This window comes from Cervus elaphus, chromosome 5 (genome assembly GCF_910594005.1).
Source record: "Cervus elaphus chromosome 5, mCerEla1.1, whole genome shotgun sequence".
Classification (NCBI taxonomy): domain Eukaryota; kingdom Metazoa; phylum Chordata; class Mammalia; order Artiodactyla; family Cervidae; genus Cervus; species Cervus elaphus.
In genome coordinates, this window is record NC_057819.1 from 15,625,432 (window position 1) to 16,202,147 (window position 576,716).

The 576,716-nt window shown below is 41.2% G+C and overlaps 3 protein-coding genes, 1 long non-coding RNA gene and 1 other non-coding gene across 11 annotated transcripts; 3 read left to right on the forward strand and 2 right to left on the reverse strand.

The window, feature by feature from the left end:
- Window positions 1-12,631: 12,631 nt before the first annotated feature.
- On the forward strand, window positions 12,632-17,209 carry PEBP1 (phosphatidylethanolamine binding protein 1). The gene is made up of 4 exons (XM_043901793.1): window positions 12,632-12,919; window positions 14,093-14,202; window positions 14,593-14,693; window positions 16,298-17,209. Exons 1-4 carry the CDS (start codon window positions 12,785-12,787, stop codon window positions 16,513-16,515), a joined length of 564 nt encoding a protein of 187 aa, XP_043757728.1. The 5' UTR covers window positions 12,632-12,784; the 3' UTR covers window positions 16,516-17,209.
- Window positions 17,210-22,708: 5,499 nt separating this feature from the next.
- LOC122695720 lies at window positions 22,709-22,815 on the forward strand. The gene has a single exon (XR_006341478.1). It is a non-coding gene; the product is annotated as a U6 spliceosomal RNA (small nuclear RNA).
- Window positions 22,816-26,206: 3,391 nt separating this feature from the next.
- Window positions 26,207-214,776, reverse strand: TAOK3 (TAO kinase 3). Of its 6 annotated transcripts, none has more exons than XM_043901794.1 (21): window positions 214,606-214,776; window positions 118,885-118,989; window positions 112,017-112,236; window positions 103,358-103,429; window positions 102,644-102,745; window positions 99,335-99,380; window positions 97,014-97,110; window positions 94,448-94,561; window positions 93,171-93,262; window positions 85,024-85,117; window positions 83,917-83,998; window positions 74,527-74,694; window positions 71,533-71,739; window positions 61,282-61,416; window positions 53,176-53,412; window positions 50,811-50,939; window positions 46,200-46,403; window positions 38,375-38,614; window positions 36,794-37,006; window positions 28,580-28,762; window positions 26,207-27,571 (listed from the first exon to the last, which is right to left on the reverse strand). In XM_043901794.1, exons 3-21 carry the CDS (start codon window positions 112,134-112,136, stop codon window positions 27,410-27,412), a joined length of 2,697 nt encoding a protein of 898 aa, XP_043757729.1. In that variant the 5' UTR covers window positions 112,137-112,236; window positions 118,885-118,989; window positions 214,606-214,776; the 3' UTR covers window positions 26,207-27,409. The 6 variants fall into 6 exon arrangements, with proteins under 6 accessions (XP_043757729.1, XP_043757730.1, XP_043757731.1 ...); XM_043901795.1 differs by having other exon boundaries at window positions 214,502-214,776; XM_043901796.1 differs by lacking the exon at window positions 214,606-214,776 and adding an exon at window positions 204,105-204,280.
- A 3,225-nt stretch (window positions 214,777-218,001) lies between these two features.
- LOC122693874 lies at window positions 218,002-219,361 on the reverse strand. The gene is made up of 3 exons (XR_006341047.1): window positions 219,226-219,361; window positions 218,299-218,365; window positions 218,002-218,059 (listed from the first exon to the last, which is right to left on the reverse strand). It is a non-coding gene; the product is annotated as an uncharacterized LOC122693874 (long non-coding RNA).
- On the forward strand, window positions 219,071-255,291 carry SUDS3 (SDS3 homolog, SIN3A corepressor complex component). 2 transcript variants are annotated; one of them, XM_043901800.1, is made up of 12 exons: window positions 219,081-219,453; window positions 221,734-221,803; window positions 224,565-224,620; window positions 226,021-226,092; window positions 229,143-229,162; window positions 230,688-230,844; window positions 237,944-238,039; window positions 238,987-239,048; window positions 239,199-239,220; window positions 240,370-240,475; window positions 248,723-248,807; window positions 251,841-255,291. In XM_043901800.1, the coding sequence occupies exons 1-12, from the start codon at window positions 219,312-219,314 to the stop codon at window positions 251,937-251,939; spliced, it is 987 nt and encodes a 328-aa protein (XP_043757735.1). In that variant the 5' UTR covers window positions 219,081-219,311; the 3' UTR covers window positions 251,940-255,291. The 2 variants fall into 2 exon arrangements, with proteins under 2 accessions (XP_043757737.1, XP_043757735.1); XM_043901802.1 differs by lacking the exon at window positions 226,021-226,092 and having other exon boundaries at window positions 219,071-219,453.
- The last annotated feature ends 321,425 nt before the right edge of the window (window positions 255,292-576,716 follow it).

Below are 576,716 nucleotides of genomic sequence, written 5' to 3' on the forward strand. Positions count from 1 at the left end.
CCAGCAATCCACTCCTGGGCATATATCTGGACAAAACTGTAATTTAAAAAGATGCCTGCGCCTCTGTGTTCATAGTAGCACTATTCACAGTAGCCGATACATAGAAACAATCTAAATGTCCTTGGACTGATGAATGGGTAAAGATGTGGCACATACATACAATGGAATACCGCTCAGCCATAAAGAAGAATGAAATAATGCCATTTGCAGCAACATGGATGGATTTAGAGAATATTAAGTAAGAAAAAGACAAATACCATATCTATCACCTACATGTGGACTCTAAAATATGACACAAACTTATCTACGAAACAGAAACAGACTCACACATAGAACAGAATTGTGGTTGCCAAGGCGATGAGGTGGGAGGGATGGATGGGGAGTTTGGGATTAGTAGATGCAAACTATTATACAGAGAATGGATAAACAACAAGGTCCTACTGTATAGCACAGGGAATTATATTCAATATTCTGTGATAAACCATCATGGAAAAGAATATGAAACAAATGTATATATATATATATATATATATATATATATACATATATATACATATAAAATATATACATAGCTGAATCACTTTGCTATATAGAAGATATTAACACAACATTGTAAATCAACTGTACTTAGCTAGATAAAATAAATTTTAAAAAACAAAATGTTTGCTGAAAGGGTGCTGGTGGTCTGGAACCCACCTGGAGCCTTTCCATGGAGTGGGTCAGCTCTGGAGAAGGGAAGCTATCTCTTCAATGCTCATTTTTCTCTGTGAATCTGCTGTTTTCCCACTATCGAAGGGCCATTTCTCCTCCATACTATTTACCCTTTTACCCATGCTCCCTGCTGCCTCCGATTTCCAGCCTGCACAAGACTGGAAGGGCTCCTTTGCACCATCTATACATCTTCCCCTTTCTGCACTAGCTCCTACCAGTTACTTATACCTGCCTGTTCCTCCTTATATACTAGTGCAGATTCAAGAGGTCGAATCCAGTTGGTGTAGGTCATCTTTTTTGAGCCAGGCTAGTTCACAGGTGGTTTGACAAGCCTGTGCATTGCCTATTAGATGGGGCAGGAATGGACTCATGAGGACTTCCCAGGGGCTGTGGGCAGGCTGGGCATTCTATGGCTTCTCTTGTTTAAGGCATAAGGCAAGGGACTTCCTTGGGGCGGTCTAGTGGAATCTACCTGCCAAAGCAGAGGACATGTGTTCAATCCCCGGGCAGGGAAGATCCCAAATACTGCAGAGCAACTAAGCCCATGTGCCACAACTACTTAGTCCATGCACTGCAACTACTGAAGCCCCCATTCCTAGAGCTTGTGTTCTGCAGCAAAAGAAGCCACTGCAAGGAGAAGCCCACATAAGGCAACAAAGAGTAGCCCCCTCTGGCTGCAACTGGAGAAAGCCCAGTTCACAGCAATAAAGATCCAGCACAGCCAAAAATAAATAAATAAATCTTATAATAATAAAATAGCAGGTTCCTGGATACAGAGATTTGGATTTTTAAAAAAGACATAAGGCAAGCCATTTTTCATGAAGATAGTAAAGATTCCAGTTTTAATAATCACTGTCTTGAAAGCTTAAGGTCTGAAGGAATGAGGCTTCACTGAGTTTTAGCATGACTTGGGAGACCTTGTTTCTATTTCTAGCTACTTTTTGATGACCAGATCATCTGCAGTGATCAAGGACTCATTCTGTTGCAAATGAAAAACATTCAACTTAAATAGGCACATGTCCAAAATGGAATTTGTATCTGAAAAGTCCAAGAGTAGATCTTGTTTCATGCTTGGCTCCATCTAGGGGTCAAACAGTGTCAATGTCATCATGTCATGATGACTGTCTCAGAGCTACTTTCCTCTGTATTGGCTCCTTTCCCAGGCAGCTTCTTTAGTCCTGGTGGTAAGATAACCACCAACATCTCTAGGCTGACATATTCTCTCCTCAGCAGCACTGCTGGAAGAGAGTTTCACTCTTCCCAGTGGTTCCACCTGAGGTCCTGGAACTGAGTCGCACTGGTTTGGCTTGACTCACCTGTGTGTCCCTGAACCAATGGCTAGACAAGAGGGAGCAATGCTTTGACTGGCCATACTTGGGTTACATGATTATCCCTGCAGCCCCACCTAAACCACAGGAACTGAGAGTGACAGAGGAATGATTCCAAAGGAAGAGTGGGGAGATATTAATTCAAAGAAAATGGGTGTTGGCAATAGCAACACCACTGTCTGTATTCCTTAATCTATTTTTGTTTCCCAGTCTCTGAAAGCACAAGCCAATCGCAGAGTAACCATGCAAGCAATCTCTGAGTCTAAAAACGTTTGCAGGTGACTTCTAGAATTTGCTTATTTTTTTAAATCGAAGTGAGATTCATGTAAGACAGCAAAATGGCTGTCTGAGGAGACCTTACAAATAGCTGTGAAAAGAAGAGAAGTGAAGAGCAAAGGAGAAAAGGAAAGATATACTCAATTGAATGCAGAGTTCCAAAGAATAGCAAGGAGAGATTAAGAAAGCCTTCCTCAGTGATCAGTGCAAAGAAATAGAGGAAAACAAGAGCATGGGAAAGACTAGAGATCTCTTCAACAAAATCAGAGATACCAAGGGAACATTTCTTGCAAAGATGGGCTCAATAAAGGACAGAAATGGTATGGACCTAGATATTAAGAAGAGGTGGCAAGAATACAAAGAACTGTACAAAAAAGATCTTCATGACCCAGATAATCACAATGGTGTGATCACTCACCTAGAGCCAGATATCCTGGAATGCGAAGTCAAGTGGGCCTTAGGAAGCATCACTACAAAGCTAGTAGAGGTGATGGAATTCCAGTTGAGCTATTTTAAATCCTAAAAGATGATGCTGTGAAAGTCCTGCACTCAATATGGCAGCAAATTTGGAAAACTCAACAGTGGCCACAGGACTGGAAAAGGTCAGTTTTCATTCCAATCCCAAAGAAAGGCAATGCCAAAGATTGCTCAAACTACTGCACGATCGCACTCATCTCACACGCTAATAAAGTAATGCTCAAAATTCTCCAAGTCAGGCTTCAACAATACATGAACCATGAACTTCCAGATGTTCAAGCTGGTTTTAGAAAAGGCAGAGGAACCAGAGATCAAACTGCCAACATCTGCTGGATCATCAAAAAAGCAATCAAAAATCTGCTGGATCATTGAAAAAGCAAGAGAGTTCCAGAAAATCATTTATTTCTGCTTTATTGACTATGCCAAAACCTTTGACTGTGTGGATCACAACAAACTGTAGAAAATTCTTCAAGAGATGGGAATACCAGACCACCTGACCTGCCTCTTGAGAAATCTGTATGCAGGTAAGGAAGCAACAGTTAGGACTGGACATGGAACAGACTGGTTCCAAATATGGAAAGGAGTACGTCAAGGCTGTATATTGTCACCCTGCTTATTTAACTCATATGCAGAGTACATCATGAGAAACACTGGGCTGGATGAAGCACAAGCTGGAATCAAGATTGCCAGGAGAAATATCAATAACCTCAGATATGCAGATGACACCACCCTTATGGCAGAAAGCGAAGAAGAACTAAAGAGCCTCTTGATGAAAGTGAAAGAGGAGAGTGAAAAAGTTGGTTTAAAGCTCAACATTCAGAAAACTAAGATCATGGCATCCAGTCTCATCAGTTCCTGGCAAATAGATGGGGAAACAGTGGAAGCAGTAACAGACTTTATTTTTTTGGGCTCCGAAATCACTGTAGAGGTGATTGCAGCCGTGAAATTAAGACACTTACTCCTTGGAAGAAAAGTTATGACCAACCTAGATAGCATATTAAAAAACAGAGACATTACTTTGCCAACAAAGGTCCATCTAGTCAAAGCTGTGGTTTTTCCAGTAGTCGTATAGATGTGAGAGTTGGACCACAAAGAAAGCTGAGCGCCAAAGAATTGATGCTTTTGAACTGTGGCGTTGGAGAAGACTCTTGAGAGTCCCTTGGACTGCAAGGAGATCCAACCTAAAGTTGGATCCTAAAGGAAGTCAGTCCTGAATATTCATTGGAAGGACTGATGTTGAAGCTGAAACTCCAATACTTTGGCCACCTGACTTGAAGAACTGACTCATTTGAAAAGACCTGATGCCGGGAAAGATTGAAGGCAGGAGGAGAAAGGGACAACAGAGGATGAGATGGTTGGATGGCATCACAAACTCAATGGACATGCATTTGAGTAAACTCCAGGAGTTGGTGATGGACAGAGAGGACTGGTATGCTGCAGTCCATTGGGTTGCAAAGAGTCGGACGTGACTGAGTGACTGAACTGAACTGAACTGAAGATTCATGTAACAAAAATTAACCATTTTTAAAGTGAAGGAGGGACTTTCCTGGTGGTCCAGTGGTTAAGACCCTGAGCTTGTGTTGCATGGGGCTCATATTTGATTCCTGGTAGGGGAACTAAGATTCCACATGCCACGTGGTGTGGCCAAAAAATAAATAAAAATTAAAAAGTGAATAGTGCAGTGGCATTTAATACATTCCCAGTGCTGTACAACCACCACCACTATCAGGTTTCAGAACATTTTTTTTTTTTAAATATATATTTATTTATTTATTTGACTGCATGAGGTCTTAGTTACAGCACATGGGTTTGAACCCGGGCCCCCTGCATTGGAAGCACAGAGTCTTAGCCACTGAACCACCAGGGAAGTCCCAGGTTTCAGAACATTTTTATCACCTCAAAATAAAACTGCAGTAGTTCCCATTTCCTATTCCTTCTAGGCATAGTGACCATCAATCTGCCTTCTGTGTCTGTGGATTTACCTATTCCGGATATTTCGTATAAATAGAGCCATAAAATATTTGATTTTTGTGTCTGGCTTCTTTTGCGGATATCGGGGTTTTCAAGGTTCATCTACATGGTAGCATATATCAGCACTTCATTCCTTTTGGGAATTTTTTTTTTGGAATTTTGCATTATTATACTAGACCTTTGTGCAACCAACCTCTGGGACTTTTTCATCTTGCAAAACTGCAACACTATTCTCATTAAACAACTCCCTATTCCCTCCTCCCCACCTAGTTCTTGGCAACACTATTCTATTTTCTGTGTCTATGAATTGACAACTTTAGATACCTCATGTAAGTGGAATCATACAGTATTTGTCCTTTTGTTTCTGGCTTATTTCACTTAGCATAATATCCTCAAGTTTCATTCATGTTGTAGCTTATGTCAGCATTTCCTTTATAAAGCTGAAGAGTATTCCACTGTATGTATACTCCACATTTTGTCTATTCATTCATCTGTTGATGGACACTGGCTGCTTCTGCTTCTTGGCTATTGTGAATAAGGCTGTTGTAGACACAACTTACAAAGAGCTCTCTGAGACTCTGCTTCCAGTCCCTTTGGATCTACACTCAGAAGTGGGGTTGTTGAATCATATGGTAATTCCATTTTTAATTTTTTTAAGAACTAGAATTTGCTTGTTTTTAAAATTAATTTTCTGCCTCTTTCCTAAAATATTTTATGCAATGGGAATGAAAGTGTGTTTTAAAATGTTTTGAAATTCTCATAAAGGAAAAGCAAAAATCTCAAAAAAAACCCCCACAAAACAAACAAAAAAAACTAACAAGTGGAATGCTGGAAACCAGCTGAAGGTCAATTTCTAGAACAATGTCTCAGTCCATCTTCTCGGCCAAGAGCCAGAGCCTGGACCCCTGGAGTCACAGTTCCAAGGTCACTGACATGGCCTTGATGACAGTTTATGAACTCAAGCTTTGGCCACAGGTGGGAGATTTATCTTTGTCCAGACCTCCCATATGAAACACTTTCTCTAGCAGAAGCACAAGAGTAAAACTGGAATGAAGCCATTCCGCTGAATAACCACATCAGTGAATTTCCTGCCCTTACTCAACAAACAAAAACAGCCTGTGGTTTTTCAGGCTCATTCATTCTAGTCTATCCACAGCAGCCCTACAAAAGTTCCTTGCTGAGACTCACAGACAATTTATAACCCAGAAAGGCAAGTGTACAGAGTAGATGTGTGTCCATAAATACTAATATTGCTTTTCTTTTTAAAAATTGCTTTCTTCACCTCCTTTAAGACCTCTACCATGACCTGAGTAAGCAGTAAATGCCAGGAGCCCCAAAAGGCCCCAGGGCTGAGCTTTTACCAGGATTTTTAAGGCACTTCCTGGTTTCTAGACAAAAACAAGGCTTTCCGGAGGCATCTGCAGGTGTGCCTGGCTCCACCACTCTGGCTGGCAGAAGTCTTCTCCCCACAGATCAGACAAGTTCTCCTTTCAGTTGGATTTAAGCCTTTGGCAAGTCCCTGAGGCTTTCTGAACATCAGTTTCCTAAACTATGGGAGGGTAAATGAGAACCAGACTCAACATCTAACAACGAATGCATGATCAAATTATTCATGATATCATAATTGAAAGTTGTTTTAAAAAACAATTTTTTGAAATGTATTTAGTAATAGACTTCCCTGGTGTATTTAGGAAGTATTTAGGACTTCCCTGGTTGCTCAGATGGTAAAGCGTCTGCCTACAATGTGGGAGACCTGGGTTCAATCCCTGGGTCAGGAAGATCCTCTGGAGAAGGAAATGGCAACCCACTCCAGTACTCTTGCCTGGAAAATCCCATGGATGGAGGAGCCATCCACGGACTGTAGGTAAGCTACAGTATTGTGGGGTCACAAAGAGTCTGACACGACTGAGCGACTTCACTTTACTTCACTTTAATAACAGAAAATGTTCAATATAGAATACTAAATAAGAGATAATACAGAAGTTTGTATTCTTATGTGGATCAGATACATTCTATATATATTGTTAAAATCATGAGTATAAAACTTCATGGAGATAGAAAGGAACATCAAAAAACAAATGAGAAGGTAAAACAAAAACAAGCAAACAAAAACCATGAGGGAAGGACGTCCCTGGTGGTCCAGTGGTTAAGAATCTGCTTGTCTGAGTCCCTTCACTGGTCACCTGAAACTATCACAGCATTGTTAATTGGCTATGCTGTGCTGGGCTGTATTTAGTCACTCAGTCCTGTCCGACTCTGCGACCCCATGGGCTGTCACCCGCCAGGCTCCTCTGTCCATGGGGATTCTCCAGGCAAGAATACTGGAGTGGGTTGCCATGCCCTCATCCAGGGGATCTTCCCAACCCAGAAATTGAACTGGGGTCTCCTGCATTGCAGGTGGATTCTTTACCAGTTGAGCTACCACAGAAGCCCGTTAATCAGCTATACCCCAATATAAAATAAAAAGTTCAAAAAAAAATCTGCCTTGTAAGCAGGAGACATGGGCTCAACCCCTGGTCGGGGACCTGGGATCCCCCATGCCACAGGGCAACTAAGCCTGAGCACCACAACTACTGAGCAGGCCCATCCTGTGTGCCGCAACTCGGACTCAACACGGCCAAATTTAAAAAAAAATGGACACACACACACAACAGAGTAAATCTGTTGACCACGAGGTTTCCTTTTGGTTTAAAAATCAATCAGTCACAGAGACTCCGCACAGTATGGAATATGGTATCCCAAACTTAAAATGCAAATGTTTAGCTCACGTCCATGATTTTTGTCCCTAGGAGAAAACAAACAACAACCAAATAAGTGTACATGTAAAAGAACACATATTGTGAGATGTTTCTAGAGCTTAGTAGTGAGATCACCTTAAGTATTCCCAAATGGGAAATATTGTGTTTTAAACAAGCAATCGATAGATACAATAGAATCTTGAGCAGCCATTAAGAATGTTGCTGTAGTGGTTTATTTATAGACATGACAGGAGGAAGTGACGAAAAGCAAATTACACAGTAGCATGTATGTATAATTTGACCCAGTTAATATTGAATCCAAACCATCATATATGCATATTCACATTTATATACAGCGAAGTCTGGAAGGAAAATCGCAAGATGCTCATTGCTTTTGGTTGGTTGGATTATTAAATAATTAATTTTATGTTTGTTTGTATTTATGAGTTTTATATAATGTAAAAATAGTAATAGCCTTCCATTAGGAGGTACTAGGTTGTGTATGAAGCACACCACCTGTGTTTCGTTTAATTCTCACTATGATCATTTCAGGGGTGTTGATAAACCCATTTTAGAGAGAGGAAAACTGAGGCTTAGTGAGGAAAGGTCATATTCTGTATAACTTTCTTATTGTTGCTACAACAAATTACCAGAAACTTAATGGCTTACGACAACGTGAATTTATTGTCTTATGGTTCTGGACGTCAAAAGTCTGAAATGGGTCTCATTGGGCTAAAATCAACGTGTCAGCAGGGTTACATTCATTGTGGAGCCTCTAGAGAAGAATCTAGTTCCTTGCCTTTTCCACCTTTGATAGACTCCCTGAAATCCTTGGCTTCTGGCCCCTTCCTCCACCTGCAAAACCAGCAATGGCTGGTCAAGTCTTTCTCACATGGAATCCCTGCCCTTCTAAAAAGCCTGCCTTCTTCCCCATTTAAGGACCTTTGTGATCACATTGGGCCCACCCAGATAATTGAGGGTAATCTCCTGATTTTAAGGTCAGCTGACTGACAACCTTATTTCCATCTGGAACCATAATCCCCCCTAGTCACATAATGAATATATTCACAGGCTCTGGGAATTAGGATGTGGCCATCTTTGAGAAGCCATTCTGCCTGTTCCCCTTGCCAAGGTTTCATGGGTACTAGGTGATGAATTAGAACTGTGAGTGCATTCTGATTTCCATTCCTGTGCCCTTAGATTATGTTATTTGACTGATTAATTGTATATCAGTGGTGGTGGTTTAGCCACTAAGTCGTGTCTGACTCCAGCAATCCCATGGACTGTAGCCCACCAGGCTCCTCTTTCCAAGGGATTTTCCAGGCAAGAATACTGGTGTGGGTTGCGATTTCCTTCTCCAGGTCATCTTCCCAACCTAGGGATCGAACCCGAGTCTTCTGCATTGTAGGCAGATTCTTTACCGCTGAGCCATCAGAGAAGCCCAGTTGTATATTAAAGATGATTAAAATTTTTTTATATGTTAAAAAAATGAATAAAAGGACTTTCCCTTCCCTGTCCTTTCAGCCTTATTCAGCCTCTTTTGCTATGTCATCCATCTGCCCCTACCTAAATCTCCCATTCTAGCAAAACCAGTCTGCTCACTGGTCCAAGTCCAGCATCCTCAAACACACTCCAAGCTTGCTTCCACTGCAGGTGGTCCTCATACTGTCTCTTAAACTTGAGAGTGTCACTCTCAGTCATCTGAGAAGCTGATGACAAGATGGGATTCAATGTGCAAGGGATTTTTTAGGAGATATGACTGTGAGAAAAAATGGGGAGAGAACCTGAGCCAGGGAAGGTAGCAACCTAGCCTGAGGTGCAGTTCCAAGGAAACAGGCAAGCTGGTCCTGACCACAGAGAAGCCCTGAGCCTCCCAGCTGTGGCAGCTTGACCCTGCCAAGCTTGGTCATGGGCTGGGGGGCAGTCTGCCAAAGCATAGTCTTGGCCTCAAAGCAGAGACCAGCAGTTGGGGCCCTGGCCAACTTCTCTGCCTGCAGTCAGAGGTGTGAGAGCTGCATTCTAATGGTGGCCGGGCAGGGTTGTAATGGTGATTTACTGTGTAAACCTTCACCAGAGGAAAGTTTTCTGGAGTCAAAGACCATGCTTGCCTCATCTACTGCCAGCACTTCCAGCTAAAGCACGCTTAAGGACTTTGCGTCCATCAGACATTGGGGGCCAGGTGGGCTTTCAACCTGCTTTGTCACTTCTACCTCTCCAAGTCTCAGTTTATTTACCTATGAAATGGGTGAAGAGCAGTGCACCCCACATTGGATTGGTGTGAGGCTGAAATGAAACTCTGAGCGTGAAGGTCTTCGGACAAGGCCTGGCATGGGGAAGTGATAACCATCAGGTAATGGAAGTTGTTCTCACTGCAGCACACTGACTTGCACACAGTGCTTAGTAATGATAATTATTGTTTTGGGGTATACATACAGTGAATGCTTGGTAAATGTTAGTCATTCTTGGAATGAACTGACCTACAGGGAGCATGCACTTGGTAATGGCAGCAGTCCTTATGGAACCAGGCTGACCTGAACACAGTGGATGGTCAGTAAATATAGTTTGGCTGGTTCTAACTTCCCTGATAGCTCAGTTGGTAAAGAATCTGCCTGCAATGCAGGAGACCCTGGTTTGATTCCTGGGTTGGGAATATCCTCTGGAGAAGGGATAGGCTATCCACTGCAGAATTGTTGGGCTTCCCTTTTGGCTCAGCTGGTAAAAAATCTGCCCACAATGCGGGAGACCTGGGTTCAGTTCCTGGGTTGGGAAGATCCCCTGGACAAGGGAAAGGCTACCCACTCCAGTATTCTGGCCTGGAGAATTGATGGAATGTATGGGATATCCATGGGATAACAAAGAGTTGGACACAACTGAGTGACTTTCACTTTCAACCATTGTTTTAATGGAAGTGGTTCTATTCTCTCCCTTACACACACATTCATTTCAGTGATATTTGTAAAATGAAAAAAACAACAAAAAAGCACAAATGTCCAACATAAAGAAGTGAATAAATTGTGGTGCATCTAGAGTGGACAAAGCCATTAAAATAATGAAGTTTTTAAAAAATTTTTTTCGGGATGTGGATCATTTTTAAAGTCTTTACTGAATTCATCACAATATTACTTCTGTTTTATGTTTTGGTTGTTTGGCTGCTAGGCATGTGGGATCTTATTTCCCCAACCATCAGGGACTGAACCCACAGGCCTTGCATTTGGGGAGAAGCCTTAACCACTGGACTGCCAGGGAAGTCTCATGAAGATCTATTTTTAATACAAATATTCTACAATGGTAAAGTAAATGTAATTGTTTTGGTGAACAAACAGAACAAAATTATTTGTATTCATAATTTTAAAATTGGAAAGATATGTCCCAAATTGTTACCGATGTTTATGTTTAAATAGTGGAATAGAAGCGATTCTTAATTATTTCTTTGGATTTTTTTAATCTTAATTTTCTACAAAGCACTTGTATTATTTCCTAGTAGTAACTAAAAACAACAAACAACTTGGGGGGTGGGTAGTAATCAGTGTCAAAAACTGTCCTAAGGTCATACTGCTAAGTCCCTTCAGTCGTGTCCTACTCTTAGCAACCAATGGACAGTAGCTCCCCAGGTTCTTTTGTCCATGGGATTCTCCAGGCAAGAATACTGGAGTGAGTTGCCATGCCCTCCTCAAGTGATTGAATCCAGGTTTCCTGAATTACATATATTCTTTACCATCTGAGTCACCAGGGAAGCCTTAAGGTCATATTAGGTTAAGGACTAGTAAATAGTGCCCATCATATTTAGCAAAAATAAAGCATCTGATGGTCACAACCAAAGCAGTTTTGAAGAAAAAAAAAAAGAAAGCAGTTTTGAGGCAGTCACTTGTCAACAAAGGAAGAATAGTAACTATGGTTTATTGACTAAAACAAAACAGAAAAAAACAAAAATGCACAGCATAGCTCTGGGGAACTGCTTGGAAGAGGAAGGAGCAGAAGCCAGTACATATGTAATTTTGGCCAAGGGGTATGTGCGATCAAGCATAAGTCTTAGCAGAAGGTTGCTTCTAGGAGCAAATAGTTCATGATTTTTGCGCTTAAAAAAAAAAAAGTATGGAAAGATGCAAAAATCTGGATATATTAAAAATCTGGATAAATTAAAAAAAACTCTCCTAGAATATATCTAATGGTTTTGCATTTTTTCCCCCAAAGCACAAAGTGCCTCGTTCTGTCCTGAATACCTTTCAGGGTATTTTATATTGTAGGCCGGGGACTGCAGTGGCTGACTTCATTCTTTTAAAACTGGATGGTAGCAACTATACTCCAATAAAAATTAATTAAAGAAAAAAAAAACACTAGATGGTGAGCAACATTCTTTGTTTCACAAGTTAAAAAATCACTTCTCAAAAAAAAAACAACAATAATTCCCCCCCAATCTTGGCAAGACCAAGTCCGGATAGAAGAATCAAACGCTATGTGCAAATATTTTTGCCGGTTGAGAAAAGCGCCGACAGAAAGTGAAGTCGCTTAGTCGTGTTTGACTCTGCGACCCCATGGACTTGCAGCCTACCAGGCTCCTCCGTCCATGGAATTTTCCAGGCAAGAGTCCTGGAACGGATTGCCATTTCCTTCTCCAGGGTATCTTCCCGACCCAGGGATCAAACCCGGGTCTCCCGCATTGCAGGCAGACACAAGTGGGGATGGGACAATCAAACGCTACGTGCAAACATTCTTTCCGATTGAGAACAGCGCTGACAAGCTCCCCCCAGGACCCTCTCCAGGCCGTTACCGAAGCTAGTGAGCATGCGCGAAAGTACAAAGAGGAGGGGCAATGTGGGTTGCTTTAAGTGCGACAGGAAAGCAAGGCCTTACCATTTCTGCAATTTTAAGGTTGAACAAAGAAAAAGGCAAAAAGCTTTAAAAAAAAAAAAAATCGAAAGTAGCTCAATTGCAATTCTTGAAACAACAGTCTTGCAAGCTCAGTCATAACTCTTGGGAACTCCTCCAGCAACGAGTAGCAAGAGCTCCCTCTGCAAAAAGAAAGGCCAAGCCTGGTGCATTGACCCGGGAGTGCCCGACGACCCGCGCTACCGGGCTCGGCCAATCAGAGAGAAGAGTGGGGCCACTCCCCGCCGGTGACTGGAGGAGCGGGATGGGGCGGGGCGGTGGCTCAGGCGCACGTACTCCTCGGCAGTGTGGCTTGAACCACCTCCGTGCAGTGTGCCGACTGCTTTGAGTCCGTGCTCCTACCCTGCGCGAGTCCACAAGCCGCTTTCTCTGCTGTCTGACCCGCTCGGCTCCACGATGCCGGTGGACCTCGGCAAGTGGTCCGGGCCTTTGAGCCTGCAGGAAGTGGATGAGCGGCCGCAGCACCCGCTGCAGGTCAAATACGGCGGGGCGGAGGTCGACGAACTGGGGAAAGTGCTGACACCCACTCAGGTACCGAGGGTGGAAGGGGTGCAGCTGCTGGAGGCTGGGAGGCTCTCAGGTCGACGGGTTGGCGGCCCAGTGGAAGTGAGGAGGACGTTCCGGCCTCTAGTGCGCCGGATCCACCAAAGGAAGGGAGTCGCGGTGCCCAAGCCGCAGGCCTGCCGACCGCTCCCTCCCCCTAACCAGCGCCGGGAACCTGGCACGTGGCGGGCGGGGCTCGCGCTGGGGAAGAAATTGATACATTCTCTTGGGATTTCGAGGAGCAGGCAGGGGAGGAGGCCTCGAAATGGCCCAGATCGCTAGACAGGGGCGGGGAGGAGGCCTTCCCCCGGAGGTAGTGGGCAGTGGCCCCTCACGCCCCCAGAGCGTCCCCTCTCGGCCCGGAATTTTAGGCCTCAGTATGGGGAGTAAAAGCCCCACCCGAGGGCATATGACGCATTATGTAACCAGTGAGCAGCAGGGCCCTGTGATTCCTCCTTTGTTTTTAACGGTCTGGAGCTGGAAGCCACCCGAATGTAGGTGCGTTCTGCAGGTGGAAGACTCGAGGGTAACGGCCTTGTTTTTACCGTTTGGCCTTTGACCCCCGCCCGACTTGGCTAAGGCCTAACCAGATTCTGGCTGCTGCAGGTGAGGAACTAGGTGCCTGGACACCGTGGCCAGTAGTTGGTCCTGACGCTTCGGGGCAGCAGTGCGAATAGACAGTGCTCAGACGGTTTATTAATTTAGACGTTTACAGAGTTTATTGTTTTGGGTGTGTAAAGTGCCCGTCTGGCAGCCTCTCTTTGCCAAACTCACTGTCCACGTCTGTCCATCTTGGTTTCCTCTGCCCTTTTAAATATCCACTTAATTCAGATTTCACTTTAGCAGGCCCCAGATAATGTGGTCTCCAGTCTAGAGATTGTGTTATTCCAAATAATGTAAGGTTGTAGTCAGCAGCCGTTGAAATCTTGACCCACCTCTTTCTGTTAATAACATGCTAGGATACTAGCCCCATAGTGTTGTTGGGACTGAAATAAATAACGTATATTAAACATCAGTTCCGGGTTCTTAGTAGAGTCAGTACAGTTGAGCTTTTATTAATAATTTCTGTGCTTGACCTTTGAGGAATCCAAGGTCAAAGAAAGAGTGCTGGTTTCTTCAGCATTTCTGACTTTTAAGCTCCAAATCTGTTCGTTCCTACAGGTTAAGAACCGGCCCACCAGCATTACATGGGATGGCCTTGATCCAGGTAAATTGTACACCTTGGTCTTGACAGATCCGGATGCTCCCAGCAGGAAGGACCCCAAATACAGGCAAGTTGGAGAAAGATGGGGAGTAGCGGGTCATCCATTGTGACCCAGTGCTTCTTGTATTGTGTAAGTCCCTTGCTGGACATGCTATGTGGGAAGAAATAGACTTCATTTGGGGTGTTCACTTCCATGCTTAAACCTGAGCGTGCTTTTTGCTCCCTAGAGCAAGATTCTAGAATAGCCGAGAGCTGGATCTGCCCAGGCCTGTTTTTGTACAGCCCCATGAGCTGAGAATGACTTTAACATTTTTAAAAGAGCAATAATACTTTGTGACATGAGGACATTACATGAAATTCAGACTTTGGTGTCCCTAATTAAAGTTCTGTTGGCTGACTGCCTGTGAGTGTGTACTGACTTCCTGTGATGCTGATGGTCCTCTCTTCCTCCACGTAGGGAATGGCACCATTTCCTGGTGGTCAACATGAAGGGCAACGACATCGGCAGTGGCACGGTTCTCTCTGATTATGTGGGCTCTGGGCCTCCCAAGGGCACAGGTCAGTAAAGGTTGCATTTGGAAGGAGATGTGGGAGGGGAGCCTGGGTGCATATTAGCATCGATATAAAGTGCTACAAAATCTTAGTCTAGCTTTTAGAGTCTTATATTTATGAGAGCCCTTACCCTAGTGAAGATTTTAGGCAACTCAGTTCCCCTCTGAAGCAGCTATCTGTCAGGGACACTCAGACCCATTGTAGTGTCAGGTGGCCAGAACCATGGGTACTGGTTAGATGCACGTTTGTTTAGAGAATCATGTATTGGACCTTGCCGAGTTGGACCAGTGCTGCCTAGGCTAATGGTGGGAGATGCGCTGTTACCATGTCGTGCTTGACAGGCGTTTCCATTTCCTGGAACAAGGAACTGGAATGGGGCAGAACACTTGATCTTGTACACACTGTTCAGGCATAAGTTACTCTGAAGAGGTACAAGAAGGTCCCTGACGAGGGACCTGGTGTTTTATCTGTAGGCCCAGAAGCTCAAAGCCCTCTCATGCATTCATAAGAGGGACCTCTCTCCCAAGCATCTCTTTAAGTTCTCTAGAGCCAGTTATAAAATCAGGCAGTTTAATTATGGAAAGTATACCTATGAGAATAAAGCAGTTCTCTCAAGTAGCAGCTGTGTTCTCATTAACAAAAAGAGCTTCAGTGACTCACTTCTTTTTCCTTTTCACATTTGTTTAGTAAGGTATAATTTACATATAATAAAACACACAGATTGGAAGGGTTTAATCAGTGAATATTGACCAGTGCATACATCCATGTTAGCACCATGGGAAATAAGATGTAGGATGCTTCTGTCACCCCCAGGTTCTTAAGGGACCTTTTAAGTTAAATTTCCCCAGAGCTAATCATTTTCTGGCTCTTCTCTCTATGGATTACTCTTGCTGTTCTTATATTCTTATAAGTGGTGTCATGCAGTGTGCATTTGTGACTGGTTTTCTGGACTTAAGGTGGTGTCTGTGAGACTCATCCATGTTATTGTGAGATCGGTAGCTCCTTCCTTTTCATTGCCAAGTAGTATTCCCTTGTGCAAATATACCACAGTTTGTGTAGCCATTCCCTGGACATTTGGCTTGTACTTCTAATGTTTGGATATTATGAATAAATTTGCTGTTTCCATTCTTGTCCTTTTATGGGCATGTTTCCATTTTCCTTGGGTAAATACTTAGGAGTAGAATTGTTGAGTCATAGAATCCAAAATGCTTGAAAACTTCTATACTTTAATCAGCAGTATTTCAGCAGTATACTGAAGGAAAGTTTCAGTAGCTCCATATAAGAGCCATGCCATATGTATTGATAGAACCATTCCAAGATTCATCCATGTGGTAGCATGGGACAGGATTTCCTGCCTTTTTTTTTTAAAGGCTGAATAATATTCCACTGTACATATATACTGTATTTTGTTTATCTTTTCATTTGTCAGTGGACATTTGGAGTGCTTTCACCTCCAGGCTGTTGTGAATAAAGTTACAGTGAACTTAGCCCCCTCTCATAAATGGGGTGGTCTGGGTCCTGCCAAGTTGGTGCATTCTCAGAAAATGGGTGACATCTCCATGTCAGACCCTTAGCTATATGTATGTCTTCCCTCCTGCCTTTCCCTCCAGGCCTGCACCGCTACGTCTGGCTGGTTTACGAGCAGAAAGGACCACTGAAGTGTGATGAGCCCATTCTCAGCAACCGATCTGGAGACCACCGTGGCAAATTCAAGGTGGCCTCTTTCCGCAAAAAGTATGAGCTTGGGACACCAGTGGCCGGCACATGTTACCAGGCTGAATGGGATGATTATGTGCCCAAGCTCTATGAGCAGCTGTCTGGGAAGTAGAGGAGATGGACACTGTCCCAGAGTTCCCAAACAGTGTTTCAGTTTAGTGATGCATGTAGATTTCCCCCCATCTCTCTGCCCAAGCCCTGAGTGGTCAGATTTACATTTAGGGTGACTTTTCTTTCCTTTTGCCTGTATTGTATAATTTTAGGGGGTTTATGTTTTGATCAAATTTGAACTCCGTTTTGGTGGGGGATTCTTTAAGAAGAAAACAAATTCTGGTAAAAAGACCAGGTCTGCAGTATTAGAACAGAGCTTCAAAGAATCTTTAAGGGAGGTTGAAAACAAAAAAGAGATTGATTGCCTCCGCCTTTGTGAACCTGAGCACAGAATTGTGTGTGAAGGCACCTACTGGCATGTGTTTTCACGGCTCTGTCTCACCAAAACAACCAGGGGCCGGCATGTCCACTAACCCCCAGCATCTCAGACTGGTTACTGCTTGTCTGTCCCGCTGTGGCTCCTTTAAAGAGCAGTACTGAAAAAAACTCCACAGAAGAAGTTGCTTTTCTGTTAAAGCCTGGCCATCTAGATGAGCAGCAGGGCTGGGTAAGAGGTTATCAGAAATCCTAAAGTCTGTGCTTATTAAATTGATCACTCTTTGGTTTAAAAAAGAAAGCCAGTCTGGAGTTGAATGTTGTGTTAATTTTGCTGTTTGCTTATATTTGAATAAAAATAAAAACACTGTGTAATTGAACCCAGCCTCCAGATACTTTGCCTTTTTCGGTGTGGGGTTTCATAAATAATGAGACAGCAAGAGACAATCTCTAGGGAATTCCCTGGCAGTCCAGTGGTTAAGACTCCATACTTCCACTGCAGGGAGCCTGGGTTTGATGATCCCTGATAGGGGGAAGATCCTGCAAATCATGTGGTGCAGGCCAAAAAGAAAAAAACCCCGACCATCTATTAAGTGAGTCGCCCCTTTCCCTGATCAGCAGTGACGATTGGGACTTGATTTAGGAACTATACAGGGGATTTGTACTTATATATGTGCCATTACACTATAGCAGGAGCAACTATTAAAACTGGAGGTCTTAAAAACCACAGAACCTTAGGCCAGGTCTTACTACCTGTGAAGCACCTTTGTATTTTGTAAATGGTCCTTTCCAACCCGAGAGTGAAGCTGGTTGAGAACTTTCCCTCTTAGTGTAGCTCAGTATAGAAACCACAACAATGACTAAGAAGTTAGTCCACGCTGCTCATTGTTCCGACCGTGATCCATATAGATCAGTACCAGAAGGGGGGGGGGGGAGGGGAGACGGAGGGAGGCCTGCTTCACTGACCTGCTCTGTGGTGGAGAGGCATCCTGGCCAGACCTGGCAGGTGTTAGCAGGGCTGAGCCTTTCCTCACCTTTGGCTGCAGTACTTCCTCTGAAAAAACTGTTGGGAAATGTTGCCTCGTGTAATCTCTGGGGGCGAGTAAGGGAAAAAGTAATTTTTTTTAACTTCAGGGTTTTAAAATTCAATTTTTAAACAATATTTTGTAAAAAGCTATAAAGGGAATGACTACCCCATTGCCCTTAAAAATAAATGTAAGGGACTTCCCTGGTTGTCCAGTGCCCGAGACTGGGCTTCCAGTGCAGGGGGCCTGGGTTCAATCCATGGCGGAGAAACTAGGTCCCTCACGCCACAATTGAAAGATCCCACATGCTACAACTAAGACCCGACCAAATACATACATACATATTTTTTCTTAGATGTGAGAAGTAAGACATGCACTTGGTAAGACATGGCAAATGGTAAAGAAAATGCCTAGCCTCCTCCATGGCAGGTAGCAGTTACTTGTTTTCTTTCAGAAGCAAATGTAAATATTCATATCAGCATATATCCGCATATATATCATTTAAAAATGAGTCTTCTATACACTGGTATACATTGTTCTGTACTGTTCCCCCTAGCTAATGTACCTTCATGTCATATGTCTTAAGGTAAGAGGTCACCACAATTCATATCATTATTTTGAACAAATTATCTACTTTATAGATGTTCCATAATTAACCAGTCTAGTGCCTTCTGAGGTTAGATTATTTCTGGTTATTTGCTGTTTTTAAAGAGTGCTTCAGCAAACTTTTCTATATGTATAAAATGCTTTTGTGAGTAATTTAGTGGGGTAAATCCTTAGCATTTTCAGTTCTGATACTGATAAACCACCCTCCAAAAAGATCACTCTGATTATATTCATGTCAGTGGTATATGAAAGCACCTGTTTTTCCATCTGCTTACCAGTTTTCTCAAACTTTACCTGTTTGAACAGTTTGATATTTATGTATATTTAAAATCATTTATTCTTTTTCTCTAAACTCCTGTTTTGAGAGTTTTTTTAAATCTGCTAACCCACAGTACTCTTTTGATTCTAGATACAGAATCTAAAGAGTAATGAGGAAAAAAAAAAGAGTAATGAGGAATTATAGTAATCTGTTTCCTTGTTAAAACAGGTACAGACTCATAAGTGATTCAGAAAAAGGTAAGCAGCCCAACCAAAATTATGAAGTTATTATAATTATGCAAAAGAAGTTCACATAAAAAAGAAAACACATGAAAGCATGTATTAATAACCTTAGAAGCAAGGGGATACCCTATTTCACCTATTGAATTGGAAGAAGTGAATTTGCCCTCAGGCACCCAGCTAGGAAGTGGGGGATTCTGGTTCTGAATACAGCTCTGGCCTCAGAACCAGCTTATCACCACTTCACCCACTTGCACACAAATTCCTTTTGAGGTTTAGCATCCTCATGTGAAAAAATGGGTGGGAGGCAATCATTAATCTGCCTTATTTACCTCAAAGGGTTTTGGAGAACCAAAAAATGATCTTCTGTTGAGATTAAATGGATTAATACAGATTAATAAACTTGACCTGACTGACATACAGGGATCATGTCCACAAATGGCTCCCTCTCCTAAAGGCTACACAAAAGTGTGTCTATAGGTTTTAGAACAGAGAGACACAGGAGTCTGTTCTGTAACATGGTGCAGCTTTAGCAGCCCTGCAGAGCCCAGTATTTCTAATAAGTCTGAACCCTTGGGAGCTGCTCATCATGCTGACTTAATTATAGAAAACATGGCAATTACTGACTCTAAGACCATATCTAGTCCAAGCTCACAAAAATTTTGTTTTCTTCTAGAAATTTTATAGTTTGATTCTTTACTTGAATCTATCATCCATTTTGAATTAATTTTTGTGGATAGTGAAATAAGGATTGGTGTTCAATGTTTCCCATGTGGATGTCCAGTTGATCCAATACTGCTGAAAAGATTTTCCTCTTATTAAGTTGTACCTTTATAAAAATATATATAAATTGACCATATGTATTAATCTATTCTGAATTGTCTGCATGGTCCCATTGTTCTGTGTCTATCTTTTTGCCCATATTAAAGTGTCTTGATTACTTTAGCTTTATAGCAATTCTTGATACCAATAGAGTAAGTCATCCAATTTTCATCTTTTAAAAATTTGCTGTGATTATTCTGTTGTTTGTATTAACACATACATTTTAGGATCTGTTTGTCAGTCCCTATAAAAAACTTTGCTGGAATTTTTATTGGGATTGCATTGAAACTACAGATGGATTTAGGGAGAATATATATCTTAATACTATTGAGTCTTCCTACCCATGTGCAGAGGATGAGATGGTTGGATAGCATCACTGACTCAATGCGCTTGAGTTTGAGCAAACTCTGGGAGATTGTGAAGGATAGGGAAGCCTGGCATGCTGCAGTCCAGGGGATTACAGAGTCAGACATGAATTAGAGACTGAACAACAACAATTATTGATATGGTGGGATTTAAGTCTATCATTTTATGTTTTCTGTTTGTCCTTCTTTTTCTTTATATCTCTGTTCTCCCCTTATTGCCTTCTTTTGGATTATTTGAATTTTTAAATTTTTAATATTAGTTGAATATCTTAATTCATCCCTTGGATTTTTATACTTTTTTGGGATTTTGTTTTTGGTTAAGTTACTCTAGGAGTTAAAATATACATAACTTTTTTTTTTTTTTTAACTTTTTGGTCGTGCCATTCAGGATGTGGGATCTTAGTTCCCCAACCAGGGATCAAACCCATGTTCCCTGCAGTGGAAGCTCAGAGTCTTAACCATTCATTGGACTGCCAGGGAAGTCTTACACATAACTAATTTTTCATAGTCTGCTTAAAATAAGAATTGTACCACTTCATGTAAAATCTAGAAGCATGGCAACCATATGGGTCCAATAACCCCCAACCTAATTTACGGTTCTCATATGGATTGCATTTATATACAGTGAAACCCTCCCCAGGCAATGTTATATTTATTGTTTATAAATATATATATATATATATATATATATATATGTTTTAAAGACTTACAGGGAAAAACCTTTTCTATATTTATCTAGATATTTACCATTTCTTGCTCTTCTTTTCTTCCTAGAGATCCAATTCTCCTTCATGTTATCATTTCCCTTCAGTATGAGGAGCTTCCTTTAGTGTTTATTGTAGACTGAGTCTGGTATTGGTTTTAGTTTGCCTTCATTCCTCTGTCTAGGTTGCTTCTCCACAATCTGCCTGCCTTTATTTCTCAGTATCCTCAGATAGTTGTTTTTGCACTTCTGTTTTTTAGCTGTAGGAAAAGCACACAACTATGCCAAACTAGAACGACAGAAAAATGTTTTATGTTTCATCATTTCTATGGCAAATATATTACTAAATTAAAACCAGAGGTATATGTAATTCTTACATGTGCATGTTTTCAGCTACCCAGGAATACTTTTTTTAGTAGATATTTAATCAACTAATTACAGTTGGTGGTAAGTTCAATAAATAAATTTTTACTCAGTTAATTAGACATCAGTGGTAAGTATTCTCTGATATTCCCTATGACTGTAATTTTTCCTTTAAACTCCTGGTTGCACCTGTCCTTGTCCACTATTGATTTAAATTACTCCATGCTTATTTACTTTTCAGTGGAGATTTAAACCATGAGCAGACCCCATCCATCATACTTATTGCCACATCCCCAGGCACACAGTAGATGCTCAATAAATATTTCTCGAATGAATGAGCTGAATGTATGCTGATCCTGGCACTTCTGACCCCCCTTACGCTTTCCTTTATCTATAGCACTTATTTCTATTTAAGATCATTTAAAATTGTAATTCTTATGTGTCATCATTTTCCTCCTACCTCTAATGTAAGCCTCATGTGGGTGAGGATCTTTAAGGTTAAGATACACTGACAGAGCTTAAGCATCTGGCATTGCACCTGACATACAAGGTACTCAGTAAATATTCAATGAGTAGTTGCAAACCAAAGGGAAGCAGCTCTTATAATATTTATGACAAACCTATAATAATTAACTCAGGGGAGTTTAGTATATGCTGGAATAATACCAGACACTGGCTCTCTGCTCCCATCCCCAGTACTTTTATACCTCTTCTAACTACTAGTCTGGTCCCTGTCTATTCTTACTGCCTAAGGTGCTAGAAGGAGTTGGAAGACAGTCTGTACCAGGTGTTAGGATCATAAGCCCACATTCCTTCTGATAACTCCACCTTGGGGCATATCATTGATAATGTGGAGAGGGAATTTTTATAAAAGCTCAACACCTATAATCTCACAGACAAGGCCTTTACATAAGCTAGCTAGCTGGTTTTCACTACAGACAGAAATGGATGAAATAAACTACAGGAAGTTTAAGGTCCTTTTGCATGGCAGTGTGACTATACTCAGGAGTGTGGGTTCAGAAATCAGTCAGGTCTCAATTCAGACTCTATTGCCTCCATTTGCCCTGGTCTGAGCTTACTTTCTCATCTACAAAATGTTTATAGAGTTCTATCACATGGTAAGCATAATGCAGTACAGCCTTTTCCAGTATTACTTTCTGATGTGCTTAATATGGGAATTTTAAAGACCTAAGCTGCTTAGGAAACTAGATGTTAATTATTAAAGGATGGACTTCCCTGGTGGCCCATTGGTTAAGAATCTGCCTGACAATGCAACGGATAAGGGTTTGATCCCTGGTGAGCAACTAAGCCCCTGAGTCACAACTACTGAGCCAGCACACCTTAGAGCCCATGTTCCACAATAAGAAAAGCCACCCCAGCAAGAAGCCCGTGTACCGAAATCAAGAGTAGCCCTTGCTTGCTGAAACTAGAGAAAGCCCACGTGCGGCAACAAAGACCCAGCACAGCCAAAAATAAATTGATTAAGTCTTCATGCTAGTGCTCGCTTCGGCAGCACATATACTAAAATTGGAACGATACAGAGAAGATTAGCATGGCCCCTGCGCAAGGATGACACGCAAATTCGTGAAGCGTTCCATATTTTTCAAACACATGAAAATATGCTCAACATCACTCATTATTAGAGAAATGCAAATCAAAACCACAATGAGGTACCATTACACACCAGTCAGGATGGCTGCTATCCAAAAGTCTACAAGCAATAAATGCTGGAGAGGGTGTGGAGAAAAGGGAACCCTCTTACACTGTTGGTGGGAATGCAAACTAGTACAGCCACTATGGAAAACAATGTGGAGATTCCTTAAAAAACTGGAAATAGAACTGCCATATGACCCAGCAATCCCACTTCTGGGCATACACACTGAGGAAACCAGATCTGAAAGAGACACGTGCACCCCAATGTTCATCGCAGCACTGTTTATAATAGCCAGGACATGGAAGCAACCTAGATGCCTATCAGCAGATGAATGGATAAGGAAGCTGTGGTACATATACACCATGGAATATTACTCAGCCGTCAAAAAGAATTCATTTGAACCAGTCCTAATGAGATGGATGAAACTGGAGCCCCTTATACAGAGTGAAGTAAGCCAGAAAGATAAAGAACATTACAGCATACTAACACATATATATGGAATTTAGAAAGATGGTAACGATAACCCTATATGCAAAACAGAAAAAGAGACACAGAAATACAGAACAGACTTTTGAACTCTGTGGGAGAAGGTGAGGGTGGGATGTTTCAAAAGAACAGCATGTATACTATCTATGGTGAAACAGATCACCAGCCCAGGTGGGATGCATGAGACAAGTGCTCGGGCCTGGTACACTGGGAAGACCCAGAGGAATCGAGTGGAGAGGGAGGTGGGAGGGGGGATCGGGATGGGGAATAAGTGTAAATCTATGGCTGATTCATATCAATGTATGACAAAACCCACTGAAATGTTGTGAAGTAATTAGCCTCCAACTAATAAAAAAATTAAAAAAAAAAAAAAAAAAGTCTTCATGCTAGAGATCAGTTCTCAATGACCAGGACTCAGAACCCTAAGAATATGAAATCTTACTGAGACTGTCTTGACCCCAAAAAACCATACCCTAGAAGTTATATATTAATATTTTACTCCTTCATTGTCACGTGCATAAAATTATTCTAATAAAAGCTATGAGGGGAGGAGGTATCTACTATTACAGTGGGATCATTTCAAATATTTGGTTATAAAGTCTTCTTCATAGCCTGCTTCTAAGGTGCCTCACTTCTCTCAGAGACAGGGATCAAGACCAACCCCAAGAAAAAGAAATGCAAAAAAGAAAAATGGCTGTCTAAGGAGGCCTTACAAACATCTGTAGAAAGAAGAGAAGTGAAAAGCAAAGGAGAAAAGGAAAGATATATCCATTTGAGCGTAGAGTTCCAAAGAATACCAAGGAGAGATAAGAAAACCTTCCTCAGTGATCCGTGCAAAGAAATAGAGAAAAACAATAGAATGGGAAAGACTAGAGATCTCTTCAACAAAATCAGAGATACCAAGGGGACATTTCTTGCAAAGATGGGCACAATAAAGGACAAAATGGTATGTACTTAACAGAAGCAGAAGATGTTAAGAAGAGGTGGCAAGAATACACAGAAGAACTGTACAAAAAAGATCTTCATGACCCAGATAATCACGATGGTGTGATCACTCACCTAGAGCCAGACATCCTGGAATGTGAAGTCAAGTGTGCCTTAGGAAGCATCACTACAAAGCTAGTAGAGGTGATGGAATTCCAGTTGAGCTATTTTAAATCCTAAAAGATGATGCTGTGAAAGTGCTGCACTCAATGTGGCAGCAAATTTGGAAAACTCAATAGTGGCCACAGGACTGGAAAAGGTGTTTTCATTCTAATACCAAAGAAAGGCAATGCCAAAGATTGCTCAAACTCCCGCACAATTGCACTCATCTCACACGCTAATAAAGTAATGCTCAAAATTCTACAAGCCAGGCTTCAACAATATGTGAACTGTGAACTTCCAGATGTTCAAGCTGGTTTTTGAAAAGGCAGAGGAACCAGAGATCAAATTGCCAACATCTGTTGGATCATCAAAAAAGCAATCAAAAATCTGCTGGATCATTGAAAAAGCAAGAGAGTTCCAGAAAAACATCTATTTCTGCTTTATTGACTATGCCAAAGCCTTTGACTGTGTGGATCACAACAAACTGTGGAAAATTCTTCAAGAGATGGGAATACCAGACCACCTGACCTGCCTCTTGAGAAATCTATATGCAGGTCAGGAAGCAACAGTTACAACTGGACATGGAACAGACTGGTTCCAAATATGGAAAGGAGTACGTCAAGGCTGTATATTGTCACCCTGCTTATTTAACTTATATGCAGAGTACATCATGAGAAATGCTGGGCTGGAAGAAGCACAAGCTGGAATCAAGATTGCCGGTAGAAATGTCAATAACCTCAGATATGCAGATAACACCACCCTTATGGCAGAAAGCGAAGAAGAACTAAAGAGCCTCTTGATGAAAGTGAAAGAGGAGAGTGAAAAAGTTGGCCTAAAGCTCAACATTCAGAAATCTAAGATTATGGCATCTGGTCCCATCACTTCATAACAAATAGATGGGGAAACAGTAGAAACAGTGGCAGACTTTATTTTTTTGGACTCCAAAATCACTGCAGATGGTAATTGCATCTGTGAAATTAAGACACTCCTTGGAAGAAAAGCTATGACCTAGACAGCGTATTAAAAAGCAGAGACATTACTTTGTCAACAAAGGTCTGTCTAGTCAAGGCTATGGTTTTTTCAGTGGTCATGTATGGATGTGAGTTGGACTGTGAAGAAAGCTGAGCGCCGAAGAATTGATGCTTTTGAACTGTGGTGTTGGAGAATACTCTTGAGAGTCCCTTGGACTGCAAGGAGATCCAACCAGTCCATCCTAAAGAAATGAGTCCTGAATATTCACTGGAAGGACTGATGCTGAAGCTGAAACTCCAATACTTTGGCCACCTGATGTGAAGAACTGACTCATTTGAAAAGACCCTGATGCTGGGAAAGACTGAAGGTGAGAGGAGAAGGGGATGACAAGAGAATGAGATGCTTGGAGGGCATCACTGACTCAATGGATATGAGTTTGAACAAGCTCCAGGAGTTGGTGATGGACAGGGAAGCCTGGTGTGCTGCAGTCCATGGGGTCACATGACTGAGCGACTGAACTGAACTGAAATTTTCTCAGCAATACATGCTCCTACGATTGGCACAGTGTGTGTGTGTGTGTGTGTGTGTGTGCACGCGCGCGCGCGCAAGTGTGCAGACAGTGCGACACCATCTTCAGCTCTGTAGAGGAACTTGAAGACACAGCTTTACCTGAAAATCTTGAATGGCTCTTCCTGAGGGGACATGGAGAACAGTTTCTGGAGGGCAGCTCTCCTTCTGCGTTAGGAACTGAGGAACCTAGAAAGGAAACTTCCTGCTACAAGAACACAGCAAGGCAATGTGATGAACACTTTTATTTACAAATATAATTAAAAGCTCTGACAGTATCATGCTCTTCCTTGGAACCTGAAAAATGTTTGTTTTTTTTTTTAAAGTGCATGCAAAAGAAGTAAAGCCTTTTTTTTTTCCATCATTTTTTATTGTAAGAAAATACACAGTTTGAAAGTGTGAATAATGCAATATTTATGACCAAGATATGGGATTTAGGGAGGGGCAGGGAAATAAAGAAAAAAGATCAAGATGATCTGATTGAGAGACAGTGCTGAACTCCAAATACTGAATTGGAAAAGGAGGGAGGTGGGGAGGACTAGGAGGAGGAAGTAAAAAAATTTGATCAGAGAAACAGTTAAAATACAATATGAAAATAAGTAATACCTCTCCTTAAATTCCTTCTATACACAAAATACACGATTTGCCAAAGCCCAATTTGTGCTACTGGGATTCTGTGAGCTCCTTAAGTGTATTCACATCCTCTGCAACAGCAGAAAATGATTATGATACAATCAGAATATGCTGAAGACAAGTTAAACTCTTGCCAGCAGGTTCTTAAAAATCACAAGATCTCTTCACCCCACCCACCCACCCCATTCCCCAAAAAAGTAATAATATGTCACCACTGATATGTACATCACAATTAGTTTCTGTAAAATGTATCAAATTTTCAATCTTTAATAAAACTTTGTTTTTTTTTTTTAATTCCTGATGAATAAATACCAAAAAATAAAATAAAATAAAATAATGCAGCAGCTAGTTAAGGTGTAAGGCTGCGGATATTGTGTCTCTCTCCCCCTTGGCATTTATTATTATTATTATTTTTTGCTTTACTTTCACAGATTGGTGGTAATGAGTGATTGCTTAAAGCAATATACATCCACTTTTTTTGTTGTTGGTGGTGTATTGGTTTTGTTAAAACTGTCTCCAAAGTTTTCACTGAAACATTTTGAATCACATCAATACTGTGACGTGTACTATGAATAGAAGAGACGGCCACGTTCTGGCCAGCACTGAAAGTTGACACGGGGGGAGGAAGGGGGCCCCTGATGGAGTAAGAATAAACAGGCACTAGTCCGACACGATGTCAGTAAGAGTAAGAGAGAGAGAGAGAGTGAGAGCAACGCCCGTTAAAATGGGGAATGTGGTTTTGTAGGGTCTGAATTTTTTTCTGTTTTCTTTTTTTTTGTAAATGGCAAAAAAATTTAATCTCATCTATAGTCCTCCTTAGGAAAATCTAATGTAACCAAATTCCCAAATCCCATTCTGAGGCTCTCCATGTCAAAAGTTTCAATCTCTCGCTCTTGCCTTTCCAATAGGTACTTTATTCTCTCGCTGCGTTCCTTCTGAAGGGCAGCCAGCTCTTCTTCAATCTGAAATAAGCACAATGAGCAGTTCTTAATGGAAAGGAGCTCCCAATAGGCATACATTTACACACAGATGCACACAGATGACACACAAACACATGGGAACCAAGAGTTAAACTAGTCTGGGGCAGGCTGGGAGGGTCCTGTGATAGATGCTGTGTGTCTCATCCGTCATATTTAAAAGTTGCTCACAAGAATAAAAATGTTTGGGGCCACCTGGGGCTGGCACTGCCCTGCTAGCAAGTCAAGCAGCTGGGCTGATCTAGGTCAGTGTCCTGTCTCAGCAGGAGATGGTTCAGGAGAAGCTAAAAGACAATTAGATTATGTAGCTTTCCCAGAGAGAGTCAAAAGCCCCCTGGGTTAGTAGCAATTTAGTTCTAGATCAGGAACTGGGAAAATAGTCTTTCTCGTTGACCTCTGGGAACTACCAGAAGAAAGCCCAAATAACTGGTTAAGCAAATACACACTTAATGGCTTTGAGATGCTTTATGGCATCTTTTCTACTTCATATTCCTTGTAACATCTAAAAACAATAAATATTTTAAAATCTGATAACATTAAGTATAGCAATATCAGTCTCTCTTCATTTTGATTTTTTTAACAAAAAAATGCTGGTGATGTCTTTTGGTTTAGAAATAGCTGAGAACAAAAACCAGATCTGCATTTGGCTTCCTCAGGCCATTCAGCGGCCATGCTATCAACTTATAGTACCTTTCATATGTCAAATCAGCTACCTAGTTACCTGTGTCAGCCCTCAGACTATGAAGGTGGAGGGTTTCTGAGCAGAGTAATAGAAAGAACTCAGGCTGTGGGATCAGATCTACACAAGTAACCTAAGCCTTTCGAGCCTCAGCATTCTGCATATGGAATGGGGACTGTGCCTACCTCTCAGGCACTAGGAGGGTCAACGCAGGTGCGAAGGGAACAGCACCTCCTTAACCCCCGGTTACACAAACAAGGGTCACGCCCAACCTCCACCCAGTGGTACAAGACCCCTTGGCAACACGCTCATACCTTCTGTTCAAGATGTGCTCTGCGCAGAGACACCCTCTGCTCTAGCTTCTGGAGCTCACGTTCATGTTGTGCCTCTGTTTGCATCTTGATTTTGCTCTGGTAGGCATTGAGCAGCTCCATTTCCTGCTGGAGCTGTAGCCTCAAGGCCTGGCATTCTGCTTCTTGAGCCTCATCTAGCCGTAACTGCAGGCACAGAAGACACATACTGTGATTGGCTCCTAGCTTACAGTGCATGGTGACTACGGGAGGATGCTTCCTTGTCTGGACTGAATTGGGCCCCTCAGGAAATCAGATGCCCTGGCTACATTCAGAGTTACAAATCAAAGATAGCACATTCTGCCTGATGGGCTACAAGCTCTAAAAACACTTCCCTTTTAAAAAAACATTCTTAAGGAAGCAAAAACACTCTTTTCTTAAGGAAATCTGGCTTTCTTAAAACTACACTAGCAGGAGCCAGGAAAGCTCCGCACTCCAGAGATTAAGCCTGTGGGCTTTCAGAGGCAGACTCCTGAGCTAGAATTCCAGCCTCATTATTCACTGAGGTGTGTCACCTTAGTCAGTTACTTAACCTCTCCAAGTCTCTCTCTCTCTCTCTTTTTTTCATCTCAAGCAAGTAACAGTAATAGTTCTTGCTTTCTAAGATTTGTATGAAGATTAAATGAAAAAATTCATATAAAATTCTAGGCATAGTTCTTGATGTCTACCAAAGGGTCAGTGAACAGCAGCTGTGATCATTATTTTGACTGACCATTTCCATATTTAGATATCTTTAAGCCCCAAACCATCATACATTTAGATATCCTTAGCTCTAAGAAGAAGAAGAAAAAAAAAAAAGTCCAATCTCCATAACATTTGAGGAATATACCACAGTACCATTATGTTCCTAGCAAGTAAATTTGGTCCCTATAATGCTGGCTATACTTTATCCTGCTGGCCAGCCATCGAAAACTCAAGTGGTTCAAAATCTCTTTCCCATAGAAGGTAGCCTGGATAATCTTAAGGGGCATATTCCAGTTTGAAGTAGTGAAATCTAGATAAAATTTCCCTTGCTCCCTGCAGCACCCGTGCTTTGTATTATTTATTCACCAGGATACTGATCCTGTGTGGGGAATGGGCCAAGGCAACCAGCAGAAACGCCAACCTTTCAATAAGTACAGTCGAAAATTTAGGGCCATTAGCAGGACTGTGTTTAGGGATGATGGCCCTCCTGCCCCACCAGGTTTAGTTTGGTCTAGATTTAGCAGGCCCTCAGTTCAGCTGCAAACTATAATATTAGAACTCTTGAATTAAGACAGTTCTGTCTACCCTGAGTATATTGGCATGTTTCCATACAGACCGCTTTGCCAAGATATTTACTTTCTACCTTAAACTGCTTTCCCTATTCTGTACAATTTATGACAAGTAACAGCATTTCTTAATCTCTTGACTGAGTTATGGCTTTTTGAAATGTTATTAGAATAGTTTTATAAAGCTATTTTTATAGTGTCTTCTTTTGTACTTTTGAAGAAATGTACTCTATCAAAGGAACACAAAATAAATAATGGAGTTATATTTCCAAAGTACTTTCTAATAATTAATCCTAACCAGTTTTCACTCAAATCCACCCACTAGAGAGGATGCTACTCTTCTCATTCTCCCAGTGACAAATGAAGGGAGAAGAGATACTAGACACAAAGAATGGTCACTCTGTAGCAGCAACAGCTCAGGTAAAGCCCAAAGGGTTTACTGGCTCCAGTGAGGTTGTTCTTGATTCCCTCTTGATATGAGAGGTTTCTTACCAATAAAGGGAATGAAGTCTATTATTTTCTACCTGGTTTGGTTAATTGTCATGAGTACTGGCCAGAGGCTCATTCTCTGGACAATTCAGACCACTGAATTACCTTTGTCTTCTTTTATTTCTGGCATTCCATTATTAATGTCAGTAACTATGTTACTCTTAACCAGCTCTGACTCTAAAAAACTGTCAGTCTAGAAAGCAGAGGATATTACAGTATTTGATATTCATCAACTCAAAGTTGCACATACCAAATCCATTAGGAAGTGTTATAAAAGTTTAGGTAAATATCCGGTCTGTTCCCTCTACTGGGTTAAATTCAAGAAAGGGATGTGATAGAAGCAGCATAATACAGTAGTGGCCAGGCTTACAGGGTCCCCCAAAATGGGTTCAAAATGCAGTTCCACCACTAATTAGCTACTTACCATTAAATGACCCACTAAGTCAAGAGTGGGTACACTATGGCCCAAAGGGCAAATTTGGCTTGCTGCCTATTTCTGTAAATGAAGTTTTCCTGGAACAGACACACTCATTCATGGATGGACTATCTATGACTGCTTTTGTATGACAATGGCAGAGTTGAGTAGTTGTGACACAGACTCTGTGGTCCACAAAAGCCTAAAACATTTGCCATCTGCCCCTTTACAGAAAAAGTTTGTTAATCCTTACCCTAAGCAAGTAACTTAACTTCAATAAACCTCAGTTTCCTCACAAGTAAATCAGGGTTTAAAAAAAGTAACTACTTCAAAGGTTAGAGGGGATTCACAAAAATGATATAACACAAAATACTTACAACAGTGCCTGGCACATGGTAAGTGAGTAGTAAAGGAAGCTGTAATTATCATCTGTACTTTTATCTCCTCCCTGCCACAGAAGGAAGGGTTATTTCTCTTCTTTTATTCAAGGGCAATCATGAACCTATATTCCTGACCCTGTTCTCTCTCATTTTATGTAACAAACATCCATTGAGCACTTGTTGGATGCTAGGCATTGTAGCAGATGCTGAGAATTACAAATAGGAACCAAACCCAATCTTTATTGGAATGCCACCAATCTTTATGTCCCAACTGCTAATTCTCTCCTTCTTACCTTTAACTCCTGTATGCACTCCTCATCCTGATCTTACATCTCATCTCTGACCATCCTGAAGGGGCCCTTATCTTACCTGTCCTCCCAGGAACATGTGATACTATGGGCTGCCCCTTCCTTCCTGGACTCTCTCCTGGCTTCTGAGACACCACACCCTCTTGGTTCTTCCTTCCTTCCTTTCCTTTTCCAGTTATTCTCTAACTCACTGGGTCATTAAATGTGGGTGCTCCTTAGGAGTTTGTCAGTCTTCTTCCTCTAACCTCCCTTCCTGAGGAGTCTCATCTATTTCAAAGGTTTCAATTACCATCTTTCTGCAAATGATTCCCACAACCACACCTCTATTTCAGACTTCGTTTCTGAGATTCAGGCTAGCTTATCCACTCTATACGAGATATCTTCATCTGGATGGTTCCCAGGCCTTCAAGCTCAACATGACTAATATATGTATATATACTTACATACATACATACATATATGTGTGTTTGTGTATTTTTCTGGTTGCACTGTGCAGCATGCAGGATCTTAGTTCCCTGACCAGGGATGGAACCCTCGCCCTCTGCAGTAGAAGTGCAGAGTCTTAACCACTGGACTGCCAGGGAAGTCCCTCAACACGACTATTACGTTGGTGCAAAAGTAACTGTGGTTTTGCATTGCATTTGATATTGAAATATGTTCTTAAATAAATGTGGTTATGTTATACATTTTAATTCACATTTCTTGATTTATGATTTTTGCTAGTGAATTATTACTTACTATTTATTTTATATGTACTTTGGAATATGGAAATGATGTTAGACAAAAAGCAAATTCAAGTGATTTTCTTATTTGAGTGTAAAATGGGTCATAAAACAGTGGAGACAACTCACAACATCAACAACATATTTGGCCCAGGAATTGCTAATGAACGTACAGTGCAGTGGTCACTCAAGTTTTGCAAAGGAAACAAGAGCCTTAAAGATGAGAAGCACAGAGGCCAGCCATCAGAAGTTGACAATGACCAACTGACAGGATCATCAAAGCTGATCTTACAACCACACGAGAAGTTGCCCAAGAACTCAATGTTGACTGTTCTATGGTCGTTCAGCATTTAAAGCAAATTGGAAAGGTGAAAAAACTTGGTAAGTGAGTGCCTCGTGAGCTGACCAAAAATAAAAATCATTGTTTTGAAGTGACATCTTCTCTTATTCTGTGCAAGTGATGACAATTTCTTGGTTGAATTGAGATGTGCAATGAAAAGTGGATTTTATATGACAACCAGTGATGACCAGGTCAGTGGATGGACTGAGAAGCCAAAGCACCTCTCAAAGCCAAACTTGTACCAAAAAAGGTCAAAGTCAGTGTTTGGTGGTCTGCTGTCACTTGATCCACTACAGCTTTCTGAATCCTGGTGAAATCATTACATCTGAAAAGTATGCTCAGCAAATTGATGATAGACACCAAAAACTGCAACTCCTGCAGCCAGCATCGGTCAACAGAAAGGGTCCAATTCTTCTCCACAACAACGCTCAAGTGCATGTCACACAGCCAATGCTTCAGAAGTTCAATGAACTGGACTATGAAGTTTTGCTTCATCTGCCATATTCACCTGACCTCTCGTCAGCCAACTTCCACTTCTTCAAGCATCTAGACAACTTTTTGTAGGAAAAATGCTTCCACAACCAGCAGGAGCCAGAAAATGCTTTCCAAAAGTTTGTTGAATTCTGAAGCACAGATTTTTAAGCTATAGGAATAAACAAACTTATTTCTTATTGGTAAAAATGTGTTGATTATAATGGTTCCTATTTTGATTAATAAAGATGTGTTTGAGCCTAGTCATAATGATTTAAAATTTAGGGTCTGAAATTGTAATTACTTTTGCACCAACCTAATACTACTAACTAATCATTGTTTCCTTCCCACTTTCCCAATTTCCAATTCCTTTTTTGATGATATAGATAAATGGTATCATCATCTACCATTTTATGCAAACCAGAGACTGGGTGTCATTCTTAATATCTCACTCTCCACATTCAATCTGTTACTAAATGCTTCTAGTTCCACCTCCTGCCTAGCTCTCAAACTGAGTCACTTTCTGCTTCATCCTGTTTCCTCTCTAGTCTGGCCACCATTCCTTCACACCCAGTTAAAGGCAGCAACTTTATACACGCTTTCCTTATACCTGCACTTGCTATCTCCCAAGCCATTCTCCACATTTCACCAGTTATCATTTAAAAATTTAAATCTGACATCAGTCTCCTCCTTATTGCTCTTTAATGGCTTCCCAATGCTTTTATGATAAGATCAAAATTCTTAAGAAAGCTTACTAGCCTATACATGATCTAGTCTTATTCTCGTGTTAGTTGCCTCCTAGTTCTCCATATTCCAAATACAATGGACTTTGAGTCTTTTAAAAGTGATACTGTCTTTCCCATCTTTACAAATGTATAATAGTTTTGCCTAGAATGTGCTCTCTATCCGCTGGCTTAAATAATCACTTTGTCTGAGAGGCCTTTCCTGACTCTCCAGACTAGCTTTGCTCTGTGGGCACACTGCACTTGTTCTGCTGTTACATGTAGATTTTCCCAACATCCGTTTCCTTCACTCTTTCATAAATTCCATGAGGACATTATCAACCTCTGTTTTCTTCATCCCATTATTACTGGATGTCAGGGGCACAGCAGAGGCATTCAATAAATACTTATTAGATGGATGGATGAATGAATCACACTGGTTTCTATTCTCAACTTGGAGAAGGCAAAGGCACCCCACTCCAGTACTCTTGCCTGGAAAATCCCATGGACAGACGAGCTTGGTAGGCTGCAGTCCATGGGATTGCGAAGAGTCGGACACAACTGAGCGACTTCACTTTCACTTTTCACTTTCATGCACTGGAGAAGGAAATGGCGACCCACTCCAGTGTTCTTGCCTGGAGAATCCCAGGGACGGCGGAGCGTGGTGGGCTGCTGTTTATGGGGTCGCACAGAGTCGGACACGACTGAAGCAACTTAGCAGCAGCAGCAGCTATCCTCAACTAAGAACATGTTTAAGCCTTTCCAATTAGTAGAAGTCCCCCTCTAACTGTTTCTTCCTTTAGCTAGAGCTCTATTTCGCCTTTCCTTCACTGACAAGAATCTGGGAAAAGCAGTCTCACAGTTTTTATCTCATTCTATAATCCCTTTTTTCCATTTCCAGCACTCCACTGTCTGTGACAAGCAATGGACAAAGCCACTGCTGGGTCCACCTGGTCTCTCTGAAACATCTGAATTCATCAACTAGAAACCTTTGCTCTGGCTTCTGTGACACTCTTTTTGGTTCCCCTTCCACAATGCTGGTTATTCATCTTCTTTGGTCTAACTTCTACTTTACCCTCAAATGTTGGTGCCCACTACTCTGTTCTGAGTCCTCTTCCTCTTTAAACACGATCTCCTATCCCATGGAGGTCTCAGGTATTCCCAACAGCTACAACTGCCCCCATATAATAATGACTAACTTTTTTTAGCTGTGTCTCATGGCATCAGCGATCTTAGTTCCCCAATCAGGAACTGAACCTGTGCCCCCTGCATTAGAAGCACAGTCTAATCCACTGGATGGCCAAGGAAGTCTTTTAAATTTAAAAATTTTTAAATTAAGAATTATTTTTGGCCATGCTACATGGCATGTGGCATCTTAGTTCCTCGCCTAGGGATCAAACTATACCAGGGATCAAACCCGAACCCCCTGCATTTGAAATGCAGAATCTTAACCTCTGGACCACCAGGGAAGTCAACAATGACTAACTTTTTGATGTTAATTCTGACACCCTTTTGAACTGAAGATTACCATCTCTGTACCTTTCCACCTAGATACCCACAGAGCTCAGTTAACAGGCCAAGTATCTTCAAGGCACCCAAACTCATTCCTCCTTCTGATTTTCTATCTTGGTAAAATGATGACCCGTTCCACTGTTATCAAACCTACCTCTCAAATTGGTCCCTAAGTTCTCTCTATTCTACCTCCTAAATATTCCTCAAATCCTCCTCTCCCTCCTCATTACCTCCATTACCATGTTCTTAGTTCAGGGCTTCATTTTTTCCCCCTGGACTATTACAATAGCTTTCTAATAGGTCTCGTTACCTGCATTTGCCGCATTTACGGCCAGTATCTTTCTACAGCCCACATCGGATCCTGTCACTTTCCTTCTTTAGATAGGTTTCAGCAGCTCTCTCTCTCTTTCTCTTTTGACCACACCGCACGCATGTAGGATCTTGGTCCCCTAACCATGCCCCCTACAGTGGAAGTGCAGTCTTAACCACTGGACCACTGTGCAAGTCCTTTTAGCAGCTCTTCATTGTTGATAGAACAACGTCCACATTCCCAGCTTTTGAGGCTCTGACCCCTGATTATCCACCAGCTGGCCGTCATCCTCCTACCACCAACTACTCATAGTTTCTCAAATGCACCATCCTCTTTCAGGCCCTGGAATCTTTACATATACTGTATTGTCTGCCAGGAGTAATTTTTCCATTTCTGCTCTTTTGACCAACTATTACTCTTTTAAGAGTCATCTGCTTGTGAAACCTTCATTGAATTACTGGGCAAATTCCCATCCCTGGCTCACCAAGACCTAAGTTATGACTTCACCATTTTGGGCTCCCACAATCCTCCTCCTTGAACTTTTGGGCTCATGCCATAGTTCTTTCACTCCCCAAATGCATACTTTCTATCTTTGAGCCTCTGTCTATGTAGGCCCTTTTCCACATAACCTGTTTGCATCAATAAATTCCTTCATGCTTCTTGGCTCCTGCTGAGAAGCTTTTCCTAGACCAGATTCATTGTTCCTACTTACCCTCCCATAGATCCTGGCACCTCCCAGTTCAAAGCACTTTTATGTTTTATTTTCATTGCTTAATTATCTGACCTTCTTACTTGACTGATAAATGTGTGAGGACAGGGACCACTGTCATCTCTCTAGTTCATCACTCTTATCTCTGAGCCCAGCAGAGTGCTGAGCATAGGTGCTTAGTAAGATTTTACCAAATGAATGTGTCTGTGTGTCTCATTCATTTGTGCCTGAAATTAGCTGTGAAATCTTTGGCAAATGAAATTATGATATTACATGCGGTATCTATCACACTGTACCCTCAAAGAACCTATGTGCCACAGGTCTCATTTAGTGCATTATTCCTTGAATTCCATCTCTTAAAACACACTCCAGCAAGTATCCGCACTGGCTTGGCTTTATTCAGCGTCGTCATTTCCTTCAGTTCTTTGGGTGGAAAAACACCAATATCCTAAATGTGCACAAGAATCATCCTGGGACCAAAAGGCTGGATCTTGAATTTTCTTGATTCCCAAAGCTCTTGAAGCCGTGGCACTGAACCTAAACCACTTACCGCTTGAGAGGCCATCATTTCATTTATACTCTGTTCATACTGCTCTGCCAAAATGGCAAGTTTTCTTGTCTGCTCATCTTTCAGTGTCTTTAAGATTGTTTTGTGCTCATTCTTTGGAGTAACTTCCAACTGGTGATTCTTGAGTGCTTTATACTGTTTGGTCTGTACTTTGCAAGTGTCCTGAAACTGTTTTTTAATTTGCATTTCCATGGCCTGTATAGAAAAAGTGACAAAAGGAAAATAAAGGCACATCAGTAAACACAGAAAGTCTTCCATTCTCATGATACAGTATAGGTTCTGGGACCAACTGTCTTTTGGTGCAGTGACCGATACTACTAGTCAATGATAATGAAAATAATACATAAGTCACAGACAGGAGTTACCTCTACCAATACTTTTGGTTTTATTGTCTGAATACAAGTTGTTTTGAATTTACAAATAGATTTAAAAAATGAATTTTTACAAAATCACAACTCAAAGAAGATCGTGGAATACTGTGAAGCTTAGTTTGTTAAAAGCTTGTTCATTATTTCAGTGGTTTCCTTATCAAAATTTTCAGTGTCTTCTACTGCTTGTTGCCCCACCTCTTTTTAACTGTTTCCCCCATTTCCAAGTAAGAAAGGGGACGGCAACATAGAGGCCATCGCTCACTGCTCTGTGTCTCCTGGACAAATCAATAAAGGACAGCACTGGGTTACACTTCACATTACAACCCAGTCCCACTGCTTGCATGTAGCAACATCAAATATGCATTTTGGCAAAGATAAGGTGGGGTTTTTTATTGTAAGTCCAAAAGACATTCCATCATGTTGCTTGATAGTCACATGTACACTTCATGAACATGTGGAGGAATTTGGAAGACAAGGATCACTAATTAGACAGGTTGGCATCTGGCTAGAGAGGATCATGGCCAGTGTGGTTGAGGTTGACCTTGTATCTTTGAAAATACTGATAATGTCTTCCTTGACATATACCAATGGCTTAGTCCACATAGCTTGTTAATTAGCAGTCGGCTAAAATTCTCTGGAGGTAGTGAGGGCTAAAGGAGCTCCATATTTCTAGTGTAGGTAAAACAAATGCTTGGTATGTCACTGCTGATTCCCATGCCTGGGACAGATGTCACTAATACATTATACTCTTTGTTACTAAGTGTGCATATGGCTTTAGAGTCTTTCTCAATAGAGTAGCACTCAAGGTAGCTAACGCCAATAATCTGACTGGCATGACTGATAAAATTTATCTGCTATATTTCTGTCAGGTAACTTTCTCATTTCCTGGGATAAGAACCATGCACTGCTGTTATTTTATGTTATAATTTTAAAGAGGGAATGTCATGACAGGGGTCAAAGAGGTTGTATATAATGGATACAAAGAAAAAATGGAGATATCACATGGCTCAGAAACATCTCTTTAGGAGTCTGTTATACCCAGACTCCTGTGCTTCTGATTCAGTAGCTGAGGGGCCCTGAAAAGTGCAATTTTATGGAGTTGCCCAGGTGACTCTGTCAGTCATCCACGTGTAGGAACCACTGATACAGCCTAGCTGTGTTTTGGAACACAAACCAGGGAATTTCCTCTCACCTTTAAGTTTTTTGGCTGTTGCCGAAGTTCCATGACATGCTTTCTGTGCAGTTCCCTTTCTCGCCTCTTATTGTACTCCAGCTGGTTTTCCAGTTCAGTCTGGTGCTGTAGCCGGATCAGATCCATGCGGAGTTTCTGTAACGTGTGCAGCTGCCTGTACTCAAGCTCTCGGGTGGACTCGTCGTGCCGGATCAGCATGGCATGCTCCATCTCCTTCTGTGTCCTCTTTTTATTTAGTTCCTGCATTTAGCAACAAAAAGTACACGGAGAGAGATGAATGGAGATGAACTGGAGGAAAGGCACCACTCAGCAAGGGATGGCAAGCAACAGCACTATTAACTGTCTCTTAATTGCCCGTTAGTGTTTGGCACATGACTTAACAAGACTAGATGAACAATCCCTGGAGACTGAGATTCTGTCTGTGGTTCGACCATTTACAACTTGGGCATCTTCAGAGCCACCACAACTACTCTGTCTGTACAATGGGATCAATTCTGCCTGACTCCTCCTTACCTTACAGAGCTGCGGAGAGCCTTAATTAGGTGATGTGTTATGCATGGGTCTAAATAAATGTTTCTTTAGTTAGGCTGGCTGGCTGGCTGCCCATTAAAAGCATGTGAGGAAGCTTTTAAACCAAAAGATGCCTGAGTCTCATAATCTGAAATTCTGAAAACCGAGTGGAGTGTGACCCTGACATCAATAGTTTTAAGAGTTCTCTGCTACTACTGTTTAGTTGCTAAGTTGTGTCCAACACTTTGTGACCCCACGGACTGTAGCCTGCCAGGGTCCTCTGTCCATAGAATTTCATAGGCAAGAATACTGAAGTGAGTTGCTATTTCCTTCTCCAGGGGATCTTTCTGACTCAAGGTCTGAACCCACGTCTGCTTGGCAGGTGGATTCTTTACCACTGAGTCTACATCTAGGTAGATCTAATATGCAGTTAGAGTTGAGAATCGCTCTATTAAACTCATCGTATCTGCAATGTTCCTAGATTTTGGGGAAATACCCTGCTTTTGCACGTATCAAAAGTAGGCCAATTACCTATTTTTCAAAATCTCAGAGGTCAGCGCTCACTGGGAAAAAGCAGATGAGATCTCTCCCCATTCATCTTTTCCATTACAGTCTGTTTGGTCATTTCTAGAGCTAATCATTCTGCTCCTCCCAGTTTTACTCACGTCTTTCTCTTTTGTTGAAGGGGGAAAGAAAGGAAACTAGAATTAAAAAAAAAAAAGGAGGAGGAAGTTGGGTGAAACTTTTTTATTCACCAATTCAAGAATATTTCCTGAATGGCAGTGTATCAAAGCTGTGAACCATGTTCTCTGGGTACATAAAAATATTTACTAAGCCTTGACTTGGTGGCCAACTTGCTAACACCCTGACAGGGAAATGTAACAGACACTTATGAAAGTATATGCTCAGCTCACAGCACACTGAATCAGTCTATCTTCTCTCCTGGGAATTTGGATTCAGGGACAGTTAATCTCTGTGTGTGTGGTTAGAATAGAGGGGAATATTAAAAACTACATATGTGGTAGCCACCTGCTGCTATAAGGGCTAAGGATTAGATAAAGCTGAGCTTCAGAGCAAGAAGAATGATAAAGAGAGAAGAAAGAAAGGCAGAAAATATACTGATACCCAAGTTTCTGACTGGTTCTAAGCTCTCCTTGTAGGTCCAGCTATATTATTGCTACTGGGCTTTATGAAACATCTCTATGTTTCTGTAGAAAATACCCTGGTTTTGGTTTTAGCCAGCTCAAATAAATTTCAGTAACATGCAAACAAAAGAAGCTTAATTAATACAGGGACATAAATTTTATGTGTGTTCTTTTTTTCAAAAGTGCAAGTGATAAGAGATACAAAAGAGATGAAGATTATTTGCTAGAAGATTTCCAAAAAGAATGTTATCACTACTAGTTAAGAAGAGCAAGGAAAGGAGAAAGCCCTTAAGCTGAACTTTAAATCAGAACAATAGGGTGCCTCTCCTTTCCAATGGCATCCACTATGGAGAAAATGCAAGATCATTTTCATAAGCGATATCAGTAATATTTGTGCACTGGCATGGTTGAGAAATATCTCGTGTACTTGGGCCTTCCATCCACTTGAAGAGAAGTCCTTTAAACAGTACAGTATCTGTTACTGGAGCAAAGTTGCTAGTCATTCATTTACTTATTCAACAGATATTTGTTTAGCATTTCCTATGTGTTGGGCACTGTTTTAGGTACTAAGAAGGGTCCAGTGAACAAGTACATCCCCTCATGGGCTTATTTTCTGGTGGGGAAATACCTGGAGTATAAATGCCATTTACATTTGTTACAAACAATAAAAGATAATCTCCAGAGCATCTTCCTACATCCTCTCCCACGTTTTTCTTTTCCTTTATTTTCCTTCCTTACCTGGACCATCAAATGGCTTTTAAAAATCACTAACTGGCCCCTAGGTGGCACCAAAGGATGGTGAGGGCCTCTCTGGAGACTAAAGCCAAAGAAAGCTTTTTGGATGGCTAAAGATTCTGTTCCTAGATCACTATCATCTTCAGTCTTTGAGTACCAGGAGCCCCAGTATTGGGCATTTACACATTCCACACATTTTCCTAAATGGAGAAGTTCAAACTGAGTCTCAGCTGCCCAGAGTTCAGAAATTCACAGGGGGAAAAAAGATACAAAGCAAACAGCACTTTCAGAAGAAAACAAATGCTTCTCTGTGTAATGGAATGCTTCAGGATGTTGTCCTTGGAATACTTGCATCAGAATCACTTGGAAGCAACTGGACTTGATAACATGCCACCCAGGTAATTCTGATATATACTAAAGTTTGAGAATCAGTGGAAAAATAATTCAGGGTGTGAGTCAGTTTTAGCTTTTCCACTGACTCATTATGTATGGCATTTGGTAAGACTTCAAATCTACATTTTGGTTTCCTCAGGTTTAAAGTGAGGATAATAGTACCCATCGTGAACTACCAGTCTTGTGAAGTTGAAAGGAAAGACCATAAGAAGATGCTTCAGAATACATATAAACATGCCATTACTATTTTTCTACATTCAGAAGTGAATATCTGGCACACAATAACAAATCTAGATATTATAAACTATTTAAAAGCTGAGAGAAAAATAATACTGAAATGTTTTTTTCTATTACAATTGTAATAGAAATTACCTTTAATTAACTACCTTTAATTCATATGTCTGAGTTGCAGAGATGTTAAGCTGCCTATAATATTTTACACTATGGGAAAAAAACATTATTCAGCTTATTATGAGCCCATTGCTATACCTACATAATAATGTGTAGTGTGCTCTCAATTATTAAAAGTGATTTTATATATCTTGCTCAATCCTAGCTGCAATCCTATGCAGTGGTAAGACTATTAGGATTTAACCATTTTTATATATGATAGTAAGGCATTTGGGAATGGAAAGGCTAACATAAGGTTACATAATTTCTATAAAGTAGAACTGAAGCTAAAACTCAGGTTTTTAGCTTTTCAACATTTTCCACTAAAAATGTCCCAATGAATGGCTTATGTTTTTCTGTTTTATGCTGTTTCAGTCTGGAATACAATATTCTGAAGAATCCTTCTGCTCTAGCTAGACATGATGCAATGGTTGCCTTTAGTCTGTACAAATGATACAATATATATAATAAGGCCACATTCTAGCTTATATAAATTCAATAAAATGAGTTGAGCAAAAATACAAAAACAAATTTCATGGTAGAGGTGATTCTGTGTACTCCATGGATATATGCCTTGGAGGGAGTAGAAGATGAGAGGCAGGCAGCTCCCTTTACCCCAGCGCACATCACATGCACTGAACATCACACCAGGCTGAATATGAACTTAGAGGTGAAACACACATACAATATATGGCCATGACAGTACACCATGGCCACAAAACACATTTCTGTACACATTATTTGAACCTACCTCCTCTGAGATGTGGATCTAGGGTGTATCCCCCAAACACACGTTCCCCAATCACGAAACTATTTAAGTTTCAATGGACGTACTATTGACTTCCTTAAAAGCATCTGATCTGACTCAAAAATTTTTGTGTTCATGCCCACTGACACTGAGTAAGAATGAGAATTCAAAATATAAGTGGGGATGTTGTTAGCCTATGACATTTAATATTTTCTTAGCTTCAGTTCTTAGCTGCGTAACTGGTTAGGAAATCAGTTATGGGCACTGACATGTAGTGATCATAAAAGAGGCTCAACTCAGCCTATGGTGATCTTTTTAAATGTTTTCATTAATAAAAAGGAATGGTGGGGACTTCCCTGGAGGTCCAGTGGTTAAGACTCCACACTTTCACTGCAGGGCACATGGGTTTGATCTCTAATTGGGGAACTAAGATCTTGCATGCTGTGTGGCAAGACTAAAAAAAATTTAAAGTCTACCGAAAAAAAAAAAAAAAGTGTGTGTGGCGGGGATTGCTAATGCTCAGTTTTGGCAAAGGTAGAGGAAAACAAGTACTTTTTCTTGGTGGGAGTTATAACTCCTTAGAGGGTAATTTGACAATATCTATTTAAAATGTAGGTGTATACACTCTGACCTAAAAATTATCCTCCTGAGAATATTATATCCTACAAAATACTTGCTTACATGTAAAAAGTGATGTTGCACAACTCCAACAGAATACCCAGAGAAGTGCCTCATTAAATAAACTATTCTATAGCCATACCAAAAAGTACTATTGATAATTAAAAAGAATGAGGCAGAGTTATATGTTTTAGATAGTAAATGAAAAATAATACAAAAGGAAGAGTTATGAAACAGTAAACTGGATATTTTTGTAGGTTCAGTATCCATTTCCCCTTCTTTTTGTTAACAGGCTCCTGTTTTTGCTTCAGAAACTACTCCACCCTATGTGGAAATCAGAGCAACTACTGAGTAAGTGAATAAGCACATTACCCAATCAAATGCTATCTCTCCTAGGAATTTGAGTCTTAAGCAGAAATGATACAAAGATGAAACATGGTTGGCGGAGGTACATCCAAATGGCAGTGTCTTGAGGAATGACCATTAGCTCTTGCCCTCTAGGTCACGAAGTTGCTTTCCCAGCTTGATTCTTCATCTTTTCCAGCTTGGGTCTTCAGCTCTGTCATCTACCCCATATCCTTCCAATAAATTCCTTTCCATGCTAAATCAGTCAGTTTGTTTCTATTGCTTGCAAATCAAATAACCCACTGGTACTAACAGAATCTCATTTTTGTAAGATTAAAGTTATATATAATATATAAGTTGTATATGTATATATATATACATACATATATATATACACACACACACACATACGTATCTGAAAAAACTCTGGTAATATATCTGCCAAATTAATGGTGACTGCCTCAGGGTAGAAAATGGGTGGGATGGGATTATCGAGCACTTTCACAACTCAGTGTTTTTCTGCATTTGTCTTTTTCCAATGTTCTTTTATAAATAGAAGACAAAAAACTGAACATTTTTACTAACGTGACTCCAGAATAATACTAAACAAAGGAAAAGTTAGACTTTTCAGAAATAAACCCTTGTAGAGTTATTCTTCACCCAGTTGGTTAGAACCTGATACTAATGAATATAGTTTCTATCATTTGGAGGAATAATTGTCTTCTATAGCTTTTATTGGCACTAACTGCCCCTTAATCTCAGACTTCTTCCAAATATGTGACACTAGGACAAAAATAATAACTGCCAGTTGGAAAGAATCCCAAATACCTTGTTTCTTTTTGATTTGAATTTTTTAGCCTTCTAACAAACTCAACAGATGTAATATTGAATTAACCAGTTTCTTACCAATACCTCTAAGCTTCTCTGTTTCTGCCCAAATCTACATTTCCCCAGCTCTTAAATCCTAGAAATAACTTTGACTCTACCCTCATCTCTTTCTCATATCCTTTTGTATGCCAAGTCCAGCTTATTTTATACTTCAAAATGTTTCAAACCCATCTCTCTTTTTTGCCAGCTAACACCCTATCTGTGTCTATAGCCTATTCCTACCACTGGATCTCTTTGCTTCTAGTTTCTTCCCTCTAAATTCAATGTTTCTCAACCTTCCACCCCCACCCCCCCATTATTTCCAGCAGGGGCCTTTTTAGCCTCCACCCCTCCCTCATCATCCTCACCATTGAAATGCTAATAGCAAACATGTATTGTATATCTTTTTATGTACTCTAGCCCTTCAGAGGGCCACAAGTCACTATAAAATCTAAGATCCCTCCTCCACAAGAACTCCCTTTTTACTCCCCAGGGGGTAATATTGCTCCCACTGACCATGCATGCTCTAATCAATCTGTGCATCACCACCAAACTGGGCTAATCTCTGTAAAGTAGAATGTTAGCCATATCACTCACTGACTGGCTCAAAAATGTTCAGTTTCTCCCTCTTCCAATAAGATGAGATAACACAGACAAACAGCCTGAGCCTGGCCCATGATTATGTGTTCAATAAATTTTAGTTTGCTCCACCCGTTTTTCTTCCCATTTGAATACTGCTCTCCAAAAAGCTTACACCAATTCACATTTTCATTAAATGTGCCTGAAGGACTTGTTTCGCTCCTGCAGCCTAACACTGGGTTTTTAATCTGACTTTGATAATTTTATCAATGTGCTAGCTCACTTGAGGGCTTCTCATGTTACTTCAGGTCACAGTGATTTTCTACTGAACTTTGTCTCTGCAACCAATTCACATTCTGTATTTCTCATCTCAGTGAATAACATCATATTTGTCCAATTTCCCAAATTAGAAACTCTGCATTCATTTTTTGACTCCTCTTACTTCTGAAATTCTCACAGCATTTGGTTTGAATTACTGTCAGTTCTGCTTTAGAAATGTCACTCAGATCTAATCTATATCCCCACTGCTTCTTCCAGGTGGAACTAGAGAAAAGGCATTCTTACTGACCTCACTGTATTTTGCCTTGTACCACTCTAGGCTATCTTCAATGCTGAGGCATTCATTCTTCAAAACAAAGAAAAACTCTCATTGTCATTTCTCTGCTTAAAATTCTCTCATTTTTACTTAGTTCCCTCAATACTGTAAAGCAATTATCCTTCAATTAAAAATAAATAAATAAATAAAAAAGGCAAAAAAACCCCCACCTCTCATGCCCATGCAACTGACTTCAGGCTGAAATCTAAAAGCCTTGCCTTAAGAATCAAGGCCCTCCATCCTGCTTTCAACTGTTCCTGCTCTAACACTCCACTCCACACACCCAGAAGACTCAACTCCTCTTCAATCACAAAATCTTCCAAGCCCTTTCATGACTATATGCCTATGAGAATTTATTTATGTCTACTATGGTAGACAACATATTACACTGTGATTAGTGTGTTACACGTCTGTTTCTCGTGTCTTCAGAGCAAGCTGAAGGTAGGGAGGATAGCTTCTCAATAGCCATAGCATCTCCAGCACAGTAAGTAAGAAGGCACTCTGTAAGTGCTGGATGACTGAATGAATTACCTTAACCATTCTGTTCTTTCAAGTGTTACACAGAGAGTCACAAAAACTCAAGTCTTTGACAAACAAGTTAAAAGCAAAAATTCTCTATTCTACTTCTTTTGATTCTCTACTGCATGAATTTGGCTTATAATAGGTGTTCAAGAAAATTCTATTTGGAAAAAGTTGATTCCTTGTTCTGTAAATGGGCTTTCTCTGATCAATGGTAAACTCATTCCCTTTCACTTTTGTCTATCTGCTTTGTGTCAGGCATCACACTGAAGTCTGTATAGGTTAAGGACATAGGTATGGACAAAACAGACACAGTCATGATCCTCACAAAGCTTACTGTCTTCATAAGTTAATGACGACAGTTATGGACAAAATACATACCTCCCGAATATTCTGCTGCTCCACTTCATGCCGCTTGATCATTATTTTCCGCTTGAAGAAACGACAGTTTTTGTCATAGTACAGTCTCTGCTGAGTGAGAAGGTGGGCTTCCTCTTCAGCCTGTGTGTGCTGCAAGTTCTCTTTATGCTTGGATATCCGCTCCTGCTTTTCCTTCTTGGGTGTGCTATGGTCTTCATTCATCTCCTTCACAAAACCAAAAACCAAAAAAAAAAAAAAAGCCAAGTTCATCAGGCAAAAGGAACTATAATAGCTTATTGTGATGTAGATTAAATTATTTTTGAAAGCAATTGAGAATGTAAGGTCAGAAAGGCTTGGTGTTGCACTAAACACTCCCCACCCCCCATACCTCCCTCTCCCTTTTTTTTTTAATCAGTTGAGAGGGAGACATGTTAGCTTTCATGTCTGTCTTCTCATGCTCAGAAATCATGGGTTCACTCATTTAACCAACACATGCTTGCTGAGTTCTTATCATGCAACAGGTGCTGTGCAAGGCAAAGGATACAATGGTGAGCAAACGAACATAGTATCTGCCATGATGGGACTTTACAGTCTAGAATCAAAAATAAATCAAAGAACCACAGAAATTAAGTGAAGATTACTGTGATAACTACTGTGTAGTTGAAGTACTTGGTTTGAAGAGTGTTTAATAAAAAATATTTGATCTTGGTAACAACTAAGCTGAAATTTCAAAAATCTATAGGAGTTAACCAGCAAGAAAGGACAGGGAAGAATATTCTGGGCAGAGAAAACAGCATGTGCAAAACTCTTAAGGCAGGTTAACTGAAACATGGTGCAGTTAAGGAACTGAGAGACGGTCAGGGCAGGTGGTACAGTGTGACATGAAATGAAGCTGGACAGGTAGGCAGGACCACTGGAAGTCTTACAGGCCAAGTTAAGGATACTGAGCCTTAGCACAGGAGAAATGGATTTTATATATATGTGGGGGTGTCATAATGAGATGCATTTCAAAAAGATGACTCTGACTGCCATGTGGAAAACAGAATGAAGGAGGCAACAGTGTGTCCATGGAGACAGCTAGGAAGCTATCACAAAGTCCAGGTGAGAGATAATCATAGCTTGGACAAAGGAGGTGGTGACAAGATGGAGAGAAGTAGGCAGATGTCACAGACGGGAGGTAATGCTGCAAATGTCACTAGTTTGAATTTTAGGAAAAAGCATTCTTCATTTGGTATTAGAGGGTAAATAATAAACCGACCTATATTTCCAAAAGAACAAAATACATAATTGTTTTAGATCACATGGGTGAAGGGAAGAAAGCAGTAAATCAGAACAGGTAAGAAGATGTTAGTCTATGGGGAAAGTAAGAAGATCTCTTTTAGAGAAAGTATTGGGCATCCTTTGTTCACACTATTCACACCTACAAGCTGGACCTTTAATATCTGGTTAACTATTCAGTTGAAATCTTTTATTGCTATACCTATTTTACTTAAGTTTTGTGACGTGGACATCACACACTGTTTAGATTGTTTTTGCACTCAGCTAAGAAGTCTTTGTCAGACTTAAGACGCTTACTCCTTGGAAGGAAAGTTATGACCAACCTAGACAGCATATTAAAAAGCAGAGACATTACTTTGCCAACAAAGGTCCGTCTGGTCAAGGCTATGGTTTTTCCAGTGGTCATGTATGGATGTGAGAGTTGGACTGTGAAGAAAGCTGAGCACTGAAGAATTGATGCTTTTGAACTGTGGTGTTGGAGAAGACTCTTGAGAGTCCCTTGGACTGCAAGGAGATCCAACCAATCCATCCTAAAGGAGATCAGTCCTGGGTGTTCACTGGAAGGACTGATGCTGAAGCTGAAACTCCAATACTTTGGCACCTCATACGAAGAGTTGACTTATTTGAAAAGACCCTGATGCTGGGAGGGATTGGGGGCAGGAGGAGAAGGGGACGACAGAGGATGAGATGGCTGGATGGCATCACTGACTCAATGGACATGAGTTTGAGTGGACTCTGGGAGTTGGTGATGGACAGGGAGGCCTGGTGTGCTGTGATTCATGGGGTCGCAAAGAGTCGGACACGACTGAGAGACTGAAGTGAACTGAACTGAAGAAGTCTGTGTAAATCAACTTTCAACTTTCCTGTTCCAGTGAAATCTCAAGTGAAATATTATAATCAACAAGAGCAAGAGCTATTTCCATCATGGAGTAAGCTGGGATCACAACAGGAAGGCTGGTGGACTCATTTCTAGATGCTGTGACTTCAGTACTAGGTTTGGCATTAACCACTATATTGCACATCCAAACTGAAATATGATCATAAAAATTCACTTCAAAATCAAGAATAAATTATTTCTGGATCATCCATCATTCTGGATTACCCAGACCCCAGTTATCTATCAACAGTAGGGATAATGGAGATTGTTCTGTCATCTCAAGGATGATACCTTTTATTTTTTTTAGGATTATACCTTTTATATCGATATTTAAGCATACATGACATTTTCTTTTTCCAAAGATTTTTTTTTTTTGATGTGGACCATTTTTAGAGTCTTTATTGAATCTGTTACAATATTGCTTCTGTTTTTTCTTTTTTTAATGTTTTGGTTTTTTGACCAAGAGGTATGTGGGATCTTAGCTTCCCTACCAGGGATAGAACCCCCTACACTAAAAGGCAAAGTCTTAACCAGTGGACCACCAGGGAAGTCCCTGCCATTTTCAACAGTCTGAACTAAGCTTTACTTCATAAGGAGTAATACTAGATTTGCATAGAGAAAGTCTTATTATAGAGGCTGTCTTAAATTGGGTGTAGGTTTGTTTTTTTTTCATGAGAATGTGAAGGACTTGTACGCTTAGACCTGTGGTCTTTAGCACTCATAAATCTGAGTATGGTGAACCCAAAATAGCTCTATGCCTGAGGACTGAGTGGGGACTCTCGAACGCTGTTCTGTGGGAGAATCTTCTAAAGATGGAGTTCATATAAAGCTTCAAATACCTTAGTGGTACAAATGCTCAAAATGGAGGCTGCAGCCATAAAGTATGGCTTCTAGAGCATGAGAAAACACATTGAGCTATAAGTAAAAATCTATCTGCAGTTGAGAAAATTCCAAAATTTCTTATTGAAAAATCAAGGTTATCTCTGTGATCTAGTAACATCTATTAGGATATAATAATCCAGATCAAGAAATAACTAAGAGGAAATGGAGAGCATGTAAACCTTCTTGGTTGGGCTATTTCTCTCCATAGCCTGGTTTTCCAGACCTTACAGTGTCAGAGATGATTCTCATTCTGGTAGTGCAGGTCAGATAGAAATTTCTGTCAGTTCCAACAATTACCAGTGACCCATCTGGGCAGAGCAAACCCCAAGGCACTTGCTTTTAGTTCTTGATTAAAAAAGAACTGTTTAAAAAAAAAAAAACAAACTGAAGAGGAACCTAGCTAACTCTCATATTGTTAATTTGTAATATGTGTCCAAGTGACTGATTTCATATACTAAATCAAATCCCATCTGACTTCTGTTAAGCCTTAATACACTAGTAGTCCACAAGTGAGAAACTAAGTCTTATGAGAAGGAATGTCTATGGAACTGCAGGCAATTCACCTGTAAGTCCTGGTAAAAGGAGAAGTGAAGGCACTCGAGCTTCCAGTTCAAACTGCAGTTCCTCAGAGGAACTCTAAGTCCATTAGAGGTCTTCAACCAAATACTAAAGAATCAGTCACTCACTGATCAAATATTTCACATGTGCCAGGCACAGGGAAGTAATGACACAAAGGAAAAAGACATATGGTCTTTGCTCTTACTACTTACTGGCTAGTAGGGTAAAACAGCTCAAATAATCATATATCTATATATAGATACATATAAAATAGAAAATTAGTGTTATAACACCAGAGGTACCTATCTTGGTCAAGGCAGTCAAGGGAAGGTTTTCCTGGGGAAGTGAAATTTAAGTTATGGTACTAATAAACAATCCTTAGTCTTACAAGGAGGTTGGAAAGGGATTGGGAGTGGGGATGGGGAGAGTCCTTGGTGAAAGAAAGAGTGTGAGCAAAGACTGTGGAGATGGGCAGAGCTGGATACATTTGAGGACCCAAAGATGACCACTGTGGCAGGAGTAGTGCTGAGTTGGAATGGGTAAGAGGTGAAGGGAAAGTTGGTGTGAGGTGAGAAGGGAGGCTGGTAGCTGGCCACACAGGGACTTCTAGTATTTTGATCAATGAGCAAATACAAATGAAAGAGCAATGAGAAGTCAATAAATATTATAATCATGAAGTGATATGATGAAACTTATGTTTTGAAAAGATCACTGGCTGACATGTGGAGAATAAACCAGAAGTAGGCAAGAATGGTTTAGAGTGAAACCAATGGTTCCTGAAGTGGTCCTGGACAAGCACCATGAGCATCACACGGGAATTTGTTAGGAATGAACATTTCAAACTTCACCCCAGATCCACTGAATCAGAACATCTAGTAGTGGGTTAGCAATCTGTGTTAATAATCACTTCAGGTAATTATACTGGAAAGTTTGAGCATTAATGGGTTATGATATTGTTCATAATGTAAGATGAATTGATTTTAAGTTCTAGCCATTCTAATGGCAACTTGATGACTACAAAATAATGGTATGCTTACCTCTTTTATTTTTTCCTTACAAATCTTATACTGCTTCTTCTGACTTTCTAAGAAAGTTGTCAAGTCTTTCTTTTGCTGGGCCAAGATCTGTTGCTGGAACTTCTTCTCATCCGCTGCAGCTACCTTTGCCTGATAAAATAACAAATATAATATAGGATGAATTGTTCTTGACACAGAATTCAGCTGTCTATTCTCCAATGCATTCAAAGAGTGCATAAGTACTGAATAGTATAATTTTTTTGAACACATAATTTATTAAACACAGAAAAGGAAATACCTGTTTTGATTCTCTAGTATCTTAAAACAAACAAAAAAATTTTAAAACTTTTGCCATCAAAAAATACATTCCCAATTATGGGAAAAACATGAAGGTAAACCGTAAATGTGTTTTATTGGACACAGACATAAAATAAATGGGATGAAATAAGGACCAAGGATTATAATAAGAACTCTTCATTATATTGTTGGTGGCCCAAGGGCTAAATTATAAAATAGAGAAATAACCATGACTGGCCAGTTTTGTTCCTGCCCCACCCCCCCCCCCCTCAAGAATTTAACTCTCTGGTTATTTCAACTATCAGATTTCTGAATGAGGTCATCTTTAGTATAACAGGCAAAAATGAATGACTTTTTGTTTTCTGAAGGATCTGCTATAATCCACAATAGTTGGATATTAGGACATTTTGAGGACTCCTAGATGGATAGAAAACAGACTAGTCTTTGGCCATATAAGCCTGAATGCGCCCAATCTCATCTGATCTTGGAAGCTAAGCAGAGTTGGGCCTGGTTAGTACTTGGAAGGGAAAAAACAGAGCAAATAAAAGATAACCCAACCAATACTGGCTCCTGAAAGTGACCAAATCTAAGCTTAAGGGAACCATAGGTGAAGCACACGTGTAAGATGATATACTTAGAGAACAGAGGGGGAAGTATGCTTCTTGGTTCTTTCTATGAATCTTTTCACTTTTATCTTCTATTATGAATAGTTTTTCCATTATGAGCAATTTTTTCCACATATTTACCCAATCTAATTCCCAATAAAGACTGACTAGTTTATTTAATCAATATTACCCATTTGGGCAGAGGTTTTCATGACACACTGCCTCTAGATTGATGGCTGTTTGGGGGAATGCTCCTACAATTCTGATCATTTCTCCCATGTAGAGAGAGAGAGAGAGCTAGTGAGCCTGATTACTGAAGCACCCCTGACACCCTGTCCCCAGTCACTCCATCCCCAGAGAGCACAAATTCACCCCTGCTTTCCCACACTATGTAACTAAATAAGTCTTATCAGGGTGGGAAAGGCAACTGGTTTAGTACTGCCAGTGCCAGGGTGGGTGAGTCTGTTTAATTTTGTTTGAGGTTGTTAGGCCCATTTCCCTTCAGATATAAATCACTTCTCTAACATTTACTGGTAATAAAGTGATATTTTGACTATCTGTATTACCCTCCTGTCTTTAAAATATATATATATATATATATATTTATTATAAATATTATTTATTTATTTATTATAAATATTTATTTATTTGGCTGTGCCAGGTCTTAAGTTGTGGCATGTGGGACCTTTAGTTGCAGCACGTGGGATCTAGTTCCCTGACCAGGGATTGAACCTGGGTCCGTTGCATTGGGAGCATGGAGTCTTAGTCAATGGACCACCAGGGTAGTCCCCCATCTTGTCTGTTTTGAAAATTAGTTTAGAACCTGGATGGGGAAGAAAGATGTTCATAGAAGACCCAACAGTAGCCAGATCAACTATTTGCTGCCATTGGTCAGGTGCCCATTCGTAGGCCAATCACCACTAAAAGGGACTATTTGTAGAGCACTTTTCTTTTGAAGAGGACTGTGGGTGAGGCAAGCACAGTAACAGACCTGAAAGGTGCAAGTTTCCATAGGATAGAAGCAGCTTGTTTCTTTTTATTTGTATCACACCTCCATCAGGGAACTGATGCTCAGAATACATTTGAATAGACAAGGATGCAATATATACTTTCAATTACTATTTGAACTTTTAATGGCAAATTTAAGTAGCCTCATAAAACCTGGACCCCCTGGAGAAGGAAATGGCAACCCACTCCAGTATTCTTGCCTGGAAAAGTCCATGGACAGAGGAGCCTGGCGGGCTACAGTCCATGGTGTTACATGACTGAGCATGTGTGCACGAGGGTGGAGGGAGATGGGTTGGTAGCAATAAAGTGGTAGAACTAAAAAAAAAAAAGAAAAAAAACCTGGACCCCCTTCCCCAAAGCAACCCGTTCCTCCATCACCAAAAAGCACATCACGCCTGCCTCCTGCTCACGGGATGTGGCTGACTGGGACAGGTTTGGCTTGGCTGTGGCAAGAGGGCATGAGTATGTATACTGACCTCCTTTTCTATGATAGCCACTTGCTTCTTGGCCAGCTTCTCCAGCTCGATGGACGAGTTGTTGGCATGCGTCTCCACCTCCTTCTGTAGCTTGAGGCGGTGCTCGTCCATCTCAGCCTTCAACTTGTTCTCCAGGGCGATCAGCTGCTTCTGGTGCTGGCGCCGCATCCGCTTATAACCTGACATCTGTTCCCGCAACTCGTTCTCCTGCTCATGCTCATGGATCTGTCGTGTAACCTGATTTGGGTTGGGAACAGAACTCAGGTTACCAGATTCGTGGAAGAGGAACGTTCAGGCAAAGCAGAAGAACCCTCTGGTAGAATATTATTTATCATCGTCAGCATCAGTTGAATTATTATTTCCTGAACACTCACATGTTCCAGGCACTGTGTTGGGTCATCTCTAATCCTACAAACCATCTCATTCACTTGTTCATTCTATTCACTCATGAAGTACTGTTACCACCACCATTTTATAGATGAAGAAATTGAGACTTAAGGAAATTAATGTATCCATTCAGCCAAATATATTCACATAGTTTTGATATATAACAATATATATCCTCATGGTCATATAGCTAATAAAGATTAGAGCTGGGATGCAGACCCATTTCTATCTGATTTCAGAAATAGCACGTGCTATTTCCACTACACCAGCATCTTTCAACCTCAGCACTACTGACAATGAGCCAGATAATTCTTGGTTATGAGAGGCTGTCTTGTGCATTGTAGGATGTTTAGCAGCATCCGACCCAACAGATGCCAGTAGCACGTCCCAAGTCAAGACAGTATTAAAAATGTCTGTAGACATTGCCAAATGTCCCCTGGTGGGCATCTCTCTCTGGTTGGGAGGCACTGCACTATAGCATGCTGATTATTTGTTTCTTTTTAAAGATCATGTCTCTAACAGTCATTTTAAATATTCTTTTAAAATAGTTTGAATGAGATTTATTTCTGATTCTTAATATGAACTGAGTGAGAGTGAGAGCAAGCTCTTTCCTTTTAAATCATCTATCTCCTTCCTCCCCTTCCCCACAAAAGAGATATTAACAAATATAAACACTCACTTGCTCTCTGAGGAGAAAAGATTCCTGTAATTTTGGGATGGCTATTTTTCTTAGTAATTTTTCCTTAACCCATTCTCAAGTGACTATCCAACAAACTAAAGATTGTAAGTGTAAATTTCAGCATCTCTTGTTTCTATTAAACCTTTTCTGATTTTCCAGTCCTTTCTTCAATTTACAACCCCTCATTATTGTCTTGTTAAAAGTCTCTGGTCACTTCCCTCTAATCTTCCCTAGTTTAGTAGAAAGTCTTAATTACATAACTATAACTTTAATTTTGTTTTACACTATATAATTCAGTCATTCCAATCTACTACTATAAGACACTTCTCCCCAGCCTAACCCGCAGACAAGTTTTACTGGACATTTTCATGCTGTTCTTAATTCTCTCTACTGTTTTCATTTAATGGGTCAAAGTACATTTTGTACAAAGGACAGTTTGTTTCTTTGCTCTTTTTAGAAGGTGTCCCTGCATTCTTGACTGAGTCCTTATTATCAAGAGAGTGCTGTTCTGTAACTGGATAGCATTATCAAAGTACACCATTAAACAGAAGGCAAACTCTGAAATCTTTCCAGTTGAATCTAACACTAGGTTTCTCATATTCATTTTTCTTTTCTAAAGGACAACACTCTTTAAGAATAAAGAATAAGAGCAGAAGATGTTTTAAGACCAAAAAACAAACAAAAAAACAGGATAACATCACCAAAGAGGCACCTGACACTTTAAAGAAAATAATCTGTTGTGCCATCATTATTTTTTTTAACATGTACCGATTTCATGATAAAAGGAAGAATTAGTTTGAAATATGTGTATATGTTTCACTTTTTTGTGTCTTTCTGAAGTTCAATCATAGAGGAAAAAAATTCCAATCAACTGAAAGGATACCATTTAGTTCTTTTCATGTTCACTTCTTTTTCAGACAAATATGGCAGTAAAGTGTCTGTGTCAGGGTAACAGGTTTGAGACATGTTTCACACATAAATTTTTTTTTTTCTTATTTGATCATCCCTTCCTTAATCAAATTCTCAAAGTTGAGATGTGGCACACTCTACATACAGCCATCATGACACATTTAAAACTTGCCAGCACATTGTTTGACTGGCTTGTGGTCAATAAAATATTCTCAGGATGGCCACTTCCCTAAACCAGGCAGCCTCAAGATAAAATGGAAATGAGTTGTGTCAAGAACATTTTCTATCCTAATTGGTGGGTGAGTCCCTGTGAAGAGGGTGGTCTTACCACATACCAGATCATATAAGCAAGTGGCAGAGACAAATTACAAGCTCACCATGTTATCATTGTACATCACTGAATGTCAGGGGAGACATTTTGCTTGTAAATGCGAATGCATCCCGTAATTTGCATAATCACTTTCTTAAACTCCTAATGTCACCTTTCATTTGTTACAACCATAATTTCTAAATTTCAAAGTAATTGTACATTTAGAGATACAGAGTTTTAGAGTTCCATGCTCAAGCTAGATAGATGAATTTAAATAAAAGTATAATGATATTTCATTTATCAAGTCTAACATGAAATACATTAAACTATATTATTATAGTTATGTATTCAGTATGTTTTAAGTTTATACCTTGTGTTTTACGAATAACACTCTCTAGTCAACAATTAAAAATAGCTCATAATTTTAATCATGCGTTATGGTTTACACAATGTGCTTTCACATGTAATTTATTTCTTTAATTTTCATAAAGCCTGGGATTTGAACTAAGGTCCTAGGCTCTTGAATTGACTGAGGAAATTCATATCACCAAGGCAGAGAAGAAATGATACTTTCTGTTATGAAGTAATGGAGGGAACCAAACACCCAAAAGAGTGACAGCTGGAAAGAAAGGGAAGTCTAAACTACAAACTGAATAACTCTGAAGATTTGAAAAAGTTATCAAAATGTAATCGACTGGTTTTTACAATGATAGCCTCAAAAATGTGATCAACGAAAAATGAGTAGTATCATCTTACTATACTAAATAGGTTTCTGGGAGATAAATCTCATTCCATCCCTCCCTAAATAACTGATCTTGGGCAAATTACATAAATTCTTGAAGTCTAACAATATCTTCATTTGTAATGGGGAATAACACTTGTGCCTAGCAAGGTGTCTGACACATAGGAGATGTTGAATATATGTTGGTTTCCTTCTTCTGCCAAACTAAGAATAATTTTTTTTCTCCTCAGGATTTCTGGTGATGGAGACATAGTATAGAGGTGAATCCAAATTTGCTGTGTGACATGGAGTCAACCCGGTCCCTCTGACAGCCCGGAGGGGTGGGGTGGGGTGGGAGGCGGCAGGAAGGTCCAGGAGGGAGGGGAAGCACGTATACCCATGGATGATTCATGCTGATGCATGGCAGAAGCCAGCACAATAATGTAAAGCAGTTATCTTCCAAAAAAAAATTAAAAAAAAGAAGTGGATCCAAGAGAAAGGGCAAATTTAACAATAAAACTGTACCTGTATCCAGGTTGTAGATTATAAGTATATATAATTTCTGACTCTGAATTAGCTATTTCATGTATCTGGAATAATATATAAAAATAAAAAACCATAAATGAAGACTGAACTTTTTTCAGAAAGTTTCTGTAGCCATTGCTTTCTACCCTACTTATTACAGCAAAATTTGGCCCTAAAACAAACCACTTCATCCTAAGTGTACTTTATGCCTATCCCAAGTACAGAACATTGCACTAGGAGGCTAATAAACAACTTACTAAAGATAAAAGAGGAGTATGGTGGCTGATAATGTTACCCTCTTAAGAGATCAAAGCCAACTTACAAGATTAATTATGTGGAAGAATCAAAATAACATATATAATAAAACTGGCCACCTCAGCACTTAAAACAAATGAACTTTATAGCAAGTTCTTAAAAAGAATAGAATGAGTCACATACTGGCATCAGAAATTTGTCATTCCACTCTTTATAACACCTAGGGAAAAAAATGTTTCAAATTCATACTAAAGTAATGACTGATCACAGGCAATTCTGCCTTATACAGAAAAACTGACATGAGGAGCTTTGAAATGCACACTTATAAATCCAAATTCTCCTGTGATAAGAGGACTGGAAGAGACTTCATTCATTCATTCATTCAACACTTTTATTGAGAGACTATGATCATGTGAGTTGGGCGGTAGCACAAGTGAAAAATAGTATCAGCAATGATCTTAGTGAGATTAAAAAATGAAGAAAAAGGAAAAGAGGAGATATGCAATATTTTGATAAGCAGCCTCTGGTACATTTATGCTGAGGTTCTAGTATTTTTATGCTTGTCTATCAAACTCATTCAGGTATACAATTTCACAGTCAGCTCAATGATTAGGTTGCATTTTTAAAAATCAAGTGAAGATTTCATTTTTATATGAGCTTTTCTATTGAATCTGGTAAAACCAAAGTAAAAGAATCTATATTTAAATGGATAGAACAATAATCATTTTTCTCTTACATGCTTTCCTGGAGATAAGAAATTAAGAGTTTCATGCCCCTCTCCCTAATTTGCATTCTAACATAAATCCACACATATAGCAAGACCACCGCATTCTAGTGAGAATTCCTTTACAAGGCCAGACAGAGGCTGAACTAACTTATAGAATGGCCTTGGTGCTCTCTACAGTAACATCTACTTGGGAACTGCCAGGGACCCAGGACCTTATGAAATTTTAAGAAATGACATCAGATGTAACAACAGCTGAAAACACACGCATGGGTCACTAATCTAATTAAAATATTAGGGCCTCCATTCACCAATAATAAAAACTCAAGGAAAGCACATCTCAAGAGTCCAAGAAGTCAGATGAGTAATTCTGAAGAATTATATAAATAACTCCTTTCTTCAGATAACAAATCAGCCCAGTATGAACTTTCTTACAGAAAAAGAAAAAGAAAGGATAAAAGAGATTCTATTAAATGTCCGTCCTTCTAATTTTTCAATATAAGGTGAATAACCTCTGCTCTTAAATTACATACATACATATACATGTATATATATCTGTATAGTTTCTTTAGAGCTTACTCTGGCATCAAGGTCCTTTATTACAAATATAATTGTGCAACAGTCCATGATAATGTAAAAAAAAAAATCTCAGTTTTAAGGTGCCAAAATAATAAAAATATCTAGTAGTAAAAGCCTGTAGATCCCTGGCTTAATATATTTGTCAACAGCCCCATTCAAAAGCACAATGTAGAAAGAAATGCTAAGGGGAAAAACCACAGAGCTAGGCCTCTTACAAGTTTATGCAGAAGAGGCAGGCTGACAAAACAAATTTGAGGAATTGCAATTACTGTTTTTTTTTATCAGTTTGCAAGTCTCTTTAAAACAGACATCACTCATTTATCTAGTAACTGAAAAACTAATTTCTAAATTCTTTTTCTTTTTTGCTGTTCACTTTTAGATCACTCTATGGCTTGCTAACACTTCTGCTAGAATGTTATAAAGAAAGAGTAAGACCAAAATAAATAAACCAGTATAGTATTTTTACTAACTATGAGAAGTGAAGTTTCAACAGTGACTTGATTATTTAAACCCCAGTCTTTCATTTTTCCATGATCTTGTTCTTACTTTTATGTCATTTTAAGGAATTTCAGACTTTCTCATTTGCGTAGGGATCCACAAAAATAATAAGGTGTGAGATAAGTTTTTAAAAATTAGATACTTCCTTTTGATGTTCTAGTATCCTGATTTATATATTCCTATTGGGATTAGCCTTTAAAATAATATAATGGATAGCGGAACTGTAGTAATCGATAATATACATTAAAATATCCATACTAATAGTTAGATTGTCCAAAATGGGACAAGGGACAACTCAACACCATACTACTTTTCCCTTCATTAATTTTTTTCTCCCTAAAATCCATTAAATACAAATACCACTGAACTCTAATAAACTTGCATCAATCCCACTTTGACTTCCAAGTGACCACATTTGCAGAAGATTTTACACATAAACCAACTTATTCTGTGACTACAGAAACAGCCTATCAGCCACTCTGTCTTTAACTTAATGCAGGTGCAAGGGCCTTCTAGCAAATCAAAAGTCCATCAGATAGACTGATCCCAGCTGTTCTCTGAATGGGCACTAGGAAGTCTGCAGGATTCAGAAGGGTCCCTAAGGACTCTGCCTGTGGCCCTGAGATGGCCTAGTAGGGAAGCAGCTTTCATCATCCACAGAGAGGGAGACTGATGGCTGATGTACACACAGAGTAGCCCTGGGTGAGTCCACAAATGCAAGTGTGAGATCATTCTGGCATGGCAGTAGTGATCTTCCTTGGCGGCAGGAGAGGTCATGAATATATGATGTGGGAATGAGGGTGTGGCAAGTTGACAGAAGAGAGCCTGTCCCAGAGAGGGAAAACCCACAATGTCTGCCTCAAATATTCAAAACCTGCTTATGGGGCTCTGAATCTCAAAGGCTGTTCATTTCTCCTCTCATTTCAACATGCACGAGTATGGATAAAGGTACAAGTCTCACAAGAGTCAGTGGTAAGTAGTCATATTCCAACCATACCATATTTCTTCTTTTATCATGTATTATGGTATGAAGGTATTTATTCTTTAATAATTTCATGATACTTTATTTAGACTCAAAGCATGTTTTAGAGTTGGCTTAAACAATCATTAGCAAATATAGAGTGGACATTTTAAGATCTCCATTACACAGTACAGCATGCATTTAAAATGAAAAATTGCTCACTGAAGAGAATGCAAGAAACTTCTATACAAAGGAACTTAAAGGCAGGCTTATTTATAAGCAGCCTAAATTAAATTGCTTGCTTTTAGACAGCAGCAGGCATATCAATATGTAGGTGCTTTAACTTCCATTTTCCTTATATTTTGGGTTTTTCAAAATTACAATCCATTATCAATCTCAAAGATAAATGAAGCCTTTTAAAACACTTGAGAAATAAAAGTGGAAATCAAATTTTAAAAATAGGACAAGAAAAAAATCATCATTTCTGGGTCGGCCTCGGATGATGTCATCATAGGTTCTAAATGTAATAGCTGGGCAGCGTACACTAACTCTTCCTGCCCATGTGACCTCTAACATCAATTCAGGCAAAACAACTAATATTTCAATAATTTTTTTGGCTGAGAAGTGAGATTTGGAAGCAAAAGATTAAAGAGAGTTTAGAGTGCCAAGGATGAAACGATGTGAGTGTGTGTGTGTGTGTGTGTATGTGTGTGTGTGTGTGTGAGACTGTGAGTGCGCACGCGCACGCGTGGGGGGGCTGAGGGGAGGAGGCATGAAAACTAACTCTTCCAGCACACACCCCTTTTGCTACTACAAGGGCATCCAGCAATCACATTTGCAATAGTAAAAATGCTGAAGGATCCTACAGTATCTTTGCTCCCACAACCATCCCGACCCTCTCTTACAAAGCCCTTCTTGCTCTACGGGTGCCAGGAAATTCTTCAGGGGTTAAATGGGGAAGTGCAGCCACTACCATTGTTGCAATAAATAAATGAATGAACCAGAACGAACCAGCAATCCATCCCTGGGAACCAAGTATCTTATTTCCTACAATTATATACGCTAGCCAGCAACCATATATATATATATATATATATATTTAAATTGTTTTATCTTTTGCTGTGTGTGTACACATTATAAACACACATGCATCTATACAAAAAGGAGCATAGTGCCCTGCATACACACATGCCCAATACCTTTAAAATATTTTTTTAGCATTATTATTTCAATGAAAAGATAAACAGCTGTTACAAAACTGGATACATTAGCAACTTCATCTCAAAGGCCTTTTATTTTGCACACACAGCATATATAAATACACACACACACACAAAGGGTTTTTTTTTCCATGCCATAGACAATGCTAAAATATCTGAGATCAGGTTGCTATGCCAACAGATTTTTTCTAAAATGAATAAAATTATTAGGAGGGAGAAAACATTCTTGACTCCTTTCCTCCCATCCATGAAGCCGAGAGAGGCTCAGGGAGGGCGAGAGGCTGCCAGATGGGGAGGAGGGGAAGGAAGGGAAGGTGGGTAGAGGGGTGTTTGCTTACCAAAGATGCTGATTTGATCGTGGCAAAGCGCTCTCTGTTCCGGTAGTGGAGGGCCTGGCTCTGAACTGACTGGGTAGGCCGCGGCTCAGGCCTGGGATCGCCGTGGCCCGCCTCATCCCTTATGAATACATGATCCTGCAGAAATGGATAAAAACAAGGAGAAAGTCCAGCTGTGCTCTTTCCTCGCCGGCTGCCTCTCTCTCACCCCTCTTTCTGCACAAGCACTGCTGTTTGAAATGCATAGTTTAGCTCTCTGCTAGTCCCCGCAGCTCCCACGGTACAAAATGAATAAGCAACACATTGCAGCCTTCAGTTAGGAATGTCAGCTGATCGCTAGTGGGATGCCTTCTGAATCCCTGGCAGGCTTTTTCTTTACCTCCAGAATTACATATATGCAAAAGAAAAAAAGAATAGAAAAAACAAGGTAATGTACAGACTCCTTAGAACAGTTTGCTTAAAACGCTGTAACCAAATAATTCCTTTAAAAATGTCATGTCCATGTCTAGCAAGGAGGATGCTGGTGGCTTTTAACATAAAAGCGAGCCTCCGCCTCATTCCCTTGAAAGATCTGCTTTTTCAATTTAATTTTATTTGAAATCTGTTCGGTAGGATCATCGTTCTGCCTAGAACCAGTGTAGGCTTGTGCTGAACTGCCTCTCTATCTTGTGCTGGGAAGATTCGGCAGTCACTGAGGGATCCTGCTTTCCAGTCATGATCGTACACAGTTCTAGCACCTTCTCTCTACAGCTTCTGAAAGGATTTTTTTTTTCAGATTTAAAGAGACAGGCATACAATTTTAACCAAATGATACTTTCACAAATTCTTTCTCAACTCTGTGTCGGTATGGTCACAAGAGTGAGTATAGCTGGAATTTAATGCCCTTGACTGATTTAATCAAGTCTGTGCTTCTTGGCGGGCAGAGATGATTAATCTTATTGTAATGCCCAGTGAAAAATAACATTCCCTGGAAGGATAATAATGGATGTTTCTTAAATGCCATTGAAATGACTTTTAAAGGGGAAAATGCTTTCAAAGGGCGATGCTTTGCTCTATAAAAGATGAAGTGGTCAGTCAGTAAGTAGCACTAACCTTTCAGAAAAAAAATACTATAACAAGTAATAACTCAGAAACATGTACAACCATGGGGGATTTTCAAATAGTACATGTTCAGGACGGGGAAGGAGAAATTAATTCTCTTGTTGCCCTGGGGTTTTAGGAGAAACCATTGTGAGAAGTCAGCTTTGCATTCTGTCTCTGACTATTTGGAATCTTTTATAATTGCTCTTTCTTTCTTCAGGAAATAAAATTATAAAGAGGTTTAAAAAACACAAAATTTTATTATATAGTGTAAAATGTTGACAAGTCAAAACATATAAATTCCTTGAGGAAAATTAAATTTTACACCTAGGTTTCTAAGTAAAAGAGAAGTGTCATGATTAAATTTATCATTGGGCTAATTTTCTTTTTCCCTTTTATAAAGTTAGAATGCTTCAGAATGTTGCGAGGGTATCTACCATTACATCTATATTTAGATTTTTTTTTCAGAATTACTCTATTGTGGCCTATTTTGCTTTCAAATAATGAAAGTACCTTTAATGCCACTGAAGGCATATATATCAAATTTGAGGGGTGTTCTACCTCTGTGCTGTCCAATAAGATAGGCTTTAGTCACATGAATATCTGAATTAAATAAAATGTAAAATTCAGTTTCTAAGTCACACCAGCTATGTTTCAAGCTAGCCACTAACTATGGCTACCATATTGAACACTGCAGACATTAATAATTTCTATCATTGCAGAAAATTCTATTAGATGGTACTATAGATTAAGAATGCATCTCAACCCATATTTTTGAAATTTGTAAAAAACGTACTTGATAGGTCAACTTAAAATTTTCTTATTATTTCCTTGGAAATCTAAAAACTCTTATTTCACTGGGCAAAGAGATATTAGGTGCAGGATATATGCACCTAGGTTTACGGTTCTAAAGATGAAGGCCCTGAGATCTACTGCCATTCAGATTATTTATTAATAAATATTTATTCCGAATATTAACTCCAAAATCAACCTTACTTAATGTTATAATCCCAGAAAAGCAATAAACTTCTAAATGCCAACAATCAGAAGAGATAGGCTCAGCAGAGACCTGTGGCTTTACAGGTCAGAGTTTTGGTATCAGTTAACTAAGTACAATTACTGAGAGGGAGCTCTTCAACGCTGTGGCAGCAGCTAAATTTCAAATTTTAATAACTTGATTTACAAAGTTAACCAGTGACACTAGAATCCACACTATTCACATAACAGAATAAAACAGAACACATTCATGTGCAAATAAGTATAACTCTAATATTAGTTTTCTATAATTTTCTAATAATTTTCTCTCACATAAAAATTAACACTTGTAGGTTAGGACTCTGCTTATCAAATTAAAAGTCACATCATATTAGCTAAGTTTTTAAACTCAAGGATACTGAAATACACTGGAAAAATTAAAATGTGAAATCAGTGATTTTAGTTGACATGTAGCAAATTACATAACCCACAATGGCATATTTAAAAAATAATGCTATTTTAGAACTTAGTCTGAGAGAATAGGTCCAAAATTTTAATCTACCTTAATAAATAATATTAAAAGTTTAATCCCTTGTGTTCTTCCCCATTTTAAATTTTATAAAAGAATTCTTAGTTCCTGTAGTAGCTTCGTAACAGAGATCACAAACATTAAAAGTCTCCAAATATGTGAGAGACCACAGGATGAGGCAGTATTTTTGTCTAACAGTGGATATGCACTTCAAGAGCACAGGGATAAATTTTAAAATATTCAACACCATTCTTTAAAGTTCAAAATTCTACAGACAACTTAAATAATAATGCAATTTTAAAACTAGGGCAATGTGACTTGAAAAGCAAGTAAGAACAGATTAAACTATCAGCTTTATTAGGTTTGTATTCTGTTGGTTATATCACCCCTTCAAGCAACAGCCCCTTTGAGAACGACTGTACCTGCCTCCCAGAGTTTCCGATCTGAACACGTTTTAAGATCAATACTGGTGAGGGTCAATTTTCTATTTTATGCAGTTAAGCACCACTGAATATGATTTACAAATGAAGATGAGAGGGTCAACATCTCTGATGCTGAAGAATGATTTTTAGAAGTTTAAGAATAAATATGTTTTACTTTACCAAGACAATATATATGACTTGCTTATAATTTATCCTTAAAATCTTATTATCCAGAAACAAGCAAAATAGCTCTCTGAAATACATGGTTTTGGGACCAGTTTTAAGTAAATTTATACTGTCCTTTCATTATAAAAAGAAATAAAATTTCTTCAGATTAAAAACTTTACTATTATTCCCTGGACAAAGGGCTTTACTTTTATGTAGAAGTTTTCTCCTAAATGTCTTGACTATTTATGCTTCTGAAGTGATATGGTGTGGTCACTCACTCAGAGTTTCTAGATTAATTTGAAATTAACCTTGGAAACCACTCCACTTTTGGTATACCTTTATCACACTCTCATCATACTTACATTCATTTGTGCATGAGACTGTGAGCTTTGTGAAGGCAGAGTAAATGTGTTTCAAAAAACCTCAGTCTTTGCAGCACCTATCATGGTGCTTGATACTCTGTGGGCATTCAAAAAATGTTTGCTGAATAAATAAGCTCAAGAATATAGGTCTGAGAAGATTCTGAGAAAGTGACTTTGTTTTTTTATTATTTAACATAATTCTAATTCATATTTCATAAAAACCTGTCACTTTGTACTTTAAGGCAGTTGCAAAACAGTGACACACACACAAGCACACCTTTACATGGTGGGGTTGGAGGGGATCTAAAAATGGCTCTTTTTTCTGGCGATGAGAAGTTTTTTTACAGATTCCCATACCTTTCATGCTGTGGAGAGGGATCAGCAAACCCACCATCTCTTTTGTTTTGTTCATTTCAAAATGATTAAATGATTGCCTAAGCAGGTGCAGCTATCAAAAGCTGGGGCTAGAGGAAGGGGAGAAGATGGAAAAGGGTGTCTTCACCTGGAAAGATAGCTGTTAGGGAGAAAAAATGACTGGCAGAACACTGAAAGAAGGTACCACGGAGGGGTGGTTTGTACGACTGCTCTGTTCAAGAAACATTACCTTCATATATTAATTTACTTTTACTTGGCCAAATGCAAGTTGAAGAGTCAAAGAAACTGCCCTGCTCTTCAGCAAAAATAATAGGAAAGGCCACTGAAGCAAGTGGAAATTAAACTAGAACATCCTATCCCCTCAAGGACATTTCTTTTTTTCCTCTTACGAAAATGGGGAAAACTGTTCTTTTTTTAAAGAAGGGGAAAAAAAACCCTCACTAATATTGACTAATAGGAAGGGTCAAGGAAAGCTTTAGGAGCTAGAAGAGAACAATTTTTTAAAAAACTGATCTCTAAACGGGGGCCATGATGACTAGAGTTCATTAGGCATACTAGAAACAACAAATTGATTAGTGAACAAAGAATTTTAATACATAAAAGTCTCATGATCTATAGTAACAGAAGGCAGCCGCAAGCAAAAATAAGTGATTGTAGACTTTAACAAAATAAAAATATACCTTTCAATTGTCAAATTAAAAACAACAGACTTTTGTTGCTTAGAACAATATTAAAATCTGCTTGCTACCGCTGTACACCCAATTGTTTTAAGGTGTAGGGTGGAGGCTCAGAGGCAGCCTAGGCTACAGCAAAAAAAACCAATCTGGATTAAGAGTTTGCCCTGGACTCACTTGTGAATAATCAAGAACTGAGGTGTAGAGTTGTGCCCCATAAAAGTTCATCTTCATGTCAGTTCACAAAACATTTATTGGGTGCTTACTATGTGATAGGGGCTTCCCAGGTGGCACTAGTGGTAAAGAAACTGCTTGCCAATGCAGGTAGACTAAGAGACACAGGTTTGATCCCTGTGTCAGGAAGATCCCCTGGAGGAGGGCCCAGCAACCCACTGCAGTATTCTTGCCTAGAGAATCTCATGGACAGAGGAGCCTGGCAGGCTGCAGTCCAAAGGGTTGCACAAAATCATGCACGACTGAGCAACTTAGCATGCATGCATGCACAATGTGTTAGACACCCAGCTAGGTTGTATGTGAAGAGAGATGTCCTGGAGAAGCAAACAGTCTAGATATGTAGTGATACTCATGTTATTGGAAAAAGCAGTGTGGCAACGCTAGAACGGAGAAAAGAAGTAAGTGCCTAAAGTTTATTTTATCAGAATATACCTTTAGACTTATCAAATCATTCTTGTTCAAAAGGAAGACTGGATTAGGATTCCTTCAGGGCCAGGGAAAGACCAGAGTAGAGGCAAAGATTGTAGAGAGGGAAGTAACTTGAAATTCTGGTGTTAAAGGAAAATTTTCAGTGTCCCACTTTGTATTTTTTGGGCTTGATCTATGATAGGTCTGTCCTCCTAAAATCAGGACATCTTTATTCTGGATGCAGAACAGTTAGTTGCAAATCACGCTCTTAACAGTTATACATGGCCCTTAAAAGTAAGTTTACTTCCTATATAAAATGGGCATTCTGCTCATATATGATTTGACTAATTTTGCATATGTCTGCAATCTTAATTATAACAGTTAAGAGCGGGGAACAAAACAATTCCCCATCCTTATTCTTACATTTTAATATTTATTAAGCAAGTTCTTATTGTCAAGAGTACTATTATTGGAGACAATCTATTTAAGTCTTTCAAACCATAAAAATAATATTTAATATTATTCAAGCCTTTTAAACCATTATGTTCAAAATAGCATGGTGTTTAGTATCTGGTAAGCAATTTATTCACTGTGTATTTTTTGTTTGTTAATTCACTCATTCCTTAGATATTTACTGAGTGCCTATGCTGTGCCAGGCACTGTTCTAAGGTGTTGAGATACAGCACAGAACAAGGTAAGCATAATTTTAGCTATGATGAAATTTACACCCAAATTATGAAATAATGAATTAGTACATAGTATAATTTTAGATAGTGACAAGTATAAAAAAAGACAATAAAATAGGATAATGAGATAATGGGTAGAACATTGTTTATAAAATGATAATTCAGTGATACATAGGCTTTTCTATATCAAGGCATCTCTTTACCAAACAACTTGAAAGCCATATTAGACACTTACTCTTTTAAAATTTACAGGAATAGAAGCACAAAATTTTAGAGTTGGAAACAATGTTGGAAATCATACAGAACAACTCCTTATTTTACAGATGGAAAAACTGAGGTTTGGAGAGGTTTGTGACTTGTCCAAAGTAAAATAAAACTAACAGTGGCAGACAGAACTTAAAACTAGTTTCCTCATTCCTAGAGTCCACTACCTTTCTGTTGAGAGTTTAAGATCCTACTTTATTTATGTTCCCAAGTGAAAAACTTCGAAGTCAAGTAAAAAAACAAATATGAAACTTATGAAAAATTTATTTCTATTAAGTTTAAAGACATTAAGCCCAAGTATAAGGCTAAATGGGTTTCATGAAGAGATACCATTATTTAATATTAAGTTTTTATATACAATGGGCTTCCTTGATGGCTCAGATGGCAAAAAATCTGCCTTCAATGCAGGAGACCTGAGTTCTATCCCTGGGTTGGTAAGATGCCCTGGAGAAGGGAATGGCAACCCACTCCAGTATTCTTGCCTGGAGAATTCCATGAACAGAGGAGTCTAGGGGGCTACAGTTCATGGGGGTTGCAAAGAGTCGGACATGACTGACTGACTAAGCACATATATATAACATGCTCTATTCTTCTAACCTGCTTCTATGTTTTCCTTTTCTTAATTGTGGTAAAATAAAGATACCATCTTGATTATTTTCAAGTGTATGGTTCAGTGCTGATACACTTATAATGCTATGTAACTATCAGCATCACATCACCCCTATAACTCTTTTCTCTTTGTAAAACTGAAGCTCTGTGCCCCATTAAATAGCAATTCCCTATTAATCCTCTCCCCAAATCCTTAGTAACTATCATTGTACTTTCCATGATTTTGATTATGCTAAGAGCCTCATATAAGTGGAATCATACAGCATTTGTCTTTTTGTGACAGGTACATTTGTTCCACTTAGCATAATGTCTTCACGGTTCAACCACATTGTATTAATGGCATAAGGCAGAATTTCCTTCCTTTTAAAGGTTGAATAATACTCCGTTGTATGTATATAACACATTTTGTTTATTCATTCATCATTTACATTGCTTCCACCTCTCTGCTGTTTTTGTGAATAAGGCTGCCGTGAACAGGGGTGTACAAAAATCTCTTTGAGACCCTGCTTTCAGTGCTTTTGGATATATACTGAGAAGTGGAATTGCTAGGTTATATGGTAATTCTAGTTTTAATTTTTCAAGGAAACACCATTTTCCACAGTGGTTGTACCCTTTTCAAACCCTACCAATAATGAACAGGGTTCTAATTTTTCCATATCCTCAGCAACACTTGTTACATTCTGTTTTTTTAAATAGTGGTCACTCTAATGTGTTGATAGCTACACATATGGGTGGTATCTTACTGTAATTTTGATTAGAATTTCCCTAATGATTGATAATGTTGGGGATCTTTTCATATGCTCATTGATCATTTTTATATCTTCTTTGGAGAAATGGTGATTCAAGTCCTTACTCACTTTTGATTCCAGTTGTTTTTTTTCCTCTTTCACTGTTGCTGTTGAGTTTTAGGAGTTCTCCATATATTCTGGATATTGATTCTTTATAAGATAGATGATTTGCAGGTATTTTCTCCCATTCTGTGGGTTTCCCTTTCACTCAGTTGATTGTTTCTACCATCGTACTTCCTTGCTTATATTTTAAAGTTAACTAATTCATAGTTTTATTTGTAGATGTTTTTCAATTTTTTTTATCACATTACCTCTTTATTTAATAATTAAATAGAAATACATTTTAGAAAAATTTTCCTGACAAATATTTTCTGTATATCGAACACAACTATCTTCTATTTCAAATTATAAATTAAAATCTTATCTTCTTAAGATTAGACCAAGGAGAAAAAGGCACTGAAAGGCCCAAACTATTACAAGAAAGCTCTATACCAGCCTGCAAATATTAAAATTAAAACCTCCAATGAGTTCAAGACCAGGGTCTTCTTTCTTGTTGATTATGCCAGTAATCTAATTTTATTGATTATTCCAGTAATCTAATCTAATTATCTCTCTTCTAATTTTGGGTGTTCATTTGAGATGTCCTAGAGTAAAAAGATCCAACAGAATTCCTCTTCTTTTTTTTGCTCTCTATCCCCACAAAGCCCTAGAGCTAAAAGAAAAAAGTCAATATCTCTCAGCATCCATGATAATTCCTTTGAAAAAGAGAGCCCAGCAAAACCTTTTCCACCCTTCAAATACTTGACCATTTGCCCATGTTTAAACACAGCTGACTGACAATGCTGAACTCTTAGCAGATTTCTTCATCTGCATGGTATCACTCGTTTCCTCAAAATGCTTTTATGGCTTTCTAATAATCTGGGTCCTTGCTGTCACTCTGGTCCTAATTCACTCTCCACATAGTCCTCCAAGCTCTAATTTCTCAGATTTTTCTCCTTTTCCTTGAACATACAAAATTCCTTGTCTCAGGGCCTTTGTACCTATTGCTTCCTCACCCCCATCTTTCACCCCAAATTAGCTAACCTCTATTTGTCTCTGAAGTTTGAGCTTGAATGTCATTTCACTGGGGAGATTTTCCTCTACTCCCTGATAGAATAAGTCCTCCTTTTACCCAGAACAAGTTTTAAAATTACACGATAAATTTACTTGTGTGATTATCTGCTTAATCTCCCCCACAGATAATAAGCTCCATGAAGGCATCATGTCTGTTTTGTCTGTATCCAAAGGGCCTACTATAGTTCCTTGCAGATAATAGGGGTCCCCACCAATGTTTGTTGAATAAATGAGTAAGTTAATCAGTTCAGAAAATAAACGTGATCCCTCCACTACTCATGACTAGGCACCAATATATTTTCACATGCTCTTCATCCTTACCTGTTTAATTTTTTTTTCTCCCAATAAAAATACACAACCAGCAGACATCTAAGTGGAAAAAATTCTCAAACCTGCTCTCCTACTGGAGTTAGAATGTAATCACTCATATTTATTAAAATGAGTACATACACCAGAGAAGGCAATGGCAACCCACTCCAGTACTCTTGCCTGGAAAATCCCATGGACGGAGGAGCCTGGTAGGCTGCAGTCCATGGGGTTGCAAAGAGTCTGACACGACTGAGGGACTTCACTCTCCCTTTTCACTTTCATGCATTGGAGAAGGAAAAGGTTACCCACTCCAGTGTTCTTGCCTGGAGAATCCCAGGAATGGCGGAGTCTGGTGGGCTGCTGTTTATGGGGTCGCACAGAGTTGGACATAACTGAAGCAACTTAGCAGCAGCAGCAGTACATACACAACTCACATATACCTAATATGGAAAAAGTTATAAAGGATTCTTTTCTATAGTTCCATATTATGAACTGCTTATCTAAGGTACTTAAAACACTTTTGGGAATTCCTCCAGAAAAAATCATTGATAATTCTGTGAAATACTCATCTTATAGAAATTGCTTTGAAAGAAGCTTAAAAATCATTTTTCATTTTATTTTTTTTTTCATTTTTCATTTTAAAATAAAGCATGTCAAATTATAAATCATGATAGGCTTTGTGTGAAATGAATGATCCTCCATTGGAAAAGTAAAGTCAAAACAAAAAACAGAATCATTAACTCAAAAGTCAGAATATTTAAACTGACATAGAGCTGGTCTTAGAAGAATTAGAAATGACAAATCCAAGAAACAACAAAAAAGAGTGGAAACTTTTTCTAAAACAAAGAGTATTTTGGGACTACTCAGTAAGAAACATACATCTGAAATACTTCTAAAAGGTCACAAGCAACAGGTTTTACTCAGAAAGCTTTTAAGGTCAACAGTATTAAGGTTATTGGTTTAGAAAGAAACTTAACTGGTTTCTTTGACGTGGAGATTTATGGATTTATTTGTTTTTGTTTATTTGATGGTGGTGGACATCAGAGTAACAAGAGAGGAAGATGAAAAAACAGGCACAAATACAGCTTGCCTAGTCCTTCATTATCTTTTTTTACCAAAAAGAACTATCATGTGCTCAGCTGAGTTCCATAATTTCAGTTGTAAAGAGGGAACTAAAATATCTGAATGCTACATGACCTGAGTTGGCTTCATAACAATGGGCAAAACCTAGCACTGTGAAGGGGATCATGAAACTTACCTTCTTATGCACAACAGAGGAAGTGGAATTTACTGGGCTTTCATCATCATGCATCATGACAAGTTCAGAGTTGCTATCATCCATGACCTCTTGCATGCTGTTCACGCTGCTGCCCTGGCTGCCTATGCTCACAGACATGCTTGGGATGGAGTGGTTGCTGCCCAGGCTGTCCAATTCCCTGCTCAGACTGGTTCCATGTTCGCTGTCCTATAAACATGGGGCACTTGGGTTAAAAAAAAAATTCCTGGAGATAAAGCACCAATCCATTGACTAAGCTATTAAGTACATTCAATTTTGCAGTGCCAAGTTGCTTTTCTGCCAAATCTGCAAGATGAAACTTTTAATGTAGTGGCTCCACTATTCCACCACCATTTTCAGACATCTCTGATTCACTTTGATGCTTTCCCCAAGGGCTATTCTGGACATGGGCCATAAGGTTCCAAATGCTGCTACCCCAGGGCTTTCCCCCATCATATGCAACTATCACATTGTATCGTTACTTGGTAAGCAGAACTAGCCAGGTCAATTTTCTAAGAGACTTTCAGGAACTCAAGGTGCTAGGGAAAGACTGCAGGCTACTGAAAAGGGGATCTCTAGGATAGCTACAAACACGGCAGTGGGCACTTGAAGCTCAAAGAGGATAAAAAGAGTTTTCAGAGGTTGACAAGCAATATGCTCTTTTTGCAAGTCATTATTGAAAACTTCATATCTGAACAGGTATATTAATTCTACTGTCCTGCACAGGTAATTAAATTCTGCCTCCCTCAAGCAATTCTATCAAGCTTACCTCTGTAATCTTATTAAATATATCTGTTAAATAATACTGGTATTCATCACTACTAGTCCAAAGACTACTATTTGAGAAATGCTAAAATAATCAGAACATATAATTTATCCATCACAGTGGGTATCTTTTGATACAAGATTAAATAATATAATTAAAGCAACTTAGCTCCAAATAAACCCTATTTTCAAAGAACCATACTCTGTACCTACATAACTTTAATGAATTGCTACTTAGCCATGGAAATATAAGGAGTCACTGACAAAGGTAGTTTGAGTAGTTTAAAATGATAGATAATACATTATATTTTTAATAATTTATTTTCCCAATTAAAGGGGCCCCTTTGTATATACACAATCAAGAGATTTTTATATTCCAGTTCAGCTTTCTGAATTTTATTTTTATAATTATTGATAAAATAATTTTATTTTCTTTTATATTAAAAAGTTAAACTAAAATTCATTCTTCATTCTTTCCCTGTTTTTAATCTATTTTTAGAAGAAGAGTCCTTTCTTTTGTTCAAGGCTAATCCCTGCACTAACGTTCTTACTGCTATGCACTTTCTGAGATCCTAATTCCTTAACTGTGTCTCTTTCCTCTATCTTCAACGCCTCTATCCTGGCTCCTTTCCTTCTGCATATAAGTATGAAGAGACTTGCTTTATATGTATGTACCTTTCTACATACTGCCCTTTGTCATTTTTCCTTCTTGACCCAATTTATGCATCTTAAAATGACCAACTTTCACTATCTTTACTTTCTCACTTCCCACTTATTCTATAACCCACAGTAAATGACTATTCATCCTAACTATTCCTATAAAACTGCTTTTACTAAGGTGATCAAGAAGGTCCTACTTATAAAACCCAGTTAACACTGTTTTCAGTCCTTGTTTAACTTGACTGCTCTGTGGCATCTGATGGTATTTGTAGCTCCCTCCTTGAAGCTGTGTTAACTTATAACATCTGTGATGCCTTTATCTCCCAGGTTTCCCTTTTCCTTTTTTAAAATTTTTCTTTTTTTCCATTTATTTTTATTAGTTTGAGGCTAATTACTTAACAATATTGTAGTGGTTTTTGCCATACATTGACATGAATCAGCCATGGATTTACATGTGTTCCCCATCCCGATCCCCGCTCCCGCCTCCCTCCCTATCCCATCCCTCTGGGTCTTCCCAGTGCACCAGCCCTGAGCACTTGTCTCATGCATCCAACCTGGACTGGTGATCTGTTTCACCCTTGATAGTATACTTGTTTCAATGCTATTCTCTCAGAACATCCCACCCTCGCCTTCTCCCAGAGTCCAAAAGTCTGTTCTGAACATCTGTGTTTCCCTTTTCTTATGTGGCATGGACTCTCTTCTCATTTTACATTCAACTCCTGATTCATCATCATTTTAATGTCCTTGACCCCCAACCAACTACCCTTTACCCAGACCTCTTTCCTACGTTCTAGATTTGTATATCCCAATCAAACACTAGACATCTCTATTCAGGCCTCTTCGACTAATTCTTCTTAAACTATTTGACTTAAACTAAAGTCATTTTCTGTAAAAACTCCACCTGTACACTGTGTCAATAGCGTATGATGCCAAGACCTTAGACTCAGCAGGCATCAAACTGAAATCATCCTAAACCAACTCTTCCTCCTTGGTTCTTCTCTGTTCTTGGTACTGACACACTCTAGTCATTGAAGCACAAATGCTCAGAGTCACCATAAGCTCCCCCTCATCTGTCACGGTCAGTGAGAAGCGCTGTACTAAGTTCACCCCTCTAGTGTTTCTCAATGTTCCTTCTCCCCAATTCCCATGAATACTGCCCTTACTGCCTCCTGCATGGACTATTACCCAGAAAGTTATCCATTCATATCCATCTTACATTCTGATGCCAGGATAATCTTCCTAAAGCACAGCACAAAAGTGCCCTGTAACTGCCTGTCAAAAGTGACCCACCTCTTCACTAATCCCACCAGCAGATGACTTATTCTCTCCCCACTATGGACCCCTACCGTGTGCTCCACCTCTGTAACACTGTTCATATTTTATCTTATTATTTTTTTCAATGTCTCTTTTGCAACTGTGCATGTCTCCTAAGGCAGAAATATCAATTATAAAAATTGTTATTCCCCAAAGTGTTTTTCATAGCATCCCAGTCCAGAACTTTTTCATATAGTAGGTACCCTATAAGTGTTCCCTAAAAGAAACTCAACCTACTTCTTCATCTTCCTGTGACTCATTCAAGGGTCCATTTCGTGTCTCTTGGAAAAGGATCTTTTTCATTTTCCGGTACTGTAGGTTATCTAGCTCACGAACGGCATCTTTTGTCCTCTGTATGAGGTCAATAAGGACACGAAGTGGACGGTCTCGTCGAACGAAGTCATGCTGATCAAGGGAAGAGAAAAAAACAGAAACTGATAATGAGGAGACATAGTTTTAGGTGCAAGATTTAGATGTAAAGACAAATCAACGTAAAACAGTTCTGTGGATTTTGCAGAAATAACAAGATACAATTTTCATCTCATGTAACCTCTTATCTTGTATAAATCTCATAAAGCGATAATCATGTTTTTTCTCTTCTTCCTCAAGCCACGTTTTGTGGACTTGTCCCAGAATTTACTTGAGAATTCTTGAGGTTTACTTTACCATGCAAGTAATAACAATGACTAGCACTTTAAATAGTAGCTGAGAGCTTGTGACTTTCAAACCTGAAACTATGTAATAAGCAAAAGCAATGCAAAGTATAGAATATTCTTGTTGTAATCTGCCTCAATCCTCTTTCTCACTCTCTACCCTTTTAAAGACAGACTTCTGAATATTTTGTTTTCTACTTCTGTGGTCATATACAGTATATGCTTGAAAATGTGGCAGTTATCCCATTTATCTCAGAGATCAGAATTCTGGCAACTTCATCTTCCCTTTACAGAGCTGTACAATGAGAAATAAGGCAAAAGGGTCTCCAAGGGGTTAAAATATTCACCCCAGAGTCTGTAAGCTTTTCTTGCTGTAAACAGTCTTCACTTTCAATATTATCAATGATCTTTAACACATATTCTGGTTTCCTGGTTTCTCAGCCAACAGCAGTTTAGAAAGAGGGAACAAAAGAAGGAGAATAGAGGACTGAGAATTGTTAGTTACTTTTGCTGAAAAGAGAGTCTGTTGAAAAGGTATCTGACCACCTGACAGTAAAGAGAAGGAAATTCCATGATTAACACACCAAGCAAGCAACCAACCAACCAAATAAAAATGAACCAGGGTTTGTGGGCTATTTTGTAAAGGGGCAACTGTCCTTCATACACTTTTTTTATATACCAAGATTTCATGAAATGCTATTATTTCTGAATAATCAAGAAGTGGCATTATATTCATTAAGCTTTCTTGAGGAAGGCAGAGAAGCATATCACGTATTTTAACAAGATCACCACAAAAAATGATCAAAAGGAGGAGGAGGAAATTTTGTTCTTTAAAGGAAAAGTTTCAGTTATGTGGAAAATTTGCTTATGTGAAATTATAATTTGAACATATTGGGAAAATGAGGTATAATGTGGTAGGCCTCAGATGATGGAATGGATTTAATTTCTTTATAAGTTAAACAGATATAAAAGAGGAGCAGGACCACTGTGAGAAAAAAAATCTGTATGTCTTGGGGTTCTTCACTCTTGACTTTGCTGTCCAGGGAATTGTGGCTTTTGCTCCTATTTTAATAAAATATCTATTTCTCTGCAAAGAATCCTTTCTGAAAATGAAACACCATTCCTGGAAGGAAGAGTAGCTTGCATATTTGAAGAGGAGAACGCAAGGGAGAAAGCAAAATTATTTGGCTACTTCAGTGCTAGCAATTAGACAAGAATAAATCAGTTTTTAGTAAACTTCAAGCTATAACCTAGGATACTGAATTTTAGAGGAGAAGTAACTCTTAGTAATTCTTTTATTTCCAAGATGAGGAATTTTAGGCCCAGAGAGGTTAAGTGATTTACCCAGCTAAACAATGGAAGAGCTAGAATGGCCACCCAGGTTTCTTTATTTGGGAGTTTGTTTTCTGGGGGTCTACCACAGAGTTGATCATGGCATTAACTGTGACAGACACTGTGACCTAGTTATCCTTCATTCCAATCTCTTTTTCTTGCCTTTCTTTTTTTTTTTTTTTAAATTTTTTTTATTAGTTGGAGGCTAATTACTTCACAACATTTCAGTGGGTTTTGTCATACATTGATATGAATCAGCCATAGATTTACACTTATTCCCCATCCCGATCCCCCCTCCCACCTCCCTCTCCACCCGATTCCTCTGGGTCTTCCCAGTGCACCAGGCCCGAGCACTTGTCTCATGCATCCCACCTGGGCTGGTGATCTGTGCCTTTCTTTCTTGAAAGTAATAAAAAGTATAAGACCTGGACTCCATCTTTCTTTGCACGTGTAATTAGCAACGTGACCGAGTTCTGGCCAAATTCTGAGATATAGGCAGAAACCCCAGAGGAAGGCTTTGTTTTCCAGGATAAAAAGCAAGGCACAGGAAGAGAAGGCGTTTTACTCTTTGTCCTGCCTCTTTTCTCCTGCCTGGAATAAAGTCTGAATCCCAGAAACACAGGAGCCATTTTGTGACCAAGAAGACAAAAGTCAAGTGCAAAGAATGGTAAAGTATTAGGACAGGAAGACAGGAGGAGCTATTGAGCTGCTTACAGGTATGGACTGCTTCTAACACCTCCTTTCCTAAATCCTGGACTTCTTATTTTAGGAGGTAATTAAACCTTAAAATATTTCAAAACTGATATACCTAATGTCTTAAAAACATCTCACGGTCTCCTTTGTAAAGTCTGGCCTTAACAGTCAGTTCCTGCTTGAATTTCTAGGCTCCAATCTAGTCACTCCTATTCCCTGTTCCACCCAATGCGGCATACTTGTAGATCATTCTTGTCTCTGCCATGGGTTTCACACCTGCATGTCTTTTTCCCTGTTCTTTTCCCCATGTTCTTTCTTTCCCATGTCTTTTTCCCATGTTCTTTCTGCCTGCAATACCATCTCTTCATTGTTCTCCAAACCCATACAGTCAAAAGGTTCTCAGATCATTTTCAAAGAATGCTTTCATTGTTCTTGGAAATATGTTTACTTTAAACATTTAAATAATACACAGAAATCAATAAAAGACAGTAAAAGAAAATCAAAATTCTGCCATCCAGAAATAAATGAAATATCATTTTAGACACTTTCCCTCCCTCTCTCTCTCTCACTCTCTCAGAATGATGGATATCCAGAAATAATTTTACATGAGAAACTTATTACACATGGTAATTTAAAAAATAATCTATTAAATTAAGGTATATTTGAATTTCATAGAATTAGAGGAGTCTAAAGAAAGGCAATCCCAAAGAATGCTCAAACTACTGCACAATTGCACTCATCTTACACGCTAGTAAAGTAATGCTCAAAATTCTCCAAGCCAGGCTTCGGCAATACGTGAACTGAGAACTTCCAGATGTTCAAGCTGGTTTTAGAAAAGGCAGAGGAACCAGAGATCAAATTGCCAATATCTGCTGGATCATCGAAAAAGCAAGAGAGTTCCAGAAAAACATCTATGTCTGCTTTACAGACTATGCCAAAGCCTCCGACTGTGTGGATCACAATAAACTGTGGAAAATTCTTCAAGAGATGGGAATACCAGACCACCTGACCTGCCTCTTGAGAAACCTGTATGCAGGTCAGGAAGCAACAGTTACAACTGGACATGGAACAACAGACTGGTTCCAAATAGGAAAAGGAGTACGTCAAGGCTGTATATTGTCACCCTGCTTATTTAATTTATATGCAGAGTACATCATGAGAAACGCTGGGCTGGAAGAAGCACAAGCTGGAATCAAGATTGCCGGGAGAAATATCAATAACCTCAGATATGCAGATGACACCACCCTTATGGCAGAAAGTGAAGAGGAACTAAAGAGCCTCTTGATGAAAGTCAAAGAGGAGAGTGAAAAAGTTGGCTTAAAGCTCAACATTGAGAAAACTAAGATCATGGCATCTGGTCCCACCTCATGGGAAATAGATGGGGAGACAGTGGAAACAGTGTCAGACTTTATTTTTTGGGGCTCTAAAATCACTGCAGATGGTGACTGCAGCCATGAAATTAAAAGACGCTTACTCCTTGGAAGGAAAGTTATGACCAACCTAGATAGCATATTAAAAAGCAGAGACATTACTTTGCCAACAAAGGTCCGTCTGGTCAAGGCTATGGTTTTTCCAGTGGTCATGTATGGATGTGAGAGTTGGACTGTGAAGAAAGCTGAGTCCCGAAAAATTGATGCTTCTAAACTATGGTATTGGAGAAGACTCTTTAGAGTCCCTTGGACTGCAAGGAGATCCAACCAGTCCATCCTAAAGGAGATCAGTCCTGGGTATTCATTGGAAGGACTGATGGCTGAAGCTGAAACTCCAATACTTTGGCCACCTCATGCGAAGAGTTGACTCATTGGAAAAGATCCTGATGCTGGGAGGGATTGGGGGCAGGAGGAGAAGGGGGCGACACAGGATGAGATGGCTGGATGGCATCACCGACTCGATGGGCATGAGTCTGAGTAAACTCTGGGAGTTGGTGAGGGACAGGGAGGCCTGGCATGCTGTGATTCATGGGGTCGCAAAGAGTCGGACACGACTGTGCGACTGAACTGAACTGAACTGAAAGTAAGATGACTGCTTAATGTTAGTTAAAATTTCTTCACCAAGAGTTACCAGTTCCTAAGAGACCGTCTAGAGTTAAGGGGGAAAAAAAAGATCATGCAAAGCTTTAAGAGATTAGAGTTACTTAAAAAAGACTTTCAGTTTAAGAACTGTTATTGACTACCCTGAAAAACAGGAAAATTAGTACATTTACATTTCTTTCCTACCCCTACTTCTTTCTAGGTACATTATTATTTTCACATTATTAATACATATACTGAAAATGTGTATAACATTTACATTCTGCTTTTTAATCAAGCAATGATTTTACAGTAGTTCTCTATTTAATTCTTTGTGAAAGTGACATTTTAACATCAGGAAGAAAATGTTAGGAAAAGATGGATTATTTAAAAAATATTTGGGAATAATTAGAAAGCCAATTGGAGGGGAAAAAGGTTGAATTCCTTATAACAAATTTCTGCACCTCCTCCCCAAATTCCAGAATAAAGAATGTCAAAAGAGAAATAAGAAAATAATATTTGTAAGATTTACTACAAATTAACAAGGGGAAAGCCCTCAGACAAATGAGAAAGATCAACAGAGAGTTCACAGAAGAGGAAATGGAAATGGCTTGTCAACGTAAGAAAGACAATCTAATTCATAATGAGAAATACAACCTAAAATGACAGTGAGAAAAGATTTCCACTGAACTGATTAGAAGGTCAAAAAATTTTGGTATTCATACTTTGCTAACAGGACCATAAATTGGGGCATCCTCTTTGAGGAAAATTGGCAACACCTTTTTAAATTTAAAATTCACATTCCATTTGATTAGCAATTTTACTTCTAGGAATCTATTCTTTGGATATCTGTATATACAGGTACAAACTGACAAATGTGTGACGATATTTATTGTAGAATAGTTTGTAACAGCAAAACACTGTCAATACCATAAATGAGTTGGTTATAAAGACAACCATATAGTCCATCTGACTATATAATGGAGTCCTTAGAGACAATGAGATAGTTCTGCATGTAGTAATACGGAACAATACACAAAACACACTAAAAGTTAAAATATTCAGGGTAGAACAGTTTGCTACCATTGGTCCAAAAATTTAAAAGGATATTTACTTCCACATGCATAGAATATTTCTAAAAGGACAAGTACAAAATTGGTGACAGCAGTTGCTAACTCTAGAGAAGGGCCTTGAATGGGAAGGTTTTCCCACTTCTCATTCTCTCTCTTCCACTGTATTTTTATCTTTTGAAATTTGTATTGCCTATTCAAAATGAAGAATGTATTCTTTTTACCATGCTAAACAAACACACAAACTAGTAGTGAATGAATAAATAAATGAATATTGGAGAGCAAACTTAAATTCAATGATCACCACCAGTTCTTTCACCAGTTTCTCCAGTCCCTAATTCACTCTTTCTTCTTTCTTCCCTCCCTCCCTCTCTCTTTCTCTCTTGCTTTTTGTTTCATTGATAGACTGGCTGGATTTCCTTATCAAGCAATTGAGAGAAAGTTTTTAAGAAAGGAAAACTGCTTAAAATTTGTGAGGCTTGAAAATGTCCAGCTGCATTTATAATTGACTAACACCTTAGCTGGGTCACAAATCCTTGGTTTACATTTTCTTTTCCTTAGAACTCTGTAAATACTGTTATACAGTTTTCTGGCTTTGAGTGTTCCTGAAGAGGTAGATCTGAAGCCAACTGGTTTTTCCAGCCCCAAATAAATTTTTTTCAGCCTATTGTGAATCTTTCTTTATCCTCTGAGTTTAGAAACTAGATATGGGTAGGATTTGTTGATCACTGAAGATCAGTTTCACCTCCCTAGAAGTGCCTTGTTTAAAAGAGCAGCTCCTGTCTCTCTTTATCCCAGTCCTTGCTTTATTTTTCTGACATTACATCAAATTATTTGCTTTTTCACTCCTTCATTAGGCTTACTTGATTTGGTCCACCAAATCAAATAAAGAGTAAATCAGGGGACTTCCCTGGTGGTCCAGCAGCTAAGACTCTGTGCTCCCAAGGCAGGGGGCACGGGTTTGATTCCTTGTCAGGGAACTAGATCCTGTGTATCACAACTAAGATTTGGCATGGACAAGTATATATGTGTGCCTGTGTGTGTGTGCATGCGTGTGCATGTGTATATACACTTAAGTAAATCAAATAAAATAAAGATCCTAACATTTATTTTCAAAAAGTATATCTTTAGGTATATCTTTAAATATCTTCTACTCCATGTGTTCTGCTTTCTTCTTTAGGAATAATAGGTTGAAATATATATCTCCTCTGCCTTCTACACGTCATCTTTTCTATAATCATCTTTAGAAATTTTTCTTCTTCATGTAATTTTATTTCCCTCGGGCTATCCATCATTGAAAATACCCTGCATGGGTGTGTTTATTATATTAGTTTGTTGTTTATGATATGATTTGATATGATATGATCTATCTTTAAATTTTCCTCTTTCATTTTCTTTTTTTACCTCTGCCCATTTGTTTTTTATATCCTTTTGTTGTCTGTTGCCCTATCATCTTTGAAGGCTTGTAGTATCTTCTTCTTTAAGGCATTTTTTTTTGCTTCTTAATTTACAGCCCAAATTTATAACGTTTTTTCCTCTTTTTTTCTTTCTCTAAACTGCTGTTTGTGTCCTGTATTTATAAATCTTTGCCTACTTCAAAGTAATAAAGACACTGTCTTGTGTTTCTGGTATTCTATTGTCTATAGTTCATGTTTAGAACATGTGATGGTTCTACACCAAAAGAGAATAAGGTAGAGTCCATTGCCTTGTTGCTTCTGTCACCATATTCCTGTGACCTGTTACTCACAAGAATAAAAAACTTAATTTTGGGTAGAAAAGCTGGTCAGCTTCAGACCTACCTCTTGAGGATACTCAAAGCCAGAAAATAACAGAGTAAGATTTCTGAGAAAAAGAAAATATTAACCAAGAATCTGTGACACTTAGCCAAGGTGCAATTGTAAAGGCAGCTGACATGTTTAAGCTTCACAAATTTAGGCAATACAATTCTGAGGTTTTCTTAAAACAAAGAAAGAAACAAAAAAAAAGACTGGAAAACACACATGCAGAAAAAGATGAAAGAAACCTGGACTATTCTGTGGCCAATAAAAGACATTTATATCGTAAAAAGGAAACTCTCACATACTTCACTGATATTAATGGAACACTGCCTATGTACACAGAGCCTATAATACAAAGTTACACAAAAACAGATGCTCAAAAACGCTGTATTTAAATCAAATGAATGCAGTTAACACAATAATTTTGTCACCAACATGTATGATGCAATGCTATGTATATATCTGTCTTATATATTTATCACATATCTTCACTGCCTGATGATTTGGCAACAACCTAACTGAAATCCTAGAGTTGGTATTTGAATTATTGGCAGACTCTGTCCTGAAAACTTTGCCTTAAAGTTCAGGCAGATATTAGTCACTGGAACATCACAGTGATCACCAGAGCAAGCAGAAATGTTCTTTTTCATTAGGCAAAAAAGGTGGGTGGGGTGGGGGGGCAGAAAAAGGGAAAAGGTGGGGGGAAGTATCCACGAGGAATATATAGCATATCAGTTCAGTTCAGTCGCTCATTGTGTCCAACTCTTTGCGACCCCATAGACTGCAGCACACCAGGCCTCTCTGTCCATCACCAAGTCCTGGAGTTTACTCAAACTCATGTCCATTGAGTTGGTGATGCCATCCAAGCATCTCATCCTCTGTTGTCCCCTTCTCCTCCTACCTTCAATCTTTCCCAGCATCAGGGTCTTTTCAAATAAGTCAGCTCTTTGCATCAGGTGGCCAAAGTATTGGAGTTTCAGCTTCAGCATCAGTCTTTCCAATGAATATTCAGGACTGATTTCCTTTAGGATGGACTGGTCGGATCTCCTTGCAGTCCAAGGGACTCTCAAGAGTCTTCTCCAACACCACAGTTCAAAAGCATCAATTCTTCGGCGCTCAGCTTTCTTTACAGTTCAACTCTCACATCCATACATGACTAGTGGAAAAACCATAGCTTTGACTAGATGGACCACTGTTGGCAAAGTAATGTCTCTGCTTTTTAATATGCTGTCTAGGTTGGTCACAGCTTTTCTTCCAAGGAGCAAGTGTCTTTTAATTCCATGGGTGCAATCACCATCTGCAGTGATTTTGGAGCCCCCCCAAAATAAAGTCTGTCACTGTTTCCACTGTTTTCCCATCTATTTCCCATGAAGTGATGGAACCAGATGCCATCATCTTAGTTTTCTGAATGTTGAGCTTTAGGCCAACTTTTTCACTCTCCTCTTTCATTTTCATCAAGAGGCTCTTTAGTTCTTCACTTTCTGCTGTAAGTGTGATGTCATCTGCATAGCTGAGGTTATTGATATTTCTCCCAGCATTCTTGATTCCAGCTTGAACTTCATCCAGTCCAGCATTTCTCATGATGTACTCTGCATATAAGTTAAATAAGCAGGGTGACAATATATAGCCTTGATGTACTCCTTTCCCTATTTGGAACCAGTCTGTCGTTCCATGTCCAGTTCTAACTGTTGCTTCTTGACCTGCATACAGATTTCTCAGGAGGCAGGTCAGGGAGTCTGGTATTCCCATCTCTTTCAGAATTTTCCACAGTTTGTTGTGAACCACACAATCAAAGGCTTTGGCATAGTCAATAAAGCAGATGTTTTTCTGGAACTCTCTTGCTTTTGCTTTTTTGATGACCCAATGGATGTTGACAATTTGATCTCTGGTTCCTCTGCCTTTTCTAAATCCATTTGAACGTATTGTGATAATCTTGCTACTTCTATGCCTAGCTACTGTCTCTGGACTTTAAATGACAAGGCATGTGTTCTAATCCAGTTTGTCATGATGAGCTGCCACAGGAATGATTTACTATATTTCACTACAGCATGACTTTAAATCCCCCTCCTCAAATATAAATTTGAAAAATTACCCGTAACAGTTCCGCTGATGTTGGCCTTTCCTGAGGCATTTTCTGCAAGCAGTAATCAACAAATCTCCTGAAGGAATCTGTCCTGTGTGTGCAAATACATTGAAAGAAAATAAAATTAGAGTCTGTAGAACACACTGATCACTTTAAATAATTTTTATCCAAGGGAAAACTTTTTGTTTTGGGAGATTTTTATTAAAATACTTCGGAATATCAGGAGAACTGACCCATTTTCAAGTTTGAGGTATCTAAAATTAATTCTTTAGGATAATGAATGTGGACAGTTTCAAGTCAGTCAACACATAAATGTATCTTATGATATAAGCAAAGTCAAATTGTAATATATCTCAGCAAATGAAAAATACTATATTTATGTAAAACAATTTTGTGTACATTTTTCTCTCCAAACATAACAGTTCTCATAAGCCTAAAGCCTATATTCTTCACGACAAATTGGTAACTCTTTCATCACCCACAACCTATAACCAGGCAGTAAAACTTGAAGCATAAGGGACTGAGAACCTAGGAGTATGCTCTCTGGATGAAAATGCCTTCTCTCTAGAAAATTTCATTCTGTCTACTCTTCCTGGATATTGCCCTTTTACTGTAGCTCTGTGATTCTAACAGGTATCAAAATGTTATAATTTTCATCAAGGAACAATTCACCTTCTGAATAGATAGTATGTATTCTGTCTCAATACATTTAAATACATATATAATAAAGAAAAAAATGACAACTAGAATAATAAAGACATCAGAGAGGGTACTTTATCCTTGCTGAGAAATGATAAAACTGAGATGATCATTATAAGACCATCATGACTTAGAGACTAGACTTGTGAGGAAGGTAGCAGGGCATATATGTACCTGGTAGAATTTCAGTTACTATACATATTAATAACACAGTACAAGCCATAGTGAGGGCAGAAATACTGCGTGTGTGGTGTGTGTACAAAAAGTTCAGGCTTATAAAGCATCAGTGTCCATTATCATAGCATACAACGAAGGAATGAAATGCTTTCTAGGTCAGATATTTAAAACGTAATTTAGTGAAAGTGCCAAAACATATGGTGATTTTCTTACACATTTAAAACGACAGCTCAGTCTTACCATTCATTAGATTGTAACGTGGGGGAGTCATTCTGGGCAATGTGATATAAGGCACTCATGGCATTCATGTTGAAAAGAGGGGGCTTCCGTTCCGCTGAAAGAAGAGAAACACGATAAAGCAGTTCTTGAAAGACATTAGGCAGATGGAGAAATAAGGAACCGTGAGCAAAGCTTAGCCACTATCTTGCTATTATCATCATACTGAATAATCCACTTATTGTAATCTCTAAGGTTGCTCAGGATAGCCATTCAAAAGAAGCTGCTGGTCATCTTAAAGTACACTGGAAAAGCTCCAAACAGAATCCATTTCAAGAAAGTAAAAAAATTTTTCCTATGTATCTTCAAAAAGCTGAACTTTGTTTTCCCACAGTAGGTACAAACATCTTTGTATGTTGTTTTATTTCAAATAAAAATGTGCATTCATTGAAAAAAAAATCAGAAAGCAGAGAAGTTGAAAAAAAGATTATGGAACATCTTAATTATCACCAACAGAGTATGGAAGATAAAGTAATTCAATCCAATAAACACCATTTGAGGGCTCATCCAGGCCAACGAACTGGTACAAGTAGGGGTGGAGGGGAAAAAGGAGGATAAATGTAAGCATGGTTTGGTCCATCCACTTTCTAAGGAGAAACTTACTGAGTCAGTTACTTCTCTGTAAAATATATACTCCACCTCAGTCCATCGTTAATTCCTCTTTGGAATTTCTGTTACTCTTTTAGTAGAGTGTTCACTAGGCACGCACTCTCCTATTGCATTTACATAAACATACAAATCTTTCCTCTCAACACAAATCATAAACTCTTAAGAGCAAGATCTTATAACCTTAATATTCTTGTTCTTTTATTTATTCTCTAGCTTATGTAATAAGATGCTATTCACATATTAGGTATTCCACTTGACCAAAGGAAAGAAACAAGGTTCTAGTTCTTAGTACAGTTAATTTTACACTATTTACTAGTTATGTCACAGAAGGTAAATCACTATCTTGTTCCACCGTGCTTATCCTAATGGATTCTTGATATAGTTCCACTTTGTAATTCATAATCTGATCTTAGGTTTCATCAGAGCATCTTGGTTTTTAAGTAAAGATTTAACCACTTTAAAAAAAGTGAATCCAGCTTATACTATGCAATTCTAAGAAACAGAACAAGAAGTAAGGGCAGGGAACAAGAAGTTACAGGTAAGACATTTTTACTCATAGAAGGAAGAACTTCTGAAAAGCCAGAGTGGTAAAAGAAAACCAAAAAACCCCACAAAACCCAGAATGAATAATGTTGAGAAAGTGAACTTTAAGCTATTGGCAGAGTTTCAGTAGAAGCCAACTATACTTATCAGTGATCCTCTGGAGGGGCCTCTTATATTCTTAACTGAATGATCTCTGGTATCTTTGAAATGAGACAGTCTATGATTCGATAAATATTTTTTATTAACCTCTCAATAGGATACTTTACACTTACCAGATATCAGTATTATAGGGACATGGACTGTTAACAAGTGGAAATTTGAAAGCTGCAGTGTGGACAAAGGGATTTTATACCTGTTTCAAGCATGGAAGGCAAAAAAAAAAAAAAGTCTCAGGTTTATTTTATTTATCAGGAGGTAGATCTGAGAAAGTTTCTAGGGCTTGGCCTTCTGACAACTTCAAGTATTTGAAGCCATGTGGAAGCAGGAACTCATCATGTAACCATCAATGGATTCCTACCGTTCTTAGGACAAAGTCTAGATTCTTAAACAGTCTCCTGGCCTTTACTAACACGACCCTGGCTACTTCTAGCACATCATTCTGAGATGCAATTTTCCCCTGTTCTCATGCATCTATTGCTTCACTGAAAGAACCAAGGTCAGAGTCTTTCACGCATATTGCTTTCTCTGTCTGGTCTCCCTTTTCACTTTCGTTCCTTAGACTTTACCTGGTTAATTCTTCCCAATCCTTCAGGTTCCACCTTAAATAAAGTTGCATTTCTGCATTAGTTTAATACATATTTATTCAAGGATTTTTATATACTTACAATCTCTTCCTTAGGGAACCTCTGAAGACTAGGTGTCCCACTAGATTTTGTCACTGCAAATTACATTTTAACTTTTTACCACCTATCACAACCATAACTAATTATTTATGTAATTCTTTACTTAATGTGTACCTTCTTTGCTAAATTTCATTAGGGACAATGTCTATTATGTTCATCTCTGCATTCTCACTGCTGAGTATAACATCTGGTATATATTTTTGGTGGCCCCAAAATACCTCTAAAATAAATAAGTAAAGGTTAAGCCAATTAAGACAAAGAAGAAACTTTGTCAACAAAGAATCTTTGTGCAGCAAGAAGTCAAAAAGATGACTGAGAAGTGACTAACTCTTGGGCTTACATCAGATACCATGTGGTGGCTTCATTCACTATTAAAACAGTAGGAATCCTCTCACTGGCAAAAGAAACACAATTTAAACTGCTCAGAACATGAAACTGCACAGGAGAAACAGTAAGGAAGGGGAAATAAAGAAAGAACAAAGTAGAAAGTTAGAAAGAGGAAGATGAAGGGACAACAAAATCCAATTCAATTATGATAAGGCTCCAAGATCTGTCTTTTCAATAGACCTCAGTGCCTCTTCAATAATCCTGTGCATTTTATAAAGATAGTACTGGTATTTCAATTTTTAAAAAGATTTAAAAAAGGAAGAAGCTCTGAAAGACTAAATATATCCCTATCCCCTCAACAAACATTACAACATTCATATATTAACACAAACAGTGAGTGGCAATAAGAAAGTGAATGGAAGAAGAAAATTCCAGGCAGAGAAACCATGTAACAACATTTATGTCCTCCTGCCCCCATTCCTTGGAGAATTCATTTCTGAAAAGTCAATCCCCTGTCAATGTTGATGAACCATTTGCCAGCTTCTACCATGATCTGTGCTGGTGAACTAAGTGTCTATAGATTAAAGAGAAAAGCATCAGATTAGCCTATTCTTGAAATAATCTCAAAAAATAAAGTATCTGGTGACTGGACAATTTTAATGTCTAAGAATTTTCCAAGGATGCATGAATTTAACTAGTTTTTTTCAGTGGAAGATCAAGTTAGCAAAGATAATTTGTAAAACAGGTTTAACCACTCAGGAATCTTGGAGCTTGATCCAGGAAAGAGGGATGGTGCCAGTAAACGTATCGTCTTTTTGCTTTCTGATAATAACTCAGTGATTCAATGTACAGATTAGGGGGCTTCTTAAGAAAATGCACTTCTATAGAAGAGATATCATAAGAAAAGGGGACAACACATTATTCAGTCACTACAACTTGTACTGTAATTTCAACATTAAGAGCACAATTTAGAGTATACTGTTTGTATTTGAAATTTCATTATACCTCAAACACAGAAAGCTTAGAAAAATTATTGCTTAGGATTACATACACAGAAGTTTAATCATCTTTCATGTAAAAAAAAATACCCTTCTTTTACGTGTCCATTAACAAGACTAATGGAGAAGGAAATGGCAACCCACTTCAGTATTTGTGCCTGGAGAATCCCACGGACACAAGGGCCTGGTGGTTTACAGTCCATGGGGTCGCAAAGAGTCAGGCATGACTGAGTGACTGAACAACAACAATAACACTAATGCCAAGGCAATAGAGATGTTATGGTAAAGCTGTCAAAAAGGTACTTGTATGGTTTATTACATTACCAATATAATATGTTTTGAATAATTGCTGAGAACTTTAATATCCTTGGTAACAATTTTATTTTATGAATATTAACTGAGCATGTACTATCATCCTTCTCTGAGTCTGTCATTGACAATAAGTTGCATTGCAATTTAAGATGCACCACTATTTTATGTATAACTTAGAACAAAATGCTGCCAATTATAATCATGAAATACTGTTGCCTGTAAAATACCTTCCTGTTTAAAGAGATGTTAAAATGCAAATAAAGAATTTGATGAAATGTGACATATATTACTAGGATTGTGCTGATGATGCCTAACATTTACTGAACACATACTATACACAAGATTTAATAATAAGCACATTAAGTCCATATTTTCATTTAATCCAGACAATCTGCATAAGGTAGGGGATCTTATTAGGCAAATTTCATAGAGAGTTAAAACATCTTGACCAAAGTCATACAACTAAGAAATGGCAGAGCTGGCATTAGAACTCAGGTTTATCTGACAACAGAGCCTGGGTGCTCTTAGGCATAATGTGATACTGTCATCTATCAATTTGAAGGAATAGCTGTTGTGGAGGATAAAACAATTTGAGGGAAATTTACTTTGTTCTTTGATTCAGTAAGTTCAGTTCAGATCAGCCACTCAGTCATGTCCAACTGTGCGACCCCATGAACTGCAGCATGCCAGGCCTCCCTGTCCATCACCAACTCCCAGAGTTTAGCCAAACTCACGTCCATTGAGTCGGTGATGCCATCCAACCATCTCATCCTCTGTCGTCCCCTTCTCCTGCCCCCAATCCTTCCTAGCATCAGAGTCTTTTCCAATGAGTCAGCTCTTTGCATCAGATGGCCAAAGTATTGGAGTTTCAGCTTCACCATCAGTCCTTCCAACGAACACCCAGGACTGATCTCCTTTAGGATAGACTGGTTGGATCTTCTTGCAGTCCAAGGGACTCTCAAGAGTCTTCTCCAACACCACAGTTCAAAAGCATCAATTCTTCAGTGCTTAGCTTTCTTTATAGTCCAACTCTCACATCCATACATGACCACTGGAAAAGCCATAGCCTTGACTAGACGGACCTTTGTTGGCAGTAAATCACTGTATAAAAGGCAGTCGAAGTTAGGTTGATATAGAGAGCATGTCACTATAAGGCCCGAATAGTCAAAGCTATGGTTTTTCCAGTTGTCACATACAGATGTGAAAGCTGGACAATAAAAAAGGCTGAGCACTGAAAAACTGATGTCTTTGAACTGTGATGGTGGAGAAGACTCTTGAGAGTCCCTTGGACTGCAAGGAGATCCAACCAGTCAGTTCTAAAGGAAATCAACCCTGAATATTCACTGGAAGGACTGATGCTGAAGCTCCAATACTTTGGCCACCTGGTGCGAAGAGCCAACTAATTGGAAAAGACCCTGATGCTGGGAAAGACTGAAGGTAGGAGAAGGGGATGACAGAGGATGAGATGGTTGGATGGCATCACTGACTCAATGGACAAGAACTTGAGCAAACTCCAGGAGATGGTGACGAACAGGGAAGTCTGGCGTGCTGCAGTCCATGGGGTTGCAAAGAGTCGGACACGACTGACTGACTGAACAACAACATATCTACATAGTACAAAAACTGATGTGATGATGATCTTGAATCATCATAAAAGGGTATGTGCCAAATTCATGTTATAGTTTAAAAAGATTTAGGTAAGAAAAAACTTGTTAAAACAATGGGTGGGCGGGCACTAATTAGCTGTAATGTTCAACTTGGGGGACATCCTTGTAAAGTGCTGTAAGTGAGGAGGTGTTGCTATAGTTTTAGTGTTACAAGTAAAATTTTGATTCATTTTAGAATATAAATGACAAAATAGGAATAATCTTTTCTTCTAAAAAATAAGTAGATATAACTTTTCCTCTTCTATTCTCCTAAATTTACTATTATTATATAGTATGTATTAGTATATTACTCACATCTATTAGTATATATGTATGCTCATAAACAACATATAAAGTTGCTTATAAAACTTTCATAATTGGTATCATACTGTATCTATACTCTTGTGATGTTTTTTGCTCATTAACTATTCAATGTTGTGATCTGAGATTTATCCATGATGACACATGTCGATCTAGTTCATCCTTAACTGTGATATAGTAATCCAAAATTAATTTGTCATTCTTAGGATAAGAATTTAGGTTGTTTCCACCTGTTCTTGCTTCTACAAACAATGTTGAAACCTTCCACATTTTCTAGTGTACATGTATAAAATTTCTAAAGTGTATACTTAGAAGTGTTGAGTCACTGACACTCATCATCCTTACCAAATGTTGCCAACTTGCTCTCCAACATGGTTATACCAATTTACACTCCTATCAATAGTGTTTGAGAGTTCCTGTTTCTTTAGCAACTTCTTCTCTGACTTAAAAAAATTATACCAATCTGATAAATATGAAATGGTTTTAATTTGTATTTCCCTGAATACTAATAAGGTGGAGTATCTTCTGATGTTTGTTGTCCATTTATGCTTTCTTTTCAGTGCTAACTCCTTGATCATACTCATAGCCCATTTTTCTGCTGGCAGTTTGTTGTTTTCTTTTTAATAAAGAAATTTGGTAAAGAAATTGTGAGAGTTCTTCATAAATTCGGGGCCAATACTCTGTTAGTTATGTTTCAACTACTTTCCATTAGTCTATATGTAAAGTAATGCTCAAAATTCTCCAAGCCAGGCTTCAGCAATACATGAACTGTGAACTTCCAGATGTTCAAGCTGGTTTTAGAAAAGGCAGAGGAACCAGAGATCAAATTGCCAACATTTGCTGGATCATCGAAAAAGCAAGCAAGTTCCACAAAAACGTCTATTTCTACTTTAGTGACTATGCCAAAGCCTTTGACTGTGTGGATCACAATAAACTGTGGAAAATTCTGAAGGAGACGGGAACACCAGACTCCCTGACCTCCCTCTTGAGAAACCTGTATGCAGGTCAGGAAGCAACAGTTAGAACTGGACATGGAACAACAGACTGGATCCAAATAGGAAAAGGAGTATGCTTATTTAATTTATATGCAGAGTACGTCATGAGAAATGCTGGACTGGATGAAGCACAAGCTGGAATCAAGACTGCCGGGAGAAATGTCAATAACCTCAGGTATGCAGATGACACCACCCTTAATGGCAGAAAGTGAAGAAGAGCTAAAGAGCCTCTTGATGAAAGTGAAAGAGGAGAGTGAAAAAGTTGGCTTAAAGCTCAACATTCAGAAAACTAAGATCATGGCATTCGGTCCCATCACTTCATGGCAAATAGATGGGGAGACAGTGGAAACAGTGGCTGACTTTATTTTTGGGGGCTCCAAAATCACTGTAGATGGTGATTGTAGCCTTGAAATTAAAAGACGCTTACTCCTTGGAAGGAAAGTTATGACCAACCTAGACAGCATATTAAAAAGCAGAGACATTACTTTGCCAACAAAGGTCCGTCTGGTCAAGGCTATGGTTTTTCCAGTGGTCATGTATGGATGTGAGAGTTGGACTATAAAGAAAGCTGAACACTGAACAATTGATGCTTTTGAACTGTGGTGTTGGAGAGGACTCTTGAGAGTCCCTTGGACTGCAAGGAGATCCAACCAGTCCATCCTAAAGGAGATAAGTCCTGGGTGTTCATTGGAAGGACTGATATTGAAGCTGAAACTCCAATACTTTGGCCACCTGATGCGAAGAGCTGACTTATTTGAATAGACCCTGATGCTGGGAGAGATTGAGGGCAGGAGGAGAAGGGGACGATAGAGGATGAGATGTTTAGATGGCATCACCGACCCAGTGGACATGGGTTTGGGTGGACTCTGGGAGTTGGTGATGGACAGGGAGGCCTGGCGTGCTGCGGTTCATGGGGTCGCAAAGAGTTGGACACGACTGAGCAACTGAACTGAGTCTTTTAATTTTTTTAGTTTTATATAACTTCGTATTTTGGAGCTTTGGGTTGGCCAAAAAGTTAGTTTGGGTTTTTCCATAAGATCTTATTGCTGGAGGTATTCCCTAATATGAAATTTTATCTGGGACTGCTTTCTATGTAGGTCAGTTTTTAGAGTCTGATCTTTGATAAGCCTGCTATTACTTTCCCAGAGTTCCCTTATGTAAGCTGGTATGTAAATTAAGTAATGGAGATTATTATGAAGGAAGGACATATGTCATCATTCATGGTATGGAGAATGGATATTTTTCAAATATTAATACCAACTACTGTATATTCTTATACTGGTTAGCTGCCATATCTGCTCTAACTCTTACTTAAAACAATAACATGAAAATATAGCAGAGATAGAAAGCAATCTTATGATGTTATAACAAAGCATATGAAAAATATAATAAATTCACATTACCTAGCACATATGTACCAGGAACACATTAAATATTTAATAGTAGCTGAATAAGTGAATTTGTAATTGTAATAAGGAGTGATTCTGAAAAGTACAATGAAAACAGCTCTTTGCTCACCCATTTCAATGCAGGTGATTCCAAGTGACCAAATATCAACTTTCCCATCATACTGTCCTTCATCCATAGCTAAGATCACCTCTGGAGCCATCCTGCCAAATATAATTCACAAAACTCAAGTTGCAAATTAAAAACAAAATTCACTTAATAGATTCAATGAAATAGCTGTTTTTGAGCATATTATAAAGTTTTATCTGATAAAGTTATCATTTCTTTACACAAATATATTGGAAAAACACTATTGAAAATACAAAAATATACCCAGTGATTTACATGAAACAATACATCATTTTCAACAGGCTTTTTACTATCCTTTGATCTTGGCTAAGTTACTTAACCTTTCTCTATATCAGTTTCCCCATCTGTAATATGCAGAGAGTTTTATTAGCTACCTCAGAGATATTTGTAAAGGATTAATACGTATGAAACACTTAAACTACTTTAAACAATATGAAAAATACTTCATGCAATTACATAAAGCAATATATAATATTTCCAGATGTTATAAGTTAAAAAACAAATAAACTAGCTGCAGTAATGGATATTATTTTGTTTGTCCATAATGGATTTTCATTAGGAGGGTAAGGGTTATATAGTTTAAGATGATTTGTTCTCTATTAGTGTGTGTAAGAAGTTGCATGGTAGATGTTATTTGATGATGGTGGGAAAAAATTCAAATAGTAGCTGATTTATTTTTAGTAGGCAAGTAAGTTTCCAGGGGTAAAAGTCATTCCCTAAGGTACAATGACATTCCAATGTGTCTATGAAATAAAGGAAAGGAGTCTTGAGTAGAGTGAAATGAAACTTTAAGTCAGAATGACAAGTGAGATAAAGTATCACAGAACTCAACAGAAATAAGAACATGGATTTCTTTCATTGAAAGGTAAAATTTATGCTCATTGGCTAGAAAAGGCTAAAGAAATTAACTTGTTCTTGCCTAGGAACTCTGCCTGAAGAGAAAAGTTCAAAAGAAACTTCAAATGAAATATAAAACCTGGGCTTGGTCAGTGAGTTGATAATCCTACTCAGTTTACACACAGTGACATCAATCTTATTTGAACAATTTAAAGTCACTGGAAATTTTATACTCAGTCTAAGTGTTTCTTTTTTGCTAGTGATGTTTCTATCCTTCCTAGTGAAATCTCATTTGAGGCACATGGACAGACAGTGTCAAAAATTAAAAAAAAAAGAAGAAGCAAAGAAAACTAGTGCTATGAGTCCATCTTGGTTACACACACATATTGTAAAACTATGTTGTGTTTTCTAATTCCACATACCAGTAAGGTGTGCCCACGAAGGAGTTGGCAGGAGAAGCCATTGAGGCAGATCCAAAATCAGCTAGTTTCACCTGACCTGGCTCTGTTAGAAGAATGTTTCCTGCTTTAATATCCCTATAGGAAAAAATAAGAGGGTTAGAAAATTACTTTTCAATTTTGATTATGGAATAGGTCAGAGCATGCAATTAATAAGATAAAAAATTTATTAAAAAAAAAAAAAACAAAACTTGCTCAGATAGCCAGAAAGGGATTTAGTAATTACTGCAAGTTATAAAGGGGACCAAATTCCTTGGTGTACTTACTGGTAGGTCATAGTAATTATTAAAAGATACAGCTTCCTTCAGAGGCGAGGAATGAAACGAGCAAAGAGGCAGACATGGCAGACAAGGAAACCTACTCAGTTCCTGCACTTACAAAAGCATATGAGTTGCTAAATTCAGTCATAAACAGTATTCCTCATGCTGGGAAAACTGGTGCCATTTGTAACACTTTTTTTCTTTTCTAAATTTCATGACATTTTTGGATTCTAAACAAACCTTTAGACTCTGAATTGACTACCTACCAATAAACCTCAACTACACACATACCTTTTCTTTCTTGCCTGTGACCCTTTCTCTCTGCCTTTAATTGTAACTGCAACTCTAAGGCATTTGAGGGTACATGTTATAGAGAAGGTGTTATTTTAAAAATAACACTGTACAGTAAAAAGAAGACCCTGAAAGATCAAAACAAACAAGGATTAGGGGTTAGGAAATTGCATTTCTAATGTATTATTACAAAGAATCTCAACTAGTTACTATTAAAGCTATTAGAAGTTTTATGCAGCAAAAAGTTAAAAAAACATGATTTTAAAAAATTCAATCTCAAGTGGTTACTACTAAAAGTATTAGAAATTCTATGCGGCAAAATTTTTAAAAAATATGATTAAAAAAATTCAATCTTCAGTATGAAAATTTGGAATGAGAAGATGTGGATGCACTCTTTATTATTTTTTAAAAAGGCATGAGGTGTAATGAGTACTAGGAACTAAGAATTGTACATTGATGGGCAATGGAAAGATAAAGCAGAGGGAATGAGGAAAACTTATGTCAAGTTGAAAATAAAAGGTTCAAATGCTCCCAAAATAACTTTTCCAAAAATCTTCCCTTGAAAATTCAGTTTCTTTCCTCATGATGACATTAGGCATTGGCAGAGAGAACTAAAAAAAAAAGAAGCATTATTTAATTCTCATACAACAGAAAAATATCTTTTCTCTAACACTGACTTGCCTTTTAAATCAAAACAATAAGAATCTGGATTTATTTTTAACTAAAGAACATTCTTTAAAAGTTTTTTTGTCTTTTCAATTCCCTTTACATATTAAAAGATAAAGTGTAATACAGAACAAAACATTAATGTGCAAATTAAGGTAACAAAGGCACAAAAAACTTAACTGTGACTTTTATAAACGGAAACAAGCAAAACTGTCAGAAACAAGTTGACATTCAGTAATGGCACCTTATGTACATTCATTTTAAAGTTGTCAAATCTACAGAAATTATAGTTAAATTAATTTTATCAATATTTGTTAGCCATGGTTAGGGTCATTCTTCATCCTTACAAATAAGCCAAACTCATGGCAGGAATTTTGGTCTGTCTGTCTTGAGGGAGTTCCGTTTTGCAGTATGTACCAGTAACCGACAATGGCTACTCTAGGGCGATGAGAAAAGAAGCAAAAGGAGAACCTATGACTTAATAGTTTCATTTCTTCTTGGTAAATGTAAATTTTTTTCTTATAACTTTAAGCCACCTCAGATCCTTTATGCCTACCTCATATACCACTACTTGGCCACTATTCATTAAAGTTACAGTACTAGAAGTTCTTTACTGAGATAAGGAAAAACTGGTAATGACATCTTTGTTTAGAAATTAGTACTGGGAAGTAGGTTGGAAAGAAGAGAGTGGGGCTGTGACACAGAAAATGTAACTTAGAGGGAAGCCTTGTGTTAGGCATTAGAAAATCTGAGTTTCAATCTTTATTACGTAAATGATAGGAAACTATGGGCTAGTTATTTAAATAGTTCTAAGTTTCAGTTTCATCATCTGCTAAAATGAAGATGATAATACCTTCCTATATATCTATATGGACTAAAGAAATGCAAGAAATTTTAAATTGATAGAATAGCATATATTCACATGAGACTGACTTGTTATTTGCAACAGGAAAAGAAGAACTCAGCTAGGAAATAAACATATGCAAGCAAAGCTAATTTTCTTTTCTTTTTTTTACTGACACAGTATCAAAAGGTTGCTGGCATCTTCTTCAAATTTCGCTGCAACATTAAGCCTGGAGAATAGTTACCTAGAGAACAGGGATGATATAAGTCTTTATGGATATATGGGAGAGACGAAGAGATAGGAACTAAGTTTTGGCAACTTTACTCTTTACATTCAGAAGCAGCAGCAATTTGTTTGCTTCCCATAAATCCTCAGGCACCCTAAAAATTGGAGCACGCACTAATTTTCAAGGTTCCTTGAACAGACAGTCCTGTAACTGAAATTAAATGTAACTGGTCTCTAATCTTACCTATGAATCAATGCATGAGAATGCAGGTAGGCTAGCCCCTGCAAGGCACCGTGAGTAATGGCAGCGATCTCCACTTCCTGAAGTGGTTTCTTATGAACTGAGGAAGGAAAAAAAAAAAAAAAAAAAAGCCAAGGGTGGATGATCAGTTTCATTCCTACTTTTATTATCTTATATAGCAATACCAGATTGAATTATGTACTTTCTCAAATGACAATTTGTAAACACATTCACGTAAATACATAGGATATATATTTCCTATAGAATAGCAATAAATAATCAGATAACAGAAAACTCAAGCATAAAAAGAAACTCCTTCAAAATAAAATAAAACAAAGCCTGATATTCACTGTGCTGCAGTGCTCTGCTGTGCTCAGTTGTGTCTGATTCTTTGCGACCTTATGCACTGTAGCCCTCCAGGCTCCTCTATCCATGGGATTCTCCAGGCAAGAATACTGGAGTGGGCTGCCATTTCTGTCTCCAGATATTCACTGTAAGGAACTGTTAATTTACTTGTCAGTTGCAAGTCAAAACCACACTGATTCCAATTGGCCAGGTCCAAATTTACCAGTCCCGCTGACACTTTAAATGCCTAGAGTGTTTTCAGTTCAGTTCAGTTGCTCAGTCGTGTCCGACTCTCTGCGACCCCATGGACTGCAGCATGCCAGGCTTCCTTGTCCATCATCAACTCCCAGAGCTTGCTCAAACTCATGTCCATTGAGTCGGTGATGCCATCCAACCATCTCATCCTCTGTCGTCCCCTTCTCCTCCCGCCTTCAGTCTTTCCTAGCATCACGGTCTTTTCTTCACATCAGGTGGCCAAAGGATTGGAGTTTCAGCTTCAGCATCAGTCTTTCCAATGAATATTCAGGACTGATTTCCTTTAGGATGGACTGCTTGGATCTCCTCGCAGTCCAAGGGACTCTCAAGAGTCTTCTCCAACACCACAGTTCAAAAGCATCAATTCTTTGGCATTCAGCCTTCTTTTATTGATTGATTTATTTATTTTTTTATTAGTTGGAGGCTAATTACTTCACAACATTTCAGTGGGTTTTGTCATACACTGATATGAATCAGCCATAGAGTTACACGTATTCCCCATCCCGATCCCCCCTCCCACCTCCCTCTCCACCTGATTCCTCTGGGTCTTCCCAGTGCACCAGGCCCGAGCACTTGTCTCATGCATCCCACCTGGGCTGGTGATCTGTTTCACCATAGATAATATACATGCTGTTCTTTCGAAACATCCCACCCTCACCTTCTCCCACAGAGTTCAAAAGTCTGTTCTGTACATCTGTGTCTCTTTTTCTGTTTTGCATATAGGGTTATCGTTACCATCTTTCTAAATTCCATATATATGTGTTAGTATGCTGTAATGTTCTTTATCTTTCTGGCTTACTTCACTCTGTATAATGGGCTCCAGTTTCATCCATCTCATTAGAACTGATTCAAATGAATTCTTTTTAATGGCTGAGTAATATTCCATGGTGTATATGTACCACAGCTTCTTTATCCATTCATCTGCTGATGGGCATCTAGGTTGTTTCCATGTCCTGGCTATTATAAACAGTGCTGCGATGAACATTGGGGTGCACGTGTCTCTTTCAGATCTGGTTTCCTCAGTGTGTATGCCCAGAAGTGGGATTGCTGGGTCATATGGCAGTTCTATTTCCAGTTTTTTAAGAAATCTCCACACTGTTTTCCATAGTGCATTCAGCCTTTTTTATGGTCCAACTCTCACATCCATACATGACTACTAGAGTGTTTTAGATTGCATTATTCTCCTGTCACAAGCCACCTATAAGTATTCCTTCTAACTACAGGTTTTCATTATTGGTGAAAGCAGCTAATTAGCAATTTCTATTCAGAGATCAAGGATAATATAAGAAAGTCTTTTTTAAAAATGTAAAACTTTAACATAGTCTCTGGTTATAACAGTGTCCTGCATAGGAGAACTAGGTCAGTCAAAAGATGTGATAGGGTTAAATATCAATATAATTTGATACCATCTGCCTATATTTCATATATACGCAAGAATTTGATGTTTCTGGCTACACATACTACATGATATTACCCAAATATTTCAGTAGTACCTGTCGTGGATAGCCATGAACTAAAATAGTGAGAGGGCTGCTAATCATCAATCATTACTCAGATATTATCAGTGACATTGCAGAGATGGAGTCTGCATGGCTTATCCACATAACCCTTAAGTCTAAGTGTCATTAACCATTTAGTTTGCCCAAAGTGTGCTTTAGTATAGGTGCAGATAACAGTCTGGTCAAGGTAAAAAGGAAAGAAGGGGAAAGTGCTTTTATCCTTACCTTCTAACAAATCAGAGGCTGAGCCTAAGCAATATTCCATCACCAACTGTAACAGATTGAAATAATAACCAGAATAATTATTCTTATTAACCTAAGAATAAGAAATTACTCAAACCAATCAACTAACCAAGAACTAAGAATACTAAGAAAATAAATACTCTGATATCTCTGAACCTGGATTAAATCTTGGTCATCTGGCACTAGTAATTGATTTTTATAACTTTTATCATCTGCTTTTGCTATTTCCTATTTGAAACTGGAATTGGTCTAAGACAATATGGGGCTTGTACTCAGGGATTTAAGGTGGTTAAGTTACAGTATAACTTAAATTTTGTAACTTGCAAAGTAGTAACCAAATATCTGACCCAGTAAAATCTACACTAGGAATTACTAAGTAGAATAAGTCAAAAACAGTAAATTGTCTACTTTCACATTTAAAAAAATTCTAAACAAGAAAATACTAGTTAGAACCTCAATCTAAAAATGTAGCCTTCACAATATTGTAAAGTAATTAGCCTCCAACTAATAAAAATAAATGAAAAAAATAATAATTAAAAATAAATAAATAAATAAATAAAAATGTAGCCTTCTATGCGTCATTACATTAGCTTGAATCCCCAAGAGAGATGGGATAGTTCAATGTATGTCTTAAAATATTTCTAGAATATTATTAAAATTAAAATAATATTGATTTTTTGGCGGTTTGCAACTTTGGGAGGCTTTTGAAAAGTAAAAATGAGAAAACTCTTTACTCTCATCTTATATTTTTTTATGCATCCCAGACTACTGCTGATTTGTAGCCAAGGTCAGAAGTGGAGTGTTCAGTGACCAACCTACACACACAAGCATGCACATGCTTACAAATTATTTCTTAAAAACATAATATGTTTATTATGAAATACAAATTTCCTATAATCACACAGACACAACTATTAATAACATATTAATTCCTTCCATTTAAAAAATACATGTGAAAATACTTGTGTATTATTTACCCTGCATTATTGGAATATTTTAGAAGAATATGAGATACAATATTATATGTTATATTATTATATGTCATAATATAATAAATAATTGTACATAATATAATATAATATATATCTCATATTCTTAATTATTCTAGTAGCAGGGTACACAATACATAATATATTATATATCATACCTATACTATACATAATAGTATAGATATAAATTTACATTATTAAATTTATTATATATGTATAGGTGTAATTAAATATATAATATATAAAAAAGATTCTATTTCTAGAATACTCTAAAAAGTATGAGAAATTTAGAAGCTTAAAGTTTAGAAACTTTATTATAGCTTTCTGCTTTATATTAAAAGTAAGGAGATTCAGAAATATTAATTTTATTTCTTATTGTGAAATGAAACAGTCCACATAAGTGAACATTATAATGAACAGTAGCCTTTTATGGGCTTCCCTGGTGGCTCAGCTAGGAAAGAATCTGCCTGCAATGCAGGAGACCTGGGTCCAATCTCTGGGTTGGGAAGATTTCCTGGTGAAGGGAATGGCTACCCAATCCAGTATTCTGGTCTGGAGAATTCCATGGACTGTATAGTCCATGGGGTCACAAAGAGTTGGACATGACTGAGTGATTTTCACTTTCAGTCTTTTATGTGTACTATTTTTCTTTTTTATTCTGCTTTATTAAGGCATACTTGACAAACACTGTTGTCTTCTTAGTTTTGATGGAAACATTTCTCATCTGTATTACTTACTTTTCTAAGTTATTTTTAATTAAAAATTAAAAAAGATTTTTAAAATTTTTTCAGTGGACTCGCACAACTTGCGAGATCTTCATTCCCAAACCAGGGATGGAACCCAGGCCCTCCACAGTGAAAGCACGGAGTTCTAACCACTGAGTCACCAGGGAATTCCCTCTACTTTCTTAAATTATGTAAAGTGATATGCACAGATAACTTCCTTAAACTGAGTATAAGGAAAATGAACATAGAATTTTAAAAATGAATGGAGTAAATATTTATAGTTATGCTTCTATTTTTTAAATTACACGTTAACTCTGTATTTCTGTCCCAAATATTCTTTTTCCAATTACTACACAGCACAAGGGCACCTGAGCAGTGGCTAGATGTTTGACCCTGACATTTAACAGCTCTGGTTGTTCTGCTTTTAAATTATTAGGTCTGCTCTCTAAATTCCCTAACTTCTTCCTTAAGGTCAAATTAGTTTTGCCTATTTGTATGCATGTCTCTGGCAGCTTAGTTCTATGAGTTCCTTCTAATTAGCCTAACAAATACTTATAGACAGAGACTAAGTAACCAAACTTGTTAGCACTCTATGTAATCAAAGAGTAAACAGGCTTCAAATAAGAGCTCAGAGAATTTTCTGAAGTTCTGAAACATATGAGATTTAGCACTTGATTTTGTAACATTTACTCTGCCTGCTCAAAATCCCTTTCTTGACTCCTTCAAGATAGCTGAGATTGCCAGTGAACTGATTTCCACATAATGAGATACTCCTCTTAATTTCTTCTACTCAGGACAGATGCTGTGGCTCTACATATCTTAATAACTGCTTGAGCAGAAAGGTTTTGTGTTTAGCCTTTGATAGTCTATCTGAGAACAAAAATTCCATTCCCTAGCTGGAGATCATGTACAGGAAAGGACTTGTACAGTGGTGAGTATTCAGTAAATGATATTGATATCGAATACTTTAAACTTAAATTTAAACTTTAAATTTTATGTGCAATCCCATAAAATACAAAGTATAGCATTTTCTGGTTCTATACAATGTCTAATGTGTCAGATTAAAATCAGAAGCAAAATCATGTAAAAATAAAAACATACCAAGAAGACAGAGTGGAACAAAAGATTGTTTCAATTAATCATAACCTAGCAAAAAGAATCCAGCAAAAAACCAGAGACAGTGATAGTATTATCAAGCACAATTCCGAATTTGTGGGGAACTAGAGTAGGGGATGAGAAATGACAAAGATAAAAACTCTAGGATGAGAATAAAAGGCCTTGCTTCTTACTTTTGCAAATAAATCATTGTAAAATGATGTTATTAACTTTCCACTATCTTTTCATTGAATGTTTAAGAATAAATTTCCTATAGACTCTTAGATGTCATATTTAAACTTTAGAATGTATACCATATGACACACACTAGAGTAACAAATGTTAAATATTGAAAAAAAAAATCAAATGGGACAGAAATGGGCTGGTAATTTTATAAACCAAAGACATAATAGAAAAAAAAGGAAAACATAAAAAAAATTTAGAGGAAAAAATTAAAAGATAATAGAGGTCCTTTGACTTACCCAAGCAGTATGCTCTTTCAAGTAACAACCTTTGTATTCAATGGTATTAGGATGTCTCAATTGTTGTAAAAATTTGACTTCCTTAAGAATATCTTGCCATTTCTATTGAAATAAAAAAGAAATATCATGATTTTTTGTAACAGAAAACAGTATTTTACTTTCAAGTATACATATATTACATTCTCTTCATTATTTTAAGTAGACAAAGAAAATGCTTAATACATGAAGAAGCTATTTAAACTTGTGTTACTTCTTGTTTTAGTACATATAAATTAAATCAATCAACAAATATACTATAACAAATCCATTATACTAATCCTGCAGCTTCACAAGTGGTGGTAGTGGTAAAGAACCTGCCTGCCAATGCAGGAGATGAGAGACGTGGTTTGATCCCTGGGTTGGGAAGATCCCCTGGAGAAGGAAATGGCAACCACTCTAGTATTCTTGCCTGGAGAATCTCATGGACTGAAGAGTCAGGAGGACTACAGTCCATGGGGTCGCAAAGAGACACAACTGAAGTGACTGAGCATACTAAATTCATATTTTATTCCACAAAAGAGTTGACTGAGGTAGAATATTAGTAATGTTTATTAAATTATCCATAAGGGGAAAAAAAGAACTGTGATAAAGAAATGCTCAGGAAACTTTATTTCTACTGTCACTTTCATACTAACTTGCATACATCAGTTTAGTGACACAATGTCTTTAACATACCTCATGTGCCTGCTTCCCACTATAGGACATTTTCTTAATTGCCACCACCTCATTGGTGTGAGCATTTGTGGCCTGTGTTAAGAGAATAGAGAATAAAAGTTAAAAAGAATGAACAGTGTTTCAGTCAGTTTAATTTAAATATTTGACTTGATTTTTGTAACATTTCACATTCATTTGCACAGCCTAAAGATGTTGCAACTTTTGACAGCCTAGACAGACCTTTCCAGCTCACTTTAAGGCACAACTTCTCTTTATCCCTTTCCGAATACATGCAAAGGCTATAATGTAAAAACGGATTGTTGTTGTTCAGTTGCTAAGTCATGTTTCACTCTTTGTGACCCCATAAACTGTAGCATGCCAGGTTTCGCTGTCCTTCACTGTCTCCTGGAGTTTGCTCAAACTCATGTGGTGAGCTTGACTCAGTGATTGAATCAGTGATGCCATCCAACCATCTCACCCTCTGTTGTCCCCTTTTCCTTGTACCCTCAATCTTTCCTAGCATCAGGGTCTTTTCCAATGAGTCGGCTCTTTGTATCAGGTGGCCAAAGTACTGGAGTGTCAGCAACAGTCCTTCCAATGAATATTCAGGGTTGATTTTGGTTTAACAAAACATATTCAGTCAAAAAAAGTCACATTTCCAAAATATCCATACAGGCTTCACCAAGTAGAATGTCTACCACTGGAAAAACAGTTGATTAAATATGGTACAGTCATATTATGAAATAAACATTAAAAGAATGAGGTGATCAGGACTACCCTGGCAGTGGTTAAGACTCCATGCTCTCACTGCAGGGATCATGGGTTCGACCCTGGTCGGGGACCTAAGATGCTGCAGGCGGGGCTGTACAGCCAAAAAAAGAAGTGTAAAAAAAAAAAAATGAGGTAATCAATATGTATACGTGATAACAGTAAAAACTAAGATGATCACTGGGCTCTGCATCACTGTCATACACCTGATGTTCAATATGACCTTATTTTTGCAAAACTGTAATAGTGAGTATATGTGTAGAAAAAATTATGAAAGAATTTATACTGAAATACTTATCAGTGATAATCTCTGGATTATTTGATATATTATTATGTTTAATAGAACTTTCTGTGATGATGGAAATGTTCTATATCTACATCTAAATAGTAGATGTATGTAGTATATAGTAGGATGTCAAATGTGACTCTTGTGACTAAGGAAGTGGATTTTAAATTTAATTTTAATTAACTTAAAATTTAAATAGTGGTTAAAATATTAAACAGTGAAGCAAAGGGTAACATTAAACTTAAGAGGGGATTTGACTTTCAAAGATACTTATACTTTATAATAAGAATGTATTATACAAATATATATACATATTTAAGTGTACATGTGTATATTCATTTATAAAGTTTGCCTTGTCTCATAATTATCTGTTTGTATATTCTCCATGGGGCTTTCCTGGTGGTTTAGTCACAAAGAATCTGTCTGTCAATGCAGGAGACTCAGGTTCGATCCCTGGGTCGGGAAGATCCCCTAAAGAAGGAAATGGAAATCCACTCCAGTACTCTTGCCTGGGAAATCTCATGGACAGTGGAGCTTGGCAGGCTACAGTCCACGGGGTTGCAAAAAGAGTCAGACATGACTGAGTGACTAAAAACAACAATCTTCTCCAAACTCAAAACATAACAGTTCATTGAAAGCACGCATGACAACCATAAATACCTCAGGTAATAATCTTTCCCTCCAAATTCACTTAAGAAATTAAAAACTAAGTAATTTCTAAAAATTTTCAGAAAAATATAAACACAAGACATTAAAGATTATATAATCTTAGCCTTCTTTATCAACAGGGCTCCACATCAATGTCATATCCTTGATGTTAAGTAACCTATTTTGTTTCTGTGATATTATTATTGTGGACTAATAAAGCTATAGCAGTGTTTCTGAAGTAAAAGATTGTAATTCACTCTCTGGTAAAACAAGGTCACTGATTTTAGAGAAAAATCCCTAATCAGTTTCTTAAATACAATTAGAAAAGCTCCTCAGATACAGCAATGGTTTCTAATTTAAAAAAAATTAATTTCAACAATAAATAATAATGGTGTAAAAAGAATTCAACCCCAGAGTCTTAATTAATTCCAAAATGCAGAGGAAATGGAAACTTACTAAATTTTTTTTGTGCAAGCACTCAGGTAAAAGTATCCTATTAAAAAAAAAGGTATCCAGTAGTTACAGTTTTCAAATTGGCAGGACTCCGTAAAGTCATTTTTTAGTATTTTATTCATTTAGAAGGTACAGACTGACTTTTGCTAAAAGTAAAAACCTCTCACATTTTTCTGGTTTTTAAAATGCAATATTAAGACTATGCTTATGTAACAACAAAGAAAAGTTGATGTAAATCCAGTTATACAATAACAGAGGGACTGTATCTGTGAAGCAGGTATTTTGGGTATGAATCTATGTGCTGTGCAGCTTAAGGAGCCTGGGAAAGGCTTAGAAAATGCTCAAACAATGATGAATTTTAACTTATAATAGGGGTTTATAACAAACAAATCCTTACACTTTACAGAAAGAAAAAAAAGGCCCACACAAATGGAATCCAATAGTACTATCTAATGCAATATTATTAACGTTATTTATTATCAATGCTTATTTGGAACAATATATTTCTTCACATTTACAGAGTTATCATCACTTAGAACTGGATATGTATACTTGTTTATAGAACCTATTGGTTAGGCAAAGACGAAATTTAAAAACATTTCCATTTATCTATAGACGGGAAGTTTTTAATGCATTCTACACTAGTTAAAATTCAGAACTGAAACTGAAACTTAAAAAAAAAGAGAAATCAATGTATTAGTACAGAGAAAGGAAATTATCAATAGGATTTCAGCTTTCCAATGCATCATACTGCTTTATGAATGATTCAGTTCAATCCCTCAGTTGTGTCCGACTTTCCGCGACCCCATGAACTGCAGCATGCCAGGCCTCCCTGTCCATCACCAACTCCCGGAGTCCACCCAAACCCATGTCCACTGGGTCGGTGATGCCATCTAAACATCTCATCCTCTATCGTCCCCTTCTCCTCCTGCCCTCAATCTCTCCCAGCATCAGGGTCTATTCAAATAAGTCAGCTCTTCGCATCAGGTGGCCAAAGTATTGGAGTTTCAGCTTCAATATCAGTCCTTCCAATGAACACCCAGGACTTATCTCCTTTAGGATGGACTGGTTGGATCTCCTTGCAGTCCAAGGGACTCTCAAGAGTCCTCTCCAACACCGTAGTTCAAAAGCATCAATTGTTCAGTGTTCAGCTTTCTTTATAGTCCAACTCTCACATCCATACATGACCACTGGAAAAACCATAGCCTTGACTAGATAGACCTTTTTGACAAAGTAATGTCTCTGCTTTTTAATATTGTGTCTAGGTTGGTCATAAATTTCCTTTTAAGGAGTAAGCGTCTTTTAATTTCAAGGCTACAATCACCATCCACAGTGATTTTGGAGCCCCCAAAAATAAAGTCAGCCACTGTTTCCACTGTCTCCCCATCTATTTGCCATGAAGTGATGGGACCAGATGCCATGATCTTAGTTTTTTGAATGTTGAGCTTTAAGCCAACTTTTTCACTCTCCTCTTTCACTTTCATCAAGAGGCTCTTTAGTTCTTCTTCACTTTCTGCCATAAGGGTGGTGTCATCTGCATACCTGAGGTTATTGACATTTCTCCCCGCAATTGATTCCAGCTTGTGCTTCATCCAACCCAGCGTTTCTCATGATGTACTCTGCATATAAGTTAAGTAAGCAGGGTGACTATACACAGCCTTGATGTACTCCTTTTCCTATTTGGACCCAATCTGTTATTCCATGTCCAGTTGTAACTGTTGCTTCCTGACCTGCATACAGGTTTCTCAAGAGGTAGGTCAGGGGGTCTGGTATTCCCATCTCTTTCAGAATTTTCCAGTTTATTGTGACCCATACAGTCAAAGGCTTTGGCATAGTCAATAAAGCAGAAATAGATGTTTTTGTGGAACTCGCTTGCTTTTTTGATGATCCAGCGGATGTTGGCAATTTGATCTCTGGTTCCTCTGCCTTTTCTAAAACCAGCTTGAACATCTGGAAGTTCACGGTTCATGTATTGCTGAAGCCTGGCTTGGAGAATTTTGAGCATTCTTTTCTAGAGTGTGAGATGAGTGCAATTGTGCAGTAGTTTGAGTGTTCTTTGGCATTGCCTTTTTTGGGAATTGGAATGAAAACTGACCTTTTCCAGTCCTGTGGGCACTGCTTAGTTTTCCAAATTTGCTGACATATTGAGTGCAGCACTTTCACAGCATCATCTTTCAGAATTTGAAACAGCTCAACTGGAACTCCATCACCTCCACTAGCTTTGTTCGTAGTGATGCTTCCTAAGGCCCACCTGACTTCACATTCTAGGATGTCTGGCTATAGGTAAGTGTGAGTGATCACACCTTTGTGATTATCTGGGTCGTGAAGATCTTTTTGATACAGTTCTTCTGTGTATTCTTGCCAACTCTTCTTAATATCTTGTGCTTCTGTTAGGTCCATAGCATTTCTGTCCTTTGTTGAGCCCATCTTTGCATGAAATGTGAATGATTACAACTTCTAAACATTTTAAGTTTTATTCTTGAAACTTATAATAATACTTATTACTTCCAATTGTCTCAATGGTCTCAGTAATGTTAAACAAGATCACTGATTCAAAATATATTTATTGGGAACTTACTACATCTGTGCTTCTAATATTTTCATAACCATTTTCAGCTACATTTAGACAATTGTCAATTCTTTGCTAGTTTATGGAGAAATATAAGAATTAAAATATAAGCTTTTCCTTTTGCCCTAGTTATTAAGCCTCATCTAAAACTAAAAGGTATTTATACCCAGAAAAACTAAATTATCTGCTTTAGGTAGATTATGGATGATATGCTGAGTTCAACAATGCAACACTAGAACCCTAGAAACTTTATAACTGTCTTTAAGTGAATACAAAAATGAACACGTTCTGCCCTTTTTAATTTCCTTTAATACAGAGTTTTTCATTATTTCATTTTTACTGCTGCTAAATTCTAAACTACTTATGTAAATCCAAATACACAGAGATATTTCATCAATAGTTTCAATTTTCTCTGAAAATAACATATATTCTTAACTGATTGATTCTCCAAGAGCAGTGCCAGCATACAATTCACTGTTAACATTTTCCCTGGCATCATTCTGTGTAAAAGCTATAAACTACAAGAAGCCTAACAGAATTATAGTGCTGAGGTATAAACATTTTGAAAATGTTGGTTGCTAGACTCTGGTCTTTACAGCTTGCTAATATGACTCTGCCACAAGAAAAGTACTAATAAGCAATGCCAAATTCTCTGAGTTCTTCATAATTCAAGTATTTATTAGGTGTTTAAAATTTGGCAGGTATTGGGCTAAATGTTAGGGATATAATTGTGAGTAAGTATGCCAAGTACCTATCTCTCTTCTAGTAGCATAGACAGCAACAAAAATAAAATCATAATTAGTATAGATCCTATGATGGATGATTAACTTTTATGTATTATCTAGAGCAATGTGAATAAGAGGGAATATAGAGCAAACCAGTGAATCCTAAAGGAAATTAACTCTGAATATTCATTGGAAGGACTGATGCTGAAGCTGAAGCTCCAAAACTTTGGCCACCTGATGGGAAGACCCAACTAACTGGAAAAGACCTTGATGCTGGGAAAGACTGAAGGCAAGAAGAGAAGGGGGTGAAAGAGGATGAGACAGTTAGATAGCACCACTGACTCAATGAACATGAATTTGAGCAAACTCCCAGAGATAGTGGAGGAGAGAGGAGGCTGTCATGCCGCAGCCCATGGGGTCACAAAAGAGTTGGACACGACTTAGTGACTGAACAACAACAATTCAGGTATACAGGGATCACCTCATAAAGGACCTTAGAGGCTGAATGCAGTAAGGCATTTGAACTTATTAACCTAAGGACAGAGGAGGAGACCCCTTGAAGACTTTATAGACAAAAGGTGATGTCTATATATTAATATGTTTCTGCTCCCCAACAATCCTCAAGCTCTCTGTAGTGTGGCCAAAAGACTGGAGACAGACCAGAATGCATGCACAGAGATCAGTTTGGAGGTTACAGCAGTTGTAAGAGATGATAGTCTTCTCGGTTATAATGGTATACTTGAGTGACAAGAGGAAGAATCTATTAACAGGGAGGAGCGACATGGAGTGGCAAAGGAGAAAATCCATTTTCTGCCTATGAGACCAATGTAGATAAAAGGTTAAAGCTTTTTAAAATTTTATAGTAAAGTATCAGTTAATTTCCCTTTAATCTGTTTTTTTTTTTTTTTTAATGTGCCTTATGGGTTTATATGGGGCTGCACTATACACTTTTGTATACAGGCAATATATAGTTAATGATTACATTTCAGTATCAAAGCCATCCAGGTATCTTTGTGATTTTTCTAGTCTATCATTATCAACAAATAACACATTTTTCAATACATCATGTTACTCAGAACAGCTCGCAATTTAAAACTCAAGAATTGCTTATTTCTGGATTTTTCTATTTAGAATTTTTGGACTGAGGTTGACCACTGATAACTGAAACTGTGGATAAGAGGGAACTAGTGTACTCTAGCTAATCAGACAGGACTTAGTCCAAAAAACACTGGGTTTTCTACAGCAAAGTAGGTCTCATTTAACCCCTAACACAAACAGCCTGTTAGTAAGTTTCAAAGCATTCTTGGTTTATTGTATTTATTCTAAAAGAGAACTTTGAGAAGGGTCTGACTGCTTTTTAAAACTGAAGAGTCAAACAGAGATTGGAACCACTCTCTTTAACCAAGAGAGATTCTGAGATAATGAATTAGTCATAAAGTAATAGATGGACAGTAAGAAAGATGACTGGCTGAAGAAAGTATCTCTAAGCAAAGCAAAGAGATCACAACCAAATGTATACAGAATGCTTCCATTGTTAAAAAGTTCAAAATGAGGCAAAACCAAATTACATTATTAGGGGTGGAGAAGTAAGTGGGATATATATGAAGACAAGGAAGTCTTCATAACAAAATTCAGCATAGTGGATTCTTCTAACCAAAAAGGGGCTTTTGGGTGCTGGCAATATTTTATTTCTCAGCATGGCTGGTGGTTATAAAGGGATTTACCTTTTAATTATTCTTTAAATTATATATTAAAATATATGTGTGTATGTATCATGTACACTCTGTGTATATAATTGTAATTTTAAGAATCCTTTTTAAAAACTGTGTCTCAGTGAATGAGAAAGATAGGACTTTGATTGGCCTGTAAATACTACTATAACCTCAAAGGTTAACATGAGTGTATTAACTAGAAAATTAGCACTCTCTTCAGCCCTGGAAGGTAGCACTTAATGATAAAATGTACTTGAATGGGAGCCAAGTATTGGATGGGGGTGAGGGAAGAGGAGTGATGGTAGTGCTGAGTATAGACATGAAGGAATGAGAGAGCATTCAGAGAAAACTCGGGCTTAAGATTTGGTTAGAAACAAAAGAATGAGCTCAAGATGCAATTAATATAATTGCATTTGGAAGGACAACTAAAGATAAGCCCTATCTAGATGTAAGGACATAAAGGACCACTTAAAAAAAAGTCAAATACTGTTTAAGAAAGAAAAAAGTATGTGATAACAGGTTTGGAAGAGAAATAGGTAATAAGTCATACTTAAATATTACCTGCTTTAATGAACTAGTACTCTTAAGGAAGTATGTGTTAATTTGATGATGCAAACTTCTACACTTATTGAAATAAAGAAGTACATTTTTTATGAAATGAACTTTAGGTGAATGAGGTATGTTAACACTTAGCTGATCATCTCTCAGTCTTCTCATAAGAAGATAAAGTCTTGGAATTCAAATTGACTCTATGGAGCTAGGCCATGTACCCCTTAACCTAAGATACTGGGTTAACATGATTGCTACTAAAAATCTGTCAGTCCATCTAAGTGGTTGCCCATTTGGCCATCCACCCATCTATCCATCATTTACTGATATCATTTACATCGTACTACTCAGACATTATACTAGTTACTGGGGATATAGCAATGAACAAGTAGATATAACTCTTGTCCTTATGGAGCTTATTATTTAGTGAGACATAGATGAATCAAAAAAATTCACACATAATTATACAATTATAACTGTGACAAGTGCAACAAAGTATAAGCACAGGGGGCTATGAGATCATAAATGAAGTCTTAATTCAGTGATGGAGGGTTGAACAGAAATGGCTCTCTTGTGGATTGAACACTTAAGCTGATATTTGTAGGAAAAACAAGAGTTAGACAGGAATGGGGAAACAACATGTAGAATTCTTGGTAGGAGGAATACCATATATAAATGCCCTGAGGCAGAAAAGAACATGGCATGTAAGGGAAATGCACAGGGTTCAAATTCAAGCTTATAATGTTTTTGCCTCACTTTGATAGCAGAGTCATTTGATATAAATACCACTGACTTGAATAATGCCTAGAATTCTAGGACTGGCTTTTCAGCAAAGACTATTTGCCTGTACTGTAGACATCATTTAATTTGTAGAATAAACATTAAAAACATGTGCATTTTACAAGTAATAGTTGGAATGTATAGAAATCAAATTTTCATAATTTGATCCAAACAATTTTTAATCACTTACAAAATAAACTGCTCCAAAACTTCCATGTCCAATTTCATGTAAACCAATAAAAAGTTCTTCAGGATCATCTTTATAGAACAGATCAGCAATTTCTGGGTCTCGTGGCACGCCTTTCCGCATGATGGCCAATATGTGCAAGCACTTTGCTTTTGAAATCCCAATCAGCTTTCTCTCTCATTGACAAATATTTGGGGGGGGGGAGGGTGTAAAATTTCAGTACCTGTAGGAAAATAAGGTTTGACATTAACTTATACAGTTTGTTTGGTGGCAATTACAAATTCATATTAAAAAGCATCTTGGTCTTATAAATTATAATAAAAAGACAGGTAACCCAAAAGAAAAATGGGCAATGGATCTGAGTAGATATTTCTCCAAAGACATACAAATGGCCATTAAAACATGAGAAGATGCTCTACACAATTAGTCATAAGACAAATAAAAATTAAAAACACATGAGATACCATTTTCATACCCATTAGGATGGCTATTATCAAAAAGTCAAATAATAAGTATTGGTAAGGATGTGGGGAAATTCGGACCTTCCAAAACGGCTGGTGGAAATGTAAAATGGTACAGTAATCTTGGGAAAGAGATTGGGAGTTCATCAAAAACTTAAACATAAGAGTTATCACTTGATCCAGAAATTCTCACTCCTTGGTATATATACCCAAGGGAAATAAAAACACATGTCCATACAAAAACTTGGATGGATATTAATAGCAGCATTATTCAGCAACAAACCAAACGTCCACTTGGTGAAACAAAATAAGGTGTATCAATACCATGGAATATTATTCAGGGATAAAAAGGAATACAGTACTGATGCACATCCCAACACAGATGAAACATTACACTAAGTGAAGGAAGCTAGTCACAAAAGACTATGTATTGTATGATTCCATTTATATAATACATCCATCATAAGTAAATTTATAGAAACAGGAAGTAGATTTTGGGTTGCTTGGGCTAGGAGGTGAAAGAGTTGGGTTGACAGCTAAAGGGTACAGGCTTTCTTTTTAGTATAATGAAATGTTCTGAAATTCATTGTGGTGATGGTTGTAAAACTGTCCATATACTAAAAACTACTGAAATATACTATTTAAATGGGTGAACTGTATGGTATGAAAGTTATATCTGATATAACTGTTATGAAAGTTATATCTGATATATGCAAATCAAAACTACAATGAGATATCACCTCACACCAGTCCAAAGGGCTATCATCAAAAAATTCACAAACAACGCTGGAGAGGGTGGAAATGTCATTTGGTACAGCCACTATGGAGAACAGTATGCAGGCTCCTTAAAAAACTAAAAATAGAACTACCAGATGACCCTGCAATCCCACAGGGCATATAACCAGAGAAAAACATGGTCCAAAAGGATACATGCCCCTCAGTGTTCACTGGAGCACTGTTTACAACAGCCAAGATAGGGAAGTAACTTAAATGTGCATAGAGAGAGGAATGGTAGAAGAAGATGTGGTACATATATACAGTGGAATATTACTCAGCCATTAGAAAGAAACTGATAAGCCATTTGAGACAACATGGACAGGCCTAAAGATTGTCATACTGAGTGAAGTAAGTCAGACAGATAAAGGGAAATATCATATGATACCGCTTATAAGCGGAATCTAAAAAGAAACGATATAAATGAACTTACTTACAAAACAGAAACAGACTCACAGACATAGAAAAGGAACTTGTGGTTACCAGAGGGGAAGGGTGCAGGGAAGGGATAGTTTGGGAGTTTGGAACTGATATGTACACACTGCCATACCTAAAAATGGATAATCAACAAGGACATACTATATACCACAGGGAACTCAATTCAGTGTCATGTAACAACCTAAATTGGAAAAGAATTTGAAAAAGGATAGATACATGTATATGTATGACTGATTCACTTTGCTGTACACCTGAAACTATCATAACACTGTTAATCAACTATATTCCAATAAAAATATAAAGCTAAAAAAAATAAATAAAATAAAAGAGAGACTTCTGTCCTAGATAACTGAAACAAATGGGAAGTAAAGATAAGAAAATCAAAATATCAATGACAGATTTTGAGGAGAAGAAAAAGATAAATTATCAATTATAATAAGGGGAAAAAAAAACTCCAAAGAAAAAATTTCCAAAGGGGGACTAAAGAAATATAAACATGATTATTCTGAATTGATCCTCCCATTAATGGGTTAATCAAACAGTCTATAAGACTGTAAGGTGAAGTATATACCCTTCCTGACCATTAGATACATAGATATTTTTGCTAGTTAATGACAACTGCAACAGGCAACTGGAAAATGTCACTTAGCATGCCAGTTGGATCTTCCTTGACTTCCATGATGAAAGCTTCTCCTATGGAGAGACAACATATTTTATCCCAGATACATGACTGACAATAGAGGTAAGACATGCAATGTGCCTTGGAGTTTGTAGACTGCTATCTAGTTTGAGGTGGGGGGTGGTTGGCATTATGTAGATTCAGAGGGAAAAGTTTGGTGAGAAAAACATAAGTGTTAAAATATATTACAATTCAGCTGCTACCTTGTTATGCAACAATAATTCTGCTTTGGAAGTATATTCATTAAGGTGTGATCTGTTGTACTTAAGAGCATCAGCAGTGGTATTTAAGTTTCTATACCGGGAAGGTTACTTGGACGAATGCAAAAAACAATGAGCACTGATTTCAAAGGGGGTAATAAGTAGTCATTTAAAAAACAAATTAGCTTAATTTTAGTTTACAATATAATCTAAATATTGGATAAAACTGTTTCTGTCGATGTTGTTCAGTCACTAAGTAGTGTCTGACTCGTTGCAACTTCCATGGACTGCAGCCTGCCAGGCTTCTGTCCTTCCCTATCTCCTGGAGTTTGCTCAAATTCATATTCATTGAGTTGGAGATGCTATCTAACCATTTCATCCTCTGCCACCTCCTTCTCCTTTTGCCTTCATAGAGTCCATGGGGTCACAAAGAGTCAGACAGGACTGAGTGACTAACACTTTCAACTTTTTCCCAGTATCAGTGTCTTTTCCAGTATCAAAGCCATCATGCAGTAATGAAGACTCACCACAGACAAAAAAATAATAACAATAACTAACTAAATAAATCAATCTTAAAAAAAGCCTAAAAAGTAAAAGCATAATCCATAAAGGAAGAAAAGGTTAAATTAGATTAAAAACATATTCTTTTTGAAAGACCTGGTTAATAGAATGAAGCCACAGTCTACAAGAAGGTCTTTGAGAAACATGTCTCATGATGGATATGCTTTCAGAAAATATAAACAATCCTCAAAATATGAACAACCCAATTTTAGAAATGTGAAAAAGAGAGTGAGAGACTTCCGGTTCAAGATGGCAGAGTAGAAGGACGTGCATTCATCTCCTCCTGTGAGAATACCAAAATTGCAACTAACTGTTGAACAACCAATGACAGGAGGATGCTGAAACCCACCGAAAAATGATACCCCACATCCAAAAACAAAGAAGAAGCTGCAGCGAGATTGTAAGAGGGGTGCAATCACAATAAAATAAAATCCCATACCTGCTGGGTAGGTGACCCACAAACTGGAGAACAATAATACCAAAGAATTTATCCCACTGTTGTGAAGGTTCTGAACCCCACTTTAGGCTTCCCAGCATAAGGATTCAACAAAGGGACCGTGAATCCCCAGGGAATCTTGCCAGCAGGATTTGATTATAGGATTTCCACAGGACTGGGGAAAACAGAGACTCCAGCCTTGGAGGGCAGAAACAAAATTTTGCACACATTAAGACCCAGAGGAAAGGAGTAGTGACACCACAGGTGACTGAACCATAACTACATGCTAGTGTTGGAGGGTTTCCTGTGGAGGCGTGGATCAACAGGGGCTTACCACAGGGACAGGGGCATTAGGCTGGGAAGGTCCCCCTTGGTGTAAACCCTCTTGGAGTTAGTCATTAATCCTACCATAGAGTCCGTAGACCCCAGAGCTGGGTCGTCTCAGACCAAACAATTAACAGGAGGGAGTGCAACCTCACCATCAGCAGATAATGGGATTAAAGTGTTAACGGAGCAAAGCCCTGCCTACTAGAGCAAGACCCAGTTTCCCCCATCACCAGTTCTTGCCATTAGGAAGCTTATACAAGTCTCTTAGCCTCATTCATCAGAGGGCAGACAGAAGAAGCAAAAAGAAGCACAGTTCCACAGCAGCTAAAACAAAAACCATATTACAGAAAGTTAATCACAATGAAAAAAGCAGAAAGTTACATCCCAGATGAAGGGACAAGATAAAAACCCCAGAAAAACAACTAAATGAAGTGGAGATGGCAAGTTTCCAGAAAAAGAATTCAGAATAATGATAATATAGATGACCCAGGATCTTGGGAAAACAGTGGAGAAGATGCAAGAAATGTCTGCCAAAGACCTATAAGAACTATAGAACAAACAAACAGATGAATAATACACTAGAAGGAATCAACAGCAGAACAACTAAGGCAGAAGAACGGATAAGTGACCTGGAGGACAGAATGGTGGAAATCACTGCCGCAGAACAGAATACAGAAAAAAGTATGAAAAGAAATGAAGACAGCCTAAGAGACCTCTGGGACAACATTAAACACACCAACATTTGCATTACAGGGGTCCCAGAAGAAGAGAAAGAGAAAGGACCTAAGAAAATATTTGAAGAGACAAAAATGAGAAAAAGACTAGAACACACACTTCACCAAGAAAGATAAATGGATGGCAGCTAAGGGGAAAAAAAAGATGCTTAATATCATTATTGATTAGGGAGGTACAAATTAAGACCACAATAAGATACTACTACAAATCTATTAGAAAGATTGACATTAAAAAGACAGACCATACCAGGTGATGGTAAGAATTTGAGGTAACTATATCTCTCAGATGCTGCTGGTGGGATGTAAAAGTGGTAGAAACACTTTGGAAAACTATTTGGCAGTTTCTTAAAAACTGAACATACATCTACCATATGACATAACTATTCCACTCCTAGGTATTTACCCAAGAAAAATGAAAGCAAATGTCCTTAAGAAGCACAGCACACAAAAATTAATAACAGTTTTATTTTTAATAGTTAAAACTGGAAACAACCCAAATATCCATCAACAGATAAATGGATAAAAAATTTGTGGGACTTTCAGACAGTGGAATGCACCTCAGAAATAAAATGAACTATCGATACATGCTACAACATGGATAATTCTCAAAATAATTATGCTGAGTGAAAGAAGTCAGAACAAAAATAGAGAATATAATATATTTTATGATTTCATTTACATAAAATTCTGGAAAATGCAAACTAACCTAGAGTGACAGCACATCAGTAGTCACCTGGGGACAGGGCTAGGGTGAGAAGAGGTGTGAGGAAGGTATTGAAAAAGGATATGAGAAGCTTTTGGGAGTGATGAATATGTTTACTATCTTCATTATGATGATGGATACACATATACACACACATGTTAAAACATTGTGACTTAATATGTTCAGATTATGGTATGTCAATAATTATTGCTTTAAAAAGTTGAAATAAATAAAACTGAACAGCAAGTAGAGATTGTCCCAGTTAATTTGTAAGTTCCAGTTAATTTATTCTTAATATCAGAGAAGTAAACATATAAATACATATACATACCAACCCACACACTCAAAGGACATAAATAGGAAATTAAAGAAGAAAAAAAGCAGAATGCCTATTAATGATATGAAACCTATATAATTTCAATTGTAATCAAAGAAGTATAAAGTAAAATAACAAAAAAACCTCATTTTACCCACCAAATTGATAAAGTAATAAAGAAAAGATACATTTTATGGTGAGAGCATAAGGAAACAGTCATCTTTATACATTCCTGGAAGAATAAAATGGGAATTCTCTGACCAAGTGTGATCCTTCTACAAGGCAGTTTCTACTTGTTTTGCTTTTATTTATTTCAGTAAATGAGGCAGGGTATAGGTAGAGTGGGCTTCCTATGTGGCTTAGTGGTAAAGAATCCGCCTGCCAATGCAGGTGACATGGATTCGATCCCTGGGTCAGGAAGATACCCTGCAGAAGGAAATGGTAACCCACTCCAGTATTCTTGCCTGGGAAATCCCAAGGACAGAGGAGCCAGGGGTCCCAAAGACAGAGATTGCAAAAGACTCAGACACAACTTACTGACTAAACAAGAACAACAATAAATAAGGTACAGTACAAGAGATATGCAACAGTGAAGATGGGCAACAAGGCTTCTTTCACCTACAAATTTGAATTTCTTTGCAGGCTTGTGTTGTAGTGTAGCTGAGGTAGAAGTTGGGATTTCAGGTTATTTTTTATTTTCTTCTTTTTGCTTATTTGTACTTTCTAAATGGTTTGCAAAGCCTGTTACTTTTTTTTTTTAGCCTGATACTTTAATATGAAAAAAATTTATTCAAAGTTGAATTATGAAGCAAAAGCAATATATATACAACAAAAAAGCAATATATATTTCTGCAAATAACAATAATAGGAATAAAATAACTTTAGCCAGGTAATTATCCATATTTTATGCCATCATCAAAAGTAATGAAAATGGGTTGGGAAGATCCCCTGGAGAAGGAAATGGCTTCTGGCTGTTCTGGACAGTATTCTGGCCTGGAGAATTCCATGGACAGTATAGTACATGGGATCGCAAAGAGTCGGACACGACTAAGCAACTTTCACTTTCATAAGGAAATAATTTGAAACTAAAAAATTTTTATAAAAGAATATTTTATCCCAATTTTATTAATTCCTTTTAATTTTTCATATAAATATAATAAAAGTTCACTGTAGAAAAACTGGAAAATACCATTTGCTCCCATTTTGTAGGAGAAAGCTAAGTCATAAATCTATAGACAATACCTTTTCATATATGGCACAAAATATACTGTATTTTTCAGAGTCATTATAGCAGCAATCTTTTTTTTTTCTCTTTTATAACTTCAGTCTTTCGTATTTATGGTGCACCTATAGAAAAAGAAGAATAAAATATGTAATTACACAGGTAAAATTTAAGAAGCAGTAATTGATAACATGACAGTTTTAAGTATTTACAAATGTAATATTACAAAGTTAAAATTTTATCTTAATCAGTTTGTCGATGACAAATGTAAAAGGTAAAATTTTCGCAACAAAGACACAGGCTACTCTGGCATAAACAACACCAGGGAGACAAATGAGTCATTAGATTTCAGAATCTACAGTAAGACTTCCACTGGTCTGTCTGAATCTAAGGAAACTCCATAGAGGGTACCAGTAGACAAGACTAATCTGACAGCATATGGTGATGCTACTGATTCTCTGTCACTAAGGTTTATATTTTGAATTGCTCTTCTGATAGGTATAATGATTTATATTGACTCATCTATCTTCCTTTCCTAGTCTCTCTATAACTCATCTCTCAGATTTGGGGGGTAGTGATAATTCTTTATTATCTATTAAAGAAGTACATGCCCAATGTAGAGTGGGAAATATGCACCATTACGGAAAAAAAAAATTCATAATCCTACCTAGGCCAAAACTTCATTAACAATTTGGGATTGTTTTCTTTGTGAACATATTTATTTCTTCATGCACATATTTATTTTGTTATACCTCTGAGATCACATTATACACATGATTCCACCAGTCAACCTCTTTTATCTAACTCTAGATTATTAGCATTTTGCCATGTTATCAAACATGGCAAACTATTCACAAACATCATTTAAAGGCTGTTCAATGTTTATCTTATGGAAGAGCCAAAATTCATTCACAACTGTTTCTCCACAATTTGAAATCAAGGCTGTACTCAATCCTTTGTTCAAATACTAAAAGTTACTGTGTTTTGAAGACCTTTGTCTTATTGTCCATTTACATTTTGGGTTTTTTTGGAATGTATTTCTAGAAGTAGAACTACTGGGTTAAAGAATATAACAATTTAAAATTCACGTATATTGAAATAATTTGGGGATGCCTGACTAGCTTTGGAGATGAAATCCCTACAGGGGGAAAAATAATATTAAAAAAAAGGCACTGACCCCCATTTGTACACTTTTCCTGTAGAGGATATCCCAATCTCCTCTCACGTCTATACTTATAAACTAATTTTTCATTATTTTGTTATTCCCTCTGATGCTATGGCTGTGGAATGCTTTAGATCAATTGGTAGCTGAAACTTGCCTGAATTCAGCATCACATTTTACCTAACCATCACCCAGTCAAAAACTACAATGTCTGCATGTATCTCCTGCTAATCTAGTCTGACTATAGCTTCAAGGAACTAAAACATTCCTTGTTATATGAACACTAGTTGCGAAATTTCTGAGAAAGTAGTTTTAAAATAAGGCATTTACTAATATCTTCATGTCCTGACTAGTTTCAAATGCAGGAGGTGTTCACTCCTAGAAAATATTTTTCTAATGCTATGGACACACATGCTGAGTATTTTTCTTCTCTCTGAATACTTATTCATTTTTACATAATTTTCCTTAAAATGGGTATTCTCTCCATCTGCAGTTACACAGCTCTATAAATGTTTTATTTTATTTTTTTATTTTTATTTATTTTTTATATTGTAGTGGTTTTTGCCATACATTGACATATAAATGTTTTAAAATAAACTCTTTAAGACTTCTAGGAATTAAACTTCCTTGGTTTTATCATTCCCCCTGCCCCACTAGAATATGGCACATGGCATTAAGGCTGAAAACCATACTCCTGAAGATAATCCATTACACCTAAGATGTTCTCATTTTTTCCCCCGGTTAACCACCTTCGTTCTTTATTTATAAATGTTCCTTGGGTTCCCTGAAACTATCCTCTCCTGTTTTTCCACATTATTCCTCCAGTAGCTCCTCCTCTCTCTGATCTCTAAATCAATGTTATTCCTCCAGGTATTTGCCCAAAGGCCTCTGTGTGATGTAAGCTGCTATCCTAATTTCTGATCACTTAATGGTTTCAAGTAACACTTTGTCAACAGAAACTTTTGGCCACCATTTTAAATCCCAGTCCCATTCTATCAACTATCTATTTGGCTTCTTCCCTAAATGTGCATGCATGCTCAGTCACTTCAGTCATGTCCTATTCTTTGTAACCCTATTGACTGTAGTCTGCCAGGATCCTCTGTCCATTGGATTTCCCAGGCAAGAGTATTGGAGTGGCTTGCCATTTCCTTCTCCAGGGGATCTTTCCGACTGAGGGACTGAACCTGTGTCTCCTGCCTTGCAGGCAGATTCTTTACCGCTGAGCCACCAGGGAAACCCCTTTACTAAATGGCCCGCTTCAACTTTTTGACTCTTCCCTTCTCATTTTCCTTAACATTCAATTAAATCACAAGTGTGCTTCAATATTTCTTTTTATCTGTTCTTCACTTTCCCTTTCTATCAGCATTCATTATCTCTTTTCTTTGTTTCTGCTCTTTCAGCCTCTAGTCTATCTTTTCTGGAATTCATCTTTAAAACACTTGTATTACTATCATCTTCCTGAAGCACAGTTAAGATAATATCACAGCTCTGTTCAAAATACTTCCATGTCTCCATACTGCCTACAGTAGAAAGATTAACTTTACCTAACTAACATTCAGAGCTGGCCTCAAACCTCATGAAAAAATGAATTACTATAGTTGCCTCATCATATCTTTGTCTCTGCTTATGCTTATGTCCCTCTACCTAGAATATCCACATCCCAACTATTCTCACAGTCTAGCTAAATGTCACCTATCCTCTAAGGCCCTGTTTTCTCTTTTTGCTTTCAGTTTTAAATACTTAAATATTGGTGTAAGTAGTACAACTGGATGACAAGTGCTTTCCTCAGAGGAGGATACATGTCTAAATCTATGTTTTGATTAATCACTATATTCCCCCATTTTTTTTGAGATAGAATTCACATGCCATATGATTCATCTATTTAAAGTGAACAATGGCTCTTAGTATATTCACCAATGTGTCAGAGTATCACCACGGACAATTTTAGAACATTTTCATCACCACAAAAAAAAAAGTTTTATTTCCTTCAACCATTAACCTCTCCCACCCAATCCCTCCATTCCTTAGGCACCACTAATCTGTCTCTATAGATTTCCTTGTTTTGAACATTTCATCTGAATAGAATCATACAATATGTGGTTTATTTGTGAATGGATTCTTTCCCTAGCATAATGTTTTTAAGATTCACCCATGTTGTAGCATGAATCAATATTTCTTTTTATTGATGAGAATTCCATTGTATAGATATACCACATTGTTTACCCATTTATAAGTTGATAGATATTTGGGTTGTTTCCACTCTGGGGCTATTATGAATACTGCTGTTATAACCACTTATGTACACATATTTGGTTTCTCTTAATTATATTCCTAGGAGTGGAACTGCTGGGCCCTGTGGCATCTATATACAACAGATAGTCTATAAAAATCTGCTGACTCTCCTTCCCTTTTCCACTCCAATCTTAAGACTGGAAATGATCTTTAAATTCATCCTTCCCTCAAAAGCTTAATTAGAACATTTTTCCTTCCAAGAGGGTAACACTGTTAGGAATTAACTGAAGATGAAGTGATATGCATGAAATCATTTTTTTCCCCCTCTTCCTTGACCTCCTGCAACCTCAGGTATTACATTTATAGTGAGAACTCAGAACTGTGCCAAGAATGTAGAATTTCAGGTCTCAAGCTCTTGGGCCAACTGAACAATCCAGCTAGCTTAGAGGAAAAGATTGCATCAGAGATGTGGAACTGAAATACTTTTCCTAACACTTTATTCTGAGGAATGGAAATCCTCCAACAGTGATAATCAAGTAAATTATTTTTCACAGACATTCTAACTTAATATACACTTGATAGAGAGCAGAAATATAAATATTTTTCATGCTTTCCCTTTTCCCAGAAACTTTCAAGAAAGATGATTCAGAGAAGATCTTAGTTGCTTTTCAATGTTGTAGTCACACTTCTGCAACAATAAACCTGGAGCCAACTACACTGAAAATCCACAATATTTCAGCATTAGGAAATGAAGTAAGAAAGCTTCATATTGGATGCTACTTATATGAGGAAATCTAAAATATGACACAAATGAACTTATCTACGAAACAGAAACAGAGTTGCAGACACAGAGAACAGATTTGTGGCTGCCAAGCAGGATGGTGAGTAGGGGAGGGACTGATTGGGAGTTTGGGATTAGCAGATACAAACTACTGTATCAATATATAGAATGGAAAAACAACAAAGTCCTACTGTATAGCACTGGGAACTATATTCAATATCCTGTGATAAACCATAATGGAAAAGGATAGGAAAAGAATTTATATATATATATATATATATATATATATATATATATATGTATGTATGTATAAATGAATTACTTTGCTGTACAGCAGAAATTAACACAACACTGTAAATTAACAACACTTCAATTAAAAATAAACAAAAAGAATGTTTCATATTGGAAGAATTTTAAAGATCAAACATTTCACAATTTTTTTAACTCAATCTCAGAAAAGTTCATTGTCAAGTCATACTTATGCATAATGAGGTGGACGAACCTAGAGCCTATTATACAGAGAGAAGTCAGAAAAAGAAATATAAATACTGTATACTGACACATACATATGGAATCTAAAGAGATGGCACTGATGAGTATATTTTCAGGGTAGCAATGGAGAAACAGATGTAGAGAACAGGTCTACGGACATGGGGAAGGAGAGGAGCGAAAAGGGGAGATGTAAGGAGAGAGTAACATAGAAATTTACAATACCATATGTAAAACAGATAGCCAATGGGAATTTGCTGCATGACTCAGGGAACTCAAACAGGGGCTCTGTAACAGGCTGAAGGGAGGGGTACGGAGAGAGATGGGAGGGAGGGGACATGGGTGTACCTACGGCTTATTCTTGCTGATGTATGATTGAAAACCACAAAATTCTGTCAATCAACTAGCTATCCTTCAATAAAAAAATGTTAAAAAGCATACTTATGCAGTACTGTTATCCCAAATTAAAATTCCTTCTAACTTCTCACTCCAGAAAACTTTTTTCTGAATCAAGCTGCCTAAATCAGACTTCAAAACACCAAAAAGTTTTCTATTTTGGAGGGTAATAAGAAAAGCTTAATTTAATATAAGACTGAACTTCTCTGTCACTATTTCTCCAAATATACTTTAATAAATAGTGGTAGATTCAGTTATTATGGATACAAATTTGGAGATCTCTTTAAGAAAAAAAATTTTTACAAACTTTCCATACAAGAATAAGGTATAGGACCTTAGGAGTTGGTATAAATAAGGAACTCTGAAATGTAAGTTTCACAGTAAATCTGCCTGTGTAAATTTCTATTACTGCATTCACTGTTTTGCTCCCAGAAAGTACACAGAGGCAGGTAAAATCTTCATTTTACAGCAATGAAGAAAAAAGTAGAAATAGGTGATTGGACTTATTCAAAGTCAGGACTACTCTGATATTTTTCATCCTCTGATCTTATAATACAACCTCCCACATAGACCTAAAACTATCTTTAAAAAAAAATAACAGAAAACTGGTTTTGAATAGTTTTTACCACTGTCTGCCACTAATACTTAACTGTTATGTTGAGGGAACGAACCATTTTTATGGTACTTTCACTATGAAAATGAAGTGTTTTTTTTATGCCAAATGATCACACAGCCAATTGTGACAGAATTTGAGAACTGGAAGGGGATTTTAGTGATCATCTATCATCTAACTTCTACTTAAGCAAATAATGCAGAAGTATCTGGAACTTATCATCATTCCTTGTAGACTACTTTTGAGTTAACTGACATTAAATTATATGAAAAAAATCATAGTCATCATTTAAGACTATGTGTGCTTAAAAAGTAAAAATATCAATTATTTTGGTTTCTTAAAGAATATTAATTTCTCCCCCTCTTAAAAAAAACAAAAAAAAAACGGGTTTAGGTTGAGAGACAAAGGGGAAAGGAATTGTTCCTTTAGACTTCTTAAATTTAATACCAAAAGGTTTGTTCTGCCTGATAGTTTGTGGCTAGCAACTTTAAATTATGCATTCATTTTGGGGAAAACAGTACACTCTTAAAATTAAGACCACTATAAAAATGGTATCTACATTTACATAAATTCTGAACTATTCGAATGGATTTAACCAATCTTTTAAAGTCTTCATTCTGCACAACTTAAACATGTGTGGTATAAAAACTGTAATGATTATAATATACATAATTTACTCTCTAATACAGGGTTTTTCAAATCTGATTAATATTCAGCTTCCTTACAGAAAAATACTCAGATCTCTAATGTTTTCTCAAATTATTTTTAGTCATTTCTTTATTCATATGTTCATTCATCCCAAAAATGTTTATGAAGTGCTTAATATCTGCCCAGAACTGACAAAGCTTTAGGCTCTTTCCTACTCTTATAAAACTTACATTCTAGTGGAGAGAGACACATAAATATTGTTATCTCAGGTACTAAGAAATATCATGAAGGAAAATAAGATTAAGTAGAATCAGTTAATATTTTAATATTTTGGTAACTTAGGAAAGTGAACGGAGTATCTTTTGTCATCCATGACAAGTCCCTTCCAACCATGCCTCTGTGTGTGTGTGTGTGTGTGTGTGTGTGCGTGTGTGTGTGTGTATTAGCCGCTCAGTTCTGTCTCTTTGTGATCCCATGGACTGTAGCCCTCACCAGGCTACTCTGTCCATGGAATTCTCCAGACAAGAATACCAGAGTGGGTTGTCATTCCCTTCTCCAGGGGAATCTTCCTGACCCAGGGATCTGAGTTTATATTAATATGGTGACTTAGAAAACTCCTTAGTATAGGGGCTGGTAGTCAGGAGAACCAAAGCTGATAAGAGTTGGAATTTTCAGCCCCAATCCCTGACTTCAAGGGAAAAGGGAAGGACTGGAGATGGAGTCCAGTTACCAGTGACCAAAGATTGATTGCACTTCCCTGGGAGTTTGGCTGGTAAAGAGTCTGTCTGCAATGCAGGAGGTCCTGGTTCGACCTGTGGGTCAGGAAGATCCCCTGGAGAAGGGATAGGCTACCCACTCCAATATTCTTGGGCTTCCCTGGTGGCTCAGTCAGTAAAGAATCCACCTGACATATGGGAGACCTGGGTTCGAAGCCTGGGTTGGGAAAATCCCCTGGAAGAGGGCATGGCAACCCACTCCAGTATTCTTGCCTGGAGAATCTGAATGGACAGAGGAGCCTGGTGGGAGACAGTCCATGGGGGTCACAAAGAATTGGACTAAGTACATAATAAACTGGTAAATGGAAGTAAATGTTTCTCTGAGTTCTATGAGCCACTCTAGCAAAACCCGCTCCACAAACTCAAGGAGGGCTTTTAGGAACCTCCAATCTACAACTAGTTGGTCAAAAGCACAAGTAACTAGTGGGAGACTTTAATACCCCACTCACAACTATGGATAGATCAACTAAACAGAAAATTAACAAGGAAACACAAACCTTGAATGACACAATGGACCAGCTAGACCTGATTGATATCTATAGGACATTTCACCCCAAAACAATCAACTTCACCTTTTTCTCAAGTGCACACGGAACCTTCTCCAGAATAGATCACATCCTGGGCCATAAATCTGGTCTTGGAAAATTCAAAAAAATTGAAATCATTCCAGTCATCTTTTCTGACCACAGTGCAGTAAGATTAGATCTCAATTACAGGAAAAAAATTGTTAAAAATGCAAACATATGGAGGCTAAATAACACGCTTCTGAATAACCAACAAATCATAGAAGAAATCAAAAAAGAAATCAAAATATGCATAGAAATGAATGAAAATGAAAACACAACAACCCAAAACCTATGGGATACTGTAAAAGCAGTGCTAAGGGGAAGGTTCATAGCATTACAGGCTTACCTCAAGAAACAAGAAAAAAGCCAAATAAATAACCTAACTCTACACCTAAAGCAATTAGAGAAGGAAGAAATGAAGAACCCCAGGGTTAGCAGAAGGAAAGGAATCCTAAAAATTAGGGCAGAAATAAATGCAAAATAAACTAAAGAGACCATAGCAAAAATCAACAAAGCTAAAAGCTGGTTTTTTGAAAAAATAAACAAAATTGACAAACCATTAGCAAGACTCATTAAGAAGCAAAGAGAGAAGAACCAAATTAACAAAATTAGAAATGAAAATGGAGAGATCACAACAGACAACACTGAAATACAAAGGATCATAAGAGACTACTACCAGCAGCTCTATGCCAATAAAATGGACAACTTGGATGAAATGGACAAATTCTTAGAAAAGTATAACCTTCCAAAACTGAACCAGGAAGAAATAGAAGATCTTAACAGACCCATCACAAGCAAGGAAATCGAAACTGTAATCAAAAATCTTCCAGCAAACAAAAGCCCAGGACCAGATGGCTTCACAGCTGAATTCTACCAAAAATTTAGAGAAGAGCTAACACCTCTCTTACTCAAACTCTTCCAGAAAATTGCAGAGGAAGGTAAACTTCCAAACTCATTCTATGAGGCCACCATCACCCTAATTCCAAAACCAGACAAAGATGCCACAAAAAAAGAAAACTACAGGCCAATATCACTGATGAACATAGATGCAAAAATCCTTAACAAAATTCTAGGAAACAGAATCCAACAACATATTAAAAAAATCATACACCACGACCAAGTGGGCTTTATCCCAGGAATGCAAGGATTCTTTAATATCCGCAAATCAATCAATGTAATACACCACATTAACAAATTGAAAGATAAAAACCATATGATTATCTCAATAGATGCAGAGAAAGCCTTTGACAAAATTCAACACCCATTCATGATTAAAACTCTCCAGAAAGCAGGAATAGAAGGAACATACCTCAACATAATAAAAGCTATATATGACAAACCCACAGCAAGTATCACCCTCAATGGTGAAAAATTGAAAGCATTTCCCCTGAAATCAGGAACAAGACAAGGGTGCCCACTCTCACCACTACTATTCAACATAGTGTTGGAAGTTCTGGCCACAGCAATCAGAGCAGAAAAAGAAGTAAAAGGAATCCAGATAGGAAAAGAAGAAGTGAAACTCTCACTGTTTGCAGACGACATGATCCTCTACATAGAAAACCCTAAAGACTCTTCCAGAAAATTACTAGAGCTAATCAATGAATATAGTAAAGTTGCAGGATATAAAATTAACACACAGAAATCCCTTGCATTCCTATATAATAACAATGAAAAAACAGAAAGAGAAATTAAGGAAACAATTCCATTCACCATTGCAACAAAAAGAATAAAATACTTAGGAATATATCTACCTAAAGAAACAAAAGACCTATACATAGAAAACTATAAAACACTGATGAAAGAAATCAAAGAGGACACAAACAGATGGAGAAACATACCATGCTCATGGATTGGAAGAATCAATATTGTCAAAATGGCTATTCTACCCAAAGCAATCTATAGATTCAATGCAATCCCTATCAAGCTACCAACGGTATTTTTCACAGAACTAGACCAAAGAATTTCACAATTTGTATGGAAATACAAAAAACCTCGAATAGCCAAAGTAATCTTGAGAAAGAAGAATGGAACTGGAGGAATCAACCTGCCTGACTTCAGACTATACTACAAAGCCACAGTCATCAAGACAGTATGGTACTGGCACAAAGACAGAAATATAGACCAACGGAACAGAATAGAAAGCCCAGAGATAAATCCACGAACCTATGGACACCTTATCTTTGACAAAGGAGGCAAGGATATACAATGGAAAAAAGACAACCTCTTTAACAAGTGGTGCTGGGAAAACTGGTCAACCACTTGCAAAAGAATGAAACTAGAACACTTTCTAACACCATACACAAAAATAAACTCAAAATGGATTAAAGATCTAAATGTAAGACCAGAAACTATAAAACTCCTAGAGGAGAACATAGGCAAAACACTCTCCGACATAAATCACAGCAAGATCCTCTATGACCCACCTCCCAGAATATTGGAAATAAAAGCAAAACTAAACAAATGGGACCTAATGAAACTTAAAAGCTTTTGCACAACAAAGGAAACTATAAGTAAGGTGAAAAGACAGCCCTCAGATTGGGAGAAAATAATAGCAAATGAAGAAACAGACAAAGGATTAATCTCAAAAATATACAAGCAACTCTTGAAGCTCAATTCCAGAAAAATAAATGACCCAATCAAAAAATGGGCCAAAGAACTAAACAGACATTTCTCCAAAGAAGACATACAGATGGCTAACAAACACATGAAAAGATGCTCAACATCACTCATTATCAGAGAAATGCAAATCAAAACCACAATGAGGTACCATTGCACGCCAGTCAGGATGGCTGCTATCCAAAAGTCTACAAGCAATAAATGCTGGAGAGGGTGTGGAGAAAAGGGAACCCTCTTACACTGTTGGTGGGAATGCAAACTAGTACAGCCGCCATGGAGAACAGTGTGGAGATTTCTTAAAAAACTGGAAATAGAACTGCCATATGACCCAGCAATCCCACTTCTGGGCATACACACTGAGGAAACCAGATCTGAAAGAGACACGTGCACCCCAATGTTCATCGCAGCACTGTTTATAATAGCCAGGACATGGAAACAACCTAGATGCCCATCAGCAGATGAATGGATAAAGAAGCTGTGGTACATATACACCATGGAATATTACTCAGCCGTTAAAAAGAATTTATTTGAACCAGTTCTAATGAGATGGATGAAACTGGAGCCCATTATACAGAGTGAAGTAAGCCAGAAGATAAAGAACATTACAGCATACTAACGCATATATATGGAATTTAGAAAGATGGTAACGACAACCCTATATGCAAAACAGAAAAAGAGACACAGAAGTACAGAACAGACTTTTGAACTCTGTGGGAGAAGGTGAGGGTGGGATGTTGCGAAAGAACAGCATGTATATTATCTATGGTGAAACAGGTCACCAGCCCAGGTGGGATGCATGAGACAAGTGCTCGAACCTGGTGCACTGGGAAGACCCAGAGGAATCGGGTGGAGAGGGAGGTGGGAGGGGGGATCGGGATGGGGAATACGTGTAGATCTATTGCTGATTCATGTCAATGTATGACAAAACCCACTGAAAAAATAAATAAATAAATTTAAAAAAAAAAAGCACAAGTAACAACTTAGATTTGCAACAAGCACTGAAGTTGGTAGTAGGGGCAGGCTTGTGAGACTGCTTCCTTATCCTGGGAGATCTGATGCTACTGTCAGGTAGATAGTGTCAGAATTAAGTTAATACCTTGGTAGTGTTAGAAAGCACACATGAGAATAGCGTATCTCACAGAACAAACCAGGATGCTCAAAAAACAGAGAAGGCCCTAGAAGAAAAAAGGCATAATCAAGATCATGACACAGTAACCATCTGCTGATGCCATTGCCACTTGTTTCTGTTCTCTTAGATTTTTCTTTTTTAAAATTTTTATTGGAATACAGTTGATTTACAATGTTGTATTAGTTTCAGGTGTACTATTCTCCTAGACTCTTAATACCACAACTGCTAGAAATTGTCTCTGTAATGCCCTAAGCTCTCAAGATTCAAAGTCCTGGGTGGGAGCATCTGACTGATCAAAGACACAAGTCCATGTCCAGCTGCCAGGCAATCAATAAATGAATATCTACTTGTGCTTCTTCCATATCCATAGGAGAAGGAGGACCACTGCCTCCCTCCTGAATCCAAGATGGGATAATGTTCAAGTGATGGGCAACCCATAGGAAATGATGGAATAACAGCTGACCTGTTTCAAATCCTAAAAGATGATGCTGTGAAAGTGCTGCACTCAATATGCCAGCAAATTTGGAAAACTCAGCAGTGGCCACAGGACTTGAAAAGGTCAGTTTTCATTCCAATCTCAAAGAAAGGCAATGCCAAAGAATGTTCTAACTACTGCACAATTGCACTCATCTCACACGCTAGCAAAGTAATGCTCAAAATTCTCCAAGCCAGGGTTCAACAGTACATGAACCGTGGACTTCCAGATGTTCAAGCGGGATTTAGAAAAGGCAGAGGAACCAGAGATCAAATTGCCAACATCCGTTGGATCACAGAAAAAGCAAGAGAATTACAGAAAAACATCAACTTCTGCTTTAGTGACTACAACAAAGCTTTTGACTGTGTAGGTCACAATAACCTGGAAAATTCTTCAAGACATGAGAGTAGCAGATCACCTTACCTGCCTCCTGAAAAATCTGAATGCAGGTCAAGAAGCAATAGTTAGAACCAGACATGGAACAATGGACTGGTTCCAAATTGGGAAAAGAGTACGTCAAGGCTGTATATTGTCACCCTGCTTATTTAACTTATATGCAGAATACATCATGTAAAGTGCCAGGCTGGATGAAACACAAGCTGGGATCAAGACTTCCAGGAGAAATATCAATAACCTCAGATACACAGATAACATCACCCTTATGGCAGAAAGCGAAGAGGAACTAAAGAGCCTCTTGATGAAAGTGAAAAAGCTGGCTTAAAACTCAACATTCAAAAAATGAAGATCATGGCATCCAGTCCCATCACTTCATGGCACATAGATGGGGAAACCATGGCAACAGTGACAGACTTTATTTTCTTGGGCTCCAAAATCACTGCAGATGGTGACTGCAGCTATGAAATTAAAAGATGCTTGCTCCTTGGAAGAAAAGCTATGACCAAGCTAGACAGCACATTAAAAAACAGAGAGTTGTGGTTTTTTGTTTTTTTTTTTTTTGCCAACAATGGTCCATCTTGTCAAAGCTACAGTTTTCCCAGTAGTCATGTATGGATGTGAGAGTTGGACTATAAAGAAAGCTGAGCGCCGAAGAATTGATGCTTTTGAACTGTGGTGTTGAAGATGACTCTTGAGAGTCTCTTGGACAGCAAGGAGATCAAACCAATTAATCCTAAAGGAAATCAGGCCTGAATATTCATTGGAAGGACTGATGCTGAAGCTGAAACTCCAATACTTGGGCCGCCTGATGCGAAGAACTGATTCATTTGAGAAGACCCTGATGCTGGGAAGGATTGAAGGCAGGAGGAGAAAGGGATGACAGAGGATGAGATGGTTGGATGGCATCACTGACTCAATGCACATAAGATTGAGCAAGCTCCGGGAGTTGGTGACGCATGTGGAAGCCTGGTGTGCTGTAGTCCATGGGGTCGCAAAGAGTCAGACATGACTGATTGAATGAACTGAACTCATTCATAGCCCAGAGGATAAGAAACAAACTTGGATTTAGAGCATTTCAGTTTTTAATTTTGTCTCGTTACTCAATTCCTTCTAATCTAAGTCCTATGTGCTTAAGCTTTTTCTATATATACAAAATCTTAGCCTTCTTATGAGTTTAATAAATGGTATAATGACCCCAAAGCAGTGTTCAACTATTCATTCATTCAACACTTACTGGATACCTGCTATGCTTAAAGACATCATGCTATGTGTTAAAAAATACATAACCCTGAAATGTGTTCACCAGAAAATAATTATTTAGAACAAGTGCATGTTGCAACTACTATAGAAGTTCAAAAGAGGGAGAGAGAACTTCTAACTCTAAGGAGCAGAGGTTGGGGATGGGCAGGTGATTGATGGCTTCATGGTAGAAATAGCATTTGGAATGCTATGTAATGAACAGGAAATAATTGGAGCTTGCAGCATGTACTGGCAAGTAATTAAAGGGGTTGTTTTGCAGGTTCAGGACAGGATCCTTTGGAAACAAAGCTGGAAGAGTCTAAAGGATCTAGACTGTCCAGGTCAAGACTGAATACCATGCAAAGAATTTTAAGCTTTTTAACTGTAAATAATAAGATCATTTAATATTAAAATCAGTCTTCAAGAAAAACACTCTAGTTGTTTGGGAGTAATATACAGGTTAGAATTGAAATAGTATATTTAAAAACATTATGCACACATCATAGAAAAAAATTGGAAGAATATAGATGAAAATGTTAACAGTGATTATCTTTGGGTATTGGGAACATAGGCATTTTGTTTTCTTTTTTACCTTTCTGTACATGCTATATTTTCTCCATTGTAATTGAAAAAGTAAGCTAAAAATATCTTTTTAAAAAAATGGACTGGAATAGGACACTAGAGCAGGAAGGTCAAGTTAGGGCTACCAAGCAAGAAAGAATGATAATATTCTTCTATAACGTTGGGAATAAAATTGAAAGCAGAAGGCAGGTACCATGTCTCTGGATTCAAAAATAACATAGTAATAACATGGTCATAGAACCAGTAATTGATGGGCTACATAGCATGAAAAAGATACAGAAGTCAAAGTTAGCTCTGAGGCTCTAAAATCAAGGGAAAAAGAAGGTAACTGTTCTATAAACAAAAATAGGGAATTCAGCAGAAGGCAGAAGTTTAATAGTAGAAAGATGGTAAGTGTATCCCAGCCAAAATGATGTTTAAGTGCCAGATGGGTATCCAGGTAGAAATATACAGCAAGGAGGAAGAAATACAGGCTGAAGTTCAGGGGAAACAATGGAGTCAGAGATTCAGATGTGGAATTATTTGTGTAAGGTAGATAAGAAACTCAAGAGGGAACAATGGTAACTTTGGCAAAAGTTGCAGAGAGAAAGGCTGAGAATAAAATTTGGGAGAAATATTTAAAGTTGAATCCTTAGTGTTGTTATGTAAGTACTAAGTACAGTATATCTTTAATTACACATTCATTCCATTTTATATATAATCAAAAGGTAAAAATTACTTCTCTGAGTCTAACAAATTAAGATGAATAGTCAAAAGAATAGTATCAGAAATAAAATTTAGGGAATCAACTGGCAGTTCAGTGGTTAGGACTCTGCATCTTCATTGCTGATGGCCCTGGTTCAATCCCTGGTCAATGAACTAAGATCCCATGAGTCATGTGGCATGACCAAAAAAAAAAAAAAAAAAGAGAGAGAGAGAAATTAAATTCAAATTTTAAAATAAATTGGCTTTTGCTTCATGCCAATTTATATATATATATATATATATATATATATATATATATATATAAAATAGTTCCCTGTTTTTCTGTCCTTGGAAATGTATTTTGAAAAAAGAAAATATGTGTAGTACAGCAATAAAATGAACCAAATGACCTGCAATTGCTAAGTTAACCTGTATATTTTTTACATTCTCTTTATAATCAGAATTTTAGATTTGGAATGGATCTAGCATGGCTTAAGTAATTTCTAAATAGTTTAGCAGCAATGCATTGGTGTCATTATGGTCTCAATTAAATTAATGATCAGAAACTTGCCACGTGGATTGCAAGCATCCTGATTCAGTGGAAAGAATTCTAAGTGAAAGACAGAACTCTTAGGTCCTAATTCCATACTGGTCCCCAAATGGCTTTTCAGCATTAAGTTATTTAATTTCTCAAAGCCTCAGTTTCCTGGTTTTGGGGCTAACTCAGATAATCTCTAAGTTTCATTCAACTCTACAAGTCTATGATTATGTATGATACCACTTACATGTGGATTCTAAAATATGAAACGAATGAACCTATCTAAGAAACAGAAACAGATTCATAGACATAGATAACAGATCTGTGGTTGTCAAGGGGGAGAGGGTTAGGGGAGGGATGTAGTGAGACGTTGGGACTAGCAGATGTAAGGTATTATATGTGTAATAGATAAACAAGGTCTTAAGGAGTACGTCAAGGCTGTATATTGTTACCCTGCTTATTTAACTTATATGCAGAGTACATCATGCAAAATACTGGGCTGAATGAAGCAAAAGCTGGAATCAAGACTGCTGGGAGAAATATCAATAATCTCAGATATGCAGACACCATACTTAATGGCAGAAATCGAAAAGGAACTAAACAGCCTCTTGATGAAAGTGAAAGAGGAGAGTGAAAAAGCTGGCTTAAAACTCAACATTCAAAAAATGAAGATCATGGCATCCAGTCCCATCACTTCATGGCACATAGATGGGTAAACCATGGAAACAGCGACAGACTTTATTTTCTTGGGCTCTAAAAGTACTGCAGATGGTGACTGCAGCCATGAAATGAAAAGACCCTTGCTCCTTGGAAGAAAAGCTATGACCAACCTAGACAGCATATTAAAAAGCAGAGACATTACTTTGCTGACGAAGGTCTGTCTAGTTAAAGCTGTGGTTTTACCACTAGTCATGTATGGATGTGAGAGTTGGACTACAAAGAAAGCTGAGCACTGAAGAACTGATGCTTTTGAACTGTGGTGTTGGAGAAGACTCTGGAGAGTCCCTTGGACTGCAAGGAGATCAAACCAGTCAATCCTAAAGGAAATCAGGTCTGAATATTCACTGGAAGGACTGATGCTAAGGCTGAAGCTCCAATACTTTGGCCACCGATGTGAAGAACTGACTCATTGGAAAACACCCTGATGCTGGGAAAGACTGAAGGCAGGAGAAGGGATGAGGATGAGATGGTTGGATGGCATCACTGACTCGATGGACATGAGTTTGAGTAAGCTGCAGGAGTTGGTGATGGACAGGGAAGCCTGGTGTGCTGCAGTCCATGGGGTCTCAAAGAGTCAGACACAACTGAGTGACTGAACTGACTGACTGACTATATAGCATAGACAGCTAGACTTAGTATCTATGATAAACCATAATGGAAAAGAATATTTTAAAAAATGTATAACTGGATCACTTTTCTGTACAGTAGAAATTAGCAAAACATTGTAAATCAACAAAACTTAAAAATATGTGTATGATTATGGCATGTTGAGTGGTTTTAAAATCTTATTCAAATACACACACACACACACAGAAAATGTCCTGAGTTCAATATAACTGAAATTGCCAGTAATCTTCACTTTAATTGTTCCAAATTCAAATAAAAGAAAAGCTAAAGATAAAAACACTTTTAGCCTCTGTGAATTTTACCTGCCATTGATGAAGGCACTGCGAGAGTCCTGTATTTATAACTTATGACTCCCTGCTACAGGATTAACAATGCCAGGCACTGGAGATAAAAGAACATGCAGCAATAAGTGCTTTGAAAATAAACCTTCTTAGAGTTAATGAAGGATTATCTGGCATGCAATTTTTCTAAAATGCCACAGCTATTAGCACGTTCTTTTCTCATTTGTTTGTTGGGACAGTTTCTCTCCTGTCTCTACTTTGTGGCCCGGAAAGCTTTAGGGACCTTAAAAACCCAGACTTAGGGATCCTAAAACATAAAAATTAAATTGTGTATACTTAAATTTGGGGTTTTCCCAGTGGCTCAGTGGTAAAGAATCTGCCTGCAATGCAGGAGCCTCAGAAGACAGAGGTTCAATCCCTGGGTTGGGAAGATCCTCTGCATGAGGGTATGGCAACCCACTCCACTAATCTTGCGTGGAGAATTCCCATGGACAGAGGAGCCTGGTGAGCTACAGTCCATAGGGTCACAAAGAGTTGGACATGACTTAAGCAACCTATAATGTATACTTATATTTACGTCTATGGAAAAAGGCCCATTTGGCCTCTGCTATGCACTGAATTATATACCCCTCAAAATTCATATTTTGAAACTCAGCAGTGGCCACAGGATCGGAAAAGGTGTTTTCTTTTCTTTTTTTTGGAAAAGGTGTTTTCATTTCAATCCCAAAGAAGGGCAATGTGAAAGAATGTTCAAACTACCATACAATTGCACTCATCTCACACGCTAGCAAAGTAATGCTCAAAATTCTCCAAGCCAGGCTTCAACAGTACTTGAACCATGAACTTCCAGATGTTTTAAGCTGGATTTAGAAAAGGCAGAGGAACCAGAGATCAAATTGCCATCATGCGTTGGATCATAGAAAAAGCAAGAGAATTCCAGGAAAAATCTACTTCTGCTTTATTGACTACGTCAAAGCCTTTGACTGTGTGGATCACAACAAACTGTGGGAAATTCTTCAAGACATGGGAATACCAGACCACCTTATCTTCCTTCTGAGAAATCTGTATGCAGCTCAAGAAGCAACAGTTAGAACTGGATATGGAACAAGAGACTGGTTCCAAATTGGGAAAAGAATACGTCAAGGCTGTATATTGTCACCCTGCTTATTTAACTTATATGAGGAGTACATCATGTGAAATGCCAGGCTGGATGAAGCACAAGCTGGGATCAAGATTGCCAGGAGAAATATCAATAACCTCAGATATGCAGATGACACCATACTTATGGCAGAAAGTGAAGAGGAACTAAAGAGCCTCTTGATGGAAGTCAAAGAGGAGAGTGAAAAAACTGGCTTAAAACTCAACATTCAAAAGACTAAGATCATGGCATCCAGTCCCATCACTTCATGGCAAATAGATAGGGAAACAGTGGAAACAGTGACAGACGTTATTTTTGGGGGGCTCCAAAATCACTGTGGATGTTGACTGCAGCCATGAAATTAAAAGATGCTTGCTCCTTGGAAGAAGAGTTATTACTAACCTAGACAGCATATTAAAAAGCAGAGACATTACTTTGCCAACAAAGGTCCGTCTAGTCAAAGCTATGGTTTTTCCAGTAGTCATGTAGGGATGTGAGGGTTGGACCATAAAGAAAGCTGAGCATTGAAGAATTGATGCTTTTGAACTGTGGTGTTGAAGAAGACTCTTGAGAGTCCCTTGGGCTGCAAGAAGATCAAACCAATCTTAGAGGAAATCAGTCCTGAATATTCACTGGAATAACTGATGCTGAAACTGAAACTCCAATACTTAGGCCACCTGATGTGAAGAACTGATTCACTAGAAAAGACCCTGATGCTGGGAAAGACTGAAGGCAGGAGAAGGGATGAGGATGAGATGACTGGATGGCATCACTGACTCGATGGTCATGAATTTGAGCCAGCTCCGGGAGTTGGTGATGGACAGGGAAGCCTGGCATCCTGCAGTCCATGGGGTCATAAAGACTCGGACATGATGAAGTAACTGAACTGAACTGAATGCTCTCTGTGACTATATTTGAAGATAGAGCCTTTGAGGAGTAATTTAGATTAAATGAAATCATAAGGATAGGGAATATCTGTTAGGATTGGTGACCTTATGAGAAGAGGAAGAGAAGAAAGATCTGTCTCCGCAACACATACCTCACACACGTAAGGAGGAAAGGCTGTACGAGCGCAACTCCAGAAGGTGAACAGGAAGAGAGACCTCACCAGAAACTGAGTGCTGGCACCGTGCTCCTGGACTTCCCACACTCTGTAACTGTGAGAAAATAAATTTCTATTGTTTAAAGCACCCAGTCTGTGGTCCTTTGTTATAGCGGCCTGGGCAGACTAAGACCACCTCCTTAATCAATTTTTGGACTAAGATTTCAAACAATTTACTAAACTAATAGACAAAATGTATTTTTTTTCAGGTAGCTAGAGAAACTAATCCTTTGATAATCCTTTTCCATTCAAAAATATATCTTGGTAATTCAAAGAATCTGGTAGGGAAATATTATTTTTTGAACTACAAGAAAAAGTTTACAATTACTCCATTAGTTTCTACCAAATAACTTAAAAAACATAAATAAATATGGTAATTAGAGCACACATACTTGATTTCAAGTATAAAATCTTGACCTAAAATATGTTTCCTAAAACTCTGCATTTATTTGATCTTTGAACAATACTACTCTGAATGAGAACCTCAAATGTATAAATTCCACAAGATATAAGTGATTACAAGTACTTTCCTGTTCAAGTATTTAAAGCAATTTCTTCATACTTGAGTGATTTACTTGAAATTCAGAAAGTGAATGAACCCTGTCAGTTCTCTATATACCACTTGATTAAAAAAAAAACAAGGAAAAAAACCTCTGTAAAGCTGTTTATGAATGGAATCCATTCCCGACACTACTGCCAGCATTATCAACCTGAAAGTAAAATCTCACCACACCACTCTCCAGTTTAAAACCCTTTAATCCCATCATGTATAGGATATAAAATCCAAGCTCCTTGTAAATAGATGGCAAATAAAATCCTCTGTGATCTGCTCCTTGTCTGCTCTTGAACTCTGTCCTTAGTAACTTCAGGGCCTCACCCTGGACCCCCAGCTATTTCAGACTACTTCCCTGGGATATCAAGAAGCATCTCTTGGCAAACTCTTTTCTTCTGAGATATCTAGAATTTCTTCAAGAATCTGCTTATACAGTACCTCATCAGAGAAACTTTTCTGACTCTCCTCCAGGCTGAGGTGGGTTTTTTCCTTTATGTTTCCACAGAAGGGCACTGTGAACATTTATATACATGGTATAAACACAGATTTAGGTTGTCTTAGGTAAATGTTTCTCCATTAGGACCCTACACTAGGGTCCTAGGAACAAGGGATCATATTTCTATCTCCAGTGCCTAGCAAACTGGTTGGCATTTGACCAAAATATGTTGTTGAATTATACTAATTATACTAATTCAGATACCAAATACACTAAGTTGTTTATGAGTTTCAGGAATATTATGGCAAATTTTTTTTTGTTAAATGATAAGCATCACTCCTCCAAGTGTTTTAAAATTATTATTTCTCCAGGTTGCTTTACTTCAAAATGATCTTGACCTTTATTTTGAAAATTTGTAATTTTATTGAACTACCTGGTACCCAAATGTCAATAATTTCAGAGTTGTCAGCATTCCCAACTTACTCGTTCAAGAGCCCATTTTTAATGAAACCGGCACCTGGTAATACATCATTTAAACATTGAGAAACATCCCTGCGAGTTGAAATTAGCATGTATTATTTTTTTCAGTGAAATAAAATCTATATTACATATTAAATAAAATTTAATCCTGTTATACTGTATTTTTTCCACATGGGCAGTCATAATACCTGGCCATCTTTACATTAAGTAATTTAGAATCCATTCCTTAGGCCTGCCTTCCATCAACAAGGCAAAAATTTCACTTATATTGGTTTACAGGACTTCAGTCTTTTTCTTTTAGAGTATTCATTCATTATTGCTTTTGACAAATGAACTGAGCTTAGAACAAATGTAAAAGAGAAAATCAACAAGCAAGTATTTTAGTTGTTATAGGCACTAAGGAAAGAAGGAAGTAAAAGCTGCTTTCAGTAGTAGGCCCTGGCTTAATGTAACCAACACTGTCATGACCATACTGACATTTATTCAAAGTTCACTATGTACCATGCATTATATATTACCTCATTTAAACTTTAACACAATACTATGAAAGACTTACCATTATAGATCTCAGTTTACAGATAAAAATCTGAGACCGAGCTTCACAGAGCTAGTGTAATGTAGAGCTGGGATTTAAATCTAGACTGTTCAATCTCAAGCTCATTCTCTCAACCACTATGGTACAGTTTTCAGTTAAATCGCTATATAAAAGATTTCAGAAATTAATGACTTGATAAATTATAAAGGATTCCGTCTAGCCGACAATATTCCTGAATACTAGCCGCTTAATCTTTTGACTTTCTTTACCAAACCAGAAGATCAAGCCCTTCTGTCTAAAACTTTCTTTTCACTTAGTGCTTTAAAAAAAAAAGTCACCATTGAGAATTTCTGTTCAGCAAATTGTAGCGTGCCAATTCAAGACAAGGGAAGCCTAAGTGTTCCAAAATCTTCTGTACAGGAGGTAATCCTGTGTTGGGACTTTCAGAGATGCCTTAATAAACAAGAAAGTATTTAAAACTTTAACTCTTGCCTAATTTCTAATATTGCAAGAATAACTCAGCATTCTTAGTCACTTTTAATTTTGCTTTGCCACTGGCAGAAGGGCAAGCATCCATATACGCTGACAGGATACATGTCAGAGCAGTTTAATCCCGTTGAAAGTTGCCTTACACTGTTTCAGCAATTCTCTCTCACAGGAACTGCTGTTTTCAAAAATATATGAACCCACATCTATTATAGATAATATATAAGCAAACAAATAGCAGTACTAAAATGCCTTTAAAAAGTAAACAGTCTTTTAACAACTGACCTTGGATAGTTTCAAATTTTTAAATTAATTTTGAGTGATAGAAAAAGTATAAAAGCAACTGAATTTAATATCCAGAGGAAAAGTTTTATCCTTTATGTATTTAAAATGTAGGAGAGACAAACCACACAAGCAAATGATACTTATAGTAAATTCAATCTCCTCCTAAATAAATATTGCTTCCAATCTCATGGACCAGAGAAGAGGGGAACTAGTGAACCACTAAAGAAATTTAGCTCTACTTAGGTGTAAAGAAAGACAGGAAGAATGAAAGACAGGATGAAAGAAAGAAAGAAGGAAGAAAGAAAGTGAAGACACTCAGTCGTCTCTGACTTTTTGCGACCCCATGGACTGTAGCCTACCAGGCTCCTCCATCCATGGGATTTTCCAGGCAAGAGTACTGGAGTGGATTGCCATTTCCTTCTCCAGGGGATCTTCCTGACCCAGGGTTTCAACCAGGTCTCTGGAATTGCAGACAGATGCTTTTCCATCTGATGATCCACCTGACTGAAACAAGGCTTCTCAATAAATTATTCTTTAAATTTATTTCAACGATGTGGAAAGAAAAAGCTTTCTAGGATATAAAAGAATTGCCAATAATGTGAATAAATCTGTTCAGTCCTTTAATTTATAGTCCAGTTTGTCAATTTTTAAGAAAATCTTAGCCCAATTTTGACAAATACAAAAATTCCATGCCATTTTAGGACATCCCTGGTGATCCTGTTGCTAAGACTCGCAGTTCAGTTCAGTTCAGTTCAGTCGTGTCTGACTATTTGCAGCCCCATGGATTGCAGCACACCAGGCTTCCCTGTCCATCACGAACTCCTGGAGCTTGCTCAAACTCATATCCATCGAGTCGATGATGCCATCCAACCATCTCATCCTCTGTCATCCCCTTCTCCTCCCGCCTTCAATCTTTCCCAGCATCAGGGTCTTTTCCAATGAGTCAGTTCTTCACATCGGTGGCCAAAGTATTGGAGCTTCAGCCTCAGCATCAGTCCTTCCAATGAATATCCAGGATTGAATTCCTTTAGGATTGACTGGTTTGATCTCCTTGCAGTCCAAGGGACTCTCCAGAGTCTTCTCCAACACCACAGTCCAAAAGCATCAGTTCTTCAGTGCTCAGCTTTCTTTATAGTCCAACTCTCACATCCATACATGACTACAGGAAAAACAATAGCTTTGACTAGTCGGACCTTTGTCAGCAAAGTAATGCCTCTGCTTTTTAATATGCTGTCTAGGTTGGTCATAGCTTTTCTTCCAAGGAGCAAGCATCTTTTAATTTCATAGCTGCAGTCACCATCTGCAGTGATTTTGGAGCCCAAGAAAATAAAGTCTGTCGCTGTTTCCATGGTTTACCCATCTATGTGCCATGAAGTGATGGGACTGGATGCCATGATCTTTGTTTTTTTGAATGTTGAGTTTTAAGCCAGGTTTTTCACTTTCATCAAGAGGCTCTTTAGTTCCTCTTCACTTTCTGCCATAAGGGTGATATCATCTGCGTATCTGAGATTATTGATATTTCTCCTCGAAATCTTGATTCCAGCTTGTGCTTCATCCAGCCCAGGATTTTGCATGACATACTCTGCATATAAGTTAAATAAACAGGGTGGCAATATACAGCTTTGATGTACTCCTTTACCAATTTGGAATCAGTCTGTTGTTCCATGTCTGGTTCTAACTGTGGCTTCTTGACCTGCATACAGGTTTCTCACGAGGCAGGTAAGGTGGTCTGGTATTCCCATCTCTTGAAGAATTTTCCAGTTTGTTGTGATCCACACAATCAAAGGCTTTGGCATAGTTTATAAAGCAGTAGATGTTTTTCTGGAACTCTCCTGCTTTTTTCTATGATCCAACAGATGTTGGCAATTTGATCTCTGGTTCCTCTGCCTTTTCTAAATCCAGCTTAAACATCTGGAAGTTCATGGTTCACGTACTACTGAAGCCTGAGTTGGGAGAATTTTGAGCATTACTTTGCTAGCGTGTGAGATGAGTGTAAATGTGCGATAGTCTGAACATTCTTTGGCACTGTCTTTCTTTGGGAGTGGAATGAAAACTGACCTTTTCCAGTTCTGTGGCCACTGCTGAGTTTTCCAAATTTGCTGGCATACTGAGTGCAGCACTTTACCAGCATCATCTTTTAGGACTTGAAATAGCTGTTGGAATTCCATCACCTCCACTAGCTTTGTTTGTAGTGATGCTTCCTAAGGCCCACTTGACTTCAGACTCCAGGATATCTGGCTCTAGATGAGTGATCACACCATCATGATTATCTGGGTCATTAAGATCTTTTTTGTATAGCCCTTCTGTGTATTCTTTCCACCTCTTCTTAATATGTTCTGCTTCTGTTAGGTCTATACTGTTTCTGTCCTATGTTGTACCCATCTTTGGCTTCCCTGATAGCTCAGTTGGTAAAGAATCTGCCTGCAATGCAGGAGACCTCGGTTCGATTCCTGGGTGAGGAAGATCCACTGGAGAAGGGATAGGCTACCCACTCCAGTATTCTTGGGCTTCTCTGGTGGCTCATTTGGTAAAGAATCCGCCTGCAATGTAGGAGACCTGGGTTTGATCCCTGTATTGGGAAGATCCCCTGGAGAAGCTCAAGGCTACCCGCTCCAGTATTCTGGCCTGGAGAATTCCATGGACAGTCCATGGAGTCTCAAAGAGTCAGATACGACTGAGTGACTTTCACTTTGCACAATATAGGAGGAATAAGATTCTATGCCACAACTACCAGTTCACATCCCTCAACTAAAGAGCTCACCTGCCTCAACTAATATTTAGGATCCTAAGTGGTGCAATCAAATAAATAAATATTTTTAAAACCATGTCCTCTTTTCAAACAATTTAAAATTTCAAAAGACCTCACCTGCACCCATTCTGAATAATACACTGCACTTTCAGCATTAGGAATCACTGTTCTAGTATTAAAAATGGGAGGAATGGATATAATATGATTAGAGTAGACAGCAGCTAATACATAATCTTCAGGTTCTGTTGACTCAGATCTCCTAGAATGCCCTGGTATGATATACTGGCAAATGACCAGATTTTATATGTGTGTGTATGTGAGAATGTTTGTTTCTTAGATGCTTCAAGGGAACAAGGAAGAGAAAATGATAAAAACAAAACATGGCAAAAGCTTAAAACCTGGTGAAACTAGGTAAAAGATACATGGGCCTTTTCTGAATTACAACTTCCTTGCATTTGAAAAAGAAAAAAAAGGAATAGAATGAGGAGACTGGTAATCATCTATCTTTAATTAAACAGCAGTTTAATTTTTACTTTGACAATATAACATTTTAGGCCAGCCATTTAACCTCTGTACCTCAGTTTATTTTTCTGTAGAATGGGTGACATTTTTACTGTCTTCATGGTTAAAATATGCGACATTTCATTACTGTATACACATTCTAAAACTTTGGAAAATGCCCAAGTATTTACACCTAAAAGTTTAAAAAGAATGAATATTTCAAACCACATTTTGCTTACTGCATCTAGCTATTGAGTACCTACAGTAAATTTAATATAGATAGGGAAAACTGAGTTATTATGTATGAATATGGATTTTTAAACAACTATGATATGGGAAGCAAAACTGACTAATGAAATAAAGCCACTGAACTATTTGGCTAGCATCTCACTGTTTCAGAAAATAGACAACTACGTATTTAAGAGGCTGTCTTTGGGTAGGAAAGGCATTATTTCCTAGGCCAGTTTCTATTACTTCCAATGTCTTCCACTACAAATTTTCACATGTTTCCTTAAGTCTCCAGTCCTGAGTTTGCTACCTACTCCTGGAAAGATTTCTTCTTTCTCGTGATTAGCAAGAATTTTTTAAATGATGTATACTGGCCACAGTCACAGCAGAAGTGAACAAGGTAAAAAGTTGCCCTAAGAACTAGAATGGAAGGTAAAGGGCTTAAAGAGTAAGTTTTAAAAACTTCAGATACCAGTCATTGGTTAAAGAGAGATCATATTATGACAACTATTAGTCAAATGTCCTAAGGTTAAACTTTACGTGATCTGCCTTTCCTTAATTGCCAGTGATCTGCCTTTCCTTAATTGCCTGACTGTATTCCACGTCATTCTCTGCTCCTTTTCACCACACCTCAGCCACACTGGCTTCTTTTCATACCTCACAGCTTGACTGGGCTGGTTCCTTCTGGATTTGAAGATCTCTGCTCAAATATCACCACTTCAGAGAGCCCCTCCCGGAAGACCCTTATCTAAAGTACTTTTCCCCCTTCTCATTGACTATCATTATGTTTTCCTTTACATCACAGCACTTGAACTTATCTGAAATTATTTTTTTGAAATTATTTATATGTATGCTTGTTTATATTTTTATTGTTTCTCCTCTGTTATCCCCTGTTATATAACAGGCATTTGACAAGTATTTGTTGAAAGAATAAAGGAAATACCCAAATTATGTTCTTTTACTGTGATCAATCACATGGTAAAAAGTTATCTGCAAAATTCTACTAAGAATTAAAAAATAACTACTGTCTATTCAGATAAAGCACACTGTTTAAAGTGTAACAAAAATATAATAATATTCAGGAATATGAGTAGAACAGTTGGTAATTCCAGGTTATATATAAGGTGCTTTTCATTTTAATCCAAACTACTGTATTTCTTGGACTTCCCTGGTGGCTCAGATGATAAAGAATCTGCCTGCAATGCGGGAGACCAGGGTTCGATCCCTGGGTCAGGAAGATCCCCTGGAGAAGGGCATGGCTACCCACTCCAGGATTCTTGTGTGCTTAATCACTCAGTTGTGCCTGACTGTTTAAGACCCCATGGACTATAGCCTGCCAGGCTCCTCTGGGGGGATTCTCCATGGGGATTCTGCAGGCAAGAATACTGGAGTGGGTTGCCATGCCCTCCTCCAGAGGATCTTCCCAATGCAGGGTTCTAACCCAGGTCTCCCGCTTTGCAGGTGGATTGTTTACAGCCTGAGGCACCAAGGAAGCCCAGTACTCTTGCCTGGAGAATTCCATAGACAGAGGATCCTGTCAGGCTATAGCCCTTGGGGTTTCAAAGAATCAAACATGACTGAGCGATTAACACACACACAAACACACCATTTCTCACAAATAGGGAGTCAATCCATATTTCAACACTTCTTTACAAAGTCTCTCAAATTCCAAGGCGCTCTCACAAATTCTTTTGAACCATAAATTATTTATTGGGGAAGACATATGCTTTGAAATGACCCAATTAATGCTACATTAGTTGGATGCTTACAGAGGTCACTGAAAATAAAGGGAAGTTTAGCAAATAACTATTCTTAATGCTGTACCGCCCAGTAATTCTGGACCAGTAATTCTCAAACTCTGCTGTGCATCTATTACCTGGTATCTTGTTAAAATGCAGGTTCTGAATGACAATAGGTCTGGGGCCAGGGATTCTGTATTTCTAACAAACTCCCAGGCAGTACTGCTGGTTTATGGACTACACTTTGAATTTCAAGGCACAAAATGAAATTGTAAACAAGGCTCTTCTGTGACTATATTTTTATAATTAAAAACTGTGTTTCGACGTTAATTAGAAAGGAAAAGAATGTGCTAGGCAGCTGAAAGCTGCAAAAGGAATGGGAGCTTTTCATAAAGCTTTTACTAATAATTCATCCTTGCCCCTCATAAATTCAAGTTCACATTTATAAACCAAATTTTTTTTCAAGGCAATGCCTTTACCCAGAATTAACTACTTAAACATAATTAAATACAAAAAGGAAAACTCCATTTATATTTAAAACTATTGTTCTCTACCTCCCAATAAGACAAATAATTTCATTTTAATCAGCATACATGGAAGTATTACAGTTAGAAAGGGAACACTAATTTTGGTAGTAATATCTGGGCAATTTTACTAGGCAAAAATATTTTTCCTCCTTTTAAATTCTTGGCATCTCTCAGGAAATCATTAGCCAATACGTAAGTTTTAAATACATAAGTTATATCTTAGATTTTTTTAAAACATCAAGTAGCTAAAGACTATATAAGATTAAACTGAAATGATAGCTATATCAAAAAAGTTAAACCAAAAATTAGAATCCCTCAAATATATAAACATGAAAATGAAACTGAGTAGGACCCTCTGGGACCTTTCCCAGTACAAAAGCCCTTCCAGGTCCCCTGTTTCTTGTTCACAGAAAAAAAAAATCTTTAGTCTTGGAGACTTTCCCACAGTTCCAGATAACAGACACAAGCAGTTAATGATAAGAACAAGAGTCACAGGACTTCTAGTTCCTCCTGAAGGGACATAGATAACAGTCTCCTGTATACCTTTGAGTTGCTATAGTAGAGGACAGTGACTACAGGCTGAGCACAGGCACATAGGCCCCAGACTAGTTTGAACCAGAAGGTTGATGACTGAGATTCCTGAAACATGACCCTGTTATTTCACCACCAACAAAACAGAAGAATGTCCAGGAGTTGCTCAGACACCCTGCAACCCTCACCTCTAAGGCTGCCTTAAAAAACCCTTCCCAGAAATCCAGCAGGGAGTTTGGGTCTTTTTGAGTGTGAGCTGCTCATCCTTCTTGCTTGACATCCTGCAATAAACACTGTACTTATCTTCACCAAAACCAGCTGTGAGAAGATTGACTTTGCTGCATGATGGGCAAGTGGACCCAAGTTCAGTAGCAATGATCTTCCCAAATCTTTGAAGAATATTCACTTGTTTCAGCACTATTTTTCCTCCTTTCATAGGTAAATTTCTTTTAATTTAACACACTTCACACTTAACGGACTCATATAACCCTTTATAGCTATCTTGAGATCAGCACACAGCACCCATTTTTTAGAAAAACATGATAGTTCATAATGACAAATCAAAAAAGGCACAAATGTGTTCTGAGATGCTTTTAATGGGTCTATGGTACTTAAGGTTTCCCACAATTTTGTGAACCATTATTAACAGAGTTCTATTTGTGTTCAGTTTAAATTACTAAAGGTTGTTTCTTGGTTTTTTTTAATTAAGTATTTTATTCTTTGTGGCTGACAACTAGGGGTAAAGAACAGTTACAGTATAAATGCATTCCTGCAAGTCTCTGTTGAGGCAGTCAGGCTGATTTGATAGAGCTCAATTTCGGGGGCAGTGGGTATTTTTTGCTTTCCTCTCCATCCATCCCCTTAACCGTGTTCTGTAATTAAAGCCTAATATGTACAAATCGAGCAGGATTACTGGGCAAGAGCCATTTCAGGAGGGTATGAATTGCTTCTGTGCTAGTTCTAGAATATCAGCTGGGAAACATCATCAAAAGGAAATCAAGGCAATTCCTTTGCTGATAAGGAAATTGTAAAGAATCTCTTCAGGACTAGAAACAGCCAGTTCAGTAATACAAATGCCCTTGTGTTTATCTCAACAATAACAATCTCCCCATTTACTATTTAGCAAAGATTGAAAGAGCAAAACCAAAAACTCAAAACATGGAAGGTGTAAAAGAAGTTTCTTTACTGCTCAGTACTTTGGCAAGCATAATAACACATTTGCATCTGTCTGAGTGGTAACTTCCAAAAGTCTGAGAAAGTAAATGTGAGCTGAATATCAAGCAACAAGAGAGATAATTCTGAGCAACTACATGTGTGTGGAGGGAAGGGGTTGAGTACCAAAGAGGTGAACATTAAGCAGAGTGAAGAAAGCTAACAAAACTAAAACTCAGTAGCTTTAGCTCCTGAATAAAGATGAACTCAGAGCAAGTTTTCTAAATCATCTCGCCATGTTAAATACACACATACGGAAAAAGCTTCAGTACATTTAAGGGCATTTTGTAAAGTGCTCTTTTCTTCCTGAATTCTGCTATTCTTTCTGTTCCTCAACAATTATGTGTGTCCGTGGTCTAATTATTTCCTTATTCTCTGCTCATCTCTCTCCTTTCTTAAGATCCTCCCTTCCTCTTTTTCTTTTTTTAAATCTCCCTCATACAGACAGAAATGAGCAAATTCAGTTCTCCTTCAGTATTCATGTTTTAGTTAGATCCATATTTTTTGTGCCTTCTCCATTAGTACTTATTCACAACTGCCCTTGTTTCCTTGGTGCTTGATAAATGTTAGTATGATGCCACAAGTAGCTGCAAATGTCACTCAAGAAGGCTTGATTACAGTAGCAACGAAGTGAAAACATCAAAGCAAAATAGCTAATGGAAACTTAAAATAAAAAAATCCTCACACTTAGCTGAATGCCTCAGAGGTACATGGAGGGAACTCAAAAATAAGTTTGCTTAAGTGTTTGTGTGGAAATTTTAAAGACCTTTCTTACCACAAGCAACCTTGCACTCTGAAGCTAGACTTCTCCCCAAAGCTAGAATTCATGAATGGTGACTGAGCAAGGAGTTATTTCTTTTTCTTTCATTTATTTATTTATTTATTTTCCATTTATTTTTATTAGTTGGAGGCTAATTATAATATTGTAGTGGTTTTTGCCATACATTGATATTTTTTCTTTCATTTAAATTTGCAGGTATTAAAACCTGAAGTTGTGGTCAAGATAAGTGAGAGTTCAAAGCATGACAAGAATGAGTGCATTAAAAATAAAAAAGGCTGGAGATGATCCTATTATGATATATATTTTTTTCTTCTCAGATCATCCCTCTTCAACTTCCACAAATTACATGACTTATGAACAAAATTTAAATTAAAAATGTCTCTTTTAGAATTTTGGTATGCTTTCAGATATTTTGTTCATAAATGTCTTTTGTCATCCTCTGTCTCCATTCACTCATCTTTAAGTGGGGAAAATGAAACATAGCATGACTTTCTGTACACACAGATCAAGGAAGGAAATTAAAGTAACCTGTGCCATCCTCAATAAATGGATCATATCTACATTCTGCTGGAGGGGTCAGGAGGAAGAACAAAAAGGTTAGTAAGATGAAAAAATAGGTCAAGCCCTAGGTTTCAGAATAAATGACGGTGCAGGGTTTGGCTATCTCATCTCTACTGCCAATTACTGAAGGCAGTTTAGATGCTAGTTAAGGATATTAGCTCAGATACAAGATTACCTGTATCCAAAGCGAGCTTCTGCCTGACTTAAAGTATGGTGAAGTAACTCAACTTCTCTAAGCCTCAATTTCTCATGAGTTAATACGGACACTAAAAATACCCATAACTTATAGGTTGTTATAAGGACTACATGAGATTTTTCAAGCAGAAGGCTAACTGTCACACATCAAGACCCACTTAATAAATTCATCAGCTATATTGCTAGTGGAACTTCCCTGATAGCTCAGTTGGTAAAGAATCTGCCTGCAATGCAGGATACTCTGGTTCACTTCCTGGGTCAGGAAGATCTGCTTAAGAAGGGATAGGCTACCCACTATAGTATTCTTGGGCTTCCCTGGTGGCTCAGCTGGTAAAGAATCTGCCTGCAATGTGGGAGACCTGGGTTTGATTCTGGGTTGGGAAGATCCCCTGGTGAAGGGAAAGGCTACCCACTCCAGCATTCTGGCCTGGAGAATTCCATGGACTGAACAGTCCATAAATGGCAGTCCTTATTTTGTATGTAAACTGATACTCCTATACAAGCATGTTCTGCTGCTGCTGCTGCTGCTAAGTCGCTTCAGTTGTGTCTGACCCTGTGCGACCCCACAGACAGCAGCCCACCAGGCTCCCCCATCCCTGGGATTCTCCAGGCAAGAACCCAGGAGTGGGTTGCCATTTCCTTCTCCAATGACATGCGTGCTCAGTCATGTCCTATTCTTTGTGACCCCACAGACTGTAGCCTGCCAGGCTCCTCTGTCCATGGAATTTCCCTGGCAAGAATACTGGAGTGGGTTGCCATTTCCTCCTCCAGGGGACCTTCCCGACCTAGGGATAGAACCTGCATCTCCTGGTCTCCTGCATTGTGGGCAGATTCTTTACTGTTGAGCCCCTCGGGAAACCTCTCCTACAAATAGTATGTTCTTAAAGGAATGGGGTGTCTTTCTAAATCCCCAAAGTATCTCTTATACTAAATATTCTGTATGTTGTAGTCCATTCTTAAAGACAATAATCACAATATTTACTTTCAGAGAGATGGCTTGCTAAGATGCCAGTGCTTTGCACTGGATAAATCCAAAATGAAGAAATAATGCTAAGGCAGACTCTGCCTGTTGGTTACCTAACAACCACTTTTCATTATTCTGTTGACAGAACAATTTTCTGCCCTATGGTGATATAGGATAAGCCATAATAGGTATAAGCTAGTTGCGGTAATATTTTAATTGTCATCACCAGTGACTGATCTAGGGGTAAGCATGTGCTCCAGTTTTGCCCAACAGAACCTGAGAGGCTGTCTGCTAGAGGCTTCTGAATAAGTAACCTGTATGTGTGTGAGTACCTAGTGAAATAAGCACCTAGTGAATAAGTAAAATGAGGACCTAGTCAATAAGTATCTAATAAGAACAAAATCTTCCACATCTGCAGGAAGAATTAGTAAGTTAGCAGTATTTGTTATTTATCCAGTGTGTACAATTCTAGATAGACAGTTTCAAATAAGTATAAAATTTCCAACAGCTCTCAATTTTTTCACAGCATGTTTCTAAAATGATGGAGGACAATAAGTAAGTAATTATAGGGAAGTAACAAAAACGCGTATCAGATAGACTTTTCTACCTGTGTTAGACTTGTGTAAGGATTAGGCATGGATGCGTATATCCCTTGGGAAAAATACTATATCAGCTGATATAAGGTAAGACAAGGAAGTGGAAAAGAAATTAAAGATGGTTTCAAGTCGGAGTGATTAGGATGATTAAAGTGTCACAACTAAATCACTAAAAAGCAGTACATTCTGAGGTAATTCTGATGAGGTCTGCTTTAAACGGGTTGAGTTCAACACATGAAAGCAAGATAACTCAGAGCAAGCAGCTGGAGGAACAGGATACAATGTCAATTTCTTTTAAACTGAAGTACAGTTAATTTACAATGTTTCAGGTATACAGCAAAGTGATTGTTTTAAACACAAAGATACACATATATAATTTTTCAGATTCTTTTCCATTATATTACAGGTTATTTTTAAAATTAATTAATTAATTAATTTTACAATATTGTATTGGTTTTGCCATACATTGACTTGAATCTGCCATGGGTATACATGTGTTCTCCATCCTGAACCCCCCTCCCATCTCCCTCCCCATCCCATCCCTCTGGGTCATCCCAGTGCATCAGCACCGAGCACCCTGTATCATGCATTGAACCTGGACTGGTGATTCATTTCACATATGATAATTTACATGTTTCAATGCCATTCTCCCACATCATCCCGCCCTCGCCCTCTTCCACAGAGTCCAAAAGACCGTTCGATACATCTGTGTCTCTTTTGCTGTCTCACATACAGGGTTATCGTTACTATCTTTCTAAATTCCATATATATGCATTAGTATACTGTATTGGTATTTTTCTTTCTGGCTTACTTCACTCTGTATAATAGGTTCCAGTTTCATCCACCTCATTAGAACTGATTCAAATGTATTCTTTTTAATGGCTGAGTAATGTTCCATTGTGTATATGTACCACAGCTTTCTTATCCATTCATCTGCTGATGGGCATCTAGGTTGCTTCCATGTCCTGGCTATTATAAACAGCGCTGCGATGAACATAGGGATATACGTGTCTCTTTCAATTCTGGATTCCTCGGTGTGTATGCCCAGCAGTGGGATTTCTGGGTCATATGGCAGTTCTATTTCCAGTTTTTTAAGAAATCTCCACACTGTTCTCCATAGTGGCTGTACTAGTTTGCATTCCCACCAACAGTGTAAGAGGGTTCCCTTTTCTCCACACCATCTCCAGCATTTATTGCTTGTAGACTTTTGGATAGCAGCCATTCTGACTGGCATGAGATGGTACCTCATTGTGGTTTTGATTTGCATTTCTCTGATAGTGAGTGATGTTGAGCATCTTTTCATGTGTTTGTTAGTCATCTGTATGTCTTCTTTGCAGAAATGTCTCTTTAGTTCTTTGGCTCACCTTTTGATTGGGTCTTTTATTTTTCTGGAATTGACCTGCAGGAGTTGCTTGTATATTTTTAAGATTAATTCTTTGTCTGTTGCTTTGTTTGCTATTATTTTCTCCCATTCTGAAGGCTGTCTTTTCACCTTGCTTATAGTTTCCTTTGTTGTTTTTAATTTTAATTAGGTCCCATTTGTTTATTTTTGCTTTTATTTCCAATATTCTGGGAGGTGAGTCATAGAGGATCCTGCTGTGGTTTATGTCAGAGAGTGTTTTGCCTATGTTTTCCTCTAGGAGTTTAATAGTTTCTGGTCTTACATTTAGATCTTTAATCCATTTTGAGTTTATTTTTGTGCATGGTGTTAGAAAGTGTTCTAGTTTCATTCTTTAACAAGTGGTTGACCAGTTTTCCCAGCACCACTTGTTAAAGAGATTGTCTTTTCTCCAATGTATATTCTTGCCTCCTTTGTCAAAGATAAGGTGTCCATAGGTGCGTGGATTTATCTCTGGGCTTTCTATTTTGTTCCATTGATGTATATTTCTGTCTTTGTGCCAGTACCATACTGTCTTGATGACTGTGGCTTTGTAGTATAGTCTGAAGTCAGGCAGGTTGATTCCTCCAGTTCCATTCTTCTTTCTCAACATTGCTTTGGCTATTTGAGGTTTTTTGTATTTCCATACAAATTGTGAAATTATTTGTTATAGCTCTCTGAAAAATACCTTTGGTAGCTTGATAGGGATTGCACTGAATCTATAGATTGCTTTGGGTAGTATACTCATTTTCACTATATTGATTCTTCCGATCCATGAACACAGTACATTTCTCCATCTATTTGTGTCCTCTTTGATTTCTTTCACCAGTGTTTTATAGCTTTCTATATATAGGTCTTTTGTTTTTTTAGGTAGATATATTCCTAAGTATTTTATTCTTTTTGTTGCAATGGTGAATGGAATTGTTTCCTTAACTTCTCTGTTTTCTCATTGCTAGTGTATAGGAATGCAAGGGGTTTCTGTGTGTTAATTTTATATCCTGCAACTTTACTATATTCACTGATTAGCTCTAGTAATTTTCTGGTGGAGTCTTTAGGGTTTTCTATGTAGAGGATCATGTCGTCTGCAAACAGTGAGAGTTTTACTACTTCTTTTCCAATCTGGATTCCTTTCATTTCTTTTTCTGCTCTGATTGCTGTGGCCAAAACTTCCAAAACTATGTTGAATAGTATTGGTGAGAGTGGGCACCCTTGTCTTGTTCCTGACTTTAGGGGAAATGCTTTCAATTTTTCACCATTGAGGATAATGTCTGCTGAGGGTTTGTCATATATAGCTTTTATTATGTTGAGGTATGTTCCTTCCATTCCTGCTTTCTGGAGGGTTTTTATCATAAATGGTATATTACAGATTATTAAAGACACTGACTATAATTCCCTGTGCTATACAGTAGGTCCTTACTGTTCATCTATTTTATACACAGTAACGTGTATGTTAATCCTAAACTCCTAATTTATCTCTCTTCATAATGTCTACTCTTAAAGTGTTGATTTTGATGTCACTAGCATAGAACTGCCAATTGAAATCAAGAATGAACTCTACATGGGAGAGAAGAGTGTGAAGAATGGGCAGAGAACTAATATCTAAGTCCCAGAAAAGCTCAGTTAGTTTAATTGGTGGCTCCACCATGTATTGGGCTTCCCTTGTGGCTCAGCTGGTAAAGAATCTGCCTGCAATGCAGGAGACCTGGGTTCGATCCCTGGGTTGGGAAGATCCCCCAGAGAAGGAAAAAGCTACCCACTCCAGTATTCTGACCGAGAAAATTCCACGGACTGTGTAGTCCATGGGGTCACAAAGAGTCAGACACAACTGAGCAACTTTTACTTTCACCACCATGTATTAGCTAAATATATGAGCCTGCTAATTCACTGAAGAGTTCTAAGTATCATTTTCCTCATCTGTAAAAGAAAAGTAACTACCATATCAAGTGGTTGTGAGAAATAAATGACATAATGAATACAAAGCCTTCAGCACAATGACTAATATATATGTTCTTAAGCAATATGTTTGGGGTCAGAAAGAGGAAGACCATGAAAGGAGACAGAGAAGAAGTGATAGGTTCATGCATTCATTCATACAAACCAGAGTATACCAAGTATCTACAATATTTAAGGCACTGAGCTGGAATAAGAACCCAGAGATGATAAAGTCATTTGCAGTTCAAATTCAATCAACATTTGTTGAGTACTTTCTTGTGTCAGACATTATGATATGATTTCACGGATCTCACTTAAGGGATATAACACAAGGTGGGAGACTTTTCCAAAGAGATCAGGTGGATAAGTTAGATAAGAACTTAGAAAAGATGATTAATGCAGGTAAAATGGAAATTACTGGTGATCTTTGAGAAAATCTTTTCGGTCTGCAAGAATGGGGTTGGGATGAGTGGACAAAAAGGGAAGGAAATGTGGGCTGGGGCAGGGTGTGTGTGGGGGCAGGGGTGGGGTTAGGTGGTTTACAGGCATACTAGAGCAGAACAAGAAAGTAGTACTGGTTTTTGTAGGTGATTTAGAGATTGTGCTTGCCTCAAAGAAAGTGAAAAGGGGTCAGTGGAAAGGAAGAGACAAGAATAATTAATACTTCAGTTGGTAAAGCATCCGACTGCAATGCAGGAGACCCCGGTTCAATTCCTGGATTGGGAAGATCTGCTGAAGAAGGGATAGGCTACCCACTCCAGTATTCTTGGGCTTCTCTGGTGGCTCAGCTGGTAAAGAATCTGCCTACAATGTGGGAGACCTGGGTTTGATCCCTGGGTTGGGAAGATCCCCTGGTGAAGGGAAAGGCTACCCACTCTAGTATTCTCTAGCCTGGAGAATTCCATGGACAATATAGTCTATGGGATTGCAAAGAGTCGGAGCAACTGAGCAACTTTCACTCACTCACTCACTGATTTTTTAAACTGTGAAAAAGAAATACTCAGATGTATTTGGAAAAGAAAATATTTTTTGTACAAATTAGTCACTCAATGAATGAACGACTAAACTAATCAACACTTCGGTAGGCTTGGTTTGATAAAGAGACATGGAAGAGGCAGATTTTTCTTAACTATGATAATTTCACAAGATTTTAAGAGGATAGACAAAACATTTTTTCTACAAGTGAAAATCTCATTTTCCTGAACACTATTCAGTAGGGGTGTTCTTTATACTTGCATACAGTGTGCGCCAAGATCTCAGGGCAAGGTGCTCTACTATCAGTGAGAATATCTTCAAGAGAGCATATCAGCACTATCAAAACACCAAATTTACTTCTTTTTTTTTGCAGACTTTTTTTGGGGGGCTGCACTTGGTCTTTGTTGCTGTGCATGGGCTTTCTCTAGTTGCAACAAGTGGGGGCTACCTCTAGTTGCAGTGCTGTACAGCATGGACGTGAGGACATGTGGGCTGCAGTAGTGATGGCGCATGGGCTTAGCTGCATTAAACCCATGTCCCCTGCATTGGTCAGTGGATTCTTAACCATTCCTAACCAGGGAATTCCCCAAATGTACTTCTAAACATCTACCCAAAAGGATACAACTAGGACCAGGAAAGGGATAAACAAAGTGCCTACACCAATCTCATCCCTTCATTGACTTCTTCTCACTAATTTCTTCACTAGAGAGAAGAGCTTGGTCCTGTTCTAACTTTGGCTCAATAAAAGATATATTGTAAACCCTATCTGGTGTTGGAGAAGACTCTTGAGAGTCCCTTGGACTGCAAGGAGATCCAACCAGTCCACACTAAAGGAGATCAGTCCTGGGTGTTCATTGGAAGGACTGATGCTGAAGCTGAAACTCCAATACTTTGGCCTCCTCATGAGAAGAGTTGACTCATTGGAAAAGACCCTGATGCTGGGAGGGATCGGGGGCAGGAGGAGAAGCGGTCGACAGAGGATGAGATGGCTGGATGGAATCACCGACTCGATGGACATGAGTTTGGGTAAACTCTGGGAGTTGGTGATGGACAGGGAGGCCTGGCGTGCTGTGATTCATGGGGTCGCAAAGAGTCAGACACGACTGAGCAACGGAACTGAATTGAACCCTTCTTAAAATTATAACCTCCCCCAGTGTCCATCTTGCTGCTTTTATTAGCTTCAAATACACTATGTGCTTAATTTGTATGTGTTCTCTCTCCCCTTTCTAGAATGTAAACCTCTTAGGGCAGGTTTTTTAGTCTGTTTTGTTCATGACTGCATCTCCAGATGTAATGTTGGACAGATATGACTCATGAAAAATAGAGATGATGAAAAACTGAGTAAAATCAATCCCATCATAACAAAAACAATGTTGTGAAAAGTTTCTTTTGCATGGACTTTTGCACCATTTTTCCTGTGTTAATGTTATTTTGCAAATCTCACAATATTTCATATGAATTGGTTTCTCTCGATTAGATTGTGACATTCTGGAAGATAGCTCCACATATTATTTTTAATTATTTCCTTATTGCTCTCATGTACTAAATGTCAGCTAATAAATGAAGTCTAGCTACCTCTTCTTTACATTCCTGGTCCTGCCTTTTCCTTTTGCTGCCTCATGCCAACGCCACTTTGCTGAAGAGGGTTTGGCACTGTTTCAGCAAAGTCATTCTCCACACTACTTTGTTATGCAGTGATTGAATAGACCATGGTTTTAAGTTGTTGAAATGGCAAGCAGTGTTTTCCAAACGGAATTGTTTTATGAATTACAATGCAATAAAACTGTTCAGTGATTCAACTTGCTGTATTACATTTCATTCACTTAGAGGGAAATTCCACTACAGACAACTGAAGAGAATTCACTTTTATTTTTATTCTCCAGATACTTCACATTTGGTGAGATTTGGCAGACTGAGTACCCGAACCCTCAAAGATCTCAGAATAGACACAGACTGTTTGGACTAGGTTAACTACAAAATACATTAACCACAAAGAGGCCTTCACAACTTGATCTTCAGTTATTGATTGCCTCTTCCTAGACTTCTTTGTATGATATTTGAGTATTTCTTCATAATCCAGTTTAGAAAAATTATAATTTATGTTTACAAATAAGGAACTCCCTAAGTATTTCTTAACAAGTTTGTAAGACTGCAACATTCTCTAAAAAATGAATGTAAATGGAAATTAAGACAATGTTAAAACAAGCCTCTGATAAATATAACCTCTATTGATTGAAGTCTTTTGATTTTTCAAAGTCACATGAGTACAACCTATGTTTCAGGTGTATTTAGTGGTCACTAGTGTTCATTTTAGAAAAAGTATTTATGCTTAGAATAATCAAGCCACAATGGTTAAGTTCCATCTTTAAAAACAGTACATGTAATAAATATACTTTAGAACACTTATGAATTTTTGCCTGGCTAAAACATTTATGACATTTTGATTCCACTTATTTGACTTAGTATGAACAGAATGCTAGATTTCTAATTTAAAAAGTAGGTATGCAACAACAAAGGTTTATGTATAGCACAGGGAACTGTAGTCAATATCTTGTAATAATCTATAATGGAAAATAATCTGAAAAATAATATATGTGTATATGTATAACTGAATCACCTTGCTGTGCATCTGAAACACTGTAAGCCAACTCTACTTCAATAAAATAGCTATATCAAGAAATAAAAAAGAAATTTTTTACATACTATACTTTGGACTTCAGTCACTTGTTTGTAAAGTACATATATTTAACATTACACTTTTGCTCTCAGAGTTTGTTCTAGATCAGCACTTTCAGTTAGAATGTTTCATGATGATGGAAACACTCTATACTTGCCGTGTGCAATACAGCAGCCTGTACCACATGTGGCTACTGAGCACTTGAAATGTGGCTAATGTGACTGGGGAACTGAATTTGTAATTCTGTTAAATTTCAATTAAACTAATTTAAATAGCTACGTGGTGAGCAGCAACCAGTTGGACAGTAAAGTTCCAGACAGTTCAAAAAACACTGGCAATTATTATTGAAAATAAATAATAATGATTCTCATAACTATACTATAAAGCTTGTATCACTGCCTCAGGAAATGCTGACGCATCTTGACTAATTGTGCAAGAAGTACTGAGGTTTCAGTACTGTTTGACCACTTTATAAATCAACCTTCCACTATCTTCTCCCTCCCTGCCATCACTTGTGGCCTCTACTCTTTCTTTGAAATCAATTGTGAAACAAAAAGCTAAGATCTAAAAATCTAACCAGTAGCCTAACTCTGACCCTAGGCTGGAGGTATAGCCACTGATGCCACCTCTATAAGGTAACTTCTCCTCAGACTGCTGCTGCTGCTAAGTCACTTCAGTCGTGTCCAACTCTGTGCAACTCCACAGACGTCAGCCCACCAGGCTCCCCCATCCCTGGGATTCTCCAGGCAAGAGTACTGGAGTGGGGTGCCATTGCTTTCTCCACTCCTCAGACTAGTCACATTCAATTAACTCTTGTCCAGGTTGTCTTTAAGCAGGAATGAAAGAGAACCACAATAAGAAACAGGAACTGTTGCATTTAGTTATCACACAGCAGTGAGAGTGTACGTGTGTATGTGTGTTTTCACAGGGTCTAGGAGAGCAATTATACCTACCCCTTCCTTCTTCTTCCTGTTAGATAAGTTTTCAAGCTCTTGACAGAAGAGTCCCACAGCTAGCTAAAAGTAATTCCTCTCTGAATTGTTAGTGAAGTTCAGGGAGTCTTTCCTTAAAAGACTACTTGTTCTCAATAGCTGCTTGAAAGAGACTGCTAGAACTAAGCTTGGTTTCTTTTCTCATTTTAAGAAATAACAACATTAATGTTTATACTGGGATAAAACTCTTTCTTTCACATACCTGTGTGTCAGTCGCTTAGTCATGTCCCTTTCTTTGTGACTCCGTGAACTATAGCCCTCCTGGCTCCTCTGCCCACGGAATTCTCCAGGCAAGAATACTGGAGTAGGTTGCCATTCCCTTCTCCAGGAGATCTTCCCTACCCAGGGATCAAATCCAGGTCTCCTACATTTCAGGCAGACACTTAACCATCTGAACCACCATGGAAGCACCTTCACATACCTAATAGCATTCAACTATTTTAACATCCTGGTAAGATAGGAAGATGTTATGATTATTCTGACTTTTTTATGAGTGGCATCTGATTCCCACTCTCATGTTTTTCTGGTATACCAACCCTTCTACATGGCAAGAGTGCTACCCAACAATGGCTCTGGGAAAAAGTGGACACTGTAGAAAAAACTATGACCCACTTCTTTATGATATTTGGGTGTAATTAACTGAGCTCTCAAATTTAGTCCTTGAAACTTTTTCATTCCTTTCTTGGTACTACATAGTTTTAAAGTGTTTTAAAAGGGAAATATGAAAAGTATCCATACTTTTGCTTGGGAAGATTTCTATTATTTGTCTACTTAATATATGATCTCTGATATAGTTGGTTAAATGCTTATAATCATCCTTCTCTTATACTGTTACTAGTCATATAAATAGGTTTACCACATTTGCTTGATGATGTTGGTAGTTCTTTTCTGCTTATGTGAGAGTATGGAGAAAGGATTTAAAGAATGGGACAGACAGAAGTCAAGAATATATAAGTCATATAGTGAAGATGATGTTAATATGTTCTGAGTTTTAGAGCTTCAGGACTGTTGGAAAACTAATCACATTCATAAGACATTTCGCAACTATATTATTTCCTCAAGAAATCTATAAATAATAGCTACTGGCTGTACATACAGAATTAGTGTAGATATTCATAGATTGTCTATAGTTGCTACTTGTTCTTATAAATGTTTTGTGAATATTCATGCAATTTTGTTTTTTGAGCATACCATGAAGCTTGTAGGATCTTAGTTCCCTAACCAGGGCTCAAACCTGGGCCCTTGGCAGTGAAACTCAGAGTCCTAACCACTGGACAGCTAGGGAATTCCCCATTTTTTTTTTCTTTTTTAAATACAATTAACAAATTGTGTCAAGAAAAGGTCTGTATTGGTCTTTTCTTCAAAATTAACACAATAAAACTGCAAATGTGTTCTTTCAGTAAAAGTAGGGACTAAGAGGACTCAGAAATAGGTTTGTTCTAATGACATTTGTCTCAGTGAAAATAAAGGATAAAATAATTTATAAATAAGCTTGTCAAAAGGATCTCCACCAGTAAGCAGGAAAAACTCTTACTAGCACTATAATAAAACATGGTCCTGGGCCATCCCTCATAGGAATCTCATAAGACTAAGGAGAGCTCATCTCATTTAGAAATGAATACTAATAAAAAATGCTGTCATAGATCAGATGGAAACTGAATTAAAAAAAAAAAGGAGGTATTCAATGAAATAATTGCTATATAAAACCGGGGCTCATGGCAGGGATATTAAGAGTCGACTCAAAAACGGGAATGAAAAGTGAGGTGGCAGAAGTCAAGAGAGATGTGAGAATAAAATAAAATCACTACTGAAATGTAGCCTGCACTGGGAAGCAGGGTGAAAATATGCAATGCTGAAGAAGCGTGGTAAAGGACATGTAGCATAGAATTGAGAAAATGAACCAGACAGCCCTGAACAAAGTTTTAAAAATTAGAGAAAATTAAAGCTTTTAGTGATGAACATACTCATAATCAGTAACTAGGAAGAGGATGAAAATGTACTAAAATTTAAAATTAAGGTAATTTTTAAAAAAAGCTTTCTAAGAATAAGACTTAAAGCTACATACAGATTGAAAGGGTCCACAGTATGCCAGGGAAAAGGAACACGGAATAATTAAACACTGAAACATGTCCTAATTAAGTTATTAAATTCCAAAGATTAAAGAAAAAAAATTCTTCAGGCATTCAGACAAAAAAGGCTCAAGAATAAGACTGGGAAAATATTTGAATCTAAAGACTACAATAAATCCAATATTTATCCACTTGAATTACTAGTTTAAAAATTAACATTCATCATCACAATGGTTTTTCACATATGCATTACTTATTTTATAAAAGAAACCTTAGATAAAAATTATAGAAAATTAAAACAGATTAACTGAATAAAACTGTTAAACCTAAGTGATTCCTTAGTATTAAGGATTAAATTTTTTTAAGAAAATTTAGTACCTTATGGTTTGACATTTATTTAGACTAGTTAAACTTCACAGAAGAAATACAGTTAGATCATATAAGCAATTGTGATTTTTAAAATAAGCAACAATGCCATAATTTTGGAATATATTAGTTACCCATGTTTCTATAACCTATAACCAGTTAAGTAATTTTTTTCTTTTTCTAAAAATTTTTGTTGGAGTATAGTTGATTTACAGTATTGCGTTAGTTTCTGCTGTTAACCAGTCATGTCTTAAACAACTGTAATAAAGTAAGGTAATTTTCTTGGGGTAGGGACATAGATAGTTGTGAAAGTATAGCTTCTTACAATTATTTATTTATAATATTATAGGTTTATGACTAACATCTAATTCAATGGACATAACAAGCTACAAATGTTTTATAATTGAATTATTTACAAAATTCACAAGATAGCTTATTAGCTTCATTTTACAAATGAAGAAATGAAAGTAAAGCTAAAGGAAACTAATTGCCCTAGGTTGCATATTGAATCAACGGAAACAGAAGAGTATCACTTCTACTATGAATTTTTTGTCTCTAACAGCTTTAGTCACAACTTTGCACTCATATTATTTTGGCTACTGAATAACACCGATCTAAAACAGAGCCTGTAGTATCATGATCTAGCACAACAAAATCACGATGAGAATGCTGAAAGACTGGGGGGAAAATACATTTTGGGAAACACAACAGATGAGAATTCCATCAGTCAAAAAAGCACTTATCTGATAAGACTATTCTGCTGAGTCTTATATAAAAAACTGTAGTGAAAATGAAACTGACCAAAAAAAACCTCTGTTATTAAAGAGGAGGAAAATGTAGAAAAGATGCCTAGCAGCTAATTAATAAAGAGTTAAAAGAAAACAAAATGAAATCGTCTAAAAATGACAGTTTAAAACCCATACAGAATAGGGAGCCAACCACCTAGGGGAAATGGTGGATCTTAGTAGAAAGGTCAGGCCTGACATTACAGAGAAAGGTGTTTTCAGCTGTATTACAATGAAAGAAAGACCATCTCATAACTTCACCTAACAGGGACACCTAAGGATTATTCTCAATAGTAACACCTTTACAAGGTTGTATTAGAAACTTTAATGGTAATTTTTTATGCAAGAGAAATGATTAAATTGTCCAGTAATCTAGAGATTACTAGATGTCCAGTAAACTAGAGATCTCTTCAAGAAAATTAGAGATACCAAGGGACAATTTCATGCAAAGATGGGCACAATAAAGGACAGAAACGATATGGACCTAACAGAAGCAGAAGATATTAAGAAGAGGTGGCAAGAATACACAGAAGAACAATACAAGAAAGATCTTCATGACCCAGATAACCACGATGGCGTGATCACTCACCTAGCGCAGGACATCCTGGAGTGTCAAGTCAAGTGGGCCTTAGGAAGCATCACTACGAACAAAGCTAGTGGAGGTGATGGAATTCCAGCTGAGCTATTTCAAATCTTAAAAGATGATGCGGTTAAAGTGCTGCACTCAATATGCCAGCAAATTTGGAAAATTCAGCAATGGCCACAGGACTGGAAAAGGTCAGTTTTCATTCCAATCCCAAAGAATGTTCAAACTACTTCATAATTGCACTTATCTCACACGCTAGCAAAGTAATGCTCAAAATTCTCCCCCTGGAGAAGGAAACGGCAATCCACTCCAGTATTCTTGCCTGGAGAATTCCATGGACAGAGGAGTCTGGTGGGCTATAGTCCATGGGGTCACAAAGAGTTGGACATGACTGAGTGACTAACTCTCACACACTAGCAAAGTAATGCTGAAAATTCTCCAAGCGACAGTCCAAGAGTACATGAACCAAGAACTTCCAGATGTTCAAGCTGGATTTAGAAAAGGCAGAGGAACCAGAGATCAAATTGCTAACATACAATTTGATTCCTGAGAAATAGCTATGTAGGTCAGGGAGCAAAAGTTAGAACCGGACACGGAACAATGGACTGGTTCCAAACTGGGAAAGGAGTACATCAAGGCTGTATATCGTCACCCTGCTTTTTTAACTTACATGCAGAGTACATCATGCAAAATGCTGGGCTGGATGAAGCACAAACTGGAATCAAGACTGCCGGGAGAAATATCAACAACCTCAGCTATGGAGATGACACCACCCTTAATGGCAGAAAGTGAAGAGGAACTAAAGAGGCTCTTGATGAACATCAAAGAGGAGAGTGGAAAAGCTGGCTTAAAACTCAACATTCAAAAAATGATCATGGCATCTGGTCCCATCACTTCATGGCAAATAGAAGAGGAAACAGTGGAAACAGTGACAGACTTTACTTTCTTGGGCTTCAAAATCACTGCAGATGGTGACTGCAGCTATGAAATTAAAAGATGCTTGCTCCTTGGAAGAAAAGCTATGACCAACCTATACAACACATTAAAAAGCAGAGACATTACTTTGCCGACAAAGGTCTGTCTAGTCAAAGCTTTGGTTTTTCCTGTAGTCATGTATGGATGTGAGAGTTGGACCATAAAGAAAGCTGAGTGCCAAAGAATTGATGCTTTTGAACTGTGGTGTTGGAGAAGACTCTTGAGAGTCCCTTGAACTGCAAGAAGATCCAACCAGTCAATCCTAAAGGAAATCAACTCTGAATATTCATTGGAAGGACTGATGCTAAAGCTGAAGCTCCAATACTTTGGCTACCTGATGCGAAGAACTGACTCAATGGAAAAATCCTGATGCTGGGAAAGTATGAAGGTGGGAGAAGGGGACGACAGAGGATGAGATGGTTGGATGGCATCACCGACTCAATGGACGTGAGTTTGGTAAGCTGCAGGAGTTGGTGATGGACAGGGAAGCCTGGTGTGCTGCAGTACATGGAGTTGCAGAGTTGGACATGTTGGTGATGGACCAGGAAGCCTGGTGTGCTGCAGTGCATGGGGTTGCAGAGTTCGACATGTCTGAGCGACTGAACTGAACTGTCCAGTAATCTGAGGCCAAAAATTTAAAGAAATGAAAACTCAACATTTTATTTAAAGGAAAACAGAGACAACCTCTTCTGAAGAACTGGAGTAAATAATTATGGCTTGTCTAATTTGGTGACTCAGAGTAGTTATTTACCATTATTGCTCTTGAAGTTCTGTTGGCTTTTCTGCTTAGTATTTGCTAAAATTTTCTCCACACCATGACTTTAATCTTGCCCGCCTTTCTCTAGAAGTAGTAAAATGAATGGTGCTGCTGGTGGAGAAAACAAAGCCCAAGAAGGAAGTCCTAGGCCCTTCCAAGACCACAAAATGCAAATCTTTTAGCAGTGACATTTTAGTTTTCCATCACAGAACACACCATCCATATATCTTCTAGAGTTACAACTGTATATTCGTCTAGGATTTCCTGAAATTAACGTTAAAGGAAGTCTTCAGTTTGCAAAAGTGTTGGGTTCCAAATGTTTGCTTCCAAGTTACGTATCTGTTTTTACCCACAAATCAATGTTTCATAAGAAATTTAAGTTGGCTCACAGAGTTTATTAACTATAATGCAAATCTAATACTTTATTTTGCATTTTAAAATATCTTTTAAAAATACAGTTGAGATACAAATAATTATGCAAATCAGAAAATATTGAATTGAGTAATACTTTCAAAACTCTATCTTGAATTAAGACAGAGTACATAAAAATGACATAGCAAGTGGAAACTTGAGACTATTGTGAACTGAACTTTTTGATTACTTAAAGACTTTAGGGACTGCTGACATTAGCCCTGTATTAAATCTAATTTCAATAAAAAGTATATGACTCTTCTGTCGCTCAACACACAATACATCATTAGCACTAAAACCACAGAACATCAAGGTTAGAAAAGACTTCAGAGATTACATTAAATTTGACCTTACTTTACACGTGGAGAAAACAGATTCAGATGGAATAACTTAATATAAGTTATGCAACCAATTAGTTCTGGAACTGAAATCCCATCCTAATTTTCATCTAGTATCTTTTCCATTATTGGGGCTTCCCACGTGGTGCAGTGGTAAAGAATATGCCTGTCAATGCAGGAGATCCAGGTTCAATCCTGTGGTCAGGAAGATTCCCTGGAGTAGAAAATGGCAACAGGCTCCAGTATTCTTGCCTGGGAAATCTCATGGACAGAGGAGCCTGGTGAGCTAAGGTCCATGGAGGCACAAAGAGTTGGACATGACTGAGGGCACACATATATACACACACATCTGTTCCATTATCGTAATGCTTACTAGTCATAATCAATGCCATATTTTTGCTCAGAAATAAAGTAAAAAGAAAAAATTACTATAACCATTTTATCAGCATAATTTAGCATTATCTAGTGAAGCTGGGGATGTGTATCCCAACTGACTGTGATATGGGCATATATGAATTCATCAAGACATTGTTTGAAATGGTAAAAAATGAGAACAACTTAGACATCTATCAACAGGGGAAAAATAATCATGTTATAATCATCTGATGTGTCAATAAATGCCATACTACAGTTTCTTTATTTTATTTTATTATTTTATTTTTTGGCAGTGCCACATGTCATGCAGGATCTTAGTTCCCTCACCAGGGTGCACTGGAAGCACAGTCTTAGTTACTGGACCACCAGGGAAGTCTCTGCCATACCGCATTTTTAATCAGTGAACTTGATTTAACTATTTCCTATATAAGTCTCAAAAACATAATGAGAGAAAAACCAACTTGAAGAAATACACACAGGATATATTGAAATTGATGAAAATTTCAACACAAAGCCTACATATTACTTGTATAAAAGCACATATAACAAGAGTACAAATAGGAAGGGGAAGGAAACACACCAACTTCAGAAGATTAGACAGATCTTGGAAAGGAATGCAACTGGGAAGGGGTACAAGGAAGACTTCAATTCCACAACACTCTATTTTTTTACAAAAATTAATTCTGAGAGAGAAGTTCATAGATGTTAACTACAGTCCACAAGTTTGAAACACTCTAACATAAAAAAAAAAAAAAAATCCTTCTCTCCCGCAAAGAGGAACTAAAAATCGACTAGATTGAACAGTTATTTGAGGTAATTATGAGAGTCCTAGGAAAGAATGAATTATGTATATGTACACGAGAGAGAAAAGTTTTGGGGAGTAAAATTAAATAAGTATAAATGACAAAAATTGATGGAAAAATACTAAATAAAAGAGACTGTGAATTTTGGATTGGATAACTCTACAAGTTCACCATAAGCTGGTAGGCACTGCTAATAGGGCAGTTTGCTGCTAGAATATTTTTTAGGATGGTGAGAAAAGGAGGTTATTATGAGGTACAAAGGTGAATAAGGGCACTGACAAAGATCACAAGGGGATGGGATAGGACACTGCAAAAATGTGACCTAAGGCGGTTTCTAGTTATTTGATTTCTTAGATCTCCCCTCAATTTATGCCTAACGCTAGTGTCTAAATTAAATTTAAAATGAGCAAAGGATTTGGACATATATTTGTCCAAAGACAGACAAGTGGCGAAAAATCACTTGAAAAAACGCTCAATGCTATTAGTTATAAGGGGTTGGGGACAGGAGGAGAAGGGGACGACAGAGGATGAGATGGCTGGATGGCATCACTGTTTCGAAGGGCATGAGTTTGAGTAAACTCCGGGAGTTGGTGATGGACAGGGAGGCCTGGCGTGCTGCAATTCATGGGGTCGCAGAGAGTCGGACACAACTGAGCAAGTGAACTGACTGACTGACTGAAAAGTAAATCAAAACCAGAATGAGATACCACTTCACACCTAAGGGTAGCTATAATTTATTTTGGCCACACCACGTGGCATATGGGATTTTAGTCCCCTGACGAGGGATGGAACCTGTGCTGCCTGCATTGGGAATGTGGAGTCTCAATCACTGAGAAGTTCTTATAATTTTTTATAATGGCAAATAAGTGTTGGCAAAGATGTGAAGACATTTGAACCCTCTTACATTGATGGCAGAAATACAAAATAGTGCAGCTGCTGTGGAAAACACTTTGTTCATTCCTCAAAAAAATTAAACATAGTATTATGAGCAATGTATTGCTAGCAATGATCCAGCAATTCTACTCCTAGGTAAAACTGAAAACCGGGACTCAGATACTTGTGCACCAATGTTCACAGCAATATTATTCATAGTAGAAAGGTAGAAATAGCCTGTGTCCATCAAGAGATGAAAGGATGAACAAAATATGATTTATACTTACAAAGGACCATTATACAGTCATAAAAAAGCAATGAAGTTTTGGAACATGATATACCATGGATGGGCCTTGAAAATACGCTGATTGAAATAAGACAGACACAAAAGGACAGATATTGTATGATTCCACTTGCATAAAATATCTTAGAAAAATTCATAGAGGCAGAAGTAGATGAGAGGTTGACCAGGGGCTGGGCAGAGTGGGGAATGAAGAGTTAATGCTTAATGGATACAGAGTTTCTGTTTGTGATGACAAAAAAGTTCAAGAAAGGTGGTGACGTACTCATAATTATTTGCTTGGGATAAATTTCTACAAGTGGAATTGATATGTCAAAAGATATTTGTTTGAAAAAGACACACATATCCATTGTTCACTGCAGCACTATTTACAATAGCTAGAACATGGAAGCAACCTAGATGTCCATCGACAGATGAATGGATAAAGAAGAAGTGGTACATATACACAGTGGAATATTACTCAGCCATAAAAAGGAATGCATTTGAGTCAGTTCTAATGAGGTAGATGAACCTAGAGTGTATTATACAGAGGGAAGTAAGTCAGAAAAAGAAAGATATATAGCGTATACTAACGCACATATACAGAATCTAGAAAGATGGTACTGAAGAACTTATTTGCAGGGCAGCAATGGAGAAACATTAAAAGACTCTTAGTCCTTGGAAGGAAAGTTATGACCAACCTAGACAGCATATTAAAAAGCAGAGACATTACTTTGTCAACAAAGGTTCGTCTAGTCAAGGCTATGGTTTTTCCAGTAGTCATGTATGGATGTGAGAGTTGGACTATAAAGAAAGCTGAGTGCAGAAGAATTGATGCTTTCGAACTGTGGTGTTGGAGAAGGCTCTTGAGAGTCCCTTGGACTGCAAGGAGATCCAACCAGTCCATCCTAAAGGAGATAAGTCCTGGGTGTTCATTGGAAGGACTGATATTGAAGCTGAAACTCCAATACTTTGGCCACCTGATGCGAAGAGCTGACTTATTTGAAAAGACCCTGATGCTGGGAAAGACTGAGGGCAGGAGGAGAAGCGGAGGACAGAGGACGGGATGGTTGGATGGCATCACCGACTCAATGGACATGAGTTTGGGTAAACTCTGGGAGTTGGTGATGGACAGGGATGCCTGTCATGCTGCGGTTCATGGGGTCACTAAGAGTCGGACATGACTAAGCGACTGAACTGAACTGAATGGAGAAATAAACAAAGAACAGACTTATGGACATGGGGAGAGGGGAGGAAAGGGTGTGATGTATACAGAGAGTAACATGGAAACTTACATTACCATATGTAAAATAGATAGCCAACTGGAATTTGATCTATGTCTCAGGAAACTCAAACAGGGTTTCTGTTATCAACCTAGAGGGGTGAGATGGGAAGGGAGATGGGAGAGAGGTTCAAGAGGGAGCGGATATATGTATACCTATGGCTGATTCATGTTGAGGATTGACAGAAAACAACAAAATTCTGTAAAGCAATTATTCAATTAAAAAAGAAAAAAGAAATCTGTAATAATTAAAATATTTAGACTTACTCTAACTTATATTTTCAGATTATTAATAAAGTTTAACATTTTCCCACTTAATGGGAAACTATTTGTAATCCCTTTTAATCCCATGCCTAGTAAAATATGTCTAGCATGACAGGGCTAGTGAAATTTAGTGATCTTGTAAAGGTTTATGACTTTTTTATATTTTGAAAGTTAAGTTTTATAGAAGTTTAAACCATCACTTCTTGAAACTGATGCTCGCAGCACATGAATAATGAAACATGACAGTATATTGATTATGCCAGGATACCCAATAGGATATTGGGTTCAGTTCAGTTCAGTTCAGTTGCTCAGTCGTGTCCGACTCTTTGCGACCCCATGAACTGCAGCACACCAGGCCTCCCTATCCATCACCAACTCCCGGAGTTTACCCAAACTCATGTCCATTGAGTCGGTGATGCCATCCAACCATCTCATCCTCTGTTGTCCCCTTCCCCTCCTGCCTTCAAACTTTCCCAACATCAGGGTCTTTTTAAATGAGTCAGCTCTTCGCATCAGGTGATATTATGTCCTCTTTTTTTCCTGTTTCCCCCATTAAAATACGTATATTTGCCTAGCAGATGACATTTGTTTTGGCACAAGCTCACCAGTAAACAGCATCTTGCTACCATTTCCTATACAGTTTGTTTCACATACTTGATTATCAACCTGTCTCCCTGCAACCTGTTGGAGGCCCAGGGCAAGTAAGTGATCAGCTCATAGTCATGACCAGCATTTTACAAATAATATAATTTGTAATAATTATCAATTTGATACATGATGGTCAACCACACTGAACTGTAAGCTCATTGATATAACTGTTTTATTGTTGTTGTTGTTTAGTCACTAAGTCCTGTCTGACTCTTTGCAACCCCATGGACATGTATGTGTCCATCTGCAGCCTGCCTGGCTCCTCGGTCCATGGGATTTCCCAGGCAAGAATACTGGAGTGGGTTGCCATTTCCTTTTCCAGGGGATCTTCTCGATCCAGGGATCAAACCTGGGTCTCCCACACTGGCAGGCAGAGCCCTTTTTTATTATCCAGGAAATAAAAAAGGACTTTCTGTTAGCAACTGCTTTAAAGTAAAGAGGCCTTCATGCTGATGGAAGTTCAAGGAAAAATAGGGTCCTCAAGCTGTAATACTTCAGAGTCAGAGTAGATGAACTGAAAATGAATCACACTGCTATTTATAATGATAATTACAGCATGGTTTGTAATAGAAAATTTTTGGAAACAACCCAAATGTCCGTCAGAAAGAAACTGGGACAATGACACTTGACTGTGTACCCAACAGAACCAGAGACAGATCTATAGCAAAGATGTCTACTAATGTACTGTGAGTAAACAGTAATAGGCATGATATGATTACAATTAAAAATAACATCAATAATATGAACAATGTTAGAGATAAAAGAAAAATTTAGAAGAATATGCTTCAAACTGTTTAGTGACTATATCTGGTGGAGAAAAGTTTTGTGTAATATGTAATAGGTAAATTTTATTTGATTGGGGACATCTACTTTCTATACTGTGTATTGCTGTATCATTTAAAATATAAGTATCTTTAATTAAAAATAATTTTAAGCAACAAAATTAATACTTTTGCCTTTGACTCAATTAAAATGTGTGCAAACTCAATAAGTTAGATTTTAAGATATTTCAAGAAAAAATCATATGTAAAATTCCAAGAAAATAATTTCCTACCATCAGTTATATTTTAAGTAAACAATTTCTACATCTGTTGTTTCACTTATTTGATTGAGGCAGAAATCTTATTTTTAATCAGTGAGGTTCTTATGATATATTTTCATTATTTCTGTAAGTACATATTTTTAAACATTTTTTAAAAAAACAAAGCATATAGACAGAGACACAGATAAAGAAGAAAAAAAAATGTAAGAAAAGATCCCTTTAACAACTGTATTTATAACAACAACCCCCAAAAGTTCAGGAATAAATTCAGTAGAAGTAATATACAGGAACTAGATGGGAAAATATTATAAAATGCTAAGAGATATAATAGAAAATCTATATAAATGAAATATCTTTGTCCTTTTAATACTAAAAAGATACTATTTCTCTTGAATCTATATATTACATGAAATTCCAATAGATTTTCCTTTTTAACTATTAAAAATTTAACCTAGTACAAGTCTCAGAGAACATTTTCTGTAAAGTATCTGTAACTTTTTAGGTTTTGTGGGTCATATGGTCTCTAAAACTACTCAATTCTATCTTGTAGGGTGAATTCTATCTTGTAGTGTGAAAGCAGCCATAGATAATACTTAACAAATTAGTGTGCATTCTAATAAAAACTTACAGACACTGAGATTTGAATCATATAATTTATAAATTTCAAGAAATATTATTCTTCTTTTGATTTTTTTCTCCCAATCATTAAAACACTTAAAAACTATTCTTGGTTTGCAGGTTACACAAAAACTGGTCACAAGACAGATTTGGTTTGTGGGCTATAGTTTGCCAAATTCTAATCTAGATGAATAAATATCTAATAAATAGTCAGGGAAACTCCATGTGGGGCCAGGGCAGAGGAGGAAGTAACAAAGAAGGAGTTCTTCCATCAGATACTGAAACAAACTGTAAAACTACAGCATATCAAATATTGAGATCTAGCACTGGAAAAGGACAAAAAGATTAATGAAGCAGAGTGGTGGTCTCAAAAAGAACCAAATACATATGATATAGGCGGCACTTTCAATCAGTGTGGGAAGATGAATTATTTATTCAATAAAATGATATAAAGATAAGTACCTATTCATGCAAAGTAAAAAAAATAAGCTTCTACTTCATTCTTTACACCAAAATAATTTAGATGTTTATGTAGAAAAAACACTGAACCATTACCAATGTAAACAAATACTTTTAAAATCTCAGAGTTTAAGTATGATACAGAATATAGAAAATTAAAGACATTAATTTTGCTAAATAAAAACATAAACCTCCAGAATGATGTTGAAGGGAAATTTCTGAACAGTAACTGAGTAAGTGTGCAGTAGTTTTATGGAGACAACCAGTCCAGATCAGAGCAGAAGGACACAGGATTCTACAGGGAAGTCTTCAAGAAGATGAAACTGATAAATTAACATATCTGAGTATACTAAATGGATATACAAAGAGGATATTTATAATTCTGGCATAGAATATGGTGATTAGTTAACACATATTAATAAAAGAAAAATGAAGCAATCGTTTAGGGAAAATGAACTGTTATACAGAGAAAGAAAGTTAATCATTGTACACTAAAAATCACAGCTGTAAATAATATACAGAATCAGAATAATGGAAGTATTGTCTATTGAGCCAACCAAAAATTATAACAATATCTGGAAGATGGAGGTCAAATGTGTATATATGTAGGTATGTGTAAAAGCTAAATTCTCATCTTTTAGCTAAGACTCGAGTACTGAGATGGCAGTCTAAATATGTTCTTTAGAAAGAGAGGGAAAAAAAAATAGAGAAAACCTCTACTAAACTTCAAAGTGGTTACTTCTGGCAAACAGGATTTGGGAGTGGGAGTAGAAATGTGAGGCAGAAGACAACTGTTTATCATTATAAACTTTGAAGAAAATTCTTACTTTTTAAACTGCAAAAATGTACAATTTTGATAAAAATATGGTTACATAAAAAATTAATGCTTCTTTGGCATAAAACACTATTAAAAGATAGAAAGACAACAAATGGGGAAAATATCTGTCTCATATACTACAAAGATTGTCATTATCCTAAATATATAAAGAGCACTTACAATTCAAAAAGAGAAAGTAAAAAAAGGTAAGGTATCAGAATGGGCAAAAGAAGGTGAATAGCCAATTTATAGAACTATAAATGACCAATGAACATGTGAAGAGATTTTTGACCCCAGTAGCAAAGAAATGTAAATTAAACCATATTGATTTATTATTGTTCTTACTTAGTCATTAAGTTATGTCTGACTTTTTGCTACCTCACAGACTGCAGTATACCAAGCTTCCCTGTCCTTCATTATCTCCCAGAATTTGCTCAAACTCAAGTCCATTGAGTTGGTGATGCCATCCAACCACCTCATCCTCTGACACCCTCTTCTCCTTTTGCCTTCAATCTTTCCTAGCATCAGGGTCTTTCCCCAGAGCAGCAAGAAATAACTTATTCTTAGATTTTTACCAGCACATTCAGCAGTTTATTCTACTTATAATCTTTGCTCTACCAATTGCTGCCAAAACATTCAAGTGCTGGAACAAGTAATATTGGGCCCTGTGGGTGGATGGGTGGGTGTGCAAGTTGTATAAAAATAGAATTTTCACTGGTGGGCAATCTGGCACTGTCTATCAAATTTGAAAATAGAGATACCTTGTCATCTGGCAATTCTACTTCGGGCCATTTGTTCTACTGAAATGCACGATGGGATAGGAATGTTTGACACAGCAAGGCAATGCAAAAGCTTTAAATTTCATCAATAACATTGATTAGATAAATTATGGTACAAAAGGTTAGAGGTTAAAAAGAAAGTTAAGTATATATGTATTGATCTTATATAAATACACAGTGAAAAAAAGCATGTTGCAGAACAACACATATAATGAAATCTCATTTTAAGAAATGTATGTATATAATTTTTTGTGGGTTTATGTATGCCCAAAGGAAATATTCCAGAAATATATACATCAAGTAATTAATAGTAAATAAACTTCAGTGATGGTGTTGCTGCTGCTGCTGCTGCTAAGTCACTTCAGTAATGTCCAACTCTGTGCGACCCCATAGACAGCAGCCCACCAGGCTCCCCCGTCCCTGGGGTTCTCCAGGCAAGAACACTGGAGTGGGTTGCCATTTCCTTCTCCAATGCAGGAAAGTGAAAAGTGAAAGTGAAGTTGCTCAGTTGTGTCTGACTCTTAGCGACCCCATGGACCGAAGCCTACCAGGCTCCTCTGTCTATGGGATTTTCCAGGCAAGAGTACTGGAGTGGGGTGCCATTGCCTTCTCCATGGTGTCACTAGAGAGGAACTCCACTTTCAACTCTTATGTGTTGTTTGCATTTTTTACAGAAAAGAAAGTACTCTGAATTAAAAACTATGACAGGGAATTCCTTGGCAGTCCAGTGGTTAGGACTCTGCTTTCACTGATGAGGGTCTGGGGTCAATCCTTGGTTGGGGAAATAGCAACCCATAAGCCTCATGGCATGGCATCTTTAAGGTACCTAGCATTTTGTCAGGTATTTGGGATTAATTCATTGTAAATATAACATCAACATTTCTATATCATTCATTTCTATATCTTCATTTTTATGATCATGGGTTTAATTCTTCTGATGCTGTTATGAAAAAAGATAACTTACTCTTAGATTTCACCAGCACATTTATTCAGCAATTTATTCTCATTTACAACCTTCGCTCTACCAATTGCTGCTAAAACATTCATTTTTTTAAAAAATAAAATATGTTGAACAACATCAGCTGAAAAAAGGGTGCAGAGAAAAGAAAAGGTTTCTCTCTCCCCTTGGCATCTCTATTCTCACTCCTCAAAGGTAATTCCTAAGAAACTATTGTGTATTCTTCAAAAATTTTCTATCAATATGTATAACGATTGACCCCTTTTTCTTACACTAATGAAGTCATACTATAATACTAATCTGCAACCTTCTGACTTACATCTTCACATATCAGCCTAAAGAGATCCCTACAAGATTACTGCAAAGTATTCCTTAATAGTATTTCTTACTTAAAAGATATATTTAGACTAATTTGGGACTACATGATCAAAAACAAATAAGCAAAGCAAAATATCTAATTCAATTCCTATATATGGTTTCAATAACAAAAATGACTACTGACTCCACCTCATCACTTACCTATCTGTGAAATGCTCATTTTGTGGTGCTGGAGGATTTATATACGTCAATTAATTCCCCCCAAATCCTAAGAGATAGATACTTTCATTCCCATTGTCCAGAGGAAAAAGCTGAAGTTCTGAAAAGGTTAAGAATCAGGACTAGTGAAAGTTCATTTTGCTAACTTTCTAATTATAACATGAAAGCCAAAGTCTAAACAAGTTTGAACCACTTGTTTATATAATGTAAAATATATCACTTTGAAAGAAACATACTTATATATATTAAGAAATAATAATAGTGAAGGAAAATTCTCAAAACATTCATATAAATGCTATGTCTAAGCTATTTTGATCTTGGGCCAAAAATAATGAAGCCAACCAGGGCTAGAGAAAGAGTTAAGTTCGTTCAATATCAAGTCCTTAGAGACTGGTTCTCAAACTCAAGTTTCCTTTTTGGCAAAAGATGAACTTTTATAAAAATCTTAAAATATAATGTTCACAATAAGCCTCAGGATTATTGGCATTTAGAGTCTCCATTTTATGTTTTCCTGAATAAAGATCTACTTAGAGGCCACAAATACTATCCTTTTCAATTTTTATTGGTAGATAAAATTTGAAAGGTTGATTTGAGCTTTATGGATTAATTTTAGACTCACTAGGCCTGAAAGAGTAACGATATTGTATAAAACCAATCCCAAAATTGTGGTTTTCCTAATCCCAATAGGACCTTTTGCTTATTTCCAGAAATCATCCTATAATATTTAGACAGTAAGTTCTACGTTTGAAATTGGCCATATATGCATTCTACCACACAGAGTTCACATAAAGAACCAAGATTGCCACTGTAAGGTTCCCCTTCTTTCATGAATTTATACAACAAATTTTAACTGAGTTCCTAAAATGAACAGTTTGTGCTAGGTACTAGACAGAAATGTGACAGTCCCACACCCTACTTCCAGGAAGCTTGTAGTCTACAGAAGAAACAATTAATTTAATGATCTACGCATCACTTTCATGGGGATGGAGAACCAGACTCTACTTCCCATTCAAGCTCAAAGCTCTACACTAGGGAACAGCAAACTCTGTAACTTACTATTAAAAAAACAAACAACTCAGCTATTTCATAAATTCACATTAATGGGTAACATGTTATACTAATTATTTCCTCTGGGTAGATGAGCTATGATTTTTTTTTTCTTCAAAGGAAACTGGAGATCTCTTACGAAAGAATCCATTTTGCCACTCCCAAATTTAAAATGTAACCAAACTATTGAAATTTTCCACTTGTATGAAGAAGTATAGTGTTAACAAGGTAACAAATATCTTGGTATAGGGGATCCATAATGGCTTTTAATTCTAAAGAAATATGAAATTAAGCAACATTATTTTTCCTATAAATTGTATTCATATATTCAGCAAATACTTAATACCTATTGTGTGCCAGGCTTCATGCCAGATAAGGACATAACTGTGAATATATTAAGATTTCTGTCCTCAAGGAGTTTATATTTAGTGAGAAAGCAGGCCCAAACAGGACAGTGTAGCACACATAAAGGTTATCTAATCTATTCTCTTGAGGAAAGAGAGTAAGGCAGTTCCAGAGAAACCAAAAAGTATTCAAGGCAGGGGGCACTTAACACAGTGGCCTGGAAGCAAGACAGCAGGACAGAATTCAGAACTAATAAACACAATCAACAGACTGGATAACAGAGTTTGTGATGCTTCCTGAAGGAAATAGTGTGCAACTCCTTTCTACTAGGAATAGTAATTTAGTTCTTGAAAGTAGGATAATTTTCTCCAGAATTAATATAGGAACACACTAGGATTCTGTGTCCTGAAAGACTTGGAATTCCAAAGCAATTCAAATTGATTCTCAACCTTTAAAAACTCAGCAAAACATCAAAAATATCATTTATTTCAGAATATATTTAGGGAAAATTAAATAGGGAAAAAGGAGATAATGTACTAAGATCAATATTAAATATTTGCCAGAATCATAAACAGCAAGGCTTACTTAGTTATATGCAAAGTACATCATGTGACGTGCCGGGCTAGATGAAGCACAAGCTAGAATCAAGATTGCCAGGAGAAATATCAATACCTCAGGTATGCAGATGACACTACCCTAATGGCAGAAAGCGAAGAGGAATTGAAGAGCCTCTTGATGAAGGTGAAGAGAGTGAAAGCTGGCTTAAAACTCAACATTGAAAAAACAAAGATCATAGCATCCGGTCTCATCACTTAATGGCAAATAGATGGGGAAACCATGGAAACAGCGAGAAACTTTATTTTCTTGGGCTCCAAAATCACGGCTGATGGTGACTGCAGCCTTGAAATTAAAAGACACTTGCTCTTTGGAAGAAAAGATATGACCAACCTAGATAGCATATTAAAAAGCAGAGACATTACCAAAGGTCTATATAGTCAAAGCTATGATTATTCCAGTAGTCATGTATGGGAGTTGGACCATAAAGAAAGCTGAACGCCAAAGAATTGATGCTTTTGAACTGTGGTGTTCGAGAAGACTCTTGAGAGTCCATTGGACTGCAAGGAGATCCAACCAGTCCATCCTAAAGGAGATCAGTCCTGAATATTCATTGGATGGACTGATGCTGAAGCTGAAACTCCAATACGCTGGCCACTTGATGCAAAGAACTGACTCATTTGAAAAGACCCTGATGCTGGGAAAGATTGAAGGCAGGAAGAAAAGGGGACAACAGAGGATGAGATAGTTGGATGGCTTCACCAACTCAATGGACATGAGTTTGCGTAAGCTCCGGGAGTTGGTAATGGGCAGGGAAACCTGGTGTGCTGCAGTTCAGGGGGTCGCAAAGAGTCGGACACGACTGAGTGACTGAACTGAATATAAATCTATCTGCTGGTGGTAATATAAAAAAAAAAAAATCCCACTTCTGAATGAATTTTTAAATTATGCCAAAGCAGCTTTGTGTATTTTTAGGTAGTATTCAAATTCTTGACTGAAACTCTATTATTATAACTCAGGCCCTAGGCACTCTCCAGATAGTTAAGATATAATGTCTGTGTATATCTGGTTCCAGCTGATAGTAGGGCAAAGAGGAAACTCTTGCAAAGAGGAAGTATACTGCACAGCAACCTCTTTGGATTACAAAAGAAGACAGTTGGCCATTAAATTTTAAATGTGTTGGCAGATAAGAAAAAGATAAGAAAAAGAAACCATGAAAGAAAAGAGGCAAACAGAGAAAAGGAGAGGACAAAAAGAAGGAAAAGAAGAAAAGGAGGGGGAAAGAGAGGAAGAAAGCCAGAAATGTGTAAAAAGGTACAGAAGGCAATCTTGGTGAACAATGATCCTTTGGTTTGACAATTCTCATTTATGTTTAGGAGGTTCCTAAGTCTGAAACTACCATAGACCTTGTGAAAATGTTGGACAAGTGCTTCCTTTGGTGTGAAGAATAAGACTGTTGGGTTTCTCGGATCTCTGCCTAATTAACTGCCACCTACTAAAAACAATCAACAGACCAAGAAGCAATACCAAACTCTAGATACAGCATGCACAGGTCTGTGGTCTCATTTTATGTTGTGGGGAATTTCTTCCAACATATATATATATATATATATATATACACACACACACACACACACACATATATATACATATGTACATAGGATTGGTATTTTTTAAGAGGAATAATTACTAGAGAAGAGAAATGTAACAGGGAATTCAGTTGCATTTCTTTTAGAAGGAAGTCTATACTGTTTTACCTTTGATTATTGAATTGATGTAGACAGGGAGTTGATGCAAGAGGCAGACAGCATGGGGTCCCAGAAAATGATTCTACCATGCTAAAGTCAGAATCCAAAAGCTAGGCTCTGTCCCATCTGCCCTGTGACTTTGGGTCAGATGTTTACCTAATATGAGGATAATAATATGTGACCTTATGATAGTCTCAAGGATAAAATAAAATAACGTACATAAAGATGACTTAGAAACTGCTATAAAATATAATCTATGATTATTAGTAAGTAAAAGCATTTTGAAACCTATAAAGTATCATTATCACTTTATAAATTAATAAATTTATTTTTAACACCTATGATACCTATGAATAGGAGAGAAAATGAAGAAGAATCTCTACTGTTTATACTAATTGTTTATTTTTTTAAAACTAAAGATAATCATTATATACGGATTTTCTTGTTATCACCAGCCTGCCTCCACCCCCATACTATTCAGCCTTCATTTTCTATTATATGACTTTATTTTCTCATAATTTGGTTATAAACAAAGCTATTTTTCTAAGATATTCATGTCCATTTTTAAAAAATCATTAATATCTTTTAGAATTCTATCTTTTTAAAATTAACCATCTTTTCCAAGTACCATTACAGAAAAATTCTCCTCTATCTGTAGGCCGACTGACATCTCAATAGCACCTTATACTTTATACTTCTCTTTTAGTATAAGGCTACAATTAGATAAGAATAAATAAAGTGTCTTCATTAAACAACTCTTTTCCTGTATCCCTCCTTTACAATACACAGAGAAAAAAACTATGCTGCTGTCCTGTCATTAAGTCAATTAGTCATTCCCTACTGCCCGATGATATAATTTTCCATAAAGAGAACTGCATGCATAGTCTATTACACAATGGTGTGGGTAGGCGGTAGAATTAGATCATGCAATCAGTTTCTTTATTTAAATTAAATTTGTGAAATCATTTAAATGTGATCTAAAGTCTCTTTTGTCCTATTTGATGTGACTAGAAAACCCAAAATTAAAAAAAGAAAAAAAGGAATTCTGTTTTTATAAAACAGAAACACATACTAAGTAACCATATTATAACTTACAGATTGATGTCACTTAACCATTACAAATTCAACCAAAGCTCCTTCTCTATCCTACATATTAAAAATGATATTCAGGGGGTCCATGTCTGTGATGGGACTGGGGAACACCTCAAATTTCCTTGACACCAACAATGCTGGTCAGGCTGCTCCAGTTCAGCTTAAAGAGAAAGAACTGAGAGGCTAAGCAGAATCTCAAGTTTGTTACAACAAAAACTGGGAAGTCGTAGTTATCTCAGGATAAAAAAAAATAAGTTTGGTAAATTTACCATTTTCTACACTGATTGTAAAAAAAAAACAAACATGCTTTAAATTTTCCTTTGTATGAGTTTATTTTAATAAAGTTCTTCTGGTTAAAAGATTTTCATAATGATGACTCAGAATCATGTAAAATCCTGAAGCAACAAATACATTATCAGATACATTATCAGAAATTCAGTTATGTTCACTATTGCTTTAGTGTTAGCTGTATAACATTTCTCTTTAAAAATTCATGTAAGTTTCTTGTTGAGGATGAAATGGCTCAATTCTCCCTGTTCCTCTCCTCCAAGTACAACTATACGAACTGTCAATAATTCAACAGATAACCATAATGGACTCAGAAAGGTAGAAAGGAGGAGGGAGTGACGTCAGAATTTGAAGAACACCTTGACAGAGTCTCACTCCCTTTTATCTCAGACTGTGCATGGGAGAGGTCTGCATCCCTTCAGCCAAGAAAAACCCAAGCAGGCCAACCCATTCTTGTCCCACAACAGGTGGTAGCAGGTGTGCCGCTCCACTCTCCCCAGGGACCCAAGGAGGCCTGCTGTCTCCCCCCTTTCATCCAGAAGAGAACCACCCAAAACTGGTGGCCCCTGGCCATCTCCGAGCCCTTCACTTAAAAGCAGAAGGGGAACAAAGCCCGGAGTCTCCTGCCTTCTACCCAGTAGCAGAGGCCACCCAGAACCCTTAGCTCCTGGCCCTCCATCAGCAGCAGAAAGTGGCTGCAGAAGGGTGTTCTCCAGGAGCACCATCAGAGACAGAGTGGAAATATTAACTAGGGGAAATGCTCTCCATCCTGGAATTCAGCATCTCACAGTTTAGTTCAGTTGCTCAGTCATGTCTGACTCTTTGTGACCCCATGAATCGCAGCACACCAGGCCTCCCTGTCCATCACAAACACCCGGAGTTTACTCAAACTCATGCCCATTGAGTTGGTGATGCCATCCAGCCATCTCATCCTCTGTTGTCCCCTTCTCCTCCTGCCCTCAATCCCTCCCAGCCTCATGGTCTTTTCCAATGAGTCAACTCTTCGTATGAGGTGGCCAAAGTATTGGAGTTTCAGCTTCAGCATCAGTCCTTCCAATGAACACCCAGGACTTATCTCCTTTAGGATGGACTGGTTGGATCTCCTTGCAGTCCAAGGGACTCAGGAGTCTTCTGCAACACCACAGTTCAAAAGCATCAATTTTTTTGGCACTCAGCTTTCCTCACAGTCCAACTCTCACATCCATACATGACCACTGGAAAAACCATAGCCTTGACCAGACGGACCTTTGTTGGCAAAGTAATGTCTCTGCTTTTTAATATGCTATCTAGGTTGGTCATAACTTTCCTTCCAAGGAGTAAGTGTCTTTTAATTTCATGGCTGCAGTCACCATCTGCAGTGATTTTGGAGCCCCAAAAAATAAAGTCTGACACTGTTTCCACTGTCTCCCCATCTATTTCCCATGAGGTAATGGGACCAGATGCCATGATCTTAGTTTTCTCAATGTTAAGCTTTAAGCCAACTTTTTCACTCTCCTCTTTGACTTTCATCAAGAGGCTCTTTAGTTCCTCTTCACTTTCTGCCATAAGGGTGGTGTCATCTGCATATCTGAGGTTATTGATATTTCTCCCGGCAATCTTGATTCCAGCTTGTGCTTCTTCCAGCCCAGCGTTTCTCATGATGTACTCTGCATATAAATTAAATAAGTAGGGTGACAATATACAGCCTTGACGTACTCCTTTTCCTATTTGGAACCAGTCTGTTGTCCCATGTCCAGTTCTAACTGTTGCTTCCTGACCTGCATACAGGTTTCTCAAGAGGCAGGTCAGGTGGTCTGGTATTCCCATCTCTTGAAGAATTTTCCACAGTTTATTGTGATCCACACAGTCGAAGGCTTTAGTGTAGTCAATAAAGCAGAAATAGATGTTTTTCTGGAACTCTCTTGCTTTTTCGATGATCCAGCGGATATGATGATCCAGCATCTCACACCCCCTGCCTAATAACAATGGTAAGTTAGGAGGTCCAAGGGAGTGCCATCCATGCCCACAGGTGGCATGAGCAGGGATCCAGCAGGGAGCTCAAGTGGGGCCAGAGGAATAAAGTAGATCAAAGTTGCATTGAAAAAAAGACTCAAAACTAAATTGTCATTGAAACTACCACCCATAAAATAGTGTATAACCTACATGCTAAACCTAAACAGGGCAAATGCCTGGAAAAATAGAAGATTTAAAGAGGATCAGTGGTTGTAAACATAATATCCATTATTTCAGCACACAATAAAAAAGTAAAAAACATTTTGTTGTTTTGTCATACCAAAAATCACAACTTGAATGAAAAAAAACAACCAACTGATGTCAATACTAAGATGAATCAGAAACTGGAACTAAGAAAGATTTTAATGTGGCCAACATAAAAGACTAACAGTGAATGAAAATACATAAACAAACAATACGATGGTTGTAAGAAACTCAATTCAAATATAATATCATAAGTTGGATGAAAATATAAAAGCATGGAAAAAGATATATTTTGCTAATTTGCATAAAAAAGAGGGAGTAGCTATGTTACTATCAGATAAAGTAGAATTCTGAGAATATAAAATTACTAAGGACAAAGAGGGATATTTCAGAATGACAAATGGATCAATCTACCAAGAAGACACAGCAATCCTAAATGTGCATGTACCAAACAACAGCTTTAAAATATACCAACTACCAAAAAAACCAAAAAAAATCTTAGAGAGCTAAAAGGAGAAACAGGCCTACACTTACAGTTGGGGGCTTTAACAGACAACTCTTAGTAATTGGTAGAATTATTAAATAATAGAAAATAAGCAAAGATATAAAAGAGTTGAAGAACACCATCGACCAATATGATCTAATTGACATTTATAAAATACCTGACCCAATAACAGCAAAATACACATTCTTTTCAAGTGCCTATGGAACATCACCATATCCTAGGTCAAAAAACAAACTTCAACAAATCTAAATAAACTAAAAATCATGCACACTATGTTTTCTGACCACAATGAAATCAAACTAGAAATCAATAACAGAACAAAGAAATCTTTAGATTAAAAATTAAACATTTTTGGACACTGCATGAGTTAAAAAATTAGTTTCAAGGAAATAAAAAATACACAGATCTGAATGAAAATGAAAATATGGGACATCAAAATATGGGATGCAATTAAAGCAGTGCTGAGAGGGAAATTTGTAGTACTAAATGCTTACATTAGGAAAAAGGAAAGGTCTCAAATCAATAATCCAAGTTTCTAAAGAACTTCTTAAGAATCTAGAAAAAGATTAGCAACATAAACCCAAAGTAAGCAGAAGGGAGGATATAGTAAAATAAGAGCGGAAGTCTATGAAATTGAAAAAGGGGGGGGATAAGCAAAATCAATGAAATTTAAAGCTATTTAAAGCTGATTCTTTGAAAAAGGATCAGTAAAATTTTTAAAAAAAGTAATACATAAAAATCCTCAACAAAATATTAGCAAATTGAGTCTAACAATGTATAAAAGGAATTATACACCATAACCAAGAAAGGTTTATTGAAGTATGCAAGGGTGGTTCCATATTTGAATGTAATCTGCCTTATCAACAAGCTAAAGAAGAAAAGTCATATAATCATATCAATTGATGCAGGAAAAAACTGACATAATCCAGCACTCATTTATGATAAAAATTCTTAGCAAGTTAGGAACAGTGAACTACTTCAAGTTGATAAAGAGCATTGACCAAAAAACAAACAAATGAAAGCAAATATCATACTTAATGGTCAAAGATGATGGTTTTTCCATAAGATCAGGAACAAGACAAGGATGTCCTCTCTTGTCGCTTCTATTCAGCACTGTACTGAAGATTTCTAGCCAGGACAATCAGGCAAGAAAAACATATAAAGATTGAGAAATAAAATGGTCCCTACTTGCAGAAATATAATTGTCTAGATAGAAAATCGCAAGGAATCTATTAAAAACTAGAACTAATAAGTGAGTTGAGCAAGGTCACAAAGATATGAGAGAAGCCTGTAAAAATCAGTATCATTTCTACATACTAACAATAACCTGCACACAGATACTAACATTAAAAACAGTGTCATTTATAATTACTCCACAGAATATTAAATACTTAGGTATAAATGAAAAGAACATATACATAATCTGCATGCTGATAATTACAAGCTGCTGATGAAAGAAATCACAGATTTAAGTAAATGAAGAGATATACCATGTTCAAGAATCAGAAAACTCAATTTCGAAAAGTTGCCAATTTTCTCCATGCTGATTAATAGTTTAAATACAAAATTTCAGCAAGGTTTTTTGTGGACATAGTAAAACTCATTAATTTATATGGAAATGCAAAAGCTAGAATAGCTAAACAATCTTGAAAAACAATAAATATCAGGAATCACCCAATACTGTAATATTGCTTAGAATATAGCAGTAACCAAGATAGGTTGGTACTGGCAGAGAGAGAGACGCAAAGGTCAATTGAGCGGAATGGAACACCTAGAAACAGATTCACAAATAGATCCAACTGATTTTTGACAAAGTGCCACAGTAGTTCAATGGAGGAAGGACACTCTTTCAACAAATGGTGCCAGAGTAACTGAAGATCCATAGGCTAAAAATAAACCTTGACCTAAACCTCATACCTTATACAAAAATTAACTGAAATAGATTATGAATTTAAATGTAAACATAAAATCATAAAATGTTTATGAAAAAAGCACCAGGGAAAATCTATAGGATCTAGTCAAAGGCAAAGAGCTCTTAGACTTGACACCAAAAACATGATCCATAAAAGGAAGAATAGATAAACTGTAGTAAATCAAAACTTAAAACCTCTGCTCTGCAAAAAAGTATGAAAAGACAAGATATAGACTGAGAAGAAATATCTGAAAACCACATACCTGACTAGTAGGTAAAAAATATTAGAACTCTCAAAACTCAACAGTAAAAAAAACAAAAACAAGCCCCCCCAAAAAGATCTCATTAGAAAATAGGCAAAGACAAATACTAATTTCACTGAAGAAGATATACAAATAACAAATAAGTACATGAAAAGATGTTCAACCTCATTAGCCATTAGGGAAATGCAAATGAAAACCACAATGAGCTACTACTACAAACCAATCGACATGGCTAAAATAAAAAATAGTGACATAACCAAAGGATGTTATGGATATGGAGAAACTGGATCTCTGCTATACTGCTCTGCTATATATAAAATGGTACAGCTCTCTGGGAAATAGTGTGGCACTTTCTTATAACACTAAACATGCAATTACCACATGACCCAGCAATTACATTTCTGGGCATTTATCCCAGAGTAATGGAAATTTATGTTCACATAAAAACCTATACACAAATGTTCATAGCAACCATTATTTGTAAGAGCTGAAAACTGGAAAACAACTCAGATGTCCTTCAATGGATGAATGATTAAAGAAGTTGTAGTATATCCATACCATGGAATACTACTTAGCAATAAAAAGGAATAAACTATTGATACATGAAATATCCTGGAAAAATCCCCAGATTCTGCGTTTAAAGGAAAAAAAGGCCAATCCCCAAAGTTATACACTGTATGATCCTATTTTACAACTTTCTTGAAATGACAAAATTACAGAAATGTAGAGCAGATTAGTGGTTGCCACAGGTTAAGGATAGAGACTGCGTAGAAGGGGATGTGAGCAGGTGTGGTGATGAAATTATTTTTCATCTCAACTGTGGTGATAGATATGCAGCCCACACATGTGAGTGATTGCATAGGTCTAAATACACACACACAAACACTCTCTCACAGAGAGGAAGGGCAGGAAAACTGGGAGACATCTGAATAATATCAATATCCTAGTTGTGCTACTGTACTATAGTCTTTTTAAGATGCTATCATTAGGGAAAACTAAGTAAAAGGGCATATGAAGTATCTCTGTATTATTTCTTACAATCGAGTGTGAATCTATAAAATCTCAAAGTAAAGCTTAATTTAAAAGTTCCATATAGCTCATGTATAGTTATATATTCATTGCTGACTTTCTAAAACATTTATTGAGTTGCTCATCTATGTGAGGCATTAGCTTAAGTGCCAATGGCCTGGAGGTAGGGAGAAAGAAGGGTGGGCAATCTATAGAGGTATTGAGACCCCACCTTCACTGATGTCACAATTGTTATTATATAAATATTTTCATTGTAATTTTTTTTTAATGTGTCTCCACTAGCAGAGGGCAGAGATTGTTTTAATTACCACTCTATCTCCAGTGTCAAAACAGTCAAAACAGAATATAATAACTATTCACTTGATGAATGAATGATTAAATGAATGAAAACAATAGAAAAGGTAGTAAACACCATCAAATGGTTAGAATACAGTATAAACAATAGTGATATGCTGAAAAGTGCTTATGAAAGCAGAGGAAGGAATAACTAGCATTGTCTGGGTGGTCTGGGGGAAAACTTCAAAGATGTGATCTTTTAGCACACTTTTATAAGATGAGATGGGCAAGAGGAGAAAAACCATTCCAAGCAGAGGGAATGGGGCATTCAAAAGCTCAGTGGTATAAGAAAAGTACAGGATTTCCTGGGGCCAGCAGTTTGTTGTACTTGAGTTTACAGTTCTCTAAAGAGGAAGGCAGTGGGTGAAGCTAGAATTATGGATTTGACACTAAGGCAAATAGTGCTTTCATATGAGCAATGTGGTGATACTAGTTTTTGAAGCCAGTAAATGATGATCAGATTTTTCTTTTAGAAAGTTAACTCTGATGGCAGTGAGGGAGATGCATAGGAGGGAGGAGAGAGAGAGAGAAGGTGAGAAACCAAGAAAAGTACTTGAAATGAATGAAAATTCTCAATTCTTCATTACCAATTTCCCAGAAAACTCAATTCCCCAAAGTCCTGCATTCATGGAAGTGTTTGTAATTGCTGACCTTAATGGGTTATAACGTTGTTATCTTTAAATCTATGTAATGAATCATATCACAAGACTGTGAAGTAAAGACATTTATTGAATTGGTCTTTTCTGCAGATTCTTCCAATAGAAGCATGCTATTTTAGTTTCTATTTTGAAATTTCCCATTTACCAATTTTTAAAAATTTGAAATAATAAATTATTTTTATATTTAACAAAATTTTGCATGTTATTATTTTGATCTCAAAATGACTATCTTAACAGCAAGTTATAGCTTCAGTAAATAAAATATTGATCTTTGGAGAGACTTAATTATAAATCTGAATTAAAGAGAGTAACTATAAGTACTTTCCACACGTTTCTGTGTGTGTATACATATAGTACTTGTTTATGATAAAACGTCAGTACAATTGAATGGCATCTTTCTAATGTGATGATAACATGGCTGAACCATCCCACCCTCCTTCTCGCCCCGCAAAACTCTCTGCCAGGTTGGAAAGGGAAGAGCAAAGGGGTTAAATATAATTCCTTCAGGTATAATGAGATGACTTTATACCCCCTGCTTTCTTTCTTTCTTTCTTTTTTTTTTTAATTTTTATTAGTTGGAGGCTAATTACTTCACAACATTTCAGTGGGTTTTGTCATACATTGACATGAATCAGCAATAGATTTACACGTATTCCCCATCCCGATCCCCCCTCCCACCTCCCTCTCCACCCGATTCCTCTGGGTCTTCCCAGTGCACCAGGCCCGAGCACTTGTCTCATGCATCCCACCTGGGCTGGTGATCTGTTTCACCATAGATAATATACATGCTGTTCTTTTGAAACATCCCACCCTCACCTTCTCCCACAGAGTTCAAAAGTCTGTTCTGTATTTCTGTGTCTCCTTTTCTGTTTTGCATATAGGGTTATCATTACCATCTTTCTAAATTCCATATATATGTGTTAGTATGCTGTAATGTTCTTTATCTTTCTGGCTTACTTCACTCGTATAATGGGCTCCAGTTTCATCCATCTCATTAGAACTGATTCAAATGAATTCTTTTTAATGGCTGAGTAATATTCCATGGTGTATATGTACCACAGCTTCCTTATCCATTCATCTGCTGATGGGCATCTAGGTTGCTTCCATGTCCTGGCTATTATAAATAGTGCTGCGATGAACATTATATACCCCCTGCTTTCTTTTTCCACTGTGTGACAATTTTAACAGTTCTTTTCTAACAGCAAAGAGAGGAACGTAGATTATGGGAAGAGAATGGTGAGGTGTGCGATTTATTGTAGGTAATCCTTTTCTTTCATTTTACAAGGAATAAAAACTTTTAAAATAGTTTTATATATAAAGCCTCACAGATGAGTATTAAAAGTTATTTTTTTTTTATTATAGAAAAAGTCACATATAATGAAAAGTTGACAGAACAGTATAATGAACCACCTGAGGCCCAGCTTTAAATTATCAACTCACTGTCCACTCCCCATTATTTTGAAACATAACCTAGATATACCACTTCATCCTTAAACAGTTAAAACTGATTCTCTAAAAGAACTACTTTTAAAAACATAGTAACTATACCATCAGTATAACTAAAATTTAACAATCAACTTCAATGTCATCAAAAATAAGGCCAAATTTTCAAAGTTCCCAGATTGCCTCATAATTTTTTTTTCTGCTCTACTGTCTTCTATACGAGACAAAGTTTAGGTCCCCATATTGTGGTTAATTGATCTGTCAAAATTTTATTTTAATGTCAATAATTCAATATGCTGTAGAAATGGAATTTAGAAATTTTAATGAATTTAAATAATTAAATCTTATGAGTAAATAACCAGATAAAGTCACCGTAGAAGGACAATGTTGATATGCGTGCTACAAATATATGGCTACTAGGTCAAGCTAAAAAAAACTTAAAAAAGAGTGGTGGTGGGGGAGGTTTGATTTCATTTTTCCCTGTTTTAAAAACACTTCCTTTTTCGGTCAGTTTAAAGTACAAAACTGCCTATAATAATGATCTTAATAAGATTCTTAATAAGGGAATCCACTAAATCATGCTAAGAAAACTCTTTTGTAATCTTTCACTTGCGTGTTTTAACATTTTCCCTGTTTTACTTTGGCCAAATAGTTTCTCCTTCATTTGAAATTAACTTGAAATCATAGGATTTCAGTGTTTGGAGGGATTGTGGCTTCCTCATCTCAGACAGTAGGCAGCTTCAATATTATAATATTGTGTTTCCAGTGAGAAAGCTAGCATGAGAAATCAATCTGCTGACAACTACAGACTACGTTTTAATTTGTTGACAGACAGTGCTATGTAAACATAATCAGTAAAAGTTTTATTAGCACAACATGAAATGACTTTGGATTTTATTCTTTTATAAAGCTAGGTAAAGTTAATATTTTCCCCATGTTGAAAAGATCTTGTTATACAAGTAAGAAACACATTTAGCTCAAGATTTGAAATAATAAAGGTTAGCATCTTACACTCTACAGAAGCCTACAGAAATCAACATAGTAAATGCCATAGACTCTTTAATCAGATGATATTACAAAAAAAGTTATAAACTTGTATACTATCGATAAATTTAAAATGTAACATAAAATACTTGATGTTTGTGTGATACTGTAGCTAGAAACTACTAGGTCATCTGAAGTTTGCATATCAAATTTTAATGGTAATTCCTAGGTTTAAAAAAAGTATACTACGGTCTCTTCCATATCCATTAGTAAATTGTAGAGAGCAGTTTACTATGGTATAAATTAAAAGCAAAAGTTTGTTATGGAAATTCAGGAGTCTCTGTGCACTCCATATATGTGACACTTTACATTAAGCCTGGGGCTTAGAATGCCCAGTAAAATAATTAACAACACTTAGTGAGTGTTTGATATGCGTAGGGAACTGCATTAGGTACATTAGCAAACTATAAAATACCAAGTGCCAAATGATACCAAATTAAACCATTAATACATTTGGTTTTAAAAGAAGTGCTTAAAGAAAGTAATTTGAAGATGGAAAAATTTGAGATTTAATGTTTTCTTTTAAACTCAGAGCATCTTTTAAAATTCCCAGGATTTAAACTGTTTCAAGTTCTACAACATAAAAAGAAAAGCCCTGCATGGACTTTGAAAATTTAGAATGTTGACAATGAACTGACTTCTAATCCTGTTTATTTTTATTGTTTATATTGATGTCACTCATTTTCTCCCAGAGTTCCTCATTTACTAGTGGCACTTTATCCTGTGTACATTCCAACATTTTCTGATTTATCAAAATAAAAAAATTCAAGTCCTTGATTCTTTTAAAACAAAGTAAATGAAGGTATCAAAGCAAATATAATTCACTAGATTGCGGTACGGCAATTATAGAGTTGAACTGTTCAGTTATTATATAAAAGTACAGGTGTAAATCTCTGTTAATGTACAGAACAGATGGAATATCACATTCTAACCTAACCATCCATCTTACCTGCCTCACAAGGGAGAAGCAGTGTTAACATCAACAATACCTATTCATATTTGACAATGATGGAAATATCTAAGAAATGTGCTATGAGCACTATCACTTTTCAATATGTTCAATAACATGAAAGATATGTGGCAATTAGAACTTTCCGATCTCACAGTCCTGTTTGTTTTGTTTTTGTTTTTATCACTTGCGTACGTCTCTCCCTCTCTTTCCCTCTTTCTTCTCTTTTCCTACTCTCCGAATGCATATTGGAAATGACGGAGAAAACTTAGTCAAAAATAAATTTATTAATAAGGCTCCTTCTTAACTGTAAAATAAGTCATGATCAGTTAATAACATCTTAATAATACTATAAATAGTTCTGTGGCCTTTAAAATGATAACAATAATTTACTGTCCCATACTTAACACTAGTTCTCTTTCTGTCATGCTTTTTTAGTCTGGAGCCCCATGCTGTATTTATACTTCAGTTTTTAATTCAGTGAATCATATGTCCTCTACTTAACTTTCTCCTGTTGTTAATACCCATGCACCCGTTCACCTTGTCAGGGATAGTTAGAATTCAATTTGTTCTTCTAAGAAGAACAAATCCAGTTTAGGATCACTTAAATTTTGTAAGCTAAGTTTACTCAAACTCCTAGTCATTAAATACAATGTTAAAAACCAAGGACTTCCTAGTGGTCCAGTGGCTAAGACTCCACACTCCCAATGCAAGGGGCCTAGGTTCGATCCCTGGTCAGCAAGCTAGATCCTACATGCTGCAACTAAGACCAAGAGCAGCCAAATAAGTCAATTATTAAATAAAAAAAAAAAGCAACCAGGCCTACTGAATCATATCTACTCTTTGGAAGGAGCTTCTAAATTGTATTCAGATTTACTATTGTGATATAAATTTGAAGTACAATTTTAAGATGAGAATGAAGACATGTGTTTTTTAGGGTCAGATGATGAAAAAAATTTAAAATAATACAAAGAGAATAGATTAAATTGAGGAGGCTGAAATATAGCCTTTACATAATGGACAAGATATCAAAGGACTATAGTAATTGGTTCTTTTGAATAAATCCAGATTCTCTCCCCTGTTAATGATGATCCTAAAGGACCCATAACCAAGAGGTTTAAATGTAAAACTTGAACGAAACATCCAGAATAGGTGGGAATATGAGAGGAAGGAAGACTGGTGACAGTCTAAGGGAAGAAGCGGAGCTAGAGTTCCTCTGGAACAGATGAAGGCCAAGGAAACAGCCATGTGTTTCAGGAGATATGTATGTATCCCTTGAAGCCCTTGTTGGCTGGTAGAACTGTCAGAACACTACTAGCTCATGTTTCTGGATGGAGAAGATGGGAAACATTCTTAAACAACAGTAGGCTTGGTTGAGACATATAGTATGATAATGCTATTCACTCTTCCTATCTGAAAAAAATAAGTAAATCATATTTTGAAAAGTAATTTCTTATCTATCTGCTGTAGAATTTCCTATGATTGGAAAAAAACCTAGAGTTGTAGTGGAGATAGAATAACTGAGGAACTATCCAGAACAAATTGAAGAATAAAAACTAAAAAGAAATAACCCATCGTGAGTAGCCATCTAATAAGGATGGCTTGAAAATGAGGTAGAAGAACTATATTTAGATGCAGAAAGATGAGTATTTGTTAATATGGTATAGAGATATACTATGAAAGCCTTTTTTTTTTTAAAGCAGCCTTAAAATAATACATACAGTATAATATTCCAAATTACTATTTTTAAATAACTGAAAAAAGTCTGAGAGGTTATATGTAAAAAATATTTGGGTATAGAAGATAACTTATTTTCTTCTAATTACTCTGTTTTCTATTTATTAAAATAAAAAGCATATGTAACTTATTTGTTAAAATATATATAAGAAAAGTTATATTGGGTCAAAGATTTCCCATTATTTTGTGTGGAAAAGGAGAAAAAGTTGAGAATAAAGGAGATTTTAGTTTACATATCCACACATTTACCAACAAGTCTTCTTGCTGGGAATTCTGAAATTCAGGAGTAATAAGGAACTGATTTTATAACATTACAGGGAATTTATAATTTCAGAGTGATATAAATTCATCATTATTATTTAACTAAATTCACTAAATTTAGTTAAGTAATAATCAGTACTTTACTAAATCATTATTTATTAAATATTTGAGTAAATATTTATATTTAACTAAATGTTAACTTAGTCATTAAGTAAATAAATATTTATTATTTAACTAAATATTAATAAATAATTATGCAGATTAAAATGTTTCCACAGTACCTGCTACACTACAGAATGGAAGTAACAAATATCTAGTCTGTGGAACATACAATAATATTGGTTTTAGGTATCTTTCAGAGAATAAAACATTTATATAAAAGAATTCAAACCAAGGATTATGATCTAATCTTTAAACAAAATACCTTATTTGGGTTCCAACTATTACTAGTGCTTAAAATATGCAGTTTGAATAATTATCAGAAAAATGGACTCCACAGGCCTAACTGGTAGTCTATATATTATATTACATCATGGAACTATGCTTCAGGAACAAAAATCTATTTAAAATCACAGGCAAAGGCATGCTCAATACACAGGCAAAGGTATGCTCAAAAAACATTTATATAGGATAGACATTCAGAATCTAATCTTTCTATATAATAATTCAAGGTATTTTCTAATTTTAACTAGTCGACCTAGCACTACTAATAAGCAATAATACTAAAAATTCTACATTGAGGCCATTCAATGTACACCTGCTTCCTCAGTTTTTCTCCATTTCAATTTAAAATTCTTCATCCTTCAGGCTTCCTATTTCAGGTTAAAATATCTCTTCCCATCACCACCCAAGAAACGGCCTCATAATTTTGTAGCCTACTACCTTCTCATTTCATTAATTCACTTTTCTCCATTTTCTTAAATCTTTCATTGCTTTTTATATACTCTTTTTGGCCTACAATATGCTCAAGGTATCATTTATTGAGGGGAGAGGAGGGAACTTGCCCTGACAGGAAGACGCCCTGGGGCTAACAAACTCACCAGCTCTTAATCTCCTCATCTCCAAACCCAAAAGGATCCTTCTCAGGTGGATCCTTTCGTGACATTCATGCAGTGTCTCCCTACAAGGCTCTCATTTCCTGGTACATATGGCGCTTTGCTCTAATGTTTTCTTTCCAACCATCTCTGCCGATTTGTCCTCCTCTTACCTCTTAACATGGGCTTCCCTGGTAGCTCAGACGGTAAAGCGTCTGCCTACAATATGCGAGACCCGGGTTTGATCCCTGGGTCAGGAAGAGCCCCTGGAGAAGGAAATGGCAACCCACTCTAGTATTCTTGCCTGGAAAATCCCATGGACTGAGGATCCTGGTAGGCCACAGTCCACGGGGTCACAGAGTCCGACATGACTGAGCGACTTCACTTTCACTTTACCTCTTAACACAGCATCTGTACTGGGCCTCTTCTCTCCTCTCTATACTTTCTCTTATTTATCTGATATGCTTTCAGCTCTCTCCCCCAAGCTGTGATGCCCTCAATGAATCTCTTTACAGACTGATTTTCATCTTTCCCTGGAGGCTGTCCTAATTCCAGAACCTCATTCCCAGTCCAAGTTCGCATCCCCAATCTCTTTCTTCTGTTAAGGCATTCTAGGAACTCTTGGTGGGGTAGTCTTTCAAAGGCTCTGATTGCATCAGTCTCTAATCAAACACTGTAAATGGCTCTCCAACGTCTAGTATTTAAAATTCGAACCTCTTGGTATGTGATTCGAGGGCCTTTGATCTGAGGGACAGAATACTATCCCTAAGTATTCTATACTTTATTCACAATGTCTGAACTGGGCTAAAAAAAATACATTGATTATATCCTACCACACCTGCTGAATAAGTTACTAAGTATTTAAACTCAGCTCAGATTATCTCCAAATTACCCCCATCTACCTGGTACAGAAGTAATTTCTTCATTCTTCATGTGTAGAAAGTACTTAACAACTTTTTGTAGCACTGATGTCATTCTGTCTTGCTTTGAAAGGACATGGACATTTCTTAATTTCATTAATTGAATACGACCAGCAGTAGGAATCTTATTTACTTGTCCTCCATAGTGTCTTGAATGTAGTAGGCAGTGCAGATTATATTCATTTAGAATGAGAGACTACTTACCAGGATCTGAGCTAAAGTTTGCCTCTGCCTTATTTCTGAAGAAAAGATCTGGGAAACAAATAAGCTAAATAAACAATGGGGTGTGTGTGTGTGTCTTGGGCTGGTGTGTGTGTGTGTGTGTGTGTCTTGGGCTGGTATTTAATAAAGGAGTTAAAATGCTTTAATTTGAATTATTTTACAAAAATAAGCAATTCTACTCCTAGGCCTATACCCAAGAGAATTGAAAACATAAGTTCACACAAAAATTTGTACATGAATGTTCATAGCAACATTATTCATAAAGCCAAAAAGTGGAAACAACTCAAATGTTCATCAGCTGAAGAATGAACAAACAAAATGTGGAATGCCCACATAATGGAATAGAATTAAGCCATAAAAAGGAATAAGTACTGATATATGCAACATGGATGATGCCTGAAAACATTATGCTGGAGAAGCCAGACCCAAAAGGCCATATACTATATGATTCCATTTATATGAAATATCTAGAACTGGTAAACCCACAGAGACAGAAGGTAAGTTAGTGGTTGCCAGGGGATGGAAGTAATTGAGAGTAACAGGGTTTCTTTTTGGGGTGATGAAAATGTTCTGGAATTTAGACAGTGGTGATGGTTGCACAATATCATGAATATACTAAAACCCTGAATTGTACACTTTAAAATGATGAATTTTATGTAAATTTTAGCTTAACTTTAAAAAAAAAAGAAAAGATAGTTTTGAGTTTGGTCTCCTGAATAACTTGATTTGGATTTGTGGTATAATTGAAAAGAAGTCTGACCTTTGAGTCAGCAAATCTAGGTTTAAGTTACTTCTGCCACTAACCAGCTGTGTGATCTTAAGAACATTACTTAACATCTCTAAGCCTCAACAGCATCATATATAAAGTGAGAATTATTAATGCCTCACAAACCTGTGAGACTCATGAAATAATATCAACTATAAAGCCTTTCATATAAACTGAAAAAACTTTCATATAAAGCCTTTCATATAAACTGAAAAACCTTATTGTCATTTTGTATACTTAAAAATGATTTTTTAAAATAGTAAGCTGTATTGAATAGTCCATAACTTCAACTTTTATCACTGGCACATTATCTAACCAGCATTTATTGTCAAATATGAATGGCATCCTGGACTTGTAGCAGTTATCCTGTGGGCACTAGTAGTACAGCATGTTACAAACTTATTTAATTCTAATCTTCATAGTGAAAGGTATAGAATGATGGTTATGACCAGAGACACAGAACTGAGTTTTAGTCCAGGTTCTTCCACTGACCTTGAGCAAAGACCTAACTTCTTTGACCATCAGTGTACTATTAAGTATGTGTCTGTGTGAGTGTGCATGTGTGTGTGTGTGAGAGAGAGACCTACTTAGTAAAGGAGTTATAGGATTCATTGAGATATTTGATATGTAAGGCACATATTACAGTATCTGGTACCTAGCAAGCAATCAATAATCAGTAGTTGTTATTATTATTTCCATTTTGTGGAGTAATAGGTTTAAATAACTGGTTTAAGTTAACAAGTCTGAAGCATAACCAGGAATAAAAAATAGATATTTTGCTCACACTACTTCAGGTAATCAGGATAGGGGATGATTCAGTATGTTTCCTATGTGTTAAACAGCATCATATGGAGCACTCTAGTACTGCATTAGCCAAATAGCTTAACTTTTTGCCCATCGGTTAAAGAAAAGACATAATCCTATTCAGCACTAGCACAAGGTCTGACACAAATAGATACTCAGTAAATATTTACTGAATAAGCAAATGAATAAAGAGTGTTATTATTGGCTGTATTTACAACCAAACATCAACACAAAATCCAAAGCAATGACATTTCCAAATACTCGTACTTTTACATATATAAAACATTTTCTATTTTGAAAGTTTTCATTTGTATTTTGAAAGTTCTCATTTCAGTATCCTACTTGTTCTTTGACATTAATACAAAAGAAGGCACATATTTTTCTTTAAAAAGTAGGAATGTAAACTGATGCAGCCACTGTGGAAATCAGTGTAGAGGTTCCTCAAAAATTTAAAGACAGGGACTTCCTGTCCCAATTGCTGGGACTCCAGGCTCCCAGTGCAGGGGGCCAGGGTTCAATCCCTGGTCAGGGAACTAGATGCCACATGCCACAACTAAGAATCCTGTATGCCACAACTAAAGATTCTACATGCCACAACTAAGAGATTGAATGCTGAAACGAAGATCCCACCATGCTGCAACTCAGACCTGGAGGAGCCAAATAAATAAATAAAAAAAGTTAAAGACAGAACTACCAAATAATCCAGCCATTCTACTTCTGGGTCTATATCCAAAGGAAAGTATAAAATACAATTTTATTCATCCATAAAAAGAAATAAATCTTGCCACTTGTAACAACATGGATGGACCTTGAGGACACTATGGTAAGTGAAATAAGTCAGACAGAGAAAAATAAATACTAGATGATCTCACTTACGCATGGAATCTAAAAAAAAAAATAATTCACGCATATAAGGAACAGATTGGTGGTTTCCAGAGGTGGGGGAAATGGGTGAAGGTGATCAAAAGGTAAAAACTTACAATTAAAAGATACGTAAGTTCTGGAGATGTCATGTGCAGCATGGTGATTACAGTTAACAATACTGTACTGTATACTTGAAAGTTGCTAAAAGAGTAAATCTTAAAATCTCTCTCCCAGTGGAAAAAAAATTATAACTGAAAAGTGATAGTGTGTGTGTATGTGTGTGTGTGTGTGTGTGTGTGCATGCATGTAATGAGAACTCTTTAGGATTTACTCTCTTAGAAACTATCATATACAACATATAGCAATGTTGATTATATTTATCATGTTACATTATATACCTTGATTGATGTTAACTAAATTTACAATGGTAGTCACTTCACAATATATACATATATCAAATCATTACATGTATACTTTAGACTAATACACTTATATGTCAATTATATCTCAAAAAAAATTGGAAAAATAATAAAGGGGAAAACAAAAAGTTTTCATTTGGGGGGTCCTAAATGCTCTCTCGCATCAATACAAAGGAAGGAATTTACTATTTCAAACAATAGGAGACTGAGAATGAAAGCAAGATATTCAACTGAAGTAACAAGTATTCTTATGTTTCAAATTCTGAATATATAGTTTGTCTTCCCTAATAGAATTCTGATAGTTTCCTAAGAGCAGGAATCATATGCAATTAATTTCAGTATACCTTTACAGAGCCTAACCTTACACATAGCAGGCACTTAATTACAATACATTTAAACAGCTGGGTAAGAATATTTCTTGGCTATATAAAATGTATTGATCATATTTAACCTATTCTGCAAAACACTGAAGGTTAATATCAGGACTAAAACTCTCCATGTGAGGCTGGCTATATCATTTTAAGAAAGAAAACCATACAGATACACACACACATAGTTTCTCATAAAGAAATGTAAACATGTCAAACTATAACCAGTTTATAAAACTGTCTTCATCTGCCTTGCATATTTCTATAAATGAAGTGACAGATCTGCACCAAGCTGGAAAACTATTCAGGTCCCCTCGATATTACTAGGATTGCTGACTTGACTTAAGACCGGTATGATGAAATAGATTTACTACTTTGTTTTCTTTTCCTTCAAGTCATAGTTAGGTACCTCAGCATTATGCTAGGAATGGTGAAAGATTTAATTGTAAGATATTGTCCTTGTACTCAAAATACTGACATCATTAGTGAAGATGAGACAACGGACAATGTAAAATGCTATGCATATTTTCGTTCACTGGATTGCTAATTTAAAAATCACCTGGGAAAGACAAACATCATATGATTTCACTTATATGTGGAAAGTAAAAAAGAAAAGAATGATACTAATGAATTTATACACAAAACAGAAATAGACCCACAGACACAGAAAACAAATGTACTGTTACCAAAGGGGAAAGGGGACAAGGAGGGATAGATTAGGAGTTTGGGATTAAAATATACACACTACTACATATAATATAAATAACCAACAAGGACCTACTATATGGCACAGGGAACTAAATATTTTATAATAATCTATGAGGGGGAAAAAATCTAAAGAAACAGATATATATGTTTGTATGATGGAATCAATTTGCTATACACCTGAAACTAATACAACACTGTAAATCACCTATGCTTCAATTTTAAAAAATCACCTGGGAGTTTGCAGCAAAACAGTAAGAATTGAATAGGAAAAGTTTCAAACAGGAAGTAAATTTTACACAGGGTCTTGAAGAAAAGGTAAAATCTGACGAGGCAGAGAAGGGAGGAGGGCTTTTTGAGCGAAATAACTAGTAACAGAGGCTCAACACTTGAATCAGCACAACATTCCAGAGAGACTGACTTCAGTGGCAGAAAGAACGGACCAAGGAACATAGGAAATGAAGTTGGATGAGTAGTATGGGACAGATTAGACAGGGCGTCAAAGGTCAGGCAGAAGAGGTTAGACTTAACATGGTGGATAACAGGGAACCAATGAAGCTTTCCAGTAAGGGGAGAGGTGTGCTGAAAGCAGTAGCATTTAAAGAAGGTTAATCAGGATGAGCTGGAAAAAAGAGGGAAGTGAAGGAAGGCAATTGTGGTAATCCAGGAATGAGGTGATAAGGGTATGAGTGGGGTAGGTGCACACAGAGTGTTTCTTCGTGGCAGTGTGATGGGCCTTCAAACTGTAAAATTGGGAGGGGTACCAGAAAAACAAGGATGAGGCACAGACTAACCGAGGGACTGGCTACCAGGTAGTCGGACCACAGATTAAAACCTGGACATCTCAAACACTAGAAATACTTCCACAAGGCCTAAAGGTTTTTCAAGTACTCTATAAGTAGTTCCAGAGAAGGCAATGGCACCCCACTCCAGTACTCTCGCCTGGAAAATGCCATGGACGGAGGAGCCTGGTAGGCTGCAGTCCATGGGGTCACAGAGAGTCGGACATGACTGAAGCGACTTAGCAGCAGCATAAGTAGTTCCATTGTTTTGTTTAGTAAATTTACTGAAGGTGCTCCCTAATTTCATAACTGTTTTGTTAACACAGCCCCATGAAAATCTGTTTAGGTAAAAATTCATTTGTTTTCAATACATTTTTCAATACAAAGTTAGTTAACCTGTCACAGGATATTACCTCCCAGAGAATAACATGGTGAAAAGAGAAAAACATTCTTCTTTACATTCAAGTGTATGTTCTTCACAGTCTGGTTCTAGTCCCCCTCTGCCTGAAACAAAAACCAAAAAAACACATCCCTTGAAAACCCAACCTGGTTCCCCCCCCAGCCCCCAGCTGATCTAAAATCTCAAAACATAGTCCTGACTTTAACCTGGTAGTGAGCCAGTCCGAAAAAACCCAACAAACTCTCGTGAGAAAATGAATTAAGAAATCAACACTTTGCCATGTTGCTTTCCTGAGTTGTGCTATCAAATTTGGAAGAAATTCTCAGAAGTGAAAAACAAGGAGAAAAACGTTACTAAAGCCAAATTTAGCAGGCTCATTTTTTTTTTTTTTTACTAAATATTTAAGTCTACAGTCAACTCTTCCCTGCTTCCACTCTCCTTAGAAAGAGTAGTAAATACAGAAATGGCATAAAGAAAATTTACAGATATCATTCACACACTCCACAGTTTTTTCGGGTTCTTCTATTACTGCAACACTGACCCTGCTATCTGTACACTGTTGCACGCACTGTTTCATACCTCCTTTCAAGATCATTTTCTGGTAGAGCTGTGAATAAGACTTGAAACATTCCCAAACAGCAAAAATAACCCTATCTGCTATCATTCACTGAACTCTTCCTTTACGATGTGTAACCAAACTTGTGCTTTAATACACAACCTTGTTTAATCCTCATAGCAATATTGCAAGGTAGGTACTATGATTATGCCTATTTCATCAGTGAAGAAACCAAGGCTTTGGGAGTTCAGGGAATTATACAAGGTCACAAACCTAGTGACCTAGTAAGTGGCAGACGTGTTCATCTGACATGTTCTTGTGAATTGTTAGAATACACTGCCAATCCTACATATATGTGAGTGAAACCAAAAGTGAGAGATAAGGAAGGGTGGCTTGCTATTCACAGAGTCAAAGGGTTTGGGAGGAGCAAAGATACAAATGGAGAGATTTCCAGACTCTAACCTTTCCTTACACTATTCCTGGAGGAGAGTGAGACACTGCTATGAAAACGGAGTGAACTGTCTCCTGTTGTAGGAGGACACATAATACATGACTGTTTCATGGTATTGACAGAATCTCAACATCTTAATTTGATTCACATTAAAAAAAAAATGCTACTTAGATAGGCCAGGTCAAGACAAATTAGGCTGATTGGTGACATCAAAATGCTTTAAAAAATATTTTTTTAATAGAATTAAATAGACCTATTAAATTAAATTTAATAGACCTGAGCAACCTATGTAACTCCTACCAATGACCCTGAAATAGAAACTAGCTTTTTAAAGCTACTTCTCAGTATAATATATATATTCATAAGAAAACATTTTTAAAAATAACTCTCCTCCTTATGCATCTGGGCAGAGATGTCATATTTCCTCCATAAAGCTTCCTTTTATGTTGCAACACTAAGAATCTCAATTTCAGGCTGAACTAGAACAACTGAGAACTGCAAACTCCTTCACAGGATATGATTATTTTTAATAGTTTTTATATAAATTATCTAAATACTATTTTATATAAATTGTCTAAAACTTTACGTTTTAACTCTGCAGTACTCTTCAGTAGAGGGTAAAGCAGTTAAAGTTTCAAGTTCTGTTTCCCCTCACCCCTCTCTTTTTTTTCTGCTAACACATGGTCTTTCACAAAAGAGTCAGTGTGATCTCTGCCAACTGAAGATAACAGATATAACTGTGGTAAACTCAAGAAGATGAAGCATATGTCAAGTAATTCAGAAGTTTAAAACTTGTCACCTGTGTGTGAAACCAGCAAACAGTTATAAATGGTTAATAAACATGTACAAATTAGTAGGATGCAATTAGTAACTACCACTTTTCCCTCCAATGAGTGGTGTCTGGGCAGGCAGCCATTACAATCTGCAATAATCAATCACTACTGTGAAGCCCCAGCAACTTCCTCTGCCCCACCTCCATCCAACCTCTGACTGGGATACTTCTGGACTGCTAAAAGAATGCTCAGACAATCACAAAAGTCCTCCTTATCAGTGAACACTGAAATTTACCTAATTTGCTCTTTCAGGTTTTTAACATTCATAAATATTAAGAAAAAAATGCTGTATGATATTACAAAAATCATTTGAAGGTTTTGATTTCCTTTTTATACATTAGAAAGAATAGTGTCCCCAAATCAGTAATATCCACTGCAATGCTTCTTGAATGAAAATGTATCCTATGCATCTGACTCATTGGAAAAGACCCTGATGCTTGGAAAGACTATAGGCAAAAAGAGAAGAGGGCAGCAGAGGATGAGATGGTTGGATGGCATCACTGACTCAGTGGACATGGATTTAAGCAAACTCTGGGAGACAGTGAAGGACAGGGAAGCCTGGCATGCCTTCAGTCGACAGGGTCACAAAGAGTTGGAAACGACTTAGCGACAGAACAACAACAATCCTATGCACCATCGTAAGACTTTACAGATAAAGACTTTACATAAAATACCAGGGGTTTAGAAGTCAGGGTTATACACATTTCATTTAAACTATGTTCCAAGAGTCTAGTAAATTTGGGAAAAACTGTTAAGGTAGCTTTCCTGGTTTATAAAATATTATGCACGACATACAAAGTATGAGATATTAAAAAATTATCCACTTGTCTACTTCATCTAATTTCACCTCATGGACTGGAGCAGTCCCATAAATTATTACCTCATGCCTAAGATATTTTATTTTTATACTTTAATAAGGAAACTATCCTTACTATTAAAGAAAAAAAATTACAAAACAAAGTAATTGTGATCAAATATTCTGACTTTTCTGTCTCTAAATGTGATATTACATAAAAAAAAAAAAACACCAAAAAACAACTGCTCTGCTTTCTCTCCTTTTATCCCTTTCTGTGAAAGAAGAAAAATGGGAAGTGGCTTGTTAGTTTTTAAGATCTCCAGGATAAACAGTGTGCCATTTTAAGTAGCCTAATTTTGAACTGTTGTCTTATAGTAATAATATCATTCATTACCAAAAACTGCATCCATTTAATAAAAATGGCCTTCTATATATTTAAAATTTGTGTTTAAAAAACTCTTCTGACAAGATTTTGATGTTTTATTTGCAGCTTAGTATTTACCTTACTTATCCAGGAGAAAGGAAAAAATAAAACACTCTGAAAATAATCCCCACTAATAGTTATTTGTAGAATATCAAAATACAAATTAAAATAAATAAAGCATATGAATCCAGTGACTTTTTAGGTTGATTACTCTCAGCTGGACTTTTGAGTTAAGGCCATAAATATTCACATGAAACTCAACAGAGTTTATTAGCTATGTTTAGACACAAACTATATTTATAATAAAACATTACATTTAAAACAAAACACCAAGCTCACTCTAAGTAGATCTTCTCAAATGCATGTCCTACATTCCCCATTCGACATACTAAAGACTTTAAAAATTCTTTACTTAGCTACAGCAATCAGTAAGATTGCCCCAGAGGTGGCTTTCTTTAAAAGGCTGTCTCTTATTCACTTAGGAAAGATAAAACTGAATTCCACATTAGTTGTAAGAACAAGACCATGCTATCAGCACCTTCATCCTGAGAAAGGAAGTTATTATAGACAGTTTTATAAATGAGGCTTTAAGACAGTACTTCCTGGTCAGACAGTTAACGTCAACAGCATTTTATATAGCTTTACATTTCGACATTTTGGAAAGAACTTTCTGAAAACTTTTCCTGATTCTTTTCCTCCGGTCCCCACAACAGAGGAAAACCAGCTCAAGCTAAATGAACCTTAAGGTAAAATCCACGAAATCCTACCAATGCCTACCGTTATGGTAGCATGTAAATATCAGAACTGGTTGCTATTGTTGATAATATCAGCTTAAGTTTTAGTCATTGTACATTTACGCACCCCTGTCTAACCCCCTCTGTGTGCTGGAGTGAGGTTTCAGGGTACACAAGATTAGAAGGAAAAGAAACGTCAGAAAGAAAAGAAAGGAAAAGACAACTCACCAATTCCTTGATAATGAAGATGATGCCAGTAACCATTCACAGTTCAATTTTCAAATTTAAAGTTAGCTCTCTTTTAAATTTATATATACATATACATATACAAACAAGCAAAAAAACCCAACTCCACGAAACCTTGTACAATCCGAATAAGGAACTGCAGATAAAAGCGGCGTGACCTGGGCGCTGCTCATGACTATCGGTATTGCAAGCTCAAGTATTTCCTGTTACGACGCCCATTGGTTCCCACAGGTGCAAGTGCCTATGGGTGTTGCCGATTTACCCTTCCTTTGGCAAGTGAACCGCTAAAGGAGATTTCAGGTTGGCACAATCAATGCTGGGAACTATTGGGGCAGAACTACCCTGGGCTAATACCAAGAGCCTCCCAAACTAGATTGATTGTGAATTGATGATTACCTAATTCAAAATGGCTGGAGAAAATTTATTTTAGTAGACGTTTATGATTTTTCAAGATGCAATGTTATTAAAGAATATTTGTGACTTTACTCAACAAATATATATTAATTCCTTTCTCTGGGCAAAGCTCTATTCCAGGCACTAGGAACATAGTAGTGAACAAAACAAAAGTTGCTGTGGTCATTCATACACTGTCTGGTAGACTTTTGACTATTTTCATGTATAATGAGAAAACTTCCCTAAAGGCAGAGACAAAAGAAATTTGTATGGAAATTTGGAGAGTCAATTGTAGTGCTTATTATACAAAGCTAAAAAGCATTGTAATTAAGGCCATACCACCTTAAACCTTAAAGAACTTTTCCAGAACCCAGTACAGAAAAACAAGATTCTTTATGTTTTCAGTGTTTCAAAAAGGCCAGGTTGGAGGCAATGGTGTATGTTCCAGCACGGAAAAGGAAAAACTTCTCACCATGAGTCACCAGTGACTAAGTTCTTTTAATTCAGGCTTAAAACACATTTCAAACCCAATTACTTGTACATGCAGAAAACTGATAACCCCAAATTAACATCAGGAGCTTGATTTGACCAATTTTCAGGGTTAATATCAGCAGCTAAGAAAAATAAATGAAGTGTTTTTAATGGGATAACGTCCCTGTAGTGAATTCTGTTATCATTTTGGTCTTATAAGTCTTTACTGCCTAAGGGCCATGTTAGAAGCTTCCATTAGATTTTATTACAAGGAATGTTGTTTTCTTAGATTGTAGCCAGACTAGGACACAATCATCTTGGATGTATGATGTCATGGTAGGAATGGCTTTCATTTGTATTCAGTAAAACAAAAATACACTAAATTCAGGGCTGCTCAAAAAAATGTAAAGCCCAGAGAATAAAATATATGGATAAACTCTACTCTTCCCAGCTATGCTTCACTTCCTTAGGATTTTATTTTTTATGTTTCAAATAACAAATCCTTCTTTTTAGACAACAAATGGGAGAAATTCCCAGAGCCAAATTCATCCATTTAGTGAGTCAATAAATCTTTATTGAGGAACTACTACATGTTTCCCTGGTGCCTCAGTCACTAAAGAATCCTCCTGCAATGCAGGAGACAGGGGTTTGATCCCTGGGTCGGGAAGATGCCCTGGAGAAGAAAACAGCAATTCACTCCAGTATTCGTGTCCGGGAAATCCCATGGACAAAGGAATCTGGCAGGCAGTTCTTGGGGTTATAAGGGTCAGATACAACTTAGTGGCTAAACCACCACCATTACATGCTAGGTAGGCACTGTTTCATGAGTTGGGAGAAAGCAATGAGTAAGAAAATCTCTGCTTTCATGGAGTCTAAATTCTAGTGAAGGGATATAAGACAAACAAAGACATAAATAAAATATCTGGTATATCAGAATAGTGTCCTCTCTCCAGTACAGAGAAGAATGCAATATGAAAGATAAGTATAAAAATAAGAAACTGTACAAAGCAAGCACTTAAGGAATTTAGAGGAGAGAGTAGCAAGAAGAAGATCAGAGAAGGCCTCAGGAAAGATGGTATTAAAATTAGATCTGTGGGAATTCCCTGGTAGTCCCAGTGGTTAGGACTCAGCGCTTTGACTGCTGGGGGCCTGGGCTTGATCAATGGTTGGGGAAACTAAGATCCCACAAGTTGAGCTCTGAAATATGAGGAATAGAAAAGGCATTCCAGGGAAAAGAAACAGCAGGAACAAACACATGAAGTAAGCGCTTGGCTGTAAGCAGGCTGTTCTGGCTGGGGCACAGGAGATAGATATAGATATATGTAGATATAGATATAGATGGATTATGAAGCTATAGGAATGCTAAAACAGGTTGATAAATCTGTACTGAATTTAGTAGGCCACAGGGTATTAAAAGTTTTGAACACAGAAGTGACAAAATCAGAGTTGTACTTTTGGGGGAATAAGAGAGCAACAGTGTATACAGGAAGAACAAAAAAGAGGAGACTGGAAACTTGTCACATGACCTTCCTGAACACATATTTTGGGCTTTCATTAGCTGTTTCTTGGACCTTTAAGAAATATAAAGTAAAACGTGTATTGAGTTGAAAAACCAGATCTAGGTTATAGTGGTCAAGTTTGCCACTGTCGGTATGGCCTTAGGAAGTCACTCACGTTGCTGTTGTTGAGTCGCCCAGTCATGTCTGACTCTTTGTAACTCCATAGACTGCAGCACACCAGGTGTCCCTGTCCCTCACCATTTCCAGGAGTTTGCCCAAGTTCATGTTCATTGCATCGGTGATGCTGTCCAGCCATCTCATCCTCTGATGTCCTCTTCTTCTTCTGCCCTCAATCTTTCCCAGCATCAGGGACTTTTCCAATGAGTCATCTGTTCGCATCAGATGACCAAAATACTAGAGCTTCAGCTTCAGTCCTTCTAGAGAGTATTTAGGGTTGATCTCCCTTAAGATTGACTGATCTGTTCTCCTTGCAGTCCAAGGGACTTTCAGGAGTTTTTTCTAGCACCATAGTTTGAAGGCATCCATTTTTTGGTGTTCTGCCTTCTTTATGGTCCAGCTCTCACAATAATACATGACCGCTGGGAAGACGATAGCCTTGATTATACAGACCTTTGTTGGCAGAGTAATGTTTCTCCTTTTCAGCACACTGTCTAGGTTTGTCATCGCTTTCCTGCCATGAGGCAATGGTCTTCTGATTTCATGGCTGCAGTCACCATCCACAGTGATTTCAGAGCCCAAGAAGAGGAAATCTGTTTCACTACTTCCACCTTTTCCCCTTATATTTGCCATGCAGTAATGGGGCTGGATGCCAAGATCTTAGTATTTTTAATATTTAGTCTTAAGTAGGCTCTTTCACTCTCCTTCTTCACCTTCATCAAGAGGCTCTTTAGTTCCTTTTCACTGATGGCCATCAGGGTGGAAGCATCTGCGTATCTGAGGTTGTTGACTTGATTCCAGCTTGTAACTCATCTAGCCTGGCAATTCTCGTGATGTGCTCAGCATATAGGTTAAACAAACAGGGTGAGAGCAGACAGCCCTGTCGTACTCCTTTCTTGATTTTGAACCAATCAGTTGTCCCATACAAGGTTCTAACTGTTGCTTCTTGACCTGCATACAGGTTTCTCAGGAAACAGGTAAGATGGTCTGTTATTCCCATCTCTCTAAGAACTTTCCACAGATTGTCATGATCCACATAGTCAAAGGCTTTAGTACAGTCTATGAAACAGAAATAGATGTTTTTCTGAAATTTCCTTGCTTTCTCTGTAATCCAGAAAACGTTGGCAACTTGATCTCTAGTTCCTCTTTCTTTTCTAAACCCAGCTTGGACATCTGGAAGTTCTTGGTTCACATAATGCTGAAACCTAGCATGCAAGATTTTAAGCAAGATCTTACTAGCATGGAAGATGAATGCAACTGTCCAATGGTTAGCACATTCTTTGCTACTACCCTTCTTGGGGAGTGGGGTGAGAATTGATCTTTTCCAGGCCTGTGGCCACTGCTGGGTCTTCCAGATCTGCTGACATAATGAATGCAAAACCTTGCTGGCATCATCCTTTAAGGATTTGAATCAAATTGATTACATTCTTTGAGGCTGAAGATGGAGAAGCTGTATACAGTCAGCAAAAACAAGACCTGGAGCTGACTGTGGCTCAGATCATTAGTTTCTCAAAGCAAAATTCAGGCTTAAACTAAAGAAAACTAGGAAAAATAATAGGCCAGCCAGGTATGACTTAAATCAAATCCCATATGAATTCCCAGTAGAGGTAATGAATAGATTCAAAGGACTAGATCTAATTAACAATGTGCCTGAAGAACTAGGGACAGAGGTCCGTAATATTGTACAGAAAGCAGCGAACAAAATCATCCCAAAGAAAAAGAAAAGCAAGAGGGTAAAGTGGTTATCTGAGGAGGCTTTACAAATAGTGGAAGAATGAAGAGAAGCAAAAAGCAAGGGAGAGAGGGAAGGGTACACATCCATTTAAATGTAGAGTTCCAAAAAATCGCTAGAAGAGAAAAGAAAGCCTTCTTCAAAGAACAGTGCTTAACAATAGAACAACTAAAGGGGAAAAACTGGAGATCTCTTCAGGAAAATTGGAAACATCAAGGGAGAATTCTGCCCAAATAAATAAAGGATAAAAATGGCAAAGACCTAGTAGACTCTGAAGAGATCAAGAAGAGATGTAAAGAAAACACAGAAGAACTGTATAAAAAAGATCTTAGTGAAGTGGATAACTACAATGGTGTGGTTAGTCACCCAGAGCCAGACATTCTAGAGTGCAAAGTCAAGTGGGCCTTAAGAAGTCCTGCTGTTAATAAAGCTAGTGGATTCGATGAAATTTCAGGAAGTTACTCATACTAAGTCTCAATTTCCCTACAAGTGACCTATTAATTATTCTTTTTGGAGCCAGGAGCCACGGGATTCAGCAAGTGATTAGATACTGAGGATAGAGCAAAAACAGCACTAAAAAATGGTTTCAAGTGATTAAAATAATAAGCAGCTACCACTTGTTAAACACTTCCTATGCATTTTTATCACTGTACTTGGTGCTTTACATAAATTGCATCATTTATTCCTTATAAGCCATAAGGGCTTGGCTCAGCTGGTAAAGAATCTGCCTGCAATGTGTGAGACCCGGGTTCGATCCCTGGGTTGGGAAGATCCCCTGAAGAAGGGAAAGGCAACCTACTCCAGTATTCTGGTCTGGAGAATTCCATGGACTGAATAGTCCATGGGGTCGCAAAGAGTCGAACACGACTGAGCGACTAACACTTCAGTATTCCTTATAAGAATCTTGTGAGGCCCATATTTTTGTTTTACAGATGAGAGAACTGAGAGCTTTAAACACTTAAGTGACTTAACCAAGATAAGCCAGCTGGCATAGTGATAAAGCCAAAATAGGTGCCTGGGTCTGAGTCTCAGGCCCTTTCTCCTTTTAAAGTATCATGCTGTTTCCTACACGGCAGATAAATAATGCTAACATTTGTTCTTGGGTTCCAACAGAATCATTCTTTTAACACTCTTTTTACTAAAAGCCCTCAGTAAAAATATGAAACTAAATGTGAACATAAATATAATCTAATAATTAGCCTATCATTAATTCATTCACACTCATTCAACTGACATCTAGTAAGCATCCTTCATACTCTGTGTCTGCTATTAAATCTTGATCTAGAAGAGTTAAACACTCTATTTATGTGGTTTCGGGAAATACTTGTGTATTTACACAGAAAGCCTTTAAGAAGTAAAGGCTAATGTTTGCAATAGAATGAAAAATTGGCCATGAACTTCGATTCTCTTTTTGTATGCCTACTGCCAAGACCAATTAGATTATTAGTTTATTTAAGAAAGCATTCTGTCTTGATTAGTGCCATCTATTGTAATGGGTAAATAAAATGTATTTGAATTGTCATAAGCCTTGACTGCTATGGACAGAAGCCAGTGTCATTAGATAGAAAATGAAACATATAAAAATAAACACTGCATAGAGTCCTAGTTTGATTTGGAAATAAAAGGTTATCCCCCTGTCCATAAAAAATAGTGTGAGGAAGTAAAACTGAAATCTTCTAATGAATACTTTGATAATTAACTAAAATAGTAAGCATAATAAATATGGGGTTGATTTTGCTATCCCTCATTTTTACTGAGGCCAGGGGTTAGGTGAAAGATTCCCAAACACTAGGCTACAATGTATCAGTTCCAATGTCAGGAGCTAAACTGACATGAGCCATCTGTGAGTAGGTTTTGCCAGGTGTAAAATGTTTATTACAAGGCATGTTCCTCTTCTCACTCTAGGGATGATAAATATGTATCTGTGAGAAAGGGAATAATGGTTAGGAGTTGCTCTGCGTTAAATCATGAAACTGACCCCTATGTCATTCTAATGTAAAATAGAAATAATTTACAAAAGCTTTAAATATACTCGTTTCTAACAAATCTCAGGTCAGACAGAAAACAATGCATTAGGTTGATTTATATTTAGGTAACTTTAAAAACATGTAGCTGGAATGATAAAATTTATCAATTTAATCCCTACTATCATAAAATTTCTGAATACTTGTTATTTTTAATTTGTTGCCCATAACCTGTAAGTGAGTTACATCACATTTTGGTCCATTAATTCAATACATCTAATCCATTATTAGTTAGACATAAGTAAATTATTTTTTTTACTACAATGAGTTCGAGTTTGAAAATAGTAACAATTTTTTATGTATCCTCACAAATGACAAAGTAACCAATTAAATGAATGTTAAAGCTAAATAATCACAAACTACACTTTCCATGAAGAAAAGCAATTGTACAATATCCCATAACTCAAAACTACTAATTCAAAACTATAGTGGGACTCTCTCATTGAAGACTGAAAAGAAGTCTTCTCTTAGAACAGTCACAAAACACTGATGGAAGCGTTCCCTCTGTCCATCTGCTTTCTTTTTAGGGGTAGGGAAAAAACAGACTGAAGGAAAAGATTATAAAGGAAAGATGCTATTAATGTCTATATAATAAACTCTAAATAGACCCTAAAGTCAAAGTACCAATAGTTACTTTTCATTCATTCTCCCATATCACTGAAACCAACAAGTATGAACAGTGGCAAACAAGAGAACTTTTCTCAGTTTGGCTTAAACATTAAGCCAAATTAGATATCAAGGTAGACTCTGAGATTACAATGATTTGACTGTATATGACTCAAGTGCTAAAGAAAGTATAAAATGGGTTATTGTATTTACTGGGCAGTACTTGCATCCTGCTAAACTAAGACTAAGAATTATTTAACAACTCTAAACCAAAAAGAGCATGTATTCTCTGGTGGCTATAACCATTCATATGGAAGGATGAGGCTCCTTCTTAATCTCTGCTTTTGATTATATTTTTTTCAATCAAAAATGAACAGGTAAAATGAGCATAGGTTTCACTAATTTACATATTAATAGCTTCTCAAAGTGTAGTTTTATTTTGTGAAACAAATGAAAATAAACTCCCACAGAATTGCTACCCTCCTAACCAACTTCCCCTACCTCCACCCCATGTCCCCAGGAATAAAAAGTTATTATAGGCCCTTCCTATCATTAAAAATTCTATTACAAGGGCTCTCTTGTCATCATCTCTGGGTCAATACCATAGCAAAACATGGTTGAAATGACTGCCTTAGTAATCACTCAGGGGAATATCAGAATATTTTTTTTCTTAGAAGGAACTAAAGTTTCATCTTGAGAGACCACTATTTGTACCAGACAGAAATGAGCTAACAAGGATGATGGAAGAGCTTATCTGCTGAAACATTTCTATTACTTTGCAGGATTATTGTTACTTAGATTCTCAATCCTTCTACAGACTATTTCATACATTACATGCACTACATAATGAATACATGCCCCTTATAAATCTAGGCTTTCCAGGTGGCTCTGTAGTAACGAATCTGCCTGCCAATGCAGAAGATATGGGTTTGATCCCTGGGTCAGGAAGATGCCTTGGAAAAGGAAATGGCAACCCACACCAGCATTCCTGTCTGGAGAATACCATGGACAGAGGAGCTTGGTGGGCTACAGTCCAGGTAGTCGCAAAGAGTCAGGGTCGACTAAGCACGCATGCCCCTTGTAGATAACCCTCTGGAGTTAACTAACCTTCCTTTTACTTATACCTAGGGTTCTGGAAAAATAAATTTAATGTAAAAAAGTTACACTTAATACATCTTAAACATAGTCTCTCATATTTTAAATTTGTTTTTGTGTATTTACTATTTGTATTTGTGTATTTGTTCCTCTCATCACCATAACTTCTGTTTCTGAGGACTTGTGGTTGGTGGAATTTTCATAACCACACCAAACTCCACACTTTCTGAAACCACTGTACCTGATACAAAATAGTTCTGTATCAGGTAATATCAAATAAAAATCCTCAAATGATACAGTCCCTCTACTTATTATTACCCTAATGTAAGATGTCTTCAGTAATTTTTGTCTTGGATTTAAACATACAGTTCTCTATAAGCCTTCTACATTATGTCTTTGAGAAATATAATGCAGCATTTCTTTTTTCTTCTTAGCTGCCCATTACTGAACACAGGCAAAGGCTTCCAATAAGACATTATTTTCAACCTGAAATAAATACAATATCTAAATAACTGCAAAATGATAGGGTAATTATGTGAAAATAAGTGTGAGATAAGTCACTTCAGTCCTGTTGAACTCTTTGCGACTCTATGGACTATAGCTCTTCTGTCCATGGGATTCTCCAAGCAAGAATATTGGAGGGGATCATTCCCCAGTTATTTCCCCCAAGCCATCATTTTCTAAGTCTACTTCTATGAAAAAGAAACCTGTCACAAGATAAGGGGTGAAGAGAAGCAACACGCAGAAAAAAAGAGGTTAAAAAATTCAAATGTAAAACTGCTGGGAACAATCATAACAAAGCGTGTGTATCCAAGACAACACTGGAAAGGTAGTCAGGACAGTATTAACATATCCTAAGTATTCTGAACAACTAGCCTGGTCATCAATTTTCACATCTGTCAAAGTAGGAGGCTGTCCCCCCCCTCCCATTTCCCACCCCCTATAGCTTTCCACTATTTGTTTTAGCATTTTACTAGACATACACTTGCTTTCCACCAGTGCATAGTGTCTGGTTTAAACAGGCTTCTCTCTCTCCTTAGCTTGTCCTGGAATTATGCCTAAATTTCAGTCCTGGTAGTTTTTAGGACAAGAATTCTAACTGGAAAGTGCTGTTAGTTCAGTGACTCCGATACCTCTTTTCAAAATTTAGTTTGACTTTCCAACTATCTTTCCAACACATCAAAGATAAACAGTCAAACTTAGTATATTCGTTCCTTTAAGTCTGCCTTATAAACACTGATACTGGTGTGCTGCGGAACCTGAAAGAATTTCTGAGCTCCTCGCTGAGCCCAAGTGAAAAAAGAAGCAGGGTCTATCAAAATTTAAACAACCTAATGAATCAAAAACCTGCATCTCCAAGAGGGGCCCTTCCCTTTCCACTTGTTTGTGAGAAGTTTAAGAAGCCCTCTTCAACTTTTCACGCTCTGAGGAAGCTACTGAAGTCAGGAAGCCCCTAACTTTCAAGGCATTCACGCCCAGCTCGGAGAAACAGACGGGAAGCCAGGCGGCCAGTGAGCAGAGGTCCCTAGCCCCTCGCTCCTGCCCTTTCCCGGATCCCCGCACTTCAGCCCCGGACCCTCCAGTCCGTGCGTTCTCCCTGAAGCTGTTCATTACATAATCCCCGCTCCTCAGAGTCACCCACGGAGTCCTGGGGGCTCCCGCGGCCCCCCTTCTCCCACTCCGTCCTAAAAAAGCTCAGCTGACTGCACCCGGGGAGCGGTGGCCGGCTGTTGCGATTTGCCCAGTGCCGCGACCCGGACCCAGACCCCCTCTTCTCGCCCAAGCGGGGCGGGGCCGCGCCTCCGCAACAGCCCCTGGGGACCCCCTCAGACTCAGGTCCTCAGTCCCCACCCAAGGGGTCCCCCGTCACAGCCGCTGTCCCAGCTCCTCTCGGTGTCCCTCAACACACCTGCTGTCCCAAGCCTCTCGGAGTCCCCTTTGCCGCTCAGACCCTCTGTCCTGGCTCATTTCTGGGTCTCCTCCTTTGAGAGTCCCTTCCTCAGCCGCTCTCGGGGTCCTCCCTCAGACCCACTGTCCCAGTTCCTTTCAGGGTCTTCCCCCCCTCAGATCCACCGTCCCAACTCCTCTCAGGGTCCCCCTCCTCAGATCCCCATCCTAGCTCCTCAGGGTTCCCTCCTTACACCCGCTGTCCCAGCTCCTCTGGGGCACCCCCTCCCGTCACACCCGTTGTCCCAAGCCCTCTCGAGGTTTCCCTCTCAGGCCCGCGGGGCCGGCCCCTCTGAGGGGGTCTCCTCTCCACAGAGCGGACTGTCAAAACCACTCCCGGAACTCCTCTCCCTCGAGTCCTCGCCGACCCCACTCCGCCCTGGGTCCCGTCGCCTCGACTCACTCTGTCAACTCCTCCCGCCCCGGTGCTCTCACCTCAGACCTGCTGTCACCACCCCGGGCCCCGCGTCGCCGCCGCCGCTTCCTCTCTCACACTTGCTCCCGAGTCGCTCTTCTGCCGCTTGTTCCCTAGTGAATACCTGGGTCCAGTCACTGAATGTCCGGTCCAGCAGTGCAGAGCCTCCGCCCGCGGTCTCCACGTCGGGTCCCACTCTCGCACGCAGGACCCCAACGCCGCCGTCGCCACCGGGCGCCTCAGGGACCCTCCCGCGGCAGCCGCTGCTGCTGTCCGAGGTGCGGCTCCTGCCAGGGGTGGCCAATCGCACCCGACTGCGCCGAGCGTGCTCCGCCCCATCGTCCCAGTCTGCCCGCCCCCTGCACCCGGCCACGCCCCTAGTCAGGCTCCGATAGGCTCTCTACTGACCTTCCCTGATAGTGGGGCACAGACTCGTGGTCGGATATAGGTACTTGATTGGAGGTGCCTGGGAAGCCGAGCGGTCGATGACTCCCGAGGATTGGTGGAGTTGAATGTGGGCGGGATAGGGAGGGGCGGGGTTTCCTCAGACGCGGAAGACCTTGCCACTTCAGTTACCCGCTGGCCCGCCTGGGGTGGGGTCTGGCTTGTTTGTGCCGCTTCGGGGGTCAGAGTTCATGGCACTCCTTTCTGAGTTTTCTTGGGAGACTCCCAAAGGCTGTGGCCCCTGAGGCTCCCTGGGACCACCTTGTTAGAGTCTTTCGGGTCCCCATTCCCCCGTTATACCTGGCACGGCTTTCTAAGTAATTCTGCCATAAATTGATAATGGCATTTATTCACTAAGGACTTCTGTTTCCTGAATTTAAACGCTCTAATATCTTTGTCTAGGGTGTTGCCCTTCCTTGCATTGCGTTCTACAGACGTCAGTTTGATGCTGCTGGGGGTAAAAGAGTGTATATACTACATGCATACTCTGCACAACTAGGCACTCAACACTGACGGGGCACATTTTGATAGGTATAAGGACAAAGCTTAAGAAATACTTAGTTTGTGGGTTATGATAATCATTTTGACAAGTAGGAACAGGAACTGTGTGCTAGGGGAACTCTTGCTAGCTTTAGCAAGACTTCAACATACTCTTTTTCAGGGCAACATGAAATGGTTTTAATGATTTTGTGGGAATTAACGGCCAAAATATAATGAACTTTGACCCAAAAGCAACCCGTGATAACCAGAGAAACCCATCTTGACCCAAGCGCCAAGAGGATACTTGCCAGGGATGAAAGTGCATCCTATTAACTCAGAGTCATTCTTTATATTTTTGTGAAACTGGCTATGTTGATTAAATCAATTAAATTAAAACTAAAACCGCTACCTTCACCCCTAAACCCTAAAGTTTATGGACTTTGACAATTCAGCCTTTTGTGAAGACATTGTTTCATTTTAGGAACACAGTTTGTTCCTAAGCCTTATCAGATGTATACAGGACTTTGCTCTTACAAAAGTCTCCATCATTAACTCTTTTTTAACTCCTGCTAACAAAATTTTTCTAAACAATATTCAGGTTTTTCCTAGCATTTTAAAATCACTGCTGTGTGTTGTGTTAGTCGCTTGGTCGTGTCCGACTCTTTGCAACCCCATGGAGGTCCTCTGTAGCCCACCATGGTCCTTAGTCCATGGAATTCTCTAGGCAAGAATACTGGAATGGGTTGCCATTTCCTTCTCCAGGGTATCTTCCCGACCCAGGGATCAAACCTGTGTCTCCTGGATTGGCAGGGATTCTTTACCACTGTGCCAGTGGGGAAGGATGGCACAGTATGATTTAAAATCGTTATTTAAAGTAGTGCTCATTCCAATTAAGATCATACTGATTTAAGACCATACTTGCCATCCTTTCCCGCTGGCACAGTGGTAAAGAATCCACCTGCCAATGCAGGAGACTCAAGAGATGCAGGTTTGATCCCTGGGTCGGGAAGATACCCTGGAGAAGGAAATGTCAACCCATTCCAGTATTCTTGTCTAGAGAATTCCATGGAGAGAGGACCCTGGTGGGCTACAGAGGACCTCCATGAGGTTGCAAAGAGTCGGACATGACTGAGCGACTAACACAACAACCACCAACTACGATGCTCCCTTTAAGATGTAATTTTGAGTGTTAGGGTATGTAACAAGGGTTTGGCAGGCCTTCCTCCAAGATGAATTCTTATGTAGATATCGCCTGAGCCATGTGACTGAGTGCCATTTTGGGAAGGGATGCAGAGATTTCAAGGTGGTAAAACTTGATTTTAAGGGAACTTGATTTTTAGAGGCCTAGGGAAAGACTGTCCAAAATCATATTAGACAACTATACATGTTGGATAAGACTAAAGTCATGAGAGAATTTTTTTGACTAGGTCCTGTTTCTTTATAAAGTATTTATTAGTTAAGAGCTCATCCTGAAAATGTGAAAGTGTTAGTTGCTCAGTTGTGTCCAACTCTTTGCAACCCCGGGGACTGAACCCCCCCACCCCAACCCCTACACCCCAGGCTCCTCTGTCCGAGGGATTCTCCAGGCAAGAATACTTGAGTGGATAGCCATTCCCTTCTCCAGGGGATCTTTCTGACCCAGGGATTGAACTCAGATCTCCTGCATTGTAGGCAGATTTCTTTACCATCTGAGCCATCAGGGAAGCCCAAGAGCTCAATATGGATAGAAAAAAATGGGATAAGTTCACTATGCAAGTGTTCAGTTCTGTCTAGTTACATAAAAAAGAAAGGCATGATCATTAACAGATGCTATTTGCAATTAAGTAGACAAAAGTAAGCAACATAGACATGCCAGTATCTTGAAAGGAAACCAATTAGCAATGATATCAACTCTTTTTTTAAAAATCATTATATCATTGTATCAATGAACTCTGATTTCTAAAATGTTGGTGCTTTGTTTGGTGTTATTATTGCTACTGATGGAAACTCTAGTTGCTCAATATAGTTGATTACAAATAATTTAGATGTGACCCAACAGCATAAAAAAAGAAGATGACTTCATCCTTTGGACAAGAGACAGTTTTGAAGTTTTAGTTTTAAAATAGATGGTGGACCTACAGGGAGCCACGCGAATGCCTCTTATTTAGGAGCTTCAGAAGATCTCTGAACTTCTGGGAAGACATTACAGCATTCCATTCTGAAAATTTTTGAGTTTTGTTGGGAGGAAGAATCCGTCAGAAGTAGAGCCAAGATTTTATTTACAACAAAGCATAAAATAAGAAATGTTAAATGGGATGAGAAATAAATTTTTCTTTTTGAAAAGTCTCTATGGGGACCAATTCAGAGATAAATTTGGTCACAGAGGATCTGATATTGGGTTCCATCCTGGCTTTTACATCTGTGTTCAACTTTACTGCTTGTACATTATTTTTTTTTTCCTTTGGAGACTTGTTTAGTTGCTCAGTTGTATCCGACTGATTTGAGACCCCCTGGACTGTAGCCCGCCAGGCTCCTCTGACCATGCGATTTCCTAGGCAAGAATACTGGAGTGGGCTGCCATTTCCTTCGCCAGGAAATCTTCCTGACCCAGGGGTCTAACTCGAGTCTCCTGCACTGGCAGATGGTTTCTTTACTACTGAGCCACCGAGGAAGCCCTATGGAGATTTGGATGCAACATAAAGAATAGTGTTACTCTGGACAAACCGTTAAACATCTCTGGGCCCTTTTATCCCTTTTCTTGCTACACACACCTGGATGAGGGACATCCTCAATTTGTTCATTAAGCAAAGCTTATAATACCATGTCTCCTTCTACTCAGAGTAATCACACAAATGAATTCATACAGATATTCAACTCTCTTGTTTTCCAAGTTACCAGCTAGTACCTTCCTTACCTGTGTCTAATTAATTTTCTGCAGGCACATGTTCCACTTGCTCAGTTGAGAATTGGTTAGCAAGTTCCTGGATTGGGAAAAACAATCTTTTAAAAAATTTATATTCTGAGAAATATGAGGCAGCTGTACTGCAGAGGACCTGGCAGTACAAACAGGACCTGACAGTCTAAACAAAGCAGGCTGGCCGTTACCTTTTTTTCTTTTTTTTTAAGGAAAACTGACAGCTCTTTTCTTATCTGTAAAATCGAGATAATACCATACTGAGCAAACCTACACAAGCGGAAAGTCCTACCCACCGACTGGGAAAATACAGTTTTCTTTGGCCCCAGCATGGAATATTAGCATCTTCGTTTTCATTTTAGTTCTTCAAAAGCTCTAAGCAGTCAGACGAGGAGCTGGGCTCCTTTTCTTCGGGATGATCACGCAAACTCTAAATGTCTAGGTTTCCCGACCTATAAACGGGATGGTTCATGCCATTCAGCTGTTTAAGATAGAGACCACCTCCACCTACGTAGCAGAGCCCTGGGCACCCTTTGCCTCCCAAGTCCCTAAAAAAGCATCTCTGGTTTTGGCTCCAGGCGCCGCCTGGTGGCTATTTCCGTAAGTGCCTCTGAGCTTTAGGGCCCTAGCCGCGGTCGGGCCTGCCCAAGAATTTGCCTAACTCGAGAGCCTATCTGTGCCCCTCCCCTCTACCCGTCGAGGATTTTAAAGACGGCGATGAAGGAGATGGCGTTACGGCGAAGAGGGCGACCGGCGGCCTCGCCACTCCCTCTAGGATGGCGGAGTCAGGCGGTCGTCAGGCAGCTCGCGACCCGGAAGTTGCTGCAGGCGCGAGGCCCCCGTTGCCGAGAGCGGGCGCGCGGGGCGGAGCTTGGCGAAGACGGGGAAGGGGTCGCCGGCGCTCGGGCTCTTGGAGTCGGGGGCTACCTCAGGCGCTGCGACGCGGACGTAGAGCCTGGAGGGCGGGTGGCTGTGGTTCCCGGGGGGCACGCCTAGCTTCGGGCGGAGGCGACATGAGTGCTGCGGGGCTGTTGGCGCCAGCTCCGGCCCCGGCTGGAGCGCCGCCGGCCCCGGAGTACTACCCGGAGGAGGACGAGGAACTGGAGAGCGCCGAGGATGACGAGCGCAGCTGCCGGGGCCGCGAGTCGGACGAAGGTCCGTCTTCCCGCCAGCTGGGCAGCCCCGGGCGGGGGGGGGACGGCTGCGGGCAGGGGTGGGGCTGTCTGGGAGCGGGGCGGGGCGACTTCTGGAGCTTGGGGGTCGGCTGGAGGGGCTGCCCGGAGGAGCGCGGCTCCCGGAAGTTCCCCCGACCTGTGTTGGGGAAGGACTTGGTTGAGGACAGTTAACGCGGAGAGGGGCCTTAAGGAGCTCTTGTCAGAGCTTGTAGGTCCCTTTAAGGTTCTGCTGGTCTCCTCCCCGCTGTCTCCGTTTGAATTTCCGCTCTTCACGGGTTCGAGTGAGAAAGCCGCCATTCATTATGTCTACTGAGCACTCCTCGCTTTTTAGTTCCTGAGAGGATATGAGCAAAAGCCCAGTTTAGCTTCCTAGTTACCAAGGTGTCCCCCCGCCGCCCCGGGAAATGCTTAAGTCAGCCCTGCTTTGGGCAGTGCTGGACAGGTTGGTTAAAAGAAGGAGACCTGGGATCGGCCAGATCGAATTAGATCTCAGTTTGGCTCAGTGAACCCAGCTTAATGATATCAGGCAATTTACTTAAGCTTCTGAGTCTCAGTTTCTCCAACAGCAGTGGTGCTGGTAGTAGTACCTGCTTCCTAGCGTAGGTGCCAGGATTAAATGAGCTTCAGGCCTAAAGCAGATCTTCCCTGGTGGCTCAGTTGTAAAGAATCCGCCTGCCAATACAGGACACACGGGTTCGATCCCTGGGTGGGGATGATCCCCTGGAGAAGGAAATGGCAACCTGCTTCATTTTGCTTGCCTGGGAAATCCCATGGACAGAGGAGCCTGGTGGGCTACAGTCCATGGTGTCGCAAAAAGAGCCAGCGAGGACTTAGCAACTGAGCACACACACTGGCTTAAAGCATGTGAGCTGGTCCTTGATAAAAATACTCAGTGTTCACCATTGGGGAAACACGCTCAGGGAGCAGGAGATAGGGATTTGCTTAATGATGCTCAGGTGTTATTTTTTAAGTTTCACAGTGTTTATATTATCATTACTGAAGTTTGGCAAGTGTGAGGAACACTTTTTGAGGAACTGAGGAAGGAGCTGGCCGCAGGAGGAGAAAGGTGAAGAAGTTTTGAAAAGACAAAAGAGAAGAAAGAAGAGAGATAAAGAAACATTTGGGTGGACTGGTCTGGCTCAAAATAGCGCGGTGGAGCAAAAGCTAGAGCAGTTGTCTGGAATCAGGAGTATGTTTTGTTAATCATTTCACTGTGAGTGGCAGACAGGTGACCACTCAGGGTAGGCTCCTTCATTGAAGGAGGGAGGAAAAGTGGGATGGAGGGTTGGATCTGCAGCAGGCTTTAAAAAGGCAGCTGTGTTTGCAGATACAAAGTTGAAGGAACTTGCTACAATTCTGGTTGAACTACCTTTGAAGGCAAGGCTTAACCGAGAGAATTTGAAGATGAATCACTTGTATTGCTTTTAATGCCCACAAGGGGGAGCAGTGAAGCAAAAATTGATTTTCATTTCCCCCTCAAATAGGACTATTGAAATTAGGTAGATAGTCCAGCCATTTGCTTATTCTAAAAACAGTGTTTAAAGTATTCTGAAAGTTTCTGTTTAATTTTCTTGTCCCCTTCCTTCTCCCTTTGAAAATGTTTCTGTAGTTAGAGTACCTTTAGTTGGTTTGGATTCTCCTTTGTATATGTGCTTGCTCGGTTGTGTCTTGATTCTTTACAGCCCCATGGACTGTAGTCCACCAGGCTCCTCTGTCCATGGGATTTCCCAGGTAACAATACTGGAGTGGATTCTCCAGGGCATCTTCCTGACCCAGGGATCTAACCTCCATCTCTTGAGTCTCCTGCGTTGGCAGGCAGATTCTTTACCATTGTGCCACCTGGAATATGTGATGTAAAATCTCATAGGGATTCAAATTGGGCATATACCAAAAGAGGATGCATGTATTAGGTTGTTTGGAGTAGGAGCAAAGCTTGATGCCTGTAGTTTTCCAGTCTTACACCCACATCTCCTTTTTCTGAACTGCCAGTGTTTCTGCCAAAGTAACAGCCTTGACTGTGACCAACTGTGTCTGATGCACCCTGTTCTCTGGCTGCACTTCAGATAAAGGCAGGCTGTTTGGATAAGTCTGGCTGTATATGAGTTGGAAATGGCGCTTTCTTGTTTCGCTGATGGCTTCACACAGGTCTGCATTGAGTAGAAATTCATTTTTCAGAAGTCTGTCAAGTGTCACTGTATCAAGTGATACCAACTCTGTGAATTATGATTTTAACAAACCCTTATTCCCTAATTTTGCTCAGACACTGAGGATGCTAGTGAAACTGACCTGGCAAAGCATGATGAAGAAGACTATGTAGAAATGAAGGAACAGTGAGTATGATTTTTTACGTTTCTTCTTTGGAATACAGAATTAGACAAGGCATCTTTAATGGTGGCCTAGTGTGTATGGCGGAGAAGGCAATGGCACCCGCTCCAGTACTCTTGCCTGGAGAATCCCATGGATGGAGGAGCCTGGTAGGCTGCAGCCCATGGGGTTGCTAAGAGTCAGACATGGCTGAGCGACTTCACTTTCGCTTTTCACTTTCATGCATTGGAGAAGGAAATGGCAACCCACTCCAGCGTTCTTGCCTGGAGAATCCCAGGGACACCTGGTGGGCTGCCGTCTATGGGGTCGCACAGAGTCGGACACGACTGAAGTGACTTAGCAGCAGCAGTGTGTATGGTTTTCACATAGTGCTTCCAAAGACCATGCACGTGGGTACAATTTCCCGCCTTTAAATTTGTCACATTTAACCAGTCTTCCTGTGCTAAGAATCTTTTGAGGGTTAGGCTAGAAAGAACCTGGAGGGAAACTTTCCCAGAAGAAGACGACCGTGGAGGAAGGAAGGGGGGACCCATTGGTTGCTCCCTCCCCCCCTTTTTAAGTGAAAACCGTTGCTTGGAGAGGGGAAATGACGTTTCCCAGCCCCTTGGTTCTCAGGTGGGTGTGACCACGCTGAGCACTGGCCAAGGCAGGGCTGCGTGTGGACACCAGGCGAGCCGAGGGAGACCTGGGTGGAGAGCGGGGCCGGCCCGACGCCTGCGCCCGGGCCCCTGCCACTCGCCCTGCATTCACACCCTGCCTCCAGTGGGGCCACACCTCAGAGCGACTGACAGCACTCCCTCTTGTCCAGCGCTCAAGGGAGCACAGCACAGATCTGATAAGTATTTGTGGAATGTATTTTGAGAATCTTGCCTTGGCTTTTCAAATTCTTTGAAGTGAAGTGAAAGTCACTCAGTGGTGTCTTTTATAGACTAAAGAGTCCATAGAATTCTCCAGGCCAGAATACTGGAGTGGGTAGCTTTTCCCTTCTCCAGGGGATCTTCCCAACCCAGGGATCGAACCCAGGTCTCCCACCCAGGTCTCCCACATTGCAGGCGGATTCTTTACCAGCTGAGCCACCAGGGAAGCCCAAGAATACTGCAGTGTATAGGCCATCCCTTCTCCAGGGGATCTTCCCAACCCAGGGATCGAACCAGGATCTCCTGCATTGCAGGCAGATTCTTTACCAACTGAGCCATCAGGGAAGCCCTCAAATTCTTTATCTCTAAACTAGATGATCCACATTCTTTTCCTTATGGAATGTTTTTGTATGCAAATGTTTTGTGACCATCCTCTGCTTTCTGTTACCCTTTTCAAGCTTTGGAATATAAAAGGGAAACTCAGCTAAATCTGTCCAGGGCCGAATGGAGGACTGCTTTAATAATCGATGTGATTTTTCTCACCACTTTAGCCGTGAAACTGTGCTGCTGGCTTTTTCTTTCACTTGCCCTGTCTCCAAGCTTCTTACTGACTTACCTGGACCCATTTGAGGTGTATTTTTCCATACCTGTTTTCTTCCCTAATCTGAATTTTCTTATTGTTTACTTCTTGAATCTATTAATATTCTCTTTTAAAGACAGACTAAGGATTCAAAGGCATCGTCTGTCACACTCAGTGTGGTGGACAATTTAATACACTGGGTTCCAAATACTGGCTTTTTGTGTGCAGTTTACCTATCTCTTCCCTCTTCTATACTTGGCATGTTTAAGTGAACATACCCCCTAATATTTGATGATGGTGAAAGTGATTTTAATTAAAATTGAATGCCCTTTGTGATTCAAAGTGAGCACTGAAAGTACATCAGAATTCTCCCTAAAAGAATCTGGGCTTCCATGTAATTCTCAGATTCTTATTCTTCCTCAGCCTATGGACAGATGGATTGTATTTGCATCTCTAACTTGAGCAATCATAAGGCTGTCCTTCCTGTTACCTGTTGGACGGTGTTCTTTTGGGTTGTAAGTCTTTTTTGTCCTCGTGAAATTGAGTGTGTTTTTCAGGTAGAAGCAAAAATATGGCTGAAATGTAATTTATGTGTGGCATTCACAGTTCGAGCAGATTTACCAGGGTGCCTGGTTGCCTATGATCCATTCAGTGTGAGGGGGAAGATAACACGCCAAGTTCTTTTGCTTCACGTGTGCTGTGTTCTTACCCTGCTGGGGCTGCAAATAAATCCTGCATTTTTACTTTTGTCACTAAATTGCTCTTATTTCTCAGATCATAAAAGAGTAGTGTTTTTAAAAATGACATGAGGGTTTATTAACTTAGTGCTTACACAGCTGTGCTGTCTATACAGAAAAATGTGGTTGGAGGCATAATCTTACTCCTTTCAGTTTATAATCTAGTTTCAGAGTTGATATAAGAGCCGTGTTTAATGCTTTTTATGTTTGTGTGTGTATGTTACCCTTCTGAACCTTGAAGAAAATGGCATTACACTTTCAATTTTTCTTTATATTCTTGCCTAACACATTATTATTGTCATTTATTTATTAAAATTTGTATGTCTTCATATTTGTGGATTTTAGACTGATTCTCTAAAGATGACAGAACACAGGAGTACCTGCCTTTCAAGAACACAAAAGCCTTATTTCTTTCTGATCCCTTTAGCTGTGGGCATATTTTAAAGCACCAGCAGGCTTTCATTTTCTCTCTCACTAAAGGACATTAACGACATTCCCATAAAAACCCAGGCAGTTTCTGTGTGCAGATTATTGTGGACTTGGGTATTGGATGTTTTTGTTTCTGAGTGTGGCTTTTTTTTTTTCCAAACAGGATGTATCAGGATAAATTGGCTTCTCTCAAGAGACAGTTGCAACAACTGCAGGAAGGTTGGTGTGGGATTTAATCCTTTTCTAAACATCCTTCCTAATATTACACACTTTTGAAATCTGTGTATTTCACTTCTCAGCGGGCGTGATTTAAAATTTGGTCTGGTTGATCTTAGCTGTCATTAAAGTGGCCGTTTTCAGACTGTTTTGCAATCTCACTGAAGGCCTTCTGCAGAGCAAGAACTGAAAACCACCATGCCAAAAGCTGGCTGATTTTAGGAGAGATGCTTTTACCAAGAATAAATATAATTGTACTGTTGTTTCTAAACTAGATGCTAATGAGTTGTGGGTCATCCGGTGTTTGCTCTCTTTGTTTCGTAAATGGCAGGTGGGTTGTGCCTTCTTAAAGGCTGTTTGCTGCTAGAGGCAATTCAGCACGGGGTGAAGAGCACCAGCTCTCAAGTCCTGTGATGAGTTTGAATCCCACCTTCACTACTTTCTAGAAATTTGACCTTGGGCACATCACTGTCTCCTCCTTAATTTATCTTCTGTTCTGTGAAATGAAGAAAATGGAGGCAAGTGAGATTGTGTGTGAGGGGCAACCAGCACGCCTGGGCGCCCGGTGACAGCTCAGGGCTGGTAGTGGCCAACCTTGATTTCCCCTGCAGGGTGAAACATACTCCTGTGACTTGCAATCGCGTATCTCTGTTTTAGTTTTCCTTCCAGTGGGAAAGGAGGTATTGCCAAAGAAAGAAACACGGCCCCCTCGAGCAGGTCTGTAAGGTGTGCTTGGTAGAGTTGAGTGAGGAATTTTGAAAAAGGTGCCATTAACATATCCCACTGAAGCAGTCGTCAGAAAGCAACTTCCCACATGAATTGGGACCCTCATCATTAGCTGCTTCAGGGAAGAGCCACTTGGTCAGGCTCTATGCTGGAGTGTCACTAGCCATGTGTGGCTGCCTGCATTTAACTAGATAAAATTAATAATTCAGCTCTTTGCTGGCACTAGCCCCATGTTCAACTGCCGCATGTGACTAGTGGCCCCATGTTCAACTGCCCCGTGTGACTAGTGGTTCAATATAGCCTGTTTTCGCCGTTGCACAGCAAGTTCTACTGGACAGCCTTGACCTAGACTGTACTGCGGGGGAATGAGCTTCTTCACCAGAGGGAGGCCCATGGGCCAGAGCTGCAGCAGCGAGTGATGAGGGTCCCTGATGGGTGGCTGCTCCTTTCTTCCACTCCTCACTTGCTTGACAGTCTTAAAACCATGGTTGGGGTGATTTCTGCTGTGCGCCTTGGCTGGGAACCGAGATGGTTCTGTTGATGGGTGCCTATTCACAGTGTGTATTTTCCTCTAATGTTTTTAAAAACATTCTCTGTCAGTGCTAGAAAATAATTTTAGGAACCAAAGTGTAGAGCAGTTCTATCTTCACAGTAACTATTTTGTGAATCTCTATCAGGTACATTACAAGAATATCAGAAGAGGATGAAGAAATTAGATCAGCAGTACAAAGAGAGGATACGAAATGCAGGTGAGGCTCTCTTAACTGGAAGTAAACCCAGTTAATCCAGATTTTCAGCAATTTGGATGTACTGTGGCCAGAAGAGCCGTTCTCCAAAATGTGTCTCAGACATCCCATTGTGGGGTGAGTTTTGGGAGACTCCAAAGCCGCACTTATGTAGAACTGTCTTACACAGAGCTGTTCTTCTTTGCCAGCGAGTGGCCTGTAGTCGAAGTTGTTTTCGAAGGTGCCTTGTGGTCAGGCTCCCTCCGTGATGCCCGCAGAGTAGTCATGCACGGTGTTTCATGCATCTGTGTAGTTGGCTTAGCAGATGACAGAGGAGCTGACGTGAAAAAGGATTGTTGGCCGCTTCACTCCATTTTTGAGTTTGCTTCTTCTGGTCTTTTCTTCCAAGAAGACAGGATGCCCTCATGTCATTCCCCTCAAGTATGGTATCAGAAGCATTTAGAGGGAAAGATTGTGTGCCTTTGTTTTGGTCTGTTGTGCACAGGAACTGTATTCCTTCAACACATGTGTTGAGCCTATGCTCCATTCCTGCTCTTTGAGGACATACAGCCGTGAAATGCTTTGTCCTTGATTTTAGGAAACTCACCGTTTCTTCGGTAGAAGATCTTCAAAAACATATCCAGGTTAAGGAACATCGTGACTCAGTCACACAAAAAGTAAGATGTGATCAATGTTGAAATTGTGTGTAAACACAGATCCCTGTGCTTATGGGAAATCTGTAAGTGGTGAGTCTTGAAGCTCCTTGGTCCGCGTTTTCCAGGCCAGTGCGGTGCTTGTTCCCGAAGAGGTGAAACTCGCGCCTGGTTCGTAAAGGAGGTCTGGACCCCGCCCTCGAGTTGCTCTCCTCTCGCTGTCTGAGCCATTGACTTTCCAGCCTTGTATGGATGGAGGCCTTCTTTTCCTTCAGTGAGCAGGTGTCATGTCCACCAGGGCACAGCAAAGGGGCTGCAGGATGTGGGGGATGCAGGGAAAGTGGGGGGTAGAGCCTCTGTGGTGACCCAGCCCCCTCCCACTGCACTGCCACCCCCTCATTCTAAGTTCCTGAGGCATCTCCTCAGGGCTTTTTTCCTGGAGCCCCATTAGCGGAAAGGAGGGGGCACGGCAGAGGCCGAGGGCTTCCTCCCAGCCCTTAAGGGCTTAAACCTCTTTTTTTTTTTTTTTTTTTTGGGCTTAAACCTCTTAAGTGAGTGTTTACCCTTGGAGCCTCCATTTCCCCATCTGGAGAGAGGAATACTAATGTCTCATGGAATTGGTTTGAGATGCAAGGAGGGAAAGAAAATTGATGTGAGCCATTTCTCTTAAGTGAGGACTGTAGGCTGGGTGTTGATTTGTTTTTCCTTTTTTTAGGTTACTAGTTTAAAATTTTTGATTTATTTATGTTTTTATGTGTTTTTTTATTTTTGGCCGCACTGGGTCTTGTTGCTTTGCTCGGGCTTTCTGTAGCTGCTGTGAGTCGGAGCTGCTCTGCGTTGTGGTGCTCGGGCTTCTCACTGCGGTGGCTTCTCTCATAGTGGAGCGCAGGCCCTAAGGTGCGCAGGCTTCGGTAGTTGCAGCGCTCAGGCTTGCTAGTTGTGGTGCATGGGCTTAGCTGCTCCATGACACGTGGAATCTTCCTGGACCGGGGACTGAACCCATGTCCCCTGCCTTGGCAGGCACTTTGTTATTCACTGTGCCACCAAGGAAGTTTTATTTAATAAGCACCCCTCCACCCCCACACCCATCCCCAGGTAAAAATGCAGAAGGGCTCCTGAATCGGTCGCATCCTGAGCTTTAAAAAGCACATTTCCGGCAGCTCTAATCCACCTGCTTTTGTTGTGTCTGGTGTCTGGCTGCTTTGAAACATCCACCACCAGCTCTGAGTGCTAATTGTCACTTGACCTGTTGGTGCAGGTGTGATGTCTCGGAATGGCGCAGACCTCACACGTCTGGCCCGTCACACGGTGCTAGTGCAGCAGTCGCAGGAGCGAGCATGTGGGGCTGGGTGCACTCGGGCTCGTGCTTCCCAGTGCCGCCGGGGTGGGAGCTTCTGAGGGTTAGAAGATTGCGAGTGTCTTGTCTGTTTTCTCAGTTAATTTTCTCATTCAGCAATTGTTGGTTGACATTGGAGTCTTCATCTCAAGTTACTGAAACTGTCAGTTTTGTGTGACTGTGCATATGTGCTCCTCTGTGGGTGGATGGATCGGTGGGACTGATTGGGGTTGCACAGGAGACCCTGTCGAATGGGATCAGCATCCCCCAGAGTTGTTACTCCCTCAGCAATCTTTGTGGACCACTTGCAGCAGCTCTGCTGTCACCCAGAAAAGATGAGAAGCCACGGACCTATTTTGTTCCAGGTGCTAGGTTTGCAGAGGCCTTGTAGTCTAGGGGTGGGGGAGCTGCTGGGTTAACAGGCACTAGTCTCCTGGCACACAGTGGGTGCTAAATAGCCAGTGATCCTGTGAGTGGATGCTCTGAGGTGTGTGAGAGGGGCTTGGTGGGTGACGGGGCCTCAGAAAAGGCCTTGCTGAGGAGGCTGCAGTAGATCTGAAACTTGGAGTTGTGGTCAGAGCCTAGAGGGTGTTGTGGGTGGAGGCCCGGGTGTGACCAGAGGCTGGGTGGCCTGTGACCAGAGCCCCAGGAGGGCTGGGGGCCTCTCCCCTCTGTCTCCTTGGAGAATGTCCTTCCTCACCACAGAGAGCCCTGTGCATGAGGACTTAAAAACATCCACGTTGCCTTTGCTTTTGGTGTAATTGAGTTGTTTCTTCTGTCCCTTAGGACTCTTGAGGGTGTGTGCTCAATGAAAGAAGGGCTAACTTTACTTCTATTTTGCCAGGGTAGCTTGGTTCCTGCTGCCCCCTTTCGCCCTTGGGCAAAGCTGCCAGAGCGGATTCTGTTGAGAGCCAGATTTTAACTAGTCCTGCCTTTTCACGTAGCCACACTTTACTGATGGAAACATTTGCTCTGTGTAACGGTGCTCTCAGAAAGCAATTACTGCTTCTAAATGAATCCTAACGTCACTGTCTAAAAAGGTGGCACAGCTTTGTGAATCTAATTGCATGTTTTCTCTCTTTCAGAACTCTTCCTCCAGCTGGAAGTAAGTACCACAGGTCTTCTGGGCTTGCAGGATCTTTGTCAGGGTGGGATCTTGGTCTCCCAACCCAGTGGCCTTTCCTTCATCACCACATAGACATAGGGAAGCCCTGCTGGAAGCCTCTCTTAGGGTTCTGTTTGATGAAAGGACATTTGGTCTCAGCTCAGAAGTTCCATCTGTTTGTTGGTCGGGCAGCCTGTGCTTATCCCAGGGGCTTAGCGGACAGATACTCCCCCTCACTGCCTTCTTGTTGACTGTCATCTCACATTACAGCTGTTCGGGGGTACGTGGTAGAGAACTTACCTGCCAACGCAGGAGATGTGAGAGATGCAGATGTGACCCCTGGGTCAGGAAGGTCCCCTGGAGGAGGGAATGGCAACCCACTTCAGTATTCTTGCCTGGAGAATCCCATGGACAGAGAAGCCTGGTGGGCTGTGGTCCACGGGGTCATAAAGAGTCGGCCATGGCTGAAGCAAATTAGCACGCATGCACGCACTGAATTATAATGGCCTAATAATTGGTTATATTGGTCCTCAAAGCAACCAGATCTCCGAATCAGCTCAGATTGATCCCTCTGAAACTCGGGATGGGAGGGAAAGACTGATTAAGATCTTTGACTCAGCAGATGTCTGAGTGCTGGTCCCGTGTGAGGCGCAGAGCTGCAGGCAGTGATGAGGGCCAAATCTTGGGTGATGTGCTTGCTCCTAGGGGGCCAGTGTGTGTGTGGCGGAGCCGGAGGGTGGGGGGGTGGTCATGGTTTCTCAGAGCTGCGTTATTGGAGACTGAAGTCAGCACAAGCACACACAGTCATGACCTTAAGATCGTGAGGGTTACACAATCCACAGCCGTACCCGCCAGGAGTCCCCTTGTTCTTCACTTCAGGCAGTGATGAGATTGGGAAAGTAGATGCTTATGCATTTTTTTTACTTAGTATACTTTTACTTAGTATAATTACTTAGTATAATATATAACTTAGTATAATTTACTTAGTATAAACTTAGTGTTTGAGTGTCTCTTGGGGTTCAGTCACCTGATAAGTGATCTTGTCCTCTTGTTGGTCTTTATCTTACTGTTAGATCTTACCTTACTGTAAGCATCAAAAAATAGGGTAACTCAGGCTGTCTTGACTTGGTATCTTATAACTCATCTTGAATATAGGTATTTCATCTGGAATATACTATTTTCCTTCAAAGTTGTGTCTTCAAAAGAGTTTATTTACTGTTTTTGAGAAAGTTATGTTTTGTTTCCACATACAAGCCACAAAGTATAAGATGTGGAAGAGAGGAAATACCTGATTACAAGGGAGGGTTTTCATAAAAAAACCAGAAGTTGTGTGGTTCAGTTTCATGCATGCATTGGAAAGCTTGCTCCCAGACACCCCGTACTGCACGTTGGTGTGTGACTGCTGCTGTCTTTCTTATTTCTAGAAAAGGTATTTTCTTTGTGCTTGCGCACAGAACAAGGCTTTGTGTTCAGACCCTGGCTCCCAGGGTCATATAGCCACAACCTGTGTTTCTCTTTTGCTTAGACTGAACAAGTGGAAAGAAATTACATCAAAGAAAAGAAGGCGGCAGTGAAAGAATTTGAAGACAAGAAGGTTGAGCTGAAAGAGAACCTGATTGCTGAGCTAGAGGAAAAGAAGAAAATGATTGAAAATGAAAAGCTAACGATGGAACTGACTGGAGGTACGAAAATGATTGAAAATGAAACGCTAACGATGGAAGTGACTGGAGGTGCGAGAGCACCACAGAGCAGGATCCAGGGCAGTCTGAGGGGGTCTTCGAGGGAGGGAGGCACTCCAGTGCTGAGTCCTGCCAGCTCCTCATCATCAGGGCAGAGTGAGCTGAAAGGGGGGCGGAGGGGCGGTCTTTGACGTGGCAGGTCGGAGTTATAGCTCTGTCTTGTATTGGCTGTGTGACTTTAGTCAAGCCACTTAACCTCTCTGAGCCTGTTTTCCCCTCTATAAAATGAGGCTGATCATACCTCATCCCGCAAAACTGATTAGAAATATGAGTGCCTAGTATAGGGCCCTGTACATAACAGGTGTTGGGTAAATTAAATGGTAGACCTTTAACAGTGACTGCAGCATCAGGCTTCTGCTTTATTTATCAAAATTCCTGGGTCAGCTGTCATTCCAGTCTTGCTTATTTTCACAAATTACTCAGCCAAGTTCCTCTGTGCTGGTGGGAATCCTTCTGTTTGTTTTTTTTTTCTTTCTACCTTCATTATGGAAAAGGCATTGTCTTAACTTTGACCTGACTGTGAGAACAGAGGCTTTGGCTATATCATCTGTGCTGTTAGATCCCTTTGCCCCAGGTGTTACTGTGAATATTTCAGCAGGGGTAGCTGAACTGAGCTGTTCTCCTGTGAAGCTAGTAAAGTTACGTTAGACTTGGAGCCAGTCCCTCCCTGGCCTTCTAGGATTCAGTTGTCTGCATATGGGAACCCAGCAGGTTTGAGGGAGAAGCAATATGGGCTGCTTCTTCTGTTGCCATATGAGACAATGACTCTGAGAAGGATACAGGATGGGAATTGGCTTGAACTAGCTGTTTTGGAACTTGGCAAAATTTCCATCAGCAAATACTGAAGGCACGTCAGTGGCGAGTTTGTCACTTGGATGTGTAAATGGCATGCCTTCTGCACACCCCCAGATTTACCCTTATAATCATGTTCAGAAGGTCCTGGGGCTCTGGCATGTCTCATTTTTGCCGAGTGCTCTAGAAAGACCTTGTTTTTATGTAAGTCTTCGGGGCTGATTTTGAAGCTAAAAGTAACAGTTTAGAGCTTTATTTCCCCTTTGGTATTTCTGGTGCTGTTAGCCAACACGGCCCTCCCCCTGACATGGACTTTTAGCGCCAGTCCTCACGACACACCAGTGATATTGTGGTTGTGTCTAAAGTAGGGGTCTGGCTCTTGAAAAATCTCTTCTAATATCTTCCTCATTGAAAGACTTGGCAAAAGGAATGAATTCCTTGAAGACCACTGACTGCAGCTCAGAAATATGTCTTGGTGAGAATGGATGCTATATAAAACAGCATCTTCAGAACAGCACCGGCTTGTTCTTGTTGAGGCGCTTTTTTGATTAAACTGGGAGCACAGTGGTGCCTTGTCCGGTCCCAGTCTGCGTGGCTGTGTTCTGACCTGCACACCCTCTTCTCTGACGTGGGTCTGGCGGCATTGACGCCTCATCGATCCCCGCTAGCGCCACCAGATGCTTGGAGCCTTCATTAGGCGGGTGGGAAACATTGTCAGTTTATAGCCGCTCCCTTTCCATCTGTGGGGAAGGCTGTCAGCCCCTCACCTGTGATTTGGCATCCTAAATATTGACAGGCAATAGTCATTGTTGGGCCAGACTGTTTTACAGCCGGAATTTTAACGGGGACAGGAGGCATCCTCGGTGACTTAAGAGGCCGAGCCTGCCAGGGTAGAAAAGACAAATAAGTGCAGGGAAATCATTTGTGACTCAGTAAAACAGACTACAGGAGTGCTTAAAGCCGGCCGTGGGCATTAAAGATACCGATGTCCTTCCTCAAGCCATTTGGTACCCTTGGCATGGAAAGCACTGCCAAGGTAATGATGGAGTGTCTGAAGAGAACGCACTGGAGCTAGAAGGGTAATGAGCGTTTCCACAGATGGTGCTGCCATGGTGTTGGCTTAAAGGCCCGGCTGCCTTCCTCCTGCTGAGTGACTGATTTCACCTCTGTGGATTGATGCCCAATATCAGTGCTGCCTCGCTCTGCCCAGAAAAGATGCTTCTTAAAATTTCCTTTTCTGGTTCAACATGAAGAGCTCTTGAAAAACAAAATAGAGTGCGGGTCCGATGAGAAACTCAAACCAAATAACCCGTTGGAAGACGGGCGTTCCCGGTGAAGTGCTCTATCTGAGCAGGACTTCAGCCTTTACAGCCCTCCATGGGAAATGGTGGGACATTCTCTAGGCTGTGTGAACCACTGGTGGAGAACTTGGGACAGCTGGGTTGTTCAGGCAGGAAGGCATACTGTCTTAAAGAAACTGGGATGCAAGCAGTGATTCCCTCACCCTGAGTGTGGATGTGAGTCACCTGTGGTCTTGATAAAATGCAGATTCTGATTCAGGGGGTCTGGGGCGGAGCCAGTGATCTGCATTTCTAACCACCTCTTTAGGGCCTATGATGCTGTTGGTCAGACCACACTTGGAGGAGTGAAGTTATAGACACAATCACCCCCAAGTGTGAGTTTTCTCTGCAGTTGAGACCAAAGTTATAAGTAACCGCAATAATTAATGAGACCTTCATGAGCTGGAAAACGTGTGGGGGCTTTATCTTTCTTTCTTTGTGTGTCCCCTTCCTACCTCAGGCCAGCTGTCTTTTCTCCTGCCTGCTGATAGACCACTAACCACCACTTCATCTTCTTTTTTAAGTTCATGCCTCACCAGGGGCATCTTCCAACCAACCTGCAGGCCCCTGTGGAAGCTTTTCATGACCTCAGTAAAGCCTGTGAGGTTCCTTAGAGGATACTGGATTCGCGACGGGAGCCATGAGTAATGATAACATCAACTAGGAGCTCTGAGTACTTACCTTGAGCTAGGTGTTATATGAAAATATGAGAACTGCCACTGAAGGCTGACAGGAGTGGATGAACCCCAGCCCTGCCTTGAACTTGCTTCTGTGGTGGGGTTTTGTTGTTTGGCAGGGAGCTGATAGAACCCGCTGTGAGGTCTGATGTGGAGATGGTGCGATGTGCCCCGGGGGGCTGGCACAGAGCAGGCACTGAGGCCTGGTGGAGCTCGAACCCCGTTCAGCCCCTGCAACTCCTTCAACTCGACTTAGCAGGGCAGGCGCGTGGGAGCGGAGCCCTTTGCTCCAAGCGTCCGGGTGAGATGATTCTTCGACTCCAGACATGTTCTGTTAACCACCACATGACACTGACTCCAGAAACCCTCCGAACTCCTGTGGCCCTGAGTGCTTCACAGAATGAGCGGCCCGGAAGGTCTGTGTCCTCAAGGGGTGTGTTCTCATAGTTACAAGACTGACATGGTTTCCGTGCCTTCCTCAGTGTGAGGTGGTTCTGATAGAGGAGTGTCCTAAATAAATGAAGGTAAAGATGTGTCAGGCTGCTTTCTAGTGGCAAAGAAACTTTACAAGACTTATGTGGTTGTAGTGATGCAGGAGGGGGTTCACACAACACAGGCCAGATGCCAGTGAGCAGGGACCCTTGGAAGTCAGAAGAGGCTCCAAACAAACGGCTTGGGAGAGAGGACGGAAGAGGGAACCTGGATTTGGGGTGGGGTGGGCTCGTCCCCCAGACGTTCTTTTCTGGTGCTGCCATTGTGGAATCCAAGCGTTGTGGGGGCTTCATCGGTTTACACTTGGAATGCAACTTCTGTATTGTGGGCTGCTGGCCTAATGGAGATCAGTCCCTTCACTCCTACCCAGTTTTACTATGGAAGACCTGATCTTGATTTTCATCCTCCCTGCCCATCTCTTACAGGCACCCATTTATAGTCACCATGCAGCCTGGGTTTGTGACGTTGCCAGTAGAAAGGGGTGCCTGGGGTTTGCCCCGGGCCTTCATTCCAGCCCCTGGTTTGGGGGTAACTGCCCGTCTGCCACAGTGTTGACCCTGCTGTGGCTTTTCTGTCGGAGACGACGCTGTTTCCTGCTCGAGTGGCCATACTCTGAGATCTGAGTTTCAGTCCCAGAAGTTTGTCTTTTGTCAGAGCCCTTGGGACCCCTGGTTAAACCCAGGAGACTGATGTAAACCCAGCCTATTGATTCTGGTGAGAAATAGAATTTCCAGATCAGCTCAGACCTGGGTGGTCAGCACCTCTCATCTTTCTATGAGAAATCGTCTGTGGAAGCCAACCATGCAAACCTTGGTGGGACTGGAGCAAAGTGAGTTAAGTAAACAGTCTTACTGTGTCGTTTCGGACTGTGATGCTTATACATGTTGCTCTTCCCCTTGAGTTACATCCTCCACCTGGACCCTGGGCCAGGACTACTTCCTGCTCACTCACTCTCCTAGACAGTTGTGGGGACATGCTAATTAATTTTAGAGATTTCCTCAGAGCACCTTCCTTATGCTGAAGTAGTCTTTTGGGTAAATTGATTAGGCTAATGCCATGACTAGGTCAGTGAAATGGATTGAGTTTTACCATTGCAGAAGAGAAGTTGATTATGTTTTCTTATCTGTGAGTGATTGGGTGCAGTTATTTTCTTCTGAGTTTTTTGGTTTTGAATGGACCAGCTTATTCCCAGATCTTCTCAGCTCTCCCGCTCCCTGCTTGTTTCCGTCATGTGTCGCCTACCCCTGGAGGGCAGGGCACGCTTGGCTGGAGTCTTGGTGCCTTATCTCTGGTGGTGTTTCATCTTCCAAATTAGGTCTAAATGTTGCAAAGCCTCACAGTTGACAGCAGTTGGCCTTCAAGTTTGTAATTTCTATTGCAGCTGTTTGTGCCATGACTTTTCAGAAAGATCTCTGTATGGTTTTTTCCTGGCTGAGAGCTCGATGATAAAAACTGGCATTGACTAAATTCTAGTTACGCCAGGCACCATGTTGAGGGCTTTATACCTGTCATCTCATGTCATCTTCACAGCACCCTGTAAGGGAAGTGTTACTGGTATTTTCATTTTATAGATGAGGAAACTTGAGATGCAAGAGTATTTACTCAGCCTGCCTGACACGTCACACCTTGCCGCGGGGATTCCCACCCACCCAACCAATAAGAAACTGGGGGGGGTGGGGTGGCATCTAAGCACAGGGTAAGAGATGTCTTTTAGGGAGACGGCCCCTCACTCTCCCCCGTTATATCCTCTCGGGCCTTGCACGTTGCCGTGGTGGACAGGCCACGTCGAATTCCTTCAGGCTGTCTTGTCAGCTGTTCATGTAGGTGACAGTCACAGATGAACTGGCCCTCAGCATCAGGCTTGACTTCATCTAGTTGTTCTGTGGGAAATCCTGTGCAGCCAGCCCCTGCTGTGTGCCGGAAGTGTGCTCGGCCCTGGGGTGGAGTTGGAGCGACCAGGAGCTTGCTGGAAGGGCTCGTACAGATGCTCTGGTTGCTGGGAAGAAGGCAGGACTTCTCAGAAGCCATAACAGCAGCGGGTGTTGAGCTGGCTCTCGGAGGTGGTTGTGTGTAGGAGTTTCCTGGCAGAAAAGAGGAGGCTGGGCAAGGGACAGCACAGAGAGGCTGAAGGCATAAACAGTAAGGTGCCTGTGGGTGACAGGAGAGCTGCAAAGCTCGCACAGAGACTGTGTGCAGGGAGGAGAAGGGGCGGAGACCAGACGGGAGAAGTGAAGTGCAGTCGCTCAGTCGTGTCCGACTCTTTGCGACCCCATGGACTGTAGCCCACCAGGCTCCTCAGTCCATGGAATTTTTCAGGCAAGAGTACTGGAGTGGGTTGCCATTTCCTTCTCCAGGGGATCTTCCCGACCTAGGGATTGAACCTGGGTCTCTCGCATTGCAGGCAGACGCTTTACCGTCTGAGCCACCAGGGAAGCCGGCATGGCCTTATTCTGTAGCCAAAGCAAGGCATTGATATGTTTCCTGAGAAGAGTGACATGCTGAATGATGTGATTTGTGTCTGAGGAAGAGCCCTTTGACAGAGGCGAGGGTATGAGGAGGGGATGGAGTTGAGAGCTAGTGAAAAGGCAGCATGTGTGAGTGCTAAGTTGGTTTAGTTGTGTCTGACTCTTTGCGACCCCATGGACTGTAGCCCACCAGGCTCCTCTGTCCATGGGATTCTCCAGGCAAGAATAGTGGAGTGGGTTGCCACACCCTCTTCCAGGGGATCTTCCCAACCTGCAGCTCTTAAGTCTCTTAAGTCTCCTGCATTGGCAGGTGGATTCTTTACCACTGGTACCCCCTGGGAGCCCAGTGAAAGGGCAGAACTGCCATTATCTGGATCTGATGTGTGGGTGAAGAAAGTCACAGATGACAGTTGGCTCTGACTGGGGAGGGTGGGTGGTGGAGGAGATGGTCTCAGGGGTGAATCTCAGGGAAGAAGTGGTTCACTCGGAACCTGGAGAAGAATGTGTGGTGGTGTAGGGTGCTGTGCGACAGGGTGGGTGGAGCTGGAGCGAGAACTGACAAGACCTCAGAGCTCACCTGCATCTAAGGAGCAGGCCAGCGAAACGGAGCCCAAGGATGCAAACCAGGAGAGGAGGAGGGACCGTGGGGAGAGACTGTGTGTGAGGTGAGGTGGCCACCATGACAGCCAGTCAAGAGAAGTTGAGGAGGAGGAAACTAGACCTTTACCAGAAGCCTTCAGGGTATCAGTCTGGACAGTCGAGTAGTTAAAAAAGGTTGTAAAATAAAATAATAAGAGTTCAAGTTTGTAAATCTCATGTAAAAATGTTGAGACTGAGGCCAGAGGCCTCTCAAGAGCCTATTACACCACTGGGCTTTGGTTCACTTGCTGTCTGTGGGAAGGGCGGGAATTAGCTGAGACAACCCAGAAGTTCCTTCCAGTCCTAAGTGCCTACTGCTCTGTGGCCTCCTGATTTGAGAGAGGAGGAAGAGGAAAACGCCTAGTTTTTAGGGAGTCAGAGCGAAGCAGCCGCAGCTGCAGTGGGAAGCTGCAGGGGGGCTGCCGTTTCTGAGGGGGATGTGTGCTTGGGTCAGCCTTCAGAGTCTCCTGAGCACAGGCCCCTCAGAAGTCATCGGCATCTGACCCACATTCGTGGACTGGACGTCCCTCATGAAACAATTCTGGTGGGGTAGCTCTGGGGCTGACAGTCCTACTGTGGACTCTTGCTGACTTCAGGTGGCAGTTGGATAGCTTTACCTGTTTCATTCTTGCCGTAGATTCCATGGAAGTGAAACCCATCATGACCAGAAAGTTGCGGAGGCGACCGAATGATCCTGTCCCCATCCCAGACAAGAGGAGGAAACCTGCTCCTGATATCCACTCACATCAACCCTTCATCACTCCTTTTCCTTTAGACCACTGAATCCTTTGCTTTTCCTTCTGATAGACTGAAAATGGCCTTTGCGCCACAGGAATTGTCATATTAGGTTGGAAAGCACATATATTTGTCCATGAGATAGAGGGTGGCCGTTTTATGATTGGAATCCTGTCGTTTCTGCTTTGAGTGGGAGCGAGTCGCAGAGAGCAGTCATTTGGAAAGGGACTCTGGGCTCCTTTTACACTCACTTGGAAATTCGGGACAGCTGAAAATTTCATGTGCCCTTGATTTTTCCACTTAGCAAATGAGGACAGTAACTGCCTCTTGTACTTCAGTCACCTGTATCCCCCAAACAGTGGATTGCAAACTGCTGTTCAATTAAAACAAAAAAGAGTTATAGTCAGACATTAAGAAACCCCTCTCATCATAAGAATGGAAAGGGGACGCATGATGGGGGTGTATGTTGTTTCCATCTTCTCGAGGAGATGATAAATAGCCATTTGTACAGAATGGTTTTCTTATTTATCTGCCAAGAGGACAGGGCATGACTTCAGGTCCCTTCATATTCCCAACTGAGAATTGAAGCTGCTAGGCAAGATTATGTATGTGTGTGGAAGTCTCGGATCTTCGGGACAAAAGCACTTCACAAGTGGCAGGTGAGGTTTCTTCCTGTGCCCTGGGCTCTCACTGTTTTTGTAGTTACCTGTGGAGTCTCATTTCACCTTCTTAGCATAGACATTTGTAAGATGGGGGAATTTGGACTCTTTAATACCTGACTCCACCATGTTGAGTAGGAGGATCAGAAAGTTCCGAGAGGCAAACTGTAGGAACATGGTGGAACTTCCTCTCATTTGGTAGATTCTCAAATGCTGGCACCGTCTTGTTGAATTCTGTTTGCTTGGAAACTGTCCTTTTTAGACACATTCCTTTAACTGTCAGTACCCCAGCTCAACTATTTGTTAACAGATGAGCAGATCATGGAGGATCTGAGAACGTTAAATAAGGTACAGTGTGATTTTTTTTTTTTTATTTATTTGAAAGCTCGGGCTTTATTTTGTTCACATGTTGCTTATGAAATCACTGTGATACCTTTGACACCTTGAGTTGCATCTGAAATGATTTTCTCTAAGATTTTTTTGTTGTTCTTCCTACAGCTGAAGTCACCCAAGAGACCAGGTAAGTGCACAATGTTACAGGCATTTGTGCAGCCTTTTTATTGTATTGTTGGAAAAGCATGTGAATGCCTGACAAGGAGTTGTCGTGGTTTTCAAAAATAAAACATTCATCATTTACCTAAGAGCAGTCATCATGAAAACCAAAGGGGACCTTTAAGTTCATCCTCCCCTGATTTTTATTTTTAACCCTGCTATGTTAAAGGTACCTTTGTCTTTTCCTTAGGATTTATTGTAAAAAAGACATATGATCCTTTCCTTTCTTTTGTAGGCATTAGGCATAAGATGTCAGCACAGATCCATTTCTGAAAATGAGATCAGAGGATGTTTCAATGTTGGTCAGTTGGTAGAGTTCAGCACGAGGCATGCTTATCCTGTGGCTTTCACAGGCTGGTTCTAAGGGCCTTTCGGGCTGCTCCCAGTCCCAACTTATAGAAGAGACAGGCCCAATGTTTAGGGTGCTTCCTTCAGAGCAGCACTTAAGGGTCTTTGCTAGGCTGCAAAATAGAACTCTGGACTGGCAAGGCATTTTTTGCTGTTGTTTTTAAACATGGTGATTACTTACACATCCCTCCATGAGCCGAGTCTTATGAAAGGAAACAAGATTCTTCCCACTCTGAATAATTCCCTCCTGAAAGCCACCATGGTCCGGAGAGAGGTCCTGAGTGTCTGAAGGCCTGGTGGGGTGGGTTTGTGAGTAAGTGTGTGAATTTACATGATTTGAACCCATTTTAGTTATCAGCGCTATTAACTTGACTCGATACATACCCCAATAACCTGCTCTATCTCTTAATAAATATTTCTAGACGTGATTTAATTTTTATAAATTTAATGAGATTTTTCTAGTTCTTGCCCATTGGAGCTTCTGATCATCAGTGGTGTTTTAGTCCTACTCTCAGTTAGCCTGCCTGAGTCTCAGGTTTCAGTTTCTCTTCCGTGAGGAGGTTAATCTTTGCCTTGCCTGCTCACAGAGTTGCTTTGAAGATGTGATGTACAAGAATTTTGTTGAATTTCCATTTATTAGAATGGTAAGAACTTGAGGATCATGACTGTTGCCCCCTTATAAATAGCATTTCACTTAAAGCATGTTAGTGGATGGACTAGCATGCTTGTGACACGCTTAGTCATGGGAATATCTCCTCGGTTCCTCCAGCATCCCCGTCCTCTCCCGAACACTTGCCCACCACCCCTGCAGAGTCTCCAGCCCAGAGATTTGAAGCTCGGATAGAAGACGGCAAACTGTACTACGATAAAAGATGGTAAGTTCTATGTGAACATAGGTTACTCATTAGTATCTCGAAAGAACCGTTTGGAAAGAGGGCCAGGGCTGTCTCTAGTTATTATTTCAGAGCATGGCTGCTGCTTAACTAAAGGTGGAGGGACATTAAAAAGTGTGTGGGGAGTCTTGGACTGATGCTGCTTGTTAGATCTCTGAAGGCAGTGTTCCCCAAAACATATTCTTCTGGTCATGCTGCTGCCACCATACTAGAACCTGCAGGCTTACATCTTTTGTGGTGCCCCTGTAGACTGGGGTCAGGGTTTATGTCCCCCTCTTCCTCCCCTTAACTGTGCCCTCTGCATGCTGAAATTAATAGGGGCTCTGTGGAAGAAAAGATTCTGTGGTCAGGTGAGTGTGGGCAGTGGCTGTGTTAACTAAGATCAGTGGGTTTCATCATTGTGGCACTCCGGGTCTTTGATACGCTAATGTACACTGAATTGATGAGATGTTACTCAGTACTGCTTATCTGACAAGGTACCCTTTTACACAGGCTGTCCTGGTGGCTCAGTGGTAAAGAATCTGCCTGCCAGTGCAGGAGATGTGGGTTCAATCCCTGGGTTGAGAAGATACCCTGGAGGAGGAAATGGTGACCCACTCTAGTCTTCTTGCCTGGGAAATCCTATGGACAGAGAAGCCTGGTGGGGTCGCAAAAAGTAGGACATGAGTCAGTGACTGAGCGTGCGTGGACCCTTTTACACACCACATCTTGCAGCACAAGTGTTCCAGGGAAAGTACTTGGGAGAGTTGTAGCCTAAAACATTACTAGTTTAGATTGAAGATGGTTTGAAACCTTCAGGCCACCATTGTGGTCATTGGGAAGGAAATAGCAAAACAATATGAAAAACCTTATTCATGCATTTGCTCTTTTTGTAAAGGTTTCCTACTGTGTGCTCTGTGACTGGTTATCTGCTAGATGTCAAGTCAGCTGGACCCTGCCATCCTTTCTTTAAATTCTCAGTTCCTCCTCTTATTCATTGCCCACATGTAGGCACACTGTTGCTCAGGTTAAGTCACGGCGGACGTGTCTTCCTTCTGCCTTTCTACTTGTTTGTAAGGAGAATGTTTCTCTGGGTTATTGTAGGGTCTCTGTAATTGCCATTTATAATGGTTATATAATGTTTTGAGTTTCAGTATTTAAACCAAAATTCTAAAATTAGTTATTATTTTGAATGTTTTGAGGTTTCTTAAAAAAAAAAAAAAAAAGCCCCATTGTTAAATGTCTGAAGTTGGTAAAAATGCTCAGAGACCTCGTGGTGCCTGAAGTACAGCAGTTCCGCCCATGAGGTTACAGTGAGTTAACAACCCAGGAGAGGAGGAAGGCGGGATCTGTCTGTTAGCCTGATCTTGGTGACTTCTGCCCCTGTCATTTGATTGTTCAGTGTCCTTCTAAAAGGCCAGCTGTGTTGTTTTCTAGGGTTGCTTGTCAGAACACAAGCACCACTAGATGGCAGGCCCCGACAACTCAACACATCAAGGGGCAAAATAAGATGAAAAATGTTTCTAATAATGAAAACCAAATAACCTTTAAAGATCAAGCGCACACATAAGAACCGTCTTCAAAGATGATGAGATTTATCACTAACATCTTTACGAATCTGTGAGTCCTAAAGCCCTGTGATATTTCAGATGATGTTCATTTTGTCATTGCGTCGCTGTCTTCCTCCTCCTACGGCTTAGTCCTCAGATTTACGAGATATGAAAACGCAGTAAAATAAAATTCTTTGTTTTTCTGAAGAAAGGATCCACAGTGATGGGGGTTTCACAGTGTAGACCGTGGTCAGGTGGGATGTGTCCAACCACCTAAGCGTTTGGAAGGAATTTCACTGTCTTTCTCCCAGTGGCAGCAGAGATCTGTCAAGTGTCTGGGAGCATCTGATAATTTCAGTGACTTTCAGGTTGCTTACTCTGTTGTTAAGTATGATGACTGTTGTTTTCTGCATTCTTTGTGTTCCTCTTCTGTGGCCTTGCTGGTCAGAGTTCACGTCACATCTGCTGAGAGAGAGCCCCTCCCTTTCTGCTGAATCTGGAAAGTGTGTTTGCCAGAATCCTGGCTGGCACACTCCCAGTGCAGGACTGGCCTCTCACGTCTCATCAGGCTCCTGATGTTTGGCTCTGTGTCCTTGTCAGTTTGGAGGTTCTCTTTCTTCCTTCTTTCTCAGTAGTCCTGGCCTGTGGCTGAGAGATCAGCTGAATTACTTTCTGCTCTTGCCGGTGGCGTGAAGTATTTTGGTGAAACAGTATTTCTGGCAAAACACATTTCATTGAGTTTTAAATGACTTGAGCACAATGAGTGTGATTTGGGCTGCCCATCTTGGCCTGAATGCTCATTTATCAGGCTACGTTTCACTTGGGAAGATGAGCGTCTGCCCTTGCCTCTGGGTACACTGCCTTTAAGATATTTTATGTCCTGCTGGAGGTTTTCCTCACGTTTTGATTTGTACTAATGACCCTCCTTAGAAAGCACTGTGAAAGTAGCTGAGATTTTAAGGTGACTCATTGATGGTGCCTGTGCCGGTGGACTTTATTTTCTCTCCTCACCTTAAATCTGGGGCTGCTGAAGTGAATCCAGTGAGAGCACCTCTTGCATGGGTAGATATAACCCTCTGGCCTGGCTGTTATTAATAACTCAAAACAGTGACTCTTTTTTCACTTTTAATTGGAGGATAATTGCTTTACAGTGTTGGTTGATTTCTGCTGTACAGCACCTTGTATCAGCTGTAAGTGTACGTATGTCCCCTCCCTCGTGAGCCCCCCACCCACCCCCACCTCCCCAGCAGTGCCTCTTTACAGCTGAAATTGGGACTCCTTGCAATCCTGTGATTGTAACATGGCATTCGTTTTTTGGGGGAAATAAAACAATATCAGGATTCCCAGGAGGATACAAAATTAAATTAATTCTACCCCTTCTCTGCCCCACTTTTTGACCCACCTTCTAAAGGAATTGCTTTCTTTAATAATAGTAGTGGTGATTCTAGTTCATTGGGTTTAATAGTAGAGGCAAAACTTTAAGGACTTAATTGTAGCGATTCCCCCAGGTCAGAATTTCCATTAGTAATAAGGTCAATTTGATGTTTGGGGCTTGTTCTCTGAGGCTATTTAAAATATTTTTTCAGCAGAGATGAGTTGTAGCTTATCAAACAACTTAATTGGTTTAAAAAAAAAAAAGGATACATTTTTGCTAATTTAACTCAATTTTTGTTGCTTTTTTTTTAACATTCTTTGAACATATTTTGAATTTTCCACTATTATTAATATTTAGAATTAGCAAGTAAATTTGTATGGTAAGGTTGCCATATACTTTCTGATTTCATCTTGAAAACTTACCCCTCCCACCACCCACTATGTATGAGCACTTCAATTTCTGAGGACTTGTTTTTTCCCAGAGAATTTGGGTAATTAATAGATTTGATATCCAGGGATGGTGGTTCCCCAAGACCACTTTGTGTTGCGAGAGAACCCCCCAGAGGTCTCAGAGCCTCTGCTTCAGAAGGACTTGGGAGTCAGCTCGTTTGGGAAACAGTGCTGGCCAGCTCTGCTGTGGAGCATACGGTAGGCAGGGGAGCATGTGAGCAGTGGTGGGCATTCAAGCCGCCACGGTTCAGAGACCCCAGAGCAGGCAGGTTTGAGAGGTGGCCAGTTATGTAAGTCCTAGACCGCTTCCCAGGCTTACCAGACCAGATTGCATTTACTCCTGATATCTACTTTAAAGCCAGGCCGGTGTGTTGGCATTTGGATGCTGAGTGGATTGGAAGGAAGATACAGTGCATCCCAGGACAGCTGTTGTGACTCTCTCCCAGAACTGTCTTTAACAGATATTAAGACATAATTTGTGACATTAAGTTTTCTTCTTACCATTTTTTGGTTACTTTGGTATTTCCCAGTATTGTGGCTCATAAGAAAGTACAGTATGCTTTTTAATACAAGTAATGGGGCTTCCCTGGTGGTTCAGACAGTAAAGAATCTGCCTACAATGCAAGAGACTCAGGTTCGATCCCTGGGTCGGGAAGATCCCCTGGAGAAGGAAATGGCAACCCACTCCAGTATTCTTGCCTGGAGAATTCCATGGACAGAGGAGCCTGGTGGCCTACAGTCCATGGGATTGCAAAGAGTCGGATATGACTAAGTGACTAATGCTTTCACACTTTTTTACCTATTTATTCTGAAAAGAAGAAAACCATGTGATGAAAGAAATATCATTCTTTTCTGAGGTTTTTGTCTTATATTTTGGTGAAATTTTAATATATATTTAATAGACATTTTAATATATAAGCTTACCTGGTTTTATTCTGTGTATATGATACACAGGTAACACACATTATGTTGTATTATGCGCCCAGGGACATAATGGATGAAGCTTTTTTCTTGACTTAGCAGTATATTGAGCACATTTCACACTAGTTATATATTTCTATACCACACCCACCCATGACCTTTCTTTATTAAAGTATTTAGAGAGTAGTATCAGGGTGACTTGAGGCTAGTTGCTTGTTGTTTTGTGTTTTTTATCTCTTTAATAACTCATAATCCCCATAGAGTAGCTGTGAATATTCTCCCCTTTTGTTTTTATTCTAACCATTACTCACAACTTTACCATTTACACAGGATGGTTGGCTTAGATGTGGGAGGAAAACTCAGGTTTGAGTTTTGCCGTGAACCAGTTCACCCTTTCCTCATGTGCTGTAATGTTAACATATTTAGCATTATGGAGGTCCCCTGACCCAGTTTACCAGCTAATCCCTGGCCAAAAGCAACTTTAAAGCTGAGTCTAAACCAGTGTTGCTGTTCTAATTGAATCTATGATTCTATTTCTTTTAATAGTGTTCTCAGGAAATAAATTGACTTGGAAACTTGAGTTTTCAGCTAAGTAGCGCGTTAAAGAGTGCTTAGAACCTTGATTGAAAAAAGCCCATTTGGGTGTGAAGTGAAAGTGAAAGTCGCTCAGTTGTGTCCAGCTCTTTGGAACCCCATGGACTATATAGTCCTTGGAATTCTTCAGGCCAGAATACTGCAGTGGGTAGCCGTTCCCTTCTCCAGGGGATCACCCCAACCCAGGGATAGAACCCAGGTCTCGCACATTGCAGGTAGATTCTTTACCAGCTGAGCTACAGGGAAGCCCTTGTGGGCGTGAAGTGCCTCCTTAGCTGTGATTTCCTGGCAGTGGATTATTTCCTTGTACCAGCAAAACAGAGTCTTCTTCCCCAGCAGAAATCGTGGTAAGATGGCAATGCTTTGCCGGGAGATGCATTTTGGTGGAAGCTACATGAGTTGGTGGGTCTGTCTGTTAAGTCAACTCTGCGCAGTCAGAATGAATCAGAGGTTACATTCTTGACTGTACTGGACTGGCCCAGGCCAGAGTTGCCGGCAGCACCTCTGCTGATGTTTCTAGCTCTGGTCACACAGCAGCTGCTTCTTCCCCTTGTGGCAGCTGTTATTGACTCATTTGTGCTTTGGCCCTGGTTTCCTCACTTTCATCCTTGGCCTTGTCCCTGAACTTGTAGAAGAAAGTGAAGATGTTCCTGCACTACAGGCCAAGAGAATAGATGAAAGGGGGAGGGTCTGGTCTTTCCTCCGTCTGTTCTCCCAACTGACCCAGGGCAAAGTTAGGTACCTTTTGGTCCAAGTCTAATGCTCAGAACTTCACCTGAGTTAGACTTGGCAGGTGTGAGTATTTAATAGTCACTGCCACTATATTCAAAGCTCCTGACAGCAGAGACCCTGTGGCCTTGTTGGCTGTCTGCCTCCACCCTCCAGGGTGGCCAGTGATACAGTGAGTGGATAATGAGTATTTGTTGAATGAGCAATCAGAATAAGGGCTGAATTTGGCCTGTTGTCTTGTTGAAAAAGGCAGGCCAAATTTACTTATTTTCTATTTGTTATCTGAAAAAATAGAAAATAATGGAACAGTGTGTTCAAGCCCGTCTATTCATTTTGTCCACCCTCACTCCTCAGTGTTTTGGGGATGGAGATAGAGAGTGGGGACATAGGTTTTACTTGAAAAATTATAATTTACTTTTTGAACTGGGTCAGTTCAGTTCAGTTGCTCAGTCGTGTCCGACTCTTTGTGACCCCATGAACCGCAGCATGCCAGGCCTTCCTGTCCATCACCAACTCCCGGAGCCAACCCAAGCTCATGTCCATTGAGTCGGTGATGCCATCCAACCATCTCATCCTCTGTCATCCCCTTCTCCTGCCCTCAATCTTTCCCAGCATCAGGGTCTTATTCAGATGAGTCAGCTCTTTGCATCAGGTGGCCAAAGTATTGGTGTTTCAGCTTCAACATCAGTTCTTCCAATGAACATCCAGGACTGATCTCCTTTAGGTTGTTGGATCTCCTTGCTGTTCAAGGGACTCTCAAGAGTCTTCTCCAATACCACAGTTCAAAGGCATCAATTCTTAGGCACTCAGCTTTCTTCATAGTCCAACTCTCACATCCATACATGACCACTGGAAAAATCATAGCCTTGACTAGATGGACCTTTGTTGGCAAAGTAATCTCTCTGCTTTTCAATATGCTCTCTAGATTAGTCATGACTTTCCTTCCAAGGAGCAAGCGTCTTTTAATTTCATAGCTGCGATCACCATCTGCAGTGATTTTGGAGCCCCCAAAAATAAAGTCTGCCACTGTTTCCACTGTTTCCCCATCTATTTGCCATGAAGTGATGGGACCAGATGCCATGTTCTTAGTTTTCTGAATGTTGAGCTTTAAGCCAACTTTTTGACTCTCCTCTTTCAATTTCATCAAGAGGCTCTTTAGTTCTTCACTTTCTGCCATAAGGGTGGTGTCATCTGCATATCTGAGGTTGTTGATATTCTTCCCGGCAATCTTGATTTCCAGCTTGTGCTTCATCCAGACCAGTATTTGTCATGATGTACTCTGCATAGAAGTTAAATAAGCAGGGTGACAGTATACAGCCGTGATGTACTCCTTTTCCTATTTGGAACCAGTCTGTTGTTCCATGTCCAGTTCTAACTGTTGCTTCCTGACCTGCATACAGGTTTCTCAAGAGGCAGGTCAGGTTGTCTGGTATCCTCCAGTCTTTCAGAATTTTCCAGTGTTTATTGTGATCCAGACAGTCAAAGGCTTTGGCATAGTCAATAAAGCACAAATAGATGTTTTTCTGGAACTCTCTTGCTTTTTCAGTGATCCAGCGGATGTGGGCAATTTGGTCTCTGGTTCCCTTGCCTTTTCTAAAACCAGCTTGAACATCTGAAAGTTCATGGTTCACGTATTGCTGAAGCCTGGCTTGGAGAATTTTGAGTATTACTTTACTAGTGTGTGAGATGAGTGCAATTGTGCGGTAGTTTGAGCATTCTTTGACATTTCCTTTCTTTGGGATTGGAATGAAAACTGACCTTTTCTAGTCCTGTGGCCACTGCTGAGTTTCCATATTTACTGACATATTGAGTGCAACAGCATCATCTTTTAGGATTTGAAATAGCTCAGCTGGAATTCCATCAGCTCCACTAGTGAACTGGGTCACATAGTCTTAAATAAAAAACTAAATACAGAGTTGGTTTTCCAGGCCTTTCCTTGGCCCCCTTTTCCATTCTGCAGTGGGACCAAGAATGTAGATTTTAGACTTAGAAGATTAGGAGGTTGCCTAATCTAAGGATGGAAGCATTGAAATTAAACCTGAAATCCAGGCTGTTCCTCAAATTAAGACTCCTTTAATTAGTTTTTTGTTGTAGTATTTTTTTCGTCTTCCCTCCTTTTCTTCATTTATTTATTACTTTCTTAAATTTGTGCCAGTACTTACATACTTAAAATTTTTAAGAGGGTAAAGTGAAAGTGAAGTGAAAGTTGCTCAGTTGTGTCTGACTCTTTGTAACCCTGTCGACTATACAGTCCATGGAATTCTCCAGCTCAGAATACTGAAGTGGGTAGCCTTTCCCTTCTCCAGGGGATCTTCCCAACGTAGGGATCGAACCCAGGTCTCCCACATTGCAGGTGGATTCTTTACCAGCTAAGCCACAAGGGAAGCCCTTATGTTAAATATTCTTACCCAAAAAGAAAAAAAAAAGCTACAAAACTATAGTTATAATAAAGAGGGTGGGAGGAAACTTTGGGAGGAGACAGATGTTTATGACTGGTGGTGATGATTTCATGGGTATGTACTTATGCTCAAACTCACTGATTTGTGTACATTGAATATATACCACATTTCACATGTCAATCACATCTCAAAAAAGTGGTTAAAAAAATAAGTGTATGTCTTGTTTCTGGCAGGTACCATAAGAGCCAGGCCATCTATCTGGAGTCAAAGGACAACCAGAAACTGAGCTGTGTGATCAGCTCTGTTGGAGCCAACGAAGTAAGGACTGAACTCCCTCACCCTTTAGGAGTGCAAAATGGGACAAACCTGCAGTGCAAGCACCACCAAGAAAGTACAGTGGAATCACTGTATTGTATGTAGGCTAGATTCGAAAGATAGCACTTTCAGGCAGAAATTGCACATATTGCTCTTGAAAATCTCTTACTTTGTATGACTACGGTATATGCGGGTTTGTATATTCCTTGTGATTGTGGACTTCCTACAGAGTAGTTGAGTTGGGCACCACTCAGATAGACTGCAGGAAGGAACACAAGGCAAGTCGGTTTGCTCTCTGCACGTTCAAATCATGCCACTTTTTAAGGAAACAATCCACTGAGGATGGGACTTGCCTGTGGAGCCAGCTCGTCTTTGTTGTTCTCTCTCTCGGACTCTCATGGGTACTCAGATTTGTTTCTCTGAGGATCTGACAAGACACCTGGCACACAGTAAGTGCTCAGTAAATGGGTGGTGGTCTAATCTGACCCACATGCCACTCCTCGCCTGGTGTCTCTCTAATCCTGCATGTCCTGCTGTGCTTCTGAGCAAGGAGATGCTAGGCTCATATCTTCAGGGACTGGTCTCCTCCAGTTACTCTTGTAGGATGGGGGCTGGTTGAAAGTCAGCTCAGAGGGTCATACTCTAGGACGATGGGACTGGCCTGTGAGTTCTCCTGCTGGCCCTTCATTAGCAGGGTGTCAGCAGTGTGTAACTGGGTATTGTTAGTAGTCAAAAAACAGTTTAAAACTTTAATAGCTGGTTTGGCAGCTTGATCTTTTATCAGTCTACAAATGTCTGCAAAGAAATTGATTTTTATGTGTCTACCCTCCAACTTATTCGTGCCAGTGCACAGTAAATCTAATGAAGCTGGATTATGAAATAACTTAAGCCTATTCTATTTTCCCAGCCTCCTGAATTGAAAATGCCCTCCAATGTGACTAGTTTGCAGAATGATTGTTTACTTAGTAGTTACGGAGAGCCTACCAGATAAATGAATGTCATTTTTCTGTAGGCTTGGGATCTGTGTGTCATCCCAAGCCAAGTCAGTACAGGGCATCTCAGAAGCCTACTGTTCCCTGGCAGTAGGCTTTGCAATTTCACAGCAGAGCACATGTGCCTGGCCCTATGGGCCACTGTACAAGGCGCATGTGACTTCCTGGTACCTGAACCTAACTTCAGAACCTGTGCTGTGACACCTCAGGACTTTTCAGGAAAATAGAAATGCAAGTTAGGTTTTTGCTTTTTCTTTTGAAGATTGTCACCCTTTGACAAGAGCATCAGCGAGGTCTGACAAGGGAACAGTGAGACTGAGACATGTCTCCTGGAGGGGAGAAGCCTCAGTGCATTGGAGCCTTGCAACTCTGGCAATGGGGAAACTTCTCAATTCTTGGAAATATTTCAGCTCATTTTTTTAGGTCAAATCGTAAGCGACACTGAAGCTACTTGGCTGCTGCATAACTTGACCATGGGCAGATTTGGTGCCTGGGTCGTGGGTCTGGGCATGTTGGTGACTGCCTGCTAGTTCAGCCCTCCTTGGAGTCAGTTTTCAGTTTAAAATGGTTCTACAAGGTCCTTTAGAAGTTTGGCTTCATGTGAGGTCTTTATGTTTAAACCAGTGTACTTGACTAAAGTCTTTGTGTTGTTAAATAATCACAGTAAGGAAATTGAGATGAAACTGAAAATAGTCTGTGTGTCGTCCCCCCGCAACCCCCACTCCCTGCTGGATCAGATGGTAAAGAATCTATCTGCAATGCAGGAGACCTGGGTTCGATCCCTGGGTCAGGAAGATCCCCTGGAGAAGGGAATGGCTACTCACTCCAGTATTCTTGCCTGGAAAATTCCATGGACTGAGGAGCCTGGCCAGCTATAGTCTGTAGGGTTGCAAGGAGTTGGACGTGACTGAGTGACTTTTTTGAATAAGCTTTTTTAAAACCTGAAAAATGAATGGGGGAAAGAGGAGAGAGATCTGTGAACTTGCACTTGCATATATGGTGAGATGCAGATCTTTAAAAGACTTACATTACACTTTTATCTCCATCTGATTGCATGTTAGGTACGTGGTTGAGAGAACGGGTGAGAACAAGAGTCAGGTGCTGTGGTTTACTGAGGAAGAGCAGAGGGCCTTGATGTTGTGTGCCAGGGTTTCCATCAGACAAGTGGACTCGGCCGTGCTCTTCTGTAACGCAGGGATGATGCCAGTACTTACTTCTGAGGGTTTTTCTGAGAATGAAGGAGCTCAGCTTGGTCATCGCAGTGCCTGGCCCCCAGGAATTCCTCCCTCAGGTGGGATGGGTGATGGAGGGGTAGCCCTCCTTCCCCTACCGGGCTGCAGGATGCTGTGTACTGAGTGCCCCTGGCAGCTCTGGCAGGCCGCCTGCTGGAAGAGTTCTTTTTCAGTTCTGTAGAAGAATACACCTGCCCTGTCCAGTGCCAGACGTCTGATCGCATCTGTGGGAGAATGATAACGATCAGGAGAGAAGGACTGTCTTAAGCTAATTTTGCCTTCTCAGCATCCTAATTGGACATTCACTCACTTACAGGCATTTTTGTTGTTGTTGTTGTTAAGTTTTCTATCCTTTCTTGTTATGACCATTAGCCGTAATTGCCAGGAAACTAGAGTTCTGGAAGGCTGTAACATGAAAGTCCCTTGGGGCAAGGAAAATATTTTCCTATTTGATTAGGAGTTTGTTTATCAATATGTGTGTCTTAATATTGCTAATGCTGTAATCAAACCAAACCAGAAAGAGTCCTTAAGATGGAGGCAGAAATGAAAAAGAAACTCAGGATCACTGCTTTCTGTTTTTGTACTCAAAGTTGTAAAAGAGATGACTGGAAGAAATGAGTTCAAGGGCGGATGCCTGCTGTCTGCAGTAGAGGCCAGAGGTCAAGGAGGTGCCTGTGAAGGCCTCTTGGGTTGACAGGAAGAGGTTGCCAGCTCTGTGCTGACACCTAGTTCATGCAGACATCCCTGTGCTCTGAAACATGTGTCCCTCAGTACTGGCCTCTCATCCTGTTTCTTTTCCTTCTCCCCCACAGATCTGGGTGAGGAAGACAAGCGACAGCACCAAGATGAGGATTTACTTGGGCCAGCTTCAGCGTGGGCTCTTTGTGATCCGCCGGAGGTCAGCGGCTTGATGTTCTCCAGTATTCTTCTTCCCTCGACCCCTTTTCTGGAATGGTTTTTGGTTTTGTTTTGTTTTCTTAATAGAAAATTTTTAACTTGGGAATGGCTCCTTGGCCTTAGCAGATCGAGAACACTATGGTGGATTCTGCAAGGCATTCTGGTGGCCAGTCCCATCCCGCCTTGCATCATTCTTTCCCTGCGTCGACTTCTTCCAGTCGTCCGTCACCCTGAGACTGTTGTACTCTCCGGAGCGTTGGGAGTTGGCTTTACCAATTTTCTTTTTTTTTGCTTATCCTTTGTCTTTTTTTTTTTTTCTCTTTTAAAGCCGCCTCTGATTTGAAGGGACAGTTCTCTCTATTATCTGTAGGTCTGTCTTCCATGGCGAGGAGCAGAAAGGGTACCCTCTGCAATGCGTTTTCACCTTTTGAATCCAATCAGTGGATCACGTAGGTCCCTTCCTTGTTGAGTGCAGTTCGCTGCTTCCCCAGAAGCTTGGGGCAGAGGTCCTAGCAGAAGGAGAGTCATTCTCCGGACTCAGCCTTCTTGGAGAAACGAATGTCTTATGTTACGTCTGTGTGTGCCACCCGTTCCACTGTCTGAAAGACAGGAAAATTCGCATGGGAGACAACGTGCACTGCAGTAAACGGGGCCGGGGCAGGGAGAGTGTTTCATATTCATAAAGTGCTGAAGGTACCATATTTCAAATGTTGTTTAAGGCAAGTGGTTTATTCACACAGATTTATTCTAGCTCAGTCTGGAACACAAAGTGATCATTTCAGAAATTTTAGCGTGTAGTTCACTGCTGTCTCCTGCTCCCAAGTAGATGAGGTGGTCCCTGCTGCCAGCTGATGATTGGGTTGTCTGTGGTCGGTGGGGAGGTGAGATAGATGGTGGAGTCATCAGTGATCTGTACGCTCTAACTCGGATCACACTCTTGTTGCTGATGCCAGTGTTTCACCTTGGCCATTCCAAACCCATGAAATCTTGTCAGCTCCCAGGAGCTCTGGCCCACGTTGGAGACGAAGAAGGCTGTGACTGCCGTTAAACCTACACTCTCCCTAAATGAATCCTGATGAAACAGCCTGCCCTGCTCACGTTCCTTCACTCTCCAAATTGGACAGATGACTTACTGGCTGATTGTTTGCTTTAATATTCTTGTTGCCATCTTAAGATGTTAAAGTATTTGGGTCAAGTGTTAGCCTCTCTGAGCAATCAGTAGACGTGATGCATCCTAGGAAACCTTTGTAAGCAATTCCCTTGGTCTCAAGTGATTGTCTTCGTGTTATCTCTTGATACACATGTCCCAAAGTAGGTTGCGGAGCTGTGAGGACAAGTAGATTACCTTTTCCAGAGTCCTGGCTTCAACAGAGACCAAACCTTAGTGACCCAGAGTAAAGGCTTGTACAGGTACATTTGAGTTTTAATTTATAATCCAGTTTTTCTCTCATTGTCTTCTGGTGTTGGAGTCTCATTTAGAAAACAGGATAAATGACGTCATTTATCAGAAGTTGCCTGGGCGTTCTGAGTTTCTTTACTGCCTTCCAGCCTCCCACGGTGATTTTTACAATAGTGAACCAGATCTGCACTAAACAGGGCCTTCACCTTTTATTTTTTCTTGTCAACCTTTGCTGTAAGGGCGGCCCTCTCTTGGCTGAATTTTTGCTGTGGTGTGTGTCACTTCCCATAATATCAGGGAGCTCTTTGTTATCCCCTTGCACACTGTGCTGGAAATTTATTTAGATGTATTTTGTGTGTGTTGCCATCAAACATGGTTTAAAAAAAATTTTTTTTTTCTTTTTTTAATGATTGTCTTGTCTTCCTACCACTGCTCTAGAGTTTCTTTGGGGGAGTGGTGGTGGTTCTTTGTATTGATAACAATTTTTAAGCATTGGAGCAGCAGCAGCTCACCTTGTTTTCTGGCCTTGCCTGGTGGTTCCTTTGTGCTTTCATGAAAAGATTAGTGATTTGAAGACCAGACACTTTATCCTTTTCTCTTCTGTAAATTGGAGGATGTTTGAGGCCATGCTTCAGCATGGACTCCACCACACTTCTACCTTCTCCTCAGTATTCCCACAACCCTTAACAGTTATGATGTAGTGAGAATGGGGGAAACCATGTGGTCCACTTGGGACATGGCACAGTAAATTATGCTCCTGATCCTGGCAGATTTGCTTTTTATTGAGTCACTCCAGAGATGAAGAGTCAGCAGTTCTGCCCGTCAGATAGACCCCTATGGTTGGTGACCAGGGAGGGAAGACCCCCCTTGCTAGGAGATAGAGGTGCTTTTATGGTGGGCAAAGTCAAACAAGACAAGGAAAAAACAGATTCTGAGCTTCCTAGAATAAGAGGGGCCTGGCTCTTAGCCCAGGTGGTTATTCTTCTTCCAAAAGGCCTTTATCTCATCAGGGCACCAGATAAATTCCCAGATTCAAACTATTTCCTGCAAGTGGTACTTGGATAAAGTTTGGTCCAGACAATTCCAATCAATAACCTATACATATGTTAATCTGATCAAGAACCTATGTGTGTGTTACTGTGTTCAAGAAGCTGTATGTGTGTGATCCTGATCAAGAACCTGTACACGTGTTTTGTTCGAGGCATCAGCCTCAAGTGTTACCTGCAGTGTTTGCTGCGGGGGTGTCCTAATATTTATTTTACCTCCACCTAGGAGTTGTGTGTCTCCCTCACCTCCCTCTCTAAGCCAGTGTCCTCTTGAACAGTTTCCAGATTTCTGTAGCCATACCAAAGCCAGGATATTTTCCTTGATTTGGATACCAGTATTTATAGAAGTCTAACTACCTAAGTTTTTTTTTTAAAGAAATTCTAACTGGGGCCAGTAGAAGATCCCAGAAGCTGATCTGCAAATCAAGCTACTTGTATTGGTGTGTGAGACCCTGTGTTTAGGATTGGGTGACTTTTCTAAGAGAAATATGGGGGGTGGGATGGAATGGGTTTGGTTGCAATGTTTTTTTTTTTAACCTAACTTGACTGGGTGGGGGGTGGGGAGGGGGATTCTATTTTTTACAATATTTTTGTTTTTTATTTTCTATTAACATTTCCTTTTACCCTTGAATTTTTACTAAAATTCCTCCTGATAAAAAAAACCTTGTTTCTAATCTGGGAATTTGAAATCTCGGTACTTAATGTTACACCATTTTTTTCCAAAGAGTTTAAACCACTTTAATACCAGAACATGGCAAAAAATAATAATAACTTACAGCCATTTCAAGCAGTTGGTGGGCTTTTTTTTTATACAATAACATCATTAACTGGTACATTAAATGTTCTGAGAGGTGAATGTAACAAGTAGAGGGTTTTATTTTTTTTTCTTTAAATGACAATAAACTTTCAAAGAGAAAACCTGCACGTAATCTGTGTGACATCCATTGATTGCCTAAATGATTAAAATTTATTTTAGGTTTTCCCTTCAGTGGTCATGGGGGGGGAAGGAAGTCAGAGAAGAGGGAGGGACCTCCTAGTCATTAGCTTGCTGAAGGGTTAGATATGCGTGATGTCCAAGATGAACTCCCAGGTCTATAAAGAGCCAGTCTACAGTTGTCAACCCTTAAGTGTAGCCAGCTAAGCTGTCTTCTGGTCGGAAAGGATAGAAGAACCTGATTAAAAATGGAGTAAATACAGTTGACCTAAGGTAGGAAAGGCCTTAAGGTAAACTGGTCTGATGAGGAGGCTGCTGTTCATTGAGAACTCGAGAGCAGTACTTGCCAATCTCACCAAAAAAGATGGTGTTTCTATAGCTCCCTGGTGGGGGGGGGGCGGTAACGTGGTGAGGCCGCTTTCTGCCCCTGGGGGCCCGTGCGCTCACAGCCCAGTTGTGCTTGTAACACCCATTGGGAAGGGCTGCTCCACACTTGGGATAATGGAGAAGGGCAGTCACAATCTGAATAATTTTTTATTGTTATCGTAACATTCGTAGAACTCATTGAAAACGACCCTGATGCTGGGAAAGATTGAAGGCTCAAGGAGAAGGGGGCGGCAGAGGAAGAGATGGTTGGATGGCATCACCGACTCAGTGGACATGAACTGGAGCAAACTCCGAGTGATAGTAGAGCAGAGAGACCTGACGTGCTGCAGTCCTTGGGGACGCAGAGTCAGACATGACTTAGCAACTGAACCACCGCAGCAGTCATATAGAAAAGTGCACAAATCTTAATTGTAGAAGTTGTTTTCTCAGTGTGAGCACGTACATGGAACCAGCATCTAGACCAAGAGACAGCGTCTGTGAGCTCCGTAGACTTTCAGTTATCTCTCCTTGCCCTGGTAACTGCTAGCCCGACAAGTTTCCTCTGTTGTAATCACCTTAGCCTTCAAGCTCTTCAGGTGTATGGGTCCTTCCTTAGTTGTAGAAGAGCCGAGTTTCTGGTGTGGGCTAGAGGCTGTGGACCAGGGATGTGAGCTGGCAGCAGAGGGTGTGGTTCAGACTCAGGTCCACCAGCTCACTCTCCTGTTTGTTACCAAGGCGAATGTGGCCTGCCCTTGATGTTAGTATCTGCCTTTTACCTGAGTACTCTATGTATCAGGCACTAGACTAAACCCTCTGTAGGAGGTGTTTTCTCACTTAATCGTGGCAGTAAGCTGTTGAAGAGTACTGATACAAAATCAATCCGAGGCTTACTTTGAAACCCAGAGATCAGCACCGTGCCTGGTAAGTGCTCCGTGAATGGTAGCTGTCAAGCAGTGTTAGTATAAAATGATGGGTAGAGTGAGGCAGACCGGTCAGTAAGCATGGCTCCGGCTCCCAGCGCTGTGCCCTTCACCTGCATCCTCTTGTTGAAGCCTTGTAACAGTCTTGGAGGGAGCACATCATTGTTATCAACCAGTTTACGGAGGAGGAAGCAGGTTCCATTAGTCACAGAAAATGGTTCGGTAACTTCTCCAAGGTCCCATACCGAGAGGCTAAGTCCAGATCTTTTGGATTCTAAGCCAACTTTCCCACCTACTACCTTTTGCTGTCCTTTCCCGACCTCTTCTGTTAAAATCAGATTTAGCATTCACACCTTTCTCCTTCAGCGCTTCCCTGGCTGTTTGCTTTTATCTGCTCTCACCTCTTGGACACACATCTAGAGCAAATTTTAGAGGTGAAAGCACTTACTTGGTCGGACCCTTCCCCTTGCCAGATGACTCTGGCATTCTCCCTTGGTAGGAGAGCAGAGAGAGCCAAACTCCCCGCCAGGAGGTTGCCTGCCTTTCAAAAGGCATGAGTGCACCAGTTCTGCAAAAGAAGGAACCGTTGAGAACACAAAGAGTCTTCCATTTGGATGGAGCTGACCTGATCTCATGAGCAGTGAGAGCAAGGCTTCAGAGGGAAACACGGATCTGCTTTTCCAACCCACTTTCTTCCTGCCTTTCCTGTGTATAAAGTGAGGAGGGTTAGGAGCCATCGACCTGGCTCTAAAATGTGGGCAGAGAGCTAAACATCTGACACGGTGCTGCGCTCTGCACATCACATCCTGTGGAGTCACCAGCTGGAAGAGCTGCCCGGTTCCTCGTCACTTGCTGCAAGCTCAGCACCCACCGGCGACCTGGGCAGAAGCAGGAACCGAACCAACTTCTGGTCTCTTACGAGTGTCAGAGACTCCCCAAGCCCCATCTTTGGGTAAGCACTTTCCCAGCAAGGCGCATTGGGACTTCCTTGGCAGTCCAGTGGTTAAGACATTACACTTCATTTCAAGGGGTATGGGTTTGATCCCTGGTCAGGGAACTAAGATTCTGTGAGCTGCACGGCTTGGCCAAAAAAAAATTCACTGGATGGAATGAACTAGAAATATGGCACCACCAGCTCACCCTTGTTGGACATAATAGCATGGCCAGAAATACATTAGCTATAGCAACTTTTTTAGTGCTATCTGGAATTGATATTTTTGTGAATAGGTGTGATTATTAAGGCAAAGAGATACATATGTTTAGGAGACTCCCCAGGGGAGTGAGGTAGATAAGACACAGCATAGGTAGCTGGGTGCTTAATCCCTTTAACCTGTTTTCTCTAATCTGTGTCTACTCAGTTCCCTGAAAGATGGAGATCTATAAAATGGCAGAATTCGCTTGACAGATTGGGAAAGACCAATAATCAAAATGGTAAAGCTTCTCTCCCCTGTTTCCCAGGAGCTGGAGACTCTGCAGTCTGGGTTCTGGTTTTCTGTTGGCCGATGCCCAGACCTGTTGGCATCAGTGTTCCCTTGGCCGGTGGTGTGGATGGGCCGGGGAAAAAGCAGGGGGTATTCCAGAGCCAGCCAGGAGAGAACAAGCAGGTGCTGGGGGTGTGGGGGAGTACAGCCCTGGGAATCCAGGCAAGGCCTGCTGACAGTCAAGAATCACTTATTTCACCATCAAGTGTTTACAGAGATGCAGTGTGGCAGAGCAAAGCCTTAGAAATCAGCCTGTGAATCCGGCTTTGCTGCTTAACTAGCCGTGTGACCTTGGGCAACGTAATCCCTCTGAACCTCAGTTCCCTCATCTGTTAAATAATAATATCCACCTTGGAGGGTGATTTTGAGGATTCTAATAATACTAACACATCTACTGCTTATTGTGTGCTAGGCATTTTACATATATTAACTAATTGAATCCTTATAATCCTATGAGGCAGGTAGTCTTATAATCCTTATTATGTAGTTGAGGAAATGGAGAATCAGCTTAGGTAACTTGCCCAAGGTCACACTGCTGTATATAGTGAATAAGCCAGGATGCCAAGGCCAGGTGGTCTCTCCTGAGTCCCTGCCCTTGTCCATGGTGCTGTACCTTGGTGAGGTGTCCATAACACAGGGCTGGACAGGGCGTGCCCAGAAGTGGAGTCTGTCCCTTCCATTGTCATCCTGCAGCCATCTGTCTGCTGTCCTTAAGTGTCAGTCTGAGAGCCAAATCCTAAGAGACCAGAGTGACTCCTGGGAAGCTGGTTGGTTGAGTGTCAATAGACGATGAAGATAAAGATGTTGGCTTAGGAAATCATGCTAAAAATCAGCTACAAATGGGCTGTGATACTCACTCTGTTGGGTTGAGAAGGACTCTGTAGCCCAAGTTTGGGTGGAGCGGGAAAGAGTAGTCTGATCATTTACTTTCTCCTGCTGTGGGCAAAGGGTGCCTGTTATTTGCCATCCCTGAGTTAGACCCCTTTCTTCATCTTGAAGGTGAAAGCATCTGAGGCCCAGTGATGATAACAGTTTGCCTGAGAGTCACAAGGCTAGCTCTAGGCAGTGCATGGCTAGAATACAATTGGGACAGTCATTTGAATACGCACTCGTGTCAGACTCTGTGCTGGGAAGCCCGGTTGAGAGTCCACTTTATGACTTGGCTAATTTGTTGCCTCAATGGATTGATTCATTTTCGCCTTTGTGTCTGCAGTAGAGGTGATGGGGGTCCTGGATTTGTCATCCTGGTTTGGCCACTCATTGACCTTGGGACATTTGCATAACATCTGTGTGCTTCAGTGTTAGGCACTCACCCTAGCGTGCCTGGGACTTTCCTGGGTTTTGCACTGAAAATCTTACATCCCAGGAACCCCCTCAGATCCTGGCAAACCAGGACAGCTGGTCATTCTTAAGTTTCCTCCTCTGTGAAATGGTGGTGAAAATTGCCCCTTTTCCATGGAGTTGTTTTGAGGATTAGCTGATTTATTTGGGGTAAAGCACTTAGAAGTAGTAAGTGCTTGTTTAGGATGTAGTAAGACCTCAGTACCTGTTGGTTCTTTCTTGTTCTTATTATTATGGGAGCTGATGTGTCTCTGCCACAGAATGGTTTCCTGGAGAGCCTCACTCTCATCCCAGACAAGATCAGGAACCTACCCATGGTCATCTGGTCACCTGTAGCCAGTTGCTTGGGATGTTTTTTCTTCTTGAAACAGTCCATAATCAGAGACTGGGATAGTCATTACATTCAACTCACATGATATTTATGCCACATCTATTTTATGTTATGTAGTAGATGAGGCTCTTTTTGAGGATTTAGAGGTAAAAGCGTGGTTCCATGGTTGTCAGTAATTCTGGGTCAGTGTAATAGGTGTGGAGGAAGTGGGACTGGAATGTGGGTGATGGAGAAAATAATAGCAGCTGACATTTATTGAGCAGATGGTTTAGCCTTTGTGTACATTATCATTTATTATTTATTGTAACCCTATGAGGTTGTGACTACAGATCTACATTTCACAGATTGGAAAGCTAAGGTTTCTAGAGGTGAAGAAACTTGCCTCAGGTTCAACCAAACTCAATTCCAAAGCAGGTCTTGCTGACCCAGAGTCTGTATTCTTATTAACCAAGGAACACTTTATAATTTCTCCTGAAAGAAAATAAAATTTGAGCTTGGCCTGAAAGCTCGGCCAGCCTCGAGCAGTGTCTGTGGCGGGGAATGGGAAATCACATGTAGGAAACAGCTGGAGTGAAAGCACAGAGGTGGGAGAGTGGGGGGCATGTTGAAAAAGTCAAAGAAGTATGTTCAGCCATCAGCCTGCATGAATGTGCTTTGAACTTAAAAGCCAGTTTGCTCCCCAGCCCCGTGTCTTTTTGTCCTTCTGTACCTTCTGGGACTCACCTTCTGTTTCTCCCCGCCTCCCTCCTTTTCTCGCTCTCCCCAGCCCACCGTGTCCCCCGCCCTCCTCCCCTTTTATATTGCCAGTGCAGTGACTCGTAGCAGTGCTGCAGTGACGCTTTCCAATTTCACACTTACATGCTCCTGAAAGTATTCGTAAACTAACTCGTATGTAAAACCAATAAAGGGCAACAGCACACATCCCTGTTAGACAGTAATTCTGTTTGACTCCCTTTTCTTCTGCTTTGATCCCTTGTCTTCCCACAAGCATGGTGCACCGCCCTTACCAGAAGTGGGAGCTTTCAGAACTCCAAGTGTGGGAGAACCCTGTAATCATACAAGGACTGGGAAGGAATAAGGGCTTGTGTTAATTGAGCACTTACTCTGTGCCCAGGTGAGCGCTAAGAACTTTTCCATACATCATCTTATCTAATGCACTCAACAAGCATGAGAGGTGTGTCTTAATGATTCCCTAAGTTTCCAGAAGGGGGCTTCCCTGGTGGCTTACTGGTAAAGAATCTGCCTACAGAGCAGGAGACTCAGGTTTGATCCCCTAGAGAAGGAAATGGCAATCCAGTCCAGTATTCTTTTTTTTTTTTAATTAGTTTATTTTTGGTTATGCTGGGTCTTCATTGCTGCATGGGCTTTCTCTAGTTGCGGTGAGCAGGGCTAATCTCTAGTTAGGGTGCAGAGGCTTCTCACTGCGGTGGCTTCTCTTGTTGTGAAGCACAGGTTCTAGGCATGCACAAGCTTCAGTAGCTGCAGCAGGTGGGCTCAGCAGTTGTGGCTCCTGGACTCTAGAGCCCAGGCTCAATAGTTGTGGCACGTGGGCTTAGTTGCTCTGCGGCATGCGGGATCTTCCTGGATCAGGGATCAAACCCTTGTCTCCTGCATTAGCAGGTGGATTCTTTACCACTGAGTCACCAAAGAAGCCCCCATTCCCGTATTCTTGCCTGGGAAATCCCATGGACAGAGGAGTCTGGCAGGCTACAGTCCATGGGGCTGCAAAAGAGTCGGACACAACTTAGCAACTAGACAACAGCAACCGTTTCCCAGATGAGGAAATGAAGGCTCAGGAGTGAAAATGTGTTCACCTCTGCACCCCCTTCATATGTTTCCATTCCCTTTAGCTTCCCCTGTCCCTAACAGGCTGCCAAAGTCCAGAAGATGCTTAAATAGGATTGGAGTCAACCCCTTCCATTTTCACACCTGGTTAACCACCTCAGACTGTGGTGTTGGAGAAGACTCTTGAGAGTCCCTTGGACTGCAAGGAGATCCAACCAGTCCATCCTAAAGGAGATCAGTCCTGAGTGTTCAATGGAAGGACTGATGGTGAAGCTGAAACTCCAATACTTTGGCCACCTGATGCGAAGAGCTGACTCATTTGAAAAACCCTGATGCTGGGAAAGATTGAAGGCAGGAGGAGAAGGGGACAACAGAGGATGAGATGGTTGGATGGCATCACCAGCTCAATGGACAAGGGTTTGGGTGGACTCTGGCAGTTGGGGATGGACAGGGAGGCCTGGCGTGCTGCAGTCCATGGGGTCGCAAAGAGACACGACTGAGCGACTGAACTGAACTGAACTGAAGCCACCTCAGAAGTTCACTGTGAGGATTAAATGAGGTCATGGAAAGCAAGCAGCCAGAACAATGGTCCTCATACTTGAAACAAGCCTTTAGGTTGTGCTTAGCACTTTAGAAAATGTATCCCACATCACTCACCGCCCCTGTTAGAGACTGTTGTTATCTTAGTTGTCATCTTTCCTACCTGCTTGTGTCCCATCGTGACTTGAGGCTAAACTCACTGCTCCCTTGCCCACAGTAAGCCAACAGAGACCACTGGCCGCAGGGCTTGAAGTTCAAGACCAAGCAGGTGTCCAGGCCTCTCCTCTTCACCATGTTAATGCCTCTCTAGAGAATAGTTTGAACCACTACCCCTCCGGTTGTGCTGAGAAACGTAATGGACTATGAGCCAGTAAAGAAAGGGCCTGGATCAAGAAACTTCGTTTTTCCTCCAAATTCCTGGGGATGGTATACTGTAGGCACACATTAAATGCTCATTGACAAATGGATAGGTGACTGTTGCCTGATTTCTGATTGCAGCTTATTAATCTCTTAAGATCAAAGTGATGCACATGCAGTTTAGAAAGTAAAAAGATTCTGTGAAGTGGCCACAAAATACAGTAGTCCTCTGTTTTCTCCTTCATTTCCCCTCCCAGAATCAACCACCTCACCTCCTTAAGCTGATTATTTTGGTATTTAACTTCTATATCTCCTTGTTACTAATGCTGGACATATCCGTCCTTGGCATTCTCTGTTAAATGCCTCCTGTGGAAGCCATGCTGTACTCCCTCAAAATAGATCTTTAATAATTTTGATTAGGTCAGTATTCAGTGTTTACATCCTTATGGCTGTAAATAGTTGCAGCTGAGTCATGTTGTAAACTGTGGTTGCCTTTTCTTTCCTGGACAATATTTCCCCCAGGAGTTAATAATTACCTTGCATTTCCCCCTCATTTTTGTTTTCTTGGTTTTCTATGTACTCTTACAAATCTGACCTCAGACTTCAATGAGTGTCTCAGTTCCCCATAAGACATTGAGATGCACCAGGTATTCCATCCGTTCGATCAGCCTGAGAAGCTTCCTGCCTGAGGGCCTCTGACCTGCACTCTGAACTGTTTGGCCTGCAGCCTGGCACACAGCTGTCCCTCTGGGGTTCCCCTCCTCAGCACCATCCTGGAGCCCCCCTATATCTGTGTTTGGCTCTCCCATTTCTTGTTTCTCTTGTTTCTCTACTTCCTACCCAATTTGGGTAAAATGCATCTTGCAGTAACTTACCAAGCGTGATTCAAAGCACTTCTATTTTTGTACTTTTGTTGATGCTTTGGCTGGTATAACTACATTTTTCATGCCCAGAATTTAGTCCCTTACATTTCCAGAACTGAAAAGGCCTCATAAGTACTTAGCTCTTAATGGTATTTCAGACAGCCCCTCCCTCTCTGGACATCCATTTCTAAAAATTCTTTGTGCTGCCAATTCATTATTTTCAAGTTCTTCATTTTCAGGTTTTAAAATTCAGTTGTTTTTTTTTTCCCAGTTTACTTTCCACCTTCTAAAATTTGGTTGTTTCTTCTCCAGTGTTTCTCCATTTTGGAGGGTTTAATTCTGGCTTGGAGATCGTTTTTCTGTAAGATTTTGAAGGCACTGTTTATTGCTTTCTAGCTCTCAATGTTGTCTTTGAGAAGTCTGAAGCCACTCTGACTACTGATTTTTTGATCTGACCTTTTTCTCCAGCTAATTCATCACTATATACTTGGTTTATGACATTGTGTACAAGTTTGAGGTGTACAGCATAATTTGATACATGTGTGTGTTATGATTATCAGTAAGGCTAGTTAAACATATCCATCACCTCATTAGTTATCAGTTTGTGTGTGTGTGGTAAGAACTTTTAAGATCTACTGTCTTTGTAACTTCCAAGCACACAGTACAGTATTGTTAACTATAGTCACCATGCTGACCATTACATCCTCAGATTTTATTTTATAACTGGAAGTTTGTACCACTGAACACCTTCACCCAGTTCCTCCAGCTCCTATGCCCCACCTTTGGCAACCACCAGTCTACTCTGTTTCTCTGAGCTCATTTTTTTTTTTTAGCTTCGTCATGTAAGTTATAAGCAGCATTTTTGTTTTGTTTATTTCACTTAGCATAATGCCCTCAAGGTTCATTGATATTGTTGCACATGATAGGATTTCCTTTTTTGTGTGTGTGCTTGTGGTTTTTTTATTTTGGCGAGATCTTAGTTTCCTGACCAGGGATTGAACCTGGTCCAATAGCGGTGAAAGCCCTGAGTACTAACTGCTGGATGCCAGAGAATTCCCTGTACCACATTTTTTTTATCCATTCATCTATCAGTGAACGCGGGTTTTTCTCATGTCTTGGCTATTGTGAATAATTCTTTGGTGACAAGTTGGTGCAGATATTTCTTTGAGATGATGATTTCATCTTCTTTGGATATATACCCAAGAGTGGGATGGCTGGATCATCTGGTAGTTCTATTTTTAACTTCTTGAGGAACCTCCATAGTTTTTCCATAATAGCTGTCCAAATTTACATTCCCACCACCACTGCATAAGTTTCCTTTTCTCCGTATCCTGGCCAGCACTTGTTAAAGCTTGTCTTTTTGATAATAACCATTTCACAGGTGTGAAGTAACATCCCATCGTGGCTTTGATTTTCATTTCTCTGAGCACCTTTTTATGTGCCAGTGGATCATCTGTGCATCTTCTTCAGTGATCTGAATTTTTAACAATTCGAAGCTCGTTGGATCCTTGGTATTTTGAAAGTCATGACAGTGGGCTGTGGCGTGGGCCCATAGTGCTGAGTGGTTAGTGGGCTTTTTCAATTCTGGAAACTTAGATCCTCAAATTCTGAGAGTTGAAATATTTAAATATATATGTTTAATATATTAAATATTTAATATCAATACATTAAAACATTGTATTATAATATTAAATATTATATATATATAAATATATTTTTTTAATTCTCAGACTTTCAGGATTTTATATATATATATATTATATACACACACATAAATGAATATACACAAACATACATATTTCGTGGATGTGTTAGTCAGCCTCCAAGATGGTCCCAATGATCCTCACCTCCTGATAATCATACCCTTGTACAGTTCACTCTCATTATTGGACCAGGGTTGGTCTCTGTGACCAACAGCATACAGTGAAGTGATAGTAACTCCCTTCTGAGATTGGGGTATAAAAGACACTGTGACTTCCATTTGACCGTGTTCTCTCTTTCTCCTGGATTGCTTTGGGGGAAGCCAGCTACCGTGTGCAGAAGCCTTATGGGGAAGGCTCCTGCCAACAGCCAGTTAGCAACTGAGGCTTCTGCCAGTAGCCATGTGAGTGAGTCACCCTGGAGAAACTCCTCTAAGCCCCAATCCAGCTTCAGAGGAGACAGCAACCCTTGCTGGCACCTTGCTTGAAGCCTCTTGGAGGACTCTGAGCCAGAACTACGCCATTAAGCTGCTCCCAGATCCTGTCCTTCAGAAGCAAGGTAAGAGGATAAATGTTTGTTATAAGTTTTCTGTGCGGTTGGGGTGATTAAAAAAAATAGTTTATATATATGTATTTATTGACTGCACCGGGTCTTCATTATTGCATGGGTTTTTCTCTAGTTGTACAGAGTGGGGGCTACTCTCTAGTTGTAGGGTGTGGGCTTCTCATGGCAGTGGCTTATCTTGTTGCAGAGTACAGGCTCAATAGTTGTGATGCACAGGTTTAGTTGCTCCGTGGCATGTGGGATCTTTCCGAACCAGGGATCAAACCCATGTCTCCTGGATTGACAGGCAGATTTTCTATCACTGAGCCACCAGGGAGGCCCTGAGTGACTTTTCTCTTATGCAGCGATAGATAAATTATATAATGGATGGTTTCCTCCCCTCCATTTTTTTTTGTTCTTGCATTCAAGGATTCCTATTGGATAATAGACTTCCTATTCAGTTCAGTTCAGTCGCTCAGTCATGTCCAACTCTTTGCGACCCCATGGACCGCAGCACACCAGGCCTCCCTGTCCATCACCAACTCCCAGAGTTTACCCAAACTCATGTCCATTGAGTCAGTGATGCCATCCAACCATCTCATCCTCTGTCGTCCCCTTCTCCTCCTGTCCTCAATCTTCCTATAGCAGTCTTTAAATTTTCATTTATTTCCTATTTGTCTTTTTCCTTTCTGTTCTGGGTGATTTTTTTAACTTTATTTTCTAAACTTTCTTTGGAGTTTAACTTTTGCTCTTTCATTAAAACAAATTTTTTAAAAAAAAATTTTTATTCTGTAATTTTTCATTCTCTCTCTTTAAAAAGAAAAAAAAAGTAGGACCCAGTTCTGGAGTCCTTTAGTCCAGAGACCTTTAGTTTTACCTTCTCTAGAGGAGAAATCTCCAGTCTCTTTCCAGTTTGGAATCTTGGCAGTCTTGCTACAGGAAATAAGGAGACAGATCTGAGGAACTTACAGCTTCTTAAGCTGAATTTCAGTCATTCCCACTGCCTTCACTTTTGTTTCTAGAGGCATCTGCCTTCCTGATTAGGTGCTGGTATTCCATGTTCCTCTGCTTTATCCACTGTTGTGTTTTGTTTTTTTCATCTACATTCAGCTTCTACAGTCATTTTTGTTTTTTGTTTTTCCCTCTGCCTATTCCCTCCACTCTGATGGGTGTAAAACCTAAAACAACAACAAAAACAAAACACTTTATGTATACTTAACGAGCCCTTCATGCCTTACCTGTCCGCATCTCTCTCTGGGACCTTCTGTGACTCACTGAACCTCTTCCTCATCAACACCAGTAAGAGGACATTGGCTTTCTCACTGTCACTGTGGTTCTGAGGTCACAGCACATGAATAACTGCAGTGGGAGCACTCACAAGTCGTTTCTGAATAATCAGTCCATCCATACTAAGCACACCTGCTGGTTCATGCCTGAAGACACATCAGTGGCCTTGACCTACAGACTTTGACTTCGGAGCCAAGTGTCAAAATTTAAGAGGAGGAATTTACATACACACACCTTGGAGGTCCGAGTATGTGTATATAAAACAATGCCAGTGGGTTTATATGCATATATATGTACATACACACATCTCAAAAATGAGCTTTCTTGCCAAACAAAACCCACCTTTGGACTGTGGGTGAAATGAGAAGCGTGAAAAATGTTTAGCCTAAAGTGTGTTTAAATATTCATGACATCTTCAAAGCAAAGCTATGGGGAAGACTAAGCCACCCAGAACACAGCTGGGATGGTACAATGAGGCGTCTTGAAAAATCACAGAGTCCTGTGCAGGGCTGAGAAGAATATTCAGAGGTGACCTAGCCTGGCTCCCTCCTGCGTGCTGTAATAAAAACTATTTTGGATAAGTCATGTGCATTGTTAGCAAGATAAGATTAATATTTATAAAGTATGATACTATTTTGTCAGTTTGAAGAAAATTATATTTTGGGTTATACAACTTATTTGGGATAGCAAATTCTGTTTGTTGACTCCCTGTCCTTCCCCATGTGATATGGTTTTAAAGATGGCAGCCATGTGGCTCACTCTTCAGTATTCGCCTTTATTCCCTTGACAGACATTACTAATCAGTCATGGCCCTCATCTTCTCTCAGTCCTCATGTGACGTCTCATGATCCTTTTCCATGCAGTGGCCACCAGCAGCGGATTGGGGTGGGGTGGAGTGGGGTGGCAGGCACACCCACCAGATGAACATAAAGCCTTTTCTGGTCGAGTCTTTTTATCACTAATCTCGGTTGGACATGCTCCTGTTCACATTACTTTATCCAGAACTGATCTAGGCATGGCCCATACCAAACACACTGGCTTTTTGTGGCCTAAAATCACTTTAGCAATTTTGTTTTTGGTATCTCATCTCTCATGATTACCCTGGATTTTGATTTAAATTCCAGGGGTTTAAGTATTTATGCAGCCGACTTAATGAAATAAATAGTATGCTTTATCCTATTACGCATCTTTTTTTCTTTTTGGCTGTGCTGCACAGCATGTGGGATCATAGTTCCCAAGGAACTATGCCCCATACAGGCAGCAGATCAAACCTGTGCCCCTTGCATTAGAAGTGCAGAGTCCCAACCACTGAATCATTAAGAAAGTCCGTATCATCATATTCTTATTCTGAACCAGGGATCAGCAAACCTTGACCCACAGACCAAATCCAGCCTGTGACCTGCTTTGGTGAATTGTCTTATTGGAACACAGCCTCGCCCATAAATTTACACATTGTCCATGATTGCTTTCACACTCAAAGGGAAGAGCTGAGTAGTTATGAAAAAGACTGTCTGGCCCACAAAGTCAAAAGTACTTGGCAAAAACACTCATTGGTATTCTGCAGTTGTAGGCTAAAATTAGCAGTGGACATGGAGCTGACTGCTTCAGGGTGGTGGCTGGGCCCTGGAGGGGCTGGCTCCTGTCAATTACTCTAAGATGTTTTGTACCTCAATTTTTCCATCTTTGAAATGGTGAAGAAAATACCTGTTTTTGCATCTTCCAGTATTTTAAGTATACGAGATTTCAAGTAAGAGAACCAGCCTTGAACAGATTGCAAAGCGGAAGCCTGTAAGATCCAACCCACAGGTGTTCTCTTTGGCTTACCCAATGAACGGTAAGAAATTGAATTAACTAGACTTTTTTTAAATTGAGAAGTGTTCGAACATCTCCTGGATAGCCAGCTAACTTAGTAAGACTGAGTTTGCTGTCTTACATGAACACAATGTCTGGTGTTGAGTAGAGGTGTCTCCTTTTATTTATTTATCTATTTTCTATATTAGGAAGAATGGGGCATGTGGTTTTATTTTATTTATTTATTTTTTTGGGTTCTTGTACATTTTAATTTATTTATTTATTTCCCAATTATTTTTATTAGTTGGAGGCTAATTACTTTATAATATTGTAGTGGTTTTTGCCATACATTGACATGAATCAGCCATGGATTTACATGTGTTCCCCATCCTGAACCCCCCTCCCACCGAGGCGTCTCCTTTTAGACAGCACACACTTTCCTGGTAACCAGTCCCACCACGCCAGTTATCTCCCCAACTCAGAAGCCATGTCAGTTACTATTTAAATGCCCCATTTCAGTTATTTACTTTGCCCTGGTGGCTCAGTGGTAAAGAATCTGCCTAACAATGCAGGAGACACAGGAAACATGGGTTGGATCTCTGGGTTGGGAAGATCCCTTGGAGAAGGAAACGGTAAACCATTGCAGTATTCTTGCCTGGGAAACCCAATGGACAGAGGAGCCTGATGGGCTACAGTCCATGGAGTTGAAAGAGTCAGATGCAACTTAGCAACTAAATAACAACAACTGATCTTGTAGACAGTTGAATCTGCAACTTCCACATCTAAGCAGGAGAAATTTTCAATTGGTCTAGGGAAGAATATCACCTACAAGATGAAGTGCACTTTACAACCATTTGAACTGAATTGATAGAAAAACTTCCTAATTCTTTGCATTTTAATGGAACTTGTCTTTCAATAGGGACAGGACATTTAAAGTAACAGTACATGAAAGAGGGACTTCCTGGTGGCCCAGTGGTTAAGACTCTTTCCTTCCAATGCAGGGAGCATGGGTTCAGTCCTTGGTTGAGGAACTAAGATCCCACATGCCATACCAGTGCAGCCAAAAAATAAATAAAAATAAAAAGCTGAGAGTGCAACAGAAATTGAGATAAAAGCAGAAATCAATGAATCAGAAAACAGAAAAATAAAATATTAAAAAATACATGAAAAAAAGTTGTTTTTGGTACACATACACATAATTGTATATTGTGATGCTTATTTACATATCAAGGGCAAAATGTTACCTCTGAAAATTATAGGGGAACTCATGCTGCTAAGTCACTTCGGTCATGTCTGACTCTGTGCGACCCCATAGACAGCAGCCCACCAGGCTCCTCCATCCATGGGATTTTCCAGGCAAGAGTACTGGAGTGGGGTGTCATTGCCCCGTTCAAATCCCAGCTAGGCTTTTGGAGTCTCCAACTGGTACCTTGGACAGCACCACCCCCCAATTCTTCAGTGCGAGTTTGTTCTGCTGCAGAAGAAATACTGTATCTACCACTCTTAAAATTCCAGCTGACTCTGGACTCTTATTTGTAAAATGGTTGTAACTCCTACAAAGGAGAACAGCAAATAAGAGAATGGGTAGCTACCCAAATATCTAGTCTTCACAACATTTTAATTATTTCCTTTTTGTACTTTTAGGGTGTTTATCTAACTGCTATTTTTAGGCCTGAATGGTGGCAGGGGTTTATTTCTTCTTCCTGAAAGCTACAAAGCATTTGCTTTTTGCTTTCTTCACTGCTCTTTCAACAGTGTCTGGTACACAGTAAACAGTCAGTAATGCTCATAGAGTGAAAACTTGCCCCTCCGGTGACACTTACATTTGCTCATCTCGGTTGCAAAAAGCAAGGTGCTAATGGGGAAGGGTTAGAACATTTGATCCTTTTCTGAAAAGTATACTTTGTTTGGGCTTTCTGTAATAGGCTACATCCCCTTGACAACTTTGTTCACAAGGGGAGTGAGTGAAATAAGAGAATCAGATCTAGCACCCTCCCTGAGCCCCAATATACACATACTCACGCATACACAATGCATTTCAAAGTGAACTCTCCACAAAATACACAGCACGTTGCCATCAGCACTGAAGTCATTCCGTGTCTAGGTCCTTGTTCACACTTCATATTTCACAACCCATTCTTGGCAGCAAACCGGACAGCACTTAGCTCTTTTGCAGCCAAGAAGAAATTTCCTTCCTCATCACACTATTCCATATTAATATCATTTCTCCTTCAGGCTCTTAGCACTCCTCTCTGTACTCCTCGCTTGGCAGGTCATCATGCACATCTCTTGTTCTGTTATTTAAATCTGGTGTTTAACCTTTCCTGTGTTGGTTTCTTTATCTCTGCCTGGTTATATGCAAGCTGCATATAAGGAAAGGTAGAGATTAGCACAGTTCCCTGTAGCAAGACAAATGCAAGCCACATATGTGATTTAAAGTTTTCTAGTAGCCACATAAAGACAAACAGATGAAGCTAACATTAACATATTTCATTTAACCTATTATCTCTCCCTCTCTGTTTTTTTGCCTCACTGTGTGGGATCTTGGTTCACTGACCAAGGATCAAACCCGTACCTCTTGCAGTGAGAGCACAGAGTCCTAACCACTGGACTGCCAGGGAAGTCCCAAGCCCAATGTATCTAACATATCACTTCAGTATATAAAAATTACATGTTGACCGGTTGAAAATCTCTGGATTCCTCCCACACCAGCCTTTTCTCCCTGACTGTGGTGTCAGCATTAAGGACTGACTTGTGTGGTTACACAGGTTGAGCACTGCATTACTCTAGGGGGCAGCTTTCACCCAGGCTTCCATAGCCGGCAGTGTACCTGACGCCCCTTAAGTTGTGCAGTGCCCAACCTGCACCACGCCTCACGTGAGGGCTGTCAGCCTCTTACCTCTTGATTATTGCTATGCTCATCCCTTTGGAGAAAGAATAAAGGATTGTTAGAGCAGGCATATTCACTTGGGCTCAGCTACAGTATTTTGTCTTTTAAGGGTCGCTAAACATTTCAAGCACCTGACACCATTTCCCTGCAAGCCAGCATCATGAGTGATGGGCAGAAGACCGCGCCTCCAGGATTGGAATAATGGGTGTTTTTTAAAAATTAATTAATTATTTTTGACCACGTCTTGTGGCTTGCAGAGGTTTAGTTCCCCAGCCAGGAATCAAACCTGGGTCACAGCAGTGAAAGCTCCAAGTCCCAACCACTGGACCTCCAGGGAAGTCCCAGAATAACTGTTTTTTAAAATATATTTTTAAGTAGGAAAGAGAAGTGAAACCTTTGAATGAAATCTTACAGGAAGACCATTATGTAAAATAATTATATGAGAAGTTTCCCTAGAAGAAGTGTGGAGGGAGTACTGAAGCCTTGATCACTTGGACCCCAATATTTTCCCTTATGACAGGCCCCATGTATCCTCTGGAATCCTGGGCCTCTCATCTGAGGACTGGCATATAGTCTAACTGTTAAACTAGAACAACATTTCTCAACCTTGGCCCTGTTGATACAGTTCTTTGTTGTGGGAGCTGTCCTGTCCATCTAGGATCTTTTAACAGTATCCTAGGACTGTACCCACGAGATGCCATTAACACCCTGTTCCCGATCATGACAGCTGACAAATGTTTCCAGACATTGTCAGAGGTTCCTTAAGTGGAAAATATTGTCCCTAGGTGAGAAATACTAAAGTAGAATTATTCACTTCTCAATTATTTTAGAACAATAAGTTTGCTGTTTTGTGAGACAGTTGCAGTATGATTACAAACATATAAACTACAGAAAAATGACATAAGATGAGGATATGGAGAAATTGGACCTCCTGTGCACTTCTGCTGGGAAGGTAAAATGGTGCAGTGGAAAACAATTTGGTGTCTCTAAAATGTTGAGTATAGAATTATCGTATGATCCAGCAATCCTGTTACTAGATGTATATCCCAAAGAATTGAAAGCAGGGACTCAAACAGATATTTGTACACTAATGTTCACAATAACCAAAAGATGGGAGCAACTCAAGTGTTCACTGGAAGATGAATGGATAAGTAAAATGTGGTCTCTACATACAATGGAATGTTATTCAGCTATAAAAAGAAAGAAATTCTGGTACATGCTACATACAATATGGGTGAACTTTTACAACATTATGCTAAGTAAGTGAAGTAAGCTAGACACAGAAGGACAAATGTTATGTGATTCCACTTATATGAAATACCTAGAATATGAAAATTCATAGAGACAGAAAATAGAGTAGAGGTGACCAGGGGCTGGAAGAGGAGAGAGTAAAGAGTTACTGCTTAATGTATACAGAGTTTCCATTGGGGCAATGAAAAGTTTGGAACTTGATTCCAGTGATTGTTGTATAACATTGTAAATGTAACTAATGCCACTGAATTGTATGCTTAAACCTGGTCAAAGTAGCAAATTTTACATTATGGACCCATTTTTTACTGAAGTAAAAAAGTAAACAATAAACTTCAAATAAATTAAAGACCCAGGTTCGATCCCTGGGTTGGGAAGATCCTCTGGAGAAGGAAATGGCAACCCATTCCAGTACTCTTGCCTGAAAAATCCCATGGATGGAGAAATGTGGTAGGCTACAGTCCATGGGGTCGAAAAGAGTCGGACACGACTTCACTTTCACTTTCAAGTTAAAGTTGTGAACTTTTGCCAAGTCCTGTGGTGCTTGGTGCAATGCATGACCAAGATGCTGTGGCCTGTGGTGAACACCTGAGGGGAAGGAGTAGATGTGATCTGGGGACTCTGTTCTGACCCCACTAGCTTTAGTGGCTGTGGAGTTCTAAGACATCCCTGTTAGAGGTGTAGGTTCTATCGAGTACTTACCATGTACTAAGCTAAGGTCTTCACACAAGTCACCTCATCTAACTCAACACAACCCCAGGTGGGTCTTCCCTGGTAGCTCAGTGGTAAAGTATCCACCTGCCAGTGCAGGAGACATAGATTCAATCTCTGATCCAGGAAGATCCCACATGCCACGGAGCAAGTAATCCCATGCACCACAGCTATTGAGCCTGTGCTCTAGAGCCCAGGCTGCAACTACTGAAGCCCTCCAACCCTAAAGCCTGTGCTGTGCAACAAAAGAAGCCACCACAGTGAGAAACCCAAGTATGAAGACCCAGAACAGCCAAAAATACATAAAATAAAATTATAAAAAAACACAAAAACTCTTTGCTGAAAGCCACTGGGAAGTTTGTCTTTACAAAACAAAAACAACCCCAGGAAACAACCTGGGTGCTCCTATTGACCCTTATATTTAAAAAACATTTTTTTTGGCCACACCATGTGGCTTGCAGGATCTTAGTTCCCCGACCAGGGATTGAACCCGTACCCCCTGCATTAGAAGTACAGAGTCTTAACCACTGGAGTGCCGGGGAAGTCCCTGTCCCTTATATTTGTGATTGAACTGAGGCTCAGAGAAAGGGGTAGAGCACATATTCAACCCAAGTAGTCAGGTTCCATTCAGGCCCCATGCTTTTGACGATTGGACTCTCTTTTGCTGAGCTTTGGGGCCAAAATGCTTACTGTTGGATTATAAAGCCTGTTTTGAGTATTTACTTAGTCAAACAGTAATAAGGAGAAGTGAAATCATTAGTGGTTCCCAAGCGGCTCTAGTCATTCTGACTGTACAGTTTTTATTTTATTCTTTTAAAGTCTCATTCCACGGAAGATGTGTTTTTCTCTGAACATTGTCAGTTAGATCAGAGAAGCACTTTTCCCAAGAGGGAGACTGAAGCACATGGGCATTTCTGTGGGCCAGGATGCTCCTGAGTTGTGAATTTACAGTTTCCTGCTGGGAGCTTAGATGGCTATATCCAAATTTTCTTGTCTATCTTTCTACCTTTATTAGGGGGTGGATTATGGCACTTGATGATTTAATCTGTGTAATCTCTAGACAAAATATGGCTCCACTTTGCTGCCAGGAAAATGTTAATTTATTCAGCTTCTGGATCTCGATAGGAAAATGAAATGATTGACAAAGCAATATGTGTGTGTGCATACTCTTTTGCTTACATATGTGTGCTGATACACAAATATCTGCACAAAAAGCAGCAAACATGGCTTAAAGGTAGGGGTTTTAGATGGAAAGGTCTTCAGGCTCCTTTCAAGGACTGCAATCTCTCCTTCCCCAAAATTGTATGCACAACTGTGTGTCTATGGCATGATTATTTTTTCGGAGGACATACAATACTGTGTTCATCAGAATCTCAAAAGGGTTTTAGGGAACATCAGTCTGTAATTTGATGACGCCTGTTACCTGGCACGTCTTTTGCTTTGAAGAGCCACAATCATCTTAGGTATGAGAGGTCCTTGATATTTTATTTGAGAAGTATCTTTCTTCTCTAGGCAAGGCGCTGAGCTATGGGAATTGTTATTATTTTGAGCTTGTTAAGCCTGAAGCTTGAGAAACTCCAGCCAGATCGAAATAAACTTTGGCAGGATGAATTTGAGCATGCCAGTCTGCGCCTCCAGCAGGCTGTCCCTTCTCCTTCCAGCTCCTTCCCCTCCTTCTGTTCAGCTGCTTGAGCTCCTGCCCACCTTCTGTTTTCCAGGCCTGGAACCCACCACAAGGAATGGAAAGACCATACATTTTCACTTGATTTAACATGTCTGACACATAGTAGGAATTTAAAAAAAAAAAAAAAAAAGGTAGCTTAAAAAAGCACATCCATCCAGATCTCTGGGAAAAGGTAATTTGTTCCAGATGTGGAACAAGGAGATTCCCATTCTTCTCCTAGGCAGAACCAGAGACAAGCTTGGGTTTTACACATTCATGGCAAATGGGGGGCCATCTGACTGTGAGTTTCTTTACTTGAAAAGAAAAAAAAAGGAGTATAATTAGCTGAGCATTCAGCACATGCCATGCTCTGTGTTCGATCATTCATGTGCAATATCTCCATCCGTCATCACAGCCGTCGGGGAGGTTGGTACTCTCACAACTGTGTTAGAGACGAGGAAATTGAGGTTTGCAGAGGTGAAGCAATTTGCCCACGGTCAAATCGACAGCGAGCATCAAGAGTCAGGCTTTGAAAGCCCTGTTTCCATGAGGCTGAGCCATTTACGTGAACCTCATGTTTTCTCATTTGATCAGGAAGGACTTCTTGTGTGAGAAGGACCACGACCTGAAGGTTAACAAATGATATATTCCATGAACGTATCTGTAATTCTCTTGGGATTAAGCAGTCCTTCTCAAACTTTACTGCATATACAAATCATCTGGGAATCTTATGAATGCGGATTCTGATTCAGCAGGTTGGTGAAGCCTGGAGTGGGGCCCAAGATGCATATTACTAACCAGCTTCCAAGTGAGGCTACTGCTACTGATCTATGAACGTTTTGAGTTAGTCAGGGGATAGGTACAGTGTTTACAAAGGACTGGCTCATATATGATCTCGTTTGATCCTCACCCAACCCGTGTGAGGTTACCATTATTATTTCTACCTTAGAGATGAAGACACTGAGAGTCTGATTAGATGGCTACCATAGAAAATGGCTACCATTTTCAAGTATTAGGTATTTCTGGAAATAAGATGTGGGCATTTACTGTACTATTCTTACAACTTCGTCTTCTATAGAAAAATTTCGGTGTCAAATGTTGATGAAAAAAGAGAAAAGAGTGGTATGCTGCTGCTGCTGCTGCTGCTAAGTCACTTCAGTCTTGTCCGACTCGGTGTGACCCTATGGATTGCAGCCTACCAGGCTCCCCCGTCCCTGGGATTCTCCAGGCAAGAACACTGGAGTGGGTTGCCATTTCCTTCTCCAACGCAGGAAAGTAAAAAGTGAAAGTGAAGTCGCTCAGTCTTGTCCGACTCTTAGCGACCCCATGGACCGCAGCCTACCAGGCTCCTCCATCCATGGGATTCTCCGGGCAAGAGTACTGGAGTGGGGTGCCATTGCCTTCTCCAAAAGAGTGGTATACACAGTATTAAATTCTGTGGTGAAGTCAGGTCAAGATGAAAGTCAAAAGAGTCCATTGGATTTAGCATTGAATTCATTGCCCCTACATTCTAGTAGGAAAATGAATATATAATTTCTTCTTTTTTTTTTTTTTTGGCTGCGTTGTTTGACTTCCTAGTCTTATATTCTTGTATATAGCACTTTTTCAACTCCAAATCCTTTTCCATTTTGTAATTACATATTCATCTATGGGTCTCCACCTGGAATTTAAGTGACATGAATTCAAGGACCTTATCTTCTCTGGTCACTGTCATATCCCCAGCATCTAGCACAATTCTTGACCCACAGTAAGCAGTGAATGCAAATTATTGAGTGAATGGATTAATGAAAAGTTCAGACACTTCACAGAACCTAGCAACTTTGCATCTAGGAAAACCAAGACAAAAACCACTGAAAGGAGAGATGATTCTTACCTATGTTTAAAGATCTGCAGAACAAATAATTTCACACTAAACATCAGTACCCCCATTGCAGTCTTTTGGCATGAAATGTGCAAACTGTGACTGGAAATTGATTCAAGCTCAGAGGTAGGCAGCTGGGGAGAACACATTTAAAAAATTATTGCTGATGTGTGCTGTGACATAGCCCAGCATGGCCCCAGAGGCCAGTGTATGACCAAAACTAATGACATTGGGCTTTTGGCTTAAAAGATGAGAAAGTTCAGCTGTAAGTAGGGACTCAGAACAAATTTCATTCTCATCCATTTGTTTCAGATGTTTGGATTTTGACTTGATTTGAACTGGTTTTCTAGGTGGATCCATTTACAAAATCTAATATTTGGCTTCTGTTAAGGTTGTGTGCATCAGTGCAGTTTTACTCTAGCTTCTGGTTCATAGATAGTCTCTGGAAGACCACTGTGGTTCTCAGTGATTCTCAGCCAAGATCATCAGTTCTCAGAATCCTCTTGCTAGAAGGTCCTGGAGTATTCTTTTGTTCAGTCTCCTGTCTGCAAAGGGCCATTCAGTTTGTCCAAGGCAGATTGTTCACTTGTTCTTATTTATTTGGCAAACATTTACTGAGTGTTTACTCTGTCAAACTTCATGGCTAACAAAGAAGAGTAAGATATAATGTCCACTCTCAAAATCACTCCTTGAGGACAAAGGCCACGTCCTGGTCTTGTTTTCTCTTTACACAGTGCCTGGTCCAGTTGTTGCAGCAGGTATGGTGACATTTGTCACTTTTTGGTGCCCAGTGTTAGAGTCTGCATCCAATCTTTGGAAATTTTCCCATTATATGAGTCTTAGGGAAGGTAGGACCCTCCTGGTGCTTCAGGAGCTTGAAAGATAAAGTAATTGCCTTCTCAGGGTGTTTGCAGCTCAGGTGTGAGCCTGTGACCTAGACTCGACCAATTAGATGCATGTGTATGAGAGTTTTACCAGGGAGCCACATTATGCAGAAGCCAGGGCTGTGGAGGATGTGTTTTGGAGATGGCATGAGCAGCAGTAGGCTTCTGGAGGCCAGTGATGGTACCAAAGTAGTGCCCAGGGCCAGCAGAGGCGGAGGTCTGAGCTGCGGTACACCTTGGTTCACTGGCTGCTGCACTCCCGTCCTCTCTGCACTCTTGTCACCTGAATTTGGCAGTGGCCTTTATGCCTGCCCACTTGCCAGGCCTGGCTCTCCAACCTTCCAGGTGGTTCTGTGAGCTCCTCGAGCCCCAAAATGCTTCAAGGAGCCAGAGCTGTTTTCTGTTGCTTGCACCTGGGACACCAGATTTGTGTAAACTCTTGGTTCACTAACCGCAGAAAAACAGTACCTTTCTTACTTTTCCATAATTAACTTTAGTTTAGATTCTGGTGTGTTTCTTTTGGCTGCACCACCCCAGCTTGTGGGATCCTAGTTCCCTGACCGGAAATGAACCAGCTCCCTTGGCAGTGAGAATTTCAGGGTCCCAACCACTGGACCACCAGGGAATTCCTTTTAATTTATATTCTGAACTCCCATTATGTTGGGTGGTAGATACTTCATCTCAGTCAACTCAGGATCTCGTCTCCTCACCAGTCTTTTTTTAAATGAACATCTAAAATTAATTTTTAATGCTATAAAAACACAAAAGAGAAATAGAGAAAAACGCCATAGATAATCCCACCATTCTAATTTAACAACTGTTATTTGCACCTTCTTTATCTTTTTCATGTGTATAAGTTTTTACAAATTTATGAATACACTTAACACAAACCATTCTTTACGCTTCTTAACACATTTTAAACTAATATTATTGGATCGATATTTTCCTTGTGACTTCTGGGCATTCATAATACAGTTATGAATTTGATTATAAAATTTTATTTTAGAAGTTTATTGAAAAATTAAAACCTATGAGAGTTGAAACACTAGTACAGGGAACACCTGTATGCTTCCCCCTTCTATATTAGTTCTTAACAACTTTCTGGATTTGCTTTCTCTCTCTCTCCTGAATGTACCTGTATGTTTCCCCCACTGAATTATTTGAAAATAAGTTGCAGATATTATTATGGTATTTTATCTCTTAATAGTTCAGTGTGATTTTCCTAAGTAAAAGGACTTTCTGCTACATAATTGCAATACCATTACCACAGTTAAGAAAATTCACAATAATTTCATAATATCATCTACAATCTAGTCCATATTCAAAATTCCCCAATTGTTCCCAAAACATCTCTCACAGCTAGATTCTGAGAGCCTCTTTTTTAAGTTCCTGGAGGCTTAAATAATATCAGTGTTGGGGGGTTGGGTGAGAGTGAGGCGTGGAGTCCTTTATGGGAGGAAGTCTGGAAGACTGCTTCACCTTGCCTGGATCCTATTTCCCCTTTTGGGTCTTCTTGCCAGTTTCTTGCTGGCTTCTTGGGCAAACTGCTCAGAGCACAGATTTCCAGCGTTCAGATTCCAGTCGAGTGTTTCTGTTGATAGCGGCCCCTTGTGGTAATAGGGGACAGGTACACCCCAATGCCCAAGCTCTTTCAGCTTTCCTTCTTGTGTTTTCTGTCTGAAGGCAAGAACTCCCTGATCTGCCTGTTTTCCTTTGGCATGAGTCCCTTCAAGGTTCAATCTTTTGAAACTTAAAAGCCTTTTTAATGCTTTCGTGGTTGAGCCGTGGTCTGACCCCTTAAGTAGAGAACAGCCATGGGGCAGGGGGACATACTGGTGGTGTAGGAAAAGAACATCAGTTAATCTTTCTGAATATTATCCGGCTTATTTGTTCTGTGCTGACATTAGCACGTGTATTTAGCTGTTATGCCTCAGGATGGCCATGCTGGTTGTTTAAATATTAAAATACTTAGGAATTAGACTGCTCATCCTGTTATCCTAAAAGATAACTTTGGCTGGTGTCTGTTTTCTTCATCTCTCTCATATGTGTATTTTTAGATATTTATGAATACAATTAATGCAGTGGTAAATTAACACTATATAGTGACAAAAAGCCACTGTCCCGAGTCCCTTGTCCCCCAAGAAGTCCAGCCTCTCCCCCAGGACACTTCAGATCTCCAGAGGCCAATGGGTAAATACCGAAAAGGGCAGGGTGCCTCCAGGAACCTCTAAATCCATTCTGATGGGTGGTGCCAAGACTCACAGCCCATTCTGAATATCCTCGTAGAGCAAATGTAAATCAGATCTCATCACTCTCTTGCTTAAAAGCCTTCATTGCCTTGGCTCCCTGTTTCACTCAGAATTAAATTCCAGCTGCCTCACAGAGCACCCAGGGCCTTGTAAGGTCTGGTGCTTGCATCCCTCATTAGCTTCTTCTCTGACTATCTCCCCACCTGCTTCCGTCAGGCCTTCTACTACCCATGTCCTGGCTGAGCCAAACTTATTCGTTCCTTATGAATCCTGTGCTCTCCCTGGACTCTGGATCTCCTCAGAGTTGTCCCCTCTGCTGGGAGTTGCCTTGCTAATTACTACCGACCTTCAGGTCTTAGGTTGAATGTCATTTCTCCTGATCTGGGCTCAGGCTTCCTGTAGCTCTCTGAACTCCTTTTATGGTAGAAGTCGTCATAACCATTTCCTGTGGTTGCTGCTGTCTTCCCATTAGGACTCTGAGCACCAGAAGGCTAGTGTTCATACTTATCTTGCTCATCATTTCACCCCAAGTGTCTAGTGTTGTAGTAAATGTTCATTGGAAGAAGTGATGAAATTTACACCTTCATAAAGGCACATGTGTGTTTCTACTCACATACACACATGAGAGAGTCAGCAGATGGGACTCAGAAAAGGGGGATAATCTGGAAAGTGGCTAAAAATGGAATGATGTCAGGTCAAGTGTCCACATGGAATCACTGGTGTTTGTTGGTAGGAAGAGAGAGCCTGAAATCTATGAGCTCGGTGAAAGGAAATTAGTTGAAGTGATGCAGATTGGGACAGGAGACTATTTTGCAGATGATTATAGATGCCTTATCCTGGTATCTTAAGATCTCTTAGAGATAAAACTTTAGAGAAAAATTGGGGTTGCTTATATCTTTACAGTGTGGAGAAAGCAAGCATGAAGGAAATAGGAAATCTGCCCTCCACATCCCTGAGTCCATCAGCAGAGCAAAGCGACTCTCGTCACTTTGGGATGCAAGGCCCTCCCTGCAGGGGGATTATGTATCTCCATGCTGTGGACTGGCTTTGGCCAGTGAAATGTGGGTGGAAGAGGGATGTGTCACTTCAGGGTGAGAGGACGACTGTGGTTTGTGGGTCTCCTTTTCCTTCGGCCACAGTGACTGTCAGTGTTCCAGATGGAACTCACACATCAGACCTGCCGTGTGAGTGAGAAACCAGTCCTCTGGGGTTGTTACTGCAGTACTGCTCTCCTATTCTGACTCTTACGTGCAGTACCACTGGATCTTTGGATTTTTTCCCCCAAGTTATGAATCCAGATTTTTTTGTGAAATACTTTAAAAAGTTGGTAATGAATTCAAATCATATATATGTGTGTGTGTGTGTGTGTGTGTGTGTGTATGTGTATGCGTGTGTGTGTGTGTGTGTGTGTGTGTATGTGTATGCATGTGTGTGTGTGTGCTCAGTCGTGTCTGACTCTGTGACCCTCTGGACTGTGGCCCACCAGGCTCCTCTGTCCGTGGAATTTTCCAGGCAAGAATACTGGAGCCGGTTGCCATTTCCTACTCCAGGGGATCTTCCTGACCCAGGGATCGAACCCAAGTCTGCTGCATCTCCTGCATTGGCAGGCAGATTCTTTAACACTGCGCCACCTGGGAAGCCTCTGTATAGATATGAAGCATTGAGGAGGGTGGGCCAAAAACATGTGCAGGCCAGGGGTTTCCTATCTCGGAGTTAGACACAGATGCATCATGATGTACAGGACAGACATGCTCCTTACTTCATGGGGTGTTTCAGGAAATAAACACTAGATAAAAGAAACATAAACATTATTTCTGAATTATCCTTGCAATAAGTACTACAAGGCCAAAACACAGGTTATGATGTGAGTTCTCTGAGGGGAACTGGCCAGGTGAGGGTGGTAGCAGTGGGCTTAGGTGCAGGTGAGAATGGCCAGGTGAAATGCCCTCACCGGGGAAGGAGAGACTCTGACCTTTGCCTAACTCAAGATCTCGGCGCTGAAAGACGTTTGAGGAGCTTGTAACTGGAGCTCTTAAGAGATAATGAGTGGTTCAAGTGGTGTGGGAGTCCTCATAGGCTTTGAAGAATAGCTCGGGCCTTAGACTAAGGGTAGTAGGGAGCCACTGAATGATATTTAGCAAGAAATATAAGTTGCTTAGTTGTGTCTGACTCTTTGCGACCCCATGGACTGTAGCCTACCAGGCTCCTCCATCCATGGGATTTTCCAGGCAAGAGTACTGGAGTGGGTTACCATTTCCTTCTCCAGGAGATCTTCCTGACCTAGGGTTTGAACCCGGGTCTCCTGCATTTTAGATAGATGCTTTACCGTCTGAGCCACCAGGGGAGCAAGGGAATGTCGTATTCCAAAGTTGTGGGAATGTGACATTCACTTAATCATTTTTTATTGGTTTATTCGACACATCTCTGAGTGTTCACTCTATGGAAGGTATTGTGCTTACAAGCACAGGAAATGCAAAACTATGTCCTGCCCTCAAGGAACTCATAGTTTAACTTAATAAAGTTGTTACCACATGGACACAACTATAAGTTAAAGTAGAAAGTGGTGTATGCCACCATTTATTCAATCTCTTATTTACTCAGTAGACATTTATTAAACACTCACACATATGTGCCAGGCACTTGTCATATACATCGGGTATATAGTGAACAAGACATCATGGATCTTAAAGTTTAGGTCACCCCATAAGGCAAAGTTTCCTTATTTTTGAAGTGACAGAAGTATTCGCAACGCAACAAAATTATTGTGATGTTTACATGAGAGAAAGTGCTTAGCATAATGTCTGAAGATAAGTACTCTATATGAGACAGCTTGTTATTATTACTGTTATTAACATGAAGGAAGAATTTCTAAGATCAATATGATTTGAAGTATTGGATGTAGAAGGAGTCAAGCTTGAGGAAAATGAGTGGCTCCATAGAGGCTAGAACTAGTCAAGAATGGCAGAGGGGTGTGTGTGTGTGTGTGTGTGGTGGGAGGGTCATTATAATACACTTTTGAAAAGTAGAAAGATCAAGCTTGTGATGGACAGATAACAAGACCCTCTGTGGGCTAGGAGAGGGAAGGAGAATATGAGGTATGGTAAAACTGATGCTCACAGAGATTTATAGACAGCATCGGTTCAGTTCAGTTCAGTTGCTCAGTTGTGTCCGACTCTTTGTGATCCCATGGACTATAGCTCGCCAGGCCTCCCTCTCCATCGCCAGCTCCTGGAGTTTACTCAAACTCATGTCCATTGAGTCGGTGATGCCATCCAACCATCTCATCATCTGTCATCCCCTTCTCCTCCTGCCTTCAATCTTTCCCAGCATCAGGTTTTTTTTCATTGAGTCAGTTCTTCGTATCAGGTGGCCAAAGTATTGGAGTTTCAGCTTCAGCGTCAGTCCTTCCAATGAATATTCAGGACTGATTCCCTTTAGAATGGACTGGTTAGATCTCCTTGCAGTCCAAGGCACTCTCAAGAGTCTTCTCCAACACCACAGTACAAAAACATCAATTCTTTGGCACTCAGCTTTCTTTATAGTCCAACTCTCACATCCATGCATGACTACTGGAAAAACCATAGCTTTGACTAGATGGACCTTTGTTGGCAAAGTAATGTCTCTGCCTTTTAGTATGTTGTCTAGGTTGGTCATAGCTTTTCTTCCAAGGAGCAAGCATCTTTTAATTTCATGGCTGCAGTCACCATCTGCAGTGATTTTGGAGCCCATAGGAAGTACAATAGATAACCAGTCATTTCCTGACTGATCCAGGGTGTGCGGCCATTCGGAGTGCATACCCATTGGCAGGATGGTTATAATCCTTTCCGAACTAATAAAGTTAAGAGAAAAAAAGAAAAACACTACCAAGAGGTCTGTTCTTCTCTGCCAGAGCTCTGCAACATGGGACTAAGTTCAGTCAGGTAGATGAGTCAGGGTAAGTCAACCGGTACTCTCTGCTTTGGAAGTGGGTGCGTCAAGTGGGGCAGCCCTTTTAGCTGATTTTGAAAGGATGGAATTCATTTTGACATTGAACAGATCTAAGTGTTTGGTAATAACACGGTGATAGATGTTATGTAAACATGATATGTCATAAGCCAGATTATAGCTATATCATGTTCACACACATATATATACATAATAATACTAAAGGAAATCAATCCTGAATATTCATTGGAAGGACTGATGCTGAAACTGAAGCTCCAGTATTTTGGCCACCTGATGGGAAGAGCCGACTTATTAGAATGCTGATACTGGGAAAGACTGAAGGCAGGAGGAAAAGGGGACAACAAGGATGAGATGGTTGAATGGCATCATTGACTCAATGGACATAAGTTTGAGCAAGCTCTGGGAAATGGTGAAGGACAGGGAAGCCTGGTGTACTGTAATCCACGGGGTTGCAAAGAGTCAGACATGACTGATTGAAAAATAACAACAGCCAAAACATAAAGAGCAGTGCTGTCCAATAGGCATATAATGACAATCATATATGTAATTAAAATTTTTCTAGTAACCACATTGTGTGAAGTTGATCAGTCGTGTCCAATTCTTTGTGACCCCATGGACTGTAGCCTACTAGGTTCCTCCATCCATGGGATTTTCCAGGCAAGAATACTGGAGTGAGTTGCCATTTCCTTCTCCAGGAGATCTTCCCAACCCAGGGATTGAACCCCAGTCTCCCACTTTGTAGGGCAGACGCTTTACCGTCTGAGCCACCAGGGAAGTCTAAGGTCATTTGCTATATGTATGACCACATTAGACCACAGTAACCACTTTAGAATAGTAAAAAAAAACTATGTGAAAATAATTCTGTTACTCTTAAACTGAGTTTGCCTCTTGGTAGTTCAGTTCACTTCAGTCGCTCAGTCGTGTCCGACTCTTTGCGACCCCATGAACTGCAGCACGCCAGGCCTCCCTGTCCATCCCCAACTCCCGGAGTCCACCCAAACCCATGTCCATTGAGTCAGTGATGCTATCCAACCATCTCATCCTCTGTCATCCCCTCTCCTGCCCTCAATCTTTCCTAGCATCAGGGTCTTTTCAAAAGAGTCAGCTCTTCACATCAGGTGGCCAAAGTATTGGAGTTTCAGCTTCAACATCAGTCCTTCCAATGAACACCCAGGACTGATCCCCTTTAGGATGGACTGGTTGGATCTCTTTGCAGTCCAAGGGACTCTCAAGAGTCTTCTCCAACACCACAGTTCAAAAGCATCAATTGGCGCTCAGCTTTCTTTATAGTCCAACTCTCACATCCATACATGACTACTGGAAAAACCATAGCTTTGACTAGATGGACTTTTTTTGGCAAAGTAATGTCTCTGCTTTTAAAATGCTGTCTAGGTTGGTCATAACTTTCCTTCCAAGGAGTAAGAGTCTTTTAATTTCATGGCTGCAGTCACCATCTGCAGTGATTTTGGAGCCCAGAAAAATAAAGTCAGCCACTGTTTCCCCACCTATTTGCCATGAAGTGATGGGATCGGATGCCATGATCTTAGTTTTCTGAATGTTGAGCTTTAAGCCAACTTTTTCACTCTCCTCTTTCACTTTCACCAAGAGGCTCTTTAGTTCTTCTTCACTTTCTGCCATAAGGGTGGTGTCATCTGCATATCAGGTTATTGATATTTCTCCCGGTAATCTTGATTCCAGCTTGTGCTTCCTCCAGCCCAGCATTTTGCATGATGTACTCTGCATATAATTTAAATAAGCAGGGTGACGTAGGTATAGAGTCAAAAGATACAACCAAACCAAAGATTGGGAGAAGGAAGGATTCATCATTTCTTGCAGCAAGTGAGGAGAACACTGGGGATCTTTCCAAAAGCAGCGTTTCCTGGAACAGCAAAATTGGGGATGTTTTAAGCTAAGGGCACATGTATATTCATGAAGGGGCTTGGGTGGTCCACATAGCCCAAGTTTTAGTTGATTGAAGTCACTAAAGGAGTCAGTGAAGGTTGACATCATCATTCCTTAAGTTCCAGTTGATCTGGTGGTTGAGTGCTTTAGGCTAATCTTTACTACTGAAACACAACTAGGAGTCCTTTCAATTGATGTATATTATCTTTGCTGTTATTACATCTCTTGCCTGATTACAGTTGCCTGGTTTTGCATTCTTTTGTCCCTTTAAGATCATTAAGGGGACTTCTATAATGGTCCAGTGGCTAAGGCTCCAAGCTCCCAGTGCTGGGGACCCAGGTTTGATCTCTGGTTAGGGAATTAGATCATGCATGCTGCAACTAAAGATCCCGCATGTCACAACTAAAATCTGGTGCGGCCAAATAAATAATGTAAATAAGTATATTAAAAAACTTAAAAAAATCATTAGTTACTGAGACTTGTTCAAGAGTAAGTATTGAGACCAGGCTTTGATCATTTATTTTGTAATTTAGTCTTTGAAATTCCATGTGTATTTTACTTTGACAGCACATGTCTATTCTGGCTAACCACATTTCAGGTGCTCAGTAAACACATGTACCTACTAGCTACCATTATTGGACAGAACAGACTATAAAACAATGACTTTCAAACATTTTGGGGATAGAGTAAGAAATACATACACACACACTATAAAAATTAAGCAAAGTTTTTATGAAATAATAATCATACTGTGAATTTTGCACTCTGATATTTTCTGTTTAGTTCTATTTAGTTAAAAAACATGTAGGTCATGACCCACTGGTCATAAATTGTTTTTATGATAACCTATTTGTGGCTGCCTGCAGTTTGAAAACCATTGATAGGAGAAGCCAGTAGAGTGACATCTTGAATGAGAGGCTGAAGGGATAGGCTCTAGTGTTAATGGTGAGGGCAAAAATTACCTTAAACTACCCTGAGTCTTTACAAGGGCAAAAGGCAAGAATGAACTTATCTTGTTTCTTTTTGTATTTTGCTTGTGACCTTCCTGTCTATGAGGCACTGAGGCCAAATTCTAATGTGATTTGTTTTAAGAGCTGCAGGATACATTTTTCTCTCTTTCTCATAACTGAATTCAAATAAGGTAAATGTGTGTGTATTGACAACACCCTGGATACAATATATGTTTTAACTGATATATCTATATGTATGTTTAGTGGTTCAGTCATGTCTGATTCTTTTTGACCCTTTGAACTATAGCCCACCAGGCTCCTTTGTTCATGGGAGTTTTTAGGCGAGAATACTGGAGTGGGCTGCCCTTTCCTCTTCCAGGGGATCTCCCTTGACCCAGGGATCGAATCCATGTCTCCTGTCTCTTGCATTGCTAGCCGATTCTTTACCCGCTGACCCACCAGGGAAGCTCTCTCTATATATATGTATTTATACATATATGTGTACATGCTAAGTTGATGTAGTCATGTCATGATTCTTTGCGACACTGCATTTCCTGTGTATCCTGCATTGGCAGGTGGGTTCTTTACCACTTTGCTACCTGGGAAGCTGCCAAACGGTGCTAAGAAGCCTGTGTAACTGACCAGAAGCAAAAACTTGATAGAAGTTTTTGGATGGTGGCTGACTCTTTGACAGTGGGAGCCATATTTGAAAACCATCTGAGGAAAATGGAAAAGATAGATGCTATGGGAACTGATCTGGGGATTCCTGACCTGGCCGCACCCGCTTTCCCCACACCCAAAGTGTGGAACCCAGGACTTCCATATTGATTCCAGATGCTTTTTCTCACCTGGTCACAGCTGATTGGACTATAGGTTGACACTTGGCTATAGTTTAGCCAGTCAGAGTCTTTGTTTCTTGAGAATCTTTATAAGGAGAAATAGAAGGCATGGTTAAAGGTGTGGGCCAGGGTTGGTATCATGTTGAAACTGCACAACTCAGATTAAGACATTAAGACTTGAACTCATGGACCAGGATGTGAACCCAGCCAAAACCCCAACTGGCACTTGAACCCAGGTTTTTTTTTTTTTTTTAAGCTGTACCATGCAGCATGTGGGATCTTAGTTCCCCAAACAAGGACCATACCTGCATCCTCTGCAATGGAAGCACAGAGTCTTAACCACCAGACCACCGGGGAAGTCCCTGAACCTACTGTCTTTTTTAAAAAAAATTTATTTATTTTTGGCTGCATTGGGTCTTCATTGCACTCAGGCTTTCTCTAGCTGTGGTGAGCAGGGGCTACTTTTCACTGTGATGTGAGGGCTTCTCATTGCCGTGGCTTCTCTCGTAAAGCATGGGCTCTAGGTAGTGGCAGCACCAGCACATGGGCTCAGGAGTTGTGAAGCAGGAGCTTAGTTGCTCTGAGGCCTGTGGGACCTTCCTAGACTAGGGTGCAAACCCGTGTCCCCCACGTTGACAGGTGGATTCTTATCCACCGCACCACCAGGGAAGTGCCAAACCCACAGTCCTTTAATTGAGATCACATATCTGGTCTCAGGACTTAATGAAGCTCAAGTTCTTTATGTCTTATTGCAGAAAAAATTCAGTGAGAGACCAAGTGACAGGTAAGAGGTAGATTTATTTAGAGAGATACACATTCCATAGACAGAATGCTGTCCATCCCAAAAGGCAAGATTGGCCTTGGAATGACTCCACAGAGTGTGGGCCATCTCAGAATGTGAGTGGCCCCAAAATACGGGGTGGTTAGTTTTTATTGGTTGTATAATTTCTTAAGCTAACAAGTGGGATGATTATTCCAGCTATTTTGGGAAAGGGGCAGAGATTTCTAGGAATTGGGCACTGCACACTTGGCCTTTTATGGTCAGCCTTAAATTGTCATGGAGAAGGAAATGGCAACCCATTCCATTATTCTTGCCTGGAAAATTTCAAGAACAGAGGAGCCTGGCAGGTTACCATCCATGGGGTGGCAAAGTGTCGGACATAATTGAGCACAAGATGGTAGAAGTTGAGTCTTCCACCATCTTGGACCTAACAGGTTCTAACTAGTTTTTGTCATCTCCTCAGTGGCTCTGTCACTATGGACAGTGACTGCAGCCATGAAATTAAAAGATGCTTGCTCCTTGGAAGGAAAGCTATGACCAACCTAGACAGCATACTAAAAAGCAGAGACATTACTTTGCTGACAAAGATTTGTCTAGTTGAAGCTATGGTTTTTCCAGTAGTCATGTATAGATGTGAGAGTTGGACCATAAAGAAGACTGAGTGCTGAATAATTGATGCTTTCAAACTGTGGTGTTGGAGGAGACTCTTGAGAGTCCCCTGGACTGCAAGAAGATCAAACCAGTCAATCCTAAAGGAAATCCTAAAGGAAATCCTAAAGGAAATTGGAAGGACTGATGCTGAAGCCCCAATATTTTGGCCACCTGATACGAAGAGCCAAATCTTTGGAAAAGACTCTGATACTGGGAGAGATAGAAGGCAGGAGGATAAGGGGATGATAGAGGATGAGATGGTTGGATGGCATCACTGAATCAATGGACATGAGTTTGAGCAAACTCTGGGAAATAGTGAAGGACAGGGAAGCCTGTGTACTGTGATCCATGGGGTCACAAAGAGTTGGACACAACTGAGCGACTGACCAACAACAACAACAAGGCCTCTGTCATTTTTTAAAAGACTTTGTCCTGCCCCTTTCCCTCCTGTTTCAATGCAAGCTACAGCTCAGATAGGCTTAAGTTATGGGGGAACAGAAATGTGGAATTTGCAGAGGAAGCTAATTTGCAGAGTAATTTAAAGGGTAGAAAGAAACCAAGAAGACAGAGCAGTGTGGGCTAACAAATTTCTGGGTCCTGTTTAGGTAGCCTGGTGGTTCTCAATGGGAAATGATTTTTGCATCCCCTCCACCGGGGGATATTTGGCAATGTTTGGGATCATTTTTGATTATTACATTATTAACTATTACTTTAATCATTATTACAGCTGGGCTAGACGAAAGAGTGTTACTCGCATCTAGTGGGAATGTTTCAGGGGAAGTGGGAGCAAGAGAATAGTCACCAGTGAGTTCCTGGGATAAGCCACTAAGTGAGAGTCCTTGGCTTCACGCAGAAAAGAATTCAAGAGCAGCTAGCTAAAGTAAAGTGGGAGGAAGTTTATTTAGAGATACAATTCCATATGGCACTATTGTAGAGAACCTGCCTGCCAATGCAGGAAACATAATGAGACATAGGTTCGATACCTGGGTTGGCAAGGTCCCCTGGAGGAGGGCATGGCAACCCACTCCAGAGTTCTTGCCTGGAGAATCCCATGGACAGAGGAGCCTGGTGGGCTACAGTCCATAGTATTGCAAAGAGTCAGACAGGACTGAAGGCATATAGCCTGCACCTGCACCACGTGCTTACAGTCCATAGGCAGACTCTCTCAGGGGGTGAGAGGCCCCAGGGGTGTGGGAGTGGTTAGTTTTTATGAGACTTCCCTGGTGACTTAGACAGTAAAGAATTTTCCTCAATGTGAGAGATCCCTGGGTCGGGAAGAACCCCTGAAGAAGGGAATGGCTACCCACTCCTGTATTTTTGCCTGTAGAATTCCAGGACAGAGGAGCCTGGCAGGCTACAGTCCATGGGGTTGAAAAGAGACCAGCATGACTGAGTGACTAACATCACTACTACTAATTTCATATGCTAATGAGTTTGAAGAATATTCTGTTTTGGAGAAGTGGCAAGGATCTCCAGTAATTGGGCCACTGTCCACTGTTTGGTGTTTTATGGTCAGCTTTGGAACTGTCATGGTGCCTGTCACGGCTCTGGTGGGTGTGTCATTTAGTATGCTAATATATTACAATAAACGTATAATATGGCTCAAGCTCTACCAGAAGTAAAATATTCCACCATCTTGGGTATGGCTGGTTCTAACCGGTTTCCGAAGCTGTTTTTCTCAACGGCAGTGTCCCCTCTTCATTTTTTTAACTGTTGTGTCTCCGGAAGAAACCAGGTACACTGTTTAAATATTCTACAATGCACAGAACAGCCCCCACAACAAAGAACAATTCACCTCAAAACGTCAATAGTACTTCGTTACTGAGACACCCTGAGGTAGCTTTATTTTTCTGTATGGGTCCTTGAAATAAATTCCACGTTTAAAAAGTTGTTTTTTTTTTTTTAACTTTTTCTTTTATTTTTTGACTGTGCCACACTCAGGCGGAATCATAGTTTCCTGACCAGGGATGGAACTCTTGCTCCCTGGAACCGCAGAGTCTTAACCACTGGACAGCAAAGGAAGTCCCTGAATTCCACCTTTTAAATATATTTTAAAAATTAATTTATTTGACTGTGCTGGCTCTTTGTTGCGGCTTGAGGAATCTTTTAGTTGCAAAACGTGAACTCTTAGTTGCAGCATGTGGGATCTAGTTCCCCGACCAGAGGTCGAACCCGGGTTGCTTGCACTGGGAGCACAGAGTCTTAGCTACTGGACCACCAGGGAAGTCCCTAAATCCCACCTTTTAAAAACTATCTTGAGTATATTCTCCCTCCCAATCTCTCTCTCTCTGATGATAAATAATCAGAGCTAACATTTATTGAGTACTTATTATGTGCTAGCACCATGTTAAGCACTTTCCAGAGATTATCCCATTTAATCTTCAAATCCAACCTTAAGAGGCAGGGATATTATCCACTCATTTTATAGATGGAGAAACTGAGGCTTGTAGACTTGGTTACTTTGCCCAAGCTTGTCTTGAATCCAGTAGAGATCATGAATCCAGAAAGTTTGGTTTCAGAGCTTAAGCTCTTAACTAATTATGTATAGAGTCTTAGGCCAAAACAAAAAACAATTATAAGAACTCAAAAGGCTCAGTAGCTTTGTTTTTATTTATTTTTTAATTATTTATTTATAAATTTGTTTCCTGACGGCACTGGGCCTTTCCTGACTGCACCGTCTTCTGATTGCCGTGGCTTCTCTTGTTGCAGAGCATGGGCTGTAGGGCATGCAGGCTTCAGTAGTTGTGGCCCACCGGCTTAGTCGCCCCAAGGCATGTGGGATCTTAGTTCCCTGACCAAGGATGGAACCAGTGTCCCCTGCATTGCAAGGACAGATTCTTAACCCTGGACCACCAGGGATGCCCTTGTTTTTTATTTTTTAATGAGAAAAAAATTTTTTTTAAAGTTTTGGCTGTGGCACAGCTTGTGGGATCTTAGTTGCTCAATCAGGAATTGAACCCATGCCCTCAACAGTGAAAGCACAGATTCCTAATCACTAGACTTCCAGTGAATTCCTGGGAGAATTTAATTTACGAGCAAAAAACCACATGCTTCAAGAGCAACAGAAAATAACATCACTTTAGAATCCAATAATCAATATAATTACCACTTTGAAGTATTTACTATATTCAGTGCTTTCTGTGCTTTGTGAATATGGGCTTAGGAGACTGACTTTATTATTATCCCTATTTTACAGATGATGAAACCAAGGTGCAGAGTCATAAAGTAAATGTCACAGAGCTAGTAAATGACAACTGAGATTTCGTCCCAGCTGTTTGGCTCAAAATCTGTGCCTTTTCCCAATCATGCTAGGCTATCTCTCAGTACAAGCAAGAAGAATCATTTACAGTGTCGAAGTAACAGAAGGGGCATGGGGAAAGAGGGAACAACGTGAGCAAAGATTTGAAGGTATGTCAGTGCAGATTCAAATTCAGGGGATCCATTAATGCAGCTGTGACTGGGATGTGAGTGAAGGATGCCTTGGATGCTTGACCTAAGCCTGAAATGGCAAAGTGGAGCTAAAGTGGAGTCTTGGAGTCCACAGTGAAAGTTTGAGGCTTATTCTGTTGGTCCAGGAGAGCCAGAGGTTTGGGGGCAGAGGAATGAAGGTTATGGTTATGTATGCTAGAAGGAGTCTCTTGGAGCAGCAGAGAGCATGCACTGGGACAGTGAGGAAACAAGAGGGAGGGAGAACTGCCCGGTCAGACTGAGGACACATCAGAGGGAAGGTCATGGTGAAGCTTTGAGACGTGTTTCAGAGGTAGAAATGTTTGGCTCAGCATATGTCTAGGTTTAGGAACAAGAAATGAAGAGATCCTAGATGGGGACTGGGTGGTTGGTAAATCTGATAAAGGAATATAGCAAATGGGACAAAAAAATATATATATATATTTTTAGGACTTCCCTGGTGGTTCAGTGGTTAAGACTCTGTGCTTCCACTGCAGGGGGTACAGGTTCAACTGCTGGTTGGGGAAGATTCTGCATGGGGTGTGTGTGTGTGTGTGTGTGTGTGTGTAAGATTCTGCAGTGTGTGTGTGTGTGTGTGTGTGTGTGTGTGTGTGGGTGGTTGGGGGAGATTCTGCATGGGGTGTGTGTGTGTGTGTGTGTGTGTAAGATTCTGCATTGTGTGTGTGTGTGTGTGGTTGGGGAAGATTCTGCATGGGGTGTGTGTGTGTGTGTGTGTGGTTGGGGAAGATTCTGCATGGGGTGTGTGTGTGTGTGTGTGTGGTTGGGGAAGATTCTGCATGGGGTGTGTGTGTGTGTGTGTGTGTAAGATTCTGCATTGTGTGTGTGTGTGTGTGTGTGGTTGGGGAAGATTCTGCATGGGGTGTGTGTGTGTGTGTGTGTGGTTGGGGAAGATTCTGCATGGGGTGTGTGTGTGTGTGTGTGTGTGTAAGATTCTGCATTGTGTGAATGTGTGTATGTGTGTGTGGTTGGGGAAGATTCTGCATGGGGTGTGTGTGTGTGTGTGTGTGTGTGTGTGTGTGTTTGGGGAAGATTCTGCATGGGGTGTGTGTGTGTGTGTGAGTCGCTTAGTCATGTCTGACTCTTTGTGCCTTTTGGACTGTAGCCCCTCAGACTCCTCTGTCCATGGGATTTTCCATGCAAGAATACTGGGTTGCCATTTCCTTCTCCAGGGCATCTTCCCCATCCAGTGGTCAAACCCAGGTCTACCGATTTTCAGGCAGACTCTACTGTATGGGCCACCTGAGGTGAGGTTAAAAAAAAAATAAGGAAAAAAAATTATTTTTTTAAAAAGTAAAAGCAATGGAATATGACTTTTGAACATGTAGATGCTATAAGTCTTCAATCCCAGTCCCCAGAAGTAACCCACTTTTACTTATGATTTAAAAATGTGTGTATTTTAATCTCAGATTATACCATTATACAACTTTTCCTCCACAATATGTTCTGTGCATCTTTTCAAACCAGTTAGTGTATATTTACAATATTATTATTAATGGCTACATAGTATTCCACTGTGGAGGTGTGCATAATAGCCAACTGAGTATTGATGGAAATGTGAGTTGTTTTCAGGGTTTTTTTTTTTGTCTTTTTGTTTTTGTTACCAATAAAGCTATGTATGTCTTTGTATGTCTTTGGATTTTTGTGCTAGTGAATTTATGGGATAAATTTTTCAGAGTAGAGTTTCTGGGTCAAAGGTTAAACACATTAAAAATATTGGATAAATTCTTCTAAATTTCCAGACAGCCAGGATTTTAGAAGTGATTGATGAGTTCTGGTTTGGTCAAGTTAAGACAAGGTGCCAAAGGCCAAAGCTTATTGTGGATGCCCCTCTGATCATTAGTGACACAGGCTAGGACTTGGAAAAAAGTTGACACCTAGAGACTGTCAAAAGCAGAGCTGTGAGAATTGTAAGCCTTCATTATGATTTAAGATGGGCTTCCCAGGTGATGCTAGAGGTAAGGAATCCACCTGCAAATGCAGGAGACATGATTCAGTCTCTGGGTCAGAAAGATACCCTAGAGGAGGAAATGGCAACCCACTCCAGTATTCTTGCTTGGAAAATTCTCTTGGACAGAGGAGCCTGGCCGGCTGCATACAGTCCATTGTGTTGCAAAGAGTCAGACACGACTGAGCAACTGAACACATACAATTTAAGATAATAAACTAATGATGTAAGATAATAAACTAATCTTCAAATCTAAATAAAGATATACTAGACACATTAATTATAAAGAGGTTCTCAATGTACTGTGAAAGTGTATATACAGCACATAAAAACAATTCCACCTTAAATTTACCATAAAACTAATACATTTGCTATGATAAATATTAATTAAGCATCCAAATAATAATCTTCCTCATCTCTTTAAATTTAGAAGTGCCTTTGGAGCGTGGTTTGGATTCCTCAGTCACCTTAAAAACATTTATCAAGTGTAAGTGCCCTTCAGCTAAAGACCACCAGGAACACACTTGCAGTGGAATGAGTTGGAATTAGTATTACTGCACTGAGGGGGGAAATGCACGCTAGGAGCTGTGGGGCATCTCAGTAGGAAGGTATTAAAAAGGATGCAGTTACTATGGGATTTGGGCTTAGGTTGGGTGATTCATGGAGGTTTAAAGAACTAGGGCTTTGCTCTAGACTGGAATACTGACAGGAAATGGAAATAATTCTATGATTGGGCATCTTAATAAATTTTATCCAAAGGGAGAAAAGACTAGATTGAGCTAATTTGGGGGAAATTGGTAAAGAAGCAGCAGCCTCTCATATTAGGGTAGGGAATTTGGGTCATTTTTGTGGTTTAGACAGTGTTCCTGTTTGGTCTGTGTTCCATTGTCTTGCTCCTTTGTGGTATCAGAGTAGCCTTGTCTGATATTGATGTTCTGTGCAATTGTTTATCTTCAGCAGGAGAACACCAACCCCTAGCCAGCAGATCAGCTTCGAGCAGCACCGGGGCCAAGCGGATGTGAGTACCAGCTTGTGGATGTTGGGGCAGTTTCTCTTTTCCTTCTCAGAAGGAAGTTTTCACTGTCTTTGCCTGGAAAAACCCTACTGATCCTTCACATCAAGATCTCAGCTCAAACCTCATTTCCTAACGATAATCTTTCCTCATCCATCCCCACCCCCGCCCCAACCGTGTCCCCAACAAAATAAATAGGTCAGGCCTTCCTGTTACACAGTCATTAACAACTTCAGCTTCTTCTTTGTGGCACTCATCACAATTGTCATTGCTTAACTGTGCCACGAGTTATCCAGTGTCTGTCTCACCAGCTCACCTGTGGATCCCTGAGCGCGGCCAGGGTGTGTGTCTGGTTCATCTCAGTAGATGCTCATAATTAGTATCTGATGAGTGAACACTGAATGAGGCAGTGAAGTTTCTTGTGTATGTGTGGATTGTGCTTCACTCATGTCTGTCTTTTAAGGCCTGTGATAGTGCTTGGTGCATAGTAGGTATCCCGTAAATATCAGTTTTATGTGTCAATTTGACTGGGCCATGGGATGCCATTATTTCCAGTTGTGTCTGCGGGGGTGCTTCTGAAAGAGATTAGTTTCAAATTGGCGAACTGAGTAAAGAAAATGGCCCAATGTCGGCAGCTTCTTCCAGTTCATTGAGGACTTGAATAGAATACGAAGGTGGATGAAGGTTGAATTGACTCTGACTATTTGAACTGGGACATTGATCTTCTCGTGCCCTTGGTGCTCCTAGTTCTCAGGCCTTTGGACCTGAACTGGAATCTGTACCATCAGCTATCTGGCTCCAGGGCCTTTGATCTATACCACTGGCTTTCCTGGGTTTTTAGCTTGCAGATGGCAGACTTCTCAGCCTCCCATAATCATGTGAACCAATACCCATAGTAAATATCATATCATATCTATCTACCTATCTATTTTTCTCTCTCCTTTTGGTTCTTTGTTAAAGCTATTTTTTTTTAAATTTATTTTTAATTGGAGGATAATTGCTTTACGATGTTTTACTGGTTTCTGCCATACATCAACATGAATCAGCCATAGATATACACATGTCCCCTCCCTCTTAAATCTCCTTCCCACCTCCCATCCCATCCCACCTTATTGGTTTTTTTTGTCTGGAGAAACCTGACTGACACATGTGTTAATAACCCAGTTCTTTTCCTTTAATTTTATTCTGTCCAAAGAAATAATTCCAATGGCTTCAGAGTTATCTCAAATAATTGAGTGTTATGTTCAATGCAGATATAGTTGGTAGCCCAGGTGTGTAGAATGATCAGTCAAAAACTGTTTTGAAAAATATTTGACTACAACTTTCTCTTCTTTGCCTCACACACCTTTTTTTTTTTAAATCTATCAGAAGCTCTGTTCAGTCTCAGATCAAATAAAGGCCCTCAAGAAACCAGTGATGGCTATCAGAGCTCTGCACACTTCATTGGAAAGCCATAAACACAATTACTAGATCATTAAGGACAGTAAAACAGAAGCTTTGAAGCAACATGCACAGCATTGCCTAGTTGGGCATGAATGGTGTCCTGCGAGTGCCAGTGCCTCCCTGTTGGAAACCACCTAGGAAATGACGAAGGATTGGGAACTAAAGTGTCTCTGTGGCTGGTGCAAGGATGTAGGTCTGGCAAAGAAGACGTGGGTTCTGCTCACAATTCTGGTGCATCTTGGGTGGTACCTTAACCAGACTCTCTGTGCCTCAGTGTCCCCACTGTTAAATAAGGTATTGGGGATTGATTGCATTAATGCCCTGATTCTTTACCTCTTGTGTTAGTTTGCTAAGACTGCTTTAACACAGTACCACAGACCGGGTGGCTTGAACAACAGACATTTATAATCTTATATCTAGAGGCCAGAAGTCCATGATCAAGGTGTTGGCAGAATCGGTTCCTTCTGAGGGCTGTGAGGGGCTTCCCCAATGGTGCAGCAGGTAAAGAATACGTCTGCAGTGCAGGAGACACAGGAGACGTGGGTTCGGTCCCTGGGTTGGGAAGCTCCCCTGGAGGAGGAAATGGCAACCCATTCCAATATTTTCTCTTTGATTTGTTTTTATTTATTTATTTTTAATTGAAGCGTAATTGCTTTACAATATTGTGTTCATTTCTGCCATGCATCAACATGAATCAGCCATAGGTATACGTATGTCCCCGCCTTCTTGAACCTCCCTCCCACCTCCTCCCACCCCTCCCTCGAGGTTGTCACAGAGCCCCGGTTTGAGTTCCCTGAGTCATATAGCAAATACACTCCAGTATTCTTGCCTGGAAAATTCCATGGATGGAGGACCCCGGGGGGTGCAGTCCAAAGGGTCCAGGGAGTCAGACATGACTGAGTGACTGAGCATGTGCCCACAGGGCTGTGAGGAAGCATCTGTTCCAGGCCTCTCTTCCTGGCTTCTCGATGGCATTTTCCAGATTGCTTTCCCAGTGTGCTTGTCTGTGTTTAGATTTCTCTCTGTCTCTCTCTTTTTTTTTTTTTTGGCTGCACTGAGTCTTCATTGTGGCATGTAGGCTTAGTTGCTCCCCAGAATGTGGGAATCTTAGTTCTCTGACCAGGAATTGGACCTGCATCCCCTGCATTGGAAGGCAGATTCTTAACTTCTGGGCCACCAGGGAAGTCCCTAAATTTCTCTTTCTTATAGGGACATTAGTCATATTGAAGTAGGGCCTATCATAAAACATTTGCTCTGTAAAGATCCTATCTTCAAATAATGTCACATCCTGAGATAGGACTGAATATCCCTTTCTGAAGTTAGTACTTCGATAAATGAACTTTAAGGATATACAGTTCAAGTGATAACACCCTTCCTGTACCCACAACCTTTGCAATTCCTTTTATAAAAAAGTTAGAGTGTATTTCCCATCTTTTATTTTATTTATTTATTAAAAAAATTTTTTTTTGAATACACTGCATGACATATGGGATCTTAGTTTCCTGACCAGGGATCCAGCCCATGTCCCTTACATTGGAAGCATGGAGACTTAACCACTACACCACCAGGGAAGCCCTCCCCTCCCATCTTTTAAATGATCTGTGCTGGCCTCGTGATTTGCTTTGGCCAAAGGAGTGTTAGAGGCAATGCAAGCAAAAGTCTGCAAAAGTGTTTGTACTATTGCTATTTGAAAATTTCTAGGCAAGCCTGCTAGAGAAGGAGAGGCCCATGTTTTCCCAGGTATCCCAGCAGAGGCTATCCTAAATCAACCAACATCGAATATGTCAGTGAGTCCAGCCAAAATCAGCAGAGCTGTGAAGATAACTTGCAGTTACCCAAAGGCTTGTGAGGGAGGCAGCAAAATCAGATGAACCTTGCCTGGGTTGGCTGAACCCCACATGTTTATTGCTAAGTGTTCTGGGGGTTTTGTGCTTGCTTGTTACTCAGCATCACTGGGGAAATATGTAACTGATACAGGGTTAGAAATATTCATTCACTGAGTTGTGAGGACCTGTGTGAGAGCACATAAATGTTAAATAAATGGTGGCCATGGCATCACAGTGCTTTATAAATGCTTGAATACTGTGTAGAAGTAAAGAATCATCAATATACAATGACATGCTGTGTAATAATAATGATAAGAGAGTTGGCATGAATAAAACTAATGAACTGGGCCCTGGTTATAATGTATAAATATGAGCCTACATTCATGCACATAAACCATTCATGATATGATACAATGTCTGCATTGTGTGGATTCTTAGAGACCACCTGCGAGAAAAATGATGCTCAGAGAATCACATCCACTCACTGCAGGTCACATAGCTAGTAAGTGGCAGAGCTTCAGAATTGGAGATATTTATGATTGGTCTAACACAGGAAAGCATGGTATTTTCATTATCTCTTCCTGAGGAAGCTGTTGACTTTAAAAAACGAATAGAGTTCATCATTCATCTTTGGAAATCTTCTTTGTGTGAGGTTTGATATGGGGACAAAAGGGGAGATTAGGCATCCATCCATTCATTGTTTCATTCAGTTATCCACTCATTCAGCAAATAATGACCAGACTTCCCGGGTGGCGCAGTGGATAAGAATCAGCCTGCCAATGCAGGGGAGACGGGTTTGATCCCTGGTCCAGGAAGATCCCACATGCCGAGGAACAGCTAAACTCACGTGCCACAACCGCTGAGCCTGGGCTCTAAGGCCCAAGAGCTGCAACTACTGAAGCCCACACACCCGAGAGTGTGCTCCGCAACAAGAGAAGCCACCACAATGAGAAGTCCGTGTACCATAGGGAAGAGTAGCCCCTGGTTGCCACAACTAGAGAAAGCCCACACAAAGCAATGAAGAGGCAGCACAGCCAAAAATAAATAAGTAAAATTAAAAAAAATCAAATAATGACCGAGGTCATGCTTTGCTTCAGGACTGTACTCGGCATTCTGCTTCTGTGTGTGTTCCTTCGTCCTGTTGTCTCATTCTTCTTCCCACCAGTGCCTCCTCCTCCCTTCGTTCTCCTTTGTGAATGTTGACAAGGATGAGTTAAAAAAAAAAAAAACTACTAATTACTTGTTAGGGCAAGTCTGTATAAGATTGATGCTGATGGTTTCAGTTCATTTAGAATGTTAACTGCTGTGAGCACGACTTGACACACCTCAGTTTTGTTCTGCATTTTTGAAAGACCATACGGTCTAGTGGCTGAGAGCATGCCCATAAACATAAATTCTCCACTGCAGCTTCCCAGATGCCCAAATAGGATGCTGAAAATTACATGCTTCCAAAGTTCACAGTTATTTCCAACCCATGTCCACCCACTCATCTCTTCTTTTCACCACTTTTTATCATCTGCCATAGGTCAGGCTCTGTGTGACTGCACTAAACCTGTAAGTGGACACCGGTTGTGCCATAATGCACAATTATATAGAGGTTATCAAAGGCCGACATTGTTCTATGTGCTTTACATATGTTAACTCATTAGTCTTCACAACAATCCAGTGAAGTACGTACTAATACTCCCCCTTATACAGATGAGGAAACTAAGGCACAGGGGTGTTTTTACCTAAAGGTCACGTGGATGTCTGAATGGTAAGTGAGAGAGCTGGGATTTGCACTCTGGCATCTGGATCCAGAGCCTGTCTTTGATTCTGCCTCTCTAACCTCTCCTGATGTTACTACTGAAGACCATATCCTTCTCTGGACCACTGTTGGGTGCTTCTATCCTGCCACCACTCTTGAGTGTACTAAGTGGTGACACTGATGTGCTTATAAGGGAAGTGCTTTCTTCATTCTGTATCTGTCTATCTGTCTGCTTACATGCATAGGCATATTTGGCCACGCTGCTCAGCTTGCAAGATCTTAGTTCCCTAAGCAGGGATTGAATGTAGGCCCACAGCAGTGAAAGCATGGAGTTCTAACCATTTGACCATCAGGGAAGTCTGGTAAGTGCTTTATTTTTTTCCAGAGTAAAACCACTAATTACATATCCTAGCATAGAATTTGAATCTGGATCCCCTTCACTCATGGACTCACCTGTCAATCCCACCTTTCTAGTCTTACATTTCTTCTGAAACTGACCCTCAGCGGAACATCAGTGTGTGTCCATCTTCAGACTAGAAGACAGTAAGGAGAGGAGGAGGAATGACCTCCAAAGACATCTCAGTTGAGCCCCAGTTTCCTCATCTGCAAAATGGGAATAAGTTAATTGAATAATGTAATGTGTCAGTTCAGTTCAGTCTCTCAGTTGTATCCAACTCTTTGCGACCCCATGGACTGCAGCATGCAAGGCTTCCCTGTCCATCACCAGCTCCCGGAGCTTATTCAAACTCATGTCCATCAAGTGGGTGATGCCATCCAGCCATCTCATCCTCTGTCATCCCTTTCTCCTCCTGCCTTCAATCTTTCCCAGCATCAGGGTCTTTTCCAGTGAGTCAGTTCTTCGCATCAGGTGGCCAAGTATTGGAGTTTCAGCTTCAGCATCAGTCCTTCCAATGAATATTCAGGACTGATTCCCTTTAGGATGGACTGGTTAGATCTTCTTGCAGTCCAAGGGACTCTCAAGAGTCTTCTTCAACACCATAGTTCAAAAGCATCAATTCTTTAGCACTCAGCTTTCTTTATAGTCCAACTCTCACATCCATGCATGACTACTGGAAAAACCATAGCTTTGACTAGATGGACCTTTGTTGGGAAAGTAATGTCTCTGCTTTTTAATATGCTATCTAGGTTGGTCATAGCTTTTCTTCCAAGGAGCAAGCATCTTTTAATTTCATGGCTGCAGTCAACATCTACAGTGTTTTTCGAGCCCAAGAAAATAACATGTATGCTGACTTTTATTGAGTGCATCATGTGTCCAAGGCTTGTGCTAAATGCTTTGCTATTTGCATGCTCTCATTTAATTCTTAAAGCAACATTATAAGTAAGGCAGACTCAGTAGTCCTGTAACTTGTCCAAAGTCACACAGTAGGTAGGAGGTAGTAGGTAGGAGGCAGAGTCTGGATTCAGAATCAAGCTGTAGAACATCAAAGATTTCACTCTAATGCAACTCCAGCAGCTCTCACTGAGATAATACTGCCTCTTAGGGCTCTTTTCAGGAATTTGTGGGGACAGTTTTGGTGATGATGGTGATGGGAAGTTACAAAATCATGACATTGGGTGATTTGCTTTAGGGGATGAGGCAAGCTAGACATTTAGCAATGTGTGGGGAGGATCTGTTATGTGTTCTGCTTAACCTTTCAGTGCCCTTGCCAGACCTTCGTAGGTAAAAACTCATTTATTATCATCTGAGCTTGTCTTATATACAGAGTATATTTTGTGTAGTTTTAGCAGGTTCTGATTTTTCTAGGAATGCAGCTTACAGTGTGCCTCAAGGGATGGTGGTTTTATTTTATTTTGCTCAAAATGTTATCCGTTGTGTGTACCATTTCCAAAAAAAAAACCACATCACCAATGGCAACATTGTTCAAGGTATTTGAGGGGCCAGCATCACACCCCCGAGTTAGCTTGCATTTTATCTGTTACACACACACTGGCTCTTTGCTTATGTGCCATCATCAGGCTACCTAACTATGTCTTCTAGCATTTACATATGAAATGGATTTTTGGAAATTATATACATGTATGCAGGTTATATTATCTCTGAATTTCATTTTGCGATAATGTAAAGAGCACATTACAATATGTTTGTTATAAAAGGGTGGATAGAATGGATCATTGCTCCCACTTCTTCCTTCTCTCCCATAATGGAATTGCACATCATCACATTTTGCCATGTGACTTTGTAGTACTTCTCAGTAGAGTGGGTGGAGAGTTTTATGTGCCTCATTGATTTGGGGCTTAGATATGAAATTTTCTTTGGCCAATGATACCTGGAGAGAAATGGAAATGTGCCAGTCTTGAACTTGGTCCGCAAAAGGCATCATCGTGGCTTCACTCATCCTCTTGTTCTTTTGACACTTTCTATAAGGAAAATGTGCTTCTGCTGCTCTGTGGAAAATGGGGAAACACTTGGAACAGATCTGAGCACCACCTGGAGCCAAGATCATGGTGTCGCAGTGAGCTCAACAGAACGACAGCCAACCACAAACTCATGAGTATAAAAATAAGGTTTTTCTCCTTGTCAGTCACTGAGATTTCGAGATTGTTATGCACCAGAAACTAACTGATACAAAGAGATGTTGAGTCTGATAAGGTTGATAAGCAATGTATTCTACTTTCCTGTATAAAAAGCAGTTACCTTAAGTCTTGGAACACACAGTGAATGCTTTTCAATAGAATGGCTAAATGATATTCTTTGTTTTTTTTAATTTTTAAAAAGTTTATTTATTTATTTTATTTTTGGCTGCTCTGGTCTTCACTGCTAAATGATATTCTGATACCATATTAAAGGGGATTATGGATACCCAGCTTTCAAATCCTTAGGTTTAGGGCCTCTGCAATTACTGTTGAACTCTCCGACCACCAGGGTAACTGCTGGTGTTCTGGGAGGGCGTAAATTCACCAAGTGAGCAGGCCAGAAATAATTGATGAGTTCTCTTCTTTAAAAGGTGATCTGGTGCCATGGAAACAACAAGTGTGTTCAGCTTTGTGACTGCGGATTATAATTACCAAGTTATTAGCCAGAGCATTATGTGAAAGATTGATGATTCTTGCTCAATGTAATGTGTCCTTTAAATGCTAAATAATAAGTTAAATGCAAGGAATAAATAAGTTCGATGGCTTATTTATGGGGTAATTATGGGATATTTTCAGCCCATAAACTAGGGCATCTGTAGAAACCCAACACTGTGGAGAAGAAAGAGCCCTGAATTAGAAATAGGGAGACCTGGATTCTCTGTCACCTGCTAGCTAGTGACCTTGAATGGCTTATGTCTTTGCTCTCTGCCCCAGTTTCTTTGTTTGGAAAATTGTGGGGGGTGTGTGCATAAAAATACCCATCTCATAGAGAGGTTGTAAAGAATCATTGTCAATGACATAATTATATACGTTTCTGAGCTCTGTGCCTGACACGTAATAAGTGGTTACAAGTGTTATCTATCATTTTATCATAGTATTTGAAACATGAGATTCGGCCCTTCTGCTAAGAGTTTTCCTATTTTATGTTTTTAGTCAATAAGAAATTAGTACAATTTATAATAGACTGTCATTGAATTCTTCTTGAAAAACCACTCTTCTCTGCTCAAAAAATTATCAGAGACTTGAGTAAATTCAGACAAGAATAAAGGAGAAAATATATATCATCCATCTATCCCACCATCTAAATATAACTACTGTTAACATTTTAATGTAGACTCCTAGTCTTTTTTTACCCATGTATAGAATTTCTTTTTTAAATCTGAAATTGGAATCATGCTGTACATGCTGATTTGCCACCTGCTTTTTCTGATGTTTCCGATGTCATTAAATGTCCTCCTAAAACACACTTTTTAATGGCTGCTGAGTAGTATGTTCTTGAGGAACATAGTCTAAATGGAAGACTTATTCAAGGAAGCCAACTTAGCCCATTCATTTAAATTATACTCTCAGACTTTCTGAAATCTTCATTTCAAATTGGTCTTAAATGGGCTAGGACTCGGCTTTAAGATTCCTCTCCACCCCTTCCTTCCTCCCCAGCTACCCCCAGGTGCTCTGTCAAGTACTTAATGATTGTACTAGGCACTTATTCAGTAGGGGAGCTCTCAATCTAAAGGGTCTCCGTGGCAAGCCATTTTGTAAAAGGAAAGATTTGTCATTCAAATAATCCCCCTCTCATTTCTCTACTCAGGTAAATTTTTTTTTTTTTAAGTTGAGTTCTCTCTTAAAGTAAGGTCCATCTACAGGTAAGACTTCTCTACTAGCCTTCTTAAATTACCTTCAGTTCAGTTCAGTTCAGTCACTCAGTCATATCTGACTCTTTGTGACCCCATGGATTGCAGCACGCCAGGCTTCCCTATCCATCACCAGCTCCTGGAGCTTGCTCAAACTCATGTCCATCAAGTGGGTGATGCCATCCAACCATCTCATCCTTTGTGGTCCCCTTCTCCTCCTGCCTTCAGTCTTTCCCAGCATCACTGTCTTTTCCAATGAGTCAATTCTTTGTATCAGGTGGTCAAAGTATTGGAGTTTCAGTTTCAGTATCAATCCTTCCAATGAATATTCAGGACTGATTCCCTTTAGGATGGAATTGACTGGTTTGACCTCCTTGCAGTCCAAGGGACTCTCAAGAGTCTTCTCCAACACCACAGTTCAAAAACATCAATTCTTCAGTGGTCAGCTTTCTTTACAGTCCAACTCTCACATCCATACATGACTACTGGAAAAACCACAGCTTTAATTGAATGGACCTTTGTTGGGAAAGTAATGTCTCTGCTTTTTAATATGCTGTCTAGTTGGTCATAGCTTTTCTTCCAAGGAGCAAGCATCTTTTAATTTCATCTTTAAATTACCTTACTTGCTGCTAACTAGCACTTTTTTCTCTGAATAACCAGAATAGTTTTTTCTGTCCCTTGTACCTCCCACAATCCTTTTGCGTGGTTTATTGTCACCTACTGGTAGTATTTGAGTTGATTTTCAGTGATAAGTACAAAAACATTTTAAAAATTAATTGTTATGTACTTACTTTAGTGGGCTTCCCAAGTGGCACAGTGGAAAAGAATCTACCTGCCAATGCAGGATACACAAGAGACGTGGATTCAATCCCTGGGTCAGGAAGATCCCTTGGAGTAGGAAATGGCAACTCACATCAGTATTCTTGCCTGGAAAATTCCATGGACGGAGGAGCCTGGAGGACTGCAGTCCATGGGGCTGCAAACAGACAAAACTGAGCACCTGAGCACACTTACTTTAATGTAATTTAGAAATATTGTGACATGATATGTAATATGTATATAATGTGTGATACATGATATGTATTTATCATATATATGACATGTAATTATAGATATGTAATATATTGTGTCTGTATCATAAATCAACCTTGAGATATCATATTATTGCTTAAGGTGCAGAAAAACCTATTTAAGCATGAAATTCATTTATGTGAAAATATTGTAATGTGGCAAAAAGTCAGAGATGGTATGTGAATTTTGGTAAATTTGATGATTGCCATTTTGACAACTGCCATTTAGTAGTTGACATTTATTCATTTACTTGATTGCACTGAGTCTTAGCTGTGGCACATGGAATCTTCATTGCCACGTGCAGGATCTTTAGCTGTGGTATGCAGACACTTAGTTGAGGTAAGTGGGATCTAGTTCCCTGACCAGAGATTGAACCTGGGCCCCTTGCATTGGGAGTGTGAAGTCTTAGCCACTGGATCACCAGGGAAGTCCCAGAGGAATTTAATATTTAATGTGCTCATTGGATTGGGCCTGGGTTGTATATTCTGACCCTGGGTTAGGGAATGAAGCCCCACCTGTGACACAGTGGATGAGAACACATGGCGGTATTCCCCAGAGAAAATTGAGGATTTTCTGCTAGGAGGAGAGTGAATGGATGCAGGTTGGCATAAACTATAGATGTCCAACCTAGGGATGTGACTCTGAATATTAGTATGGAAGATTCAAAGATGTGTAGAAAAGAGGAGAACTACAAAGGAAAGGAGAGAAGTAACTGGGTTTTGTACTTTCGGAAGATGGCCACAAGAGATGATGGTGAAGGATTGCCTGGAGTGATGGTTCTGGTCCTAAGCAGAAGCAAAGCTTATGTCCCTCCTTGGTCCCTTTTCCTTTAAGGCTCCTGAGGTGGTCAGATCTCAGGTGGTCAGATTAAGTGCAAACAACAGTTCAGATTTAGGGGAGTTGGAGGAAGCTGGTATTCTGTTTCATTTCCAGAGATCTTTTTTTATCCCTTTAAAAGGGACATTTATTGCTCTTTTCTAGTTACAGACATAAAACATATTCATAAAAAGGAAATGCAGAAGACACTTAGTAGGTACACAATAATTATGAGGTGATGAAAGAAATAAGAATAAAAATCACCCATAATTTTGTAACTCAGAGGTAATGTCTTTAACATTTTTTCCAGACCTTCTATGCATGGTCTTCTATGCATATTGGTTATATATAATGCATATGCCTACACAGATAATTTAAACAAGATTTTGGACATTACAAGCAATAATCTTTAAAATTAGTTTTTTCCCCTCTTTAGCAATGTATCATAGACAGTTTCTGTTCATTAGATGGTTTTGGAAAATATGAGTTTTAATGACTCCATAGTATTCTAGTATATGTATGGAGCATAGTTAATTTAACCAGTGCCCTGTTGTTGGTAGTTTGAAAATTTCCCATATTATAAATAATGAGATAAACATCCATATACACAAACAGCCCTCTATTAATTTGTCTCAAGCACAGTTTTAAAATTGGTAATACATATTACCAATTTGCTTTGAGGGCTTTTGTTTAAAAAAATATTTAGAATATTCTAAAGGTAGGAAGGGGTATTAAGGCAAATAGTGAAAAGACTAGCTCCTTTCCATTGAACTCCCTAAAGGCACCTGCTGCTGATAATCCTAACATATTCTTGTAGACCTTTTTCTATGTGCGCTCACATCGGGCATACACCAAGGTTTACTAATTTCTTTTCCACCCTTCCATATCCACTTCATATCTCCATGGAGAAGCCTATTCCGGAGATTTCATATAAATGAAATAATAGACTGTGTGGTCTTTTGCTGGCTTCTTTCTCTTGGTATAATATTTTGAGATTCATCTATGTTGTAGCCTATATCAGTACTGTATATATTTTTATGGCTGAATTATATTCCATTACGTACTTCTATCACATTTGTTTATACACTCATTAATGGACACTTGGGTTGGTCCCACATTTTGGCTATTATACATAATGCTGCTATGAATATTCATGTACAAGTGGATATACTTAAGGACTGTCGAGGCCCATTGGAGGCAAGACTTCTTTGATGTGGGTGTTGGACAAGATGCTTCTCTGGACCACTCAGTGTTCCAGGGTGTTCAGTTCAGTTCAGTCACTTAGTTGTGTCCGAATCTTTGCGATCCCATGGACTACACCACGCCAGGCTTCCCTGTCTATCACCAACTCTGGGAGCTTGCTCAAATTCATGCCCATCAAGTGGGTGATGCCATCCAACCATCTCATCCTCTGTTGTCCCCTTCTCCTCCTGCCTTCAATCTTTCCCAGCATCAGGGTCTTTTCCAATGAGTCAGTTCTTCACATCAAGTGGCCAAAGTATTGGAGTTTCAGCTTCAGCATCAGTCCTTCCAATGAATATTCAGGACAGATCTCCTTTAGGGTGGACTTTGACCTCCTTGAAGTCCAAGGGACTCTTGAGAGTCTTCTCCAACACCACAGTTCAAAAGCATCAATTCTTCAGTGGTCAGCTTTCTTTATAGTCCAACTCTCACATCCATACATGACTCCTGGAAAAACCATAGTTTTGACTGGATGGACCTTTGTTGGGAAAGTAATGTCTCTGCTTTTTAATATGCTGTCTAGGTTGGTCATAACTTTTCTTCCAAGGAGCAAGTGTCTTTTAATTTCATGGCTGCAGCCACCATCTGCAGTGATTTTGGAGCCCAAGAAAATAAAGTCTGTCACTGTTACCACTGTTTCCCCATCTATTTGCCATGAAGTGATGGGACTGGATGCCATGATCTTAGTTTTCTGAATGCTGAATTTTAAGCCAACTTTTTCACTCTCCTCTTTCACTTTCATCAAGAGGCTCTTTAATTCCTCTTCACTTTCTGCCATTAACGGTGGTATCATCTGCGTCTCTGAGGTTACTGATATTTCTTCTGGCAATCTTGATTCCAGCTTGTACTTCATCCAGCCCAGCATTTGTCATGATGTACTCTGAATATAAGTTAAATAAGCAGGGTGACAATATACAGCCTTGATATACTCCATTCCCAATTTGGAACCATTGTGTTGTTCCATGTCCAGTTCTAACTGTTGCTTCTTGATCTGCATACAAATTTCTCAAGAAGCAGGTCAGGTGGTCTGGTATTCCCATTCTTGAAGAATTTTCCACAGTTTGTTGTGATCTACACAGTCAAAGGCTTTGGTGTAGTCAATAAACCAGAAGTAGATGTTTTTCTGGAACTCTCTTGCTTTTTCTGTGATCCAGTGGATGTTGGCAATTTGATCTCTGGCTCCTCTGCCTTTTCTGAATCCAGTTTGAACATCTGGAAGTTCTCAGTTCATGTACTGTTGAAGCTTGGCTTGGAGAATTTTGAGCATTACTTTGCTAGCATGTAAGAAGAGTGCAATGGTGTGTTCTTTGGGTGTTAGGGGCTGAATTATGTCTCCTCCCAAATCTATATGTTGCAGTTATAACACCGAGTACCTCAGAATGTGACTGTACTTGAGATAGCATCTTATAGAGGTAATTGAGGTTAAATTAGGCCATTAAGGTGGACTCTCATCCAATGTAACTGATATCGCTCCACTTTTAAGAGGAGAGTAGGACACAGATGGGCTTCCCATGTAGCACAGTGGTAAAGAATCCAACTGCCAATGCAGGAGATTCAGGTGATGTGGGTTTGATTCCTGGGTCGGGAAGATCCCCTGGAGCAGGAAATGACAACTCATTCCAGTATTCTTGCCTGGAAAGTTCCATGGACAGAGGAGCCTGGTGGGCTACAGTCCACGGGGTGGCAAAGAGTCGGACATGACTGACGACTGAACACACATGCACAGGACATAGATAGTACAGAGAGAAGATCTTGAATTTGGACGTCCAGCCTCCAGAACTGTGAGAAAAATTTCTGTTGGTTAAGCCACCCAGTAGAGGCTTCCCTAGTAGCTCAACTGGTAAAGAATCTGCCTACAATGCAGGAGACCCAGGTTTAATTCCTGGGTCGGGAAGATCTGCTGGAGAAGGGATAGGCTACCCACTGCAGTGTTCTTGGGCTTGCCTGGTGGCTCAGCTGGTAAAGAATCCTCCTGCAATGCAGGAGATCTGGGTTCAGTCCCTGGGTTGGGAAGGTCCCATGGAGAAGGGAATGGCTATCCAGTCCAGTATTCTGGCCTGGAGAATTCCAGACCATGTCGAAAAGAGTTGGACCTGACTGAGCCACTTTCACTTTCGCTTTCAAGCCACGTAGTCTGGGGTACTTTGTAATAGCAGCCCCAGCAAACTAATACACTGGGTAATGAATAATCGACAGCCTAGGAGAAGTTATCATAGGGACATACTGACTCCTGCTGATCCAGCCTGTGGAATTCTTAAGTATTATTTAAAACAAGATCATCAGGTCACAAGAGGGTAGTGCTTATTTTGAAAGAGTGTAGTGCTTGTGGGGGAATTTCAAGGAAAGATTGGGAAGATATTGTTTTGAGATGGGACTTTCCTTTAAACTATCTTAATATATTTCACATACTCTACCCCTGAATTTGGCAGTCAATGTGTGTGTGTGTGTTCGAGACACTGGGAAAGGGGGACTTCCCTGGTGGTCCAGTGGCGAAGACTCTGAGCTCCCAATGCAGGGGACCAGGGTTCAATCCCTGGTCAGGAAATTAGATCCCACATGCTGCAACTAAGAGTTTGCATGTGGAAACTAAAAGACTGCATGGTGAAACTATAAGATCCTGAAGATCAAAGATCCTGCATGTGGCAACTAAGGCCCGGCGCAGCCAAATTAAACACACACACATACACACATGGGAAAGGTGGTAAGAAGGGGCTGAAGAAAAGAAGAACAGATTCCTATCTGTCTACGTGTTGCCTTTAATAAGGGAGAATGACCCAACCAGGAATTTTTAACGACTGGATATCTGTTGGAACTTGATTGGACAGGATTCGTCTTTCAAGGCCATTCTGAATTGGCTTTAACACTCTCCGTGAAATAGCAACAGCCTCAGCAGGAGCTTCTGCAGGTCAGGCCAGTTCTGTCTCCCTGACATCCTATCTGCACCCAGGTACTGCTTAAGCAAGGTAGCTACAGAATAATTTAATGCCTCAGCACTCTGGATTTGGAAATCACCTTAAGGAATGACAGCTTAAGGGCTAATTTGTGCCGTATTTGTCTTGAAGGTGTAAAGGGAAGAATAACTGAGCACATGAGTCTTGGGCAAAATTGGTATGAAGGGATGTTGGAGAGGATTGTTATATTCCCTGAGTATTTTGATATCCATTCTGGTTCCTTTTGGTAAAAATTTTATTCTAGGTATAAACTTCTTCATGCAAGGGCAATTAGGACCTTTTGAAGATCTATCCACTCACCTGTAGTCAGCCTGTCCATGTATCCATCCACCCATCCATCAGTTCAGCCAACTATCCATTTGCTCACCCATCTCTTCACCCACATATTCCATTCATCTATCTACCCACCCATCCATCCATCCATTCACCTGCCTACTCACCCACTTTCTTAATATCACTTCAATCTAGTAACTTCTCTCCATCTCAGTTTTCTTCCTTGCATGCCTAAAATAGCCTTCTCACTGGTCTTCTTGCCTCCAGCCTTCTCATCTTGCCTCTGTTGTCCACATTGCAGCCTGAATGATCTTTCTACACTTCAGTTTCCTCATCTGTAAAAGCAAGGAAATACTCTTTACTTCTCTGGATTATTATAAATGGGGTTATCATTTATTCATCCAAACATGATTTATTGAACTCCTACTTCATGCATCAGTCTCCACTGTAAGCCCTGGAGATGTAGCAGCAAACAGGGCAAGCAGGTCCTGCCTTTGTGGAGCTTTCATATCAGTGAGAGAAGCAGGCAGTAACTGCACATTCCAACAGTTACATGACACAGTCTCAGGTGGTGATAAATGTTTAGAAGAACAATGATGATGTCCATGAAGTGCTTAGCACCATATCTAGCACATATGTGCTTGTGCGTGTGTGCTAAGTTGCTTTAGTTGTGTCTGACTCTTTGTGACCCAATGGACCGTAGCTCGCCAGGCTCCTCTATCCATTGGATTCTCTAGGCAAGAACACTGGAGTGGGTTGCCGTGACCTCCTCCAGGGGATCTTCCCAACCCAGGGATCAAAGCTGTGTCTCTTATGTCTCCTGCGTTGGCAGGCAAGTTCTTTACAACTAGCACCACCCAGGAAGCCCATCTAACACTATATAGATATTGAATTAATGGTAGGCATCATATTAACACTAATTAGTATTACCATATATCAGTCTCTCTAAAAACTTTCAACAGTAATTGTGGTTTCATCTCACAAAAACTCCATGAAGTTGATGGGATTATTTTACTCATTTTAGATATGGAAACTGAGGCACAATCTTTCATTGTCTTCAAGTAAATGTCCAAATTCCTTACTCATGTACTCAAGGCCTTTGATAATTTGACCCTGCCTATCTCTCCAGCCTCATTTCTTTCTGACCTCTTGTCTCCTGCTTTTTCCTTCTCATTCTTCAAAACTCAGTTCAGTCATTACTTCCTCCAGGGCGTTTTCCTTGCCCACTACCCTCCCCATCCCCTGGAACCCCCTCAGGCAGGGTTAAGTGCTTTGCCCCAGGGTTCCCACAGTTTCCCTTCTGTGGTTCTCATCATATGGTACTGCAGTTGTCCACTCTGTCTGCTGCCCCTGGGACAACATGGATTCGCTTGAGAGTGGACATCTTGTCTTTTTCTCTTAACCCCAGCATCCAGCCCAGTGTAGGCCAGTGCTGGGCATATAATAGGTACCCAACAAATGAACAACATTGCATAAGAACCTGGAATATGAGGTCTATGAATCAAGGTAAATTGGAAGTTATCAAACAGGAGATGGCAAGAATGAGCATCGACATTTTAGGAATCAGTGAACTAAAATGGACTGGAATGGGCGATATCGGATGACTCTTATATCTACTACTGTGGGCAAGAATCCCTTAGAAGAAATAGAGTAGCCCACATAGTCAACAAAAAAGTCCAAAATGCAGTACCTGAGTGCAATCTCAAAAATGACAGAATGATCTCTGTTCATTTCCAAGGCCAACTATTAAATATCACAGTAATCCAAGTCTATGCCCTAGTCACTAATGCCAAAGAAGCTGAAGTTGAATGGTTCTTTGATGACTTACAAGACCTTCTAGAGATGTCCTTTTCATCATAGGGGACTGGATTGCAAGAGTAGGAAGTCAAGAGATACCGGGAGTCATAGGCAAGTTTGGCCTTGGAGGACAAAATGAGGCAGGGCAAAGGCTAACAGAGCTTTGCCAAGAGAATGCACTGGTCATAGCAAACACCCTCCTCCAACAACACAAGAGATGACTCTACACATGGACATCACCAGATGGTCAATACTGAAATCAGATTGCTTATATTCTTTGCAGCTGAAGATGGAGAAGATCTATACAGTCAGCAAAAACTAGACTGGGAGCTGACTGTGGCTCAGATCACAAACTTCTTTTTGCAAAATTCAAACTTAAATTGAAGAAAGTACGAAGCACCACTAGACCATTCAGGTATGACCCAAATCAAATTCCTTACGATTATACAGTGGAAGTGACAAATAGATTCAAGAGATTGGATCTGATAGACAGAGTGCCTGAAGAACTATGGATGGAGGTTCTTGACATTATACACGAGGCGGTGATCAAGACCGTTCCCAAGAAAAAGAAATGCAAAAAGGCAAAATGGTTGTCTGAGGAGGTCTTACAAATAGCTGAGAAAAGAAGAAGTGAAAGGCAAAGGAGAAAAGGAAAGATATACTCATCTGAATGTGGAGTTCCAAAGAGTAGCAAGGAGAGATAAGATAGCCTTCTTCAGTGATCAGTGCAAAGAAATAGAGGAAAACAATAGAATGGAAAAGACTAGAGAGCATTTCAAGAAAATTAGAGCTACCAAGGGAATATTTCATGCAAAGATGGGCACAATAAAGGACAGAAATGGTATGGACCTAATACAAGCAGCAGATACTAAGAAGAGGTGGCAAGAATACACAGAAGAACTATACAAAAAATATCTAATGACCCAGGTAACCACGATGTGATCACTCACCTAGAGCCAGATATCCTGGAATGTAAAGTCAAGTGGGCATTAGGAAGTATCACTACAAACAAAGCTAGTAGAGGTGATGGAATTCCAGTTGAGCTATTTCAAATCCTAAAAGATGATGCTGTGAAAGTGCTACACTCAATATGTCAGCAAATTTGGAAAGATCAGCAGTGGCCACAGGACCAGAAAAGGTCAGATTTCATTCCAATCCCAAAGAAAGGCAATGCCAAAGAATGTTCAAACTACTGCACAATTGCACTCATCTCACCCGCTAGCAAAGTAATGTTCAAAATCCTCTAAGCGAGGCTTCAACAATACATGAACTGAGATCTTCCAGATGTTCAAACTGGATTTAGAAAAGGCAGAGGAGCCAGAGATCAAACTGCCAACATCCACTGGATGATCGAAAAAGCAAGAGAGTTCCAGAGAAACATCTACTTAAGCTTTATTGACCACGCCAAAGCCTTTGACTGTGTGGATCACAACAAACTGTGGAAAATTCTTCTAGAGATGGGAGTACCAGACCACCTTATCTGCCTCCTGAGAAATCTGTGTGCAGGTCAAGAAGCAACAGGTAGAATAGGGCATTTAACAATGAACTGGTTCCATATTGGGAAAGGAGTACATCAAGACTGTATATTGTCATCCTGCTTATTTAACTTATATGCAGAGTACATCATGCAAAATGCTGGGCTGGATGAAACACAAGCTGAAACCAAAATTGTTGGGAGACATATCAATAACCTCATATATGCAGATGACACCACCCTTATGGCAGAAAGCAAAGAGGAATTAAAGAGCCTCTTGATGAAAGTGAAAGATGAGAGTGAAAAAGTTGGCTTAAAGCTCAGCATTCAGAAAACTAAGATCATGGCATCTGGTCTCATCACTTCATGGCAAATAGATGGGGAAACAATGGAAACAGTGACAGACTTTATTTTCTTGGGCTCCAAAATCACTGCTGATGGTGACTGCAGCCATGAAATTAAAAGGTGCTTGCTCCTTCAAAGAAAAGCTATGACCAAACTAGAAAGCATATTCGAAAGCAGAGCCATTACTTTGCTGACAAATCTGTCTAGTCAAAGCTATGGTTTTTCCAGGAGTCATGTATGGATGTGAGAGTTGGACTATAAAGAAAGCTGAATGCCAAAGAATTGATGCTTTTGAACTGTGGTGTTGTAGAAGACTCTCGAGAGTCCCTTGGAATGCAAGGAGATCCAACCAGCCCATCCTAAAGGAGATCAGTCCTGAATATTCATTGGAAGGACTGATGCTGAAGCTGAAACTCCAGTACTTTGGCCACCTGATGCAAGGAACGGACTCGTTGGAAAAGACTCTGATGCTGGGAAAGATTGAAGGCAGGAGGAGAAGGGGACGAGAGAGGATGAGATGGTTGGATGGCATCACCAACTTGATGGACATGAGTTTGGACAAGCTCCAGGAGTTGGTGATGGACTGGGAAGCCTGGTGTGCTTCAGTCCATGGGGTCACAAAGTTGGACACGACTGAGCGACTAAACTGACTGACTGACTGACAACAAATGAATGCCATGCCTAATGATAGTCTGTTTTAATCCTTTGTCTCTCTGAGGAGAATATCCTTCTTTGAGAGGCTGTTTAGATCCAAGAGGAGTTTCCTTGCGATTCAGCGTGGAGTGGGAACCCCAAGAAGGGGTTCTAATTATGACCTACCATGAGCTTTGTGACCCATAGCTGGTTACTGAACCTCTCTGTGCCTTTGCTAGGGGGCAGCAACAGATACAAAGTAGGAAGGAAGGTAATTTGCAGACATGGCCAAACCAGCAGAGAGTGAGTTTACAGCACTAACAGAAAACATATTTGATTAGGTCAGAGTTTAATGTCTTGGCTTGACGTGTTTGCCACAGGGGAAAAAAAAAAATCCTAGATTTTTCCGAATCTAAATTTATAAGTTAGAAATAGATTAAAGGATGAAAGAAAAAAGACTTCTTGCTTTGGAAGGGACCCACCCACTTGGCCTTTCTAAATAACAGCTTTTCTGTAACAATCGAGTGTGCCAAGAACATCGAGTTTGCAACTAAATTGTCTGGTTTAAGTTCCCGTAGTGCCATTTACCAGTGTCAGATCCTGAGCAGTTTCAACCTCTCTGGTCCTCAGTGTTGCCATCTGCAAAATGAGGGAATAAAAATTCATGGTTTGTACACTTGTTTTGAGGATTAAATTAGAAAATAATGTATGTGAAGTGCCTGGAAGTACCTGTTTCTTTGCACTTATTTTTTTGGCTGCCTCAGGTCTTAGTTGCAGTAGGCAAGATCTTCCTCGTGGCCGATGGACTCTCTAGTTGTGGCATATAGGCTCATTAGTGGTGGCGTGGGGGCTTAATTGCTCCATGGCATGTGGGATCTTAGTTCCCAGACTAGGGATCGAACTTGCATCCCCTGCTTGCAGGGTGCTTTCTTAACCATTGGACCACCAGGGAATTCCCTTTTTGTACTTATTTTAATATAGTTACTAGAAACCCCCACATTACAAATGTGGCTTTTTTGGCTATTTTTCTACTGAACAGTATGTTTAAGGCTGGCTTCTTGGAGGCTTTAGATTACATTTTCTCCATCTCTGTCTGTTGGAGTGCGTGTATTGAATATGTTCACATGAGGTTTTTGTCTTCACTGTGAGGTTGTTGGGAAGAAGTCAGTTTGTGTAACTCAGAATCTTCATTTGTGTAATTTTGCCTTGGTTGTGGTTTCAGGGGAGGGACCCCTTTTCCACAGCCTCAGCCCGAGGAAAGTGGGCTGGAGCCAGTGGTGGCAACATGTTCGATGGTACCATCATTTTTTTACTGCGTAAGGGCAGCCCGGAAACCCAGATGGTGGCCCCCAGGGGGACTCCTCCAGGACAGATTTGCCTCCAGGAGGCAAATGATTCTGGCTTCAGGAAAGAGAATCTCTTCCAGAGGAAGTCAGAGAGAGTAGATTTTGTTCCAGGAAGGAGTGTCGCCCCAGGCACTCCCAGAGAAACTGGAGAAGCAACAGATGGGGAATGAATATTGGCCAGGATATGATGGTTCTCATTCAATTAAAATATCAAATAGGGAAGTAATGGGAACACAGCGTTTAGTGGGGGTCTTCTGATAACTTAAAGACCAGGCTGAACGAGCAGGAAGATGAAAGTCACATTATTATCTCACGTGGGAAAGAAATGGCTGTGGATTTTTTCCACTTAAAGTGTTTTTTTTTTCCCCTTCTTAGTCCTTTTTAAGAGTTGATATTGATTCAAGTCTGACAAGTGCAGTAACCATTTATAGTTGCCATTGAAAGTAACCTTTAAAATAACTATGAAAAGTCAGGTACCATTTTCCCTCCTGGATTTCTTAGTTTTTAAGTCTTGAATGTTCTGTCAGGCCTCTGGGTCTGTCTGATTTCCTGCCAAGTGGGTCAGGAATTTCCCTGGATGACTGGGATGGAAGAAGAGAGGAGGAGCCAGACAACCCAGTTGTGAATGTTTACCCTGCCCCTGAGGCAATAAGGGGAGCGTCCTGGAAAGGGTGTTCAGTGACTCAGGGGGTCTTGTCTTCTTCAGGAATCCAGAAAACTCCCACTTAAACGTGTAGAGAAAAAAGGACTTATCGATAGGGCCTCATGGCGTTATGAGACAGGCTTGTTGTCAGATAGCCATGTTTCTGGAGATGCTTCTGGTCTGTCCTGTGATTCTCTCTGCTGAGTAACTTCCTCTCCCAAGATTCTAAGGCACCCCTGTGTGTTCCCCTCCCTTGATTTTAGTGTGACTTTGGCCTGTCACAGAGCTCACCCGCCAGGCCTGACACTGAGATTTTGTGGGCTCATAACTCACCACTCTCTGATGATCATTTCTGTTCCTCTGGTAGGTGTCGAAGGGGAAACTTTTGATTTTGGGGGGGGTGGGGGTGCATTGGAGTATTCACAGCTCCCACCAACTTAAAAACTGCATAAAGTCTGGGACTTCCTTGGCAGTCCAGTGGTTAAGACTCTGTGCTTCCAATGCAGGAGATATGGGTTTGATCCCTGGTTGGGGAACTAAGATTACACATGATGCGAGGCACAGCCAAATGATTTAAAAAATTGCATAAGGTCTAAGTCCTTTATGTGGACATAAATTTTCACTGGGAACATTCCTGCTGAGAGCTATGCCCTACGGTGTGACCTCCAGAAACAGACATTTATCTTTATAGTTATTACTGTTTATTACTTCCCAATATCAATTCTTCTTCTTCTTCCTAACCGAACCCTAATTCTGTTTACATGTTCTCCCATCCCCAGCTTTAAAGGTAGCTCCAGATCAAGGATCAACAAGGTTTTGCAGAAAAAGGCCAGAGAGTAAATATTTTAAGCTTTAGAGGGGCATATGATCTCTGTCACCACTAGCCGTGTGACAGCTCTCTGTTGTAGACAATGTGTAAATGAATGAATGTGGCTGTGTTCCAATAAAACTTTATAACATTAGGCAGTTGGTTAAATATGGCGCATGGGTTGTAGTTTGCCAACCCTGATCTAGATTAACCTAAGCTTGGGTTTCCCAATCTCAGCACTGTTGACATTTTGGAATAGACAGTTCCTCGTTGCGGGGACTGACGTGTGTACTCTAGGATGTTTAACAGAGTCCCTGGCCTCTACAGACTGGCAGTAGCATCCCATACCCCAGTGTGATGGCTGAAAATGCTTCCAGACGTTGCCAAATGTCTCTGGAGGCGTTTCCCCAATGACTATTACTGGTCTTATAATCATGTGGCTCAAGTTGGTCCCAGTACACTACTAACGGGAAGAGCTCATAGTCCATGATTTGGGGAGAGGTTCTGTCTCCTCTTAGACTGAAATAAGAAAGCCTTAGTGCCACAGATGGCAGAGGAGAGGGACCAGAACCTGGGTCCTTGCTGAGCAGCTGAATCAACCAGACCTGAGACCCTCCTTACCTGTGGATTTCCTGTTGCATGAGATGACACATTTCCTTATTGTTTTAGACGGAGTTTCTCAGAGGCGTTCAGGGGGGTAATTGACCAATGTGTATGGAAGGAGTTTGGGCTTCTCTGGTGGTGCTAGTGGTAAAGAACCTGCTTGCCAATGCAGGAGACATAAGAGACTTGGGTTCAATCCCTGGCCTGGTAAGATCCCCTGGAGGAGGTCATGGCAAGTCACTTCAGTATTCTTGCCTGGAGAATCCCCATGGACAGAGGAGCCTGGCGGACTGCAGTCTATAGGATCACAAAGAGTTGGACACAACTGAAGCAACTTAGCACGCACGCACACAGAAGGAGTTTAATATTCTGGTATGTCTGTATTTGTATTCAATGGCTGGATATCAGTCATGAGGCAAACAGGTCATCAGGGGCTATGATTGGTGCAGATTCTCTTAGCAAGGATGTGGGTGGGGGGGGGCACTGATTGGTGTCTCAGTACTTTGTCTTCTTGGCTCCACGCAGGCTTTTGTGAATTTATCTTACCACCTGGCCCTGCAAATGTGGTGGAGCATGACTTTTTTCTGGATGTACTGAGGTTGAGTCCTCTGTGAACTCATTCAGTGATATGGGTCTTTCAGAGGAGCTTAGATTGCCAGATTGGTTTAAGAGAATTTTTTTAATGTTGTCTTCCTAGGAAGGAGATTTGATCAGAAAACTGTGGCAGTGCTTGGCCCATTACATGGGCATCAGGTCCTGAATTGCAAATGTCGTGGCTACAAAGATAACAGAAAACCAATTTCTGCTCAGTTCAAATCACTGCTCCTCTTAGGATCATGCCCCTGCTGTATTCCAGCCACCCTGTCTCCCCATCCCCCACTCCCCCATCACCACCCCTTCTCTCTAATTCTTGGTTGATGCTAAAGTGGGAAAATGCATTTAGAGCAAAATCAATAAAGAGCAAACTTCTAAGAAGGCTTCCACAGCAAACCAGCAAATGATGTTGGAAAGGCTATTGGAGAGGCCCTGGCTTCAGAACTTGGCTCTGAGCTCATGGGTGATTTCATTTGTTGATCCTCAGTTTACTCATCTTGTAAGAATGGATAGAATGATTTGCACCCACAGATTGAATGAAATAATGTATGTGAAAGAATTTAATGAGTCAGGAGATTGGAGGAGAGGCACTTGAACAGGCCATGGGTGTGACAAGTGGGTATTTCAGGCCTGCATTTTTCTCCCCCTCTTTCTTGGTGGTACTGAAAGGAACCACCAAAAAAATCCCAATTTCTTTTGGTTAGTGATGCTGTCTTCCTGAACAACACCAGAGCCAGAATTTCAAAGGCAGATGATTTACCCACCTGTGTATCCCATTATTTGGGCTGGTTGGTACTTGGCTTAATACAGTAGATGCTCAGAAAGTGTCAAAAGAATGAGTATTGTAAGAGGCAATGCATTGTCAACAACATTGAGGATCTGGGCATTGTGGTACCTGCTTTTGTTGTGATTTATTTATATATAAAAGATATTTTTCTACCTTAAATCCTAATTTTTTTGTACACTGGGTATTTTTCTATTGTGATTGAAGTTTCCTTAGTCTGAGCCAAGGTCAGCGGGTTGTGCGAAATTGGGGAGTTTGCTGCATTGGTGAAGATGGATGGCTCTGGGCAATTGTCTCAGAGTCAGGCATCAGGGGCACCTCTGATCAGTTCTCCTGGACCCACAGACAAACACAGGCAGTCCCAGGGTACTCAGGGCCCACAGCAAGAAGACAAGATCGCCAAGTGGTCCCTCCAAGGACAAATCTGCCCAAAAAGGGAGCAAAGGGGGAGGATACAGCTGTGTATTCTGCCACTCCCAAGTTTGAAGCCCCTTAAGTCATTGATTAGCTGTGTGAACCTTGGGCAAAAGTTAACCTTCCTAAGCTTCACTGGTAAATGGTGATAATAATAGACCTTTTGTCATAGAATATTTGAGAGGATTGCATGAAATATATGCTTGACACAAAATGAGCATGCAAAAACTGCTAGCTTTGAGGCTTTCTTCTTCCATCTTTCCTAAAATGCTTTGACAACTGATCATGGAATGAGGTTTGTTATGGTGAAGGGGCAGATTGAGAAAGATGTGGCCTTGAGGAGAGTGGACCTGCCTGGATAAAACTTTGTGAAAGCTTGGACCAGGTTTGAGACATCCCATCACCTGCTCCTGAGAGTCAGCTTGGATGTTCTTCCTGCTTTGACCCTTCCACTCAGCTCACTGCTAAGTTCTGTAGCTGATTTTTCCCAAAGGTATCCTGATTGGAGCCTGTTTCCCCATCTCCCGTGCTGGAGAGCCTCAATGGAGCTGCATTGTCTGTCCCGTAAACCATTGTAGCAACCTCTAAACTGGTTTCTCTGCTCCTGCTCCCTGCTGTCCCCATCCCCTCAGCAGCTGGAGGGGATGTCTGAAAATGTAAACAGATCACATGCTGGCTCCTCCCCGTCCCCACCCCCCCTCTGCCCCACGCAGTGGCTCCCCCTGCACCTAGAATAACATTTAGCATTTCCTAAGGTCTGGTGGGAAATGGTCTGCTCATTCCCTTAGATGGCTGAATTCTTTTCCCATTTCAGGTCTTCATTTAAATGTCGTCTCTGGCTGATTCCAGTTAAATGCTTTCCATGCTCTGTTGTATTTATAGTATTGAAAACAGCTTGTATTTGTATACCTCTTTGTGTGTTTATTCATTCAGTGTCTGTCGTTCCTGCTGGATTGTAAGCCTTGGGAAGACAGGGACAGTGTCTGGCTTGGTTGCCACTCCATCCTTGTGTCTGGCACAGTGCCTGGCCCGTTGTACACTTGTGTTAGTCACTTGGTCATGTGCAACTCTTTGCAACCCTGTGAACTGTAGTATGCCAGGCTCCTCTGTCCGTGGAATTCTCCAGGCAAGAGTACTGGAATGTGTTGCCATTCCCTTCTCCGGGGATCTTCCCAACCCAGGGATCAAACCCAGGTCTCATGCACTGCAGGCAGATTCTTTACTGCCTGAGCCACCAGGGCCTGGTCCATAGTAGGTACTTTATTAATATCTGGTGCAAAGAGTGAATGTCCCCAGGTCAGTGATTCTGTTTGTTTTTCTTCATTTTGTGTCTTCTGAGTATGGGAAGGCTCTGCATACAGGTGCCATGAAGGTCTCTACAACTGGAGTCTCCCTCCGGAGCGCTGAGAGGCAGGAGAACTTAGTGGTTAAACATGTGTATTCTGGTGCCAGGCTCTCCAGGTTCAAATCTCAGCTCTGCCTCTTGTTGCCTGTGTGTAATTTAGCAAACTACTTAACCTGTCTTTGACTCTGTTTCCCCCTTTGTCAAATGGAATCAATATCAGAATCTACTTATGAAGGCTAATTGACATTTGTGAAACCTTTGGCATGGTGTCTGGTACATCATATGTGCTCAGTGATGGTGATTGTGGTTATCTAATTAGTATGTATTGAACATTTCCATTTCTGGGTGGTGTTATACCTTTTTTTTTCTACTTTTTTTTTTTTTAGGTCAAAGTACCACTTATTTGACTTCACACTGAGCATCTACTTTGTGTTCACTCTGGGGATATAGAAATGATCCCGCAAACAGAGTCCCTATACTCATGGGGCTTACATTTCAGTGGGGAATACAGGCTTCAAAAATAATTACAGGTAGTACGAGTGAAATGAAAGAAATAGAGGGTGAGGAGAACAATTTCTAAGGGAATTGAAGCATCAGTGTGTGGAATGGGGTCAGAGAAGTCCTCCCTGAGGACATAGATCTAAGCTAAAGTCCATCCAGGAGATGGAATGGGCAGTGGAGATGGGGGTCAGGTGAGGGGAGAGAACACTAAGCAGAAGAAATAGGTTATGCAAAGGTCCTGAGGCTGCAGAAGATATGGCACATAACTAATGTGTACAAATAGGTATGTAGCTGGAAAACCTACTCATGGAAAATAATTGCTTTTTCAGGGATCTTCCCAAAGAAGACGCTGACATAGAGATTTTAATATAAGACATTTGCATTTTGAGAGGCAGTTCTGAGTACGAGTTGAGAAAAGGGGAGGGGGTGAGACAGGGAGGGGAAGGATCCAGATATATTATCATATCAGTTATCTCTGTGAGCAAGTGGGGAGCTTTGGGGGCCATGGTTAAACATTCCACCCAAGTTGGGGTACTTACACAACATCTCCCATCAGTGATTGTTTGAGGACTGCTCTTGAGGTTGGGCGAAATTAATTCCCTGGCACCTCCATTCTGCCATGTGTATGAGTCAAAGTGGATCCCAATTGCCAGAGAAGCCATCAGGCAAATGAAAGCAGGTGCTGGCCTTTGGAAGTTGGACCAGTAGGGTAAAGGCCAGGGGACCTGGCAGGGCACCAGTGCATCTGCTATGTACTCCAACCCCCTTTGAGGCTTGGAGCTGTTGGGGTCAGCCAGGATCAGCTTGTGGGGGCCCTCGTGAGCTGTTGTGAGAGGTTTCAGACTCCACCCTTTGGGGAAGCACTGTTGATCTTAAGTTTTAAGCTGATCTTAACTTTGATCACTCTAGTCCTTGGGTGGAGAATGGACTGTTGTGGCCTGAGGAGCAGATACAGGGAGAGAGAGCTTGTGAGGCAGCCTCAGCTCTCTAAGGTGGCTTAGAGTAGGTAGGGTGGGGATGGAGAGCAAGTTGGAGAGAGGTGGAGATGGAATAGACTAGATTTCGTGAGCATCTGCATCCGGGGAAGGTGTCAGCCCTTTTCCATAGTCTCTTCCTTATGGTAAATTAGATGCAGGTGTCTCTGAGACTTGGCAAGTGGGGCTGTCATTCTCCTGAGCCTCCACCCGCCACCCCTTACCTGTCATCTGCTGCGGTCTTGCTGCCCACTCTTCACAGTATTCTCCAGGCTGCTGGGGCCAGCATAAAATAAATAGCCCCTGTGTCCCACCTTGCCAGCTTCCCTTCTGCCTTGCCCGCCCTGCTGTGCCTGGCGAGCGCTGGCTACAGTTCCAGCTTCTGAAGCAGCATTATTGTCGAGGAATGTGGAAGCAGACGGGCCAGGGAGCAGGGGGCGGGGACGAGCATTCCGTCTGCCATCTGCGGCTCAAGCGAGAGCTGTGCTGATGGGAGCCAGGGCCTTCGTCTCTGTGTGATGCAGAGAAACGCGTCTCCGCTGAGTGGGCAACAGGACTCCATCTGCAGGCCTGTTTGACATCCTGTGGGGTCACTGTCTCTGAGAGTGGGGCTGGGAAGCCAGACCTCGAGATGACGTGCGGTGGATAGAGGTCTCCTTTGTCCCCAAGCCCCACTCTTCATCTGGGCCCTGCGGGGTACAAAATGCCGCTGTGCTCTATTTGCAGCTCAAGAACGTACCACTTATTGTTAAAAATCACTCTATTAGCCATTTTAACAAAAAACCTGGAGTTCAGGTTTTAAGATTTCTAGAATGTAGAGGGATCCTAAGGATTGTTCATTTAACGAATATTTAATTCTGGAAAATTCCTATTTTCTTCTGGGTAAAGCCCACCTGTACCCTAATTCAGCACTCTAAGCACAGAGACACCACGGGAGCTATTGTTTTCACCACGATGAGACTTGCCTTCGACCTTAGATAATAGCTTCGGGTATATTCTCCAAACCCAAGCTGGGCCTGTTTGAAGGCTTCCCTAGACCGAGAATAGAGAGAGAAAGAGCAGCCTGTAGTGGCTGAAATGATAACTTGTAGAAGATGGCACATACCTGTTTCTCTCCCTTGAAGAAAGGGAGAGAAAACTGGTCAGCAGAGAGGAGAGAGAGAGAGGGAGGGAGGGCAGAAGGGATGGAGAAGGGTGAGCAAGGAAGGGTTAGTGGAAGGGTGGCGGAGGAGGGAGGGAGGGGAAGGTAGGAACAAGTGGTGAGTAGGAGGATACAGGTGTGTTTTGCACCTTTCTCCAGAGTTTCCTCGTGGTTCCTCTTCCTTTCTTGAGCTCCTATTCCCTCTGTGGTAGCTCACTTAGTATAGCACACCCATTATTTGCTATATCTTCCTCATTTCCATATGATGTTTCCTCTACTTTTTTTTTTTCCATTAATTGATTTTTATTGCAGTATAGTTGTTTTACAATGTTGTGTTAGCTTTTACTACAGAGCAAAATGAGTCAGCCATACATAAACATATCCTCCACTTCTTAAATATACCAGTTTCACTCAATTCCTTGTCTAATCCATTGGGATGGTCAGAAGGCCAGCACCCCAGCCAAAGGTCCCAGCTTGCATGGCTTCCACTTTCCCTTCAAGACCATGATGACGCCAACCTGACTGTACCAGCCGACCAAACAAACTCATAAATGCCAATTAGTTATATTGATGAGCAATGTTTATGGTTTCCTGCAGATCAATTCATAAGTATTATAAATTGCAACAGTTTCTAAATGCTCTGTGACTAATGGCTTTGGTTGTAGTGGATTTTATCACATTGTTGAGTACCTAATCGTGCTTGGCCTCACTGAGTGTTTCTGTGACCTGCAGCGAAGTGACAATGACTCAGAGCCCAGCAGTTTCAAGGTCAGAGAGCCTGCGTTTCTAGCTTCCATCCTGGGTGACAGGGATCCTGGTATTTAGCTTTTTAGTGGTTCATTCTTTTATTTTTGGTAGTGGTAAGCTGTCCTTTTCCACTGACTTAAGAAACATCTTTTATTCTGATTTTTACCTGTTGTTTCCGAGGCTCATTCATTCATCAGATTATTTATGGAGCGCTTTCTATATGCCCAGTGCTATGTGAACGCTGGGAATATAGTGCTGTATTGGTCAGGATAGGCTAGGTTGTGCTGATGTAACAAGGTACCTTTGAAATCCTAGAAGCTTAAAACAGAAGTTTTTTTGTTTGTTTTTTCTCATTAAGCTACACTTCTATTGTGGATCAACAGTGGGCACTCTTCCACTTATTCACTCAGGGGCCCAGGCTGATGAAACTTGGCATCATTGTGGTAGGAGAATTGATAACTGGAGAATTACTGTGCCAGCTTTTCTATGCTTCAGCCCAGAGGTGACATGTATCACTTTTCTACTCAGCCCGTGAGCCACATATTAGTCACATGGCCCTAATTAACTTCAAAGGAGGCTGAGAAATGTGGATCGAGCACATGGAATATTTGGTATGTTTAACGGTCTTCAGAGAGATTGCATTGTAGCTTGTGTTGCAGGGATCAAACAAATTATTGCATAAATAATTGTTTAACAATAATTGGGATGAAGACTACAAGAGAATTCGGGATGCTACAAGAGTGTAAACCAGGAGACCTGTTGCCTTCTAGGTGGTCAGGACGGATTCCTAGGGAAGGGTTATTTCAGCTGAAACCTGAGAGGTGAACTAGGGCTGGTGAGGTGGAGAGAGTGAGTGAGGCACCCAGCTGTGTCACAAAATACGGATCATCCTAGGTTCTCCTCTCAAAGAAATTAAGAGTATAGCTTGAGAGGTAAGAAATATATGGAAAAGGACAATACCAGTTAGCCAACAAAGATAGATGGCATGGTTAAGTGCTTTTGGTGCATTGGCTCACTTAATTTACCCTCACAGTAGGTTTAGAAACACACTGTCCAGCAAGTATCTGGTCAGGACTTGAACACATGTGTGCCTGAAGTTCATGCTCTTTACCACTATGTGCTGCTCCCTCTCTGCTGACAGCCTGGTGACTGACCAGCTTAGCTCAGAGTTCAGTGACTGAGCTGATCTTCCTGTGCCTCTCTGATACGTTACTGAATCTCCCCAGGCCTTAGTTCATCGTTAAAAACAAGAGCATTTGGATAGACCAGAGCTTTTAAAAAATGTTTTGATGTAGTGGAACATTTAAAAAATAAAATACATTTTAATTTAATAATTACACATACATACATACATACATACATACATACATACATATATAACTAAATTTAAAAACAAAATCAATTTTAAAATGCAGTTCAATATATAAAGGAGGTACGAGTGGACAGTAGCCTGAGGAGGATCCCCAAACCTCAGCCCCACATCTTCCCATCTCCTGGGACTCCCCTGGGGAGCCTGGCATGTGGTAAACACTCAATAGAACCATTGAACCATCTAAGGTTACTTCCAGCTCTCAAGTCGGCTGAGTGTTCCCAGTATTATGAGTCGCTGTGGCTATTTGATTATAAGAATGGACTCCTTAAGTTGTCCTTAGTGGTAGGTAAGCATAACGAGCCACAAAGCCTGAAACCTGTGAATAAGCTAAATGGCAAAAGTGGCTTTGCAGATAAGGTAAAGTTAAGGATCTTGAGATGGGAGGATTATAGTGGAGGATCTGGGTGGGCCCAGTGTAATCTAAAGGGTTCTTGTGAGAGGAGATAGGTGAGTCAGAGAAGGAGATGTGGGGTCAGAAGCAGAGGTGAGAGAGAGAGATGCTGTGCTGCTGTCTTTGAAAATGGAGGAAGAGGCCAGGAGCCAAGGAATGGAGAAGGAAATGGCAATCCACTCCAGTATTCTTGCCTAGAGAATCCTGTGGACAGAAGAGCCTAGTGGGCTGTTGTCCATAGGGTCGCACAGAGTCAGACACGACTGAAGCGACTTAGCAGTAGCACCAGCAGCTGTCTTTGAAGATGGAGGAAGAGGCCATAAGCCACGCAATACAGGCAGCTTCTAGAAACTCTGGAGAAAATGGATTCTTCTTTAGTACTTTCAGAAAAAGTGCAGCTCTGCGTATTTTAATTTGCAGGGCTATTAAATAACCTCATAGGGCTATTTAGAGAGATTATCATGTCAAATTGTTTAGTAAAGATGAGGAAACTGGGGCTCTGAGGAGTTACATCACCAGCTCAAGGTTACTCATATAAGCATCTTTGTGACCATTACTTTGAACTCTTTATTAGGTAAATTTCACCACCCATTCAATAACGAGCCCCTGCAGTTTGCTTTCACACACCTTTCCTGCCACATGCTCGTTCAAAGCTGAACTTTCAGAGGCCACCAATGATCTTGCAGAAACAATTCTCCATTTTCTTTCTCACTTCTCAGTTTTCTTCACTCCTGTAGCATGTTTCATCTTCTTTAAAAAATTCATCCTTTCTCTAGTTTTCACAACACTGTTCTGTTATCTCTACAACCTTTTCTTATCTTACTCTTCAAAACTCACTTGTTCCACTCTTCCAAGAGCAAATTCTCTTCAAGATTTTTTTGAAAAATGAATTTCTTTTTGGCTGTGTTGGGTCTTTGCTGTTGCATATGGGCTTTCTGCAGTTGTGGTGCACGGGCTTCTCGTTGTGGTGGCTTCTCTTGGTGGCTCTAGGGGCACGGGCTTCAGTAGCTGCAGCTCAAGGGTTCACTAGTTGTGGCTCAAGGGCTCTGGAGTGCCTCTCAGTAGTAGTGGTGCATGGGCTTAGTTGTTCTGTGGCATATGGAATCTTCCTGCACCAGGAATTGAACCTGTGTCCCCTGCATTAGCAGGCAGATTCTTATCCACTGCACCACTAGGGCAGTCCCTCTTCAAGATTTAAATGTGTATTAACTTTCTTCTTGCTAGCTACAGCAGTGGTTTTCAAGCTTGGCTATAACTTAGACTCACGTGGGGAGTTTCCAGAAATGCTGGTGTCCACAGAAGGTTTTTAGGACAGAGAAACTATCCTAGATGATAATACAGTGATGGACACCTGTCATTGTACATTTGTCAAAACTATAGAATGTACAACACCAAGAATGAACCCTAATGTAAACTGTGGGCTTTGGGTGAAAATGACGTGTCAGTGTAGGTTCATCAACTGTAATGCTGAACCACTCTTGTGGAGGATGTTGAAGATGATATGGTTCTCTGTGTGTGTTGGGAAAGGAGGTACGTGGAAACTCACTGTACTTTTTGCCTGATTTTTCTATGAACTTAAAACTGCTCTTAAAAATGAAGTCTGTTAGTTAAAAATGCAGATTTCCACACCCTGTGACCAGCGATTCTAACTTATTTGGCTCTAGTGATTCTAAGGTGCAACAGGGCTGAAAAATCTGGAGTAAGACTTTTCCTGAGAATCTTTCTCTCTGTCAGGCTTCCTGCTCACTTTGAAGCACAAAATTCCTACATTTAACTTACTGACCTGACCTTTTCCTTGGTTCCCAAGTTTACAACCTCCACTTGTTTGAATGTGTGTGAGATCATATTAAACTTGACATCTTATTCATTTTCCAGAATCTTCTAATTGTCCTGGTTTTTGATCAGTACATCAACCATTAGCTTGGCTATTCACTCAGGTTTTACGAACCTCAGAATCCCAGCGTGAAGGATTCTAAGTTTAAATCTCTGACTTTACCCCAAGCTGAACCCCTATTCCCTGAACCCCTGAACCCCTGTTCATTGCCTCTGCTTGAAACTTTCTAATGGAAGCTCAATCCTGGGCAGAGATCATTTCCTTTTCAAAAACACCCTTTTTTCCCTTATCATACAGCTGATACTTATGAATTGTAGAAAAAAATATAAATTACTATTGGAAAGCATAAAGGAGAAAATAAAAACCATCCATAATACTATCACACACCAGCTACTGTTAATGTTTGAGTGAGTGAGTGAGTGAAAGTTGCTCAGTCATGTCTGACTCTTTGTGACCCCATGGATTGTAGCTCACCAGGCTTCTCTGTCCATGGAATTCTATAGGCAAGAATACTGGAGTGGGTAGCCATTCCCTTCTCCAGGGGATATTCCCAGCCCAGTGATCAAACCTGGGTCTCCTGCATTGCAGGTGGATTCTTTACTATCTGAGCCACCAGAGAAGACTACTGTTAATGTTTAAGTATATAAAAATAAACAGAGAGATGAACGGTTACACTGTGAAATATCTTTTGTGCCATTTTTGACCTAGCATGACATCATAAATATTCTCCCATTATAAATACTCTTTCAGGCCATTTAAAATAATTCTAATACTATTTCATCTATAAAAGTGGTACCAACATTAAACAGTGGTGAAATTTGTAGAACAGAAAATAAAACTCCCCCCACTCTCTCTTGCTAGATTATCCAGAGCAGTCTAAGGGAGTTTCCCCATTTATCTTGTTGGGATAAAGAATTTGCTATTTCAAAGAAAGCATTTGTTGGCATTCCTTATGCTTGTTTTCTGGTTTTAAAAAATTGGATCATATAATCTTCTCAGGGTTCAGGGCATCTAGATGTTTTAACCAGCTCTTTGGAATTACTCTACCCCACTCTATCACCACCTCCTGGGGGCTAACCATGCTTAATAATTCCAACATGCTTTTTAATGGCTACAGCAATCTTTCTTTTTAAGGAAGTTCTAATGGTTGGAAAGCTCTTCTTTATGTTGTGTTGAAAAGTGCTTCTCATATCTTCTACTCTTGACCCCAGGCTTTCTTTATGGAGCTAAGAAAACAAAAATAAAATAAACAAAAAAGCAAACAAAAACCCAAACAGACAAGCCCTAGTGTCTTTTTGACTTGCATCTTGACCTCCTTCTCCTCCAAGGACTGATCTTTAGCTGATGTGGAGGCAGGACCTGGTTCAGAGCACAGCAGTGTAGCCAGACCCCCCGGGTTCCTTGGGCAAGGATTTTAATTCTCTGTGAGCCTCAGTTTCCTCATCTGTGAAATGGCTATCATAACAGTACATACTTCATTGGTTGCTGTAGGGAATTAAAGGAGTCATGGGCCATATAATAGACCTTTAGACCAGGCCTGGCATGTGCTGCTATCAGGTATCCACAGAATCTGGATTCTCTACAGAGAAAAGGAAGGTGGCAAGATAGTCAGGCTCTGAGATTCTACCTGGAAAACTCACCTGGGTTCAGGGACCCTGTTTATATTTGTGTCTTTGAGTCAGAACTCATTTTGGCAATTAGCATTGCATGTCTGCCTGTGGCTGCAGGGCCTAGGAACTGAAATTGTGTAGATGGTGAAATGAACACAGGGGATGGACATGGGAACAGGGAAGGGAAGGCACACAGCCAGGGTGTGGAATTCTGTGGCAGGTGACAGAAACAAGTGATTTCTGATCTGGCAGATGCTGTCCCCAATACTTAGTAGCTGGGTGAACTTGGAAAAACTAAGCCAAAATTTTTTTTTTCATCTGCAAAATGGGTTCATTAACATGTGCTGAGGAGTAAGAGCTCAATTATTCAGCTTTTATTCAATGCTCCCACCTTCAGTCCCTTAATTCTCGTAACAACCCCATGAGACAGAAATTCACTTCCTTATTTTACAGAGGAGGATACTGGGGCACTGAGAGGTGAGTCACGTTCTCATGTCCACACACTCAGAAGGTGGAAGGGCTGGGATTGGAATTGAGGCAGACTCTAGAGTCTGGACTGTTAACCAACTCATTATGCTGATTAAATGAATAATAATAAGCCTACCACTTCTGTTCAGTTACTTTCTCTTCTTTAATCCTCATAACAACCTTGATTAAATGACTGGCCCCTGAAAGTCACCCAGGAGGTGTGCAAGGACACACATCCCTTGGGTGGGAGCCTCTTTGCTTTAGAGCAGGGGTCTTTGTTGCTGCCTGCTCATTAGATTCATGCACGGAACTCGTCAAAATGAACAATGCCAGTATCCGTGTGCTGTTTCTGCTTTATTATATTCATTTCTTTGTTTTCATTTTTTATATTCTACCTATTAATGAAACCATACAGTATCTGTCTTTCTCCCCCTGACTCTCTTCATTAAGGCCAATACCCTCCAGAGACATTTATGTTGTTGCAGGTGGTAAAATTTCATTCTTTTTTTTTTATAGCTGAGTAATATTCCAGTGTGTGTGTGTGTATGCATGTATCACATGTTCTTTATCCAGTCATCTGTTGATGGGCACTTAGGTTGTTTTCATGTCTTGGCAATTGTGAAGAATGCTGCTATGAAGGGTAGGGTGCATGTATCTCTTTGAATCAGATAACAAACTGGTGGTTACAAGTGGAGATGGTTTTCTATGTATAGGTCTTTTGTTTCTTTAGGTAGATATACTCCTAAGTATTTTATTCTTTTTGTTGCAATGGTGAATGGTATTGTTTCCTTAATTTCTCTTTCTGTTTTCTCATTGTTAGTGTATAGGAATGCAAGGGGTTTCTGTGTGTTAGTTTTATATCCTGCAACTTTACTATATTCATTGATTAGCTCTAGTAATTTTCTGGTAGAGTCTTTAGGGTTTTCTATGTAGAGGATCATGTCATCTGCAAACAATGAGAGTTTCACTTCTTCTTTTCCCATCTGGATTCCTTTTATTTCTTTTTCTGCTCTGATTGCTGTGGCAAAGAGGACACAAATAGATGGAGAAATATACTGTGTTCATGGTTTGGAAGAATCAATATTGTGAAAATGAGTATACTATCCAAAGCAATCTATAGATTCAATGCAATCCCTATCAAGCTACCAACGGTATTCTTCACAGAACTAGAACAAATAATTTCACAATTTGTATGGGAATACAAAAAAAAACCTCGAATAGCCAAAGCAATCTTGAGAAAGAAGAATGGAACTGGAGGAATCAACCTGCCTGACTTCAGGCTCTACTACAAAGCCACAGTCATCAAGACAGTATGGTACTGGCCCAAAGACAGAAATATAGATCAATGGAACAAAATAGAAAGCCCAGAGGTAAATCCATGTACCTACAGACACCTTATCTTTGACAAAGGAGGCAAGGATATACAATGAAAAAAAGACAGCCTCTTTAACAAGTGGTGCTGGGAAAACTGGTCAACCACTTGTAAAAGAATGAAACTAGAACACTTTCTAACACCATACACAAAAATAAACTCAAAATGGATTAAAGATCTAAATGTAAGACCAGAAACTATAAAACTCCTAGAGAACATAGGCAAAACACTCTCCGACATAAATCACAGCAGGATCCTCTATGACCCACCTCCCAGAATATTGGAAATAAAAGCAAAAATAAGCAAATGGGACCTAGTTAAACTTAAAAGCTTTTACACAACAAAGGAAACTATAAGCAAGGTGAAAAGACAGCTTTCAGAATGGGAGAAAATAATAGCAATAGAAGAAACAGACAAAGGATTAATCTCAAAAATATACAAGCAACTCCTGCAGCTCAATTCCAGAAAAATAAATGAACCAATCAAAAAATGGGCCAAAGATCTAAACAGACATTACTCCAAAGAAGACATACAGATGACTAACAAACACATGAAAAGATGCTTAATATCACTCATTATCAGAGAAATGCAAATCAAAACCACAATGAGGTACCATTACACGCCAGTCAGAATGGCTGCTATCCAAAAGTCTACAAGCAATAAATGCTGGAGAGGGTGTGGAGAAAAGGGAACCCTCTTACACTGTTGGTGGGAATGCAAACTAGTACAGCCACTATGGAGAACAGTGTGAAGATTCCTTAAAAAACTGGAAATAGAACTGCCATATGACCCAGCAATCCCACTGCTGGGCATACACACTGAGGAAACCAGAACTGAAAGAGACACATGTACCCCAATGTTCATCGCAGCACTGTTTATAATAGCCAGGACATGGAAGCAACCTAGATGCCCATCAGCAGATGAATGGCTAAGAAAGCTGTGGTACATATACACAATGGAATATTACTCAGCCATTAAAAAGAATACATTTGAATCAGTTCTAATGAGATGGATAAAACTGGAGCCCATTATACAGAGTGAAGTAAGCCAGCAAGATAAAGACCAATACAGTATACTAACGTATATATATGGAATTTAGAAAGATGGTAATGATAACCCTGTATGCAAGACAGAAAAAGAGACACAGATGTATAGAACAGACTTTTGGACTCTATGGGAGAAGGTGAGGGTGGGTTGATCTGAGAGAACAGTATCGAAACATGTATATTATCAAGTGTGAAACAGATCGCCAGTCCAGATTGGATGCATGAGACAAGTGCTCAGGGCTGGTGCACTGGGATGACCCAGAGGGATGGGATGGGGAGGGAGGTGGGAGAGGGGTTCAGGATGGGGAACACATGTAAATCCATGGCTGATTCATGTCAGTGTATGGCAAAAACCACTACAATATTGTAAAGTAATTAGTAATAAAAATAAATGAAAAAAAAACAAACAAACCAGAAAACAAACTGAGACCAAGAGAGAAAACTAAAAAAAAAAAAAAAAAGTGGAGATGGGGTGGGGGGAGGAGCAGTATAAAGGGAAAGGGATTAATAGGTAGAAACCACTAGGCATAAAATAAGTAAGATACAATGATGTAATATACAGCACAGGGAATAGAGCCAATATTTTATAATAACTTTAAATGAAGTATAGCCTATAAAAATATTAAATCACTATGTTATACACCTGAAACAAACATATTATAAATCAACTATACTTCAATAAAAAAATAATGATGCCAAGCCCCCCCTCAGGAGCTTCTGATTCCATTAGTTTGGGGAATGGGGACCGTGCATGGGAAGTTTCCCAAAGCACCTGAGGTGACTCCCATCTGTAGGGCAGGATTGAGACAGGGGTTTAGAAGGGTTTTACTCGCCTCCAGGCACTGGCTGCTCATTAAAGCCATCTGGGACCTTCTAGATTCTGAGCTTGTTGGTTTAAGCATCAGCCTTACTCACTGAGCTACTTAGTGCCCGTTGGACCTTACTGGATGCCAGACATGGCATTAACTCATTGAATCCTGCAGTGACCAGCTTGTCATGGTTTGCTGGGGATTCTCCATTTGAAGAACCAACACCTCAGGTCAGATGTGGGCAAACTGGGATGATCCATCACCCTCCTTAATCCTTCCCTAAATTTTTGTTTCTTTTTTTAAAATGTATTTTTAATTGGAAGATAATTGCTTTTTTTAAAAATTAATTTATTTATTTTTTCAGTGGGTTTTGCCATACATTGACCTGAATCAGCAATAGATTTACACGCATTCCCCATCCCGATCCCCCCACCCCCCTCTCCACCCGACTCCTCCGGGTCTTCCCAGTGCACCAGGTTCGAGCACGAAGCTCAATTCCAGAAAAATAAATGACCCAATCAAAAAATGGGCCAAAGAACTAAACAGACATTTCTCCAAAGAAGACATACAGATGGCTAACAAACACATGAAAAGATGCTCAAGATAATTGCTTTAAAATGCTGTTGGTGTCTACCATACAACAAAATGAATCAGCCGTAGTATACACATATCCCCTCCCTCTTGAACTTCCCTTGCCTCCTCCCCCAACCCTCCCCTCTGCTGCTGCTGCTGCTAAGTGGCTTCAGTCGTGTCCGACTCTGTGCGACCCCATAGACGGCAGCCCACCAGGCTCCCCCGTCCCTGGGATTCTCCAGGCAAGAACAGTGGAGTGGGTTGCCATCTCCTTCTCCCCTCTAGAGCATCACAAAGCACCGAGCTGAGCTTCCGTGTACACAGCACCTTCCCACTAGCTGTCTATTTTATTAATACACATGGGAGTGTATATCTGTCAGTGCTGCTCTCTCAGTTTGTCCTACCCTCTCCATCCCCCGCTGTTCTCCATGTCTGTTCCATCCCCAAGTCTGTTCTCTATGTCAGTATCTCTATTCATCAGTACCATTTTTCTAGATTCCATATACATGTGTTAAAACATGATATTTGCTTTTCTCTTTTTGACTTACTTCACTCTGTGTAACATGCTCTAAACTTTTGTTCCTTATTGACCTCATTCATTTATTTTACAACAAAACTCCAAGTAACTTTCTCCTGATAAACCCATGTTGCAGGTGATGAAACTGAGGCACAGCAAGTGTTGGTCACAGTTAGTAGACAGTGGTCACAAAATACTAAACCCTTATTTCAGTTCCTCTCAGGGAAACCTGTAAGATTAGTCAGGGGGATGTTTTTGGTTCCCACTCTATAGATGGGTAGAGCAAGGTTCAGAAAGGCTAATGACTTTTCCCGTGGTTGGTGGTCAGTGTGTTAGATGGAAGATCTGATCTTCTGACCCTGCGCGCCCCCAACCCCACCCAAGGCTGTTGCATGGCTTCTGTTATGCTGTGTGGGAGGATGAAGAATATCCCCTTGAAAAGGTTTGAGGGTCACTGGCTCTGATACTCTTTGCACCTATCAGCAGATCTGGGGCCTCCCAGCCTCCCTTCCTGCAGGGCTGAGAGGCTCGCTGTGGACTCCTTTCTTCCAGGGATTACAGGGTCTGTGGGTTAGAAAAGACCAAGTTGACTGCAGGCAGTTGGGTGCTGTTCAGTTAGAACATCTGCCCTCGGGTCCCCAAGGCCAGTTCCTTCTGAGGACACATACCCGTGCCAGGTGCTGCCAGACTCTGAGAGCAGCCTCTTGCTCTTGCACTCTGGGGAGAGATCTGGACACAGCTGAGCATGCTGCTGAAATGTCATCTGAGGTGTGGAGTAACAGGGGAAATGCAGGCGGAGAGGCTAGTTTGTACAAAGGATTATTTTAGCATAATCTGGTGTTATTTGGGATAAATGGGGAGAGAAATGTGAGGTATGCATGCCTGACTTCTCAACTCAAGGCAGCCAGACTTTTTTTTTTCCTCCAGAAAAATGACCAGCTGAGTGTTCCAGGGAGACAGCTGGACCCACCCTGCCCTGAAGCACCTCAGCTGCCTGTTTTGTGGAAAGGTTTGTGTATCTGAAGCATCAGTGCATTGATTCTCATAGTACATGGTGGTTTAGTCGCTAAGTCACATCCGACTCTGCAGCCCCATGGACTGTATCCTACCAGGCTCCTCTGTCCATGGGATTTTCCAGGCAAGAATACTGGAGTGGGTTGCCATTTCCTCCTCCAGGGGATCTTCCCGACTCAAGGATTGAACCTGTGTCTTCTGCATCTCCTGCTTGGCAGGTGGATTCTTTACCACTGAGCCACCCGGGAAGCCCCGCAGTACATGAGCTGATTCTGAAATGTTCAAGGACATAAAAATGTTCATTGTTATGTAGTTATAGTAATATAATTGGAAGAACTATAATATAACTATATATACACAAAAATGGAGGTTCACTGGAGTGAATGTGACTTTTGCCTAGTTCAGGGCTGTAGACTCAGCACCTTGGACAGCTACTGGCACACAGTAGGTATATAACGAATGAATTTCTGGCAGATGGGTAGTTTTTACCAGAAAATGTAATTTGAACTTGGGTTTATAGGATGGATAGGATTTAGTTAGGAAGAAATAAGTGAGATTAGAAGGAGGGTGAGTTCAGTGAGAAGTGAGATGATTCAGGTGGGGAACATGGCTTAAGTAAAGGCTAAGAGGCAGGAGAGACAAGGAGCACAGAATATAAGCTAAAGGCTGATGGAGTTTACTATGCACCATGTCAGTCTGAGAAGCTCTTTTGTGTATTAACTAAATCCTCATAACAGCCCTTGTAATATCTCCATTGTGCAGCTGGGGAAACCAAGGCCCAGAGCGGTGAATGTCTTACCCAAGGACAGGCTATAACCCTGACTTGGCTATTTCCAGGAGTCCTGCAAGGTCATGGCCCATTCAGAGGTCCGTGACAAGTGGAGCGTATGTTCCAGCCAGCACAGGGTCTACTGTTGCCTCAGCTCAGGTAGCGAAAACTGACTCAGGTGGTGGTGGTGTCCTTTCTGCTCTCTGGCTGGTGGGAGCCAGCTCAGCACACTCCACTCCAGGCCTGCTCTCTTTTTAACCCAGCTGCTGTTTTCACAGGTTTCCGTTTTTAGCTCCCCGGACTGGAACGCAGTGTTCAATGCACTGTAAACCTCAATGTCAGTTTGATTATACGAGAGGCATGTGTGGGCTCCTGCTCTCCCGTTTCCATGTCTAATAATAACCCTCCGGTTTCTCTTGTCCCTTTTCTTCCAAGGCCCACAAAGCATTTCATATGCAATGTCCCATTTAAGCCTCCAGTTCCCCAGGGAGGCAGCTGGTGGCTATTGCGTGAAAGGGCTTTGGCAACTATTCAATTCTCTTCAAATGGCAAGGGCTACAGTCATCTCTGTAAATGTAGGAGTACCGAATTATGGGAGAATAAAGAGAAATGCTAAAGGGAGATGGTATTTAATGAATTTCTACTCAGTGCATCTTATCAACCCTGGGAGGGGCATCTGTGAATTGTCCTTTTTTTATGGATGAGAAAAATGGGCTCAGAGAGGTTAAGTGACTTGTTCAAGGTCACAGTTAATAATTGGTAGACTATGGATTTGACTCTGGATTTATCTCCACAGTCTTTGTTTTCTCCATTGCATCACTAAATGTGCTGTTGTGGAAATAAAGGCACAGTCAGATTCTAATTTTCTTGGCTCACAGACCAAGTCGGTCCCCCGTCCCTTTCCTTAGAGCTTCGTGTAAAGAAACTATCGATTGAAAGGGTTACTTCTCATCAGTCAAGACCATCTCTCACCTTCTAAAAAATACTGAAAGTAGGAAACTACTTGTTTGCTTTTCCTTCCATCCCATTCATTCATGCATGCACGCATACAGCAAGCATTTACTGTTTCCTTTTCTGTAAGTTCAAAGGGGATGAAGACACAGTCCCACTCAGTTTCTTTTCTCCAGGATCTTGATTTTTGTTAAAGCACCTGTGTGTTCTGGAACAAGTGACTTCACCTCCCTGAATCCTAGTGTCCTCATCTGAATGATGGGGATAATAATATTTCACAGGGATTGTGTGGAGAGCAAAAAGCATTTTAGAGTCAAGGAAAGGATCAGCCCCCAGGGCAGATATATGGGCCCTGCGAGGAATGAGGTAGAAGGTGTTTTTGGAGCAGAAGAGTGTGCTTAGGTCAATTGTTGCTGACATAGTTCTGAGGAGATGATAACCTTCACTGTTGGGTGGACCAAACTTACTCTATCCATGTCCTACATGTTTGTTTTGGAGAGGTTGGAAAATTAAGTTGATTTAAATCAAAGAGCATTGATTGAATATTGACTTGGTAGAGAGGCTGCACAGACCTGGATTCAAGTCCCAGCTCTGCTACATGATAGGCATGTGACTTTGGGACAGATGGTGCACTTTTCTGAACCTCAGTTTCTGCTTCTGTAGATGGGAAATAATATCTGCAGTGGTCTTGTGAGAATTAGAAATGATTTGTGGAAAGTACTTAGCATGGTGCCTGGTACCTCTTGGTGCTCAGTAAATGAATGTTATTACCAAAGCAGCATGGGGTACAGAGTGAGACTCTGAAACCTCAGAAACTTAAAATCCATCAGTTAGGTCTTCAGGTACAGCTGGATCCAGGTGTTCGTATGAGATCATGACCTGGTTCCATTCCACACTCCTCTCATCTCTGCTTACTTTCATGTTGACTTCACTCCCATGAGGGCCCTCTTCTCCTGATGGCAAGATAGTCCCCAGTAGCTCAAAACTTATACCCTACTCACAAACCTAGTAGAACAAGATCTTTTTCCTTATAGTTACAGCAAAATCTATGGTCTTGAGTCCCACTGAACCAACTTGAGTTACGTGTCCATCCTTGAAACAATCACTGAGATCATGAGTGAATGGAATAACTTGAATCTCTGAGTCTGGGGCATGTCTCTCCATTAAGCTGGGAGGTGAGGTCATCAGCTTTAAACAAACTATAGGAAATAAGAGTGGGAGAGGGCAATTTCTCCAAAGGAAAATCTATGTCCTTTTATTAGAAGAAAGGGAATGAGTGCTGGACAGGTGTGTTCTCCCAGGAGCAGACTAGAGATGAGGATTTGTGTGTGAGTAATTTATTAAGAAATGCTTATAGGAGAAACTGGTGAGGGAGTGAGGAAATCAGGCTAAGGAAAGAGGGAGGAAGTCAACTACGGGTGGGATTTGAGGTGAAGTCCTAGCCTTAACCTGATCCTATGGGAAGCTCTGGATGTATACACTGTGGAGTATATCCTACCTCGGGCACAGGAATTGAATGTTTGTACCCATGAACCAGCCACTGGCCATGGGCTTCCATGGGTGTGAATCCCCAGGGACTTCTGGATCGCTAAATGGGGAACACAGCAACAGTTGCTCAAGGACAGTGCTCTGAAGGTCACGTGTGTGGGGCTTTGGCAGCACAGCTCACAGAATCTCAGGGATGTGCAGGTGTGGTCAAAGGGATGCAAGGGGATCTAGGGCCCATTATAGTGGGGGACAATAACAGCTGTCTGGAGCAGAAGGAGGTGAAGGAGGTGTGAAGGAGAGGGGGCAAGGGCAAGGGCAAGCATGGGCACCTGTTCTTATCCTGATCAGGATTGAGGAGGAGAAACCAAGAAGCAGTCTCCCACACCTCCTGTGTTTTTCTGCCCAGACAGTAGCTCTCATGGCAATGCCCTTACAGCCCTCAGCAATGTTCTGAAACCTCACTGTGCAGAGACAAGTGAGGAGGTGATTCGGCACAGAGCACAAGCAGCAGGGATGCCAGAGGGGCTGCCTCAGGCTCCTGCTAGATGGATGAGGTTGGCATGAGGTCACTGGGTCCAGAGAGTCCTGGGTACCTGCCCATGCCAAGAATGACTCGCCAGCAGCTGGAGGTCTGGAGGTTCAGAAGTCCCTCGGGCTCATTGAGTCTTTAACTGCCTCCTCTCTACGCATCTTTCACCCCTCCGATGGCCTCTCTATTCATCAGGAGCTGCTACCCACCTTTGCCACACCAGCTTTCATCTGTCACTTCTTCCCAAGCCATCTGGCACTGGGGCTTTCTGCACAGGGAGCTGAGAGGCAGTGAGGGAGAAGTAAGTGAATGCACAGGCCAAGTCAGAAGCTCCATCCTCAGGGTCATGGCTACTGCTCTGCTAATTATTTTGAGGGTGATGGATTGGTTCAGTCCAGGGATAATAAAATAATGAGTCATTTATTGAGCACTTGCTATGCGCAAGACTCTGTGCTAAGTGCCCCATGAACATTGTCTTCTGTTAGCATATCCTAAGATTCCTGTTAATTTTTTTTTTTTAAACAAGTAACAGAAAAACCAAGTCTACATGACTTGAGGGGAAAATAACTTTTTGGCTCAGGAAATGACAAAGTTGAGGGGGAATCAGGCACAGCATGGATCTAAGAGTTTATATAATGTCAGTGGTTTCTGTCCATCTTTTCCACTGTTTTCTTCTGTGTTGGCTTCACTCTCAAGCAGCTTCTCCATTCCTTTTCCTTCAGCGATGGCAGATTGACCTTCTAAAAGTTACAGAGGTGCCAGTGATCAGCTCAGCAAACCCGTTGGGAAGAGAGGTTCTCTTTTCCAGTGGTCCATACTGTAATCTATTAAATATATCTTATAAATATATACCAGACCATACTGTGTCTGGTTGGACCAACTGAGGTCCTATGTTAGTTTCTAAACCAATCACTGTGGCCTGGTTCTGATTCATGTGCTCAGGGATGGACTACTCTGATTGGCCAGACCTTGGTCATGTGCCCACATCTGGGGCTGGGAGTGTGTTTAACTTCATCTGAAACATATGGACTGAGAATGGGGAAGTGGTGATTTTCCAAAAGAAAAAAGTACATATGCTTACCAGAAGAGGGGGACTGAGTCCTGGAAAGGAGAGACAAAAGATGAGAGGTCTACTGGGGGTTTATGTTATTACTGTCCTCTTTCATATATTTAAAACTGAGGTTCAGACAGATGAAATAATGATCTCAACAGCATACATCTAGTAAGTGACAGTCTGATTCTGGGGTCTGAGCTCTTGACTACTATCCTTGGGTGCTGCTTTGATGAGAGAGGAGATGGCTCCGTTCTTGGGATCTCTGAAGGGTTGTGGCATTGCTTGTAGCAATAAATATTGTTTCATTTATTGGGAGCAAGCCTTGGATTAGAAGTCAGGAGGCATGAATCCTACTTCTGGGCTGCCAGTTGTTGGATATGTGTCCTTGAGCAAGAAACGTGACTCTGAACCCCAGTTTCCTCATCTATGTATGGAGCAGAATGACATGCCCTCTGCTTACCTCATAGGGTGGATAATTGGATGTGAAAATGCCTCTGCATCTGCTGTTCCTTCTGTTTGTTGTAACTTTTCTTTCATGCTAAATTAGGTGCCCCCCTCCTCTATGCTATTGCAAAGATATATGTATGAGTACATTTTTCCCTGAGGGCATGGTCTCCCTCTCTCCCTCTCTTCCTCCCTCATCCCCTCCCTCCCTCCCTCCCTTCCTTCCTTCTTTTAATAAGAATTTTTGAATACCTACTGCATGCTAAATATTATGCTGTGTACTGGTTCATTCATCTGATTCCTGGCCCATAGTAGGTACTGTGCAAAATTTTGTTACCCTGAATCTTCCTGTCACCCTCCCAATTCACCAGAGAATGATCTCTCGATGATCTCATGCATTCTGCTTCTTGCTACTGTTAACCAACCACTAGGGATGTGTCCCAACCTTGGTGACACAACTGAAAAAAAGAATCACAATGTGGATTTTAGGGAGAATGTACTAAAAAAACATTAGAAATGAAAAGGAGAATGAGAATTATCATCAAAGACTGTGCTTGGGCAGGAAGGTGATCTCACTGATAGACGCCAATGGAACTTGCTGACTTGGGCAGTTTTGGGGGGTAGAGTTTCTGGGAGCCCCAGTAAAACCCATGATCCTGACTGGGTACATTCCAGGCAGTCGGACTGAGCCCTAATCAAGGCATTGACAACATATACCCTATTGGGTTTCAGAATTTCTGTGGACTATTAAGTGGCTCCCACTTCCCTGCTTTTTAGTGGGAAGGTCTATAGCAGTCCGCTTGGCTCACTGTGGTGGGTTGGGTGTGTTAGGGAAAATACTCTGTCTTTTTAGTCCACAGGTCTTCATATAAACAGAAAGTATACTTCTTGAATTTCATGCAAGAAGCTGGGCCCACACTTAGACTTGATTTAGAGGACAGCATCCCACGTGAACACATGCATGCATCATGCTCAGTCATGTCTGACTCTTTGTGACCCCATGGACTGTAGCCTGCCAGGCTCCTCTATCCATGGGATTTTCCAGGCAAGAGTACTGGAGTAGGGTGCCATTTCCTACTCCAGGGGATCGTCCTGACCAAGGATTGAACCTGTGTCCTGCGTTGCAGGTGGTTCTTTACCTCTGAGCCATTGAGGAAGCCCGACAGGATCCTGAGCTGAGTTTAATGCTTCTAGGAGAGATTTTCAGGGGTCATTGGGAGTGGGTGGATTTGTGTTGTATGTGTATAATTTGTGCCATGCAGGCAGACTGTAGGAGTTTTAAAACGTGTCCACACATGATTTGACACCTCCTTTCAAGAGGTGCAGTCTGTTTCCTATCCTTTCATCTGGGTGGGCCTTTGTGGTTGCTGGGTAAACAGAATACAGTGGAGGTGACACTGTGTGACTTCCAAGGTTAGATTAGAACAGAAAGGCAACTTCTGTTGGTTTCTCTTGGGATACTCAGTCTGGGAACTTTCTTCCCCAAGTATGGCCATCCTGCAGGTACCATGTAGAGGGACCACATCAAGAAGAAGAGGTGTTTCTGCCTTCAGTTGTCTGAGTCTTCCCAGCCCAGGTGCTTGATGTGTGAGTGAAGAAACCTCTAGGGTGACCAGGCGTCAACTACAATGAATGCAAGGGCATGATATATTCCCAATAGAAAGCTGCCTGGAGGAGCCCAGCCAACCCACAGATCCAGGAGCAAAGTAAAGGATTGCTTTTTTAAGTACTGTTTGGGGGGCTTTGTTATGCTCAGTAGTAACCAGGTCCTGCTGTCAAGAGCACTTCTTAAGGAGGACTTCATTCTGGACTCCAGGGTTTTCATTCAAGACCCTGAACCCCATTCTGCAAGTTTTAGTGCTGGTGCTTTCTTGGTCTTACCAGAAAGTACCAAAGGAAGATCCTCAGACAACAGCTAGGACTCATGTTCCTTGCTTATATGCTTGTCATTCTGATGGGATGGGTTGACTGCAATATTGAGAAGCTGCAGTTGTCTGCTCAGACTGTGAGGAAAACCAACCAAGTTCTCTAGTTCTCAGGGGATGTCCATCACTGCCATCTGTCATACGGCATTGAGATGCCATTGACTCCAGAACCCACTCCAATTCTGTCAGTCTGACAATGTGCATCTTGGAATGATGATCTCAGGCATAAAATGGGGATAATTGTGTGTCTCTGTGGGGTGGGGGAGGTCCCCAGCACAGCTCCAGGCTTATGGTGGACCCTCAGTGAGCATGGCTGTCAGCACAGAGGTATATTATTATATCGACTCTGCATAAGGAAGCGGATGCTGGGTAGTGAGTGAGGCATTGAAACCCCAGGAAAAGGAAGTGTGAACCAGAGCAGAAAGTAGAAGAGGCCTGAGGAAATGGCTCAGCTGATACACTGCCAGGACCTCATGAAAAGCAATGCATCAGAAATGCTTTGGTTACTCGAGTGAAAAAATCACATTAAACTTTGCATCCGGGAGCAGGGCTGCTCTAGCCAGGGAACAATGTCAGCTTCACTGAAAAAAACTGCAGCCTTCCCTTAGCCTCAGGAAAGCCAGGAGCTGCCAAGGTGGGGCCTGTAGTGTTCTGGGACTGGTGTCTCTCCAGGATGTGATGTGTAAACATCTCAGGTAGTTCCATGTGTTGGCAGCTGTCCCTCTTGCTCTGTCTTCAAGTGAAGCCCTGTTCTCCCAAAAGGGGGCCTTGTTTATCCAGACTTCCCTCACTCCTCTGTAGGCAGCCAGGAGGGATGGAGAAGAAGGAAGTTGCAGGAAAGCAGCAACGGACTATGATTTAGGAAATAAAAATAAAAAATTTGTAGCTGTAGAATGCTTTGATCAAATGAAGACTTACTAGGAACTCTACCACAGAAAGCAGATCTATAAAGGTGCTTCTTAATGTCAATACTTTGGATAGCATTTTTGTGATATCTAGTAAAGCTAAATAAACTTGGCACATTCTATGATTCAGCTGGTCCCCTTGTTCAGAGGTCCCCAACCCTCAGGCTGAGGATCTGTACTGGTCCCATGGCCTGTTAGGAACTGGACTGCACAGCAGGAGATGAGTGGCTCTGAGGGTAGCGGGGGTGAGCGAGAGAAGCTTCGTTTGCTGCTCCTTATCACTGGAATTACTGCCTGATCCACACCTCCCACCAGTCCAAGGAAAAATTTTCTTCTGGTCTCTGGTGCCCAAAAGGTTGGGGACTGCTGTCCTTGTTGGTCTATCCCTAGAGAATTGCTCCTCAGACTTTACTGGAGCGATGAAGAACCTGGGGATCTTACCAAATGCAGGGCTCAATGGATCCTGAATGGAGCCTGTGGTTTTGTAAATCTGGCTGGCCCCCAATTGGTACTGATGTTTGGGCCACACTTTGAGTAGCAAAACCCAAGGGAACTGCTTTCTGAACTTTCTATTGGCTCTGCCAGTAAAATAACACATTTCAAATGGCAACCCAGTATACAGTTATCTATAATTGAAGCAGAAGTTTTATGAAGCAATACTTATTCTTGCCATATGATGCACTTTAATATTTTGTCTTCTGCCAAAAAAAAGAAAAAAAAAATAGCCGTGTTGACCACAAAGCCACTGAAATAATTCATTATTCACTGGTGGGTCTCCAGCCACACTTTGAGAAACAGAACCCTGGAGAAACTCTTATACGCAAGGAAGCAGGAAGGCTCACTGATGCATTGTTTGTAATAACAACAACAAAAAATTTTTTTGGAAAAAGCAAAACAAAAGCAAAAATAACAACCCTAAAGACCTATCCACATGAGAATGTATCAGTGCATTTGTGATATATGCATACAGTGGAGCTGTGAAAATAAGTGAATTTGAACCACATGAATCAACATGTATCTCAAAAACAACGTCGAGTTAAAATTCAAGTTGAAGTATACGTGTTCTAGGACACCATTTTAGAGACTGTTTAGAAACAGGCGAAATAATTCTATTTGTTATTTAGGAATTCACACATATGTAGTAAAGGTATAAAAGTGCATAAGGGAATGATTAACTCCAAATTCAGGGGATTGATTTCCTGTTGGGAGAGAGTGGACTTGGGTGGAGGTGCCTTTGGGGCTTCATTAGTATATATACAGCTTCATTTCCCAAGGTGGGTGATGAGTCCGTGGTGCTCATTATCTTGGTGTCTGTCGTTTTTTCTTTTTTTCTTTTAATAGGCTAGAGGCATTTTGTAATAATTAAAATTTTAAAAAGAAAGAAAAAGAAAGGAGAAGGTGCTTGAGTTGAAGTTTGTAGGGATTTTTGTTAGTTTCTCAGGGCTACTGTAATAACACATTACTAAAAACTTGGTGGCTGAGGACAACAGAAATTTATCCTTGCACAGTTGTTTAGGCCAGAAGTCTGAAATCGAGGGGCTTCCCATGTGGCCCAGTGGTAAAGAATCTGCCTGCCAGTGCAGGAGGTGCAGGTAATATGAGTTCGATCTCCGGGTTGGGAAGATCCCCTGGAGGAGGAAATGGCAACCCACTCTAGTATTCTTGCCTGGAGAAATCCGATGGACAGAGGAGACTGGTGGGCTACAGTCCATAGGGTTGCAAAGAATCAGATATAACTGAATGACTGAACACACACACAGGATGAAATCGAGGTGTCCTTAGGGTTTGTTCTTCCTGGAGGCTCTGAGGGAGGACCTATCCCCTGCCTCTCTCTAGCTTCTCATGATTGCTGGTATTCCTTGCCTTGCCTTTGGTGTGAGGGTCGGGTGGGGGGCTCATCACTCCAGGCTCCATCCCTTCTTCACATGACTTCCTGTCTGTGTCTCCAGTCTCCCTCTGCGATCTCTCACGAGGATTTCAGTCACAGCCTAACTCCAGGATGATGTCATCTGGAGATCCTTAATTTAATTTTTTAAATTAAAAGACTATTTCCAAGCAAAGACTCTATTTCCAAGTAAGTTCACAGTCACTGGTATCAGGGCTTAGTATTTGGAGCAGAGCTGGGATTCTAGAGCCCATGGTTTGAAATCATGATTCTCTACTGTCTTCCATCAATACCTCTTTAGGTTTCAATTCCTTCCTCTCTCCAATGGGACTAACAGTTCTGGCCTTTTAGGGTTTTTCTTAGGATTCATTGAGCTGTTGTGTCTAAAGCACTTATCCCTGTCTCTGGCATAGGATAACTAGCAGTTGTTATTATTAAGGGAGGGGGGAGTAAGGCGTGAAACATGGGTCCCTCCCTTCCACCCTCCCTCAGACTGTGTGTGTTTAGCAGGACTTGTGTCTCACTCATTTTTGTTCATTTCATTTTTAAACCCACGTGCAGTGAACACTTACTATGTGCTTGGCACTGCCCTAGATCTTAAGTGTGCAGGTAGGACTAAGACACGATCCTTGTCTTCAGAGTCTAGTATTCCCCCACTAAGCCCAGTAGGTGGTTTTATCTCCACCCCACCATTTCCCATGGTAGGCCCTCAAGGAATGCCTGCAGGATGAATGATTGTGAATAAATGAATGCAGAGGAAGTGAGCTCCCTCACCAACTATATCCATTCAGCTGTGAGAACTGCCAAGACTAGTCCTGGGATAATGGATTAGCCCTGTCTTTCAATAAGGGTGGTTTCATCCATCTGAAGGATGAGGATGATAGTATATTCTTTGTAAACCTGTTGGTGGCTTAATTAACTAATATTTATAAAGTGCCTCTAAAGCCACAGAAGAAAAGCAAGGTAAAAACACCTGTATTATTGGTATTGCTCATTTACTTTCCCCCTGCAACAGACCTTGCAAATGTGTTTCTTGAAACAGGAAGAGATAGTGTCTAGTTTTAAGATCATTAAACCCCAATAAAGATCATCCGGACTTGCCTGTAGCTCCGATGGTAAAGAATCTGCCTGCAATATAGGAGACGTGGGTTCGAGCCCTGGGTCAGGAAGATCCCCTGGAGAAAGAAATGGCAACCCATTCCAGTATTCTTGCCTGGAAAATCCTGTGGACAGAGGAGCCTGGTGGGCTACAGTCCATGGGGTTGCAAAGTGTCAGACACGACTGAGCGACTAACGCAATTACTAAAGATTATCTATTTGATTAGAACCAAAACCTACCCTTTTTTCTCTTTCCCAAGACTGTTTTCTTTGTACTCAGGTGAGCTGCCTTGTTTTGTGAACATCTGCTATTGAGACAGTAGCTTTCTCTCTTTGTATCTATCATTTAAGGCGTGTATTTCCACCAGAGTCTTCCTGGGGCTTCATCTGGGCTTATAACATAGTTAGAAGGGCCACAAGAGTATTTGCATAACTAGCTGTTGATTTGAATATAATTTGCATAACCTATCTTGGTCTATGCAGTTATATCTTATTTGATTTCTAAAAGCTTTGTCATTTCTGTTTATATAATCATAGAAGTGGCAAAGATCTCAGATCTCGTGAGGAACTCATTCTCCCAGAGTCATTGGAGGAGTAGAAGAAAGAGACATTTAACGTCTACCATGTGCTTACAAATGTGATTTTGCTAATTTAGTCCCCTGGTTCTCATATTTTGCTGCACACTGTAATTGCATAGGGAGCTAAACAATACTGATGCCTGATCCCCACCCTCAGAGATTATGATACAATTAGGGGTAATGGGGGTGGGGGTGGCAGCCTAGCATCAGGAGCTTTGCTGAAGCTGAACAACCATCTCATTGGAAAAGACCCTGATGCTGGGAAAGATTGAAGGCAAAAGGAGAAGAGGGCGGCAGAGGATGAGATCGTTAAATAGCATCACTGACTCAACGGACATGAATTTGATCAAACTCCTGGAGACAGTGGAGGACAAGAGAGCCTGGCATGCTGTAGGTCCATGGGGTTGCAGAATCAGACACAACTTAGTGACTGAACAAAAACAAAGGTGATTCTAAGATGTAGCAAAGATTGAGAACTACTTACTTAATACCCATAAAAAACCAATGAACAACTCACTACCCCCATGTTAAAGGTGTGGAAACTGAGGCTTTGGACATCCGTAATGTTATTAATGTTAATAGCTGATCATTTTGAAACTTAGTATGTGCCAAATTATGCTAAGCACAGTGATATTTGTGCATATTGAATTCTTGCAATGAGTTTTTGAGCCAAAGATTAATATTTTCCTCTTACAGACAAACAAACAAAGCTCAAAAAGATTATAATTTGCCCAAAACCTTCCAAACTAGCAAGAGATCATTCACAGGAGAGAGATGACTGTGCTTGGATTAAGATTAGACTGTGTTGGGATTTGAATTTTGCTTCTAACCTCTGCTTGATGCCTGATCCAACTTGTATGTTCCTTGAGGATCTTCTCTTTGTCTTCTCCCGTGTTCTTTTGGGCTTAGCACTAGAATCTTCACAGGCACCTGGAAAATACTGAGGGTTGTTATTGCTGTCCAGTCGATAAGTCATGTCTGACCCTTTGTTACCCCATGGACTGCAGCTCACCAGGCTTCCCTCTCCTTCACCATCTCCTGGAGTTTGCTCAAACTCATGTTCATTGAGTTGGTGATGCCATCCAACCATCTCATCCTCTGTCGTCCCCTTCTCCTCCTGCCTTTAATCTTTCCCAGCATTAGGGTCTTTTCCAGTGAGTTGGCTGTTCGAATCAGGTGGCCAAAGTATTGGAGTTTCAGCTTCAGCTTCTGTCCTTCCGATGAATGTTCAGAGTTGATTTCCTTTAGGACCGACCAATTTGATCTACTGAGGGTTGGCATGAAGCAACTGGGACCAAGGAGTGGACTTTACAGCCATAACCAAGACCTTTTTACTGATAGATGAGCTCTCCCTTCCTGTCCGTTCCCGCCAATATTTATTGAGCTTTGTGCCAAAGACACAAGCCAGACAAGGCCTGTTATGTAGCATCCATCATTTGTCAGCCAATATTGGAGCTTTGAATTAACCTGCAGAAGTCAGGCTGTTGTTTTTTCTCCCTGTAAAATGAACTGAAGCTGTTGTGAAGAAATAGTTTCAGCACATCAAAGGAAAGAACGGTGACTTGTTTTTATTTATTTGGATTCTTTTTTCTCCTTACCTGGGAAATGGCAAGAGGAAAGAAATTTTATCACATTTATCTAGCCAAATATGCTCCTGAAATCATGAGTCGTTGGGTGCCATTCTATTCAAATATAAATTTACTCTTTCAATTCAGTACTTTCTGAGCTCCTGTCATATGCCTAGCACTACTCTAAATGATGAGGACCCAGTAAAAAATGAGGTAAATTCCCTCTGTCTATGGTGACATGAATGATAAGAAGAAGCAAGTCTTGTGTAGATCTGGAGAAGGAGTCTGCCACACAGAGGCACCAGCAAGTGAACCCTGAGATGGGAATGCGCTTGGTAGATTCATGGAACAGGAGTGGGGAGTATGACTCCCAGTGGCTTAAGCAGAGAGAGAGGGTCAGCAAGATGGCAGGGCCGGATCGCACAGTGTTCAGGAGCCATAATAAAGCATCGGGATGTTCATCTGAATGAGATAAGAAGCTGTTGGGTGGTTTTAAGCAGGAAAATGACATGATCCAACTTACATTTCAGAAGGATCACTCTGGTTGCTGTGGGTAGAGTAGACTGTAGGGAGCAGGAGTGGGAGCCTGGAGCTGACTTATGAAGTGTTGAAAGGATCCAGGGGAGATATGATGGTGGTTTGAACCAGAGAGTTGCAATGAAGGTGGCTAGAAGTGGTTGCATTTGGCATCTATTTTGAAAGTTGAGCCTACAGGACTTGCGGTGTTGGATGAGGAAAAGAGGAATTTTGATCTGAATGGATTAAGGCACCATCTCCTGAGGTGGAAAAGACTGAAGGAGAAGCAGTTCATATTCAACTATGTGTGAAAAATGTCACATATTGTATCTTCTTTTTAGCAAATTCACAGTCACGTATCAAAGGTTTCCAGATGGCCTGCAGTAAAGATATCTGCTTCATTTTGGCTAACCCAGTATTTCTAAATGTATTTGACCAAGTACAATAATTCTAACTGACCCTTAGAACATGTGGCAAGGCTCTTGAAATTTTCTTTGAGTAAGACTATCGTTAGAGTGTAGAATCTTGTTTGTGCTTATGTGCCTGCCCAGATAGGGGAAGTGACTTACAACTGTTTTGGCAGTGTTCTAAATTCTGGTGGATGTGCTGTGGGCTTCTGTTCTTTCCACCTTCAAATTCTTCACCACCATCCTCTTCCATTCCTTCCTCCAGGCTAACCAAAGCTTATCCCCACACCAAATTAGAGAGCGCTAACAGGAAAATCGGTACCACTCTCCTGCCTGGATCTTTAAATGGCTCCCCATTGCCTTCAGGATGAATACGGAATGCTTTACTATGACTTCACCTTATGCTTTGCAATGTGACTTTCTGCTACCTTCCCAGCCACCTTTGAGCTCTGTGTCTAGTTAAACCGAACTTTTTAAAGCTTCTTATGCTCTCTCACCTCTGTGCTTTGCACACTCTCTTCCTTCTATCTGGAAAACTTCCTAAGCTCCTTTCTACAACCTTTGAGTATTATCTCGTATAATATCCCTTTGCGAGCAATCTCTTGACTTCTTATGCTTGGGCTAGGCATCTCTATTTGTGCTCATGGTCCCCATAGCTTCTTTCCCCTCCAACTTTATTGACATATAGTTGACAAATAGAAATTGTATATATTTAGGTGTACAACTTGATGAGGGTTTGTTTTTTTTTTTTTTTTGTGCCTCACAGCTTGGGGGATTTTAGTTTCCCCACCAGGGATTTAACCCATGTCCTCGGCAGTGAAAGAGCAGAGTCTTAACCATTGGACTGCCAGGAAATTCCCTACGACTTGATGTTCTGTTATATGGTACATTGTGAAATAATCACTACAAGCAATTATATTTTGGATGTGATACCAGAAGCTCAGGCAACAAAAACCAAAATAGACAAGTGAGATTGCATTAAATTAAGAAACTCCTGCACAGCAAAGGAAATAGTCAGCAGAGTGAAAGAGTGAAAGGCAACCTACAGAATGGGAGAAACTATTTGCCAACCATGTATTGGGTAACATGTTAGTATTTCACAATATATTAGGAACTCATACAACTCAGTAGCAAAACCCCAAATAGTCCAATTAAAAAAATGGCCAAGGGACCTGAATAGGTGTTTATCAAAAGAAGACATACAAATGGCCAACAAATATATGAAATGCTGCTCAGCGTCACTAATCATCAGGGAAATGCAAATCAAAACCACAATGAGATAACACCTCATACCTGTTAAGATGATTGTTATTATAAACACAAGGATAACAAGTATTGGGGAGGATGTGGATGAAAAGGAACATTTCTTTGTGCACTGTTGGTGGGAATGTGAATTGGTACAACCACTGTGGAAAACAGTATAGAGGTTCCTCAAAAAATTAAGAATAGAACTACCTTATGATCTAGCAATTCCACTTCTGGGTATATGCTCCTAGCTTTTCATAGTGTTTATCACATGGTTTTTTGGGATCTCTCTTTCCCATCAGTGGTTGAGTTTCATGAAGGCTTGGCCAATTGTCTTGTTTACCATGATAATCCTAATGCTTAGCACAATGCCTGGCACAGAGTAGTAAATGCACAGTAAATCACTATAGAGATAAATGATTAAATAAGTGAATGTAGCTCTCTGGATCATTAGCAAACAATCTTCAGATAGTTTTCTATTACTCTGCTTCCTGTGACCTGGGAGTCTTAAAATTGTCACAGCGCTAGAAGGAGGCTCAAAAGGTCCTTGAATCCCTCTTTCTGTCTCTAGACTGAATTCTACTCAGGATTCTTTAACAGGTGGGGAGGCTGGAGGTCATGGACAATGACCAAGACACTGATTGACTTCTGCAAACCCCTGCTGGAAAATCAGAGATCCCTGGGACTCTAGGAACTAGGATACAGTTTCTGTGTGTGTAGCATACATGTGGGAAGATAGGCTCACAAATGAAGTTCCAGGAAGAAAGAGCTAAAATGGAGGCTTGGGGAGTTGTTTATGGGAACATGGAAGAGGAGAAATTAAGTTCATCTGAAGTCAAAGACTGAAGAAGCTATAGGAGAAAGAGTGGTAATTAACCTGGGCTTTTAGGGGTGACCAAGAACCTGCCAGCCAGGAATCTGAGATGGGGGCCTGGAGGGAAGGATATTTAAAGTAGAATAAGAACACAAATATGAGGATGTTGGTGACATGTCTGGAGGGACATGAGTTGTATGCCCACCCAGTGATTTAAGTGAGGTTGAGACTAAGTTTATATCAGTTAGGGTGTTTTGGCTTATGATTAAAAGAAAGTCATACCAGGAGAGGTTCAAATGTCAGGAAAAAATTATGTTGCATCATGAGAACTCTAGAGGGAGGTAGTTCCAGAATAGCTAATTCAGCAGCAAGAAAAAAATCAGCTTTTCCTCACGTTGCCATTCCAGTGAATGAATATGCCATTCCATTCCTTTTTTTAAAAAAAAATTTATTTTTTGGCTACACCATGTGGCATGTAGGCTCTTAGTTCCTGACTAGGAATTGAACCTGTGCACCCTGCATTGGAAGCGTGGAGTCTTAACCACTGGACTGCCAGTGAAGTCTCCTTTCTCCATTGATTTATTTATTTTTTATAATCAGTAAGGGAACTATTTCCCAGAAGCTCCACACCCAAGCCTGTTGGCCAGGATTATATCACATGTCTAAACCTGAACTAAGTCCCTAGCCAGGGACATGTGCCCTCTGCAATTGATGTAGGCCAGTCAAGATTTACACCTGCATCCAGGACTGGAGAAGCTCTCCTGGTGCCCATGACTGTTCAACAGATGAACAAAATCAGGGTTCTGGTAACGAGATGGGAGGGCAATGGGTTAGGCAGCGAATTTTGGCCACCGTGGGGACCTGGAGCTCTGTCCAGGGTATCAGCTCAGCTCCAGCCCAGTGTTATCATATGGGAGGGGCCTAGTATTACCAGAACTTGACATTTTATTTTGAAAAAATGTTGCATGTATTTGGACAATGGACAGTGAGCCAACAGAGATCAGATCTTTCATTTATTTACTTATTGGCCATGCTGGGTCTTCGTTGCTGAGCATGGGCTTTCTCTAGTCGTGGCAGGCAGAGTGGTGGGGGGGGTCTGCTCTTTGTTGTGGTGCACGGGCTTCTCATTGCTGTGACTTCTCTTGTGGAGCATGGGCTCTAGGTGCTCGGGCTTCAGTAGTTGTGGCACGCGGGCTCAGTAGTGATGCATAGGCTTCGTAGTTCCAAGGCATGTTGAATCTCCCCAGACCAAGGGTCAAACCCTGTGTCCCCCGCATTGGCAGGCAGATTCTTAACCACTAGACCATCAGGGAAATCCCAGAAGTTTTAATTTTAGAAAAAATCCAGAACTGGAGATTTTTATGTGAAGTGTTATAATTTCTAAATGTTGTAAACTAATTTAAAAAGTAACCCAACCTGTTTAGTCCAAATAAAATGTTTGTGGATCAATCATTTGGGAAAGGGAAAGGTCCCCTTCACCACCAACCCAATTTTCCCCTCCTGTCCAGAAATGAACACTGTAAGTCACATATGTATCATCCTGGACCTTTCATTTTCTGTGAACTTACAGACACTAAGTACACGTACATGGCTTTGTTTTTCTGGTGTGTGTATGTGTGCACGTGTATGTTTAACCTCTGGGGGATTTTCTTATGCATATTGCTTTATGACAAGCTGTTTTCACTTAACAAGGGGTCTCAGATCTTTCCATGTCAGTGTGTAGAGATTCATGAATGATACATGACAGAGAGAGGAGAGGGAGAGAAAGATTCTTGTCAGTTATGCCGGTAAACAGTGTTCCACAGCAGTGCAAGTAACATTCCTTGGCACTCCCCTGTGAAAACTCCCTTCTAGCATGAACATTCATTCACAGGAATTCTTTTGTTTTTGGACAGCAGGATGGCCTTGTAATGCATCCCATCAGTGTGGCTCGTATGAACTGCAATCCCCACAATCATTTTCTTGTGTGTTCCCAATTAGGGTGAGCCACCAGGGCAGTTCTTGGGAGATCTGAAGGGCACAGGGGAACAGCAGCCAATTTGTAGCTCACGCGTGTTCTTGCTAATCTGCTTGATCATCTTGGGGACATGGTGAGCAGTGGTGGGGCCTGCGATGGCTCTGCTTTCAGTACCTCTGACTCTCAGGCTGGGTATGCATCTATGTGCAGCCTGTGCCTAAGGGCCCAGCTTCCTCAGAACAGTCAGAGCACTAATAACAGGGACAGCGGGAATGGTCATGAGTTTTTTATGGTATTCCAGCACATTCTCCCCACCTTGCATCCCCCTTTCCTTTTCAACTGCCTGTCCCAAGGATGTCAGTCAAGCTGCAGCATCAGATGTGAAGACAACAGCGCTTCAGAGACTGTTTAATGAGCTCCCACAGTTGCATAAAGTCGATTTACTGTAACAAATTCCTTTTGTTTTGCATATATTTATATGTAGCTACATAGAGATATAGAATATATATTTAAAATGTTATATGTAAAATGTGTTTTATATGAAAATGTATGTATTTATGTGTGTATATATATTTGTATGTATCTATCCATCTATCTGAGGCTTCCCTGGTGGCTCAGTGGTAAAAAATCCACCTGCAAATGCAGGAGACATGGGTTTGATCCCTGGGTCAGGAAGATCCCATGGAGAAGGAAATGACAACCCATTCCAGTATTCTTGCCTGGGAAACTCTATGGACAGAAGAGCTTGGTGGGCTACAGTCCAATGGGGTCGCAAAAGAGTTGGACTCAACTTAGTGACTAAACAACAACAACAACAAATCCATCTATCTGTGTCCTATTGGTTTTGCTTCTCTGGTTGATACAAAAGAATTTCCATCTCAATAACAGCAGCAATTGCAACAACAGCAAGACACATGGAATATTTTTTAACTGTCAGGACTGTGCCAAGTACTTTAGGCATACCAACTTATTTAATCCTCCCACAATAATTCTATAAGCAAGGGCTATTATTCCCCTTTTACACAGGAGGTGCACAGGCTCAATGAAGTTAAGTCACTTGACTGCCATCATAGAGATGCAGAGCCTGATGCCAGCCTGTGTCTATCTGACTCTAAATCCTGAGCTTTAAACCATCACACTGTATTGCTTCCCTTAAACAACAAGCTCTAGCAAGACTTCACATTAGGAATATGGTTTATGGATATTCTGCACTGTGAACATTGGCATATCCTCCAACTGCAGAGGAAGAGAGGAGAGTGTGCTTACTTTGGAAACAGGATGTTCCATCTTTGGAAACAGGATGTCATCGAGAGTCTGGTTTACAGGCAAGTGTGGCATTTTCACTGACTCATAAAACAGGCCCCCTGCCTGGCCTCCTTCTGGAAGCCACTCATGTTCTTTGAACAGAGTCTGGTACATGTACCACTGGTTATGCACAAGATGACTTTAGGCAGCACTGAACATTGCATACAGTTGAATCACATTGCTATTCTTTTTTCAAATGTCTTCCTACTGATTATGGCAGGGAGACAGTATTCATTTGGTACTAATACGTTTCTAACACCTCTCTAGTGTTGGCTAATCTACCTTTGAACAAGAAAAGAAACAAGGCCATTGCCTGAGAGTCTCTAGCAGACACAGTACCTTTAGCAAATTAAGCAGCACTGGTTATGTTTTCTTGTTTTTTTGTGTGTGTGTGTGGTTGCCTGTTTGACAAGGGAGAGTGGTTTTACATTTATGTTATATGCTAGAGTTCACATGTTAGAATTTTCCTAATTCAAATGATGTGAGGCAGTTTAAGAAGATACACAATAGTGCCTTGGTTTTTGGTGAAAATTGTTAAGGTTCTTAAAAAAGGACTGAATTCTATGAAGCAATGGTTGGGTCAACGTGGTGAACCAACTAGTCAGTATGACTTATATTGTTCCAGTCCTGTTGGTATATCAGGACCCACTTCAAACCCATCGTGGTGACTGCTCAAAAAAATATTTGTTGAATGAATAAATAAACCTTTCAAGAAGACTTCTCAGTCCCTTCTAGCTCCAAAGATTCCTCCTACTTGGGAACTCATAACACTTACTAGGCCAGTACCCATTCAAGAAGCATTTTTTTTTTTTTTTACACACCTGGTGTGTGCCTGGTACTAAAAATGAAGCAGCTAACCAGATACCAAATATAGGGCAATTAAATGAGTATATTATGTGACAGTACTGCTATAGTATTTTTCTTAAAATGTTTTGATGACAGTATGGACTTTTTCATACACTAGGCCCTATTTTCCATGTTACTTCTAACTCAAAGCGAGGTCCAAAAGACATACTGAGAACACTAGAGAAAATAGGATGAAATAGGAAAAAAACAAAAATGATTTGGTAATACACCTAGAACTGCAGTAACACGGTAGCCACTAGTCACATTTCATGTGCTGTTGAACTCATGAAATGTGGCCAGTCTGACCTGAGATGTGTGCCTTACTTGTAAATTACACACAGGTTTTCAAAGATTTAGCATGAAGAAAAGACTGTGAAATACCTCATTTATAATTCTTTATATTGTAACTTGTTGGAATTACAATTGGGATATAGTGGGGTAAATGAAATAAATTATTATTTTTTAAAGACATTTTTTGGGCTTCCCTGATAGCTCAGTTGGTAAAAAATCCACCTGCAGTTTGGGAGACCCTGGTTCAGTTCCTGGGTTGGGAAGAGCTGCTGGAGAAGGGATAGGTTACCCACTCCAGTATTCTTGTTAAAATTATTTTGAACCTTTTACTTTGTATTGGGGTATAGCTGATTAACAAACAATGCTGTGATAGTTTCAAGTGAACAGTGAAGGGATTCAGCCATACATATACATTGAAATGAAGTTCGACTATTTCTTCTTGATTCTTTAAGGTGGCCAGTGGAAAATTTAAAATTACAGATGTGGGTAGTATTCTCTTTCTGTTGGGTAGTGCCAGTGGCTAGACTGTGTGGTCCAGGAGAGGAGACACCTGTCTCCTTACTTCATGCTGTGCTTCCAGCATTCACCACAATGCCTAGTACATAAAAAGTGCTCAGTAAGTTTTCATTAAACCAGACTGGGCATGTGAGTCATGCAAAAGCTTTTAGGCTTCTTCAACAATGGGCTCAGTATCCAACTCTCATTGCTGTTTCTTGGACTTTACTAATATTTTTTCCTGCTAATCTTTAGGAACTCTACTTAAAAAAAAAAAAAAGAGCTCCAGATAAGAGCCTCAGATAATGATTTAATTTGGATCTGACAAGCAAGTTATTATAGGTCAATTAAGTGCCACCTTATGATTTTTTAAAAAATAATTTATTTTTGGTTGTCCTTGGTCTTCGCTGCTGTGTGTGGGCTTTCCCTAGTTGCGGTGAGCAGGGGCTACTCTTCCTTGCAGTGCATGGGCTTCTCATTGTGGTGGCTTCTCTTGTGGAGCACAGACTCTAGGCACACAGGGCTTCAGCAGTTGCAGCACAAAGGCTCAATAGTTGTGGCTTTCGGGTTCTGGAGTGGGAGCTCAGGGGCTTTAGTTGCCCGAGGTACGTGGAATCTTCTCAGACCAGGATTGACCCCCTGTCCTCTGCATGTGGCAGATAGATTCCTATCCACTGTACCACCAGGGAGGTCCCACTGTATTATTTAAAATCTATTTTTTTTTTCCAGATTGACCACCACTAAATGGTTTTTTGGCAGAAAGTAAAGAGGAACTAAACAGCCTCTTGATGAAAGTGAAAGAGGAGAGTGAAAGAGTTGGCTTAAAGCTCAACATTCAGAAAACTAAGATCATGGCATCCGGTCCCATCACTTCATGGCAAATAGATGGGGAAACAGTGGCTGACTTTATTTTTGGGGGCTCCAAAATCACTGCAGATGGTGACTGCAGCCATGAAATTAAAAGACGCTTACTCCTTGTGGCTTCCCTGGTGGCTCAGAGGGTAAAGCGTCTGCCTGCAGTGCGGGGGACCTGGGTTCGATCCCTGGGTCGGGAAGATCCCCTGGAGAAGGAAATGACAACCTACTCCAGCACTCTGTTGCCTGGAAAATTCTATGGATGGAGGAGCCTGGTAGGCTACAGTCCATGGGGTTGCAAAGAGTTGGACATGACTGAGCGACTTCACTCACTCCTTGGAAGGAAAGTTATAACCAATCTAGACAGCATATTAAAAAGCAGAGACATTACTTTGCCAACAAAGGTCTATCTAGTCAAGGCTATGGTTTTTCCAGTAGTCATGTATGGATGTGAGAGTTGGACTATAAAGAAAGCTGAGTGCCGAAGAATTGATGCTTTTGAACAGTGGTGTTGGAGAAGACTCTTGAGAGTCCCTTGGACTGCAAGGAGATCCAGCCCGTCCATCCTAAAGGAGATCAGTCCTGGATGTTCATTGGAAGAACTGATGTTGAACCTGAAACTCCAATACTTTGGCCACCTGAATGGAAGAGCTAACTCATTTGAAAAGACCCTGATACTGGGAAAGATTGAGGGCAGGAGGAGAAGGGGATGGCAGAGGATGAGATGGTTGGATGGCATCACCGACTCAATGGACGAGTTTGGGTAAACTCCGGGAGTTGGTGATGGACAGGGAGGCCTGGCATGCTGCAATTCATGGGGTCTCAAAGAGTCGGACATGACTGAGCGACTGAACTGAACTGAACTGAAGTGGTTTTGTCATACCTATTTTTGGTTAATATTATTTTAAACTATTTTCAATTATTTAAAACATTGATGGACACTTAACAAAATTCTCTTAAAGGCAAGACCTATATTTTTTAAAAATCCCTTTGTTCATTTGCAAACTGATTTATTATAGAGGAATAAACACATGTAATTTACTAAGGAGTAAAATAACCAAAATATCTTTAAGGGTTCTACAGACAATGAATATCAGGTGAGAGCAAGCAGACAAAATTGACTGAACAGTGAGCTCATATTTCTTGTTGGTTGTGATGTCCAACTCTTTGGGACCCCATGGCTGCAGCGTGCCAGGCTCCTTTATCCTCCACCATCTCCCAGAGTTTACTCAAACTCACGTCCATCGAGTTGGTGATGTCATCCAACCATCTCATCCTCTGTCATCCCCTTCTCCTCCTGCCTTCAATCTTTCCCAGCATCAGGGTCTTTTCCCACAAGTCAGTTCTTCACATCAGGTGGCCAAAATATTGGAGTTTAAGCTTCAGCATTAGTCCTACCAATGAATATTCAGGGCTGGTTTCCTTTAGGATTGACTGGTTTGATCTCCTTGCCACCCAAGGGACTCTCAAGAGTCTTTTCCAATAGCACAGTTCATACCTGAGGTTGTTGGTATTTCTCCCAGCAGTCTTGACTTCAGTTTGTAATTCATCTAGCCTGGCATTTTGCATGATGTACTCTGCGTAGAAGTTAAATAAGCAAGGTGAGAGTATACAGCCTTGTACTTCTTTCCCAATTTTTAACCAGTACGTTGCTTCGTGTCCAGTTCTAACTGTTGCTTCTTGAACCACATACAGGTCTCTTAGGAGACAAGTAAGGTGGTCTCTTACTCCTTTCTCTTTTAGAATTCTTCACAGTTTATTCTGATCCACACCGTCAAAGCCTTGATGTAGTCAATGAAGCAGAAGTAGGTGTTTTTCTGGAATTCCCTTGCTCTCTCTATGGAATTGCCTATTTTGGACATTTCATGTAAAGGGAGTCATACAATATGTGGCCTTTTGTGCCTGGCTTCTTTCACTTAGCTCGCTGCTTTCAAGGTTTATCTAAGTTGTAGTATATATTAGTATTTTATTTGTTTTTATGAATCATTCAGTTCAGTTCAGCTCGGTTCAGTCGTTCAGTTGTGTCTGACTCTGCAACCCCATGAACCGCAGCACGCCAGGCCTCCCTGTCCATCACCAACTCCCAGAATCCACCCAAACCCATGTCCATTGTGTAGGTGATGCCATCCAACCATCTCATCCTCTGTTGTCCCCTTCTCCTCCTGCTCTTAATCTTTCCCAGCATCAGGGTCTTTTCAAATGAGTCAGCTCTTTGCATCAGGTGGCCAAAAGTATTGGAGTTTCAGCTTCAACATCAGGCCCTCCAATGAACACCCAGGACTGATCTCATTTAGGATGGACTGGTTGGATCTCCTTGCAGTCCAAGGGACTCTCAAGAGTCTTCTCCAACACTACAGTTCAAAAGCATCAATTCTTTGGCGCTTAAGCTTTCTTTATAGTCCAACTCTCACATCCATACATGACTACTGGAAAAACCATAGCCTTGACTAGACGGACCTTTGTTGGCAAAGTAATGTCTCTGTTTTTTAATATGAATCATTAGAAAAATTAGAAAAATCAAAATCACAATGATATACCACTTCATGTCCATTAGTATGGTCATATTTTAAAAATAAGAAAGAAAAGTAACGAGTGTTGGAGAGGATGTTGAGAAACTGGAACCCTCTTACATTGCTGGCAGGGATATAAAATGGTGCAAATATTGTAGAAAACAGTTTGGCATTTCCTTAGTATCTTATGGATGAATTTAATAATAGAAGTCCTCAATTTTAATGAAGTCCTATCAATTGTTTCAATTAGTGAGTATTTTATAGGTCCTATTGAAAAATATCTTTGCTTATTCTATATTTGTCTTTCAAAAGCTTTATTTATTTATTTTTGTATCCTTATGTTTAAGGTCAATCCCCTTGAATCAATTTTATGTATAGTGTGAAGCAAGATACTTTCTTTTTTCCATGTGGATTTCCATTGACTGAGCTGCAGTTTTGAAAAATCGTATCTTTCTCTGCCACACTACAGTGGTCACTTGGTCATAAATTAAGTAACTATATATTAATAGCTCTGTTTCCGGACTTTATTCTCGTCTACTGATCTATTCATCTAACCTTGCACCATTACCCCACTGTCTTAATTACTGTAACTTCATCACATTTTTTAATATCTGGAAATATAAATCTTCCAACTTAGTTCATCATCAAGATTATCTTGGATTAAAAAAAGATTATCTTGGATATTCTTAGCTCTTTTTATTTCCGTATAAATTATAGAATTAGCGTATCAGTTCCAACAAAAAGAAACCTGCTGGGACGTTGATTAAGGATTTATTAAAATCTATAGCTCAACTTAAGGAGAATGGCTTCTTTAAAATGTTAAGTCTTCCCCTCCTTGAACATTATTTTTTTCTGTATTTGTTTAGGTCTTGTATCAGTCAGGGTCCAATGAAGAGACAGAAGCTGGACCAGTAATTTAGGGAAATTTTAATATAAAAATTGGTTAGCTAGTAAAAAGGTGGATCATTATTCAAAAGTGCAGAAGATGACTCTAAGGATTACAGCAGGAGCAACTACAGAAAGTTGTTAATACCTCTGGTGTAGAGATACAGTGAATAAGTAAAGATACTCTGAAACTTAGAAGGGTACACTATCCTCATTGCATAGGCTGAGATTCAGAGCTCTTTGGAGAAGGTGTGGGCACCATAGAAATATGCAGTCCACTACTGATGTAGAAACAGGAAGATGTGGGCTACACCCAACCTGTAGGAGTGGCCTATCGCTGGCAAGGAGGATGTTGCCAGAGGCATGGACTGAAGAGCTGGTTTGCAAGACTTATGATATGGTGGGGTAGAAAGTGGTGTAATGAGTATCCCTCACTCATTCCCAACCTCATAGAGAAAATCCTCAGTATTTCACCATTACATGTGATGTTGGGGCTAGTTTTTTTGTAGTTACCCTTTGTCGAAAGTACCCTAGTTTGCTAAGATTAAATGGTTATTTGACTTTTTCAAATACTTTTATTTATGTGCTGAGATGATTCTGTGTTCTCTTTTGATCTTTGTTCCCTTAGCATGGAGCATTATAGTGATTTCTTTTCAAATGTGAAATCAACTTTTTACTCTTGGAATAAACCAAATTCAATAATGATATAGCATCCTTTTTATGTATAACTGCATTTGATTTGATAATATTTTGTTTGGGAGTTTTGCATCTGGGTCAGAGAGAGTTTGAATTGTATTTTTTTCTTCTTTTAATTTCTTTGTCAGGTTTTGGTACCTGAATATTTGTATTAAGGTTATGTTGACCTTAAAAAATGAATTGAGAAATATTTCATTTTTTTATATTTCCTAGTAGAGGCTGTGGAAAGTCAGTATTGTCTTGTTTAAATGCTTAGAAGGATTCACTATCTGGGCCTAGAGATTTCTTTGTAGGAATGTTAATTACAGATTCAATTTCTTAATAGATATAGAAGTATACGGATGTTTTATTTCTTCTTATGTCAGTTTTGGTAAGGTGTGTTTTTCTAATTCACTTAAATTGTCAAATTGCAGTGGCATTAAGTTGTTTATAATATTCTACTGTTATCTTTTCAATGCCCATAGGGTCTTGCTTGGCACTTATCAATTTTATTAACCTTTTTGAAGAAACAATTTTGGACTTCATTGATTTTCTTTATTGTAATTTTGTTTTCTGTTCATTGATCTTTTGCTTTTTGTTATTTTCTTCCTTCTGCTTTCTTTGAGTTTGATTTGCTGTTTTTTTTTTCTAACTTCTTGAGATGGATGTTTATATCATTGGAGTCCATCCTGTCTTATTTTCTAATATGTCTGTTTAAAGTTGTCCAGTGGGTAAGACTCCACGCTTCCACACTGCAGGGGCATAGATTCAGTTTCTGGTCTGGGAACTAATATCCTGCATGCCACAAGGCATGGCCAAAAAAGAAAAAGAGAAAAAGCTGGTAGTTTTTGTCTTACCAGAGCTTTAGCCTCTTACCATACTTTTTGATATGCTATATTTTTATTATCATTCATTTAAATATATTCCTACTTTCCCTTGTGATTTTTTTCTTAGTTTCCAGGCAGGTTTTAAAAGATTTTAAAATTATCATTATTGATTTCTACCATAAATGCATTATAATTAGAATATATATTGTTTAGCATTAATCCTTGAGATTTTTAAAAACTTATTTTATGACCCATTTTAGATCATATATGGGTCCCATGTGCACTTGAAAAAATTTGTACATATACAGCTATCCTCAGTGCAGTGGATTCCAATCCATTGTTAAACATTCTAATAGCAAACAAATTAAACTTACTGTGTTGCTTAAATCTTTATACTCCTATCACTTTTTTGTCTGCTTGTTTTATTAGCTGCTGAGAGGGCTTGTTAAAATATTCCACTATATTATGGATCTATCTAGTCTTCTTTTTAGTTTTTTGATTTGAGTATTTTGAAAGTATGGTATTATGTGCATATGAATATAAAATTGCTGTATCTTCCTGGTGAATTAACCTTTTGAAATCTCTTTTTTATAGGACATGATACCAAACAATGAAATGATACATATTATTTTCAAAAGCATATAGAGTGTTCAATCATAAAATGATTTCAAGAAATAGAATGGTCAACATATAGAATGATTTGCAATTATTCATCAAGGGTTTTTGACCACTGTGGAATTAAGCTAGAAAACCTCTGACAGCTAAGAAATTCAGCACTATACTCAGTTTAAAAAACTCAGATTGCTTTCATTTATTTTAAATAAATTTTTAAAAAATTTAATTAAAAATATTTAATTGAATTATAATTGATCTTCAACACTATGTTAGTTTCTGGTGCTCAGCATAGTGATCACAATATTTGTATGTATAACAATATAATCACCTTGAATTAATCTTTTTATTGAAAATTTTCTCTTTATTCCTAGTTATTCATCTCAACTTTAGGATTACTTGACTTAATAGCTTAATATTAGTATTGATATAACCATACCACCTTTTTTTTTTTTTTTTTTGGTTAGTGGTTTTTTTTTTTTTTAATTCTTTTACTTTCATCTTTCTGTGTCCTTATGTTATGGAGTAGCTAATATAAGCAGCATATAGCTGTTTTATTTTAATGCACTCTGACAAGCTAGGTCTATTATTGGAGTGTTTAATCCATTTATATGTAATTAATTACTGACTTGGTTTTATAACTACAATATTACTATTTTTTCTATTTGTTTTCTTCCCCCCTCCTTTCCTGCCTTAATTTGAACCAATCAACTTCTTTTTAGTGAAACCAGTTTCTCTTTTATTAATTTGTTAGTTATATCTCCTTTTAGTAATTACTCTGAAAATTAAAACATATCTCCTTTGTTTATTTGAGTCCAATATAAATCAGTACTTTTATAATTTCTCAGACATTCTCAGGCCTATTACATAGTAATTTATCTTTCTTTAGCCTTTTGTTTTTAATGTTGATTCATTTAAACCTACGTATATTTAAAACCCCATAGAAAATTATTGTTATTGTTTTCAATATTCATTTAGATTTACTCACTACTTTTCCTGTGACTCTTCAATCTTCTCTGCATTTCTGTCTAGGATCATTTTCCTTTTGCCTGAATAGTCCCCTTTGGTATTTAATTTAGTTGGATCCCCTGAGTTTTATTTTAAAATTAAAATAAAATTTATTTAAAAATTATTTTTAGTTTAAAAATATCTTTGTTTTACTTTTTATTAGCTACATTGTGTGGTATGCAGAATCTTAATTCCCAGACCAGGGCTAGATCCTGTGCCCCCTGCATCGGGAGCTCAGAGTCTTAACCACTGGACTTCCAGGAAAGTCCTCTTTATTTCATTTTTGTATTTGAAGAATATTTTCAGTATTATAGAATTCTAACTTGGACATAAGTTCCTATCTTTTTGTTTCCATCATCTCTGTTGAAAAGTCAATTCTCATTCTATCGCTTTCTTGCAGTTAATGTCTTTTCTTTTTTTCTGATGCTTTTGAAAAAATTTTTGTTTTTTTTTTAATTAAAAAATATTATTGCAAGCATGTTGTTAATGGTAAATTAAAAGACAATCTCTTAAAACCTTTACTATTTCATTTGTTCTCAGATGAGGAAAATTTTTTATATTTTTATTATACTGTGATATGCTTAGCTGTGATTTTCTTTGTATTTTTCCTGCTTGGGGTTCTCAGAAGTTCCTGAAAAAAATTTATTCATTTGGCTCCACCAGGTCTTAGTTGTGGCACACAAGATATTTGTTGCCACATGTGGGATCTTTTAATTGCGGCATGTGGGATCTAGTTTCCTGACCAGGGATGGAACCCAGCACCCCTGCATTTACAGCATCGAGTCTTAACCATTGGACTATCAGGAAAGTGCCTCAAATAGAATTTTTGGATGTTTGTATTTTATCCAGCTTTTCCAGTAATATTTGTTGGGAATATTGTCTGCCTCAGTTACTCCATCATGGCTGCACTTGAAAGTTCCATGACTTTTGTTTTTCTTCTGAACACTTTCTCTTATACAACCTTTGTATTTTATTTATGCTTCTGGTCCTTTGTGGTTTCTCTTTCTGCATATTGCCTACCCGGGCTGCTGGTCTTGCATCAGGGCTGTGTGTTCAGTGTAATTGGTGTCTCCTGTGGTTGTGCGATGTGGAGGCCCTGTCATTCACCCTGTGAGGCTCGGCATGATCTGGCCCTGTGCTTATTCTCTCAGAGACATTTTCCAGCCTCTCAGCATTGGCAAATATGCTTAGAACCCAGAATGGGCAAGGGAGATCTTCTGGGAGGCCTTTCTCAACACTTTAGCCAAGTCCTCTTAGAAAATTCTCATTAGCATGTTATATTATTTCTTCCCAGTGCTTCTCACACGTGTACTTTCCCATTGATTTGTGGAACTGACTTAGTAATTTTTCTATTCTCCTCCAGAATGTGGTCTGAAATGTGAAAACAGTGACCTGGTTGGTCATGTTTACCACTATATTCCTTGTGTCCACCACGGTGCCTAGCCCACATTTAACAAATCAATTTGAGCCTTATAATGATGGGTGATGAAAAGGAGGGGATAAGAACCAACATTCATTAAAAATTTATCATTTTATTTAACCTTATCATCTTATTTTAAGGTTCACCTTAACTCTTTGAGGCAGATGGCATTTCCATTTTGCATAGGGTAGACCATGACTCCGAGAAGTTATGTTATTTCCCCAAAGTCACATGGTTGATAAGTGCCCAATCTAGAATTCAATCCTAGTCCTACCTGATTCAGAAGGAACCCCAGCATTATGAGTTGTTAAATACTTCTCATTCTTCCAAGCTTTTTGTGTTTTCTTCCTTTTTTATTGACTTTTTAATTTTTATCTGAAACTGCTAGAATTTCGGATACTCCTAAAAAAACTCCCAAAAAAAAAAAAAAGGAAAAACAAGAAAAACATATAGAAGAGAAGTTGAAAATTTCTTTCTGTTACTTCAAAAGCAAAATGAGATGCCTTTTATATTTGGATGGAAGGGTTATGGAGGTCAATCTAGATTGTTGCGTGAACTCCTTAATTCCCAAGTGGTTCAGTTGAGGATGAGCATTAAGTTCTTTAATGACTATTGGTTAAGTTCAATTAAAAAGAGGTATTTTCAGTCATAGCAGGGACTATTTAGTGAGCACCTACTATGTGCCATGTACTACGCTGGTCACTTTACATACTTTCTCTTCAATGATTGAAATGCTTTTGGAAAGTAGGTATTATTATTCCTATTATGCAGGTTTGAAAATTGAGACTCACCAAATTAAACTGTTTTAGGAAGCTTCAGAGTCAGAATTTGAATTCCTTTGTGAACTTCCATAAAGATTGCTTATTTCTGTATATACCACTCAAGCCATCAAGCCTGGAACACAGAAGGAGCTTAGTAAACGTCATTTGCTTTTTTCAGGTCAGTCATGATACAACAAGCTTCCCAGGAAACAACCATGAAGTCTTACAATGAAGCTTCTTTGTGTCTTGCCAAGGAATGTGAATAGCATCTCCAAACTGACCCTTTGGAAAACCTCGAAGGTTCTGAGTGACAGCAGCTTCCAAGTGACAAGTAAGGATCATGCCAGTCTCAACTGCAGGCTGTACTCTGCTGTTTTCTCCAAATATTTTCTGGTTGCAGATGTCATTGATCTGACAGTTGATTTCCCGAGACACATTAGTTCCAAGCTGGTGCAATATGAAAGTCTCTTCCTAAGGAAATTGGCCTTGTGAGTGGCTGTCTCCTGGGAAGATCATGCTGTACTCATTGCTTTACTAATATGATGAAGAGGCTGCAAATACAATTAGTGGGCCTGGTTGGTGATTTTCCAATAATGATATTTGGGGCATATTATTGGTTTAGCTGTAATTGAGCTTAGGATGATCTGAAAACGTCTAAACCAGAGTGAAAGTCATCTGCAGCTTTGGCTCCAGTGTAGATGCTCATGAGTGAGGTGGGCTGATTACTCTTGGATGTGCTGAGCCTGAGGGCATGGGCTCCTGGATGGATGTGGCTTCTCTCAAATTTTGCTTCTTTTCACACCTTCACAAGTAAGGTGACAACTTTGTCATAATCTACCCTCTCCTGAATCCCACCCCATTTCTTATCATTTGGAGTTTACTATATATCTTGTAGCTCTCTTATTTCTCATACAAGCTTGTTCAGTGTATGTTAAAGTCATTTTTGATAGGATTGTTAATGCTAGCTGTGAGAATAGGCAAGACCTGAAATCTCAGTGATTGAATATCACAAAGGTTTGTTTTTTACTCACATAAAGCCTCAGGTGGGTTGGCAAAGGCTGTCCTCTACCTGGTGATTCACGGATCCAGTTTCCTTCCATCCTATGGCATCATCACCTCTGTACGTATCTGTTGGAAGACAGTTCTCCCTGGATTTCTTGGGTTCTTATATGGTCTGGACCTTCCCAAGGAAAGGGTGCTGACAGGTTTCATTCAAGGCTGATTGAATAGCAAATTGAAGATACAGAACCTTTCTCTTCCTGGAGACATTCCACGAGGAGAAAGTTCCCTTCTTCCCTGGTGGTCAAGTGGTTAAGATTCTGTGCTTCCACTGCAGGGGACATGGATTAAATCCCTGGTTGGGGAACTAAGATCCCATAAGTTGTTCAGTATGAGCAAAAAAAAAAAGCATGAAAGTTTGCTTTTCTTCCTGGAGGATATTTGCTTACCTTCTAGGCAGGAACCATAGAGACAAGCTCCATGTTCCCGAGACATTTACTTACTTTCCAGGGTAAGAAGTAATCTTTCTCCACAGGGGAGAGTAGGCAGGTAACCAGCAGCTTGATAGAAACTCAGCATCTCCCACGCTCAGGGTTCTTCTCCAGTGCTATAAGCCAAATGGAGGAGGCCAGACTCTTCTCACTACATACTGCTACCTAGTGTTGTAAACATACCTTCTTTCCTTTTCCCATCCAAACCTCTTTCATAAGGGGCTGTAATGGGTCCCAAGGAAAGCAATTGTAGATTGCAATAGAGAATTACAATGCAATTTATGGGTAAAGAAGGGGCCAGTTACAGGTCAGCTAATGGTGAGGGGATGCATTTGAAAGTTTCCTCTTTGAGTTATTAGGCCTTATTAAAATTTATACTCAACTACTATATGATTATCAATGTAATTTTCCAACACTGAGTGTACTGGTAGTTTGCAAATATAACACTATGGCAAATTCATTATTTAAAGGTTGTGTATGTTAAATCATAAAATGCAAAAGATTTCTTAGTAAGCCCATTCAAATCCACAAATATTTTTGAGTGCTTGGACACTTGGGGTACATTGCACCTGAACAAGATACTATTACTGTCTCTCAGAAACCTGTGGTTTAATGAAGAACTACTTGCCTTAACAACTATGCAGTCAAATTTATTACAGTAAGCTCAAAGGAATACGCATCTGTTCTTAAATCTACTCTGTCCCCTGTATTATGGGGCTTTCCCGGTGGCTCAGTGGTAAAGGATTTACCTGCTAACACAGGAGGCACAGAAGACACAGGTTCAATCCTTGGGTCAGGAAGATTCCCTGGTGGAAGAAGTAGCAACCCACTCCAGTATCCTTGCCTGGAAAATCCCATGGACGAAGGAGACTGGTGGGCTACAGTCCATGGGGTCTCAAAGAGTCGGACACGACTGAGCAACTGAGCATACCTGGACCCCTTTATTATGTGCTCATGATTCCTACCCAATTTTTTCTGTAAATATTCTTTCCACTTTCCAGTCCTTGGAAAGTATCTTGATCCTTTTCTATTTCTTTAGGATCTACAAGTTGCCTAATAATTAAGTGGGGACTATGCTGGGTAAGACTTCTTTGGTTGGGAGTGACATAAACCAACTCAAGCTGGCTCAAGTCACGAAAGGGGATGTTTAGTGAATCATATGAATGAACTGTCAATGTAAGCTTTAGGCTCAGCTGGACCCAGGGACTCAGATGATGACATCAGGACTGTATCTTTCCATCTCTGTTTTCTTCTATACTGACCTTTTCCATATGGTAACCCCAGCAGTTCCATTATATATAGATATATATTTGTTTATTTATTTGGCAACAACAATCTTGGAAATGAAGAAATTCCCTGTACTTAAGTTTTTAAAAAATGTCTTGGATGGACTCAATCACTCTGACCAAGGGGAGGGAAATATTTTGGCCAGATACGGGTCACAAGTTTGTTATAGGTTGAGTTTTGTCTCCCCCAGATTCATGTGTTGAAGTCCTAACCACAACCTCCCCCCACCCCCACTCAGTATCTCTTAAATGTGACTATATTTTGGAGGTAGGATCTTTAAAGAGGTAATTGTGGTAAAATGAGAGCATATGGGTGAGCCTCAATCCAATATGACTGTTGTCCTCATAAGAAGAGGAAATTAGAACAGACACACAGAGGGAAGAGCTTGTGAGGACACAGGGAGAAGACGGCCATCTGCAAGCTCAGGAGAGAGAGACAGACCTCAGAAGACATTAATCCTGCCAGCACCTTGGTCTCAGACCTCTAGCCTCCAGAACTTTGAGAAAATTTTTGTTGTTTAAGCCACCCAGTCTGTGATGTCCTAGTAAACTGATATTAATACACAGTTTCAGCCCTGAAATTGAGGTGAATTTATCTAGTCCCTCTTGAACCTCCCTATTAGTAGAGAGGGGGTGGTTACTCAAAGGAAACCCAAGAGGCTATTACTACAAGGAATAATAATGGCCTAGTAGGGGAAAAAAATCCAGATTGTCCACCATCTGTGTCAGATTAATAATAATTATCAGATATTCATTATGTGTTAGGGCTTGAGAACACCTTATACTTAATATTAAAGCCTCATTAGGTGGATACTATTGTTTCCCTCACTTAACAGATGAGAAAACTGAGGCACACAGAAGTTAGATGACTCATCCAAGGTCACTCAGTGAGCAAGCAGCAGAGCCAGGATTTACATCCATACCTGTTTGGCTGTAAAAACCACAGCCTTTTACCACTATTCTCTTTTGAAAACCAATGACACTGTTAGCTTCCAATGCTCTTGCTTTTTGTCTTCCCAAAAATGAAAATGCTCTGACTTGAGGCATGGGAAGGATGTATGTTAATATGTTAATTAAGGAAAATTCACTGTTTGCAGAATTCAGAAGTCTTTTTTCAGAACTGTTTCCGATCTGGGCAAGCCTTTGATTGATTTGAGTTAATTAGCTTTGCAGAACATGAAGTAATTGCTGCTGTTCCTCAAAACTGGGGCTAGGAAGATACCCAGTGACCTGTAACCACCTCAGCCCTAACTCCTAAGTCTGCGGATCAGAACTCCAAAGGCTCAGCAAAGAGACAAGATGGAGAAATTCATCATTTCAGCTGCTTCTTTCCCTCATGTGTGTTTACTCTGTTTTCTGTCCCATGATTAACAACACAAGCCTCACGCCTATCTGAATTGGTGAACTAACATCTACAGTTGTGTAAGGAATCTGTCCTGAATTTTATAAATAGGATTTCCAGTTTGAACTACATAGGCTGATATTTGAGCATTTCACTTAGGAAAGAAATTTAGAAACATCAGACCCACTCATGGTCATTGTGTCTTTTTCCAAGTGGTTTTGATATTTCTGTTGAAACCATCTGGTGACCCTATATATATAAATCCTAATAGTCTTTTGCAAGATTTATTGATTGTAAGAAAGGGCAATCCATAAAAATTAGTTCACAAACAAAATTCAAGGAGTCTTTGTTGTTGAGTATTTATCATCTGAGTCCTGGAGATGATGGGGTTCTTTAGAGATATAAAAGTTGTCCTTCAAAGCTTACAGTAATTATATAACATTACTTGTTAAAAATTTTAATGATTAACACTAGCATGAATCCTTTTCTACAACACCATCTACCTTGTGGTTCAGTCTCTCTGAAGGACCCCCTGAATTTTGAGTGCCTGTCACAAGTCCTGGGAGGGGTTGCTGTTTCTTACAACCAGTGAGTCCTGTCAAAGAGAATCAGCCACTCATTGATGGTCTGACCCTGGTACATACACAGTATAAACCAGCTGCAAATGTTTGATTGAAAATATTGCCCAAAGTGCAGGATTCCATGAGGTTGATGACACGTGCTTAAAGAACAGAAAAACCACAGACAACCCTTGGGAGTCTGGTGGTTTTAGAACAATCAATATTGATACTCAGCTGGAACCCACAGATTCGGCCACGATGGCTGTTGCAGTGACTGGGCTGATCATTTGATACTGACATACTGGTTATTCAATGTTTTTAATATCCCTTCCCCCCAAAGAGTTAACAGTTGAAGAAAAAAAATGACAAGGAAAGTGACACGGTGAGCACTTCAAAAGAGAAAGATTTAAATATCAAAAGATTCCAGAAGGCCTTGGGAAAAATTGGTGAAGCCCTTGAATATTTTTTTAAATGACCTTTTTGCTATCATCCTATGAAAGCCAAAGCTGAAATGAAGGATTTTGTCAGAAAAATTACACCAAAAAACCCCCCTGACTACTTAATTTACTTTTCACTCTTCATAAGAATTCATATGTCGTTGAAGTGGTAACCTTAATTGTGTTAGGTTGATAAGCTTTAGTTTCAGTTTTCAAGATAAAGTTCCAGCTCAAATATCCCCCACATGTTTTTTTTTTTGGCCACTCTGTGTGGCATGTGGGATCTTAGTTCCCCGACCAGGGGTCAAACCTGTGCTCCTTGCATTTGGAGTTCAGAGTCTTAACCACTGCACAATCTGCTATGAAAATTTGGGTATAGTATCAAGTCACTGTAGATGTCCTCTACCAAGATTGATTCTTTCCTCAAGGGTGGAAACAAAAAGCCAGGGAGGAAAGTCCCTTCTGCCTTTCTTCATGGAGCTGCTTGGTCTTTCTCTTCCACTTCTTGCCATGACCGCTCTGTTCCCTGCTTCTCTCTGCACATCTGTGCTTCTACTCACCCACAGGGTACCTGTCAAGGCATCCATCCTTTATATCATATGTCTATCTCCCCTTCCTATTACATGCCCTTAGCCATAAAGATTGGTTAAACGTTGAGCATTTTGCTCAACTTGGACCAATATCAGTCAGAAGAAAGAGTTTTGTTTAAAGAGTTAGGGAACGTGCTTCCCTGGGGGCTCAGCAGTGAAGAATCTGCCTGCCAGTGCAGGAGACATGGGTTTAATTTCTGATCTGGGAGGATCCCACATGCTGAGGGACAACTAAGCCCCTGCACCACAACTTCTGAGCCTGTGCTCTAGAGCCTGCGAACCACAACTACTGAGCCCGCAAGCCACAACTACTGAAGCCTGCATGCCCCAGAGCCTGTGCCCCACAATAAGAGAGTAGCCCCCACTCACCACGACTAGAGAAAAGCCCTCACAGCAACGAAGACCCAGAACATGCAAAAATAAATGAATAAATAAAAATAAATACATTAAAAAAACAAAAGAGTTAGGAGAGGAGAGACCAGGGGGATGTGCACCTGAAGTTGTTGGCAGCCTGTCCTGTTGAGAAATGAAGCAACCTGGAGGAGATCAGGACCAAGATGTGGAGAGAAAATAGGTCCCGCTGACAATGTTTGAGTTGCTCGAGCCTGCCATCCCCGAAATTGGCATGGCTCCCTCAGACTTCTGGCCACCTTTTCTTCCTTTTACATTGGCAGGATTGTATAGGGTTTTATGTAACTTTTACCAAAAAAGCTGTAACTGACACAACATGCTCATTTGATTATGATATTAATAATCCCTCTTAACCATTCCAAGATACTTCCAGCCATCATTCCATCTGATTCTTTAAGCGACCCTGGGATGGAGACAGGGCAAGAAGAATAATCATCCTGATGAAGATGGCTGCCAGGTTTAGGGGGCTACAGTGATGCTTTCTTAAGCACTTGGAGAACACAGGGAGTGAAGATTGCCTTTCTGAGAGTTAAACCAAGAAGTCAATATATTATAGATCAAAGCAGAGCAGTACAAAGTCACCTCAAAGAGGCAGGATGGCTCCAAGACCTGCAAAACTTGTCTGTCATGTGATTGAAGGTATTAACACGTTTAAGGCAAGGTTGTATCCATCATGATCTGCCGTGGAGGCCCGGAGGACAGAGTTGCAAATGCCGACCTTGGCAGTGCAGCCACTGCAGCTTGTCCCAGTGGACAGGGGGTCTTGCTGTTTCCAAGGGAAAGCGCTGCACTTAGGGAAATGCTTTCAGTTGCAAGTCATATAAAAGCATATTGATAACTGTGGTGAATTAAAGGTGGCTGGAACTGCCTTGCCATTCCTCCCATTAAGAAGCAGTGTCTCCTTGCTTTCCTCTTGAATTGAGCTCACCCTCTGATCTACTTTGAAAAATAGAATGGAGTGGAAGTGATGCTCTATAATTTGTTATGAGAAATGCAAGTCATACAGAGAAAGGCTGAGCTCCCAGCCAGCTGCCAGTCATGTGAGTGAGCTCCTTTGGGCATTCGACTCAGTCGAGCTTCCAGATGATTGCAACTCCAGTCAATACCGTGTGGAGAGAATAACTGTCCTGCTGAGCCCAGTGAACTCACAGAATCACGAGAGATTATAATGGTTGTTTAAAGCTGCTTAATTTTGAAGTGATTTGTAATTGTGTAATGGAAAACTGAAACAACGAAGGCTTAAGCGACAAAGACATTTAATGGTGTTCTCTAATGGGAAGTCCAGATGTAGGAAGTTTCAGGTTTGGTGCATCAGGCCGACAATATTATCAATGATTCATACTCTTTTTTTCTTTCCATTCCATAAGTCTTAGCACTTTGACTTTTCATCTCACTCATGGTTGAAAGATGGCTCTGGCTATCATCCATTTTTAAGCAAAAGGAAAGGGAAAGAGGTAGTACCAGTGAGCTCTTCTCTTGCCTCTGTACTTTTCACCAGAAAGGCAAGTATCTTCCCAGAAGCCCCTAAGATGACTTTCTATTATGTGTCACTGGCCAGATATGGCAACCCTTAGTTCTAAGGAAAGTGAGTGTATGTTTATCTAATCTCTATAATGTTAAACAACCATAGGAAAGGGAGTTGGCAATTGCCTCTCAACAATGACCAAAATCTCTGCCACAGGATGGAGGCAGATATTGCTGCCAATTGACTTCTAAGAGTTATGAACACCTGATTAGTTGATAAAGGAGTACAACAGGGCTGTATATTGTCATCCTGCTTATTTAACTTACATGCTGAGTTTGCTGTATTCTGCTGTGCTATACGAAATATTGTTGTATGTTATTTAGTCACTAAGTTGTGTCCGACTCTTTTGCAACCCCATGAACTGTAGCCCACCAGGCTTTTCTGTCCATGGGATTTCCCAGGCAAGAATACTGGAGTGGGTTGCCATTTCCTTCTCCAGGGAATCTTCCCTACCCAGGGATTGAACCCACATCTCCTGCATTGGCAGGCAGATTCTTTACCACTATGCCACCAGAGAAGCCCTATTATGCAAAGTACATTATGTGAAATGCTAGGTTGGAAGAATCACAAGCTGGAATCAAGATTGCCAGGAGAAATATCAACAACCTCAGATATGCAGATGTTACCACTCTAACGGGAGAAAGTGAAAAGGAACTAAAGGACCTTTTGATGAGGATGAAACAGGAGAGTGAAAAAGCTGACTTGAAATTCATCAATCAAAAAACTAAGATCGTGGCATCAAGTCCCATCACTTCATGGCAAATCAAAGGTGAAAAAGTGAAAACAGTGACAGAGTTTATTTTCTTGGGCTCCTAAATCACTGCAGATGGTGACTGCAGCCATGAAATTAAAAGACACTTGCTCCTTGGAAGGCAGGTTATGGCAAACCTAGACAACATGTTAAAAAGCAGAGACATCACTTTGCCAACAAAGTACAGTCAAAGCTATGGCTTTTTCAGTAGTTGTGTATGGATATGAGAGTTGGACCATAAAGAAGGCTGAGTGCTAAAGAAGTGATGCTTTCAAACTGTGGTGCTGGAGAAGACTGTTGAGAGTCTCTTGGAAGGAGGTCAAACCAGTCAATCCTAAAGGAAATCAGTCCTGAATATTCATTGGAGGGACGATGTTGAAACTGTAGTTCCAATACTTTGGCCACCTGTGCCAACTCATTGGAAAGCACCCTGATGCTGGGAAAGATTGAAGACAAAAGGAGAAGGAGGTGGCAGAGGATGAGATGGTTAGACAGCATCACTAAGTCAGTTGACATGAATTTGAGTAAACTCCAGGTGATAGTACAGGAAAGGAGAGCCTGGCATGCTGCAGTCTGTGGGGTTGCAGAGAGTCGGACGTGACTTAGTGACTGAACAACAGGTTATGATCCCATCTGAACTATCTTTTCCATGAAATGCTTGTTCCCAGTCATTTGAGTCAACTGCCACTAAACATTCAGTGGATACATCTGTCTTTCTTTGTCCCAATTTTATTCAGCAAGAAACCAGATTAGTATTTGTTTCCCCAGACTGGTCTTCTTACCAGGAGAGAAAGTACTGGTTGTGTAGACTTTCTGAGCCAATCCCAACTGTAGTCATTTGTCTTTGCACATGATCAAATTGTCATCTGGTTTACACACTGGTCTTGAAGTGTGGCGAATGAGATGATTCCACACTCAGTGTGCTGAGAAAGCCAGGTTTCCATGTTTGCAATGATCTGAGTGCCATCACCCAATCTTCATTGTGTCACAGAAATCTCCTTTGGAGACATCTTCCGGTCCTTTCTTCTGGTGGGGGCACAACCAGTGCCTGAGAGAAGACATCAGGAATTACTACAGAGGTGAGACTGATTGGGGGCTGGGTGGCCATTTGTCATGCTCCCGGTCCTCCTGAATACACAGAGACCCTAGCAACTTCAGGCTTATGGGGATGTTTGATCTCACAACCCAGATTTTGTGATTCTATCCTGCTTTAAAACTGTCACGTTAACCTTAAAATATCAGTGTAATGGTTCAGAGCACCCGCTTAGGCTTGTCTGGAGGCTCGACCACATATTGACTGTGTGACCTTGGGAAAATGTTTTCCCCTCTCTGAGTGTCAGTTTTCTCATCTGTAAAATGGAACTGATTTTCAGGCCTCTGCCTTTCAAGGCTGCCATGAGAACTGACAGTGTGTTGTATGCAAAGTGCTTGGCACAGTAGCAGTTTGGAGCTGGTGCTCAGTAGGTGAAAGCTGTTTTTATTTTCACAGACCTTGTGTCCCTACTGGAGGTCAGAAAACTTAGCCACCCACAGCCATGCTGCTTCATCCTTATAGGCCTGACTAATATATTCTAGTGATTATGCAGTGAGTGTCAGCAGTGCACGAAACACAGTGCTTGCATTGAAGGGGATAAAGAAATGTAAGACATGCTTCCTGAGCTCAGAGAAGTTATAACCTGGTTGGAGAGGCAATATATAAAAACATGAAATGGTTAAGTAACCGTGCCCGACACATCAAGATGATGGAGAAGCCCCAGGTGCAGTGGCAGCTGCTTCCATACCGCCTGTCCCATCCCGATGAAGTAGGAATAGCCATTGTCTTGGAGTCAGACAGACTTTCCTGGACGCTCCCCATCCTAGGCTGGGTTAGAGACCCGCCCGCCACCCCCCACCCTCCCACCACCACTGCCCTTGGGATATCCCCTTTGATGGTACTTACTGTGCTGAAACGTAATTGTTGACTGTCCAGTCTTCTCTGTTAAGTTCAGAACAGAAGAAGTCACTTGTTCATTGCTGCTGCTGCTAAGTCACATCAGTCGTGTCTGACTCTGTGCGACTCCATAGATGGCAGCCCACCAGGCTCCTCCGTCCCTGGGATTCTCCAGGCAAGAATACTGGAGTGGGTTGCCATTTCCTTCTCCAATGCAGGGAAGTGCAAGGTGAAAATGAAGTCACTCAATCGTGTCTGACTCTTTGCTACCCCATGGACTGTAGCCTACCAGGCTCCTCCGTCCATGGGATTTTCCAGGCAAGAGTACTGGAGTGGGTTGCCATTGCCTTCTCCACTCATTCATTGGGCACATTTTTAATGGGTATCTGCTCTATGCCAATCAGTGTTCTAGGCAATAAGAACAAGACAGCCATTGTGTATATTCTTGAAAACAGCAGTTGGGGTTATGTGCAAAGATGATAAATAAGTAAATATATAGACATGTATTGAGAGACAAGATAGTGGAGGAGTAGGTGGACGTGGAGTAAATCTCTCTCCATGGATGCATAAGAAATGTACCTTCAGACACAAAAGATCTTTCAGAACACCGGCTGAAAGTGGGCAAGAACCCCTGACCACCGGAAAGGAACATACAGATCCATGCAAAAATCGGTGGGTCAGGTTTTGACTGCAGTTGATAGCATCATGGATTTTCTAACCTACCAATGTTTTCTAAACTTGTCAGATAATAACAATCACCAGGATACTTGTTATAGCTGTAGATTGTCTGTTCAATTTGTACAGTTTGTGTTGGACTCTTGAGAATCTATTTTTTTTTAACATGAAGTCCAGGTGATTCTTACTTTTTGACACATTTAAACAACTGCATCTCTATACTATTTTAATGAATAAAAAACTGGGAAAAAAAACAACAACATAGACATATACTGGGTTGGGTGGTGGTTAAGTGCTGGGAAGAGATTTCAAGCAGATCAGGTGTGTTGTAAACAAGCAGATGTTTCACCCACATGGCCTGTCAAGGAAGGACTTGCTGGTTGGCTATGGGAGGGCAGTCAGCAGACAGCCTGCGCCTGTCAGGTCCTTCAGGGTCAGCCTGAGCCACAGAGCCACCTTGCCAGGCTCACACCCTTTCCAGGGCAACCTGCATCCAGGGACTACGACTGGAGGAGGTACATTTCAAGCTGACTCAGGACATCTGGGGGTATAATATGTGCTTGCAGAGTTCTTCATCTGTATGAATGAGGCTTTGTTGAAACTGTATCATGGTTGATTTTCTCCCCTTTCCTCAAACCTCCTTTCCCCCCTATATTCCACACTCTGTCACTGTTTGCTTCAGGACAACCCAACATGTGACAAGGGGATGGAGCCTTGGGGTGTGGGAAGGGCTTGCCAGCTGGATAAGGTGGTCAGGGAAGTCCTCCCTGAGAAGGTGACATTTAAGCAGAGGCCATAAAGGAGGGAGTCAGTTATGCAAAGATCTGGAGGAACAGAGTTTCAGGCAGAAGGAACAGCAAGTACAAAAGCCCTGGGATAGGAGTGCACTTGGCACATCTGAGCATCAGTGGCAAAGCAACCCAGGGTGGAAGCCCAGAGACAGAGGGCAACTGTTGGAAGGGGCAGCCGGAAGTCACTTGTGCATGGACATCTCTACCGTGTATCCCCAGCGCCCGTACACCGAAGGCCCCGAATAAATGTCTGTCAGCCTGACTGCACTGTTGTTTCAGCTTCTCTTCTCTCTCCTCACGTGACCCTGAGCAAGTAGTTGCTCAGCCTTGCGGTGCCCTGGTTTCCCCACATGTGATCAATCAGTGGTGAGAGTGGGACTCTCGGGCTTCCCTGGTGGCTCAGTGGTAAAGAATCCTCCTGCCAATGCAGGAGACACTGGTCCAAGCCCTGATCTGGGAGGACCCCACATGCCTTGGAGCAACTAAGCCTGTGCGCATCCACGGAGCCTGTGCTCGAGAGCTCGGGAGCCTCAGCTGCTGAAGCCCACCACCCTAGAGCCTGTGCTCTGCAACAAGAGAAGCCACCGCAAAGAGAAGCTATTGCAACCAGAAGCCCGCACACTGCAACTAGAGAGCAGTCTCCATTTGCTGCAACTAGAGAAGAGCCCCTACAGCACTGAAGACCCAACACAGCCAAACATAAAATAAGTAAATTAAAAAAATTATAATAAAAAAAAGAAAGTGGGACAGTGGAGCTCTGGCTTAGAGTAGAGCTCTTGCCCCTGGACCATTTTCTCTTCTTGCAATTCCTGCTCCCTTCTCCCATCTCCCTCCAGGCATCTGGAGCATACCTGGTCCCACTCCCATGATCCCAGCAGCTTTCCTACCTGGAAGGTGGTTTCTCTGGGCAGCTGATCCTCCAAATCTAGAACTCCTGAGCTGAGAAGCAGCCAGGCTGGGGCAGTGGGTGGGGGAGGTGGCAGAACCAGGAGGGAGAGTTAGATTACTCTCCTCTGATAATAAATAAACCCGATTAAGGCATCCCCGCACCCATGAGGCAGGGTGCTCCTTTAGACGGCCTTTTTGCTTTGATAAAAACTGCAATATCTGAAAATTGTCTCGGGCACGTGAGAACTCCCATTTTATGACTTGCACGTGCCTGGGATAAATTGCTTTCGCTGCCTTTTTATACATAATTCAGGTCCTTATGGATGCTGGTGGGATGCGTAACACTCTCCTGTAATGATTTATTCATCTGGGGGAAGCAAGAGTGCCCCCACTGGGTTGTGCCCCCACCTGTCTGACAGCTTGAAAGGTTGGTGCTGCAGGAATGTGTTGGATTTGCCTCCAAGGAGTCCGTTTTGGCCGGTGAGCTGTCCTGGAAAGCAGGTCCGGCTGGGTGAGGGCCACTCATCCATCATGAGACTTTCTCTGAGGCAGTCACTGGCTGAGCTAAAGGGCTTTGCAGGCTTGACTGCAGCCTCCTTCATCACCACCTTGGGGGTGTGGGGGTACTCATAACCCAACTTTACAGCTGAGGAAGTGAGGTTCAGAGAAGTTATGTGACTTGCCCAAGGTCACCTGGCCAAGCAAGGAAGGGATTTTCCCTTCCTTTGCCAGCTTCATTTTGCCCATTTTGCACCTTAGCCAGGTGCTTTCTTGACGCATACAGACTCGCTTCCTCCTCAGCACCTCCCTGTGAGGTGCAGGTGCAGTGATTTACTTCCCCATTTTACAGGTAGAGGTGCGGCTCAGAGAGGTGAAAGGACTGTCAGGTCAGCACTCTATAGAGACCAGATGACTGGGATTTTAATGTAAGTCAACATTCGTTCATTCTTACATTCATGTATTCATTGAGTTACTGCTCCATGCCTCAAGTTTTCTCATTTGTCACTGTCCTCGCTTAACTGGGGACAGTATTGGTACCTAGGGCTTCCCTGGTGGCTCAGTGGTAAAGAACTTGCTTGCCAATGCAGAAGACTCAGGAAATGAGGGTTCGATCCCTGGGTTGGGAAGATCCCCTGGAGGAGGAAATGGCAACCCACTCCAGTATTCTTGCCTGGGAAATACCATGGACAGAGGAGCCTGGCAGGCCACAGTCCATGGGATTGCAACAAGTTGGACATGACTGAGCAATTGAGCACACACAATTAGTCCATAGCTTATAAACTCATTGTGAGGATGAAATGAGGGGTTAGACAAAGGAGTTCACACACATAAAGTGCCTTCAGCAGTGTCTAGCACACAGGAAAGTGTGTTATCAATTTTAGTTGCAATAATAATTATTTTCTCATTCAGTTATTCATGCTTTGTCACACGTGCTGACCAAGGGCAGACCTGGATGTCAGATGCACATGTATTTAAGACAGCACCATGTCCTGTCCTTGGGCTGGCCTCTGGAGAGCCTCAGTCTCCTCATGTGTAAAATGGAGATGATAATTATAGAACTGACCTCATAGGGTTGAGGTGAGAAATAAAGGTTTAAAGACATGAGAAGGACTTGGAACAGTGTGTAACAAATGAATTCCAACTTTATTGCTTATTACCTTATTATGGAGCTAATAAGGGCTTTCCTGGTGGCTCAGATGGTAAAGAGTCCACCTGCAAAGCAGGAGACCTGGGTTCGATCCCTGGGTTGGGCAGATCCTCTGGAGAAGGGAATGGCAACCCACTCCAGTATTCTTGCTGGCAGAATCCCATGGACAGAGGAACCTGGAGGGCTACAGTCCATGGGGTCGCAAAGAGTTGGACACGACTGAGGGACTAACACACACATTACATGGAGCTAATAAAACAGATGCACTTGAAGCCTCTCAAATAGCCCTGGAAGATAGTCAAAATCAGTTATTAAGTAAAGAAAGGCAGTTGAGAAGGGACCCCATTTGTGTGTGTGCATACATGTGTGCATGCTCAGTCACTTCAATCATGTCTGACTGTTTTCAACCCTGAGGACTGTGTAGCCTGCCAGGTTCCTCTGTCCATAGGATTTGCCAGGCAACAATACTGTAGTGGCATTCCCTCTTCCAGGGGACCTTCCTGAGCCAGGGATTGAACCCTCATCTCCTGCTTTGCAGGCAGATTCTTCACCACTGAGCCACTTGGGAAGCCCTTGTATGTGTGTGTATGTCTGTGTATGTGTCTTTGTGTGTGTATCATTATTGTATACATAATGCATTTTTTTCTTCTTGATGCTTTAAATAATTTCCTAAAGTTTTAAAGAGATATTAAAGACACATCTTACAGCGAGGATGCCAAACACCTCCCAGCCCATCTTCCACTGGTCCACGGGAGCCTTTCAGGAGGCTTCCCCAAGCAGCAGGGCCCTGACCTGCAGTCATTCTGACGTGAACACAGTTCATGCAGCTCAGGTTGAAAACAGGCAGAAGAAGTCAAGTCTGGCTGCCCAGTTTCTCCAGGTCTGATGCAGCTCTTGGGTTGACAGAAATGGAAAGTTGTTTAAAAGCGGCCAGGGCTGTCCGCAGCGGCTTCCTTGGATGGGATCAAGCTTTTCCTCCTCCACAGCCCAAGCCCTCCTGGCTCAGTGGGTAGAGTAGGGAGCCAGACCTCATTGTTCTGGATCTCTTGCTGGGGATTTCCAACACTCTGGGGAATCCTGTTTCTTTTCACTCTGGGTACCTCAGAGTCATCTCTCATTTGGGAAGCAGCCTCAGTTATGGGAGAGAGTGCAGTTCACAAGTCAGAGGACAGAGTCCCAGGAGGCCGATTTCACTTTCAGAATCCTAAGAGAGGGACCTGTCGAGTTCATTCCCTTCTGCCAGCCTGACCCACTCTATCATCGTTTTTTTTCTTTCAACTGTTTCTCTTGTTTTAGATCTTAAGTGATCTTTAGATCCTAAGATCTCAATGAATTTTACATAGTAGTACACTCGTATAACCACCATGTGGGGCAAGCTAGAGAGCGTTTCTCAGAGGCCAGCTGGCTCTCTCATGCTTCCTCCCAGTTGGTATCATCCCACAGGTAACCACTCCCCATCCCCCATCACGGTAGATTAATTCTGTCCATTTTGACTTCCTATTAATGGAATTAAATAGCATGTACTGTTTTTTGCCTGGCTTCTCAACATTGTGTTGGGAGATTCTTCCATGTTTTTGTGAGCAGTGGTAGTCTCTTCCTTTTCACTGCTGTGTAGTATTCCACTGGATGAATGTCCTGCATTTTGTTTATACATTCTACTGTTGATGGGCCTGTGACTTGTTTCTAGCTTGTGTCTGTTATGAATAATGCTGCTGTGGACATTTCTGTATGTGGTTTTTGGTGTACATAAGCCTTTGTTTCTACCATCATTTCTTGTACCAACAACTGTTATAGTCTCTCTATTAATGTTTCAGCTTCTGCCCTTCCCCCCTTTAGTCCATATTGCTCTCAGAACAATCTTAAATAAGATGTGTGGCTTAATTGCTTAAGCCTCCAAACCCTTTCTCTTTTTTAAAAAACAATTTATTTGTTTAGGCTGCACCACTTGGACTCCCCTGGTAGCTCAGACAGTAAAGCATCTGCCTGCAATGCGGGAGACCCAGGTTCGATCCCTGCGTAGGGAAGATCCCCTGGAGAAGGAAATGGCAACCCACTCCAGTACTCTTGCCTGGGAAATCCCATGGACGGAGGATCCTGGTAGGCTACAGTCCATGGGTTTGCAAAGAGTCAAACACGACTGAGTAACTTCAGTTTCATGCGGCTTGCAGGGTCCTAATTCCCTGAACAGGGATCGAACCCATGCCCCCTGAAGTGAATGTGCAGACTCCTAACCCCTGAACCACCAGGGAAGTTCCCAAAGGCTTCCTCCTGCACTCGGATTAAACACTGACTACTCAGGCCCATAGAACCCTACCTGATCTGCCCCCTACCGGCCACTCCTGGTTCTTCTTGAGTCACTGTTGCTCTCATGGTGCTTCAGCCATCCCTGCCTTCTTTTGAATATGTCAAGCCTGTCCCCTGCATGGACCTTGCACTAATTACTACCTCCTTCTGGAATTCCCTTCCTAAAACCTCTTCTGATCCCTTCTGATCACTCATGTCTCATCTTCAGAGAGGTCTTCCCTGACAATCAGAATGAGCCCCTGTATCCATTTGTTCTTTGTAGCATCTACTATTTACTCTTGGCTTCCCCTCTGAGAAGCAGGGAACTTGTCCAATTCATGACATTCATTCCTCAGTGACTAGTTCGGTGCCAGGCACGCAGTCATTGCTCATGGATGTTTTTTCAATGAATGAATGAAGACAATAGCTGTAGATACCCACATCATTTTTAAAAGGGAGGCAGTGTAACTTAGTGTAAACATCCTTGGAGCTTGGTTATCTGCCTGAGTTGGAGGCAAGGCTCCATCTCTTACTAGCTATAGGATTATAATCATCCCCTCTCCCAGGCCTCAGTTTCTCCATCTGTACGGTGGACATAATAGGTTGTTTCAGAGACCTAAGACCTACTATTGCTGTTTATGGATCAGTTGTTTTTTAGGGCAGCTATGCTATCCCTATTTTATAAACATAGAGCCAAAAATATTTGCTGAGTGTGGAAAAGGAGGTCCAGAGACTGTTGAGACCACACTGGTGCCAAGTGGCACTGCTGGGACTTGAATTCAAGTCTGGCTTCACCCCAGAGCCACTCAGGCTCCCCTTGGAGAACACCTACCCTGGGAATGAGTTGAGATCCTTGTGCTGGTCAGGCTGGGTGACACCCAGAGTGTTTATATAGTAACAGCGCCTCACTACTGTGTCAGTAGCTCTTGAAGGTTGCAGAACAGTTCCACTTGGTTAATTCACTTGGTTCCCACAGGAGTGCTGGGAAACAGGGCAGGACTGGGAGGGATTCCATTATGGTACAAGTGGCTGATGTGGGGCTCTGGCATTCACCCAGAGCCACTCCTTTGTCCCCCCAAGGGCCGCCCGCTGCTGTCGCTGCAGCCAACGCCCCCTGACACTCTGGTGGTGCTACCAAGTGATTTAAGCATCTGTCACCTGGTGGTCCCCTGACTTTGGGCTTTTTGCATGCCATCTTGACTATTCTTCAAGTCTGTTTACTTAAAAACCAAAACTGAAAACCAAAGTAACTTGACCCAACCCCAAGCAATCATATCAAGTGAACTCATGGTTTGATATTCATTCAATAAATATTTGCTGAGCACCTACATTATACCAGACACTATTTTGGGCACTGGAGTACATCAGTGCACCAAAAGAGAAAACCTCTGATGACTAGTGAAGAGGAGACACACAATGAATTAATTAGTGCATTTATGCAATGTCTGAAGGTGATATCTGATTTGAGGTGAAATAAAGCAGATGAAAGTAAGAGAAACCAACAGTAATACAATAACCGTGGTAGTGGTGGTCAGTCGCTTCAGTTGTGTCCCACTCTTCGAAACCCCATGGACAGTGGCCTGCCGTGCTCCTCTGTTCATGGGATTTTCCCAGCAAGAATACTGGAGTGGGTTGCCATGTCCTCCTCAAGAGGATCTTTCTGACCCACATCTCCTGTGTCTCTTGCATTGCAGGTGGATTTTGGTTTTTTTTTTAATCATTGAGCCACCAGGAAAGCCCACAATAACTGTATGTATGTTTATATAATTTTTTTCCTGATGCAGGTAAAATCAACACATAACTGTTAGAATTAACATATCGGTTCAGGTACCACCTGGACTTTATACAACCAGGTCCATGCAAAATACATATTGTCATTTAGAAAACCTTCAAACAACCCAAAGAGGAAGGCACATCAGGCGAGATGGCCTCTTCTTTTTGTGCTTGCGTGCTTAGTGGTCAGTCATGTCTGACTCTTTGTGCCCTTTGGACTGTAGCCCACCAGGCTCCTCTGTCCATGGGATTTTTCTGGCAAAAATACTGGAGTGGGTTGCCACTTCCTTCTCCAGGGGATCTTCCAGACCCCGGGATCAAACCTGAGTCTCCTGTGTCACCTGCATTGCAGGTGGATGCTTTACCCGCTGAGCCACTGGGGAAGCCCTTTTTTCCTGAGGAGTAAACTGAGGCTCCAAGAGGTCCAGTGACCTGGTAGGCTCACACAGCCGGAAGGTGCTGGAATGGGCCTTCTGGATATAAATTCTTCCTTGAGAAAGAGTTTGAACCTGCAACTCATCTAATTTCCCTGAAAGGTTAGACTGCTCATCCACACCTGAACGGATGCTCAGCCCCACTAGCCGTGGGTGGTGGCATCTCTCAGCTTCTGTGGAGAGCAGGATGCGTTGTAATTGATCGCCCTGCTGCCTCTTCCCCCTGCCCAGGCTGAGTCACTGCCAGAGATGAACCGGCTGATATTTCAGCTGGGGAGATAGCATCTCTCCCGCCACCCCTCCTTAATAAGCTTCCAGTCATTGGAGATGGTGAAAACCTTATCTTCTTCTGCAGGTATGCCTATCGGCTTCACAGCCCCTCACACAGTTGTGTTCCCTGGGACCAGAATCCCACCTACCTGCTCAAGGTTAAAAACAAAACATCCTCCCCCACCTCCAGCTCTCAGAAAGGGTATTTGTAACATGCTGCGTCTTTGAAGAATGAATGCCACATTCAGGAACGTGGTCTTAATTGACATCAAAATGTGTCTTCCTGGTGTGAGTTATCTAGGGATGACCTTTTTTGCTCAGTTTTCAATTGGAACATATGAAGCTAGAGAGGTCAAGTGGTTTTCCTAAGGTTGCACAGCATGAGTGGAGAATGGCGTTGAATTAAGGTAGGCAGGATAGCCAGGGATCAACCGTCCTAAGAGATATTCAGGTATGACTTTTGGCTACTTGGCAAACTGCATTGCTCTTGAACAAGTTACTTAAAATTTAGTGTCTCTGTTTCATCACCTGAAAAAGAAATGACAATAGAAGCAACTACCACGTAGGGTTATTATGAAGTTTAAACGAGCTCATCTATTTAAAACATATTTAGCACAGGGTTTGACACATAGCAGATATTCAGTAAATGGTATTGTTATTGTTGTTGTTGTTCCTGGGAGAAGAAATTCAGTTTTTACCTCTTCCCTTGGGAACTCCCAACCCTCCCGGCAGGCAGAGTTAGCAAGTGAGGACACGCAGCGGGTCCGTGTTTTGTTGCTCAAAATGTGGCCTGTGCACCAGCAGGAGCATTACTGGGAGTTTGTTAGAAAGGCACAGTCCCAGGCCCTCCCTCAGATCTGCTAAATCTGCATTTTAACAATAGCCATGAGGGATTCATTTACACCTTGCAGTTTGAGAAGCACTGATCTAGGGCTTTTCTTCTCATCTTTCCCTATGCATCAGGGTCACCTGGGGAAGTTTTTAAAAATGCAAATGCCTGGGCCCCACCACTACAGATTTTGGGCCATTGGGATAGAGTCCAGGCATCATTATTTTTTAAAAGCTCCCCAGTGACTTTGATGAATAGCAAGGTGTGATCCCAAGTATGATGGGGGCTGACTTGCCTTAGAGTTGGAATTAAGTTTGAGGCTAAGGCCTTTCCACTTAATAGCTTTGTGATCTTAGGCAAGTTGCTTAGCTTCTCTGATCCTCAGTTTCTTCATAGTAACCAAGAAGAACAATCCTCCTCCCTCCCTCTCCCACTTGTGAGGATGAAATTAACACTGATTATGTACAAGGCAACTAGGTATTGCTAGATGTGAATGGATGCACTTACCCTCTTGTGTGCCTCACGCTGTGCCAGGCCCAGAGATGGTATTTGGTTATTGTCATCAATACTAATATGATTAGTGGCAGTGGTATTATATGCAAATATGAAAGATTAGGAGCTCACTGGGGCATGGCTTGTCTCCTGTGATGCAGGGAATGCCTGTCGATGGATTGAGAAGACAGCCTCAGCAAGGTCAAGGAAATAACAATCCTTGCTACCATTTATTAAGCACTAACTATGCATCTGTCACTGCACTAAATACTTTATAAAAAACTTAAAAAATTAAAGTTATACATGCCTGATGCTGGGAAAGATTGAAGGTGGGAGGAGAAGGGGACCTCAGAGGATGAGATGGTTGGATGGCATCACCGACTCAATGGACATGAGCTTGAATAAGCTCCAGGAGTTGGTGATGGACAGGGAAGCCTGGCATGCTGCAGTCCATGGGGTTGCAAACTGGGGTCGGACACAACTGAGCGACTGGACTGAGCTAAACTGATAAATGTGCTTAATTTAGATTAGTGGTTCTCAACGTGTGTGTGTGTGTGTGTGTGTGTGTGTGTTGCCCCCGGGGACATTTGGAAATGTCTGGAGACATTTTTGTTTGTCACAACTGGGGGTGGGGGTGTTATCTGCTGTTGGCATCTGGCGGGTAAGGGCCAAAGAGGCTGATAAGCATCCTGTAGTACACAGAATGTCTCCCAACACAAAGCATCAGCTGCTTCCCAAATGTCAGTGATGCTGAGGTAGAGAAATCCTTGTTTAGATTCAGGCAGCTCTGCAAAGCATGTTATATAAAACAACAGCCTCTTGGCCCCTTTCTTCTCTTCCCTCTCCCCCAAAGCAACCACTTTTGCCCTTTGGGTGGGTTATTTTATTTACCTGTATGTCTCTAAGTAGCCTGCTTGTATTGTGACTTCTTGATGATTCCATTCTAGACTTTACCCCTTGGCTTCTCTACTGTGGGAGGTGAGGAGTTAGCATTCCTTCCTCAGCCCCCACCTGTGCCCACCTGCACATGTGCCCCTCCCCCCAGATCCGCTGTAATTTCTGTGGGATCAATATTCAGTATTTATATTACCCGGACTGTAAGTGGTGTGCGCTGCTGGTGCTGATGTAGTCAGCTCATTACTTTCCCTTCCTGCAACGTCTTTTGTTCTCTCTGAAGTTAATAATTGCCTTGTTTTTCCCTTGGCTTTGTTATCTATGTACTTTCCACTAACTCAACCCTCAACTCTTTGCCAATTGTCTAAATCTCCTTTCAAGATATTCAGACCCATCAGGGAGGAAATCTATCAACTTTGCCTTTCAGAAGGCGTCTCTTTGAGAACAGGCGAAGTGTTTCTGTAGGAAATGTTTTATGTAAGACTCACAACAGCCCTGTGAATTAGGCACTGTCATCATCATCGTCATCCTCATTTGACATTTGGGGGAAAAGTCTCTCAGAGAGGTTGATTGAGTTCCCAACATCACATAGCAGGATGTGAAGGAGTCAGAACTCAACCACGGGACTGTGTGACCCTGAGGCTCTGGGGCCTGGGCTTCCTTGTGTCTCAGAAGGTCACTCTAGGGCTCAGTGGTAAAGAATTTGCTTGCTAATGCAAGAGACGCAGGTTCGATCCCCAATCTGGGGGAAACCCACTTGCTGCGGAGCAGTTAGGCCCATGCACCACAACTATTGAGCCTGTGCTGTAGACCCTGGGAGTCACAACTCCTGAGCCCACAGGCCCTAGAGCTGTGCTCCACAAGAGAAGCCATCACAGTGAGAAGCCTGTGAACTGCAGCTAGAGAGTAGCCCCTGCTCTCCACAACTAGAGAAAAGCCCATGCATCAGGGAAGACCCAGCACAGCCAAAAATAAATAAATAAATAAAATTTAAAAAAAAATGAAGGTCCCTCTAGGAGAAAGCCCTTCAAAATACCTCCTGAAACCAGACTATAACCTGCCCCAATGAAAGAAGTCTAGCTTATTCATTTCTGTGTCTGCTGTGCGGATCATGAGGCCAGGCTTGGAGCAGGACTCCCAGTGTTGCTGGCTGGATGGACAAGTGGAGAATTTTGAGAGGCGTGCTCCTGGGCAGGGTATCAGAGGAGCTGGGGCTGGCCTTGTAAATATCATCTATTGTTATTTTGCGGCAAGTCACTTAACCTCTAGCCTCAGCCTATTTGGCTGTCAGATGGAGCTGAGAAGACCTGATTGAAGGATTGTTTTTGAGCAGCCAGAAGAAGCTGATGAAAGGCAGATCCTCAGGAGCTTATAAAACAACTACACGGATTGGTGCACCGGCACGTCAGTCACCACGTGGAGGGGTTGGAGGGGGAGGGAGGATTTCTGCCAAGTTCTGCCCTCCTCCCTTCCCCTCCTCTTTCCTTCCTTCTTTCTTTTCCAGTGAAACATGGCATAATTAATTTAGAAAAGAAAAAAAAAATGCCTTACAGTTGAGAAAAAGATATATTATAGCCTAAGCTAGTTCTCATATGATAAAATATTTATATTAATGTGTCATAAAAATTGATGTACCCTTCTCTTGCCTGGTATCATTAATGGGTAGATGTGTAACATCTTATTTCCTTGTCTTCTTTGCTCTCTATCCCTCCCTCCCTCTCTTTTTCCTCCCCAGCAATGTACAGTTTCAAATGACTCTGAGGAAATCATTTTTCATGAACAACAATAATAAAAAATAACAATAGAAGGTATTTATTTAGTGCTTACTGTGTACCAGTCCTTTTGGAAGTCCTTTTTGCTATGCAAGTCCTTTTGCATTTTAACTCATTGAACTCTCACACAGCCCTCGGAGGTCAGTGCTATTGCTGGTCACATTTGACAAAGGAGGAGACTGAGGCACACATCAGTCACTGGTTCAAACCTGTCCATCCTGACCCTAAGACCCTTGCTCCTGGCCGCTCCTTCCCCACTTCCCTGTGCTATGCTGTCCAGACTCACAGTTTTCAGATCGAGGCCAGTGTCCCACAGCTTTCTGCTGGTGAAAGGCACCTGATATTCAAAGCCTTTTCAGTTTGCAGTAACTAGATGTACCAAGGACTTTTTAGTTTTTGCAGCTCAAATTTTGGATGACAATATACGTTTTTTTAGCATGGTGTGGAGACATCGAGGGATTCCACATCCAGCATGCTTTTAGATCTTGGCAGTACAGGGCTGGCTGTCAGCCGTGGTGGAGACAGGAGACCCAAGGAGAACTGGGGCAGCCAGCCCCTGCTAAACCAGGCTTGTGTTTTAGGAACATGACTTTTTGGTTCCCAGACTGTCGCTCCCTGGCATCCTTCTTATGTGCCTTGCAGCTTTAGTGTCAGCTCTTCCTAAACTTGATGCAAGCTGTTTCCTGGAGCTTTTTGGAGTTAGGCTCTGATGGAGAAGAGCTTATGATGGGGCTCCCAGCCCACAGCTGCTCCACAGGCCACATACATGGACACATACACACAGAGACACATACACAGACACATGCTGAGACACACACAGAAACACACATTCCCAGACATGCCCAAAGACACAAACACACATTCACAGACACAGAGATACACACTAAGACACACATACATGCAGACACACATAGAAACACACATGTATACGTAGAGACACACAGACACACACACAGACATATATTCACGGACACACACGAAGGCACACATATACAGAGACACATATGCATACACACTCAATCACATACCAGTGCACACAGACACACGCAGAGACATATTCATAGACACACACAAAGGCACACATATACACAGAGACACACATAAACATACACTCAGTCACAACCAGTGCACACAGACACACACAGAGACATATATTCACCGACACACACGAAGGCACACACATAAACAGAGACACACACACACACACAGACTCAATCACACACCAGTGCACACAAACACACACTCCTCTGCCCATTTGTCCCATTCACTGTTTTTTTTTTTTTAAATCACAACATTGCAGCCTGTAGTATCTGCTCCCAGCTCACAACCGGTGCCCATCTAAATGCCTGTTAGATGAATAAGCACAAGGGTGATTCAGGTATTCTCTGTCTGCCCTGTCCCTGAATATTTTTGTTTTGTTGTGTTGGCTAGACTGGGTATATTTGGAAAAGAGATCCAGAAAGGGTTCCTGTATTCATTTTGGATGGTGCCAGGCTCCCTAGCATGACTTGAGAAGTCCTTCATGATCTGGCTCCTGCCAACTCCTTTCACCTCATTCCCCACAACCCTCTGGTGTGTCCATCTCCACTTTCAGCAATTTAAAATTTTTTTCATCGTGGAATTCTTTGGGGATCCGATGAAAGGCATGGACCCTCTTCTTCAATATATGGACATCTGCACACTCAAACAGTATTCTGAATATAATTTCTAGGGATCCCTAAGGCCCATTCATGGATCTCCAAGGAGCATACAGGAGCCTGCTGAAGAACCTCTGCTTGTGGGGCTGGGGAAACCCAGAGAGGGGAATACCTGGCCCAGGGTCATGAATGACAGAATTGGAACCAAGACCCAGGCCTCTGGATCTCAAGTTCAGGACTTCCTCCTTTTAAACATCCTATGTTGATGGATGAAAGCCAGGTAATTAGTTGATATAATGAACAATGAAATGAGACACTCTTCTTTGCCTTCTCCATCCATCAAACCCTCAGCACTGGCAGCTCTCTCAGGTGTTCAAATACCAGCGGTTTTTGGAATACAGCAGTCCTCCTTGTAGTTTGGTATTTTCCCGATGGTTATAAATGGCAGTGATTACAGCACAGTCCTGTTGGCTCTTCCTCGGAGCATCTGCCACACAACCGAGAAACCTCAGCCTCAAGCCTGCAAGCTGGAGTCAGGAGAGTGTCCCAAATGAAGGCTGTTTGTTTCAGCTGCTGTAAGGGGCCATTGTTCAGAGCTCTTGGGACCAAGAAATGTGTTCAGCGTGTTCTTTGGTCCTCTGAATCTCATCCAGTGGCTCTATATTCCTGATTCCTTGGGCCAGAAATCAGGACACAACCTGACCCCTCTCCTCATCCTCCCAGTCTAGTCCCTCACTAAGGCGTGTCTCTTTTCACATTGTATCCAATCTATCCACTTGTGTCATCTTTGCTGCCACCACCTTTACAAAATAGGTCACCATTATTTAGAGCACGGAGAATGGCCACAACCTCCCCTGGAGGATGACCTGCAGAGCTATTAGTTACTGAGTGCTTTTTCTTTTCAGTTTCCCCATCCACTGCTTGGGCCAGCAGCATGGTATGTTAGTCAGGGCAGGCAATGCTCCTGTAACAGGCAACCAGTGGGTTCAAAACAAAATTTTGTGTTCACACACAGCCTGCTTCAATCTTGGTGATGCCCAGGGACAGCTGTACTCCGTGACTGGTTCAACATTTCAGGCAGCTTTGATCTTTTGAATCTCCCGTATCAAGGGAGCATGCTTCTGTGATTGCTGCAGGAGTAGGAAAAAGGGAGAATTGTCCATTGTCCAACAACTCTGAGATGCTTCCACCCAGAAGCGACAGGTGTTGCTTCTGACAGTTTTTTTTTTTGGCCACAGCAATTTGTAGGACCATGTCTAATTCAGAAGAGCAGAGGAGCACTTGGAAGAGGAGGAATTGGAAATATTGGTGAGCATCACTCATATCTAATAACTTCCCCCAGGGTACGGGTGGCAGAAGAGGAGCTGATAATAAGGGTGGTGATTCATCATCTCTTTAATCCAGAAGATTGATCCAGCTCTGAGCAGAAAGATTCAGAAAATCAACATCAGCCAGACCCAATTCTTCTCCTCTCACCTCTAATTAGAGGTCAGGTGGGAAGTGAGTTGGAAGAGGAGGAGGGAGAGGGGATGAGGGAGAGGGGCAGAGGAGAAGAACATGTAGGAAATGAGGGGAGGAGGAACAGAGGGAGGGAGAGGAAAAGAGAAGAGAGACTGGAAGAAACAGGAAGAGAGTTAGGTGGAGAGAGGAAAGGAGGGGCGGTAGAAGAGAGAGAGAGTTGGAGAGAGAGCAAGAGATGGAGAGAGGCAGAGAGAATTTTATATAAATGTATTTGCTCCACCTCCTTAAGTTGACTGCTGGGGACACCATTATGAGTACAGAGACCCAAGAGTCAAGGGGTGCCTGTGACTTGTTGGCTCCCTGTGATCTCTGATGACCAGCAGCCTTGCTCTGCTCAGTGGCAAGAAAGCTAGAGGTCATGGTGGCTGTGAGGTGTGCTGGGAAGAGGGAAAGCTGGCCAAAAGCATGTGGGTTGTGTGTGGTTCCGGAGAGAGTGGAAAGGAGCCAGTGGCAGGGAAGGAGGGAAGGACTGAGGTCCAGAGGCAGAACCAGTCCCAGGATGCAGGAACTTTTGCGGCAGAGGATGCAGTGATGAGCTGAACAGCTGAGGACAGAAGGGGGGATGCAGCGTCACCTCAGTGGTGGTCGGTGCGGGACAGTGGATAAGCTCAAGGACCAAGAAGGACACGTTATGTCCAGGGCAGGAACTGGCACCAGGCAGAGGCAGATGAAGACTAAGCAAAGCAGTGCCTTCTCTATCAAGACCATCCGGGCCGGTGTGTGCGGGAGTCCCCAGAATGGGGACGCGGGGAGAGGACTGAGAAGGGAGTCAGAGGAGAAGAAGCACTCAGATGTGTGAGTGGTAACCTGTGGGCTTGTCTGAGCCGTGAAGGGCTCAGAACGTTTCCTGTGTCAGGCTGGTCAGAGACCAGGCTCCAGAAGCTCAACTAGGTTCCAGAAGATAAAGTTGCTTTCCTTTTGGACACCAGAGTCTGGCTTGGCAACCCCATTTGTGCTACCCCAGTGCTACTCAAACTGTCATCTACAGACTGGTGACGGTCAACAAAGTATTACTGGTCCACAGTGAGTAAGTAGAGAAACTGGGATTTAGTGTTTAGAAACTTTTATAACAATTTGACATTGCTGTGACATCCAAGCAAATTTGTGTTGTATTTTACAAGAGCATTGGTTTTGTGATGGATTGTGGAGAAAATGGTTTGTCCCTGCAAATAGTCTGAGAAGTGCTGTGGTGGGTTCCTAAGTGGCCTCCCTCATTCTGTGCAGAGACCCCTCCTAATCTGTTTTCCTTGGTGGTCTTCCTAGAATGCAGATAGGATCCTGACCTGCCTCCCTCTACAGCCTTGTGTGACTTTCTCAAGCTGTTTTAGATAAAGGCCAGCTTCTTCACAAGGGCCTGGAAGGGTCTGCGTCATCTGGTCCCTGCTCATCTCCCCAGCTTCTTCCACTCTGCCGCTTTCTTCCCCAGACTTACTATATCTTTACAAGCACCAAGCTTCTTCTGACCTCAGGACCTTTACTTCTGCGACACCCTCTACCTGGCACTCTTTCCTCTCTGTCCTGGGAGAGCTGATTCCTATTCTGTCTTCAGATCACAGCTGTTGGGGAGGGGAAATTTCCCTTCTTTCTCCCCTTAGTTCTTTTGCCTGCAGTTAAAATGACATAAGGGAGATTAACAGGAGAAAATCAAATTTATTACGTGTGCATGGGGAATCTGGGCTTCCCAGGTGGCGCTAGTGGTAAAAAACTTGCCTGCCAATGCAGGAGATGTAAGAGACATGGATTCAATCCCTGGGTTGGGAAGATCCCCTGGAGGAGGGCATGGCTACCCACTCCAGGATTCTTGCCTGGAGAATCCCCATGGACAGAGGAGCCCAGAGGGCTACAGTCCACAGGGTCACAGAGAGACAGACTGAAGTGACTGAACACTCACACACAGGGAGTCCACATAATGAAGAATTCCAAAGACAGTAAGGCTAGATGAGGTGTTTATATGTATTTATATATGTGTGTGTGTGTGTATTCTGGACTAAGGAGAAGCAGGTAGGGGTCTGAAGATTCAAGTGGAAGGAAGGTAATCCACAGGGAACTAAAAAGAGTTAAGGTTTGGTAAACATTAGGGACGGTAGGCTTTGACAAATGATTCCTCTCTGTCCACCTCATCCAATAATTTACTACAGTTGTCTATAGTGATAGCTTCTTCCTGAAACAGGCCTTCTGTCTTAAATTCTTTTAGGTAGTAAGGGGATGGTTCAAAGGTTCTTCCTGAAACTTTTGGACCCTGATTGTTTTCGGTTTAAAGTAATCCGCATGCCAGAGTAACACATCTTGGGGCAGCCTGGCCTGAGGCCCATCACAACTCAAGGACCACCTCCTCAGGTCCTCCCTGGTGACCCAGTGGTTAAGACTATGCACTTCCACTGCAGGGGGCACAGGTTCGATCCCTGGTTGGGGAACTAAGATCCCACAAATTGTGCGGTATGGACAAAATAAAAAAAAAAAATAATCACCTAATTGAGGCCCTGGCTTCTTGCCTTGATAACCTCGCCCACTTACTTGAATGCACCTGTAAGTAACTTGTTCCTTGTCTGCCGTCCCCCAGACCTCTGAATGGGGTGCGGAGGCCTTGCCTCTGTTGTTCACCAGTGTATCCCACATGTCTGGCTCAGCACAAGGTCCTCATTAAACATGTATTGAATAAATGAACGAGTGAATGGAGGAATGAATGCAACATTCAGAGTGTGTGGGAGAGGCATTTGAGACTGTGAATTGTGTCCTTTGGCAGCCAGGCCTTTATTTCATAAAATAGTTCCCATGCCTCCTTCCTCTGCCCAGAACCTGGCAGCCCGTCCCAAGTTCCTGCTGATAAATCATTTTATTGGCACAGCTGGACAGGAAAGGACAGAGTGAGTAATGGGAGTCGGGCACCGTGTCGCGGACAAAGGCCCTAGTTGACATGGTAACAACAGGCAGACCGATGTGGCCCGGGCAGTGGTCTGGCCCCTGGACACATCTGAGAATAGGCCCTGGGTCATTTTTCCTCTGTGCTGGGAAGCATGAAAAGGCCAGGAAGCGAGGAAGGGGCCACAGGGCCCTGCTTCTCCCCTGCCTCAGGATGGACTAGAGGCAGCTTCGACCATTGGCTGAAGAATTTTAGTATATAGAACATATTTGTATTTATTAATTGAAACATTATTTTCCACTTTATATTGAGCCATGTTTTTCAAATTGCAAAAGTATGGAATTTAGTGCTTTTAACTAGAGTCAGTATCGGTGGCTATGTGTGTTGTGGAGGCTTAGGAACCTGGCTGCCTGGGTTCAAAACCTGGCTACATCAACTCAGTTTTAGGAACATGGGTAATATTAATAAATCTGCATATACTTTTTAAAAAAATTTATCTTTAAATTTTATTTTGGCTGCACTGCATGGCATGTGGAATCTTAGTTCCCAGACAAGGCAACAAACCTGAGACCCCTGCATCGGAAGCGTGGAGTCTTAACCACTGGATTGCCAGGAAATTTCTGTAATCTCTGTGTACTTTTGTTTCCTTCTAGGCAAAATGAGGGTGATTATGGTACCTATTTATTAAGATTGCTCGGAGAGTCCCTTGAGAGGATGCATGTAAGATGCATCGTAAATGATATTTGGTTACATAAGAACAATTAAACAACCTAGAAGTAAATAAAGAAACAAAGTCTCTATCCCCCAGCCTATTTTCTAGATATACGTTCATGTATTAGAGTCTGCCCAGGTATTTGAACCTCTGCAAACATATACAGATCAGGACTGGCATGAGAGAGAGGCTTGTAAGTTGCCAAGGATGCACAGGTACCAGCCCTACTGGTGTGGACCTGAGAGTGAGCACATCCTGACATTTGGGGCCTGGATGCCTCACTCACCTTACCCCAGCCAGGCCCTGACACCGGGAATGAAGAGATTTCTGCTTCTGATAGTGGCAGATGAGGTGATTTGAGCCAACCCTCCCACTAGACAAAATATATTCACACACACATACACATATGCCCATGAAAAGAAGTAAGTGAAAGTGTTAGTCACTTAGTCGTGTCCGACTCTTTGCCACCTCATGGACTGTAGCCCATCAGGCTCCTCTGTACATGGAATTCTCCAGGCAAGAATGCTGGAGTGGGTTACCATTTCCTTCTCCAGGGGATCTTCCTGACCCAGGGATCGAACCCAGATCTCCTGCATTACAGGCAGATTTTTACTGTCTGAGCCATGAGGGACATATGTATATACACACATACACACATATGTACGTATATACACACATGTATACATATATATGATGTACACACACACACACACTCCTTCAAGACATCAGAGAGCTAACAAGTAGTGAAAATTCACCAGAATCTGGGGAGGCTGGATATCTAGGAAGATGGGACAGTATCTGTCAGTCCCATGTGTGATGAGAGGTGAACAGGCTGAGCACCCTCTTAGGGCTGGGGGCACAGGGATGAGAACTTAGGGCTAGCTGAGGGGAAGAGACCTTTGGTGAATCCTCCTTCCTGTTGGTTGGCATCCTGACAGGCTGCACCCTAGTGGCAAAGGTGAGGTGGAAGCAGACAGACGCAGGGACTGAAGCTCAGCATTCCTGAAATCCCTGAATTTGTGTGGAGGTGACCCCAGATTACTAGTTTCCACAGGGACCCAGAGGAAGTAAACATAAGTGCTCTCTGGAGAAAAATAGCATCATTCTAGGCCTCAGCTTATTTCTACAAACTGGCTTACAAATGCAACATCTGGCTTATAAATGCAATACAATAAAACGATTATCAGGCACATGAGAGTTAATGACCACCAGCAAAAACAATGGACAAAAGAGCAGATCCCTAGAACCTCCATATATTGAGGCTATCTGACAACGACCGTAAGATAACCATAATTACTATGTACAAGAGATAAAAGACAAAATTAAGAATGTCAGTAGAAAATTATAAATAGTAAAGAGAAGTAATGGGGAGTTCTAGAAATGAAAAAAAAAAGTGACTTAAGAACACAGCAGTTTAGACAGTTTGAAGAGACTTGGTCAATTGGAAAGTGAGTCAGAAGAATATAGTCAAAATTAAGAATGGAGAGACACAAGGATGGTAACTTCATAAGATTAGGAAGAGACTTGGAACATAAATTGAGAAGGTCTATTTGGGGTTTCAGAAGGAGAAGGGAGGAAGGGATTATGGCTGAAGGAGGTATTTGTAGAGACAATGACCAGAAGTTTTCCAAATCTGATGAAAGGCATCAGCCAGACTTAAGATGCCCTACAAACCCCAAGCCCTAAATATAAGGAAACTGGCACTTCCCTGGTGGTCCGGTGGCTGAGACGCCATGTTCCCAATGCAGGGGACATGGGTTTGATCCCCTGTCAGGGAACTAGATCCCACAAGCAGCAACTCAGAGTTCGCATTGCTACAACTGAAGATCCAGCATACTACAATGAAGATCGAAGCTTCCGAGTGCTACAACTAAGACCTGACACAGCCAAATAAATAAATAAATGTTTAAAATAAATAAATAAATATCTAAAACAAATAAATATTAAAAAAAATACCTCGGCACATTCTAGAAAAAAAAAATAGAAAAAATACCTCAGCACATTCTAGAAAAAAAATACCTCGGCACATTCTAGAAAAAAAAATAGAAAACCAAAATAAAGAGAAAAATCTCTCCTTACTTGGCCTCCGGGTAGGCAAAATAACTCCCCAACTCCACCACCTCACCTTACAGTGCAGGTTGGGAAATACCATCACCATGAAACATGACTCAGTATGCTGTGACTGCCTTCTTTCCTAATCTGAGAAGAGATGGGGGATGAAGGGAGAACTGGGGGCGCTAAGGTCAGGTCGTACTTCTCTTGGTGAACCTTAGAGGTAGGTGTCTGCCTTCCAAATTAGTGACTCACTTTAAAACACCGAAGTTCTTCAGATCTCTTTGGTATTAGCTTTTATTCCTAGTCACCATTTTGGAGCATTTTTTTTTTTTCTGATTTATACAACAGAGATTTATTCTTTCACAGTTCTATAGGCCAGAAGTCAGAAATCAAGATGTTAGCAGGGTGGCACTCCCTCCAAGGAATAATCATTCCTTGCCACTTCTAGCTTCTGGTTGCTCCTGGAATCACTTGACTTGTACCTGCATCCTTCTAATCTCTGCCTCTGTCTTTACATGGGCTTCTCTTCTCTTCTGTGTCTCTTTTAAGGACACTTGTCATTGGGTTTAGGGCCCACCTGGATAATCCAGGATGATCTCGTCTAGAGATGCTTTAATTACATTTGCAAAGATTCCTTCTAAGTTGGAGCATTTGTTCATTCAGCATGTATTTACTGAAGACCTACTATGTGCCCAGCACTGAAGATAAATCTGCAAACGAAATAGACTAAAATCTTTGTCATCATGTCACTTACATTCTAATGGGAGGAGACAACCATAAGCAAAAGAAATAAAATGGTCAGTACCTGAGATGATTAGAAGAGAAATGGGGAAAAATGAGCAGGAAAGGAAAGGGAGTGTGGTCATTTTCTCTGACTGAGAAGGAACCTCTGAGCACAATCTGAAGGATGTGAGGGAACCAGCTGGGCAGATGTCTGGAGGAAGATCACAGCTCCATCTTGTTCTGCTTTGAGCATATAGTTTAATTAAGTATTACAAATCAGAGATGAAATACAAGAGCTAAAAGGGAGGAGTCGTTTCTGTGACAACTAAGTTAAATGCTTTGAAAAGACTTGAAAAGGTGAGTTGCAAAGAAATGCTGTCAAATTAGGGGACGAAAACTAGATTAGCAAAAAAAAAAAAAATCCCAACAATCTGAAAGAATGTGGTACTCAGGTTCCTTCACGTGTGCCTTCTTTCAAGTGCTCCACTCTAAAGAAATTGAAATTGTATATCAGAGGTAATATATTATGGTTGTGATTAATGTAAGAAAGAGACAGGGAATTCCATCAGGGTTCCCATGCTCCAAGACAAAGCCTTCTCCCTGCCTCCAAAGATTGGCGAACAAATGACTTACTTTGTTTTAGGTGAAACTAAAACAGTTAGGACATGAAGGCATTATGCTTTATGATTCTTCACTGGGACTTTCTTAAGTTACCCACCAACCACTAGTTCTGATGCTGGAAGCAGGCCAATTTGTTGAACATCAATGAGCAGAAAGCTGTTTTTCTGAAAATCAATGTGTCTGACTGGCATTCCCCCTCCCCACCAAAATCCATCCCATTCTTTCTCAGAGTTCATTGCAGAGAGCAGGCAGGAGAGGGAGAGAAACCATGAGAAAAAGGAGGTGATGTGAAGTAGATGAACCACATTCAGGAGACTTGGCTCAGGTTCAGATCATAACTGACTGTGAGAACTTGGGCAAGTCATTTTATCTCTTAGAACTGCACTCTTCATCTGTGACATGGGCGTGGTAGCAGACCCGACCTCTTGAGTTCTTGTAAAGGTTGAATGAGGTGATGCATTTCAGGTGCTTATACACTGCCTGGCATATTGAAAGTGCTAAGGAGAGGGTGACTCTGATTTTACTATTGACATCCACTGAAATTCAAATGGCTGTAACTGCATTTGATGGGAGCAGAATGAGTCCCAAGAGGAGACAGGGAAGCATTGCCTGTAGCTGTCAATGTAATGGCAGTCTTTATAAGAGTTCCATGTGGTGTTCAGCTAGCTGAACTTCATATTGAATAGAGAAAGGTCAGCCTCACACTTTGCAAGCCCTGGCTGGAATTGGGACTTGGTGAGCAGGAGACCCAGACACCAAGGCTTTGCAGGTGATCCTGGGAAATTGGCACGTCTCCAGATGTACCATTTTGGATTTTGAGAGATGGGCAGAGAGATCATGTTCATGATGTTGAGCTCCTAATGAACTCTTTGGGTCTGGTGATGCCCTGTGGTCTTTCTTCATCATAGGATGCCATTTTCGTAGGATCCCCTCTTATTTAGCATTTCTCAAACTTGGTTCTGTGGCATCCTTTGAGATGCTGATGGATATTCTGTGTTAAAAGGTTCCCATGTCATATAAATCTGGGAAATACAGCATACCAGAGTAACGATGATAGGGGCTAATATTTTTGGAGGGCAGGTGACTTACGTGTGCCAGCAAGCATACTAAGTATTTTCAAGAGTTTGTATTATCACTTAATTCTCTCAGTGTCCCAGTGAAATAGGGACAATGGTTATTATAAACCTCATTTCATGTGCGAGGAAATGAAACAGCAAGAAATGGTGCTTACTGGGATGACCCAGAGGGATGGGATGGGAAGGGAGGTGGGAGGGGAGTTCAGGATGGGGAACACATGTAAATCCATGGCTGATTCATGTCAATGTATGGTAAAAACCACTACAATATTATAAAGTAATTAGCCTCCAACTGATAAAAATAAATGGGAAAAAAAAAAAAGAAATGGTGCTTAGAGAGGTTAGTTAATGAAGGTTGCACAGCAGGTGAGTGGAAAAATAAGGATTTGAACTCAGGCCTTTTGACCGCAAAGCTTCTGTTCTTAATTTGAATTTAAAAAGAATTTTTTTTTCTTTCTCCAAATTCTTGACTTCCTATGGGGTTGTCAGACAATGTATCTAATATCTCCTCTTCTAGAAATATTTTGAGCAGAGCAGAGGACTTTGTTTTTCAAGCTCAGTAGAATCATACATATGTGAATATATATGTAAATTAAAAGCATAATCACTCTCTGTAGGTGTCTTCTGGTCCGTTTGAAAGGAGAGCAGCTGTTTCTATCTCCAGAGTCAACCTGTGCCCTGTCTTAAATATTCAATCCTCAATTAACATACAAAAGGTTCTGAAAGTCCTGCAATTAAAAAAACCTCTTTTTCTTTAACCCAGTTGCCCACCCTATATTCCTTTCAGAATCCTTTCTTTTGCTTTCCATTCTCTTTTAAAACATCTATTAGCATCCACAGAAAGAGTATGCCACGAAACAGAGTTTGAGTAATTTCCTTTGTAGAGGAGGCATTTGAGGCTGTGTGCTTTCCCCACAATGGGAGGAAGAACCCATTTAAGTATACATCCCCTGCTCAGTTCAATTCAGTCTCTCAGTTGTGTCTGACTCTTTGCGACCCCATGGACTGCAGCACACCAGGCTTCCCTGTCCATCACCAACTCCCAGAACTTACTCAAACTTACATCCATCGAGTCAGTGATGCCATCCAACCGTCTCATCCTCTGTCATCCTCTTCTCCTGTCCTCAATCTTTCCCAGCATCAGAGTCTTTTTCAATGAGTCAGTTCTTCACATCAGGAAGAAATCCAAAGTATTGGAGTTTCAACTTCAGCATCAGTCCTTTCAACGAATATTCAGGACTGATCTCCTTTAGGATGGACTGGTTGGATCTCCTTGCAGTCCAAGAGACTCTCAAGAGTCTTCTCCAACACCACAGTGCAAAAGCATCAAATCTTCGGCCCTCAGCTTTCTTTATGGTCCACTCTCACATCCATACATGACTACTGGAAAAGCCACAGCTTTGACTAGACAGACCTTTGTTGGCAAAGTAATGTCTCTGCTTTTTAATATGCTGTCTAGGTTGGTCATAGCTTTTCTTTCAAGGAGCAAGCGTCTTTTAATTTCATGGTTGCACTCACCATCTGCAGTGATTTTGGAGCCCAAAAATATCCCCTGCTGGTGGTGAATAAAGCAAGAGTTTTTTCTTTACGTAAAGGGTAACATAAACTAAACCCAGACGTACCCAGTAAAGTCTTCTTAGGGATTAGCTACGTGGAATTTCACAACAAGGAGGGTTTTGAAGGGAAATGGCAGATCGTGATTTATTGATGTACCTCAGTGTGTCGTAAAGGGAAACTTGACAAGAGGGAACCTCTGAAGTGTCTTACGTGACATTTGCTTGAAATTGGCTTATGGTATATTCATAACTCCTTTGCAGACCTAGCTCTGGATGACTGTGTGAGTAATATCTTCCTTTTGAAAGCTTTTCATTCTTTATATCATTTTCTTAGTCCTTGGCAAGATTGCTTAGGGGCCTATATTCATTTCTAATCTGCAGAAAGGAAAGCATATCTCTCCCTGAGACTCCAACCACAGCAAAGCATGTAAGATAATGATAGTGTTAAGCAGTTATACAGACTTAAAATAGCTATCAATGTAAATATAAAACTGCAAAGCGCATGAATAAAAGCTTCTTGAACATTCCAGGAGGGAAGGAGAGCCTTGGTGAACTTTTGCAAGTACTCAAAAGATACAACCGGAATAAATGGATTATTGGGAAGCAGTGTGGTGAGAGTACTAGCCAATCACTAAATTAGTTTTCCTTCTTCCTCCCCTCACAGACTACATTTCCCAGCCTCACTTGCAGTACCTACTGCCATGTGACTGAGTTGTAGCCAATGGGATGCAAACAGAAATTTGTGGTCTACTTCCTATGAAAACCTCACACCCACAATCCTTCTTGTTCTTTCCCCACCCTGGCCACCTTGGAAGCCAGTTTGATTTTGAAGGTGGAGATAGAAAGGTTCTGGGTCCTTGAGTTACTGTTTGCCAGAGCTGTCCTACCATTCAGGAACACTGCCCTGAAATATTAGATAAATGAGAAACTGCTATGTTTTGAGTTATTATACTCTTAGGGGATTGTTTACCATGTTGGCTGGAAGTCTGGACAGGGCATTGCACTTGGTGTGTATTTATAATGCTTGTGGAGAAAGAATATTATGTGCTTGAAAGACCAGGAGCTGCAGAGTGAGACATACATGAGTTAAATTCTCGGCTCTGCCGTTCACTGCAATCCTAATCTTGGGCAGTTTACTTAATCTCCCTTAGCTTTAGTGTTTTTCCTTTACAAAATGGAAATAACACCATGCAGGCTTGTTCTGGAAGTTAAAGAAGACACATTTAACGTATCTGGCACAATGATGGATATATAGTAGATGCTCACTAAATGGTAGCTATTGTTATTGACTTTTCCAATCATTTTTTAAAGGATTCTGTTCTCCTGTTTGGGTTCTACAGGCTATGACAATGACCCCTTCCGTGTATTTCCATTCACAAATAAACTTAAGAAAAATTCCAGAAAACTGAAAGAGGAAACATTTGCCACTGTCTTCTTTTTAGTGGTAGCTCAGCTGGTAAAGAATCTGCCTGCAATGTGGGAGACCCTCGTTCGATTCCTGACTCCAGAAGATCCCTTGGAGACAGGATAGACCATCCACCCCAGTATTCTTGAGCTTCTCTGGTAGCTCAGATGTAACAAATTTCCTGCAGTGCGGGAGACCCGGGTTCGATTCCTGGGTTGGGAAGATCCCCTGGAGGAGGGCATGGCAACCCACTCGAGTATTCTTGCCTGGAGAATCCCCATGGACAAAGGAGCCTGGTGGACTACAGTCCATGGAGTCACAAAGAGTCAGACATGACTGAGCGACTAAGTACAGCACAGCATGATTAAATAATTATTTGAACAGTGATGTTTAATCTCTCTGTCCCTTTGCACGCTCTTTGAGGGCAGGCAGTATGTATGTTTTAGTCTCATGGGTGTGCCCAGCCTTGCAGATAGAGGCATGCAAAGTAGAGGCTCCGTAAATACTTCTCGAATGCATGAATTGATGAGGATGTGAATCTCTCACTTGTAAATCTAAGCAGGGCTACACAAACTGAACAAACAGGTCCACAGAGGAGAGACACTGCAAGGCCAGCCATCTCAGAGATGTCTTTATCACTGGCCTTCCTGAAGTGTCACCATCAGAGGCCCTCCTTAGGTCTTAAAAGTGGTTATAAGTTGGTGGTCCACTATTAGTGTATTTTGTTTATTCAATACTGTGTTTTCAAAGGTTAAGTTTATTGCCAGCATTTAACCCTTGGAAGATTTCACATAAAAGTCACATTTTCTGCTTCTGTGGAAAAATTAGAAGGTCTGGCAATGATGGGCTTGATTCTGGCATGGCAAGAGTCGGTTGGAGTTGAGTAGCAGTGCCCTCATTAAGGACAAGTGGCCTCAAGTTCACGCCATCAGGCCCCTCTTGCCCTTGTTTATGTTACCAGCCTGGCCCTTCAGTTTTCCACCCCCTATTATTTTTCCTTCTTCCATTTATTTGATTGTTCATTTACTTAACAGATATTTGCATGCTGGTGAAAATGAGAATCCAAGACAATATTACCCATTCTTCCTGATCTCTGTGAGTTTACAGGGTGGTTGAGTAATAAGAGATAGAAATATATAGTCAAACTTCTAAAAATAGTGATTAATTGATAGATAGCTCAGTATGATTATTGTGGATTAGTACCTCCCCAAGTTTATATCTACTGGTCACCTCAAAATGTGACTTTATTTAGAAATAGAGTCTTTGTAGGTGTAAACAGTAATTTTCAAATTCTCAGAGATTCATAGTATCTTTGTGAATGGGTAGGCTTAACCTCATTTTACCAACAAGGAAACTGCTGTTCTGAGGGGTTGACCCACCTGTCCAAAGTTGATATTTGGCCTCCAAATCCGTTCTTTCCACTGTATGTCACTGATTAGATATGTCTGGTTCATTGCTGTATATTCAATTGTCGTTCTGGCACAGAGTAGGTGCACAATTAATATCCTCACCCAGTTTGAAACAAATGACCAGAAGGCAAGATCTTGACAGGATGGGGCAGAAGATGGAGAAAGTCTTCCCTGATAGAGGAGTCTGAGAATTAGACCCAGCACAACGCCTTGAACAGGGTAATGCTCAGTAACTACCTGTTAAACAGCGAATGCGTAAGTCAGACTTGGGACGCGGGCCCTCCTGGGGCACCACAGTCGTGACCCGCAAGCTTTGGGTGTTTGTGGTGGGGAGTCCCAGGAAAGAAACTGCCAGATGTGTACTCTGTCTGCCTTCCAGCTGGTCCAGACCACACCCTACCTTTTCTCCTCCACTTCTCCTCGGGTTAGGAAACCTGGCCAAATCAAATTGTGTTAACTTCATTTCTGCCTAGCTTTCTGCCCACTCCCTGACATCCGTGCCAATGTTAAAAATTGATAACGGCTTGCAAATGTTAAACAGCTGGGTCTGTGTGAGGCCAGGAGCTGGTGGCTAACAGGGCTGAGGTCTGCAGCGTTTGAACTGCCCCCGGGACCTGAATCCCTGTGGGGGCACCTCCACACATTCCGGTTTGTGACGATCAGAGTCAGGCAGAGCTCCATTAGCTGTGGTTTCCCCAGAAACGCAGAAGAGTGATGAAGGTATAGACGTGGAACTCATCTCATTATTTATTTTTGCCATGAAATGGGCCTTCCCGAGGTAGCATACATCAGGGGACCTGCTCACAGTGCTGCTGGGTAACACTTCATATTTTGTTGGGCAGGTCCTCCCCTGGTGCCAGCAGCCCCTCTGCCTGATTAATGACATCCCTTCAGTCTGACTGTGCCTCTCGTGTCTCCCTGGATCCCCTGCTGAACCGGCTGGCTGGCTTCTCACCATGATGACAACTGACACAGAGTGACTTCATTGCCAATTTCAAGGTCACTTCCATTTTGTTACACCCACCCCTGCATATACATACACTATGGAGACTGGTTCATTCGAAGAACCTTCAAGGTATGGGCTGCTGGCTAAAAAACTCAAAGACCCCTCCAGAGAAAGCCCACGCAGCAGCTTCTAAAGATGCCCGTGTCCTCCGAGAGAACTGGCACTGACTCTAAGAGCGTGGGCAGAGGAAGCTGGGACTGGATTCCCAGGCAGGAGAGTGAGCAGTTCAGAGCATGAAGTCACACCTTCTGGGTTTGCTCTTTTTTAAAGGCATCACCTTGGTCTCAGTGAGCCTCTGGCCCCTCATCTGCAAAGTAGGGACAATAGTGTCCAGTCACAAAGTTATACGGGAAGTTAAATGAGATGAAGCACATGAGATGTGCTTTGCATATGGTAACTGCTCAGTAAATATTAGCTCTATTATTATTACTCATAAAATGATGCTGAAGCCATTTCCCCAAACATTAGACCAGAGAAAGTGAAAGTGTTAGTCGCTCAGTTGTGTCCGACTCTTTGTGGCCCCATGGACTGTAGCCCACCAGGCTCCTCTTTCCATGGGATTCTCCAGGCAAGAATGCTGGAGTGGGTTGCCATGCCCTTCTCCAGGGGAATCTTCCTGACCCAGGGATTGAACCCAGATCTCCCACACTGCAGGTAGATTCTTTACTGTTTGAGCTACCTGGGAAACCTTAGACCAGAGAAGCATCTCTAACTACAATCTGAGTGGAAGTCAAGAGTTCAAATCAGAAAAACAAAAACATTCATTGGTCTTAATGCAAAAACAATTAAATGCAGGGAACTTAGAGACTGGCAACAGCCAAAGCTGCTCTATTCCTAGGCCAAAGGAACAGAGAGAAGAGGTGGTATGACCAGGAGTAGGGATCATCCTTTGGAAGCTGGAACCATGGAGAGTCTTCTAGCAGGAGCTGGGCTTACAGGTGACCTGGCTGCTACAAGAGATGAAGCCTGAGGCAGAGAAGACAGGAAAGACAGACTGACTTCTCTCCTACTGGTAGCCACCACTCTGCCACCTGTGCCTCCCCTTGGCCAAACCCAGAAGCCAGCTAGCAAAGGGTTGTGGGAAATGTAGTCAGCAGAGTTCAGACCCTGACAGAGGTGAGCAGAAGGCAGAGGATGGAGCTGAGGGTACATAGGTCAAAGTTTGAAGAAGTTCAATTATGGTTGTTGGATTAAATACTGAATTCCAAGTTAAATGTGAATTTCAGATAAACAATGATTATTTTTTAAAATTTATTTCGCTGTGCTGGGTCTTAGTTGCGGCATGTGGGATCTTTAGTTGCGCATGTGAACTGTTAGTGGCAGTGTGTAGAATCTAGTTCTCTGACCAGGAATTGAGCTCAGGCTCCCTGCATTGGAAGTATGGAGTCTTAGCCACTGGACCACCAGGGAAGTCCCCAACAATGATTTTTTAAAGTATATCAAAGTGGAATTATTCCAAAATTATTATTCACTTTGAAATACTAAAAAGTTTCACTGCTCATTTGAAATTCACATTTAATTGGGTATCTTGTGTTTTCTTTGCTACTTTTGGCCACTCATGTAGACAATTTGAACCCTTATAGGGTCCCAATTCTCAGGCCAGTTTGGGTGGGTGACGCTTTAGGGAGCAGAAGGAGAGAAGAATAGAGATATCAAATAGCACTGAGGTTCACCAAGTGAATTAATGCTGCTTCTGTTTGTCTTATGAATTCATTCATTCAGTTGCCCACCTATCCATCCATCCGACATCTATTCTTCTACTCATTCATTCATTCCCTAATTATTGAACACCTGCTGTGTGCTGGCACCATGTTGGGCTTTGGGAATATATTAGTAAGGAGACAGATAGCTTCTTCCCTTGGGCAGCTTACATACCGGGCAAGAATACAGATATTAAACCATAGAGCACATGAAACATTTTAACCAGGTCTGTGAATGGTTGTACAGAAATCTTGGACAATCAGAGAAAGCTTTCTGGGGGAAGTGTCATTCAAACGGAGATGTCGAGGGTTAGTAGGCGTTATTTAAGTGAAAAGAGAATGAAGAGTGTGTCGAAAAAGACAGAACGGCATAGACAAACTTGGAAAGGAGCTTGATGTGTTTGGGAGACTAAGACAAGGTCCGGGTGGGCCCACGATGGAGAACAAGAAGGAAAGCACTGCAAATGAAGCTGAGAAGTTAGCAGGGGCAAGGCTGCTGTGTATGGTCTGCAGGTTGTATAGGGGACAGCTCACAGCATAATAAAGTTATAGTTTAGAACATGGGGTGTCCTAGAGTTGTTCAGGATATACCAGTCTGGACATATGTGATATTTCTAAGCCAGAAAATGCTAGAACTTATGAAGCATGATAAGGGATTTTGGATATTATTTGTTAGAGCCATGGGGTGGCACGACTACATTTACAATTTAGGAAGATTCCTTGCTTGTTTGGTGGAAGATGGATGGTAGTGGGTCTAGAAGATATAAGAATAAACCTGTAAGAATATGTCTGTATCATCAAAGTGAGCAATGATGATGGTGGTTTGAACTGGGGTGTTGGTGATGAAGGAGAGAGGTGTGAGCCGATAGCAGATACTTAGATTAGATGGTAGGGGTCATGAGTAAGGGAGCTGTCACTTAAATTTCTGTCTTGGGAAGATGGGTGGGTAGATGGCGATGGTATTCCTTGTCATTGTGAGCACAGCTATGGTGAAATCATTAGACAAATAAGACATAAAGCTTCAAAGAATGTTTTTTAAGTTGAAATTTAGATAAATTCAGCCAAACCCACCTTATACCTAAATAAGCTTTTAAAGTTTTTTTAGTCCATATATTTTCTTCCTATACTGAACCATTTATCTCTGGTTGTTAATTTTTTCCCTTCCTTATCTTAGGGGAATATAAGTCCTATTATATGTTCCTATTATATGAGTCCTAATATATACTAAAGCAAGATAAAGAGTAATCTGTTTATGCATTTCATTGTTTCTAAAATATACATTAAATAATGATGTGTCATCTCAGAAACTGGGATGCACCTGGAGGTTGATGGCAATGTGCAACCACTGCCAGCTAGATGACCATTTTTATGTGATTGTCATTGTCTGAGTATTTGCACACTTGCTTCTTATTCCTGGTGGCCTAAATGGACCACTTGGCTCCATGTTTCAGTCAACAAACTGTTAGGAAACATTTGAGGAAAGACTATGAATTCTGATTAATATCTAAAAATCTTTCATTGACATTTCTGATAAGATTAAGAAAGTTCCAGCATTCAAATTTGCTGTCATCAGCTTAGAAGAAAACTCTGAAGACAATAGTGGAACACTCTTTGGAAAATAGTCATAATCACCAGTGCGATAGTACAATGAATGGCAAAGGGAAATGGACATTTGACTGTAGGTCAAAAGTGACTTAGCAGAATTGGATTCTGTACATAAAGGAGTTTTAGGAATACTCTGCCAATTTATTTTGCCTATATTTCTCTCTTTTATGAGTGCACAAGAATAATATGTGATGAAAGTCTGAACAAATAAGTCTAAAAGAGCTCTTTAAATAGGTATAAAATAAAAATTATAAGTGATAAGGCTCTGTGCCATAGTTTAATTGGTGGTGTTTTTTCTTTCTTAGGGCTACATAAAATAGTGGTGAGTCAAGGATGAATCTCACAAATATAATGTTGAAAGATAGAAATCATAAGCAAAAGAATATATAATGTATGATGCTACCTATAGAAAATTAAAAAACCTAGGCAAAACTAAGATATAGTGTTACATGTCAAGGCAGGTATTATCATCTGAGAGGGTAGAGGGAACATGACGGAGTGGGACATTTCTGAAAGCCTGAATCATTCTATTTCTTGACCTGGCTGGCAGTCACACAGATGTTTGCCTTGTGATTATTCATTGAGCCATGCATTTGTGTTTCACACACATTTCTCTGTGTGCTTTAAGTTCAGTACAACTTAAAAAATAGTGTCTTTTAATTACTAGCTTTTTAGATTTGATGAAATGCAGAAATGTTTGTGTGTGTGCATATGGGGGAGTGTTTTTTTTTTCCTAGTAGGTATGCTTCCCTAAGTAAGAGGCATCTAGATGGCTTTCATGGTGGCTTAGACAGTAAAGAATCCGCCTGCAATGCGGGAGACCTGGGTTCGATCCCTGGGTTGGGAAGATCCCTTGGAGGAGGGCATGGTAACCCACTCCAGTATTCTTGCCTGAAGTATTTCATGGACAGAGGAGCCTGGCAGGGTACAGTCCACGGGGTTGCAAAGAGTCAGATGTGACTGAGCGACTAAGTACACAGATACACATGCACATCTTCCTTGAGGAGTGCTAGGGTGGATGTAGCAGGGACATGGTAACAAATTTTTAGTTTACAAAACAGGCTCTTCATAATCCAAAGGGAAGGGCTTGAGAGGAACAGGGCATAGAGTTTATACGTAACAGCTTGTGTGTCGTAGAATGAAAAAAGAGCCGCAGACGATGCATACAGTCCACCAGAGATGAGAGTCACTGTGGTGGGAGGAAAGTGGAGGTGGCAGTGGGCCCTGAGGAGAGGAACACACCTGGCAGAAGCCATGCGGATCAGAGTTGAATTAACATGCAGATATAGCCAGGCACTTTCTGAGGTAAGTGCTAGGATTGATATATAAAAGTCTGAAAGGAGTTGTAGTGTTTATTTCTAGGTATTATCATATGTATTTGAAAAAATGATTTGTGCTTCCTTGTATTTTCTAAATCTTCCACAATGAACAAATACTGTGTGCTTGCATGCTCAGTTGCTTCAGTCATGTCCAATTCTTTACAAACCAATGGACTGTAGCCCACCAGGCTCCTCAGTCCATGGGATTCTCCAGGCAAGAATACTGGAGGGGGGGTTGCCATTTGCTCCTCCAGGTGATCTTCCCCACCTAGGGATCGAACCCATGTCTCCTGCATTGCAGGCAGATTCTTTACTTCTGAGTCACTGGGAAAGCCTCAACATATATTATGCTTGTATTAAGAAAAAAACTATTTTTAATTAAAAATATTGGCTGGAATTCCATCCCATGTTAGGCTGTGATTGGTACTGGTGACTACTGGTGCCTGTGGATGCTCTTATAGTCTGGAGAGTGTATTTATGGCATCTTAAATCTTCCATCCTGCCTGCGGTATTCTGAACAACATAGTCACAACATAGTCGGGGTGGGCACCCAAAGCTTCCAGTTGAGAGAGCTATTATGTAGACCCATCCTTCTGAATGGTCCACGCTTTCAGTTGCCCAAACTCCCACTTGGTGCGTTTTGTCTTCTGTAGCATAAGAACAACCATACAGAACATTGGACAGATGCGATCTGTTGGAGACAAACATGAATTTGTTTTAAAATGCTCCTTTTTCACCAGTGGCAGCAGCTTTTCTTTCAGCCACTACTCAGCAGAGCACATCACCACACGGCACCCACCTCCACGCCTTTGTGAATGCCTCGAGGACACTTAGATGTATAGAAAAATAAAACATAGTCCATGCCCTTAGGGAGCCACAATCTCCTAGGAGAAACAGATTATAAACAACAAATCAAAATCTAGTGTGATGGTTATTATGATAGAAGAATAGAAAGACGTATTTTTCTCCCTCCACTCCCATGTTCTTATGGCATATACCAAGGCTAGTATAACAGTAGGAGATAGATATTCTTTTAAATAATAATGCATAGAGGATGAGGAGGTGGGGGGTTAATTTTGGCAGTGTGACTTATCTGATTGCTCTTTTGATAATCACCCATGAGGGAGGCCAGGGTGGGTACCTCTCATCTCCTCCTCTAAGGATTTGCACCCCTTCCTTTCCTCATGCCCTAACTTCTAATCCAACAGTGAACAAAATGAAGATCTACATGGCTGAAAGACTGCCCTGGAAATGAACCCAGGAAGAGGGAGTATTGGCTTTGATGAGCTAAGAGTCTAGAGGGGAGAGGGAATAGAGAATGAGGGTCCAAGTGGAAGAGGCTTCCACATTGGTGATGCCTCATGGGTCCACTTCCTCTGCATCTTCACCTTGGCTAGAGGATCATTTCCAGAGTGGAGAATAGAGAGACATAAAATGAGAAACTGACAGCAATGAAATGCTGCAAGATTTAAAGAAAGGGTGCTACAGCATTTAGTTATTTATTCTACCACTCTTTCAACAAATATCTGATGAAGATTTGTTACCCATATGTCACTTTGCTGGGGCCTGGGGTTATATTGGTAAAGGAATGGACAGAATTCCTGTCCTCATGAAGTTTATCGTCTATTGGGAAAGAAAAAATGGCAGTGTCATTTTTTGTCAGAAAAATGGCATTGTCAGAAAAAATGGCAGTGCCAGAGCCAAACTATTGCTTTCTGATTTCCCTTCCAACTCTGGCCTACAAACAGATTCATTTCAGACCCTGTCCAGTTTCTTGCGGGCTACAGTCTGCTGTGAAAAGTGTTAGCCGCTTAGTCGTATCCGACTGTTTGCAACCCTACAGACTGTAGCCTGCCAGGCTCCTTTGTGCATGGGATTCTCCAGGCAAGAATACTGGAGTGGGTTGCCATTCCCATTTCCAGGGGATCTTCCCAACCCAGGGATGGAACCCAGGTCTCCCAAATTACAGGCTGATTCTTTACTGTCTGAGCCACCAGGGCTGGGTCCCAGCTAATTCAGCTGGCTCCCCTGGGGAGGATTGGTTGCTTGGACATCAGGATGCATTTAGATTTTAAAACTCCACTGTCTCTCCTGGAGGTCAATTAGTGTTTGGACTGGATCTCTGCAGCTTGGGAATGATTCCAGATTTCTGATTTATCATCTTTGTTTCTCTTGCTGAAGGCAGCTGTAAAAGATGAGGTCTGTACCTCAGCTGCTGTGGAGTCCTCATTAAGTCCACACTTTTCTCTGTTGATTGAACAAACCATTTTCTTTATTAGGAACTCCGATCCCTCTACACATCTCACTCCCAAGACTGGGAGTTGTAAAGTTTTTTTGTTTTTTTTTTTTTTACTTGAATCATTGTGTCCATCCTCTTGAGATGCCAAATGTCAATTTTCTCACAATACCCAGGCATGAAAAGTAGTGATCCCATTGAAATAAAGGTAGACTAGACAGCAAAGATTTTCTTTGTGGCCCACGGTGAAGAAGTTGCTATATTGCTCCAGAGTGATTGTGAAACTGAAACTGGACCAAACTGGAAAGGGTTTAGGGCATTGTTTAATGTGGGTGTGGGGCGAACTTTGCTCCACATTTATTCTACCACAACTTAACTGAGAACTACCTTGTGTCAGGCATTTGAGCTAGGAACCAGCAATATATTGATGAGCAAGTCATGTTCCCTGCCCTTGCAGATCTTGGTATAGTGAGCGAGACAGATACATCAACCAAAAAACGAGGAGGAGAACTCCTTGTAGATTAAAGATTTTTGTAATAATTCATTTCTTTTTTTTTCTTGGCCACGTTGCATGTAGGATCTTAGTTCCTGACCAGGGCTTGAACCCACAACTCCTGCAGTGAAATCGCAGGCTCATAACCACTGGACCACCAGAGAAGTCCCTGTAATAGTTCATTGACTAAAGTATATTAGATTAGTAATAAAGTTATTCATTAGATTAGTAAAAGTCATTTATATTAGATTAGTAATAAAGTCATTTATGGAAAGGCAGAAAGGCCAAAAGATATGACACTGAAAGATAAACTCCTCAGGTCAGTAAGGTGCCCAATATGCTGCTGGAGAAGAGTGGAGAAATAACTCCAGAAAGAGTGAAGAGACAGACCCAAAGCAAATATAACACCCAGTTGTGGATGTGACTGGTGATGGAAGTCAAGTCTGATGCTGCAAAGAACAGTATTGCATAGGGACCTGGAATGTTAGGTCCATGAATCAAGGTAAATTGGAAGTGGTCAAACAGGAGATGGCAAGAGTGAACATCTACATTTTGGGAATCAGTGAACTAAAATCGACTGGAATGGGCAAATTTAACTCAGCTGACCATTAGATATACTACTGTGAGCAAGAATCCCTTAGAAGAAATGGAGTAGCCCTTATAGTCAACAAGAGAGTCCAAAATGCAGTGCTTGGGTGCAATCTCAAAAATGACAGAATGATCTCTGTTCATTTCCAAGGCAAACCATTCAATATCACAGTAATCCAAGCCTATGCCCCAACCAGTAATGCTGTAGAAGCTGAAGTTGAACGGTTCTGTGAAGACCTAAAAGACAGTCTAGAACTAGCACCCTAAAAAACATGTCTTTTTCATCATAGGGGACTGGAATGCAAAAAGAAGAAGTCAAGAGATACCTTGAGTCACAGGCAAATTTGTCCTTGGAGTACAAAGTGAAGCAGGGCAAAGGCTAATAGAGTTTTGTCAAGAGAACACACTGGTCCTAGCAAACACCCTCTTCCAACAACACAAGAGAAGACTCTACACGTGGACATCACCAGATGGTCAATACTGAAATCAGATTGATTATATTCTTTGTAGCCAAAGATAGAGAAGCTCTATACAGTCAGCAAAAATAAGACCGGGAGCTGACTGTGGCTCAGATAGATCATGAACTCCTTATTGCACAATTCAGACTTAAGTTGAAGAAAGTAGGGAAAACCACTAGACCATTCAGGTATGACCTAAATCAAATCCCTTGCGATTATACAGTGGAAGTGATACATAGATTCAAGGGATTAGATCTGATAGAGTGCCTGAAGAACTATGGACAGGGGTTCATGACATTGTACAGGAGGCAGTAATCAAGTCCATCCCCAAGAAAAAGAAATGCAAAAAGGCAAAATGTTTGTTTGAGGAGGCCTTACAAATAGCTAAGAAAAGAGAAGATAAAGGCAAAGAAGAAAAGGAAAGATATACCCATTTGAATGCAGAGTTCCAAGGAATAGCAAGAAGAGATAAGAAAGCCTTCCTCAGTGATCAATGCAAAGACAATAGAATGGGAAAGACTAGAGATCTCTTCAAGAAAATTAGAGCTACCAAGGGAATATTTCATGCAAAGATGGGCCCAGTAAAGGACAGAAATGATATGGACCTAACACAAGCAGAAGATACTAAGAAGAGGTGACAAGAATACACAGAAGAACTGTACAAAAAAGATCTTAATGGCCTGGATAACCCAATGGTGTGATCACTCACCTAGAGCCAGACATCCTGGAGTGCAAAGTCAAGTGGGCCTTAGGAAGTATCACTACGAACAAAACTAGCGGAGGTAATGGAATTCCAGTTGAACTATTTCAAGTCCTAAAAGATGATGCTGTTAAAGTGCTGCACTCAATATGCCAGCAAATTTGGAAAACTGAGCAGTGGCCACAGGACTGGAAAAGATCAGTTTTCATTTCAATCCTAAAGAAAGGCAATGCCAAAGAATGTTCAGACTACTACACAATTGCACTCATCTCACATGCTAGCAAAGCAGTGCTCAAAATTCTCCAAACCAGGCTTCAACAGTATGTGAACTGTGAAATTCAGATGTTCCAGCTGGATTTAGAAAAAGCAGAGGAACCAGAGATCAATTTGCCCACATTCGCTGGATCACAGAAAAAGCAAAAGAGTTCCAGAAAAGCATCTACTTCTGGTTTATTGACTACAGCAAAGCCTTTGACTGTGTGGATCACAACAAACTGTGAAAAATTCTTCAAGAGATGGGAATATCAGACCACCTGACCTGCCTCCTGAGAAATCTGTATGCAGTCAAGAAGCAATTAGAACTGGACATAGAACAACAGACTGGTTCCAAACTGGGAGAGGAGTATGTCAAGGTTGTATATCATCACCCTGCTTATTTAACTTATATGCAGAGTACATCATGCAAAATGCCAGGCTGGATGAAACACAAGCTGGAATGAAGATTGCCAGGAGAAATATCAATAACCTCAGGTATGCAGATGACACCACCCTTATGGCAGAAAGCAAAGAAGAATTAAAGAGCCTCTTGATGAAAGTGAAAGAGGAGAGTGAAAAAGTTGGCTTAAAACTCAACATTCAGAAATCTAAGATCATGGCATCCGGTCCCATCACTTCATGGCAAATAGATGGGGAAACAATGGAAACAGTGACACTTTATTTTTTGGGACTCCAAAATCACTGCAGATGGTGGCTGCAGCTATGAAATTAAAAGATGCTTACTCCTTGGAAGAAAAGCTATGACCCACCTAGGCAGCATATTAAAAAGCAGAGACATTACTTTGCCAACAAAGGTCCATCCAGTCAAAGCTATGGTTTTTCCAGTAGTCATGTATGGATGTGAGAATTGGACTATAAAGAAGGCTGAGCACCGAAGAACTGATGCTTTTGAATTGTGGTTTTGGAGAAGACTCTTGAGAGTCCCTTGGACTGCAAGGAGATCCAACCAGTCCATCCTAAGGGAAATCAGTCCTGAATATTCATTGGAAGGACTGATGCTGAAACCGAAACTCCAATACTTTGGCCACCTGATGTGAAGAACTGACTCATTTGAAAAGACTTTGATGATGGGAAAGATTGAAGGCGTGAGGAGAAGGGGACGACAGAGGATGAGATGGTTAGATGCCATCATTGAGTCGATGGACTTGAGTTTCAGCAGGCTTTGGGAGGTGGTGATGGACAGGGACGCCTGGTGTGCTGCAGTCCTTGGGGTCGCAAAGAGTCAGACACAATTGAGCGACTGAACTGAACTGAATAAAGTCATTATAAGTAATATTGATGCTGTGGCTTGTGTTACAAAATAGTTGGTGGATGCCTCTATAGCTCGTGTGTTGAATTATTTTATTATTAATAGAATGGGAATAACAGCTACTATGTTTATTTCAAATCCAACTCAGGTAAATAACCAGTGTGAGCTTGTTATTACACTTATAGTTCCTGAAATGATGGTCTGTAGAATGAGAGCAAAGATGTGCTATGCTAAGCTGCTCAGTCATGTCCGACTCTTTGAGACGCCATGGACGGTAGCACACCAAGCTCCTCTGTCCATGGGGATTCTCCAGGAGAATGAGTTGCCATGCCCTTCTCCAAGGGATAGTGAAGATCATAGGGTTTATTAGTACAGGAACATTTTGGGGATAGGCTGGATAACTTATGTAGCTGACCTTTACTATAGAGTGTGGTATAATGTGGTAGCACAAAGGACTTTGAATTCTTATGGCTAGGTTCAATTCCTATAATTCTAGAAGTAGAAGATTTTTTCTTTCTTTTTTTTTTTTTGTGGTGGCATGCCGTGTGGCTTGTGGAATCTTAGTTCCCTGACTAGGGATTGAATTCTGGTCCTGGCAGTGAAAACACCTAGTCCTAGCCACTGGACTGCCAGGGAATTCCCCAGAAGTAAGAGGATTTGAACTTATTTGCTCTATCAAAATAACTCTTTTGTCAGGCAAATTTCTTATGTTTGTTGCGGGATGCTTTATATGATGATCGGTAGTGAGACATGTCATGTACATAGGGCTAGTGTTAAGGGCAGAAAATATTTTCATTAGATGTATGAGTTGATCATATTGGAATCATGGATAGTATGTTTGAATTTCATAGAAAGGCAATTGTTAGGGGCGTTTTAATGATGAAATCAGCAGTATATGGTTATGGTAAGTAGGGGTTATGAAATACTCCTAGAAACAGGATTGTTATAAAAATATTTATTATGTTATTATATTTATTATATGTTATTAATATTTATTACCAGCTTCCCTGGTGGCTCAGATGGTAAAGAATCTGCCTGCAATACAGGAGACCCTGGTTCAGTCCCTTGTTTGGGAAGATCCCCTGGGGAAGGAAATGGCAACCCATTCCAGTGTTCTTGCCTGGAGACTCCATGGACAGAGGAGCCTGGCTGGCTGAAGTCCATAGGGTCGCAAAGAGTCATGACTGAGCAACTAACACAGTATGATGACATTAGCATATTCTTTTGTTTGTTTTTCTGTCTGTGAAGCATGTGGGATCTAGTTCCTTGAACAGGGATCAAATCTGCTCGCCCAGCATTGGAAGTGTGAAGTCTTAACAACTGGACTGCCAGGGAAGTCCCAATATTGGCATATTCTGTTAGGAAGAATGGGCTTCCCAGGTGGCACTAGTGATAAAGAACTTGCTTGCCCATGCAGGAGACATATGAAACCTGGATTAGATTCCTGGGTTGGGAGGATCCCTTGGAGAAGGGCATGGCAACCCACTACAGTATCATGCCTGGAGAATCCCAAGGACAGAGGAGACTGGCAGGCTATGGTCCATAGTGTTGCAAAGAGTCGGACACAACTGACGCAACTTAGCACGAATGCATGCATGCTGGGAAGAACAGGATAAATCAGGCTGCTGCATGTTCTACATTGAAGCCAAATCCAAGTTCTGATTCTCCTTCTGTTGAATCAAATGGGGCTCGGTTATTTTCTGCTAGAGTTGAAATAATTCATATTATGCCTCGGGGTCAGGATAGGAAAATTAGTCATATGTGTTGTATGATAATTAGTGTTGAAAGTGTAAATGATCTGTTTATCAATAGGACTGATGAGAATAATTGTTAGTATTATTTCATATGAGACTGTCTGTGCTATTGCTTGTGGGGCTCCAATTAGTGTGTATTTTGAGTTTGAAGTCCATCTGAATCAGAGGATACAGCTAGTATAAATAGTACGTGTAGGCTTCTGTTACTCATTGGGTAGGGTATGGGAAGAGGAACTCATATTGTGAGAGCTAGGGTTAAGGCCAGAATTGATGCAAAGATAAATATAGAAAGTGATAGCGTTGGTGGTCATAGTGGATCTTTAATAATCTGACTGCATCAGCAAGATTATAATAATCCATAGGGGATGATAATGTTTGACCCTTTCTTCAGAGTTACCTATAGCCTAGAACTTTTGGTCCAGTTGGACTTCCCTGGTGGCTCATATGGTGAAGAATCTGCCTGCAGTGAGGGAGACCTGGGTTCAATCCCTGGGTTGAGAAGATCCCCTGGAGGAGAGCATGGCAACCCACTCCAGTATTCTTGCCTGGAGAGTCCCCATGGACAGAGGAGCCTGGCGGGCTTCAGTCCATGGGGTTGCTAAGAGTGGGAAACAGCTGAGCAACTAAGCACATTTGGTCCAATTAATGTGAAGAACAATACAGCTAGTAGGATTGGGATAATGAGTGAAAGAATGTGTGTGTGTTTTTTTTTTAATAAACCTTTTATTTTGGAATAATTTTAGACTCATGGAAAAGCTACAAAAATAATGTAGAGATTTCCTATACCCTTCACAATTTCTCCTATTGTTAACATCTTACATAACCACGGTGTATTCAGCACAATGAAGACATTAATGATGATAGATTACCATTAAATAAACTACAGTTCATCTGGAGTTTACTGGTCTTTCTACTAATATCCCTTTTCTCTTCAAAGATCCAACTCAGGATAGCACAATGTCTTTCTGTTTTTTAGGAAATACATGGGTCAGATAGAATCCACTTGAATGAATGTTAATTATGAACATTTTGTTAGGAAGAAGAACTGAACCTCTGGCAATAAAGGTTTAAGTTTTACATAGTTAATGGGTTCTATCTCCCTGACACATCTTGTTCTTAGGAAAAAGTGTGAAAGTGTTAGTTGCTCAGTCATGTCTGACTCTTTGCGAACCCATAAACTAAATAGCCTGCCAGACTCCTCTGTCCATGGACTTCTCCAGGCAAGAATACTGGAGTGGGTAAACATTCCCTTCTCTAGGGGATCTTCCTGACCCAGGGGTTGAACCTGGGTCTCCCACATTTCAGGCAGATTCTTTACTTTCTGAGCCACCGGGGCTTGGGCAGGGTAAGAGTAAATTAATTGAATTGAGATGATATCATTAATGAATTTGAAGGTGCTTTTGTAAAGTAGGCCTTATTTCCTTTGTCCTTTTGTGCTAGGAGAAATGTATAATAGATAGAAGAAACCTATCTGGATTACTTGGATCTCAACTCAGATCACTTAAGACTAATCGTTGAACTAATGAATCACTAATAGCAGTTGCATCATTGGGTTGTCCTGATTCAACACTGAGGTCCTAAACCCTATTGTCGATATGAACTCTAGAGTAGGATTCTTCTGCTATCCCTAGAGTAACTTGTTCTCTTGATCAATGTTTTGGATCAATAAGTGATTAGGCATTTTGACCAGTTGGTCTAAATTTTAATCACTCAGAAGTTATTTTATTTTCTGAGATCACCCCACCAAAGATTCTTAATCCATTAAAATCTTTGTTATCCCATCTAAGGTTTGGTTATTGTTTATTATTATTATTTTTTGGATTAGTTAATTAAAGCTCCATAGGGTCTTCTTGCCTTATTATACTGTTCCCACTTCTTCACAGGAGGATCAGTTTCACTGATCAAAAGTAAGAGACAGTAAAAGCCTCATGTGACCAGTCATACAAGCCCTTACTTATAGAATAAAGGATTTTGCTACCTTTGCACGGTCAGGATACCATGACCATTAAACATGTCACTGGGCAGGCAATGCCTCTCACACTAGTGATGGCAGAGGTGATTATTTTGGTAAATAATTTTAGAGGCAGGGTTTGTGTTTGCCAAGTTCCTTTTACCTTTTAAAATCTTTCCTTAAATGCATGCCTGTGTTAGGTTAACCATTGTTTGAATAAATAATTAAGTGTTGGATTAGGTTTAAATTTTGTTGTTAACTATTCAGGGGCTATCTGCTCTGCTATAGACTTATGCCTATAATTTTTTTCTTACTCAGGTTAATAGTATTGCTTCTGTTAATAGATCAGTTAGTCTAGTATTAAATTATGAGTTGGCTTGTTTATTGCTGGTGTTAAGATGAATGTGTTTTGAGCTTGAATGCTTTCTTTCATATATGTGTGTGCGTGCGTGTATATATATCATATATAATTTATTTTTTTATTGTACTGGGTCTTTATTGCTCCATGCCAGGCTTTCTCTAGTTGAGGTGACTATGGGCTCCTCTTCATTGTGGTCCACAGGCTTCTCATTGTGGTGGCTTTTCTTGTTGTGGGGCACAGACTCTAGGTGCAGGGGCTTCAGTTGTTGCAGCACATGGGCTCAGTAGTTGTGGCTCGAAGGCTCTAGAGTGAGCATGCTTCAGTAGTTGTGTTAAATGGAATGGGCTTACTTGCTCCCAGATGTGGAATGCTCTAGGACTAGGGATTGAACCCGTGTCCTCTTCTCTGGCAGGCAGATTCTTATCCACTGTGCCACCAGGCAAATCCTTGAATGCTTTCTTAATTGGTCGCTGCTTTTAAGCCAACTGTGAAATTGTCTATGCTTTCTAAGAAAAGTTGTATTTTGTGTCTAAAAAGTTGTATCTTTTTAGAGTAATATTTAAAATTACATTAAAAGTTATGATTTTTAAAGTAATATTTAAAGTTGAACTAACAATCTTTTCTGGACAACCAGCTTATCGTCAGTCTCATCAAGCTTGTCACCTCTGCTTGTAAATCTTACTGTTTTGCACATAGATGAATTTTTTCCTATAAACTGTTCATAAGTAGCTCATCTGGTTTTGGGGTATTTCACTTAAGTTCTCTCTGTTAAAGTTTTCTACTTATATCATTCTGCAAAAGGTAAAAGGATAAGTAAGCCTTACTTTTGGGCAGTTTAGTGCTTCTTTCATCATCCCTTTGTGGTACTTTCTCTATAAAGTCAAGTCTAAATTTCTATCTCCTACACTTTAGATGTTGAATGAATGCTTTATTTAATTTTCTCATGTTAGTTGAATTGGGTGGGAAGTTTGGGCTAGTTTCAGTTCAGAGCATTCATGCAGTATGAAATCTCCTGGGTGTAAACTAGGTGCTTTATTTAAGCTACACTTTGATTTGTCCAAGCACACTTTCCAGTATGCTTACGACTTGTCTCCTCCTATATGTTTGGTACATGTCAACAGCTTGTGAAAAGTTACCATATTTGTGGAGGGTGATGGTCAGTGTGTGTGTACTTCATAGCCTGATTCCATTAAGCACACTATTTTTTGAAAAAGATTTTTTTATGTGGACCATTAAAAAAAAGTCTTATATTGAATTTGTTGCAATATTGCTTCTGTTTGTTTTTTTGGCCATGAGGCATGTGGAGTCTTAGCTCCTTGACCAGGGATCAAACTTGCACCCCCAGCATTGGAAGGTGAAGTCTTAACCACTGAATCACCAGGAAGTCCCTAACATGCCATTCTTAATTTACTAATAAATCTTTCTTTGGTTTTTAATTTCATGAGAAACTTTTGTGTTATATTCCTGAGGTAGAAAATGTAACCCGTTTATTCATATGCCATAGGCTACATCCTGACCTAACGTTTTTATTTCTGATAATTATGCTTACTATTGTTCCTTTTAGGGTTTGCTGAAGGTAACAATATATAGACTGTGTTAGCAAGGGTTGGTGAGTTATTGATTACAGAATGGGCTCCCCGAAAGGGGTTTGAAGCACCATCAAGTCCTTCGAGTTTTAGGCTTTTGCTAGTAGTATTCTGGCAAATAATTTTGTTTTAATTATTTGAGTTTAGGGCTAAGCATATTTAGATGGGCTTCCCCAGTGGCTCAGTGGTAAAGAATCCATCTGAGGAGCCACAGAGATGTGTTTGATCCCTGGATATGGAAGATCCCATGGGGGAGGGCATGGCTACCCACTCCAGTTTTCTTGCCTGGAGAATTCCATGGACAGAGAAGGCTGGCGGGTATAGTCCACAGGGTCTTAAAGACTCGGACATGACTAAAGCGACTTAGCACACATGTACACATGGTGGGGTGTCTAATCCCAGTTTGGATCTTAGCTGTCATGAGTCAAAATGTTAAAGTCACTTTTGTAGCTTGTTTTTAGTTTAGCTAGGACTTTTTACAGCATAGCTAGGACTTTATTTTGGGGTGCTCTTTAATACACTTTATGCCAGATTTCTATTAATTAGGGTTAATTGTATGACCATAGTATTTGGCACTGGAGAAGGCAATGGCAACCCACTCCAGTGTTCTTGCCTGGAGAATCCCAGGGACGGGGGAGCCTGGTGGGCTGCCGTCTGTGGGGTTGCACAGAGTCGGACACGACTGAAGCGACGCAGCAGCAGCAGCAGTATTTGGCACAAAATGTACCAACCTGATTGGTAATATAACTTAGTCAGACTTTCGTTTATGGCTTAATGTTGATCACCGCTGTTTCCCATGGCGGGTGTGGTTAAGCAAGGTGTTGTGAGCGGCTTTTTCCTATGCTTGATGCTTGCGCCTTTTAATCTTTGATGATTTCGAGGGCATTCTCGCTAGGATAGAGATGCTTACATGTGTAATTTTATTAAAAATTAATAGGAAGACTGTGACCAAACCTATGTATTTATGGAATAGGCAACCTCATCTAGGCATTTTCAGTGTCTTGCTTTAATTATTAAGCTACATCAATAGGTTGAGTAGGATTTTGTTAGTGCAAGATTTGTGAATTTAGGTGATATATTGGTATTCAGTGTATTAGTTTGGATTGTGTTGAAATTAGTATCTAAGTGTTTAATTTTTTCTTTTGTGTATTTTTAAGATGTAGTTTAATTTTGATTTTGCTGGAAGTAAGTGGCAGATCTAGGAGGGTGTCTGTATAAGCTGTGAAAGTGAAAATCCAACTCTTAGCGACCCCATGGATTGTTGTAGCCCACAGCCTCCTCTGTCCATGGGATTCTCCAGGCAAGAATACTGGAGTGGGTTACTGTTCCCTTCTCCAGGAGATCTTCCCCACCCAGGGATTGAACCTGGGTCTCCTGCATTGCAGGTATATCTAAATAATTCATTGGTATAGTTCAGAGACTACTTTATAGTTATACTAGGTTTGGGTTGATTAAAAAAAAAGGTTAATCTGTTGTTTGAGGGATTTGGCAGGACGATGATGACATATAAAGTGTGAGGGATAAGGGGAGTCTGATTAAACAGGTTATTTACCCAATACATGTGTGTGTGTATGCATGTGTGTATGTATTTGTGTAATTGCTTCACGCCCCATAACCATTGGCTGATAACTTTGGGAAATAATATTTAATTTAAGCTCAGCTACAAGTTGCTGGAATGTCAAGGCTGTTGACAGTCAGAGCAGAGTCATAGCATCCCCCCAAATTAAAAAAAAAATAAAAGTAAACACATGAAGCCACAGTAACACATGAGGATGATCAGATTAGTCATTAGTCTATCAAGATCTCTTATTTAAGGGGAAAGAGTGGGCAATTTTAGGTGAGATGAGATGGCCCTAAAGTAAGAACCATATACCAAGTATAGCTCATTCATAGAAACTCTCATGATTTATGGGCCTGGAGCAATAAGAGAAATATGTTTGTGGGCAGGTTGATGGTTTCTTACAGCTTGCTGATTAAGCTCTGGTTATTGGTTATGGTGGGCTTCCCAGGTGGCGCAGTTATAAAGAATCCACTTGCCAGTGCAGGAGATACAAAGAGATGTGGGTTCGATCCTTGGGTTGGGAAGATCCCCTGGAGTAGGAAATGGCAGCCCCTCCAGTATTCTTGCCTGGATAATTCCATGGGCAGAGGAACCTGGATGAGCTACAGTCCATGGGGTCACAAAGAGTTGGACACAACTGAGTGACTAAGCATACATGCACATTGGTTATAGTAACGATTTGACTCAATGCAGTATGTATGAGTAATAAATGTATATGTTCTGTGTAACATTAAGTTGTTCAGTTACTTCATAGATAATTGTAGAGACAAGGGTTGAATGTGAGTTGACCAGTATAATGTATTATGTAATGTCAATAAGATAATGTACATGCTTATAACCATGGGTGTATGAGTATACATTTATTATGTATAATAAGTATATATTGTGCTTATGTATATGGCAAGGCAACCCACTCCAGTATTCTTGCTTGGAGAATCCCATGGACAGAGGAGCCTGGTGGGCTGCAGTACATAGGGCTGCAAAGAGTCAGACATTGCTGACGCGACTTAGCATAGCACAGCACATATGGAAGGGCACATATTGCACAAAATACATAGCAGTGTTGATTTTAATGCTGCCATTACTAATACTCATACAGTACTTAAAGGTAGTGTAAATGTCCCATAACAAATTCTCAGGGAGTAGTTTAAGTAGAATTTCAATTTTGGGTTCTGATGGTAGGACTGGAGCTTCTTCCTTGAATCTTAGGGAGATGTGTTATTTTCCTTTTCTAGTTTATAAGACCAAGGAAATAAATATACTACAAAGACTTTTCATTTTAGCAGTTTGCTTTCTTTCTTTTTTTTTCAGATTTTTTTTCATTTATTTTTATTAGTTGGAGGCTAATTACTTCACAACATTGCAGTGGGTTTTGTCATACATTGACATGAATCAGCCATGGAGTTACATGTGTACCACCTCCCTCTCCACCCGATTCCTCTGGGTCTTCCCAGTGCACCAGGCCTGAGCACTTGTCTCATGCATCCCACCTGGGCTGGTGATCTGTTTCACCATAGATAATATACATGCTGTTCTCTCGAAACATCCCACCCTCGCCTTCTCCCACAGAGTCCAAAAGTCTGTTCTGTACATCTGTGTCTCTTTTTCTGTTTTGCGTATAGGATTATCGTTACCATCTTTCTAAATTCCATATATATGTGTTAGTATGCTGTAATGGTCTTTATCTTTCTGGCTTACTTCACTCTGTATAATGGGCTCCAGTTTCATCCATCTCATTAGAACTGATTCAAATGAATTCTTTTTAACGGCTGAGTAATATTCCATGGTGTATATGTACCACAGCTTCCTTATCCATTCATCTGCTGATGGGCATCTAGGTTGCTTCCATGTCCTGGCTATTATAAACAGTGCTGCGATGAACATTGGGGTGCACGTGTCTCTTTCAGATCTGGTTTCCTCAGTGTGTATGCCCAGAAGTGGGATTGCTGGGTCATATAGCAGTTCTATTTCCAGTTTTTTAAGAAATCTCCCAATGATGCCTGTTAGTGGTCTAAGGACGAGGACTAGAAGGAAGCATAAGATAGATGCTGGGCTTCCCTGGTAGCTCAGCTGGTAAAGAGTCCACCTGCAATGCAGGAGGCCCTGTTTGATTCCTGGGTTGGGAATTTCCCCTGGAGAAGGGTTAGGCTACCCACTACAGTATTCTTGGACTACTCTGGTGGCTCAGACAGTAAAGAATCTGCCTGCAATGCAGGAGATTGACTTCAATCCCTGGGTTGGGAAGATCCCCTGGATCTTCCCATGGCAACCCACTCCAGGATTCTTGCCTGGAGAATCCCCATAGACAGAGGAGCCTGGCAGGCTACAGTCCATGGGGTCACAAAGAGTTGGACATGACTGAGTGACTAAGCACAGCACAGCACATAAGATAGATGCTAGTTGCCCAGTAATAATAAATGGGTGTTCAGCAAGTTCCGATTCATGTTAGCAAACCTACTGTGAGTACTCAGAATAGACATTGGCTAAGGGATTGAGTACTGCATGTCATTGTTTTGATATATGAAGTATTGGAATAACTGGTAAAATTAAGATTGAGAAGATTAAGGCTAGTGCACCTTCTAGTTTGTTGGAAATTGATTGTGGGATTGCATATGGATATAAGAAGTATCCATCTGGTTTGATATGGTAGCAGGGAGTGTTGAGGGGGGTTAGCTGGGATATAGTTGTCTGGGTCCTCTAGAAGGTCAGGGAGGAATAGTACTAGTACTATTACTAGTACTGGTAGGATCAGAAACTGGAACAAGACACCAAGATATCTTTGTGCAGTATGGATGAAATGGGATTTTGTTCATGTCGAATGAAATTCTTGTTGGATTATTAGAGTCTGTATCATGAAGGAATAACAAGTGGATGATTACTAAAGCTGCAATAATAAATGGAAGGATAAAGTGGAAGAAGAACTGTGTAAGAGTGGCTTTGTTAACTGAGAATTCTCCTCAGATTCATTCTACCAGGCTGGTTCCAATGTAAGGAATTTGTAAAAGGAAGTTTGTAATGACAGTTGCTCCTTAGAAACATGGTAACACGTAACCTATAAATGCTATAGCTATTACTGTAAATAGTAGGGACGATTCTGATGTCTCATGTTTCTGGGAAAGTGTAAGATCCATAATACAGTACTTGCCCTACATGGATAAAAAATTACGGAAGCTGTATGTGCATGTAGATACTGGATAGTTCATCTGTAATTTACATCTCGGCAGCTATGGGTTACAAATGAAAAGATAGTTACTGTATCTGATGTACAGTGTGTTGTTAGGAATAACCCTGTTAACATTTGTAGAATTAAAGAAATACCTGGTTGTTGTTGTTGTTCGGTCACTAGACTCTTTGCGACCCTATGAGCTATAGCCTGCCTGGCTCCTCTGTCCATGTGATTCTCCAGGCAAGAATACTGGAGTGAGTTGCCAACGTGCTTCTCCAGGAGATCTTCTTGACCCAGGGATTGAACCTGCATCCCTTATGTTTTCTGCTTTGGCAGGCAGATTCTTTACTACTAGTTCCAGCTGGGAAGCCCCATCTAGGGGTATGTTAGTAGTTTTTGGTTATATAACAGCTGTGACCACTGAACTTGCAGTGGTTCTTTACATTTTCAAGGATGAAGAAGTAGAGATTGTGTGTAATTTTAATGGGATGGAAGACTGACTGATTTATGATACTGGAGATTCTGGGTTTTCTACTGAGGAAGCTATATGAATTGCTGCATTATTGTACTTGGCTGGTGTTTGTTACTGGTTGGTCATTGCTTATTGGCATTGTGATAATTATGGAAGTAACTCACGGAAATTAAATAGAACTGTTCTTACGGCAAGTGTAATGAGAAAGGAGAGGAAATAAACTTTAATTAGGCCTTTTTGGTCTAGGGCTAGTATAGAAATTTTTATTTGGAAAAGGAATAGGTAGATTTTGGTAACACGTTTTCTAGTCAAATCAGGTCTAACAGTAGTGATGCTCATTTCTGACTCCTTGATGGATTTAGATATGGTGAGAGATGGTGTATGATAGCTGGAAAGTATCTGAGAAGATTAGAGAATTTGAATAGATTTGAAGGATAATTGAATTTAGATTTTTGTGTAATAAAGTTGATTTCAAGTGCCAGAATAAATCCTCAAATAGTCACGGCAAGGGCTGTTAACTTCAAATAGTAAGGCATAGTTATTTGTGGAATTGTTGTTGGAGAGATGTTGCTGGAGATAAAGAATCCAGCAAAAACACTTCCAATTAAAAGACATTTGATAGAATTAATTAGGAGTGGATTATTTTCATTAATTCAAGTTAGAGTAGAGAAGTGAGGTTGTCCTAAGAGCAAAGAATTTGAGTGCTGCAATTAGGGATGTGGCAATAGGTATAATTAGGAGGGCTCAAGCATTGGTACAGGATGTGTTGACTGTTTCAATGAGCAGCTCTTTGGAACAAAAACCTCCAAGGAGAGGTATTCCTGTTAATACGAGGCTTCCGATGATGACGGAGGTTGTGGCAAAAGGTATTGCTCTAAACAGACCTCTTATTTCCCGAATATCTTGTTCATCATTTAGACTGTGAACAATGGATCTGGAGCATATAAATAGCATTTCTTTGAAAAGCGCTTGTGTGCAGATATGGGGGAAGGTTAGGTAGGGATGGTTAATACCAATGTTTACCATTTTAAGGCCTTGTTAGCTCAAGTAGAAAAGGTGACCTTTTTTTTTTTTAATGTTGTTTTGGGTGAGAACACAGATTGCTATAATTAGTATGATAATGGCTCCTAGGCATAATGTCATAGTTTGGATTGTTTTATTGTTTTCTCTTAGTGGATGATAAAGGATATTAGAAAACACCTGCCTCAACTGTTGTTTGAGTGGCATGGGGTTGAGACTGGAATGTGGCCCTCTATTCCTGAGGGGAGTCATGGGTGAAGGCCAGATTGGGCAGATTTTCCAGCTATAGCTAGGAGAAACCTGACCAGGGATAAACTAATGTGATGTAAGTCTGAAAATTTGTCAAGTCTCATGCATTTGAGTGATAACCATGCTGTTGATAATGAATCCAACTGGAGACCAATGAGGTTAGGTAAAATGATTTGAAGATCAGTAGTGTTTGCGTCTATTTGGTCCTGCCACTCATCCCATGTGCCAAAAGGGTACAACTCCAACTAAACTGTTGGAGTAGATTGTTGGCAGTAACTAAAACTTAGTATAGTGATGAGAAATACAAGTAGATATTTGAAGAACCCACTAATGTTAAGAGTCTGAGTGTGTATAGAATGTTGCGAATTCTATGACTGACCATGTGATGAATTGTGCTGCTGTTATGAATATCATTGAGAAGTAATGTAATTTAAAGCTAAGTGATAGTTTTAGGGTTGGATAGTAATTCAATGTCAGTTTGAAATGATTATTTCATGGCCCAAGTAAGTGAATTCTGTTGTGGAAATTAAGCTGGTAATAAAGACATGTGAGACATAAAATGAGCATAGGTTGCCCCTGTAGACATTGGAGTTTGTTATTTTAATTGGTAGAGTTAATGTAATTAGTGTGACTAGAGTAGAAGAGGGGAATAAACTTATTACTTTTATTTGGAGTTGCACCAGGTTTTTGGTTCCAAAGACTGATGGATTACTCCTATTTTTTTTTCTTTTAGAAGTTTGGTTAATTTTGAAGACATGAATTAGCAGTGCTTATATACCTTTTTGGTAAATAAGATTTGAGTTTCTGTTGCTAGATTCACAATCTAATGTTTTTGTCAAACTGTATTTACAGCACATGGAGCTCAAAATAATTTGGGGTTGAGTGTTAGTGGAGGAGTAGTAGGTGCAGAGTTACAAGGGCATTTTTTGTGTAAGGGCTTCCCTGGTGGCTCAGATGGGAAAGAATTGGCTTGCAATGAGGGAGACCCAGGTTCAATCCCTGGGTTGGGAAGATCCCCTGGAGAAGGAAATGGCAACACACTCCAGTATTCTTGCCTGGAGAATTCCATAGACAGTCCATGGGGTTGCAAAGAGTCAGACATGACTGAGTGACTAACACTTTTATTTTCACATTTTTCACTTTTCTCATGTAAATATTGTGTTATGATTAGTATATGGAGAGAGTCTATGGCAGTATTGACTGCATTAATCCCTATTAGGATGATGGTGATGTTGGAACATGGAAAAGATTGCCACCAATAGTTTTCCAATGAAGTTGATTGTTGGGGGGGTAATGCTAGATTTGTAAGACTTGCTAATAGTCATCATGTTGCCTTTAGTGGAAGAGGTCTGTAGGCCACAGGCTAAAATTATGGTTTGGCTCTGAATACATTTGTAATTTGAATTTTCCAGGCAGTATAATATAGATGACGTGAGGCCATGGCCGATTATTAGGGCAGTGGCCCCTAAATAACTTCAACGTGTTTGGATGAGGATAGCTGTGATGGCAAGTGCTATGTGGTGAGTGAATCATGGTGAGTGATTTTAAATCTGTTTGCTGCAAGCAGATTGAGCTAGTTATGATTATTCCTAATATGAGAAGTGGATATGCTATGTGGTTTGTTAAGGGGTATAGGATCATTGTGATTTGTAGCATACCAGGGCCCCCAAGTTTGAGTACTGTGGCTACAAGAACTATAGAATAGGGGCTTTGACATGCAATTTTGGCAGTCAGAGGGTTTTTTTTTTTTTTTTTTTAATTATAAAATCTATTTTGCATCCTAGCAAAATGTTGGATCAAGAGTTAGATTTTGTTAGGTTCAGTGTTGGATCACTAAAAAGTTTCATGAACCTATAATATTTTGGATATACATGAGAAACTAGGAGTGGAGAAGATGCTACTAGTGTGTAAAATAAAAAATAAAGTCCTGCATTAAGTTGTTCTGTTTGGTTTCCTCAGTAAGTAATAACAATGTTGGGATTAGAGTTGCTTCCAATAAGATATAGAATGGAATCAATTCTGTGGCTGTGAATGTTCTAATTAGGAACATCTATAGCATGATTAGTATAGAATATATAGCTTTTTCCAAATTAGTAATTCTTTTTTTTTTTAATATTTATTTATTTGACTGCACTGGATCTTAGTTGCAGCACATGGGCTCTTCATTGCCGTGTGTAGATTTCTCTAGTTGTAGTTTGCGAGCTCTCGAGTGCTCAGGGAGAAGACAATGGCAACCCACTCCAGTACTCTTGCCTGGAAAATCCCATGGACGGAGGAGCCTGGTGGGCTGTAGTCCATGGGGTCTCAAAGGGTCGGACACGACTGAGCGACTTCACTTTCACTTTTCACTTTCATGCATTGGAGAAGGAAATGGCGACCCACTCCAGTATTCTTGCCTGGAGAATCCCAGGGACGGAGGAGCCTGGTGGGCTGCCGTCTATGGGGTCACACAGAGTCAGACACGACTGATGTGACTTAGCAGCAGCAGCAGCAGCAGAGCGCTCAGGTTCAGTAGCTGCAGCACATGGGCTAAATTGTCCTGCGGCATGTGGGATCTTAGTTCCCTGGCCAGGAATGGAACTGAGTCCCCTGCATGGGAAGATGGATTCTTAACCACTGGACCACCAGGGAAGTCCCTGGTGATTCTTTCAATAGGTGACATTGGTTGGCAAGGAATATTAGTGGTAAGAGTCATGTTTTTAAAATTCATAAAGGTGCCAATAGGAGCTGGAGATGATTAATGAAAAATTAAGGCTGTTGTCATTAAATTAGTTAAGAAGAAATAGGCTGATAAAACTAATCAGTAAGCTATAGGCTGTGGTAGTGATTCAAGTCATGTTATTTTTGATAATCATGTTAATTGTATTAATATAATAGTTGGGATAATAATTTTAACATTGGAGAAGTTTAAGAATTTGTAGGTGATCAATGCTGTAGGTATTTAGTACTGTTATTAATAGGGGTAATCCAAGTGCAGCTTTGTAGGCTGTGAATACTGGTAAGAGAAGCCTACTAGTAAGCTCTGTTTCTTCCTTGTAGAGCCTTCCCTCTCTATGAGGGGCACAGCGGGATGCTGACTGCCTCACCAGTTCTCCTCCTAGTAGAGACAGGAAGCCCCAGAAAGCAGATTCTGAGCAGGAGTTAGCACCAGGATGTTTATTAAAGAATGCCTTTGGAATCAACACCTATATATAAGGGAGGAGTGGGAAAGCAGGGAGACTTCCCTGGTGGCTCAGTGGTAAAGAATCTGCCTGCAATGCAGGAGCCTCAGGAGATGCGGGTTTGGCCTCTGGGTCGGGAAGATCCCCTGGAGGAGGGCTTGGCTACCCACTCCAGTATTCTTGCTTGGAGAATCCCATGGACAGAGGAGCCTAGAGGGTTACAGTCCATAGGGTGGCAAAGAGAGCAAATTAGCATACACGCACTCAGGAAGCAGGGATGGTCAGGGGGAAGTGAGACACAGTGAGGCTCAGCAACAACCTGAGCCAGCTCCGCAGGTAGCTCTCAAGCTAGAATGACCCTCCAAGTTGTCCTAAACTTGGCTAGGATGGCTCTGAGCCTTCATAATCCTGCATCAATCAGTCGTTGGATGTAGGCTTCCCCAGCAAGGTGTGTCCTTGAGTAAGGGAGTTCTCTGTAGCTGAGGCATGTCCTAAAGGGATTGACAACTGAAGGTCATCTGCTTACAGCACTCCCAGCAGCTAGGGCAACAAGTCCTTCAGTGAAGGGATATATGGATAGTGATTCACAGTGTCCAACACTGTAGGAGGCAGAGCAAATGAAACAATGAAAGGAAATAAGCCAATGACGAGTGTTATTAAGCAGGTTACCACTATGGGCAATCAGATTATCCCACCTGGGATGGCATGGGAGCCGGACTATTTATCCATCAACTAGCATCAGTCAGTGGCTGAGTGCTAATCCCTGGAGCATCCATTCTCTGGCATTTCTTGGGCACAGGCTCACTGAGGCCCAGTTACCAGAGAAAGCCATTAGGCAGAGACACAATGCAGCTCTTGGGAGTCTTGGGCTGAACTTTGTAGATAATTGCATTGAAACAGGTAACAGGAGGCTTCATTCACAATTAACATGCATCAGGAACATTTGGATTCAGCCTATGTGGAGAGTAGGAGGAAATTCCCAGGGCTTCCTCAGAGAAGCAGCTTGTAATTTCTCCTTTGCTCTCCGAGACTACAGCATTCAGGTGTAACTCTATTTCTAAAATATTTTCTCTGCCAAGAGGAAGAATTTAGAATAGGCATTGAGCATCATTTTGTGACTGAAAAGGTTGAGAGTCCCTAGGACAGGTTACATAAAGAAATACGAGTTTCTATGAAGTTCCAAAACTACCCCCTCCTGAATATTTTATTCATTCAACAAATCGGGTGGCTGCTGTGTGCTCGGGGCTTTGCTGGTGGCTCAGTGGTTAAGAATCAGCCTGTCATGCAGGAGATGTGGGTTGGGAGGATCCCACGGAGAAGGAAATGGCAACTCACTCCAGTATTCTTGCCTGGAAAGTTCCACGGGCAGAGGAGCCTGGTGGGTTACAGTCCATGGGATCTCAAAAAAGTCAGACATGACTTAGTGACTAAACAGCAACTGTGTGCTAGACATTATAGAAATTTCTGGAAACACAGTGACAAGAAAACCAAATGCTATTCCTGCTCTCCTGAAACTTAAATTCTAGTGAGGCGATCAGACATTAAAATGATGCCCCCCAAATTTACATCTGGGAAGCAGACTAATATGGAAGCATTTAACAAAAAGACCTGATTCATAGTGGATGTGGTGGTAAAAGGTTGGGAAGGCTTCCCTGAATGAGGAACACTAAACTGAAATATGAAGGGTGAGTAAGTGTTAACTTGTGGGAAAAGCATTGCCTCCAGAAGGAATAGTATGTGCAAAACCTCTGAAGTTCTGAAGGAGCTTGGGTAAACAGAAGTCTGAAAAAAATGCAGTAGATTTGGAATATAGAAAATAAAGGAAAAAGAGTAGCTCAAGATATATTTTATTTTCAAAGTTTATATAGTTTCCCCCTCATTTTATTTATTTATTTATTTTTTCCCATTTATTTTTATAAGTTGGAGGCTAATTACTTTACAATATTGTAGTGGTTTTTGCCATACATTGACATGAATCAGCCATGGATTTACATGTATTCCCCATCCTGATCCCCCCTTCCACCTCCCTCCCCACCCCATCCCTCTGGGTCTTCCCAGTGCACCAGGCCTGAGCACTTGTCTCATGCATCCAGCCTGGGCTGGTGATCTGTTTCACCCTAGATAATATACATGTTTCGATGCTGTTCTCTCAAAACATCCCACCCTCGCCTTCTCCCACAGTCCAAAAGTCTGTTCTGTACATCTGTGTCACTTTTTCTGTTTTGCATATAGGGTTATTGTTATCATCTTTCTAAATTCCATATATATGTTACTCCCCCCTCATTTTAAAATTAATACTCAGAAAAATAAAAGCCAGAAAAGTGGGAGAAAAAGTAGAACACAATCACAGAAAATTCAACTGCCTAAATATGTCAGGAATTTTAGAATCATAGGCCTTTTAGAGGTCAACTGGGCCAGGAAACTGAAGCTCAGAGACGGCGAATGACTTGCTAAAGTCACACAGCTAATTAGTGGCAGGTATCTTACCAGGAGTGTTTTCTATTTGAATAGTTAATATTTAATTAAATGTATCAGAAAAAATATAACTGGTATATCAAACTTCTGGTCTCATGGATGCAATGCTTCGAATAACGTTATATGGGGAACAGTGAGGTGGATTAAAGTAAACAAAAGCTTAATAAGCAATTGTACAGTTGATACATAAATATGACAAAACCCACCAAAGTGTTAAGCAAATGGCTGACAGATAGGAATGTGTGAACCACACTATGCTGACTGGCATTCCTTATGCCCGTAGTAGATTAGGGTAAATTACTAGGGACAAGAGATTTTCTCACTAATCTCAGAAAGTCCCTTTTGGACTTTGATTTCAAAGTAGTCAGGGCCCTTTTCAGCTTGTTTCTTTCTCTGTTTTTCCTCTCCCTGAAAACATCCCTTTGGTTCATCTCTCTTCAAACTATGGGGTTGGAGTTGGGGAGGGAGAAAGTAAAAGGTTACTGACTTCATGTAATCCTAAAAGTAACAACCATGATTATAACTTGGGTTATGGCAAATAAGAGATTTGTGAAGGGGGCTTTCAGCACTATTCAGAGATTGGGCATTTAATGAATGTGAACTCTAAAAGCAGATTAAGGCACTCTGGCAGATAAACCCCTTAGCAGGAAGATTGTGCTTATTAAGAAGCCCATAATTTACTTGGCTCCCTTTTCTCCAGGTTGGTTCTGTAGCAAAGCTGGCTGCCCTTCCTCATGAGCTCTTGGGACAAGCTAGAGGATGGTGTGGAATGCAGGCACAGGGAGAGTACTTGCTGGTTAGTAGGCACAAGTTTCTCCTGGAAAGATTTCCTTTTGCAAGCTGGTGTAGTCAGGGCTAATTTATCCATTGGCACAGTAGGTGAAGTGCCTAGAGTCCACAAAAATGTTTCAATTACTTCTAAAATCAGAAGAAAAACATGAATATAATTCAGCCTGGATTATATTTGTCTTTATGACAACACAGTCATAAAATACAATTTTAAATATATGTGTCTTTATGGTGGAAGGGACTCATGAAGATAGAAGTGTCATGAAAGTTGTAACGTGGCCCTGGGTATGGTGGAAATCTTTATTTTTATCTGTCCACCCTCGATTGCCTCTTCTGGTTATGGAAACTCAGTTTTACTTTGGGGAACCTCCCTTCCTATACCCTCAGTTCTGTGAGATTTAGATGGGTTCTTTTATTTTTTGTCACTTCTGGCTTCAGAAATGGCCACATGACTGAGGCCCAGTCAATCAGAGGTCCATATCTCTTGTCCTCTGTGATTGGTTCAGGATGAGTCAGTGATCCAAGTGGTGCCAATTAGGGCCAACCAAAATCAATTCTGAAACTTTTCATGAAATTGTGGAAAGTGAGAAATAGAAGGTAGGTAGGTGATGCTGGCCACCATCTTTACCACTAGAAGGGAAGCATTTGAGAAATAGGCTCTAAGCAGAATAGTTTGAGTTTCCATCAGTAAGAGTTTGGAGACTTTAACTTCCAAGCTGGGTCACCTCCCTATGCCAAGCTATCTCTGGAGAGCATCTGATTGGTTCATCCTCAGTCAAGTGCCCACCTCTTATCCAATTAGCTGTAGCTAAGGGGTGAGTGACAGAGTAAAGATACACAAAGATGATTGTCAAGACTCAGTACTGGGACTTCCCTGGTGGTCCAGTGGTTAAGAATCCACCTACCAATGCAGAGGATTCAGGTTGGATCCCTGGTCGGAGAACTAGGACCCCACATGTCCAGGGCAACTAAGCAGCAACTAAGACTTGATGCTGCCAAATACATAATTTTTTTTTTTACTTTAAAAAAAAAAGACTCAGTGCATGGGAGTCTTGGGCTGGGCAGAATATGTCACATCTAGATTATTTGCTAGGCTTTTTCAGGTTGGGAAGCTGTGGAATGTTAGGTGACATGGCTTGGCTTCTGATTTTGAGTGGGAGATGTCAAGAAGCTTTGATCTAATTCAGAATTTCTCAAACTGTTCTGGGATACTAGTGTCAGTGGGGATATTTGAATGGATTTTGTGGTCAAGTATATTTGGGAAATGGTAACCTAAATAGGATCACACAGATTTCTTTCCTGCAGAACTTCTTAGATCTTTAATATGTTCAAGTGCATTATGAATCTCTGGGAGAGGAAGAAATAGAAGGTCTAGTATCTCTCAAACTTGTATGACCTCCAAACTAGGGATTTTAAGGAATTCCCTGCTTTGGAAGAAACCACTATTAATACATCTACATCAAGGAATACAGTTTAAGAAATGCTAGTCAAGCTAATTTACCTTGAAAGCATTAAATGCTATCAAAGAAAAACATTTAAAATTCCAAAACCTTTAAAAATGTCCTTTCTCCTAAGGATGCACCCAGAATTTGACAATTCAGTTTTTCCTTCTGAGATGTAAAACCTTGTACCAGTTCAATCAATATTAATAATAAAATGCAACCTTTATCTAATGCTTATTCTAAGTCCTAGGAAACTGTGCTAAGGAGTTTTAAGCTCTTTTAATCCTTCTAGAAATAAGCAGGTGGATACTATGATTAGCCCCAGTTTATGGATGAGAAAAGTGAGGCACAGAAAAAGAAAGTAAATTGAATGTGATGGAGGTAAAATCTGAATTTAGGTAGTCCAGCTCCAGAGTCCTGCACCCAACTCCATTCTGATGCTAAAATAATTTGCCTATTACATTAAGCGAGTCTCTTATTGTATCTCAGTTTCTTGATCTAGTCTGAGGGGATCAGACTAGAAACTTTTAAAGCAATCTGGCTTTATATAGAATGCCCATGATTTCATGACTCGATATCTGTAATCCCACCTTAAGGAAAGTGGCCCTTGATAAAATGTTTTCCTTGCTGTAAAATGAAGTGATTAAAGACCTGGAAGAGAGTGGAGGTAGAAATGGGAAACTTCAGACAACTGCTTAGAAACGAGCAGCCACCTTGATTGAAGTTCTCACTACTGCAAAATGACATGCTGGAGAGCTAAGCGAACCTGTGAAAATGAGGTCTCTGGAGGAGTCTCTATTGATTGCCAGTCCGAATTTAGCTGAGATATCAGATGCCCAGACAGACATCAATGGCTGCTCCAGAAGCACTGGCTTCTTTGCTGGCATGTGGCAGATGGGTGTTTGGGCTATTCTCAGCAGTTTACTGGTTTCTCATCCATCAACCCAAGGCAGGCAGGCAGGCAGGCCTTGAATCATCTCATAGTCTTCTGGCTCTGCATTGCTTGCATGGGACTGGTGTCAAGTGCCAGAACTGATGCTTCCATAAAAAGCAAGAGGACCAGGATGGAAGAGGCATGTTAAGGAATCACTTGATGGTACTATGTATCTCTGGAACTCTTTATACCTTCCATCTGATGAAATCCTTCAAATGACCTTGAGAGATGGGTAATATATATTGAGCACATATTATATTCCAGGCATATAGATGAATTCTTTAAATACATTGTTTCATTCAATTGGTTCAGTGAGGTCCATATACCTAGAGTGACCTTATATTCTAGCTTATGTTGGATAGTCCTGATTCACACCTGCTATTCTGGCCTTATCTTTAATGACAGTCATTTCACCCCGAAAAGAATGCACAGTAAATTATACAGTCACCTTAGGTATGGTCAGACAGTTTGGGTTAAATTCTAATACTGTTCTTAAGAGCTATGCACTCTGTGTCTCAATTTCTTCACATAAATTGAGGTTGATAAAAAAAAAAAAATTGAGGTTGATAGCAGAAGTATCTCTCACTATCTAAATTATTTTTATACAAATTGAAGAACTGAATAGACCAATGCAGCAAAACATATAATTCATAGGATTGTGTGTGAATACACACACACGCACACACACACACACACACACATCCCCTCCCAAGCTCTCTCTGAGGTGGCCTGTCATATTTCAGGTTAAAACAGATGGTTGTCTCCCTCCACTCAGTGGTTAAATTTTTTTTCCTGGTTAATAATGTAAAAAAGAGGCCATTTCATTCCCTGGATTGTGGAAGAAGTCCTGGAGAAATTTCCCTTGCATTGACCTGAAAGGTACCGGGAGGGTGCTTTCTGGGGTCCTGAAGCACTGTCTCATTTTGTAACCAGAAGGTTACATTTTGAGATCCTTGAGTGCATTTTGTGGTAGACAAATAGATAGTTTGTGTTCAATGGGTATCATGGCCCTGCAAATGAAAAATGAGCTGGAATATTAATAGATCTTAACTGCTGTGTGACTCTGGAGTTGAAAAGGCATAGAAAATCTTTGAGATAGTATTGCTGTGTGCTGGAACAGAAATGATAGGAAAGAAAGAAGCCATGTTCTAGGTAGAGTGTCTGTTTTAATAGAGCAGGGTTTTATATGAGGGCAAGGAGTACATGTTCTCTATACTTTGTGCCCCTTAGTATTATCAATAAGCCACTTGGACCCATGATAGAGGAATACACAAAAGACTGGGTTGAATTAAATGATGGTCACAGGTAAAATGATGACATGGGAATGGTTTAGTATTAGCACTTTCTTCACAACTTTCATATCATCCCCACAACTTGAGTTTAAGAGCATACCCTCATGTCTTAGAAACTACTATCTGGACCTGCCTTCTATAGCTCTGTATTCTGTGAGAGAGTCTGAATATTTAGGAATACGTTCAGCTTCAAGTAAGAATCATCTGTAATCGCTTATAACAAGAGGTCAAGAGGTCCATGGATACTGGTGTTGGTTCATTGAATGGCTTGGGAATGTCAGGGCCAGTGTGTCTGTTCTTTCATCCGTCTTCCTTTCATGCTTGTTATCTTAAGCATGTGATAGCTGCTTCAGTTTCAGACATCTTATGGATGTTCGGGATAGAAAGAAGACAACTAGGGAAAAAGGCAAAGGCACCAAACCAGTTGCTTTGTCTCCTCTTACCAGAAAAGAAAATGCTTTTTCAGGACTGCCTCCTCAGTAGATTTTGCTTATGTTTGTTGGCTGTACCTGGGCCACATGACCACCTTAGCAGCAAGAGAGGCTGGGAAGAGCAGTCATAATCCATTTCCTGGAATTAGCACTCTACTTATCCAAATAAAATTTGATTCTGTTATCAAGAGAGAAGGGATATATTAATAGATATTGCCAAGGGAATTAGCAGTGTCTTCCACTATGTTTTTTCTTTACAATCTGATAGTATTCTGGAGAAATAGATTTCTATTATTATTTTTAGTATCTTAAGAGCCTTGAACTATGTTTATAGGTTCTTAGAATATGTTTCAATGACAGAAAGAGGCTCAAAACTTAGATAACAAACTTAGGGGTGCAAGGGGGAAGGATAGGCGAAGTGATAGGGAGTTTGGGATGGACATGTACACACTGCTATATTCAAAATAGATAACCAAAAAGGACCTACTGTATAGCACATGGAACTCTGCTCAATGTTAAGTGGCAGCCTGGATGGGATGGGAGCTTGAGAGGGAATGGATACATGTATGACTGAGTCCCTTCACAATTCACCTGGAACTGTCACAACACTGTTAATCAACTCGACCCCAGTACAAAATAAAAAGATGTTTTTGTTAAAGAAAATGTTTAAATGAACAAGTGGCTGAATGTGTTTCTTCTGAATTATAAAATAGGCAAACCAGTCTCATTTTCTGTTAATATATTTTGCTTTGAGGCTAGTATTTTTATAAAAACACATCTTAATTTGAAGATGTGGCTCTAATAATGAGTATTTCAGCTAACAGCAGGTCAGCGAGGGCAGATCTCATTTTCACTGGAGTATACATTATCCGTTGGTCGAGCCTTTGGTTGCTTTTCAGTTTTGAGAGGAGAGTCCCAACCTATCAGCCCTGCAATGAGTTTTTGGTAATGATAATCAATAGGTAGAAGTTTTAAACACTTGCCACCTGCTAGGTTCTCTACTAGGACTTTAAAACTATCAATTCATTTGACCCTTATGATGAACCGATAAGGTAGATACTATTATCATTCCTATTTTATAGAGATGGAAATTAAGATCCAGAGGGACTTAGCAGCCCACCTAAGTTCACACATATTGTAAGTGGAGGAGCTTGGATTCAATCCTAGATGGCCTGGTTCCAGATCACATGTTCATATCCCTCTGACAAAGTGGTCCTCTGACAAATAATGGCTACCCTTGATTGAGAGTCTGCAAAACTGGCACCCATCATGTAACACGGATTTACATAAGCATGTTACATACATTTTCTTATTTGATTTTCACAACAACCCTATCAGATAACTACAAAAAGCAAAGAAGCAAAAACACAGAGAGGTTAAGTGATTCGACCCTGGATTACAGAGCTTATGTAAGGTGAATTCTGACTTATCTGGGCTCTAAGCTGAGGATCTTTCCTTGTGTTATTCTGTATCTCTTGAGATCTGTTCTTTTAAAACCCCTCATTTAGAGATAAGTTAAACAGACATGGGATGAAGAAATGCTCATTGAGGATGATTAGTCATTAGGAGATCTGTGAGGTAAGGGTTATTATCTTGGTTTTATGTATATTGGTTATGATGCATACAAAACTGCTGTAACTCCCACCTACAGTAACTTAAACTAGAAGCTTATTTATCTCATATAACTGGCAGAGTTTGTTGATTTGAAGCTCGCTTGCATTTATGAATTCAAGGCAGCTATTCTACTTCTTGGGATTTCTTAGCCAGCAGAAAGAAAGAAAGGAATGTGGAGGTAAAACCGCTTGCTTTTAGGTGAACAATATAGCAGTTAAATATACTAGGTAGTTTCTCTTACTTACATTTCATTGGGCAGAATGTGGTCACATGGCACCTGGCAGCAAGGCAGGTTCGGAAGTGTCTACAAGGGTGGTCACATGCTCCAGGGAAGGAAGTAGGGAATGATGGATATTGGGAGCTGATCAGCAGTCTGTGCCATAATCACATTGGGAAAATGGAGGCTCAGAAGAGTAAATACATGCCCAATGCCCCCATATATTTAGTTCCAAACCTGGAACATGCACATTTTGAGGAGGACCAGATGTGGGAGAAGCGTCAGGATGTGGGGAAATGGCTCAGCAGGCCAGAGAGTGGTACAGAGAAAACACACTGCAAGGCCCCGAGTGACAGAAACAGGTCACAGGGCAAGAGTTAGGTACCTGGAAGAGGCAATCTCAGAGGTCAGTAGAGCAGATAGCTAGCTGCTCGTGAGTGCATGCATATGAGTGGATGGTGTGATTTGAAGCAATGACAACACAAGGCTTAAGGATTGCATAACTCTAGGGAATACCATTTCTAAACACAACAGGGGAAGTGCAGTACCTCGCGTGATAAAGCATGTTGGATTTACCAAAGAGGGCTTTCTCGCATTGCCCAGTCACAGATTGGATTCCTTGGGGAAACTGACTCTGAGATGGGAATTGGCATGCAGGATGCTTATTAGGAAGAAACTTTAGAATAAATACTTATGGGAGGAAGGGAAGGATGCAGGATTGAAGAGGGGGAAATTGAGCTGTAATGTAGTCTCAGCAGAAACCTCATCCAGCCTTAGGGGGAGTTCTGAACATGGGATGATCTTCCAAAGTTGTCTCAATAAGAAGGCTGAGCCGGCATATCTCCTGTTCATTAGTAACTGGGTGCAGGCTGCCCAGGGAAGGGGGTGTGAGCTTGAATGAGGTAGTCCCCTTCAGCTGAGGCAGTCCCTGCAAGGGCTAACTGCAAAGGCTCTTTAAAAAGTACTTCAGCAGTTGAGATAATGCATCTTTCATTTCTGAAGGGGGATCTTGGAAGCACCTCACAGCATCCACCACTCCCCTCAGTAAACACACTGCTTACTATTCATCCGGGATTCCCTGGTGGCTCAGATGGTAAAGAATCTGCCTGCAATGCAGGAAACCCGGGTTCAGTCTCTGGATCAGGAAGATCCCCTGGAGAAGGGAATGGCAACCTACTCCAGTATTCTTGCCTGGAGAATCCCATGGGCAGAGGAGCCTGGCAGGCTACAGTCCCCGGGGTTGCAAAGAGTCAGACACGACTGAGTGACTAACACTATTCCTCCACCATAGGTTCTGTGTCTTGAAGACTTTGGGCTCTCCAAGAGCTCCCTTTTTCAATCTCAAATATCCTTGGATTGATGGGGTATCTTGAGCTTAGATTTCATTATCAGTTAATTAACAGTTGGTTGAAATATCAATTAGCCCTTCCTGAGAGTCTCTTGCTAGCATCACAGAACACTAATGGGACATATGATGTCAAGACTGAATGGGACAAGTGACAGGAGATCTACCACAAAGGAGAAGGAGATGCTAAGAGAGAGGCAAAGTCAAATTCTTCTTTTCTTTACCTTGCTCAAGGGAGTTTCTTCTTGGGGGAGGAGGGGAGTAGGGCACTGGAAGATCCCAGAGCCACACTTTGCCAACCTCAGAATTCTGCCTGAGGCCAATGCTGCCTCGGACATTCCCTCTTCCTTTTGTTTGAATTTCTAATTTTCTGTTTACCAAGAGGGCTGCCTGTTCAGATGAATGAAAGATCACAGTTTGATCCAATGCAGATTTGATTTTTTTTTCTCCCTGCCTCAGCATAACAGCTCACATGTCTGAAGTCTGCAGCTAAAAAGTGATTTTCAAAGGCTTCTCTATGGCAAAGAAATCAACTGAAAGAAATTTCTGTCCTTCCCCCTCCCCCTGCCCCCCACCTCTCTATTCTGCTTTTTCTTTCCTCTCCAATTCCCTGCTAGGAAAGTTTTGTCTGAGGCCATCTAACACACTTTGTCAGAAAGCTGCCTTGTTAAGGATGGGGTCCTGCTGCGTGAACTGAGGAGGTAGTGAGATTTCCCTACAGTCTTGGCAATTAACTCAGCTTGAGGAAGAGGTGGAATCAAATAATTCCATCAGGAAGATGGAATCCTAAGGCAAAGTCATCTGTCAAGGACAGGATTATTGCTAAAATATCTTAATAGCAGCCACCCAAGGAAAAGTCTCCGGAGAGGGTAGTGTTGATTAGAGGGACAGGTCAGAGAGGGATGACCTTACTAAAAGATGTGTAAGAGAGGGCTCAGGCGTCACTCTGTCCCTCAATTGCTATGCTATCTTGGGTAAGTTGGTTAGCCTCTCTGAGTCTCAGTTTACTTATCTGTAAATTGGGTGAAAAATCTCTACATTTTAGTGAGCTAAGGCAGTGGAGTAATTGGTAAAGAATACAGGCCAATGTAAATAAAAGGGACTTTTTAGAAAAAAAACTGTGGTAAGAACTCAACATGAAAACTACTGTCCTAAATTTTTAAGTCTCTACTGTGGTATTGTTAACCATAGGTGCAATAGTTTGTACGGCAGATTTCTAGTACTTACTAATCGTGTGTAACTGAAACTTTATCCCTTTCAAAAAGCAATTCCTCGCCTTCCCCTCCCCCAGCCACTGACAGTCACTATTCAACTCTCTGTTTCTATAAGTTTGACTGTTTTTCAATACTTCATGTAAGTGAAATCATGAAATAGTTCTGTGGCTTGTTTCACCTAACCATTGTCCCCCAGATGCCTCCAAGTTCTTGACAGAATTTCCTTCTTTTAAAAGGCTGAATAATACTTCATTGTATGTATATAGCACATTTTCTTTATCCATAGCAAAATCAAATAAGCGAACAATAAACAAAACCAAAACCCAAACAAAAAAACAAAAAACAAAAAATACAAAAAACCAAACCCAACCCCCAAAACAACCTGATTGAAAAGATGGGCAATGAACCTCAGTAGACATCGCTCCAAAGAAGATATACAAATGGCCAACTAGTATATTAAAAGATTCTCAAATTCACTACTCAACAGGGGAATGCAAACCAAAACCACAGTGAGATATCACCTCCTACCTGTCAGGATGGCTGTTATCATAAAGACCAAAAAAGTAACAAGTGTTGATGAGGATGTGCAGAAAAGGGAACTCTTGTGCACTATTGCTGGTCGTGTATGATGGTGTAGCTGCTATGGGAAAACAGTATGATGGTTCCTCAAAAACCTAAAAACTGAACTACCAAATGATCCAGGAGTCCCAATTCTGGGGGTAAAATGGGCTTAATGATAAAGTTCCTGAAACTGGAATGGAAAGTTCTCAGAATCTGAAATGGTTTTGATAGCTGTTTTCTCCCTCCTTTTGTAACTCTTTGCTTCTATATTTTGGGACTGCTCTACTCTTCTCTCCATGGACTACCTCATCTGTAACTCATAGTTTCTGTTCATCAGAGTGTCAGCTTGCAGAAGACTTTGAAGGCAGGTTCACCACTACTGTGCTTAATGAACTTTCAGCAGCCTTTCCCATGAACAGGTGCTGCCTTCTATTTCTTAGTTCAGGTTCCAGAGAGAGAGAATCTGATTGGTTTATCTCACCTTTATGCACCAGCCCTCTGGATTGGCTGCCTTTAGGTCACATGATTAAACCTAAGGCAATCAGCTGTCCCAGGAAGGGTAGACTCACATCCTATCATGAAGAAGGTAGTTGTCTAAGACTCCCCAGGCACAAGGGGGTAGAGCAGGGCATAGCTGCCTTCACAGGAATAGAGGTGCATATTTGTCCTTTGTTGTGAGTAAATACTTTATGAAAAATCATAAATGGAATTGATGGCTTAATTTCTCTTTCTGGTAGTTTGTTGTTAGTGTATAGAAATACAACAGATTTCGTGTAAACCCATGGCCGATTCATGTCAATGTATGGCAAAAACCACTACAATATTGTAAAGTAATTAGCCTCCAATTAAAATAAATAAATTAAAAAAAAAATCCTTAGGGACCAGGGCAGTGGAGTAGTGTGGAAAGAATGCTGATCTTGGAATTAGGAGATGATTACAAGTCCTGGCTCCAGTCCATTTGATCTTAATCTTAAGTTCACTTTCCTAAGCCTTTATCTTTATATTCCTAAGTGAGGAGTTAAACTTGACCATAGTGTCTGTGATAGTCTCACTTGTGTTGCCCTTCCCTGGCCCCTACTTCTCAGAACCACATGCTGCAAATGATCAGATGGAGAAAATTTAGTCAAAGATAAGAAAAATGTAGCCAAACCAGCAGATTCACACAGCTAATTCAAACAATTAGGAAGCATACCATGAAGCCAGTTCAGTGTCTTATGAGGCTCTCAGGTTGGCTTTCTTTAGCTTTAACCTGATTAAGATTGTTTGGAAGAAATAACTCACTTAGGTGAAATGCTTTCCTTGGAGGATGGAGGTTGGGGTGGGGGAAGAAAGCGGTCACTTATGGCAGATTGTATTTTCTAAGGATGACCACAACAGTATCACCAATCCTACATGTTTTACTAGCTATCAAGAATCTATGTCATATGCATTGCAGGTGGATTCTTTACCATCTGAGCTACCAGGGAAGCTCCATATATACACTACCATGCGTAAAACAGCTAATGGGAAGCTGCCAGTTAACACAGGGAGCTCAGCTTGGTGCTCTGTGATGACCTAGAGGAGTGGGATGGGGGTGGGGAGGGAGGGAGACTCGAGAGGGAGAGGATATATGTATACATATAGCTGATTCCTGTTGTATACCACAGAAGCTAACACAACATTGTAAAGCAATTATATGCCAATTAAAAATCTATTTCCTCTTGAACTTGGGTGGACGTTTGTAACTACCTTGAGCAATAGAATATCAATGGAAGGTGCTATATGACATCGCAGGCTAGTTCATAAAAATACTATGCACTTCCCTCTTGTTCTCTTTAGAACATTCACTTTTGGGTCACAGACACCATGCTGTGAGGAAGCCCAGGCAGCCTGTGGAGAGGATCCAACCTCCACAGTACATAGTTTTGCCTGGGTTCCCAGCCTAAAACCAGCACCAACTTTTTGGCCATGTAAACGAGCCATCTTGAAAATGAATCTGCCAGGGACTTACCTGGTGGTCCAGTGGCTAAGACTCTGTACTCCCAATGCAGGGTCCTGGATTCAATCCCTAGTTAGGGAACTAGATCCTGCATGCTACAACTAAGACCCAGAGCAGCCAAATAAATAAATAAGTACCCAGTCCAGCTGTCTTACCTGATGCTGCTTGGAGCAGAGAAGAGTCATCTCTGCCAAGCCCTTCCCAAATTGCAGATTTGTGAGAAAATTAAATGACTGTAGCTGTTTTCAGCCACTAAGTTTTGGGGTGTTTTTTGGGGGGCAGCAATAGGAGATACAGCATTTAATAAACATTCTCATGAACCTTCCTTGTTTTGTGTGTAAACAGGGAGTGAGAAGAGTTAAAGACCAAACAGAGAAGAGTTAAAAATGGACAAGGAGAGTTCATGGACTGCAAAGGGAAGGATATACCCCAATCCTAAGAATGACCGTTTAGTGGACATCTGCTATGTACTGGAATCTGAGCTAAGGGCTTAAAACCAATCACAACCCCCGAGAGGTGGGAGGTATTGTTATCATCTGACAGCTGAGGAAGCTGATTCCCAGAGAGCTTAAGTCTCTCACCCAAGGTCACAAAACCAGTATGTTGTCAAGCTTGCACATAAGCCCAGGTCTGCCTTCTTGACCACTGCATGATGCCAGACTATATTCTTTCTTGACCAGAGGCCTATTCTTAACATATGTATAAGCATTCAATCAGGAAATCTTTGAGTCCTCATTGTGATTCATTATGCATTTAATAGTTACTTCTAATACGTATTTAGTGCTTGCCACATGTCAGGCACTATTCTAAGCTCCTTACTTACTTATTTCACTTAATCCTCACAATTACCTTTATTTCTCAGACGAAGAACCTGAGGCTCTGAGAGGTTAAACCACTTGCTTAAGGTCACATAGGTAGTAAATGGCAAAGCTGAGTCTGACACCAATTCCCAACCTGATAGACATCCTGCGTGTCCTAAATTTATGAGTAAAGATGAGAAGTAGAAGGAAGGGACAGGGGGAGTGGGGAGGAGGTTAGAAATGGGACGGAAGGGGGAAAAAACCTTAGGTTTTTTTTCCCAGAGGAGGGAAAGAGGGAGAGACATGCAGGTAGATTTTGTTTATGCCAGAATTGGTCACTTCCAAATAAAGACATCTTCACTGGGGGAGGGGTGTATAAACTATCAAGCCCTTGTGATGAAGACACCAAGTCTGGGCCTGGGGGATGGGGCAATACTGCCTCCCATAGAGCTATTCTTCCAGTTGTGTCTTAGAAATATATAAGGTAAAGCAGGGGAACATATTGGAATGACATACTGTATAATTCATTTGTCTTCTTTACTGAGGAAATCTCCCTATAATTTATCAGTAGGAAAGGTTTAAGTGAGTTTTGTAGTTCTTTTTATGTGCCCTTAAGAGGCAGGTTCTACTTTGCTGCTGGGGGCTTTTTCATCATTCCCTGAACCACAGGTGGGGAGCATGCTTTAGAAAAAGGAGAGGAATTCTAAGAAAAACAAACAAGCAAGATTTTTCACAACCAAGACCTCTTTTCTCAAATGCAAAGAGAATGCAAAAATGTGACCCAGAATGTGAATTTCTTTCTCTCTATCCAGTACAGTGAGCATGAACACACACACACACACACACACATATGGTCTACACATGTGTATAGCCACACACGTAATCCTACATACATGACCACACACAAATACACATACATAGTCATGCACACAGACAGACAGACAGCCACACCACAAGGATTTGCTAAGCACTGGGTTCTTCAGGCATCTCTACTTCTAAAATTCTATCCAGGCCTTGGCCCTGAGGCTAGTCTACTTAGGGTCAAATTCTGTTTCTGCCTCTTTGTATTCTTGGTCAAGTCACTTAAGCGTTCTGTACTTCAGTTTCCTTATATGTAAGATGGCCATAACATTATGTCTGTTTCATAGACTGGCTGTGAGGAGTGAGTTATTGCATACATGGTGCTTAAAAATGTGTCTGGTACACAGAGGCTCTCCATAAATGTTAGTGATCACTGCTGCTGTGAGCTGGGTAAATTAGTGCTATGATTGTGATCACATGTCATCATCAAAACCTCCCTTTTGTTGAACCCTGGGTGTGCCAGGTGGAATACTTGAATTATCTCCTTTAATACTCAAAATAGCTTCATGAGGTAGGCACTATTATTTTTTTCCCCCAGAGGAAACTGAGGTTCAGTAACTTGCAAAAGGTCACCTATCTGGTAAATGGATAAACTGGAACATGAGCCTAGGTCTGTTTTGTTTCAAGCCCTAGTTTTTTGCTATATACAACATATGATCTCAGCCATGGGAGTACTTAGTACAGGAAAATTCTCCTCTGTTAGGTTATAAATGCCCGAGGGACTGTGCCTGTCTTATTCATTGCTGTTTCTCAGCACATAGCATGGGACCCAACTCCAGGAAATTGACTTCCCTTTGAAAGAAAAATGAGTTCATTCACCTTACAGCACTGCAGAAATTAAATAGGATAATGTCTGTGAAAGAGCCTGGCACATATCAGGGGCTCAATAAATGGCAACATGAGGATTTTTGTTGGATTAAAGAATAAAAGGATGACTCGGAGCCCCCAATCTTCAGGAACTGGGAGAACAGCAATACCTTCAGTGGAACAAGGCAAGCATATTAAGTTGCTTTAAAGGAACACAACAAAGTCGGTTTGAGGTACATAGAACATGAAGTGCCAGCCACTTCCCATGTCCACATGGAATGACCTAGCAGGTGGTTGGGAACTGAGATGAAAGGGTCATGACAAAAGTAGTGACTTTCCTTAGAGTCGATGGGAGAGCCTTGAATGGTATACAGCCCCTAAAGTAGCCTCAGTGATACATAGTGTATGTATATGCCTTTGTGTAATCCCCTCCTTTTGAGTGTTGATGGGACTTTGACTTGATTCTAGTGCACAGAATTGAGCAAAAGTGGTGGGATGTCACTCTGAGATTAGGTTATAAAGAATGTGGCTTCCATCGTGGGTGTGTTTCCTTGGACCACTCTCTCTTGGGAAAGCTGACTGCTATGTTGTGATGCAGGCCTGTGGAGAAGCACACGAGTTCGCCTGGAAGTGCGTTCTCTCCTGGTCATGCCTTGAGATGACTGCAGTCCTGGCTGATACCTTGATTGCGGCCTTCTGAGGGATCTTGAGCCAGAAACACCTGCTAGGCCACTCCTGGATTCCTGATTGTAAGATAATAGATGTTTGTTGTTTTCAGCTGCTAAGTTTTGGGGTCCTTTGTTATGCAGCAGTAGATAACTAATACATTCGGGAGTGGTTGAGACCAGGAGGGAGAAGATGTAGAAAAAGGATAAGCCCCCAGAGTCTGGGGAAATGTGCCTGTTATAGGTGTAGGTAGAGGCAGAGGGATGAATGAAATGAAGAAGAGATAATGAGAAAGTGAGAGAGAGAGGGAGAGAGAGAGAGAGAGAATTGCCAGTGGGATGCTGGGGCCCAGAAGAAAGCAGAACACACCATCAAGGGAGGGGAGGAGGAAGTGGATCAGTCATGTTATACACAGCAGATTTATCTGACTGAGGACTGTAGGTCCATAGAGTAAGCTAATCATTTTGCATCCTTCAAACTGATGTTCTTTAAATATTTGTTCAGCGTTAATTTGGAAGAGAGCTTGAGCATCATATGGGGCAAAGGCCTCTCCTCTATTGACCCAAGCAATTAGCTCTGGCTCCAGGCTCGCTTTCTATATTCAGCAAAACATAAGCCCTGCAATTAGACACCAACCTTAATAGGCGGGCAATTGGAAAACATTTGTTGTTACTCAGGCACGCCTCCTGGGGAAATCTCCCAGCCCTTCCCTGAGTAACTGATCAAAGTTTTCTTGCCAACTGCACATGGTACTAACTCCTGAAAGGAGTTCTGGTAAACACAGTTTTCTTCATTTGTTATATTTCTATTGATGTTTTGGAGTCCCATATAGATAGAAGCCGTGGGCGGCTGCCTGGTTCCTGTGCCAATTAATCACGTCCAGGAGGAGGGAACATGGGGAGAAGCCGTTCGATTGGCTGTTGTTGATAACCTTGGGCAGAGCTGTTTCAGTGGGGAGGCAGGGAAGGATGCTAGATTAAGCAAAGAGTAAATGTGTCCTGAAGCTGTGGGATCAGTGAGTGTGAAGAGGTGTTTTGAGAAGCTTGATAGATTGAGGAGAGAATAGGGTAAAGGAAAATGGCCCTCATTTCTCTTTAATTATAGGGAAGATCTGAAAATGTTGCTAAACAATGGAAAAGGGTTCATTAAACAGGGAGACTTCCACTGTGTAAAAGAGATGGGGCCACTGAGGGGGTAAAGAATGTCAAGAAGAGACAGATGGGAGAAGGACAAAGAGTGGCTGAGAGGACAAAGGACAAAGAGGAGCTGGACATACTAAGGCCTGAATCCTGGCTCTACCTTTTTCTAATTGTGCGTCCTTGGGCAAATTGCTTAACCTTTCTGGGCCATTGCCTAGACTTTAAAATGGGGATAATAATGCCTGCCTCACAGAGTTGTTCTAAGCTCCAAATAGAATGCTATGGAATATTCTGTCATGCCTGACTCCTTGTGATCCTATGAACTGTAGGCTGCTAGGCTCCTCTGTCCATAGAATTTTTCCAGGTAAGAATACTAGAGTGGCTTGCTGTTTCCTACTCCAGGGGATCTCCCCAACCCAGGGATCAAACCCACATTTCTTGTGTCTCCTGCATTGGCAGGTGGATTCTTTACCACTAGTGCCACCTGGGAAGTCCAGAGCTAAATAAGATAATGATTTCAGAGTGCTTAGCGGAGTGCCTAGCACTTAGTAATACTTAGTAAATGTTGCTAAAATAAGAGACAGAGACAGAGGTGAAACTAGGGGGAGATCTGTGACATGTAAGAATGGAACAGAGAGTAAGTGCTTAATAAATTTTATTCCTGGGAAGTTTAAGATATTTTCTGGCCAATGGAATCTGAGGATAATTCTGCTGAGAGTGGGAACTTCTGGGAAAACTTTTCTCCTTCATAAAAAAGAGAGTCAAGAAGGTAAAGTTCTCTTTTGAATATTTTTGGATGCTATTAGGTGAGTTGTGATGCCTGGAGCTGTGGCAGCCATTTTGCTACGTGTGTGTGTGTGTGTGTGTGTGTGTGTGTGTGTATGTGTGTTGGGGGAGGACATCAAGTCTGAGGATGTAGAGTCACTGAACAAACTTTTAAATTCTGTATTGTTTAAGCTATTTTTAATTTTGACATTCTGTTAATTGTAGTAAGATATATTGTAATTGAAAAGTGTCCCTGAAAGAGGAGGCTGCAGGGAACATGCTCAGGGAACTCCAAATAGTTTGGCTGTGGGCTAGGGTGGAAGGTGGGAAAGAGAATTCTGAGAAATACAGAAGAAATACAGTCATGGAAGTGGGGAAGAGCTCAATGTAAATAGAATATTCCCAAATATTTAAAACATTCCTTGATGCTGAAATACAAAGTAAAAGCAGTGAAATAGTGAGTGACAAGGGCAGGATACTTGCAAGATCAGATCATGGAGGCTTTAAACACCATGCTGGATAGATATGTTGGTTCAGTGGGAAAACACTGAATAATTTTAAGCATTAGGGACTTTCTAAGTATTAAGATGGAAGAAGATTGGTCTTTTACCACTTATGTATTTCCTATTTCTAGATGTGCTTGTATTCCTAATTCTCACTTTGGGATGAAATCCTTAATTATCCTAGATGAATAAGCTGCTTTTCCCTCTCACTCTGTATAGGTCATAGATTCCAGGATAAATGGGGGCCCTGGTTTTATGATAAAGACAGCCCAGAACATGTGTTAATCTTCAGCACTGTGATATTTCTCATGTATTTTCATTTAGCAGCCTTGTCTCTTATTAAATCTAATTAGTTTCTCTGCTGCTAAGAGATCGAGTGAATCCTCAAGATGAAAATACATAGTTTGAGTCAGATTTAGCAAAGGACCTTGTCCAGGGTTTTCTGTGATGCCTTTCAGATGTTTTTAGCTTTTAGATTCAAGCTTGTTACCCCCTACTCATTGCCAGTTGTCTGCAGGATAACAGACTTTTTATAAGTTGAAGGATTTTAGGATATATGCAGTCTAGTCACTTTGCAGTTGAGGAAACAGATCTAGTGAAAGGAAATGACTTATTCAGTGTAACAGAGCAGATCTGTGGAAGTGGAGCACAGTCTTCTGACTATCAAACTATTGCCCTCATGGCTTTAACAAGGTGAACACCAATGGTATACTTCTGAATGCCATCAATGCATGAAAATATTCACCAATTAACTTTCCACTTAAAAAATCAAATCCCCTACAGATATTTCTTTTCACTCTTCACTAGTCTATCCTTACCTTATAGTCAGTGGCTCAGTCAACCTCTTCCTTAATTATCAGATGTTGTAAACATATAACAGTGTTCAAGAAATGTAATGCAAATAGGTTCATCTGTACCATTTTTTTCTAGATTCCTGTTTGCAAAGCAGAAATAGAGACACAGATGTATGGACACCAAAGGAGAAAGAAAAGGGGTGGGATGAATTGGGAGATGGGAATTGACACATATACACTATTGATATATTTATAAAATAGATAACTAATGAAAACTGACTCTATAGTACAGGCAACTCTACTCAATGTTCTGACCAAAATGAGAAAGAAATACAAAAAGGAAGGGATATATGTATGTTGACTCAGACAGTAATGAATCTGCCTGCAATACAGGAGACCCAGGTTTGATCCCTGGGTCAGGAAGATCCCTTGGAGAAGGGAATGGCTGCCCACTCTAGTAGTTTTGCCTGGGAAATCCCATGGATGGAGGAGCCTGGTGGTCTACACTCCATGGGGTCAAAAAGTGTCAGACATGACTGAGCAACTATTACTTTTTTTAATGTTTATATATGTATAGCTAGTTCACTTTGCTATACAGAAAATACTACAACATTGTAAAGCAACTATAATCCAATAAAAATTTTTTAAAAAGAAATAATGCAAACTGACTGAAAAGTGGACCTGCAAATCTTGCATAAGATGTGGGATTTCATGAAGCTGATGACAATTATACTAGTGAACTGCTCACATCTCATGCACAGCCCTTGACAACTGAACACCCGGCAGAGTTAGGCAATTAAAGAAGAGAAAAATCTAGAAGTGTGACCCTACAATGGGAGCTGCCAAGGGGAGGGATGAGGAAAACAGTGGACTAAGAGACTATCAGGAAAACTGATGAATCTGATTGTAATGAACTTGTTGGAAAAGTCAAATATGAGGTGAAGCACCTCTACAATATGTTGGGGTATAATTTGGTTATATAAATTGTGCTCTGTATCAAACAAATCAACAATACATTCTTGGTTTTGAGAATTAGAGCATGTAATTATAGAGCAACTTGTTTATAACAAAGTTGTTTTAAATTGATATATAAACTTGTTTTCATAATTTTTAGTTTGATTTTTAAAATAAAGTTCCAATCAAAACAAAAGCCTTTCTCCACTATTTTTATCAGGTAGGATTTTTTTCAGCTGCAAGTAGCATAAATCTGACTATAGTGACTTAAGCATTTTTTACAGTAGCATGAAGTTGAGGGAAAGTGGTTTTTGGCTCAGGTGCATTGGCTCAATAATCCCATAATAATGCCTCTTGTATTTTCCCTCAAAGTTGCAAGATGGCTATTGCTGTTCCAGCCTTCACATCTGTACACAATTCAAGAAGGGAGTGGGGAGAAGGCTGTGCTGATCTTGCCTGATTCTTTATTAAGTCAGAAAATCAAAGCCAGAAGCTTCATTGATGATGTCTGCTATATTTCATAAGCCATAACTTCCCTAGCTTTAAAGTCATCTGGAAATTGAGTATTTGGATCTCTAGCCTTCAAACAGTGGGGGATGGCAAGGGATACAGGTATTGTGAATGACCAGTAGATGAAGGACAGGGAAGCCTAGCATGCTACAGTCCATGGGGTTGCAAAGAGTTGGACCGGACTGAGTGACTGAACAACAGAGTACCTACTATAGTATTTCAAATAGTCTTTTAAAAAGTTCAGGTATTAGTTTTCTAGGATAGTAAGACTCATCTGCACCATGAACTGTACCTTCAAGGCCCAAGAAGCTCCCAAAGATCAGCGTATCTTGGGGCATCTTTAGCTGGGTGTGAACCTGGAAATTGCTTTAGGCAATGTCGCTTTGAGATGATTCTAGCTTTTAGAAAAATACAACTACTATGTGCAAGCAGTTTACTTTTCCTGTGTGGTATTGCATTTGATTCTTGTAACAAGCCCTGTGAAGAACATAAAGGAGATATTGTTATAGTCACATGTCACAAATGAGGAAACTGAGACTCAGGGAGATCAAGCAACTTGTCCAAGGTAACCCAGCTGAAAGGTAGCAAAGTTGAGATTTTGAATCTTGATTTGTCTGACTCCAGATATTTTGTGCTATCCATTGTGCTGTAATGCTATGTATCAGCATTTTCCAAAACATGGCCCATAGAAACAGTTGAAAAGTGAAAAAAAGTGAAAATGTTAATTGCTCAGTCATGTCCAACTCTTTGAACCCATGAATTGTAGCCTGCCAGGCTCCTCTGTCCATGGAGTTCTCCAGGCAAGCATACTTCAGTGGGTAGGGCCATTCCCTTCTCCAGGGTATCTTCCTGACCCAGGGATAGAACCCAGATCTCCCACATTGCAGGCAGATTTTTTTATGGTCTGAGCCACCAGGGAAGGCAAAAACGGTGGAGGATAATGTGTTTAAACAAATTTGAGACCTTCTGTGAGAAAGAGTTGGACAAAGGCTTCTCTGATGTTGCATTGTAATTCTGCAAGAGGATTAGGAGTTACATGCTTTCCACAACTATTTGACTATAGAACCTTTAAAAAGAAAACATTCCATATAACTATCCACTCATTTGCTCATCTCTCAAGCATTGTTGAGCTCTGAGTGTATGGCAGGCACTTTTCCAGCTCTTGGGAAACATTAGTGATCAAGATAGACCTGGTCCCTACCAGTCAGCTTACACCTTCAAATACTCTTTGGGAAAAACTGTGATACTTAGTAGAGTTTACCTATTTCCAGAGAGGAGGTATCCCAAAGGCAGTAAATGATTAGATTCTAGTCCTGGTCTTGCATGGTAGCCTTGACCCAGGTCAGTTTGTTCCCTGAAGTCAGCCTACTGCCTTTCCAGGTATAAAAGGGTACTTTTTCTTCCTTTTCTGGATTTCATGGGAGGAGAGATAGGTGAGCTAACAGAGGCAGAATGTTATAGAAAGAAGATAAACATGAGGGAAGAGTGGTTGGCCAGATGTTTTGGTGATCCTTCTGTCTCGTAGACTGGGAGACTATGAGGACATGTGCTCTAAGATCCTCCACTCTCATTCACTGTTCTCCCCTCTCATTGCTCTGACCTGTGACTTCCCTGCCCTTCTCTTTTTGCTTTTGAGTTACTTGTTTTCCCTGATGACAGCTGACCTCTCTGTTTTCAATCCATTTCTAGAGTGAGAAACTGGTTATAAAATATCAAATCCTTAGAAATATTAATGCCTCATTACTGTCACATTAATTCAGCATTCTGGAGTGAGAGGTCAGGATTAGGCTGATGAGTGCGCCTATCATATTCACCTGTCACCACCACCATCGCCCTACCTCCCCTTCTACCACCATTGCCACAGCTGCTACCACGGGCAACTTATAAGGACTTCTAGCAATCGAGAAACTCTCTGTTTGGGGGCCTCGGTGATTTTTTTTCACTCTACTTTATCTCTTCACCAATTACTTTCTAGGGCTCAGAAGGTATATCCAGGAGGGTCATTAAACTTTAAAGAGTTGTTGCTGAAAGGGGCATCCTGAGACCCTAAGGCAAATTCTAATCTGGGTGGTGAAATATGTCACTTCTCTCTGCTACATCTTTGTCTTATTTCTCATCATTATCAATATGTCCGTATGGCTCATAATAATAATAGTGGTATAGGGAATTGATAAACTTAAAAGTTATTTCCCTCCAAGTTGAGAGACATTTCTACATTTCCAGCTACTTTTATTTCAAAAGGTGGAAACTTTGCTTGAGTGGGTTATGTAGATGCAAAGCAAATATGTACCCATTACTCCTGGGGAGGAACATAGCAGATATGTTTAGAGATAGGTAAAAGCTTTTTCTCTATATATTCCTTGTTAAATGGACCTTGTTGACTTATGGGGGGCGGGTGGATTCTACAGATAGACATGCTAATAAGTCAAAGGGTATATCAGTCAGCATAGGTAAGATAGGTTGCAATAATGAATAACTTTAAAATATTAAAACAACAAAGGCTTATTTCCTATTCATCCTATGTATTTAGCTGGGTTATGTTTATGTATTCACTCTCTGGGACCAAGGCTGATGAAAACATCCACCATTTCAATCACTGATAGTCACTGTGGAAGAAGAAAACGGTTCTTTAGGTGCTACATTGACAATTTAGTGTTCTGGTCTAGAAGTGGTACTCAGCTCTTCTTAACAACTCATTAATCTGAACCATGTATAGTAACTAGGTAGATAAAAACTAGGAGACCATGAAGTTCAATTCTACTGTGTGTCTGGAAGGTGGAGAGCCAGAGACATTGTGAATAGCATTAGTGACTCTTTCAAGTGGTATGGACATTTTTAAAGCTTTTGATACATATTGCCAAAATATCCTACAGACTGTGCCAGTTAAAATGATGTTAAATGTGTTAAAATGATAAGGACTTGTTTTGATAAGTATACTGTACTCTGTTTCATGGATGTATTTTAAATCATCTCATCAGTTCCTTGACAGTGAATATTTTTAGACACATATATATTGTCTCTTTATTTCTTTAGGATAAATTCATAGATACTGGATTGCTGAATCAAAGTATATGAACTCTTAAGTTTTTTGGTGCACACCATCATATTTTCCTCTCAAAAATGTTGTACCTTTTTATACCAGTACCTTCAAAATAGAAGAGTGCCTGTTTCACTAATTTTGAAAGAGTATTCATAACAATTGTGAATATCTTCTAAGTTCCTTGATTCCAATTTCCAAGTCCAGATACCCCTGACATTGACTGGTTAGAGGTTGATTTCAGACGTTTGGATTTGTATCAGGTGAGGAATAAAAGAGATAAGAGAGTTTGCCTGCAAGTGTCATTCATAGGCTGGGCAGGCAGTGAGTGTTCTAACTTGCTTTTGTCTTAACTTAGGGTGTCTCCTTGCTAGATTTACCTTGAAACCCAGTTTCATATCAGCCAAGCTAATGGATGAGGCTCACCAGATGATCGGAAAACCAATGGGGCACTTGTTTGACACACCACCTCAGCAGAGTGCTCAGTTTTCTCTTTGACAGTGGCCAGGTCAGCCCAGTCTGCTGGTAGCAGTGTAAGTTCAGTTCAGTTCAGTCAGTCAGTAATGTTCGACTCTTTGCGGCTCCACAGACTGCAGCACACCAGGCTTCCCTGTCCATCACCAACTCCTGGAGCTTGCTCAAACTCATGTCCATCGAGTTCGTGATGCTATCCAACCATCTCATCTTCTGTCGTCTCCTTCTCCTCCTGCCTTCAATCTTTCCCAGCATCAGGGGCTTTTCCAATGAGTCAGTTCTTCGCATCAGGTGGCCAAAGTATTGGATCTTCAGCTTCTACATCAGTCCTTCCAATGAATATTCAGGACTGGCTTCTTTTAGGATGGGCTGGTTTGATCTCCTTGCAGTACAAGAGACTCTCAAGAGTCTTCTCCAACACCACAGTTCAAAAGCATCAATTCTTTGGCGCTCAGCTTTCTTTATAGTCCAGCTCTCACATCCATACATGACTATTGGAAAATCCATAGCTTTGACTAGATGGAACTTTGTCAGCAAAGTAATGTCTCTGCTTTTTAATATGCTATCTAGGTTGGTCATAACTTTTCTTCTAAGGAGCAAGCGTCTTAATTTCATGGCTGTAGTTGCCACCTGCAGTGATTTTGGAGGCCAAGAAAATTAAGTCTGTCACTATTTCCACTGTTTCCCCATCTATTTGCATGAAGTGGTCAGAACAGATGTCATGATCTTAGTTTTTTGAATGTTGAGTTTTAAGTCACTTTTTTCACTCTTCTCTTTCACTTTCATCAAGAAGCTCTTTAGTTCCTCTTCACTTTCTATGATAAGGGTGGTATCATCTGCATATCTGAGGTTATTGATATTTCTCCTGGCAATCTTGATTCCAGCTTGTGCTTCATCCAGCCCAGCATTTCGCATGATGTACTCTGCATTTAAGTTCAATAAGCAGGGTGACAATATACAGACACGACTTACTCCTTTCCCAATTTGGAACCAGTCTTGTTCCATGTCCCATTCTAACTGTTGCTTCTTGACCTGCATACAGATTTCTCAGGAGGCAGATAAGGTGGTCTGGTATTTCCATCTCTTTCAGAATTTTCCACAGTTTGTTGTGATCTACACAGTGAAAGGCTTTGGCATAGTCAAAAAAGCAGAAATAGATGTTTTTATGAAACTCTCTTGCTTTTTCTATAATCCAGTGGATGCTGACAATTTGATCTCTGATTCCTCTGCCTTTTCTAAATCTAGCTTGAATATCTGGAAGTTCTCATTTCACATACTGTTGAAACCTCACTTGGAGAATTTTGAGCATTACTTTGCTAGCATGTGAGATGAGTGCAGTTGTGTGGTAGTTTGAACAATCTTTGGCATTGCCTTTATTTGGGATTGGAATGAAAACTGACCTTTTCTAGTCCTGTGGCCACTGCTGAGTTTTCCAAATTTGCTGGCATATTGAGTGCAGCACTTTAACAGCATCATCTTTTAGGATTTGAAATAGCTCAGCTGGAATTCCATCAGCTCTGCTAGCTTTGTTTGTAGTGATGCTTCGTAAGGCCCACTTGACTGCAAACTCAGGATGTCTGGCTCTAGGTAAGTGATCAGACCATTGTGGTTATGTGGGTCGTGAAGATCTTTTTATATAGTTTTTCTGTGTATTCTTGCCACCTTTTCTTAATATCTTCTGCTTCTGTTAGGTCCATACCATTTCTGTCCTTTACTGGGCCCATCTTTGCCTGAAATGTTCCCTTGGTATTTCTAATTATCTTGAAGAGATCTCTAGTCTTTCCCATTCTATTGTTTTCCTCTATTTCTTTGCAATGAGCACTGAGGAAGGCTTTCTTATCTCTCTTTGCTATTCTTTGGAACTCTGCATTCAAATGGGTATATCTTTCCTTTTCTTCTTTGCCTTTATCTTCTCTTCTTTTTTCAGCTAATTGTAAGGCCTCCTCAGACAACCATTTTGCCTTTTTGCATTTCTTTTTCTCAAGAATAGTCTTGACGACTGCCTCCTGTACAATGTCATACACCTCCATTCATAGTTCTTCAGGCACTCTGTTGATCAGATCTAATCCCTTAAATCTATTTGTCACTTCCACTGTATAATCATAAGGGATTTGATTTAGGTCATACCTGAATGGTCTAGTGGTTTTCCCTACTTTCTTCAGTTTAAGTCTGAATTTTGCAGTAAGGAGTTCATGATCTGAGCCACAGTTTGCTCTCCATCATGTTTTTATTGACTGTATAGAGTTTCTCCCTCTTCGGCTGCAAAGAATATAATCAATCTGATTTCAGGATTGGCCATCTGGTGATGTCCATGTGTATAGTTGTCTGTTGTGTTGTTGGAAGAGGGTGTTTGCTATAACCAGTGCGTTCTCTTGGCAAAGCTCTTTTAGCCTTTGCCCTGCTTCATTTTGTCCTCTAAGACCAAACTTGCCTATGACTCTCCAGGTATCTCTTGACTTCATATTTTAGCATTCCAGTCCCCTAGGATGAAAAGGACATCTTTTTTGGTGTTAGCTCTAGAAGGTCTTATACATAGAACCATTCAACTTCAGCTTCTTTGGCATTAATCATTGGGTCATAGACTTGGATCACTGTGATACTGAATGGTTTACCTTGGAAGCATACAGAGATCATCTGTCATTTTTGAGACTGCATCCAAGTACTGCATTTCAGACTTTTTTGTTGACTATGAGGGCTACTCCATTTCTTCTATGGGATTCTTGCCCACAGTAGTAGATATAATGGTCATCTGAGTTAAAATCACCCATTCCAGTCCATTTTAGTTCACTAATTCCTAAAATGTCGATGTTCACTCTTGCCATCTCCTGTTTGATCACTTCCAATTTGCCTTGATTCATGAACCTAACATTCCAGGTTCCTGTGCAATATTGTTCTTTATAACATTGGAGTTTACTTCCATCACCAGTCACATCCACAGCTGGGTGTTGTTTTCACTTTGGGTCTGTCTCTTCATTCTTTCTGGAGTTATTTCTCCACTCTTCTCCAGTAGCATATTGGGCACCTACCGACCTGGGGAGTTCATTCTTCAGTGTCATATCTTTTTGCTTTTTCATACCGTTCATGGGGTTTTCTTTCTTTTTTTTTTCATGGTGTTTTCAAGGCAAGACTACTGAAGTGGTTTGCCATTCCCTTCTCCAGTGGGACCACATTTTGTCAGAACTCTCCACCATGACCCATCCATCTTGGGTGGCCCTACAGGGCATGGCTCATAGTTTCATTGTTAGACAAGGCTGTGGTCCATGTGATCAGTTTGGTTAGTTTTCTGTGATTGTGGTTTTCATTTCTGGCTGCCCTCTGATGAATAAGAATAAGAGGCTTATGGAAGCTTCCTGATGGGAGAGACTGACTGAGGGGGAAACTGGGTCTTGTTTTGATGGGTGGGACCATGCTCAGTAAATCTTTAATACAATTTTCTGTTGATGGGCGGGGCTGTGTTTCCTCCCAGTTGTTTGGCCTGAGGCCTCCACCGGAGACTCCTGGACACTCACAGGCAAGTCAAAGTCAGTCTCTTGTGAGGACACTGGTCCTTTCTCCTGGCTCTTGGTATGCACAAGGTTTTGTTTTTGCCCTCCAAGAGTCTGTTTCCCCAATCCCATGGAAGTTCTGTAATCAAATCCCACTGGCCTCCAAAGTCAAATTTGCTGGGGGTTCTAATCGCTTTGCTGGATCCCCAGGATGGGAACTCTGTTGTGGGTCCTAGAACTTTCTTAACAGTGAGAGAATTTCTTTGGTATAATTGTTTTGCAGTTTTTGGGTCATCTGCTTGGCAGCTCTGGTGGAGCTAACGGCGACCTCCTCCAAATGCTGTGTGACCCAAATCTGCTACAGCAAGAGCCCCTGTTCCCGTGTCAGGCCATTGCTGACCTGTGCCTCCACAGGAGACACTCAAACACTCAAAGGCAGGTCTGAGTCAGTCTATATGCGGGCCTCTGGGTTTGATTCTAAATGTGAATTTGCTCCTCCTACCATCTTGTTGAGGCTTCTCCTTTGCTCTTGGATGTGGGGTATCTTTTTTTTGGCAGGTTCCACCATTCTCCTATAGATGGTTGTTTAGCAGCAAGTTGCAATTTTGGATTTCTCACAGGAGAAGATGAGTACACATATGTTTACTCTGCCATCGTAATCTTTATCTGTAACAGCATAAGAGGAGAGGGCAACTGGCAAATTGAAGCTTTTAATGGAGTGACTGGGGGAGGAGAGATGAAGGAGAGAGTGAGAACAAGCACTTGTAGATGCATTTTCTAACAATGCAGACATAACTTTGGAGAAAATTAAAGAGCTACATACATTGAGAAGGACAGGGTTTTGCTGCATGAGATGCTAGTATAATAAAAATACAGTGTGTGGCAGGAGGGGAGGCACATGGCTCTGCCTTGAAGATTCATGAGACATTTGGGAGAAGATGGATTCTCAGATTATAATGTTATTATTTGTTTCTCTCTCATGTGTTTTCTGTTTCCACAGTAATGATGTTTACTAAAGAGGGAAGAAGAAAAAGCACAGAAAATTTTAAGTAGAGGTGATGACAAGATATTCATTCTAAGCTTTAGTATCGTCATTCATGTACTTGTGTGTATGCATAAATAGGCACACATATGTATACAGACATCACTTATACCTCTCTCTAGCCCTTTATTAATTAGAATATTTTGACTGCATAGAATAAATCTAACTCAACGTGACTTAAATAATAAGGACATTTATTATCAGTAGGGAGAGCATATGATTTATCATTCAAACCAGTAAACTTTTGTTCAGGACAAATGCTAAATAAGAAAATACACTGGCACAAATGTCAACTGAAACAGCTCCAGGAAAACCAGGATTTTATGGAATGAATGTTTATGTCCCCCAGTGTCTAATCCCCAGTGTGATGGTGTTTGGAGATGGGGATTTTGAAATGTCATTAGGTCATGAGGGTGGTACCCTCATGAATGGAATTTGTACCCTTACAAAAAGAGGCCAGAGAGCTAGCTATCCCACTCTTTCCATAATGTGAAGATACAAAGGAGTATCTCAGGGTCTTCTGCAATCTGGAAGAGGACTCTCACCAGAACCTGACCACTCTGATCTCTGACTTCAGCCTCCCAAATGTAAGAATTAAATGCTTATTGTTTAAACCACTCAGTCTATGACAAGTTGTTGTATCAGCCTGAGCTAAGGCAAGGATGTATGATCACCCTATATTATCCTACACATAAGGACATCCCTAGACAGGGCATATCTAGAGTTAACTCTGAGGATCAAAGACTTTGAGGCTCTCAAAGTCTCAGTGATTAGCTTTTGTCCTTATACTTTTCTTTTTGAGTTCAGAGATGTCTGCAACAGCTTGAAGCATCAAGAGAACATCATCATAAAAGACATTGACTTTATTGTTTTTAAACTCTTTAATATTTTAATGATGTTGTGTGGTTTTTCAGTATACAGGCCTTATACTTCTTTTCTTAAATGTATTTCTAAATATCTTTTTAATGATATTTTAAATGAGGCACTGACTTTGTTAGAACAAGAAAATGTATCTCGCAGAGCCCCCAGTAGACTTCCTATTGCTCAGGATTGTGTCACGTGCCCATGTTTCAACAAATCACTGACAAAGGCAATGGAATTACCATGATTGGTTTTGACCAGTTGAGATTTACTCCTCTCTTGGGGTTAAGAGGGAACATAGCCCCAGTTCAAGCACATGGCTGTTAGGAAAATAAATAAAATTGGAATTCTGTTGGTAAAAAGGATGCAATGAATGGTTGTTGGGTAGGCAATCAAAAGGGCTGCCACTCACTCACTCTGGCCAGAGCTCCCATGTAAGATTATTTGAGAGACAGACATAGAGTTGGCTCATGGTAAAGAATCCACTCCTTGGAAGGAAAGTTATGACCAACCTAGACAGCATATTAAAAATTAGAGACATTACTTTGCCAACAAAGGTCCTTCTAGTCAAGGCTGTGGTTTTTCCAGTGGTCATGTATGGATGTGAGAGTTGGACTATAAAGAAAGCTGAGTGCCAAAGAATTGATGCTTTTGAACTGTGGTGTTGGAGAAGACTCTTGAGAGTCCCTTGGATTGCAAGGAGATCCAACCGGTCCATCCTAAAGGAGATCAGTCCTGGGTGTTCATTGGAAGGACTGATGTTGAAGCTGAAACTCCAATACTTTGGCTACCTGATGCAAAGAGCTGACTCATTTGAAAAGATCCTGATGCTGGGAGGGATTGAAGGCAGGAGGAGAAGGGGACGACAGAGGATGAGATGGTTGGATGGCATCACTGACTCGATGGACATGGGTTTGGGTGGACTCCAGGAGTCGGTGATGGACAGCGAGGCCTGGCGTGCTACAATTCATGGGGTCGCAAAGAGTTGGACATGACTGAGCGACTGAACTGAACTGAACTGAAAGAATCCACCTGCCAATGCTGGAGATGCAAAAGATACAGGTTCAGTCTCTGAGTTGGAAAGGTCCCCTGGAGGAGGAAATGACAACCCACTCCAGTATTCTTGCTGGGGAAAATCCCGTGGGTAGAGAAACCTTGTGGGCTACAGTCTGTGGGGTCATAAAGAGTCAGACATGACTGAGCATGCACACACAACCAACAAACATAATCAGTGGGATGATTACCCAGGATTCAGAGACTGAGAAGTCAATGGCTGTATCCAGTGGGGAGGAAAACTAGGGCTCAGAGTGGCTAGTAATTTGCTGTTAATCCCAGAGACACTAAACGTCCAAGAAAGGATTAGAATTCAGTTCTGGCTCCACTGTCTTTATCATGTGGTACTATGCTAATCTCAAAAGTCAAAACTATTTTCTTTGGTTGGGGGTGAAAAGTATAGAAAGTAAAAGACAAACATAATTTGTAATTGGGTTGGGAAGATGAGATTCATTGAGTTGTGATCCACACATGGAACTGTCTTTTTGCTCTCCCATGTAAGACAGGATTTTGGAATACAAGTGCCACAAATTTATATTATTAGAGAGACAACTTGAATTGACTTTAATTTTTTTAAAGAATTGAAAAAAGAGATAAAAGGAAGAGGCAAATCGTCTTTTGAAAACTGCTGTTAGTGTTGTTTTTTTTAAACCACAATAGGGTTACTTTTACCACATTTCACTGTCAGTTTCCATGCATTTAGAGTGTATCAACCTACCTTGTTGAAAACTGGTACTCCACAAGTCACCAGTGGGTGGAATAGCGGGAAAGGAGGGGAGAGAAATGGAGAAAACCTTAATTCCTTCAGAAATACCCTACCTTGGATGATAGCATATGTATGGGGGACCCACAGTCAGCTGTCACCCCCCTTCTTCCATGCCCTCCCTTCTCCCTATTCTTCTTCTTCCAATTAAGCCTACTCAGGACCCATTTCTAACAAGGGGCTGTGTGTGAGCGCTTCTTGATTATTTCATTTTCAACAAGTTATAAGTCAGGAAGCAGCTGGGAGCAGAGCAACTCAGATATGAGCAGTCTTGGCTAATTAGATTTCCGGCTGCCTTACTCCTTTACCCAACAGCCTACCAGTCTGCCGCCCTGTCATGCCCTCTGTTGAATTTCATTCCACTGGTTGTCTTGGTTAATTTGCAGAAATCAGGCAGAAATATACCATCTTCTACATTTATTAAAGGTTTCTCTGCTGGGGCTGATAATGTCAGAAATCAGTAGCAAATTCTTCATGCCCCAGGGGTATCTCTACAGTGAACCTCCTTATGGTCAGAGAGTGTGGACACTGCCAAAGAGGCATTTGTCAATGAGTAGAGACATTTTTGGCTGACTGGATGGAATGACTGGAGGAGGGGCATGAACATCTACCTAAGGTGGTTAAAAAAAAATGCTAAACTTCTTGCAAAGTCAGTCCTGCACAATAAAAAGTTCTCCCCAGTATGTTAGTAGACACTTACTGATAAACCCTGAAAAATGCAGAGAGGAGGAGGAAACCTTAGCTTAAACTTCTCCCTGTTAAGAGGCTTAGAAAGTCTGATCTAGGTGTGGAGGTAGGAGAAAGGGGGTTTGACTCTCTGTCTAAAGGTGTTTTGGGCACTCCTGGCTCATTCTGTTTCTGTTTCATTGCTGGACCTCCAGAATCCCACACAATGCCAGGCTCATAGTAGATGCCCAATCTCACAAGATTGATTTAAGTTGTTCATGCTGTCTTCTAACCATAGGATCATGCCTGATAGCAGTGAAATTTTAATTGAATATCTACTGTATCATCAGGGTCCAGTGAGGAAGACAGAAACCACACTAGGTATTTAAAAAAAACAACAACAACTTTGGCAGCACCCCAAGGCATGTGAGACCTTAGTTCCCTGACCAGTGATGGAACTCTCACCCCATGCATTTGAAGGCAGAATCTTAACCTCTAGACTGCCAGGGAAGTCCCACACAAGATATTTTAATGGGGGGAGTTTAATATAGGGAATTGGATGGATAGATTGTGGAAAAGCAAAAGTAGGAGAAAGATAGATGTAATAGCCAAGGGAATCTGCTCCTGTTCTATAGCTGGGGGAACAAAGGGAAGAACATATGGTTATCAAAGCCTATAAGCTGAGACGAGGGGCTCTTGGATCTGAGCTTATACCTCTGATGAGGGTACACCGCTTGTTTGTGCTAGCACCTGTGAAAGGGCACACATTGCCTGACTCTGGGAGTGCTGAAAGCAACTGTAGGCTAGAATCACTTGCCAAAGCAGAGTGGGAGGTGGTAGAGGTGATGGTGCTGGGGCTACAGGGTGATGGGGGTTGGATGCCAACCATAAGAAGGAGCAAGTCCCTATGTCCCTTCTGCCTCCTTCAGCCTTGACATCTCCCGCTATTGACAATGGATAAAGAGATCTAGCTAGCAAAGGAGAAGTGTAATTTTCAGACCTCACAGCAACAACACAAAGCAGATTAGTGAAGGGCAGTTTTAGAGCTGGGAGATGAGAGTTGACTAGGATTTTGGGTTAGGTCTCAGAACTTGCAGACCAGGGACATTATGAGAATAATTACAAATGCAATTAATTACTGCTATAATACATATTTTAAACTACAAGTACAGGACATGGGGAAAGCACATAATAGGGGCATGAACTTGTTTGGGGCTAAGATTCTTCTCTTAAGTAAGAAGCACTTAAGATACAGCCTGAAGGGTGAAGAGGATGACTTAGCAGAGAGAAAGGGAGAGGCAGAGGAACCGTGTACATGTACTGATGAAGCAAAAAAAGAAACCAAAAAAACCCTCACCATATTATTTTAGCAAATAGAAGTTTGATTAAATAAAACAAATGAGCCAGCCATATCCTTGCGGCAGGTGGGGCCACATTTCCCAGGTTCAGCATGGGTCAGGCTTCCACTCTAGTTTTATTCATAAAATTAATTCAATACCCATAGGAGGTAGGAAATTGAACAATAACAGAGCCCTCTTTTATTGATGAGCGATAATTTTCAGGGTTGGCAACAGTGCCCACTGATTCCTCTGTTGTAAGATGAAGAGAGATAGTATAGGTTAATTGTCTAGACTAAGGTCTAGGCACAGAGTAGGTTTTCAGAAAATGTGAGGCTCCTTCTCCCCTGGCAGCGACTCACATCTGGCAGTACTCACATTCCAGTCCTAATCTGAGTACTTCCTCATCTGCTTTGTCTCCTTTTTCATCAGTCATTATTGAAGCCTGTAATGACCACCCTTGGATGTCTCTGTATTGCTAGGAATCTGGGGAGCACAGAACTGACCAAATCTTTGAGATACCTGTAAGGTCTTCACCTTGTATTTATTTTTTTAAATTAAAAAAAATTTTAAGATTTTTTTTAATTTAGACTATTTTCTTTAATGTCTTTATTGATCCTGTTACAATATTGCTTCTTCTTTTTTTTTTTTTTTAATGTTTTGTATTTTTGGCTGCGCGGCAGGATCTTAGCTCCCTGACCAGGGATCAGACCTGCACCTCCTGCTATGGAAAATGAATTCTTAACCACTGGACTACCAGGAACGTCCCTTCACCTTGTATTTCTAAGTTGTATAGTTGATGGAAACTGAAAATACTTGATCTCTTCATTAACAACTGACTCTGTGCCAGGACCCTGCCCTCCAGGGGAACTAAAAGTCTTCCTGGTCACCCTGAGGCTCTAAGATCTTGAGGAAAGAGAAGGAGTCTGATTTGCTCTCTGCTGTCTCCCAAATTTCTAAAACAGAGCCTAGCACGTAGTGAAAGTGAAAGTCGCTCAGTCTTGTCTGATTCGTTGGGACCCCATGGACGGTAGCCTGCCAGGCTCCTCTGTCCATGGGGATTCCCCAGGCAAGAATACTGGAGTGGGTTGCCATGCCCTCCTCCAGGGGATCTCCCAACCCAGGGATTGAAACCAGGTCTTCCACATTGCAGGCGGGTTCTTTACCACCTGAGCCACCAGGGAAGACCAAGAATACTGGAATGGGTAGCGTATCCCTTCTCCAGGGGATCTTCCCAACCCAGGAATCAAACCAGGGTCTCCTGCATTGCAGGCAGATTCTTTACCAGTTGAGCTACCAAGGAAACCCAATACATAGTAGGGATTCACAAATATTTTGAATATAAGCAATGGGAGCCAAAGAAGGAAGAAGCAGAAAGGGGACAAGCCACGAAGCATCAGAAGAGTGGATCTGCAGAATTCCGCTTCAACAGAAGGTTCCTGGCAAGGGTCCATAGCTGAGCATCCTCTGTGACGTACTTCCTCCTGCCTGCCTGGCTCCCACAGGACAGCTCTCTACTCAGACCAGTTTCTTCATCATTAGGCTGGACAGGAAAACCAATTAAGACCAAGTTTCTACTCCCAGGAGAGAGATTAGTGATCCCATAGAAACTCGGAGAGACCTGGGTCCAAATTCTCCTTTCCCAACTTGTGAGTTTCACTTCACTGGAGAAGCCCTTGAGTTTTCCTCAATCTTTATTCCCCTGAACAAAAGGGAGGACTGCATATTCCTCAAGGGGACGTCCGTAAGGTTGAATGTGATCATGTGACTATGTATGAGGTATGAAGCTCCCACCTTTGTTGGCTTCTTTGTTCCCTGAAATATTCAAGTTCAGCCTCCACTGCCCTAAATGGGGGGAAAAAAGGATTCCAGTGACATCTGAAGCTTTGGAATTCCAAAGGCTGAGGTATTTGGGAGAGTTTAGGAAGATCTCCTTTAGAAACCATTTGTTCTCCAACCTCCTTTAACTCCAAACTGGAGGAAGGGAGGGGAGTTAAACACTTGTGTGCACATGGGACTCTGGACAGTACCTCTCTGGGGCAAAGTTTTAGGGAGCAGGACCCCACTTTTAAGTTTAGGATTCTATGAGTGTCTCATTGCCCTGGGGAGTCTAGCTGTCTGGGTTCAAATCCAGTTCTCCCTCCTAATGGCCATGTGACCTTACACAGGAGAGCTAAGCTTTGGACCTCAGTTTCTACATTTAGGATTGGGCGGTGGGGAGGGGGGTGGTTAAAAACAGATCGTACCTCATAGAGCTATTGGTGGGAGTAAATGAAGCACACCTTGTAAACCTGAGAATGATGCCCAAGAAGGGCTCGAAAAGATGTTTTAGAAAAGAAAGAGGGACTTCCCTCGTGGTCCAGTGGTTAAGAGTCTGCCTTCCAGTGCATGGAGGACTCAAGTTTGTTCCCTAGTTGGGAAACTAAAATCCCACATGCCATGGGGCAACTAAGCCCCCAAGCTGAAACTACTGAGCTTGTGTACTTTAGAGCCCATGGTCCACAAGAGAAGCCTGAGTGCTGCAACTAGAGAAAGCCCAGGCACTACAGAAAAAAGAAAAGAAAGAAGGAAAGCAAGAAAGCTAAAGGAGATGACACACTTCGTGGAGATGTCCCCAGAGCCACTGTGGCATTGTAGTGTACCAGCTGGAGAGACCAAACATGGTGGGGGGGTCTAGCCAGGCATGTGCAGGACAGAGACTGTCTTTCCAGTGTTCCTGGAGTGTCACAGTTCCTGGCCCCTAAATGGGACTTGGAGTTCAGGAGGAGGGGAGGGAGAGGGTGAGACAGTGGTTCTGCAAGGTTGCCTCTGGCCCGAGTGCCGGCACCATAGTGAAGGACATGCTGACTACATGAGGTACTTCCCATCCCTGAAGTCAGTCAGCATGGAGGCTGGCAGTGAGCTGGGGGTTCCATCTCAGTGGGTATCAGTAGAGAACATGAACAGATGAAAATAAAGACCTGACCAGGACTTCCCTGGTGGTTCAGTGGCTAAGACTCTGCACTACCAATGCAGGGAGCCTGAGTTCGATCTCTGATCCAGGAACAAGGTCCCACATGCCACAACTAAGAGTTCACCTACCACAACTAAAAGATCCTGCATGTTGCAAGGAAGATCAAAGATCCTGCATGCCATGACTAAGACTGAGCACAGCCAAATAAATAAATATTAAGGAAAAAAAAAGAGCTGACCACTCCCCTCCACATGGCACAGGGAGATTTGCACACCCCTGGGGGTTGGCATCTTTTCCACTAAGAGGAAGGGAGGGAGAAAATCCAAAATCTGTCTTGGTTTAAGCTGAAATCAATGAGGAAAATAAAAATCACTAAAATGATTACATTTAGCTATAAGTGACAAGATTAAACGTTCTGCTTCAGAGAGTTTCGGGGGGCTCAAGACAGAAATTAAGTTCAGTGAGAGAACATATAGGCTTCATTCCTGAGAAGGTTCTGGGGAAGTCATAGTCACTAAGTATTCAAAGGGCTTGGAACATGATAAATGCTCCATAAATGGGAAATAAATACATAAATAATAATTGAAAAGATCTACTACATCTGCCCGTGGCAGTTGGCCAGCCTTTCCAACTGATGGAAGGGATGGGAGACAAGAATCAGCCCAGGTTCGCTTCTCTCCCTCCTTCCTCCTGACTAGTCCCCTTACTGGGCAGACATCCTCCTGACTGAGCCCGGAGAGCAGAGCACAGAAAAGGCAGTGAACTCTGAGGACATGCCATCCCATAAATACTTCCAGGGGTAAGAGAGATTTATGGTGTTATAAATGCCAGTGGCAAGCCCCGTTTGTGTTAATAGCCTTATTAGTTACATTGCTGTAAAATCCAGATCTCCACACTGTTTAACAGCTACAGTTCTGCTCAGCAGCATTAATTCAATAAATTGAGGCCCCTTGACATCAATCTTAAAGCCCCTGGAACGCAATTAGGAAATCCCTCCTGGTGGGTCAGAGATGGACGGATGGAGTGAGGCCAGCGAGCTTCCAGCAGGAACAGTGAATCTCATGATGCAGGCTGTCTCCAGAGGTTGTCATTGTGGGTCATTTCCCATCTGTAATCCCAGTAGGCTCGATCTTGACCTTGAATGTGGAGGGTCTGACAGGGATTGCTGGTGATTCAGGGGAGGTGACCTCAGAGCCCCCATTAGCCATTATGACACCTTTGTGCAAATTAGAGAAAGCCATCCCTGCCCCCCTCCACCCCCTGCCAACAGTGGGTGCTGCCTCATAGTACGTGACCCGGTGGGAGACTGGTGTTTTGTGCTGATAAGAAGTAGAGCAGAGGAGCTGCAGGGTGGATTTCAACACCCCCCGCCCCTTCAGCATCCTTGGCTGGGGGCCCTTGTGCACCGAAGAGCCCATACAACCAAACATGGCAGCCTGAGTGAAACTATAAAATTCAACCGCAACGAAAGAAGTAAGAGCCTATAATTGAAAGACCTAGAGGTTAGAAAGTTAAAGACAAACAGAGTGAAATAATTTATCATTAGGCATATATATGTGAAAACACTAAAGAAAAAAATCAGTGGGATGTTGGATCCAACATTTAGGATCATGGTTACCTTTAAGAGAAACACAGAAGATGGGATGTGTAGATGAAATTATTGCTAACATTCAGGTTCTTGGAACTTCCCTAGCAGCCCAGTGGCTAAGACTCCATCCTCCCAATGCAGCAAGGAAGACTGAAAATCCTGTTTGCTGCAACTAGGACCTGGTGCAGCCAAATAAATAATAAAAATAAAATAAATATTAGAAAAATACTTAGGTTCTTGATTTGGGCAATGAGTTCATGGCGGTCATTGTATTATTTAAAAGACAATAAATAAAATGGTTATCATTAGCTAGTGATTAACCTGACTGTATGTTCCTGGAAGCGGGAGAAAAACACAAGAAAGCAGAGACTAGGCCTGATACCCTGTTTCCTTCTCTCCCTCCCTTATTCCTAATAATGATCCATATATACTAAGCCCTGGGCTAAGCATCTTACATCCATCATCCTATTTAGTCTTTATAAACACTATGTGTCCTGGGGTCGAATCCTGACTCGACTCCTTAGAAGCTGTGTGATCCTGGACAGGTTATTTAATTATGTTCTGCTTCAGTTTCCTCATCTGTGAAGTGTGTGTGTGTGTTTGCACACACTGAAAAACTCAAAACAAAGTTAGAGTTTTGGTCATAAAAATAGGCAAAAAAGAATAAATGTGAAAAGCAAATAGTAGCTACTTAAGGATTAAGTGAGATATTACCTTTGGACTTACGCTTTGCAGATAGTAAGTTATTCACTAAATGTTAGCTACCAGAAAATCATTGCGCCCATTTTATAGATAAGAAGAGTAATGATGTTTGAAATGTTAAGTAATTTGCCCAAGACTGCACCATTGGCACCTACAGTCATTCCTTTCCTCCCTTTCTAGCCTGTCCATTTTGCTTCCTCTCTTCTATCTGTTATGCAAATTACTTGATTTTGAATGTGAGCCAAAAAATGTGCTAGGTTTTGAGGGGCAGAAAGGAAAGGATAATGTGTATAATCCTTACGCTTAAGGATGCTATGGTCGTGAGTTTAATTTTTTAAAAAAGAAAGCTGTGGTACATATACACAATGGAATATTACTCAGCCATTAAAAAAATACATTTGAATCAGTTCTAATGAGGTGGACGAAACTGAAGCCTACTATACAGAGTAAAGTAAGCCAGAAAGAAAAACACCAATACAGTATACTAACTCATATATATGGAATTTAGAAAGATGGTAATGATAACCCTATATGCAAGACAGCAAAATAGACGCAGATGTATAGAGCAGTCTTTTGGACTCTGTGGGAGAAGGTGAGGGTGGGATGATTTGAGAGAATAACATTGAAACATGTATATTATCATATGTGAAACAGACCTCCAGTCCAGGTTCGATACATGAGACAGGCTGCTCAGGGCTGGTGCACTGGGGTGACCCAGAGGGATGGGATGGGGGGAGGTGGGAGGGGGGCTCAGGATGCGGAACACATGTACACCCATGGCTGATTCATGTCAATGTATGGCAAAACCACTATAATATTGTAAAGTAGCCTCCAATTAAAAGGAAAAAAGGTACGGACAACCATAACTTCTTTCATAAAAACATCCAAATTCTCCAAAGAGCCAGTGGTTGGGTAAATTTGGGGGAGAGGAGAGGAGAAAGAGTGTGGTAATGAGGTCTAGTCACTCTTGCCAAGTGGAAATTCACCCTTCCCTGGCAACCTGGAGAGATGGCTTGGTTTTATTAAGGGAAGTGGTGCTTAGAGTGTCCTTACCTTGATTGATTGAATTATTAACATATTTAATGAGCATCTACCACTTGCCAGGTCCTGGAGAGACAGTGTTAAACAAGACATAGTTTAGTACATTTCCTCATGATGCTAATGTGTGTATGGATAGGAGGATTGTTGTTTAGTCACTCAGTTGTGTCTGGCTCTTTTTGACCCCATGGACCATAACCAGACAGGCTCCTCTGTCCATGGGATTTCCCAGGCAAGAGTGTTGGAGTGGGTTGCCATTTCCTTCTCCAGGGGGCCTTCCTTCTCTCTTGTGTCTCCTGCTTTGGCAGGGAGATACTTTGCCATTGATCCACCATAGAAGCCTGGATGGGAGGATAGAAGGGATTAAACAAGTAACCATAGACAAGTGAAACAGATGCTGTGATAGAAGGCATCAGGAGATGCTGTGGGAACTAAGGGGAGGGGCATTTTATCGATTATCCATTACTATATATCAAAGCATTCCAAAATACAATGGCTTAAAACAAATATTTTGTTATTTACAATTCTATGGGTGAAGGATCTAGCAGGCTGGCTTGTTTCTTTCCCACATAGTATTGGCTGGGGCATCTGGGCTGGGACAGGAGTTGAGGTGACCTCAGTCACATGTCTGACACCCCATGGGGATGACTTGACGCTCCTGGGGCTTGTTCATATGGCTGGGCTGCTTTCTTCTCATGATGTTGGTTCTCACATAGTTTAGGACCTTACTTCTCCTCCATGCGGTACTTCTCTCTCCTGGACTTCTTTACTCAGGGGCTATGTTTCCCCTGATTGAAAACAGAAGAGGATTTGTAGTCTCTTAAGGTTTGGGATCTGACACCCCAGAATGTCACTTCTGATGCCTTCTATTGGTTAAAGCTGGTCATCCTCCAGCCTGATTCAAGGAGTGGGGGAACAGAGTCCACTCTGTGATGAGGAAGGCAGAGTAGGTGCAAACAGAGATGGGGAGATTGTTGATGCTATCTTTGCCAATAATCTACTACAGTAAACTCATCCATCCTTAAGGTATGGTGGTCAGGGAAAGCTTCCTTGAATAGGCAAAATCTAACTGGACACCTGCAGTTTGAGTAGGAATAGGCTAGAGATTATGGGATATCTAATACAGAAGAACAGTGTGTGTGAAGACTCAAAGGCAAAGGGGAACATGGAACTTTCAGAGACTTCTAGGAAGTTCAACAGCAAGAGGATTGGGGACTGGTAACAATGAGGTTGAGGAGGTGGGCAGAGGCAATCAATGAAGGGTCCTTTAGACAGTGCTCTATCTGAAGGACAATGAGGTGCAATTGGAATAGTTTGAATCTGGGGGTAATAGGACCTGATTTAAGTTTTAAGAAGGTCCCTCTGGTTATGGGGAATAGGGACTATAGGGGAAGTAGATTGCAGCAAGCCAGAATAAAGGTTCTGAGATTGGTCAGAAAGTTGTAGAGCTGCCCAAGCAAGAGATGGTGGTGGTCATAGTAGAGATGGAAATGGGTGGATGGGGAAGATTTTTAGAAGGTTAGTATGGTGGGATAGGGCCAAGGCATCCATTCAGTGCCCCTGAACTTGGACTAAAAGGAGTTACTTTCTCCCTTCCACCCAGTTCCAATCAGTCTCCAGCTGTGCTAAAACTTCTTCCTTTTATTCCTTCCTTCCCTTTCTGTGGCAGCCACCCACTCACCCCACCTCATGGCTGGGTGGTTTCAATTATCAACTAATTAGTCTCCCTGTCTTCTGAGTCTCCCTTTCCAATTCATCTTGCACACTGTCGCTAGAATGAGTATTCTAAAACATAGCTTTACATCATGTCACCTCTCTTTGGAAAACAACAGAACTGGTCATCACAGGAGAAAATGAAAAATCTCTCATATGGCAGTTTGAATATTCCTCAGAGTGGACTTCTAAAAGGTATCCCTTGCTGTTGTCCAATAGGATCCCTCCTGCCAGATATAAAAATATTTCCAGTGGTGGGGGAATTATTGGATGACAGTGGTAACAGTGACAATCATGTAGTGTGGCCATATCTATCAAGATTAATTAAATTTGCCTTTCAAATTGGTGAGGTAGGCCTGGAGATGGGCTTCCCAGATCCCTGCTTCAGGGGAGGGTTTCCCGCTCTGCTGCGGGGAGCGTGGTCAGCACGTGGCTTCCAGCTTTCAGCTGTCGAGAGCAACCTCACCCAGCCAAGGCCATGCCTTCTAGAGCAGTCAACATCCTGGCTGAACGAGATGGCTAGAAAGGCGTGGCTGTCTTGGCTCAGCCATTCTCTGCTTGCTTGGCTGACTGCCCTGGACCGGCACTACAGTTTAGACTTTTTTGTCTGCCCAATTCTCTTTCCTTCCCCCTCCCTTCCACGTATTGGGGACAACTGTGTGTGTGTGTGAGTGGTCACTCAGTCATGTCCGACTCTTTGCAACCCCATAGACTGAGGCCACCAGGCTCCCCTGTCCCTCAGCATTTTCCAGGCAAGAATCATGAAGTGGGTTGCCATGTCCTCCTCCAGGGGATCTTCCCAGCCCAGGGATCCAACCCAGGTCTCCCACATTGCAGGCAGATTCTTTTACCATCTGAGCCACCAGGGAAGCCTGGGGACAACTTTATTGAAATATTATTCACCCATTTCAAGTGGACAGTTAACTTTGAGAGGTCAAGTTTTGAGTATATTCACAACTGTGAATTTTATCACCCTAAAAAGAAACCCTGTACTCTTTGGCTTTTGTTCCTCTTTTCCCCCAGAACTTCCAGCCCCAAGCAAGCACTAATATACTTTTCATCTCTAAAGACTCACCTGTTCTGGACATTTCAGATGAATGACATCATCTAATACATGGTCTTTTGTGTCTGGGTCATTTTGCTTAGCATGATGTTTTCATTGTTCATCTGTGCTGTAGCATGCATCCATAGTTCATTCCTTTTTATTGTCAAGTACTATTCTACTGTATGGATATGACACATTTTATCCATCCATTCATTAGTTGATGGACATTTGAGTTGTTTCCACTTTTTTGGCTGTTATGGATAACGTGGCTATGAACATTTACGTACAAGTTTTCATGTTGACATATGTTTCTAATAAACATTTTTCAACCCAAACTCCATCTCAGCATCTGTTCCAGAGAATATAACCTGTGACATTTGGCAATCTCTCCTTTAGGAATTCATCTTCCAGACAGACTTGTAAAATACAAAATGGCATGTACAGCATGATTTATAACAGCATTGTTTGTATTGGTAAAATGTTGGAAACGATAGGATTAAGAGATTAGCTCACCGTGATCAGAGAGGTTAAGTAACCTGGTAAGCCGCACAGTGAGCGTTGGAGGATTTGAACTTGGGTCTGTTGAGTCCATAGCAAGTTCTCTTTCTGCTCCCCTCCCTCCCTCCAACTGGATTCTATAGGGCTTTGTAAACACAGCCCACAAGCTGGCTGCCCTCAGTCTAGAAATAGCCCATACATGGAGTTTAGTTTGGACTGTAAAAGTGTGCAGTGTTGAAAAATCACTAAGGAAGTCCAAGGGCTTCCCTGGTATCTCAGTTTGTAAATAATCTGCCTGTAATGTGGGAGACCCTGGTTTGATCCCTGGGTTGGGAAGATCCCCTGGAGAAGGGATAGGCTATACAGTCCAGTATTCTTGGGCTTTCCTGGTGGCTCAGATGGTAAATAATCTGCCTGTAATGTGGGAGACCTGGATTCGATCCCTGGGTTGGGAAGATCTCTCAGAGGAGGGCATGCAACCAATTCCAGTATTCTTGCCTGGAGAATCCCTATGGCTAGGGGAGCCTGGCGGGCTCTAGTCCATGGCATTGCCAAGAGTAGGATACAGCTGAGCGGCTAAGCACAGCAAAGAGGCCCGAAAGAACACACACTGGGTGGTTTAAGCAATAGACGTTTCTTTTCTCAGAGTTCCTGAGGTGCAAAGTCCAAGATCAAGGTTCTGGCAAGCTTTGCTTCCTGGTGAGGGCACTCTTCTTGGCTTGCAGAGGATTGCCTTCTTGCTGTGTCTCTTCCTCTTTATGTAAGGGCATCAGCCCTATTGGATTAGCAGTCAATCTTTATGACTTCTTTCAACCTTTATCACTTTCTTTTAGGTGCAAATACAGTCACATTGGTGATTAGGGCTTCATTGTATGAATAATTCAGTCCATAATATATGGATTGTTTTTTTTCAGTTCCTATAGTAAACCAGTGTCTAGTTCTAGGTGAATTCTGCAGTCCAGCTAATCCCTTCCCTATGGATTCTATAAGACACTTGATATCCTTTCTTACAACAACCCCCCTTTGTGCTTAAGCTAACTTCGGCGGGTTCCTGTTGCTTGTCACCAAGGGTGACAACAAGAACTATGAATGGCAGGTACTAATGCACAGTGGTTTTGAGCCTGGATCTAGGAGTCAGTGGGCTTTCTGCCACTCAATTATTCCCTATCCACAGGCAAGTGGCTTAGATTCCAGGAGACTCAGGTGCCTCATTTAAGATGTGGGGATGAAATAACACCTATCAGGATGGATTATTGTAAGCACTTAAAGACATGATGTATATAAAGTCTCAGCAGAGTGCCTAGTACATAGTAAGTACTATACTTGATAGATGATAGACTTTATAATCATGATCATTGTTGTTGTTATCATTATTGTTCAGTGGACCAGCTCAGCCAGATAATTTCTAAGATTTCTCCCAATTCTGATGTTCTCATCCCTGGGTTTTACCCTAATCTCAAAATGGAGTTTTGAGAGGTGTGTACCATGCTCCTGACATTGTATTTAATATTTTGTGCAAAGGTGTCTTCTCCCAGATAGAGGAGTCTAGAGCTTTCATCAGGTTCTTAAAAGGGCCTGTGCCACCCCTTCCCTTTGAACAGTTATGAATCATTCCTCCAGGATATAAGGATTCCAAATATTTTAGGGTGACCCTGAAGAAGTAGAAGCTGGTCCTCCTGAGGATTAGGTTAGTGCTAAGACAGATTTCAGTTCAGAACCTTCATGTAACTTCCAGTAAAGCTGAGCAATCTAAGGCTCACAATCAACTTTATCAAAGCAATTTAACATAGATATAGCTATCTCCCAGAAGCATGCAGACCCACAGGGATATAAAAATTTGATGGGAGGAGCAAGGACTCAAGTGTCCTTGGGAAAGGTCAGCCTGATATGTGAAAGAGCCCTGTGATGAATGGGTTGGATATGGTCGGATATGGTCCCTGCCCTCCTGGAACTGGAACTCATTACTCTATCATAAGAGGCAGATTTTGTTTTGATAATTTCAAATGTGAAGAGCGTTATGAGGGAACAGCGCCAATTGAGGGGGGATTTGGGGAAGCTTGTGGTCCCTTGTGCCTAGTAGATGAGACAAGTCTGGTTCTTCCCACTAGCATCCTTCAGACATTCACATTAAGCAGATCAGTCCCGATTTAATAGTGATTTGTCAGTATCAAGCCTTAGGGGCCTTTATTCAGGTCTAAATCAAATTTAGAAGCTGAAGAGCCAGATCTGAGTTTAGTGTGGATTTTACAGGTCAGTGAGGCTGAACAGCAGCTCTCTGGCTGGTGATAAATGTGTTGGGATCTCTCTCTGGCTCTGCCAAGGCCACTGTCAACTCTGCGTCTTCATTTCCCGAGAGTGTTGTAGAAAGGCTGGAAATAGTCATCAGGCTGGAACCCCATACCTCACCAGGGATCTTTAGGGTGACTTTCTGGGGGGCTGAGCATCTACTTCTGGCTCAGATGCTGGGCAATCTGGGCTATCCCCTGTGCTGGCAAGTGGCTGAGGTAAGAGGAGATGACAGTGAGCTCCTAAGAGTAGAGACCACATATTACCATCCTCCTATGCCCAAGACAAGAATTGTGCCCAGCACAAATGAATATCTGTTGAATGACCATATTAGCAAAGGAAAAGTACCCCTGCATAAAAAGCAGAGACCAAATGACTAGCCATAGTGTTTTTCCCATCCTTCGTTGTTTTGGGGATGATTTCTGGCATTACCCATTTAGTATCATTCCCTGTCTCCCTGCCTCAGACTCAAATGCAGTATGTGCTAATCCCTGGATAAAGAACCAGAGAAGAGATGGTGGGATTTTGTCTGAAAAGACCTTGATGGACTTGTCAGAGATGAGACAGAACAGAGTTCTGTGAGAGGGGGAGGCTTTGTGAGGTATGCGTGGTAGTGGAGGTTGGAGGTTTTGAGGGGAGAATTGGGAGTGAGAAATGTGCCAATAAGGAAAGGGGGAGAGTTGACATGTAAGGCAAAGGGGTCATGAATTTGATACCTCTTTAATGGTGCCCAAAATATTAAAAACAACAACAACAACAACAACTACAACAGACTAACATACTTTTGGCTGCTGGGCTGAGCAACCAAATTCTACAGTGCTCCAGACTTGGCCATGTGAGAACTTGAGTTTGATTAGAGTTACATGTGGACTCTCAAATCAATTCTGATTTCTAACTGCTGGCCTTCATCATGCGGAAATCCCCATATAGTTGCTGTGGTCTCAGCCCTTTGGCATAGCAATACCACTAGCTAACCAGTGAAAAGTGAACGTTGCTCAGTTGTATCTGACTCTCTGCAACCCCATGGACTGTAGTCCACCAGGCTCCAGTGTCTATGGGATTCTCCAAGCAAGAATACTGGAGTGGGTAGCCTTTCCCTTCTGCAGGGGATCTTTTCAGCCCAGGGATCGAACTTGAGTTTCCCAAATTACAGGAAAATTCTTTACTGTTTGCTGCTGCTGCTGCTGCTAAGTCCCTTCAGTCGTGTCTGACTCTGCGACCCCATAGACAGCACCCCACCAGGCTCCCCCGTCCCTGGGATTCTCCAGAATACTGGAGTGGGATGCCATTTCCTTCTCCAATGCATGAAAGTGAAAAGTGAAAGTGAAGTTGCTCAGTCGTATCCGACTCCTAGCCAGCCCAAGGACTGCAGCTTACCAGGCTCCTCCATCCTTGGGATTTTCCAGGCAAGAGTACTGGAGTGGGTTGCCATTGCCTTCTCTGCTTTATTGTCTGGGCCCCCAGCTAACCAGTAGCAAGAGCATACCAAGTCCCAGGCACTTTCTAGGCTTAATGTTCATGACCCTGTTTAAAGGTAGATATTTTTATTAGGTCCATTTTACGGATGAAGAAACTGAGGAAGGAGAGGATAAACAGCTTGGCCAAGATCACAGAGATAGTTGATGGTAGAAGTGGGGTGTGCAGCAAACTCATGTGATTCTAGAACCAGAGTCCTCAACCTCTGTTGTAAGCAGCTCTTGATTCTCACGGTGCCACAGAAGCTGAGTATTGTCTTGTAAAGTGAGAAGACAAGCTACTGTCTCTTAAGTTGAACTTTCACATCACTCTGTCTGAGAGTCCCCTTTCTCCCAGGGCACACACACTCACATACATACCACCCATTATCTGGGTTAGGCTATGTTCTACCTGTTGCCAGTTACCTGGACCCCCTGTCCCCCTCTGCCCTGCAGACTCTGCGATCAAGTCTTCCCTGTTCTGTCACATTTTTACTTTTATGTTGACGTTTCTCTCAGAACCTGAGCCATCCCTCCCTAAAACCGGGCTCCCATTCTCTACTCCTCCTTGTCCATTTCTCTTTCAGATGGTGTTTGAATGTGTATAAATCCCAAACTTGGGATTCAAGCTATTTCCGCCCCCCTCTCAGTTTTGTATTTCAGTTGGATATAAATAAATACTGGGGGTGGTAGTGTTACTCATCTCCGCAGGTGGGAGTCTGCACATCCCAGCTCTGACCCTGCTGGGTTTCCCCGTGAGATTTTAAATAAGTTATGTGTCACACTGTAAGCAGCCTACAAGTGCAGTTATTAATAATGCATGTAATTTTGTAAACAACAACGAGGATCAGTGGTAGATGTGTGGGGGAGAAATAGAGGCTCCGCAAACGGAAGCTGTGGCAGACACTTGTGTATCATACCCCATATCTAAACCCCCTCCTTCCTTGATAGCAGAACAATGTTTTAAAAAATAGGCACTGGTGTACCCAATCCTAGACTGTGAGTTAGTGGTGAGCTGAAGCCAGTCTTGACAATCTTGTTCCTAACTTTGCCAGCTTCCCTTGAAGTTAGAAGTGACATGAATGAGATCCAGGAGACCTAAATACATCTGCTGTTAGTGCTCCTGGGAACAAGCGTGTCTCCCACCAAAAAGGAAAACACGCAGCTGGCTCCACCTTTCCTCCCCTTTTCTGTTTGGAAAGTGGATGTGGTGTCTGCAGATGCAGTGGCCACCGTGCAAGGAGCACGGGGCTAAATGCAAATGTGCTAAGATGCCCGGTGGCCCTGTGTCCCTGATGACCAAGCTAACAGCAGCCACCTACTTCTGGAAATCTTGTTAAGAGATAAAAACAACCCTTTTATTATTTTTTCTTTGTATAAGCCTCTGTTATTAGGTTTTCCATTACTCGCAGCCAAATGCATTCTGAGTTAATACAGAAGTGACTTCTTTTTCTTTCCTGTTGGCCCCTAACCAAATGCTCATTTTAGGAAAAAAATATTGAAAACAACCAAGCAAAAAATCCATAAATAATTACTATTGAATCCTTTTGAAACTTTTTTATGATAAAAAATATTTAGTTAACATTCATTGAGTGTTTATGATAGGATCAGTTTAAGTCTCTTACTTTCTGCATTTTATTCCCATAACAACCTGTGAGGTACGTATCATTACTATTCAGAAAAAATACACACTTACTCCCTCTAAATTTCCCTTTCCCTATTAAAGTGGACCATTGTTACTGACTTGTTCTTAAGATTCCAGGTTTTTTTCCCCTATGCAATTACATACACATTCAGAAGGTTGTGTATTTTGCATAACAATTAGATCATCCTAGGCATATAGTCCTTCAACTTGCTTTTTGCTTTTAATAATTTATCTCAGAGATTTTTTTCTGTGTCAGCTCAAACAGATATATCTCAAAATTCTCAACAGCTGTGTAGTAAGTAAGGCAGCTCTCTCTAGGAGTCAGAGCTGTTCAAAGGCGGACCGGGTTGCTTAAGCGCTAATGATCTCCCAGCTTCCAAAGGAACCAAGTAGAATAAAGTAACCACTAAGGCAAGGAGGTCAGTGTCAGATGGTGGGTGGGACTATGGTAGTCTTTAAGGGACATACTTACCCTGAGATCTTATAATTCTCTGGCTTGACAGGAAGGTTCTAGCAACAATCTGGATTTAGTGGCAAGGAAAGATGGTTTTAATTTTTCAGGATAGTGTAGGATAATGGTTAAAAACATAACTTGCTAGGTATGGGACCTTGAATAAGTCACTTCTCGGTGAGTCTCTCTTAGTGCATAAGCAAAATAGGGTATCAGTTACACCTTGCTCAGTAGTTCTTGACCTTTATATAGAATCACCTGGGAGGCTTTTATCTGCACCCAGTGAATGGACCAGCTGAAAAAAATTTTCTGGGATGGAGCCTGGACACCTGTAACTAGAAAAGAACACCCTCCAGATGATCCTAGCACACAGACCCTGAGAACCATTGACCTGGCCAGGTCGTGGGCATCACCTGGAGGTCACAATTTCACAAAAGACCTAAGACAAGTAGTGTCCATGTAGCACATGAGAAAAGGGCTTAGAGAGGTGACTTGGCTCAAGAGGGAAAGTCGGGATTCCCACCCAACTTTGAAGTCTTTAATTCATTATACTAATTACTGCCAACTATTGGAGAAGGAAATGGCAACCCACTCCAGTATCTTTGTCTGGAAAATCTCATGGACAGTGGAGCCTGACAGGCTGCAGCCCATGGGGTCGCAGAGAGTCGGCCACGACTGAGCAACTAACACTATTGAAATTACATGGAGGAACTTTCACAAATATTGACGTTCAGGTCATATCCTAGAACAATGATGGGAGACCCTGGAATGAATAATTTCTAAAGTGCTCCAGTGAGTTTAATATGTAGTCAAGATTGACAGTCTCTGGTAGAGACCATGAATGAATTCCCTGTCATAGAAGGGGTTCAGTGAATGAATGTAACTATAGTGTTAGTCACTCAGTCATGTCTGACTCTTTGTGACCCCACAGACTGTGGCTCACCAGGCTTCTCTGTCCATGGGATTCTCCAGGCAAGATTACTGGAGTGGATTGCCATTCCCACTGTAAGTATTGCTAATATTTTTAGAGTAAATGTAGGAATTGTAGTTGATCATATGAGCTTTGGAAGCAACTAGATCTGGCTGGAGTCATTCTGGGATTACTTTGAGGCTTTTTGGCTGTATGGTCGGTGCAGGTCCTGCTCTCTGAGCCTCAGGTTCACAGTCTAGAAAGTGGGGATAAAAATATATATGCCTCATGAAAAATATCGGAGAAGGCAATGGCAACCCACCCCAGTACTCTTGCCTGGAAAATCCCATGGGCAGAGGAGCCTGGTGGGCTGCAGTCCATGGGGTCTCGAAGAGTCGGACATGACTGAGTGACTTCACTCTCACTTTCCACTTTCATGCATTGGAGAAGGAAATGGCAGCCCACTCCAGTGTTCTTGCCTGGAGAATCCCAGGGATGGTGGAGCCTGGTGGGCTGCCATCTATGGGGTTGCATAGAGTCGGACACGACTGAAGCAGCAGCATGAAAAATATATATGCCTCATGGAGTAGGAAATGGCCGCCCACTCCAGTATTCTTGCCTGGGAAAGTCCATGTATGGAAGAGCCTGGTGAGTTGTGGTCCATGGGGTCACATGAGGTCACATGACTGAGCACACATGCATGAGTGGGTCAGAGGGAGATGGGTTAGTAGCAATAAACAGTTCTCCAAATGTGTCTATAGTAACCATAAGAGAATATTTGAAATGCACTGTGCTTAGGGTCAGGAAAATGGTGAGCCCTAAAATGCTTTGAGCAGTGATTACTATAGTTAATCACAGAGTACAATTAATTCCAGAGTTCAGTGGGAATTCTGGTTTTACCTTTGAAGCCAAGTCAATTCATTTCTCCAAGCCTCAGCTTTCTCGTCTGTGACATGGACGCTATTTACCTTCGATGCTTCTTGTGAGATGAAGTGATGACGTGTGTAAGACTGCACAATACGTACGTTTAGTGACTGGCGATTGAAATGACTGCATACACCCTGGGGAGGCTCACATATCTCTCTTGGTTCCTCCATCAAATACATCTTTTTTTTAAAAAAATTTGAGATCACAGTCTGGCTATATTTAGCCAAAAGATGTGATTATTTGTCCTGAATAGTGTTTATAGAGGGCTTCCCTTGTGGCTCAGCTGGTAAAGAATCCGCCCGCAATGCGGGAGACCTGAGTTTGATTCCTGGGTTGGGAAGATCCTCTGAAGAAGGGAAAGGCTACCCACTCCAGTATTCTCGCCTGGAGAATTGCAGTCCTTGGGGTTGCAAAGAGTTGGACACGACTGAGCGACTTTCACTTCACTTCAGTGTTTAAAGAAGGAAAAAAAAAAGACTTTATTTTTAGAAGAGTCTCAGGTTCACAGCAAAATTGAGTAGAAAGGACAGAGAGTTCCCATACACATCTCCCACCCCCACCCATGGACAACCTTCCCCCTAATCAACATGTCACACACATAAGAGGGATATGCAGTGAATGGATCAACATCACTGCACCAGAGGCCATAGTTTACTTGAGGGTTCACTGTTGGTGTTGCACACTCTATGGTTGTGACAAATGTATAATGACATATGGGCTTCCCTGGTGGCTCAGACGGTAAAGAATTTGCCTGCAGTGCAGGAGACCTGTGTTCAGTCCCTGGGTCGGGAAGATCCCCTGGAAAAGGGAATGTTTACCCACTCCAGTACTACTGCCTGGAGAATTCCATGGGCAGAGGGCAATAGTCCATGGGCTCGAAAAGAGTCGGACACAACTAAGCATCTCACACACACACATAATGACATATGTATACCATTTTGGTATCATATTGAATAGTTTCCCTGCCTTAAAAATCTGTGTTCTGCCCACTCATCCTTTATTCACCCAGATCCCTGACACCACTCATCTTTTCATTAAATATTTATACGTATTTAAAATTTGTTGCTGTTTCTTTAAAACTCAGAAGCTTGCTTGTAAACACCTAGATGCCCAGTTTCTCTTGAAATATGGAGAGATCGGGCAATAATAGTGCCGAAATCCACAGGGCATACTTTCTAAAGCTCAGTAGTAGCATTTAGATGAATTGATCCTCAGTCAGATTCAGTGCCCTTTATATAAAAAGAAAAAAAAACACTTTATAACCCCCTCTTTACTATCCAGAAATGAAATTCAGAGATAATAGAATCTATATATACACATAACTTCAAAAAATCAATATAATGTCCTAACAGCATTATAACAGAGAATAAAGTGAAAGTAGTCTATAATAAGACAGTGTATATTTCAATATGTAAATGCTTGGATATGACTCTACAATAAAACATAATGATATAGCTAGATAATTGCTTCTATATATAATCACTGTGACTGCTGCAGCAACAGCGGCAAACTTGTACAGATGTGTTGTGTCACCTACAGAAAAAAAAAATATATCATGCACAGCACTGCTGTCACTGACCTGGTTTTCTGAAATGGCACACAACTTTTGGTAACGTTCAGAACAGAGCAAAGAACAACCTTTGCTCAATTTATCCAGTAGTTATATTCCTTTAAAATTCAATGTATGCCTAAACCATGCAGAAAATATATTTTTTTGTTTCTATGTATAAAAGAATTAAGAGTCAGGCTCAGTTGGTTCTGATGAATTTACTTTTCATGGATATTAAGTGTCTGGACGTTGGTATGAATGCATTGCACACTCCCAGACCCAGGGATGATCTAACCCCTTACCAGCATTTCCAGATTTCCCCCTAGGGGGCAGCACTACCCCCACTGAGAGCCTGTCCTTCAGGACAAGGGGAGCTCTTGGGCACCAGACCTCACATTTCCATTTGTCAAGTGCTCGAAGTAGGAGATTCGCTTGTTTGTTTGCTTGCTTGTTTTTATTTTTAATGGCAAAAGCCATTTTTCTCGATGGGAAGAACTTCTTTTGTCTTCATGGAGTCAACTGAGGGAGCAAGGATTTATCATCCCAAGCAAGCAAAGCCACAAAAATAAAAGATCTGTCAAAAAGAGCAGTTATTTACTTGACAAATGTTTGCTCATGACAGCAGCAATGGTTGTCTTTATTTTTTAATTTTTATTGAGATGTAATTGGCATACCCTATCCCTGGTAGCTCAGTTGGTAAAGAATCCACCTGTGTTGCAGGAGACCCAGGTTCAATCTCTGGGTGGGGAAGATTCCCCTGGAGAAGGAAATGGCAACCCACTCCAGTGTTCTTGCCTGGAAAACCCCTTGGACAGAGAGGCCTGGTAGGCTACAGTCCATGGGGTCACCAAGAGTCAGACATGACTTAGCAACTAAACCACCGCATTGTGTAAGTTTAAGGTGTCTGATGTGTTGATGTGATACATTTCCTTACTGTTTTTCTCATAGCATTTCTTGCCTTCTAAAATACTAGATAACATACTCGTTTATTAGGATTATTGTGTGTCTTATTCCTAGTGTATAAGTAGGACAGGATTCTTTCACTGCTTTGTTTACTGATATGCCCCTATGTGGTGGCTCAAATGATAAAGAATTTGCCTGCCAATGCAGGAGCTGCAGGAGAAGCAGGTTCAGTCCCTGGGTCAGGAAGATACCCTGGAGGAGGAAATGGCAACCCACCCCAGTATTCTTGCTGGGAAATCCCATGGACAGAGGAGCCTGGCGGGCTACCGTCCATGGGGTCACAGAGTCAGACGTGACTGAAGCAGCTGAGCATGTGCCTAAGATGGTGCCTGGCATGTGGTAGATGCTCCATAAATATTTATGGGATGAATAAGTAAATTTCATATAATTCTTAGACCCTCATCCTGGTGAAGCTATTATTATTCCTGTTGAACAGTTGAGAAAACTGAGGTTCAGACATGTCCACCTAGAAAATGTCTTCTCAATCTCCGGGGCTCAACTCAAAAGCCGCCTCCTCCTGGAAGCCTTCCCTGTCCTGCGATTGCATTCCTATAAGCAATTTCTGTGCCTTCATTGTTACAGCATTCCATCTCATTACGTGATATTATAGGTTGTTTTCAGTCAGTGACTCAGTCCTTTCACTTACTCGTTTGTCAACTTTATATTGAACAGGCAATGTTTTGTTCCATGCAATGTTCTATAACAGTGTTTCTTAAGACTGTTTTGGGGGAACTACTTGCTTCAGAATCAACAGGAGCCATTGTTAAAATGCAGCATCCCTGGTCCACATATAAACTTCCAAGTTAGACTGTCTAAGAGCACGGTCCTGGGGATCTGCATAATGAAGGTGAAGACTTGCTCTTGTAAAGGTGCAGAGTCAACCAAGGACACGGTCTCTGTCCTTAGGACACTCACAGTCTGGTGGATCCTCTGCCTTTCTCGTTAACCCAGAACTCCTCAAGGTCCATCATTCATTCAGGACCTCGGCCAGGGCCTGGCATAAAGCAGTGAATATTTGTGGAATGAATATATAAATGCAATCATTCAAAAATGTTCACTGAGCATCTTCTGTGTTCTGGGTACCATTCTAGACATGCAGCAGTCCAGATGCAGCAGTAAACCGATAGACAACATCCCTGTCCTCATGAAGCTCACAACATGAGCAAACAAATAAACCAAGGCATCTCTGATTTGCTTTGTTGCATCAGTCTGAGCCTCTGCTCTGGCCTCAAGTCCTACTTGGCCTGACTCCCAGTGGTGTCCCTAGCTGCCTCCCATAACATGCATCCCTCATTCTCTCTGCTTCAGCCATGCGAGTTGCCTTTCAGTCCCTCTTACTCACATGCTCCCCCTGCCACAGGGCCTTTACATATGCAATCCCTTCTACCGGAAATGACTTTCGCTCACTTTTTATGTGTCTATTGACTATTATATACTCTAGCTCAGTCATCACCTTCTCCAAGAAGCCTTCTCTGACTGCTTTCTCTGTCATTGCTTCCTATCACAGGCCCTCTGAGCATCAACATCACTGTTTTACTTTACATGTTACACATGTTACAGCCACAATAGTACTTGTGCATCACTAATTTATGTTACTGAGCTGAATTTATGTCTGCATCCTCTGCTAAACTGGGCTCCATGAGGTCAGAGGTTCAGTCTGTTTTGTCAGTGACTTTATTCCCAGCACCTTCCCAGTGCCTGGCCCAGTAAATATGTGATGAATAAAGACATGAGTGATATCAACCTTGACACTTGGCTTCTCTGTATCTGCAGCACCCATGTATATGTGCATATGACAAAATTAAACCATTGGAAGAATGACAGAAAGTCTGTAAAGACAAAGGCTTTGACCTTTTCCTTCTTCCCAAAGCTGAGGACACAATGCCAGGGTACCCTATAGTAACATGATAGTATGAATGGTAAAGGGTCCAGCAGCAGGATGAGAATGACAGAGATTTCAATCTGTTTCCTGTATATTAATTAGGTGTGTGGTATCAGGCAAGTCGTTTCTGCCCTTGAGCCTCCATGTCCTCATCTGAAAAATGGGTTGATGTACCTACTTCACAGGGTCATTTGGAGGACTGAAAGTGAAAAGTGAAAGTGAAGTCACTCAGTCGTGTCCAACTCTTTGTGACCCCATGGACTAATGCAGCCCACCAGACTCCTCCGTCCATGGGATTCTCCAGGCAAGAATACTGGAGTGGGTTGCCATTTCCTTCTCCAGGGGATCTTCCCGACCCATGGATCAAACCCAGGTCTCCTGCATCGCAGGCAGATGCTTTAACCTCTGAGCCACCAGGGAGGCCTAATATATACTAATATATATGGAACACTAATTATGTGCTCAATTTACCCTTAAAATAACTCTATGAAGAAGGCACAATTAATAATATCACCCCCATTTTATTTATTTATTTTTAATTGAAGTATTAGTTCAGTTCAGTTGCTCCGTTGTGTCCGACTCTTTGCAACCCCAGGGACTGCAGCGTGCCAGGCTTCCTTGTCCATCACCAACTCCTGGAGCTTACTCAAACTCATGTTCATCGAGTCGGTGATGCCATCCAACCATCTTACCCTCTGTCATCCCCTTCTCCTCCAGCCTTCAATTTTTGCCAGTATCAGGGTCTTTTCCAGTGAGTCAGTTCTTCACATCAGGTGGCCAAAGTATTGGAGTTTGAGTTTCAGCATCAGTCCTGCCAATGAATATTCAGGACTGATTTCCCTTAGGATGGACTGGTTAGATCTCCTTGCAGTCCAAGGGACTCTCAAGAGTCTTTTCCAACACCACAGTTCAAAAACATCAATTCTTCAGTGCTCAGCTTTCTTTCTTTTTAAAAAAATTTTTTAATTAATTTTTTAATTGAAGGATAATTGCTTTAGAGAATTTTGTAGTTTTCTATCAAACCTCAACATGAATCAGCCGTAAGTATAACATATACCTCTCCCTTTTGAACCTCCCTCCTGTCTCAGCTTTCTTTATAGTACAAATCTCACATCCATACATGACTATTGGAAAAACCATAGCTTTGACTAGATGGACCTTTGTTGGCAAAGTAATGTCTCTGATTTTTAATATGCTGTCTAGGTTGGTCATAGCTTTTCTTTCAAGGAACAAGGATCTTTTAATTTCATGGCTGCAGTCACCATCTGTGGTGATTTTGGAGCCCCCCAGTATAGTCTCTCACTGTTTTCATTGTTTCCCCATCTATTTGCCATGAAGTGATGGGATCGGATGCCATGATCTTAGTTTATGAATGTTGAGTTTTAAGTCAGTTTTTTCACTCTCCTCTTTCACTTTCATCAAAAGGCTCTTTAATTCTTCTTTGCTTTCTCATAAGGGTGGTGTCATCTGTGTATCTGAGGTTATTGATATTTCTCTTGGCAATCTTGATTCTAGCTTGTGCTTCTTCCAGCCCGGCATTTCGCATTATATACTCTGCACATAAGTTAAATAATCAGGGTGACAGTATACAGCCTTGACATACTCCTTTCCCAATTTTGAACAGTCTGTTGTTCCATGTCCAGTTCTAACTGTTGCTTCTTGACCTGCATACAGATTTCTCAGGAGGCAGGTCTGGTGGTCTGGTATTACCATCTCTTTAAGAATTTTCCACAGTTTGTTGTGATCTGCACAGTCAAAGGGTTTGGTTTAGTCAATAAACCAGAAGTAGATGTTTTTCTGGAACTCTCTTGCATCCTCGATGATCCAGTGGATGTTGGCAATTTGATGTCTGATTCCTCTGCCTTTTCTAAATCCAGCTTGAACATCTGGACATTAGTTCATGTACCGTTGAAGCCTGGCTTGGGGAATCTTGAACATTACTTTGCTAGCGTGTGAGATGAGTGCAACTGTGAGGTAGTTTGAGCATTCTTTGGCATTGCCTTTCTTTGGGATTGGAATGAAAACTGACCTTTTCCAGTCCTCTGGCCACTACTGAGTTTTCCAAATTTGCTGACATATTGAGTGCAGCACTTTCACAGCATCATCTTTTAGGATTTGAAATAGCTCAACTGGAATTTCATCACCTCCACTAGTTTTGTTCATAGTGATACTTCCTAAAGCCTACTTGACTTCATATTCCAGGATATCTGGCTCTAGGTGGGTGATCACACCATTGTGATTATCTGGGTCATGAAGATCTTTTTTGTATAGTTCTTCTTAGTATCTTCTGCTTCTGTTAGGTCCATACCATTTCTGTCCTTTACTGGGCCCATCTTTGCCTGAAATGTTCCCTTGGTATCTCTAATTTTCTTGAAGAGCTCTCTAGTCTTTTCCCCATTCTATTGGTTTCCTCTATTTCTTTCCACTGATCACTGAGGAAGGCTTTCTTATCTCTCCTTGGTATTCTTTGGAACTCTGCATTCAAATGTATATATGTTTCCTTTTCTCCTTTGCCTTTCACTTCTCTTCTTTTTTCAGCTATTTGTAAGGCCTCCTCAGATAACCATTTTTATTTTATGCATTTCTTTTTCTTGGGGATGGTCTTGATCACTGCCTTCTGTACAATGTCATGAACCTCCGTCCACAGTTCTTTAGGCACTCTATCAGATCTAAACCCTTGAATCTATTTGTCACTTCCACTATATAATCATAAGGGATTTGATTTAGGTCATACCTGAATGGTCTAGTGGTTTTTCCCTAACTTTCTTCAATTTAAGTCTGAATTTGGCAATAAGGTGTTCGTAATCTGAGCCTCAGTCAGCTCCTGGTCTTGTTTTTGCTAACTGTATAGAGCTTGTCCATCTTTGGCTGCAAAGAATATAATCAATCTGATTTCAGTATTGACCATCTGGTGATATCCTTGTGTAGAGTCTTCTCTTGTGTTGTTGGAAGAGGGTGTTTGCTATGACCAGTGTGTTCTCTTGGTAATCTTTGGCCTGCTTCATTTGTACTCCAAGGCCAAATTTGCCTATTACTCCAGGTATTTCTTGACCTCCTACTTTTACATTCCACTCCCCTAGGACACCTTTTTGGGATGTTAGTTCTAAAAGGTCTTGTAGGTCTTCATAGAACCGATCAACTTCAACTTCTTCAGCATTACTGGTTGGAGCATAGACTTGGATTACTGTGATATTGAATGGTTTGCCTTGGAAATGAACAGAGATCATTCTGTCATTTTTGATATTGCACCCAAGACTGCATTTCAGATTCTTTTGTTGAATATGAGGGCTACTCCATTTCTTCTAAGGGATTCTTGCTCACAGTAGTAGATGTAATGGTCATCTGAGTTGAAATTGCCCATTCCAGTCCATTTTAGTTCACTGATTCCTAAAATTTTGATGTTCATGCTTGCCATCTCCTGTTTGACCACTTCCAATTTGCCTTGATTCATGGACCTAACATTCCAGGTTCCTACGCAATATCGTTCTTTACTGCATCAGACTTGACTTTCATCACCAGTCACATCCACAGCTAGGCATTGTTTTTGCTTTGGGTCTGTCTCTTCATTCTTTCTGGAGTTATTTCTCTACTCTTCTCCAGTAGCATATTGGGCAGCAACCAACCTGGGGCGGGGGTTCATCTTTCAGTGTCATATCTTTTTGCCTTTTCATACTGTTCATTGGATTCCCAAGGCAAGAATATTGAAGTGGTTTGCCATTCCCTTCTCCAGTGAATTGAAGTATAGTTGATTTAAAGTATTGTGCTAGATTCATGTGTACAACAAAGTGATTCATGTATATATATGAATACATATGTATACATGCATGCCTCTGTAATACATATGTATTATGTCTATATTCTTTCTTCAATTGTTTTCCATTATCGTTTACTACAAGATATTGAATATAGCTCCTTATGCTATAAAACAAATCTTTATTGTTTGTCTGTATTATACATAATTATGTGCATCTGTTAATCTCATGCTCCAAATTCATCCCTCCCCTCTCCTTCCACTTTAGCAACCGCGAGTTTGTTGTCTGTGAGTCTGTTTCTGTTTTGTAAATAAGTTCGTTTGTGCTGTTTTTTAGATTCCACATATAAGTGATATCATATATTTGTCTTTGTCTGACTTAATTTACTGAGTTTGATAATCTCTAGGTTCATCCATGTTGCTACAAATGGCATTATTTCATTCTTTTTTATGGCTGAATAATACTCTATTGTGTACATCTTCTTTATCCATTCATCTGTTGATGAACACTTAGGTTGCTTCCATATCTGGGTATTGTGAATAATGCTGATGTGAATATGTATCTTTTTGATGCATGTATCTTTTTGAATTAGAGCTTTCATCTTTTTTGGATATATGCCCAGGATTGCTGGATCATATAATAGCTCTACCTTTAGTTGTTTTAATGAACCTCTATACTGTTTTCCATAATGGCTGCACCAATTTACATTCCCACCCATAGGGTAGGAGGGTTCCCTTTTCCTCACAACCTCTCCAACATTTATTATTTGTAGACTTTTTGATGATGGCATTTTGCTGGTGTGAGGTGATTCCTCGTTGTAGCTTTGATTTGCATTAACATCATTCCTACTTTATAACCAGGGTGGCTGAGGTCCAAGGACACACAGGTAGTGAGTGGTAGAGCCAGAGCTGAAAGCAGGCTGATTCTAGAGCCTGATTGTTTAACCACCATACTTTATATCAGGCGACCTCAGCAATTTTTATCCTGTTCAGTAAAGTACTTAGCCCAGCACCTGGTACATACAAGCACTCACTAAATGGGATCTTCTCTTCTAATTGTCTCCTTGGCTTGAGCTGAGGGTCAGAGAGGGATTCTCTGGCATTAATTCATGTCCTGACCCAGCCCTAGAGATAAGGTAAAGAACTAGGAAGCAAACCTCAGCCTTTGAGATGCTCGGCACGCTCCCATCAGCCTCTCAACCCCACGTCGAAAGGCATTTTGACAAACATCTTTATTACCAACTTGAAAGAGACCCTTTTGTGCCTTGAGATTGGTGCTCAGGGCTTGGCTTTCCTGCTGTCTTTGTTGGTGACCTGGAACAGAGCATTTAACTCTTTCCCTTTCAGCATTTCTACGATCCTTTCCACATTTTTCATCAGCTCGACAGATATTTATTTGGAAACTATTGCATGCAGAGCACAATGCTGGGCATCACAGGGGATTCAAAAGAAATAGGAAATGCAGCCCCTGCCCTCTGGGACAGTATAGTCATACAGAGTGGGCTCTGGATTCAAAAAGACTTGGTTTGAATCTTAAGTGACTTCAGGGGCATCCCCGGTGGTGCAGTGGTAAAGAATCAGCCTGCAATGCAGGAGACTCAGGTTTGCCCTTGGACTGGGAAGGTCCCCTGGAGAAGGAAATGGCAACCCACTCCAGTATTCTTGCCTAGAGAATCCCATGGAGAGAGGAGCCTGGTGGGCTACAGTCCATGGGGTCGCAAAGAGCTGGACATGACTTAGTGACTAAACTACAACAACAACAAAAATGTGACTTCAGATGAGTGGCTTCACTTCACAGTACCTCAGTTTCCTCAGATGTCAAGTAAAGATAATAATAATACCTTCTTCAAAGGCTTGTTGTGTGCTAACACATATACATGCCATGTTCAACACAAAGACTGATTGAATGGAATTAAATACATGTTAGCCATTAGCATGCTGATGGTGGGGATGATAGTGATAATGATGGTGGTGGTGGTGATTGTAATAGTGATAATAGTGATGGTGGTGATGGTGGTGATGATGGTAATGATGATCCTAGTCATAATGATCATGATGGTGTAATGATGACAGTGATGATGGTGATCAGAGATGATGATGATGTGCCAGTAATGGTGACGATGATTGTGACCATGAAGCAGACATTGAATTAAGTCCCAATTTGTTAATACTGAATATATAAAAAATGCTTACATGGGTTCAGACAGATCTGGGTTCAGTTCTGAGCTCCACCATGATTTTGGGCTATGTGATCTTGGGTCAGGCTCTTAACCTCTCAGAGGTTTAAAATATTGATAAAATAATGCATAAAATATTGACGATTGTCCCAGCCACATACAGTTGTCTCACATCTGGATGGTAATATGAGAGAACACCACAAAGAGGGGCTGGTAGCCAGTAGATGCTCATTAGATGGTATTTTTTTTTTGGTCCCTTTTCTTTCCTTCCTCATAGAATTCCTCCTTAAATCCCAGGGAGTAGCATATTCAAAGAAAAGAGTTTGGGGCCTGAAGTCTATTTGCCTTTGCCACAAAGAGAAATCTTAGAATAGCTTAATAAATGGGGTTTGTCAAAGACCCACAGTGCTGACTCAGGGACCCATGGGGAACATATGCAGCCTGGCCTTCCATGGCCCTGGAACCATGAGCCAGAACAGGTCTGGAACTAAAGCCAATTCTTGTTCTCTGTGGTCTGTCTCTCCCAGAGAAGCCACAGACCTCGAAGAGAACGTTCTTTCTCCAAAGACTCTTTCTGTGCGTCTTTAGTCCCATATGGAAGATGGCACACTCCCAGCTCCTAACTGCATGTTCTCACTTGAAACAACCAGCAGAGACTAGCTGCTTTAGTTCCAGTCCAGGTTTCTGGAGGAGAGTCTGATTGGTCTGGTCTGGGAGAGGTTTCCTCCGCATTCCAATCACCATTGGCTGGAAAGTTTGGAAGGTGGTAGGGAGTTCCAGATAGGATAAATATAGCTCCTAAGGGTCTAACCAGAGTATGGAATAAGAGGTATCTTTACAGAAGAAGAACAAACATTGGACCAAGCTGCCCACTCTAGCTTGACTAAGACATCACACACTTCCCATGATCCAGGCACTGGGCTAAGTATTTCACATAGTGTTTTATTATTCAGTCTTGCCAATAGCTCACTGAATTAGGTCCTGCTTTGATCCTCATTCCATACCATGGGGAAACTGAGGCTCAGATGAATGTGGCAGTGTGCCCCGAGTTGCGTGGGTAGAGCTGGCAGAGCCTTCACCCAGCCTCTGTTCACACTGCAGTCTCCCTTGGGAGCTGCTTTCAGATCATTGTGCTCTTGCTCTCTGAATCTTAGAGGACAGGAGGCTCCATCCCTTGGTGAGGCTCTGACTGCCTGATGATGATTGTTATAAAGTTAGAGCACCTGAGTGTTGATCACTCAGCATTAGCTATGCTGGTCATATCCTGTATTCCAGAACTGTGTTGAGAAATGCAATTTGTAGCATCCCAGGTGGAAAATTTCTGATTCTCTCTGACAGAGGATGCCAAGGAGAATTGGTCTCTATCCTGGTGGAAACATAAACATCAATTCTGAGAATGAAGGGGGGGAAATGAGGTCCTGGAAATTGATGGAAAGCTGGCTATTTGGCATCTTGAAATTAACCAGGACTCTCCCAGTTGCTGGCTCCTTGAGCTCTGGCTAAGGTTTTCTGAGACACATTTTTAATCCTCTTGTCATTTCATTTGACCCAGGAAAGAGTATAGATTGTTAGGTGCTCTGGTTGTAGAATTTACACACAGGGAGAATTGACCTGAAGGGGGCTGATGTGGATTTCGCTAACTGACCACACAGTTTTATGCGCAGATGATGGACATGTCCAGGACGTTGGCTGGCACACATCGGGCACTCAGTACATGTCTGTTTTCTTCCTTTCTTTTCCCTCAGAGCAAATCTCATGGTTATTTGTTGCTACTGCCAGCTAGCAGAGGGTGCTATCAATACAATTGATGCCAACTGAAGAGAGACCATTCTAGGAAGGAGGAAGTGGACCATTCTAGGAAGTAAAGTGGAAGGTACTGCATGGGGAATACTCAATGTCTCACAATGACACTCAGTGTCTCCAGGTATGCATTCTACCAGATATTCAGCAGCCAGGTTTTAAACATCATCTTGTACCTGACCCTGGTCTAGATGCTAATAAGGGCGAAATAAACCAAATTATTCTCTTCCTCCACCAGGCATAGTGAAGCAGAGCCTACCATTTGTAAGATTAAGAGAGACAAGAATAGTAAAAGCTATAGAATGATAGCTATCATTTATTAAGGACTTAGCATGTGCCCAACATTGTGCTAAATGCTTTTCATGTGTTATCTCACTCTAGAAAGTAGGCATTTTGCAGAAGAGGAAGCTGAGGCTTAGAAAGAGAGGCTAAGTAAATGCATTTTGAATGGCAACATGAGGATTTAAAACAGGTAAATGCAGCTTCAGAGTCCATGTGTTTAACTTTTTAAAAAATATTTATTTGGCTATGCCAGGTCTTAGTTGCAGCATGCAGGATCTTCGATCTTCCTTGTGGCATCTGGGATTTAGTTTCATGACCAGGGACTGAACCTAGGTCCCCTGCATTGGAAGCAGAGTCTTAGCTACTGGACATACCAGGGTATTTCCCGTGTGACTGGAAGGGAGTTTAGTCAGTGAAGAGCTGGGCTCTGGGGAATAATGAGAGTCTGTTCTGTCATCTTGGTATTTCAAATACCCTGTAGGCATTTGGTATTAAGGTTAAACTATGTGCCTCTTAGCAAGCTGACTGAGGTTGCTGTGAGGTGGTCTCAGACCTGTAACAGCATGTATGAAGCAAGGAAGTGAGGATATATACACAAACATAGTTATACACACACACCTTTTTTAGGTCCTTCGGAGTAAGAGGAACAAGGGTGGATGCTTAAAGAGAAAGACGGTCTTATGTGCTCCCCTCCCCCAATAAACATAACTCTGATGCATCCCATCCCCAATATTTGCACATGAATTGAATGGTAAAAATCCTGAATAATGCTTCACATTCATGGAGTTATTAGTTATCCACCTCTCTATTTATACCAAGTTTATTCCCCCAGATATTCAAGGTGGCTTACAAAGATGCACAAAATGTAGCAGAATAAAATAAAAGAAAATTAAGATAAATAAGATAGTGGAGGGAAACAACCCAGAAAGATAATTTGGGTTCTGTAGTGAGATTAATGCGTGAATTATAAGGCAAGTAGTGTATAGGCTTCCTGCAGCCAGTGCAAAGAAGGAAACATGTCAGTTACAGAATACATATGATTCATAAGGCAAGAAAATCTGGTGACTCAGGAGAGATACATCCATTATTGATTCTAAGATCAGAAGACCTTTTTTTCCCCTCCTGGAGCCTCATAGAGAAGACTGTGTATAAAGTAATGAACAATATTATCCTCAATAATATTCTCATGGTAAATGTGATTTTATTCAACTGTTTCATACTATGTCCTACTAAAGTGCACTTTGGAAAAGTAAGAGGATCCTAGAGAGAAGAGGCAATATGATAAAATGGAAGTAGTCTGCTCATGATTACTTAGGATGCTGTTAGGATCATGTTGTTAGAGACATAAAGAAGATAATCATGAGGACTATACAGGTAGTGTGAACATCTAGGTCAGAGTAGGAAAGTAGGTTTAATTGTGCATGGCACTCCCAACCAATTAGTAGTGACTTTCTTCAGTCAATGGGATGAGAAGCATTTGAATCTCTGTCTGGTGTGGGGTGGAGGGCTTCCCTGGTGGCTCAGAGGGTAGATATTCTTGTTCACAAAGGGGAAGATGTGAGGCAATGCTAGAGTCACTGCTTCATAGCAGTTCTGAAATCCAGCTGGGCACAGATTGGCAGTTCTTGATTCAGGCTCGAGACCTGGGAATAATTCTCCAAGGATCTTGACTACAAATTCTAGACTCCTGGTTCTAGCCTGTGAGTTATCCTTCTTTTTATATAAAAAGTAGTGTGCATATATACTAAATAGTTTTCTCTCTCTGCCTTCTGCTTGTAGAAATTTAATGATCTGAATATTTCTTTTCACTTCGTACCTTTCTGTCCCTTTCATTTCGAGGTCATACTTGTTTCTTCAAGTATACAGTTCTCTTAAAACTTTGCATGTCTCCATTGAATCTCATCTGGTTTAACCTCTGAGCCCAGGTGCAGACTCCTGTGCTACACGGCAAAGCGAGCAAGTTTTCCTGGAAAAGCAAAGGTGTCCGGGAGCCTCAGAGAAAGATGAGAACATTATTCTGTCCCTCTATGATATCCAGAGCATGCCTTGCCTACCTGACCTCCTCTTGCCCAGCTCATTTCTGTTTGCCCTACAAGACTCAGATATACTCCTTTCCTGACCCTTCATGCTCTTCTTCACCCCCAGGTAGTTGAAGGGCCCTTTCTCTGGGCTCCCAGAGACCCTGTGCTTACTTCATTATAATACCTATCACAATACATTAGTGCCTCAGATCCTTTTTGTAGAAATCCAGGGTTGAAATAAATAACTGTCACTACATGGTATCATAATTGTGTGGTTACTTATCTGTATAATCATATATGACCCATAGACTTGGTTGTGTCTTTTCATCTTTGTTCATGGCACCTGGGGAGAAAGAAAGGGTCTGGGTTTCTGTTGGCTGAACTAACAAGTTTCTGTCTATCTCTGGATACTTGGAAGGAGAGCTATGACAAACATGCTTAGATAGAACTGTGTGTGTGCTCAGTCATGTCCGACTCTTGATGACCCCATGGACTGTAGCCCACCAGGCTCCACTGTCCACGGAATTTCCTAGGCAAGAATACTGGAGTAGATTGCCATTTCCTTATCCAGGGGATCTTCCTGACCCAGGGATCAAACCTGTCTCTCTAGCATCTCCTGCACTGGCAGGCAGATTCTTTACCATTGGCACCACGTAGGAAGCCTAGACAAACCTAGGTAGTGTATTAAAAGGCAGAGACATCACTTTGCTCCACTTCATCTGGCATGCTGAAGTCTGTGGGGTCACAATGAGTCAGACACGACTTAATGACTGGACAACATCTCTGGACATCTTGTAGTATAAGAACAAACACCTGTTTGTCCTCTTTACTTGCAGCCAGACACATTCTGAGCTGAAATAGAAGTGTGCTGTTTTTCTTTCCTATATGTGATTAGTAAATGTTCACCGTAGGGGGAAAAACCTCATAGCTGTGTGAGAAAAAAAAAAAAAAGAACACCTAGGCAAAACTGATTGCCGTTGAGACAGAGGTCCACTCGCCAAGTTAGGACTCTTAAACATTATTCATGGCAGAAGGAAGATTTGTGGGCCCAGGCTTAGAGATCAAGTGCAGTGGTTAAAATAGAGGACCCTGGAGTCAAAACTAATGGGGTTCAATTCCTGACTCTACCACACACACCTGGGCGCATGGCTTAACTCCTCTTAGCTTCCATCTCCTCTTCTAAAATGAGGAGCCCTATAGTATGTACCTCACAGTGTTCAGTGGAATAATCAAATAAGATGATGTAATAAAATGCTTGGCCTGTAGTGAGGATACAATAAATATTTGCTCTTATTATTAGCAACTGATGTGTGTCTGATAATGAGATAAATGCTATAGGACAGGCCTTGAACAGAGGCTTCTGTTGGGAGACACTGCCCACCATAACCTCTTCTTTGACATTCATAATACCCACTAAAGGCTCAGAGAACTCCTGGAGTAGACTTGTTATCTTTTAGATATGTAACACATTAAAAGCTTGAAGAAAAAACGTTGGTAAGATGCTCTACATCCTTGCTACTCAAAGTAGTATTGACATCACTTGGAAGCTTGTTAGAAATGCAGAGTCACAGGCCCGACGCAAGACCTGCAGAATCAGTATCTAAGGCTCAAGAGATCTCCAGGGAATTCATGTGCATATTACAACATGAGAAGCCCTAATTAGAAAACATAACTGTGAGGGATACATGAGGCTATGAGCCAGAGTCTGAACCCTCAAGAGGGCTTCAAGATCTCACATTGGCAGGTGGATTCTTTCCACTAGTGTCACCTGGGAAACTCCTTACCAGAAACTAGTAAGGTATAAGGTGAGAAAAGCAGCCTAGACTGTTTGCTGCAGATTGTGAATGTCATAGGGATATAGAGATGGGAAAAGCAGTATGTAGCTTGCAAAAGTCTAAGAGTGCTTCCTGGAGGAAGTGAACTTAAAGCTGTAAATCAGAGGACAGGGATGATGAGAAGGGGTAGAGAGAGTGCACTGTGAATTTGAAGAGGAATTCAAGGAAAGACTCTTCTGGTTCAGTGTAGACTCTCAGCATTGGAGAGATTCACTCTGGCCTCAGGAGAGATCTTCTTCCCTTTAGGGGAAGCCTCTGTTCTGCCCTCTCAACTAGTCAACTAACTTCGTGCCTGCTAGCCCACCAGGCTCTTCTGTCCATGGGGTTTTTCCTGGCAAGAATACTCCAGGGGATCTTCCAAACCCAGGGATCGAACCCACATCTCCTGCGTCTCCTGGATTGCAGGTGTATTCTTTACCGCTGAGCTACCCAGCTAACTTAGGACCTTCCTAAACTGACCCTTCATAGAGGCCCTTAAACCCATGTCCTGGAGCTTCAAAACTCAGAGCTCCAGAGCCTCCACTTTGCTTAGAGCACAAAACTCTTTGGTGCCTAGACATCCCTGCTCCTGGTCTGATCCTCTTTCTCCAGGTCCCTACTGTCATGGCACCAGTGTGTGCCTTTCATCTTAACAACATTTAGCCTTTACTGAGCATCTGCTATGTGCTGGCACTTCTCACGTATTACCTCTGATCTGCACAGTCACCCTGTAGGTCTTATTTATTCATGAGTCCAGCTCAACTTATAAGTTTCCCAGTCCCTCTGACCAATGTGAGGAAATGGGGACAGAGTCCCTTCTTTTGGGGCATCTCCGTCTATCTCAGCCATGCTGATGTCCTTGTTCTTCTGAGTTCTCCAGGGCACTGTCCCCTTCTAACACTGTGTCAGGCTCAGCAGTGATGAAACTTGGGACTGACTTGTCTGGTGCTTCTTATTATCTGTGACCTCATCGATTCTCCATTCTGGGTAAAAGAATAGTGGATTTTTAGAAGCCTCCGAAAGGTCATTAATTTGCATCAGTTTAGTAGGTACTGGGTACTTAAAATCCCTTTAAAGGATTATTTGCAATAGCTGTTTTCATTAGCGTGCTGAATTTAGGTTTCTGTTAAATAATGCCCTGGATTGTGAGCTGGAGGAAGAGTTTGTTGTCTATGGGAAATGCGTTAATCAAGGGTACTGGTGCAGAGAGAGTTGGATTAAGAAGCAGGTAATCCGGGCAGTGGTCCAGTTTCAAGATGGGCTAAAAAAAATCACTGCAAATAGAATAAGATGGAGAAAATTATGTTGGCCAGAACATCTCTCAAAAAGATTCCAGTGGTTGGAAGGAACATTTGGCTGAGTTGCTTTTATGAGGATCAGAGGCACGCTACCATGACGATAGAAACTCAATTGTCTTCTAGGTGAGTGGGGTCTCATTAACTGAGGGACTTTGCTCCAAGGGCTAAATAAGCTGTGGGCTAGAGCCGGGTTCCCTGAGTGATAGAGGAGAGGCTTCGAGGATGTAGGTAGGGATTTTTATAAACCTGTTAGGTTTGTTCATTCATTCATGTATTTGCTGCATTAATCAATCACTCAATCTCATGCTCAGTAAATATTCATCTAGCTCCTGCTTTGTGTCATGTACCTTTCTAGATGCTGGGGATGAAACAAAGGCCATAGCAGACAAGATTCCCATTCCTCAGGAACATCCTAGTGGGGGTATGGGCAGATGATAAATAAGTGAAAAGGGTAATTTCAGCTTGCACTAAGGGGTAGGTTGACCAGTTGCCTTTGAGGTAGCAATTCATAGACTAGCTGTTCAGAGATGAAGATGAGTCCCTGGGCCAGTCAGGTCCTCTATCCTGGGAAACTGAACTAGAGACATAGGCAATGTTGGTCAGTTAGTAGCTTCAAGAAAAAAAAGTTTCATTCCTCCCCTGCCTAGTCTGCCATTTGTTGTTTAGTTGCTAAGTCATGCCTGATACTTTTGTGACCCAGGGACTGTAGCCCATGAGGCTTCTCTGTCCATGGGATTTTCCAGGCAAGAATACTGGAGTGGGTTGCCATTTCCTTCTCCAGGGAATCTTCCTGACTCAGGGAACAAACCCACGTCTCCTGCTTAACAGGGATTCTTCACCACTGAGTCACCTAGGAAGCTTCACAATTTAAGTAAGTGCAGTTTATTCTAGTCCAAATATAAACCAATAAAGCTGTTAAGAGACAAAATGGTTCTACATAAAAATCTGGATCTTCCATTTCTTTGGGAAAGTCAACCAACCCTGTATCAACACAACTATCTCCCACTTTCTGTGTCTTGGTAGGGTCAAACCTGCTACAGTAGCAGCAAAAACTGGAGAACAATTAAGACCATGCCCGCCTAAACACTGGCGAGGGTCACAAGACCCATCCAAGACTATAGACACTTTCTCTTCTCTGTCCCAGGCTTCCTGCCTGTGCAGTGATGGCCATAAAGTCAACAGCTCAGGGAGGTACAGGAATCCAGGAAGCCTTTAGATTATTTGTTTTGACATTGACCTTGGTCACAGGAGACAAAGAGGTCTGTAAGTCCTGAGAACTTCTGTATACCTTTAACCCACAGAGCCACTATCACATGGACTTTGTGTATGTCCTTCAGAATAGACACATAAGCTCGTTTACCACAATCTGCAACACTCTCTACTATTCAGTGTTTCTGTACACAGTATTTCTACATTGTGTTGTTTTAAATCTATGTACTTTATTATTTTTTTAAGTTTTTTTTCTCTAAATAAGATGCAGTCAAACCTGCTTTAGGATTTATAAGTAAAACAATATTTATCAGAGTTAGTCTGCCATAGTCCATTAAAATAACAATTTCTACCCTTTGAAAGTATCAGGGAGGTTATCACTCCATCCCTCCTCCTCCCCCTCCTCTTCTCGCTCTATCAGTGGTGGTGTTGGTGAGGCTGAGAACAGGTTTGAGAGTGGTCAGCTCAGTCTCTTTCAAGAACGGGTTTCACAGTTGCCCTGCTGTTAGGAATGTTTTCGGCTCCTGCTGCTGGGTAGTGAGATGACCTGTATTCCCTCCCCTATCAGGTCTTTTCTTGCTCAGTGGATGTGGGGGCAGATCAGCTAGAAAGCAGATTCTTGACTCAGGGAAGAACCAAGGTCTAGACCGGGAGGTGGGGGAAGGAGTGGAATCCTTGCCTCTTGTCACAAGTCTACACCGTGGTTCTCAGCATAGCTTTATCACACCAGAGCTGATGTCTTCATCCCAGTTTAACTCCTATGAGAAACATCCCAGTTTCTCACCTGGATCAGAACTCACAGGGGAACGAGATGTGACTGGAAACTCAGAGATCTCTGTGGAACCAGAACGTTGTACAAAGAGAGGCAAGACAGAGGGAGCAGATGAGCTGTGTGAGCAATAGGTTTCTAGAGGGAAGTTACAAAAACATTCTGCCGCTCAAGGAGGGAGACAAGATAACCCATTCATTAGTACTGTTCCTATAGCTCAAACAGTAAAGAATCTGCCTGCAATGCAGGAGACCAGGGTTCAATCCCTGGGCCAGGAAGATCCTCTGGAGAAGGGAATGGCAAGCCACTCCAGTATTCCTGCCTGGAGAATCCTATGGACAGAGGAGCCTGTTGGGCTCTGTCTGTGGGGTTGTAAAGAGTCAGACATGACTGAGCGACTACCACACAGCGCTGTTGAGGGAATCTGAGCCACCATCGTGTTCCCCAGTTATGCTCCTGCCCTGGTGTGGTCTGCCTGGCTGGCGGTTCCGCAGTTCCCCAGAGATGCCTGTCTCTGTTCCTGCAGGCGCATCCTTCAGATAGGCTGCCTTGCTTGTGTTAGCGTGAGTGAGTTCTTGGCAACTGGAAGACCCTGACTAACGTGGAGTGAAAAGGCATAATATACAGCTTTCCTCCATCCTGAGAGACTCAATGTGCTTTAACCAGCAAACATTTTCTGAAGCCCTGGCATATACCAGGTCCTTTGTTAGACCTTGAGAATAATAAGACCTAATATTTGTAGTGTTTTATATTTTCAGGCATTTTTCCAAGCTCAGTTTAGCTCATCTCATCCTCATAACACAATTCCATAAGTAAAAATATTCTCACTTATAGACAAAAAGGCTGAGGCACAGAGAATTTAAGTAACATGCTCAAGATCTCAGGACTAGTGGGGACTATGTGTCAATTTGTATTCCCCCAGAAGCAGCCCCCAAGATAAGAATTTGAGTGCAAGAAGAGGAGTGAGGTGAGGGAGTGGAGGAGTGAGACAAGAAAGGGAAGGCAGCTACTCAAAGGTACATCATCAATTGTTAATATCAAGTGTCAGCTTGGCTGCTAAAGCATTAATTCTGCATGTGTCTGCGAGGATGTTTCTGGAAGAGATTAGCATTGCAATTCATAGACTGAGTGAAGATGTGCCCACCACATGGGTGGGCATCATCCTATGTGTTGAGAGCTTGAATATGACAGAAAGATGGAAGAGGGGTGAACTTGCTCTCTGTTTGAAGTGGGCCATTGACTTCCCCTGTCCTTGGACATTGATGTGTCTGGTTCTCAGACCTTTGGAATTTGACTGAATTATACCACTGGCTCTCCTGGGTCTCCAGCTTGTAGAGGGCAGATCATAATCACATGAGCCTATCCCTATAATAAGTCTCTTCATACAGATATATATATAGATAGATAGATAGATATACATCTATGGTCTCTAGATAAACTATCTATCTGTCCATCTATCTAGTTCTATATGTGCTAGGCTGTGCTTAGTTGCTCGGCTATGTCTGACTCTCTGTGACCCCGTGGACTGTAGCCTGCCAGGCTCCTCTGTCCATGGGATTCTCCAGGCAAGAACACTGGAGTGGGTTGCCATGCCCTCCACCAGGAGATCTTCCCAACCCAGGGATCAAACCCAGGTCTCCCTCATTGTGGGTGGATTCTTTACCAGCTAAGCCACCAGGGAAGCCCAAGAATACTGCAGTGGGTAGCCTATCCTTTCTCCAGGCATCTTCCTGACCCTGGAATTGAACCAGGGTCTCCTGCATTGCAGGCTGATTCTTTACCAGTTGAGCTACCAGGGAAGCCATATATATATATGGCTTATGTATATATGGCATATATATATATATATACATATATATATGGCTTCCCTGGTAGCTCGTGAGGAAGTGCAGAACCTTATCTGTATAAATGTATAAATATATACATTTATTGATATGTATATGTATATACATGTATATATGTATATATTTATAAATGTATATATTTGTATATATATAATAATAAATGTATATATTTGTCCTGTTGATTTTGTTTCTCTGGAGGACCCTGACTAATCCATCAAGCCAGCTACCACTCCACTGTATGATAAGGTTCTGCACTTCCTCACGAAGCTCTCTGTGGGGGAGCTAGGTAGGAACTTGACTTCCTTCTCACCAGGTAACTGTGTTCAGACTTTGATGGAGTGGGAGGGAGCACTGAGCAGGGAGAGGTGGATTCTGCTGGGGTGGGCAGAAGCTCCAGTTCAGTTCAGTCGCTCAGTCGTGTCCAACTCTTTGCAGCCCCGTGGACTGTAGCACACCAGGCTTCCCTGTCCGTCACCAGCTCCCAGAGCTTGATTAAACTTGTGTCCATCGAGTTGGTGATGGCATCCAACCATCTCATCCTCTATCATCCCCTTCTCCTCCTGCCTTCAATCTTTCCCAGCTTCAGTGTCTTTTCCAGTGAGTGAGTTCTTTGCATCAGGTGGCCAAAGTATTGGAGTTTGAGCTTCAGCATCAGTCCTTCCAATGAATATTCAGGACTGATTTCCTTTAGGATTGACTGGTTTGATCTCTTTGCAGTCCAAGGGACTCTCAAGAGAGGCCCCAGAAGGCTTCTCAAAGGAGAAGACCATGGGGGTGAGCTCTGAAGGATGACTAGGGCATGCTGGGAAGTGGGAAAGGTATAGAGGAAAACATCCCAGTCGAGGTAGAGAGGTGAGGAGGAGCATGGTGGTGTTTGGGGAAACAGAGTGTGGCCGGTGAGATTGAAATGCAGGTTTGTGCGGAGCAGACAGAATCACAGCAGCAACAGTGAGTGGATTAAGGCAGGGTGGACTCTCTACCAGGATGGCCGATAGATAATCTGCCTTCATCCCTCCTGGCCATCAGTTGTGGCAACTGTCCTCTGATTCCCATTGGGCAGGTGCGGGTGAGGCTCAGAAGGAGACGGTATCTGAGGTCATGCAGCTAACAAGGGGCACTGCCACTGTTGGACACACAGGCTGAGTGGCCTCTGAGCTCACTTTCTTTCTCTTAGCCCTGTGACGCTCTCTTGAAGGGCCTCACAGTTCATGAAAGAGATCTGAGCGTGACTTTCTCAAGCCGGGGACTGATCCAAGAGACTTTTCAAGACGTGTTGGGGCCAACAAGATGTGATGACCAAGTGAATGTTTTGAGGATGGGTGACCCCAAGGTTTATATGTGTTTTCAGCACAGAGGGAGGAAAAGTGTGTGGGATTTAGAATTAGACTCAGCTCTAACATGTATGATATATACATATATATACACACATTATATATATAATATATATATATGTGTGTGTGTGTGTGTGTATAGTGTTAGTCGCTTAGTTGTGTCTGGCTCTTTGCGACCACATGGACTGTACCCTGCCAGGCTCCTCTCGCCATGGAATTCTCCAGTCAAGAATACTGGAGTGGGTAGCCATTTCCTTCTCCAGGGGAATCTTCCCTACCCAGGGACCGAACCCTGTCTTGACTCAGTTTTGAGGCCCTTTTTGGAGGCTGGTCAGTTCATTGTCTTGAGCAACTGATTATAGGGCTCTCACACTCTGGGGTCATGGCCCATCTGCCCTAGTCATGCCAGAGCAAATACTAGATGGTCCACAGGGAATCTCAGAGACCCAGACAGCCCTGCTGTGCTTGCCATACATCAGATGCCCCTATGGCAACTCCAACTTGCTATTCCCCTGTCTTAGGCGCAACCCCTGGGTGGCCCTGCATGGTGGCTTTCTCTCATTTGGAGCTGTCAGTGACAAAGGCTTCTGCGCTTCCTCTATCTGAGCATTGATGTGCTGTGTCCTGCCATTAAAAGAGTGTTCAAATTGTATACAGCATCCCCTGGGCCTGGATTCCTGGTTCTGCCACTTAGTCACCGCGTGAACCTGGCAAAGTCGCTTCACCAATCCGAGTTTGTGTTTTCCTCTGTGAAGCAGGATCACTAGCCCATGCCCTGAGTGGGCTGAGGAGAGGAGTAAATGAAATAACCTGGAGTCTCCGGCATGCCTTAACCACTTTGGTTTTCACAAAGGGCCATTTTATTTATTTACTTATTTTTGGCTGTGCTGGGTCTTCGTTGCTTTGCGGCGAGCGTGGGCCACTGTTTGTTGTGGTGCACAGGCTTCTCATTGTAGTGGCTTCTCTTGTTGCGGAGCAAAGGCTCTAGGCTTGCTGGCTTCGGTGGTTGCAGCACTCAGTCTTGGTAGTTATGATGCATGGGTTTAGCTGCTCTGTGGCATGTGGGGTTTTCCCAACCCAGGGATCGAACCCATGTTCCCTGAATTGGTAGGTGGATTCCTATCCACTGCGCCATCAGGGAAGTCTACAAAGGGACATTTCAAGCATTAGAAAGCAAGGGGCAGAGGTGAGGGGAATTGTGTTGGGCTGGGAGTTTGAGAGGGGATAAGGAGACTTCCCAGTGACCTGGAAATCCCCGAATACAAATATCGTCTGTTTCATCCATTGGGAAGACCCTGTTCAAGTACTGCTTTGTAAATCCCTGCAAATGAGGTTCTGCAGGTGGGTAGGGGGAATCTTGGGAGGCTCAGGGGAGACCCTTAGATAACCAAATAAGTAATTTATGCTGTGTGTATGTTGCTTTTTTGGCACCTTTGCACCTATTTCCTTTCAGCCCACAGATTCCTGAATACAGCTAAGCATGCGCGATCAACTTCAGAGATATTTATGCTACAGGGCAGGAAGCCTGACACCTCCAAACGGCTGCTGAGGGGGGAGAAAGGCGGCAGATAACAGCATGGAGCCCCCTCCATCCTCTCATCTCACTGCCTCCTTCCCCCACACAAGCTGTAGAGGGAGAGCCCTGTGAGACCATCAAGATGAAAAACGCCAGCCTGTTCTCCACGCATGGGGGGACGGCGATGCATCTGGATTCCACTATTCTGCAAAACTGTTTGTCCAGGATCTTATATCTAAATTATGTTCCTCAAAATTTAATAAATGAGGTTTAATAGAATGCACTCAGGCGGCACTGATGAAATCTGTCGTGGAAAATATTACGATTTCATTGTTTTTATATAACCTCCCTGGAACCTGCTTCTTATTATTTCTGTGCCCCCCACCCTTTTCCCTCCCACTTGCAGGTTTTTAAATTCCGGGCTTAGCTGTGGAGTCCGGCAAAGCACCCTGGAGAGTGATTCCCTTCTCTCTCTCCTCTATTACCCGAGGCATGGAGGGGCTGGATGCCTTGGTCTAACCCTTGCCAGGAGTAAACAAAGTTGTAAACAGTTGTTTTTTTAAAAAATGGTTGGTTTCAGATGAAAAATTCCTATATTCAATTTGTCATCTGTATGTGGAAAACCACAGGAGTGCTTCTCCCCCAGGGAAGGATGTCAGATATTTCACTGATGTACAATCAGACACCAAGGTCATGGAGAGCCTGCGCTTGAAGGGAGAGGGGTGGTGATCTCAGTCCCAGCGAAGTGCCTGCTCCGCGCTGGGCTCCCTGTTCACAGCTTCGTGCTGTGCTGTGCTGAGTCACTCAGTCGTGTCCGACTCTTTGTGACCCCATGGACTGTAGCCCACCAGGCTCCTCTGTCCATGGGGATTCTCCAGGCAAGAATACTGGAGTGGTTGCCCTGCCCTCCTCCAGGGAAATCTTCCTAACCCAGGGATTGAACCCAGGTCTCCTGCATTGCAGGTGGGTTCTTTACCGTCTGAGCCACCAGGGAAGCTTTACGTGACCTTTAATCTTTATGACGACCCAATGAGGCAGGTTCCCTAATGGTCCCCAGCTTTTGAAAAAGAATCTGTGGCTCAGAGAGGTTTAGTTACTGCCTCAAGTCACACAGCACCAAGTGGTGAAGGCAGGATTTGAGCTGGAGTTTCTCCGAATTATTCAAATTTTTCTTTACCTTTATCAAAGCCTTATCTCCTTTACAACACTGCCTCCTGCTGTCTCATTTTGCAGATAGGGAAACTGAGGCTCAGGAAAGGGAAGCAAAGGTTGTGGTCAACAGCCCAGATTCTAGAGGTCAGATTCATGCTGTTTCACCTTGAGCAAATTACATACCCTGGCTGAGCCTCAAAATTTGCCTTTATGGAATGAGTTATTGTGAGAGATTGAACAGAATAGATGTGATGTGCTTGGTACATGCCTGTCACAAAGTAAATGCTCAATCAATATTACTTTTAAAAAGCATTAGTGAACTGGCTCAAGCTCAGTAAGAATTGCACACAGCTACAAGAACAAGTATCTGAGGGGCTTCCAGGTGACTCAGTGATAAAGAATCTGCCTGCCAATGCAGCAGATGCAGGAGATGTGGGTTCTATCTCTGGATTGGGAAGATCTGCTGGAGGAGGAAATGGCAACCCACTCCAGTGTTTTTACCTGGAAAATCTCATGGAGAGTCGAGCCTGGCGGGTTACAGTCCATAGGGTTGCAAAGAGTCAGACATGACTGAGCATGCACAAAAGTATCTGCGATGTGACAAATCTGTCAAGGGTTTTATTTGGTTCATGAATTAAGAGGCTTGCTGTCAGCTGCTCAAGATTTCATCCACAAGAACATCCACAGGGTCCCAGGCTCCCTCTGTCTTCATGCTCTACTACTCTCCATTCTCATGGTGTGACTTTCTTCCTCATGGTTACATAATGGCTGCTGCTGTACCTTCAAGCATCGTATCCATGATCTGCACAAGAAGAAGAAGGATGGCAAACCCTTTCTCTTGAAGCCTTGTCCTTTCATTCTAGGAGAGATACTCTCCCTAGAGACTTGTGTCTCCTCAAGGACCATAACTGCCTCAAGCTATAAGAGCCTTTAGAAGTGTGAGAACTTAGCTTTCTGGCCTCTGTTGAGGAGAAAAATAAGAAGAAGGGCATAGATGGCTGTGCCGGTGAATCTATCGTATTGGTCACATGGGCTAAATGTATGTCTGGGTTGGGATGTGAGCCCAGATGTTACCCAGACCAGAGCCTCGGACTTTCCCACAGCTCCATCAGTCCTCTGGTTGTCTCCAGTGTGGCCCAACTGCACACAGGAAAACTGAGGCCCGGAGAGAAGAGGTGAGAGACCTACCACACCAGGTTGAAAGTCAGCGCCAGAGCCAGGCTCCTGCCTTCCAGTCCAGCCTTTCCACTGTGCTGAGCGACCTTGCTGATGAGGGCTTTCTGTTTATGTAAATTGAAAGCCTCTGGTTTTAAACCACAGACCTTATCTTCAAAGAAATAGGCCAGAGGTTGTGACAGAGGCTGGAGGACAAAGTCATCTTGGGCAGTGCCGACCTCAGGCAAAATCAGCAAATAACCCCTTTCTAGCTTCCTGTGTTTCATATTCAGAGCCTTTTGGTACCTCCTTTAAAAAAATATATATTATTTAAATATTTATTTATTTGGCTGCTCCAGGTCTTAGTTTTGGCATGTGGGGTCTAGTTCCCCAAGCAGGGATTGAACCCAGGCCCCCTTCATTGGGAGTGTGGAGTCTCAGCCACTGGACCACCACAGAAGTCCCTGGTGCTCCCTGAATGCCTCAGATCATCCTCACTCTGGCGTCCCGTGACCAGATCAGGTGCTACCCATTTCCATCCACCCATTTCCTGGGTCCTTATCTTGGGGCACTCGGCCTGCTGCTCTCTAAGGGGACATTCTTGTTGCAAGGTATCTCCAATCCTGAGTTCCTGTAGACATCAATGATGTTGGATGAATCAGTGAGCTCATTTGATAAGCGAACTTTGCAACTCGACATGAGGGACTTTCTCCTGAAGGAACATTGTTAACAGCATTTTATCCATCCAAGGTGTGATTCCACTAGGGAATATTCTGATTCAGTAACAGGTGCCTGGTGGGGGATAGCCTGGGAAACTTCTCAGGGGTCTCAACTCTCCTGGTTGATTGTCAGTTGGTCCAGTTCTGGCTGGGAGCTTGGGACCGGATGTGTAGGGGCTGGCCCCAAGAAGCACCTGACCTGAAAAGGGGGAGGTTGGGGATAGGGTTGGGCTAGAGATATTGCCCAAGTGGTCTCCAGGGCTATTGTGTGGGTGAGAAGCTGGGAGACTGGGGGCTTGAGGACTGGAGGTATGGACTGACAAAGTTATGTGTCTCAGGATGGCAGTGTAGCTTGCTTTACATGGACCTGCCCCTAGCACACAGGAGGGTGGGTGCTTCCCCCTACCCGCTCCCTCCACCCAGAAGTGGCTCAGATACTTCTAGTAGCAGTCCTGTTAGGAGGATCTGGGACATTTCGTAGAGCAGGGTGTTCAAAGAAGACAGCTTTTACTGTGTATTCCTTTGAGTAGCAGTCACCAGCAATCTCTTGCTAAATTGGCTCAGATAAAATTTATACCATTGATACTGTGTGGCCTGGGGACAATTATAAAAATAACCTTATGTGATTTTTGTGGGTTTTAAATGAGATAATATACATCTTTTAGCTCTTGATGCATACTCGGTGTTTGTATTACATTTGTCAGAGTTCTCTAGATAGATAGATAGATGTGTGTATGCTTCGTCGTTCAGTCGTGTCTGACTCTTTGTGACCCCATGGACTGTAGCCTGCCAGGCTCCTCTGTCCATAGGGTTTCCCAGGCAAGAATACTAGATTGCCATTTCCTTCTCCAGGGGATTTTCCGGATCCAGGGATCAAGGCCTCGCCTCCTGCTTTGGCAGGTGGATTATTTACCATGGAACCACCTGAGAATCCAGATAGATGGATAGGATTGGCCAAAAGGTTTATTCAAGTTTCCCTGTTACATCATATGGAAAAACCAAGATGAACTTTTTGGCCAATCCAGTATAAAAAATATATAAGATCTTTGGGAATCCACATGTGTCTGGATTCCTGGCTGAGCCGAAGTGGAAAGTGAGTAGATAGCAGAGACTAGCTAGATGCCCTAACAATCCTATTGCCACTTCTTGGGCACACATCAAATATCCCAGCTCCCTTTGCAATTATGTTGGGCCCCCACTGACTATGATTTAGCCCCTTGGCTAAAATGTGAGCATCTCTTTGATAGTTCCTCTCCCCTCACTTCTGCAGTGACTGTGGAGGTCAGGTATTCAAGATCACAACAGCTCCTGATGAAAGGAGCCTGGATCCCCGAGTCATCACCTGGAGGAGAGCCACCAGAAAGGCCTGTCCATCTGCATCAGACTATGAGGTCAGCAGGAAATGAACCCTAATTGTTTTAGGCCATTGAGACATGGAGCTGGTGTGTAAGAGCAGGTAACCGCACTTTCTTATATCACACGGGGTGTGTGATGCCAGAAAAGGCTCTTCCCTGTATCTCTTTGAATTGACTGTGTTGCACCGGAGGATCATGGGAAAAAATTTTCCACCAGCCTTAAGGAGCGGTGTTCAGACACAACAGGCATGCACACACCATAGTGTGGCACCACAGGGGAGGCTCAGCGAGAAGAAACTAGACTGTGGGGTGACAGAGGGGTCTGTCCCAGTGAACCTGCTGGTGGGAATGACATTCCATGGGTTTAGGGACTTGGTCCCAGCAAGAAGATTGGGGTTGGAAGAAAAGAGGGGATCTGATAAAAACACAAACAAACAAAAAAAAAAAATGAGGCTTTGACTTTCTTCATAGTGGACTTGGCACTGTTGAGAAGAAAGGGCTGTATGTGTCAAATGCAAAGCGTGTGACACTGTGGCCCAGCGCCGGTGCTGGGGGTTCCTCCCGTGGGGCGGGCTGAGGGGTGAATGGTGCTCCACTTTGGGGAGGTCAGTGCCGGTCGAGGGAGCTCTGAGTCCCACAACTGGGGAGCAGTGCTGTGCAGGTAGGGTTGGAGGGCGGGGAAACAGCAGCTGCCTGAAATGCTGGACGTGGGGACCCCCCCAACTTCCAGACTCGGACAGGAGACTTGAAGGAGGCCCAGGGTTCCTCCTGCGGGAGAAGGGGCTGGGGAGCTGTAGAAACCTGGATCCATCCTCCCAAGTGACCATGCTGAGTATTGCTGGAGTCCCAGCGAGGCTCAAGTGACTGCACACAGGGCAGCATAGCATTAAATGCAAAGTCAACACAAAGCAGCCTGAGCAGAGAACTACTGGGGGGATTTACAGCAAAGCATCACAGTGACACTGGCAGGCTCAGCCTTGCTGCCCGAGGACACCGGGAGATGGATTGTGACTCTAAAGCCCTGCAACAACACCCAACTGCTGGGAGCCTCTTGCTCCTCTTTCTTCCTTGCTCCAAACTGTTTGCCTTTGCAGACCTAGCTGTCAACTCCGCTCCCCTGCCATCTCTCTGTAGGAAATTGCAACGCTCATCCAACACGAGTGTTCTGTCTCTCTCTGATTTTTAGGTGCTTAGAATGTGAACATAAAGGGAAAATGCAATTTCAAAAAAACAAAAATACGTGCCTGTAACTGATTTATTAATAGTCCATAATTCTGGTAATAGGCAATCTATAAGACTGTTCTTAAGAATTTATAGGGCAAATATTCCAGCACCATATTAAAAACACCACTCATAAATGCCTGCAAGCCTCAATCTATTAACTTAGGTGGTGGGAGAATATCATTATCTGTAGAAAAACAAACAGAGATCCAGCCCCCAGCTTTGATTTCTTTAGATGCTCCAAAAAGCACACAGTAAGTAAGCAAATTGTATGACATGCCGTAGGCAAAAGTGTCCCATGCATAGAAATCAGAGGGTGGCTTTCATAATGCGTGTGTGCACTTTTAGAAAGAGCCTGAGCTGGGGAGAGCACTGAAGGGGCTCAGGAAGCCTTTTTTGGTGCAGGGAGGGGACTGGAAAGAGGCAGGGGCTAGGAATCAGGCAGGCCATTAGATCCTTTTCCTTTTTTAAAAAATTCATTAATACTTAAAATAACTTTGAATATAAAACATGCTCACTATTGAATATTTGACATTGGCAAGTGTTTAAAAAAATTAGGAAAAAAATGTACCCACAATTCAAACATGGATGACTTCCTTTTTTTAAGTTTCTTACAGAATAGTGGATTGATCATTTGTACCAAAAGCTGGGAGAGTGAAGGGTGGGACCTCATTGAAAATGAAGGTTTCCAGGCCCCCCCAAATCTACTGAGTCAGAGTATCTGGAGGTAGGGCCCTGGCATGTGTTTTCAGTGACCACTGTGGGTGATTCTGACCTTAGGCACACTGAAGTCTGAGAACTTTGGTTTTCTTAAGTGCGGTTCCCAAATGACAATTCACAAGTGGATGAACTCAAAACAACTTGGAGGACAGCTCTGTTCACAGTTACTGAAAGATGGAAATTGCCTGAATGTACATTGGTGGACCAATGGACAAACAAAACGTGATCCATCCATTCAACGGAATAGTATTCAGGCATAAAAAGAAATTAAGTTCTGACATTTGCTACAGTATAGATGAACCTTGTCAGAATTTCATATCATTGTGACATTTGCTACAACATAGATGAACCTTGGGCTTCCCTTGTGGCTTAGCTGGTAAAGAATCCACCTGCAATGTGGGAGACCTGGGTTCGATTCCTGGGTTGGGCAGATTCCCTGGAGAAGGGAAAGGCTACCCACTCCAGTATTCTGGCCTGGAGAACTCCATGGACTGTATAGTCCATGGGGTCACAAAGAGTCGGATATGACTGAGCAACTTTCACACACACACAGATGAACCTTGAAAACATGATGTGCAGTGAAAGAAGAGACAGAGGAACTCACGTTATATGATTCCATTTATATGAAATAACGAGAGCAGGTGAACTCATACGGGCAGAAAGCCAGTTAGTGGTTGCCAGGGGCTGGAGGAAAGGGCTGTGGGATATGAGGGTTTCCTTTTCATGGATGAGGAGTTTCCTTTCAGGATGATGAATGTGTTTTGAAACTAGATAGACGTGGTGATTGCATATCACTGTGAATGTACTAAGTGCCACCGTGTCGTACGTACGTTTGAAAATGGTTAATTTTATATTACGTAAATGTTATCTCAATTAAGAACAATCACTTGAGGAAATGAAAAAAATCCAAATTTCCTAGCCGTGTCCCAGGAGATTCTGCTTTAGTATATCAGGGGCAGAGCCAGGATTCTGAATTATAGAAGGAAACCTCAGCAGCTACTTTTTTTTTTTTTTCACTACTATTTTTAGGCCTTGGCTTTGAACAAGGTCTGTTTTAATTTTTAATTGGAGGATAATTGCTTTACAATGTTGTGTTGTTTCCTGCCATACAACAAAGTGAATCAGCCATTATACATATATCCCCTTTATATACACATATATGTGTATACTGGCTGATATATATCAGTCCTCCCTTTTGAGTCCCTCTCCCACCCACCCACCCCGACCCCTCTAGGTCGTCACAGAGTACTGAGTTGAGCCCCCTGTGTGATACAGCAACTTCCCACTAGCTATCTATTTTACGTAAGATAATGTATGTGTTTCAATGCTACTCCCTCAATTTGTCCCACCCTCAGCTACCCCTGTTGAGCCTACAGGTCTGTTCTCTATGTCTTCATCTCTATTCCTGCACTCAGCAACTGCTTTGGATGTAGGACCATGTTTGGGTGCCCCTATCTGAGCTAGAATAAAGATCTAGAGAGGAGACAGGATTTGCCAAAAATGTAAACCATCTGTAGAATCACCATCTCCCTTTTCGATCCCCCTGCCCACAACCTCACTCAGTTCAGTCGCTCAGTCGTGTCTGACTCTTTGTGACCCCATGAATCGCAGCACGCCTGGCCTCCCTGTCCATCACCAACTCCTGGAGTTTACTCAAACTCATGCCCGTCGAGTCGGTGATGCCATCCAGCCATCTCATCCTCTGTCACCCCCTTCTCTTCCTGCCCCCAATCCCTCCCAGCATCAGGGTCTTTTCCAATAAGTCAACTCTTTGCATGAGGTGGCCAAAGTATTGGAGTTTCAGCTTCATCATCAGTCTGTCCAATGAACACCCAGGACTGATCTCCTTTAGGATGGACTGGTTGGATCTCCTTGCAGTCCAGGGGACTCTCAAGAGTCTTCTCCAACACCACAGGTCAAAAGCATCAATTCTTTGGCACTCAGCTTTCTTCACAGTCCAACTCTCACATCCATACATGACCACTGGATAAACCATAGCCTTGACCAGATGGACCTTTGTTGGCAAAGTAATGTCTCTGCTTTTTAATATGCTATCTAGGTTGGTCATAACTTTCCTTCCAAGGAGTAAGCGTCTTTTAATTTCATGGCTGCAGTCACCATCTGTAGTGATTTTGGAGCCCCCGAAAATAAAGTCTGACACTGTTTCCACTGTCTCCCCATCTATTTCCCATGAGGTGATGGGACCAGATGCCATGATCTTAGTTTTCTGAATGTTAAGCTTTAAGCCAACTTTTTCACTCTCCTCTTTCACTTTCATCAAGAAGCTTTTCAGTTCCTCTTCACTCTCTGCCATAAGGGTGGTGTCATCTGCATATCTGAGGTTATTGATATTTCTCCCGGCAATCTTGATTCCAGCTTGTGCTTTTTCCAGCCCAGCATTTCTCATGATGTACTCTGCATAGAAGTTAAATAAGCAGGGTGACAATATACAGCCTTGACGTACTCCTTTTTCCTATTTTGAACCAGTCTGTTGTTCCATGTCCAGTTCTAACTGTTGCTTCCTGACTTGCATACAGGTTTCTCAAGAGGCAGGTCAGGTGGTCTGGTATTCCCATCTCCTTCAGAATTTTCCACAGTTTATTGTGATCCACACAGTCGAAGGCTTTGGCATAGTCAATAAAGCAGAAGTAGATGTTGTTCTGGAACTCTCTTGCTTTTTCAATGATCCAGCGGATATTGGCAATTTGATCTCTGGTTCCGCTGCCTTTTCTAAAACCAGCTTGAACATCTAGAAGTTCTCAGTTCATGTATTGCTGAAGCATTACCTTACTTGCATGTGAGATGAGTGCAATTGTGTGGTAGTTTGAGCATTCTTTGGGATTGCCTTTCTTAGGGATTGGAATGAAAACTGATCTTTTCCAGTCCCATGGCCACTGGTGAGTTTTCCAACTTTGCTGGCATATTGAGTGCAGCACTTTCACAGCATCATCTTTCAGGATTTGAAATAGCTCAACTGGAATTCCATCACATCCACTAGCTTTGTTTATAGTGATGCTTTCTAAGGCCCACTTGACTTCACATTCCAGGATGCCTGGCTCTAGGTTAGTGATCACACCATTGTGATTATCTGGCTCATGAAGATCTTTTTTGTACAGTTCTTCTGTGTATTCTTGCCACCTCTTCTTAATATCTTCTGCTTCTGTTAGGTCCATACCATTTCTGTCCTTTATCGAACCCATCTTTGCCTGAAATGTTCCCTTGATATCTCTAATTTTCTTGAAGAGATCTCTAGTCTTTCCCATTCTGTTGTTTTCCTCTATTTCTTTGCATTGATCGCTGGGGAAGGCTTTCTTATCTCTCCTGGCTATTCTTTGGAACTCTGCATTCAGATGGGAATATCTTTCCTTTTCTCCTTTGCTTTTTGCTTCTCTTCTTTTCACAGCTATTTGTAAGGCCTCCTTAGACAACCATTTTGCCTTTTTGCATTTCTTTTCCATGGGGATGGTCTTGATCCCTGTCTCCTGTACAGTGTCACGAACCTCCGTCCATAGTTCATCAGGTACTCTGTCTATCAGATCTAGTCCCTTAAATCTATTTCTCACTTCCACTGTATAGTCATAAGGGATTTGATTTAGGTCATACCTGAATGGTCTAGTGGTTTTTCCTACTTTCTTCATGGACTGAATGTTTGTGTCCCTTTGCCATCCAAATCATATGTTGAAGCTGTAACTCCCAATGTGACAGTACTTGGAAGTAGGTTAAGATGAGGTGATGAGGGTGGGGCCCCCATAGTGCAATCTGTACCTTTATAAGAAGAGGAAGAGGCAGGAGGTGATTCTCTGTCCACCATATGAGGACACAGGGAGAAGGTGGTGTCTGTAAGTCAGGAAGAGAGTCCTCACCCGGAACTGAATCTACTGATAGCGTGATCTTAGACTTCACAGCCTTCAGAATTGCAAGTAGTGAGTATCTATCATTGGAGCCATCAGTCTATGGCATTTGTTAGAGCAGCCTGAGCTAAGACAGCCTCCTAAGGCCTGACACTCTAGTTTCCTTCCATGCGCCTTATCTGGAGTGCCCTCCTGCTTGCCTTTTAACTCAAACCTCAACTCAAGTTCCAGCCTCAGGTGGCTTCTGGAGCAGTCTCCTCCCTTCCCCAGGACTTGGGTGGTTTCATCACTTACCCCCAGAATTTAGTGAGCTGAGTAAGTCAGTCCTTGACTACATTCAATTCTGCTTCTTCCTGCATCTGGTCCTACTGGCTGCATACATTTTTCATCATATGTTAGTTTCACTTTTGTCCATTTTTTAAAAATATGACTTTTACACTCTATCCTGTGTGAGAATTCATCTGTTTCCCTCACTTTGCTCTGAGCTTCCTTGGGGCAGGGTCATCTAGGGGCCTCCCAGAGGGCCAACACGTATCACAGTGATTCCTTCTCCATAAGGCTCTACATTTCAATTAGCAGATCTCTCCCCTCCCCCTCATCTCCTGCTGTAATCACAACAGTAATAAACACAAGAGACTATTAGGAGTGTGGTTTATTGAGCACTTATTATTTCCCAGCGTGCGTGTGTGCTAAGTCACTTCAGTTATGTCTGACTCTGTGATCTGATGGACTGTAGCCCTCCAGGCTCCTCTGTCCATGAGATTCTCCAGGCAAGAATACTGGAGTGGGTTGCTATGCCCTTCTCCAGGGTATCTTCCCAACCCAGAGATTGAACCCCTATCTCTTATGTCTCCTGCATTGGCAGGTGAATTCTTTACCACGAGTGATACCCAGGGACCCCATTATGTCCCAGGCATTGTATCAGTTCTTTACATGAACCTTCTTGGATCCTTACAACAGACTTACAAAGATATCTTTACAGATAAGGAAACTGAAGCCTAGAAAGCAATTTGCCCAGTCAAAGAAAGCAAAGTCAAAAATGAGGCAGAGCTAGAACTTGAACTCAGCTCTGTCTGACTCCCAAGTCTGTGTTTCTTACCATTAACCCCCTTGGTCCCCAAAGGGGACCCTCAGCCCCGCTTCCCTTGAAGGCTGTGGTTTCCCGATCACACATTCATTCAAACTAGTAGAGACACCGAGTAAAGTGCTAGAGACTCAGAGAGGGGTGAATAAAATGAAATTCCTGCTTGTATTTGAGACAGATTTCAGTTGTTCACTCATTGACCTGCACCCACTCATATTTCACAGATCAGTTCTTTTGTGGGGTAACCTCTCCCCATAGAGGGGCTGTAATTGGAGGCTCTGCTCTCCCTGGCCTGTGCCCTTAGCAAGGCCTGTCTACTGTTCTCTATGGTATTTGATTCTCAGCAGAGGGATAAGGCACCTGAAAGGATCAAGATTCTGTTTCCATCCCAGCAGTGGCCTCATGCCCAGAATCTACTTCCTAGCTCCCTGGAGCATCCTTAGTTCATTCTCAAGGCCCATTCTCCAACCTCACATTGATTTCTTGAGCTCTGACATCCTTCCAATAAACTCCCTCGCTACTTAAGTTTGCCAGAGGCTGTCTCTGTCACTCACGACCGATGCGCCCTGACCTACACAGATAACTGTGTGTAAACCAGGAGCCCAGGTCAAGGGCACCCAACTCAGCCTGAAGGGGTCAGGGAGGCTTTTTGGAAGAGATGACACCTGAACACCTGAACTTGGAAGACAAATAAGAATTAGCAGAAAAAAAATAAAAAGAATTAGTGAGATTGAGAAAGGGATGGGGGAAGGGTGCATAGGCAGAGGCAACGGTATGCTCATAAAGGACAGCAATCAGTAGCTCTAATTGGGTGCTTTCTCTCTTAGCTCCACAATAATCCCATGAGGCTGGTGCTGTCTCTGCTCCCATTCATAGTCAAGGCTCAGTGGGGTTGTGTGATTTGGTCCAGGCTACCCAGCTAGTGAATGGTGGAGATGGGATTTGAACCCAGTTTTTTCTAGAGATCTGATTTCATGTTAGGAGATTAACGGTCGGTCAGTCCTCAGAGAGCCAGGCAAGGGGCCATCCTGGTTAGCCGGCCTCGTCTCTCCTGGGACAGTGTTGCCATCTTGTCATATGATTCCCATCCCTAGCAATTTCTGGGTATTCTTTGAGGAGTCCTGCTCTGCACCCTTGTGGGCCTAATGGTTGAGTTGTTTTTACTTTCTTCAGAAAAAGCTGTCATTCCTTTCTTTTCAGAAGTGTGGGCAATTAGAAGAGCCAGGCAGCAAGCCCTTGCTAATTGCCTTTGTTCACAGATCTGAAGGCAGCCTCTGCCGTGATCTGGGCAGCAGTGGGCTGCCGGCACTGGCCTCAGGGAAGAGGTGAGGGGGCTGGAAAAAGCAGAGAGAGTCTGAAATGCTGCCAAGGGCAAGGCCAAGAAAGGGAAAGAGGGCTTCCTTCCTGTGTGTGTGTGTGTGAAGAGATGGAGGTTGGAGGTGAGGGCATGAACTAGATTTCACAGCCTGAATTAACCTATCTTTTTCCTAGCTCTTTCCTTTCTTCTGTCCCACTCCTTTGTCCAATTTATTCATTTATTTCTCTCCTTTCTTACACAGATGTTGTAAGCGCTTTAGGACATTTAGTTAGACGAACAGAAAATAAGGAGGGGAGCAAATTCACTACCCTGCCAAATTCACAGCCAACCACTGTTAACAATTTGTGATTGCCCAGTTTTATACTCTTTTGTAATCAGCCTTTTGAAAAAAGTTTCACTTTTAAATTAAATTTAGTTTTATTTATTTTTTATTTATTTGACTGCATCGGGTCTTGGTTGCTTCTTGCAGAATCTTTGTTATGTTTGTGGGGATTTTTCATTATGGCACATGGGCTCTCTAAGTTGTGTCATGCAAGCTCTGGATTTCGTGGACTCAGTGGTACGGTGTTCAGGCTTAGTTGACCCATGGCATGTGGGATCTTAGTTGCCAGACCAGGGATCGAACCCACTTCCCCTGCATTATAAGGTGGATTCTTAACCACAGGACCACCAGGGAAGTCCTCCTATAATCAACTTTTAAAAACACTGAAAAGATATATTTTAAATATCTTCCTGTTGCAGGAATTTTTGTTGGCTGCATAGTATTTATTTTTGCAACTGTTTATTGAGTGTCTACTATGTGCCAGGAGGGCTTTCCACCCTGGTGGCTCAGATGGTAAAGAATCTGCAATGCAGGAGACCTGGGTTTGATCCCTGGATTGGGAAGATCCCCTGGAGGAGGGCATGGCAACCCACTCCAGTATTCTTGCCTGGAGAATCCCCAAGGACACAGGATGCTGGTGGGCTGCCATCCACGGGGTCGCGAAGAGTCGGACATGAATGAGCAACTGAGCATAGCGCAGCACCTGTGCCAGGCAGTGCTCTTGAGGCTACTTCAGTGAACAAATAGGCAAAAATCTCTGCCTCTCCATTAAAAGCCACACTGCTCACCGTGACCTACAAGATCTTACACAGCCTGCCTGTTGTGTTCAGCCAGTAGCTGACTTTCTTGAGTTTGCCTGACAGCAGTTAGAGGAAGAATGAGATCACCTGTTTGGAGTGGCCAGCAGGCCAGGGGTCAGGGCCCTTTGAATCTTCCTGTTTCCCTTTTTGTTGTTGTTGTTCAATTGCTTAGTTATGTCCGCCTCTTTTCAACCCAATGGACTGCAGCATGCTAGGCCTTCCTGTCCTTCACTATCTCCCAGTTTTCTCAAACTCCTGTCCACTGAGTCAATGATACCATCCAACCATCTCATCCCCTGTCACCCTCTTCTCCTGCCCTCAATCTTTCCCAGCATCAGGGTCTTTTCCAATGTGTTGGCTCTTCGTTTCCTCTCTACGCTATCTCACATCTGACTCGAAACTAGGGGCACAACACAGGGATTGCAAAATGGCCATGGTTCTTGTCCTTGGGGAGCTCACAGACATCTGGATGGCTTGACACTTTTCCTGTTACAAATGTGCTACAGTGAACACGAGAGGATCATATTGGTGGACGGTGGGAAGAGACGCTGCCGTTGGTCTGGGGAGACCTGGGAAGACGAACGGCAGGCAGGTCATTCTGGGCTCAGGGAGCAGCAGAGTATATTCCAAGAGTAAAGGAAGCTGGGCTTTGCTGCTTGTTCGGCTCTTACCCCTGAAGTCCTGGGAGGGTCTTGGGCCAAGTGTTATGCAGTGCCTTTATGATAGAATTCCCTCTGTAAAATGGGAGTGGTGATATGAGGTGTACTTATCTCCAAGAGGGATTTTCTCCAGTTTTCTTCTCTGGATGACTGCTTCCCATTTATAAGAATTTCATGACTTACCCCATCATGTAGTTTGTATAGGTTTCCATTGATTGACCCCCTCCTATGCTCCAGGCACGGTTCGAGACACTTTACATATACTATTTCATTCGGCCCCATCAGGTAGGAATACTTAAATGGCTTCCTTTAAAGATATAGAATCTAAACCTCACAGAGTTTGAACGACTCACCCAAGGTCACACAGCCAAGAAGGGGCAAAGCAAAAACACCTACACAGGTCTGCCGAGTACAGAGCAGGTGTGCTTTCTTTTTTACTAGATGTACTAAAATAACCAATTCCTTTTATTGGACAATTCTCTCAGGATGAAACACAAAACTCTTCAGAAAGAGCTTAGCATTGCAAAACCAAGCATCGGAATGAAACGGTAAAAAACACATTTCAAAAGAACATAACAAGGTTTTTAAAAAATGTGTCTCCTTTCATTGTTTTTCTTTTTTCCTCATTATGAAAGCAATTCATATTCACTGTGGAAATTTGGAAAATACAGCAAAGTATAAAAAAGAAAATAAAAATCACACTAATCTTATTATAGAAAGAAAATTGCTGTTAACATTTGTTTTATATCCTCCCAGCATTTTTCATGTGCCTAAATGTACATATATATTTTTTTAACTTAATTGGGGTTGTCCTGCCAAATTGCTTTCTAGAAAGGTTGAACTAATTTACAATTCCACTAGCAGAGTTTGAGAGTGTTTCCTTTATCCAGGCCAGTATAGAGGTTTTCTTTTTGTCTTTGCTAATTTAATAGATTTAAAGCTGGTGGCTTGTTTCTATTTGCATTTCTTTGATTATTGAAAAGGCTGAGTTAAAAAAAATCATAAGCTTATTAGACATGTGTATTTATTCTACTGAGAATCATTTTTCATGTCTTTTGTTCATTTTCTTTTGTTAGAGTTTTATGTTTTTTATATATTTCTTATTGATTTTCAGGGACTCTTTATATATGACAGAACTTTAAAATTGGTCTGGGGGTAACTCAGGGGATGTATACTTTCCCATTGGTCTTCCATATCTATTTCAGTTTCTCTTTAAGAAGTTATCTGTTTGGTGTACTAATTTGTCTAATAGTTTTGGGGAAAGCAAAAAAAGATTAAAAAAAAATTGTGGTCAAGAACTTCCCTAGCAGTTTAGTGGTTAAGACTCCACATTTCTAGTGCAGAGGCTGTGGGTTTGATCCCTGCTCAGGGAACTAAGATCTCGTAACCCATGTGGTATGCCCCCCTGCCCAAAAAACTGTGGTCAAATGTATCATTATTTTCCTTATGGTGGAGTTTTAAAATATGAATTTAAGACTTTACCCTGTCACTGTATATTATTTGCTAGCTCTAGTTTTTCTAGCTTAGTGGTCCTCAAGTATAACTGCAAATTAATATGGTGATGGTGGTGATTGAGTTGCTAAGTCATGTCCAACTCTAGCCTGGATTAAAAAAAATTCCCAATGCCTAGGCCACACCCAAAATGAATTAAATCAGAATCTCAGGGGAAGATAATAGTGAAGGGGTAAGGAGATGGGGTTGAACTTGGTCATCAATATTTTTAAATCTTCTTTGATGAGTTCAGTGGACAGCCACAGCTAAGGACCACTTCTTTAGCCCCTGTCTTCCCTCAGTGGGAAGGGTCATGGTTGGAATGATGTCACCAGTACAAATCAGCAAAACTGCAGTCTAATCACTGTACTTGTCTACTGTACACATAATGCCAAAATGGACCTCTTTTGTTTTGGAGCAGAAAATAGGGTGTGGTGAAGCCAAGCAGATCCCAGGAGATGAGATGGGGCCTGTATACTCTGGGAGGAGGTGAATGTGCTCTTTATAAAGGCAGAGGAGAGGTGCTTTCACCTAAGTCATTTAGAAAAAAAAAGGAAATGCAGAGGGAAGAACAAGCAGTGCAGAAACCTGGTTTTATTATTTCCATTTTACTTATGAAGAAATTGAGGACCAGAGAGGTTAAGCCAGTTGCCCAAGGTCACTCAGCAATTTGAAAGCTGAGTCACATGTTCTAATTTATGAGGAATGGGGAGGAACATTCACTAGGTATTATGCCATCCATGCCCCTTTGGGAGAGGTACTTAAAGAGAGTCCTTCTTTCCAGAGTCTTGCCTGCGTTTAGAACAACTGAGAATGCTTGGTGAGCTGAATCCCTTTCTCATTCATCACCTATGGTGAGGAAGTTCACGAAAATAGCTAAAACCAAATATGTCCATTTTTGGATGCTTTTGTCTAGGATTGCCGAAGCCAGCATTCCTGTTTTGGTGACACAAGTAGTTGGAAGCTGGTTATAGACTGTCATTTTTAAAGGATGTGCATCTATGTTGGCAGAAACCGGGGTGGCCTTCCTGAGGTCTCGCAGAATCCCAAGAATGATGTCTTGTCAGTTGGAGGCTGAACTGGAGTGTGTGTGGATGCCTGGGCTGTAATAAGATTTTATTCAATGTTCACAACAGCTCTAAGAAGCAGGTACAAGCTTTATCCCCATTTTACAGACAGGAAAACTGAGGCACAGTTTAAGCCACCGTAGCTCAAGGTCACACGTGCTGATGAATGGTGGAGTGCAAATGCTGACAAAGGAGGGAATAACCTGCCTGCTTCTTCCCCGGTCTAACTAGCCTCAACCCCTCAGTTGCATATCTATTACCTATTACCACCTCCCTCCCCTTCTCATCAGCTTCCTCTTCCACCCTCCATCTGGGAGATCTGCCTCTCAAAACCTTTTCCTCATCAGAGGGTGACAGTGTTTCCTCTCCAGAGTGACTCTTGGCATGTAATTACTAATCAGATGTAGGCAATCAAGCCACATTTCCATCCCCCCATTTTCCTCCCCTCCTCCCCTCAAGGGACAACTTTCTAGGGGGAAGGTGACTCCTTCAGGAATTCAGATTAACATCAACCACAGGAGTGGGGAGTGGGGAGAGGATGAAGAAAGGCATCAAACCCATTTGCAAATTGCAAATGACAAGGCATCTTCAGCGCTGGTTTGCTCTCTGCTATTTTAAGGGGCCTCATTTAGCATAATATTTGCATCATTTGTGCCTTACCCAATAATTAGGAGTAGAGACAAATTCTTCTTTTTCCCAGACTAAGGGCACTGAGGTGGAGAATAAAGGAAGCTCTGGAGACAGCGCTCAGGCAGTAAAGCCTTTAAAAGTTATTCCCTCCAGCCTTTACTGTCTTGCTAAAATTCCCTGAACACCAGTCATTCTGAACTGGGGTCACTGCTCATTGTTTGGCTTCAGGGAGCCTATGAGAGCCTATGACCCCTCTGAAATGCTAAGCAGAAATCTGTGTTTGTGGAATTGTTTGCAGTTTTATGCTCCCCTGGGGAGAAGGTCATAGCTCTTTTTAGTTTCAGAAGTCTGCAACTTTTAAATTAAGAATGACTCTCAGTGGGCTTCTCCTTTGCTTCTTCAATATCCATGCACCCTTCTTCAAGTCCCAGCATCTTGAATTCCCTTTGGGAAAGTAACTGTCCTCCAGCCCCATTCCACTTTAGGACTGTCCAATAGAACTTTTTGTGATGATGGAAATGTTCCATGCAGTCTTGTTCTTCACCAAAGAGGGCTCAGGAACTACCTGCATTCACTGCAGCGATCATGAGGGTCCTAGGTGGTTTACGTCTTAGCCTGGTTTCTCCCTAAGCCTGATAAACTCTTCCTTCCCTTTGATTTACTTGTCTTTATGGTGGCTACTGCAGTAATGAGTCAGTGGCAGAGTATATTTAAATGCAAAATACTGTTACCCTTCATTAAAAGGCCTGTCACCACTGGCCTTCATCAGAGAGAGTGATTATGCTATAAAGAGCCCCTTGACACATGGCTCAGGATTGACCAGCTCATTCCAGGGTTCCTGCTTCCCTCCCCAGGAGAACCATCTTCTGATTCAGCTGCTTGTGCTGACACAGGCAAGGCAAAAGCTGTGTGGAGCCAAACTTGTAATTGGGGGAGGATGTCAAGGGCTTGGGACTATGCTGCCTCATCTTCACCAGCCTGCCAGGTATCTGAGTACAATCTTGTTGCCTTCCAGAGTAGATTCATTTCCTACTTCTTTCATCATTGGATCTTCAAGTCTCACTTAAAATCCTTGTTCTCCTTCAACAATATCCTTTTAGAAAACATGACTCCCTTTAAATTGTCCACCATTCAACTTTTTGAGGTCTAATTGGTGCCCAGGGTGGGATTTGGCAGTAGTTAAGAGCACAGGTTTGGAGCTGGGCATAATGATGCTTATGCTTCTGCCACTTATTCACTGTGTGACCTTGAACAAGTTACTTAACCCCTCTAAGCCTCAGTCTTCTGGAAATAAAGAAATGGGAATAAAGACTGGGACAGACTATTGGTTCTGTAGCCAATAGCATATGCCATTTTTTTGGTCTTGTTTACCTCCCATTATAGCAGTTGATCAAGGCAGGTACTTTTCCAGCCTTTCTTGCAGCCAGAGGTGACCACGTGACTGAGTCTTGGCCAGTGAGTTAAAAGGGAAGATGGCATGGAGGATTCTGGGAGTGACTTTTCTCCAGTAAAAAAAGAGAGCAGTATGTACCTGAGGATAAATCTCTCTCTTTCCCTATCCTCCTTTCTGCTTTGAGTGTTGTTGTGTGGGGTTATAATGTCTGGAATATGATGTCTGGAACCATGGTAGCCATCCTGTGATCATGAGGCAACATATCTGTAAATGAAAAACCAGCACTCTAAGAATGATAGAAGAATATAAGAACCAGGATACTTAATGATGTCGTTGAGATGCTCAACCAGCAGTGGGACATCTAATTTCCTTGTTAAGAATGTCCTTATGGCTTAAGGTTTCCTGCTTGATAGTCAGGTTTTCTGCTTCTGGCAGTTGAAAGCATTTATAAATGACACATCAAGCCCACAGGTTGTTGTGAGAAATAAGCAAGATAATATATATAGCATTCCCTGAATAATCCCAAGAACATGATGTGTGCATGCTTAGTTACTCAGTCATGTCTGACTCTTTGTGACTGCCAGGCTCCTCTGTCCAGGGGATTCTCCCAGCAAGAATACTGGAGTGGGTTGTCATTTCCTCTTCCGGGGGTTTTCCTGACCCAGGGATCGAACCTGCATTTCCTGAGTCTCCTGCATGTCCTGCATTGGCAGGTGGATTCCTTACCACTGCGCCACCTGGGAAGCAAGACTATGATGAGCACACAATAAAACAGCATCTCCTACTGGTAGAAATAATTGTACTCAGAAATTCACAGATGAGATTTGAGGAATCATGGGGAAATTTGTGATGTATAAAATTTGGTCCTCTTCTGCTGTTCCTTCCTATTTGGATAGATATTGGAATCCTAAAATGTTAGCACCAGAAGGGACTCTTTGATCTTAAATTTAGCTTGACCCTTTTCATTTTAAAGACAAGGAAACTGGTCCTCAGAATGGAGAAGAGGCCATCCCCAGTTCACGTAACATGTTAGTGGCAGATGCTGACAAAACCAGAACTAGAGCTTAATGTTTTTGGAACTTAGGAGCTAAAATTCTTTCATTTGCACTCAGTTGTCTCCATTCCCACTCCAACAAGCTCAAAGGTTGTTGTGGATGGGATGGGTATAAAATGAGACCTCACATAGGAATCTTGAAAAATTTGGAAAGCACTCCACATGAATAGAGGTATGATTCTTAGTAAAGGTGGTTCAGCACTTTGCTCATTTGTCAAATCAAACAGGCAGGAGATATCCAGGGAGTGGGTGGGGTCTTAGCCAGAGGCTCTGTGCCCAGCTAGGTGGCCCACCTGTATTCATCCGTTCACTGATTCATTCACTGACTGATTCATTTATTCAAGAAATATTTACTGAGAGCCTGATATGAGGCAGAAACAGGGTAGATGTTTAATATTTGTGGGAATGAGTTGAAGCAAAACTTCTACCTGTATCCCTAGGAAGAAGCCCTATTTGTTGAGTTAAATTGTCACCTGTGAGGACTGATTTAGGACCCACTTGTCACAGTGGATTCTCTTCTGCTTAGATCCTCAGATGTGCCAGAAAACCTGATGACATTCCCTATTGCTAGGATTGCTTTTGGGGGTACAAGTCTTGAGAAGATCTTATTTACTTAGGGACTTAATATAGGGAACATTCATATTGATTTAGTAGCCTCTTCCTGCAGCGAAAGACACTCTGGATTGGGGCCTGAGACATGGAAGTTTCAATAAGGGAAACTGGGGAAGGGGGTATGAGAATGGAGACAGATGGCTTTAGAGCAGATGGAAGTCGGTGGAGCATGGATAGAGGTATAAGAACCTAGGCTTTCAGGCCAGAGATGCTTGTTTTCAAATCACGGGCTGCTCGTTCCTAGCTGTGTAAACTTTGGTAAGTCAGTCACCTTCTCTGTGCCTCAGGTGTCTATAAAATGGAAATATTATTTGTTGTAGAGATTGAGATGATATATTTAGAACTCTTTGCACAGTGGCTGGCACATAGCAACTATCCCATAGCAAGGGTTTGAATTCAGGTAGTTTATTTGGGAAATGAACCCAAGAATTATTGCTAAGGTAGTAGGAAAATGATATAGGGAAGGGGAGGAAAAGCCAACGAAGGGTTGTTATTGAGCAAATTAGCACTGTGGACCACAAGAATTCATTCTCACTGGGAACTTCTGGGAGGTGTTGTAGAACACACCTCAGTTATCCCATGAAGAGGTAAGGAAGCTGGGGTGTTTACCTTTCAGCTCCCAGCCGTCATTGGTAAACTGCTGCCATTGGGCATTAACCCAGAGAACTCCCAGAATTTCCTGAGTGGGTAGGGAGGAGGTCCTCAGGTAGAGACTTGCTGTCAAATACTCTCAGCATGTGTTAGAACAGTGAGTGCCAAAGGGATGAAGACAGGTTGATCTGAGTTCAGAGTCATTGTTCAACCACTTATGACTAGCCATATTTTTCTTGAGCAAATCATCCAGTCTCTTGGCCATTCATAGAGTAGTCCATGGAAGCACAGCATCCCCTGGGAGCTGTCAGATGTACAGATTTTCAGGTCTCTTTCTGAATGCATTAGTTATCTATTATGCATAACAAATAACTCTGAAACTTAACAGCTTGGACCATGAATATTTACTATCTTCCCTAGAATTGCTTGCTTTCATTGACATGCATGGGTACCATTGCTTTGTAGTTAAGGAGAAGGGAGATTTCAGGCCAGGGAGGGCTGGGGGTGGGCAGTGGAGAAGAGGGAAATAAAAGTAACCAAGTGTCTGTCCCTCCCATTACCTATAGCCACACCACACCTAGCCAATGGCCTAATTTTGATCTCCAATGAAGTTAGGGGGCTTCCCTGGTGGCTCAGTGGTAAAGAATCTGCCTGCAACGCAGGAGCCACGGGTTCAACCCCTGGGTCGGGAAGTTCCCCTGGAGAAGGGCATGGCAACCCTCTCCAGTATTCTTGCCTGGAGAATCCCATGGACAGAGGAAATTAGCAGGCTAGAGTCCACAGGGTTGCAAAGAGTCGAACATGACTGAAGGACTTAGCACTCACATCCGCACAAAATTAGCAGTTAAGGTGAAAAGTCAGAGCTGTCAGCGCAAGAAATATGTGATTCTGGACCCAAGCAGGGCTTCTTAGGGAAAGAAATAGGAGCCTGCTTTAAGGAAAATTCATCTCTACAACTCTGCCTGAGGTCCTCAGTGCTGCTCTGGCCTCTAGTGGATATAGCCAGGGGGCAGGAGCCATAGAGAGAGCTTTGAGCAACTCTGAGACCCTGTTTTCTGTTCTCTGTCCCTCTTCAGGACCTATGTCAGCACATGAGGGCTCCAAGTCGTAACTGCTCACTAAGCTTATAGCACTATTCTAAGCCCTTTAGCTGTCATTTACTTCCTCCAACAACCTCATGAGATGGGTTTCTATTGTTGTCCTCGTATTATATATGAGAAAATCAAAGGTCAGAGTGGTTAAGTAACTTTCCCAAGGTTACACAGTCTGGGAATGGTAGAGCAAGGGTGTTAACATGACCTCAGGTGTACCTGTAAGATGCGGGACTGATACAGTTGGATTGCACACCTGTAGACTTGATGATTATACTTCAAGCACTTATACATCAAGCACTTGAGGATTATACTTCAGGGAATGTTATTTTATGATGGTTTTCATGTTTTGCCACAGTTGTCTTTGTTCCTTCTAACCATCTTGAGTAATGTTAATTTTTTTATTCCTATTTATTTTTTATCCATTTATTCAGTGAATGTTTGTTGAATGCTTATTATGTGCCAGGCACTATTTAATAGGCTGGGGAAGCAGCAGGGAATGAAATAGACAAAAATCTCTGTCTTTGTGGTGTTCATGTGCTAGCTGTCCAATAATGGACAAATGGGTTATCTAGTATAATAGAAGGTGATGTCTTCTATAGGAAAAATATAAATCAGGGTAAGGGCAATTGGTAGTTGGTAGCATATGTTGCAATCTTAAACAAGGTAGTCAGGAGATGAGGGAATGAGCCCAACTGCTACCTGGGGGAAGATCATAAGTTGAGTCAAGAGGGAGTAGCCAGTTTAAAGCTGGGTATTCTAGGAGCAATGAGGAGATCGATATGGTTGGAACCGAGTAGAAGAGAGGAGTAAGAGATGTGATCATAGAGGTTGTGTGTTTATGCTCAGTCATGTCTGACTCTTTGCAAGCCCACAGACTGTAGCCTGCCAGGCTCCTCTGTTCATGGGATTTTCCTGGCAAGAACACTGGAGTGGGTTGCCATTTCCTTCTTCAAAGGACCTTCCTGACCCAGAGGTCAGTGTCTTCTGAGTCTCCTGCATTGGCAGGCTGATTCTTTACCATTGAGCCACCTGGGGGTCCGATCATAGAAGCAGCTGTGGCCAAACAGGTAAAGTCATGTAGAGACATTGCCTGTCACTTTGAGTAACTTGGGGGACCATTGGAGGGTTTTGAAAAGAGGAACAACACAAGTCAATTTGTTTCAAAAGGAGCACAACAGTATGGCAATGTTGTTGCATTGAGAGTGGGCTACAGAAGGGTGATTGTGAAATCCAGGAGACCAGGGAGGAGGCTACTGCAATAATCCAGGTAAGACATGAAGTGGGGCTTGGACCAGGTGGAGGTGGTGAGGAGTAGCCAGATTCTGGATACAGAGACAAAGAGTTTTTCACAAACATGAGGTTCAGGATTTATCTACTCTATCTTCCATTGCTGTCCATGACTCGGGAGCTTGTGTAACTGGGATCCTTTCATTCTGAAGTTAACTACCAGAGCCCTAGCCTCCATGGGGCTACACATATCAGACATGTCGGCACCAGAAGTTATTGCTGGCAACATCTTTTGTCTCTTCAGCAGGGAGATCAGTGGAAGCTTTTATCTTAATTAGGTTACACGAGGTACCATCATCCGTCTGCCTTCCCTGATTAACTTGGGAGAGAATACGAGGGTGATGGTGGAAGGGAAGACAGCCCCAAGCTGACAAATATGAATCAGAACGGACTGGTGGGAGTCTCTGAGGACTCATCAGAAAGGAGGAGCAAGAGAAATAGGATTTGTCAAAGATGTTTTTTGTGGAGAAGAGAGTACAGAAGGCTGTCTTGACGTGGGGAATTGATTTAGGAATCACCCCAGTGGACTCAGCCTGCCTTAATGGGAGAACTCCACCAGTATCCCCCAGACTTGGGACATTGTTTGTGTCACCACCTGGTCAGAATATTGACAGCTTACAGTGAAAGGTGTCAGATTTGTGATCTCCGAGGACAAATATTTAACTTCGGGACCAGGGACCAGGCTTGATCACTCAAGAACTTTTGTGTAGCAGAGTTTTATTAAAGTGCAAAGGGACAGAGAAAGCTTCTGACATAGATGTCAGAAGGGGGATGGAGAGTGCCCCCTTTGCTAGTTTTATCGAGCTGTTTTATGTCTGTTAGGAAGGTATTAATCAGATAAGAGACACCTCAAGGCTGACGGAGTTTCACCAGGCCCCTCTCCCACAATATGCATTTTTGAGATAGGATGGCATGAGGTGTGTCATCCCCCAGCCATAAAACAATTGATATGAATACTGGTTTGTTGAGCTATTATCAGCCCAAAGTTTGAGAAAAGAAAAAAAGTTAGTCTTCAGTTCAGTACAGTTCAGTTGCTCAGTTGTGTCCGACTCTTTGCAACCCCATGGACTGCAGCACGCCAAGCCTCCCTGTCCATCACCAACTCTCAGAGTTTACTCAGATTCACGTTCATTGAGTTGGTGATGCCATCCAACCATCTCATCCTCTGTCATCCCCTAAGTTAGTCTTAAGTGGAACCGTTTTGAAGAAAGGCAAATTCCAAAGCAAATAACATTTCACTAACAAAGCTTAAGAAAAACATATTGGTTAGCTCAAGGTTTGAGAAAAGTTAAGTTCTGGTGGAACCTGGTGTCGTCATGGAAACACAGAATTTTAAGAGACACTTGCAGCCTATTTCCTGTTTGGAGACTCCTGGCCTTCCTCCTTGTTACCCTCTCAATATCAGTATCCTGGAAACTCTACTGATGTCTGCAGTAGGAGTGGCTTGTGTAGGCTGCCACAGCATGATATGACTGGTGTCTTATCCAGGATGTACATTAGATTCATCAGTGTAGTGTTAGAAAGAAGGAAGGGAGGGAGGGAGGAATTTAGGCCCTATCCCAGATCTACCAAATTGCAATCTGCTGGGCAGCCAAGGATAAAACTCCCTGAAGCAAGAACGGTGGGTCTCTGTCCGAGGTGCTGAAACCCCCAAGTATACTCTTCCTCTGATGCTCCTCCTTGCTCCCTCTATTCAAAATTTTAAAAATTTGAATCAATCACCTATCACATCCCAGGTCCTGTTATAGACCCCCAGGATTCAACAATAAATAAAATCGACAAAAATCTCTGCCCTCTTGGAACTTTTGTTCCAGTGGATGGAGTCAGACAAGACGTTTAAAAAACAAAAGCAAATTATATATTAGAAGAGTAAAAGTATTTCGGGGAAAACATAAAGCAGAGTAATGAAATATGCTGGGCAGAATTTTCATTGCAGCTGTAAATGAGGTGGTCAGCTAAGGCTTTATGGAAATGATGACATTTGAGTAAACATTTGAAAGAGATGAGGGAGTGAGCTGTTCAGATTTGCCTATAGTGTCACTAATCAAGTGGTATTGCTCACATTTCCCATCAAATCCCTGTTGTTTTGCATCAGTATTTATGCTTATGATATTCCCTTTTCCTGAAATTTTCTTCCCTCACTACTGTGTTCAAATCCTGCCATTTAAAAAAAGACCCTATATAAATATCACCCTCCTTAGGAAGCCTACCAGGGTTGTCCTTTAGTCGGAAGTGACCTATCTTCCCTATTAACCTTCACAACTTTTAGAACTATAGAACTCCTTGGTTCTTTTTTAAAAAAATTATTATTAGTGTGTTATTTTGATTGTTTAGGTCATTAACTTGGCTATTCCACTAGTCTGGGAGTTCCCCAAGGATAGAAAATGTGCACACATGATTAAGGTCATAGTGTCTTCAATCAGAGAGACCTGCATTCAAATTCTTCTACCTGCTATCTGTGAGGCTTTGGACAACTGAAGTTTTGAACAAGTTACTTAACCTCTGAACTTTAGTTAGTTTCCTTATCTGTAACATGGAGATAATAATATAAACCTGAGTTGGAGGGCACTGTTGTGATAATTAACCATTAGTGAATGTAAGACATTTAGCAAGGTGCCTGAAATATAGTTAACATCCAGGTAACATCTAGCATTAGAATTACTTCTCCTCAATTCCTATATGCCTATCCCAGGTACTGGCATATTGTTTTTATGCCATAAAGTTTGCAAATGAATGCATCTCTTTACCAGCCTTACTCAAAGAGTGGTCTATCCACTACCTGTACAAGAATCAAACAGAGGAACTTAGTAAAAATGAAGATTCCTGAGCTCTCTAGCTCTCCTGAGCTCAGAGGGCAGGAGTCCAGGAATATTATTATTTAAACAATGTCAATGAGCACACTAAAATTTGAGAATCACTGGTTATAGTACTAGTAGTTAAGGCATAGAGATTTTTTGGATTATCTATTTTAAGGATTAAATTAATATATGAAACGTAAGTAAAATAAAATATATATATATATATAACTTAGAAGAGTGCCTGGCACACAGTGTATCTCAGCTGTTATTTTTTTTGTAAGCAACCTCTGTGAATAATCAGTTACATGAATTTGGCTGGGGGCTCCTGATCTTGCTTCAGAGATTTCCTTGCCTCACAGCCTTACTCTGTGTATACAGCTGTTCTAAAGACATGAATCTCAGGCAGAGAGAGAATGAACCCACAATGAGCCTCAAGCATTTGCCCTGCTGCTGCTACTGCTGCTAGAAAAAGAGCGTCATCTCTGCTCTTTAAAGAATTCCTCTGGCAGATGTGCGCACAGCTGTTCCACCTCCTTCCTACAGGCAGAGAGCAGGCAGATAGTGCCAAGAGTTCAGGAAACCATGCTATCACCAGCTCATGCAAATAAGGCCCATAATGGCTCTCCCCCCTTCTCATTAGTCTCTCCTTCTCCTTTATTTGTCTCCAAGGAGCCCATGGGTGGGAGACATCTCTTAGTTCTAGCTGCTTCTAGAGGAGGAACTTGAGGGGAAGAAGCCACTAGAGGGGAGAACTGCCAGGAAGGGAGGAGGAGATGGAGAGGAAGAAGTCTGGGTGGCTGACGGGTTGCAGCATGGTGTGGTGGTTGAGTTTAATTCCAGCAACAATTGTCTTGCTGTGTGACCGTGGGTAAGTCATTTCCCCTCTCAGATTCATATCCCAAGCCAAACAGCACGCTATAACAGAGTGATCATAAGCTTCAGAGCCCAATCTGTGTAAGTTGAAACCCAGGACCCACCCGTGACACTTGTGTGACTTTGGGCAAATCTCTACTTCTCTGCATCCTTAGTTTTCTCTAAAGAAAGACAGGATAGGGAATATTTGTCCTGTGTTCCCAGCAGGTTTACTGTAAGGATGAAATGACCCCCAGTGGATGTCAAAACACATCCCAAGATATGAAATGATGGAGATGTATGTGGTATCATTCATTCCATCTATGGAAACTTGACTCTCTCACCCCCCAAGTCCAGGGCACTGTTGTGTAGGACCAGAAAACTTAAGACAAGCCACAAGGAGAAGGGTTGCCTTGCTATGGGTGCTGCCTGCAGAATGCGGTTCACTATTCTTGCTGACAGCTCCAGGCATTGGCATAGGGAAAGAATGTACCTTTCATCCATCATGTCAATGCTCTCTTTTCAGAGCATTTGGCTGTGAGGCAGTTCAGTGCAATGGTTAAGTGTCAGAGGCATTAGAAGGATCTGGTTTCAAATCTTAGGTCTGTTGCTTACCAGATGTGTGACTTTGGGCAAATCACTTAAACTTTCTGTGCCCCAGCTTCCTAGTATTGTTGAGAGTTAAAAAGGATAGAGTGTATATAAAATATTTTCCCCAATGCCTGGTATATAATAGGTGTTCAATGGACAAATGCCACCTAGCTCTTTTTCCATTTATTTATTTTTTTTAAGCTAAGGGATAGACTGTCTTCTTAGCTTTGCCAAGTGATCCTTTAGCCACTGAGGCAGAGAGTATATCAGCTAGACGTGTGAGGTGTGTTGGAAAGACTTGGAATCACTATGGCTGGGGCTTTGAGAGCTGCTGGGGCTGTGTGACTTTAGACGTGTCCCTTCCTTTTTCTTGGTTTTAAGTTTCTCATTAGTAAAGTGGGGGAAATTGGCCTTTAACTATCTGCCTCACAAGATAATTGTGAGGCTTAGCTGAGTAAATTCATGAAAAAATATCTTTTCAATCTAAAAGGGCCATGTAGCTATTGTGCATAAGAGCTGGGTGCCATTTCATTGTCAAAGATTGTCTCCTCTTTACCATTCTGAGTTTCACTAGGAGCAAGGCAGACTAGGCCAGGTGGAATCTGGCTTGTCCAAACTTGCATCCTTCAGAAATGGAGAACTCCCCTAGCCACTGAGTTCCATCCTTTTCCAAGGGCATTGACAGGACCTCACTGACAGTTCCATTAACCCCTCCCACTGGCAACTTACTGAATGGCGGAGCCAAGAAGTTTCAGCTCCTTGAGAATATATTACAATCTGGCCTCCTCTCCAAACACATGCGTCCCAACAGTCAGGACTCCATGAGGAAATAGAAAGCTGGGAGTTTGAGGAACAGTTGATGAAAAGACTACTTGCAGAGGACTGGACAAGGTTAGGGGCATTGATGAGAGATGTTGAGACACCCAGACACTAGCAATAATTGGGGGGCAGATACCACCCTAGGCTTGAATATAAAGAAGAGGAGTGAGGTTATCAGAATCTGGTGAGAGGAGGGGCCAGGGCCAGGAGGCCAGAGGAACTGGAGTCATGGAGGGACTTAGCCACAGCCAGAACCACAGGGCTGACTTAGGGACTAGGAGAGGGATGGGAGAAATACCTCCAGCTCTCTCTTCCAGCTTTCCAACCTCTACCACTGCCTCTCTAACTAAACTCACAGGGAAGCTGGAGGGCAGGGAGCCTGTGGATGCCATTCTTACAGGTGGGCCTCCCGAGGCAGAGAGCAGAGCAGAGAATGGCAGAGAGTGCATCTGGATGGGGGTGTCGCCAGCCCTCTCCCACATGCTGCTTCTCACTCGCTCTTCTGGGCCCCCAGACTCTTAGTGAAAGGTGTTGTCTCCACTTTTCTGGAGCCATTTTCAGAGAGCACTGTCTCCCTCAAGAACTCTCTCCTGGGGACTAGGATCCCTACTGAGAGAGCTGACAGGGAAGGAAAAGGAAAGTTCTGAGATAGGCCAGGATGTCAAAAGCAAAATGTAGAGACAGCTGAAGCCTGAATGCTTCCCTCATAGGCTGGGCAGTAAGATCCGTGAAGGCCAGGTCAGTGAGCACAGGAGTCCAGTTCTTCCCAGTACTGCTCCTGCTTTCTTCTTTTCATGCAGCTTGCATGCATGCTCAGTCATGTCCGACTCTGTGTGACCCCATGGACTGTAGCCCACCAGGCTCCTCTGTCCATGGAATTCTCCAGGCAAGAACACTGAGTGGGTTGCCATTTTCTTCCCCAGGGTATCTTCCCAACCCAGGGATTGAACCCAATTCTCTTATGTCTCCTGCATTGGCAGGCAGGTTCTTTACCACTAGCACCACCTGGGAAGCTCATCTGTGCAGCTTGAGGGGCATCTAATAATTTTCTTGGCTCTAGCATCATGGTTCAGAGCATGGCTTTGGAGTCTGGCTTTCCCACTCCTGGCTGTTGAAACTTGGACATGTTGTTAACTTCTCTGAGCTTCAGTCCCTTCATCCATAAAATAGGAATAAATCTACTTCATAGAGTTGTTATGAGGGTTGAATGAGAGGCTGAAATCAAGGGATCTGGCCACCCAGGAGCCTGTCAGAATATGATAGCTAGAATATTGTACCATTACCGGCATATGAGCTTTTCTGGTGGGGCTTCCGTGCCTGAGGTGCAGCCTCCTCTCAGCCCCCACCTCAGCATCCTTCCCACTGTCAGATGCTCACTGTTGGCCCTGTGCCCCTGGGAAAGGCTGCTGTCTGGCTTAGCCTGCAGATTGTGGGCAGGAGAGGCTGGGGGAATGCAAATGTGGCCTTATCTGAGTGTGTGCAGCTGTTCCCTTCCTTGAGTCCATCGCCAGGAACAAGGCCAGGCTCTGGGCTCCCTGGGATCCCCCAGGCTTCTTCCAGCCCTGCTGAGTCTATAACATCAGCAACAATAATGATATCCAGCAATACCTCAGGCTTTTCTATTTGTAAAACATTTTGATTTTTTTTCTCTTGTATCTTCACAATGACCCTCGATTATTATGACCCACCAACTTTTACAGAAGAGGAAAACCAAAGCTCAGAGGATCAAGAGACTTGCCCAAGGTCACATGGCTAATTAATGGTGGAATAAGGATTAGAACCCATGCAGTTTCACCCCAGAATGTAAGGTTCATTGTATTAGTGAGGGTGCTCCTGGCTGCAAGTAATGGAAAACTTTGACTCAATGTACTTAAATAAGAAAGACTTTTATAATATCCCCATCAGGGGTTTGGAGGACATTTTGTTCTGTGGTTGGTTAATAAGCATTTCAATAATGTCATGTAACCTGGATTCTTTCCACCTCTAAACTCATGAGAATTTCTTTAGTCTGGCTCTCCTCAAAGTCACAAAATGGCTGCTGTGGTTCCAGGTGTCACATTCATATATAACATCCAGGGAAGATGAGGGGCCTCTTCTAACTGTGTGTCTCAATTTATTTTTATTGAAATGTAGTTGATTTACAATACTATGTTAGTCTCAGGTGTGCAGCATAGTGATTAGGGGTTTTTTTTTGCAGATTATATTCCATTATATGTTATTATAAGATATTAGGTATAATTCTTTGTGAAAAGTAAAAGGTGTTAATCACTCAGTTGTGTCTGATTCTTTGCAACCCCATGGACTGTAGCCTACCAGGCTCAGGCTCCTCTGTCCTTGGAATTCTCTAGGCAAGAATACTGGAGTGGGTAGCCGTTTCCTTCTCTAGGGGATCTTCCTGACCCAGGGATTGAATCCAGGTCTCCCGCATTGCAGGCAGATTCTTTACCATCTGAGCCACCAAGGTAAACTTGTAATTCCCCGTTGTATACAGTAAATCTTTTGTTTTTTAAAAAAATTGGGCTACATGTTTGAAACTGGGATCTAAATCCAGGAGAATCTCCTCATCTGAAGTCCTTAATTTAACCATGTCCACACAGTACCTTTTGCCATGCAAGGTAACAGATTTACAGATTCGAGGTGTTGGGGCCTGGATCCGTTCCTGCATGTGTGTGCTCAGGTGCTTCAGTCACGTCCAACTCTTTGTGACCCTGTGGACCATAGCCCACCAAGCTCCTCTATCCATGGGATTCTCCAGGCAAGAATACTGAAGTGTGTTGCCATGCCCTCCTCCGGGGGATCTTCCCAACCCAGAGATCGAACCCTCATCTCTTATGTCTCCTGCATTGAGAGGCGGTTTCTTTACCACTAGCACCACCTCAGAAACTGAAGATGTTTGTGTGTGTGTGTGTGTGTGTGTGTGTGTGTGAGTATTCTGCTAAAACAATACTGTATGATTCCATTTATGTAAAGTCGAAAACTAGCTGAACTATTCTAATGCAGATAGTGGTTGGCCTTGAGACATGTAGATCCTCTGATCCGGGCGCTGATCTTATCTGGGAGCTGTTGCACAGCTGTGATCACTGTGAAAATTCATCAACTCCTGCACTTAGGATATGTGCACTTTTTTGAATACACATTAGACTTCAACAAATTAATTTACTTAAAAAAAATCCCGTAATCCAAATTGTACCAATCTCATCAGGAGTTTGAGGGCGTTAAACATGGTATGCCATATTAAACGCTTCTTCTTAATGACAGGGAATGGAGGGCAATACCAATTTCACAGGTTTTGCTTTTTTTTTTTCTTCAGAATTTATTTTAGTGTGTATTTGAAAATGATCCATGTACAAAAAAATTAAATAGGATATATTTTCATAATTCAGAGCTTTACATGAATTCCATCCTTAAAGAAACTTTAAGGGAAAAGAAGAAATTCCCTTTTCATTAAAACTACTTTATTTGTATGTGTTTTTATGAGAACAAGACAGAAGTGCTGAGAAGCAGCTGAATGAATATAGATTTTTAAAATGTTACATAATAAAAGAGAAGGGACGGGGGGGGGATGTCTTTTCCTCCCGTGTGCTATACAGTAGGTTCTCATTAGTTACCTATTTTATACATAGGAGTGTGTGTATGTCAATTCCAGTCTCCCAATTCATTGCCCCCCTTTCCCCCTTGGTGTTCATACGTTTGTTCTCTCTGTCTGTGTCTCTATTTTTGTTTTAACAAATGGTTCATCTGTACTATTTTTTCTATATTCCACATATATGTGTTAATATATGTTATTTTCTTTTATCTTTCTTACTTAAGTCTGTATGATCGTCTCTAGGTTCACTCACATCTCTGCAACTGACATAGTTTTGTTTCTTTTTATGGCTAAGTAATATTCCATATATATGTACAGATACATATATATGTATCTTCTTTATCCATTCCTCCATCAGTGGACATTTAAGTTGCTTCCATGTCCTAGCTATTGTAAATAGTGCTGCAATTAACACTAAAGTGCATGTATCTTTTGGAATTATGGTTTTCTCCAGATACATGCCCAGGGGTGGGGTTGCTGGGCCATATGGTAGTATAATCCATTTGTAGGACATATATTAAGTTAACCTTTAAAATACATTCCAATATACAGCAGGTGCAGACAAATATTGTTCGATTCCACTTAGTCACCATAACTAGAATAGTCAAATTAGTAGAGTCATGTCGTCCATTGGTAGATGCCAGGGACTGGGGATGGAGTGGGGGTGTGGGGAGGGGGAATGAGGACTTAGTGTTTAATACAGACAGAGTTTCAGTTTAGGAAAGTGAAAAATTCGAGAGACGGATAATAGTGAGAGTTAACAACAATGTGAATGTCCTTAGTGCCACTGAACTGTACAATTAAATATGGTTAGAATAGTATGTTTCATATTATGTGACTTTTACCACAAAAAAAAACTTCAAAAGGGGTTCTAAACATTTTTTTTTTAATGTCACACAAATACATGTGACAGAGGAAAAGTTCAGATCCTCCAGGTAAAAAGAATCCATAAATGTTGACATGTGGTGAGGAATTGGAGCCGGTTACCATGTGCTTGTTAAGTGATAAGTACTTTACAGATCAACCTTCTTTGCCAGTTTTAATCTTCAAAACCAGCTTTCAAGGAAGATATTAGTCAGCTATCGTCATAAAATAGCTGTGTTACAAACTACCCCAAAACTCAGTGCCTTATAAAAACTTGTATTCATTACAGGGGCTAGAAAACTTTTTCCATAAAGGGCCAGATGTTATGTATTTTTGGGCTCATTGATCATACACTGTCCACTGCAGCTATTCAACTCTACCTTTGTAGGGTGAAAGCAGCATAGACAACACATAAATTAATGGGCATGGTTGTGTTCTAATAAAACTTTATTTACAAAAGCTGGCATAGGTTGAATCTGGCCCTTGGGCTATATAGTTTTCTAACCTCTAGCCTAGTCTCAGACTTCCAGGTCTGTGGGTCAACTATAGTGTGCCCAATCCAGACTGGGCTCAGCTGGGTAGTTCTACATCAGACTGAGAACAGATGGGCTCCATTCTTGGGTCCCACAGACTTCATATCTGCTCTGTATTCATTCTGGGGTCAGGCTGAAGGGGCTTGTTCTACTTCTGGCAGCTCACTAGAGAACAGAGAATAATCCAAGGCTCACAAGCATATTTAAAATCCTCCCTGTGTCACATCTGCTAACATCCCACTGGTCAAAGCTGTTCACCAGTGGGTGAACCTGTGATCAGGTTCACCGTCAGTGGGCGGAGAAGTAAACTGGGTTCACAGTGAGAAGAAGTTAGGACAAAGGGTATGGATCTATGGTTTTAATACAAGGAGGGTGTGAAGAATCTCAAACAGTGACTCGCAGTGTGTATGAAGGCCATGTGTGAGACTGTGTGTGCATAGCAGTATCTGTGTAAGAGGGTGTTTTGTGTGTGAGGTCCTCAGGGAATGAATCTATGACCATGTTTGTGAGAAGTTACTGGTAGGCATTTAGAAGGTGTGATGTGTATGAGACACTGTATATATGTGAACATGAATACTTGTGGGTGAATATATGTATCAGGTGTGCATCTTGGTGTGCATCGGGGGCGGGGGGCTGGGGGGTATATGTGTTGGCAGGTGTGTATATATCAGGATGCACTTGGGTATATATGCCTGGCTATGAAAATGTCTCTGTGGGCATGTGTGTGGGTGTAGTGTGTGTGTGTGGGGTATATGTATTGGGGCGTGTGTGTGTGTGTGTGTGTGTGTGTGTGTGTGTGATGAGTACACGCAGAAGCACCAGCACACTCTGTTGGCTGGGGGAAGAGTGAAGGCAGAGAGTGGGAGCAGGAGACGGCACACACTCCCTGGCACAGTCTCAAAACCTCTCCACTCTCACAATGGGAGTTCTTTGAGGCTAAGATTAATTTTCTTATTTAGCATTTATGTGGCACTTTGGATCTGCAGAGTGCTTTACAATTGCTTTTATTAGTTGTGCTTGCATGTTATATATAGAAGCAACCTCAGCTGCACCCAGAGCCTCTCTCCAGAGTGGTGAACCAAGCATGGCAAACTCAACCCTCTCCGACAAGCTTGGCCCGTTTCCGGGAACAAGTTCCGCTCTTTTGTGTACAGACCAGTGTTCAGGTGGGTTGGTGGTGGTGGTGATGCTGCGGGGAGGGGGGTACTCCTGTGGACCTGCCCCCAAGGCTTTCCCTCATCTACTCAAGCTAATCACCAGCTCACTTGCCTGGCTCAGCTCATTACTTGCCTGGACTAGTGGATGAGAGGCTATTTGCAAGACTGGCTTAAAACTCCTTCATCTTTTATGTTAATGCATTTGTTCTTTGTACTAGCCATTGAAGCTTAATTCCTTGCCTTATGGCTACTAACCTATCTGGGTGAGTTTTCTCCCACAAAAGCAGACCCCGAGATAAGGACTTACATGCAAAGAATTTATTAGGGAGGTGATCTCAGGAAGTATGAGTGAGGGAGTGGAAAAGTGAAATGAAGATGGGAGAAAAACCAAGAAGTGGAGTGTTATTGAGGGGATGACTGCCATGGGCAGTTGGAGCCTTGTTCTACTGAGAAACCACGGCTTAGAATCACCGTCCTAGAGAACTGAGGAATTGGGCTATTTATTCACCCCCTCCCACAATGGATCAGGTAAGGGTTGCCACCTTGGCTCCCTGGGTTTTAACTCCCCTACACATCTGGGTTGAGGCTAAGCAAGCTTCCTTGTTGCTGGCTGAAGTCCTCAGGATGAGACGACAGACAGACATGGATGTTAGAGGTAGAAAGCTTGTGCATGGGGGAATTGTTGACTGGAGCTGCAGGTGAATTCAGGTGGGCCAAGGGCATATGCGGGAACAGCAGTGTCTGCTACACCCCCCTGGACTCCAGTAAAACCTTTATTTCAAGGTCACAAATTCCATTAGCGAGTTCTTGGCTCACTGTCCCTGTGGTCTGCAACAGTGGACTATCCTGTGATTGCACTGTCCTGGCTTCTCTCTCTAACTACTCTTCCTCTATTTCTCTCGTTTCTTCCTCCCAAATGGGGGGTACTCCTTCAATATCTTTGTTTTTTCTTGCCCATACGCAAGTTCACCAACATCTGATATGATGTGCCATATAGGAAGCGATAGCCCACATGTCTCTCCAAGTCTTAGCCCGGTGTTTACAGCTGCCTCATTGAAACATTTATTTGAACATCACTTCAGCAACTCAAGCTCAGCGTTTCCAAATCTAACTCATCATCTTTGGCATTCTGTTCAAATCAGCTGCATCCTTGCTTCTCAAGTTCTCTCCAGGGCCAGCTGCGTTGGCATCATCTGAGACTTTGTGGGTGCAGAATCTCAGGTCCTGCCACGGACCAACTGAGCAGGAGCAGGATGTATATTTTTAACAAGTCCCAGGTGGTTTGTGTGCACATTAATGTTTGATAAGCATTGGTCTACACTATTGATTCTCTGTGTTTTATTAATGGCGCCAGCACTTTACCAATTACCCAAGTCTTAAAACTTTGCAATTATTTAAATCCGGGATAAGTATCCACTGGTGGCACTAGTGGTAAAGAATCTGCCCACCAATACAGGAGATGCAGGAGACATGAGCTTGGGAGGGTCTTCTGGAATAGCAAATGGCAACTCATTCTAGTATTCTTGCCTGGAAAATTTCATGGACAGAGGAGCCTCGCAGGCTACAGTCCGTAGGTGGCAAAGAGTCGGACACGACTGAGCACTCACCCTAGCCTTCTCTCAAACCAGATTTCCGTGGGACTGAGGTCTCAGTTAAACAAATAATAGAGTTGATATCAATGTGTTTCAGATGAACATCTATAACAATGCCATTATACATAATTTCACTTCAATAAATATTTATGGAGTTCTTGCTCAATGCCTGGCTCCATGCTATGTGATGATGTAACAATGAACTAGACTCAGTCCTTATCCTCAAGGAATTGACAGTTGAGAGGAAGGAGGGACAGACAGATACCGAGTGATAAATAGAGGATACCTTGGAAAAGGAAGAGGAGCCTTAGCAGAGCTCTAGGGGGCAGAGAAGTCTTTCTGGAAATGGGACATCCAGTTGGAAGAACCTGGATGATGAATGGGCCCAGGAGTGAAATCAGGATATGGCTGGTGTAAACCTTGGCAGGGATAAAGAACAGAGTGCTTTGGGGGGATTCTCCCTATTTCCCAGGTTTGTGACTTGGGGAAAATCACTTCACCCCTTCCTGCCTCATTTAATTCCAACTTTGGAATAACAGATTTTCCCTTCTCAGAGTCGTTGTGAAAGTTAAATTAAAATGAGCACATTTCAGAACTTCAGCTACTTGACTGGTGTAAGTACTGATTGACAATAACTTGTCAATAACCAGAGATTGGACCTCAGTTACAGAAAAAACAATCATGGTATGGTGATCGTGGTGGATGGCGATCTCCCAAAAGGTACATCCATGTCAAATCTTTGGAACCAGTGACTATGAATTTATTTAGGAAAAAAGGACTTTGCATGTGTAATTAAGGACCTGGAGATTAGGTCATCCTGGATTTTCCAGGTGGACCCCAAATCCAAACACAAGTTTCTGTATAAGAAGAAAATGGGACACAGAAGAGGGGAGAAGGCTATTTGAAGATGGAGGCAGAAATGGAGCTGGGGAGCACCTTTTGCCACCTCACCAAAAGATGAAAGAGGCAAGGCAAGACTCACCCCTAGAGCCTTCAGAGGGAGCAAGACCTTGCCCACACTTTGATTTTGGACTCCCTGCCATCTAAACTGTGAAAGAATACATTTCTGTGGTTTAAGTCACAAAGCTGTTATAGAAATCACAGGAAATAAATGCACATGATTACTGGTAATATGCCAGCAAATTTGGAAAACTCAGCAGTGGCCACAGGACTGGAAAAGGTCAGTTTTCATTCCAATCCCAAAGAAAGGAAATGTCAAAGAATGCTCAAACTACCGCACAATTGCACTCATCTCACACACTAGTAAAGTAATGCTCAAAATTCTCCAAGCCAGGCTTCAACAGTACGTGAACCATGAACTTCCAGATGTTCAAGTTGGTTTCAGAAAAGGCAGAGGAACCAGAGTATTGCCAACATCTGCTGGATCATTGAAAAAGCAAGAGAGTTCCAGAACAACATCTATTTCTGCTTTATTGACTATGCCAAAGCCTTTGACTGTGTGGATCACAATAAACTGTGGAAAATTCTGAAAGAGATGGGAATACCAGACCACCTGACCTGCCTCTTGAGAAACCTGTATGCAGGTCAGGAAGCAACAGTTAGAACTGGACATGGAACAACAGACTGGTTCCAAATAGGAAAAGGAGTACGTCAAGGCTGGATATTGTCACCCTTCTTATTTAACTTATATGCAGAGTACATCATGAGAAACGCTGGGCTGGAAAAAGCACAAGCTGGAATCAAGATTGCTGGGAGAAATATCAATAACCTCAGATATGACACCACCCTTATGGCAGAGAGTGAAGAGGAACTGAAAAGCTTCTTGATGAAAGTGAAAGAGGAGAGTGAAAAAGTTGGCTTAAAGCTCAACATTCAGAAAACTAAGATCATGGCATCTGGTCCCATTACCTCATGGGAAATAGATGGGGAGACAGTGGAAACAGTGTCAGACTTTATTTTCTTGGGCTCCAAAATCACTGCAGATGGTGACTGCAGCCATGAAATTAAAAGACACTTACTCCTTAGAAGGAAAGTTATGACCAACCTAGATAGCATATTAAAAAGCAAAGACATTACTTTGCCAACAAAGGTCCGTCTGGTCAAGGCTATGGTTTTTCCAGTGGTCATGTATGGATGTGAGAGTTGGACTGTGAAGAAAGCTGAGTGCCAAAGAATTGATGCTTTTGAACTGTGGTGTTGGAGAAGACTCTTGAGAGTCCCTTGGACAGCAAGGAGATCCAACCAGTCCATCCTAAAGGAGATCAGTCCTGGGTGTTCATTGGACAGACTGATGATGAAGCTGAAACTCCAATACTTTGGCCACCTCATGCAAAGAGTTGACTTATTGGAAAAGACCCTGATGCTGGGAGGGATTGGGAGAAGGAGGAGAAGGGGGTGACAGAGGATGAGATGGCTAGATGGCATCACCAATTCGATGGACATGAGTTTGAGTGGACTCCAGGAGTTGGTGATGGACAGGGAGGCCTGGCGTGCTGCAATTCATGGGGTCACAAAGAGTCGGACACGACTGAGCGACTGAACTGGACTGAACTGAACTGGTTTTGAAGCATTCTTTACATGCCAGGTGTGGAGTCCTCCTCAATTACCTTTGGAATGATAATATTATTTCTGTTTCATGCCTGAGGAGTACTAAGCCTCATGGAGGCAAAGCACCTCGTGCTTGGTCATTCATTCACTAAATGTGGAACCACCTCCTAACTGATGGGAGCTGCCCTGGTGGCTCAGACTGTAAAGAATCTGCCTGTAATGCAGGAGACCCAGGTTCAATCCCAGGGGCGGGAAGATCCCCTGGAGAAGGAAATGGCAACCCACTCCAGAGAATACCATGGACAGAGGAGCCTGGCGAGTTACAGTCCATGGGTTCACAAAGAGTCAGACAGAACTGAGAGACTAAAACTTACTTCGCTGACTGGATGCTTTAATGGGCACTGGGGTCATAGTGGTGAGCAAGGGAGATGCCTTTGCTGAAGTCCAGGGCTTATAAATCTATATTGGGTTGAAGAGTATCCTCATCCCCAATTTGTGTTCACCCTGAAACCTCAGAATATGATTGTATTTGAAAATAGACTCTTTGCATATATAATCAATTTATGATGAAGACATACTGGATTGGTGTGACCCTAATCCTGTGACTGCTGTCCTTATGAGAAATTTGCACAGAGACACACAGGCCATGGGATGGCTGAGGCAGAGATTGGGATGATAAATCTACAAACCCAGGATGGCCAAGGGTTGCTGGCAGCCACCAGAAGCTGGAAGAGGAAAGGAACTATCTTCCCCTAAAGCTTTTTGAGAGAGCGTGGCCCTGCTGATACCTGGATTTCACGTTCCTGGCCTCCAGAACTGTGAGATAATAAATGCCATCCGGTTTGTGATAATTTGTTAAATAACCCCTGGAAATTTGATGTGTCACTCAAGAAATACACAGTTGTTGTTGCACACAGGGAAGCATCACACAGGGAGGTGTGGTCACCAGTGAAGCCAGGCAGAGGTAGGCAAGGGGTGCTGGATCGGGTTATGTACGTAGGATAGGAGTTTAGTGTGCAAAGAGAAGGAAGATCTGGGTTGGAGGGGACAGAACCTACAGGCTGGAGTAATGGACGGAAGGTCAGAGCCCAGAGGAGCACACAGCCAGCAGCGAGGGAGCCAGAGCCAGTCCCCTCCCCGCCCTTCCGCCGGGAGACTTCTCTAGCAGGAGCTGTTAGGTCAGTCTGTCTGCAGGACCATGTACCCAGCGCTCAGCTCTCCGTACCCAACTCCCCACCGCCGGCAGCGTAGGGTATTTCAGCGGATAACCCTGAGTCAGAGCTCGCCTTGTCCTTGAGCACAGCGGGGGACGCTGGGAGGAGGCACAAAAGGCGCTTTGTGAGGCAGCGCTCAGCAGCTTCTGGGCCAGGGAGCCGGCTCGCTGTGAATGGGCTGCAGACAAAGGCATCGCCGCCGACGGAGTACCTGTAATTGGAGCGTCCGCGAGTTTGCAAGGGACAAAACGCAGACGAATGGCCGAGTCTTAGGCTGCCCGTTGCTATGGTTTCCGCGGGGCTGCTGGGGAGGGAGGTTACCAGGCAACGGATGAGGGCCCTAGACAAAGAGAGACGGTGTGAGGGAGCGGTTTGGGGCAGGTGTGAGTGTGTGTGTGGGGAGGGCGGGGGGAGGCGGGGAACTGGGGGGGGGGGCGGGGCGGGGGAAGCAGAGGGAGAGAAGATGAGAAGGAGGCAGACGCACAAGACAGAGAGATGAGGAAGGAGAGACAGAGGAGGAGACAAGAGAGACACAGGATAGGGCAGGGGAGGGAGAGGCAGAGATAGACAACAGAAGGACAGAGGCAGAACCATTAAAACATAGTGGAGACACAGAGACAGAGAATTATGGAGATATTCATTCACCTCTGAGCACCTGCTGTGTGTCAGGGTCTGTACACTCTGGAGACAGGCCTGCTAGCAAGACAGACCCCCTCCCTACCCCTGGAATTCGAGAACCCAGAGACAGAAACTGTCCCTTTGTCTTTGATGGAGCCAGAGGGAGGCGCTCTCTTCCCTAGAGTAAGCAGGTCTTACTCTGGAGGCTGATGTCTCGCAGAAGCTTTTAACCTCTGGGTAGGACCATTGCATTCTTCCTCCTGTCTCCAGGCGGTGTCCTGGGAGGCTGTTTGTAGAAAGTGATTCCTGGTTGATCGACCCTGGGCCTCTCCCTTGTAGCTCTCTCGTTGGCTGCCTACCATGAAGCCTGAACTTCTTACCAAGGAAATCCTTTCTTTTCCAGTTCAGATTCTCAAGACAGAACCTGATTGACTCACTTAAATCAAGTGTACAGTCCTGGTCCAATCAGCTTTGTTCAAAGGAGAGGCTCCTAGGTTGAAACCTCATCAGCTACTTGTGGCCAAAGACTAATCTTGCCTGCTTTCAAGGGCTATTTATAGGGAGCTCATACTTATCAAAGGAGCTTGCAGACTGCCAAGTGCTAGAGAAGGGCCAGTTGTTATTTAGGTTAAAGGGAACATCTGGAAGACAAAATATCATGGTCCTGACCCTTAAGGACATCATGGAAGAAAATTGTTACTGATAAGGGGATGAGGGAGGGAAGTTCAGAGGATGGGTGGGCCACAATGTGTACCATGATGGAGTGAGAAAGAGGAGAGGGATGCCATTTGTTCATTAATTCATACACTCAGCCCTGTGGCCCTACAGTGTGCCAGGAACTGTACCAGGTGATGGAGAAGACATGGCTTTTATTTTCCAAGGATGCACAGTTCAGTTCAGTTGCTCAGTCATGTCCAACTCTTTGCGACCCCATGGACTGCAGCACGCCAGGCTTGCCTGTCCATCACCAACTCCCAAAGCTTGCTCAAACTCATGTCCATTGAGTCAGTGATGCCATCCAACCATCTCATCCTCTGTCATCCCCTTCTCCTCTTGCCTTCAATCTTTCCCACCATCAAAGTCTTTTCCAGTGAGTCAGTTCTTCTCATCAAGTGGCCAAAGTATTGGAGTTTGAGCTTCAGCATCAGTCTTTCCAATGAATATTCAGGACTGATTTCCTTTAGGATGGACTGGTTGGATCTCCTTGCTGTCCAAGGGACTCTCAAGAGTCTTCTCCAACACCACAGTTCAAAAGCATCAATTCTTCAGCGCTCAGTTTTCTTTATGGTTCAACTCTCACATCCATACATGACTACTGGAAAAACCATAGCTTTAACTAGATGGACTTTGTTGGCAAAGTAATGTCTCTGCTTTTTAATATGCTATCTAAGTTTGTCATAACTTTTCTTCCAAGGAGCAAGCATCTTTTAATTTCATGACTGTAGTTACCATCTGCAGTGATTTTGGAGCCCAAGAAAATAAAGTCTGTCACTGTTCCATTGTTTCCCCATCTATTTGCCATGAAGTGATGGGACCAGATGCCGTGATCTTAGTTTTTGGAATGTTGAGTTTTAAGCCAGCTTTTTCACTCAAGGATGCATAGAGGGGTGCCATATAACCCACCCGTTATTATCTTGAGATAAGAGACAGAGAGTGGGATCAGAAGGGGTGACTTCACTCAGCTGAACACACCAAGGAGGATATTGAGAGGTAAATCCAGAAGGACATTTGAAGGATGAGTGTGATTTGGAGAGGTGGACAAGGGTAGTGTTAGTGAGCGGTGGACAGAGGCATTCTGGGAGAGCCGTAGAGGCATGAGTGTACTTGGGAAAAGTTCAGCTTACCCAATGATGGATGAGGGTGCAGGAAGCATGTGGGGTGGTAGTGGAGTGAAAATAAACAATGCCGGAGATGGTTAAGGAGCTAAAATATTTGGACCCTGCCCTAAGGACTTTGGGGAGCCACTGGAAGCTTTTAACAGCAGTGCCATGTCAGACTTGTCTTCTAGAAAGATCACTCTGACCTTAGTGCAGAGTAGATTGAATGGGGCAGGCACAGAGACAGGAAGAGACAGAGGGTGTTTCATACGAGAATTGGAAGATGTTAGGCAGTGCGTCTCAAACTTTAATGCTCTCATATCCCTCCCAGGGAACATGGCTGTAAATACTGATTACAGGGCTCTGTAGACAGAGATCAATTTAGTAGGTCTGAGGTGGGGGCCATGAATCTGCATCTTTTAAATAGTACCCTAGGTAATGGATAAAAGGTTCCCAGACCACTCTTTAAGAAACTTTGGTCTAAGGGGCAGGAAGGTACACACATGAATCAGGAAGTATCTTAGAAATATTGTGCCGGATACCACTTTTACCACTTTAAAACCAAAGACCATTTAATGGCTCTCATGGATTTTCACAAGAGTGGTTATAATTGGTTCATCATTATCATTTTATATATATATCATGCTATACACTCAACCACCAACATCTGTTGCTTGTAACCAGGGAATAAGAGACAGCAGAATGAAACCTTAATAGTTCTTCTCACCATTTATTATCTGCCTTCTTATAGCCCTGATGTGGTGGGGGTAATGGAGGGAAAGTTAAGCTTTTTTGAATCCTTTCTTCAGTTTTGCAATGTCTCAGATCTGGTTTGGAATTCCAGCTCCTCCATTTATAAACTGATTTTGGATGAGAGATTTCACTTTTCTGAGCTTCAGTTTTTTCATCTGTGACATAGAAGCTAATTAGATCTTCCTTCACAGCATTGAATTAAGGATTAAGTGAAACAACCAAATTAGTTGTTTCTACCATTATGAATTCATGGATCTTGAACATATTTGATGTGTTTAACTCCTTTGCATTATTCTTAATAATGCTCAAATTGTTTAATCTTTGACTGGGGGGAGACTATTAAAGTTGGCCCTTGGGTCCTTTGGAAATGACCCTAATATGTCAACAGCTTTCTTACCCTCTGGTATGATAATGCTTTCAAGTTCATTGTGTAAATTTTCTGACCAAGGCCAGGAGTCAGCCATTTCTCTAAGGAGCCCTGATTTCTTTGAACAGGAAAATGGTATTTGAGACCATAATCTGGGTGTTAGAAGGGCTCATTGCTCCTGGGTTAGCTACTGTTTCCAGGGATTTGAAGAGGACAATCAGGGAATGCATGCATATGTTTTGTGGGAGAAGCTACATCATGTTCATAAATATATTTCTAGTTCATACTTAGGATGCATTGCTTTTATTTTGATTTAATATGTGTATCTTTTCTAACCTGAAAATCTTAATTCCTAATGACAAGAAATTAACTGCTTATTTGCTTTTTTTGGTAATACAAATATATCAATGATTACTAAAAAATTTTTATTTAAAAATATCACCAGGTGCCAGGCACTTGATCCTCAAACAAGCTAGGAAGGGGCATGTGATTATTATCCCCATTTTCTGACGAGAAAATTGAGGTTCATGAGTCACAAGTCAGTAAGTGATGTAACCAGTAGTCAAACCCCCAAGTTGCCAACTTCATCATTGTCACTTTGAGTTTCATTTCCCCCCCCCCTCTTGCCTTTGGAATTAATAATATGCCTGCTCTCCAGTTGCACAGGTCAGCTAGTTATTTAATACTCCCAGAGATGACTTGACATTCATTATTTGGAAATGCACAGATGAGTAGAGTGACAGAGGCAAGCCTTTCAGCAGCCCAGTGTTATCATCACTGGGATGAAAAGCTTCTTGAGAAACATGTTGGCTCATACTTTCAAAGCAACAGGTTATTGCTTTCAGCTTTTTTAGCTGATGTGTCTGTTTACAGATGTTGAGTATTCTCTCCTGCCAGATTATTTTAAACGGGGCAAGCAAATAGGAAGGATCATCAGGGCCTTGTAAAAATATGTTATCAGGCACAGAGAACCTACCTAGAAGCTTTAAAGGGGTCACTGACTCCCCACCTTTGTGTTTCATTCAAGCCACCTTTCTCAAATGGAGTATCTGCTTATGACATAGTAGTCAACTTCAGAGAGCCAGCATTTTTGTTTTTTTTGGAAGCCCTCCTTGCTCATCCAAGCAGGCAATACTGGTCCCATCTGTAAAGTGGGTGTACTGAATTGAATAGTTTCCCCTCAAAATTCATGTCTGCCTGGAAACCTCAGAATGTGACCTTTGGCAATATGGCCACCCAAGATGGCTGTTCTCTTGCCCTCTGTACATCCCCTGATTGACCAGTGCCTGCTTCACCTACTTTCTACTCACAGGACTGATCTTCCCTCTAAAACGTAGAGCCTAAACAGTAAATAGCTGCATACTTCCCCACAGCCCCAGCTAGCGATTGTTCTAATCTTTAGATCAGAACTTCTCCACCAAGAGGGGTGAAAGGAGTGCTCCTCTGCTAATGTCCCTGGTAACCAATGAACCAACCTGACATCATCCCCTATAACTGGGAACCTCCCCCTACCTCCCCACCACCCCAGCCAAGACTACCATCATGTCCTGCCTATGTCTGCCAAACATGGTGGGGTGTTGCTCCAAGATCTTGCTTCAGATGTGTAAGCTGACATGGCAGGTGACAAAGATTCTCCCCTTGACCAAACTTGAGTCAGTCTCCTCTGAACTCCTTTTTCGACTAAGCCCTGACATCTGTGTTCAACAAACCACTGAGGTTGCTGTTGCTGACGCTGGCCTCCTTCTTTGCTCTTGAGGCTGGGCAAGTACAGGTTTCAGGCCAGTGGAGAGCCAACCAGCAAGATGTAGTTAGTTTAGTAAGGTCACAATGGGTTAGCATGGGCCCTAAATCTATGACTGGTGTCCTTCTGAGAAGAGACACAGAAGGCCACGTGAAGATGGAGATGGAGACTGGAGTGATACTGCCACAAGCCAGGGGAAGCCAGAGCCAGCAGGAGCTGGAATAGGCCAAGAAGGATCTTCTCCTAGTCGCTGTGAGGAACTATGTCCCTGCTGCCGCCTTGATTTCAGATGTCTAGCCTCCAGAACTGTCAGAGAATAGATTCCTGGTGGTTTAAACCACCCATGAGGCATCGGGTATGGCGGCCCTAGGGGACTTGTATAGCACCTGACCCCACACTGGGGGAAGAAGACAACAGCGGGGAAGGAGGAAGAGAACCTGGAAGGATGACTAGGGGCCTCCTGGTGAAAGTGGTAGATGGGAGGGGACCAGAATAGGACATTCTAGGCAGAGGGAAAGTGAAAGTGAAAGTGAAAGTTGCTCAGTAGTGTCCGACTCTTTGCAACCCCATGGACTACACGCCATGGAGTTCTCCAGGCCAGAATACTGGAATGGGTTGCTGGTCTCTTCTGCAGGGAATCTTCCCAACCCAGAGACTGAACCCAGGTCTCCCACATTGCAGGTGGTTTCTTTACCAGCTGATCCATAAGGGAAGCCCACTGGACAGATGCCACATCAAAGTCCAGGAGAGGAGAAACAGCCTGGGGTAGGCTAGGAGCTGCATGCAGGGTAGCCCTTCTAGAATGAGGCTGGGAAGCAGGCAGGGCCCAGATCATGCAGGGTCTCGTAGGCCATTAGGGAACCTGAATGTTTCCTGTGGGGACCAGGCATCTATGTGAGCGGTGGGTGGGGGAGAGACGTGGCGAGGACATGGACAGGTCTGGAGGATGAGCTTCCTGCTCGTCCGGCTTTACCTCCCATTGAAATTCATTCCAGCACCTACATGAGATGTGGAATTTCCTTCCCAGGTGGGGCCCTGCCTCTGGGCCACCCCCAGGCCCACCCTGCACAGAGGTGAGGGTGAGAAGGGTATTAACAAAGCCAAGCGTCTCTCCAGCTCCTGCTTGACTCTGTCAGACTCAGACTGAAGTCCATTCAGTCAGCAGTCACGACCTTTATTTTGTCATTTCAGAAGGTTCTGCTTTAATAAATCTTTCTGGCCAAGAAATCTGAGTCAGGGACCTCCCTGGTCTCTGCATCTGCTCTCCCAGAAGAGGTAAGTGTGGTGTGGGGCAGGCATATTTGCTCCATCTCCAAGGAGACTGAGAGATCTTTCCAGGCCTGTTTTCATTGGTAGTTCTGAGACCTCCAGGACACACCTGAGCTAATTTCCCTTCTGGAGGGAAGAGGGATGGAAGAACACCCAGGGGAGGAGGAGGGCTGGCCCAGCCCCCATGGCCATTGGTCTAGCTTCCTGTCAATCATCTTTAGCTCCAACATTGTCCCTCCCTCAGCTATCTGTTCTTCTGGCTCCAGCTCCTGTCTCTCCACTCCTATCCTTCCTCTTCCCCTCAGTCATACTCTGATACTGGTAACATCATGACAGGTGACAAAGATGCTCCCCTTGAGCAATCTTTAGTCAGTCTCCTCTGAACCAGCTCTTTGCAACCCCATGGACTGCAGCACGCCAGCCTTCCCTGTCCTTCACAGTCTTCCAGAATTTGCTCAAATTCATGCTCGTTGAGTCGGTAATGCCATCCAACCATCTTATCCTCTGTTGCCCCCTTCTCCTCCTGCCCTCAGTCTTTCCCAGCATCAGGGTCTTTTCCAGTGAGTTGGCTCTTCACATCAGATGGCTAAAGTATTGGAACTTCAAATGTTATCTAGCCTTAATAAGGATTGTTACTTTTATTTCTGGGAATGAAGGATGGTTGAATGAAGTCAACGCTTAGAGACTAGGAGACCTAGTCTTGCATTCCCATTGCTGCTTACTCAGTAAGCCAGGGTTAACTAACTTAACTCTCCCAAGCTCTGTTTCCTCACCTTTAAAATGAAAACAAACATACCTAGCTCTTGAAGTTGCGCAGGTGAGAATAAAAGATACTGTTTAAAACTCCTTGGCACTTAGGAGATCAATAATTGGTTGGCCCCATCACTTACTGAGCCAAGGACAAATGACACTCTCTCTCACCTTAGTTTCCTCATCTAGAAAATGAGAATAGTAATAGTACCTATCTAAGAAACTTGCTGTGAGGATTAAAGGATTTATTTTAAGCAAGGCTCTCAGAATAGTATCTGACACTGTTAAATATTATTATTCCTATTATTTGTCTTCCTTATGGGCTTTCCTGGTGGCTAAGCTGGCAAAGAATCTGCCAGCAATGTGGGAGACCTGGGTTCGATCCCTGGATTGGAAAGATCCCCTGGAGAAGGAAAAGGCTACCCATTCCAGTATTCTGGCCTGGAGAATTCCATGGACTGTATAGCCCATGGGGTGCAAAGAGTTGTACATGACTGAGTGACTTTCACTTTCACTTTACAATGAAACTTTGAAGGCCACTATTTACTAAGCATTTACCTATATGCCAGGCACTGTGCGTTACAACCCTATGAATTAGGAGCTCTTCTCAGTCCCACTTAAAGAAAAACAAACTGAGGCTTAGAGAGATAAGATCTCTACTCCAAGGACACCCTGCCTGGAAGTGGCAGAGTTACTATCACTATGATCCCAAGAATAAGTAGTGCTCTGGAGATGCAGGAGCAACCACCAGAAGCCAACTCAATAGCCATCCTTGTGGTTCAATGCTCCAAATGTCCCCCACCCCTGGGGAAAACTGGGCTATGGGTGAAGCCAAGTTGGGGTGATGGATGAGCAGAGACAGATCCTGCTCCAGTATAAACACAGAGAAATATAGGTCACTTCCAGCAACCAACCTCCCTGATCCCCCCTGCTGCTTGTTTTACCCCAAAGCTAATCTTGTCAACTTGATCTTCTGCGCTGAACTTGAACTGTCCTCGGGATGTTCCTGTGTTTCATGAATTATGCACACTTAACAAAATGTGTGCTCCATAGATTAAAGCCTCTGTTATTCTCACTGGAAGGCCTTTCTTTCTTCTGTTGGATTTCCCCTCTCTTATTCTCTAAGCTTATTTTTTAGCCACCCTGCAGAGTATCTTCTCTCTTCTTCCTGTTAACATTTCAACTTGTGGTCCCATTGCTTTGTGCTAGTCATGCTATAGATTCTTTCCCATCAACTGAAAACACTTTGGGGAATCCTAAGTGATGCTGGTGAGCTCCTGGGAATTTCCTTGAGCAAGTTTAGTGGATTGGAACTCAGCATGGCTGGCTCTGTTAAGAGAGGTCCAATCAGTAATGTAGTGGTAAATTGGTTCTTCAATAAAAAAGAAAAGCTTTGATTTGTAGCATTTACCAGTTTTCAGAGTATAACTACTCCTACTATGGTGAATTTCAAGGTCCCAATGTGATGTCATTGAACGTGAACTTGGGGAGGGATGCCCACAATCTGCTCCTACAAGCTGGTTCAAGATGCTCCAACACACAACCGTGTTCACTTCCCATGAGTAGTGGAGGAAGTTATTATTTTGGTTTGGGTACTCAGCATGCCACTTACAAGCTGTGTGAACCTGGGCAATTCATCTCTTGGAGCCCCAGTTTCCTCATCTGCAGATAGGCCTGCTAATAGGATTTTTATTTGGGATTGTGGTCAGGATTAAGGGAATTGAAGAATGTAAAGTGTCTAACACCAGGATTTCCCTGGTAGTCCAGGGGCTAAGACTCTACACTCTCAATGCAGGGGGCCTGGGTTTGATCCTTGGTCAAAGAACTAGATTCTACATGCTGCAACTAAGAGATTCCACCTGCTGCAATGAAGTCAAAGATTCCTGTGTGCTGCAACTAGGACCTGGCACAGCAAAATAAAATATTTTTTTAAATGTCTTACACCTACTTTGACACACAGAGCTCAGTAAATGGTAGTTGGGAAGAGCCTGTGTCAGTCAAGGTAGACCAGGTGTTGCTATAAGAACAGATAACCCCAAATCTCAGCATCTTATTACACAATTTTATTTCTCAATCACGTAGTGTGACAAAGGCATCCTGGCAGGGGGGTCTATACTTGCCATAGCTTTTCAGGAAAGCAAGTTAATGAAGGCTTCATGTTGATATGTTTTCATGATTCCCTCAGCAGGAAGAAGAGGAATATGCTCAAATATGCTCTCTTTTAAACCATTTGACCGAAAGTGTCACTCATAACTTCCACTCATATTTTATTAGCTAAAGGAAGCAGGTGGATTTACTGAAATTCAACAGAGTGGGGCATAGTAATCCTACTATGTGCCTGGAAAGACAAATCCAAATTTTTGGTAAACACCCTTAAAGATTAGCATCATCTCTTGGATATAATTTTCTCTGTTTTTAATTTTTTTTTCATTCAGTTCAGTTCAATCATTCCATCATGTCTGACTCTTTGAGACCCCATGGACTGCAGCACGCCAGGCCTCCCTGTCCATCACCATCTCCCGGAGCTTGCTCAAACTAATGTCCATCAAGTCGGTGATGCCATCCAACCATCTCATCCTCTGTTGTCACTTTCTCCTCCTGCCTTCAATATTTCCCAGCATCAGGGTCTTTTTCAATGAGTCAGTTCTTTGCATCAGGTGGCCCAAGTATTGGAGCATCAGCATCTGTCCTCCCAATGTATCTTCAGGACTGATTTCCTTGGTTGGATCTCCTTGCTGTCCAAGGGACTCTCAAGAGTCTTCTCCAACACCACAGTTCAAAAGCATCAATTCTTCTGCACTCAGCTTTATTTATAGTCCAACTCTCACATCCATACATGACTACTGGAGAAACCATAGCTTTGACTAGATGGACCTTTGTTGATAAAGCAATGTCTCTGGTTTTTAATATGCTGTCTAGATTGGTCATAGCTTTTCTTCCGAGGAGCAAGCATCTTTTAATTTCATGGCTGTAGTCACCATCTGCAGGGATTTTGGAGCCCCCAAAATAAAGTCTCTCACTGTTTCCCCATCTATTTGCCATGAAGTGATGGGACCAGATACCATGATCTTGGTTTTCTGAATGATGAGTTTTAAGCCAACTTTTTCACTCTCCTCTTTCACTTTCATCAAGATGTTCTTTAGTTCTTCTTCACTTTCTGCCATTAGGGTGGTGTTATCTGTATATCTGAGGTTATTGATATGTCTCCTGGTAATCTTGATTCCAGCTTGTGCTTCATCCAGCCCAGTGTTTCATATGATGTATACCGATTACAAGTTAAATAAGCAGGGTGACAGTATACAGCCTTGATGTTCCCCTTTTCCTATTTGGAACCAGTCTGTTGTTCCATGTCCAGTTCTAACTGTTCCTTTTTCTCATTAAGTAGCTAAAACTGAGCAGGAAGAGTTAGTGGGAAGCCCGACTCACACAATTTACCATCTGGGGAACCTTGTGCAAATTACTAAATCTCTATGGGCTAAGTTTTCTCACCTGTAAAGTGGGGAAATAGATCCTTCATCTCTCAGAGTTGTAGTGAGGATTACCTGGGTCAACAGACATAGTCATTGTAAGCACTGTGTTAGGTATGAGTGCTTGCCTGCTAAGTCACTTCAGTTGTGTCCAACTCTTTGCAACCCCATGGACTATAGCCCGCCAGGCTCCTCTGTCCATGGGATTCTCCAGACAAGAATACTGGAGTGAGTTGCCCTTTCTTCCTCCAGGAGATCTTCCCAACTCAGAGACTGAATCTGTGTCTCCTATGGTTCCTTAATTGCAGGTAAATTCTTTACTGCTTGAGCCACCAGGGAAGCCCATGCTAGGTATAAACCATCATTACTATTAACCTGTGACAATCCTATGAGATTGGTACCTCCCTTACCTCTTTTGCAGATAAGGAAACTGAGGCTCTAAAGAGCAATTTCCCTTCTCCATGGTCGCACAGATGGGAGGTAACAATATCAGGACTAGAGTTTACACCTGATCCCTGTCTGATCCCAATAGCTCCACTTCTGAGGGGCTGCACTGTGCTTCATCACTTAGTCATGTCTGACTCTTTGTGACCCCCTGAACTGTAGCCCATTAGGCTCCTCTGTCCATGGGGATTCTCCAGGCAAGAATACTGGAGTGGGTTGCTGCGCCCTCCTCCAGACGATCTTCCCAACCCAGGGATCGAATCCAGGTCTCCCTCACTGCAGGCAGATTCTTTACCACTTGAGCCACCAGGGAAGCCCACTTTAGGTATAAACCATCATCATTATTAAACTGTGACAATCCTATGAGTTTGGTACCTCCATTACTTCTTTGTGCAGATGAGGAAACTAAGGCTCTAAAGAGTAAGGCTGAGAGCCTCCAGGGAAGCCCAGGAGTACTGAAATGGGTAGCCTGTCCCTTCTCCAGGGGATCTTTCCAACCCAGGAATTGAACCGGGCTATCCTGTATTGCAGGTGGATTCTTCACCTGCTGAGCTACCAGAGAAGCCCCAGTTTTGAGGGGCCTGGCCCTTTATTGAGAGGGAGCCTCCAGCCCTTCCATTACCTGTTATATCTGAACCCAGAGGGATGTTGACTGGGTCTGGGGCTCCTTTAGTAGACCAGGGATTGTGGTAACTAAACAAAGCAAAAAGTACATACCATTTACAATGCAAGCACAGGCAAGGGGTTCCTGCCTTGCTTAGAGTAAACGTCTCAATTAACACAGAAGACCTTTTTTTGTTCCATAGCTGCAGGCAAGTTTGCCTTTTGAATCAATTAAATTGTTGACAGTCTGCACAGAAGTCTCATACAAATCAACATTCAAGGTGCCTCTTGTTGCAGAGTGTGTGTGCTCCAAATGGGGCTGTGTGAGTGGAGAACTGACTAGAGTCAGGTTCAAATATTTTGACACAATCCTTGGTAAGAAATACATTTCACATCACAGCTAGTACATGGCCTTGTGTAAATACATGTGCATGCACACACACATGCTCTCATGCACACAGGCACACATGTAATTGTTGTACTAGGATATTTTCCATTCCATTCCATTCAAAAATGCTGGTTTCAATGTACCACATTAATTTCGTGGCCCCATGAATAGGTTGCAGCACTCAGCCTATTTGAAAAACACTGGACTCGACTATAGTTGGGCTTCCCTGATGGCTCAGTTGTAAAGAATACATCTGCCAATGCAGAAGATTCAAGAAACCCAGGTTCAATCCCTGGGTCAGGGAGATCCCCTGGAAGAGGAAATGGCAACCCACTCCAGTATTCTTGCCAGGAAACTCACATGGATAGAGGAGCCCGGCAGGCTATTGTCCATGGGGTTGCAAAGAGTCAGACATGACTGAGCACACAGCACAGGCTGTAGCTGCCCAGCTCATGTGTTGGGACACTTGGATGCCTTTGATATGTTGGCATGTGGTTCTAGAAAATTAATAAACAGATATTCTACATACCGCATGTTTTTTATCCATTTTTGAGTCTTAAACATGCAGTCACTGCCAAATGAAGATGTAGAACATTTGCAGTCTCCTAGGAGGCCTGTTCATGCCTCCTTCCAGTCAGTACTCCACTCTCAGAGATGATCAACTCTTCTGACTTCTAATACAACAGATTCATTTTGCCTGCTTTTGAACTTCATATAAAATGAAATTGTGCTATATGTGTTCTGTTGTATCATCTCTTGCTCATCATTGTCACTGAGAATCATCCATTTGGTTACATGAAGCAGCTGTTTATTCTTTTTCATTGCTGTCTACTATTCCACAGTATGAATGTACTGCAGTTTAGGTATCTGTTCTTCTATTAATAGACATCTGGGTTGTTTCCAGTTTGGGGCTATTATAAATAAGACAAGTACAAGTCTTTGTGTGAACATATGTTTTCATTTCTCCTGGGTAAATTGCTCACAATGAGTTTCTTTGGGAAACAAAGGTAGACGCAAATTTAATTTTATAAGACACTTCCAGATCTTTTAAAAAAATTGTTTTGACAACAGGGGACGAGAGGAATATCTGGATAATGAAACTATTCTATATGTTGATTGTGGCGCTGATTGTACAACCATATTCTTTTGTCAAAATTCAAAGGACTGTACACCAAAAGGGGAAAAAATAGAGAGCTATGTAAATTATGCCTCATAAATAATAAATACATGCATATAAAAATGAAAAAGAAAATTGTTGTACACCCTATATCCTGATTGGGAATGTTTGAAACTTTTGGTTGTTTTGAATTCTAGCCAATATTTTGTGTTGGTTAGATTTTTAAGAAACCATTTTGATGGGCATTTGGTGGTTTTTTTTCAATCTGATTTTAATTTGCATTTTCCTTATGACTCATGATATTGGATACATTTTCATGCCCTAATTGGTTATTTGTATATCTTCCTTTGTGGAGTATCTCTTCAAGATTTTTGACTATTTAAGAAATCAAATTATTTTTCTTTTTATTGTTGAGTTGTAGGAGTTTCTTTTAGATTCTGGATACAAGGTCTTTATCAGATACATGTATTGTAACCATTTTCTTTCGCTTTGTGACTTCCCTAATGATTTCCTTAATGGTGTCTTTTGAATAAACAGAAGCTTGAAATTTTTATGACATTCAATTTATGAATTTTAAAAAAGGTATGCTTAATACTTTCTTTGTTTTAAGGAATGTTTGCTTTTTACAACATATTATCCCATGTTCCTTTCTAGAAACATTACATGTTTAGATCTGTGACTCATCTTAAAATTAATTTTTTTGTATGGTACAATATAGGAATTGAGAATCACTTTTTCTCATATGAATATTCCTTTTCCATAGAATTGCTTTGGTGCTTTGGTAGAGAAACAATTGACAATAACATGTGAGTCTATATCTAGAATATATTTTTTCTGTTGCAGTGATAACATTTTTCTTTTTTATGTCACTCTATCACATTATATTTATTACTGTTATTTTATAATAAACAGGTAACATTAAGTTTTTTTTCAGATTGTCTTGGCTTTTCCTAGATTTCCCAAAACTCATATGTTGAGATCTTGACCCGAAGTACTTCAGAATGTGAGTTTATTTGGAGATAGGATCATTATAGACGTTATCAAGTTAAAATGAGATACATAGGTGGGCCCTAATCCAATGTGACCTGTGTCCTTTGAAAAGGGGAACATGGTATATCATTGCATTTACTCAGATCATCTTAATTTTCCATAATATTCTTTAGTTTTCAGTATCTTACACATTTTAAATTTTATTTCTAATTATTATATCTTTGTTGATGGTTTTGTAAATTCCATTTTATTTCTTTTTAACTTACTCTATTTACTTATTTTTATTAATATTGTTGGCTGCACTGGGTCTTCACTGCTACTTGCAGGCTTTCTCTAGTTGTGGAGAGTGGGGGCTACTCTTCTATGCGGTATGAGGGCTTGTCACTGTCGTGACTTCTCTTGTTGTGGAGCACAGGCTCTAGGGCACACTGGCTCAGTAGTTGTGGCACACAGGCTTAGTAGCCCCATGACATGTGGGATCTTCCCAGACCAGGTATCAAACCCATGTGCCCTGCATTGCAAGGCAGGTTCTTAGCCAGTGGACCACCAGCGTAGCCCCTCCATTGTATTTCTAATATTATTTTCCAATTATTTGTTATCAGCAGAAATGAAATTTATTTTTTATTATGTATTGACTTGTATCTTGTGACTTTACTGAATTCACTTATTCTAGTAAATTTGGGGGGTGCAAATTTAATAGGATCTTCTACATGCAGAATCAGGTTGTCTGTCATGACTGCAACTTGTTTAATATAATTTGCAGTAGAGTGTAGGAATGACTCTGGGACCTAGGTCAGACATCTAATCTCTCTGAACTTTGGAGGTCCTCACCTATAGAGGACTGGTGAGGAGGTTCCTTTCAGATCTAAGATGATAAAGGACCTGGCACTGTCGTTTGCTTGTTTGTGATACTGGACAAAATACTAGTTCTCTGTGAGCCTCAATTTCTTCATCTGTAAAATGGGTATAATCACCATAAATTATCCATGTCACAAAATTATAGGGAATCAACGGAACAAAGCATGTGACATGGTTATCTGGACACTTAAAAGGTTGCAAGTACTTATTCATTTACATATTGTGGTATAATAAAATATATATATTTGGTTTCATCCCTTGTTCCTGGTACACAGCTTCTGAAACCCTTGGAATTCCCTGAGGGACAGCAGTTCAGTTCTGTTCAGTTCAGTTGCTCAGTCATGTCTGACTGTTTGCAACCCCATGAACTGCAGCATGCCAGGCTTCCCTGTCCATCACCAGCTCCTGGAGCTTACTCAATCTCATGTTCATTGAGTCAATGATGCCATCCAACCATCTCGTCCTCTGTCATCCCCTTCTCCTCCCACCTTCAATCTTTCCCAGCATCAGGGTCTTTTCTAGCAAGTCAGCTCTTCGCATCAGGTGGGCAAAGTATTGGAGTTTCAGCTTCATCATCAGTCCTTTCAATGAATATTCAGGACTGATTTCCTTTAGGACGGACTGGCTGGGTCTCCCCGTAGTCCAAGAGACTCTCAAGGTACGGAGTGACAGCAGTGCCTTTTGTTATTCATGACTTTCTGTCCCTTTCTAGATGCTGATCCCGAGGGAGCTCAGGGCAGGACCCCTAGATAGCTTCAGCGTGGGGGCTGGTCATCAGAAAACCAGAATATTTCAGAATGTGACTTTATTTGGAGATAGGGTCTTTATAGAGGTCATCAAGTTAAAATGAGATCTATAGGTGGGCCCTAATCCAATATGATGTGTGTCCTTTGAAAAGGGGAAACACCGCCCCCCTGCCGGGAGGGTGGGGCTCCCCAACTCCACAGGCACAGAAGCTCCTGTGTTCCTTCCAGACCTTGCCCTCTTCACCTCCTCACCTGGCTGTTCATCTGCGGCCTTTATTGTGAACTGTAATAGCAAGCCTTGCACCTGTCTGAATTTGTGAATTGTTCTAACAAACTCTCAACCCTGAGTAGGGGATCTTGGGAACCCTAGAGTTTGTAGTTGGATGGACAGAAGTGTGGGTAGCTGGGCACCCCATTTGTGGCTGATGTCTGAGGTGGAGGCAATCTTATGGGGCTGAGCCCTTTACTGGTGGAGTCTATACTAACTCTGAGGGTGTCAGAGAGTCAGAGAATTGGTTATTGGTGTTGGAAAAAGGCAGCATACTATTAATAATAATGATGCTGTTGATAATACTAGAGATGGCATTCTAGGGCTTGTATATTCTCTGCCTCATGTGATCATTGCAAGTGCCTATGAGGTAGGCAGAGCTGAGGTTATTAACGTCACTGTATTGATGAATAATTAGAGGCTTGGGGAGGATAAGTGACACATTTAGGGCCGTTCAGTGTGTAGAAAGCAAGGCTGTGACTTGGTTTTCTGAACTTGAGTCTTGTGCTTCCACAAATGAGGACAGGTTGGACCAGGGAAGGCCATCCCCAGCAGCTGGGGACACCACCACCACACATCTCTGAGGGGTGTGTGTGCGTGTCCGTGTGTGGCTCCCCCAAAGCCACCAGCCTAGGACAAGATTCTCAATTGAAGTGTGCCTTAGAATTCCCAGAAGAACATGTGAAAACACAGTTGCCTGGGCCGCACACTCGTCGGTCTGATTCATAACCCAGAAGGGCCAGGATTTTAAACAAACATCCATGTGATTCTGGTACAGTTTCCTCTCTGACCAGAAACCTTGCTTTAAGCAGTGGTTCTCAGTCCAAGCTGTATAGAAGAGTCACCTGGGGAGCCTCGGAAATGTGTGTCTTCTGGGCCCTCCCCGGGACTCTAGAATCAGGATCCCTGGTGAGCGGTTTATATTCCAGATGGAGCTGGCCCAGGGATTGACCTGCACATCCCCTCTGTCTGCGCCTTCTTTCTGTCACTGTGTAGAACTCTCATCTAACATCTCTGTGATTTAGTTTGCATTAATTCCCTGTGTGTCTGTCTCTGTCTGTCTGTGTTTGTCCTTCTCTAGTCTTTTTGTGTCTCCCTGACAACCCCCCTCTCAACTCAGCCTCCCTGTTTTCTGTGTCATTTCTCTGGGGGATGTCTCTGAGGCTCTGCCTCTCCTCTGTCTCTCCCTTCCCCTGGTCTGTGGCTGGGTGTGTCTCTGTCTCTGACTTTTTTCTGTCTAGCTCTCACTCTGACTCTAGGTCTGTCGTTTCTCTTGTCCTGCTCACTGCGCAGCTTTCTGTGCATCTGAGTCTGTGCTCGGGAGAAAGAGAGAGAGAGAGAAATGAGACAGAGACTTCATTATTCTCTATCTCCGATCCTTTTCTTTTCTCTTGTAAACCCCCTCCACCCCCTCACCCTCCCTTCTAGCCACTCAGCTGTGGCAGCTTTTCTGTGAAATACAAAAAGACTCTCTTGTGGAGAAGCCTGAAATACTCCTGGTCAGACCCCAGACCCCCGCAGACCTCGGAATGTTCAGCTCTAATTGGAAGCCCCTTCTGGGCCTGTCCCACTCTCCTGCAGGACTTATCTAGGGCCGTCAACCTCCTCTGCTGCCAGAGATAAGGTGCCCTTTGGGGCAGGGTTGCCTTGGGCATGACCCTCAAGAAGACCAGATAAGAAATGTGGCCCATGGGATCCTGGAGACTGCCCCCTCTTCCCCTCACTCAGACTGACACTGACTTTCCCATCACTGACCCAGAGTGTCCTGGAGTGAGGTTGGGGATTTACAGCAGGTCCAAACAGCCCTTAGGATGATCAGACTAGCTTTTTTTTTGAGCTAGTGTTGTTAATTCATTATTAATTATGTAATTGATTTACCTGTGTGTGTATATATATATAATTGATTTACCTAATATTTATCAAACATCACTGTGTATTGTATTTTGTGCTGAGAATATACCAGTGAAGATAATAGATGCAATATTGTAAATCACAGCACTCACAGTAAATTTGTGTCATGGATTGAGCACCTACTATGTTCTGGGAGCTTAATTTATATAAGGAACTTAATACCAAAATTCCTTGCGGAGAGAGAACTAACCCTTTTTAGTGGAAAATACTTTACCTGCTTGTAATCACTATAATTGTTAATTCATTATAGCTATTAATACACTGGACACTTAACTTTTCTGTATTCAAGGGTGATATTTAAAATATTTAACAAATGAGCAATTGCCCAATGAATATATTTGCCCCACTTATTTGCATAAACATCCAATCTTCTGCCATTCATTCATTCATGTAACGATTCATTTATTCTTTTTTTAGTGTGTTGTTAAGGGCCCAATGGGTATTAGGCACTGTGTGAGGAACCAGGGATGCAGCAATTGCAGGACATCATAATGAACTCAGAGGAGGGAGATTGAGAAAGACATTGACCGAGTTCATGGAATGTGACAAAGGAGAAGTTCGGTAGAGTAGACTCAATGGCTGGAGGAAGTAGGGAGGGCTTTCTGGAGTAAAGTACATTAACAGTGAAATTTAAGCAATGAACAGGGGTTGGCTAGATGATGTCTCTTCCTTGCCAATTTTGTATGTTCCATTGGGTAGAGCATAGTGCCCTGAGTATAGTGGGGCTTTAGCAAATCCATGATGAATAAATCATGATGATTCTGAAAGCAAACAGTGCTGTTAGCATGTCTTTTCTCATTGCTTGCACCCAGCATCTGGCCAGGAATTGAAGGCAAATTTCTCCACTCCAAATTCATGGTGATGTCAGAGCTTCCTTTCTTTCTTTCTGGCCATGCTGGGTTTCTCTTGCCGCACGGGCTTTCTCTAGTCGTAGCAAGCGGAGGCTGCTCTCTAGTTGCATGCACAGGCTTGTTGTTGTAGTGACTTCTCTTGTTGAGGAGCATGGGCCCTAGGGGGCACGGGCTTCAGTAGCTGGGGTTCATGGGCTCAGTAGTTGTGACTCCCAGGCTCCAGAGCACAAACAGGCTCAGTAGTTGTGGTGAATGGGCCTAGTTGCTCCCCAGCATGTGGTGTACGGATCCTGCGTTGGCAGACAGATTCTTTACCACCGAGCCAACAGGGAAGCCCAGGGTCAGAGCTTTTAACATTCTTTCCCTGTGCACCCCAGACTGAGAAGACTGAGTCCAGGAAAGTAGCCTGAGGGGGCAAAAGTTGACAAGAGAGGACATTATTAGGTCCTAGGCGCTCACACTCTTGCCTGTCGGGGTCAGACTGACTGTGTTTCTAGAGCTTCTGTCTTTTCGGAGAAAACAGAAATCTGGATTTTCATATGAGCCCTTCTAATTTTTATGTTGGAACCTAATTTACAATTTTTTTTTAAAGAAAAAGATCATTATGTACAACAAATCAAATATCTATGTGCTGCTGTCTTTGTCCTTTTGGGCTGGTGTAACAAAAATACTGCAGACTGGGTGGTTTAAGAAACATTTATTCCTCACTGTTCTAGAGGGTGGGAAGTCCACAATCAAGGCACTGACCAATTTGGTGTTAGTGAGACCCACTTCTTGGTTTATAGACAGCTGACTTCTCACTATGTCTTCACATGGTAGAAGAGGTGAGGGAGCTCTCTGGGGTCTCTTTTGTAAGGGCATTGATCCCATTCATGAGGACTCCCACCCTTATAACCTAATCTTTGTGACCCCTTGGACTGTAGCCTGTCAGGCTCCTCTGTCCATGGAATTATCCAAGCAAAAATACTGGAGTGGGTTGCCATTTCCTTCTCCAGTGTATAACCTAATCACATCCCCTAAAATCTCACCTCTCAATACCACCACCTTGCGGGTAGGAATTTCAACATATGAATTTTGGGATAATATAAAAATTCAGTCTATAACAGCTGCCGTTCCTGATTTAGAATTTATTTCCTAAAAATGGAAAGGAAATAAGAAAGACTTAAATTTACTGTGCAGCCACATTGTTCTGAACATTGTACTGCATGTTCTATGGATCGTCTTTGTATGAATTTTCATTGCATGAATATCTCTGTTACCTCATTTAATCTTTGCAACAACTTCCTGGGGCTGGTATTATCATCTCTGTTGAGGAAGAATACCAGCTTAAGTCTACAGGGACCCAATATTAACCACAAGGAGGCTTAATATTTACACAGAAGTAGAAGTGAGCTAAGAAGAGAATAAGGCTTTTAAATTAGACACCTGATTCTATGAGACCCTCCAGCTGCTAAGAGTCTTGAGTAGCCAGATGTTTGTCTAAAAACTGTCCTTTTTTTTTTTTTTTTTGGTCAGATGTCTTCACGAATTGCTTTAAATACTACTGTGTTTTCCTGAAATTTTCTTTTCTTTCTTTCTTTTTTTGGCCACACTGTGGGGCATGTGTGATCTTAGTTCCCCAGTCAGTTCAGTTCAGTCGCTCAGTCGTGTCCGGCTCTTTGCAACCCCATGAATCGCAGCACGCCAGGCCTCCCTGTCTATCACCAACTCCCGGAGTTTACTCAAACTCATGCCCATCGAGTCAGTGATGCTATCCAGCCATCTCATCCTCTGTCGTCCCCTTCTCCTCCTGCCCCCAATCCCTCCCAGCATCAGGGTCTTTTCCAATGAGTCAACTCTTCGCATGAGGTGGCCAAAGTATTGGAGTTTCAGCTTCAGCATCAGTCCTTCCAGTGAACACCCAGGACTGATCTCCTTTAGGATGGACTGGTTGGATCTCCTTGCAATCCAGGGATCAAACCCGCACCCCCTGCAGTGGAAGCTTGGAGTCTCAACCACTGACTGCCAGGGAAGTCCTCTTTCCTGCAACTTTCTTGCTTAGAGAGTTTCAATATACTGCTATAGGAGCCTGGCTCCCCCATTATATAACATGTGTGAAACCCACAAAGTCATTTACTGTTAGTTGATGTCATGTCTGTTGTATTCAGTATCCACTCGGCTAAGTAACACAGCTACACCCCTAGTTTCTGACTTCTTGATGCCTCTGAAATAGTTCAATTCTTTTATTTGATTGCCTTTAGGAGTTGCATTTTAGATATGCTTTCTTTTACCTGGAATTCTGTATTTTTGCCACTGAAGTGAGCATCCTGTTTTTGTTGTTCAGTTGCTGAATTGTGTCAGATTCTTTGCAACCACATGGACTGCAGCATGCCAAGTTTTCCTTTCCTTCACTATATCCTGGAGTTTGCTCAAACTCATGTCCATTGAGTCAGTGATGCCATCCAACCATCTCATCCTCTGTCGCCCCCTTATCCTCCTGTTCTCAATATTTCCCAGCATCAGGGTCTTTTCCAGTGAGTTGGCTCTTCACATTAGGTGGCTAAACTACTGGAGCTTCAGCTTCAGCTTCAGCATCAGTCCTTCCAATGAATATTCAGGGTTGATTTCATTTAGGATTGACAGGTTTGCAGTCCAAGGGACGCTCAAGAGTCTTATCCAGCACCACAATTCGATAGCATCAGTTTTTCAATGCTCAGACTTTATGGTCCGACTCTCACCTCCAAAAATGACTACTGGAAAAACCATAGCTTTGATCCTGTGGCCTAGAGTATTAAGAGCTCCTGGACCAGTGAGAATTTCACTGGATAAACTCCAAGTCCCCTCTGAGTATCTCCAAGTGGGATTTAGCAAGGTCATGGATCTTTAGAACAATTTAGTGGAGATGCTGTCTGTTCTAAGATGTGAACCCCTTGAACAATTGGATAAAAGGGCTTAACTATCTCAGAGTTGCTGAGAGGTCAGCAGCTGGAGTAGCCAGCTGGCTTAGCAGAGTGGATCTTAAATTCAAGTGTGCATTAAGCTGTCAGGTTGCTTCTCAGAATGCAGATTCTTTACCCCCCACCCTCTGTTTTAATTCACTAAGAGTATCTGTTATGGCAGAAAGCTAAGTTCTTTAGAGGCCAAAATACAACATGGCTTAGGCAACAAAGAATGTATTTCTCTCACACACATATTGCAATTCAAGGTGAATGTGCTTATTGGTGTATATCTTCAAGAGATGTGGCAGATTAAGGATGGACACAAATTGTTTGATCCTGTTCTCATGGAGAAATGAGGTTGATGTGCCCTCCTTTGAATCTGGGAAGGCCCTATGACTGCTCTGTGACCAACAGAATGTTGTGGAAGTAACACTGTGCCAGTTTAGGGTGGTTTGCTGTACAGCTGTTGATAACCAAACCCCATAGGCCAGAGGGGTCCAGAGATCCTTTCATCATGATGCCCTTCTGCCTTCTATAAACTTGTCGTCATCTGCTCAGCCAGGACTGAGTTCCTGCCATGTCCAGCTTCCAGTCAATGGAAGAAGATGGAGAAGCTGCATCTATATCTTACTCTTCTTGGCTTGGAACTGGTACCTGTGACTTCTGCTTACATTCCATTGGTGCAAACTTGTCACATGACTGCATCTAATTGCAAAAATTATGAGGAAATACAGTCTTCTAGCTATGCAGCCATATTCTTAGCCACTAAAAAAGGGAAGAATGGATTCTGTTGGTAGTCTAGCATTCTGGACTGGGGAACAGAGATCTGTATTTTTGAGAGCCCTGCCCCTAGGTGACTTTGATGTAGGTAAAGGGTATAAGTTTTGAACGCAGTGAGATCTGAATTTAAAACTAAACTCTACCGTTTACCAGCTGGGTGACATCTCTGAGTTTCAGTTTTCTTGCATATATAAAATGCAAAAATAGTAATTCCTACCTCAGGGGTAATTGTGAAGATTTGATAATGGCCTTCATGAAAAGTGTGAGCACAGAACATGGTGCGCAGCAGGGTATAAATAGTAAAAAGAAAAAGGAAAGGTTTTTTTCCATTAACTGAATCAAGTGTTTCATTCTATCTTTTAAAACCAGCACATCAGTGCAGTCAGCCATTCTACTTAAAATGTCCATTTTACCTTCACATCAACCCTAGTCTTACCCCATTTTACAGACCAAAAAAATTGAGACTCAGAGAAGTCAAGTCAGTAGACCAAAACCACTCAGTGAACCCAAGGTTATTCTGATTGATGTTTGATTACAAATCCTTTATTTTAACAAAGTAAGGAGGAACTGTTGATGGTTCGGGGGCATGGAAGTAACATATCAGAACCCTGTTGTAGAAAGATAGATCTGAAAGTGTTGCTGTGAGGTGTGTGGAATCAGGGAAAGCTGGAGGCATGAGAACCAGTTTATGAACAAGGTGAGGGGGTTCTGAATGAGGCTAAATGAAATGAAGACCAAGTATGTTCCTGCTTCACCCTCTGTAGTTACTCACCTGTGAGGAGACAATTACAAATAACAATCCCATTCTTCACTTGTGCATGCCTCTGCCAATCTGACTAGCCAACTTTTCCATTAATGTTGGATATGACTTGAAATATTTAGCACTGGTTCTAGATCTTTAAATTTTTTTTAGTTTAATTAATTTCTTTTTGGCCATGCTGAGTCTTCTTTGCTGTGCAGGGGCTTTCTCCAGCTGTGTCAAGCAGGGGCTACTCTCTAGTTGTGGTGTGAGGGCTTCTCTTGTTGCAGCACATGGGCTCTAGAGTATGCTGGTTCAGTAGTTGTGGCACATGGCCTTAGGTGCCCCAAGGCATGTGGAATCCTTCCAAACCAGGGATTGAACTCATGTCCCCTGAATTGGCAGACAGATGCTTAACCACTGGACCACCAGGGAAGTCCTGGTTTCAGACTTCACGGGTGTTTTTTGTGTGCCTCAGTTTACCCATTTGGAAAGTGGAAATGACAATGCCTGCTATAGCTATCTCATAGACAGTCTATAAAGAAATGCATGGGAATGTATTTTTAAAAGCTTAAATCATCAACTTGATATTCAGGTTTACTGTAAATTGAACAAAACAAACAAGAAGCACTCATTTAAACTTCAATTTCATCATTGATTCTTGGAGTCTTAATTTTATAAGTTAGAAACTTCAGTTGTTAAAGGATGAGGTAGTGGAGAGAGATTGGAAGATAGATTTTCTGGCATTGTGGTTTCCATGGTCACCAACTGGCAGGCATCAACCACTGGCTGAAATACAGATAAATAAGAAAATGATTGCAAAGTGCTTTACACAGTGCCTGGCACATAGTAAACAATCACTATACCTGACATCGGAGTCACTGCCTCTGTAAAAGCAGCCTAGACAGAGAGGTTTCCTGAGAAAAGCACATGGGGAGTGCCTTCGTCCTTCGGGATGCTCTAGCCTAAACATTCTGAGATTTTGAAAGGTTCTAAGGCAGTGAAACTTTAAGCTAAGCAATGGGACTTGTAAGGAATTTGATTTGTGGATTCCTTCTTATTCTGAATCAACCGTATGGTGGGGATTCACCCTTTCCGGTTCCTTTGTCTTGTTTAAGACATCTTTGTGTATTTCAAGTTCAAGACGTGCTCCTGTATTGTCTTTTAGAAACTTTATCTTTTTTTCCCTTTCACATTCAGATTTACAATCCACCTGGCATTGATTTTTATGTATAGTATGACTTAGAGATCAAGATTCAGGTTTTTCCATATGGATGGCCAATTGGCCCAGCACTATTTATTGAAAAAGCCGTAGTTCCTGTGGCATCTCTTTTATGAATCAGGTGTCCATACATGTGTGGATTTGCTTCTGAGCATTCAGTGCTGTTTCAATGGTCTATTTATCTTTCTTGTATCAAAGCACGCTCCCTTAATTTCTCTGGCTTTATAATAACTCCTGATCTCCAGTAGTGAAAATCATCTGACTTTGTTCTTCTTTGTGATAATTTTGGCTCTTTGATTTTTCACATATATTTTAGAATTGCCTTGTAAATTTCCACCAAAACAAAAACTTGCTGGAATTTTTATTAGGATTACTGTCTGTAGATCAATTTGATGAGAAATGATGTTTTTATAATATTGATTTTTTTTTCACAACTCTATGAGGTAGGTTCTATTGTTATCCCTATTGACAGATGCATCCCTCTTTGGTACCAGAGGCACAAAAATGTAAACTAATCTTGTGGCCTGTAAGGAGGAAGGATGCCCCACCCAGAGATGTATTATATCTCTGACATTGTTTAGAATTACTGACTCATGGTAAAAATATAAAGTTAGGTGATTGTAGTCAGTCTTACATTGCTTTTAAATTCTCTTTTAACCATGCACTCTCTTATTCTTTGCGGGCAGATCACTCTTAACTGCCCTTGGCCTGCCTCTGACTTAGTCCTACCAATTTGATTCATCCATCCTAAAGGAGATCAGTCCTGGGTGTTCTTTGGAAGGACTGATGCTGAAGCTGGAACTCTAATACTTTGGCCACCTCATGCGAAGAGTTGACTCATTGGAAAAGACCCTGATGCTGGGAGGGATTGGGGGCAGGAGGAGAAGGGGACGACAGAGGATGAGATGGCTGGATGGCATCACTGACTCGATGGGCATGAGTTTGAGTAAACTCCGGGAGTTGGTGATAGACAGGGAGGCCTGGCGTGCTGCGATTCATGGGGTTGCAAAGAGTCGGACACGACTGAGCGACTGAACTGAACTGAACTCATGCAGAAATTCAGTTTGAAGATGAGCAATGCTAATACAGAGATATGAGTGGACTCAGTGTTTGAATGATCATGGTGGCAGACCCACCCAACTTTTTAGGAGCTGCATTGGCAGAGGGTCTGTGCTGATACGGTAGAGATTGGATTCCATTTCTGACCATATCATCCCTGATCATGATCCTTTCATCCTCATTGGAGATGCCAGAACTTATTCTTTTTTTTTTGAAATTTATTTATTTTCTTTTTGGCTGTGCTAGGTCTTCATTTCTGCTCGTGGGCTTTCTCTCATTGCAGTGCACAGGCGTCTCATTGCCATGGCTTCTCTTGTTGCAGAGCACAAGCTCTAGGCACATGGGCTCACTAGTTGTGGTGCACAAAATTAGTTCCTCTGTGGTATGTGGGATCTTCCTGGACCAGGGATTGAACCCATGGCCCCTTCATTAGCAGGTGGATTCTTAATCACCAGACCCTAGGAACTTCTTGGTATTACTGCAATTTTTTTTTTCTGTTAACTTGATAGTGGTACTATGATTATTTTCAAATAATGGATAGATAGTTATTTTTGTTTTTATTATTAGTCATGCCTCCTCTACTCAGTTTATACGCTGCCATCTTTCTGCACCACATGCTGTCCTAGACTTCCAGAACACCAAATCTTTTCCAGCCCACACATGCCACACACCTGCTTATCTGGAGCCAAGGATTAGACACATATCAATTAGGACCTGTATTGTCATGCTGGAGGGTAACAAATGGTGTTTCCCTATGTAGTGGTTCACGTGTTCAGGAGCCCTCCAACTCTCCTCCATTTGGTGAGTGTTAAATAATCTGAGGACGGAGCCAGCACAGTGCTGGCTAAAAGACCAATAAATAAGGCTATGGACATGGGAAAACGGCAAAACCTTCCCGGGAAAAGCTTCCTGGCCCAAGGTACCATTAGTAATGCCGCTATTTGCAATCATAATAAAAATAAAACTAATAGGAAAATCACGTTGAGACAATTCCACTGCCTACTGGATTTTTAATTTTCTTGAAGATGCCAGAGGCAATCTTGAGCCCATTATGTCTAAATGAGGCATATTATAAAAGGCTTGCAATGTCCAAACTGCTTTTACAGCCATTAATTAGCCAGACTTCCAAATAGGCCCATAAGATTAAACTTGAGTATGGTCTCTGGTCTCTAGAATGGGGTCACAGTATGCAGAGAAGTCAGCTATCATTGGCACAGTCTATACTCTTCTGCCCTTCTCTCTCATTTAAGCTCGGTTCAGATCCTCGGGGGTGTAAAAATAGGGGCGGGGCTGGCAAGGGGCGGGGCAGTAGGGGCTGGGCCAACACGCAGTCTTTAGCTAGTGACCATTCCGGCAACCAAAACCAAAACCATTAGCTCGACCCTTAGCGTGAAGCCCTCAGCTCTCGACTGTTAACCACTAGTTACCCTTGGAGAAAGAAATGGCAACCCACCACAGTATTCTTGCCTGGAAATTCCATGGACGGAGGAACCTGGTAGGCTACACAGTCCATGGGGTCGCAAAGAGTCGGACACGACTGAGCGACTTCACTTTCTTTTCAGATTCTCGCGGGTGTAAAAATAGGGGCGGGGCCAGTAGGGGGCGGGGCCAGCACACAGCCGTTAGTTGGCGACCGTTAAGGCAACCTAAACCGTTAGCTGGACCTTTATCGTGAAGCCCTCAACGCTCGACTGTTAGCCGTTAGTTACTCTTAGTGGTCAGGCTCCCAACCTGGCAGTGATCCTCACGGCACAGAGCGTGGTGAGAGGTGGATTGGGGCCGTCTTCCCCAGGACTTCCGGCCTCGGACAGCAGGTGAGCTGAGGGCCCGGGAACAGGCCAACGGCTGCATTCCACAGAGTTCCAGAACCCTTGCTGCAACTGCCCACTGGCCAGGCCCAAGCTTTAAAGCAGCCGTGAATCTCTCCCCTCATCCCCACTTCCACGATCTAGTGGCAGTAGAGGTCTCCAAGGAGTTGCAGTCCGAGTGACAGATCCCCTATTTGGGCGACTTGAGGAGCCTGAGAGCCTGCTGCAGGGTCTCCCGGTGATGGTGGCTGAGCAGGGTCTGGAGACCTCGCTCTGATGATATTGCCCCTGGAAACCTGCCTCCTCAGCTGGAGCTGGACACTGATGGGAGGACCCGGGCAGGGTAATCAACCCTGTGCAGGAACCCCTCCTCTTAGTG

What these genes read in the sequence shown, in the direction of transcription:
- PEBP1 (XM_043901793.1), top strand. Translation starts at nt 12,785, where the DNA reads ATGCCGGTGGACCTCGGCAAGTGGTCCGGGCCTTTGAGCCTGCAGGAA. An exon ending in AAGTGCTGACACCCACTCAG is followed by an intron (nt 12,920 to 14,092) that starts GTACCGAGGGTG and finishes TCGTTCCTACAG; the next exon opens with GTTAAGAACCGGCCCACCAG. An exon ending in AGGAAGGACCCCAAATACAG is followed by an intron (nt 14,203 to 14,592) that starts GCAAGTTGGAGA and finishes TCCTCCACGTAG; the next exon opens with GGAATGGCACCATTTCCTGG.
- TAOK3 (XM_043901794.1), bottom strand. Translation starts at nt 112,136, where the DNA reads ATGCGGAAAGGCGTGCCACGAGACCCAGAAATTGCTGATCTGTTCTAT. An exon ending in AGCCTCTGATTTGTTAGAAG is followed by an intron (nt 97,111 to 99,334) that starts GTAAGGATAAAA and finishes TTCCTTCCTCAG; the next exon opens with TTCATAAGAAACCACTTCAG. An exon ending in ACGTTACAATCTAATGAATG is followed by an intron (nt 83,999 to 85,023) that starts GTAAGACTGAGC and finishes TTGCACACACAG; the next exon opens with GACAGATTCCTTCAGGAGAT.
- SUDS3 (XM_043901802.1), top strand. Translation starts at nt 219,075, where the DNA reads ATGGCGGAGTCAGGCGGTCGTCAGGCAGCTCGCGACCCGGAAGTTGCT. An exon ending in GTTGCAACAACTGCAGGAAG is followed by an intron (nt 224,621 to 229,142) that starts GTTGGTGTGGGA and finishes TCTCTCTTTCAG; the next exon opens with AACTCTTCCTCCAGCTGGAA. An exon ending in GCTCTGTTGGAGCCAACGAA is followed by an intron (nt 248,808 to 251,840) that starts GTAAGGACTGAA and finishes TCTCCCCCACAG; the next exon opens with ATCTGGGTGAGGAAGACAAG.